The sequence below is a fragment of the Pogoniulus pusillus genome, chromosome Z (genome assembly GCF_015220805.1).
Source record: "Pogoniulus pusillus isolate bPogPus1 chromosome Z, bPogPus1.pri, whole genome shotgun sequence".
Taxonomy (NCBI): domain Eukaryota; kingdom Metazoa; phylum Chordata; class Aves; order Piciformes; family Lybiidae; genus Pogoniulus; species Pogoniulus pusillus.
The window spans coordinates 56,339,602-56,916,317 of NC_087309.1; the positions used below are offsets into that span (position 1 = coordinate 56,339,602).

General features: G+C 41.6%; 2 protein-coding genes across 8 annotated transcripts; one reads left to right on the forward strand and one right to left on the reverse strand.

Annotated features, from left to right (window-relative positions):
• Positions 1-420: 420 nt before the first annotated feature.
• GLDC (glycine decarboxylase) lies at positions 421-49,694 on the reverse strand. Its single transcript, XM_064140462.1, has 25 exons — positions 49,476-49,694; positions 49,285-49,363; positions 38,060-38,195; positions 33,653-33,817; positions 31,943-32,020; positions 31,141-31,288; positions 30,697-30,893; positions 26,490-26,586; positions 25,430-25,535; positions 24,241-24,380; positions 23,300-23,380; positions 22,670-22,767; positions 21,705-21,789; positions 21,579-21,620; positions 18,401-18,543; positions 17,442-17,517; positions 10,199-10,324; positions 9,164-9,313; positions 8,164-8,276; positions 7,445-7,586; positions 5,438-5,549; positions 4,151-4,246; positions 2,859-3,031; positions 1,977-2,057; positions 421-1,071 (listed from the first exon to the last, which is right to left on the reverse strand). Exons 1-25 carry the CDS (start codon positions 49,692-49,694, stop codon positions 928-930), a joined length of 3,027 nt encoding a protein of 1,008 aa, XP_063996532.1. The 3' UTR covers positions 421-927.
• Positions 49,695-85,728: 36,034 nt separating this feature from the next.
• On the forward strand, positions 85,729-416,112 carry KDM4C (lysine demethylase 4C). 7 transcript variants are annotated; one of them, XM_064176762.1, is made up of 22 exons: positions 85,729-86,030; positions 101,010-101,174; positions 105,473-105,648; positions 108,020-108,134; positions 118,009-118,202; positions 125,614-125,663; positions 143,945-144,048; positions 155,785-155,922; positions 246,420-246,613; positions 249,909-250,147; positions 252,734-252,903; positions 254,505-254,616; positions 282,889-283,067; positions 285,989-286,205; positions 287,114-287,190; positions 309,876-309,931; positions 312,807-312,915; positions 376,115-376,300; positions 384,230-384,400; positions 406,553-406,672; positions 410,451-410,543; positions 415,139-416,112. In XM_064176762.1, exons 2-22 carry the CDS (start codon positions 101,031-101,033, stop codon positions 415,310-415,312), a joined length of 3,018 nt encoding a protein of 1,005 aa, XP_064032832.1. In that variant the 5' UTR covers positions 85,729-86,030; positions 101,010-101,030; the 3' UTR covers positions 415,313-416,112. The 7 variants fall into 7 exon arrangements, 6 of the variants coding, with proteins under 6 accessions (XP_064032832.1, XP_064032827.1, XP_064032828.1 ...); XR_010309134.1 differs by lacking the exons at positions 143,945-144,048; positions 155,785-155,922; positions 246,420-246,613; ... (11 more) ...; positions 410,451-410,543; positions 415,139-416,112 and adding exons at positions 125,957-126,137; positions 126,853-127,131 and having other exon boundaries at positions 85,744-86,030; XM_064176757.1 differs by lacking the exons at positions 143,945-144,048; positions 155,785-155,922; positions 246,420-246,613; ... (11 more) ...; positions 410,451-410,543; positions 415,139-416,112 and adding an exon at positions 128,962-129,382 and having other exon boundaries at positions 85,737-86,030.
• The last annotated feature ends 160,604 nt before the right edge of the window (positions 416,113-576,716 follow it).

A 576,716-nucleotide genomic window follows, 5' to 3' on the forward strand; every position in this document is an offset into this window, starting at 1 on the left:
GTTCTTCACAGAAAGAGTGATTGGCATTGGAATGGGCTGCCCAGGGAGGTGGTGGAGGCACTGTCCCTGGAGGTGTTCAAGAAAAGACTGGATGAGGCACTTAGTGCCATGGTCTAGTTGACTGGCTAGGGCTGGGAGATAGGTTGGACTGGATGATCTTGGAGGCCTCTTCCAACCTGGTTTATTCTATTCTATTCTACACAACATCTAACTCATTCTAAGCAGTTCAATCGACTAGAAAAGCTGTTTTCATGCTTTCTTCAGAATGAAAGAAGTAGAGGTTTATTTCAGTATTTTGCTTTATGTAGGAACTGTTACTGCTGTGGCCATTCTGACAAATCAGAACTTAAGCTTCATCATTTCATAAGGCTTTGCTAGAGAAACCCACCAGAAAATTTCAAATACAGAACATAACAAAACTTAGAATTCTGAGTAATTTTATTAAGAGTACTAACATCAATGGGTAAAAAAACAACCGAGTATGAAATACTGACACTAGCAATGCTAGTGGTAAATATGTGAAGTAAATTACACAATCCACTTCATCTTTTTGTTCTTTTTTGTTTGTTGTTTTTTTTTTTTACAAAATATAAACAATCACTCCTGCAGTTAATACTCATTGTTATTGCTTTATGCATCTACATATTACCTACTTTCTTTCAACCATATCTTCCATGCCACTTGGCAAATTGAGTGTTAATTGTTAAAACTTTAGCACAAAACAAAATGCTGGATCAAGGCAACTTCAACGTCAGCTGCTGTGGAACAGCTGCGTTTTGCTTACACCTAACATACTGGTTGTATTTACATTTATCTGAGCAGTGATACAATTAACATGGTGATTATCCAGAATATACACAGTATATAAATCCCCTATCAGGTGTGGAAGGAAAAGGCTATCCCCATGGACTCAGACAGGAAGCACTCTTAGGAAGAGGCTCTCTTCTGTTCAGAAAATGGAGATTCATAGGCTTCCATTGGTGGGCAGGTACAAACCAGATGTTGATCTCCATAGATGTCATCAATACGAGCAATTGTGGGCCAGAACTTGCTTTCAGGCTTCACAAATGGCTAAGTACAGAAGGGAAAAAAAAAAAGCTTTTAATTTTTGTACTGAGCAAATAACATTAGTTTTCAGAATTGAGAGATGCTGAAAAAATTGGTCTTTTTAAAGTGAAGTCACACTTCAAATCTGTTGTGTAATAAAGTTGGCAGTGGAAAGAATATTTCAATCTTTTGAAAGGTTTAACCATGAACTCTTAACAAATGCTTGCACAGAAGCAGCTGTTGTGTGCTAAACATTGATCCTTTCAGTTAATCAGCTTAAAGACAAGAATCAAGGAGAACTGAGGGAGACTACCAAGACCTGTGCTGTTCAGCATATTTAAAGTAACATAAAACAAGGTGGCAAACTCCCTCTTTGAAACAATGGCAGTACAGTTTTAGGTGAGAGCATTTAGTTACACACATATTGAGATGCAAAGATTCTGCACACAGTTTTATGTAGTGCTCTGACGAAGTCTGATGTGTCCAATTCCAGTTTGATCTTTATTTGTAATAAGGTCATTTGTAGTGTGTCTTGTCCTATGCTGACTGTGCATCCTGTCAAATCCTCATCCAAGTTCTTTGGAGCAGACTTTTGAACATCAGGATGGGGTGCCCTGGTGCAGTATGTCAGAACTGAAGGGGCTGTGTGCACTAGTAACATGTATTACTGCAGTGCTGAGATTTAGAAATCCAAGTGAGTACTCATCTTTAGGCACTTCTTTTTTTTTTTAAATCCCTTACTCTGCCTTGAAAAACAAAACTAATGGAAGTGCTGCAGAGCCGAAACAGAAAAGATGAGTAACAGTAAAAATGTCTCAGAAGTTTTAATTCTTACCAGATTACTTCATCTCCAACTGACCAGAAAACCACAGAGAGCAGAAAGTACATGAATATGTTACCAGATCACTAGGATTCCATTACTTACTCACCAGTGGGAATGCTGCCACTTCTCTGGAGTAAGGACGATCCCACTTGGAAGAAGTGACACAGTTCAAAGTATGTGGTGACATCTACAAGCAAAAATACAGGGTTAGGACATTAAGTTGCTGAATGCAGTTGAATGAACTTTCCTTCAAGATCACATGGCAACATGTGGGCAATTACTGACACAGCACTGGCACAGGCTGCCCAGAGAGGTAGTTGAGTCTTTACCTCTGGAGACATTCCAAACCTGTCTGGACATGTTTCTGTGTGACCTACACTAGGTGATCCTGCTCTAGCAGAGGCAGTTGCACTAGGTGATTTTTTTCAGGGGTCTCTTCCAACCCCTCCCATTTTATGATTCTGCGAATCTCTTGAAAATACTGTTTTCTCTGGGGTCAAGAAAACCCAAGATTTAACATGAAACAAACTGAATGTACTTCCAGCTCTTCACTGAATCTCCTTGGTACCCAAGAAGTCAGTACAGCAGCAAAAGAGTTGCATAGAACTTGAGTCTATAGACATTTTTGTGCCACAGTTACTAAAATATTTAATCATTTTACTGTTAGTTTTAAGGTCATTCCGCTTACTTTCTTAGATAAATAATCATCTCTCATTACTGTGAGATGGCCTCAAAAATTACAGATCATGTGCTTCCATAAGACCCTTTCTCTGCTTCATCAGCCAAGGCCAGACTTCAACTTGAAATTTCAGATTTCACATTCTGAAAGAGCTCAAGGATCCTGAAAGAGTCAAATTTCAAGAACTCGATGTGTTCAGTGTTGTGCACAGTTATTTTGGGGAGCACTGCAAGACCAGGAGTCAGGTTGCCGTGGTCTCCGTTAAGTCTCGGGGGTTAAGCTGGTGCCTTGCTGTACACGGCAGCTTACCTTCAGTGGGTTAATCTGGGGGTCCATCCTGCCTTCCTCTATTTCAGCAATCTCATGGCGAATACTGATCATTGCATCACAAAATCTATCCAGTTCTGCCTTGTCTTCAGACTCTGTTGGTTCTATCATAAGAGTGCCTGCCACTGGCCAGGACATGGTCGGAGCATGAAAACCTGATAAATAGGAAGTAAAGTAGAAGAAACCCATCACTGACAATAGGTTACAGGCTAATGTGCATTGGCTAGCAACCGATTCACAAATCCAGCCTTCTGTAATCTTCAGAGGACCAAACTTGTGGACACCGCTAGCACTGTGCTGCAGAGAGGACAGACTTTACAAGTATCTTAGCTTTTAACACTGCAGGGTTATGCCATTGTATTGCTTGCAACAGAATTGCACACCAATTTAATGAAATGCTCTTAAAATCTGCATTTTTTGCTTTGTTACTTTTCAGCCCAAAGTCTATTGCTTATTTCCCAGCTTATTTGTGTTCCCGCCATTCACTTCAGTAGAAGTGTTTTGTCACTTTATCTTCTTAGGCTGAATGACAAAGTAAGAATGGTACAGATTTACGCACTGCTAAGCAAAGTAAAAAGAAAAGGTGATGCCTCATGATTCCTGTCTTGCACTACTGCTTCTTGAGGTACTTCTCTTTCAGCTGCAGAGGATGGGAACTTTGCTAAACTTCATGCAACTCACCTCTGTATGTACTGAAAATAGAATGGTGCATGCTATTTAAGGCCACAGCAGCCAACCTACAAATGGTGGGGGGTATCACTTCTGGGCTTTGGATTATTTCAGTGATGAGATATTACTGGTTAGGACTTTAGCAGCTTTATACATACTAGAAGCAGAACTGCATAGGAGCGAGCAGTTTAATGGGTCAACTTTGCTTGGCAGCACAAGGAGCCATGATCATGTTCATCAGAGCATGTGTACGAAACTACCTAAGCCCTGTCAGGAATGGCATTGGTTAAAACCTGTTACCCTTCAGAAGTGCTTTTTGTTTTGTTCAATTGTTGGTTTTCTTGGTGGTGGTGTTGGAATCCTACTAAGCTCTTGCAATTGCCCATTTGAAGGGGCAGTTTACAAAACTGATGCTCTATGAAAGTAGTTACTACAACTTGACTGATGTGGATCTCTCTCTAAGCCCTTAATGAACATGAAAAGTGTGGAAGAGATCATCATAGATTCACCATCCATAAATGCAGGACTAGAATATTTCTGTCTCCATTTACAAGAGATGTGGGAAGCTCTCACACTGCTCTTTTTAGAAAGGACATTTGACTTACCATAATCCTGAAGTCTTTTAGCAAGATCTACAGCTTCAATATTTGCTGTTTTTTTGAAAGGCCTGGTATCCAAAATGAATTCATGGGCTACATAACCTGTAATGAAAAAGTACACTGCTTACTTAACCTACAAGGTCTCAAGTTGTGCCAGGGTAGGTATAGGCTGGATATTAGGAGGAAGTTCTTCACAGAGAGAGTGATTTCCCATTGGAATGGGCTGCCCAGGGAGGTGGTGGAGGCACCGTCCCTGGAGGTGTTCAAGAAAAGACTGGATGAGGCACTTGGTGCCATGGTCTAGTTGACTGGCTAGGGCTGGGTGCTAGGTTGGACTGGATGATCTTGGAGGTCTCTTCCAACCTGGTTGATTCTATGATTCTAATGCAACTAGCCAAGCTGTCCTGATTTGTTGTGGAAAACATTGCAAAAGGGCAAATTAAAAAAAAACTCCACGTGAACAAAAATTGAAACCTGTGAAATTATCAGGTAAGAGCTACACAACTCCATATTTGAATACTGGACTGGCCCTCTGTGTCCTAGCTCATATTAAGAAGAGGCATCATTTCCAGCATTTCCTTGTTTCCTATTTCTGTAGGAAAAGGTAGTCAGAGTTTAATTTACAGCTACTCTAAAAAATAATTGGATTTGTCAGTGTCCCGTTTGATTCTTAGGTTGTCTTGGAATTAGTCATGTACAAGAGAATGAGTTTCATGTTATGCCAGAGAAAAATCTCAAATCCGAAGTCACAGAGAGACTACAACATATAAGTGCTAAGTGTTTATCTCTGGTCCTGTAGAACATGGTTTCATTTCATTGGCAAATCCTTCAAAATTCACAACTTCCATTCACCTCTGTGAGGAGTAGTATTCCGTTACAGTGCAACCTGCTGGTGTAGCTGAGGCATGCTCTGTTAAATTGAAGACCTGTGTTCTGATGAGCATACATGCTGTACTCGCGTGTTCTTTGGTGCCATTCAGCTTGGACAAACAACATAGCCACTCTAGTACAACAGATAATTCTTCCACCTCTTAGTTGTTCATTTGTGTCTTGCACCAAGACCAGAGAGCTGTCGCAGGGAACTATAACCTAGTTAAAATATTTTCCTTTGCCATAGGGATTCTCCTCCATCTCACAAAGGCAAATAAGGAGTGGAAATGAGAGAAATCTGGGTTGTTTGTTTTGTTGGGGTTTGTTTTTTTTGTTTTCAGAGAACCATCACTGCAAGTAAATTTCTACAATGGGAAAAAATTAGTTTGCTTTGTAAAAGAAAAGAGATTGTCCAATACTTGCCTTTTGCTCCTCTGAAAAGGATTTTGTAGTGCTTCTCTAGCCTCTTTGCCATGTAGTTTGCATTCAGTATAGCAATCTCAGATGCATGTTTGAGACCCTTTGCTCCCATTGTCTGAAAGAGGAATAACATGAAGAAACAGGTCTAAGAACACTCCCAAATAAAGTGTGTTCCCGCACTAGCAGTCATGAAGGACAACAGCACCTTAATGCATCTAACTAGTTTTAAGGCAGTCATGCTGCTGTTACACTTTCCCACTCTAGACTCATATAAAAGCACTCATTATTACTTGGGAGCATCTGTGGGGTACACAGGAGATGAGACTGCTAAGTGTGTAAGAAATTCTGCCTAAAGTTGCCAAGTGATGAGTGCAAACCTTGTCTCAAGCCAGGAAGCTCTGAAGTGCATAGAAAGTCGTGAGCAGAATTCAGGAATGTCACCAGCACGTTTTTAAGAACTGCACACAGTGCCTGCTGCCATCCTTTCCCTGGGGAAAGAGCTGTGAATGCTTTCTGTACAGATTATCCCAGCAACTGAAGCTCTGTTTGCTGGTGTCATGTCACAGACGATACTGTGCATTAACAAAGACAGGCCAAACGAACACAGCTACACTCACATCTCTGATAGCAGTGCAGAAGGACAGTGCTGAAACTGAGCTGTGGTTGAATTTCGTAACACTGCACTTGGGAGCTGGCATAGGAGAAAACCAAACAGCCCTCGATCATAGAATTGCTTCAGTTGGAGGAGACCTTTAAGATCATCAAGTCCAGCCATTATCTAACTCTGCTGTCTGTTACTAAATCATGTCCCTCAGCACCACATCTCTGCATTTATCTTTTAAACACCTCCAGGAATGGGTATTCAACCATCTCCCTGGAGAAACTACTGTACTGCTTGAGAACCCTTTCACTGAAGACGTTTCTTCTAATATCCAACCTAAACCTCTCCATCTGCAGAAACAGGGATGGAGGGGTGGGGACTGGCATGAGTGCTGTCCTCAGGCTAGGGACAGGTTCTGCTACTGTATGTGGTGTCAGGCAGTATAAACACAGACACAATTTGGGATTTGCATCCTTTGCCTGTCAAGGCAGCCTCTTTAGTTGGGAAAGTGTGACAGATGGCAAAGTGGATTGTGAAGAATCAGCTTCCCTTAAAAATTTACTATAGTTTAAAATACGTGCTAATAGGAACCAGCTTGCAGTCAAGAGTGATTTTTACAGCTGAAAAGCCACCACACAAGTTGTACCAGCTCATATTTACTTGTTTGAAATCCCACAAGAGCTGGTTTTCCCAAGAGAGGAAGTTTCCATGGTCAGGATTTCAGATTGGCTACAGGGTACTCTGCTTGTATGTCCACCATCCCAACTCCTTTTCCTACTGAAACCTTCGAATGCTGGTGGGAATTCATGTTCTTAAACAGGCTGAATCTAGGTTCACTTCTGTAGGTTGAATGCTATATACATAATCAGGTATTTACAGGCTTATCCCTAAATTTCAAGGAATTTAAAAGCTCGTGGTCAGGTTCCCACACACTTAAGGCCAAAACTAAGTTCCATTTTTGAAATTCCATAAATTCCCCTGGAACTCAAGTTCTCTTTAGACAGATTTTGGAAAGTTAAATGTTCCAGACAGGTTGAGTATTCTTGGAAGAATACTAATTACCAGGTGGCTTCTAAACATGAAAACTTCAACGGCAGAAACGGTGGAAGGGCAAGCCTGATGGCAGCTTTCTGCCAGGTGTCCATCTGTTTCAAGAGACAGAAAAGTAAAGCTTCACGCAGAATGAACAGGTTCAGCAGGTGTCCTGCTGCTCTTTCATACTGCAATAGATGGCAACAGGCTGTTCCATTGTCCTACTGGGAAACAAGTTCAGAGGATGCAAATACCCTGCGACCAGGCTAAAGCCATAAGCTTTTAAGTCTCTGCAAACAAGACCATTTACTCTTCAACCTGTTCACGTGGTTCCTCACACTTGCCTAAATGGAGAAACTTATTGAAAGTCTACACACCTTGATATAGACCCAGGAAATTGGCAATATAGCACTGGAACCCCAAGGCGCAGCACTGACAGTACCCAAAGGACATGCATCCTTGTCCGGCTGTATTTTGATGACAGGGTGGGTGGGCAAGTAGGGAGCCAAATGTTTCTTCCTAAAACAAAAACATTGATTTTAGAACTTAAATCTCTGTGCCTGTGTTAACATTTTCAGGTAGTTTCAGCAGTAGCTTCTCTTCATCTTTGTCCCAGACACAGTCCTCCAAACAGACTTGTGTCTTCTTGAACAGAAGGTTTATTAATCTAACTGGCCCCAGTGGAGGATGACAAAAATATACTGGTTTATGAAATAGTAAGATTATTTTCTTTTACAGGAATATGAGTGGTCTATAGAATAGATTCTCATTGTTCATGTACCACTTCTGACTTCTTTGCTATGTACAGTATCAGCCCTCAAAGTCCACAGACCATCTCTTCATTTACTCAGAAAAGAGATGTCTGAGCAAGGTCTACCTATGTACTTAAAGGGCCAACGTTAAACTTAGCATTTGTCAATACACAGGAACCTCACTGTTCAAGAGACCTGCACGTGACTATTCTGGTGAAGGACAAAAGGTTACTAACAATAGTACACTTCTCCCAGTTACATCTCTGTACTCATGGGAACCAAAATTCACTGAGGTTTAGGGGTTTTTTTACATTAAAGAAAAGGCCTATTAAAGAGATACCCACACTCCAATTGGTCCCATTCCAGGTCCTCCTCCTCCATGGGGAATGCAAAAGGTTTTGTGAAGGTTTAAGTGGGAGACATCAGAGCCGTAATCCCCAGGACGGCACAGACCCACCTGTGAAGGGAATAATCTCTCTCAAAAAGCGCTTTTCCTGCTGTTCTGATACCTATTCTCCATTCATGAGAAACACGTTGAAAAAGACAACCTGTCCTTCTCTGTTTTAGCTTAACGTGACACATTATAAACGAGAAATGATACAAACAATTTCTTGGTTTAGGAATTCTTACTCATGTGTATAAAGAATCAGGAAATCATAGAATACCAGGGGTTGGAAGGGACCTCCAGACAGAGTCCAACGCCCCTGCACATCAGGACCACTTAGGGCAGGTCACACAGAAACACATCTAAGCAGGTTGTGGGAAAAAAAAAAATCTCTAGATAAGGAGACTCCACAACCTCTCTGGGCAGCCTGTTCCAGTGCTCTGTCAATCTCACAGTAAAGAAGTTTTTTGTCATGTTGTGATGGAATTTCCTGTGACTGAATTTGTGTTCAATGCCCCCCATCTTGTCCCTGGGTATCAATGAGAAGAGACTGGCATCATCCTCCTGATAGCCACCCTTCAGATATTTGTAGACATTGATAAGGGCCCCATGCCACCCTCCTTTTCTCCAGAATAAATAGCCCCAGGTCTCTCAAGTCTTTCTCACGTTAGAGAGATGCTCTAATCCCTTAACCACACTCTTAGCCCTTTGACAAAGATTAGGCAGACTAAGTCCATTTCAGTGAACAACTCCTACATCATACAGCTTGTGTCAGGGCAAAATCAGATAAAAGATAATCATTTTCATCATCTAACTTTTATTACTGTTCTCGAAACCTCACCTCAGTCACCACACAGTGTGCTTTCTGTGTCAATGTCTGAGCTGAGCACTGCCAGACTGTCTATTCCAAGGAAATGTACCTGCCCAGTTGTCACAAATCTGCACAGGAGGCTTTGTACCTGGGCATTCATGTTTGCTCCGTCTAAGTAAACTTGGCCTCCGTGTTTGTGTATCAGGTCACAGACGTCTCCAATCTCTTCTTCGAACACACCATTGGTGGAAGGGTATGTGATCATGATGGCTGCCAAGTTCTCTTTGTGCTTGTCCACCTGGTGGCAGGCGGGGGGGGTGGGGTGGGGGGGGAAGGAAAAAGGCTCATTGAAGCTCATAAAATTTCTTAAGAGAAAAACATGTACAAAAACTTAAAATTGGTCACCAAGTGTTTGACAGCTCTCAAGTATTTGACAGCTCTATCAGCAGGTAGTCTAAGTCATTTACAGCCAGCAAAAGATACTGGGCTGTTTTTCCTTAACAATACCTATGGGAAAAGAATGTTTTCTCAATAAATGAGACCTCTGAATGAAGGAAGGAGGCGTGGTATTAAAAGATGTATGTAGAATGGTCACAGCTAGTACATTAAGACAAGTGGAACATCCGACCTTCAAAGCAAAGTGGAGCGATGGCTGTCCCCCTACTTTCAGCAATACAGTTCTATGGCTGCAACAAAAGCCTCTCAGATATGTATTTTTGGAAATGCAACTCGTTAGTCCTTTGCATTCCCAAGATTCACCTGCAGCCACTCTACTTGAGAACTGAAAAAGTTGCCTAGCAACACTTTCCCCAGCAGAGGTGGACTTGAATTTTGCTGGGCAAAGCCTGAAGAGCAGTTTCAAATGCTCCATGCTCATGAACATGTTTCAGTCATTTCTAATGCCAGACGCAGACCAAAGAGGTCTGTTATAAAAGAGCCTACTGTGTAGAAAGACTCTCTGAGCCACTCCTGCACCAAAGATCCTCAAATAAAGCGAAATATCACATGGCTAATACCTGAGTGAACAACAAAATGAAAGAGTTATTTATGCTTTTCAAACATGTATTCAGTATTATTTCCCTGTTTTCTCTCAAAGAAGAACCTTATTCAGCTGTCAATGCTATTTCTTGTAGAGGAAAAGCAATGTTCCTGCCTTGAAAATTAAAGGTAATTAAATACTCACCATTGCTTTTAAATGGGGGATATCAATACTCCCATTTTTATCCACTTCAATTGGCTGAATCTTCATCCCTGCCATTTGTGCACTTGCTGGATTTGTACCATGAGCAGATTTAGGAATGAGGCAAACCTTAGAAAGGAAAAAGATGCAGGGGTTAAAGTCTAACTAGTTAAAAAATCTTAAAGCATCAACATCTATGCTCAGCTATAACTCATTATCAAAGTTTTCAACAGGGATCCTGAAGGAATATTCACTGGCAAATTGCCACTTGTATAGAAGTATGTAACTAATTTTAATTTGGAACAAAACCCATTCAGTATCAACATGTAAATACTCATTAGGAAAATGCAGTTTCATTTGCTGCAGAAATCATATTTAAGGGTGCAGTTCCAGAATATTATCTTGGATACTCACATTAAAAATTCTTTCCTCTAACCACTGTCATTTTTTCTTAAATACTTTTTCTTTTATTTTTTTCCTTTCATTTTTTCCCAGTAACCAGTCTCCATATGTAACACAGCTTGAAAGGGAAAACTATCGAATTACAACTTTTTACTACACTTCCAGCATTTTCTTCCATGTCCTATTCAAACCAAAGTTTTAGGCTGAAATACTTTAACTATAGCAAAGAAGTTTCAGACAGCTGCTTACATGCTCCAAACACTTAGTTTTAGAAGTATAAAGAGAAGTACTTTAACTTAAATAAATGTAGGTTCTTGCTAGTTAGGGAAACAGAGCTCAGGATATTTCCAAGTATTTGCTGGGAACTCCACCCCTTCCAAAGAAAACAAATATACCTTCCCTAAAAACATCCTTTCCTTCTGTTCCATGAGGATATTGAAACATTTGTATACTATGATTCTCTTGGAAGGATTAACCTAACTATGTTTATTAAGTTACTCACAGTTAGTGGCATTAAATAACTGATAGTAAGGCACTTTGTTTTCAGGAGGAACTGCAAAATGTTCTCTTCTCCAACTCATGTTCCACAGAGGTGCTGAGACAAAAGTTAATTACTTTAAAAGCTATTCAAAGGAACTGACCCATCTGACTCAGCATCTGGCATTTGCTCTTCCTGCAGTGAACTGTAAATGTTTTACAGTAGAGCTGTGCTGGAAGGCATGACAGCCCTATGGAGGAAACGTAAAGTGAGTCCAGATTGCTGCTGTTTTGCCAGTCTGCATCTGCAGCCTCTGGGCACAGAAGTTATTGATCAAGCAACAGTGCAGACACATCTGAGCTGACAGTTAATGTGGATGATTTTTTTTTCAGCAAGAGAGCACAGAATCCAAATTAAGCCAACTACAAGAAGCTAGATCTGCTGATTTACTTACTTTCCCTAGCCCAGAGGAAAGGTCAACATCCGGTGGAATTTATTCTTTTCCCCCAGATTTTTCCCCGCAGGATTATCTTGACTTCAGTGTAACATTTGAAATATGTTAACTGTGAGTAACTGCAAGCACAGCACAGGCTCCTTTTTCTGTGCAATTGACTCCTATGTATTTCTGAGTACAGAAGGTCCTGCTCTGGCAGGACATTTGGACAAGATGATCTTTCAAGGTCTTTTCTAGCTCCCAATATTCTGTGATTCTGTGACCATAGACACCCACAGAAGTCCAAAGACCTTGCACAGAAGAGGAGACACAGCAAAGCATATGTGAATAAACAGAAGATAACTGTCCAAGGAGTAGAATTTAAATCTAATTTCACTGCCTACTGAGTAAAACTACTCATATAGAGATTATAATTCTCAGAAAGTCAGGATAACAATCCCTCCATTCTGAGGAGGTAAATGAGTTTCAAGTGAAAAAACAGGGATATTTTTGCATTAAGGCTTTTTTTCCACCAAATTGAAACCAACTCAGTGTCTGAAAGAAGATCTAACTCACTCACAGGTGTCATCCAAGAAGTTTCTAATGTGGTCCCAAAAGAAGTTCCTAACCTAATTTGCAGTAGAGCAAGTATGAAAATTCTCATAGAGAAATACTGTCTGAAAACACAGGAAAGGAACAAAAAGATATAGAGTCATAGAATCAACCAGGTTGGAAGAGACCTCCAAGATCATACAGTCCAGCACCCAGCCCTGGCCAATCAGCTAGACCATGGCACTAAGTACCTCATCCAGGCTTTTTTGAACATCTCCAGGGACAGTGACTCCACCACCTCCCTGGGCAGCCCATTCCAATGCCAATCACTCTCTCTGGCAAGAACTTCCTCCTAACATCCAGCCTAGACCTCCCTCAGCACAGCTTGAGACTGTGTCCCCTTGTTCTATTGCTGGTTGTCTGGGAGAAGAGACCAACCCCCACCTGGCTACAATGTCCCTTCAGGTAGTTGTAGACAGTAATAAGATCACCCCTGAGCCTCCTCTGCTCCAGGCTAAACAGGCCCAGCTCCCTCAGCCTCTCCTCATAGGATTTGTGTTCCAGGCCCCTCACCAGCTTTGTTGCCCTTCTCTGGACACCTTCCAGCACCTCAACATCTCTCTTGAATTGAGGAGCCCATAACTGGACACAGTACTCAAGGTGTGGCCTGACCAGTGCTGAGTACAGGGGAAGAATAACCTCCCTTGTCCTACTGGCCACACTCTTCCTGATGCAGGCCAGGATGCCATTGGCTCTCTTGGCCACCTGGGCACACTGCTGGCTCATCTTCAGCCTACTATCTATCAGTACCCCCAGGTCCCTTTGTTTCTGGCTGCTCTCCAGCAATTCTATCCCCAGCCTGTAGCACTGCTTGGGATTGTTGTGTCTAAAGTGCAGAACCCTGCACTTGGCCTTGTTAAATCCCATCCCGTTGGCCTCTGCCCACCCATCCAGCCTGTCCAGGTCCCTCTGCAGGGCTCTCCTACCCTCCAACAGATCCAAACCTGCTCCTAGCTTGGTGTCATCTGCAAACTTACTGATGCTGGACTCAATCCTCTCATCCAGATCATCAATAAAGATGTTGAACAGGACTGGGCCCAGCACTGATCCCTGGGGAACACCACTAGTGACTGGCTGCCAGTCACTAGTGATACAGTCAGTTTTCACTATGGAGAGAGTTCATCATAATAGAATAATATAAAGACCTATGCTGGTTCCCTAGCATTTCAACTTTCTTGTAACTGGTTTATAAAGGAGACAAACAGTGAGATGCCAAACATTCTGTTACTACAAAGTAACCCATATCACTAAAAAATCTCCTAATTCAGGAAAGAGCTCTCAGTACTGAGTAGTAACACTCAAAAGAGAGAACACTGGCAGTCAGACAGATCCAAAATACTACACAAGAAAATAAATGTTAACAAAACACAACTACGATCACAGTTTTGAACCTACTACCACTCAAAGGATCACGCAGTGTTTGGGGAGTGGAGGGAGGAAACAACTGTATTAAAAACTAGGAAAGAAATAGAGGCCAAAGGAAAAAGGAACAGAGAAAATCTCTAAGTATGACCATAGTTATGAAATGGGCTTTCTTTTTTTTTTTTTTTGAGGACAGACAATTACCTGAAAACAACTAGGAAGATGGAAATTAAGATGGATGCAGATGGATACGGATATATTAGAAATCTCAGAACTGAGACATTGGGCCAGCCGTGAACAGGGAAGAAATGTTCAACATCCTTCAAGATGAGAAGGTATTGGATGAAATTGTAAGATGCCAAGTTCAAAAGGAGGAAGCATGTCTTATAAAGAAACACAATTACATGACAAGGTACTCTGAATATCAGAACCTTCCTTATAAGGTTGAGTGATCAGATTTAATAGCAGAAAAATGCTAAGCAATACCTTTGGATTCCTTTCTATCAGAAAATTCCTAAACAAGGCATGCAGGGCTGTGTGCTGGCTAAACACCACTGCATACTTTTTTGGCCTTTTAGGAGGAGCCTGTCAATCTGCTACTGACCACAGTGAGATGGGGTGGTGGGACTGACACAGGCTTTCCATTTGGGCTAAACTGGCTGTTCTTATATCACAAACACGCAGCCCTCTCTCCGAAACTAAGCTTGCTACCACAGAGTTTCATGTTTACATATTTCAATCGATTTATAGAATCATAGAATGAATTGGGTTGAAAGGCAACTCTAAAGGCTACCTCGCCCAGCCTCCCGACGGTAAGCAGGGACATACCTAACTAGATCAGGTTGCTCAGAGCTCTGTCAAGCCTGACCTTGAACGTTTCCAAGGGTGGGACCTTCCCTCCACCACATCCCCAGACAACCTGTTCCTGTGTCCCACCACGTTCACAATAAAGAACTTCCTCCTAATGCCAAATCTAAATCTATCCTTCTCTCTGATGCCTCTCCATCAGATCCATGTCCTTCTAGTGGGACCCAGAGCTGCACACAGTACTCCAGGTAAGGCCTCCTCCGAGCACAGTAGTGGCAGAATCCTCTACCTAAGGCTGTGCTTCCTGGTTGCAGTGTAGAGTGCATTTTTCACAACTGGTCCCGTTCAGACAGACCCAAGTGCTACCACACTAACCACCCCTCCTTTGACCTGTGAAAATGCCTGTAGCTGCCCAGGGCCCCACTCAAACTAAGTCTTCTTTACAGTCACTCAAGGGCTCACAAGCTGAAACCTAGCATACAAATGTATTCTGCAATAATCTGCAATGCGTGGTCCTGATTGTGTTCTTTTCTTGTCAGCTGGTGGGGACGTAGTTATTATCACATTGACTGTAGTCCCAGGGAAGTGACAATGTCCATCTTGCTGTATTAGTCCCAAGAACTGGATCTCTTGTGCAGATCCTTTGACCTTGCTTTGGTTTTACTGCTAAACCAGCTTTCTAAATGATCTGGATTAGCCTTTCCCCTCTGTCAATGTACTGCAGGTGTTCAGGGGCCCCACTACTCTGCTGCAGTCTGTATTGGTCAAAGACTGAGAGGTAGGTAGCCAGCCCTGGGGCAGACAGTTCCAGTCGCATTGAGCAGCCTTCCGTATGAAAACTGTGGCCTGCACTTTGGTGTTAAAGGGATACTGAAAAATGTGTTTCGACATTAGCTGTTGCATCACACTGCTTGGCAGCCCTTGAATCCTGCTTGTAGTGAAGTTCTAGCTTGTCTCACTCAATAATGGCATCACCTTCTTTAGGCCACGAGAGTCCACCATTAACCTCCACCTTCTGTCAGACTTTTGCCCAAGCCTTATGGGACTCTTTAAGGGTTGTTAAGTCTTGCTCATCAGTCCTTGGCTCTCTAACAGATCAGTCAGCCAGGAAGTCTCAGTTGGTGCACCACGATGGTAGCAACAAGAATCTGCTGTTTTGATGCAGCAACACTACAATGGAGAGGCCAGACAAGGCAGAGCTGTTCAACCTTATTTCGGTCTGCTACGGGTACACCAAAGGCCCACCAACACCTTGCCGAAGGACTGGACTCCTAAGTCCCCTTCCTCTTCCTTTACTGATTGATGTCCTATTGCCCCTCAATGCCCACACTTCCTTTTTACCACTGAAGCAGTAACCATGGTTAAGGTTTGGGTCTCTGTCTCAACTGCTGTGTCCTTAGAGGGAGAGGCACATGTTCCTCTGCTGCTCTGGTAGTGCTGGACAGAAGCTAGACAGTGCTAGACAGTGCTGTGACAGGCATGGGCTAAGGTCCAAAACCAGGTTCAGCTAGGAGCTTCTAGGTCTCATCTGGGCAAGCAAGGCCACCTTCCATCAAGCAGTGTACCAGTTCAGTGGGATTGTACACCTGTTCTGGTGCAAAATCCCAGGTTACAGGGGGTGATAACAACCCTAGGCACTTGTCTAGACCCTCCTACACACCCTGTAAGACAAGGATCCCAGAATTACAGAACTTCAGAGGTTGGAAGGGACCCCCAGAGATCATCAAGTACAACCCCACTGCCCAGGCAGGATGTCCTAGGGTAGTTTGCACAGGAACACATCCAGGCAGGTTTTGAAAGTCTCCAGAGAAGGAGACTTCACAACCTCTCTGGGCAGCCTGTTTCAGTACTCTTGTCACCCTTACTGTAAAAAAGTTTCTCCTCATGTTGAGGTGAAACCTCTGTGTTCCAGTTTGTAGCAGTTGCTCCTTGTTTTACTGCTGCATGATCACCTGCTTCAGGGCATGTTTCTCTATCAGTTCAACAAGCTGTTTATTCTTAAGCCTGGACGAGGCCAGGTTCCACAAGCCCAAGAAGCCAGCAATATTAGAGAACAGGATCAAGTATCTTAGATAAAAGATGCTCAAAAACCTCAGGGGCCCATGCAACAGAGCTGGGCACATCAACCCCTGAGGTGCAATCCTTTGTTCTCTCTGCAAGGTAGCTCATGCAGCATTGCAGGGCTTTTACCGAAGCATTTCAAAGTGCAGCAAAATACTTTGATAAGCAGCACTCCAAGCTGCAAGAGCTGAGAGCAGCTATTAAAAACCCTAGATCCAACACACAATAAAGCAAACAAACCCTGTGACCCACACAGAAGTTAACAAGTTAACATGCTCAGCTCGGAACTGTCATTGCCTTAAGCCCCATGCTGTATGCTAAAGAGGACTGTGATTGGTTGACTCAGGAAACAGTCAAACACCCACACAGCTGCCCACTCACTACTCACATGGGACATGGAGAAAACAGAAGTAAGGTGAGAATACAGAAAGCTCACACAACAAAAGCTGTGTGAGCAAGCAAACCAAGAAGAGGAATTAATTCATGACTTCCCACAGCCAGGCAGAACTCCAGCCACATCCTGAAATGCAGGTCTTTAGCGAGTGCTGCTTGGGAAGCAAAATGCCATAGCCACTGCCTTCCCTGCTTTGTCTTCCTTTCTCTGAGCTTTTATTGCTGAGCATGCCATCGTTTGTGTCAGTTTGCACCATCTGTCTTGGCTGTTTCTCTGCCAGACTTTCCCCTCTCTTTGAGAGAGAATAGGAGAGTGGGGCAGAGGGGTGAATGAGAAAGAAAATCATGACACTGAGCAAGCAATAGCCAAAATGTCTCTGTTAGTGTCGCTACTTTAGCCACAAATCCAAAGTGCAGCATCATATGGGCTACTATGGGTACAGTTAATTAAACCCATCTCAGCCAGATCCAGTACAATCATCCTTTGAGAGAGTCTCCTTCTCTCATTCCCACTGTCTGTAAAGTACATAAAGACTTTTGAGATGGTACCCACGATCCATAAGAGAAGCAGGGAATACTGAAAGCTTTTCATAGATGACAAACCTAGCTCCTCACTGAGTGAGTCCCAGCTGCTAAATCAACTCTCCTCTCCCCAGTTCGCATCCACAGTAATTCCCCACACAATTGCTGACACTTACAGTTCTCTGACGTTCTCCTTTTGCATTTAAATAAGCTTTGATTGCAGCCAAGCCTGCATACTCTCCTTGGGCTCCACTGCAAGAGGAACACAAATCCTGTTACACAAGTACTCAAACCAGAAAGTGCCAGCCAGCTCTCTACTGAAATATGAAAACTGTCCAGCCCTAATCCTTCTCAGTGGCTTTAGAGAAGTGTCAACAAATTAAAGTAAGCACATGCCATGAATTAAACTATACAAGAAGTAAGTAACAGCTCTTGCCTCTTTCACAAACAGTAGATGAAAAAAGCTATGCCATTTTACTCTATAGTGCTTACACTATGATGTTAAACCCTTCTGCTGAGTTAATGCCTGTTCTGCACCTAGCAGGGGAGTATGTGCTTGACCACGGAGAGGCAAACTGACACTGAAATGCACAGTAAAGTGTATGTGATGAAACATAAAAGCCCCCTCAGCGACAGGCTGCAGCACTACTCACTCAGCTCTGCTCTATTTCAGTGAGCATGCAGATCCTAGGCGTTCTTTATTCAAACTCGGGATTACCTACTGCGTCAAACACCAGTTTCAACAATTGTATAGTTGCCAGCTTACACAGCTTAGTTCTGTGTCAAACTTTTAATTTTAGCTCACAGGAGGGCATCAGCAATATCACTACATAAACCCAACAGTGGTGGAGAGCCAGCCTTCACAGGGAAGGCAATATGGGAAAAAAAGAGTAAATCTAGAGAAAAGACCCACTCATTAAACTCATAGAAGAGACAAGACAAAATAAAGCTCTGCAGTTCCGAAAATAAATAATTAAATTCATAAATCTGATTTTCAGTTACACATCCAAGGCTTCTCTCTGTCAAATTTAATTTTAGGAACTTCTTCCACTTTTGGTGTGCACGGGTTTTTTGGTTTTAGAAGGAAGGCTCTGGAATCACAGTAAGAAGCAAACGCTCCCAAAAAATCTCCTACCTGTTTGGCTGGAAGGAGATTTTGTCATAACCAGTAATCTCGCATAGGTCCCTCTCCAACTCCTTGAAAAGCTGCTGATACCCTTGAGCTTGATCCAGGGGCACAAAAGGATGGATGTTGGCAAATTCTTTCCATGAAATAGGCTGTTAGACAAAGGAAAAAAAGAAGAACATGTGCTGTAGTAAAAAAATCTGCAAACAACTCTGTTTTGTTGTTAAGCTCTATGAGGAAGAGAAGCCACCTTGTGCTCAGATGAAAATCAAACATTTGAGCAGCAAGACAAGTTCTCAACTTCACTGTGGGATGTGGCCTGGCTGAACAGGATGCTTTGGCTACAACTCAGGAAAAAAAATGAGAGTTTATGGACTGTGGAAGAATAGAAAATTCCAGAGGACTGCAAGGGTATTGCAAGGCTATGCACTGGGAAAATTAGAAGGGCCAAAGCCCAATTAGAACTTCATTTGGTTACTGCTATAAAAGGCAACCAAAAAACATTTCTATTAATAGACTAGCAACAAAAGGAGAATCTCCTAATTAGATAGAATCTCCGTCCTTCATTGGAAGCAGAGGGAAATACTATGACTAATGCTGAGGAAATGGCTGATGTACTTAATGCCTTATTTACCTCATTTTTTAATATTAAGGCATATTATTATTAATTTTAATATTAATGTTTTAATATTATTTTCTGAGTACCCAGTCCCCTAAGCTGGAAGACAGGGAGCAGAAAGAAGCCATTATACTCCAAGGATACTCATCTACAAGAAGAGCTGAAGGAAGATCCAGGAAAATATGGGCTTGCCAGTCTGGCCTTGACATCAGGGAATGTTATGGATCATTGAACTTCATCACCTATCATGGACAGGACAACTACGCAATCAGGCTAAGTTAGGATGGGTTAATGAAAGGCAGGTTAAGCTCAACTAATCTGGTCACCTTCTGTGACTTGGTTAGTGAACAAGGGAAAGGCTGAGGACTTTAACAGACTTTAGCAAAGTTTTGACACTACTTCTCGTAGGATTTTCTTGGTAAAACTGTCTGCTCATGCTTTGGATGGTTGCACGCTTCACTGAGTAAAATAACTATATGGATGGCTGGGAGAAAAGAGTGGTAGTGAATGAAATGAAAGTCAGTTGGTGGCTGATCACAACTGGTGTTCTCCAGGGTTCAGTATCTGGGATAGTTCTCTTTAACATCTTCATCAATTATATTGACAAGGGGACTGAGTGCATCCCTAGTAAGTCTGCAGATAATGCCAGGTTTGGTGTAAGTGAGGGTAGGAAGGCTCTACAGAGGGATCTGGAAAGGTCTGACCTATTTGCTGAGGCAAATTGCCAGGTTCTTACCTTGCGTTACAACGATCCCATGCAACGCTAAACGCTTAAACGGAAATGTCTGGAAGGCTGCCTGATCGAAAAGGATCTGGAGGTGCTGATCAATAGCTGGCTGAATATGAGCAAGTGTGGAAGAATTTCTCACCAGTAGAGGACATAAAGTCATAAACATGGGTAACTTGCGCTGAGAACGTCCTTGGTTCCCAGCGAGGCTAGGAAATCGAGATGTAAACAACTGAGCACCCCACACACAGCTGCAGTGGGCAGAGACTAGATAACCAAGGGGCTGGAGTGGGTGGTCTGGGAGGCTGACCCTTAGAATGTTGTGATAAGTTAACCTAAGTGCACATTACATGTAACCTTTCAATTATCACCTGTAACCAATCTTAAGCTGAGCACGCCTCTTGCTAGAACGCATATAAGTCACTGTATTACGGAAATAAAGGGGATTTGACCATCTAACCATATTGGTGAACAAAGAGTCATCTTCCCATAGCGCTCCACCGAACGTGTTCTCCAACAAGCAAGTAGTGTGCTCTAGTGGCCAAGGAAGCCAACTCCATTGTGGCTTGTATGAGAAACAGCATCACCAGCACGACTGGGCAACAAAGCTGGTGAAGGGTCTGGAGAACAAGTCTTACAAGAAGTGGGAGAGGGAAGAGGGGTTGTTTAGCCTGGAGAAAAAGAGGTTGAGGGGAAATCTGATCACTCCCTACAACTACCTGAAAGAAGGTTGTAGTAAGGTGAATGTTCATCTCTTCTCCCAGGTAACAACCAACAAAACAAGACGACGTGGCCTCAAGTTGTTCCAGGGGAAGTTTAGACTGAATATTAGGGAAAATATCATCACTGAAAGGATTTTGAAGCAGTGGGACAGGCTTCTCAGGTAAGTAGCTCAATGATCATCCCCAGAGGTACTTAAAAGATATGTAGATGTGACATTTAGGAACGCGGTTTAGTCATGGACATGGCAGTGTCAGGTTAATGGTTGGATTTGATGTTCTTAAAGATATTTTCCAACCTAAATTATTTTATGGGTTTGAGTGATTTTTTTTTTTTTTATATTCAGAAGATGCTTAAAAATTCATAGTTTCTCCTAGGTCACCTGCACTTAAGCAGAGCTGTGGGATCATGGATAGAGAGGAATCATGTGGAGTAACAATGCTCAGTTTGTTTCACAGTTTTGTTGCTACCCATTTTAATTAAAGACAGAAAACACTGAAAAAAGGCGTAAAAAAGGCAGTGTGGGAAAGGGGACAAAGGAAACCCAATGAAAGATAAAAGCAAGAAGCCAATATGGGGAATAAAGGAAGCTCATTCAGAGTTAAAAAAATATTTGGTGCCCAAACAGCCTGGCTTAGGCTCTGCTTTGTTTCGTACCACCTAGAAAATGAAGATATCCAGGGAGTCCAGCTTCTCACCTGAGGAAAAACTATGCTATTCCAACAAGCAGTACACTGACAAAGAAGTACAAACTGCCACTCCCACCTGACTCTTTCATATTTCTGAGAATTAGAGTGTAAGATTTGTGAAACAGATAGAATTTAGATACTGCAGCACTGCATGAGGGAACAGGACTGTGATACCCAGTTAAAAAATTAGGTTAGTTTCGTTTTTCAGTTAAGGAATCTTCAAAGTCACTTACTCCCTGGCTGTTGATGAACCACTGTGGTTTTCAGAGCCTTCTTCCTAGTGGAAAAAGGAGCTGATGACCTTAGCCGTGTCTGAAATTGCCTCCTCAGCTGGAGTGCTAGACCGAAAGCAATCTTTACTCCTCTACTGTGACACTGGCTAGACAGTTTACTTATGTGGGTCTCAAATAAGTCAGTATTACTGCAACTTACTGTAAGTTCAGCTGAACTATTGAGCTTCATTGTGCAGGACCCCTAAAAAAAGCAAACACATTTGTCAGTATTTATTTATATATATAAATACATATGTAAGTACCTATTTTTTCAGTAAATACCTACCAAAGGAATCATGCTGTGCACAAGGGAAATATCTTTGTTTTCTAATCTTTTCATGTACCGCACGATATTTGTCTCAGAGTGATAGCTGTAGAACACAAAATGTGGTGTTAAGGCAAGCAGATTAGCTATACCAGATCGCAGAATCATAGAACCATAGAATCAACCTGGTTGGAAGAGACATCCGAGATCATCCAGTCTAACCTAGCACCCAGCCCTATCCAATCAACCACACCAAGGCACTAAGTGCCTCATCCAGTCTTTTCTTGAAGACCTCCAGGGATGATGACTCCACCACCTCCCTGGGCAGCCCATTCCAATGGGAAATCACTCTTCTCTGTCAAGAACCTCCTCCTAATATCCAGCCTATATTTTCCCTAGCACAACTTGAGACTGTGTCCCCTTGTTCTATTGCTGGTTGCCTGGGAGAAGAGACCAATCCCAACCTAGCTACAGTCTCCCTTCAGGTACCCCCACCTGGTTACAGCATCCTTTCAGGTAGTTGTAGACATAGATGATTGATCTGTGCTTTAATATAGGAAAAGCCACATAAAAAGGATTAAAGCTGGGTATATTTTTTAACATATACCAGATACTTCTTTCTAAATCAGTACTTCATGCTTGCTAATAGCAATGTGGCTGAAAAATTTACTATTACCATTTGCCTGGAAATGCTACCAGTAAACAGGGGATATAAGGGCTGTAGTAAGTTGCTGATACTACATTCTCAAATAATAGCTTGTGCAGTGTAGCAGGTTAATGGAAGAACACATTTTTCATTTGACCAGTGTTGTTTTGCTTGTTTATTATGTAACAGACATCTAAAAATACTACTAAAGAGACTAATTCACAGTAACAAGTGACTGTGTGACTACACCTACAAAACTGTCCTCAACTCCAGTAGCAGTGTTGAAACGAGATGCATTCAGATACCATCAAAACATTGAATATGCAGCAGTTTCACAAACCTGTTGAAAACTTGATGTGTCAAGAACTTGGAAGTTCTCTTAAATGGGGTGCTAAAGATGCCTTTGGTTTCCTCGCCCATACCCTCAGCAATTAGCTCCTTTGACACAAAGAAATGTGGAGTCAAACACCTTCCCGGTTTCTTTTCCCAATTCCCCTCAGAACTAGCTAGTACCACCATCTTACCTCAAGATTTAATTAGCTCCTCAGGTCAACCCCACCCAACCTTCATTAGCACACATACCTGAATATATCTACAATGACAAAGGCATTATATTGAAACTGGACAGTGGATGTCTCAGTAGTCTTCATCTCTAAAGTATTGCTGCTGATTACTAGTGACGTGCAACAAAAATTGCAATCAGAGTCCATCATGTCCAAACCCTTGCAAAACAACCAACAACCTAAATGCAAGGTACTCAAGCTGACTGAAGGGACTGTGTCACAATCAGTTCTCAGTTACATATTGTTTTCACATACTGCCTCTTTCTTTAAGAGAGGCTCTGAAATTCTCAGTACTTAACAAATGGTCATCCTACAGACACCCACTGTCCCCAAGAGTAGTTTTGCCTTTTCACCAAAATTTCAAAACATTAGGATAATTTAATCTGTATGATTTCTTGTCTACTTACAGCTGAAGACTCACAACCAAAAATCCATAGTATGTCATCTAGGTCTTTCTCATTTACAGTTTCATCAAGTGATACTCCAATCTATGTAAAAAAGCAAAGGTAATTGCTCAAAGCTCTTAACTCAGAAGCACAGTGTATTTGTTCTTGTTGAGAAATAATGTTCCAGAAACATAGGAGGGCAAAAACCAGAAAGAGCCAAATCAACCAAATCAACCTATCAAACATTATGCAAATATCACTTATTTTATATATGTAATAGATACATGGGACTTTCCAATTTTTATCTCTCTTCTGCTAAACTATCCATGCTGGATGGCTCACAAGCTTCAAGACTTCTGATTTCATGTCTAATGTAACTCCGTGCTGGATGGCTCACAAGCTTCAAGACTTCAGATTTCATGTCTAATGTAACTATCCATGCTGGATGGCTCACAAGCTTCAAGACTTCTGATTTCATGTCTAATGTAACTATCCATGCTGGATGGCTCACAAGCTTCAAGACTTCTGATTTCACATCTAATATTTTTAAGTGGTTTCTATTTAATCAGAAAACTGCCTATTCTGCTGTGCCCAGCCCTCTCATTCCATTTTGCAGACCGTATTAGGCTTTGCCAGAAGTTCTTTTTGCCTACCAAAATGTGGTTTAGATTTCAATGTCTTTAAACACTGAAGGTCATCATGCATTTTATCATTGATTGTCTCCACTCTAGCCCTTAGTGGCATATTTAACATTGAACAGGCATAAAATGAAAATACGATGACTATTTCTGGAAGTAAATTGCTTAGCAAGTTAACTCCTCATATTATCTTTATAAGTGACTGATACAGCTGAGAAAACTACAAAAGAAGTCTTAGGTATTTTGTTCTGCTTAGCACACATAATGATTATTGCAGAAAATGTCATGCTGCAGGATTCCCAAGCCCTTTATGCTGTTGCTTACTCGGCCATCACTGTAAATCCGAAAATTTATCTTTCGAAGACCTGCCCTGTCCAAAACCTCTTTGACTGAGCATCCACATGTGATTGTCAGGGTATCAAAGAACAGGTCATGATGTAGTTTATGACCAGCTCGCCTGAGACCTAAAAAAAACAATAAGACAATTCATTCCACTAGCTGTACACTGCACTGCTTGCTTATGCAGTACCTGCAGAACATCATCACTCTCATAAGTAAATTCTTTTCTATAATAAAGCAAACTATTCCTCTTGTGTACAGAGCTGCAAAATCATCAGCTTTTTAGTGAAACATTACTGCTTATGAAATGCATCTAAATCAGATTCACACTTAATTAATAGTGCAGACTGTTAATTAATTAATAATTATCTATTAACATTTATTTATTTATTTTACACTACAGACTGTCAATTAAGGAAGATCCTTCTGATGCATCAAATTGTATTTTACACAGCATCAGAATTAGTACAGGAATGCAAAATGGCCAAAATCACAAGACTAGAAAGAAAAATTGTGTTATAGAAATGGATATTAACTGTCACAGAGCTTGCCGTAATAAAGTTTAGAGAATGAGGTATTTCCACAGCATGAGAAGGTCTTCCAGCTAGACTGGCATATTCAGTTCCCAGCGTCCCAGCTCTGCATAGCTCCTTCTGATAGCAGAGGTAGTCATGCCAGTGGCAAAAAGATACCAAGCCACATAGTTCCCCTTCAACCATTATTTTCTGCTAAAGACTGTGTGCTTTCAGTCAGCTGCCAAGATCTGGGATTTCAATTTTCATCTTCACAGAAATGCTTCCATTTCTTTAAGTTTATTTATTACTTGTTTTTGCTGTGCTATTAATACTCTGTGCAGATTCCCGTGTGCAAATGGGTCCAGTAAGTGAAGTACAGAAGTTGTAGCTAGAAAACAGCACTTTGATGCTATCTAGACATTTGCTGGGTGGACTTCAGTTAGTATGCAAGGAAGCAGAAGTAATGCCTGAAAACTCATATCACGTAAATACCTAATTCTTGGTTGTCATTGTATGAAGCTCATGAAAACACGAGTCATAAATTATGTGTTAAAGTGTTGTCTCTAAAGACACATGAGCTGGGGGAAAAAAAAACCCATAGCTTTATTTAAGAAGGTGTAAGAATTTAAGAATAGCTCCTGCAAACATTAAACACTTGCCTTCAGCCAAGATAAGAGTTGCACTGTGTACCCGTCTTGCAATGTGCTTTAATCCATCAGACCCATGGTATACAGCAAACATGGCTGCCATGTTAGCCAGAAGTGCCTAGGATCCAAATATAGTTTAGGATATTATTACCAGTATAAAAGATTACTTCATGTCAGTTTAGTGGAAAGTTTCTTTAGCACCCAGGGACAACAACTCAGCTGATGTAATACATGATTATTACATGTTGCCTATATAATAAAAAGTAGGAAAAGGAAAATACCTTTATGAAACTGAAGCACTGATTATTAATTCAATGCCCTTTGAAATACAGGACTGTGCCAGCAGTTAATGTGAACTTAAATACAACTACTACAATGAAGACATTTGCAGACTTTCCAGTAAAGCTTGTCTTACAGGAAACTCATGGCTTAGGATTGATACAAAACAGTTATTGAACATATCATGAATACTAAGTAATAAAGCTTGTTTTAATGCTAACAATCCCTCCTACAAATCTGGCACAAGACTGAGAGCATCAGCAAAGCACTGGTAGAAGCAAAGGCATACTGAGGGTAGCTGTTTTGGATAACTACTTATTTTTTTCCTGTAAAGATAGTCCTTTGATGATTTTTGCATCAAATTACACACACAAAAAAACCCTGAGTTGTGACAGTTTGAACAAATAGTTTTAGAATGTAAGGATGGAGTACTTTTTTTTTTTGCCATGATCGGGCAATTTCAGATCATTAGAATTTCCTTCCTTTTTTAAGGAACTGTGTCCTTCATTAAGAACATAGCACTACTCTGTGAGACAGATGGACCAATGACTCCACAAATTCAGGGCTAGGGTCTTTATGAAATAGTTATTAACATCCTCTTTTCAAACAGGGTTCCATTTTTTTCAGAGGATTCAGAAAAAAATGTACAAACACCCAATATTTCAATGTTCCTAATTTTTCCATTTAAAAACTCTCAAAACTAAGATAACTCAAATTACTGTGATGTTAGGACTGTAACCCTATGGTTTAACTTGTTCCTTCATACTGCTGAAAATAAAGCATGACAAGTTACCTGTGCTGTGCAGATGTTGCTGGTAGCTTTATCCCTCCTGATATGCTGCTCTCGTGTTTGCAAAGCAAGTCGGTACACTTCTTTTCCATTTGCATCTCTAAGTCACAAGAAAAATGTTGCTTCTGTTACTTTAAATTTCAGTATTTTAAGGCATTAGGCTCCCTGCATGCTAACCTGAAACTAGTTAACTATCCTCAGGGACAGAAAGATGCTGGACAGAATCAAGTGTGAGTCATGACACCTGTGATATAACAGAGTCACAGAATCTTTGGGGCTGGAAAGGACCTCAAAAGATCATCTAATCCAACCTCCCTGCCAAAGTAGGATCGTCTATACCAGATCACACAGGAATGCATCCCAGCAAGTTTTGACTATCTCTAGAGAGGAAGACTCCACAACCCCCCTGCACTGCCTGTTCAAGTGTTCCAGCACCCTCTCAGTGCAAAAATTGCTTCTCATGTTTCCATGAAACTTCCTATGCCTCATCTTTCACCCACTGCCCCTTGTCCTGTCACTGAGCACCACCAAGAAGAGTCTGACTCCATGCTCTTGGCACTCATCCTCTATATATTTACAAATATTCATGAGGTCACCCCTCAGTCTCCTCTCCTCCAAACTAAAGAGACCCAGATCCCTCAGTCTCTCCTCATAAGGAAGATGTTCCACTCCATCATTTTTGTGGTTCTTCACTGGTCTCTCTCAAGCAGTTCCCTGTCCTTCTTGAACTGAGGGGCTCAGAACTGGACACAATATTCCAAATGCAGCCTCTACAGGGCAGAGTAGAGGGAGAGGAGAACCTCTCTCCAGATACTAACCATAGCCTTTCTAATACACCCCAGAATAGCATTGGCCTTCTTGGCTATAAGAGCACATTGTTGACTCATGGTCAAACTTCCATCCAGCAGCACCCCTAGGTCCTTTTCCCCTTCACTGCTCTCCAACAGGTCAGGCTCCAACCTAAACTGGTCCATGGGGCTGTTCTTTCCCAGGTGCAAGACTCTACACTTGCCCTTGTAGAATTTCATTCAATTTCTTCTCCCTGCCCAACTCTCAGCCTGTCCAAGTCTGGCTGAATGGCAGCAGCCTTCTGGTGTGTCAGCCACTCTATCCAGTTCAGTGTCATCAGCAAACTTGCTGACAGTGCACTCCATGCCCTCATCCAGAGCATTGATGAATATATTGAACATTACTGGTCCCACTGGTCCCAGTACTGATCCCACAGGGACTTCACTAGATTCAAGCCTCCAACTAAACTCAATCCCATTGACCACAACTCTCTGACTTCTTTCCTTCCACCAGTTTACAATTCACCTCACTGCCCAATCATCCAGACCACACTGCCTCTGTTTACCTGCAAGGATGCTGTGGTAGACAGTGACAAATGCTTTACTGAAATCGAGATAAACCACATCCACTGTTCTAAAATCATCTATCCATCTGGTTATGTTTCCTTTGGTAAAACCATCTTGACTGCTCCTGTTGACCCTAATATCAGACAGAGTGAGGCTAAAGTCTATAGATTTCTATTTCCATCATGACTGAAAAATATTTCTAGCCAGATAGCACACTCTGAGTTCTTAAGTGTACCACACCTTGGTATTTGCTTTTAAATGCCTGGATTATTGCAACTGTTTTAGTTAAATAATAATCTAGGATTTTAACACAGTTAGGATTTAAACACAGACTTTAACAGTGAGAAGACAGCATCTTTTCCACTGATCTCAAGTAAAAAGCATATCAAGTATATACAAAATAAACTGTCCAATGAGGCTGTATATGACAAGTGAAAGGACTCAAGCCAATCCAATCTTTAAAAAGTCCTTCTGTAGGGTTCCTAACATTTAAAAACTGGAGAGGTAAAAGCCAACCTAATATCCTTTGAAACCATAAAATCTTTCAGGACAAACACAGAACAAAGAGGACAATCTGTGTACACATACGTATATAAAATATATATATATAAAAGAAGATGTGCATATGAGGGGCTTTGAATAGCTAAACTACCTGCCTCAATTACCTGCACAGCAGTTATATGACATTTAAGTCATTTTTGGGGCTTTTGACTACACAATTTAGTTTATCATCAGTTCACCCAGAGGGACTTTGACAGGCTGGTGAAATTGGCTCACAGTAGCCTTATGAAGCTCAACAAGTAGAAGCACAAAGTTGTGCACCTGGTGAAGAGCCCCATGGACTAGTACATACTGCGGGCAATGCAGCTGCAAAGCAGATTAGCAAAAAGGACACTGGGTTCAACACTGAGTTGAACATTAGCCAACACTTGTGCCCTGTGGTAGAACAAGGGGCAATGGATGTAAACTGCACCACAGGAAGTTCCACCTCAACATGAGGAAGAACCTCTTTACTGTAAGGGTCACAGAGCACTGGAACAGGTTACTCAGAGGAGTGCTGGAGTCTCCTTCTCTGAAGACTTTCAAGACCCATCTGGATTCATTCCTGTGTAAGCTGCACTAGATTATATGGTACTGCTCTGGGAAGGGGTTGGACTTGATGGTCTCTGGAGGTTCCTTTCAACCCCTAATATCCTGTGCTCCTATGATGTTGTGATCCTGCAAATATGCCCATGTAGCAAAGAAGGTTAATGGTGTGCAGGGATAGCTCTAGTATCCTAGCAAAGCTTTGCCAAAAAGGAAGGTGATCCCTACCCTCTTTCTCACCACTGGTGAAGCCACACCTGTAGTGCTATGTCCAGTTCTGTGCTCCTCAGTACAGGACAAATAGGGAGATACTGGAGAGTGTCTGCTTAATGGCTGCAAAGGTCTTGAAGGGACTGTGTCATCTCTCCCTATGAGCAAAGACTGAGACAGCTGGCATGGTTCAGCCTGGAGAACAGCAGTCTCAAGGAGGCCTTCATTAATGTATATAAGTACCCAAATGGAGGATGCAAAGGGGACAGAGCAAGATTTTTATCAGCAGTGCCCTGTGACTGGACCAGAGGCAATGAGCACTAACTGAAACACCTGTGGTTCCTCCTGACCGTTAGGAAACACTTTAACACTGTGATGGTGACTGAGCACTATCACAACTTGCGCAGAGAAACTGTGGAGTCTGCTTCCATGGAGATCACAGAGACTGGATGGAGATTGTCAAGAGACAGTTATGGATACAGGCCTGGGCTACTGGCTCTAACTCACCTTGCTTGAGCAGGGGATTTGGACCAGATGACCTTCAGAGATCCCTGCTAACCTCAATTGACTATTCTGAGATTCTGTGGTAAAAATATTTTAAAATCCACAGCACTGAGAAAGTACTGTAGCTTTTTCCATTTGAACATCTTCTTTCCCAACTTCCTTGAGACACAGGAAGAAGAAAGTAGGTTTAAAGTATTGAACTAGGTGCAGCCACAGATCTTGGCAAGTAGAATTATTGGGGTTTGGTAAACGATTCTACTAGGCTTGCAAACAAAAGCTGGAGATCAGGTTCTGGAGCTATATGTAAAGCCAAAGGATACTATTAGAATAAGTAAGATGATTGAAAATATATTTGAAGCAGTACTACTCTACACATGTAATATTTCTAAACTGTGAATGTGATCAGTTACTTTGGTTACTCAAATACTTCTGAATAGCTCCTGTGCCAAGACATGCAGTCTTTCCAGTGACAATTACTCTTCCTATCCACTATTCCCAGCTAGACATTGTCAACATTTAAAATATGTCACCAATAGTCAGAATTAGAGGTAATTTTTTGCATACTATTTCTCTAATTAGTTATAATTAGAGGCAGATTTTTTTGCGTACTATTTCTCTCCCTTGTTTGAGGTTGACTAAAATTTGAAGTAGATTAAGTTTGTTCTTTATTATTTGGAAGAGTGAGAGAATTTTCTAATTCATTGTGGTTTTCTGATTCTGTTTTTAATGTATGGGTACCAGGTAAAAAGGTGTAATGGCACAAAATGGGCAAAGATTCATGCCATCACAACTAATTCTTTCTACTGTTTTGGTTATCTCTTCATCCCACACCACAGCAAGCACTATAGGCAGCACAGAGTTTCATGTCACAAAAATGCAATTCTTTAAGCTTACCTCCTAACAACTGAAGACATCTTTCATTCTCACAGTTTTCATGAAAAGGGACAGTTGGTACAACCCCATGCAAGCTATTATTCATAAAGGATGCACAAGATGGTCCTAATGTATTTCCTCTCCATTTTCCCTGAAGACACTAACAGCAGACGGAGCCTCACCTCGTAACGCCTACCATTCTGCCCGGCATCATTCTCACTAGGTTCTCCTTGACAGCAAAGAATGCCGCATGGGGTCCCCCGTAGCAGAGTGGTACACCAAACCTCTGAGAGCTACCCAGGACAATATCCACCCCAAACTCTCCAGGGGGCCTCAGAATGCAGAGTGCCAGAAGATCAGTAGCACAGCAGGCGAGAGCCTGAGAACAGAAGCACACAGAGCACTCAGCCACTTTTCTAAGGGAGGGAGCTAAGTTTGAACAACACGTAACTTCAAGCAGTTCCATATCACTTAAACAGAGCCGAGATGCAATGGTTGTGACGGTTGTAATGGTTAGCAATTGCATACAGCTGTATGTAATACTTTAGACAGCAACTCAGCTTCTGTAACTACGGCTATTTGATGCATCAGAATGAAATCTGTGAGACCACTAAGATTTACTTTACCCCATTCTGATGAGCTCTTTCAACAAGTTCAGAGAAGTCTTCCACCTTCCCTTCAGTGTCTGGATACTGAAATAACACTCCACTGACATCCTTTCTGCTGAAATCCATCTCATGGGGTAACTTGAGCTCAGTAATAACACCTGTATAACTGGAAAACAAAAACATGCAGAAGACAACACATATTTTCAGTGACTTTCATATAACTTCTTTAACATACAGAGAGGTGAATGCGGTCTGCAGTGCTAAACACTGAGAAATTTTCATGTCATGGTGTACAGTACTGAAGAATAATTGCACTTGACATTATAGTCGGAAACTGGAGAAAAGCAGAGCAGAGGATGCATTAAGCATGTGATATCAACATTTTGATGCTATAGCATGTTAACTTTGAGAACCAAGTCATATTTTTAGGAGATGGCTACTTTAAACTGTAAACTTACAATGGATTTTGCTTTCACTAAATGAAAAGTTTTGCTATAGAGGGTAATTAATTTCCTAGTTTAAAAAAATGACCATACTGAATTCAATAACCAAATGTATGTAATTGCACCAACAATTACATGTACCAAAAAAGGTGAAAATTAAATATTTTCTAAGTCTCTTTTTAGGCATCTTTAATTGTTCTGAATTTGTATTTGAATTAAAAAGTGGAAGCAACAACAACTGTCAACAGATTTCTGTTTTGTCAAGAAAGCATAATTCTATATTCCAAAAATGCTAGGTATGTAGTGAAGAGGCATGGATAAAAAAATGTTTCATTGTAAGTGAAAGATAAGGTGGAAAGCAGTGAAATAAACATTACTTTGCTCTGGTCTGAACCACTGCTATAGTTTGAGGGTGACATCGGGCATCTACATAGAACTTCCTTCTTTTGTTGTGCCTGTTAAAAGGAAAAGGAAGAGAAGAAGTGTTACATATAAAAAACTATACTGTGTTCCACGGACATAAAATGAATTTGGTTTATAAATGTGAGTTTTCCTAAGTTGAAAGGCAGTTTTAAATTTTGGTCTTCATAAGAAAATGAAGAATAAATTAAATGAAGGTTCTGACCCACTAAAAGCAAGAAAGTTCATTTCAGACACTCAAATGAGTTTCATATGTCACAAAAATTAAAACAGACCATGAAAGAGAACAAGCGGCCAACTTAAGAAGCTGTGGGATGCCTGCACACACACATAGTCTTTTAAAGGAATACAATGGTGGTCTTAAATATAGATTTTCACTTTTGCCCTAGATAACCAAACACGAGCCCATGAAGTAGTAAACAGAGACAAAAACATTTGCCTAGCTCTCTCTGGCAAACATGATTACAAATCAGGCCGATACTTTGACAAACTCAATAGTTACAAACCTAGTCTCTCTTGTCTGATCTCTTTCCTGATATACAGTCCTACAGTGACCTTCAATAATTTCTCACATTTCATAGCTGCTGGTTGATGCACTTGAACCCAACTATTGCTGTCTGTCCTTTTTTCTTGTTAAATTACTTTTAAATGTTGAGAGGATTCTGTGCTCTGGGAGGAAAAGTGTATACGGCTGTTTAAGTGCCAACAACTGGAGTCAGACCACAGAGGAGTCACATGTCTGCGGTATAGCAACTGGAGTGACTGAAGCAGCCCAGAATGCCATTTGCCTTCTTGACCACCAAAGCACATTGCTGGCTGTTGTTCAACTTGGTGTTCCCCAGGACCTACAAAGGCCTTTTCTACAAAGCTGCTTTTGAGCCTTTTAGCTCACCTGTAACTGCACATGCCTGAGGTTGTTACTCTTAAGGTGCAGTACTTTGCACTTCCCCTTGGTGAGCTTCAGGAAGTTCCTGTCCGCCCACTCCTCCTGCTTGTTGAGGTGTCTCATCCAGCAATCCAGCCATTTAGATGTATAGAGTTAGCAGGTTGGTCAAGCATGTCTTCTTGTGTGAATCAATGCTAATAATGCCTGATCACCCTCTTCTCCATCGCACATCTGGAAACGTTTTCTGAGACTATGACTTGTTTCATTATTTTCAATAGATCAACACAAGGCTGGCTGGTTGGCCATTCCCCATACCTTCATTCCTACCCCTCCTGAAGACAGCACTCATGTTTTCTTTCCTCCAGTGCTGAGACACCTCTTCCAGTCACCATGTTTATTTATAGGTAACCAAGAGTAATCTCACAGTGACATCAGGCAGTTCCCTCAGTACACGTGGCTGTATCACATCAGGACCCACACTCTCGTGCATGTTCGGTCCACTTAATTAATCTCTAACCTGATCTTTCTTCACTGAACACAAGTCTTCCTTGCTCTAGATTCCCATAGTCTCTAGGTCTTAAGGTTTCTTAAAGCCTTAGACACATAGGTTAAGCATACACACCAAATGGAAACTTCTCTAGGGATCTAGTAATCTACTGACACTGAAAAGGCCACATTCAATTTCAACCCACTCACCTACCCATGCCTACAAAGGAGAGATGACTTTCAAACTCCAAAATTCCTTCCTGATGTCATCTAAGCAGACATTTAAACATAGTACCTGTGACATAATTGCATGGCTTCTGCAGCAGCTGTCCCCTCATCCAGCAAAGATGCATTAGCCATGTCCATTCCTGTGATATCACACACCATAGTCTGGTAATTCAGCAGGCTCTCCAGCCTGCCCTGGGAAACCTCAGGTTGGTAAGGAGTATACTGGGTGACCCTGTAAGAGAGGAATTCTGAGTCTGGGTCTAGAAGTGCTGTGTAACTGAACTAGGTCATAGGAAAAATAAACTGCAAAGAATAATTAATTAACATGAAAACGCTAGAAAATTCTCATTTTTAGATTACTGTAATTTATTACTGTCCTGGAAGCCTGGAAATGCTTTTTTCCCCTGGTACTGACTTGGCTTTTTATAGGAAAGGAATTGTATTTGTCCATTTTGGGGGAAAAAAAATCCTCTAAAACAGAGGGCTGTTTGCATCTTGGGTTAGGGAAAGGGAAGTAGGAACTCATCGTGGGAGAGGTGAGTCAAGTCACAACATCCAACTGAGAATGCTTTGCTCAATCATATATTTCTAGGCATTGCCATGCTTCCAAAGTAATTTATCTGTCATGACTTCTCCATGGGAGGAAAAGCATTTCACTAGACCAAGCTCAGAAATCCACAACTTCTGAAATTACAGTTTCCACATATGTTAGTGAGAGGACATGTGACTGATCTGAGTTTTACCTGTTGCCATTTGGGGAAAAAAAACCAGTAGAGGCAACATAAGCAATTCCTTAGAAAAGGTAACAATCTAAAATAAGTACTCCACTATAGCAGTCTAGAAAAGCAAAGGAGCATGCATGGGGCCAGGAATGAAAGGGAAGAATAGAGACTCTCACTGCTGAAAATTTGGGTACTGGATTCCACAGTGGTTCAGGACAGACTTTACACCATTTTGAATCAGAGTAGTGGCCAGAAACAAGTGATAAATGGTAGCACTTATGACCTCTGTTTTCTAGCAATGGCACAAAAGAACAATTTGTTTCCTGAAAGCACAGTACTAAGCCCTCCAGTCTTGAAAAATGCTTACATGTAAGGGCAAGACTGAAGTATTTGGAATCTCAAGAAGGTGAGCAACAAAGATTTGTTAAGAACAAGCTGCAGAACCTGTGGTACATAGCAAGATGAGAGAAGCAACAATAGTAATGCATGAAAAAGTACTGAAGAAGAGGCTTGTGCTAGTTTGAAGCAAGCTAGAATGTTTTGGTGAAAAGAACTAGATAATTGGCTATGAAAGGTAAACATGGTTGTGTCTCTTCTCTCACAGTCCCACAGAGTTCTGGGAAGAAGAAGTAAAACATTAGATAACATTCTCCATTTTGTCTCTCACTCTGCCTTTGTCTTCAGACCTAGCCACATCTCCTTAACCTCACTGCCACTAACCTTCCTTCTTAACCTCTTGGCTGCACCTTTATTCCTTTCTCAGGATTTGGGGTAAGGTTGAGAGGGTAGGGGGAGGTGTTGGGGTGGTTTGAGATCCCCTCCTGGGGACTCAGGTTTCTGGGAGGGGAGTTGTGCTTCTGTATTACTTTTCCTTGTATATTTCTGTATATAACTGTATATACTGTAAATAGCTGCTTGTATATTGTGCTACTTGTAATAGCTTCATTTATATTCCTGGAGGCCTTCTGAGTCAGCTGGGGCAATTCCAAAAGTGTGGGAGAGCGGGTAAGAGCCCAAACCATTACAAGGCTGGAAGAGCTGGGAAGAAGGACATACTAAATAAGTGAACTCAAAATGTAATATAGGATGCCAATGGATTTACTGTCTACAAAAATTATATATCTCAAATTTCTTAGATATATTCACATTCAGTACAGCAGCAGAAGCAGTAGCTGTATACTGAATTAGATCAATATTGATGGTTTTCCCAAATATAGAAACTTTTTGCTGCTTCTTAGCAGAGTCTAACACTTGTCAGGACACCTTTGGCTGCATAGTTCACAAGTCAAACTGTGCTCTTGGCTTCATGCAACATTGCTTATTTCAATAGTAGTATATTTTTTCTCCTCTACAACAGCTAAATGGCATTTGCCAGGTAAAATTTCACTCTGGCAGTATAAAGATTTTTTTCCTGAATGGTTCTCCTGCCCACTTATCTCTTACCAATAAAAAGAATTATTCCAAACTCCTTCGCTTTAGCAATGAAGTTTTTTGCTTAACAAAAGAAATCTCTCTGTGCTTGAAGTTAACAATTCTGTGTTGTCATTTTATTTCTGTTAAAGGTCTTTTTTTTTTTTGGGGGGGGGGGAGCTTTTTTTTTTTTGCCTTAAATTTTGTAGAAGTAGACAAGAATTACAAGCACTGAGATGAGCTTAAATGCATCAGAGAAGCATTACTCAGTGCAAGAGAAAGAAATAAAATAAATACATCTTTGGCCACTCATCAAAAGACCTGGTTTATGAAAGAACTGAAACTTTCATATTTGAGAGCTGAATTTGTTCTAAGTTTAGCAACAAAACAGAATTTACATCAACTGCAAGATTAACAATTATGGCTTCTTTGTACTAAAACTGTCTCTTGCTTCCATGCAAACATTCAGAGAACTCCATTATCAAGCAATATTCAATGAACTAGTTCTTGATTAGTACTTGCAGGTGTACAGTCAATAAAATCAAAGACTAAGCATCATTAATTGCTTAATATACCATAGGCTCTAGTGAAACAGTTCACCAGTTTCTATTCTTTGACTGAATCTCTGCAAAGTTAATGTATTAACTTAAACTAAGGACAGACCATTACTAGAATTTTAAACCAGCATACAAGAACCACAGTAAAAAAGATAATACAGCTGACAACACTGGAAAGATGAAAATAAAGTGCAGTCATGGCTACATAAATGGTTTCAATTTTCTGGCTTGTATGGACTAGACAACACTGTTAAAGCCAAAACTCAAGCAAAAGCAACAACAAAACCCACCCGTATTTAATTTAAATATGCATGTACATCAATACTGCAGTGTAGAAAGAGACTAGAATAATGCTGCACAATTAGGAGACATCCAACTGCAAGAAGCTCCATGTAGAATGAAAAATTCTCAAGTGCTATATTGTATATGAAGCTTGAGATGCATCACTTGCCCCTTTTGAAGAGCAGTTACAAGAGTGGTTTTAAACAGTATCTTGCCCATGGCTTGGAGAAAGCCAGATAAGTCTTATGACAGGGCATGGAGATGTGTCAGTTTCCAAGTTCAAAACACAAACCCTAAATTTACTGCCAATTTGGCATGCTTTGCAGTAGTAGCTTGTGCAGCTTTCCACATCTAGTCTGCCAGTAGAAACCAGCTGTATAATGTTCATATCAAGTTTTGTGCTCAGTGTGGAGTAGTTTTCAGAATGCAATGTGTTAAGTGTTGAGTGCCCCTAGCTAATACATTTAATGTTGCACCACCAATGCAAAGATTGCAAGTGTCGTTGGTACAAGTACTTTATTCTTGCATGTTTCATGTCTGGGGGCAAAGGAATCATGTGAACCATTCTTTGGAGATCTTCTCATCAGGTATGTATGGTTTTAGTGTGACTTTAAAGGCATTTTTGTTTTCTAAGGCCTGACAGGTGTTTTATCCATTTAAGCCACCCAAACAAATACTACACTGTTTTGACCTCAATATTAATAAGAAACATACATGTAAGCTTATTTCTGAAACTAAGTATTCTCCACACCTTCATTTACTCATTTATGTTCCTGGTGGGATAGAGAATTAATGTGGTATGCCACTAGGGAAAGAATTCAGCACACTGGATGTGAAAAAGTAGTGAATATGTTAGTGTTGGGTACAGCGGGACAAAGTCTGTAGAGCCATACCAGCAGACAGACTACATGTATGCACACATTTCAGGAAAAGAAAAGGAAGGAAGGAAGGAAGGAAGGAAGGAAGGAAGGAAGGAAGGAAGGAAGGAAGGAAGGAAGGAAGGAAGGAAGGAAGGAAGGGCAAGAGAAAAGCCCTTAATATTGCCAACGCTTCTTACTTCCTCTTAAGAAAGTCAAAGTCAGGTTGTGGCATTGCTTTTAACTATCTCCACCCAAAATTTCATATGCCAGTGGAGAAGGGAGACAGCTCAAATTCAGGCAGAAGTTAGGAAAACTTTATTTTAGGAGTGAAGTCTGTATACTTTTTAAAATAAATATTCATGGTTTAGTTCATCATAAGTAGGAGCTCTAAATAGAAGTCACAAAAATCATGGAATATTTAACAGAAGAAAAATCTTCTAAAGTTGAAAGTGTTCTTTTTCTTCTCAAGCTTTAGCATGACCAACACATTTCCTACACAATAGCCTCCCCATCAGAATCAAATATATGAAAGTCTTAGTCAAAAAAATGGGTTTGAGGTGAATTTGTATATGCTTGCTTTTAAGATTAATTCCAAACATACATGTGTATATGTAAGGACGTAAAAGAATATGTGGTACATTACCATCCTGCATTCTCCAACAAATTCCTTGAAATGGGCTGAGGCACTGAGCAGTTGTAATAACCCATTCCTATATAAGACCTCCATATCTTGTTCTTGTTTGCAATGTTGTATAGAGTTTCAAGGATTTCATTTTCACCTATTTGAAAAGAAATTATGTCAGAGACAGACAGTTGCATATGATGCTAACAGTTGTTAACCAAGATGCCTTGTACCCCTGGGGGGGGGGGGGAAATAAAAAATAAAGGCAAATTTGTGATGCAAGTATAAACAGTAGCAGAATAAAGAGCATACTAAGAATGGCAAAGATAAAATAATAAGCTGTTAAAATACTTGGGGAAAGTTCAAGTTCTGCAAAAATTCTGGAAAAGCAAAAACTGATTAACAGGTTTCAAATAACATGAAAACAGTAGTGAGAGCAAGTTACAGGTAAATGGCCTATGGAGTCCTTTTTATGCCAATTAAATGTACATTCTGGTCTTTTACACATGCACTAAAACACATTTCAGAAAGTACCTTTTATTAGCTAAACTCTCGGAATACGCACTGGATGACGCCACAGCCACAGCTATGATTTAAATGTTTCTAACAGAGTACATTTGCACAAACTGGACTCACAGTTTGGATTAACAGCATTCAGGAGTAATTCCTTAGTATAAAAGAACTTTATTTTCTTGTATTTTCCATATTAAATAGACCATTTTTTTTCAAGCTCAATTTTAGTGTGATTTGCCTGTTTATAACAACAACAACAACAACAACAAATCTTGACTCCAGTATTTCTAGATTAAGGAATTCCATCTAAAATTAACTTTCAAATGAGTCTGATAATCTATTTTGGAAAGATTAAATCAGAATGCTTCTGAAATGTTCATTTCAAAGGCATTCACACTCCCTCTCTCTCTCACAACTATAGTTTAGTCATTGGTCTCACTTCTACATGCTTCTCAGCATCCTGAAGGCTGTGCAAAAATCAAAGTCAACCTGTTCCCAGTACTCAGTGGATGGGTAATGCTACCCAGCATTTGCCAAAATGAATGACCTACAAATATTTTACTTTTCCCCAGATTGTGAGTAGGCTGAGATTACACAGAGACAGGTATGTCCAGCCCAACAGACCTCAGAAGGCATCGGAATAGGCTGCCCTAGGAGTGTTCAAGAAATGTGTGGACATGGCAGTTCAGGACATTGTTTAACGGCCATGGTATTCTTCTGTTGTCAGTTGGACTCAATGATCTCAGAGGTCTTTTCCAAATGAAACAATTCTATGATTCCATGATCTGGGGTGGAGTTGGACACCAACCCTCCTAGGTAAGTGGAGCAGATCTGTTTTCATCCTCAATCAGACCTCAGAAACTACCACTGGAAACTACTACCTTGGAAATTACTTGATGTGCATGTACCAGGTTCTGTTCATTCTGCATCACAACTTGAAAAGTAAACTTTGAAATATGAGGCTACAAATCACTAACACAGGATAGCTTGGGCCTTGGATGTCTCAAAACCTATTTTCTCTCTGTAAGTTACTTCAGAAAGAGAGATCAAGTCAAAACAGTTAATGCACTGGAATCTAGTAGCAAAACATTCTCTAGGTTTCAACTAATGTATTCTGCTGTCATAAATAAGGATATCAAACTTAGGCTCTGATGTCAAAATGCATCTCTCTTGTTCCTTTTACTCAATTTTACTATTGCATTCTGTGTATATTTTTTCCCAAAAATAAATCTTGTTTTCTATTAGTTTCTTCCACAGCCACATCATACTTTATGGAAAACTATTGTTCTACTGATCTTCAGTTCTCACTTCAGAGTTTACTCAGTGTTACTATTAGATCCAAAGCATAAAGATGAATGTATTGTTTTCAGCAAGCTGCAGCTTTTTTTCTGGACACTCAAGAGTTACATGTTTATTGTACTTGAACTCAGCAATGCCCAGGACAAAGTTTCTACTAAAGCACAGTGAGCAGCTCCACGCCCTGATACCCCTGCCACATAGTTCATTCCAGATAGATGCACTTGCTTGTTTATTTTAAGTGAGTGTTTTAACAGTGGTGAGAGCCTTCTCTACCACTTGCAAAATAAAAGTCTGATGAAAGACAGTTTGGATGCAGTTTGATAAGGGGAGTTGTATTCTGCAGAACTCAAACCAGTGATTTTTTGTGAGTGGTAGTGAATTTGCTTGTTTTGCTTCAAGTACAGCTAAAGGTAGAAGTTGTCTATCATCTGACTTGCTCATTAGCTCAATATCAAACACAAAAATGTAAAAATGTGTTAATAGTGTGATTTCTGCAGTATACAAATATCGCAAGCGCTATACTAGGTATCAGATATAATTTTCTTTGACTGAGTGGAGTTTCAAGGGCAACAAAGCTGGTGAGGAGCCTGGAACACAAACCCTATGAGGAGAGGCCGAGGGAGCTGGGGTTGTTTAGCCTGCAGAAGAGGAGGCTCAGGAGTGACCTCATTGCTGTCTACAACTACCTGAAGGAAGCCTGTAGCCAGGTGGGGGTTGGTCTCTTCTCCCAGGCAACCAGCAACAGAACAAGGGGACACAGTCTCAGGTTGTGCCGGGGAAAGTATAGGCTGGATGTTAGGAGGAAGTTCTTGCCAGAGAGAGTGATTGCCATTGGAATGGGCTGCCCAGGGAGGTGGTGGAGTCACCGTCCCTGGAGGTGTTCAAGAAAAGACTGGATGAGGGTTTTAGTGCCATGGTCTAGTTGACTGGCTAGGACTGGGTGCTAGGTTGGACTGGATGATCTCAGAGGTCTGATTCTATGATTCTTCTGGATAGTCACTTCTGAGCAAATACAGCTAAGAACTTGCAGTGGAGCACTTTGAAATAAAGCAGTTTCTCAACAGATTTCAAGACACAAAGCAAAAAAGCCTGCTGAGATTATAAGAAGGTTAAGTAACAACTAAGATTAAGAGCAGACCAACATCAGACCTAGAAAAGATGAAGTGACAGATCCAAACACTGAATGCATTTTTAATTATTACATTTTTTTGTGAGCTACCTATGAAGAGAGTTCACAAGTTTTAATCAGGGTGGTGATACGTTGTAGGGTACAGTGAGCCTCCATCCCTGTTTCACCTCACTGCTCCATTCCTTTGGTCATTAGGAAGGCAACAGCAGCAGTACAGCTCAAATACACATCTCTTGTTTTGGCATGCCTTTTTCAAGAGACTTGGGGACACACACTCCTTCCTCTACCCCTTACACTGCCTTGATGTTCATCACAGCATGTCCTGAGGAAGGCAAGGTATGAGGGAATGCAACCCTGAGTAACAGATACCCCTGATTAATCTGTACACGTTGGCTTAAGTAATTTAATTTTCATTAATTCAGTGTTTGCTTTGCACTAGCATGAGGACAGGCCAGCATTGGAGCTGGTTCTCCACCTTTGTGGGTTCCATGTTCTGTCCGGGTGATGTCCTGAGCACTTTGGTCTGAACCCATAACTGTGCATGGTCTGGGCAGCAGCAGAGATTGGAGCCCTCCAGATTCACATCAGCCTTGACAGGATCCTGCATCTGTCAGCAGAGGTATTTCCCACTTCATCAAGCCTAGCTTTTAACAGGCATACTCCTATAAATTATTTGTGAAAGGGATCTAACCCTATATATTGGTCAGTGTGTAAGTAAGTAGTACTATAATAAAGGCAGAGGATGTTAATCATGAAGTTTTTCTTATGTATGCTTTTTCAATTTCAAAATTGTATTGCTGTATTTACAGTTAGGTCAAAAAAAGTCACCAAATCTACAGAATTACACATTTTTTTCCCCTGATGTATGAACTGTATGCTTTGGAGTATATGTGTGGAAACAGATTGTTCTTGTAAATATTTGTTTATAAAAAATATGAAGACTAGAGTTTAGTGAAATTCAATCCATATGGTTAAACAAAACCACAGCATCAATAAGTTTGCAGATGACACCAAGCTAGGAGCAGGTGTGGGTCTGCTGGAGCATAGGAGAGCCCTGCAGAGACGTTGAGAGGCTGGATGTATGGGCAGAGGCCAATGGGAGGAGATTTAACAAGGCCAAGTGCAGGGTTCTGCACTTTGGCCACAACAACCCCAAGCAGTGCTACAGGATGGAGACAGAGTGGCTGGAGAGCAGCCAGGAAGAAAGGGACCTGGGGGTACTGGTGGATAGTAGGCTGAAGATGAACCAGCAGTGTGCCCAGGTGGCCAAGAGAGCCAATGGCATCCTGGCCTGCATCAGGAACAGTGTGGCCAGTAGGACAAGGGAGGTTATTCTTCCCCTGTACTCAGCACTGGTCAGGCCACACCTTGAGTGTGAGAGAGATGCTGAGATACTGGAAGGTGTCCAGAGAAGGGCAACGAAGCAGGTGAGGGGCCTGGAACACAAACCCTATGAGGAGAGGCTCAGGGAGCTGGGCCTGTTTAGCCTGGAGAAGAGGAGGCTCAGGGGTGACCTCATTGCTCTCTGCAACTACATAAAGGGAGGTTGTAGCCAGGTGGGGGGTGGTCTCTTCTCCCAGACAACCAGCAACAGAACAAGGGGACACAGTCTCAAGTTGTGCCGGAGTAGTATAGTCTGGATGTTAGGAAGAAGTTCTTGCCAGAGAGAGTGATTGCCATTGGAATGGGCTGCCCAGGGAGGTGGTGGAGGCACCGTCCCTGGAGGTGTTCAAGAAAAGACTGGATGAGGCACTTAGTGCCACGGTGTGGATGACTGGCTAGGGCTGGGTGCTAGGTTGGACTGGATGATCTTGGAGGTCTCTTGTGATTCCATGAAAATGGGGAAACACAAGAGGATTTTGAAAAACTGGCTACAGTTAAGAAATGTTTGGAAACTGGCCATCACAGTCAGCTGTTTGTTTCCATTTTTCTAAGAACTGTCCTTATCTTGAATTCACTTTATGGGCTGTACACTATAACTTCCTTAAGAACTTTGTTCAGCAAAAAATAAGATTGTCAGCTAAGTCATTTCAGTTGATCTTTATTTCCCTTATCAATTAATTGGTTATAATGATCAAAACCAGTACCCAGAGTAAAGGTCATTGAACTTGCAGTATTGCTTTCACAGAACTACAGAGAAAATGCTCTGAGGCTTCCAGTAGCAGTTCTGTGAGGTCACATTGAGACTGTTAGTTTCACAGGCAGAAAAGGCAAAATCTATGGCAAAAATTGTAAGAGGGAGTGAATTATCAATTATAACATTATAATATTGCTATTTCTCCTGCTATGTTTGTGGTTAGCACAGTAGCTTTGTTTTGAACTTATGAGATACATATAAAATAACATGGTATCAAAAAAAGAGAGAGAACTCAAGACAGATGGTGCAGTGTGAGTTATACAACTTCAAACTTACACAAAAGGCAGGAGATTATTTGACATAATTTTGTTCATATTATATCAAGCCTGGAAAAAAAGAAATAATATTCTAGTTTGTGGAAGCAAGATCTTCAGAACAGTTGGTGTAAGAATTTAATTCTCTTGCTTCAGCAGCTAATGAAGAAAAATAGTTCCAAAGCACAGTCAGACACATAGTAATGTAGCAGACAGCAGAAGAAAAGCACCTGTTCCAGATGCTGGGTCTGACTAGCACCTTCCCATGAGGCAGCAGCAGGCACTATCTGCTGCTCTGCCTCCCTCAGCTTTCACTGAGGCCACCTGCACTCACCGAGCCTGCCTGGGCATCAGGGGCAACTCGTGAAGCAGAAAGCATACAGCAGCAGAGAGCCAACAACATACCTGCCGTTCTCTGTCCTACCTACAAGGCCTGATGTTCTTGGAAAGGAAAGCAGAGGCCACAAAGTGCTGTGAAGATCAAAGTACCACCAGCAATAACGCAGATGCCTGTATCACTTGTGGCAACACCCTAGTGTAGGCATGCTGTAGGCACGCAGAACATACAGTGTGGATCCCAGCAGCAAGGAATATGAAATTAACAATGCAGCTCTATAATTAGGAGCCAATTATAAACCCATCTAGAATTCACTTTTAAGCAGCACATGAAATACAAATTTGTAGTTAAAAGTAGATTTAACTGCATCAAGAATAGTTAAAGATACAAATAGTCTTTCCTATAATGATGACTCCTGAGCAGTACCACTTTTGAAATGATTAGTATGGAGACTCAACTAGTTTCTTAAACAGATGTTATAAACTGTTGTTTATAAATCATTAAATGTGAGAATGTAACTAGGAATATTTTGGGAAAAAATCATGGCAGTTTGTAGACTGATTTTTAAAATACAAATCTTGAACAAAAATATCAGAATTACATAATATATGTACAAAGCCTACCCATTAAACAAAAGCTGATGTATAACAGCAGCACAGCAGGGGTAACTATGACTAGTACAGAGAGTACATTTGCAGGGATAAAAGAGATATGATTATTCTTATATAAGGTGATCTGTTATTTTGAATGGGTCATTTACTGCATATGTGCTAAAGCACCTTCAATGTGTAAAGAAAAGCTGATTGTTAAGGTTTACTTAGAGAGATTGGGAAAAAAAAGCTCTGTGATGTCAGCTGATTACAGTCCAGTCCTGAAGGTATCTACCCCTGTTACAAATATTGACTGAACAGAAATTACATGCCAAAGCAACACTTTCCCATAACTACACCAGATGAAAAAGCTGACTGCAAGAAAACCTTCCTTTCCAGAATCAGTTGTGGGGCAGAACTCCAACTCACTATATTGGGAAATAAGACATTTTACTGTCTCACCACTACTGGTTTTCACTGGCATGTTCAGGGGGATTTACAACACTTTCAGGGGGTTCACGGCAGCAGGCATTTTTTTAAATGGTAGAATGTTGGTCAGAAAACCTGGATCTGTCATATTACATACCAAAGGAGGCAAGTAATTTCAGAAACCTCTCAGCATAAGCTACATCTCTACTCTTCTCCATGGCTGACCACATCTACCAACACAGGAAAACTAATAAAGACGGCAAAACACTCCTAGCCCAGATGCACTTTCAGCAGCAAAGCTTGTACCAGAATGTTTTCTTCACACATAAACAAAACCAATACCCAGCTAAGCTAGAAGAATTCTCTTCTAGTATATTACATCCTTCAGAGAAGTAATGAAGCATGATTCTTCCACTGAAGATGTGATAAAATGCCTAGGAAAGACAACACATGTACAAAAATATTATGCTTCTACTGTAAACAGAGGTTTTGTTTATGAGCAGTAGAATATGTAACATCATTAAAAATAGCTATTTAAAATAATAGGTATCAATAAAAGGAATAATAATCACAACAACATCACAGAATGTCAGGAGTTGAAAGGGACCTCAAAAGATCACTCAGTCCAACTCTCCTGCCAAAGCTGGATCACCTATACCAGACCACATCAGAATGCATCCAGGCAGGTTTTGAATATCTCTAGAGAGGAAGACTCCACAGTCCACCCTGAGCAGCCTGTTCCAGTGTTCCAGCACCCTCACAGTGAAAATACTTTCCCTCATGTTTCCATGGAACTTCCTATGCCTCAGCTTCCAGCCATTGACCCTTGCCTGTCATCACCAAGAAGAGCTTGGCTCCATTCTCCTGGTACTCACTCTTTATGTATTTATAAACATTCATGAGGTCACCCCTCAGTCTCCTCCAAACTAAAGAGACCCAGATCCCTCAATCTCTCCTCATAAGGAAGATGTTCCACTTCACCATTTTTGTGGCTCTGCGGTGGACTCTCTCAGGCAGTCTTCTGTCCTTAAACTGAGGGGCTCAGAACTGGATACAGTATTCCAGATGCAGCCTCATCGGGACAGAGTAGATGAGGAGGAAAGCCTCTCTCCACCTACTAACCACAGCCTTTCTAATACACCCCAGAATGGCACTGGCCTTCTTGGCCACAAGAGTACATTGCTGGCTCATGGTCAACCTTCCACCCACTAGCACCCCCAGGTGCTTTTCCCCTTCACTGCTCTCCAATGGGGTTTAGGCTCCAACCTAAACTGGTCCATTGGGTTGTGCTTTCCCAGGTGCAAGACTCTACACTTGCCCCTGTTCAATTTCATTCAATTTCTTCTCCCTGCCCAACTCTCAGCCTGTCCAAGTCTGGCTGAATGACAGCACAGCCTTCTGGTGATGCCAAACTCTATTTGGTTTGGCATCATCAGCAAACTTGCTGACAGTGCACTCTGTGCCCTCATCCAGGGCATTGATGAATATAGGGAATTTTCCTGGTACCTGAAAGGCTCCAGTAGATGGAGGCTTCCAGCTAGACGGAGGCCTCCAGCTAGTCTCCATCCTACTGACCACAACTCTTTGACATCTTCCCTTCAACCAGTTCTCAATCCACCTCACTATCAGATCACCCAGACCACACTGCCTCAGTTTAGCTGCAAGGATGCTGTGGGAGACTGTGTTAAATGCTCTACTGAAAGCAAGATAAATCACATCCCCTGCTATACCATCATCTATTCACTTCTTAAAAGGCTATCAGCTTGGTCAACCATGACTTCCCCTCAGTAAATACATGTTGACTGCTCCTAGATCTTATTGCTGTTATTACTATGTATACACACAGCAAACTGATTCCGTCTTTTGCATGATTTGCTACATTACCAAGGGAAGGATCTGTAATGGATAACAATCTCTCCTGTTGACACACCTCATCAAAATTTGAAGACATGCATATATCAAAAGCACACATTTCAGACATTCTACACTACTCATCCAAGACACACTGTTTATGGTTTATGTGCGCATGTATGGTTTTCTTGAGTTCTGTGTCTAACTCTAGCCATAAGCACTGACTTCAGTGAGACTTCAGTGCAAGTTCAGCTGTGTTTCCTGTTACAACTGAGTAGGTTGCATCCAGCCAATTTGTTCAGTTGCACTCCAACTTGTGGATACACTACAACTATGTTTTTAAATTGAAATTACACAGGAAAGTGGAAGTCTATATTTCAGACCACTAGGAATTGTATTAGACAGCTGTTTTCTTTCATTACAAGTTAGCATATTTTTAATTGCCTTGCCCCATTCTCTTCTTGCATGGGATGAGTTTGGGAGATGGTGGGAGCAAAATTGCCTATACACAATTAAAAAGAACATGCTTAAAATATAATAGAGTTCTCATGACACTGTCCCAATTTCGCTGCTTCCCTTTAATACAAGGGACATGATTGAGAAATTACATAGCATACTAGTATAAGAAACCCCACCATTGGAAAGACAGTGTTCTCTTTAACAGTACATTAACAAGGAGGCAAATTTTATTCAGTCTACTGTGTCCTAAGTACAAGATGTTCAATGTAAAGACACACAATTTGAGGCAGAGGCTTTCAGATTTTCTTTCACAAGCTGTGCGGTTTTCTCCTACCAGTGCAGTGGAAAACTAGTGACAAAAATCTACACGTTAAATTACGAGACAGTTAGTTCATTGCACTGACTGCACAAGCAAAAGCAACACTGAACAGGAAAAAAAAAGTTTTCTGCACCTCATACAAGCATCTCTTTTGAAAACTCAGTGTTGCATGCTGTGCAATGTGAGACTGCATCACAGTCACATTCTTTCAAAGTTTACTCTAAGGGAACAAGCACAGCATAGCAAGTGGAGCAAAATGCCTGTGAACTAAATACAGTTAATGAGGTCCTGTTGCACATTGAGAACTCACATCAGCTAATGCACAACAACGTAGGACACATTCAGTTCAAAATTGCTATGCAAATCAGTATGAGAACACATACATTTGCATCCAGATTTTGACACGGGTTGACAACAACGGCTTAGTTTTAGTGTGCAGTTCTTTTAATGACGACCTGTACTGTGACACTTTCATGTGTTTTAGTAATGTAAAACTTTATATAAAAAAATATGAAACACAGGAAAAAAGAAAGGAGGCTTTCAAGAGGTAAATTATTAGCGACAATCTACACTTTAACTTCTCTTGGGAGATCTGAAATGTAATAATTTTAAAACTCCTTTTCTCTGAGGATAAGTGAAAATCCCTCATCAGTCAGGGAGCGGCTTGATTAAAATACATAAATCACAGGAAAACATGCCATGCAATACTTTTAGTAGCTTGTATCCAGAGAAGGTGATGCAATTCCACTTCTCTACTCCCCTCCCTATTTAAGTAGCATGGGATACTAGCTGAAAAACCAAAACACCACTGTACTAATAAAACACTGTAGAAGCAGAAACTTTCAGTCAATACTGCGTCCTTCCCCGCTAGAATTTGTCTTTTCAGGCTCTAGTTTCGCTGGCTGCTCATTGTGGCGCTGCCTCTCACGCGTGATGTCATCTCGGAATAACCAGATTGAACTGGCCGGGAACCTCACCGGGGCTGCAGGCCTGAAGTTTACACTCCAGTTACAGCGCATGGATAAGCAATGGAAATAAAAAAAGGCCGGCAAGAGGGACCACATTTTCTACAAAGCAGGGGAAGGATCTTGCTTGACACAAAGTTGATAGCGATGTGATCGGCCCTCGCTACCCGAACGGCCACCGAGCTTTGTTAGTTGCTGTGGTATTGTGAGGTGTATGTTAAAGTGCGGGGTTTTTTTTGTTTTGTTTCGTTGTGGTTTTGGGTTGTGCTTTTGGTTTTGGGCTTTGGGTTTTGGTCGGCGTCATTTTGCCTGTTGTTTTGGTTTTTGGCGGTGGTGGTTTATGATTCCTTTTTCACTTATGGGACTTTCAGCATGACATTCACAAATACCTAACAAGCTGTGATTCCTAGCTTTTGGAAATGCTAGTATCTAAAAAGCTTACCCAATCAAGAAAAGTTTTCCATAGCAATTATTGTAGTGCCACAACTGTGGCTCAGACGTTCTGTATCGCGGCAGTTTACACGCAGAGATTCAAAATGCTATCCATCAGCCTACTGCCTTTATTATTAGGATACCCAGGTTATAAGTGGGGGAGGGCCAACAAAGAAATTCTTCAGAAACTGAAGAACCAACAAAAGAAAGCAGCCCTTTTCATCCTACAGTCCTCACCAAAGGAATGACTTTTACCTTCTCCTCCGTGTCAGTACTCGGTACCGAGTCCGTCTGAGAAAACTAAGAGTGTCGGAGTTGGTGCAGCTATGCTTATTTAAGTCTTAATCCAGCGGTGAGATCTGTCGCTACACGATCCATTTGGGGCACCCGCGGAAGGGCGGGGGAGGGCAGCACCCCAGTTCTACCCTCCAGACTCCGGCGGCCGGAAGGGCTGACACGGCTGTCCCGGGAGGGAGCTGTCTGGGCTGCCCGGGGAGGGCAGCGGGGGGCCCCGGCGCACGCGGTCACTTACACACGGGATCATCCATCCTCAGGGGCCTCCGCAGACGGATGCTGGCCGGGATGGTTTTATCCATAAGCTCCTCGACGCTCTGCAAAGAGGTGGCCGCACGCCGTCGTTAGCACCATCGGGGCGGCCCAGCCCGCAACGGGAGGGGTCCAGCCGCGCCGCTCAGCCCGGGGTGGCATGGCTCGGTCACCTACCTGTACCCCGACGGCTCGCAGCATCTCCCTCTTTTCCCGCTCCCTCGGCCCGATGTGCCTCTGGGCGAAGTCATCGTGCCGTGGCAAGAGCTGCTCGATGCACCGCGCCGCCTCTCCACCTCCCCAGCGCCGCTGACCTCCCGCCGCCGCCGCCGCCCGCAGGTGCCGCGATGCCCCGCGGGCCGCCAGCCGCCCCCACCACCGCCCGCAGCTCTGCATGGCGCTGCCGACACCAATGCCGCCGCCTGCGCGGCCACACTTTGTGTGCGGGGGGCGGCGCGGCGCGGCCCCCCACCGCCGGCGCCAATGGGGCCCGGGGGCGGTGCCGTGCTCGCCCCGCCTTGCCACCACCTGCCCGCCCGCCACCGCATGCCGCTCCGCTCGGCCCTGACCCCTCAGTGCCCGGCCCGGCCGCCGGGCATCCCCGCGGAGAGGCAGATCCGGCAGGAGCGGCTGTAGTCTGGTGGTGACTTTACTAGCAAAACGGGTTTTCCTCCACCCATTTCTGTGTCTCTGCAACAAAGCGTAGACTTGTTTATAAGTTGCTAGCTTTCGGACCACTAATACGTGCCACCTTCCATGACGGGGGCGGGAGGTGGGTAGCAGAGGGAATAACTGGAACCCACTTTTCCCTCTGTTGCAATAAATCAGTATAATTGCAAACTTGTATCTTCATGTACGCCAACAGAACTAAGCACAGGGACATTGCAGACTCGTATTTGCACCTACGTTTAAGCAGAGTATCAATGAAAGATACAAATACGTTTCCCAGATACACACTGATTTCATTTTAACTGTATCAGATTTACTGCCTGTCTTCCGAATTTACTGAGGTAACTACCCACGACTTCGAAACCTAAAAATAAATTTACTTTGCACTAAAGATCGCTGACTCGTGCAAGCTGTTTCTATATTAAATATGGAATTACAACTTCAATATTATCTGAGTAAACTAAACTACCATGCTATGCTGGAATAGGCTCTCATAGTTTACCTCGATATTCACAGCGATTACTTAAATCTTGGTTTCAGAACGAGAGACCCCAGGTTACACACTAAGCTGAAACATGTTTCAAACAGAAAAGGTGTTTGTTGCAAATATTTGTGACATAAACCCAATACTGATGCTAACAGATTGCTTTTCTCCTCTGTCACTTTCTTCTTTATAAATATGACAGTTGTATGAAGGAAATTAAAGCTTTGCTATGATTTTGAACTTAAGATAATGTAATGAGGGTGAACGGGGGTAATAGAAAAACACATATAAATCATTATAGCAACAACTTAATTCCTGTTAGTACCTAAACCAATATATTTTTAAAGCTCTGCCAAAGCTTTTCAAAACAATTTGTATATTTTATCCAAATGTTCTTGCAAGTTTTGTCCAAATAATTATCATTTCTCTCTGGCAGGCAATATCAATATGTTATTTCACATAAAATATGTCTTTACAATTGTGGTGGGTTAGGAACTTCACTATACACACTATTGAAATTGACCAGACTGGCTCAGACAGTTCGGAAGTAAGCTGAAGCTATATTTACAGCAAAGCAAAATTTACAAGCATGTATATGCAATATATTTACAAATATTTACAACTATTTACAAATTAGAAGTAATACAGAAAGCCAAATTCCCTCATGGGCAAATAAAGCTGCCCAGAAGGGCTGAGAGCTACTCCCCTCCCCCCTCCCCCCTTACTTCCTTCCCAGACAGACAAACAAAACAACCAGCAAAGCTTATGTTGTTTTCTGTTAGCTGAGATTAGTAGATAGAGTGGAGTGAGGAAGAAGAAAATAGATCCATCATCTCAGGCCAGAGTGGGACAAATTGTTTACATTCTGAATTTTCATCCCTTTCAGAAAACCAATGAATGATGTAGACTTCATAATTATTGTCTTATTATAACCAATTACCTAATTTCTCTCATTAAAACATTCCAATTAGCCTCAAAGCAGCACAACAGTCATCATACCTGAAATAGTAACTTCTACAGAATTGTTTCTCCAATACAGGGTCAGAGTTTTATTGCTATCTGTAGTGTTGTAGGAAACAAGGTTTGAAAGAGAGAGCATCCAAAACATCCTAAACTGTTTCTTTTCTGTCACCATTTTTGGCTCTTCGAGAACTCAATTGAGTATTTAAAATGAGCTTGAGAGGAAGAAGACTAGAGACATGTGACAGTGGCCAAGAACTTAAAGACTGGGACAGTCTATAGAACAACAACCTGTTTCTGCCACTGGTCCATTGCAGCTACCTAAGTAGTACAAGATTAGAACCAGAAGACATGCTGATGGCACAGACAGGTAGCACCCTGGGATTTATGCATTTAGGAGTTCACAGTGCTCTTTTCCCAAAACATTTTCATCTGCTAAGTGAACCCATGTGCACTGTTAATGGAAGAAATATAGTCGCTTGCCATTCCTAGTCTTTTATTTATCAATCTGTTTTTCCTTAAAGTCATGGACAGCAGTGTGCCCAGGTGGCCAAGAGAGCCAGTGGCATCCTGGCCTGCATCAGCAATGGTGTGGTCAGCAGGAGCAGGGAGGTCATTCTGCCCCTGTACTCTGCACTGGTTAGACCACACCTTGAGTACTGTGTTCAGTTCTGGGCTCCCCAGTTTAGGAGGGACATTGAGATGCTTGAGCATGTCCAGAGAAGGGCGACGAGGCTGGTGAGAGGCCTTGAGCACAGCCCTACGAGGAGAGGCTGAGGGAGCTGGGATTGTTTAGCCTGGAGAAGAGGAGGCTCAGGGGTGACCTTATTGCTGTCTACAACTACCTGAAGGGTGGTTGTGGCCAGGAGGAGGTTGCTCTCTTCTCTCAGGTGGCCAGTGCCAGAACGAGAGGACACAGCCTCAGGCTGCGCCAGGGGAGATTTAGGCTCGAGGTGAGGAGAAAGTTCTTCACTGAGAGAGTGATTGGACACTGGAATGGGCTGCCCGGGGAGGTGGTGGAGTCACTGTCCCTGGGGCAGTTCAAGGCAAGGTTGGATGTGACACTTGGTGCCATGGTCTAGCTCTGTGGTGAAGGGTTGGACTTGATGATCTGTGAGGTCTCTTCCAACCTTGGTGATACTGTGATACTGTAATGTTGATGACATTGTGATACATAAACCAAACCATTTTAGTATTGGTACAAACTCATTCCAATGTATGCTGACTTCTGTCCTGACACAAGATTTTTCCTGTAGAAAATCCTTAAGAGAAAAAAAAATTAGCAGTTTACCATCTCTGTTTGTAGCCATTATCAGTGTTTTCAAAATTTTCTGGGAGATTGAGTGAGGAAAGCCTACCAAACCATCTCTTAAAGGTCAGGCTTACTTTAAGTCTCAATCCAGGTAGAGGACATTCATTAACACTTCACCTTACTACAAAATTATGTTAAAATGCATCTGTGCAAGAGATGGAGAGTGTCTCTTTCCACTAACCTGCATCAAATTCAATACAGAAGACTACCTGAATTTCTATCAACAATGCTTTGGAGAGTTTTTAAATATATATTTACATGCCCTGTGAGGAGAGGCTGAGGGAGCTGGGGTGGTTTAGCCTGGAGAAGAGAAAGCTCAGGGGTGACCTCATTGCTGTCTACAACTACATGAAGGGAAGCTGTAGCTAGGTGAGGGTCAGTCTCTTCTGCCAGGCAACCAGCAATAGAACAAGGGGACACAGTCTGAAGTTGTGCTGGGGGAAGTATAGGCTGGATGTTAGGAGGAAGTTCTTGACAGAGAGAGTGGTTTGTCGCTGGAATGGGCTGCCCAGGGAGGTGGTGGAGGCACCGTCCCTGGAGGTGTTCAAGAAAAGACTGGATGAGGCACTTAGTGCCATGGTCTGGTTGATTGGATAGGGCTGGGTGCTAGGTTGGACTGGATAATCTTGGAGGTCTCTTCCAACCTGGCTGATTCTATGATTCTATGATATACCCTTACCAATATATTTTCATCAACAATTTCTAAATACAGAAATGAAACTAGATTTAAAACATATTTTTATGCATATTTCATACATGTGCTTGTAATCAAGTGAAATATTTTATTTCTTATAAAATGAAAGTTGAAATACACAGTTATTACTGATTTGGGGTTTTTAATCTAAACATTACTACCTTTTAACCTGAGACATTTTTAAGGTAGGTTTTTTTTCTACTACTGAAACTTTTAATCTATAATATGGTTATTTGCTTAAAATAAGAAATGAAAAGCTGTCATTACATATAAGTAACACAGATGCTTATCTAATACATCAAGATAGGAATTGCTTAATTTTGTTAATAAACTTGCTATTTAAGTAGCAATAAATTATGCTTGTTTCACAGGCAGTTACCAATTATTACTCATGAAGGAGCAAATTACTTCTCAACAGCATCTCTGCACTTGCCAGGATTTCCTGAGGGCTGAATTGCCACCTGTTTGTTTTTTTGATCCCTTTACACCAGTAAAATTCAAGGGCTTTGTGAATTCCATGCAATTTGTACCCAATTTCCTTGTCCTTAAACTTAACAGACTAGTTTCAGGACATGTTATTCCCATTCATGAGCATCAGAATATGGAATAGGATAGACATGTTGAGGGGCAATACACAGTCAATTACATTTCTTTGAACTCATAACAGCCCTCATGAGCTTAATGTAACCACTATCGCCAAAGGGTCAGGAGCCTCTTTTGCACTACTACAAGGAACAATGGGTACAAGCTAGAACTCAGAAGGGTCAGCCTTGTTTATGGTGAGGGTGATGGAGTACTGGAACAGGCTGCCCAGAAAGGTTGTGGAGCTTCCTTGCTGGAGACTTTCAAAACTCACCTGGATATGCTCCCGTGTGGCCTACCCTAGGTGATTCTGCTTTGGCAAAGGATTTAGACTCTAGAGGTCACTTCCAACCCCCAACATTCTGTGATTCTGTGATAACATTTTCGACCTGGAGGACTTCTCATAGATAGTAATGGCTTGAGGATAGGTCTGCCAGCCTCCACAAAAGACCAAGTAACATCACATCAACTAACAGAGTATCACATCCCTTCTTCAGGAGCTATTGTCAAGCTTCCTCAGTGTGATGTATATATTCAAACGTTTAAGCATATGCTCTTCAACTGACAGTCCCTTATTTAACTGACAGTCCCAGAGTGAAACAGCCTTTTTCATTTGTTCTGAATCAAGAATTGTTTGCACCTTTATTAGAGCTGGTGCTTCGTGTATTTTCAAATCTTGCTTGCTTTCAGGTGTTTGATAAACTGGAACCACAGTGAAACTGAACTGTGTCTCTTCACAAGGAAGTGGTTTGCCTCACATACACGTCCATACCTTCAGCATCTTCAGGGCATGATGCAGTTTTCATTTTCATTGCAGTGCTAGAAGTGTGATTCTTCACAAATCTGCTATGTTCCACTCTTGCTAAATCAAAACAGGTTTAGAATATTCTGCCACTCCACATAATAAATCTCAAAGCATAGTTAAAATCTCAAAGTAATAATAACTGGTGCAACAATTTGAATGGAAGCATATGCATTTCTTCCTTTCCAAATGAATGTTGTGAGCAAAACTGTTTAAGTGATATATGCATTTCTTGATATACATACACAGATGGATACATAATCTTCTACTTTTTCCTATTAGGTTTCTTTCTCTTATGAACTAGATCACCAGAAAGATGTTTCTGACAAGGGCGAATGTCACAGAGAGATCTGATAAGGAAGTTCAGGGTTGTGAAGAAAGGAAGGAAAGAATTTAAAAAAATCCCTAAGACTTCAGAAGAAGAAACAAGTGGAGACAGAAGCACCTAAATACCCTTGAATACTAACCTTGGAGCAAAGTCCTTCCAAGTCCATTTCTTGCATGGGAAAGCAGCTGAGGAAGGCAAATGTCTGAAGGTTTTTAAGGTACTAGTCATTCCTGTGATTTCTCTGTTTCCTCTATCAGTGAGCAGCAAAGGCCTGTTCTCTCAGAACAAGTGCACTAGGAGTGAAGGGTAACTCCAGAGAAAACAGGATTGTCTCTGGCAGGACATGATTTCACAGAGTCTGGTCACAGCAGTGTGAATCCTGTTCTGGTAGTGGGATCCACTGACAGTCCTAGGCAAGTGACAAACCGGGTCCATTCTGTGACTCCAGGCAGGAGCAAAAAAAGGAGATGAGACCACATATGGGACTTCAGACAGAATTTTGGTTTGATTCTGAAGTCTTTTCAGCAAACAAGTTTAGAGACCATGGACAATGGGCATCTGAGGTACCCATCTAGGAGGCAGGCTAGCTACTGTGTAGGTTTGCAATCCATCCAGGTAGCAGGAACAGAATAATCTGGAGGCCAGTACCCCAGCTGAGGGCTCGGGCATGAGGTGAAATGGAGACTTGAGGTTCATGGATGGTGTTTGAGGCTGGTATGAATAGGTGCTACCACTTGAGGCCCCAGTTTTCTCCTGTGACAACTGAAATAACCCAGTGGTTACACAGCAACTTTCTGTAGTCTCTAGAACTTGTAGATTGTTTTAAAAACTCCAGAATGATTTCAGTTACCTGGCCAAAATGTCTCTTAACTCTTCAATACAAGTTAAACCTTTCCACTACTTAACCTCCTTTTATGTTTGGGCTTGGAAATATCTGCAGAAGAGATAAACTCCAAACACTGATGGTTTGTTTTCCACTTGACACCTTGCTCTCTAATGCTGCTATTAACTGAGCTGCCAGACATCTCTGTGACACATGGCCAAGCAGGGTAGGTGCTGCCACATCTCCACGGCAAACACCTCACTTACCTAAAAAATGTGGGATTACAATCAAATGTGTGGTGTATTTGTTTGGTTTTGTCCTGTTATCACTGCCACTTCTAACAAATTTACTATCAGTCCTTACGACCTGTTCCGGGTAAATCTTCTCCTTTAGAAGACCAGGAGGATCTACACTGGATTTCTAATAAAGTCAGAATTATTTGTGGCTGAGTGGGTGATTTTCAAATGTTTCTTGCACTTTTAAAACTTGGTTAAAAAGTAAGCTTGATAAACATTTAACGCAAGTCCAGTTACTTAATACTGGATGCATTAAAGCTCTTATCATGTTATTTGTGTGTGCTGGCTTTTAAACAGTGAACACGGCTATACGATTAGAACGTTGCCTATGCAAATACTTTGTATCAGTAGATGTTATCTATTACGAATATCTATGTACTAGATGTTGCACTGCAAGAATTTCTCTTGCTCAATCTAGTTTTATTAGGCAATAAAAAATTCTGTCACTGAAAAAATGCATACTACTGACTCTAACAGGTGTATCATGATGACAAGGTAATGAGGTATTCTTTGGGAAATAAACATCTGTCCTCTCTCACTCTTATCTAGGAGTTAAATGTATTATGCAATAGAGTACTCAGATTTTGAAAAATCAGGATGTCTAAAAGGTTGTTTTTCAGATGCATATACAAGAGGCTTTAGTTCATGATTTTCGCATTAGAAATGAAATACAGCCTTTGAGCTTCAGGTTGCACACCAATAGAAATTGCAGAGATGATGGTTTCAGCAAGAAGTGAAGCCAAAAATATCTCATATCCCAGATGTCTGTCTGAATTTTTAAGTTTAACAGCTGTCAACAAAACCAAACTTTAGCTTGAAAAACATTGAATCCTCCCACTTCTGCAATAGTTGCAGATCCTTCTCTTTCTGTGCTTTTTGGTAATTTCCAGAGTTTGAATAAGATCTCTTAGCAATAGCAATTACAATTACAAAGGAATTTTCTTCTGCTTTTTTTTTTTTTTTTTTTTTTTTTTTTTTGAGTAAAGGTTTGATAATTCCCTTTTATTGATGATCATAGAATCACAGAATTGTTTCAGTAGGGAAAAAAACCTCTAAGATCATGGAGTCCAACCATCAACCTAACATCACCATGGCCATTAAGCTATGTCCCAAAATGCTATGTCAACACATTTTTTTAACACCTTCAGAGATGGTGACTCCACCACCTCTCTGGGCAGTCCATTTCAATGTCTGATCACTCTTTCAGTAAAGAAAATTTTCCTAATATCTAAGTGTAAATCTTCTATGGAACAGTCCTCTCATTCTATCACTTGATGCGAGAGGAAACCAACCTCCTTCTAGGCACTTGTAGAGAGCAGTAAGGTCAACCCCTCAGCCTCCTCTTCTCCATATTAAACACTGCTAGTTCCTTCAGCTACTCCTTTTACGTCTTGCTCTCCAGACACTTCATAAACTTTGTTGCCCTCCTCTGTACATGTTTCAGCACTTTAGCGTTCTTCTTGTAGTAAGTGGCCTAAAACTGAATACAGTATTTGAGATGCAGCCTCACCAATGCAGAGTACAGGGGGCAAATCACTTCGCTACTCCTGCTGGCCACACAATTCCTCATACATACCAGGAGCTGTTGGCCTTTTTGGCCACCTGCACACACTACTGGCTTATGTTCAGCCAGCTGTCAAACAGCTCCCCTAGGTCCACAGAATCTCAATGAAGGCTTACTTATTTCCCTTTTGCAGTTCAAAGTAAAAATGTTTGGAAGAAGAAATTGGACAGTTCTTTACACTACAAAGCTTCTAAGGGAGTTTCTGAGTCCTCACCTACTTGAAGAGGGGTGCTGCTTCCAGAGCTGTAGTGATTTATGATTTCATAAATCTCAATTTATAATGTCAAGAGATTGCTTAAAGCACTTCTGCAAATGGAATAAGTGATCCCATCAAAACATACTTTCTCTTACATTCTGGGCTGCCTGTAATTAATTTTGACATTTTGTTTGGTTGGTTGCATCCACATATACACTCATCTGACCATACAGTTGCAGATGAATTTTAATGTTCTGATTGAATTGATCTAAGATTTCACCGTACCAAAGCCAGAATAAAAATGGGAATGATTTCTTTGATGAGTAATTTTAGCTGGCCTGCTAAAGGAGTGTAGAAGATGAATAGCAGTGTTGGTACAAGGCAGGAAGCAGGACTGCACAACCAGCATAGGGAAGTGAGATAAAACTGGTTCTTCTGGTAAGCAACCCATAGCTGCTGAGGCCAGTTCAGCTATCTTCCTGAAGTATATTCGCAATTGATTAGAGCACTTGATATTTTACAAACTCTTAATGAACACAACTATGAGAGCTCATAAACATAGACCAAGGCTGAATCAGCACTGAGGGATCTGGCTCTGAAGTAAAAACTGAATAAATACTTTAATGTTACATAATATACTAGTTAATATATAATCTAGGAAAAGGTTGAAATGTTGCAATGACTTAGTTCTGGTATTAGATGTAATTTTGCTGCTTCTGTTAAAAAATGGATAGTGAAACTATAATTTTGTGTCTAAAACACAAGCTTTTAGAAGAGTAAGTTCACACACTTACTAGAGGCTACTTAGGACTCAGCCACATCTTCTCTAAACGTTCCAGCTACAGTAAGCATGCTTTACCTTGGGATGTTGAGATCTGACCATGACTCAACATTCACTTATACTTACTGAACCTCTTAGTGATTGCATATGATTTGTAGAGCCATGATTCTGCCACTGCGGCTAAAGAGACATGAGATAATCTTGGTCAGTGCTGCACTGACACACTTAACCTCCTAACAGGACTCTTTAAGAAGATAATGAGACTCAGCTAATTTGGAAATGTATTATTTGCTGCAGTATGATGAAGAAAAATCCTAACTCAGGTGGAGAAGCAACAATCCTCAGACCTCAAGGAGTAACTGGAAATACAGACTGCAGCAAGAAGTTGAAAAATGCAGCTTGGAATATCTACTGTACAGGCCACAGGTGATAGGAAATGCTGGTCACTGTTAGTATTGTGTGGAACAAACAAACAGTGAAAGCAGAGATCTAGAGTGACAAAGAAAGAAGAACTAAGGGGCAGTTAGCAAATAATGTAAGTGTAGCACTAAGAAGAATAGTATAAATGAAATAATAACCTATTTGCTAAGTAAAGTGTGTGTCCTGCGGAGACATCAGTAACTTTAAATAATCTTAAAATAGATTCTAATGCTTATGCCTAGAGACCAGATTAAATCTGTAAAGGAAATCTTAAATCTTCATTTCATGATTTTCAGTGTTTAGTTTGGTTTGGATTAAAAATATACTGGATCAGTCATAATCTATAATTAAAACAGAATGACATCTTAAAGTGATGGGGGAAGCTGAGAAATCTCAGGTGCTACTAACAATCACTTTAATGTATTTTAACACAATGATGACATAGAAAGGATCCATTATCTCATCTAATTTTGTCATAACAGCCATTCTATCAAAGAACAACATGATAACATTTTAACTAATGGATGTACAGAAGCAAGTGGAATTTAGAATCTCCATTGTATTGACATCTGAAAATGATGCAGTTTTATAACACCTGTTCCTATAGAACAATATACCTGCTGCCCACAGACTAACTTGAACTGTATAACTTGATTTTCCAATGGACACTGAGTTAATTAAGAGCAGCATATTAATTTATGAGTGTAATGATGAGAACATAAGAGATCATCATCTTCTAGCCTAAGCACAAATATTTAAAATACATCTTCTCTGTGCTTATGTTTACCAGTTGCAAAATGGCATTATGCAACTCTCTCTTTGGCAACCTTTTAAAAAAGCTGAAATAAATATTAGGATCAACTCACCTTTGCTTTTTACTTGATTAAGGTTAACATAAACCAGAAACAGGACCTCTGAAAATTTTGCACAAGAGCACAATCACATTTCTTCAGCTGGATGACAACTGCATTTTAAAATAGCATGCACACACCAAGGGTAACTTCTTCTATGTGATCATAAGGAGCTTCCAGAAATAAAACCCATGATCTTCCTTAGCGCTTCAGCAGAACTCTTGCTCCCTATCGATCAACATAAATTCCAGGATACAATCAAAAGACAGAAAGATGTTTTCCAAAGAAACACTATAGTCTCATTTGTGGGTAAAATACTGGATAAGGAGCATTTACTAATACAGTCTCTACTTCCTTGCTTTTGAAATTTTTAATCAAAGTAAGCAGCATGCACTGTTAATGGTTCTTAGTACTCAGAAGCTCTTAAAGTAATAAAATGCAATAATGGCAATGAAATACTAAGAATAGATTATTTCTGATTCCTTGGTCATATCTCATTCTAGTAATTAACTTCTTTAGTTATATGAAATAATGAAAGAATTAAACTCTGGTCACTCAATATTAAGAATCAGATAGCTGAAACTCAGAAGTTATTACCTCCCACTTTACATTTCTGACCAGTACCAAGTAATATGTGTCAGATTTCCCTAAAAACATTTGTTTACAAAATAGCCTGAACACTTCAGTAGTTATTGAACAGAAAAGAATAGAAGAAAAATAACATGCACGGTGGAAGAAGAGACCTGAAATAATTTCACAGAGTTAATACACTTAAAGCAGTATTACAAGATGCCAAGAAAGAGTAATTATCGATGAAAACAGGCATGAATTATAGCTATATTAATAATAAAATTTATTAGTACAATTAGATGTTTAACAAAATAGAGGGTTGTCCAGTGAAGAATGTAGAATTTACAACAGTCTAAAATAATTTCACTTGTTTGAGGTTTCAGCCCCTTTAGAAGTCAACACAGATAGAGCATTGGTAAGAACACAAAGTATTTCATGACTTTCCCTGTAGGTGCCTTAAGTAATTTGCATAAAGACATTTGCTGCCCTATAAAACATGAAGTGTTCATTAGGAAATAATGTAAAACTGGTACTTCTTTTTCCAGTTTTCATAAAAGAGATTTTTTGTAAGCCTTTTGCTTAAAATAAGCAAAGAGTGTAACTCAGATGACTGTGCTTGAGAACGTAATAAAACTGCTAGCAAGAAGCAAAAAGTTAATGTAACTAATATCCCTTGTGTCCTCCTATCTCTTTCACCATGTATCTGTGTCCATTCCTCCCCAGCGAGCATCCAATTGTATTTCACTACGTGCTACTTTGCCCTGCAGACCTTGGTAAACTTGATCTCATACCGGATTCAGAAGCAGAACAGTGTCAGGCTGCAAACTGCTTCCCGCATACTTGTTATGGGTTGGGAGAATAAATCTTAAACCTCTTCATGACTCTTGCCTTCTGACAAATCTCAGTGCTCTTCTTTGCCAGTTTTAGAGGGTTTCAGGTTGCTAAAGGGCTGTGGAAAGGCCATCGAGATTGCTTGAGGGAGGGCTTTTAGTGGGAGGGGATGTGTGAACTTCTCTGTTAAGTAAACACCAGCATGTGCTTGGGCTTATGAAAGTACAGAATGTTAAATTCACATGTCACTCTGTATTGATCCAGAGAGATATACAAATAGTTTACAGATCTGTAATAGATACCATGCCAGATTTAAGAACAACGATAAACGGTGAAAGAAACATTCATATCATAGCTGGTTTTAGAAACAGCAACTATGAAAAACACTATTTTAATGTGGACTGTCCTTCACATACGTTCACTTTTGTTCTGACCAGTGTTTTGTGCTTCAGGCCTGGATGAGGACTCTTGACCTCAGTGTTTAGTTAAACAGATACAGAATTGGCATTTAGTAGGGGTTGCAAATATTTCTATTTGTAGCTAAGTGCTTTTCTTTTATTTCTCTACTCCATAAATATCTCTGACAATTAAATCATTACCATCCTATCTTCCATTGCTCAGATAGCTTTTCCAATGACTCATTTAACTTCCTTATTAATTAAAGTACAGTACATGCTACTGTTTCTTATTTCACATGGCATAGAATATTTTCCTTCCTGCAGATAGATACTGACATTTTCCCTCACAAATGAAAAATAAGAAGCTGAGGATCTCCCTTATCATGACGATCTCGTGTGCTAAATACAACTTGGTCCCCATGCTTTTGTACCTTTACATTCCTCAGTAATGGACATGGTTATACGGTTCTTAGCCCTCTAGATCATTTAAGCAGTTCAAAGGTCCGTTGCTGAAGGGGCTGCTGTTGGAGTGTGAGGTTGTCTATGCAAGCTGAAACCTTTTGTATTTTTTCTGAGGGGTAGCATTTTCTTATGCCAGTGATTGTAACTATTGTTAAAACCTGCATCTGTACAACAGGCTTCTTGATACTTGGGAATTTATTGAGGTTCAGATGATAAAACCAAACATCAGAAAAAACATTAAAAATTGCCATAAGTTGCCAACAGATAATGGGAAGAGGTGAAGAAATCAGCTGCACAAGAAAGAGATGTAATGTTTCCACATTTTTACCCACAATTACAAGAGTACAAAATATATAAATAAAGGGAAAATCCTTCTTCCTTCCAACATAAACTCTGTCAAATGAGGGGAATAAAATTCTGAAGAGTCAGTCTAGTTATATTAATCTTTGTCATGTCAAACCGTAAGTTCCTTGCTTAACTTCACTGATTTTTTTTCACATAGAATCACAGAATCAACCAGGTTGGAAGAGACCTCCAAGATCATCCAGTCCAACCTAGCACCCAGCCCTATCCAGTCAACCAGACCATGGCACTAAGTGCCTCATCCAGGCTTTTCTTGAACACCTTCAGGGGTGGTGACTCCACCACCTCCCTGGGCAGCCCATTCCAATGCCAATCACTCTCTCTGGGAAGAACTTCTTCCTAATATCCACCCTATACCTTGAGACTGTGTCCCCTTGTTCTGTTGCTAGTTGTCTGGGAGAAGAGATTGACCCCCACTTGGCTACAGCTTCCCTTCAGGTAGTTCACAGAATCATAGAATCAAACAGGTTGGAAGAAACCTCCAAGATCATCCAGTCGTGAGAGAAGAGACTGACCCCCACCTGGTTACAGCCTCCCTTCAGATAGTTGTAGACAGCATTGAGGTCACCCCTGAGCCTCCTCTGCTCCAGGCTAAACAACCCCAGCTCCCTCAGCCTCTCCTCATAGGGTTTGTGCTCCAGGCCCCTCACCAGCTTTGTTGCCCTTCTCTGGACACGTTCCAGCACCTCAACATCTCTCTTGAATTGTGGGGCCCAGAACTGGACACAGTACTCAGGGTGTGGCCTGACCAGTGCTGAGTACAGGGCAAGAATAACCTCCCTTGTCCTACTGGCCACACTCTTCCTGATGCAGGCCAGGATGCCATTGGCTCTCTTGGCCACCTGGGCACACTGCTGCCTCATCTTCAGCTTACTATCTATCAGTGCCCCCAGGTCCCTTTCTTCCTGGCTGCTCTCCAGCCACTCAGTCCCCAGCCTGTAGCACTGCTCGAGGTTGTTGTGGCCAAAGTGCAGAACCCTGCACTTGGCCTCCTCCCATTGGCTCCTGCCCATCCATCCAGCCTGTCTAGGTCCCTCTGCAGGGCTCTCCTATGCTCCAACAGATCAACACTGGCTCCAAGCTTGGTGTCATCTGCAAATTTATTGATGCTAGACACAATCCCCTGGTCCAGATCATCAATAAAGATATTGAACAGGACTGGGCCTAGTACTGATCCTTGGGGAACACCACTAGTGACAGCTGCCAACTGCATGTGGCACCATTCACCACCACTCTCTGGACCTGGCCTTCCAGCCAGTTCTTGACCCATATCAGAGTGAATCTGTCCAAGCCATGAGCTCCCAGTTTCACCAGGAGCTTGTGGCAGATGGTGTCAAAGGCCTTGCAGAAGTCCAGGTAGACTACATCCACAGTCTTCTCCTTCCCCACATTCACCAGGCAGGTAACCTGATCATAAAAGGAGATCAGGTTGGACAGGCAGGACCTGTCCTTCCTAAACCCATGCTGGATGGGCCTGATCCCTTGGCCATCCTGTAGGTGCTTTGTGATGGCACTCAAGATGACCTGTTCCATCACCTTGTCTGGCACTGAGGTCAGGCTGACAGCTCTGTAGTTTTCTGGCTCCTCCTTTTGGCCCTTCTTGTGGATGGGCATCACATTGGCCAGCTTCCAGTCTCTGGGAACCTCTCCAGTGAGCCAGGACTGTTGATAAATGATGGAGAGTGGCTTGGCCAGCTCAGCTGCCTGCTCTCTTAGCGCCCTAGGATGGATCTCATCCTGTCCCATGGACTTGTGAGGATCCAAGTGACTCAGCAGGCCCCTTTTCTTCCTTGTGGATTACACTGGGACTATACTGATCCCTGACTCCATCTGTCAGCTCAGGAGGTCAGTTATCCTGGAGACAACCTGTCCCTCTATTGAAGATTGAGGCAAAGAAGGTGTTAAGCACCTCTGCCTTTTCCTCATCCTTTGTCACTATGTTCCCTTCTCCATCTAACAAGGACTGGAGGTCCTTATTTTCCTTCACAGCCGTGGCCAGCCTGAGCTCCAAGTGGGCTTTTGCCTCTCATTTTTCGTCTACAAGACCCAGCAACTTCCTTGAACTTCTCCTGGGACACCTCCCCTCTTTTCCAAAGGTGATACACTCTCTTTTTAATCTTTAATTCCTTCAGCAGCTCCCTGCCCATCCAGTCTGGCTGCCTCCCTCGTCGGCTCATCTTCCGGCTCAGTGGTACTGCCTGCTCCTGTGCCTTCAGGAGTTCTTTCTTGAAGTAGGTCCAACCTTCCTGGACCCCTTTGTTTCTAAGGGCTTTTTCCCAAGGAACTTTCTGAATTTGTTCCTTAAATAGGCTGAAGTCTGCCCTTCATGAGTTCAGTGTGGAGGTTCTGTTAATGCCCCTCCTGGTTTCTCCATGTATTGAAAACTCTATAATTTCATGGTCACTGGACCCCAGGCGGCCTCCAACCACCACATCCCCTACCAGCCCCTCTCTATTTGTGAGCAACAGGTCAAGCAGGGCTGCCCCCCTGGTAGGCTCATGTACCAGCTGAGATAAGTTGTCCTCCACACACTCTAGGAACCTTCTAGACTGCCTCTTCTCTGTAGTATTAAAGTCCCAGCAGATGTCTGGTAGGTTAAAGTCACCCACAAGAACAAGGGCAGGTGATCTTGAGGCAGCCTCCAGTTGCTTAAAGAGTAATAAATCAACCTCTTCTTCCTGGTTGGGTGGTCTATAACAGACTCCAACCAGGATGTCAGCCCTTTTGGCCTTCCCCTTAATTCTCATCCATAGGGACTCAAATTGATTATCCTTAATCTCTGCCTCCACAACATCCAGAGCATCTCTAATATACAGAGCCACTTCTCCACCCCTTCTCCCTTGCCTGTCTCTCCTGAAGAGTCTGTAGCCATTGATTACAGCACTCCAGTTGTGTGAGTCATCCCACCACATTTCTGTGATGGCAGCAACATCGTAGTTTTCCTCCTGCACCAAAGCTTCCTCTTGTTTGTTACCCATACTGTGTGCATCAGCATACATACACTTCAGCTGGGCTGCTGCTTTTACCCCTATCTCTGGCCTTCCAACCTCAGCCTCCTTCTACTTATCTCTAGTACTGTCTTGTACTTGATCCCTCCCCCCTTCCAGTCTAGTTTAAAGCCCTCTCAACAAGCCCAGCCAGCTCATGTGCCAGGGTCCTTCTCCCCCTCTGAGTCAGTTGTACTCCATCTGTTGCTTGCAGAACCAGAGCCATATAAAGTTCCCCAAGATCAAAGAATCCCAAATGCTGCTGGTGGCACCAGCCTCTGAGCCACCTGTTAATCAGGTACGATTTCCTATTCCTCTCTGCATTCCAACCTGTGACTAAGGGTATAGATGAAAACACTACCTGTGCCCCTGCTCCCTCAACTGCTTTTCCCAGTGCCTTGAAGTCTCTTTTGATAGCTTTTAGCCCTCTGTTATCAACCTCATCATTCCCTGCCTGTATAACTAACAAGGGACAGTAATCAGAGAGCTGCACTGCTGTAGGCAGCCTTCTGGTAACATCCCTGACCCGGGCCCCAGGGAGGCAGCAGGGAGGGGTCTGGCCGGCATATGGGGCCCTCTGTTCCCTTCAGAAGGGAATCACCAATAACAATTACCCTCCTCTTTTTCTTTTGGGTACTGGCTCTGATGCAAGGGGGAAACTCATTTACTTCAGTCACCTCCCCAGACGGTGATGCTTCTGCCTCCTCCAAAACCACCTCACCCTCAACCTCTAGTGCCCTGCATCTGTTGTGCAAGGGCAACTGAGGAGGTGAAGATGGCTGGAAGGGTTTTCCCCTGTCCCTTCTGGCAGGCACCTGCCACCCTTCTCCCTTGTTTCTTGGTTCATCTCCCTCTGGCAAGGGGGACTGCAGAGCATGGTGCTGTAGGTCCGGCTCTCTTCCACATTCCCTTTCAGCCCTAAGCCTTTCCTCTTTGCTCTTCAGTTCAGCCACTAGGCTAAGCAGATTATTAATCTGCTCGCACCTAATGCAGCCATTGCCTCTGCCACCCTTCATGTCGAGTGCCAGGCTCCAACACTCCTCACAGCCAGCTGCCTGGACACCTGCATACCTATGGGTGGGCTCTGTTTGAGTGCCCTCAGCCTTGGCGCCTAAGGTCAGCACCAAGGATAAGTTGTTCCTTTACCTTTCTGGGAATGGAGGTGAGGCTGACTGATCTGTAGTTACCTGGGCTCTCATTCTTACCCTTCCTGAAGATTGGAGAGATGTTTGCTTCCCTCTAGTCCCCAGGCATCTCTCCTGTCTGCCATGGCTTACCAAAGATGGTGGAAAGTGTTCTGGCAATGACCTCCACAACCTCCCTCATCACCTGTGGGTGCATCCCATCAGGACCTGTGGATTTATGGATATCCAGATTTCTTAACTGCTTCCTAAATAATTTTTCATCAACCAAGGAAAACTCCTTTGTCATGTCGTCCTCTGGGACCTCAGGAGTCTAAGGCTCCTGAGGACAGTCTCCAGCAGTATAGATAGAGACATAAAAGGCATTTGGTAACTGCCTTCTTTGTGTCCTCTGTCACCAAGGCACCAACCCCATTCAGCACTGGGCCTACATTGTCTCCAGCATTAGTTTTCCCTGCAATGTATTTGGAGAAGCCCTTTCTGTTGTCCTAGACCCTCTCTTGCAAGGTTGAATTAGAAGGAGGTCTTAGTCTTCCTAGTGGCCGCCCCACAGCCTCTCTTCTTCCACTTGAGTTTGCTCTGCAGTTCCCTACTTCACCACACAGGTCTCCTGGCTCTCATTTTTCAATTTCCTACTTGTTAGAATGCACTGATCTTGACCCTGGAAGAAGTGGTCCTTGAATACTAACCACCTGTCATGGGCCTCTTTGCTTTCTAATACCCTGTCTCATGAGATTCCCCTAGGGATTGCTTGAAAAGGCCAAAGTTGGCCCTGATGAAGTCCAAGGTTGTGATCCTGCTTGGTATTCTGTCCATACCACACAAGATCCTGAACTCCACCATTTCATTAATACTGCAGCCAAGGCTGCCCTCAACCTTCACCACTTCAGCTGCACTCTCCTTGGTAGTGAGTATCAGGTCCAGCACCGCTCCTCTCCTAGTTGGCTCATCCACCATTTCCATCAAGGAACTACCATCAGTGCACTGCAGGAGCCTCCTGGACTGTGGCTGGCTGAGAAGGCCTTCCAGAAAATATCTGGGTAAAGTCCCTGATGTGTTTTTTTACAGATAACTGACAGAAATTAAATTCTCAAATGAAATTGGAGAAAAAAAAACCAAAACAGAATTATATTTGGAGAGAGATACAGAGATAGACATTATAAAGCAATTACCACATCCCTTTAATTTTCCCCTAACCCAAAAAACCTAAATCTACACTCCCCAGTGCTCCAATCGTGTGTGTCCCCTCAATGCCTCTGCCATACAAGAGACCTAAACAAGCCTCGGGAGGCCCCAAAACAGGCCTACTGCTTACATGTCCTTCCTGATAAAGTGGCTCCTGCCAGACACTGGGCAGGAGGAGGAGGGAAGGAGAACAAGCTGACCTTGTTGTGAGTTTAGAAAGACATAGCAGAATTATGGGGTTGAATAACAATCTTCCAGTCCCTAGAAGGCTTTTTAACCCTGTAATTCTCAACCTGGGACAGTCCCCCATGAGCACCAGAGGCTGTGACTGAGAGGCTGCTGTCAGCTGCCCATAGAAGACCTCATCAACTCCCTCCTCCTGATCAGGTGGCTGGTAGCAAACACCCACAACAGTACCATCCACACTGGCCTCCCTCTCAATCATTTCTCACCCACAAACTCAACTCTCCTCTCATCCACCCCTGGACAGAACTCAGTATGTTCTAGTTGCTCCCTCATACAAAAGTAATTCCACCACTCCACTCTGTTGACCTGTCTTTCCCAAAAAGGACACAGCCATCCATGACCACACTCCAGTCATGTGAGTTGTCCCTCCACATCTCTGGAATTGCCACTGGATCACAACCCCTTGACTGCACATGGATCTCTGACTCCTCCTGCTAAGCTGTGTGCATGGGTGCACAGGCATTGCAGGGACTGAGCTGAGCATGGCAATTCTGCCCTGGTGGCATGGGAGGCCTTCTGGTCTGCAGCACTACTAGACCACTGCCCCACTGGTGTGAAGCCAGCAACAAACCCAACCCTCTTTGATTCTAGCTTAAAGCTCTGTGAATGAGCCCTGCTAGTTCTTGTCCCAGAATCCTTTTCCTCCTGCCTTATAGATAAGCCTTTCCCAAGTACTGCCATCGGCCCTGGTGTCCTGCAAAAGCAGACATTACCACAGAACCCAAAGCCCTGCCTGTAGCACCAGCCTCAGAGCCAGGAATTTATGTACTGGATTCTTCTACTCCCTTCCATATCATGGACAGGTACTGAAGTAGGGAAGAGAAAATAACTTGTACCCCCGACTCTTTCACCAACCACCCCAAGGCCTTTAAATCTCTCTTTGTTCCCCTCAGACTATGGGATGCAGCTTCCTCCCCACCTGTCTGGAAGGTCACTAATAGATAACAGTCTGCTGACTGCACCAATGCTAGGGAATTCTCGAGGATATCCCTGATTCAGGCTTTGGGAAGACTGTAGACTTCTGTATGATGAGGATCAATCTTGGATATTGGACCCTCTGTTCCTGCCAGGAGTAAGTCTCCAACAACCAGGACTGTTCCCTTCTTCCACATGTAAGAGGTTGCTGTATGCACTCCTGCCATGGCTACGAACCTGTCACCACTCATTCTCTTCATTTAAGCTTCAGCCTTCCACCTGACCAGTGTAGGTCCTGACTCTCTACTTCCAGTGCTCCATATCCTCTGTGATCTGTGCTTCCTCTGTGATCTGTGCTAGATTGTGTGATCCTGCTCTGGCAGGGAGGCTGGACTTGATGATCTCCTTGGGTCCCTTCCAACCCCTAATATGCTGCGATCCTGTGAAGTCCTGCAATTAGTAAAACACATATCTTCTATGTAGGGATAACTGGGAAGGTGAGGGAGGCCAGGAAAGGTTTCTCCTGCCTCCTTGAGCAGTGATCTGTATCCATTCCCCTCTTTTTCTTAGGCCACTTAGCTCCTCTTGGTGACATGAGACTTCTCAAAGAGCCTCCACCTGCTGCCTTTGCATGATATGTTTCACTAATCTATTCCATTCTTGCATTCTTTTATCCTTCTCTGCCTTACCACCTTCTCTTTCAGCCCCACCACCTGGTTTAGTAAACCACTGATCTGCTCACACAGCAGACAGGCAGTGTCACTGCCTCCTATCGGAACGAGCACCAGTGGAAGGCGCTCCCTGCAGCTGGACACCTGCACTGCTGCATTTTAGCACAGGAGCTCAGTCTAAGTTGCCACATCGGAACGAGCACCAGTGGAAGGCGCTCCCTGCAGCTGGACACCTGCACTGCTGCATTTTAGCACAGGAGCTCAGTCTAAGTTGCCACATCGGAACGAGCACCAGTGGAAGGCGCTCCCTGCAGCTGGACACCTGCACTGCTGCATTTTAGCGCAGGAGCTCAGTCTAAGTTGCCACATCGGAACGAGCACCAGTGGAAGGCGCTCCCTGCAGCTGGACACCTGCACTGCTGCATTTTAGCGCAGGAGCTCAGTCTAAGTTGCCACATCGGAACGAGCACCAGTGGAAGGCGCTCCCTGCAGCTGGACACCTGCATTTTAGCGCAGGAGCTCAGTCTGAGTTGCCACGTTCCTCCTGGCAGTGGCTTTTGGCCATTTTACAACAATGTCGGGTGCTCTTCTAGAAGTTCTTTCCTCAGGCTTCACTGGTTCCAGCGAACCTACAAGCTGCAGACAGCTGCGGCACCCGCTGGGCACAGGCAAGCCCTGTTTGCTCCCTCTGTGCTCTGCGGCCAGCAACCAGTCACTGTCCTCCCTGAGCCTTCTTACAGCCTAAAGGTGCCATCAACCGTGAGTGGCGCTGGTTCCACCCAAGCTATCTCAGCAGCCCCACCCAAAAGCTGCGAGTCGCCGACCCCGGGATAATGCTTTTCCTGGCTTCCAAAAAGCCCCCCCAAGAGCCTTTCATTGGCTGCTTTTGCTTCAGATCCCTTCCCCACCGCAGCCCTACCTGCGCTGAAGCTGGTCTCCACAGCAACATGCTGTTATGCCCACATTTGCTAGATACTGAAATTGCAGTCTCAATGTCAGGATTTCCTTCGAGTTAAAAATACATACACCTAGAATGCCTAAATGTCTTTCAATAGTTTAAGGTGGAGTGAGGAAAATGGTATTTACTGCATAGTTTTTATTTTGCCAAACTCAGGCCTTCAGACACATGAACTTAAGTCTTTGTAATCTGTGAAATAACCTCAAAAGTCTTACCTATACTAGTAATTAAAGAATATTTTTTGCAGCATTCCTTCAACCCCCAAAAATAGTGAAATAATGAAGACATGTTCACATAAACACACTGGAGTAGACTGCTTCACAGTGTCATAAACTGTAAACCATGTCCTGCCATTTCCTCCTAAACTGCCAGTTAGTGTAGTCTGATGACTCCTATAAACCTGATGAGTGTCCAACAGTGACACTTGTGAGAGCTGGCTGCCTTACCTGTCAGACCTAATCAGCATTTCATTTTGCCTTGGAGCAGGGGAATGTGGTCCTTTTGGGAAATTCTGGGGCAAAGTGCTGGAATAATTTAACTAAGCCTTTGGAGGTCTTACAAAGTATATTCAGTATTACCAGTACCCCAGTGTCCCATCAGTTTGTAAGCTTGTTTCCTGTACAAAGAGTGGAAGAAAGGACAGCTAGAATGGGATACATACAAGGAAGCTATCTGAGCAGCAAGAGACCTGGTTAGAAAAGCTGAATCTTGTTTAGAATTAAATCTAGCCAGGGAGATGAAGTGGAATAGCAAACGTTTCTATAGGTACATTAATGGCAAAAGGAAGACTAAGGAAGACATGAGCTCCCCCAGGAAAGAAAGAGGCAAATTGGTGACAAGTGATATGTAGAAGGCCCAGGTTCTCAGTGACTTCTTTACCTCAGTCTCCACTGCAAGGTCTCCAGACACGGTCCCAGAGTCATAGAAGGTAATGGCAGGGGCTGGAAGAAGGAAATCCCTATTAAGTGAAAATCGAGTCCATGAATGTCTGATGAACCTGAGAGTGTTCAAGTCAATGGGACCCAATGGGATACACCCACAGGTACTGAGGGAGCTGGCAGATGTGGTCACAAAACTGCTCTCTCTTATATTCCAAAAGTGATGGCAGTTTGGTGAAGTCCCCACTGACTAGAAAAGGGGAAGCACAACCCCCACTTTCAAAAAAGGAAAGAAGGGTGGTCCAGGGAGCTATAGGCCAGTCTGTCTCACGTCTGTGCCTGGTAACATCATGGAGCAGATCCTCCTGCAGGCACCGCGGAGGCAGAAGAATAATGAAGAGGTGACTTGGTACAATCAATCTAGCTTCACCAAGGGCAAATCATGCCTGACGAACCTGGTGGCCTTCTGTGACCACTCAGTGGATAAAGAATTGGCTTGACAGCTGCACAAAAAAGGGCTGTCAATGGGTCCACATCCAAATGGAGGCCAGTGACAAATAGAGTCCCTCAAGGACCAGCACTAGGACCAGTCCTTGTTGGCAACATGGGCAGTGGCATTGAGTGCACCCTCAGCAAGTCTGCCAAATACACCAAGCCATGTGATGCGGTGGACATGCTGGAGGGAAGGGATCCATCCAGAGGGACCTAGGAAGGCTGGAGAGGTGGGCCCAAGTCAACATCATAAGGTTCAACAAGACCAAATGCAAGGTCCTCCATCTGGGTCGAGGCAATCCCAAGCACCAATATAGTCTGGGCAGTGACTGGCTTGAGAGCAGACCTGCAGAGAGGAGCTTGGGGTGCCAGTGGACAAGAAGCTCAATATGAGCCACCAGAAAGCTGACTGTATCCTGGCCTGTATCAAGAGAAGCATGGCCAGCAGGTCAAGAGAGGTGATTGTCCCCCTCTACACCACTCTCATGAGACCCCCCGCCTGGAGTACTGTGTCCACTTCTGGAGCTCCTATTACAAGAAAAATCTGCCACTAGAATGACCATGAGGATGATCAGAGCGACAGAGGTCTTCTCCTGTGGGATTGTTCAATTTGGAGAAGAGAAAGCTCCACCAGACCTTATTGTGGCCTTCCAGTATCTGAAGGGGCCTGTAGAAAAGCTCATGAGAGACTTTTTAGGATGTTGGGTAGTGATAACACTAGGGGGAAGGGATCCAAGCTAGAGGAGGGTAGATTCAGATTAGACATTAAGAAGAAGTCTTCCACCATAATGGTGGTGAGACACTGGGATAGGTTGTCCAAAGAAGTGGTGGAAGCCTCATCGATGGAAGTTTTTAAGATCAAGCTGGATGTGGCTTTGGGCAACCTGATCTAGTGGAAAGTGTCCCTGCCCATGGCAGGGGGGTTGGAACTAGATAATCTTTGAGGTCTTCTGCAGCTCTGACAGTTCTGTATTTCCTCTCTCTCTCTCTCTCTCTCTCTCTCTTTTTTTTCCTTTTCTTTTTTTATCAATTAAGTTCTTCCTGTGGATGCAACTGCAAGTAATCAGCAATGTTGCAGGGTACAGTAACTGTATAAATAGATCTATATTCTATATTCCATATACAGTACATATATAATATATTCTTTATACTATATATGGTGTGTATATATATATATATATACATATAAAAATACATATATTTACAGTGATTTGACAGGAAGGCTAAGAATGCTGGGGTGGTAAGATGTTAGGGAAGATGGGAAACTCGCAGCAGCTCACTTGATTTCTGTACGTGTTTCAAGTGTATGCATGTGCCATCCCTCTCAGCAAGAACACTAAAAAAGGAAGAGAAAAAAGTAGTTCCATCTACAGCTGGATATTGTTTAGCAGTACTTTTCCTAAAGAATGCAGGAATTCCCAGGATGCCTTTTAAACTGGAAAGCAGAGAAGCATAACCTACAAGTATGACAGGACTTAGCTGCTTCTTATCCAGTTGTGGTTATATGGTGTGAGACTGTTTCTTTAATCAGGTTTCTTAACAGTGTCTCTCAAGCAGTCCAGGCAATTTAACCCCTTTAAATTAAAAATAAACTATTCACTAGAGTGTTATTTTAAAAAGATATTTTTAAACTTTGCAAAAAGAGTTTAAGAGAGAACCAAAAGAAAAGTTGTACTAAAAAAAACGATGCAGATGAGAACCCATGGACAATGATAGCTATTGAAAAGGAGGGATCTCACATGCTCTTCCATTCACACCAGGTGCCTACTGCTTTTCTGACACCTCTGTGCACTGAAAGACCCCTACTATGCAGTGATTAAGTCCTCTAATTTATCAGAAAATTATACATATACTTTTTTTCCCCCTGTTAATCATTTGATGAAAAAGCTGAGTCTGCTCAGATTAGGGGGGTGGGGCTAGTAAGCTCCAAAGCTGGTAAGTAAGGTAAATAATAGAAGGAAATACATGGAGTCATGTGTGTGCATGGATGCTTAAAAGAAATGCAGGCTCATCTCAGTGGTACTGACCTAGGCTATATTTACAGAAATATCCTGTACTCCATGCGAACAGTGACTACCACCCACCACATTCAGGAGCAGAAAGCAAACGATGACACTGAACACTGTGAAAATACGCAGCTTCTGTTTGGCTATGCCTTTGAAATGCACAGAATGTCACATTTCATTTAACAAGCTACATTTTGGAAAGCACAGTATTAGGGTGCAACCCAATATCAGAACCTAGTATTTGTGAACACTTTATCACTGTGTAAAACGGTGGGCAAGTTTTTTTTTTTTCCCCTATTCTTTTTCAGTGTCAGTGAAGCAAATTAATTGTATGAATGTATGTGAAGGAGAGTCTGGTTCAGTGCCTTTGACTTTTAGCTGTTAAGAGCCAGTCTTTATTTCAAACGTAAAGATTAAACTAAAAGAAAGTGATTGCACAGAACACAACAGAAATTGGACAAAAATGAAAAAAGGGCCGTGTGGGGGTGGGGATTAGCTGGCGCCACAGCTCACAAAAGAATTAACAGACAACAATGCATGACCCAAGGCGTTTCACCATCTCTACTCTGTAACACATGGAAGAGCACATTGAAGTGACAAAATGGTCACAAAGGAAAATGAATAAAAGGCGCGTTAGCTGCGGCTCAGCTGGAAAAGAATGTTGCTTGTAGCAACAGGCACTGAGATAAAATGATAATCTGTGGTTTTGTGGTTTTTTTTTTTTTTTTTTTTTTTTTTTTTTTTTAAAGCCAGATAAAACAGTAACACTAATCCAGCAGTGTGTAGTTTCAAAAACCTTCTTAGCCAGACGGTTTATCTATTTTAACTCAAGTTCTAATTTGAGATTCTAGTCCTATAGTTAATTCTAAGATATCCTAAGATTTTTTATCTGGTTGCAAAATTAGAAGCTATATTAGCTGTGGAAAACCCTAATAAAATGGGTTTGTCCCAAACCTAAAAATATCTGCATTCTTTGTTCTTGTCTGAATATTCATCTCCAACTTGTTATTATCCTGGGATTGTCTTCTGTGCATATAAAACTCTCAAAGCTCAATAATGTCACATGGGTGCTGCAGAAAAAAAAATATGCTTAGAACTTTGTCTTCTCAGAGGCTAACTCCAGAAGTAGTACAAGATTTTGCAGGTTTTTTTATTATATCCACGAGACAAGCAATATCTCTGCTTTGAATACATCTCACAGAGAAGCAAGTAAGAGTTTAGAGGTAAACTGCTTCTCTTGTCACATTTTGCACATCTGGGTGAAAAGTTAGAAATGCAAGAAGAGTAAACTGATGAAAGACCCGCACAGGTCTATAGGGCCTGATGGGCTATACTCAAGGGAGCGGAAGGAGCTGGCAGATGTGCTTGTCAAGCCACCCTCCATTATTTACCTGAAGTCTTGGCTAAGTGGGGAGGTGTTGGGATTACTTCTGTTTAACATCTTCATTGATGACCTTTATGAAGACATAGAGTGTGTCATCAGTAAGTTTGCAGATGACACCAAGTTGGGTGGCAGTGTTGATCTGCAGGAGGGTAGGAAGGCTACACAGAGGGACTCCGATAGATTGAATCAAGGGGTCAGTGTCAGTGGCATGAGCTTCAGTAAGGGCAAATGGCAGGTACTGCACTTGGGCCACAACAATTCCAAGCAGTGCTACAGGCCTGGGGAAGCGTGGCTGGAAAACTGTTTGGCAGAAAGGGACCTTGGGGTTGTGATAGACAAACAATTCAATATGAGCAAGCAGTGTGCCTGGGTGGCAAGGAAAGCCAGTGCATCCTGGCTTGTATTGGAAATGCTGTGTCCAGCAGGAATAGGGAGATGATTGTCCCCTTGTACTCTGCTCTGGTGAGGCCACACCTTGAGTATTGTGTTCAGTTTTGGGCACCTCATTACAAGAAGGATGTGGAGGTGCTGGCACAAGTGCAGAGGAGGGTAACGAAGCTGGTGAAGGGCCTGGAGAATAAGTCTTATGGAGAGTGACTGAAGGAGCTGGGGCTGTTTAGTCTGAAGAAGAGAAGGCTGAGGGAGACCTCGTTGCTGTCTACAACTACTTGAAAGGATGTTGTGGAGAGGGCTCTTCTCACAAGTAGTGACAGAACAAGAGATGTGACTAGGTAGGTTTAGGCTGGACATTACAAAACATTTTTTCACAAAAAGAGTGGTCAGGCATTGGAATGTGCTGCCTAGGGAGGTGGTTCAGTCACCAACCCTTGATGTGTATAAAAGTCGTTTGGATGTGGTGCTTGAGGATATGGTTTAAGGGTGAACTTTATAGAGTAGGGATTAGACTTGATGATCTTCAGGGTCTTTTCCAACCTGAATGTTTCTGTGATTCTGTGGAATTCTGTAAATGCATTTAATTTTTATGAAATTTCTAAGTGCTTCTTATCTTTCCTTGGATGAATCTCTATATTGGAGCAACCACCGATGTCATCCAAGTTAAAAACCTTGGACTAAAATATCATCATTCCACTAAAGAAATGTTTCAAAGCCCATTTTTGTCATAAAAATCAAAAGCTTGCTTTTTGGAATTTTAGTATGTTTATATACGTCATGTCCATATACAGCAGGTAGGTATACCTTGTTCCACCCCTGAGTAGTGGGTGGAACAACAACAATCCCCAAAGCTCTGTCCTCCATCTCAACTTAGTGTTATTACAGAAACCTGTCCTATTGTGGTACTAAATTGGCACATGAGGGTTCATAATCTCGTATCAGAATTTGGAGTTCATATGTGAAAGAAAAGCTCTGAGATTGAAAACAAGATATGAAAAGAATAGACAGAAACAGAATAATAAAAATAAACCAATGTAAGAAACTGATTTTTCAAAATGCTATGAGAAAGACCAGACCAAAACAAAACCCCAAACCCCCAAAACCTGTTCCTACAGGTTTTTAAAAACAGTATTCATAATGTTCCTTCCTACTGGATACTTTTTCTTACAAAATTTCTAAGTCATACATGTGAGCCTGCAACTAGTATTCCACGACTGATGTTTTAGACTTTTCCATTTGACTTTAAGTCACTTTGAGCAATTTTATTGAAGTCAAAATACACCAAGATGGGAAAATCATTCTGCACATGTCATAAAATTTACTGGTTTGATTCCAATACAGTAAATGCAGTTCTTAATTATTTTACAGATGGAAAACACAACATAAAAACAGACAAACACACAAACAAACCCCAAACACAGTTAATTGTCAGGTGACGTCAGTAAGAATATTTTTTTACTTCTTTAGGTATTTTGGTATTGTAGAGTACTATTATTATGGCAATATTAAGGGACAGACAACTGAGTCTAAGCACAACAAACCATGTGAGGCCATAAACTTAACTTCAAGGGTTCTGAATTCATGTTGCTTCTCAATGCTGTGACAGCATCGGTGTGTTGAATTTCTTTGAAACAAATGAAATTAAAAAATCCCTGTTAAAAAAAATGTCATCTTCTAAACAGAAAATGAATCAAACTACAGAGTTTCAAAATCAGGTCAAAAGTTATTTCAATATTTAGTCACATTACAATAACTCTAAAAATGACCAATATTTAAAACTTAAAATCTAAGAGCATTTTTCCATTTAGTGTTTGACTACTTACAAATCATAGTGTATTTACTAAAGGCTTATGCATATGTAAGCAGACGTTAGCTAAAATTTGTGACACTGAATTATTTGATATTTGAAACAATGTCTCAAAGGCAGAAATGAGATCCCCGGTTTTGTATTCCTTTCTTCTATAAATGCTAACTTTCAATGTCTTCCTGCAAGTTTAGAATTTAAGTAAACAATTAGAAGTGTGTCAACTCCTAGTCAATACAAATTATATTTGATGTCCGGTTTCTCAAGAATTTTACACCTAGAGTAAATTCTAGAATATACCATTCTGAGGCAATAGTTTGGGCTGTGTTCACCAAGTGTTGTTTTGTCTTTTTTTTAATACTTGGTCTGTGCAGTGAACTGAAGGTAAAGTTATTTCAGCTATTATTATTATTATTATATCTTGTATTATCAGAAGACAAAATATTCTGGAATAAACAATGCAGGTGATGGGATTAATGTCCTTTTTTTTTTTTAATTTTTTTTTAATAAGGAAGCTTTCTTGACTTCCACATTTGATTACAGGAGCACCAGACTTTTCTTCAGGCTGACTTTTTGTGTTGGTCAACCTGGGGCAGAGTCCAAGTGTATCACAAACCTTCTCAACTTGACAAATCAAAGTTCGGTGACTGTTTTCTGTATCAGGCCAACAGTTGTCCTTTTTTTTTATTAGTGAAAGTTGCCATACTGTTATTTTCTGAACTCTCTTGGAAAAAATACAGTACTTCATCCAAATAAAATTTTCTTCATGGTTTCAAATCACTTACAGCAGTCACACATGCTAAGACAGACCTTTACCTCTTTCATGGCATCCTACAGTCAGTATTTGCCCGGCCACTGTCTAATGCTTCCTTACAGCTCCTCCATTAACTGTCTTTGTCAAAGAAACATTCTTCAAGACAACAATTCACCTGCTCAGTTAAAAAGGAGAGAATGCATTCCTGGGTGAGGGCTTTAAAACGGAACGTAATAAATTTATTTTGGTTTAGTCCCCAAACCAGACAACTACAAAAAAGGATAGTGAAGGTTAAATGCCACATGTTTGTACGTTCATATTTGTCCGAGTCTGGGTAGATCAAGTGGACAGTTTAGAGAGCTTAAAACGACGGTTTAAATGCAAGCAGTTAGATTACTGACCCAGCCAAGCCTTACTGTCTTTCCCTCGTCGCAGGTTAGTTATGCTTTGCGGAAGACTTGTCAAGTGATGACAAAACAGACAGTAAAGACCGCCACCTAGTGCATCCTGAAATAAACCACAGTTTCCTCATACAGCCAAAGAACGTACCGGCAATCCAATGAGGGGACAAAATAAGCAATGCACAGGACAGAACTTTCTCTTCTGCAGGCACTAATGCACTGAAATAGAATTCCTCTCTTCTAGTTGTCTTGAGTTCAGCGCTCCAGGCATCTCTGTCACTTTCCCATTAAAAAGATTTTGGTTCCCCAAACACAGACCTTTTTAACCAAATGACTTATGCCTTGTCTCTACATCTACTTCAAAAATTGAAAACCTTTACTTTCCTATGGTTCAGTGGATATTAGCATCAACAAATCAAATTCACAGCAGTCACAAAAGTGCCTAAGTGAGGTATCTAATTACGAGATATAGTCGCATCTTTTTTAGGGTAAGCTTAAATATATCAATTATTTATTTACAGTAAGGGGAAATAATAATAATAATAATAATTTAAAAAGTCTTCATTATCTGTTCTTGTTTGAATATTCATCCTCACTGACATTATCCTGGGATTGCCTCTCATGCACGTAAAACTCTGAAAGATCAGTGAAGCAGCACAGGTGCTGCAGACAATTTGGGAATTTTTACCTAGAAAACAAGCCAGACAACTTATCATACTGAAGGGAACACAACTTCACTGCCACAGAGAGGATACAGGGTGGCTTCATTATACATTGTTTATTTTTCATCTCTTTCATACTTCAGTACAGACAAGAATCTTGAACATCCCTCCAGTATTAGTGCAAATCAGCATTGCAATTTCTGTAAAGCTGACAGCGAATACACGTACAAAGAAAAATCCAATGTCACCAAATAATGCACAGTTATTTAGCGTTTACTCTTAGGTGCTAATGCACCTTTGACTGCTCTGCAGCTGAACTGCGTGCCCAGAAGTTGAGTCTCTGAGACTCAAGGTTCGCGCTGTAGCGTTCCAGCATTACTGCCTTGGAGAGCCCGTGGACACATTTTAACCAACACGGCTTAGCTTCTCTATTTCATCCTGATAAGTTTTGGAGGGAAAAAGAAGCTACTGGCAGAAAGGAATGCTGTCTGGGTACGTAAGCCTTTAAATGAAAGTGATCAGTATTAAACACAATAAGGCAGGGGTCCTCAAACTACGGCCCGCGGGCCGGGTACGGCCCCCCAGGGCCCTCAATGCGGCCCGCCGGTATTTACAGCCCCCCCCCCCCCCCCCAACTCCGGCAGAGGTTGGGGGGAAAGCAAGCAGCCAATTCCTGACCCTTAAGCCGCGCTGCGGCCTCCGCAGCCCCAAGCAGCCGCCGGGCCTGGGCTGGAACCAGCACCTCGTCCTCGACCTGCGCCCACCACGGGGAGCCTCTCAGCTACAAACCGAGCCGTCGCCGCCCTGTCCTCCTCCTGCTATTTCTCACTGGCACTCGACGAAAGCAATGACGTTCGTGATTCTGCACAACTTCTGGTTTCCATTCGTGGGACAAATGATTCTTTCGAAGTCACAGAGGAGCTTGCTACACCGAAAAACATCAAAGGAACAGCTGCAGGAGAGGATGCCTATGAGAAAAGTTTGCCAAACTATGAATGATTTGGAGCTGGACTGGGGTGAACTATTCAGTGTGACAGCTGATGGTGCTCCTAGCATGGCGGGGTCCACGAAAAGAGTGGTTGCACACATTAACAAAGTGTGATGGTTTGGGGGTTACCCCGCCCCTCCCACACTTTTGAATTTGCCCCAGCTAACTCAGACGGACCCTGGGAATATAGATGAAGCAATTTATTTACAGCTAGCAGAATTTACAAGCAGCTATTTACAATATATACAGTTATATACAAATATATACAGAAATATACAAAAGGATAAACAATACAAAAGCACAACTCCCCTCCCAGAAACCTGAGTCCCCAGGAGGGGCTCTCAAACCACCCCAACACCTCCCCCGGCCCCTCTCAACCTTACCCCAGTTCTCAGGAAGAAGAGAGGTGCAGCCAAGAGGTTAGGGAGCACGGTTAGAAAGCAGTGATGTTAGAAAGATGTGTCTCGGTCTAAGGTAAAAGCAAGAGAGAGAGACAAAATGGAGAAAGTTTACTTCTTCTTTCCAGAGCTCTCAGCGAGACTGTGAGAGAAGTTGACATCAATTGTTTTTCATTTCACTGCCCATTATCTAGTTCTTTTACCAAAACATTCTAGCTTGCTTCAAACTAGCACACAAAGAGATGGACAAACGCAACCATTCACACCCAATAGCCATACACTGCAACATCCACCAACAAGCACTGTGTTGTCAATCACTGCAGCCGGACTCCTTCAAGAAAACTGTGGCTTCTTGTGTTATCTTCATTAGAGCTCATGCACTAAACCACAGACAGTTTCAGGAATTTCTGTCTGAACTAAATGTTGCCTATGAAGATATGCTGCACCACACAGAAGTCCGTTGGCTGAGTTGAGGGAGAGTTCTGAAACGATTTTATGACTTACTTCCACAGGTTTATGATTTTATGCTTTCTAAGAACAAAAAAGTAGCAGAGCTCAAAGATGCAGAATGGAAATGGCACCTTGCGTTTCTGACAGATGTATCAGAGCTACTCAACAATTTCAGTGTCAAATTTCAAGGAAAGGGGAAGCCCATCTGTGATAGGTATTCACACACAAAAGCATTTCAAGTCAAATTAGACCTGTTCATTAATCAAGTAAAGGAGGAAAACTTCTGCCATCTCCCCACAACTCAAAACTTGTCTGCAGAAAAAACAGCAGTTGCATTCCCAAACAAAACACGTATGGATGTACTAAAAATGTTACAAAAGGAGTTTCAAATTAGATTTAAAGAGCTTTGTGTCCATAAGCAGAATATACAGCTTTTCCAGAACCAATTTCCTGTTGACATTGAAACTGTTGATCCGATTTACCAAGGGGAATTGGCTGAATTACCGACTTGTGACTCGCTGAAAGATGCATTCAAATCAAGCAGCCTTACTAAATTCTATGCATCTCTCCCCTGAGAGACATATCATAATCTCAGGAACCATGCACTCAAAATTGCAGCCATGTTTGCCAGCATCTATGTCTGTGAGCAGACTTTTCCTTGAATGAAACATCTGAAATCTCCAATCAGATCCAGATTAACTGATGAACACTTGCATCACTTGCTACGACTAGCAGTGACAAATATGGAACCTAACATTGACCACCTCATTAGCCAAAAGCAGGCCCACAGTTCACACTGAAATATTACTTGGTTTTGTTGATTACAAGTGTTCTTCATTTTAAATATTGCATTATTTTTCCTGCTTTTTTTTGTGCACTGCTACAAATAAAATATGTGCAGTGTGCACAGGAATTCGTTAATTTTTTTTCCAAACTACAGTCCAGCCCCCAACAGTGTCTGAGGGACAGTGAAACAGCCCCTTGTCTAAAAAGTTTGAGGACCCCTGAAATAAGGTCTCCTCCACGTTTAGTACAGTATGTCAAGAAAAAGAAACAACTGAATTCTCAACTCAGAAGTTGTATTTCTGATATTATATAGTCTGGCCTTTGTAACAGGTGCAGGGATATTCTGGGAATTTCGACATTAAGCAAATAATTTCTGAGTCAGAGCACTCAAAATACTTTTTATCTGGGTATAACTACATTAATGGAAGGAGTCTACCTACTCATTATATACCTGGGTAAACTAAATCCCTATTTGTGCCATTACTGCCTTTACTGTATAACCTTCCCAGTTTAAATATGCCTAATTTCATGTCACTGAAGTTCCAAAATTGAATTTTCTGAACACTAAGAGATGTAACTTACATATTGCTATCAAGATTATGAAAATGTGATGACAACAAAGATGCAAAATTGACAAAAGATGCACATATGTATTAAAAAAGTTGTGTTTCCTTTATTGTCTGCAGAGCATATATTATGTGATGTAACACATATTCTGATGTTCATTGCCATCGGATGCATTGTAAGCAGTATTTAAGTGTAATTTTAGAAGATAGCTTTTTCTGCCTCAAATGTGACCTTACTTTAAATAGCTGTTCCACTGTCATGTTAAAAAACCCGTGTTGCTTAAAATTCTGAGAAGATTTCTTAGTATTATTGCTACACAACATGTACGTAACCTGCATTCAAAACAAAACAAAGGAAAAAAAAAAAGAGAAAAAAGAGATAGAGTCTGCACCAATTTGGGTGAAATACCATGCTGTGCAGAGCTCTAGGATTCCCAGTACATAAAAGATATCGACATATTTCTGGTGGAAGCCCATGAGATTGTCAGGGGCTCTAGGATATGACATATGAGGAATGACAGAAGGAGCTGGGCTTGGTCAAACTTAGAAGGACGGGGTTCAGGATGATCCTATTTCAGTTCACAATTACCTAGAGGGAGGATACAGAAAAGATGGAGCTTCCTTAGAATCACACAGCAACAGGACAAGGCAAACATACTGGCAATACATAAAATTCACATTTTAGTAAGTAAAAATAATTTCAGTGTAAGTAGTACAACTCTGAAACAGAGCCTCAGAAGTGTCATGGAAAAGAAAGTTCTAAATTAATTAAACAGGAGTGGCTTCCAACCTCTGCTAAAAGGAATGAAAGAGAGAAGACACACTATCATAATCTACATCAGAAATGCCATTTTTTGGTCAAAAGCTCGTGCTGCCTACATATTGTATAAGCTACTTAAAACCAAGGAAATTTACAGGTTGTAGACTTTTTTTTCTTAGTGGCTGTGGTCACATGCCTTTCTTTAAAAAAAAACCACAACAAACCCAAACACCTAGCCAACAGTAACCTAAAGGCAGAGCCCAAAGCATGAAAGGCAAGGAGAATAGTGCAGAAAAACTTACTTAAACCACAGTAAGAAAAAAAAAAATCTTCATGCCAGCTAGAACATGGGCTGGAAAATCCACGAGGGCTTGGAAATGAATCCACTAAAGTAAAGGTGACCAGATCAGTTTATAAGCACTGTGCCAGATCACGTTAATAAAGCTAAAAATTTGATCTATTGACCCTGCATATCTACATAACTATTCTGAAGAAGGCCAGTATCCCTACTTCCATCTAGCAAAATAGAGGTGCTAAGATACTGGCTTTGAAAAATGGAAAAATGATCATAGAATCACAGAAATGTCTTGGTTGGAGAAGATCATTAAGTCCAACCATCAACCTAACATCACCGTGGCCATTAAACTATGTGCCAAAGTGCCATTGTCAAAACATTAGCGCCTCTGGGGACTCCACCACCCTCCTGGGCAGTCCATTCCAATGTCTCACCACTGTTTTGGTAAAGAATTTTTTCCTAATATCCAACACAAACGTCCTCTGGTGCAACCTGAGGCCATTGCCTCTCATTCTATTACTTGATACTAGGGAAAAGAGACCAACACCAACCTCACTACAACCTCTTTTTAGGTAGTTGTAGAGAGTAATAAGGTCTCCCCTCAGCCTCCTCTTTGCCAGACTAAACAAACCCTAGTTCTCTCAGCCTCTCCTTGTAAGACTTGTTCTCCAGACCCTTCACAACCTTCACTGTCCTTCTCTGTGCATGCTCCAACACCTCACTGTTCTTGTAGTGAGAGGCCCAAAAGTGAACACAGCATTTGAGATGCCACCTCAGCAGTGCCAAGTACATGGGCACTATCACTTTTCGAATCTTGCTGGCAACACAATCCCTGACACATGCCAGGATGCTTGGGCAACTTCCCATGGCCACAGATAATGAGGATCATGTGGCTCAGTCCATCATTTGGGTGCGCAGAGATAGTAGCATTAAGACGGGTATGGTTTGGCAATAGTGTAACATAAGCCAGGTGCTTGGTGACCGCACAGAAGCTTGTAATTTGAAAGCAAAGCTGAGGTGAGACGATGACTCCATATTTTCATGAATCACTGTAGTACTTTCCTTTCAACAAGTACTCCGCACGAATCTTAGTGATCACAGTTAAAACCAATCCCAAAGTCATCTATCTTTTGTGCTCTATAATTGAGTCGACAAGCAGACAAGAATCTGAATGACAGGCTTCATTCGACTGTTTGCCCCGCAGGCACGAAGCAAACATTTTCTTCATTCCCGCGAAGGCTTCAGGAGCAATGCAAAAGACTCCCTTTGTTTTTATTCGTATTCAGTGAAACTAAATTCCTTTCCTTAGGCAGTTGAGGGGGAGCCTCATTAAACATAGTGGTGCTGGGAGCTGGACATAGTGGTTCTAGGGAGAGATATCGAGGATTTTTTTCCCTGAAGATACAGGATACAGATCGCTACTGCCATTTAATGTATAGCTACCGTGCCCACATGGCAACACAGCACAGAAGTTTCTGAGCACGGCAAAGTTACATCCTTGAATGTACTGCTTTTAAAAACCCCGAATCCTTAATTTTCACGTTCCATTAGTATTGAAAAACACTTTATTGTGAGAAACAAGATTTCTTTCACTGTCACATGCATGCTTGCACACTTAAAAACGGCTGGTTCAGTTATCTTTTGGTCATTTGCACTACTTGATGGAACACGAGCAGAGCAGCGGCTGCTGCACAGTTAAAAGCAGCCGCGCACGCCACCAGCCCCCCACCGACTCCGGCTCCGGCTCCGGCTCCGGCTCCGGCCGCGGCCGGCACGCGCGGCCCCAGCCCTGCGTCACCACCCGCTGGCCGGGGCCGGGCGTTCCCGCGTGACCCCGGCGCGAGCCCCCGTCCCTCCCGCGGCCAGCTCACCTCGCAGCGGCGGGAGCGCGCGCTCCGCGGCCGCCTTCCGCCCGGAAGCGCCGGCGCTGCCGCCACGCCTGGCACGTGACGCGGGAGCCTCTGTCACGTGTCCTCCCCCCGGCCGCCGGGGCGGCCGCTTGCGCCCGGGCGTGCGAGGGCTGCGCGCAGGCGCCAGCTGTCATTTGCACCAGGAACGAGACGTCCCGCAGGCGAGGGGAGGAAGAGCCCCGGGGCCACCGGGGAGGTTGAAGCGGAGGAGGGGAGGGGGACAGAGCGGAGCAGGCTAGACTAGACTAGTGCTGCCGCCGCCGTAATCCCTTCTTCTTCGCCTTCATCTGGCAGCGGCTCCTGGACAGGTGCGAGGTGAGCTCCGAGCCGGGCTGGTTGACGGCGGGTTTGCGGAGACGTGTGGGGCGGCCTGCCTGCTGGGAGAGAGGGTGCGAGGTGTGCGTAGGCCACTGGCGACCAAGAGGATAGGGCAGAGACGGTGGGGGTATGAGGTGGTAACGGCGATGAGGCAAGGTATTGCGGGGACGGGCTCAGGGAAACGGGGTCGTGCCGGGTTAGAACGCGGCGCCCTTGCGTGTCCAGTCGGCGAGGCAGTGGCTCGCCGGACTGACTTAGCCCAAGCAGGCCAGAGGGGTCGGATGCGAGGGGCGGAGTGGCCGCCTTGCGCACTCCACTGGGATTCTTGAGCGGTTGAGATCCCACCTCGTCCAGGAGGGAACTGGTCCAGAAGCTCCGTGTTGCGAATAAGTGGATAGCGGCTGAGACTGGGCTGAGGAAAAGATGCCGGCAGGTGTCGGAAAAACAAGTCTCGTGTTCCTACTTGCGGGTGGCGATTGCGGGTCAGAGCAGTGGATGGGAGTTCTCGGAGAGATCAAGCGGTTTTCCCGTGTGTGAAATACAGCCGTACTTCTCAAGCCCTTAACTTGTGGGCTTTGACAGAATTCTATGGACTTAGCAAACAGCCTTGTTTTCTTACTGAGTATAGCTGCGTTGGTGCAGCTCGTTAGTTTCTACTTGTCGTTCAAGCGTTCTGGAAGTTAACAGTTGTGTTCAAGCGATAGAAAAAGACTTTACAGCTCTCTTCTGAGTGAAATACTCATCGAAACTTCAGTTCCACATGTATTTCTGTGCTCCGCGCTTTCAAAGCCATGTTCAGAATCGTGACTTTATGCCATCTTAATAGTATGCTCTCTTCTGTAGTTGTTTTTGACCGGCAAATGAGAAGTGATTTTTTTTTTTTTTTCTGCTAGGTTAACTACGTTAGGAAAAAAACAGTAAGTGCCTGTCTGTTTTTTAAAGGTCTGTACTGGCTTAGAGCATAAACAGCATTTATTTTTTGTATTGTGACTTATTGCCGGGCCAGTAGGTATTTGGCCTATGGTTAATTTAGGGCAAGCTGTAAGAGAAGGGGAATCACATGATGTCTTTGAATTACAGAATCTTTTAAGAGAGGGAAGGTGTTAGACCTTAATCACAGGTGCAGAAACATAGCTTCGGGTGTGTCAAAGGCAGTATTAAAGGGGAAAAGTAAATCTTTCTGTTTCTCAGGTCATAGAAGACTCATTTACAAAGTGTGGTTTTTTTTTTTTTGGTCCTGTCTTTGTTCTGCATCTATTAAAGGACTTACAGTGTGAAAATCCCTTGTGGAAACAGACAAACACCCTTGATCACTGCATTCCATTTCTGGACCTTTACCAGTTCCAGTAAATTATTTCTAGTCGGGAGAAACGGGTACCAAAGCTGTAAACTTTTTTTCCAAATTTAGGTAAAAAAACTCGTGGAAGTCTGAAAGCAGTTTGGCCCAGATCTCAAGTTTTAAAAAGTTAATTTACAAGCACCCGGAAGATCAGGAAAACACCCACTGGCAATGCAGTCTTATAACATTGCTGGAGATAACGTAGCAGGTGGTGGATATGAACTGCCTTCTGATTAAGCAATGTTTAACAGTTATCCCAAGTCTGTAATTTCTGCCAATATGCATTTCTCAAAAAACCTGCCAACTATGTGGCATGTTATTAACTGCACTGACACATCTCTGCTCTAAAGAGACTCCCCTTATATCCTGGATTTCACAACCCCTTAGCATCACTACACACATTCTTCTCAGGGATGTGCTATAGTAACAGTGGCAATATTTTTAATGTTTGCTTTACCAAATTACATAGGGACTTGGATGGTACCTACTTGCAGATTATGCTAAAAACTTTTTTAAAAAGTGATGTAAGAAAATGCAGAAGTGACTCTACCTGTGTCTGTGATAAAAATAAGTTACTGGATGAGCTTACAGAGTTTTTACTTGTGTTATAAATAAAACTACTGTTTACACTGTTGTAGGTTAGTACGTACCTGACTTTCTGCTGCTGGCTTACATTTCAGCTCTAGCAGAGTGGATTTTTACAAACTTTCAACATTTTTTTCTTGCCTCCTCTGCTCCCCCCAAAGCAGACTACAAGTAGAGGATTAGTGGGGAAAAAAAAAATTAGTTTTCCTCCAGTTTTGTGAATAAAGTGGTTCTATTAAATGGTTCAGAAAAAAATGTTGGATAGTACTTTATAATATGAATGGTTTATGTCTGCTTTTCTTTAGACAGGTTTATGTTCTTATTGATAGCTGAAAATTTTCTCGGGATAAATTATTTAATTGTTTGTTCCATTCTTAGTGTAGGTGAGAATATGCAAGAAAATGGAAAAATATGTGCTTTAACTAAGTTATCTGTGAGAAGTGGTGACTTTCAGAGATTTTTTTTTCTATCGTTCTATTTTTCTCATTTTGAGTTTGCAACTTAATGCAATGTAATTTGTTTAATTTTGGTTGTTGAGTAAGTGTTGTATTGATATTTTATATATTGAACACACAGTAATTAATAATGTTCCAGAATATGAATGCACTTTATGTTGCAGGTACAAAAAACATGGCCTATACTTGTTTAGTGCTTTTTCCACATTAGCTAATAATTTTGTTTATAGTGGAACAGATCTACCAGGCTGTGCATTTTGGACCTTGTAGTGACAGCTATGTTGAACAAGAAAGAAGAATATAGTCACTGTTTGGCAGATGAGAGGTGACTTCTATGAAGCATCTTTGGAAGAAGAGTTGGGCCAATTCTTGTGTAGTTCAAGGCCAGAAATTTTGGTTCTCTGTTGGTGAGGGGTGAAACTTAGAAGTACTTGTTAATTTATTTTATATTAGAAGCAAAAAGAGGATAACCTTCAGAGGATACCTGCCAGCTAATCAGCTAATATTAAGGTGGAGAGAGAATACTGTGTTCTGAAAGTTGTTTTCATGTTGTAAAGACTGCAGATCTTGGTGCAAATGCAAATTACTTCACTTTTTTTTTTGTATGTCTCTCTTGGAGGAGGTTCAGGGGTGACCTCATTGCTGTCTACAACTACCTGAAGGGAGGTTGTAGCTAGTTGGGAGTCAGTCTTTTCTCCCAGAAACCAGAAACAGAATGAGGGGACAGAGTCTCAAGTTGTGCCAGGGAAGGTACAGGCAGGATATTAGGAGGAAGTTCTTCACAGAGAGAGTGATTTTTCCATTGGGATGGGCTGCCCAGGGAGGTGGTGGAGTCGCTGTCCCTGGAGGTGTTCAAGAAAAGACTGGATGAGGCCCTTAGTGCCATGGTCTAGTTGACTGGCTAGGGCTGGATGCTAGGCTGGACTGGATGATCTTGGAGGTCTCTTCCAACCTGGTTGATTATATGATTCACTCAGTTTTACTGTTTTCTAGTTATGTGAAACTTGCTTGTACTTTCATTAAATGCAACTGCTGTTTTGGATTTCTTTATTGTCAGTTAAAGTAAACTTGGAAGATGTTTTCCACATTTAGGGGATAATCTGTGTTTATGTGAGGTTGTGGTGGATTCTGTATGGAACAATGAAGTTTAACAGAATTCTTGAACCATTAAATTATGCTTAGTGTCCTGAAGGCTTTAAAAATATGCTAAGGCACTCTTCCTCTCTTCATCCTTCCCCCTATGTTTTTTAAACTTTTGCTTTGGCACCCCTGAGAAGTTGTAGTCTTTCATCACCTTTTTATTCTGGTAGTTAATGTACCTGTCAAAGTATCAAGTTTTTAATCTTTGTACTAGCTATGAAGTGTAAATACTACAGAATTTGTTTGAAAAGCAGTTGTCCTGTTATAACTGGTGAAATGTTTGCATCTTGGATTATGTAAGTAGTAGTAGCATTTATTACATTTCATCTTGCTTTGAGTGTATGAGCTTTTCTAGTGCTGTACTTTGACATCTTGAATTAGGTTCATTAGGTTTCTTGGGCCATATACTGACACAGATGTGAATGATTAAAATTTATTGACCTCACACGCTTCAGTAGTACAAATGTAATATCAATATACTTCTGACTCATGACTTGGTCTTTTGACAAGGCCTGACAAGAGGTCTAAGGTTTTTAGAAGTATGATCAGATTCTTTGTCTTAGCTATTGACTCTTTAGTTGGCAACTTTGGACAAGTTATGTGCTTTAATTTTATCTAAATTTTGTGTGATTTAATCAGATTTATTCCAAGGGTCGCTACTTGTTCACCAAGAAATTCAAGCATTATGGGCAGGCTTTGTATTTTATTAGATCAAGCTTTAGCTTCAGCTTGTTTAAAGGTTTCCTGTGATTGGCTAAAAAATTGTCTTTCAGTGTTAGGCAAAGTATTCATGTGTGCTAATTTGACTGGACCAAGTGTACTCTTGTTGTGACATTACCCTCTGCTTTTCTAGACATTGGCAAACTTGTCAGTGGCTTGAAAGACAGTACTGTCTTTCAAGATGGCCAGAAGATGGCTGATTACTGTCGGTAGTAGGGCTTTAAAAGAACTGTGAAAATATCCTTGTATTATATTACTTACCTTTCTGTTTCACAGTGTACAGTCTACATGGACATACTGCTCTTGTTTCTGTAGTGTTGTATTAACTAATGCCTTGCATGTTTTTGTCATATAGTAGAGAATCAAAACTCTGGGAGTTTTGTTTTTGTACTTACACAGCTCTGGGATATCACAGAAGTACTTCCATAGTAGTGTGATTGCAACATACATTTTACATTAGAATGGCATCTTAGTACTTATGTTCTTGTTGGAAGAGAACTTCCAAAGGCCTATTCACTCTTGTACTGGGCTGTATTTTATGTTTAGTTGTGTTTGTGATTTAGTTGGATATAACTGGCATTTTTTTATGAGAGAGAAAGTGAAAGTAGGAGTTGATAGAAGAAAGTTTGTTGGCCTCTTGAATTCAACAGTCCTTGAGAGAATTACATACTATGTCAGAATTTAATAGAATTGAATCGGAAGGCAAGTTGTATAGCACAGATTTGTTTTTTTTCATGGTAAAGGTAAATTGTGTAAATCAATACTAGTGATTACTGTTTTACATTGTCATTTGTAATGATGTCTGCAATAATAAAATTATTAAAAGAATTTAACAAGTCTCATCTGATCATAATTGTAAAGGTGTTAAATTACTAAAAATTCATAAAACAAATAATGCTATGTAATAAGGAGCATATAGACTTCTGGCATAGCATGTATTACATAGCCTTTATGACCTTTCTGCCGCCTAAACTACAGGCGTAGCAGAACAGTACTCGGGAAGTGTTCTTACAAATGTCATGCTTATCAAAAAGTTGTTTCACCTGGTGGGTTAATGAGATGTCGTCTTTTACTGAGGAAGAGATGTAACACAGGAGCATGGATAAGACTATTTATTTCTACCAAAACTAGGAAAGCTGGTTTATTTGGTCACTGGACAGGGACAAGGTCTGAAAGATTCAAGAAAACGTAATTTGTGAAAGACATAATTTGTATTTTTCATACTCTAACAAAGACAGGTGAAAAGTCTACCTTTCCAGTGCTACACACATTTTCATACTTAGTTTTTAATTCTGCTTATGATGTAGATCCAGTTTCATCACAGTGCATCTCAGTTATATGCCTGAGCCTTGACTTCATTCCAGAGATGTAGACAAAAATAACCTTGTTAGTATCTTTGCCTTGGTATGCTTTGCAAATAGGACTTCATCAGTCTGTCAGCCAGGGAAACATGCTGGCATATGTGTCTGTTGAAGCTAGCATGAGTTAAGAACAATTTGTTGGTTTCATTAACAATCCTTAAATTAGCAGTTTATTTATTTTTATTGTGGCTAAATGCTAGGGTATATGAAGTTTCTTTCATACATTGGTATATTTAAAGCAACTCAGGTGTTTAAACTGGTATGTTTCAGTGAGATGTCTTGCTTGTGAGGATTTTTTATCATTAATGCAGTAGTTTGTTGTGCCTACATTGGCCAAAATCATACTGAAGTTTTTCTTGTAGCTGAATCACTTGGATGTGACATTTTTCTTGTCTCTTGACCATTTTCCATTTAAAAAAAAAACCAGGAATAAGTTATTTTTCAGACTTTGTAAACCTCCACATTAGACAAATTTAATTAAAAAATGTATGGAAGGCAGACCCTGCAGTTAGCAGGAGCACATACAAGCACTGTGCTCGCCTGCTTTGCACACAGTGGCAAACTAGGATAAAATGGTTGATACTAGATTTCCCTTTGAAACTGATTTTGTATATGAATGGCATCATTTAATAGGGTTATGAAGAAACTGATTAAGCTAATTGGTAAATTAATTTATAGGCTTTTGGAAGTGGGCTTCATCTCTGATATAGTAGATACTGATGTGTGCAGTGCCAGACATCACCTACACATGAGTTTTCAGAATTAACATTCATAACAGTAACTTTGGCTTTGTGTGTATGGCTGTGCAGATACAGTGCTTAACTTTACAGCAGTAGGTAGTAGCTTGGAGTCAGAACCATGAAGGTTGGAAGGGATCTCTGAAGATCCAATCTCCCTGCATAAAATAGACTTAACTGCAAAAAATTGCCCAGGCAGGGTTAAACTGTGTTTTAAATATCTCTGGGGATAGATGCTCCGTAACCTCTCAGAGCAATCTGTTCCAATACTCAGTTGCCCTTGTAATAAACCGTTTACTATGTTTAAGCAGAATTTAATGTATTTCTGTGTGTGCCTGTTGGCACTTGTATTGTTTCTGGGCATCACTAGCTCCATCATCTTTATATGCACACAAGGATAAGATCACAGAATCACAGATTTTCTGAAGTTTGAAGTGACCTCTAGAGTACATGTGTCTGTAGTCCACTGGCTAAGGAGTGTCAGCTGGAACAGCATGTCCATCTGGGTTTTATGTTTCTCCAAGGATGGAGACTTTGCAACTTCTCTGAACTACCTCTTCCAGTGTTTGACCACCCTCACAGTAAGAAAGTGTCTCCTGATCTTCAAATAAAGTTTTCTGTGCTCCAGTTTATTCCTGTTGCCATTTGTCTTGCCACTGGGCAAACTGGGGAAAAAAAATCTCTCCTCACTGTATTCTATTAGGTTTTTATAAGCATAGATGGGACCCTTCTGTAGGCTGAACAATCCCATCTCTCTCAGCCTGTCCTCATGAGAGAGATGCTCCAATCCCGTGATCATCTTAGTGATCTTTTGCTGGTGGTTTTTCCAGTAGCTTCACCCCCACCAGGTACCCCATATACCTGAAGTTTTTCTCTGCCAGGTGCCGCACTTGCCCAGTCCTGTTCAATATCTTTATTGATGACCTGGACGAGGGGATTGAGTCCAGCATCAGTAAGTTTGCAGTTGGCACCAAGCTGGGAGCAGGTGTTGATCTGTTGGAAGGTAGGAGAGCCCTGCAGAGGGACCTGGACAGGCTGGATGGGTGGGCAGAGGCCAACGGGATGAGGTTTAAAAAGGCCAAGTGCAGAGTTCTGCACTTTGGCCACAACAACCCCAAGCAGTGCTACTGGCTGGGGACAAGAGTGGCTGGAAAGCAGCCAGGAAGAAAGGGATCTGGGGGTACTGGTAGATAGTAGGCTGAAGATGAGGCAGCAGTGTGCCCAGGTGGCTAAGAGAGCCAATGGCATCCTGGCCTGTATCAGGAACAGTGTGGCCAGTAGGACAAGGGAGGTTATTCTTCCCCTGTACTCAGCACTGGTCAGGCCACACCTTGAGTCCTCTGTCTAGTTCTGGGCCCCTCAATTCAAGAGAGATGTTGAGGTGCTGGAAGGTGTCCAGAGAAGGGCAACGAAGCAGGTGAGAGGCCTGGACCACAAACCCTATGAGGAGAGGCTGAGGGAGCTGAGGTTGTTTAGACTGGAGAAGAGGAGGCTCAGGAGTGATCTTATTATTGTCTACAACTACCTGAAAGGACATTGTAGCCAGGTGGGGGTTGGTCTCTTCTCCCAGGCAACCAGCAATAGAACAAGGGGACATAGTCTCAAGTTGTGCCAGGGTAGGTCTAGGCTGGATGTTAGGAGGAAGTTCTTCACAGAGAGAGTGATCGGCATTGGAATGGGCTGCCCAGGGAGGTGGTGGAGGCACTGTCCCTGGAGGTCTTCAAGAAAAGCCTGGATGAGGCATTTAGTGCCATGGTCTAGTTGACTGGCTAGGGCTGGGTGCTAGGTTGGACTGGATGATCTTGGAGGTCTCTTCCAACCTGGTTGATTCTATGATTCTATTATCACAGAATCACAGAATGTTAAGGGCTGGAAGGGACCTCGAAAGATCATCCAGTCCCACTCCCCTGCCAGAGCAGGATCACCTACGCCAGATCACACAGGAATGCACCCAGGCTGGTTTTGAATATCTCCAGAGAGGGAGACTTCACAGCCTCCCTGGGCAGCCTGTTCAACTGTTTCAGCACCTTCACAGTGCAAAAATTTCCTCTTATGTTTACACATAACTTGTTATGCCTCAACGTCCATCCGTTTGCCCCTTGTCCTGTCACTGGGCTTCACTGAGAAGAGCCTGGCTCCATCATCCTGACACTCATCCTTTACATATTGATAAAGATGAATCAGGTCTTCCCTCATCCTCTCCTCATAAGGAAGATGTTTGTCCTGGGTTAGGGTGTATCCCTCCCCCAGTCGAATAAAATCACTACAACATGGATTTTTGGAAAGTTGGGAAAAACAAAACTGTATTTCTTACAGTTTAAATATAACAGTATAAGAAGAATAAACTTCTACAGAAATATAATAACCTTAAGGATGATGGGGAAGGGGCCATGCAGTGGTGAAGCAGCAGCAGCCAAAACAGTGGCAGGGGAAGATAGCAGTGGCTGCTGCAGAAGCAGCAAGAGGAGGGTACAATCTGTGCTTCCAGGCACAAAGTTCTTGATGCTCCAGTGAAATGATAGTAACTTCCTTTGTTGCCATTATATGGCATATCCCTAGATTGTTCACCTCTCCACTCAGAGCTTACACTTCTAAGTTTCTCTGTTCTGATTTTTTTTTTGAAGTCTGAGCTAGAAATCTTGCTCAAACAGCCACAGTCCAACTCTTTAATATAATTCCCATTGGAGCATTAAGTCACTCCATCTAACAACATCAGTGTCATGGATGCTAGTCATCCAGGCTTCAGGCATTTCTCCAATTCCTGGCCATCCATCTCCTCATTTCCATCTGTCTCAGGTGTTGGCTAGCTCAGAGGTTTTCAAGAGACAGTCAGATGTTTCAGATGTTTTCTTCAGTGAATGGGATAGAGCAGAACTCTTAAGCACTCACAGGGTTCATGCTCACGTACAGGGGGTTCTTCGTGGGTTTTATGGGCACCACAATGACCTGCAATAGAACTCATAACAACTTATATCTACATCATCTGCTAATGTCAAGTTCCTTTGTGTAATTCATTTTATTTCACCATTCGTTTGCACAACCCAGTATGCATAATCTCTGTAAATTAGCTCTCTTATGGCCATCTCTTACAAACAGAGCCCCCTGATCAGCCATATTCCAGCATGAAGGTTTCCAGGGCAAACCATCCCTGTTGCAGTACCGTAGTACCACAGCTGTCAATCTGTGTGACCAAAAGTTTGCCCCTGAGATGTTCTAAGTGCTTATCTATGCCATTATCTCTCAAAAACTCCCAACTGCCTCACTGTCTGAGTGTTTACAGTATCCATACCGCCATCCCAACACCTGTTTAACCATCTCACCAGCAGTTCTCACTCTTTCTAGGTGTAATCTTGCCTAATATGCCTGGTCTTCTTCCTTGGTAGTGGGGCTGTCTCTTCATCACTGTCATCTGTTTCCTGAGTATATTTTCTCTTTCCATTCCTTTTACCCACAGCGGTACTAGCCTTCACACCAGTAGATGTACTCTCTCTTGGATCCTCTTTCTTTTGCTTCATGAGTTGAGCAAACTTCTCAACAGCACCAAAAGGATCCCTGTCAGTTCCCTCCTTGGGATTATCCTGCTGTGGTTTATCCGTATCATCATCTGAGCTATCTCGACTCCCAATACTATCTGCCATTTCGCCCCCCTTGTTTTCATTGGAGCAAGGGAGATCTTGACTCTAACATTCGAATCTTCCTGCTCACTGCCATCTGTCTGGCGCTGTTCCTTACGTGGTGGTGGAATTGGGACTGAGGCAGAGAGAACCTTTCCCGCAGCAGCGGCCGGTTCGGCGGAAACAAGCGGGGCTAAAGCAGGAGCAGCGGAATTAGCAGGCTCGGTGGCATTAGCGAGCCTGCCCTCCGAGGACGTAGTCGCATCCTCCGGTACCGCTTCCGGTCCCCCGGGTACAGGCGGAAGAACCTAGAACCTAAGCCTCCGCTGCCCGTCTAATGGCGGCCGCTCCGGTGTCAGGTACTCTCCTACCGATCAAAACGTTCCAGCGGCATTCTCCGCAAACAGACTCTTGAACTTCATCCAGCCGAGGGACTTTGCCATATCTCACACCGTTTGCAGCCAAATCCGGCGCCGGCGCTGCGGACCTTTGTGACTGCGCCTCCGCAGGGGTTCCACCGCTTCTACCCTTACTTTCTTCCGTTGTGTTTGGCACTAACGGGAACCAGATAGTTTTCTGACTCCACGCTTCAGGATCGTGGGGTACAGGGCATGTCCAACTACTTTTTGAAAGGTTCCGAGGCAAGACATTTGCTGCTCTGCGAGCAGTCTGTCTGCCGGTACCGTGTCCTTCCCTACCCCACCCCCCCGTCGGTTGCAGACTGTGCCTTTAACCCGTTAACTTCCTGCTGCTGCCTCCACACAAGATAAAGACCTCACTCGTAGCTTGTTTATTACTGCATTTCTCTCTTCTCCAAACTGTAGTCAGACCTACAACAGCAGCCAGAAACATCAAATTCGAACGTGTTAGGCAAGCCACTGAATAACTCAGGTCTCCCAAATACCTCTTAATTAGTCTCTGACACAGGCATAGCATACGGCATACCCTTAGCTACATTCCTAAACCTTAATACATCCATAACAAAAATTCCAGCCTTTGTTAACGCACCTTTTACCCAGTTCAAAACCATCTTAGCAGAAAAGGAGCAAACATGATATTGCATTATAATAGTAAAGCAATGCTGAACTGATAAAGATCAAAAATCAAAGCAATAATATGGGCCAGAGTACACCAAACAAATTATTTTTTCCTGGACTTCCTTATCCTGATTATCAATCAAAAAACCAAGCCAAGATCGTGCCTCCATGTTCGGAAAAGCACCAAAATTAATATCCCCCGCTAGAGTCAACTCACTACAACATGGATTTTTGGAAAGTCAGGAAAAATGAAATCGTATTTCTTATAGATTAACATTATAAGGAGAATACTACAGAAGTATAACAACCTTAAGGAAGATGAGGAAGGGGTAAAGAAGTGGTGAAGCAGCAAAAGCAGCAGCAGCAGCCAAAACAGCAGTGGGAGAAAGATAGTGGGTGCAGCAGAAGCAGCAAGGGGTGGGTACAAGCTGTGCTTCCAGACATAAAGTTCCTGATGCTCCGGTGAAATGATAGTAACTTATCCATTGTTGCCATTATATGGCCTATCCCTAGATTGTTCACCTCTCCGCCCAGAGCTTCCACTTCTAAGTTTTCCTGTTCTAATACTTTTTTTTTCAAGTCTGAGCTAGAAATCTCACTCAAACGACCACAATGTTCCACTCCCTTCATCATTTTTGTAGCTCTGTGCTGGTCTCTCTCAAGCAGTTCCCTGTCTTTCTTGAACTGAGAAGCTCAGAAATGGACTCAGTATTCCAAATGAAGCCTCCCCAGGGCAGAGTAGAAGGGGAAGAGAACCTCTCTTCACTTACTAACTGTAACCCTTCTAATCCACCCCTGAATGGCATTGGCCTTCTTGGCCACAAGAGCACTTTGCTGGCTCATGGTCAACCTTCCATCCAATAGCACCCCCAGGTCTTTTTCCCTTTCACTGCTCTTCAATAGGTTGGTGCCCAACCTATCCTGATCCATGGGGTTGTTCTTCCCAGGTGCAAGACTCTCCACTTGCCCCTGTTCAATTTCATTAAATTTCTCCCTGCTAAATCTGGGCATCAGTCTGTTTCTAAAGCCTGTGGTGGTGCCTTCGTGTGTGAGCTTATCCTTCTGGTGTACCAGACAATCATCCCTCTGGTGTATCAGATAGTCCTCCCAGTTTTGTATTGTCTACAAGTATCACATTGAATTAAGCAGAAATAGTTTCTCTGATTTGACAACTATCAGTTGTTGCATTATCTCCTCCTTTCACCTTCCTTAAGGTTTGTGCTTTAGGAATACTTTCGAGAGTGCTCATCTTAATTAGGCAGGTAAGTGGATAGAATAGACTTCTGGAAACTTTCTGTTCACTGAAGGAAAGAATATTAGTGAAGTGAAAAAGAAATTCATAAGTGGGTATTGAAGTAACTTTCTTAACAACCCCTAATTAACTAAGAATGAATTAACTTGTATTCTCTCTGTCCTCCTCTCCTCCTCCGCTGCACAGACAATGCTGGAGAACACTGAGGAGTTTAGGGAAGAGTATTAACCTGTACCCTATGATGAAACAACCACTAGCTGCCAGATATCTTGTATACAGTCAGGGGAATGGATTGGAAGTAGCAAAATAATGAAGTACTATTACATTTTGCTTCTTTCCCCCAGAGAAGAAATAGCAGAGTTTTATCAGATATGAGAGGTGTGTGGTGGTATATGTGTATTTCACTGTTGTGTGTACTTCTTTAATAGATCAGTAAAATCTGATTTTGTACAGAGAAGTCAAATATCCTGTTCAGTTATTTCTGGGGCCACTTTTTACTGTCAGTGAAGCATTATAAATAGTAAACACAAGCTATTGTGCTTCTCAGTGAAGGAAAGTATGGGTTGTTCTTGGGTCATAAATTCGTTTTATTTCCGTAAGACTGGTCATAGTAGGAAGATTATATATGGAACTTTATTGGATAGGAATAAATGAAGAGTGCATTATAGATAACTCAGCTGTTTACTGATGAGGGAAGTTATCTCCACCTGCACATTGAGGTGTATTTGCCTTGTATGGACTTCATAATGTAAATGCAAATATATTTCCAAATTAAATTTGTACTGATTTTCAGAATGGGAGAGTTGCAGAGATGTAGTTAATTACAGTTCAAACAGGGAGTGTGTCCTGGTTTGAGTTAAAACAGAACTAATAGAACACACTGACAGAACACACTATGGGTGTAAGTTGCAGCACAAGAGGTTCCACCTCAACACAAGGGGTAACTTCTTTACTATAAGGGTGACAGAGCACTGGAATAGGCTTCCCAGAGAGGTTGTGAGTTCTCCTTTCCTGGAAATTTTCAAGGCCTGTCTGGATGCTAGATTGTGTGATCCTGCTCTGGCAGGGGGGTTGGACTCGATGATCTCCTTGAGTCCCTTCCAACCCTTAGTACCCTGTGATCCTGTGAACTTTGTTTAGTGATTCTGCTTTTCAGCTCTTCTAAGTAATTTTACTTCCTGAAGCTAACAGCATTATTTTGCAAACAGTGTCTGCTTCCAGAAGTGGTAATGCTTGACAGTTACATTTACTACCAAGGATTGGTATGCAGAAGGGTTCTTGTTTATAATTGTATCTGTGGAGACCCAGGTCACTGCTAAATCTTGTATTTCGCCTTGGGGATGCAGTCAGAGGCCACACCTGCGGAGAGGGGCAGGCAGAACAGGTGTCCTTAAAAGTGACCAACAAGATTGCCATTGGGATTGGGTTAGTTATGAGTTTTATATATATTTGTATATAATTAATTTTATTGTTATTTTCATTAAAGCTGTCTCAGTTTTCTAATCCATAAGTCTCTCTCCTTTATTCCCTTTCTACCCGCTTTGGAAGGGCTTAACAGAGAGCATCTGTCACTCATCTAGTAGTTGACCCAGACCTAACCCTTGACAGATGGAAAGTAGTGTGAGGGGAATAGGGTCTTACTGAAGCTGGAAGTGTGGAAAAAAATCTAGTTATTTGTTAGGAATGGAGAGTGATGTGGTGGGTGAGTTGGGAAGGAAAAATAAGAGGGAAAAATAAGGACACAAAGTAGGCTGAACATTGGAATACCAGCAAGATCCATTTTCCATGTGTGGGAGCCATTTTCCACATACTGCTTTCTTGTGTAGAGATTAATACCAAGCAAGAAGGGTCATGAAACTTAATTAGTGGCTAGTATCTTGACATACAAAAGCAGAATTTATGGTGTGGCAGTATGAAACATGATTGCATGTGTTTTGCAGATTGAGAAAATGAGGAATAAGATAATTTTGCTTTCCTATGCATATAATTTACCAAGAAGCTAGTAATGTTTGAGTTTATCCTGTAATTAACCTTTTTTTTTGGTAGGATGAAGCAAGAATTTTGTGAACACATGATAAATGGTGATGTGTAGTTTGAAATTGCAACATCTCCTGAAGCTAAATATCAGTCAGTTGCATGAGGATCAGCTCTTTCATGAGCACTGAATCTTGGTAGGAAACATAGACGTGACTTTGTTTTTGCCATCCTCGATGTAAAAATGGGAGTAACAAATGCTGATTGTCCTGATGTGCATGACTTGCATCCTTTGTTTCTGTTGAAGAGGTTTCAGAGAATGAGGAGTAATGTAGTCCTGTTGTTAAAACTGCTAACGTGAGAGTTAGGAAAGCCAGGTGCTCTTTTTCTGTAGTGAGAATACTGATAGATTGTACCTCTGTAATGTTAATTCCTAGAAGGAGAAATGCAGAAAGAAGAAGATGCCTCAACATGGGAAGATGGTATTATCGTGTTAAAGGTTAACTTGAGATGATGTTCCATAAAGCCAGAGGGATAGACTGGACTGTATGGATGTTACTCATGGTAGTGTTCATGCTGGGTGAAGGCTGAGTATTCCTAAGGGGGTCAGGAGTAAAAATAAACAATTACTTTTGTCTTTCAGATTAGCAGAAGAATTTTTTTTCCTGTTAGAAATGTGTTGAATCTTAGAATTTGCTTTATAGATCACTCTCTTCTATGTATGTTATTTTTCCTTGATTTTTTTCTTTTTCTTTTTTTAAGCTGGATTGAAATTGAACTACAATGGCTGCTGTCATCTCAGATAGTCCCCCAAACCCAAGCTGCAAAATCATGACTTTTAGGCCTTCGATGGATGAATTCAGGGAGTTCAACAAATACTTAGTCTACATGGAATCACAAGGTGCTCATAGGGCTGGAGTTGCAAAGGTAAACACCTACAACACAGAAGGGCAATTGTTCTTAATGTCTGTTTTCCTAGTATATGTATTATGCCAATTGTAAAATTGTCTTTTTAAGTATTTTGCATTTTTTTTCAAATGATTTTCAATGAAGAGATACATGTTGCTGCTCTAAAGATGAGCTAGTTGGTGTATCTGTTTCATGCAAACTAATGTATACTGTTTTCACTGTTTACAGTAACAAAAAAGGATGTCTTCTTAAGGCAGATTTAAACTAGTTTTGGCAAGTTAGAACCCAGTTTTCTAACTTTCTGGCTAGTATGTATGGAGTTTAGCATTATAACAAGAGTAGTTCACAGAAGGGGTATGTAATCTTCCTCCTCTTGTCAGAGTCCTGACTAAAGTATCTCGGGATGTTCCACAACATATACAAATCCAAGCACTCTTAAATCCAATTAAAAGCTCCTCTTGATATCACTTGGTCTCTTCTTACATTGTTTTGTTCCACTGTGATCGGAACTTCAAGCACGGACTAGGAATGGTCAGTCTCTTGGCCCTTCTTCAGGATACAGTCCCCAACAAGACATGCATTGTTTATAACAAATGGTCAGCTTTACACCACCTCCTTAGAAGACCACTGCAATGTATTCAACTTCAAAATTAAAGGTGTATTCAGACATTTTCACTTGGACAACAAAACTATTAAGTATTTATTTTGTAGTTTCAACTGCACTATTCTTTTTTTTTTTCCAAAGAGGGAATTTGTATTTTATTTTTCACTGTACCAGTCTCTCAGTGAGATTGCTAAATCTCATTCTGAGGTAGGAGGGATAGAATAATTTGGTTATAAATTTCTGGGCTCTCCAGTTGTACACATATGAGCAATGAACCTCAAAATCAGTGGAGTTTTAAATAATTCCAGGATTTGATTTACAGAGTTTGATGCTACTCTTATACCACTCAGAGTTTTGTACTGTTTCTGTCCCTGAAGCTGAGTATTCAGTAAGTCAGGGATTTGTAATATTTAACACTGTATAAATTAGATTGTTTTGAAGTTAATATCCTGGTGTGTCTATGATTGTAAACGTGTGTCTCCATTTTTATTCTGTATGCATGGAATTTAATTCCCCATTCCATCTATCACATTTCAAAACCATTTTGAGTGCGCTTCTCCATGTATGGACTGTTAAAATGTGATAGTCCTGGGAGCACACAAACACACACCCCCCCCTATTTTATACACTTGTGTTTATATTTATTTGGGAGACTTACTGACCTGGGTTTGCAGAACATCTGGAATAATATCTGTGATTCAAGAAAGCATGATAAAACTGTAAAAAAGTGGATTATATTACTCGTGTTTCAGTTGTACTGTGACTTAAGAAGGATGCTTCTCACCATGCCATGTAGATCTACCTTGCCCTTCTGCTTGATACTAGAATAGCAGTTAAAACATCTCTAGATGTTTTCATGGAATCATGGAATGCTAGGGGTTGGAAGAAAGCTTGAAAGATCACTCAGTTGTCTTGAGACTTTTATCTTCTGGTTTTCACTACTTTTTGATATGTTTCAGAAAAGTGTATTTCTGTATCAAATATTAACCAAAATATTTAAGTCAGTAATTTGTTTAAAGGACACTTTCTGAGTTTTGGAAATTTGATTTAAAGTAACAAGAACAAAATATTTTTTTCCTGTTTCAATAGTAATATAAAATTAACTTACAGCGGCCATAATTTGCAGTAAAAGTTTAGGATGTACAAACTCAAGTATGACTGTAAGATAATAAAAGCTACCAGAGGAGAGAGATACATCATCAGAAACAGTAATTTAACCTCTGAACAGGGTTCATAAGCAGAGTAGGCAGATCCAGTAGTTTTATATTAAATGTGAAAGTGTAAGGGAAAAAGATCTCTTACCTAGTTGCATTATTATGTGTATGTAAATGCTATAAGATTGCTGTGCTTACACATATGGGCAGGGAAGGGAGTAAATGACAACAATTAAAAAAAAGCAGAAAAAAGGGAAGTTTCCAATACTGCCTGAAACAAATTGTAAAGGTACTAGACAAACAACATGAAACCATTTCTGAAGTGGGTAAGTATACTGTGGCAAACGGCCTAAAAAATTTCCATTAGGCTTTTGAATGTCTGTACTGAGCTTTAGGTATAGATCGATGTATTTTAGTTTAAATATTACAGAGAACTCTGTGCTTAAAAAAGAATACATGGAACGAGGCAATAAAATAAGTTAAAAACAGAGCACAGTGTTAGATTAGTTGTTCTTAAATGTTTTGGAGACTGCATTTATATAGAGGAAAATACTTAATTTGTAGTTGCATTGGTAAGTAGAAAAGTAATTTTGGATCATGGTGCTGAAAACAGATTTTCGCAAGTACAAGAGGAATAATTTTCAGAAGAGCTGGGGCAGAATTAATTATGTAAAAATTGTGGCCAGTGCCATTCAGAGTGAAATGCAGACTGAGAGATTAGTAGTATATGAAATAAAATGTAGCAAACGTACGTGTTGATAGCACTCTGAAATAACCTCAGTTGTACTAATGTGCAGCCATTATAGATGAATGCTGTTACCAAAACTAAACCTCTATCTAAAACTGAGTATGTATCACACGGGGTAGAGTTAATATGCTTGGCTGCCTCCATGGAACAAACATAGCTTGCCTGACTTTAAAGAGGTTATTTTGACTAAAGGGAATGTGAAGAGGCTTCAGTTGGACAGATCAGTGGTAAAAACTTGTTGACCCTAGTCATTATTTCAATTTCTGATACTGACAGGCTGTGTGTTACTTTGAACATATTTGAACATCTCCAGTCTTGTGCTCTAACTTCAGTTAGAAAATATAAAGTCTTTGGGGCAGTGATTCCATTTTAATTTTCTTTTAAAAATGATGCTTGGTCTATGAGACCCTTGTGGAATTAACTTCTCTAACCAGTACTGTACAACAGTAATAAACATGTTCCGGTTAGCTGGAAGGGATTATTTTGAACCTGCATTCTATTCACAAAAAACTTACTGCTTAAAACATTCCAACCTTGAATAATAAAAACTCTGCTTTTCAGTATTCATATATTTGAGCCAAACCTGCAAGTTCATACTTAATAATCATGAGAATGGAAATCTCTGTGCACATGCCTGATTTCTATGCATATATTCTAAATGCATGACTTCTCTGCTTTGAAACCAAAGTTTTACATTTTTGTTGACGTGCATATAATTAAATTTTTTTGTGAAAGAAATAAGTAGGAATTACAACCCATCGCGAAAACTTCTTAATTGGTCCATGTACAACTGAGTCCCATGAAAACTGAGAAGGAAAAAGTAAAGAGAAAAAGAGTTGCATCTGTGTAAAAACTGAGTAATATTTATGTTAAACCCCAACAAACTATTAGGTGCCTGTGCGAATCCTGTGTTGAAGCTGGCACTAGTATCTACACTGGTGGGAAAAGGTCATGCAGGGCTGCCTCCTGTGGGAGGGCTGCTGTGGCACCACAGGGCAGGACTGAGGAGGAAAATGGAACAGGCAGTTGGAACGTGTAATGGACTGGGACTGACTGCAGTCACCTTGCCCTGCTTCCCTGCATGGCTAGGGTAGGAGGTAGCAGAACCGGTCAGATTCGGTTGATGAGTTGGTGGTGGTTGTGTTTACAATTGATTTTGTTTGCCCAAATTGGGTCTGTCTTTGACCTTAATTGTTGACTCTACTTTTCCTGCTCTTTGTCTCTACCCTTGAGTCTTTTGTTGCGTTTTAATTCCTTCCTATTGCAGCAAGCCAGTAGTAGCATGATGCTTTGTTGCCAGCAGGGTGGCCTCAAATCATAGATATATATGAAATATTTTTTCCATTTTTCAGTAAGAAATAGCATTGTTTTTATACTGTTTACCCCAAATTATGTTTGGACAGTAGACTGTCAGTCTTTTTTGTCTTTTTTCTTTCTTTCTTTTTTTTTTTTTTTTAATTGAGAATAACAGTTTGATGTCATTGAGTACAAAGTGAATTTTAAGGCTTTCTGATTATAAAATGTTTGACTCGTATGTATGTATGTCTGCATGTCATTGAATTGATGTAGATTAGTGAGTTGCTGCTTGTGGTTTGAGGTAATATGCCCATTTTGAATTGGCCTCTATTATTTAGGAGTTCTTAGGTGGTCTGTTTAATGTGAAATAGCTGTTAAGCAAGCTTTCCTTTAATTGTGTGGGCATCTTTGACTGGTTCTTTCAGATTTTTTTTTTTTGGGGGGGGAGTGGGGAAATGCTTTTGAATTGATATTGCAACCGTTGATGTCCTATTTTTAATTTCTGAATTTAAAGGTTATCCCACCGAAGGAGTGGAAGCCAAGAAAACATTATGATGATATTGAAGATTTGGTGATTCCTGCTCCGATACAGCAGATGGTCACTGGCCAGTCAGGGCTCTTCACACAGTACAATATTCAAAAAAAGCCAATGACAGTGAAGGAGTTCAAGCAACTGGCCAACAGTGACAAGTAGGTGTATAGGAGATCTTGCTTAGAAAGACAGATACTTATTTGTTCCCATATTGTGGTTTATTTGAATTGTGCTAGGGAGCTGGTGTTTTTTTTCACTACTCAGTAGAAGTTTTCATTTCTTAAGTTGTGGTAAGGTACCACAATAAGTATATTTTTTTTTTGTTGTTTCTGCTCTTGAAAGCATCTGTTACCAAGGCAGCAAAAAAGGCATCTCAGAACTTGAGACAAGATGCTTTCTGTCCAAAAAGATGGAAGTAGTAGTAGGAATTCTTTCTCAATCCTTTAACCCACAGAAAGAATAAGATATACATCACTAATTTGCTCAAAACTGACTGGTTATGGTTTTTGGGAGGTAAGTCAAAGAATTTTAGAGGAAAAAGATAGCTGAAGGAAGCCTTTTGGTATCTGAAGGGGGCCTACAGGAAGGTGAGGCCCCTTCCAACCCAAACCATTCTGTTTTAAAAGTGACTTAGTTTGAAGGAAAGATTTGTGAGTTAGTTTAAGAAATTTGGAGGTAAGAAGAGAAGTCTGTTGTCATGGTTAGGAAAATGTAAGATGTGAAAGGCTTTTCCAGAGACTTCTTAGCAAATGTTCCATAATATCCATGCCTTTGTGAAAGTGAATTGTTTTTTTTTGCATTTTAAAAAAGGATTGGTTTATTTCTACTTACATATATGACACATGAAAAACTGAGGTTATCACACTTCAAATTTTCTTCATGTATTAAGTGCAAATGAGAATCAAGTATGTAGTTATTACTTGTTTGTTAACTGTTAGAAGGGAGACTATAATAGAAAAGCTGTGTGGTATCTGGTACAATTTTCTGTGGTACTTGTTCATACGTATTTATTAAACCATAATAAGATGAGAAGTGCCAATTTCTTCAAATTATTTGATAATGCAGATATATTGTGAAGGTTTTAATGCATATCATGACATTAACTGAATTTATAATATTCCTTGTCATGGAAAAAATTTCAGAAGTATTTTAGTTTTAATTTTTTTTACTGAAATGAGTTTGCAACTTCATTTCTTAAGTCCTTCCAACTGTTATCTTCACCTATCTGTTACTAGATGTAGGTCTTTCTAAATATTCATCACTTCTGAGAAAATGTCACAACTTCCTGTGACACTCAATGCAGTCTGTATTTCTTAAACAAGTAGCTTAGTGTCCCTATTCTATCACAAAAAATAGTGTAGTCTGTTAAAGACTATTTTCTTGACTATTGTGATGTTATCAGTTTCCTTTTGGAAAGAGAAGGGCTATGAAAGGGCTATGAACAGTTAAATTACAGTTGCCTTTGTGGGTACTTAATCCAATGCCTTGCATCTTCTGTTTGCTTTGGCATTTTCGGTTTTGCCATTGAACTGAAGTGCTTCTTGCCCTTGGCCTCTGGGAAGTATGGGCACACGTGCACAAGCTTCCATCAACACACTCGTGTTAGGGTACCAGTGTTACAGTCTGATATTAGGAGCCCTCTTGTGAGAAATAATTGAAACAGTGCTATTGTTGAGAATGCTTTGTTAAGAAGTGTTTTGTTAACTTGGCTTCTCTCTGTTTCATGCCACTGTAAGAGTGCCTGATACTCCTTAACTCTTGTGTGTTTGGATTTTTCCAGTGTTCAGGTATTGTAAGTTGGCAGTCATAGTATGAAACTTTTACTTCTCAGACTTGCAGTCATGGAAGAGCAGCTTTTGTTTTCTAAGGACCTAAATATGGCAGAACATATGCCTTACGAAAGATCTTAGAGCAAAAGCTGCTAATGGATGTTTTTTATGGTACTGTGCTTGTGTTCCCACAAGATTTTATGCGAGGTTTGAGCTACTTTTCAAAAGCATACATGGAAGCATCTCTGTACATCTAAAAGTGTCGTGCACTACACTTGGGTGGAAGGAAAAAAATCCCTTTTTTTCCCCACACTGTGGTGGAGGTTTTGGTATCAGCAGTTTACAACATGACACTTTTCTCAAAACATTTTTCTGGGGAAGGGGAAAGAGAAGAATATTTTTGCCTGTCAGGGCTGCTATTTGTCAGAATTATAAGTACATGTGGGTTGTTGTGAGACATGCTTGTGCAAGACCTACGTCTATGTCTTTGTAAAAAGGAGAGCCTCAGCCTGAGGACAGTCAGTAGATGTGCTGTTTAGCTGCCATAGACCAAGGCATGCATGGCTTAGTGTGTCTTTCAGGCAGGAGGTTATATGCAATGGTGAATCATGAAACTAAGAACTCAGAACAACTAATCTTCTGTTTCAGTGAACTTGAAATGATCTCTTAGGAATCAGTTTGCAGGATCAGAAGCATAGTCCATTGTGAAGGTGGTTGTTGAAAGACTGTACTGAACCTTGGCCTGTCTCTTCCTCTGCAGATACTGCACACCAAGACATGTAGATTACGAAGATCTGGAGCGTAAATACTGGCGGAATTTGACTTTTGTGGCACCGATTTACGGAGCAGATATCAGTGGGAGCATTTATGATGAAGTATGCATAGTTTTTTATGAGGTTTATCCCTTCCAGCCCTCTCTTAAAGGGAGACATTCTTGCTTTGTGACTGAGAATCTGTCTTTCTTTTGAAATCTTTCTTATTCACTTTAAGGACTCCAAGCAAGGCTGAAATTAACTCTACAACTGCAAAAGTCAAGCAGTGCTGTCCTTAGACTGTAGGATATTGCTGTTCTTCTGTATCATAAGACTCTTTTCTTTATTCAGTTTGAACTTGCCAGAGATTTGAGATGCCTATTTACTTGTTTACTAACATTCCAGTATGTGTATTATCTGTGTACCTCTTTGGAAACTTAGTGGCATTTTAAAAATAGATGACTTCTATTTATTTCTCCTTCACTGAGAAAACTTGGTAGCTTGGAATCCCTGCAGTTTCCTGGAAGTATGCTTACAGTTACTGTGTACCTCTGAATTAAAAGAGACACAATGGAAGCTTCCTAAGGAAGTTAATTTTGCTGGTAAATTGCCAAGATCTCCATGGATAAATAGGGACTGTTAGCACAGATCTCATTATCCGAAGACTTGCTGATTATCCGTTGTTATCAATTAGGCTGTGTAAGTAGCTAGAAGAACTAAATACTGAAAGAACTATGTAAGTAGTGAGAGCAACATAAGAAAGTTCTTAAAACTGGAGGATTTAAAAGAATACTGGTCAAACTTGTATCCAGGAGAATCTCCCATGTGTGGAGTTCATACGTTATTTCATATTCTATGTAACTGCTTTTTGCAGTAGTTTAAAAAAAGACAAATAAATCTCCTTGTGGCATATGGTCTGAGGCTCTGCTAATGGCTTCATATCTCTTCACAGAAAACAAATTGCTTGAAGACTCTCCAAAGATAAATATGATCATAAAAGATAGCTTAAGGCAATTCAATTTTAGGTGATGTGATCTTTGAAAGATAGCTGTAAAAGTCTAGCGGTCTAATGTTCAGACAAAGCACAAAGTAAAAAAATCTGTTGTTTGTCCAAGTAGCTGCATAAAAATGATTTTTTTTTAAAAAATTGAAGGTTCTGATTTGTGGTATTTTGGTGAAATTCTAGACATCCTAGATGTCTGCTACTTCTTTGAGACTAAACAGGTGCACAATAGAGCAGCATTTCTTTCAATAAAAAGAAGCCTCTCATTTTTCTTCCCTGAAACTTTTTTTTTAATGTTGGTAGATAATGCCTTCTGGTGTAGTATTTTACAAATCTACACTTTATTTTGATTGTGGTTACTTTGATCTTCAGTGTCTTACAGTTACTGTTGCTTGAACAGTAAGAAAAGAGGATGCAGTAACACCAGATTTTGAAGTGCTGGACAGCAAAAGGGAAGGTTAGATTTCCTTCTCAGGGAATTGCACTTTGGTTAGATTAGAAGGCTGAGGAAGGAAGGTCAAAAAAGCAAAGGTGAAAGTGAGAAGAGCAGCATTCAGCAATACCAACTCAGATGTTAGGTACACTGAGAGAGGAGACAAAGCACTGAAAGGTGCTGGAAGTGGGGAATAAAGGAATGGGAAAGCACAATAATAGCCATTAACAAGTTCTTGTTGTGCCTATTGTTAAATGGGTATTACTTGAAAATATAACACAGGAAAAATGTTAGTGAAAGGAATAGACACTGAAGAAAGAGTATGTCTGTAGATGTGACAGCTGTGTCATCCAGTGTGTGCAATCCAGTGTGGTTGAGAGGAAAAAGGAGAAATGCTTGATACTAAACTGTTGATGAGAAAATACGACTGCTACTGGTGACTTTCACGGTATTTTGTCTGAATTAGTTTTGGCCAGCAGATGGTGTACTTGCACAAGTAATGTTCTTGATGTTTTACTCTTAGGGACGGTGTTAAGAGGGGATCTTTTAGATTCGGTTTAGAATTAGAGCTAGTTCTTATGTCTTCATGCAGTTTGCTTCAGGATGTAGGAAGAGGAGGTGAATGCTGGTAGCCGACTTTTGGAGCATCACATAGCAGACAGGGCATAGCAGGATAAATGTGTTGTAACAGCCTATTTGTGATAAGCAAGTGCTTGCCTTTTAGAAAATAGATTCCATAAAGAAGTGTTTGAGATCTTGCATTTAATACAGAAAGGTAAATATCTGGCAAAATGCCAGGTAGACTAACACTAGGAGCTTAGTGTTTTATATATGAGTACTTGGGCTAGTCAAAACTAGTGAGAAATGCTGCTGTGCTGCAAGTCCTTATTCTTCAGCTTGAAATGTTAGCAATTACATGTGCTTTTCCATATGGTGGCATTCACTTGAACACTGAGAAATCCATATCTGAAGCATGATGGTTCCTTAATAGTAAAAGTATTACTGCCTAAGAAATAATATTTGCAGAATCCATCACCTTGTAGGCATTGTGATAGAGAGATCATAGCTCTTGTAGTGTTTAATTTTCTTTGAGGTTAACAGATTCTCAGGGGTTTGGAAGATGGGGAAATAATATAAACCCTGTGTTATGTAGAACAGCAAAAGAAAAACAAAAAACAGGAACAAAGCTATAAATGCATGCTCTGAGATTTGGCAACTACCCTCAATGATTCAGATTTTACCTTTATAATATTTGAATTATTCTAGAATCCTTGTTGTGTACTTAGAGTGTATTTACGATTGTTTGACAACTTTGAACATAGATCAAATCACTATGAATAAAGATATAATCTATGAGAATGAATGTTTGTACTTTTATAAAGTTTTATAGAAAACAGTTTTAAGATATTTGAATGCTTGCTTGAAGTGCCATTCTGTGCTATTATGTATTTTAATTGCCGTTACATTTAATTACAGTGCTTTGTAGGAGAATGGCAATGTGACTCAAAAAGCATTTCATTAGGGAGCAAGTTGTAGGGACCATTATTTATGTTAATATTATAAACATCACTGTGTCTGTGTTCAGGGCTTTGTCGTTTTGTTGCGATAAGGTCATCTGGACTTGAGTGGAAATTAATGTTCCTGAAGGAGTTTGTAATTTCAATAATAGAGCACTGATTGCGCTACCAGTCACACTAGTTGCAGCTGTTAAGCTGATTGTTGAATTGATTGTTGTGATCATTTAGGAATTTCAACTGAGAAGGCTTTAAAAAAAAATTATTATAATGTTTGAAGAGAGCTGTTTTCCTTATGAGTTTTGCATAAATGTAATGTCAGTTTGATCTGGCTTGGACTGTGAATCTCTAGCCCATCAAACAGTTGCAAAAAATTACTGTTCCTGTCAGGAAAGGGAAGGAAGAGAATTACTTTGTTTCTGAAGTAATAAGTTTTAAAATGTTATTAACTTTTTATTAACATACTTGGCAGTTACATCCGTAAGTACATTGAGTGTTTCACCTACTTAGTCTGTACAGTCTTTGTTCTGGTGATCTACCCTTAGGCCTTCCACTTTCATGCCACTCCCAATTGTTTTTTAAATCAAGCCAGCAATCATGAAGGCCACAAGTTAAGTTGCACACAACACAAGAAGCTAAATTTAACTGCTTCTGTTTCCTGTGTTTTTCTTTTTTCATAATGACTTAGAAATTTTATTTTTAGGTACAGATGGGGAAGACATATGAACCCCCTAAGTGGAATAATCTGGGAACTAGGGGGAAAAATAATCTACCTGTTTTCAAAAGAAGTTCCAGAGAAAAGTAACAGACTCTTATTTTGTGATCCATTGTAAATATCAACTGATTTGAGCACTGTTAATGGCATCTTTTGTTCAGTAGAGAAAAGTCAAGGTTTCGAAGCACATGTAAATATTTGCTTGCCTTTTTTTCACTACTCTTCTTCAGAGCCCATCTTGAAGATAGTATTTCTCTTTTCTTTCCCTTAGTTTTATTTCTTCTGATAATTCCTAATTTTTCCCACATCTAAGCTGTGGGGAGCATGTTTGATCAGTAGTACAAGAGTGAACGATTCACTGGAGTTTGTAGGCTAACAGTTACTTTTGTTAAATTACATCGTTGATACTAACTTTAGCATCAGATGTACTCAAGTTTGCTGCTTTATTCATTAAAGGGGAACTAACTTTATTTTAGAGCAATACCTCGGCCTTATATGTAAAGTTTGGATTTGACCATGAAATGATTTAAGGATGGCATCTGAGTTGTAGCTTAACCTAAGACTACAGGGGATCAGCAGGTGTAAGTAATCCAAGTGACTCTGGAGAGCAGCAGTGACAACTCTCTCCTAAAGTTGTTTGCTGGACATCGTAATCACAAACAAGAAAGGACTTCTTACGAATGTGGAGATCAAAGGCAGTTTTGGCTGTAGTGACAGTGATATGGTGGGATCCAGGAACTTGAGAGGAGGTGTCAAGGAAGAAAGCAGGACTGTAACCCTGGCTTTCAGGAGAGCAAACCGTGGAGTCTCTAGTGATCTGCTTGGAAGAGTCATGTGAAATAAAGCCCTGGAGGGAGGAACGTCCCAAGAAAGCTGGTTGGTATTCATGTTCTCTTAAGTTCAGGGGTGTTTCATTCTAATCATTAGGAAATACTGGAGATGTTCCTGGGTGATCAAGGAAATGATGATGAAACTCAGGCATAAATAGAATATACACAGGAAGTGGTAGGAGGGGTATGCAACTTGAGAGGAATATAGAGCCATTGTCCAAGTATGCAGAGATTTGTAAGGCCAAGCCTACTTGGAATTGAATTTGAGAGATGTCAAAAGTAACAGAAAGGACATCTGCATTCTGTTTTGGTCCGTTCTGTAGAAAAAACAGTGCAGGTAGGCTGGTGGGTGTCTGGAGAAGGGCCATGAGAATGATCAGAGGTCTGGCAGACTTGTCAAATGAGCAAAGGCTAAGAGAACTGGGTTTGTTCAGCCCTGAGAAGACAAGATTTAAAGGAGACCTTATTACCCTATACTGTTAAATTCAGGGTGGCTGTTAAGAGTCTGGAGACTCCCTTTTTTATGAGGATTTGCGTGGAAAAGTTACTGATTGGACTCCAGGAACATAATTTTTCACTAACATTGGAATCGTCTCCCAAGGGAAGTAGTGGATTCCCTTACATCAGATGGTTTGAGACTTGACAGGCTGCTGGGCCATTTCATATCAGCTGTACTGTTACCTAGGAAGGTTATAGACCAGGTGATCCTTGGAGTCCCTTCCCACGTGGCAGTCTGTGATTGGTTAAGATACTGTGATTGGCTAAGTGTTCTCCAAGGATCAGTGTTGGGCTCATTCGTTCTTAAAATCTTTATTAAGTATTTGGATAATGGGACAGAGTTTACAGATAATACAAAACTAGCAGGATCAACTAATAGGCCAGTGGGTCGTGCTGCCATCCAGAGGCACCATGACAGGCTTGAGAAATAGGCTGATAAGAACTTTGTGAGGCTCAGGAGGAAGTACAAAGTGCTGTACCTGGCAAGGAAAAACTTACATCTAGAGTATCTGCTGGGGGTTGCAGTTGGAAGGCTACTTCCCAGAAAAAGCTTTTGTGAGACCTTGGAGCACACCAAGCTGAATGTGAGTGAGCAACATGTCAGTGCAGCGAAGGTAGCCAACAGTGTTCTGAGCTGTGTTGGGAGGAATACTGCCAACAGGTTGGGGTTGGCAGTATTCATCCCTTTCATTCATCACTGCTGAGGCTGCACATGAAGTAGTGTGCCCAGTTCTGAGATCCCCATCTCTTCCCCAGAGATAAGGAGATGCTGGGGAGAGCCAGAGTTCCCATGTTGAATGGTCTGGAACTTCTGTATGACAGAAGACTGAGAGAACTGGAACAGTTTATCCTAAGGACTAAGAGAAGTCTCAGGGGAACCTTACCAGTGTTTATAAATACCTACAGGGAAAGTGCAAGGAAGATGGAGCCAGGCTTTATTAGCAGTGCCCAGAGACAGGACCAGAGGTACAAAGTGCTGTTTGATCCAGCACTCCACGGTGCTAGAGCCTGTCCAGAGTAGGGAAATGAACTTGGTGAAGGTGCTGGACAGCAAGTGTTAGGAGGAGTGGGAGGGTGAACTGGGGTTGTTTAGCCTGGAGCAGAGGAGGCTGAGGGGAAACATTAATATCTTGTGCAGCTATCTGAAAGGATATTGTAGTGAAATTGGTGTTAGTCTTTGCCCAGTTAACAAGTGGTAGGAAAACAGGAAACAGTCTTAAATTGCTCCAGGGGAAGTTTTGATGGGATATTAGAAAAAAAATTATTCACTGAAAAGGTTGTGAAGCATTGGAGCAAGCTGACCAGGGAAGTGGTTAACCCTCCTTGGTGGTGTTTAAAAGACATACAGATGTGACTGTGAGTAGCATACTGTAATGGTGACTTGTCTGTGTTAAATTAACTGTGTGACTTTATGATTTTAAAGGTCTTTTCTTACCTAAATGACTCTGTGATCTTGTGAGATGTCCTTTCTCTGTGATCTCAGTTGAGATCAGTGCAAACATTCCTTCATTTACATGTTTGACTTTAGTGTGTATTTCCAAAGAGAAGCTACTTGGTTTGTGTTTTTTGCTCTGCCTTTCAAAAAGGTGCTGCAAGGCAGTGATTGTGCCTGAAGAGGTTAAAAGAAAATCATCATATGAGGGAGATTTTGATTATGTCCTAATCTGCATGTTTGTGGTGCAGAGGTTTTGCTTGTAACCTTTTCCTGTCTGCATTTTATGTACTTTGAAGAAGCAAAACTGTCATTTTTTTTTGTTGTGTTTTTTATTGTATTGATTGGTGTGACTGGATTTATGGAGAGAGGCGTAGATAACCAACTACAATTTTTTCCTGTGTTTTTCTCCTACTCCATGTCAGTCTATTTCTTAACTTGGATTTTATTCCTCTTTACTATTTTAGCTGTTGCAGTCAGTCATAGGGGCTTTTAAATACCAGTTGTAGAACAGATGCCCAGTATGCCAGGTTAATATTAACATGAGTCAATCTATGAGATAATCACAGCAAAAACCAAACACTTCAGAAAGATTGTGTATTTTAACTTATACATGCAGAAACCATGCTCATACAAACAGAATACACCACACTGTTGGCTGATTTGAGTAAGTGCAAAGAATACTAATTATTAAAAAAAGGAATAAAAAAGTTTCTCATGGAGTTTCTTCTGTTATCTGCAAAGAAGTCACTGCTTTACAACCTTGAGCTTCTCTTTTAACCAATATATTGAAAGCTACATTCTTCTTTGTGCCTTTGAGAAATGAGCTTCTAAACTGCAGGTGTTCAGATATTTGAAAGCTGCTTGCAAAATGTCCCGTTTTCTCTGCACATCGTTTAAAGCTGGTTCAAAGGCTGCTAAGGGAGTCAGAATAACTCTCAATGGTAATTTACAGTAGGTTTAACTTGCCTATAAAAATAGTCAAGGTTTGAGTAGTGGTCTGTATAAACTATGTACCCTGTAATTTTCCTATATTTCTCTAAAGAAACACAAGGTAAGTCTTAATGTGCATGGTGATGACCGTAGGTGATGTTTCAAACTTGCATTTATTTGTTGTAATAAAGAAAAAAACCCACTCTTTTCCATCTGTTTTCCTGATGTTGGATTGTGTTACAGTTGTCAAAGATGATAAGCATTTTTAAAAATGTTTGCCATAATTTATGTGGGTAAATTAGGAATGCATTCTTTACTGTGATGGTTTGGGTGTTACCTGCCCCTCCCGCCCTTTAGAAATCACCCAGACTAGGCTCAGCTGGCTCTGGAAGTTTGAATTATATTTACAGCTGGCACAATATACAAGCAGCTATTTACAGTATATACAGTTATATGCAGAAATATACAAGGTAAAAGGTAATACAGAAACACAACTCCCCTCCCTGAAACCTGAGTCCCCAGGAGGGGCTCTCAACCACCCCTTCACCTTCCCCCTACCCCTCTCAGACTTACCCCAGTCCAAAGGAAGAATGGAGATTGGGACAGGAGGTTGGGAAGCAAAGTGAATTAATCAGAGATGGCAGAGAGGCTAGAGAGAGAAATGCAGTCCAGAGCTCCCAAGCAGAAGTACCTTATCTATGTTTATACTCTTGTTCTTATACACTTCAGCCAGCCTATGAGTGAAGTAGACATCACCATTGTTTTCTCTTTCACAGCCTGTAATCTAGTCCCTCTCACCAAAACATTCTAGCTAGCTTTAAACTAGCACATTTACATATTCCCTTAAAATTACTGTAATGATCATACATTGTTGTGATATTCTGAGCAGAAAAAGTATTTTGTATTTTCCTGACATCCAGTAGATTACAATATCTAAATGGTGTTTTGTATATGTGTAAGAGACTACTAGCTACATGTCATGGTCAGGTAGTATGTGTTCTGTTAACAGTTGTTAAATATAGCATCACCTGCTAAGATATATTTTGATTTGTTAAAGTGTTGTTATGTATTGACATCTTTTTAGTGTGCATTGCAGTTGTAAAGTTTAAACACAGTTACCTAAGTATTGGAAAAGTTGGAATTGACATTTTACTTTTATTTTGGAATAATAAAAAGTACAGAGAGAATGTTGCAGCTTCAGTAATTTGTAATAATTACTTGTAACGATCAAGACATAAATGTAAAACTGATTTATTTATTATGTTTAAGTTCAAAGATGTAATAAGAGCTAAAAGAATTCTGTGCAATGTAAGCATTTCAGACCATTTCGGTAGTCATTTTCTTTTGAGATGGTTATACTTGCCCAAAATAGGCTTTAGAAAATGGGAATAGCCCATGCATCTTGAGTGTAGAGATTGTGTATCTGGTATGTTTGGTATTTTGAGACAACCTTTTTCTCTTAGGATTCTTCTCTATGGCAGGTTTTTGTTTCGTTTTAAGGATGGAACAGTTCTAGCTGCTGCTTATGTACATGCTTGAAAATAATACCTAAAACCAAAGAAGTGAACAGTGAGAGTATTAAATGTTCATTGCTTCTTGCTTTTAACCTGCATTCTTATTTTGCTTTACCACCTGCCCAACTACTGAATGTCACAGTGTTTCTTGGTTCTAATCAGCTGCATCAGCACTCCAGTCTGCCATCATTTTGTTCCCCACATTTCAGTGAGATATTCATCGTGGTGGGGTAATGGTTAAGGGCATGTTTAGGAGCTCTCTTTAAAAAAAAAGAAACTTGCCTGAATTGAGTTTGTAATGTTTTTATTGTATTGTTTCTCTGACTGCTCATGTGTCAGCTAATGTCTCCCCTGAGGGTTCTAATAATTGCTGTTATGATGAGGTCTAATATCTTTCTTTTCAATTTTGTGGCTTTGATCATGGTTATTCTGACTATTACATGCTGTATTACCTGAAATTAGAATTGCACTTTGTAGAGAATTGTGAAATTCAGCGAAAACTGTGTGGCTTTCTGAAGAGCTTTTAATACACAATTTTTATAGGCAATAGTGTAAGGAAACAGCTGATAGCCAGTGAAATCAATAGGCTCATTTTTCTGGTGTATTTCTTATGCAGTATGTCCTTATGACTAGACATACCTCTGGTGTGATGTAATGGTTTTAGTCTTTATACCTTTAAAATAAATAGTAAATTTACACTTAAATTAAATTTTACAATATTTTTTCATACCATTTAGTATTAGTAACTAGTGAAAAAGTGTAGATGACCCAGTGAAACTTACAGGCATCCAGTTTTCAACTCATCAGTGTTTTGGCTACAGATACTATTTCTATTATGTATGGTATTTCACGCCATGTTAGTTAGACGTATTAAGTGTTAAACAGAGAGAGACTTCCTTGTGTTCTCTGCTTTGAACATCTCAGACGTAGAACCTGCTGTAAATCTTCCTAAGGTTAGAAGAATTTTTCTTTGGATAACTTTAACTGTCTTTTAAAGTGCTTACAATTTTTTAATTAATATCAGTCTTCTAAGGACTATGTCTGATGTTTACCTTTTGGCTGATGCTATTCTATAAAGCTGCATTACTTTATCATATTAATATGTTTATTATGTGTCTTTTTCAGGATGTTGAGGAATGGAATATTGCTCATCTTAATACAATATTGGATGTTGTAGGAGAAGAGTGTGGAATTTCTATTGAGGGTGTAAATACGCCGTATCTGTATTTTGGCATGTGGAAAACAACATTTGCATGGCACACTGAAGACATGGATCTCTACAGTATTAATTATCTCCACTTTGGGGAGCCAAAGTCATGGCAAGTTTAAATTTTTATGAAGACGATTTCATTTTTCTGTTTGTTTCAGATGACTACACTAAATAGATGAGGTACAGTAGCATCGCAGTGAAGCTTTGCTGGGAGGCCGAGATAGTAGCTAGGTTTTGTAAGCCTGAAAATGCCATGAAATATGTGAGATTTATGATAGTAAAGAACATCACAGTAATACATTCTTTCTTTTTAAAGGAAGAGACTGATTAAATAGATAAGACATTTAAGCTCAAGAGAAAGAGGTTGTAATGATTCAATATGAGATGTTTAGTGAGTAGTTGGGAACCCTATTACTATTTTACAAAGGTCTTTGAAATAGGTTCAGTTGTCTTTTGGGACTGCATTATGCATACATTTAGTTGTTGTTATGAGTCAAGATCACATTTCCTACTTCTAACTCAGCAGGCTGAGTAGGATATAAGATTCAGTGCTAAAAGTGCTTTGTAAGTATGAAGTCTCTGCTATCCGTTCTCCATTGAACAGCATTAGTAGGGAAGTAGGTTTAATGCTCCATATGTATCTTGAAGTATCTGGGAAAGTTTTTTTTCCTTTTGACGATAAAATCTATGTTTTGTAAAATAATCTTGTGAAGAGAACATGTAGAACATGTAGATGTAGAAGGTATGTTATGCTTAGTTTGAGTCTGGCAGTTTATAGTCATCCAAACTTAGATGAAAATCTGATTTCTGTAAAATGCTTCTGCTTATTGTTGTGCCCATGTGAAGTACGTGTGCAGTGTCATGTATATAAACTGAGAGGGTGCTGAACTGATTAGCTGCTAGTTCTTCAGTTGTAGTATGTCTGCCTGCCCTTCTTGTGTAGTGAGTCTCTTGCATTTAGACAGAAGGTAAGCACCACCTATTGTAGTAATGCAAGTCTTATGTTTTGAGTTAATTATATATATTCACATATATTTTTGAAATTACTGCTTTGATAGAATTAGACATGCTAAGAAGGACTTTGTGGCCATAAGGTTGAATCTTTGTTAAGAATGAATATAAAAGACAGGTAATTCCAATCTAAGATGATAGGGCCTGTTAAGACTATGTGCATAAAAATTGTTTTGGAGACTTAGAAATTTCAAAAGTGCTATTTAAAGACCTTGTGGTGTATATTCCGAGTAACAGAGACATTTACTTAAATCCTGGAGTCTTTAGAAATGAGCTTTTCTAGATACTTACAGATACTTGGTTAGACTTCTAATGAGCAAAGTAATCCAATGCTGACTTTTTCATTGCTTGAAGAAATAGTGGTTGATAGGATTTAATTTTCTGGACCACATTGGCCTATGTTGTTAAGAAATGCAGCACTGAGGAAGGTGGTGTGGAAGGCTGTTAGTGTGCTTTTACTGGAGAAATGCTGCATGCTATTCCTGTATCAGTAAAATGCATTGTCTGTTAATGTGATATTACTGTTTTCTTCACAGAAAGTGGAGAATACATTGAATCTTAGGATACAGATAGCAAAGATCTTCTCTGCTCTTAGAAAATTTAAGCTGAGTTGACAAATGCTTCCATAATGAAACCAAATAACCTGGCATGTATAGAAGTAATACATATTTTTAAAGTTTACTGGGCATACAATTACATCTTCAAGACAACCACGTTGGTCTTACGGAGAACTGCAAAATACAAAAACATGGTAGGCAGTGTGTTTTCTCTGAGTTGAGACAACAACTCCCACCTGAAAGCAATGATGAGAACTTGTAGGCAGCATCTGGATTTGTCTGCTGTGTCAAATCTTTACAGAATGTGAAGCTTTCTCCAATGTTTAGGCATAGATTAACTTTAATTTCTTCACTTTCAAGAGCTACACAAAGAAGTTTATATGATACATATTGGTTCCTCTATTGATTTCTTCATATGAAACATAAGTGTGGTCATAATTTGTCCAGGTGATGCAGATACTAGCATGAATGAAAGAGTCTTGCTACCTTTGCACAGCGTCTGCACTGACAGAGCTGACACGCTTCCTGGTTATGTTCTATGCCAAGGAAAAATAACAGATACAGAAAATTAGAGTGAGCCCCAAACTTGTGGAATGAAAAATAGAGTACATAATGTGAGGTCAAGAGATATGCTTAAATTAGAAGAGGAGAGGATTAGCTACCTTTCTTGCTGAAGAGTATCAGAAAAGTTAGACAAGAATGTTGGGAGGCACAGAGATTACTATAATTAGAGTAGAGATTCTGATTGTGAAAAGGCGTCTATAATCAAATGATGTAGGGGGTCTGTCAACAGTCTGAAAGGGTTATCGTGCTTGAAACTGAGAAAATAATTTGGTAGTTAGACCTTGAAATTTCCTGTCTTAAAACAGCAAATTAATTAACTTTTAGATTTCAGTTTGTATTTAAGGATTTTATTTATTGTGTTTATATATAATAAGTATTAACCACCTAAATAGGTAGCAGAGCAAATTAGTGTTGTTTGTAGAGAGTGGCATAGGGTTCTGAGCCTAGTGCCTGGAATTAGACACACAGCATTTTCCTAATTTAATATGGAGGTTGCAGATTGCCTGATTCAACTGTGAAACCTGTGAATTAGATTTATTTGTGATGATAATTGCTTTGTAAATTTGGTTGTAACAACTCTTTATGGATTTGAAGCTTTGGAATTTTTTAAAGTACTAGTCAGCAGGAAAAATCACCTTCCCCTGTGAAGATATAATGTGAGCTTCAGAGAAGTAGTTTGGGTAAGTACTTAGCATACTGAATTAGCTTGCAGGCTGATGGTGTTATCGTAGTTGATAGGCCTGTACCTGGCTTAGGAGGAGTGAAACCTGGTGTGATGATTTGGGAGTTACATGCCCCACAACTTATCAAATAACTTCCAGCCAGCTGAGTCTAGTCTGGGTGAATGAATGAAGCTATATTTACAGCTTAGAACAATATGCAAGCATATATATACACACACAATATTTACAGTTATATACAAGTTAAAAGTAATAGAGAAACATATTACCCCTCCCAGAAATCAGTCCTGAGGAGGGCTCCTGACCCAAACCCCCTTCCCACTCCCTCTTCCCTTCAGAAATAGCCAGATCAATCTATGTATATCTCATGTGATAAATCTGGAGAGATCTGAGGTGAGATGTTGAAAAAAAGATGACAAGGAGGTTAGAGGGAAAAAGGTTAGATTGGATTAAAAAGTTAAGGTAGAGGCAACCACGCAGACCTGCCAGAGAGAAGGAAGGAACAAAAACTGAGAGCTGAGAAGTGTCTGAGCAGCGAGTGTCTTATCTATATTTTGACTAGTTGTGTTTCTCAGCAGAAGAATGAGTGATATAGGGTACTGTTTTTTGTTGTTTTAGGTTTTTTTTCCTTCTCACAGCTAAGGATTTAATTTCTCTCAGTAAAATATTCCAATTAGCCTCAAACCAGCACTCTTAGTATTTTATATTCTGTTTCTTACTGCCAAGATAACAACTGAGGCTGCTTCTGTGTGTACTTGCTGCAGAGCAAAGCAGTGATTCTTTGTTTCTGGTGTGTGTTTGTGTGAATACTTTGAATAATACTGTTTTAAAAGTAACCCCATTTGTTTTCCTTCAGTCTCGTGATAGTCCTCATGACACCATACGTAGATAAAAATGAAGTGAATTCACATTTAGTTTCAGATATTTGTGCTTCCTACACTTACCCAATTCTGCTGTACCAAGTAACCACTTAACTCTTTTGCAGAAAAACCAGTACCAGTGACACAAAACCCCAGCCCTTTTTTATTTGTAAGATGTGATTTATAAAATGTAACATTGAAGAGTAGAGGTCTGCAAAGTCACCAGAAAGTCACCAGAAAGGTGACACTGACTACTTTAAAGATGTGCCTTATATTGATTTAATTTTCATTTAATTGATGGTGTTAACTGTCAGTCTGGGTAGACTCCTACAAGATCTTTTGGCTGTGAGATACAGTGAATTTATTTTTTCACGTTCTCCAATGTATGTACAGTGTATGACCATTTATTTTCTAGCTCTTCAGTGTGTAAGTTAGAGAAAGTTAGAAAAAGGAAAGAGCATCTGTGAAAGTTTGGCTTAATGAGCTGCTTTGCCTTATCTGTGTTAGGGACAAATCAAACTGCATTTGTTCCCTTCTGCCTTGTCTCATATCCTGAACATTAGAGGGATGCAAGACAGATCAGCTGTGAAAGTCAGAACATAGATATGACTGATAGTTTGTAGAGCTTTGTGCTGGCCTATATAATTTTGTATGACTCATAGGAAATCTGTTTTAATAGACAGACAGATTTTTTTTTTTTAATGACAAATTCAGGTTTTATTTTTCTGACTTTCTAAACTAGGGTCATCATGTAGTCACCATTCTGAGATGCTATTACAGCCTGCATTTTACATTTTGAGAGTTATGTTATCACGTCCTTGGAAAAATAGAAACAATTCTGAAGTCTTTGTATTCATATAGCTATTGTCATTTAAATCCACTGCTTTTCTTGCTAAAGTAATACTCGCTTTGCCATGCAGGCTAGTGAGATATCCTTGGTTGTTAAACAAAGACAACTACAAAATTCATGACTTTTAGCATTCTTTAAAGACAGGTAGTCCTTTCGTCTCTAGCACAGTTTCTGTGAGTGAGGAGTTAGATTATATTTCTGTCCTTAAACCAGGATTTTTATGTTGATACAAACTTTGTGATAGAGGCATTTTCTAGAGTGGATGCTGGTGATTGAAGAGAAATAAAAACCTGCTTCAGATAAATGATAAATAGAATCACTATATTTACTTTTAACTACAATAGTAGACTACGTAGGATGCTTTAAAAATTACATGTAGTATTTCCAGAAAGCTATATATATATTACTTAATGCTATGCTATGCTTATTTTTTCTAAATAAATATGCTTATAGCTATGTCTTAAAAGAAGTAATTTTTTAAACTGAAGTTGCAAAAAGTTAGAGATGCTTCAATGGTAAATTATTGAAGTGTGAATATCAATGATTTTCAATAGGTTATTGCCATTGAACAGTCATAATAATGTGCAAATGTTTTAACAATGTACATTAGCATTTGTTCAGTTAAAAGGAAACATTTTTATGTGTGTAGTTATGAGTATTTCTCTGTGTTCTTTGTTAACCCAGAAACACTCTCTTTGCATCTTAGTGATTTAGCGTTTAATGTCCATTACATTTTAGGGCTGGACTTTGCCTTGAAGGTAGAGAAATAAAATAAAATTTAGTGACTTTCTGATAGTGCAACTAAAGGGAAGCTGGACACAACATGATGAAAAATATTTTCCAAAGAATTTTTAACACTGCTGAACTTCTCTTAGCAGCTAACTGTTGAGATAAGAGGGTGAATAAATTCTTCCTCTGATGCAGTGATCTGAGTTTGGGACGGTGTTGTGTGTGGGGTTTTTTGTTGTTGTTTGTTTTGTTTAATATACAATAGACAAAGGATCCAGTAAGGCTGGTGTCACTATGATTTGACTAATATGAAAGGCAGGTTGCTCAATTGCTGAAGAGCTCAGTTTGCTAAACATTGGTTTGGGAACCAACCGTGAAAGACTTGGAAAGTAACTTTGGGTCTCCTAATGTCAAATACTACAAAGAGAGTCTTCTCTCCTTGGATCTTTTCTTAGCCATAAGAAAACAAAAGAAAACAAAACAGTAAGCTTGGTGGGAAGAAATAAAAGATTGAGGAGTGCTACTACAGACACTAAAGACAATAATGGAAAGCACCAGCTTCCTTTGAGTGAATTATCTCTTGGGAATTGTAGATCAACTGAATAGCTATAGCTGGGTAAGATGGTGTCCCATCTCATTTTTCTTAGAACTTATTGAGAGTTCACTTGTACAAGTTTGCATTTTTGTAATTTTAAGAAGTGCTTAAATGCTTATGTATGCAAATGGAAGCATACCTCTGTGTAGTATCACAAAAATGTAATTACACACACTTAATGAAAGCCAAACTTTTTAGGAGAAAGATCCAGTCCAGCTAGAGACATAAACACTATCTACTCGTATTTTGCTTTAGGGAGTTATATATAAGGGCAGACCATACAGTATGTAATGCTGTACCTAGCATTTGTCTCCACTTGGAAATGAAAGATGCAGGCATAGTTTAGATCACTATGTCTATGTTGAGGCATGTGTGATACAGAGTGGACAACAGCCACAAATACTTCAAGTACAAGAAAATCAAAATCCATTGCTTTAAGTCAGTGAAATTCTGATTAAAACTGTGGCCAAAGCAAAGATGGAATTATCGTTTTTATTTAGTACCAGTTAGAGTCAGTTGTCAGTAGAGATGGATTTTGTTACAGTTCAGCTTAGAGCACTAACTTCTGTGGTCAAAGAGTCTTTTGTGCAGCAGTGCCAGGTCTAATAGACTAAATTTTTCTGTGTGTGCAAATCAGAGCTTTAGGTAGTGGAACGTTTCTTTTGCAAAATAAGGGGCTTAGTATTCTTCACTTGTGTTTCTAAGTTGTCGGAGGAGATGAATGAGATCTGTGTTCAGTGTAGTAAAAGAGAAAAGCAATACATTTGACTTAGTCCAAATACACATTTTCAAACAGTGTTGTGTATGGCATTTTCCCTTTTTCTAAAACACAATTTTTTATAGGTAAGAATCAACCTACTGAACAAAACGTCTGTTACATCACATATTGAAGCAGTTGAAGTCAATAAGGCCTTATTAATATGTCAAATCTGTCTGTCCAGTCAATATATGAATGAAAGTGTTTAGAAAAGTAGAACAAAATTGCAACTTTTTAATAATCTTCAGTTTTAAAAAACTGAAATAAACATTAAAAATCACATGACTGATTCCAGGTTTTTTGTATTATTGCTGCCATGCTGCAAACAGTTTATGCAATTCCTTAGAAAAGAACTTATTGTAAGAGCAGAGTGATTCTAAGATATGTATAATTATTTTAAACTAAAGGAAGTTCATTTTGAAAGTGATTGTAGAATCATTGCAATTAGAGTTAAAAAAAAGATGAGTAACCCTTTTATTCCACAGCACTGGCTGTAAGGAAAAACGGAGATGTTTAATGCTCGTGTTTCTGTTGAATTCTTGTGTTGTGAAGCAGAATAAAATTAAAGGCAATCCAACCTGTGTAAATAAGATTTGCATGGTTTTGTTTAATTTAGAAAATGAAGGCATATGTCTGTTAACATGAGTAGTGCAATCACATCAAATAGTGCCAGTGTACATTATTTTAAATGGTGAATGGAGCATTCTTGAGCTATGTATTATAATGTTTAAACTAGAAGTGATTTTTTTAAAGTACCTCTTTATTTTTTTAGAGGTTGGTGTGGTTCTGCTGTATAATTTTTCAATCTTTAGTATTTTTGGCTTTTGTATTTTTAGATATTTATCATGTGTGAATCATGGGTTTTGTATTAATTACGTCTTTAAATATTTAATGCTTTTCTTTATGTGAATTTTTAGGTATGCTATTCCTCCAGAGCATGGGAAACGGCTTGAAAGACTAGCTCAAGGTAATGTTTTCAGTATTTTCATACATAGGATGTTTAAAGGACAAACCTTTAGCAAAGTGAAAAACTTGACTCAGCTACTGTGTTTTATTACCTAATAGAGTGTGACTTTTACCTGTCTACAGTATGCTTGTTAACAAGTAGTTCTTGGAATTCTTTAAACAGACTATATTTTGTCTTCGTAGAACTTAATTTTTTACTGGCATTTTTATGTTGGTGATGTTTATGAAAACTAGGCCTAGTATTTTGTTCATTAGATTTTTCTTTGATGTTGTATGTCTCTGTATTGGTTCTAGTTTAAGCTTCCCAGAGCCCAGAAGCCTAGCAGAAGAATATGATAATAGGATGCCTTCCCCTTTCCCTGCCTTTGGAAAGAAAGGAGTTAGATTCAGAGAATGAAAAGGGGTAAAACACCTGAAGAATATCCTTGCTTTGATTTGGAAGTTAAAAGAAAGAACTTTTAACAATAAATAAAAGGTATTTATTGTAAGAGAGGGATACAAAAAGGTATAGGGAAGGGAAACAAGATACAACCAAGTTGATGGCAATGGTTGGAGGTAGATTCAGGAGATGTTTGTCCTACGACATGGCAAAGCAGGAGCGAGGGTGCTGCTGGCAGGCAGGCAGGTCAAAGAAAGAAAGAGAAACAGGAAGTTCCTCTGTTTTTATAGGGGGTCTAGACAGGAAGTGCGCTAACTGTTGCGCCTGGGGTCAGGTACAGGTCACCCCCAGGAGGGGTTAACCTTTACAGTCTCTGCTCTAGATTTTTCTTGTAATAGCTTCTGTTAATCAGTTATACTTGAATCTTAATTTTTTATCTAGATTTGGTACTAAAATAGAAATATTGAAGACATCTGAGTCTGCAGAAGTTGCATGAAAGTTAATGACCTGGTAGAGAATGGAAGCCTTGTTAGTATATTTCAGAAGTGGGGAGGCAGACAAATCAAAGCTAACTCTTCTTTTGCAGCAGCATGCTGTTGGGTGAGCAAGCATATAAACCCAGTTTAGCCAAGTTATGTGTTTGCTTTTTGCCCTCCAAGTGTGTGAAGAATGTGTGTAGTAAAGGAGCAAAGGGTATTGTTTTGAAGTTGAGATCTAAGGGATAAAAATGAGTAGTATATGGCAAAAATTCTCAAACTGTAGTTTATTTTCAATAAAACTACACCTCTCATTTTTTTGGTTTTGTTCCTAGATTGAATGCAATTTATGAACACAGGAAAAATTAAGCATGTCTCTTGGCCTGGCAGCTTATGTTTTATGGCATGCTATTAAACATGTTATTTATGCTATTGAAAGTTGATGATTAGATACTGTGTATCAGGACCAAATCTGAAAAACTCCGTGTTTTCTATCTGTACCCATTGTTTGTGCATATGGGTACATGACTCTTTCTGAGCTATTTGTAGACTATTCTATGATGGCATGTACCACTGAGATGTGGAAATAAAGACTCATGAACTTGCAGTCTTAAAAAAAAATAATTTGGACATAGTTTTCTGTTACAGAAAGTCATCACTTTAAAAATACCCAAAACATTATTTTTCTAACTTGCAAAGTGGGGAATACTTCACGTGCATACCAATACCATGAAGTTTTTAATTTTCAAGGATAAATAAGTTGATAGCTGTTCTAGATTGGGCAAGTGATGTTGACTTATGATAACATCATTTAATAATTATTTTTAACATTTATGGGAAATGATGGAAGGAAAGGAACAAATAAACAAATAGAAAAGGTTCAAAGAGGGACACTGAAAAAATTGCCATTTTGTTAGTTTGTTAGCTCTCACTTGGAGTCTGCAAGTGTCAAATAAAGGGAAGAGGGTACGGTAAAGAGCTGTGATGGCTGAAATAGAAAAGGCAGTTAAAGAGTAACAGCTATGACTCCGAATGAAGAGTTCAATCAAAGTTCGAAACAAATAGAAGGAGGTGATTCCTTTCCTATTATGAACTCCATAGTGTCCATCATGAATTCCGAAATTTTGCATGGATTCAGGTGGAGACTGCACAACAGTGGCAAACAATTCTGTCAGAAGAGTGTAGGAACTGTATCTGGCTTTGGAATTCTTGGAGCAGCAACTTGTTGGTATTTGATTATTTAGAGGACCAAAAATTTCATTCAGAATTAACTGCTTGTCTGTACATCTGCTTTTGATATTTGCTAGTGACAGGACCTGTGGGTAGGTTTATTTGTTATTTGATGTTGTATGGCTGCTTAGGCATTTATTGTAGATGTCATATTGATCAGCTATAGCTGTACAGTGTTTTAAGAATATCCAGGTTTAGATGTTGTGTAATAGCTGTGTACTTTTTTTCTGTGACTCTGGGAAGAGAACGAGTAGTTTCAGCAACACTTGTTCTCTCATTTCTGTCCTGGAAGGACAAGCCCCAGACATGCCCCAAAACAGACAATGGGCTGGGAGGTTCTAAGTCTGGCAAACTGCATATGGTCCAGACTTGCCAGGACATGTCCTGGGTGTAGGAGTATCGAGTGCATGTGTTGCACGTGGTCTGACCTTGTGGCACGCATAGAGACTATCTCTCTCTGTGTTTGGGCAAACTTGATCCCATAGGTGAAAGTACTGCGTTCCTCCCTTTAACTTTTTTTTCTGCTATTGATCATTATTGTCTGAGGAAAGTTATGCTAATACTGTCCAAAAGGGTAAGCCTTGCCTTGTATTGCCTGGAGAACAAGAAGGACCGCTGTTGAGGCTGCAGCTAAAAAAAGCCTCTCATAGCAAGCAACTACAAAGCTGCCATACAAAAGGCTGCAGGGGCAAGAAGTGCTCCAGACCTGTGAGCCTCGCTGTGTGCAGCAGCAGCCATTTACTGAGCGTTAGAGAAAAACGCAAGCTGCAGCCTGCTGGCCACTCGCATCGTCTGCTTGCCTGTATGTGCTAAAGGGACGCCTCCCTTGTAACAGCAGCATAGCCATGAGTAAACCTGGCAAGTCTAACCTTCAAAGTCTCCCATAAAGGTTCTAGGTATCAGCCACCTCGCTTAGCGGCCATGAAATCTCCTAGTAGGCAAGCAACATTACTGCCATAAGTCTTCTTCCAGTTAATGTTTGCATTTCTGTTTTTTCTTAACTTCAGATTGCCTGTTCCCTGTGGAAATAGCCACAGCTGTGCATTTGGACCTCATAAATAAGTTTTCTGTTGAGATTTTATGTTAATAAATTTTCTAGCTTTATTATTTTCACCTGGTTATTAATAAGCATAATTACTGTATTGACATTATGATGCAGCAAGCTGGGCACACAGTTGTGGAAATTTTACAGAAATGGGGTTATGTAATTACAGGCTTAGGCTTAGAATGGGACAAGGACAACTGCAGAAAACCAGAATGCATTATTGAAAAGCTAGCAGTGCATGCCAGTGAGCCCACCAGTGTACATGCTGTGATTATGGAGGCCTATGTTGTACAATTGCTAAAAGAATGGAAAAATTCTGATGAAAAGATTTCTCATCTGGAAAGAGAGTTGGAAAAGTCAGAGACACAGAACTGGAGACTTTATGATTTATTTGCATTGCACATTAAACCCAGTGTCTCCTTAAGAGCGTTCACAGGCTCCAAAAATGATTCTGTTTCTGACCTGAGAAATAGGTTGTAAGCCACATCCACTGACCACTCTAGGCATGGAGCCACCATGCAGCCTGTGAGCACCCACTGCTCGTCCTGACCCAGGAGTTTTCAGCCTAAAAGCAAAAGTGATAGTGAAACTGTGCTGGAGAAAACGTGAAAGCAGCAGCCAAAATACATCTTCTGGGGAATTGCTTCACATCGCTGCCTTGCCGCCTGTTCTGACTGGTGAGCCACGCAGAAAGGACTTTGCAAGGAAAAGTGACTTAAAACCAGCTACACTGGGCACCATGGCTGCGGAGCGGAACACTATGAGCACTATGGCAGGAAAGTTTTCTACAGCCAGCGACGCTCACTAGCACTCTGAAGAAGCCCCAAGCTCCTCTACCCCCTGAATTTCGCTGTGAAAAATGAGTTCAGATTCAGCTTTGCTGAACACGGTGGCAGCTTCAGCAAATCTGCCTGCAGCCCTCTGCAAACTGCATCCAAACTCCAGCTGCAGAGCAATCCAGCCAGCGCAGAGCAGTGCAAGAAATAAATGATGAAAAATAAACTTTACCTTAAAGAATCATTCGCTGCACAATTGAAAGGCACAGTGCACAGGAACTCTGGTTTTGACTCAGGCTGTAAATTGCGTCCACAGCTCATTCACCTGGTATCGTGGAAGAGCCATGGCGTAACTGAAGCCAGCGGAAAGGCTATGCCCTGCTGCAGTGCAGAGGAGCTAGTGAGCCACGCATGCTGCAGCCTGAAAGGGAAGTCCTGGGGAACAGCTGTGAAAGTTACATTTGAAAATGCCACCGAACTGGAGAGCTTCAAAGTGCCAGCCAGGAGGAATGCCATCTCGAGGCATACAGAGGCAGCCAGGTGATAGCACTGCATGGCAAAAGGGCAGTGTGCCATGGAAAAGTGTCCCCAGCTACCTCTGGAGAAGTGGAAATCTGCAAACCCACTCTTCATTAGAAGCTAGTAGGTTATACTGGGGAACAGTGTCATAATTCCCTATGTCAGCATTCTGTGTGTGGCAATGACATATATGGGTGGACTCTCTGCTGAATTAAAAACAGTCTGGATGAAGGGCTCAGAGAGTGTGGTACATGGAGTTAAAACAGAAACAAAAGTTTACAGAGAGAGTGGTGAGGCATTGGAACAGGCTGCCTAGGGAGGTGATGGTGTTGCCATCCCTGGAGGTGTTCAATAAGTGCATAGATGTGATTCTTCAGGATATACTTTAGTGGTCAGGGTAGTTGGATTATAGTTGGACTGACTTGGTCTTAAAGCTCTTTTCCAGCCTTAATGATTCTGTGATTCCAACCAACAGAGAACATTGCAGGAGAAGAATCACAAGGCTCTTACAAATAAGTACATTAAATTAAGGCACATCCAAGACATGCCTGCAGCTCAACAGAACAATTCTCAGACACCATGCTGATGTTAAAATTACGCATTTACAGGATTACCAGTGAAATGCCACATCCAAAAGAAAAAATATAAATTCTAAAATATTACTACCATTCAAGCTGTATGTTCATGCTTTTATGAGACAGATGAAATCTTAATTTACAATTAACTCAATTCTACAAAAGCAGGTATTTTGTGGGAATCTGCATGCAACACTAGTTTCTCCCATGGTGTCTTGAAATGTGGCAGACCTCTTCTAAACCTCTTTTCTGTTACTTATATTTAGCTATAATGTATCCTGTTCCCTTCCTGTAATTTACCATACAGAACACAATTTAACTATTCAAAACAATTAATTTGTAAGAGCCAATAAGCAATAACCAACAATCACAATAAAGCAGAATTTGTTTGCCTATAAATGTATGTCAATGAGGAAAAAAAGATAAGGTTGAAAATTCTCCAAAATACAATTTTCATAAACACTGATGTTCTCAACACCTAGAGCAGAATTAGAACACTCTACAAGTGTATGATTCAGCAGTTGGCATCCAAATGTTTGCATTGGAGCACGTAAACTACAGGTAGAGTACATTTATCCACTGGACAAATGCCTATTCAGGCTGTCATAGGTTAAGCTGAATATTTGTTGCTGTTATTTATACCAAGCTGCTGTCATGCCAGCTTCAAAATGAAAGTACTTGGTGGAGCAAAGCATTATGAGGCTTGAAGTTCTGATTGCAAATTAAGAGGCTTCTTATTCCAGTTGCTGCTTTTGGATTTGGGGTTTGGGGTGTTTGCTCTCTTCCCCTGGCAGTAGAACAGTGAGGAATGGAGGAGAAGCTCTCTGACTTGGGCTTTTAGCACACTCACTTCTGCTTGCTGCTTCTTTCTGTTACACGTTTTTCTGCAAATAGGCTGTGGTAATTGTGTATTATTATTAGCTCAACAATTCAGTAATCTCCAAGTTGAGACAAAGAAAGATAAGAGGGTTTTTTTTTCGTGTGTTTCATTTTGCTCACTTTGGTGTTGGGAAAAACAGACTGGTTAACTTTTTTTATTTGCTTTAACCTGTTCCACAGGCTTTTTAAAAACCTTACCTAGATAACACAAGCAACAGCAAAGAATACATAGGGTTTAGGCTGTTAGCAACAAAGCATTATGGTCCCAGAAGAGACTGCGTTAGTATTCTGACAGATAACCTAGCCTCAAGTGAGACAGCCTTATATTAGGTAACAAGGACTATTTGTGCTACTAACAAAATAAAACTGCTTCTTGAGTTATAGTCTTATTACTGGGCTGTTGAGGACACTCCTTTTGTCAGTGCTATTCTACCTCACTAGACAACAACATTTCCATAGAAATTCTAGTTTTACAATCCTTAATCTAGATATAAGTCAAAGCCTTCTAATTTTTGGGGGATGCTGGGAACACTGGGCACTAAAGCTGCTTCCTAGCTCTGTCTGACACACACAAGGGATTGCTGCACTGAAAGCCTTTAAAGCATACATGAAAGAGACAAACATCTTAAAAACAGTTCAACTGCATAACTTGAGAAATGGTGAGCAATGTTAACTGGAAGGCTCATGTTTTCCTATCAGAGCATCATTCCTATATATGACAACTTGTATCAGATGACCACACTACATCACAACTAGCAGTTGCCACCTGAAGTGGATTTGGCTCCATTGTCAGTCACCATTTTCAAGATAGTGGAAACAATTATCCATGGTACTAATTCTACAGCTTCCCTCCCTCAAAGGGGGCAATTTGCATCTATTATCTTGTGTAATTGCAATTATTTGGCCATTTAAGCAAGCACACATAAAACCATATTCTTAGGAACTTCCAAATAAAATTCTCAGCAGTTAGTGAATGCCTTCCTACCTTTACTTGCACTTCCATACTAAAGTCTTCATGAAGTGTACTGTGTTTCTATTTTATTAATAATAGATGGAAAATACATGTATTAAATACAGATAAAATATATAATTTAAGACCACTTACAACTCTAAAAGTATCTGTGTTGTATTTTAATGTAATTAAAAATAATCCAAGTAACCTGACAAAGAATCAGTGGCAATTTTTACGCTCTACAAAGCAGAGACTACAAATGCCACAATGGCAGCACACATTCTGAAATGTGAGTGTTTTGGCCATCCAAATCTGTCACAGCCCTAAGTTTATTACTTCTTAGATTCGAGTTTCCTAACTACTTATGTAACTATCAATTGTGACAAGCCCAGTTCTTCAGCTGCTTGTTTTCAGATTTGAGACACTCAGAAGTTTGTAAGTGACACAAGTTTTGTTGCAACTATTTGTACTTGTTTTCATTCATAGCACATGACTTCTGCATCAAATTTAATTAATACTATACACCATACAAAGCTTTCATAACACCTCTACATACTTAAATTGTATTCAACTTCAGCTTCTTTAGTGTAACTGAACATCACAGATAATGACATCTCTCTGTAACAGTTCTTGCAATTAAATGATCTATTAAGAGACCTTGACTATCCTTCAAACTGTCATTTTTTTTATTTGTGACAACTTCTTTTCTCTTTACTACCCCATTTGGTGAAATAAAACCTTAGGAGTACTACAGTATTGCAGATTAACATCAAAACAAGTATAAAAATTGCAGTTAAAAGCATGCTTGAGATTTTTATTCCATTTATGTCTACATATAATTGAAAAAACCTACATAAATGAGAAAGCAGCTGAAGGGCAAAATCAAACTGTTGTCTTTATTAGATGAAAGTCTAATGTCTTTCAGATGAAGTATTTGTACGTGCCACAGTCAATCAAGATTTCAATGGAAAGCAAAAATGAAAGCATTCATGCACAAAAAGAATGTGTGGTAATTGTGATGTGCAGGCAAGATAATGGAAAATATTCTAGCCTGGCTTTAATTTTATGTATGAAATACTGCCATGACTTGGAAAATCTGACACATTTAACATATTGGGGGTTTTTGTTATTTACAAGCATTCCATTAGTGCAGCAGGCATTCTGGTCTTCAGAGCAAATGCTCTTGACTGAACTTTTATTTCTTCAGATATAATACTCATCACAAATTGTAATTAAAAATATTTTCAATATACATGTAATTAAGTATGAAGGTCTCATGTATGCTGTTTTATTAATGTGTACTGTCAAGCTGCTTGCAACCATCTATCTTCTATTTTCATCCTTTTTAGATATCATGAAACTCAAGACTGTATTTTAGCAGACAGCAATTGTAAAATAGAAAATCACTGAGGTCTTAACCTCCAGAGCATGGAAGTACTCAGAAATGGTGGTTCCCCACCCAAATACTCAAAAACCACTCAAACCTGAAAACACAGAAACTGCAAGAGGATTACCTATTGATGTACAGAAAGACACCTCTCAACACTTCAGAGTTGTTATAAGGCAACATATATATTATTCAATTCTGAGTGATGGGACAGGATTGCTCCTCAAAAACCCTGCGCACCTACACCTTGCTCAGGTACTTTTGTACTTGTGCTGCAAAATCATGCATATTCAATACATGGGTAGGGTCAGAACACTGAGTTCTGGGAATAGGTGGAATTACTACAGTAATTTACTGGTACTCATTTCCATAACATCCCCCCTCTTAACTGCATGCTCATTGCCACCTGGTTGTCATCTTTTGGGGTCCTTTTGACGAAGGCTCAGCATCTTCCTCACTCCGACTTCTCTACCTTTTGTCCACCTGGCATCACTTGTCAGTCACGTACTTGGCCAAAGTTTCCAACGTTCTCATCTTTAATACAGTATTCTTCTTGCCCATGGAAGTGTTTCTAGACCCTCTTCTGCTAAAACCCCCTTCTTTGTGTTTACCTGATTGATGGTGCCTTAAGAGTCATAGAATCAACCAGGTTGGGAGAGACCTCCAAGATCATCCAGTCCAACCTAGCACCCAGCCCTACCCATTCAACTAGACCATGGCACTAAGTGCCTCATCCAGTCTTTTCTTGAACACCTCCAGGGACGGTGCCTCCACCACCTCCCTGGGCAGCCCATTCCAACGGGAAGTCACTCTCTCTGTGAAGAACTTCTTCCTAACATCCAGCCTATACCTTCCGCGGCACAACTTGAGACTGTGTCCCCTTGTTCTATTGCTGGTTGTCTGGCAGAAGCGATCAACCCCCACCTGGCTACAGCCTCCCTTCAGGTAATTGTAGAGAGCACTGAGGTCACCCCTGAGCCTCCTTTTCTCCAGACTGAACAGCTCCAGCTCCCTCAGCCTCTCCTCATAGGGTTTTGTGTTCAGGCCCCTCACCGGCTTTGTTGCCCTTCTCTGGATGCACTCCAGCATCTCAACATGTCTCTTGAGTTGAGGAGCCCAGAACTGGACACAGTACTCAAGGTGTTGCCTGTCCAGTGCTGAGTACAGGGGAAGAATAACCTCCCTTGTCCTACTGGCCACACTGTTCCTGATACAGGCCAGGATGCCATTGGCTCTCTTGGCCACCTGGGCACACTGCTGCCTCATCTTTTGCCTACTATTTACCAGTACTCCCAGGTCCCTTTCTTCCCGGCTGCTCTCCAGCCACTCTGTCCTCAGCCTGTAGCACTGCTTGGGGTTGTTGAGGATGAAGTGTAGAACTGATTTACCCTGGTTGCTACATTCTATATCTTCTGTTCCTCTTTGCCCATATGACCATGAAACTAGCTCACATCTCCTACATAGCTTTTGCAATAAAAATTTCTGCAGGAGTATGCATATTTTTCTACAGAAATCCAGTTTTATTCATTGCATACGACGGAGCATGCAACTATCCCAAATTCTGTTTTCACTGTTCAGTGTCTGATTAAATGCTTTATTGGCTATTTCCTACTCGACATATGGTTAAAACAAAAATAATTGTTGTCCATATTTGTGATTCCTCAAGAAAGTATTTTTCCATTCAGCACATTGAGTTTTATGATTTGTACTATCATTAATAGCAGTAGTAGACAACTTAATACCATGCAGATGAACACAGACCAAGGCGGGACGACATGTCTGGGCAACTTAAGTTTAGTCATTAGTATGAATCAAGAAACTGGATTTCTTTTTTTCAGCAAAAAGGCATGTACGTGTGTGTTGATGTACCTGAAGGTAGATCCTTTCCTGTCTTACCTTCTTTGAGCACTTCAGGCCGAAGAACTGTTATGTTCAGCAAACTCAAGTTACAAGTCCCATTTAGCCTATTGTCCAATTCTGTCTCTGACATTTGGACATTATAGAATCATTAAGGTTTGAGATCATCAAGTCCAATCGTAACCCAGCTACCATGACTACTAAAGTATATCCTGAAGAATCACATCTACACACTTCTTGAACACCTCCAGGGATGGCAACTCCATCACCTCCCTGGGCAGCTTATTCCAGTGCCCAGGGAATACACCACTCTCTCTGTAAAGAAGACTTTCCTAGTGTGCAATCTAAACCTCCTCTGACACACACCTATTTTCTCTTGTCCTGTTGCTAGTTACCTGGAAGAGGAGACCAACACCAGCCTCACAGGAACCTCCTTTCAGGCAGTTGTAGAGAGCCTTCTCTTCTCCAGAATAAACAACACCAGGGCACTCATCTGCTCCTCATGACGTAGCCTCCAGGCCTCTCAGAAGCCTTGCTGCACTTTGATAGACAACCTCCAGAACCTCAGTGTCCCTCCACTGTATTGCCCAGAACTGAACACAGTACTCAAGCTGTGGCTTTACCCGAGCCAAGTACAGGGGTGTAGGATCACAGGTCATTAGTGTAGAACAATGGTCAATCATGGACCAGTTACAACTTAAGCCTTGGGCACAAACATTGTGCAAGAGAGACGAATGAGAACTTGCAGATTAGAAGAAGCAAGGAAGCAGGACCTTGTTATCTGAGTATGCTGAGACTGTTGCTCTGCGGGAACCAGACGTGGCAGACAGATTATAGATTAGAAGAAAAGATGATTTTTTGCATGATAAAATGACCCATCAATAAGTAAAGCTTTAAGCCAAGATATATATATATATATATATATATATATATCTCCCTGTACATTGCTAAAATAAATTGGAACTTTGCTTGCATCAAGCTGACTTCCCATCCCTCAATCGCAGCACAGGGGCACAATCACTTCGATGCTTCTGCTGGACACATTGTTCCTTGATAGACTAGGAAGCCATTGACACCTGGATACACTGCTGACTCACATTCAGCCAGCTGCCCACCAGCACCCCCAGATCCTTTTCCAGCAGACTGCTTTTCAGTCACTCTTCCCCAAGGCTGTAGCACTGCCTGGGATTGTTTTGACCAAAGTGCAGGACCTGACACTTGGTCTTTTTAAGCTTCAGCCCATTGATTTAACCAGTCCAGATCTCTCTGGGGAGCTTTCCTACTGTTGAGCATATCACCATTCCTGCTCAAGTAATGTTGTTTTCAAACTTGATGGTGCCCTTGATTCCCTCATCCAAATCTCCCTCATCTATCTGTGTTAGACACTATTGTCCTGCTCCAGCAGGGGGATTGGACTTGATGATATCTTTGGGTCCCTTTCAACCCCTCACATCCTATGATCCTATGAAATCATTAATAGAGACATTAAACAGAACAGGTCCCAGTACCAAGCCCAGGTGAACACAGCTTGTGACCAGCCACTGGCTGGTTTTAACTCTGTTTACCACAGCTCTCTGGGCTCTGTCATCAAGACTATTTTTAATCCAGGTTTTAACTGCTAGCCAGTTCTGCCACAGGGATTTTCTTTACAGAAAGAAGGGCTTGTGTGACCTCCCATTTAGCCTGGACAGAACAAAAGAGCTTTTGGTAAAAAATCTTGTAATGAGGGAATAGCTACCTTCTTTTCTTTCTTTTTTCATTGAAGGGTGAAGTTCTTTTGAGGAAATTATGTGAATGAAACTGGAAAATTTGAATGTGTAGACTGTGAGGGAATTGAAAGATAGTTATTTTTCTGGTGTTAGGAAATGTGTAGGCTGCACTTCAGTTTCACTGGAAAAGGACTTTGTAACCACAGCAAGTATTCTTCTGTTAATTTTTCTTAATGGCTTTAATGCAATTTTGTTCTGCTGTTTTGTGTTGTTAATGGCTTACTTAGAATTCAGCATCAAGCTTGTTTTCTGGTTGAAATTGTCACAACTATTTCTGATTTCTTGAAGGTGTAGTGGTGCAACTTGAGTTTTGGATGTATGTGCATTTATTGAGCTAATTAAGCATATTGCAGTAGCAGAATTTGGCACAAAATTTGTTTTCCCAAGGAAGACTACTCAGTCAAACTCTCCCTGCTTTCAGAAATCACGTTTTTTGCTACGTTTTTTACTTCATTCCTCAGCCTGAAGGATCACTTTCAATCACTTTTTTACAGTGTATTCCAGTAGATTTCTATTATAATGCTCCTCAAGACTGACATTTCTTGAAACTCATAAGATGTAGATTCCAAATTATGATTGTTATAATTTACACCTGTATATTTATATATATGATTTACATATAGAATATATTTGTATATACACAATATGTATATATGTATAATAGACATATATATAATTTGTTTATATTTATATTTGTATTTATAATTAACTTACATATGTAATTGTTATACAATATATAAATGATAAAAAATAGGTGTTAATTGTGTCAAAAATAGTAAAAATGTGGGGTTTTTTTAGCTTAGTGCCAAATGAGCATAGTAAAACTGTACCTACCAACTTGTGGATCTTAAACTGTAATATTTGAAATTCTGAAAGAAAAAACTCTGCATGTTGTTGGGAAAAAAAAAAGATACATTTGGTCTCAGATTCTTTGCATAGTTCCTTGTACTTTGGTCGAGATGAGTGTATGTTAAGCCTTTTCTGTGCCACTGAACCTGTATGCCTGGGAAATTAGGAAAAATATCCTTCTTCTCTATAACTCTCTGCAGCCCTAGGAGAATGTACAAGGGATACAGCAATTACAGTGTGATAGAAGTAATCTGGAACTGTAGGGTGATTAAGGGACATAAATGTGAGTTATGAGAGAGAACCTGACATTGCAGAGAATCATAGAGTCATGGAATTGACCAGGTTGGAAGAGACCTCCAAAATCATCCAGTCCAACCTAGCACCCAGCCCTAGCCAGTCAACTAGACCATGGCACTAAGTGCCTCATCCAGTCTTTTCTTGAAGACCTCCAGGGATGGTGCCTCCACCACTTGTGTGGGCAACCCATTCCAATGCCAATCACTCTCTCTGTGAAGAACTTCCTCCTAACATCCAGCCTATACTTTCCCTGGCACAACTTGAGACTGTGTCCCCTTGTTCTATTGCTGGTTACCTGGGAGAAGACACCAACCCCTGCCTGGCTACAACCTCCCTTCAGGTAATTGTAGAGAGCACTGAGGTCACCCCTGAGCCTCCTCCAGGCTGAACAGCCCCAGCTCCCTCAGCCTTTCCTCTTAGGTTTTGTGTTCCAGGCCCTTCACCGGCTTTGTTGCCCTTCTCTAGACACATTCCAGCACCTCAACATCTCTCTTGAATTGAGGGGCCTAGAATTGGGCAGCCAGGCAGAAAGGGACCTGGGGATACTGGTGGATAGGAGGCTGAAGATGCCAACAGTGTGCCCAGGTGGCCAAGAGAGCAAATGGCATCCTGGCCTGTATCAGTGGCCAGCTTGGCTAGGAGCTTGTTGTGGGAGACTGTGTCAAAGGCCTAGCTGAAGTCCAGGTAGACTACATCCACAGCCTTCCTCACGTTCACCAGGCAGGTAACCTGATCATAAAAGGAGATCAGGTTGGTCAGGCAGGACCTGCCCTTCCTAAACCCATGCTGGCTGGGCCTGATCCCTTGGCCATCCTGTAGGTGCTTTGTGATGGCACTCAAGATGACCTGTTCCATGACCTTGCCTGGCACTGAGGTCAGGCTCACAGGTCTGTAGTTTTCTGGCTCCTCCTTTTGATACCATTCTTGTGGATGGGTATCACATTGGTCAGCTTCCAGTCTTCGAGGACCTCTCCAGTGAGCCAGGACTGTTGATAAATGATGGAGAGTGGCTTGGCCAGCTCAGCTGCCAGCTCTCTCAGCACCCTAGGATGGATCCCATCCTGTCCCACGAACTTGTGAGGATCCAAATGTCTCAGCAGATTCCTTACTTCTTCCTCATGGATTACATGGGGGCCATGCTGGTCCCTGACTCCATCTGCCAGTTCAAGAGTCCAATTGTCCTGGAGACAACCTGTCCCTCTATTGAAGATTGAGGCAAAGAAGGTGTTAAGCACCTTTGCCCTTTCCTCATCCTTTGTCACTATGTTCCCTTCACCATCTAATAAGGACTGGAGGTTGTTCTTGGCTCTGCTCTTGCCATTAATGTATTTATAGAAACATTTTTTATTTTCCTTAACAGCCATGGCCAGCCTAAGCTCTAATTGGGCTTTTGCCTCTCTATTTTTTTTTCTACAGGGTATACATATGTTTCTATAAAAGATTTTTCTTTGCATAGTTAATTGATGGAAAGTTTTGAAAAAATAATCACATAATGAACTTACTGTTCCCAAGAATGAACACGCTTTCTGTCAATTACCTAGATTTACTTGAGAGGGGTAGAACAACTTGTCCAAGTACAATGAAAGGCCCTTTTACTGGTGAAATGTACTGTGGTTAATGTTGTGTCCACTAAATAATGTTTTCACATAATTGTCATTTTTGTTACCTTTTTCCTGTGTTTTTCCCAGATGACCTCACCTTACCAGGTGTGCTGGTTTGAGAGTAATTAGAATATTTTAATGAGATAAATTAGATCATTGGCTGTGAAAAGAAAACAGTAGTGATGTCTATATTACCCATTGGATTGCTGAGAGATCTATACACTCGTAACATAAACAAAGCATGTCAATCTGTGCCTGGCTGTGGCTTGCTTTGGTCGCTGCTGGCTACCTTGCCTGAACTTCTCTTCCTAGATCTGTGTAATCCAATCTAATAATTTCCTTCTAACCCCTGGTTGACTCTGGCATCTCACCCTTGCTTCTCTGCAATGAATCATGTGAGCTATATGGAGCTTATGTTGGGGAGTGGAAATAAATTGATGCAAGATGACATTTTTCAAAATTAGTATTGTTTATTAATTTTGCTATTCAGCACTCTTGCCACCCATGACCACTAATTTTAATAATATTTTGTTTGTTATATGGTTATGGAAACATGCTGTGGATAGTATAGGCTACTCCTGTGGTCAAATGCTGATTACCCACTTGATGGGCCCAGGCTCTTTCTGCTCTATGGCAGAAGGCAGTAGAGAATTACAAAGAGGCATTGAGCATTTACTCACATACTATTATTGTTATTACCCACGTTAGGGCTAGCCAGTCCAGACAGTGCCCAGATGCTTTCTTGGGACTCTGTCTTGTTGGACGTAGAGGCTTGAATCTTCCTGGCTTCTGGAGACAGGACGCAATCTCTGACCTTGTTGTCCTGGCTTCCTCTGGATGATCTGTGTATATGTCCAGGGATTCCAGGCAGGACCTTCAGGTGCAGAAGGCAGATGTTGTGCAGTCTCAGCACGATGTCATGCTGGCCACACAGGCTGATCATGTGCAGGCATCCAGGGTCTGCTCCTGGTAACTTGCAGCAGTGGAGTTCACCAGCAAGCAGTAAGGCAGTGTGCAATAGCAGCAGGGCTGGGCACAGCAGAGAGAGCAGGCAAAGAGCAGGGAAGCAAAAGCAGGTTGTTCACCTGTGTATCTACTTTCATCAATGTGGGCCAAGATTAATTGCCCTTTGGACACAGAATAGCCAATCAGGATGGCAGTTAGCCAAACCTTACCATATTAGGCACAGCCACAGGCTCACTTTTCCCTATTTTAGGAAAAGCACAGGCCTTGCACTAGACAGGCACAAGCTAAATGTGTGTACCTCACAGCACAGAACCCTGGGCAGGCCAGACTCAGTGGCTCCAGGTCCTTTTGTGTCTGTTTCCTACGGTTACCTCTCTGGTGGAGCGGGAAAATGTGCCCAGGCAAGGTAGGCCTACCACAAGAGCTTACTTGGTTTATTTTGTTGGAGATAAGGGGGGTGGGAAGAAGGAGGAGTGTTAGTTGGGGACCCTTCCTGGGCAGTTCTTGAAGAGGGACTTTGAATTTCTGTATTACTTCTAACTTGTATGTATTTGTAACTGTCGTGTATATATGCTTGTAAATTTGTGCTGTGCTATAAAATATAGCTTCATCTTACCTCCAGTCATCTGAGCTAGTCTGGTGATTCAAAATATATGTGTGAAAACTCCTTAGACATCACTAAGCTTTTCCAGCAGAACAGTTACAACTAAGTTCAGAGAGCAATTAGTGGTATTCTTGGTTGATATATTGATTGTGGACAAACATTTATACCTTGGATAATCCTAGGTAATCCATCAAACTGGATTTCTTTCAAAGCACTTTTGTATTCAGCAGGCATAAAATACTGTTTCATGCATAAATGAATCAAAAGTATTTTTTTCTGAATCAGTATTAATGCCATTATTAAGAAAAGATTTTTGTCATGAAGAGCTGGCATTGTGTCTTCTCCAGTATCAAGCTGCTGTGCAAGAGAATTCACTTTAATTTCTGTCCATTTTTCTCAAGTCATTCTTCTGTGTAACAGAGTAAGATTGCATGTGTTTTCCTTGCATCCAGAAAAAAATAAATCATTTAAAAATTACTTTATATCTGGATTTTCTTACCATGAATTTTACCTACGTTTATAATAGAAATGAAAATAATTATAGAGAAAAACGTTTAAATCAAACATCATTGTCATAGATTTTTCTTTTTAATAGTGCAGTTGGACTAATTCATTCTGCACTGGTTAAAATACTCAGAATTAGTAAGTTCCTTCTATGTGTTTTAAATAGGAGGTGTGGTGAAACTGTATACACAGCAGTGACAGCTTACTCCTAGAGTCTAAGACAAAGTGCCAGTACTTTCTGTTTCAACTTCTTGTTTGCTCAAGTACTGAACTTGAGAGAGAGGGATTAGAGTTTCAATTATTATGTCCTTGGTATAATAAAATTATGTATTATCCAGGGCTGCTAGGCACAAGGATGTTACTCATAGTCTATCTCATGGAGATTATTGCTAATAGTCTGATAACAAATGCTGAAAAAGACTGTAAATGTAAAAATAATGATTTATAACACATCTGAAAATATTCCTCTTGGCTGCCAAACAAAGATACTTGTTCGCTTCAGAGCAGGCAATACATCTGTATTTAAGTGGAAGATGGATTGAGAGCAAGCATTCAGAGAATGTAGTAGGTGGTAACATGGCTCTCACTGTGTTCCTCCTATTCTTTCTGGTTTTCAGCTCTTTTCAGAAGCTTCTTGCTTTAGTGAACTTCTTTACCTTTCTTTTCTTTATTATTTGTAGAAATTGATTTTGCGTTTTTTGAGAGTGTTACCTTCTTTCTTGAAGGGAGTCTGAAGCAAGGTGAGGAAGGAATAAAATGGCAGTGTCATGGGAAATGTTCCCCTTCTTTCTACTCCTCTCATTTTCCCTGTAACGTAGTGGTTTCTTACCATAATATAATTGAGTTGAAGGGAAAAGAACTTAGTGTTTTCAATTTAGAGATGAAAAGACTGGATAGCGCGTATGAACTGTGGCTAAGGTGCTATTCACTTTCCTAGTTAGAGGGTCAGATACTGGAAGTTAGTAACACTGAAACCTTTGTAGTTTTCCCCATCTCCATGTTCTTGTCAACTGGGTTATGTAATTATTCAGTGAACTGACTGCAGTTTGTGGAGTGGTACATAAACAAAAATGAAAGTTGAAACATGGAAGGTAATTTTATTTGTAGAAATCAAGACAAGATATGAGGTAAAACCCACCTATTTTTTTTTTTTCAGTTGCTCTGGATAGCTCAGTAAAAGTAGCTGTACTCTCTAGCTTTTTCTAGATAGAAAGTTGTCTTTGTTTACTCTATAGATGGTCTAGAAGTGCTTTGTCATCCTGAAAGTGATATACTACAGTTGATTTCACTTTTGCAGAAGGTGCAGAAAGAACATTAATGTAAAAAACCTGACCCTAACTTTGGAATATTTCTGTAAACAATAAGAAAGTACACCTATGTTTGCAGTTCCTAATTAATTTTAAATCTTTAACTTCTTAACTCCCCTCCCCTCCCCCCCCCCCCCGAAATTTAGGAAGTACATTTGATTTTGGTACAGATCTCTCAGAACCTAGCAATAACAGGATAAAAAAAAAATAAAAACAAGTTTAAACAGTATTATGTTTGATAAAATATTACAGAGATTTCCTACATGTTTTGATTAAAAGATACTAAATTCCACTTAACTTGTCTTATTAGGGTTCTTCCCAAGCAGCTCTCAAGGATGTGATGCTTTTCTTCGCCACAAGATGACTCTGATTTCTCCATCAGTATTAAAAAAGTATGGAATTCCTTTTGACAAGGTACGTTGTTTATTCTTATTGTATGCTTTCCTGCATGGAATTAAATGGTGGTTTTATGAGAAGGGTTGTCTGCAGTAAAGGTGAGGCAATGAATACAAATGCTTGTAGTATTAGGAATTTTACAGCTTGGAATTTTCTATCAGAAAACACTTGTAGCCGTCATAATCTTTATCCTAAAAGTGTTTGTGATTTTTAAGACATTGCCCACAGTTTTGGTTTGTGTTTTATTTCCACGCAAGCTCGCATGTGATTTTCTGTTGTATAGTAAATAATTTAAGTAAGTATTTCGTATCCCTGTGTATTTTTTCTGATGCTGTCAAATGTAACTTTATTAGTTACAATCGAAAAAGTGTCAGCAGTAATAAAACCAAAAGAAGTTACTCAATTTAAATTACATTTTAAAAGCTGTAACATACTAGAAAAACAGTGAATGATTATTTTGTGCTGCTAAGTAGTGGCAGAATGGACATTTAGTAAGAACTTTATATAAGTAGAAAGCAGGAAGAATAGCTGCTGCCTTTGTGGATGACTTTAATACATACCTGCTTTCAAAGACATCTTAAGTATTCAGTTACTATGATCCTACAAGGTTTTATAATCCTTACCATTTTCAACTTTGAACTTCCTGTAGGTACTGGTGAGTGTTGCGGAGGGGGTTTCTCTATTCCTCCCTTATTAGGGGGAGGTGAGAAATTAATTTGAGGTGGTATTAATTTTTTATAAAAATTAATTATTAAAATTAATATTTACAAACTCTTGCCACCCCCAACCACTGATTAGTTCTAGTGCAAATTTATGAAAACAATTAGGATATGAGATATACATATATATATATATACAGGGATTTGGTTAATAATTGTTAAATATCAACTATAGACAGAGAGAGATTTCCCTCAGGCTTAATGCTGCTTAACAACTATGCTGTCTGCCCAGCAGGGGCTGAAAATTGTGTCTGCTGTAAGGCAGAGACAACTTATATTAGAGAGGAATCAAAGCTTACTTAGATGTGTTGCCCTTAATTATTAATCACCCTCTCGGGGTTGTATCACAGCCTGTGCCCTGTGTCCAGGTCTCTGTGAGGCTGGAATCTTCCCGGCTTCCAAGGGGGGAAACTAGATGAATCTCCCAGTCTCTGGGGTAAACAGGTTTTCTCTAACCTTTTGTCCTCCTGGTGTGAGGTGGTCTTTGCCTTGATGCTGCTGGTTTTCTGGATGCTGCATGTCCAGGGATGATCAGCTGGCAGGATTCCAGGAACAGAAGAATGTCATCCGTGCAGCTTCTAGCACGGTCTTCTGTACAGCTAGCAGGCTGTGTTTGTGGGTTTGCAGGCAATCTAGAAGGTCTGCCATCCTAGTCCTTCTTACCAGGACGAAGCTAGGAGTCTGAGCTCCATAGATAAATGCTAGATAGCAGGCCTGTATGCACAGCTGGCTTTAGGCTTAGGGGGCTATCGGCTCCCCATATATGTATCAGGTGCTGGCTTGAATGTGCTCTGCTTCTAAAGGTTCACAGACAGGTTAACTGTGCCTTGAGATCAAAGTAAGAGGTCTGAGCCTCACTGAGCATCGGAGCAGTGCTTTGGCTTCCAAGCATGCAGGTGTGAGTGACTGAGTGCTTTGGGTGCAGGTCAGAGCTGCAATGTGGATCAGAGAGCTGAGCTGCGCTGCAGGCAGGGTCAGAGAGCTGAGTCTGAACAGCTAATTCTGAACACTCTGAACACGTGGTGCTCCTTTACACTCCTCTTTACAGACTGTGGGCTGAGATTCGTGGCCCTTTTGGCTATCTAAAGTGACCAATCAGGTTGGCAGTAAGCCAAACCTTACCTTAATGGGCAGGAGCTGTTTGCCTGGACCCTCCCAATAGGGGATCACCTGGGTGGACCCCAGGGATACATGGACTGGGTGTGTGTGTGTTACACAACCTGTTTACTGCCATGGGTCCTGGCAGAAAAGCATGTCCAGTCATGCAGAGGCATAGGGAGGCCTCTGTTTTTGGGCTTCAGCCCCTCCACCACAGTGAGTAAAAAATATTTCTATTGCATTGCTTAAGTAAATTCATTCTATATCCTGAATTCTTTGCAAATTACAAACTCAAGACTTCATAAGTTTGCTCTGAAGACTAGAGATTGGTTTGAAAGTTTCCCTGCCTGAACATCTGCTGATACTATACAGAGTTTTAAAATCATGAAGTTTTTGATCATTAAGGGGATATGATTTTTGCCTACCCACTATGCAGATTGCTTTAAGGTGGTCAGAAGAGTCAGACAATATGTATATTGCTTATATCTGTATTCCCACTGCAATAGTCAGCTGTCCTCATCACACTTCTTTCTTGTTGTGGTTTCTTTTTTAGACGCTGTGCTGGTTGGTTGTTGAGATCATGTAGACCTATGTATACAAACTTAGTTTATCCTGTGCCCTGGCTTGGGATATAGGATAATGCAGTACTTTGTCTCTGTTTTAGGTGATATTTTTATAACAGTGTGAAACGTAACCCAGAGATACAGTTTTTGAGTGAATCTTGTGAGGTAACCTCATTAGGTAGCTAAGCACCACACAGCTGCTAGCTCAGTTGCCCCTTGTGGTATGCAGGAAAGAATTGGAAGGGTAAAAGTGTGAAAACTTGTAGGTCGAGATAGTTTAACTGATGAAGTGAAAGACAGACACGCAAGCAAAGCAAAACGAAGAATTCATTCACTGCTTCCCGTCTTCAGGCAGATGTCCAGCCATTTCCAGGAAACCAGGCCTCCATCATATGTGGTAGTGGCTTTGGAAGACAAACTTTGTTACTTCAGGCGTTCTCTCATCCTTCCCCCAGCTTTTATTAATGAGCAGTGCATCATATGGTCTGAAATCTCCCTTAGGTCAGTTGAGATCAGCTGTCCCACCTGTGCCCTCTCCCAGTTTCTTGTGTACTCCCAGCCTACTTGCTATCGGAGCTATGTGAGGAGCAGAAAGGGTATTGCCCTGCTCACAGTTACAGAAGTACCAACTCTGTTTTGAGCAGAGGTAAAATGAAGCCACTGATTCGTTGTGTGCTGTAGTGGTTTGAGTGTTATACATCCTCCTCCCCCTCCCCATTTTGTAAATCACCCAGACTAGACTCAGGTGGCTCTGGAAATTGAATGAAGCTTATTATTTACAGCTTAGCACAATATACAAGCAGATATTTACAGTATATACAGTTAGATACAGAAATAGACAAGTTAAAAGGTAATAGAGAAACACAACTCCCCTCCCAGAAACCTGAGTCCCCAGGAGGGGCTCCCAACTGCCCTTCTACCTTCTCCCACCCCTCTACCTTACACAAGATGTTGCCTTGTGCCCCAAGGAAGAAGGAAGGGTCTGCCAGGGGAGTTAGGAAGCAAGTGGATTAATCAGAGAGAGTGTAGGTGAGGTTAGAGAGAAATGCAGCTCAAAGCTCAGGCTGTGCCCAAATGCCTTATCTATGTTTATACTCTTGTTCTTATACATCTCAGCAAGCCTATGAGTGAAGTAGACATCACCACTGTATTGCTTTCACAGCCTGTAATCTAGTTCTTCTCATCTAAACATTCTAGCTAGCTTCAAACTAGCACATGTGTCTTTTGGAACATTATTTCACTTTTCATGCTTAAATCAACATATATATATAAAGCTGAAGAAATGTAGGCATTTAGAATGATATTGCCTGCCACAGAAAGCAAACTTCTTTGAATAAATGACTTATCTAAGAAGTAGTTTGTTTTCTGAATGATATATTATCATATGGAAATGTAGTTGCTGAGTTCAGTTTGTGTATTACATAGGTAAATAGTGGTTCCTGTCATAGCCTTGTGCTTTATCATGATGCGTCAGATGAATCCTTCTAGATTGAAAGGTTTTATAACTGGATTTATAGTTTGGAGTTTACAGAACATTACTTTGAACAGTACAGTTTTCAGTGGCTGGTGTTTAAAGTAGTGTATTGCAGAATGCCAGCATATTTGTTACTTATTTTCAGCACTATAGATTTGAGATGGATAAGAGAGTGGATGTTCTTATTTCAAGATCTTGATTTCTGTGTTTTAATGCTGAAAAAAACACCCCCACCCCCACCCCCAAATGTCCTAGAAATAGTTAAATATTTAAGTTCTGTTCTGTCACCTAGTCCTGGGAGGAAGCAGACTGTACCCAAGTGTAATTGTAATTAATGGGATTCAGTGAGAAAGAGAATAGAGAGAACCAGGCTGTGATGTCTCATGGCTCAAAGTGATAGAAGTGGAAATGTGCTGAATGCTGATAAGTCAGCCTACGCCTACCAGGTGGTAGCTGAACTGTGGCTTGTTGTAATAGAACGCCTGCTAAACTGTCAGTATTGGGAGGGTGTATTGAGATAAATTTTGGAATTGTTAGTATTGAGAATAATCTTTCTTAAACATTCGCACAGTGATTGTTGCAGTGCTGTGGTAGCAGTTACAATATATGCACCTCCCTGCATTTGCATGCATACCTTAAATACAAACCCACACAGAATTAACCTTGCGGAGTGCAAATGCAAAATGTAAGATCCAATTTTATTTTTTAGTGGTTTTAGCTTAGTATATTTTTTCTTGCTTTCTTCTCTTCACCCAGAGGGGAGGCAATCAGAAATACACATCATTTGAAGTGTACTTCTTCTTACATTGAGCAAAAAAAAAGCTCACAAAGAATTTGTAAAACTATGTGATGAGGATTTTTAAGAAGGGAGGGATTCTGAAAGCAGAAACTGAATGCCAGCAAAAGTCTAGGATTTAAGACATAACATAATAAGAACCATTTGCAGTTGCAAGTTTTAATTTTGGTGCTTGTTTAACATTTAACTCCCCCTTTTTGCGATTTCAGTCATAAGTGTATTTCCCTAAAGAAAGTCATATTTGCCCTTCCTGTTTTTCTCACTTTGTTACGTATGTAAACCCTTATGACACAATGAAAATAGCCTGTTTAAGAACTCTCCCCATTTTCTTGTGATCAGCAAATGCATCTTGTTGAACAGTCGTCTGTCATTGCTCAGATGATTTGCTTCATTTAAATAGATCTCTTTGTTTTTTAATGGGCCTGCTCTCTGATGTGGATTTCGTATAAAAAAAGACTTAGCAAACAGAATATGGGGAATCTCATATCACTCTTTACTTCTGCATCTTCTAATTTATTGATTAAGGCTTTTTGACACTATTTCCCATAACATCCTCATAGGTGACTTAGTTGGGGCAATTAGCAAGGCAGGAATTATAAAATATGTAGCTAATTTTATTTCCAGAAAGCCCTCCCCCCTCCCCCCCCCCCCCCCCCCCCCCCCATATACTAATGAGTTAATTTTGGTTTCTAATTCAGTCAGGAAAATCTTCACAAGGATGCTTATGGGCAGTTTATTCATTTAGGAGAATCAGAAAACTTTGGAAAAGTTTGGCCACAAAATTACTTTGCCCCACTTAAAAATAAAAGGCAGCCTGGAGCCCTAGGGAAAGTCATTGAAAGGCTTCAAGATCTTCCCAGGGTACTGGGTAAGAGGCAGATGATCTCTGGCCCAATCCTGGTTCCTCTTGGCTCAAAAGTTTTCAGAGGTGCAGGCAGGATCTCTTGAAGATGTGCAGAGAACACAGTGTTGGTACTTCTTGCCACGTTGCAATGAGGCAGAAGCGGCTCCATGAGGCAAAGGCAACGAGGCTGAGGCAGCTCAACTGCTTGCAGCTTAGCTCAGTTTGTATTATTCGCCTGAGTGCAATGGCTCCTTTGGCCACAGAGATTCACCATCAAAATGGCATTTGCAAAACTGACCATATTAGGTGAAAGCAGGGCTTGCTCAGCCTTATTTGGGCAAGACACCAACAAGTACCTAAACACCTGTGGGTATCTGTTTATCACTTTGGGAGGGGACATAATGGCCCAGGCCTTTGTTTTCCTCCTGCCCTTGCTTCCCCCGTCAGCAGAAGTGTGGGCCAAGCCAAGACATCTAATAGACCTATTAGCTTTCCAGGACGATAGGTAATGTTAGGAAGTGTGGGTTAGATGAGCAGAAAGTGAGATGGGTTGAGAACTGTCTGAATGACAGGGCACAGAGGGTTATAGTTGGTGGCATAGAGTCTAATTGGAGACCTATAGCTAGTGCTTTTTCCCAGGGGTTACTGCTGGGTCCAGTCTTGTTCAACATCATCATCAATGACCTAGACAAAGGTACAGAGTATACTTTCAGCAAGTTTGCTGATGATAGAAAACAGTAAGGAATGACTGATGCAGCAGAAGGCTGTATTGGCATTTGGTGAGACGTGGACAGGCTGCAGAGTTGTACCTTGTGAAGTTCAAAAAGGGCAAGCGCTGATCCTGCATCTGGGGACAAAGAACCTCAGGTGTTGGTACAGGATAGGGGGGGAATTTCTGGAAAGCAGCTCTGTGGAGAAGGGAGTACTGGTAGAGAACACTGCCCTCACTGGCAAGAAGGGCAGTGTGAGTCTGGAGTGCATTAAGAAGAGTGTGGCCAGCAGGTCAAGGGAGGTTCTCCTCCTCCTTTTCCTTTCTCTGATGAGGCTGTACCTGTAGTATTGTGTCCAGCTGTAGGGTCTCCAGTTCAAGAGAGACAGGGCTATACAAGAGAAAGTCCAACAAGGGGTCAATGAGGGCACTGGAGCATCTCTTAAGAGGAGAGGCTGATAGACTGGAGCTCCCTAGTCTGGAAAAAAAGAAGACTAAGAGGGAAGGTTATAAATACCTAAAGCATGTAAATCATGAGGGTGAGACTGGGTCTTTTGAGGGGTGTCCAGTGCTAGATCGAGGGGCAGCAGGTACAAACTAGAACATTGGGGTTTTTACTTGAACTTAAAGAGAAACCTCTTCACTGTGAGAGTGGGGCATTGGCAGAGGCAGCCCAGAGAGGTTTTGAAGTCTCATTTTCTGTAGTCTTTCAGATCCTGCCTGGATACATTCTTGTGCAGCCTGCTTTAGGTGCACATGCATTAGAACAGGAGTTGAAGTACATGATCTTCAGTGGTTTCTTCCAACCACAGTATCACAGTATCACCAAGGTTGGAAGAGACCTCACAGATCATCAAGTCCAACCCTTCACCACAGAGCTCAAGGCTAGACCATGGCACCAAGTGCCACATCCAATCTTACCTTGAACAGCCCCAGGGACGGCGACTCCACCACCTCCCCGGGCAGCCCATTCCAGTGTCCAATCACTCTCTCAGTGAAGAACTTTCTCCTCACCTCGAGCCTAAATTTCCCCTGGCACAGCCTGAAGCTGTGTCCTCTTGTTCTGGTGCTGGCCACCTGAGAGAAGAGAGCAACCTCCTCCTGGCCACAACCACCCTTCAGGTAGTTGTAGACAGCAATAAGGTCACCCCTGAGCCTCCTCTTCTCCAGGCTAAGCAATCCCAGCTCCCTCAGCCTCTCCTCATAGGGCTGTGCTCAAGGCCTCTCACCAGCCTCGTCGCCCTTCTCTGGACACGCTCAAGCATCTCAATGTCCCTCCTCAACTGGGGGGCCCAGAACTGAACACAGTACTCAAGGTGTGGTCTAACCAGTGCAGAGTACAGGGGCAGAATGACCTCCCTGCTCCTGCTGACCACACCATTCCTGATGCAGGCCAGGATGCCACTGGCTCTCTTGGCCACCTGGGCACACTGCTGCCTCATCTTCAGCCTACTATCTATCAGTACCCCCAGGTCCCTTTCTTCCTGGCTGCTCTCCAGCCACTCTGACTCCAGCCTGTATCTCTGCATGGGGTTGTTGTGGCCAAAGTGCAGCACCCTGCACTTGGAGCTATTGAATGCCATCCCATTGGCCTCTGCCCATCTGTCCAGGCGGTCAAGGTCCCGCTGCAGAGCCCTTCTGCCCTCCAACCCAGCCACATCTGCCCCCAGCTTGGTGTCATCTGCAAACTTGCTGATGACTGACTCGATGCCCTCATCCAGATCATCTATGAAGATGTTAAAATGGATGGGGCCCAGCACTGATCCCTGAAGGACACCACTAGTGACTGGCTGCCAGCTGGATGTGGCACCATTCTCCAACCCCTAGCATTCTGTGATTGTTACTGGGTAGTTCACAAGACAGTACTCTGTCTAACCTGTGGACAAACTTGACTGCTCTTGGCTTGGAGAAGCACTGGCTGGATGAAAAAGCATTGGCTGGATGAAAGTGCCCAAAGGGTGGTGGTCAGTGGAGTTAAATCCAGCTGGCAATCGGTCATAGCTGGTGTCCCCCAGGGCTCAGTGTTGGGACCACTTCTGTTTAACATCTTTATTGATGGCCTTTATGAAGACATGGAGTGTGTCACCAGTAAGTTTGCAGAAAGGAGCAACGGGTGTAAGTTGCAGCAAAAGGGATTCCACCCCAGTACAGGGGGGATCTTCTGTACTGTAAGGGTCACAGAGCACTGGAACAGGCTCCCCAGGGTAGGTATAGGCTGGATGTTAGGAAGAAGTTTTTCACAGAGAGAGTGATTTCCCATTGGAATGGGCTGCCCAGGGAGGTGGTGGAGGCACCGTCCCTGGGGGTCTTCAAGAAAAGACTGGATGAGGCACTCAGTGACATGGTCTAGTTGACTGGCTAGGGCTGGGTGATAGGTTGGACTCGATGATCTTGGAGGTCTCTTCCAACCTGGTTGATTCTATGATTCTATGATTCTATGGAGTCTCCTTCTCTGGAGACTTTCAAGGGCTGTCTGGATGTGTTCCTCTGTGATCTGTGCTAGATAGTATTGTCCTGCTCTGGCAGGGGGGTTGGACTTGCTGATCTCTTTGGGTCCCTTCCAAGCCCTAGCATCCTATGATCCTGTGACACCAAATTGAGTGGCAGTGTTGATCTGCAGGAGGGTAGGAAGGCTACACAGAGGGACTCCGATAGATTGGGCCAGTGTCAGTGACATGACTTTCAATGAGGTCAAATAGCAGGTGCTGACCTTGGGCCACTACAACCCCAAGCAACACTACAGGCTTGGGGAAGTGTGGCTGGAAATCTGTCTGGCAGAAAGGGACCTTGGGGTTGTGATAGACAAACAACTCAATATGAGCAAGCAGTGTGCCTGGGTGGCAAGGAAAGCCAGTGGCATCCTGGCTTGTATTGGAAATGCTGTGTCCAGCAGGAATAGGGAGGTGATTGTCCCCTTGTACTCTGCTCTGGTGAGGCCACACCTTGAGTACTGTGTTCAGTTTTGGGCACCTCATTACAAGAAGGATGTGGAGGTGCTGGCACAAGTGCAGAGGAGGGTAACGAAGCTGGTGAAGGGCCTGGAGAATAAGTCTTATGGAGAGTGACTGAAGGAGCTGGGGCTGTTTAGTCTGAAGAAAAGGAGGTTGAAGGGAGACCTCATTACTCTCTACAGCTACCTGAAAGGACGTCATGGAGAGGTTGGTGCTGGTCTCTTCTCACAGGTAAACAGGAATAGAACAAGAGAGAATGACTTCAAGCTGCCACTGGGTAGGTTTAGCCTGGATATTAAGAAACATTTTTTCACAGGAAGAGTGGTCAGGCCGTGAAATGGGCTGCCCAGGGATGTCACCAGCCCTGGATGTGTTTAAAAGTTATTTGGATGTGGTGTCGAGGATATGGTTTAAGGGTGAACTTTGTAGAGTAGAGATAAAAGTTGGACTGAGAATCCTGAGGATCTTTCCAACCAGAATATTTCTGTGATTCTGTGGTACTGTCTTTGGAGGTTCAACTTCAAGAAATTAAAATTGTCTGAGTGCAGAGGATAGTACAGAGCGTTAGGGGTTGGGAAGGACCTACAGAGATCATTGAGTCCATCAGTGACTGACAATTAGTACTGTTTCTCCTCTTTGTGTCCAGAGGAGAGCAGTAGTCCATCCAAGTATAGGAAGATGACATTTCCATCTTGAAAAAGACTATCCTGACATTTATTTGTTTACCTCACCCTCTTTGTACTTTACTCAGGAAACCTTTTATATCTGATACCTCATTTTTATGAGTGGTAGGAATTGGCTATGTAAAACACAATTACTAATACAATTACTGTGGCAGTACGTTTTAACTTGATTGCTTTTCACTGCACTAGTAAAGCACAGACCTGTATAACTACTGTCGCTCAATCTCTAAAGTGATGTCAAACTGTGGTCAAGACAATCTCTTTCTAGGCCTCTTCTCCTTTTTTGATTTGTTATCAAGAGTAGTAGAGTTGTGTTCTCTTAAATTGTGCTTAAAGACAAAGGTTAAAATCTGACTAAAATGATGTTTTAATGGCTATATTTTGAGACATCGTGCGTGGCATTTCCAGTGGAAGAATTCCTTTGGTGTTAGTAGGTGTTGTCACAGAAAGAGTAATGCACTTCACTCGTGAGAGAGAAGGAGCAATGTACTTTGTTGATACAAAACAGTGATTTAACAAAGTTCAGTCGTAAAGGCTACAGTGGTTTAACAAGATTCAGTGCCAAGGCACACTTCTTTATTTACTGCAGAGGGAACAGAGTCAGACAAAACTGTCAGGGAGATCCTTGTATTGACTCCTGAGGTTCAGAGAGGACTTCCTTGTGTTGCTAAACTGGTTTTGGAGGGGAATCTGTCTGGCTGGATCTGTGCTTAACCGCAGACCCTGTCAGTGATTTATGTCCAAAGGTTCATCTGTGTGCGATCAGGCTTTTGTATCACTCAATTAGCTAAGATTGCAAACTTTCAGTACACTTACTCTCATTTTGCTTACTGATAATGTGTTGTGACAAGGACTCTCACTCTCAAGGATTAACTCTGGGAGGTGTCCCAGCTGAAGGGGGAAATCTTCACATGCAGCCTTCTGCCACGTAGAATAGCTCCATGGGCCCTGGGCTGTGTACTATTTATGTAGTAAATAGTAGTCATATGGGCACACCAGTCAGTGCGTGTGGCACTATGCAAGACTGCCTTTGGCTCCTGTGTTGCTGTCTTTCTCCTCAGAGTCCTTCCTAAGATGAATGCAGCCGTTATGCCACCACTGGTGGTTATGGCTTAAACAGAGGATGGGTAAGCATAATAACTACAGCTGCAGGGCTGAAGAATTGTTGAAAGTCAATTAACACAACTTATTTTTAACTCCTTTCTTATCCAAAATTATTTAAAGATACTGCCTGAGGGGATCCAGACATATTAATTGTATTCCTTTGGGATAATCAAAATTGTTGAGACTGCTAAGATATTAAGTTGTACCCTACTTCATGCTTGATCATCAGTACTAAGTAACTGAAAAGGAAAATCAGGCTGTCAGTTGCAGGACTTAAAATCATAGTTTAAGTGCGTGAATATGGAAGAGAGAGGTGAGAATTAGGTTGCAGTCCTGTCAAGAAAAGTTCTGGTTCCATTCTAATGAAGTGTCCTCAGGATGATATCTTCAAAAATTAACTTGTACTGTTATCTAGGGGTGATCAGTGTGGGCATTTTGATAGAGCTTATCTCTGCCTTCTCTGGGTCAGGAATATTGATACAGTCTTTGCGTTGTCTTTCCTAATTCCCTGTACTTTAGATTTTACTGCCAGTGAACCTCCACTCCAAGATTACCTTTTTTGAAAGTTACTTTCTGAATTTGTAATGTGCTATGTGTAGTATGTGGATTTCATATTAAACAGTATTGTCTCAAATACACTGTTACTGCTTGCATTAAATTGCAGCTGCGTGCAAGGTGGAAAAAATGATATCTTTCTAGGCAAATACAGTTTTCATTACTCCAGGAGTAGAACTACTTTTGTATTGTGATTTCCCTAGGGGTTTCACATTTTAATCATCATTTTAATATTTTTGTTTCAATTTTGTGCTACAGGTTACACAGGAGGCAGGAGAATTTGTCATCACTTTTCCATATGGGTACCATGCAGGATTTAACCATGGTTTTAACTGTGCAGAGTCAACAAACTTTGCCACCATCCGATGGATTGATTATGGAAAGGCAGCAAAGTTGGTAAGTCATCTTGCAGAAGATTGATGCATAAGGAGATTTTTCTGTGGTTATTTGGTTGTGAGAATCTATAGAAGCTGTTCAGAGAAGGAGAATTGTGTCAGGTGGTACCTTATACTGCCATTAAAATTTTAATTACGGATGTTAGTTTTATATTGGATATTATACTTCCAGCAATGTGTATTGCTCTCAGTAGTGAGTTTTGTTTACAGCCTGATGTATATATTGGTCTTCAAATCTCTTTTATTTACAGTATTTTTAAAGTGAAGCAATGCATACTGAGGTTAGTATATTTTCAGACAACTGACTTCTGCTTTTAAAGCTCCTATAAGCTGTACTGTTTGTGAAAGCACAGAATTAATCTAAGGATTTTGATATCTGGAAAGAAACATGAATAATTAAACTCATTTGGGATTGGAAGACCATCATGAAGAGGTTCTCAGTTAGTGAAAATGTATGATTGTCGACACTGTTGGTGATTTCTGTTAGTAACTTTGGATATGCTGCAAATGGGACATAATTTTTTATCTTTTTTATAAAAAGTTACTGCTCTCTTTCATAAAATGCAGTCAGTAATTACTCATGCATTCTTCAGTGGTAGTTGCTTAGCATTAGTATGCATCTCATGTACAGAATGGCCTTCAACTTTAGTGTAAAAGTTGCATTTTTGTAGCCAACAGTAAGGTCTTGTGATGGTTTGGGTGTTACCAGCCCTCCCACACTTAAGAAAGTCACCCAGACTGGATTCAGCCAAGCTGGAAAATTGAATGAAGCTTTATACTTGCAGCTTAGAGTAATATACAGGCAGATATTTACAGTATATACAGCTGTATACAGAAATATACAAATTAAAAAAAGTAATACAGAAACACAACTCCCTTCCCAGAAACCAGAGTCCCCAGGAGTGGCTCCCAACCACCTTTCCACCTTCCTTCCACCCCTCTACCTTACCCTAGACTTTGCCTTACATTCAAGGTGAGTTTGGAGGGTAAGCTGGGGGAATTAGGAAGCAGAAGGATTAGTCACACAGATGGCAGGTTAGAGAGAAAAATGCAGCCCAAAGCCCAGAGAGGGACACTCTCATCTATGATTATGTTCTTGTTCTTATACATATAAGCAAGCCTGTGAGTGAAATAGACATCAGCATTGTTTCTTTTTCACAGCCTATAATCTAGTTCTTCTCACCAAAATATCCCAGGTAGGCTCAAACTAGCACAGGTCTTGACTGTAATGTTAATTAAAAAAAATCAGTGCATTTGGTAGTTTGACATTTCTGTAGATAGATAAATGAAACAAAGTTGAGGGGTGTTTGGGCATAGAAATATATAAGTTTACAACCAACTTGAATTTTAAAAGGTATAAATGTGCTGCATCTCTAAAATTGATTCTTCTGAACTTCAGGAATGACAAACTTATCTTAGATGTACCAAGGCTGTGTTACTGGCACCTGCAGTGTGATCCCTTTCAGTGTACATGCTTCATATTTCTTACATTTTTAGCAGTAACATTCTACTATTCGGTGTGTAGCTGCATCAATACAAACTTAAATGTTTCTTTGTTTCTATTGTGCATCTCAGTTATTGTGTGCTTAATGTCAGAGTTAAATTCAGCAGAGTTAAAAGATAATTTTTTAAAGCGAATGAAATTTTATTCCCTGACCCCAATCCAAAATGCTTCTGAAATTTAGAATTTTTAGTTAAGAAGCCTTGGCATTATACAGTCCTAAATACAGTTTTATTTAGTCTAGTTTGTGAATACAACATTAATCTGAAAACACTAAATTTTGTGATTTGTGGTTATTGCACTTGGGACCAGTATTATTCATGTGAAGTACAAGAAGGTGAAGTAGTTTAGTAGTGTGTGCAATTAGATTTAAGTGTCTGAAAGTTGCAAGTGGCAGCTGAAGCAATAATGAGTAATCTTCCTCTGCAGAGAAATCTTAGTCAAAGGTGAACTCCAGTTTCTTTGGCAAACTGTCAATGTGCTTAATGTTACCTTCTTTCTTTTTTTACTTACTATCACAAGAATTAGAATTCAGGTTTATTTTTCAAATGAAAAATATGCTAGGAAGTACTAATAGTAGATTTATGAAGATTTTTCCATGGAAATGTTTTAGTGGAATGGTGGTGAAGTAATTCATCCTAACACTTACTTGTTGATTTTTTGCAAATAGGGTAAAGAAGTCAAACACAGAAAGTATTGTAGCTGGTTATCTAAGTTGTAGTTATATAACACTTTAATAACACACACAGGTTACGGAGTTACTGTGAGTTGGGTGATCTGTCTCTTGATTATGCTATTTCCATAGAAAAAACATGAGGATAGCTGTGATGGAAACTTCATTAAATTACTGATTGTAGAGGTCATTCTTTGTCATCCTTCAGAGTACTGATATACTTGACTAATTTTTTTTTCTTTATGTGTTATATACAAGAATTAATTGAAAAGAAAAAATTAGATCCCCTAATTTCTCTGTATTGCACTGCAGAAATTGCCTGCATCAGCAAAATGCAGGTCAGTTTGTTGAGGTGCTTTGTTTAGAGAATATTGCATACTGATGAATGATTATTTGTCTTCCTACAGCAAGACTTTTATTGTTACAGAATAGTTGCTAATTGATGACAGATGAATTTCTCTGTCAGGAAAAGTCCTGAAGTACGGTAGTCATTCTTCCCTAAGTCTGGAGGAGGGGAAAAAAGAATCTGGCATAGATTTCCATTGAAGTCAAAATCAGTTGTTAGGCTGTGTGACAATCTGCTTTACTGCAAGAAAGAATCTGTGTTACAGATTCTGTGGAATTGATTGTAAATGTTAAACGAGAAATGGTTTAGACCCTTGATATTGGAAACTGTTTAAGCAGGGACTGTATATTCAAATTAAAAAAAATATTTTCTGTCTTTAAAAATGCTGAACTTGTGATATTGGTTTCACTGTGTGCACCCTAGTAGAGATCAGGGAGCTACCCTCCAGCTTGTTTCCTAGAGTTTGCATTAAGACCTCCACCCAAGGAGTGACTTGTGAAAAACAGTATGAAGTGACGCCTCTAGTGTGCTGTTTGCCACAATGTGACTGCCACTTTGAGCCGTGTTCTCACTCTAAAACAAAACAGTAGAAGTAGATTAGATTTAAAAACAAAGGGGCACAGAAATGGAGTAATAACAGATATGTTTGAAGTGCCCCTCAGCTCCTGGAAAGAAACAGTAGTTTTTGTTCATGTCTCACTGGAAGAACATGCAAGATACAGGTGAAAGGAACAAACCAGTCATGCTCTTCTGCAGATGCTTGGTGGTAAATGGGTGTGGTGCAGAGGGATGTTGCTGAGGTGCTGATATATGATGATGGTGGGACATAGAAAATCACAGCTAGGTAGTACTCAGCTCTGTTATGTCCTGTGGGGATGAAAGGCACTTTAATCTTTAGATTTTCTTAATCATCATCATCATTCCTTTAACTTTTATTTGTTGAATGCTGTTTATTTCTGAAAAAAAAAAAATGTTAAGAAACAAGGGCAGGTAGGGTATTTGTTTAGGCTCTTGTGAATTTTGTTGTTTTCATAATGGAGCTGCATTCAATTAGGCTGGAAACTGTAGCTTCCTGAAGTGCATTTTGGGTTTTCAAATTCCAATGCATTTTGTTACTGTTAGCAAAGCCGATGAGCCAGTGAGAATTAGCCTGTATGTTTTATGGGTATCTACTTTTGATTTATGCTGAGTTGATTTCAGCTTGAGTGCTGAAAAAGGGCTGAAGTTCAGTTATTAGGATTGGTGAATATAATTGTTTATACAATTCTTCTGTGTCTAATAAAAGAAAACTCCTTCTGAAGCAATAGTATAAAAAGACGCTTCTCTAGCCAGAGGAAAGATCTTATTTTCCTAATGTTTATTACCTGCAGGCTGAGACATCCTCTGCATCTGTTTCAAATCTATGGATTATGTGTGTTTATTAATTCTGTGTTTGTGGTTACTGTAATTGGTATTTGTAATAAATGCTGGCATTACCCTCATATGAGGGATGTGGTATAAGTCTTTGCACTCACAGGTGACAAAACTGGGTTTACCAGTTATGACTTTCACCTGTCCAAATTTTAGCTCTGGTGGATAGGATCAATAAATGTCATGCTGTCTAATTTGATAGTGAGAGCTGGAAAGAGATGGATAGTTTGGGTAAGATGCTGTGCTTTTTTGCACAAGATTTTATTTTTTTCTTATCTTTGCTGCAGTTTTCTAAATGTTTGAAAAAACATTACATGGTCCCACTTAAATCTGACAGGAGAAGGTAGTAGTTCACAGAACAGAGAATTGGGTTAAAATGGAGATCCTGTCTCAGAAAAGTCCAGGAGATTGGTGATGTGAGCAGGTTCGGTCAGGGCTCTCTGATTTTACTCTGTGCAGTAGTGGTTATTTTAATTTATTTTCTTCCATTTTCCTCTTTTGGCTGTTTGAGTCCCCTCATTCCCCTGATCTGGTGCTTTTTTCAATGCTATTGTCAGGGTCTCTCACAATTCTCTGCCACCCCTAGCCCAAATTGGTGCCCATACTTTACATAGCACTTGCGTTACTGAATATTGCTGTCATTGCTCACTGTCTCTATGTTGTGGCACCACTTGGAGACTTTCACTCAGCATGAATGTATGTAAATTTTACTGCCTTCTATCAGAGCTAGAGTCACACTAGATGATTTTACTAGTCATTATAATGATTCTTTTGAATTGCATCTCCTCTTAAGATGCGATTTGTTTTCAGATATTGGTACTGGAAAGCTTGTTATTTAGCTGATCTTTAGAACCTGAGGAGAGAAGTTTACCAACCTTTTCTACTTGAAACTGGGGCTATTTAGGTATTATTGGTCTCTTTCATAAAATTAAGTCTTCATTCATGCATTCTTCAGTGGTAGCTGCTTATCAACCGTGTTTTCTGTGTATGGGTTAGATCAAAGTGCTGGCCTGCAGGTTGTATTTTTCCATTTGGTGGGATGAAATGCAGTTGTTTTGATGTTAGGTTTGATGGATTTGTTTGCCACTGCATTCATTAGCTTCACATCAAAAAACTGACAGGCTGTTAAATGAAACTTTGGCTTAGATTTTCAGCTTGACTGTTTTGAGACCTTTGTGAAGATATTTTGATTTTGTGCTGCAGCAGTCTAAAGCTGTTACAACTGTTTCAAAGGGGAAAAGAATTATTTAGTATCCTGGTTTGTTTGGGTGAAAGAGAGTTATTGTCTTCAGGTTAGCCATGTCCAGCTCATGCTGTCGAAACAATATAGTTACTATGAAGTATATATTGAAAGACAATATGTGTGATGTAATTTTATCAGAGAAAAAATTATACTTACTACACTTTTCCACCTCTCACAATTTATTGAGTTAATTTTTGGGGATATTACATTTAGATTGCTTTTATACAGTAAAACAATATCTCTGTTTAAAACCAAAAGTTCTACTCAGTTGTACCTCTGTGTGTGTGTTTTTTTTTCCTCCAAAATGTAGATGATTTAAAGTTTTAGACTTAATGTATCTTGCTATGCCAACAGATTTTTAATACTGAATGTCAGAAATGATTATGTCCATAAGCTCATGAGATTGATTCTTTTATCACTTTATTTTATTAGTTGAAATTGGGTACTGCTGTCAAGGAAACCGAAACACACCATATGTTGATGCATTTGGTGCCAGTCTGCAATGATATCAGCATCATTCAAGATGCACAAAGTAATGTTTTTGCTTGCTCCAAATGATAATTAAAGACCTTATATCATTGACTTAAAAAAAAATCTACTAATGCTACTAAAATCTTTCAAGAATTCAGGAACTAGACAAGCTTTCCATTTCTGGTCCTAATGATAGTATCCCAGTTCAAAGCAATTCTTGTGCAGTCTGCAGTTTGACGTCTCTTTTCATAATCACAGTGCTGTTATCAGTTGTCCTGGAATGTTTTCTTTGATCTTTCTCTTTATTTCTTTCTTTTATCTTGATCTTTTTATTTTTGCCCATCTTACTGCTGTCATTTACTGTCCCTGTTTGGTTCTTACATCGTGAACTCAAGATTTCCTGAGAATACAAGCTATTAGAATTTACGTCTTGAAAATCTGTTGCTGTAATGGGCAGCTTGTCAGCATTCCAGTGAGCAGAAACTTGCACACTTAGCTTTCCAGTATTGTGACATCTTGAATTTAGAATTGTAATGGTTTTAGGAGCAGAAAGTAATGGTAATCATCGTAGTACTTTTACCTGTGAATGTGAAAGAGATTTATATTGTTTTTTTGTACTTACCCATTTTGTATTTATCCATTTTGGTAGAGCAACTGTCCTGGAAAGCTAATAGGTCTATTAGATGTCCTGTCTTGCCCCACACTTCTGCTGACGGGGGAAGCAAGAGCAGGAGGAAAACAAAGGCCTGGGCCATTATGTCCCCTCCCAAAGTGATAAACAGACACCCACAGGTGTTTAGGTACTTGTTGGTGTCTTGCCCAAATAAGGCTGAGCAAGCCCTGCTTTCACCTAATATGGTCAGTTTTGGAAATGCCATTTTGATGGTGAATCTCTGTGGCCAAAGAAGCCATTGCACTCAGGCAAATAATATAAATGGAGCTAAGTTGCAAGCAGTTCTGCTGCTTCTGCCTTGCTGCCTCTGCCTCGCTACCCTTGGACAACAGTGTTCTGCTCTGCCTCGTGCTTCAAACCAGCTTAGCCCTGATATTTTGGGCTTGAACTACCTGGACATTTAAGGGCCTCAAGTTTCCCAGGAGAAGGCATTTAAGTGCCTCACAACATGGCAAGAAGTACCACTGACATGGTGCCCTCTGCACATCTGCAAGAGATCCTGCCTGCACCTCTGCAAACCTTCGTGCCAAGAGGAACCAGGACTGGGTCAGAGGTCGTCTGCCTCTTACCCAGTACCCTGGGAAGATGTAGAAGCTGTTCAATGACTTTCCCTAGGGCTCCAAGCTGCCTTTTATTTTTAAGTGGGGCAAAGTAATTTTGTGGCCAAACTTTTCCAAAGTTTCCTGATTCTCCTAAAAGAATGAACTGCCCATAGGCATCCTTGTGAAGATTTTCCCGACTGAATTGGGACCCAAAATTAACTCGTTAGTATACAGTTGTGTGTGTGTGGGCTGTCTGGAAATAAAACTAGCTACATACTTTATAATTCCTGCCTTGGTCATTGTCTCAATTAAATCAAACTTGTTGCAAGTCTGTAATCTGAAACCTTGCGTGATTATATTGTTGTGTTTTCACAGTGTGCTATGCTATCTACAAGTACTGCTGTTATTTGTGAGTAGTGTTGTCTCTGGGTTCGAAGATAAGTGTGGATTCTCATGAACCTTTCCCATCCCTCCCTCACTTACCTTTTTTTTTGTGTGGTGCTGTGATAGATGTGTCTGAGGTTACACATGCGTGTTTCTGGCACAGGAGTCTCGTGCAAGGTGCATTGTTGTATTAAATAAAAATCAAATGGCCACTACTAGATTTTTGTTGTCATTGTTAGGTGATTATGTAATTTTGAATTTAAATAAGACTTTAAATGTTGGAGCACGTTCCAGTGACAGGGTGACCAGAAATAATGGAATCCACTTTTCCTTTTGTTTTTGTTTGTAGTTTTTTTTTTTTTTTCCTAAGTGATAGTGGAGAAGTTCCACTCATTAAAGTATTTAATGTACCAAGTTGGCATACTTGGTAGATATTTAGTTGTTCTTATTTTTTAGCACCTTTCATAAAACAATAATCTTGCCTTTTTGGAAAATTTGAGTAAATCTCTCCAGTTTGTCTTTCCTTATTTTTAATTTTCAGAATGCAGATTACAATTAGCCTTGATTCACTGATAAAAAAACTATTGTCACTGGGTACCTTTCTGTCCATATATCAGTGTCACAGCCTGCACAGAGAAATTACTTTCATTCCTGGTTTTTCAGGAAAGAAGAATTTGGACTGGGAAACTGATTTCCTAAGTGTCATGGTCACAACATAGACTCTCTGGGTTTGAATCAGCTTTTGAAGCATAGGTGTCCAACATCATTTAAGATAGCCTAAGATATTTGCCTTACTCTGTCTAGCCAGAGAAGTCCCAGTCTCCATGAACTCAGTGCAATATTTACAGCTCTGGCAATGTTACAGATACCAAGAAACATATCAGGTGTCAGTGCATGCCCAGGCAATTTAAGTGAGCCATCTGTCATTGTATTTTCAGATTTATACCACATGCATAAGTAAAACTTATCCTAAAAACTAACTGCATTCTATTACAGTAAGAAGTCAGTTCTCTAGCCTTGCTAGAATGATTTCATATTTTGATACTGAGAGGTGACCAATCTTGATAAACAAAAAGATGACTTAGAGTTCATTTCTCTTAAAATCACTTCCCATATCTTTCCTCTCATAAACTAAGATCTCCTTCAAAGAAATATGATGATGGTTATTACTGTTTGCAACCATTTTTACTCTGAGTTCGAGCTATCACAGAGTTCCTGTCTTCACAGTTGCAGTAGATAATTCTAGTGCCAGTTATTGCTGATAAGCGATGTGCTGCAGGCAGACCAGTGCAGGAAGAGTGAGATGCTTTCATGGGTTTTCTAGTAAATTGCTGCTGCCAGGAGGAAGTATGTTGTCAGGATACTAGAAAACATTCTGCTGGTGTTCTTCCATGTAATTTCTGCTGGTCTTTGCCACTTTCTGGAACTCAGATGTTTTGGGTTGTGAGGTACTTTTTTATTTTGGTTGTTGTTTTTCTTTTTCGTTTTGTTCCCCCCCCCTTTTTTTTTCCCCCTGCTTGGGTTTGTGTGTGGTGTTGGTTTATTTTTTTGTGTGTGTGTGGTGTGGAGGGTTTTTTTGTTTGTTTGTTTTGGTTTTTTGTTTTTTACTTTCTCCCGTGGTGTGTAGAGATAAAGCTTTGTATAAAGATGCTTTTCACTCATTTAACCTATGTGTCTTCTACTGAGACCTTCTGCAAGATTCATCTCTGGTGGAAGTGAATCACTCCCGTAGTTGGTACTAGACTCAGTAGTTTAGCTCAGAGCAAACATACTGCAAAGATAAACAGCGCAGGACCTGAGTATGGGAAGATGCCTCAGTTGCAAGTTTAGTGTCCCCATTGTGCTTTCTGCTTTAATGAGTAGATAAAATCATCACCCTGAGGTTATGGTCACCTCTTAACTCAGTAACAGTGTAACACCAAAGAAAAAGATGTGTTAATATTTTAGATGAAGTACACCCTGTAGAGGTCATTACAACACCTTGCATACATTCTTAGAGTAAAACAAAATACATCATTATTTTGTAAATTTATAGCCAATATAACCAAATAACCTTAGTTAAGACTCACTATTTGTTCTCCTTATGTAATATGGCCTCCTAGATTCAGAGAAATTACTAACTTCCAAATCTTAAGAACAAAATCACCTGATCTTACCTTTGCTATGTGGCATACCACACACCTGGGATTCTGGGTGAGTTTTTTCTTACCTGACTTTTCTGTTGCATATACATGTCTGCATATATGAAAAGATGGATTGCTCTAGGGAGCTAGAAATGTTTGCTTCAAGGGGGCAGTCTGATTCGAAATACACAGCAAACATCAGAATGAAATATAAAAGCTTTTATCTTGATGTCAGTTGTGCTTAACTCTGGATTTTCCAACCTATTCCAATGAAGTTATTTTAGTTACTACATCTGAGTACTTTAGTACAGGACAGTATGTGCTGTGTTTTTGTGGCATTTTCAAACTATACTGAGAACAATCACAGTATGTTGAAGATGGAGATGTCTTGAGTATTTTGATGCACTGTTATGAGCTCTGCGGGGAGAAGATCTGTTGCTCTAGGGCTCTTCCTCTGTCTCCTTCATATGCTGCTTTTTCAAATTGATGATGCTACTCCTACAGTAATGTCAAGTTTTTTTAATCTGTGGGAGAGTTCCATTACCTGGATAAAGTGTTTCTCACATAGTGCGAGTTGTTCTCTTGTTTGGGGAGAAATAGAGAATGGTGAATTCTGGACAAGCCAGTTAGTATTCCAGCTGAGTTGTATAAAATCCTGTAGGCTTGCTATTTAAAGCTAGGGGTTAGGTACTCTATGCACAGGTATATGCAGAGGGCTTTTCTTCCCGTAATGCTCTTTGCAGTAGTTTAAAAAGTATAGTTGGTTTACTTGTCACTGTTATAATTTTGTAATATCGTTCAAGGAAATGCTAATCAGATTCATTCAAGAGTTTTCAAAGTAGTTGCTTTATTCATAACTTTTATCAAGGAGCTATCTCTCATGTATTCTAAAAAAATAAAGTGCCCTATCTTAGTGTAAAAATATTTAATGTGCGTAGAATCATAGAATCAACCAGGTTGGAAGAGACCTCCAAGATCATCCAGTCCAACCTAGCACCCAGCCCTAGCCAATCAACTAGACCATGGCACTAAGTGCCTCATCCAGTCCTTTCTTGAACACCTCCAGGGACGGTGACTCCACCACCTTCCTGGGCTGCCCATTCCAATGGCAAATCACTCTCTCAATAGTCAGACATCAGCAGCTCCTTGTACGTGACTCTATTTGAGTGGTGATAGTGTTTTTAAAAGAATATAGATCCTTAGGCTTTTTTATGTTTGAGATCTCTAATTCCTGAAAATGTTGTACAAAACAACCAACCAAAAAAACCCTGCAACAAACAACAACCCCAACCCTGCAAACAAGGTAGAGCATCTTGTAAAAGAGAATATAGAACACTACATAGACACTATAGAATGTAGTGTCTTTCCAGGAAATTCCTGCATATTTCTCCCTCTTCTCATTAGATTCCAGTCTTTACTGCTATGCACTGTAGATTTTTGTCTTTTAAAATACAGCATTATAGCCCCCGATGGAGAAGGGAAACAGGTCTGCAGACTTTTAACCAGTTAGCCCCTTGGCTGTGTGCTGCATGGATATTTTGAAATAATGTCAATATTTGTTTCTTAAGCTTAGAAACACATCAGAAACACCCCAGAGCACACATTTCAGATGTTAGCATTTTATTTTTTTTTAAAAATGATTTGTACAGATTAGAACCTGGGGAGCACTTCCTATATATCGCAGTGAAGAATTAAAATGTGTATTATTTTAATCTTTGCTTGCTGTCATAGATTCACATTCTGTGCATGCTTCAGATTGTGTCAGTTTCTTCTTAAATCTTTGATTTTTCTTCCTTACAGGATTATTAGCCTGGAAAAGAGTAAAATCTTGCATGTTCCTCTTGTGGCTGTAGCCAAAGTGTTGACAACTTGCTGGTTTGTTCTTCTAGTAGACCCAGACAGTCAGAGTTGTTACAAGAAGCTGCCCTTAAATGTTACAAGTTGTGGTAGTTACTGAATCTGATGCTTGGAATTATGAGACCTTTGTTTTAATTGGTGTACAGTTAAAATCTATTCAGAGGGTTCTTTTTTCAGATGAGGAAAACTGTAAAAAGAAGTCATACTCCTGAGTTTCATGTCTTTATGGGGGATAGAAAACAGAAATAAATACCATAAAACCTGCTTTTGCCGCATTTTTGACCTGAATAAATTTAAATGCTAACTTTTTAATGCAAGATTATTTCTTTAATTTTAATCGCTAAACCACTTCGGCATAAATTCACTTTGACAAGCGCCCACGGTCATCCAGACATTTTTGTTTCTGACTTTTGGAAGGTGCCGAGCACATTCACGACCTGTTGACATAGCTAGGTCAATTCTTAAACGTTTTTAAAAAGAGAAGCAATTTTGCAATGAATTTCATACAATTTTAGTGTTAATAGTGACTACAAACGGGTCTTCTGCGTCTCCTTGGCTCTGCAGGTTTTGTGAGAATGCTGCGTATATTTTTCTACATATGCTACATACATTTTTTATAGGTAGATTTATGCTTTCTGAGAGACAGCTCTTCTGCCATCTACTCCACACCAAGTGTGCAGAGAGGTGATAACTTAGAGAGAGCCTTTCAGTTGCTTGTTGTGTAACATGGGTTGTCATAATCGAGTGGGCAGTGATAGTGTAGTGCATTTGTAGAGGACCAGTCTGGAGAGTGAAGTCAGTTTTTCTTCCTCTGGCTTTGTTGCTAAGCTCTGACATGTGACAGAAGCAGTGCTTTGTTTTATAGAAATGGTTTCTAGCACATAATGGCTAATTTAGAACAATGTGAAATTTTATTGGCTGCTGTGCTGCTTGTAAAATTCTTACAAAACAGTTTGAAAGGGTAGAGCTTTGAATCCAAAGAAAACAAATTTCATGTGAGTGCCTTTAATTGAATTTTGCTTAATTTAAAAAATATGATTTGTATTGATCACGGTCCTCAAGTTTGTTTAGATTTTTATTTTTAATTAAGATTCACAGTATCACAGTATCACAGTATTATCAGGGTTGGATGAGACCTCATAGATCATCAAGTCCAACCCTTTACCACAGAGCTCAAGGCTAGACCATGGCACCAAGTGCCACGTCCAATCTTGCCTTGAACAGCCCAGGGACGGCGACTCCACCACCTCCCCAGGCAGCCCATTCCAGTGTCCAATGACTCTCTCAGTGAAGAACTTTCTCCTCACCTCCAGCCTAAATTTCCCCTGGCGCAGCCTGAGGCTGTGTCCTCTCGTTCTGGTGCTGGCCACCTGAGAGAAGAGAGCAACCTCCCCCTGGCCACAACCACCCCTCAGGTAGTTGTAGACAGCAATAAGGTCACCCCTGAGCCTCCTCTTCTCCAGGCTAAACAATCCCAGCTCCCTCAGCCTCTCCTCGTAGGGCTGTGCTCAAGGCCTCTCACCAGCCTCGTCGCCCATCTTATTTTACCTTCCAGAGCTATTTATAAAATGACAGTGAAGAAAATTAGTGTTAATTCAATGAACATTTATATACATTTATTAAACCAAAATCAGGCTATAACTTACTAACTTTTTCCTTCCCCCTTTTTTTTCCCCCTCCTTTGTTCAAGTATGTTATAGATGTTAATATTTCATTTGAGGACAATCCAATATTATTTGGATTTTTTTTTCTTATGAACAAATCCATGTTGTAATATTATGTGTGTTTTTTGCTCTGTCTTAGAAGCTACCAGCACTACCTTCAGAAGTTGCTGAGATGATTGCTAAAGTGTTGCATAATCCTCTTAGAGCTTTCTTCATCCTGTGACCTCTGCCTTCTCTGTATTAGCTGTTGTCAGTGCATCGCTTACATACAGTCTCAGACTCACTTCTTACATTCCTAATATGCACAGTGGGGATCTCAGTTGTTAGTGTAAAATAATAATTGTGGTTATTTCTTTCTGTTTGTTTGTTTTGCTTTCTTGAGTGTCCTGTTAACCAAGATAATGAGGCAAGAAATGAAGTACAAGAAGCTGTTTAAGGTGCTATCCAGATGTGCTATTAGTGGTTTCACTTGCCTTGTAAGACAGAAGTGATATGAAACAGTGATTTAACAAAGTTCGATGGTGAAGTTGAAAGTGGCTTAGTGAGATTCAATGGCAAAGTATTCATTGGCAAAGTACAATTGCTTATTTAGTATGTAGAGGACAGGATCAGAGGGAATTGTCAGGGACTTCCCTCCTGTTGAGTTGTGAGGTTCAAAGTGGATTCCTGTGTGCTCTAAACTCCTTCTCAGAGAGGAGTCTAGCTGTGGCTGTTGGAAGAGACCTCTAAAGGTCATCTAGTCCAACTGCTCTCTAGTTAGCAGGAATATCTTTCTAACTAGATCAGGTAGCTCAAAGCCAGGTTCAACCTGACCGTGGATGTTCCTAGGGATGAGGCATCTACCACCTCTTTGGGCAACCTATTCCAGTTTTTCACCACCCTTATTGTAAAAAATGTCTTCCTTACATCTAGTTTGAATCTAACCCTTTTCAGTTTCAAACCATTACTCCTTGTCCTGTCACAACAGACTTTGCTAAAAGGACTGTCCCCATCTAATTTTCATAGGTCCCTTTGTAAGTACTAAAAGGCTGCGATGAGGCTGGCAGCTGAGCCCCTCACACAGCTGCCCCCCTTCCCTAGCAGTGGAATGGGAGGAAAATGGGGAGGAGAAACCCCCAAAGCCCCACGGGATGAGATGAAGACAGTTCAAAGGAACAATACCACAAGACTGTGGGACTCCTCTCACCCTGGTCCCACTGTGAAAGAAGAGAGAGGAATGAAGAAGAAAAAGGAATTGCCACCTGCAGTTACAAGCTCAAAGCTCCCTGCTTTGTCCTGGCCAGCCCTTTCTTTACATGACAGGCTGGTTCAGCTGTCTGTCTTGTCTATGGCCCCTCCCAGCTTCTCATGAACTAAGCTAAAAACCTTGTCGTGTAGCCTGGGAGAACAGATGAGGTCTCACCAGAATGGGGTAGAATGGTAGAGTCATTTCCCTTGACCTGCTGGCCACACTTTTTTTGGTGCAGCCCAGGAGATGCACTCTGGGCTGCAAGTACACATTGTGACCTCATGTCCAGCTTTTCATCCACTCCAAGTCTTTCTCTTCTGGGCTACTCTCAGTGCACTCATTCGAAGCCTGTGCTGATAACTGGGGCTTGCCCTACCCAGGTGCAGGACCTTGAAGTTGGCCTTACTGAGCTCAACTGTGAGTCCCATATGGACCTATTTCCCAGGCTTGTGCAGGTCCATCTGAATGGCATCTCCTGTTTTTGGCATGTCATGAGTGATGACTCAGCTTTGTGTTGTCTGCAAACTTTCTGAGGGTGTGCTCGGATCCTATTGTCTGTGTCATTGATGAAGATGTTAAACAGCACTGGTCCCAGTATGGACTCTGAAGTACAGTCTTTGTTACTTATCTCTATCTGCACACTGAGACACTCTCTGGATGTGATCATCCACCCAACAGTCCACTCACTAAATTCAGTCTCTGTATCTCAAAAAGTTAAGAGGGGACATTGTGTGGAAATGGAGTCAAAGGTCTTACCAAAGCACAGATGGCATCTGTAGTTCTTGAGGACTTCCTTCTTTTTAAAGCTTACAGAATTTAGTGAAATACTATTTACAGTGAAATGAGGAAACTAAACTCTGGGTTTTTGAATGAGACTTTCCCTTATTTTCATTTCCCCCTCTATTTTTTAATTTTATTATTTTAATTTCAAGTGGCTCTTCTCTTTGTTGCAGTACATTTGCTCAGGCTTCAGCTGCTGACACTTAGAAGCTACTGTTGAGTTATGATAGTTTACTGTAAGCAAAAAAATGAATACAAGAAGTTTGCTGGACATCATTTATGGTTATAACAAGTGAGAATGAAGTTGGTTTAATGGTATTCTTGTGTTTACTCTTAGATGGAACGTGCTTTTATAATGTGCAATTTTATGGATAGTTTAGCACTGCAAAACTTCTTGGACCAAGAAACCATTTAAATTCTTGAGAATTGTTATGAACCCCATGTGATTTAGTGAATACCAGAAGAGGGTATTGCAGGAGTGTCAGTATAATGAACAAGCTACAGTGTACTGCAGCTGTCTTGTGCCTTTTGAACTATGTAGATTGACTGTCAAGCGATTCTCTTGCCTCCAAAGAACCATTACTTGAATTAGTAGACGTCTTACCTGAAATGATGTTTTCCTTTCAGTATAAATAATTACTATGTTTTTAAAGGTAATGATCACTTAGTGGTCATTCATGTGATAAAAGCACAGAACCTAACAGTTTTAGCAGTACTTGGCATCCTGGTTTAATTTTAAATTATAGTTACTCTGTCCCTTTGTCACTCTTCTAAATGACTTTTCATTTAGACTGATTTTGGGGTGCAAAGTTTCTCATAATCTGAGTAATTGCTCTATGTCTGGTGGTGAAAAAAGTATTTTTGTTCTGTTTGCTCTTTTCCCCATTTGGTGTCTTTGACTTTTTCTTTTTTTCCTGACAGTCCAGTAGAGAAACTCCTTTATTTTATATATAGAATCATAGAATCAGCCAGGTTGGAAGAGACCTCCAAGATCATCCAGGCCAACCTAGCACCCAGCCCTAGCCAGTCAACTAGACCATGGCACTAAGTGCCTCATCCAGTCTTTGCTTGAACACCTCCAGAGATGGTGACTCCACCACCTCCCTGGGCAGCCCATTCCAATGGCAAATCACTCTTTACTGCAATTGTGAAATTGACTTTGAGTATTTAACACCTGAAATAATCGTTCAACAACACTACAGAAAACATGCACACAGCTTTCTGATGCGTGATAATACTGAACACTCATCAGAAACTCTCTGTAAAGCAAATTCTAAATGTAATCAATATTCTTTTTTCAATTCTGAAAATACATTTTGTCTTCTATGTAGGTGAACCTTGGTAGAATTCCTGCCTTCCATCTTTGAGCTCTTCAGCTTTTCTTAAGAGTTTATTCTCACAACATTCAATCTATTCAAGTATTTTTCTGGCAAGCTTAGATTTTTAGCACTATGAATGGGTCGAGAGAGCAGAAAGATTCATGAATTTCTGTAACTCTCAATTTACTAGAAAAAAAAAAGTACAGAAAATTTCTAGTTCCAAGTTCAGGAAATGTCTCGTTTAAAATTTCATAGTATCATGTATTTCATTAAGGTTAGCATCCAAGAAGAAATTTTCAATGAGTTGTTTGCGATAATGAAGACAAGTGAGATGGTAATTCTGATAAACCATGGGTGAAATTAGAACAACCTGGCCAACAGCCTTAATGCAAATTCAAAGGTGGGAGAAGTTTAGTGAGTAATTGCTTGCTTTGATCTTAGAGGATTATTAGTTTATCGTGCCATGTTTGAGCTTTTTGTGTATTTTCTTGGAATGACTTTTAAAAAAGAAGATTGTTTCTGTTGCTATGGGCAAGGACTTCTTTTGTAGTCATGTCAATTCTCTGATCATCGTTTGAATTTAAGAGAGCAACCTATTTTTAAGGCTTCAGTTTCTAAACCCACCATGATAGAGATGATTTTCTGAAGGCTTGCCCTCTTCAATTTCATGGATTTAGACAATATAAGAATATTGTGCTGATGCTTGATAGGATGTGAGTGTCCTTTCCTGAAAAGCTGTAATGTTATGTACATGAACAGTAACTTGGTGAGGCTTGGTGGCCCCACATACTGAGGAAAATGAAGAATTTCTGTGTTCTATGAAGCTTCATCTTCATGCCCATTTTGAATCCTGAAACTTTATAGAAGATGGTGGCAGCTCATCTATCGTCAGGTGGTCACACAGCCTCGACAGGATCAAATGCTTTTTTCTGGTGAAATGTATCAACGAATATGCCTGCAGTCTTGTTTTTTTGGACCTCAATCTTGCTAGATGTGTGTGGAGAATTTTCCTGGTGCTCCTGTCCTGAGGACGATAATGCCTGTTTTGGAAGTTTTTGGTTTGTCTTGCATCTTGGAACCGTTTACCTTTCCCAAGAGTCAGAGAGTCAGAGAGGCACCGCATAAGCAGTAAAACTATAGATAGCCTGTAACTCCAATGGCAAAGTACATTTTCTGGGGGCTTAAGGCATGTGTTTGTGGACTCAAATGCTTAAATTCTTGAGATAAGGTGAGGAAGACTTTTTTTGATAGATACTTATGAGGTCATAAGCACTTCTATGTGTCTAGAACTTGTCTTTTTCTTATTCTGTTAGTTTGCTGATACCTGCTTTTCTCTTTTGGCCTCATCACTGTGGGTGAATGTCAACATTGATTGCGTGTGTCTGAGAGTGTGGGTGAGCTGGGGATTGCTGCTGCACATATGTATCAGGGTAGCTGCTTATCGGTTTGATGTTTTAAGTACTAAGAACTTCGCTCATGTTCAGGGTCCTCAACAGAAAGTACTTAATTTGCCTCTTTTCTTTGTTTGTTTGGTGTTCAGAAGTATACTAGAAGTCCACTGATACGTATCTAGAAAGATAGAGAATCTAAGCAATGGGTTTGGAAGGTTACAAAAAAAAAAAAGATGGACAAAGAAGAATGTAGAGTATAGGAAACAGTGGCATTAATCTGGTGAGACAAATATGAATCGTTGTGTATCATCCCTGTGTAAGGAAGAAAAAAAATCACAGAAAATCACAGTTTTATCTGTTCTGTTTTCTTAAACTTGTTGAGTCATAGCGAAAGTGGCTTTGAAAACAGAAAGAATGAAGAAAACCTAAGATGAGCAAAGCCCTCTTTTATTTAGAATACTTTGCCATTTCCTTTTATTTGCTGATTTATCTATGCCTGAAATCTTTTGTAGTTTAAAAACGCACAAAAAGGCAATATGGAAACATGCTGTAGAGAATAATGCAAGCTCGTTGTTTATGTGCTGGGGCAACAAACTGCCTTGTTTCCAAGGTGATACTGTTACGCTACACTGTGTGTGCTGCTAATTATATTTTAGAATGAGTAGCAGGAAATCAGGAGGCCTCTGTAGATTAGAGCTTAAATATGTGATGCAAGATGGAATTGCCTAGTGTGATCCAGTTAATACATCATAAAACTGCAGTTAAAGCATTTGTATTTTAGCATGTACAGGACCAAGATGTTAAAGGCTGGAGGGAAATTTAGACTATAACTTGATCTAATCAGGGCTTTCAAAGTTTATTTAACTCCATCTGTACTGGTGCTGTTTATCCAGACTAGTTCAGTCTAGGACTTTATTGGAAGATTCTAGTATAGGCATGAGCAAAGTTAAAATGAGGAAAACTGATTTTTAAAGTTCTTCTGATATGATGCTTACAGTTCTCTCTGGGTTCAGCAGGTGTTAAAGGACATTTTAGCATTATCAGCAGTAAGCTGTAGTGTTTGGAACAAAATTAAAGATAGCAAGAATTTCTTCTAAGTAATGATTAAAATAATAAAATATTTATAAATATAAATCCAGTGTTTAACAACCATGAGATCTGGAGGCTTTGTAAGATGAGTGTATTGTTTGATTTATTGTCTGAGTAAGTATATTTTAATTGTCAAACAGACTGTAGACTGGATATAAGATTCCTTCCTAAACTTTCCTATGCAGTTGTTTTCACAGTTGCCTTTGAATATCGTTGTGGAGTATATCGTTTTGTTCATTCCTAAATAGGATATAATTTCATATTAATTTCAAGCAAAAAAAATTGCATTAATAATATGCAACTTGACTGGAAAGTCAAGTGAGATCATGCCAGCAAGTTTATCTTAAAGTAGGATTAGCCAAGCATTTCCCAACTCTTGGAGCAGACAAAAAACACCTAGAATTGCATGTTTTCTCTTTGGAACGTTTCTTTGTTTCTCTGGCTGCTGACAGTTCTTTGAAAAACAAAAATTACATTTGAAGTCTATTGGGAATTTATCGTGGTAAAACAAATCCTTGTATTTCAGTGACGTGTTATAGTCAGAGTATTTATTGGAGCACGAGCTCTGATTTTTATGTCAAATTTTAACTGTTCATCAGCAGAGGGCAATGTAACTTCATACTTTCCTTTGAAAGGACTTAATTTGTATAGCTTTTTATTTCTAGTTTTGACTAAAGGAGCACCTACTTTTAAATACTGAGAAAATGTATGAACTCGTGATGAAAACACAATGAGCTGTGGTTTTAGTATTCCTTATGCACTTTCAGATGGTTGTATAAACTTTGAGGTAGTTGATTCCTATGGAGGTGTTCTCCAAGTTAATAAGCAAACAGATAATGTCCAGACTTTATGGAGATTGAAAAAGGCACTCTTACATTTTTACTGGACTAATTGCTGCATCTTTAGCAATTTGTTGATGCACTCCTTAAGTGTTTAAAATTTGTTTGTTTGTTTGTTTTGTGTGTTTGGTTCTTTTTTAATTAAAAAAAAAGGGGTCACTGGGACAGACTCGGGTGAAGTTTGGGAGGCTTTCTCCTTTGGTTTTACTGTGGCATTACATTCCTTATTCTGGATATGTAGCAATCTACAGGCAATGAGTATGTGTGCTGTAACATTAAATCTATTGAGAAGCTGTACTGTGATAATTAAGAAAAGGTACATTCAGGTCTCCATTACAACTCATTCTGTGTGTTGTGAGAAGAATCATAGAATCATAAAGTGGTCTGGGTTGTATGGGACCTCTGAAGGTCGTTTAGTCCAACCACCTCTGCAGTCAGCAGGGGCACCCTCAACTCGACCAGGTTGCCTGGAGTGACATAGTGATGCAAAGTCTTTTGTTTATGGCTGGGGTGGTAAAATGAGGATTTACAGTTCTTAGGAAGTGTGTGTACCATAACCTTTTAATGTACATCATGTTAATACTAATCTGGTATGATAATTCTTTGGGGTTTTTTGGCTTTTTTTTTTTCTTTGTTAATATTTCTGTTTAAGTTTTTATTTCATTCATCTTTGAAAGCATCTCAGGAATCAGAAAATGTATTTTCATGTGTGGCAGTTGTGTGATTTTTTTTTTTCTTTGTTAATATGCCTTCTCATTTCTGATGCTCTTGAGGCATATTCAGAAAGACTTCAGACATATGTTTTCTTGTTTTTCATTTTCTCCTTTGGGCATCACACTTTCAAAGAGTCAACTTTCCTGTCAGAGCATAAATACAATTCCTGCTAACAGCCTGGGACAGGCAGCATTTACCAGTGTTAGAACATGAGACGACATTTCCCAGTGTTAAAACGTGAGGCTAGGATTAAAAGATTTGAGTTCCAGCTCCAGCTCTACCCTTAGCTTGCTAAATGACCTCAGGCAATTGCATCCATCTCTTTACTTTCATTTCAAATGCATTGAATGATGCTGGTCTTCCACTATTACTAAAATTGTTTTGAAGATAAATTTACTACTGTTTTCACTGCAGTATTTAAACTGCAGCATTTAAAAATGTAAATTACAACAGAGCACCTTAAAAAACTGCATGTGGATAAAAATGGCAGAAAAATGAAGAAAATATGTATTTGGTGTAGTGTAGCTTTCGTGGGTATTTGTGTTCATTTATAGCGCTCCAGTTCCAGGTCTCACCCAAATGACAGGAATCAATCAATTCGTTCAGTGTATCACACATGCAAAATGGGATTCATCTTCAGCAGGTGTTGAAGTCTTAAAATGGGAGACAGAAATACAAATAATAATGGTTTAAAAATAAAAAAAAAAAGGAGAAATTTCATGTTTAAATACAGTGCTGGTTGTGGTTATCTCAACATGGTTAATTAAATGTCTCATTGTTAGATGGTCAAAATGAACACAGTATGCACATGCAAATGTGACTAGCAAAGTGTACCTTAAGTCAATAAGTTAAAAATCACTTTTCTGGAATTTTAGACTTTTAATTTCCTTTATTGGAAAATCGTTTGTTTTTTTGATAGCCATTAGCTGGAGTGAATACAGTGACAGTCTTACAGATATCTGACTCCAGTTGATTTTGTTGTCCATTACAATGGATTTAAATAAAGAAGAAGCTGCAGAGCTAAACGCTTCTCATTCTCAGTGCTATGTCCAGGCACACAGTGAGGTGGATTGAGAGCAGGCTAAATGACAGAGCACAGAGGGTTGTGGTCAATGATGCAGTATCGAGTTGGAGGCCTATGGCTAGTGGTGCTCCCCATGGACCTTACTCAACATATTCATCAATGCACCAGACTTGATTGTGTTAGATAATGGTTGGCCTTGATGGTATTAAAGGTCTATTACAATCAAAATGATTCAGTGGACAACCTGATTGAAGAGACAGAGTGTACTCTCAGTGTGTTTGCTGATGATCCAATCCTGGAGGAGTGGCTGACACACCAGGAAACTGCTGTCCTTCAGTGAGACTTGGATGGGCTGGAGAGCTAGGCAGATATGGACTTCACAAAGGTGAACAAAGACAAGTGCAGAGTCCTGCACTGGGAGACAAATAATCCTATGTACCGGTACAGATCTTGGGCTGACCTGCTGCAGCTCTGTGGAGAAGGACCTGGGAGTGCTGGTGGACAGCAGGTTCACCATGAGCCAACAATGTGCCTTGCAGGCAAGAAGGCAAATGGTATTTTGGGGTGCATTAAGAAGAATGTGGCTGGCAGGTCAAGGGAGTTTCTGCTCCCCCTCTACTCTGCCTTAATGAGTTTACATCTAGAGTATTGTGTCCAGTTCTGAGCTCCCAGGTTCATGCAGGACAGGGAACTACTGCAGAGAGTCCAATGGAGAGTCATGAAGATGAGTAGGGTACTAGGGCATCTCTCCTGTGATGAGAAGCTGAGAGACCTGGGGTTGCTTAGTCTGGAATAGATAAAATTTAGAGGGGGTCTTACCAAGGGTACATCCAAGTCATGAGAATGGGGCTAAGCTCTTTTCAGTGGCAGGACAAGGGGCTGCAGGTACAAACTGCAGCACAGAAGGTTTCACTTGAACTGAAGGAGAAACTTCTTTACTGTAAGGGTGACAGGGCACTGGCACAGGCTGCCCAGAGGAAATGTGACATCTCCTCTGGTGAGTTTAAAGTCTGCCTGGATGTGTTCTTGTGCAGCCTGCTCTAGGTGTACCTGCAGTAGCAGCAGGTTTGAACTAGATGATCCTCTACAATTCCAGGATTCTTTGTGAACATACATGGTGTCTTAGTAGAGAAATGCCAACTTCTTAAAATGTACTATCTAGATAACTTATTATACTACCATGTCCTTAGACACTTGGCATTGTGTCATATTGTAGGACAAAGGAAGGTTTTTTTTAAATAATTTTGATGTTTAAAACATCCTCAGTATTAAAATGCTCTTAAGTATATTTCACTGCTGTTCAATAATTATTTTATATGTGATATTGAGCAAGTCACAAAAGAGCTTTACTCTGAGGAAGGGAGGACAAGTTGAGACATAACTAATTTTGTTAAGTACACTTCCATTAAAATCTATGATACTCAGAGTGCTTATTTAACATGATCATTAGTGAGTAATGAAATTAGTGAAGGTATCCTTGGATAGTAATGTACTAAGTAAGCTTTTGACAGATGCTGCCTGAGTTCCCTTTCTCTGCAACAGACATTTCAGACTGCTGGAGAATGTGATTCGTGAAGGAACTTTGTGAGCTCGTAATGAATAAATTATGTGGCCTTTTACCCTATCTGTTAGAATCCACTTTTGAACCAAAGTAATGATGTAACAAGCTTGTTGTCAGAAATATGTTTTGAGCTGGTGTTTCCACAATATTTAGTTTAGGTAGTTTTATTTATGAAGAGGTTACTGGTTGGGTTGTTTTTTTTTCGGTAACTTCAGGTGTCTGTTTTGGGTCCAGTGCTGTGTACCATCTTTGTCAGTGATGTGGACAGGGGCATTGAGGGCATCCTCAGCAGGTTTGCTGATGACACCAAGCTGTATGATGTGTTGGACTCACTTGAGGGGAGAGATACCATCCAGGAGTATCTTGATGGGCTTGGGTCAGTGCAAACTGCATGAGGTCCAATAAGGCAAAGTACATCTGAGGTGGGCAAATCCCAGGCACAAGTACAGGCTGGGTGCAGAGTGGGTTGAGAGTAGCCCTGAAGAAAAATACTTGAGGATGTTGAGTGATGAGAAGCTCGACATGAGCCAGCAGTGTAGTCATGCATCCCAGAAGGAGATTTGTTGCCAGCAGGTCTTTGTTCTGCTCTTGTAAGACCCTCACCTTGAATACTGCAATCAATTGTGGTCTCCCTGTCATAAGGAGGACATTGAACTTTTGGGGTGAGTTCAGAGGAGGGGCACAAATATGCAGGAAAACTGGAGAGTGACTCATAAGGGTGTCAAGCAAAATGACAAGGGGGAATGGTTTTAAACTGAGTGAGAGTAGGTTAAGACTGGATCTTGGGAAGAAGTTGTTCAGTACAAGGATGATGAGACTGTAGAATACATTGCCCAGGGAGTTTGTGGATGCCCCTTCCCTGGAGGTGTTCAAGGCCAGGCTGGATGAGGCCTGGAGCAACCAAGTGTAGTTGTGAGGTGTCCCTGCCTATGGCAGGGAGGTTGGAGTAGGTGGTCTCCAAGGTGCCTTCCAACCTAAGCCATTCAATGATTTGTGTTTAAACTTGAGTTTGTGCTGGTTTAGTGCAAGGGAAAGGAAAAGTACAGCTGCAAGTTTGGGGTTTTATGGGGTCATATTACTTTTTTTCCCCCCTGGTATATGCAATTACAAATAAATGTAATGTAGTTTTTTCTTGGACATGAGATAATTCTGCAGGTGTATAGTGGATGTCACTGCTCCTGTGTGATGATGAGAAGACACAGATGAAACCATTCAGTCCCAATATTTGGTGTATTTGTATACAGAACAAACATGTAGTAAAGCAAATGACAGGGATTCTGTTTCTGTGTTGCTGTTTGGTGATGGTGCTGTTGTGTTGTTTTTTTAATATATAATTTCTGAAGTGAGTTGTGAAGGCATTCTAAATTGAGTTGCTCTGTGAAGGAGCACGTTTCCCTACTTAATGCAGAGAGAAGAAAGGTTACTTGGGCCGTGAGTACCTGTTCTTGAGTGTCTTGGTCTTAGGAATCTGTTGCCAAAGGCTCTATTTTTTGTGTGATTTGCTGTTGGAAAAACTACTATATTCTACTATATTCTACTGCTGGTTTCAGGCCTAGTATGTAGATAGTAATTTTGTCTATGGATTTTTGACATGTGCTTGATAAGATTTCACGGATTCTGAGAAAGGAGCATTATGGTGATCCATATGAAGAATACAGCAGTCCATTACTAGTTCCACTTCAGTCTGCAGTACGGAGGTGCTGTGATATGAATAAGGACATATAATCCAGATACCAACCCCCACCTGGCTACAACCTTCTCTCAAGTAGTTGTAGACAGCAATGAGGTCCCCCCGAGCCTCCTCTTCTCCAGGCTAAACAACCCCAGCTCCCTCAGCCTCTCCTCATAGGGTTTGTGTTCCAGGCCCCTCACCAGCTTTGTCTCCCTTCTCTGGACACCTTCCAGCACCTCAGCATCTCTCTTGAATTGAGTGACTCAGAGCTGGCTTTTGCTGCACATGAGGACAAGGGTGAAGTATTTTGCACAGTTAGTTTAAGATGATTATTCCAAAAGCAAAGAACAGGCAGTACTAATTATTTTTTTCCTTTAGTAAGAGTTCATATTTGTGTTTCTACCAGGTTTGCTGACTGTTACATTGGCCTGCCAGCTTTCAGAGTTGTAATTATTTTGGATTTTTGTTTTAATGGATTTTGTCATGGAATAAAGCTGAATATGTGCTTACATTTTTTTAGATGTTTTTAGTCATAGGATGCTTTAGAATGTTTTGTTTGAATTTTTATCATGGCATAGTAGAAGTGTTAATTTACTATTAATTGGGTATTATTTCAGACGTGTCTTAAAAAGGATTAGGTTGTATCATGTTTGTCATATTTTCTCATTTTCATAACGTCCAAGTTTTGTGACAGCTGATAATTAATTTCAAAATAAATTTCTCTTCTCTGACTGAATCTATTAGAGCATGTGAAGGAAATGCTACTTGGTGCATATTCTCTGCGGCTATAGTCAGATGTCTTTTCTGGTTTTGTTCCTTCGGTTTTGCTGTTTTAATGGAAGTTATCTCAGCACTGCTGGGTTGTTTGGCATTTTTGATTCAAATCATTGCTTCTACAGAGCAAGCAGGTACTTGGCAGAAAATGGACAGTCTTTTATTTCATTGTTATAATACTCAGGAGAGGCTTAATAGTGAATTTGTTAGAAGCAGGCAAAAGAAAGTTCTAGAAGGAAACATGAATGAAGTTTTATGTTCCTTGAAACCAGACTACTTTAAGTCTTCATTACTTATTCAGTGGTATTGTAAGACACTACTCTTTCTGCAAGTGAGTACAAACATTGCAGTTTAAAAAAAGTCACTGCAGTGACCTTTTAACCTTCTGCTGTGTCTTGAGATCAGTCAGAAGGAGATATCCCAGTATCTCTGTTTCCTTTTTAATTAGAATCCTTACTGGTTTTCAGTTAAGATTAGTTTCACATTCTATTACATACCTTTTGATTGTTTCCTTAATTCAAATTAAAGTAGTGAACAATGATTGAAATAGTTCAGTGGGTGGAAACTATGTTTTTCAGGCTTGCTGAAGGCAAGCTATTTTAAAAATAAATTGAGATACTAATGAGAATGTTGTGCTAACAAGAGTAGCATTAGGAGTCTGCAGTAAAAATATAATAATTCTAGGCATAAAATACACTGAAGTTTGCAAGATTGTGACTTGAAATGGAACTCAAAGAGGAACATTTCTGAAATACCGATGGTGTAAGAATGAAAATCAGTTTGAAGTTTGCAGAGTAGTTTTAATGAAAACTAAAAGTAATAAAAATATTTGAGACCTTTAACACTTTCATGCTTGTAAAATGTGTCCCATGTTTTCTAAAAAACAATAATAAAATAATTTCAAAACTATTATGAAACCAAGTAATAATTGACCGTTAATTTTACTTTTATAATTGTAATTAGCGTAATAAAACTCTAAATGGGAATAAGTTTGGAAATTGGTATTCTAGTCACCTCATTTAATTGATTTGGAAGTTGTTACCTGCTGAGCTATGCCAACTGGCTGATGGAGGAGAATCACAGAACCATTTTGGTTGGAAAAGACCTCTAAGATAATTGTTTCCAACTGTCAGTGTAACTCCACCATGGCCATTAAACGATGTCCCAAACATTAACAATTGTGGAAAAATCTCTGAATTCTGAATAGTTAATGAGTAAATGCTCATTTACTCATTAACCCAATTTAAAAATAAAAACTAGCCGACATAGTCAGATGAAAATTAGATCTTATAAGCATGATTTTAAAAATGTATTTAATATTTTGAAACAAAGTCTTGTTCAAACTGCTGTGAAATGGAGTTGCCTAGTAGTGGAGGTGTGTGATAATTCTGGCAATGGAAACATCCCGATGTTTTAGACACATAGTTCATGAGCTTTAGTACAAAGCAATGTATGCTTTGTTTGCAAAGTTGGTATCTTTGGCTTGGTGCTGTGTGGCAATTTGCTGGTTTTAATTCTTAGAGTTTGGGCAGAGTTTGTGAGAAGTCCTTACACTATAGATAAATCATTGCTAGAATTCAATCAGGTTTGTATGATTTGTGTCTTGAGCTATTATGTATTTTATTTTACAATTCCTCAGAAATAGACTTACCAAATGTTAGATACTCTACATAGGAAGGATTTTGAGGCAGAGTACATATTTTTGTAATTTTATGTCACCACTTAAATTTGCTAGTGAATCTTGCCCATGTCCCAGAGAAATGCAGGTTAGAATTAGTTTGTATACTTGTCATTTTTAGCCTTTGCATGTTACAGATGAAGGAAATGTCAGATTTTTTCTTATTCTTTCATTATGAAAACAATACTGTTCCAGTTGAAAAAATAATCTCTGAACATGTCAAATGCATTTTTTTTTTGTTACACGATTTCAAAGAGGGAATAAAAAAGGGTAGATGGTTCAAGCTGCTCTGCTGCTGAACCAGCTGACTGCTCTTTCTTTTCTGAATAAGGCAAATGGTGGGCATAGCATGCCAAGTGTATTCATAAAATTCTGACACCTGTATTAGAAAAGCAGAAATATTGAATGAAAGCAATGGTGTGTATTTCTTTAGCATCACCATTTAATTAATTGATGATTGCTTCTCTTATTTATGTGCTTTGTGCAGCTCTGCCAGCCATTATTGACACTGACAGCTTAGTTTACGTGGCCTGTTTTACCACACATTTTCATCATCTTTGCTTTAAGGTCTGATAGGTCTTACACTGGTGGTCTGTTGTTGGAAATACATCTTATTCCATTATCTTCCTATGGAAATGTAAGCCTATGCAGCTTCATTGTGGGTTTTGCTAGGGATGTGTAAGCCCAGAATTATGAGCTGCTGTGATTTTAACGACATGTCCTTGTCTGTAGTCTGATGATGATCATCATGGGGAAGGGAGCTGATTGTATAGTAGTGGTGACACATAGCAATAGGTGATAGACAGTCAGTACAGAATTTTTGTGTATGTCTCTATGGCTTTAGGATATGTTGTTTTATGCCAGGCTGAGAGGTGAGTACATAATTTGTCTCTTGAAGTGCCCACTCATTTGGAGAGCCTGTGTGTAGGCTTGTTTGGTGGTGAGAAGGGTACACACTGTGGAAAAATGATATCCGAATTGGTGTATGCTGCTGTATCTAGAGCCCTGTTTCCTACGTGAAGTCGTTGGGGTGTTACATGCATTCTCTTTCATTCAACATAAGTTCAAAAAGCAGTAGTAGGTAAAAGAGCAATAACAAAAAAATTAGAAGCCCTTAGAAAGAAAAGGTAGAGGAAAAGTCATACTGAAGAAAATACAGTAAATTGGAGAGAAAGTTATCTAGGAAGAGTCCATTTTTTACAGTCATACTTGTGTTAGAAGAAATTGGGATTTTTTTTTTACATGAATGTTTATATATGCAGGGATAACTTCAGTTTTAATAAGTGCTTAGTAAAATTTGTGTGGTCTGTCTTAAAAGCAGCAGTAATACTGGAATTCGGCATACTTTCACTGTCCATTTTGCTCTTTGCACTGCATATACCATGAGCTTGTTGAACTCCATTGCGTTGACACTCCTGGTCTTTTAGTTTCTTCATGACTGCTCTTTGATTGTAAGGAAACACATTATGTTAGTGAATATTAGAAAGAATTGTTGTTTTACTTTGGCCCTGGCACTGTTCTTTATGTGCTCTGCTCATTCCTATTTTAGTTTGTCAGTAAAGAGTTTGCTCTGAGCCTGTGACCGAGACCCTCTCAAAAGTCATTACTTGTGACCAGGCAGTAGATACAGATTCTACATGGGATTTGCTGAATTGGGTATTGTCATAGCTACGAAAGCTTAATATAGATTTTTAGATACAAATAATTATTTGGACCAATTTATTTGTACATGTTAAAGAGAAAAAACAGTTTCTTAAACTTAGATAAGCATCCAGTGAAGACTGCAAATATTTAAACTGACTTTTAACTAGTGAGAAAATACTGCCTGTTACTGACATTTATTGAGTAAGGAACTTTATATCATATATCTTAAGTAAGAAACTACATATGATAGTGAAAACGACTAAACGAACCTTACTTAGTTTTTGAGGACTCAGTGTTTTCAATCCTTAGTAATACAAGTGTAGTGAGAATATATGTTGGCTTTGTTTAGTGCAGGCTTATTGGTATAAATTTTTTTCATGGGAAACAGTCTTCACTGAATTATGAAACTAGTAAAACATAGAGCCTGCATGTTCACATTATTGTCCGAATTTCCACACAGCAATTTTGAGAGCTGTCATTTCCACGTAGAGAACTATATGCTGCTATAAAAAGGGGACATGTTTGTTGTTTTGTTGATAGAAATGAGGCTGTTGACAAAGTCGCAGAGATCAGGAAAGGAGAAGAGTACTAGAAAGCAAGCAAAATGAAAAGTGATGCTGAGTAGACAAGTGAAGTGCAGTGTAAATACTTTTTTGCTATATTGCATTTCTTTGCCATCACTGAAATGCAGTGTGTCTGTATTTTACATTTAACAGGACTTTAGTGTTAATAGAATGTCTGGTGTGGCTTTATGCCTATTACATTTTCAAAATATTTAAAGCAGCAGACTAGTTCTGGTAGATAGTACTTCTGGACTAAAACTTTAATATCCTTTCTTTTCTTAAAGTGTCAAAATTGATTATCTGTTTGAGTGGAGGTTATTCTTCCCCTGTACTCAGCACTGGACAGGCCACACCTTGAGTGCTGTGTCCAGGTCTGGGCCCCTCAATTCAAAAGAGATGTTGAGGTGCTGGAACATGTCCGCAGAAGGGTGACAAAGCTGGTGAGAGGCCTAGAGCACAAAATCCTGTGAGGAGAGGCTGAGGGAGCTGGGGTTGTTTAGCCTGGAGAAGAGGAGGCTCAGGGGGGACCTCATTGCTGTCTACAACTACCTGAGCAGAGGCTGTAGCCAGGTGGGGGTTGGTCTTTTCTCCCAGGCAACCAGCAACAGAACAAGGGGACACAGTCTCAAGTTGTGCCAGGGGAAGTATAGGCTGGATGTTAGGAGGAAGTTTTTACCAGAGAGAGTGATTGGCATTGGAATGAGCTGCCCAGGGAGGTGGTGGAGTCATAATCCCTGGAGGTGTTCAAGAGAAGACTGGATGAGGCACTTAGTGCCATGGTCTGGATGACTGGCTAGGGCTGGGTGCTAGGTTGGAGTGGATGATCTTGGAGGTCTCTTCCAACTTGGTTGATTCTATGATTCTAGTGAGTGTGTTTTTTTCCTTCTTTTTTTTTTTTTTTTTTTTTTTTTTTTTTTTTAAGGGAACACATTAACTTTCTCTTGGACCAGAGTCATGTTTTCTAAATGTGTAAGGAAATTAAAGTTTCAACCATATTTGACCAAAAAGATTTGATGGAGTGCTTCATATGGTGTAGTAGATTTCTTGGATTAAATTCTCTTTTATTTAATCGCTATTATAATGATGAAAAATGTGAAGTGGTTCACTAATACTTCAGAAGACATTCAGCATCAAAACCATTTTGTACTTAATTTTTAACACTGTTACACTGAAATCCATGCCCACCATTTGGCTTTCCAGATTCTGGGAACATATGGGCAATTCTGTTTACTTCTATTCTTAAGCAAAATTATTGTGAATCTCTCAGATATACATGTGACAACTTCCAGGTATGAAAAAGTATCTGATTATGAATTCAGCCTTTTTTTATTTTCTGGTCCATTTGTTTTAGAGATTTGCAATGTGAGGAAAAAGCAGTCTGCTAGGGAGAATATGTTCTCTTTAACAGTGTTAAAGATACTACATTGCATAAAGGAAGAAGAAAGAGGTCTTTTGATGTTTATAATTGTGTACAGTATTTTGCTTTCTGTTGCAGTAACTTGCTAATGGTATTGAACAGAAGAGTTAAATTAATTTTTGTGGAAATAATTAGTGTAAAAGTGTAACAGGAGTAAATTCACTATGCATTTTTGGAGGAGTTTTATTGTTATCATTGGAGCTTGAAGAAGAAGCTGCTTGAGGGCATGTAGGATTGGAAAAAATCAGCCTGCTTGTGATTGTTAGAAATTTCTTGGTGGTATTTTAACACTATCAGTCTGTCTTTCTTAGGTGCCTTAGGGAAGCCTGTGTTTACTTCTTACAAAGATGTGATATGGTAATCCACAATCATCTTTCAAGTAGTTACTGGCTTTGCAGTGCAAAGAAAATGCCATCTCTTGTATTATGGGAAAGGTTCTTTGTTGATGGGGAGGTGAGGCCTTCTTCTGGCCAATGGTAGTAGAGAGCTTCTATGAATTAGTCTCCTGTATACTTCTAGAAACTCCAATATATATTTGCCTTCATATTTAGGTGTAGAAGGACTTTAAAAAATCAGTCTTTGGAAAAATGTATGCATCAGATTTTGCATTCAAATTTAATTTGCTGTGTTCCTGTTTTAAGGCATGTTCCAGTTGTGAAAAGTACTTAAGCCTGAAAAAAAAACTATTTGGAAACAAAGATATTGGATCTATCATTTAAAGATAAATCAAGCCTCAAAATGCATTAGTTAGTTAAGCTTTCCTACTGCCATACCTGTAGTGGAAGTGTTCAAATTAATACACTGAATTCTCTACAGAGACAGTAGAATATCCAAGGGGATTCTTGAACTGTTTAGATATGAAAAGTTTCAGTTTAGTCAGATGGGAAATCTAAAACCTGTGATATTAGCACATAAGGTTGTATAGTAGGCAGTAGGCATGGGGGAAGACTCTTTTTGGTGTCTGGACTACAAAGTTGACAGAATTTTTAACTGTTTCTGTAGAGTAAAATTTCTAACAATAGTTCTGGGTGATCTTCACTGAAAGGAAGGCTTGGTACATCTTTTTTTCCTCACTGTTTGAATTATTAGCTACATTGATAGTCCTACAATTAAAAACTGAATAAAAATAGAGGATTGCAGTTGAAGCAAACAGGGCTCATATGTGCCCAGGTGGTGCTGCAGCTGTCTGCAGCTTGTAGGTTCCCTTGAACCAGTGAAGCCTAAGGAGGGAACTCTGAGGAGAGGACCCAACATGGTTATGACACAGCCTAAAGCCACTGCTGGGAGGAATGTGGCAACTCAAACTGAGCTCCCATGATAAAATGCAGCAGTGCAGGTGGCCAGCTGCAAGGAGTGCCTTATCCTGGGGCTTGTTCTGATGGGAGGCAGTGACAATCAGAGATTGAGTCCAACTTCCCTGCCAGAGCAGGACCATGTAATTTAGTGCAGGTTAAACAGGAACGTGTCCAAACAGGTCTCACAATTGGAGGGCATTCAGCAACCTCTTTCACAACCAGAAGAGTTCTGGTTGTTGGAGACTGGCTCCTGGTAGAAGCAGAGGTCCTAATATACAGGATTGACCCTCATCGTAGGGAAGTCTGCAGTCTTCCTTGAACCTGAATCAGGGATATCCCTCGAGTGCTCCCCAGTATGGTGCAGTCACCAGGCTATTATCCATTAGTGGTCTTCTAGAAGGTGGGGACGGAGCTGCATCATGTAGTTGGAGGTGAATGAAGAGAGGTGTAGTTCTTTGTTTAAGAGCATGACAGACCTACGTTATTCTACTTCACTCTTTAGAGAGAAAGGGCAGTAAAATAGTGACACTCTTGCTGAATTGGAAAAGAAAATACAGAGAGGTTGTATTTAAAAATGTGCAGGAAAAGATATAGCATGTGTGAATCCTTCACACCTAATACCCATACAGGATACATAAGAATTCCCTGAAACCTTCCCTCCAAGAAAACTAAATCCACCAAAACCCCAGTGCTTAATTTCTCCCATCCCCATTGTCTCCTAACTAGGCCCCAGGTGGGCTGAAATTCACTGTGCCAGTGGCCTTGAAGGCTGCAGCCCACAGAGTACTCCTACATAGTCACCTAGATAAGAATCCCTCTGGACAGCTGGAAAGGGAGGGAGAAAAGAGAGCGAATGGACCTCGCTGTTTGCTTTTAAAGTATTTGCAGGGTTATGGATTGGAATAACAAAATTGTGATCTCTAGGGGCGACTGGTTCATCCCTGGGATGGGTCTTGGTCGCTGTAGTTTCTTAGGGAACCTGGAAAAACTTGGAACCCCTCGAACCAACAGGAGAGGTTTCAAGGCTGTGGGATGGTTGGTGAAAGAGTTGGGGGTACAAGTTATTTTCTCGTCCTTGCTTCCAGTACTTGTCCATGATATGGAAGGGAGTACATAAATTCCTGGCTCTGAGGCTGGTGCTACAGGCAGGGCTTTGGGTTCTGTGGTAATGTCTGCTTTTGCAGGACACCAGGGCCGATGGCAGTACTTGGGAAAGGCTTATCTATAAGGCAGGAGGAAAAGGATTCTGGGACAAGAACTAGCAGGGCTCATTCACAAAGCTTTAAACTAGAATCAAAGAGGGTTGGGTTTGTTGCTGGCTTCACACCAGTGGGGCAGTGGTCTAGTAGTGCTGCAGACCAGAAGGCCTCCCATGCCACCAGGGCAGAATTGCCATGCTCAGCTCAGTCCCTGCAATGCCTGTGCACCCATGCACACAGCTTAGCAGGAGGAGTCAGAGATCCATGTGCAGTCAAGGAGTTGTGATCCAGTGGCAATTCCAGAGATGTGGAGGGACAGTTCACATGACTGGAGTGTGGTCATGGATGGCTGTGTCCTTTTTGGGAAAGACAGGTCAACAGAGTGGAGTGGTGGAATTACTTTTGTGTGAGGGAGCAACTAGAACATACTGAGTTCTGTCCAGGGGTGGATGAGAGGAGAGTTGAGTTTGTGGGTGAGAATTGATTGAGAGGGAGGCCAGCGTGGATGGTACTGTTGTGGGTGTTTGCTACCAGCCACCTGATCAGGAGGAGGGAGTTGATGAGGTCTTCTATGGGCAGCTGACAGCTGCCTCTCAGTCACCGCCTCTGGTGCTCCAGATATTTGCTGGAAGGCCTCCACAGCAGCCACAGTCCAGGAGGCTCCTCCAGTGCACTGATGGTAATTCTTTGATGTAAATGGTGGATGAGCCAACTAGGAGAGGAGCGGTGCTGGACCTGATACTCACTAACAAGGAGAGTGCAGCTGAAGCAGTGAAGGTTGAAGGCAGCCTTCGATGCAGTGACAATGAGATGGTGGAGTTCAGGATCTTGTGTGGTACGGACAGAATACCAAGCAGGATCACAACCTTGGACTTCAGCAGGGCAAACTTTGGCCTTGTTAAGCAATCTCTAGGGGAAATCTCATGGGATGGGGTACTAGAGGGCAAAGGAGACCATGATGAGTGGTTAATATTCAAGGACCACTTCTTCCAAGGTCAAGATCAGTGCATTCTAACAAGTTGGAAATCGAGAAAGGGAGCCAGGAGACCTGTGTGGTGAAGTAAGGAACTGCTGAGCAAACTCAAGTGGAAGAAGAGAGTCTACAGATCATGGAAGGAAGGACTGGCCACTTGGGGGCAGTTACTAAATGCCAGTGTTCCACTACCCTCATGGTAAAGAACCTGTTCCTTACATTCCATCTAAATCTGCTCTTCTCTAGTTTGAAGCCATTGCCTCTTGCCCTACCACCACAAGCTTTTGTAAAAAGCCTCTCTCCATCCTTTGTGTAAGCCCCCTTCAGGTACTGGAAGACCGATATTAGGTCTCCCCATAGCCTCCTCTTCTCCAGGCTGAACAACCCCGACTCCCTCAGCCTGTCTTTGTAGCAGAGGTCCTCCAACCCCCTGATCATTTTCACAGCCCTCCTCTGGACCTGCTCCATCAGGTCCATGTCCTTCTTATATTGAGAGCTCCAGACCTGGATGGATTTCTCCATGTGAGGTCTATCCAGAGCAGAATAAAGTGACAGAATCACCTCTCTGGGTCTTCTGGCAATGCATGTTTTGATGGTGGAATGTGATTTGCACTCTGGGCTGCAAGCTCAAACTGTCTGTTCATGTCTGGCTTCTTGTCCATCAGCACCCCCAAGCCCCTTTCCACAGGGCTCTTTCTATCACCTCATTCCCCAGTCTGTATTGATAGTGAGGATTGTTCTGGCCCAGGTGCAGAACCCTGCAGTTGCTCTTGTTGAACCTCCTGGGGTTCACCTGGGCCCACCTCTCCGGCTTGTCCAGGTCCCTCTGGATGACATCCTGCCCTTCTGGTGTACTGACAGCACCACTCAGCTTGGTATCATCTGCACATTTGCTGCTGGTGCACTCAATCCCACTGTCTGTATCACTGATAAAAATATTAAACAGCACAGGCCCCAATACAGACCCCTGAGGGACACCACTTGTCACTGCTCTCCATCTGGACTTCAAGCCATTGAGGATTTGGCCCTAGTAAAGCCATGCTGGCTGTCTTGAATCACCTCCCTGTCCTTCATGTGCCTTAGCATGGCATCTAGGAGGATCTGTTCCATGACCCTCCCAGGCATGGAGGTGAGGCTGGCAGGTCTGTAGTTCCCAGAGTACTCATTTCTACTCTTTTAAAAAATGGGACTAATGTCTCCTTTTATCCAGTCCCCAGGGACTGCACCTGACTACCAGGACTGTTCAAATACGGCGAGTGTCTTGGTGCCTACATCGGCTTTCCCTCAGGACTCTGGGATGCATTTCATCAGGTCCCATGGACTTGTATATCTTCAGATTCCTCAGATGGTCACACACCTTGTCTTCATTTATGTACCTTTAGAAGCCTTCCCGTTTTTATTTTACATCCCTTGCCTTTGTCTACATCTCTACTGCTGGAAACTGTCCTCGGGAGCCCCAGACTCCTTAGGCCCCAGAGGAAGACATGATAAAGGAGGAGTTTTCCTTGGTTGATGAAGACTGGGTTAGGGAACAGTTAGTAGTCTGGACATCCCTAAATCCATGTGTCCTGATGGCATGCATCTATGGGTGCTGAGAGAGCTGGCAGATGTCAGTCCTAGACCAGGCTCCATCATCTTTGATAAGTCATGGCAGACAGGAGAGGTGCCTGGGGATTGGTGGAAAACAAACATCACTCCAGTCTTCAAAATGGGTAAGAAGGAGGACCCAGGTAACTATAGACCAGTCAGCCTCACCTCCATCCCTGGAAAGGTAATGAAGCAACTTAACCTTGGTGCTGTCCTTAGGCGTGTCAAGGACAAGAGGGTCATTAGGAGCAGTCAACATGGTTTTATTGAGGGGAGGTCTAGTTGAAGGCCTATATGTAGTGGAGTACTGGGAACAGTACTGTTCAATATATTTCTCAAGGACCTGGGTGAGGGCACAGAGTGCACTCTAAGTAAGTTTGCTGAAGACACAAAGCTGGGTGGAGTGACTGACATACTGGAGGGTTGTGCTGCCATCTGGTAAGACTTAGGCTGGAGAGTTGGTCAGGGAGAAATGAAATGAAATTCAACAAGAGGAAGTGTAGAGTCTTGCACCTGGGAAAGAACAACCCCATGGATCAGTATAGGTTGGGGACTGACCTTTGGAGAGCAGTGAAGGGGAGAAGGACCTGAGAATCCCAGTGAATGGAAGGTTGACCATGAGCCAACAATGTGCTGTTGTGACCAAGAAGGCCAATGCCATTCTGGGGCTTATTAGAATTGGTGTGGTTAGTAGGTGGAGAGAGGTTCTCCTCCCCCTGTACTCTGCCTTGGTGATCTGGTGTAGGTGATTCTGCTCTGACAGGCAGGTTTGACCAGATGATCTTTCAATGTCCCTTCAAACACCTAACATTTTGTGGTTCTGTGGTTCCCAGGTTGCCTGAGTGTGAATGGCTTCCTGGTGCCTAAACTGTCCTCAATTCTAGTTTGTGTTTTTTTTTTTTTTTTTTTTTTTTTTTAAAGAATTAAGTTGTCTGTCATAACTTACTCAAGCATAGAGCACTATTTACCTTGCTTCTCTAGCTGATGATCCAGGAGCCAGAGACAGATCAGAGACAGACGTAGCATGTCATATGCATTCTACCATGCTAGAGAAAGTGTAGCACGATGAAAATATAGTTAAGTGAAATTTATTGGTCGTGTTTGGTGTTGTGGTGTATGTGTGGGTTTTTAATATATTTTTTAAATTAAAAAAAAAAAAAACATATATTTTTCAGTTATGTTTCCCTGTTTTCTTTTGTGTATTGCTTGTGAGCATAAACTTTTCTTGTATACAACTGAGCTGCTTCTGTTCTGCAAGTTAGCTTTGGAGATATTTCCAGAGGTAGATCTGTCCTCTTTGGTGTAATACCTTGTAAGTCTTGGTTTTCCATTCAAATGCTTTATCAGGTAAACTTAGAAGGCTCCAGCATGTGTCAATATTCATCTACAATAATTGCATATACTACATGTACATACATTATTGTTTGAGAATTGTAAAACTCACTTGTTTTTTACAACACACTAAAATGACTGTGTCACTTCAGTAGGTATTTTTCACTCAGTTGTAACTACGTCTGTAACCAGCTGGCAATTACAGATGCTTCTAAAAGGAAGTTCCTAACAGGAATGGTTACATTTCTTCAAAATCACTGCTAACATACTTACTGAAAAGTGTTGGAGATACTTCAAAATGCTTCCTTTGACTAATCTAGCCCAATTTATCAATTGTAAGATTAAATCTTACTTTTTTATTGAGGTTCTACACTGTGAACGTGCATTCTTATCCCAGTTATTTCTGTAAGTAGTTCTTTTTATGAAGAACCTGTTGTACTGGTAAAGAAAATCAAAGGTACCTTTACTCAGTGTTTCACAGAAAGGTGCTTGTTAAGTATCAGCCAAAAGTAGTTTGACTTGCCTGCATAGCAGCAAGATGTTCTGTACTTTTTGTTGACAAGAGAAGACTAAAATTGAATGGCTGATGTCTTTGTAGTCATTATGTCATTCTTGAACTAATCGACGAGCTGTGTGTAAAAGAATAGTAATGTTTAAAAAAAATCAAGTGTTGAAAAATTAGTGGGTCAGAACGAGGGGGATAGTTCAACTTTAATTCACCCCTGTTATGTTAATATGTGATCTTGAATTGTGTGAACAGAGCAGCATTTGCACAGTCATACTGCTCATTATTCAAACCAGCCACAACAAATGAGGAAAATTCCTTCTAGATGTTTTTGTAATTCTTTCATCCTCAACATGGTGAGAAACTTCTTCACAGTGAGGGTGACAGAGCACTGCAACAGGCAGCCCAGAGAGCTTGTGGAGTCTCCTTCTCTGAAGACTTTCAAAACCTGCCTGCATCGTTCCTGTGCGAACTACCCTAGGGGATCCTGCTTTGGCAGAGAGGTTGAACTTAATGATCTCTGAAGGTCCCTTCCAATCTCTAATGTTCTGTGATTCTGTGTTTCTATGATTCTGTTGCATTTTGCCCAACTTTCAGAAGGTAGAAGGAGGAACTGGGAAAGTGGAAAATGGCACACTGTAAGTGAAGGTCAGGTTTGATCCCTCCTAAAGAATCTGAAGGTGCAGAAGTCAATGGGACCTGATAAGATCCACCTGCAGGTGCAGGCCCTGCGGGAACTGGCAGATAAAGTTACTAAACTGTTTTCTGTCATACTTGAAAAGTTAGGGGATGCCATGAAATTCCCATTGACTGCAAAAGGGAAATATAGCCCCCATTCTCAAAAACAGGGGGAAAAAAAGGAAGATGTGGGAACTGGAGATCTATTATCACTACCTCTGTGCCTGGCAAGGTCATGGAACAAATCTGCCAGGAAACTGCACTGGCATATGAAAAATAAGGAGGTAATTGATAGCAGCCGTCATGACTTTGCTGAAGGCAAGTTGTGCCTGAAAATTTGGTGGCTTTGTATAATGCCTGGCTGAGAAAGATCTGAGGGTGTCGATCGACAGTTGACTGAAGATGAGACAGCAGTGTGCCCAGATGGCCTAGAAGACCAACAGAATCCTGGCCTGTGCCATAAATACTATGCCAAGCAGGAGCAGGGAAGTGATTGTCCTACTGTACTCAGCAGTGATGAGCCATACTTCGAGTACTGTGGTGGCACAGTTGCTACAAGAATAACATTGAATGTGTTGGAGTGGGTCCAAAGGAGAGCAACAGAACTGGTGAAGTGTCTGGAGAACAGTCTTATGAGAAGCATCCGAGGGAACTGGTAGTGCTTAGTCTGAAGAAGAGGATGCTCAGAGGAGACCTTCTTATTCTCTACAACTCGGAGGTTGTAATGAAATGGGGATGAGCCTGCAGTGTGTGCTTGCAGCACAGAAAGCAGAAGCCTTACATATTCTGCACTTTGGCCACAACAACCCCAAGCAACACTACAGGCTGGGGACAGAGTGGCTGGAGAGCAGCCAGGAAGAAAGGGACCTGGGGGTACTGGTAGATAGTAGGCTAAAATGAGCCAGCAGTGTGCCCAGGTGGCCAAGAGAGCCAATGGCATCCTGGCCTGTATCAGGAACAGTGTGGCCAGTAGGACAAGGGGGATTATTCTGCCTCTGTACTCAACACTGGTCAGGCCACACCTTGAGTACTGTGTCCAGTTCTGGGCCTCTCAATTCAAGAGAGATGTTGAGGTGCTGGAAGGTGTCCAGAGAAGGTCGACAAAGCTGGTGAGGGGCCTGGAACACAAACTGTGTGAGGAGAGGCTGAGGGAGCTGAGGTTGTTTAGCCTGGAGAAGAGGAGGCTCAGGGATGACCTCATTGCTGTCTACAACTACCTGAAGGGAGGCTGTAGACAGGTGGGGGTTGGTCTCTTCTCCCAGACAACCAGCAACAGAACAAGAGGACAAGTCTCAAATTGTGCCAGGGGAAGTATAGGCTGGATGTTAGGAGGAAGTTCTTCACAGAGAGAGTGATTTGCCATTGGAATGGGCTGCCCAGGGAGGTGGTGGAGTCACCATTCCTGGAGGTGTTCAAGAAAAGCCTGGACAAGGCACTTAGTGCCATGGTCTAGTTGACTGGCTAGGGCTGGGTGCTAGGTTGTTCTGGATGAGGTCTCTTCCAACCTGATTGATTCTATGATTCTCTTCTATGGTTCTTACTTTCTTTGCCAAGTTTTATTTGAAGAGAGCTTTGTCCTCCCTTGTTCTACTCCTACACACCTCAGTGTTCCTATAATTGTCCCAAGGGACCAGTCTCTTTTTCCACGTACAGTGAACATCTTTCTCCCACATAATTTCTTTACAGCATCTCCTTGCTCACCCTGCTTGCTCTACTCGATTTTTTTTTTTTTCACTCATAGGAATGCACCTATCTTGAGCTTGGAGTAGGTGGTGTTTGAATATTAACCAACTCTCCTGGACCCCTCTACTGTCCAGAGTTTTGGCCCTTGGTATTCCTCTAGTTAGGTCCTCAAAGAGGACCCAGAGCAGCAATCCTAATTATATTGCCCTGCATCTTGCTGGTACAATACTAAACTCTACCATGCTATGATCACTGCTGCCAAAGCTGACCCCAGACTTCACCTCCCTGACCAGACCTTCTTTGCTCATTAACACAAGGACCAGCAGCACACCTCTCCTTGTTGACTAATACACCACCTGTCTCAGGAAGGTACACTGCAAGTGCCTTCTGGACTGATATCAGGGTAATTGAAGTCACCTGTGAGCACTAGGGCGTGTGATCTTCAGGCTACACACAGCTGTCTCTAGCAGGCCTCATTGACATCATCTTTCTGGTTTGGTGGTCTGTGGCAGACACCCACTCACTACAATTTCGACCATACTTGTGTGCCCCTTAATTCTTGTCCATAAGCTTTCAACATGTGTTTCCTCCTCACCCTTGGGTAGAGGTCAGTGTGTTCCAGTTGCTCTTGCACATGAAGAGCGTTCCCACCGCCTGACCTTCCTGATCTATCTTTCCCAACCAGTACATAGCCATCCATGACAACATTCCAGTTGTGCAAGCTGTCCCACCATGTCTCAGTAATTAGAATATGATCATGGTCTTGTGAGCAGGTGATGGGCACTCAGGCTCTCAAAAATGCTGGCATGCTGCTCACAAGTGCTGCTGCACCCAGGGGCCTCACTAGCAAGCCTAGTGACATCTTCCTCTTCAGATCTAGTTTAAAGCTCTGTTAGTCAGCTTCACAGTCTCCTGTGCAAAGATTCTCTTGCCCTTTAGAGAAAGGTGTCTCCTGTGAGATAGTAGCCAGTCTGGTGCTGTGTAGGCCATGCTGTTGTCAAAAAAGCCAAAACAGCTGGGTTTTGACACCAGTTGCTGAGCCATGTATCAACAGGCTGTGTTCTTCTATTCATCCCAGTGTCACTGTGATTTGAAGTAGAGAAGAAAAGATAACCTCTGCCTCACATCACAGGGCCCCAAATTCTCTTTGGAAAGTTCTTAGTCTACCAGTCTCAGCTTGCTCTCTGGCTGCGTGGGAGATCGGTAACAGGTAATAGTCCATGTACCATACCAAACTGGGAGGTTTTCTAGTGGTGTCATTAGCTTGAACTCAGGGGGAATAATGTGTTTCAATGTGTTTCCCTGAAGAGGGTTTACCCGGCATTGTTGGACCCTCTCTTCTCCTGAAGAGGCAGTCAACTATGACTGACCCTTCTTTTCTTCCTTGTGGATGTTGTGGTCTGTGTGGTAGACCTTTCTGACTGTGGATGTACATCTGGTGTAGGTTGCCCATTGTCCATATCTTCATTTGACTGACCTCTTACCTGTTCTTCAGTGGCACCTGGGAAGGTGGAGTGAGTGAGGAAGGATTGTGTCTGCTGCTTTGACCACGAAGCTGACTCTCTTCGCTCCCCTTGTCCAGGCTACTGCCTTTGATCTGGGAGGGACAGGATACAGGGGCCCTCTGTTCAGCTTCCCTGATGCTCCTCAACCTTTCAACTTTGTCTTGCAACTCTGCCATTCAGCAGAGGAGATCATCCACCTGCTTGCAGTGCACACTGGAGTTGTCATAACTGACATTTGTTGACAGTGAAAGTCTCTAACACTCCCTGCAGCCTGTTTGTTGCCTCAACAGCTGCATGTTTCCCATGTCCACCCTAGCAAGTGTTAAGCACATGACATTCTGCCTGTTGGAGACTCTGGTTGATCTCTTTCCAAGAGGGTAACAATCACCAATGGGGATCTCCTGTCGAGGTGGTAGAGCTGCTGTTCCTCCATGCATTGCCTGCTTGCTGCACTCCTGAGCAATCTCTGCATGCGCTTCTCCGAGCTGGCCTCACACACAAGGGCTACAGGTTCTTGTCACATCTCTCTGCTGTCCTTCAGGCTTCTCTGGCTCTGGGAACCCCCTGTCCACCTCAGTTTAGGCACAGATCTTCATTGCTGCTGTGTTGCTCCTCATGATTTGAGAGAACTGTGGAAAATGCAAAATATAAGAAGGTCACCGTGTTGTGAGCAGGAATCAAAATGTCAAAATCATGGAGCCATAATTCAAATAGATTTTATTAAAGAATCCAGAGTGTCTCAAGTGGTGTTTAAAAAGTAAATAAAAAGTTCTGTAAGTTTGTTCTTAGCTGTAGGAAATGTATTTGTAAGTGTTAAGAAATTCACTATTTAGAAACAGATATTTAAAGGCTGCCTCAACTAAGCATCTGACCTAGAAATGATTTTCAGAAGTAAACCCCAGCTGAGTTACTGTGTTTACAGTCATGATTATACTTGTCTCATATTCTGAAAGCAAACAGAGCCATAGAGTATAAACTTGTCTCCAGTGGGTATAAATCCCAACACAGACCGAAGAAATCCTCTCTTATCCAGCCAGTTCTCATATCTTATAATGAGCTCTATTACACAGCAGAGTAATTAAGAGTGGATTTTATATAGGAGGACAGTCCTGTGTTTACTCATGGCACAGGTATAAGGCTTCCGCAGTGAAGCGCTTCACGAAAAAAGCTACGGGGGGGACAGGAGGGGGGTGGTGGTGTGAAAGAAAGAATACTTACAGTGTTTATCTCAAGACTACAGCAGGCTTTGTTTGCTAATACCATTAACTTACTGGATCAGTTTTAAATGTTGGAATCTATTTGCCCTTCTCTACATACACAGAAATGGTGTTTACTGTGAATGCGATACACTGTGTTATTAACTATATTCTTGTTATGCTATGAATCTTTTTATTCAAGAGGTGTAGGTGAATACTTATAAAACTAGTGATGAAACACAAGGCAGAAATAAATGCAAGGAAATATAAGAATTTTTATAGCATACCACCAAAATCACCCAGTGTCTATAATTGTTAAAGAATCAGAAAAATCATTTTTGTATACTGTTGATTCCTAGAAGAGAAACATCACTAATACAATAGTATCAAGCAGTACAGTGTCCATAAGGATGCAAAAGGATGCAGTTTATTCATAAACAGAAAACTAGTACAATTGGAGCATTTAAAATGTTCTAGTGAAAAGATGATGCCAGTTTGTCAACATCAGTATGCAAGTCATACCATATTTCCTTGAATCCTACTACTGAAAAACATTGCAACTCTTTAATTTCACACAGCCTATCCACTGTTATTTCTGTATACTTCAAAATCTGTTTTGTTGAATGGCCAAAAAGCACCCCCTCCCCATCTGCTCAAAAAAAGGTTCCAGCTTTTGTTTTAATTAGTTTTCTTTTTTAAAATGTTACAGAAGACTTAAGAATTGTCATTATCACTTACATAAAGTACGTGATTTACTAACCAAGATGCTGCGAGAAGAGTTTTCTATTTATCTGTGTTGTGATTCTTGAAGTCAGATCTGGCACGTTACTGATACCATGAACAGCCTGATCTAGTTGAGAATGCACCTGCCTACTGGAGAGGGGGTTGGACCAGGTGACCTTCAGAGGTCCCTGCTGACCCAGACCATTCTATGATTGTATCATTCTATCCTTGTAACCATTTGAAGCAACGGGCAAACAATGCTAAGGAATCATAACTTTTTACCATGTATGCTCATGGTTTACCATTTCACTACAGAAGGTGATAAATGCACTTTTAAAGTACAGAAACTTTACCGTACCATGCAGCTTGTACAGGGAAGGTTTTATGACATTAGGAACTTCTTACTACACCGTCTTGAAGAACTAATTCCATCCTACATTTCTATGTACTCTTTTGTGCTTTGGTCTAAAATTCCCACAAGATCCTGAAATTAAAATACTAAACTGGTCATTTGCTACTTGTTTACCTATCTGGATAACTCATACAGACATATATGTGTTTGATACTTTATCACCAGAAAAGGACTTAAAAAGTATGTAGTTTAAAATACAAGTACATAATTGATGAGTTCTTGGCTAGCTAATCACCTTTTTCTCATTCTCAGTCACAGTGCTATCTGTGTTGAATAAATTTGTGTGGTAACTGCTACCGAAAATACCAGGTAAATTTGCAAGATTTTTGATGAAGAAGTTGGTAACTTAACAAAAGCTGTTAGTGTACTTTTGCAAATATGTGATATATGCATCTTAATTACAAAAGTGGTTAACTCACATGCTTTTTTTGACTTTTTTTTTAAATTATTTTAAACCTTTATTTTTTACTGGGCTACTGAAGTTACAAGGTGTTTCCGTCAGTGTCATTTTAAATTGCTCTCTGGAGCTGCTGAGAGAAAAAGGGACTTGCTTTTTAATAGCTATTGCTATTATCTAAATACATGATTGTAAAATGTAATTTTTAACTTGTGTAAAATCCTATGTTTTTCTATTGCCTCCAAAATTTGGAGGTGTTTTACAGGAAAAATATGGTAGCCACAATTCAATATTAAACTCTGTCTCTGATGTTTTCTTAAAGATATACTGTAATAAAGATATTCTAACACCTTCCAATATTTTCAGTGAATAGCAAATGTCAGCATATGGATACCATATGGACACCCTCTACTCTGCCCTGGTGAGACCTCATCTTGGATACTGTGCTCAGTTTTGGGCTCCCCAGTTCAACAGGGACAGGGATCTACTGGAGAGGGTCCAGCGGAGGGCTACGAGGATGATTAGGGAACTAGAGAGCATGCCTTATGAGGAGTGGCTGAGGGACCTGGGGGCTTTTTAGTCTGGAGAAGAGAATACTTAGAGGGGATTTGATAAATGCTTGTGAGTATCTGAAGGCCGGCCAGGAGTGGTGGGGACAGGCTCTTTTCACTTGCTCCCTGTGACAGGACAAGGAGCAATGGGTGTAAGTTGCAGCAAAAAAGGTTCCACCTCAACGCAAGGGGGAACTTCTTTACTGTGAGGGTCACAGAGCACTGGAACAGGCTTCCCAGGGAGGCTGTGGAGTCTCCTTCTCTGGAGACTTTCAAGACCTGTCTGGATGTGTTCCTCTGTGATCTGTGTTAGATAGTATTGTCCTGCTCTGGCAGGGGGGTTGGACTCAGTGATCTCTTTGGGTCCCTTCCAACCCCTAACATCCTGTGATGCTATGACCATAAGCATGGCTTGAACTTTTAATACAATTCAGATGGAAACTTACTAGAGGCAAAGACAGTGAAACAGCTAAAATTTCATTGAGTTATTGCTGTTCGCAGAGTTGTGTAGTGAGAGAAAGCAATAAGTAAGCAAATACATCAGAGAAACAAAATGCAGGTATAAATGTATGCAACCGAAGTCTTTCCTCTCTCAGTACTATGGTAAATTCTTAATAAGAGTGATGTCTATTATTAATAACTTGGCAGGCAAAAGGAAATCACTCACTCATATTTTTAAGTACATTCATAGGATGACTTTGTTGAAAGATCTTTGCTAAAAAAGAAAATGAAAAACTTGGAAGTTTTCTGAACTTGTGTTTTAGAATATATACTTGCTTTATAAGGTATATATATGTCTCACTTCCTAAATCTTGATACATATTTATGTAATTTTTCACTTTTTTGTTTAACATTCAGTCTATTATTCTGGACACAGTGTTGAGCAAAGTAGAGGGAATACTACACTGTTACGCATGCAGTGCACCTGACAGCATGAGCACATAAAGGCACCAGACAAAATGGCTTGTGAGGCTTTAAAAGAAGAGTGGATGTGGAGCACATCGTAATAAATGGAGCAGCTGTAAATCCAAGAAAGGACTCAGGTGAAGGAAGAAGTAGGAGGTTGTTAGGTGGAGTGCTTATTGCATGCAGATGACACTATAGCTAAGGCAACAGCACTGAAGTGGAATTTCCTCCGTAGAACTTAACCTTGGTCTGAGCACAGACTCTGGATAAATCACAGAGAATTACAGAATCATAGAATTGTTTGGATTGGAAGGGACCTCCAAAGTTCATCTAGTCCAACTACTCTCCTGTGTGCAGGGACATACTCCATTAGATCAGACTGCTCAGAGCCTTGTTGAGCCTGACCTTGAGTATCTCTGGGGTCAGTGCCTCAATTACCTCTCTGGACAACCTGCTCCAGTATTCCACCGCTCCCAATGACAAAGAACCTGTTCCCAACATCCACTCTAAGTCTACTCTTCTGTAATTTAAAACCTGCTTTGTTGGTGAAAGAAACCTTGAAGTATGTTAGGAACAAGTTTTATAGCGTGAGGCTAGTGGAACACTGGAATGGGTTGTCCCAGGGGCATGGTATTCAGTACACTCATCCCAGAGTCCTGAATGAACTGGTGGATGTCGTTGCCAAGCCACTCACCATCTCTGTGTGTGGGAAGAACAGATTCTTCTAGAAGAAGGGAATATTGGTTTTGTGTATATTTGCACATATTTCTTTTTGTTGTTACGAATTTGTTAAAGTGGTTTTAGTTTTCTTTTCCAATCCATAGAACTCCCTCCCTTATTCCCTTTCTCTTCCCATTTGTGAAGGGAGAGGGGTTAATAGGGAATGTAATTCGTCGAAAGGTCAGCCCCGCCAATAACCCTTGATGGTATGTATTTGTTTACAAGTCTCCAGGTACTATTCTCTTTCCTGTTTAGGATTTAGGCTGTCTAGAGATTGTTTCAAAATAGGACAGGCATGGAAAGAAAAGGTTTGAGATTTCAGAAAGGTTACTCCTTGTTTATTGAGGCATCAGCTGCCCTGTTTTATTGAGACATGACTGCAATTTATGCCTGACAGTGTTATCCATCTGCCAAGGGCAAGAGTCTTCGAGGCTTTGCTTGTGTTCTCCTTTTTGCTATTAGAAAAGGTTAGTTTTTACACAGCATGTGAAAAGCACCTTCAGAAGCATGCATCACGTCCAGAGGAGAATGGTGCATGTTTCATGATTCTAAGCTGTTAGAAATATGTAAGAGAGCAATGATTATATTGCAGAGAAATGTGCTTGGAAGAAAATCCCCTCTTGTGGCCATGAGAAAGATAATGAATAACCATGGATCACGAGTACTTTCAATCATTTCATGTAACTTCAGTTTGTTTCCTAGACATCACAGCTGCACGGAGAATTCTCGGTTCTGGAATTCATACTTTATTTCATCTCCTAAAAAGAGGAGGAGTGCCTCACAGCACAGAACACATACTGTGGTAAAACTTGTGAAAACCGTTTTTGGTGGCAGTTTCTTTACAGTAAACATGAGTAGATTTTTTTCATTCAAGATATTGGCATATGTATGGGGAGAAATATTTTCTTTTTCTCTGATTTTTTTTTATTCAGAGCATGTGATTTTGAAGTTTTTCATTAACTGCAAATGTGTGTCTTTTATTTATAGATTTTAGTTACCACATTAACTTGAGATTATAAATAGAGCATTTTTATTGTGTAAGAATTAGACTCATATATGCACATAATTACTAAAGATTTGTTGAAGAAAAGGAGTAAAGCAAATTTTGTGTTTATTATCTAGAGAGAAATTCAGTGCTACATGGCTGTGATGGTTTGGGAGTTATCTGACACCCCCACCCCCACCCCCCCCTTAAGAAAATCACCCAGACTAGGCTCAAACAGCTGGAATTAAAGAATGAAGCTATATTTACAGCTTAGCACAATATACAAGCAGATATACACAAATACAGAGAGTTATATACAAATAAAAAATAACACAGAAACACAATATCCCTCCCAGAAACAATCAAAGTCCCCAGGAGGGCTCCTGACCCAACCCCCATTCCCCCTCTCTCTTTCCCTCTCTTCAGAAATAACCAGATCAACCCACATATATCTCATGAGATAAATCTGGAGATCTGAGGTGAGATGTCAAAAAAAGATGGCAAGAGGAGAAAGGAGTTAGGTGGATTAGAGAGTTAAAGGCAGAGTCAGCCATAGGGACCAGACCACCAGAAAGAAGGCACAGCCCAAAGTGAGAGCTGAGCAGTGTGTGTGTGTGTGTGAAGTGCCTGTCTTACCTGTATTTTGACTCGTTGCATTTCTTCACAGAAGAATGGTGATATAGAATCATAGAATCAATCAGGTTGGAAGAGACTTCCAAGAGCATCCAGTCCAACCTAGCACCCAGCCCTATTCAGTCATCTAGACCATGGCACTAAGTGCCTCATCCAGGCTTTTCTTGAACACCTCCAGGGATGGTGACTCCACCACTTCCCTGGGCAGCCCATTCCAATGCCAATCACTCTCTCTGTGAAGAACTTCCTCCTAACATCCAGCCTATACCTCCCCTGCACAACTTGAGACTGTAGGTTACTGGTTCTTTTTATTCTTTCTTCTCACAGCTAAGGATTTAATTTCTCTCAGTAAAATATTTCAGTTAGTCTCAAACCAGCACAATGGCAATAATTACTGAGAGAAATTTTGCTATTCACACGCAGTGCATGAAGTGGGGACTTTTTTTGTTTGTTACTCTTTTCTGTAAATGGAAATACACGGTTGCTTCTTTCCTACTTTGTTTATTTATGTAGCATTTATTTTATCTTATTTGGTAAGAGATGCGTTTAAATATTTGAAAGAAGACAAACAATCAAGATCTTTAAATTTGGAACTTGCAGTGTTTGTGTGTCAATTTTTATGGCACTGTCATTTCTAAAGACAGGCTTATTTCAGGGAATGTGAGCAACATCCTACCCCCTGCCCACCCTAAAATAAAACTAATAACCAGGTGTATTTCTGTTCATCAGCAAATCTCATGAAGTTCTAAGACTTTGCTGTCTTTATGTCATCCTTTCAAAATGTGCTTTTATCAAGGTTTGTGTGGAACTTGTCAAAATGCATGGGTCTTAGGGAAGTGGTCCTTGGGACTTTATGTGTCTGTATGAACATAGTCTGAGCTCAGACATGGTGGTGCACAAAGAAACTGAAAAGGAGCATGAAGGCATTCAGCACCTTCTGGAGTTGCTGAGAATTTAGCAGGATCAAACTCTAATTGCATTTTAATGTTCTTTCTCTAACAGTCTTATAGATCACTCTTGGATGGTTCTAGCATGTGATGTGAAAATCAAATGGTTGTATTTAAGCTCACACAATCTGCTTTACAAGCTAATAAAACCAAACTGCTTTAAAAGTAATTTTAACTAGTTATTGAAGCCGAACTCTGTCTTGGAAAGATTTTTTGATAGTATCTTGTTCACAGACTTGAAAACAGTGGTTTAAATGGTTTTTAAAAAAGTAAATTATTAAATGTGAGTTAGTTTAGTGTTATGATTCATATCTGGAAGTTTTGATTCATACTCCTCCTACCTTATTCAATGAAATGTAATGTTCAGTGAGTGAACATTGTAGCACCTAAGCTTCTGACATATCCCATATGCTTGAGTGCTACCAGGAGTAGCAGATATTTCAGTGTTAGTGGTATCCTTAAGCTGTTAACTGCTGGAGTTAATCCTGAAGAATGGTTTAGCTTTGAAGGATAAGATATATGTTGGTGGCAGACGTTGGAGCTTTTCAAAGACTTTGGAATGATGAAACAAGGAAAGCTAAAGAAAACATACATTCTAAAATTCTGTATAATCAGTTTTGAATTTCCTTTATTTGAGTGTTTTGGTAGATAAGCTATAGTACCATAGTAACTGTTCCCAAGCTTTCTTTGTTTCAATTAGTTTTGAAAATTAATTTCAAAATCTTATTTCCTCTCCCCTGGTATCTCAGTTTTTAGGTGGAAAAGTTGATAAAATCTGAGGATGTCATATTATTAAAAAAAGGATGTAATTAATTATATTCTGAAAATCCTGTGTTTCATCCCACTTTTCCACATTAAAAGGAAGAGTGGGAGACGTCAGCAGTTGAAGATTTTTTTTTTAATTATAGAATCCTTGGATGCTGTGGACCCATTGCAGCAGACTGGTGATCTGATATTTCACCCTCGGTTAGATGGGTATGGCAAGGAATCAGAGATTCTCCATTTTGGATGTTCCTACTGCTGAACATCTCTCCAGAAACATCTTGTAATAAAAACAAAACCAGCACAAAGAATACAGTACTTTCTGTTATTCTGCACCTGCTCTCGATGTAGGTACAGAGGAAAGGGAAATGCGCAGGAAACAATTATAATTGAAAGCCACTTAATGTTCTGATTTTCTCTGAATCTTGTGAGCACAGAGTAGAATCTGGGCCAGTGCATTAGCATTTGTTTCTGTTTACTTGCATAATTCTTTGATTATTTTTTTTTTCAAATGCAACTGGTATTATAGTATTCAAAGAATATACCTTCTAATTCTTGCTGGACAGAATGCCAAAGGATCATGTATCAGCTTTATTCTAAGAACACAAGAATTTATAGGAGTTGTAAGCAAATTACAACAGACACCAGTTGCTGTGGCTAGAAGATAAAGTAAGCTTCATCATAAGCAAATTATGCTTAAATATACATTTACAGAAAGTAACTCTGCTAGACAGATTTTCTTTTCTTTGCAAAGGAAAAAAAAAAAATATATATACCAGCTAACCCTTTATATTTGTTAGTAGTGTGGCTCCTTGTCTTCTTCTGTTATAGGTGAAATGGAGTATGGTGCTATTATGTGGTATCTGAAGGCACTGTGTTTTTTTGTAGCAGTAACTGGACCTCTGTTGTCCAAAGTAACAGTTTGATCAGCTTTTCCGCTTTGGAATTAGGGGATCTCCTTCACACAGCAGAGATTTAAGGGAAGAGAAGGGGTTTAAGGTGTTACATTTAAGGACTAATGTGTCTCTTTTCTGACAGCACAGGATCCCAGGATATTAGGGTTTGGAAGGGACATCTCTAGATCTTCAATTCCAACCCCGCTGTCAGAGCAGTACCACAACCTCCCTGGGCAATCTGTGCCAGTGTTTCACTACCTTCACTGTAATAGAACCCTTTCCTAACATTTAGTTTGAATCTCCCCTCTGTGAGTTTAAACCCATTACTCCTCGTCATGCCATTACAAGACCTTGTAAATGGAATAGAATAGAACAGAATAGAATAGAATCAACCAGGTTGGAAGAGAACTCCCAAGATCATCCAGTCCAACCTAGCACCCAGCCCTAGCCAGTCAACTAGACCATGGCACTAAGTGCCTCATCCAGGCTTAGGGAGCTGGGGTTGTTTAGCCTGGAGAAGAGGAGGCTCAGGGGTGACCTTATTGCTGTCTACAACTACCTGAAGGGTGGTTGTGGCCAGGAGGAGGTTGCTCTCTTCTCTCAGGTGGCCAGCTCCAGAACAAGAGGACACAGCCTTAGGCTGCGCCAGGGGAAATTTCGGCTCGAGGTGAGGAGAAAGTTCTTCACTGAGAGAGTCATTGGACACTGGAATGGGCTGCCCGGGGAGGTGGTGGAGTCGTCGTCCCTGGGGCAGTTCAAGGCAAGGTTGGATGTGGCACTTGGTGCCATGGTCTAGCCTTGGGCACTGTGGTAAAGGGTTGGACTTGATGATCTGTGAGGTCTCTTCCAACCTTGGTGATACTGTGATACTGTGATACTGTGTGTGATACCTCCAGGGATGGTGACTCCACCACCTCCCTGGGCAGCCCATTCCAATGGGAAATCACTCTCTCTGAGAAGAACTTCCTCCTAACATCCAACCTATACTTCCCCTGGTACAACTTGAGACTTGTCCTCTTGTTCTATTGCTGGTTGTCTGGGAGAAGAGACCAACCCCCACCTGGCTAGAACCTCCCTTCAGGTAGTTGTAGACAGCAATGAAGTCACCCCTCAGCCTCCTCTTCTCCAGGCTAAACAACCCCAGCTCCCTCTCCTCATAGGGTTTGTGTTCCCTCTCCAGTTCTCCTGTAGGTCCCCTTAAGGTACTGGAAGGCCACTATAAGGCCTCCTTGAAGCTTTCCCTTCTCCAGGCTGAATAGCCCCAACTCTTGTAGTCTGTCCTCATAGCAGAGGTACTGTAGCCCTCTGATCATCTTCGTGGTCCTCCTCTGGACTCGATCTAACAGTTCCATCTCCTTCTTGTCTTGGGGGCTCCAGAACTGTACAGAGGACTCCAGGTGAGGTCTGACGAGAGCAGAGTAAAAAAGGAGAATTGCCTCTCTTGCCCTGCTGGTCACACTTCTCTTGGTGCAGCCCAGCACACAGTTGCTGTCTGGACTGCATGTGCACATTTGTCGCAGAGGGGTATTCTGCCGCCTATGCCAGTTGTGGCAGAGGGGAGAAATTAATTGGTGCAAGATAATATTCTATAAAAAAATATATTTATTAACTTCATTATTCTGAACTCTCACCACCCCCAACCACTGTATTTTAATATTAATATGGATGTACACAGTTATGAAAGACATTATAGAAATATATCAAACATTGACTATTATAATAACTAGCATACACTCAAACTATAAACAGAGAAAGGAGTTTCCCCATGGCTTAATGCCACTTGGGGTCAATATGCTGCTTGCTCAGTAAGGTGGGCTGAAGCTCTTTCTGCAATAGCAGGAGGCAATGGAAATTATAGAAGCATTAAAGCATTTACTTACAAATTCTTATTAATTATCAGTCACCCTCCAGGGCTACGTCACAGCCTATACTAGTGTCCAAACTTCAGGGGACTCTTTGCCTGTGGACTTTGAGGCTGGAATCCTCCCGACTTCTGAGGAAAGGAGAATCTTCCTGGCTTCTGGGGAAAGGAGAATCTTCCTGGCTTCTGGGGAAAGGACAGTCTCTGACCTTGTTCTCCTGGCGAAGGATGCAGGCTCTGCCCTTGTCTCCTGGCTTCTTATGGGTGCTCTGTCCAGGGACTCTTAGGCAGGAGCAGGTTATCTTGGGGGTGATAAGAGCGCACCTAAGGGATGGCAAAGGGCTCAGGTCCAGTCAGCATGGGTTTAGGAAGGGCAGATCCTGCCTTTCTAACCTGATCTCCTTCTATGATCAGGTGACCCGCTTGGTGGATGTGGGGAGGCCTGTGGATGTGGTCTATCTGGACTTCAGCAAGGCCTTTGACACTGTCCCCCACAGCAAACTGCTGGCTAAGCTATCAGCCCATGGCTTGGATGGCAACACTTTGTGCTGGATTAGGAACTGGCTGGAGGGCTGGACCCAGAGAGTGGTGGTGAATGGTGCCACATCCAGCTGGTGGCCAGTCACTAGTGATGTCCCTCAGGGATCTGTTCTGGGCCCCATCCTCTTTAACATCTTCATAGATGATCTGGATGAGGGCATGGAGTCAGTCATCAGCAAGTTTGCAGATGACACTAACCTGGGGGCAGATGTGACTGAGTTAGAAGGCAGAAGGGCTCTGCAGCGGGACCTTGACCGCCTGTGCAGATGGGCAGAGTCCAATGGGATGGGATTCAATAGCTCCAAGTGCAGGGTGCTGCACTTTGGCTACAACAACCTCATGCAGAGATACAGGCTAGGGTCGGAGTGGCTGGAGAGCAGCCAGACAGAGAGGGATCTGGGGGTACTGATTGATACCCGCCTGAACATGAGCCAGCAGTGTGCCCAGGTGGCCAAGAGAGCCAGTGGCATCCTGGCCTGCATCAGGAATGGTGTGGTCAGCAGGAGCAGGGAGGTCATTCTGCCCCTGTACTCTGCACTGGTTAGACCACACCTTGAGTATTGTGTTCAGTTCTGGGCCCCTCAGTTTAAAAGGGACGTTGAGATGCTTGAGCGTGTCCAGAGAAGGGTGACGAGGCTGGTGAGAGGCCTTGAGCACAAGCCCTATGAGGAGAGGCTGAGGGAGCTGGGATTGTTTAGCCTGGAGAAGAGGAGGCTCAGGGGTGACCTTATTGTTGTCTACCACTACCTGAAGGGTGGTTGTGGCCAGGAGGAGGTTGCTCTCTTCTCTCAGGTGGCCAGCGCCAGAACAAGAGGACACAGCCTTAGGCTGCGCCAGGGGAGGTTTAGGCTCGAGGTGAGGAGAAAGTTCTTCACTGAGAGAGTCATTGGACACTGGAATGGGCTGCCTGGGGAGGTGGTGGAGTCGCCGTCCCTGGGGCACTTTAAGGCAAGGTTGGACGTGGCACTTGGTGCCATGGTCTAGCCTTGGGCTCTGTGGTAAAGGGTTGGACTTGATGATCTGTGAGGTCTCTTCCAACCCTGATGATACTATGATACTACTATGATACTATGATACTATTATATGTGAGCCGAGACTAATGGGCATCCCACTGGCCACCAAAATGACCAATCAGGTTGGCAGTTAGCCAGCCTTACCATAATAGGCAAAATCCACAAGCCTGGACCTCCCAAATATGGGGATAGCATGGGCCTAGCACCTGGTAAACACGAGCTGGGCATGTGGGGGCTTACACAACCACATTATACAATCAGGGGGTCCTGGGCAGGCCAGACTTTATGGCACCAGATCTATTGTGCCCCTTTGTGCTTGTAATGTGTTTACCTCTGGTTATGGGCAGAAAAACATGTCCAGGTGGGGCAAGGCATGAATAAGCCTATTTTCGGGCTTGTAGGCCCTATATGACAACACTGCCAGCTTGTGTTGAGCTTTTCATCAACCCAGACCCCCAGGTCCTTTTCCTCAGTGCTGCTCTCCACCCATTTGCCACCCAGCCTGGATTTGTGCTTGGGAACGTGCTGATTCAGGACCTTACACTTGGCCTTGTTGAATTTCATGAGTTTGGTGTGGGCCCAACTCTCCATCCTGTCCAGGTCCCTCTGGATGGCATCTCTTCCCTCTAGCAAGTCGGCTGTGCCACACAGCTTGATGTCATCTGCAAACTTGCTGAGGGTGCACTTGATTCCTCTGTCCATATCACTGACAAAGATATTAAACAGCACTGGTGGTCCACCCATGTTTTTTCCAGTTTCGTGATCAGGATGTCTTGTGAGACAGAGTCAAATGTGTTACTCAGGTCCAGGTAGATGATGTCATTTGCCCTTCTCTTGTCCACTGTTGCTATAACTTCATCATAAAAAGCCACCAAATTTGGCATGATTTGCCCTTGGTGAAGCCATGCTGCTTATCACCAATCACCTCTGCTTTGTTTTCCATTTCCCTTAGCAGAGCCTTCAGTAGGATCTGCTCCATGATCTTGAGCATGCTTTTTCTAATTGAAGAAAATATTCTAAACTGGGTGACGCTACTTACACAGTTGATCTAGTAAGAAAATTAGAAAAAAAAATAGGGGAACATTTTTATGAATAAAGAAAAATCTCTCTGCTGTTGCGAGTTTTGGCTCAAAATGTTTCTTTATAATGACAACACATAATTGATAGTTTGACATTTTCTGACATTTTCTAAAACACAGCAATTTGTATGTGCTTACTATACACAGCTGGTACTACACATACTGCATTTGTTAAAGAGAATTGCTGGCATTGAGTAAAGAAAATTTCTATGCAATTGCTAATGTCTTGCGTTAAAACCAATGCTCTTATGGAAAACAAGGAGCCTGGCTGAGGGTGATGAAGCCTCACTCTACAGAAATAGTTCTAGTTTGGCTAGAACACATCAGTAAGTACTACTACGAAAAACAGAGCATGGTAGAAGACAGGAGTAGACTGTAAGAATTACATGACTAAATAGTTTGATTAGTCTGGAAAAGAGAAGACTGGGACATATCACAAGCTTTTCAAGAGATTCTTTTGAGGAAGAAGTTGTTCCTTTGTTCTCTGTGTCCAGGCAAGATGACACAAGAGGAGGTGTACTTTAGTTGCATCAAGGAGGATTTGTATGAAGTTTTAGAAAAAAAATTAATACTGGAAGGCTATCTGATGGCGAGACCTTGAGTAGAACAGCGTTGACAAATACTCATCAATGCAGAATAAATAGAATCCCATGTTCCCCAACTTCTTTATTTACTTCTCCTGTGCGTAAGCCGCCTCTGTGTGGCACCTTTACTGAGGCAGATTCAAGTAACAACCAAACACATTCTGTCATTCTATCTGTGTCCTGGAGTCCTGTACCCCTAAATTCCTCTCCTGCCCAGCCTCCGTGGGGAAAGGGGAAAAGCCGCCTGGTTTCCCCCCCCCTCGCCTGCCCTGCAGCCGTGAAGGGGGGGGAGGACTGCCCCGTGAAGGGGGGGAGGACTGCCCCGTGAGTTCCCGCGCTGGAGCCAGGCTGGGATTGGCCGTGCGCTTTCACGCCTAAGGTGTGGTAACTCTGCCCTTTGTCTAGCGAAGGTTATAACTATTGGGGGTCTTCCCACCTTTGGGGTTCCCGCTTTGGAGTTTGCCCGTGCCTGGATGTATGTGTCTGCCTGAGCTCACACACTCCCCTGTGCCTGGACTGCAGAGAGACCAAGGATTCGCCTTCCTGTTAGGCACACCTTTGTGTGCCTAACGACCCTTAACGACCCTTAACGACTCCTGCAGCCGCTGGAAAGGAAGAGGAAGACAGACCGCACGAGCCAGCCTGAGTGAGTTATTTGGCTTAGCTTAATTTAGTAAGAAACCGCTATTAATTAATAGCTGAGTCCTTTTCCAAATTCTGACTTCCAAAAATAGTCAGATTATTGATGGTATCCTTGTAGATTAATTCTCATGTAACTGAACCTGTTTATTAAACTAAATTAATCTTTGTATATATAGTTGTGGGGGCGGGTTTTTGGGAAAATAAAAAATATCTATTTTTGATAAATTCTCGACTCGGCCACGTATCAATTCTGCCCTCCACAACAATCTGTGATCTGATAGACAGTAAATAGTGCTGGACTTAATTTGTCCTTCAAAAACTTCCTTCACAGAGATTAAGACTGATGGAACAATAAGACCTGCAGTGAGAGAACAAGAAGCAGTAGTTTGAAATTAGAGAAGAGTAGATTTAAAATGCATGTTAGGAAAATGTTCTTTACCAAGACAGTGATTGAGCACGGGAACAGGTTGCCTTGTCCAGAGAGGTGGTTGAGGCCCATCCCTGGCAGTACTCAAGGTGAGGCTCAACAGGGCTCTGGCCAGCCTGATCTAATTGAGGATGTCCCTGCTCACTGCAGGGGATTGGACTAGATGACCTTTAGAGATCCCTTCCAAACAAGGTGAGTCTATGATTGTATAAGAAAAGTATGTGGAAATTGGAAAATCTGTGCATTTATATAAGCACACCCCTTGAGCTGGAAGATAGGGATGGGGAGCAGAATGAAGCCCCCATAATCCAAGAGAATATGATTAATGAGTTGCTGTACCACTTAGATATACATAAGTCTATGGGGCCAGATGTAATACACCTGGGGGTACTGAGGAAGCTGGTGGAAGTGGTCATCAGGCCACTTTCCATCATTTACTATGAGTCCTGGCTAAGTGAGGGGGTCCCAGCTGACTGGAGGTGGGCAACTATGATATCCATCTACAAGAAGGGTCAAAAGAAGACCTAAGGAACTACAGACCTGTCAGTTAGACCTCAGTGCCAGAGAGGGTCATGGAGCAGGTCTGCTTGAGTGCTGCTGTGCATTAGGCATGAGCAGTGGATAAGAAAAAGCCTGTGGATGTTGTTTCTCTGGACTTTTGTGAAGCCTTTGACACTGTCTCCCACAGCATCCTGCTGGAAAAACTGGCTGCTCATGGCACGGATGAGTGGACACTTTGCTGGGTTACAAACTGGCTGTCTGGGCCCAAAGAGTGGTGATGAGTGGAGTTAAATGTAATTGGTGTATAGTCACTAGTGGTGTTCTTCAGGCCCCAATTTTGAGCCCAGTTCTCTTTACTATCTTTATCAATAATCTGCACAGGAGAATTGAGTGCACCCTCAGTAAGTCTGTAGGTGACTGAATTAGGTGGGAGTGTTGATCTCCTTGAGAGTAGGAAGGCTCTGTGGAGGGATCTGTACAGGCTGTATCAGTGAACCACATTCAGGTGTATAAGGTTTAACAAGTGCTGGGTGCTGCACTTAATTCACAACAGCCCCATCCTATGCTACAGGCTTGTGAAAGAGTGACTGGAAAACTGCCCAGCAGAAAAGGACCTGTGGGTGCTGGTTGATATAACTGTCTGAATGTGAGCCAGCAGCGTGCTCAGGTGGCAAAGAAGGCAAACAGCGTCTTGGTGTGCATCAGGAACAGTGTGTCCATCAGGAGTACGGAAGTGATTGTGCCCCTGTACATGGCTAGGTGTGTCTGCGTCTTGAACATTGTGTTCAGTTTTGGGCCTCTGCTTTCAAGAAGGACATTAGGTTGCTGAAATGTGCCCAGAGAAGGGCAGCAAGGCTTGTGAAGGGCCTGAAGAGTAAGTCTTATGAGGACTGTCTGAGGGAACTGGGATTGTTTAATCTGGCTGAGTCTGAGGGGACGCCTCATGGCTCTCTACAACTACTTGAAAGGAATTTGTAGTGAGGTGGGGGTATTTCTCTTCTCCCTGGTACCAGGTGATGTGAGAGGAAGTAGCCTGAAACTGTTCCAGGGAAGGTTTAGATTGGTTATTATGAAAAAAATTCTCTACTGAAAGAGTGGTCAGACATTGGAATAGCATTGGAAATGTTTTAAAAATGTGTGGCCATGGTGTTGTTAGGTTGGTAGTTTGGTTTGATGATCTGAAAATTGTTTTCCAACCTGAACAATTCTACAAGTCTGTGCTATATGGATGCACTCTCACTGAGAGTTCTACTGGAGAAACTTTTGATGTTGCTGGAAAATGAAGTAGTATGTTCAGCAAAGGATTGCTGTCGTAGTTTAGGTGTTCTCTGTGAATGTCTTTAAAATCTTGCATTATCTTTAGTGTCTTGGACTACCACTCAACTTTCCTCTCACTTCTTCACTCTAGCAAGACTATAGTCTTGCTGCAGTTCTTAAAGATTTGTTTACATCATGAAATTTCTCTGTAGTGCTTTTGGAAAGTTGCAGTTTTGGCAAATTATAATGCAGACTAAGTTGGTCACAAAGCCTGTGAAACTTTTCAGTTTTATATGTAATGTCTCTAAGACAGTTGGGATCTTCTTAATTCACAGGACATAGATCAGATTGGTTTTTCTACTTTTCCAAACTTTATTTTTCTTGAATTTACCTCATGCAATCTTTTAGATACTGAAACTCAACAAGATCTGGTGATTGCATATCAAGGTTCTCCTTCTTGGTAAATAAAATCACAAGTTGTGATTAATATTCTTCTGATTGCTTCGTCTTAAATAGCTTGGGTAAATTAGTTCAGATGTGATATAACAAAACATTTCCAACTAACCCTTTGTTGTGGAGGGTCCATAGGCCCAAAGTAGGCTTGTACATGCCTTGTCTTGCCTGGACGTGTTTTTCTGCCCACACCAGAGGGAAACACAATAGACCTGGTGCCATAAAGTCTGGCCTATCCAGGGCCCCTGGTTGTGTAACGTGGTTGTATAAGCCCATATGCCTAGCTTATGGCTCACCGGGTGCAAGGCAAATGCTATCCCCATATTTGGGAGGTCCAAGCCTGTGGCTTTTGCCTGTTATGGTAAGGTTTGGCTAATTGCCATCCTGATTGGTCATTTTGGTGGCCAAGGGGCCATTAATCTTGGCACACATTTGATAAATAGAGGTACACAGGTAAGCAATGTGCTTTTGCTTCTGCTTTTGTTTATGCCTGCCTGCCTGCATGCTCTCCCACAGCCAGTTCACCCGCAGTGCTCACTCTAATGCCTGCTTGCTTTGCTGTGCTATCTACTTTTCTCTACAGAGACAGAGTCTCCCATGGGCTCCCAGCCAGCCATGCACACTTGCATGCCACTGCGCTGAGTTACCAGGACTAGATCCTGTATTGCCTGTTATTCTCTACGGAGCCCAGTCTCCCGTGCAGCCATGCACCCTATTGCATGCCTGCTGCCTTATCACTGCCTGGTATACTCCACTGCCGTGAGTTACCAGGACTAGACCCTGGATTGTCTGCATGCGATCGGCCTGTGTGGCCAGCATGACACCGTGCTGGGATCATACAGCATCCTACCTCTGCACCTGAAGGTCCTGCCTAAGAATTACTGGACATACACACAGAGCATCCAGAAGAACAAGTTCAGAGGCTGTCCTTTTCCCTGAAGCTGGGAGGATTCCAGCCCCAATGTCCACAAGCAGAGTTCCCTGAAGATTGGACATTTATATAGGCTGTGACGAAGCCCTGCAGGGTGATTGATAATTAATAAGAATTTGTGAGTAAATGCTTTAATGCTTCTGTAATTCTTTATTCCCTTCTGCTATAGAGCAGAAAGAGCTTGAGCCCATCTACTGGGCAAATGCAGTATTGACCCCAGGCGGCATTTGACCGTGGGGAAATTCCTCTCTCTGTTTATTGTTTGAATGCTTGCTAGTTATTACTGTTTGATATTATTCCTAGAATGTCTTCCATAACCATGTAAGAACAAATACTAAAATTCAGTGATTGGAGGCGGCGAGAGTTCTGAATGTTGAAGTTAATAAATGATATATTTTTATAGAATATCATCTCACACCAATTAATTTCTCCCCTCCACCACAATTGGCGTAAGCGGCAGAATCCCCTCCGCGACACCCTTATGTGTTAGTTACAAAGATGGAAAAATTCATTGTAGAGTACAAGAAATAAGCTATAACCCTGAGTTAAGAACAGAAAGTAAATCTCAACTCTAACTGTATCTGTTCCCATGTTAATGAAGACAAGTTGCAGCAGACAGACTTTCATGAATGAGTGAAGGGGAAACAGATAGCTGAGCTCATATTAAACTGGAGAACCAGGGAAGTCAAGGAATACACTTGTGGAAAGGTAGAGTATGCCTCATTTTTTGTAGTGCCAGAGAACAGCCTTCTGTTCTTTCTGTATGTAGGATTCATCGACATCTCTTAAGTTCTGTGTAATTTTAAGAAGTCTGTTGTAAATGGGACTAGTTGAAATCTGAGTTTGGGGTAGAATGCAATGAGGCAGATTTAAAAGTAATGAAATATTTATTAATATTCAAATAATTCCCCAAAACTTATTTACAACTCTCCACACAAGTTTTTGGATGCAGTTAGCAGAATTATTTCACAGCATGTCTCTGCACAATGGAATTTTGAAAGGTTTCAGAAAATGTCTTTGCTAGAGAGTCCGGCAGCTTAATTCGCCGCTTGTGAGGTTGATTAAAATCCTTTAGCAACTTGAACAAAGAATGGAGAATGCTCACTAGTCCTAATGTCCGTGGCCCAAAAACATAGGCAGGAAAATATTCAACAGAAGTCCTGTGGCAAATTCCACGTGGGCTGCTGGCTGAGGCGGCTGCTGAGGTGGCTGCTGAGGCAGCTGCTGAGGCAGCTGCTGCTGAGGCGGCTGCTGAGGCGGCTGCTGCTGAGGCGGCTGCTGCTGAGGCGGCTGCTGCTGAGGCGGCTGCTGAGATGGCTGCTGCTGAGGCGACTGCTGGCTGAGGCGGCTGCTGAGGTGGCTGCTGAGGCGGCTGCTGAGGCGGCTGCTGAGGCGAGCGAGTGGCAGATCAGCGAGGAATGAACTAGCACGCCAGCACCTTTTCCCCTGTTCACCCCCATTTATAGGGTAATGGCCGAGGCTGATGGTCTCATTGACCACACAGTCACCCAATCACCTCTGGCAATCACCCAAGTAGACACAGAAATGGAGGAACCCACAGGCTGTTGTCCTCCATAGAATGGAGGCGCGTACTCCTGCCGAGGGACTGGGGCGCGGTCCCCATGAAACCCCTCTCAGGCAAAGAAACTAAGTTGCCTGGGTTTCTTTTGTCCTGTTTTCCCGCCTCTGGCTGCAATGCAGACAGGCAGGTAAATAAGACAGGACATGCTTAAGCCCATTTTATGCCCTTTAGGACTATTCACCACAAAGTCTTAACAACATTTCTCTGTTAAGTAGTTCAAGCTGTGATTTAAATCCTTTCTCTTTGACTCAGTAATTTTTGAGTAGAGAATGCATATCTGTTGTGAAGTATACTTAAAATACCTTTTTCACTGAAAGAAGAAAATTTGAGTTTGCCATCTTAATTTGTAATTTGTTGACCTTCTCTCTCTTTTTGTTGTCGTTGTTGTTACTGCTTACTAATACTGAATATGTGCAATATAAATGATTTACTTACTGATAGTGGAGATGTTGTAATTAAAACATTGCAGAATGGATTAGTCTCTGCCACTACCTTTTCAATGGGTTAATGCAGTGATTTCCTTTCAGTACCAAGAGACATATTTGCGGTACTTATTCAGTCCATTTATTGTTCTAAAATTTTAACATCATCCTTTGGCTGTAAATAGATTTGTATATTTATTAAATCATTAAAAAAATAGGCTGTGGTAGCTGATTTGTTTAAAAAGCCTGCATGGAGTCGAAAAAGTAATTGAGAACTGGATTTTAACAGAAATATCTATCACTGCAAATTCTTGCTTCCACCCTCAATTTGGCAGTGGAAACCTATTTTGAGTTTACAGTGTTGATCTGCACTTTACTTTTCTGGTTTTATTCATTTTCTGCCCTTGTATGACAAAAACGTAGCTAAAATTCTGCTTGTGAGAAATCATCAGATTTCTCATTCTTTTATTCCCCCCCTAACCCTATTCCAAGTTAGTTTTCCGATTAAAATGTCATGTTATGTCATCCTCACTCTGGGGTTTTTTGTTTGCTCAGAACTTAATGTTTGAACTGGCCAATGTTGTAATGTAACTGGAATGACTGAGGCTGTACTTGCTGTGCATAGCTGAGCTAGCCGATGCATCTTTGTGTAGCATCAGCAGAGAAGGAGGCATTTGCACACTGCAGTTTTGTAGGAAGAGTCTATAGGTGTGAGTTTAAGTAAAATGTGAATTGTATGCTGAACTCCATTGACTAAATGGACAACTTTGCCTCTGCTGCAAGCATAGTTCAGGGCAGCTATACTCAACATGGGGTCCAAAGATTGTGCTCCATGACATTTATGATTCTTCTCTGAATGCCACGGAGTACATACACCTCAAACTGATTTGTTTTGGTATCATGAAAGATTGAAGAAACATGAACTTGTTTATCATCAACAAACATTTTTGGCAAGATTATCACTGATACCTGAGTGTTCTGATCTTTTAGGACACTTTACAGAAACACACATTTTAATCTGGTGCTTAAACATTGAGGCTTTTTGTCACATCTCATATGCAAATACAAACAGGAAGCTTTTCTCTACTGTGTGTCTTACTTCTGATAGACTTGTTAAAGCCTTTTTTTCATGTGCTGCATAGTGTTATGTTCTACTTTCTAACGGTACTCCTGTGTGTGCTTTAGAAAATGTGGTTGGCTGTGAGTTCAGATTCTTTCTTCCATGCTCAGATTTTTATGGTTTTTAAGACTGTGGAACACTTGCTGAGAATACAACTTGGCTTCATTGTTGTAGCAAATCCAAACAAATTGGTCTGTGAAAATAATATGTTATAGCACATTTTCTAACCCTGGATCTTGAAAGAGAGACTGGTGCACAGCACTGTCAGCGTTGATTAAGAACTCTCTTTACTGTGTTTTAAGAAGTGTACATATGCTCTTTTATTTACATAGCAGATAGAAAGCAATGCCCATCTGTTTCTGTTTGTCATGGCCAAATGTACAGAAATCTGTTTGGACTGATGGTACCTGCTCATCCAGACTCAAATGAGTAAAATGTTTGTTTTCTGAATTACGAGGTATAAAGTGATACCATTTTGCGATACTGCAGAGGCTTATTGCAAGGTATGGTTGGTAAGTGCTAAAGGGCTACTTGTTGCATGTATTTTATTAAGCAAGTTATTGTTAAGTAAAAATTGCTAGTTGAATTATTTTTCTCAGTACCAAGTAGATGTATTTCTTTGCTGTTCTGTTTTACAGTAATGGTGTTTAGCATGACCAGTAACTGCATATGCCTGATATTCTCCAGCTCAGGCTTTTTAGGGGAGGGAGGATAATGACTTCGACACGTAATCTATTTTTGATGCTTTTAAAATGTGTTACAGTTAAGGTTCATAAGGATGAGAGCCAATGGAAAAATATATACACATATATATTGAAAGCATTTTATTAACTATAATAGCAAAAGCATAATACTTACATATGTGTCACCAACCCCAATAGATATGGTAGTACGCAGTGGAGGATGATCCAGACTCTGAGATGGCAAGGCACCAACTCTTAGTGGGTGTGGTGGTTTGGCTTCTATCCGCCCCCCCCCCCCCCCCCACTTTAGGAAATGCCCCAGCTAACTCAGACGGGCTCTGGGAATATAAATGAAGCTATTTATTTACAGCTAGCACAATATACAAGCAGCTATTTACAATATATACAGTTATAGACAGAAATATACAAGAAAAAAAGTAATACAGAAAACAGCTCCCCTCCCAGAAACCTGAGTCCCCAGGAGGGGCTCTCAACCACCCCTGCACCTCCCCCTGCCCCTCTCAACCTTACCCCAATCCTGAGAAAGAATAGAGATGCAGCCAAGAGGTTAAGGAGCAAGGTTAGTGGCAGTGAGGTTAAGGAGATGTAGCTTTGTCTAAAGCCAAATGCAGAGTGAAAACAAAATGGAGAATGTTATCTAATGTTTACCCTTCTTGTTCCCATAATTCTCAGCGAGACTGTGAGAGAAGTTGACATCACAATTGTTTTCCTTTTCACAGCTAAATTATCTACTTTCTCTCACCAAAACATTCTAGCCTGCTTCAAACTAGCACAGTGGGCAGTGTCCCCGCAGTGACAACAGTGGTCAAATGGCTGCCACACTGCACCGCAGCTCTGGATCCCTGATGTACTTATAAGCATCCTGCTACGTAGGGCCAGGAGGTGCCAGGAGGCAGGCAAAATATACCTATTGACTAAAAGCACCACTGCACTTGTGCTATGATGTAAGGGTGGTCCTCTTGTACCCTTGAGAGTTGTTACTTCATCCTCTCTCCTCTTCATCACTTTACACAGTGACCTCTCCCCTGCTCTCCAAGGTTCTAATGGTACACAGCCAAGTTTCACAACATGGGTGGAGAAACATTTTTCTCCTTTCTTCCTCTAATTTCCTCCTTTTAACCTTCACTTATTACATTGCATATAATCACAAGACAATTGAACTGACAGTTACAGTTGATGGATCAAACATAGTTTTCCCATCACTAACACGGTGTGTAAGCTGCCTGGCACATTCTTACTTAGCAATATGGTTCTCTACCTGATGCATTCCAGAGTTTTCTCATAGATATGACTACAAAACGGTGAATGCTCTTTATGGTACATCCAGCCTACTAGATTAATTTATCCATTTATTTATTTATTTATTTATTTATTTATATTATTTGCCAAAGGCTCATTTCATGTTTTCCCTTTTGAATCTTGTCTGTGTTAGTATGTTTTCTCTAAAATTTCCAGCCTCCGTTACCGTGGTTCAGCGATACAGCTGGTAGGAGCAGTGAAAGCTGCAGCGTACACAAAATGCTGAAGGCTCTTGGCAGCTTTGCCCTTTTTGCTTTCTTAATCTGCTGTGAGAGAGGTTTGTACAATGGAAATTTGCCTTTGTCATTACTTAAATCACTGCCATCTCCTCCTTCTTGTGATCTTTTTGCCCTTTCTTAAGCATGTTTTAGCAGAGCCTGCTGGGCCCTTCTGTGGGTCCACTGGAACTGGTGGAATGGGTTGCATCCAGCATGGGGCATCCTCTGGTCTCTGCCTGTAAAGGCCAGCCTGCAGCTGCCGCTTACCTTGCCGTGGGCAACTAGCACAGAAATGTATACTATTTAAACAGTGCTCAGCTTCTGCTTTTATTCTACTTTTAATCTTAAAGCAAGGGCTCATCATCTAGGAATTGTTAAGATTTACATTTTCATCATGACGATTTATTTTGTGGTATATATATCTAGTTGCTGTAGTGCTTAAAAATTCCTGGTTCTGTGATTTTGGCTTTTGCTGTATTATGCTGCTGCTGCGACTCAGATAAGCTTGAACCCTTGGAGAATTCACTGTTATTTGAATCATAGTGCTTTGTTAATCGCTCTGCTATATCTCATCTGTGAATCTGTCTTTTCTCAAATGCTTCAGTCACATTTACATTGAAAAATGTTATGTTACAGCTGTGCTGTGTTTGGCTTTGGGTTTTACTATGCTGGGGATTCAAGATATTACTTTCTGTCCATGAGGAGTAATGCAGTATAACAGCAATTCTCTGGAAACTATAGCTAATTATTAAGGTACAGCATATTCTGTGGGAGAAACGATGTCACTTTCTGAATTGACTTGTTCTGTAGCCAAGTTTAAGGTGTGGAGGGCACTAAATTTTAGCAACATAGCCTTGTAGCATGTCAAACTGCAAAATGAAAGTTAATCTTAGACTGTGCTACCACGTGTGTACTTACTCAAGTCCTATTGTGTTTCTGTAGTATTACTACATCTGAGAAATGAGAGTACTTATTTTCTAGTTTCAAAGTAGAGATTTATTTTTCCCTGATCTCCTTTTTTGTTTTAACCTGTGCTTGTGCATAAAGATTAGTACAGATGTGTGAACATAAGCTGCCATTGTGCTTTCCTCTTCCTACATAATCTCACAAAAGTTTCTAGTTTATCTTTTAAAAATGAAAATAGCAAGTATTTTGGTATTAATTGCAGTCTTAGACAACACCTCTTACAAATTATGATCAGGTGAACTGTCTTCAGGTTCATTAGTGAGGGAAGGAATGGTTATATATGTGTGTGTGTGTGTGTGTGTATAAGCATATGGTATATGCATATCACAGTATGACAGTATCACACAGTATCATCAGGGTTGGAAGAGACCTCACAGATCATCAAGTCCAACCCTTTACCACAGAGCTCAAGGCTAGACCATGGCACCAAGTGCCACGTCCAATCTTGCCTTGAACAGCCCCAGGGACGGCGACTCCACCACCTCCAAGGGCAGCCCATTCCAGTGTCCAATGACTCTCTCAGTGAAGAACTTTCTCCTCACCTCAAGCCTAAATTTCCCCTGGCGCAGCCTGAGGCTGTGTCCTCTTGTTCTGGTGCTGGCCACCTGAGAGAAGAGAGCAACCTCTTCCTGGCCACAACCACCCTTCATGTAGTTGTAGACAGCAATAAGGTCACCCCTGAGCCTCCTCTTCTCCAGGCTAAGCAATCCCAGCTCCCTCAGCCTCTCCTCGTAGGGCTGTGCTCAAGGCCTCTCACCAGCCTCATTGCCCTTCTCTGGACACGCTCAAGCATCTCAATGTCCCTCCTAAACTGGGGGGCCCAGAACTGACCACAGTACTCAAGGTGTGGTCTAACCAGTGCAGAGTACAGGGGCAGAATGACCTCCCTGCTCCTGCTGACCACACCATTCCTGATGCAATGTATTTAGATATATATGTATATAGGTATTTATTTTTCCCCTGATTCCTTTTCTTTAGATGCTTTCTCCAAGTCTGCTTGATTTGGCTTTCAAAATGACATTGTACAGAAAAATACTCATGAGTGCTGTGCATAAAATTGCTGTTGATGAGGTCACTGTGCCACAGGAAAAGTGTAATTCTTTAAGTGTATTTTGCTAGTAAACATTGTTTAAGGGAGTTTAAGATTTCCATGTAAAACTGATTGTCCTATAGAAGGACCCAGATTGAGACATTGTGCTTTTTAGAAAGATGCAGTAAATCATTAGATATGAGAAGTCTGGTTTATGACAGTTGTTTATTCTCCAGAAACCCATTCAAAATGAGTGCTATATATGGAGGTGAGAGATGGAGAAAAGGTCTGCTTTGTTTACTCTTTGGGTCAAATCATTTTTGCAGGATTACAAAGTACATTAAAAAACATCCTCGTTGTTCTTATTATGCATCTGCAGCTCTGGTTGAAATCCTACTGCATCAGGTCAGTTGTGCTGATAGAATGCTATGCATGAATGAAGGGTGGACCACTTGCTGGGTGAGGAATCGGCTGGATGGTCACAGGGAGTTGTGGTCACTGGCTCAATGTCCAAGTGGAGGCCAGTGATAAGTGGCAGCCCTCAGGGGTTGGTACTGGGACTTGTGCTCTTTGTCACTGGTATGGAAAGTGGAATTGAGTGCTCTCTCAGCAGATTTGCTCAGACACCAAGCTGTGCAGTCTGGTTGACACACTGGAGGGAAGGGTTGCCATCCAGAGGGACTTGGACAGGGTTGAGAAGTGGGCTCAAGCCAACCACATGAAGGTTAACAGGGCCAAGTGCAAGGTCCTACACCTGGGGTCAGATCCATCCCAAGCACAAATATAGGCTGGGAGAGGTGCGGCTTGAGATCAGTCTTAAGAAGAAGGACTTGGGGGTGCCAGTTGATGAAAAACACAACGTGAACTGGCATATATGCACTTGCAGCCCAGAAAACCAATCATATCTTGGGCTGCAGCAAAATGAGCAAGGTGATTCTCCCTCTCCATTCTGCTCTCATGATACCCCATCTGTAGTACTGTGTCCAGTTCTGATGCCCCCAGCATAAGAATGACATTGAACTCCTGGATCAGATCCAGAGTAAGGCCGTTGAGGTGATCACAGGGCCGGAATACCTCCCCTATAGAGACAGGCTGCATGAATTCAGTCTGGTCAGCCTGGAGAAGAGAAGGCTGTGGAGAGACCTTAGTGTGGCCTTCCAGTACCTGAAAGTGGCCTGCTAAGAAAGCCAGGAAGGGCCTTTTTACAAGGGCTTGTAGTGCTAGGATGAGAGGGAATGACTTTAAGCTTGAGGAGGGTAGGTTTATAGTGGATATTAGAAAGAAATTCCTTAACATAAGGATGGTGAGATGCTGAAACAGATTGCCCAGGGAGTTCATGGATGGCCCCTCCCTGGAGTTGTTCAAGGCCAAGTAGGATGAGGCTTTGAGCAACCTGGATTAATTGAAGGTGTCTGCACCCATACTGAGCAGAAGGGAAATTAGAACTAGGTAATCTTTAAGGTTGCTTCCAATCCAAACCATTCTCTGAATAGATTAATTTGTACTGTGTCTTTTTACGAAATTCTGTTATTATTGTTGTCTTTCAGCTGTGCTGGCATTGTTCTACTGTAAACTGTTTTTTCACATTTACAGACTAGTGTATTTGTGCAGCTTCTGTCTGAATAGTGAGAGCTAAAAGGGCATCTGCAATACCATTTCTACTACCTCATTGCTGAGGCCTCTCGGTGGGTCAGAAGTTCATCATGCCATGCAGCTAGTCACCAGCTACCATGATTTATTCAGATGTCTGTGAGAGCAGGGATATAACTTTATCAGAATTTGTACGTAATGTATCATTGAATTATTCACACCTTCATGGAATTTTATATCTGAATATGGCTGCTACTATTGGTAGGTCTTTATTTCAGACAGTATGTTTTTTCTTTAAAAAACACATTATTTTAAATTACTTCAAAAATACATTACATTACTGCTGCTCTAAGTGGTCCTGAAGTCTAATGAGGAATAAGAAAGCTTAAAAATTAAATCAGGAAAAACTACTTTATCAAAAGGCAGTCTGCTTGTAGCGTATGGCTAAAGATTTGATTTGAATACAGAGTAGCACACTAAGTCATTAAAGATACGAGCTGTGATGGTTTGGGAATTACTTGCCCCCCCCATCCCCCAAATTCACCATACTAGACTCAGTTGGCTGGAAGATAAGAAAGCTATATTTACAGCTTAGCACAATTTTCAAGCATATATATATATATATATATATATATATATATATATATGTATGTATATATGTAATAGACACAAATATTTACGATTATGGACAAGTTAAAAGTAATACAGAAACACAAAATCCTTCCTGAAACAGACTGCCAGGAGGCTTCCAACCCAAACCTCCTCCCCCCTTCTCCCTCTTTCCTTCCCCTTAGAAATAACCATATCAATCCCCATATATCTCACGTGATAAATCTGGAGAGATCTGAGATGAGATGTCAAAAAGACAACAAGGACATTAGAGGAAAAAAAAGGTTAGATTGTGTTAAAGAATTAAGGCAGATGCAACTGCACAGATCACAGAAAGATATCAGAAAGAGGGAGAAAAAGTGATGACAGAGAAGTGTGTGAGAAGTGTCGTGTCTATATTTGACTACTTGTGTTTCTCAGCAGAAGAATGAGTGATAAGGTCCCTGTTTTTTTTTTTTTCTTTCTTCTCACAGCTAAAGATTAAGTTTCTCTCAGTAAAATATTCCAGTTAGCCTCAAACCAGCACAGTGTGAATTATGATTTTATATATTTGAATGGTAATAAGGCCTTGGATTTCTGTACTCTAAGTGTTATTTGTGTTGATTCTATGATTCTAAGACTGAGAGGGGATTTTGTCAATGCTTATAGGTGTCTGGAAGGTGGATGTCAGGAGGATGAGGAGGCCAGACTCTTTTTAAGTGGTACCCAGCAACTGGATAGGGGTAACAGGCACAAATTGGAACACGGGAAGTTCCATCTGAATATAAGGAAAAACTTCTTCATTATGAGAGTGACAGATCACTGAAACAGTGTGGACATAGAGGCTGTGGAGCCTCCTTCTCTGGAGACATTCAAAGCCTGCAGATCCTGTGCAACATGCTTTTGGTGAACTTGCTTTAGTAGGGAGGTTGGATTAGAAGATCTCCAGAGGTCCCTTCCAATCCCTACCATTCTGTGATTCTGTAAAGGTTCTGTCTTCCAAACTGAAGTGAATGGTGCTGGTTTTTTCCTTTTTCTTTCTTTTTATTTTATTTTTTAAAATCTTGTTTTCATTTTCCTTATTTCCTTTTTTTTTTTTTTCTTCTTAGTTTCTTTTGGCATGAAGCTGACGTTAGAGGAAGGTACATGTCATGTACCATGTTGCATTTTCCCAATCCGTCTGTTAGCTGTCAAACTATATTGCTGTTGCCATGCAGATGAGTGTAATATAATGTTTGTACTATATATTAGATTAGACAAATACTCTAAGTTATAACCCTGCCTTTATTTATTGCTAGTATTTCCTAGTGTTTGTACAAGCTATGTTGTTGTAGCATGATATTAGGAAAAATTGGATTCTTTCATGTTGGAGTAGGTGATGAGCTTTTTTTTGTACAATCAAAAGTACCAAATCAAAAGTACCAGTTTATATTACTGTGATGGTTTGGGTGTTCCCTGCCCCCCCCCCCCCCCACTTTGGAAATCACCCAGACTAGACTCAGGTGGCTCTGGAAATTGAATGAAGCTTATTATTTACAGCTTAGCACAATATACAAGCAGATATTTACAGTATGTACAGCTATATACAGAAATGTACAAGGTAAAAGGTAATACAGAAACACAACAGCCCTCCCAGAAACCTGAGTCCCCAGGAGGGGCTCCCAACCATCCCTTCACCTTCCCCCTACTCCTCTCAACCTTACCCCAGTCCCAAGGAAGAATGGAGGTTCGGCCAGGGGGTTAGGAAGCAAAGTGGATTAAAGAAATGGCAGAGAGGGTAGAGAGAAATGCAGCTCAGCCAGTTCCCCAGCAGAAGTGCCTTATCCATGTTTTGATTCTTACTTTTATACATCTCAGCAAGCCTATGAGTGAAGTAGACATCATTCTGTTTTCCTTTCACAGCCCGTAATCTAGTTCTTCTCACCAAAACATTCTAGCTAGCTTCAAACTAGCACAATTACTGTCTTACAGATGACAGATTTACGAATACCATTAGGAGTGGTTAAGGTAAATACTATATTCTCTGAATAGCACCATCCACTTTCACTGTGTAAGATGAAGTGGTCCTCAGCCAAACTGAAAAGCAACCCAGCGTGTTGCCTTTGTGTTCCTTTGGGTGATGGCCTGATAAGTGCTGATGATTTTCTGAAAACAAGGCAAATGAGAAAAGCCTATCTGAAAATTTCTAAGTGACTTTATGTGAGCATTCAGTGGTGGAAGAAAGTGTAAATACCTTTGGTCTGTAATTTGTAATGTCTTCCATGTATCTGTCTTCTCTTTTCTAAGAACATTTTAGTAGTTGGAGTTTAAACCAGTTTCTAGCAATACTGAGTCAAGCTGACTACCTTTGGAGATAGCAGTGAGTAACAAAATATCCTGTTACCAGTTATGACCAACTGGCAGTTATAATTAAGTATTTTCTGGATCTTTTAATAGTTGCAAAACTGGAGCATGAAAACCAAAGAAAAGAAGTCTGCAATGATAATTTGGCTGAGAGATAGTAGCGTTTTCTTTTGCACTCCTTTCTGATTTACTGTAGAAAAAATGAATATGACTTTTAAAAATACTGAATTGCAATTTCATTTATATTTTATGTTCTGTTTCAGTGTGATTTATATTGTGTCACTTTTTTTTTGTCACCATTGTTACTTCTCCAATCTGTGGTGATTCTCAGTAAAACTACATCTTGGTGAAAGTTTACTCCAGTTCTATCATTTTGGTCTATAAACAAGATCCTGGATTAAAGTAATGTGATATTATATCTGATTTTAAAAGAAAGTGTATTTGCTTTAGTATATTAAAAATGCATTGCTATCTTTTTAATCAATTGACAATTAATTGCTACGGACAAGATAGTTCTTGACAGATAAAAAGTATTCTTGAGAGTATAATGTGTTTAAATGCACATTTGCTTTACTCCCACCCCTTTTTTAAAACCTTGATTTTATTTAAAAACTGTTGTCAGAATTCTCTGCAGACAGTTGATCTGTGGAGGATTTGCTGTTTTATTATAAAATTACAGAAACCAGGTAGTATTATTGAAGAGCATATTGTAAAAAATATGAATATGAAAATTCAGACCTGGAAACAAGGACATTTGTTCCTACCACCTGTGACTGGTGATTTTCATAATGTATGTGTTATGCCCCAGCGCCTCATTGTTCTTTGTACATGAGGAGGAAGAAGTTTTGAATACACCAGATGACTTGGAAGCAGGAGTGGCTTTAGTTTGTATTTGAACTGAGGCTTGTAAAACATGATGAGCAGCTTGGTGCCCATGTATGAGACTTGCAGCAAGGAAAAAGCCTCTTTTGATGTGTTGGCCACACTTTTGATGCAGATCAGGATGCAGCTGGCCTTCTAGTCTGCAAGTCCACATTGTTGGCCAACAGTACCCCCAAGTCAGCTTGAGTTGATAATGAGGATTGTCCTGACCCAGGTGCAGCAGTTTGCACTTCGCCCCATTGAAAATTATGAGGTTCATCTGGGCCCACCTCTCTAGCTTGTCCAGGTCCCTTTGGATGACCTCCTGTCTCTCTGGCATATTCACCACACCACTCACCTTAGTGGTAGCTATAGACTTCTGGAGGGAGCACTCAATCCTGCTATCTGTATAATTGATGAAGATATTAAGCAGCACTCGGCCCATACCGAGAACCCCTGAGGGGCACCACTTGTCTCTGTCTGGATTTCGAGCCACTGACCACTGCCCTCTGCATGCGACTATCCAGCCAATTCCTTATCCCCTGAACAATCTGATCATCAAATCCACGTCTTTTCCTACTTAGAGATAAGGATGTTGGGGGGGGAATGTGTCAAAGGCCTTGCAGAAGGCCTGATAGATGACAACCATTGCCCTTACCTTATCCACTGATGTAGTCACTCCATTATAGAAAACCACTGGGTTTGTCAGTTGTGGTGGGTTGGGAACATTCCCCACCCCCAGTTGAAATTTACCAGACTGGCTCAGATGGATTTGAAGTAAGATAAAGCTATACTTACAGCAAAGCCAAATTTACAAGCATCCATACAAAAATATATTTACATATATTTACAATTCTATACAATTTAGAAATACTACAGAAATAAAATCTTCCCCCCAGACAAATAGAAAGCTCAGAAAGAGCCAATGCCACCTTCTCTCTCTCCCCACACAGAAAACAACCAGCAAGGCTGTTATCTAGTCAACCAAAGTTAGTGGATGAGACTAGTGAGAGAAGTGAAGAGAGCCAGTGCCCAAAAGCCAAGACTTTGACTTTTTTATACCTCTTAGCAAACAAATGAATGATATAGACTTTATCATTGTAATTCTTTCACAACCAAGGATTTAATTTAGTTAGATTCTCCACTGAATTTTCAGGAAAGTACCAACTTCTCATGTTAGGATATTCCATTTTAAAAAGTGGATGTAGTGTTACCCTTCTTCCAGTCACCAGAGACTTCACATTTCAAATATCATGGAGAGTGACTTGACAAATACCTCAGCCAGTTCACCCAGGGATCTGGGATGCATCTTATCAGGTCTCATAGATCTGTGCATGTTCAGGTTCCTCAGGTGGTCGTGAACCTTGTCTTCACTAACTGTTAACACTATCTGTTACTGAAAAAAAGAAATGCAATAGTAGATATGGAAGTTTCACTGCAGTTGCAAGATACTATAGTAAAACTCTTTTTGATAAAAAGAGTTCAAAGTAAACAGTGAGACATAGCTGGAATACTATGCAATTCTGATCACTTATGTTCAGTAAAATAAATTAATACAATTTTTCAGAAGGGAGAATTCTCATTTGAAAGCAATTTTTTTACAAATTGGTTTATTGACTGAAGCAGAGGTCAGGTCAAGTCTCACCTTAATGCCTAGAAGTAATGGAGCAATTTATCCTTGGTGCTGTCCTTAGGCATATCAAGACAAGAGGGTCATTAGGAGGAGTCAACATGATTTTACCAAGAGGAAGTTGTGTTTGACCAAGCTGATAGCCTTTTATCAGGACATAACCAGGTGGATAGATGACTATAGAGCAGTGGATGTTGTTTATCCTGATTTCAACAAAGCATTTGGCACATCTTCCAGAGCATCCTTGCAGCTAAACTGAGGCAGATGATTGGATAGTGAGGTGGACTGGAAACTGGTTGAAGGGAAGAAGTCAGAGAGTTGTGGTCAATGGGATGGAGTCTAGTTGGAGGCCTGTATCTAGTGGAGTCTCTGAAGGGTCAGTACTGGGACCAGTACTATTCAATGTATTCATCAAGGACCTGACTGAGGGCACAGAGTGCACTGTCAGCAAGTTTGCTGATGACACAAAGCTGGGTAGAGTGTCTGACACACCAGAGGGTTGTGCTGCACAGACTTAGGCTGGAGAATTGAGCAGAGAGAAACTGAATGAAATTCAGCAGGGGGAAATGTAGAGTCTGGCACCTGGGAAAGATCAACCCCATGGATCAGTATAGGTTGGGGACTAACCTGTTGGAAAGCAGTGAAGGGGAAAAGGACCTGAGGGTCCTAGTGGATGGAAGGTAGTGGATGGAAGCAGTGTGACCAAGAAGGCAGATGCCATTCTGGGGGTGTATAAGAAGGCTGATGGTTAGTAGGTGGAGAAAGGTTCTCCTGCCCTTTTGCTCTGCGCTGGTGAGGCTTCATCAGGAATATTGTGTCCAGTTCTGAGCGCTCAGTTCAAGGATAGTGAAGTGCTTGAGAAAGTCCAATGCAGAGCCCCAAAAAAGGAGTGGAACATCTTCCTTTTGAGGAGAGACTGAGGGAGCTGGGGCTCTTTAGTTTGGAGAAGAGGAGCCTGAGGTGTGACTTTATCAGTGTTTATAAATATGTAAAGGGTGAGTGCCAAGAGGATGGAGCCAGGCTCTTCTTGGTGATGCCCAGTGACAGGACAAGGGACAGTGAGTGGAATCTGAGGCATAGGAAGTTCCATGTAAACTTGAGAAAATTTTTTTTTCACTTTGAGGGTGATAGAAGACTGAAACAGGCTGCCATGGGGGTTTTTGTGGAGTCTCCTTGACAACAGATATTCAAATTCAGTGCATTCCTGTGTGCTTCTACTCTAGGTGATCTTGCTCTGGCAGGGCAGCTGCACCAGATGATCTTTTGATGTCCTTTCTGGCCTCTAATGTTCTGTGATTCTGTGAATAGGCATAGAAACGGGTTCAAGACGCAAGCTACAATATTATGTATAATTGCACTTTAACTTTTCTTCCTATAGGCATATTTTTTATGTCTGTTGGATGAATCCAGGGCATGAAACTATATTTCACTTGTGGGTGACCAAATTCTCTGTTTCTGTTGCAGATCTGGTGGATTTAGAAATATTATCCTTGCAAATATGTAAGTGTTTCTGATAGAGCTCTTTATCCATTTGATTATGGCAATTGACCTCTTCCTTAAGAATATTACTCTTGAAAAAGAAGACCTATTGCACAATAAATCCCGTGCTGTTGTTCCTGTGTTTGTGTGCGATATAGTGAAGAAATGTCAAGTGCTCAGTTTTCCTTTTTAGAGTATACAGGGTAGAAGGTGTGGTATTTCATGAGTCAAATGTTCTCAGAGAAAATATTTTAAGATGGTGTGTATCTCATTTTAGGAAGGTCATCTTGCTACTATGTTTTCCTATATCACAAACATTTCATGTACACTTGAGGTGAATTTGGATGAATCTCTAGTGTGGCAGCCCAGGCTGCAATCTTCATTTATAGCTTCTTTTAATACAAATTTTCTTCTGTTTGTTTTTATCTTGAACCCAGTTTTATTTTTCTGTTAAGCTTACCTGTATTCACCAATCTGATCTGGCATGGTGCATCTTCAGCTTCTGATCAAGTCAACAGAAGCTGAGTAAACTTTGCATTTTCTTGAAGAAGCAAATTTGCCTCTTGAAGAGGCAAATTATCAAAGATACTAATTCACAGTTCTTCTGCCTTCACTCTTGTGATTTTGTGGTTGTAGAAATCTTGAGTTAAAATTACAAGTTCTTTCCCAGTAGAGTTGCTAACTGCTGAGAAGCGCATCAAGTAGTGTTCTTTTTGTGTCTTGTTTAGTGTTCACTGTATATGTCTATTAAGCATTAATTCTCTAACTTTGTTTTAGTAAGAGGAGGTAGAGCAATGTGGTATGTTCCAGTGCAAGAATCTTAATTCCTACACAAACATATGGCATAGAATTATCTACTTGAAGATGGAACAATCTGATAATAATTTGCTAGAGTGACATCTGCACAATAAAATAAGATGCTGATCGTGCTGGAAAAGTAAATGTGGAAGTTTTATACTAACTATTCTGACATCATCAGAAAGCCATTATCATTCCTCCATGGAATGTTAAAATTTAATGATCTAATTTGGTCTTATCACATGCAATATAAATAAAAAATAACCCTATTAAGTATTCAGAGACCCATGCTGAACACAAACTTCTAAGTGCTATTTTCTGGAGCTTAGACTTCTACCACTAACATATGTTTTGCAAGAAATAAGAAAAGAATGTTAGGCAAAAAAATTCTCTGGTCATTTCCATCCTTTACTAGAAGGTGTTTGCCTGTTCTTTTATCTCATAGTTCAAGTTACCCTCTTATTCCCTCAATCAAGGCATGTAATATAACACCAGTCTTTGCTTTTGGGAAAAAATGTGTTAAACATAAGGACATAACTACAGCTTTTACCTGAATCAAAGGAAAGTGATGATTCTTGGAGGGCAATATGAAGTATATTCATGTTAGAATTCCAGACCTGATCTGAGAGAGAAAGTTCCTGCAAATCAGAATTCAGGATTGTATTGCTTAAGTTTGTGAATGTGTGCAGGGAAAGATCACTTTGTTTTTGAGTGCACGTGACTGAATGTCGAGGTGGTAAGTCTTCTATTTTAGGCTTTGCAGCTGAGGATTTCAGCTCCATTGTCAGTTGAGTGCTGCATTGAAATTGAACTAAATTCTGTTTGTAGAGTTGGATTCCTGAATTAAAACTATGATAGAACATAAGATATAATTTTCTTCAGTTGAAATACTGGTAGACATTTAAATATGTAGCAATCAAGGAACAGATCTAATGAAAGGAGAGAAATGAGAAACAAACTCTGATTTGTCATCTTTAAGTTGGTTACTACATTAAGGTATCTCTGATAGAAATGGTTTAACTGGATACACAGAGAGGTAATACGGAGTTGATACATAAATCGATTTCGCTCTTTGAGCGTGTTCCATCTGATTAACAGACTTTTCACAGGACAAAAAGCAGCGAGATGACATACAGGACCATTTGTTCAGCCTTACCAACTCTCTGTCTGCCAAACACAAACCTCCTGTAAAGGCCTGTCAGAGAGAAAGACATGTAGCAGAATATTCTTTTGCATGAAATGCAGGCAAGAGGTTTTTGTGAAGTTACAGCTATACATTTCCATAGCAATTTTGTTTACTTCAGGTAAAAGAAGTGTGTTTTGAAAAATGGACTAAAAACCAATAAAAGAAGGCATTTCATGGATATGATGGCACTTGAAATGTAGTATTTAGCTTTTTTATGCTCACCAAAAATCCTTAGAGAAAAATATTCATACTGTATATCCTATATAAGTGGATTTTGAAGACACAAATCTGAGTAGTTAATGTTTGTGAATGCATGAAGCAGCTACTCTTAATGAACTATTTATCTTGAATTTTGAGCCCAATCTGCAGGAAACTAGCCATATTTTTGGTTTGTGTATAGAAGCTTCATTAGTTTTATTAGACTTTGTGACTACAGAAATTATCCCCTGGCAGACTTGTGGTAGAATGGAGGGGTGAACAGAATGAAGTTTGGCTGGTGCCCAGTCACAAGTGGTGTCCTCTGTGGTTCAATACCAGGGCCTGACCTCTTTAATATTTTTTTTTGAGTGGACTCTCAGTAATTTTGCAGGTGACATCAATCTGGGTGACTTGTGTCAATTTGCTAGATAGTAGGGAGGCTTTGCAGCGGGAGTTGGGTGGGTCACACCAATGGACCTAGGCTAATTATATGAAATTCAGCAAGACCAAGTGCCAGGTCCTTTACTTGGGTCACAACAGCCTCGTAGTATGCCACAGACTTGGGGATGTGTAGTTGGAAAACTGCAACTCAGAGTTTACCAGATAGGAGTTGGTAGTGTGCCCATGTGGCCAAGAAAGCCAGTGGCATTCTGTCTTATACTGGAAACACAGTGGCCAGCAGGAACCAGTTGATCATCCACTTGTACTCAGAGCTGTTGAGGCCACACCTTGAGTACTGTGTTCAGTTCTGGGCCCCTCAGTATAGGAAGGCTACTGAGGTGCTGGAGCATATCCAGAGAAGAGCAGTGAGACTCATGAAGGACCTGGAACAGATGACCTATAAGGAGCATGTGACTGAGCTGGGATTGTTCAGTCTGGAGAAGAGGAGGCTGAGGAGAGACCTCATCGCTGCCTCTACAATTGCCTGAAATGAAGCTGGAGTTGGGAGGGGAAGGCTCTTCTCCTTGATGGCAATTGAGAGGACTAGAGGAAATGGTTACAAAGAGAATTTTATTGTCTTGTTTTGAAACAGCTTGGTTTGAAACTGTGTCTTGAGAACAGCTCTGGACAGAAGGAATTTACCCCAAAGGAGTAAATACTTGCACAAAATCAGAGGTTAAATGGAGATACTGTTTACAAAAGTAAACAAAATACAACAATACAGAAGGTACCAAAGCATATATACACATTCAGACTCAATCCTGGCCTAGCCCCGTCTCAGGCTTAAGTCTTGAGATGGGCCTGGGTCAGTCAGACCTCTTCCCCTGCCACACGCAGCCTCAACAGGCCCCGAGCAGGCCAAATTGCCCACTCAGTAGGTTCAGCCTACCAGGCCTCTATGTCCTGTGACTTGGCCCAGTGATGTAGCATGAAATTAGCTTGCCAGCCAAGGCAAGCTGCAAACTCCCCCACAAACCAAGAGATAATCACTGCTGCACACGCTTGGAGAAGAGAGGAGGAAGAAAGGAGGCAGCTTCATCTTGTATGTGGGGAGATACAGGAATAGAGACTAGAACAACAGATTACAACATACTGTACCTCCCCCTAAAAACTTTCTTATCTCTGGAGGATTTGTGTTTCTGTGCTAGGACAATTAGTCCTAAACCAAATGTTTAGGCTGGATAATTAGTAAGTATTTATTTAGTGAAAGCCTCATTAAATGTTGGAATGATTTGCCCAGAGCAGTGGTGGAGTCACCATGTTCAAGTGGCATGTGGGATGTGATTTGGTTCAGCCAGATAGTAGGCTGAACTTGAGCCAGCAGTGTGCCCAGGTGGCCAGGAGAGCCAATGGCATCCTGGCCTGCATCAGGAACAGTGTGGCCAGTAGGACAAGGGAGGTTATTCTTCCCCTGTACTCAACACTGGTCAGGCCACACCTTGAGTACTGTGTCCAGTTCTGGGCTCCTCAGTTCAAGAGAGATGTGGAGATACTGGAAGGTGTCCAGAGAAGGGCAACAAAGCTGGTGAGGTGCCTGGAACACAAACCTTATGATGAGAGGCTGAGGGAGCTGGGGTTGTTTAGCCTGGAGAAGAGGAGGCTCAGGGGTGACCTCATTGCTGTCTACAACTACCTGAAAGGACATTGTATCCAGGTGGGGATTGGCCTCTTCTGCCAGGCAACCAGCAACAGAACAAGGGGACACAGTCTCAAGTTGTGCCGGGGGAAGTATAGGCTGGATGTTAGGAGGAAGTTCTTGCCAGAGAGAGTGATTGGCATTGGAATGGGCTGCCCAGGGAGGTGGTGGAGTTGCTGTCTCTGGAAGTGTTCAAGCAAAGCCTGGATGAGGCACTTGGTGCCATGGTCTAGTTGACTGGCTAGGGCTGGGTGCTAGGTTGGAGTGGATGATCTTGGAGGTCTCTTCCAACCTGGTTGATTCTATGATTTGGCTTGGATGATCTTGGAGGTCTCTTCCAACTTGATACATTCTGTGATTCTGTGAAATATCTCCCATTGATATGGCGGAAAAAAATCAATAAGCAGCACGTTATGTTGTCACTCTCACAAGCAGAATCCTGATCTTTTGTCAAAATATAAGAAACAATTGGCTGAGAGCAATTTCTTAATTGCTTTAGTATGTAATTAATCCAAGAAGGCATATAAGATCTTAAATGATCATTTTGTTTTCTGTAGCAGCTCAGAGTGAATAATGATAATAAGGCACATATTCTTCACTGCATTTTGTTTAGTTGGGGCAAAAAAGGAAAAGAACCCTAAACTAAGCATACTGCTTAATAGGAGCAGGCATCATAACAGTGTGATGTTGAATCTGCTTGTACAGATCAGCATTTGGTGATGTTTTTGTCAGGTTCCTTTTAATGATCTTTACCCTTGCTTGAGAAGTTTGGAGGACACCTTTCTTACACAACCTTTTGCCCTACCAATGTTACAAAAGAATTCTGAGTAGTTTTCCACTTAGCACACATGTCTAAATGTATGCAGTTTCAAAAATGCTAAAGCATAGTAAAAATAATTTGCTTTAAGCACACTTGTCATCTTAAAATTCATGCATTAGTGGTGAAGAAAAATGTTTGGAACAGGCTTCTGCACAACCTCATGCCAAGGAGTTGATGTTACGTGGTATAAATGGACATAAATAGGTTAACAGTGCAGTCACATAACCAAGAGAGTAATGATGTCCTACCTCCATCAGGTGGAAGACAGAAACTTAGATGAAGAGGATGAGTGGTGGTGGGTTCATGGCTGTGGCAGGGGTAAAGTGCATATAGCAACTTCTTCCACAAGGAAGACAAGAATTCTGGTTGTTGGAGACTGGCAGGATTAACCCATCTTCCCAGTTGTCCATACACAATTGATATAGACCTGTAGAAGCAGAGGGCTGGACAAATGAGGATCCACACAGTTGCCCAGAGCACGTCAGCTGGTCCCACAACTTATAACTAGAGCTTGCATGAAATAAGGGTAATAGTAGAGGATTCCCTTCTCAAGGGAACTGAGTGCCCTATGTGCAAGCCTTATCCATCTCACAAGGAGGTCTGCTGCTTACCTGTGCATGGGTTAGAGACATTTCTAAGAAACTCCCCAGTCTGCTTCAGCTACTGGATTACTACCTGCTGCTGGTTATGCAGCATGGGAGTGATGAGGTTATGGACAGAAGTACAAAGGCATTTAAAGAAGACGTCAGGGCTTTGGGATGATTGCTTGAGGGCTTGGGAACATGAGAGGTGTTTTCCATCCCACTGGCAGGGACCAAATTACATGACACCAGGCCTGCTGGCAGCAGACAGGGTAAACCTCCCTCAGAAGGGTAGAAGTTTCATCATGGGAGTTGGCTGGCCTCATTGACAGTGCTTTAAACTAGAATGGAAAGGAGAATGGGGGAGGACCCAGCTTGCTGCAGGAGCACGTGAGAGAGCTGGAATTGTTTAGTCTGAAGAAGAGAAGGCTGAAGGAAGATCTCATCACTCTCAACACCTACCTGAAAGGAGGTTGGAACAAGAAGAGGGCCAGCCTCTTCTGCATGTCAAGCAACAGGTCTGGAAGAAATGGTTTCAGGTTGTGCCAGGGGAGGTTCAGTCTGGATGCTAGGAAATCTTTCTTTACAGAGGGTATGGTCTGCCCAGGGCAGTGATGAAGTCACCATTCTTGGAAGTGCTTAAGATATATGCGACTTGGCAGTTAGGGACATGGTTTAGGATTGATGTCAAACTGGGTCAAAGGTTGAACTGGATGATCTTTGAGGTCTCTTCCAACCACATGTTTTCTGTGATTCTGTGATATTTTTATGCTTTGCAATCATACAGCTCTCTGGTTGTACAATGTCCCTAACTTCAGAGTATGACTAGAGGATCTTGTGTCGATGTCTGAGTGGGAGAAAGGCTATGGATGTATGCAACTGTTATTTTACATGGCTCTACAGTTTTGGTTCTGAAAATATTTTAGTGTCCAGCAGTATATGATGATAGTACTCTGCAATACTGAGCTTCGTTCTCAGAATAAAATTGACCATCTAGCCTACTTCTGAAGTAACTGACAGGAAGTCAATATTCTTACTCCAGGTAGTACTGATATCTGGAGATTCAGGTACACTAGGCTTTTGTAAGACAAAGATCTAATGGATCTATAGCAGTCCTGATATAGACTGGTTTAATAGAATGTGATGGACCAAGATGTGGCAAGTAATTCTGGTACCTTAGGAAACGGTTTTCAGTTTATTATCTACTAATGAGACTGCAAGCTCCTTACTGAGTTCTCTGTACTGGTTTTGTATTCATTCTTGCTTGTTTTAACACCTGGTGATACTTACTTTAACTTTTCTTTTTTGTTGTCTGATGAACATACAAATGAAATAGATGTATCTGTTAGAAAGGCAGTTAGTGAGTTTTGGTTCTCTGAAAAGCTTAAACAGCACAAGAATGGAATTGTTAGATGTTTTTAAGGAAAATTCCTGCTTTATATCCATAGTGGACAAAACAGTAACTGTGATCACTGCAGCATTATAGCTACACCAGTGAATAATGAAGCAATGTTTGTTTTCTTAACTCTATGGCTTGGTAAATTATCTGAGTTAAGAGGAATGTTGATCATCACCTTCTATCAAGTCCTTCGTTTGACTATCACTCCTTCAGAAACAGTAAGTCAGAAAGGCCTGTGTTGTCAATGTCATCGTTTCTTCATTTATTTCTTCACTTGAGTGGGAGAAAATTCTGTTTCTTTGATTTTTTTTTCCTTCTTCCCCAACACACCCCCCCACACCCCCCCCCCCCCCAGTGTATTTAAATTGAATGCAATCTCTGTTTACACAGTGCCTTTCCTGTTGTCTATCAGATTTGTTAGCTGGAAACTCCTATTTTCTAGGAGTGGATTCAATTTTCCATAACTGTTGGCAGATGTTTCTCTAGGATCTTCAGTGACAATGATGTATTTATTGATAAACCAGTGCTTGCTAGAAGGGACTTCACATCAGTGAGTCTGGGTTTCTTTTTTTTTTTTTTTTTTTGTATGAGAGCTTTAGTCAACAGAAACATATTCCATTTCTTCCAAAAATATTTAAGGGTAGTTTCAGCCTGGTTTGGAAGCATACTTCATGCAATGAATTTTGCTTTGGTTCAGCTACTCTTTCCTCTTTGTGACAGGTAAAATACAAAGTGCTCTGGTTCAACTCTTGATTCATATTTTTGCAAGTTATGTGTTTGAGTAATTTTATTAGTTGAGCCCAGTGTTCCAGAATACTAACTACAAGAGCTGGGATGTGAAGAGTTTCCATTCTTCCTTTTGAAGTTTGATTTAATTGAGTGCTTTTTCTTTGCATTGTTTCTGACAGGATAGCTGCTTTTTTTTTTTGCCCCCTCCCCCCTTTTTTTTCTCCCTCTATTAAAATAAAACAATACTCCGTTGCTGACTTAGTTTGATTTTAAACAGTAGTAGAATATTATATAGCAAGTTTCTTTTCTTTCCATGTTCTGTTAAAGAGTAAGCAACATAAACAGATAGCTGTGGATTGTTGGGAATTTCTAGGGATTTCTAAGAATTTCTAGCTTCTAAAATACATGGTAGGACCATAATAATTTTTACTATCATTTTTTCTACCATCTTTTTATTGATTCTCTTTGTAATAGAATCAGAAGAATAGAAGAACCTTGGGGAAAAAAGTTGAGATCTGGAAAAATAATTCTTTTTTTGTCTGCTCAGTTAATAAGGCCTAACATATGGAGCAAAAAAAAAGAAAATCAGATATATTCTATTCTCAGTTATGATCATGGCTTGCCTTGTGACCTTGACAAGCAAGCATTTTTATGGTCTGATTTCTTCTCCTCTGTTATCAGGATAAAATATAAATGTTTGCAAAGCATTCTTAAATTCCTGGAATGAAGGTGTGTGCAGCTATAGTTTTTCTAAATACTGTTCTGTTTTGCTGAGCAGGAATATAAATGAAGTAAGAATGAAGTGAGACAGAAACTTGCTTTAAGAGTTATATTGTCAAAAAATGATTCAGTAGATTGTCAATCTTTAATAAATGTGTTAATTTTTGCAGTTCTTATTCTCTGAATTTCTAGCTAAGAATAATATTTAATAATTGGATCACTGAAGTTATTGATACATAAATGAAACAACACTTGATTCATCCTGCTGTATGACTTAGCATTTGCAGAAGCTGCAAGGTGTACACAAGTAATGAATTTTAGGCATCTAAGTCATAAAACAGTGAGCGAGGCTTTTACAATAATTTACCGTACGCCTAGGGGAGCTTAATGAATGTGATGGTGCTTTACATACTTCACATGACACTTGGCCACAGCTTTTCCCTCTCCTTGGAATTTCATTGCTTCTTTCTCCTTCCCCCAGGCAGAAGTCATTATGTACTATGATTTACCATGGATAACATTAATTTGATGGTTTTAACATCCTTTGATACAGTGTTCTAGATACTAAAAGGTGAAACCTGACCAAAGTAAAATGTGTCATGACATTTCAGAGTATCCTCAAAACGTTTAGAAAAAAAAACAATTTTCTGAACTTTAAAAGGTAATTTATCATTGTATTAATGTTAAGGCAGGCTGTATATATATATATATATATATATACATATATATATATATACACATATATATACATATATGTATATATATATAAACTCCATTTATGTATAAATGGCTCCATTTGCTGTACTTCGCTTCAGAAGCAACAATGAGGAATGCACGTTTCTAATTGTTAGATGATTCTTCATAGTACTTATTTTCAACATGATCTGTCTGTGGGCATCACCATGTGGAAGTGCAGTCATAACTTTTTATAATGGCAGCCAGGCTTGGAGCTCTGTTTTATTTGAATTGTGGATAACAATGTCTCTCTACTCATCTGCTTATATTCCATCAATCTCCAATTATTCTTAAACCTAAATCTGAATTTAAAAAAAGACTTCTGGAAGTTGTGAAAATAATTTGACTTGCTGGAACAACTAGCATCATTAGTGATGTTGCATAGATGTATTATTAATTGTGCCAGAAAAGTACTTTAAATAATGAACTATGTGTGACAGTTTATTTTATCCAATAAACAATGCTTCAAAAGAACAGAACAAGTCCTTATTCCCCAGCTTGTCTTCTCATGCCACATGTGAATCTGTGCCTGCCTTTTCAGAGCTTTCATTAATCTGCAGTATGTGGATTTCTAATGTGAGCTTTTTCCTGGCTGGTGTGTAGAAAAGGATTTTTTTAGGTTGATATCCTGATCATTTTCTTTGGATTTTCTTTGGTTTGCTGTTACAGTCTTTCTTACATCTTTCCTGGATGTCTTTCTTACAATGCATTGCAACTATCCCTTTAGAGTGATTAGTGATCTTAGGATGTATGTAATTGTTTGGAATTACTGTACTGGAGCTGTTTGTGAATTCCTTTTTCATGCTTGATAGTAGTGAATTTTCTGTAAGTAAATCTGATAATGACTGGAATTTCTGCAATCAAGATGAGAAATGACATGGTAATTGGTCTGCATTAGGTATTGCACAGCTACCAGATATTGTTTATAAAAATAAACAAACAAACAAATACTATTGCACAGAGTGTTTGTTTTCTTGCTTCAAAAGATACTCAGGACTGCTGCAGATGTAGATTAATTTCTTTATAAGAAATTATGACTTCACGGGATCAGCATCCTTCCAGTTTAAAATACAGGAATTACAAGATAGTTTCAGTTAAGGACAGAATTATTCATATTCTAGAATTGAGGAAATGCAATCCAGAGGTACTAAAGAGGCAATGCAGATCTAAGAGAAGGGTGGAACAAGGGCAGCTGTTGGAGAACAGAAAAGACTCAAGACAACGATTTTCTGTGTACAGGCATCAGGTATGCACAGAGAAGTGAATGAGAGTTAAAAAGGAGAAGAATTTGGGATGAAAATGTAGAATAAAATCAGAGTTCAACAAAATCTGTGGAATTAACCAAATGTGTGTAAATCCCTTTTTCTCCTCTTGCATAGGAATTTCTGTTCTCATATTTTTCTGTCTCCAGAAGGCTCATGGATCATAGGCTGATGCCTAGCCTCCTTTTTGATTTTCATCAATTTTCTCATCTGCATGCCTAAGCCATATTTCATTCAGTGATTTCTAAATCACATGAAGGAAAAAAATATTATAATCAAGAAGGTGTAACAGGCAGAAAAGATAAAGAGAGAGGTGCAATAGTTGAAAAAAGATAGGGTTCTTTCAGCTGTGACCTGTCACATTTTCTGTTGCTCAGGTTTCAAAGGAATTGGAGGAAAATAGACACATTTTTGCACTGGCATCTGATGCTGATGTAAATGGAATTTTTTTTTTTTTTTTTATGTAGGTGGTCTTATGTGTAATTGTAAAATAAATTGGACGCTGGAATCAAGAGAAACAGACACTTTATGACACACTGTAAATATTGAACTATTTTATAAATATTTGAGACTATTTGCTTATGCATATATGAATACAAATGAGATTTCTTTCTAGAAATATTTTTTCTGTTGTTTACCCAGAACATCACAGACTGCTTGTAAAAAGGACTTTTAAAAAGTGGTGTTTTGAATTTGTCTCTTTGTTATTTGGACTGGATGTGTAAGGGAAAAATCAGTGTACTTACTGCCTATGGCTTAGCAGAGGAAGAATTGCCTTATTGAAGCCTGCACAGATGGCTAACCGATATCCAAGGTTTCTGCAACACTGCCTACAAGTTGCCAGAAGGTCAGGGTGAAAATATATAACTGCTTGATTCCATAGCAAGGAACAGTTATTGTTACTAGGATTTATTAAATCCTGTTCTCGTAACAAACAGTACCTATCACACATTTCTTTTACAGATAATCTACAGGAAGCAGTTCCAGTTGCAGCACCTTAAAAATGTTGTTTATCAAAGCATACTTTCAACATTGTTTGAACATGGTTGTTTTAAAATACTGCAAGATATAGTGGGTGAAATAGTGAGTTGAACTTAAGCTGGTAAGAAGAATCTGAATAATTTAAAATGTCTCTCTCCAATACATACATCATTGCTGCTGTACCATGAAGAAATCTTTAATCATTATAAATAGTTAGGAAGGTGTATCAGTGAAAAATAGCTTGATTAAATATTTTTTTAGGGTATGCTCTGTGAATTTGGACCTACATGGCGTATAAAGAAGGTTAGCAGCCTAATACTTGCCTCTTTCTGTAAATCAGTTGGTTAGTTCTGTGTTTTGTAAAAAACGTTTTTTCTTAATTGTTATTCTCATGTACATTCTGCAGTGTTTAACTATGCTATGCAGATGCAACATGAAGTAAGGGAGGTTTAGATTGGATATGAAGGAAGAAAATCTTTACTGAAAGCATGGTCAGGCATTGGAACAGGCTGCTCAGGGAGTTGGTGGTCATCATCCCTGAAGGTGTTCAAAAGGTGTCTAGACATGGCACTTCAGGACATGGCTTAGCAGCCAGGGTAGTGTTGGACTCAATGATCTTAGAGGTCTTTTCCAACGTTAATGATTCTGTGATTTTATAAGTGCCTGGGTTGGTGTTTTTTTTCTTTTTTTTTTTTTTTTCTGGAATGGTTATGGAAAGAAAGGACAGAAACTTAGCTTGCAGAGTACTACAGAGTACTACTGTTCTTCATCAGATTAACATTTTGGAAGAATTCTAACTAAAGTAGATTTCAGATATAGTAAAGAACGATTCTTTAATTACAACATGCAACAGTGGGTGCAAAATGTCCAAAACACTCTGGATATGTTAAGTTTATATGTTATATAAACTTTATATATACAGTAAAACTATAGTATCACACCTGATGTTTAGGTTGAGAAGATAATTTTGTGGATAATGACATAATTTCACATCTTAGAAGGTAGATCATTGGGTATACTTTGAACTGCAAGAGAAGAAAGCAGATCTCAAAGTATTGGCTCTGGATATACATTTCCATGCTTGGAATGTTGAAACTGAGAAATGCTTCTCCGCTTCTGATAGTCAAATAATAAAGAAACTATTTTCTTACTGTTGCAGCAAAATAGTTTATTTGCCACAGAGTGAATTATTTAATGTTAATTTAAAAAAAAAATAGTGATTCTATTTGAAAGAGTTTAGTATTAACAATGGAGTACTAGAAAGACCCTTAAGACATGAACTTAATGATAGAAAGTGTTTTTCAAGAACTGTTCTTAGATACTAATGTAGATGTTAGTGGGTCAATATGGTGATTATCAAAACATAAATTCTATAATTACCTCAGTGAGAGCAGTGAGGATAAAAATACTCCTGTTTTAAAATGTGTCTAAGTCTAGATCCTTGTATTTCTTTTAATTTGGCTGAATCAGCCTCCAAAATGGGAATAATTAAACTTTTTTAGTACATAGTGAGTACACAGTAATATCAAATGCATAATAATGTCATGTATTTGAAGTAAATCCTTTTGGCCGAGCGTGTCTTTCTAGGTAATTTTCTCGTATTATAACTATAGCTCACAATTAGTTGTACTAATTAGTTAAAGCTGCTGAAACGTTTTTCTTCCAATTCACTGTGATAAAGATTTGCAGCTATGAAAAACTTGTTTGGAATGCTTACCTCCAAGCTGTATCTTTATGATAGGATTAATAGTAGTAATACTGGTGACACTGATGATGTTAATTGAAATGCCAAAGAACTGTGAAAGAGTTCCCTTAAGTATTACAATTGTCATACTAATCTTTGATTGCAGAGTATGTGTCAGAATAATCCTACTACATATAGGAAATTATTCTTTCCAGTGCATAGGTTGATGTGTTTATCTATGGCAACACGAGCTGTATTTTACTTAGTGAACCAACAGCTTTGAATTCTGCATTTACTTTAATAATATACTAATACGTGCTTCCAAAATTACTATGATCCATGGAAATATCACTGTGAGTATTGCAGTAGACAGTGGCATGTCCATTTTGTTTTTTTCCCTAGAGGCTTCTTCAAAAGAATGACATTGAATTGTACTTTAGAGAGAATGTTTCAGTAACATTTTTGTCATGGGAGCAGGAAGTCATATAACTGTCAGCCACAAGTCAGTCAAATGAGAAACGAGGGGAAAACATTAAAACCTGTCACTGCCATCACAAAGAACAGATTATTTATCAAAGCAACAGATTTTTTTTTTTTTTTTTTTTTTTTTGCTGGCTTATTGTAGGGACTGTGAGTACAGATTGTTTCCAGAGCATACCTGCTGTTGTTGTCTGGTCAAATATTTCTACCCTTTAGTTCTGAGAATCATGACTTCTGTAATTTCAGGCAAGTGGTAATGTTGTTGACTGCAGTGTTTCCTCATTGCATCTGACTCAGAAGTGCTTGTTTTCAAAAGTTTACATCTTCTAAAAAAATTCTGTGGTATTTTTAATACCTGCTTTTAAAAAAAAAAAAAATTGCAGTAGTTCTATTAAAATGTAGTGGATACTGATCAAAGATTACTGAGAGACAGAAATTTTGTGCCTCACTTAGATATAATTTAAGTCTTCTCATATACCATTATAATTCCATAAAGAATACATTTTAATGATTGATTTATTTTCTTCTTAGATACTTGAATGCTGACAAATAATTATTTTCTTCCAAACCACTGTGAGTCTTGGCACCTAAGAGTGAAAACAGTAATACTCTAAATTCTAACCTTGACAATAATTTGTAATTGTAATTTGTAGGAAAAAAATCTTCAGGGGAGTAAAATCAGGGTCTGGAGCAGAGTTGATAAGGAAAGTGTTGCATGTGATTTTAGCATCTGCCTTGCATGGGAGGTCAGGCTGCATCTTTATAACATGCTCTTCTAGACCTGAAACATAATACGATTTTCTCTTGCTCGTTTCTTCCTTTTAATAGAGAAACCTGGCCAAAAAATGTAGCTTGGTATGGTACTTGTATGCATTTTGTTCTGAAGCTTTAAAAAGCTATGACTGTATATAGCTGTGAAGTTCTTCAAGTTATTTTTAGAAAGAAAATAGTAATACCGCTGCAGATCTGTGCAGTCTTTGATTCAGCACGGTGTTATGCTCAAAACTGTCAAGAAGAACTACAAAAGCAGAAGGAAGCATTCTACTTTGTTTTTTGGTCTTGACTTTTAGGACTTGGTCGAACAGTGGAGTGTCTTGAACTATCTGTACTCCCTGGAGAAGCAGGGAGGGGAGGGATAAATGAAAATGTTGATTAACGTAGAGTTGCTTTACAAATGTGATATTTTTATTTTGGATTTTCTTTACTGCAAATTGTGGTATATTCCATTACTTATCACTTATAAATTCCTTACTTCTCTTGTAGTGCACTTGTAGGAACGACATGGTGACAATATCCATGGACATCTTTGTGAAGAAGTTTCAACCAGATAGATACCAGCTATGGAAACAAGGCAAGGATTTATACACTGTTGATCATACAAAGCCAACTCCTGCATCAACACCTGAAGTAAAGATGTGGCTACAGAAAAGAAAGAAAATCAAGAATGTTCTGAAATGGTAATTACCTTTCTTTTCCCCCTGTTTAATAGTCTTCAGTATGACATTTCCTTTCTGCTTCTTTTTTTGCCACTTCCTCATATATTTTTTTTGAGTTCACTTACTTTGTAGAAAGTTTGTCTGTTTTCTGTATTAAGATGAACTTGGAGATAAGCAAGTCTTTTTTGCAAAGTGACTGTGAAAAATAAATTCCACATAGAAGTTATGTGAATACATGAAGTTAACGGATGTGGAGAGCATCAAAATGCATTCCAGAGTAGGATTTAGAATCTTCCTTTAAAATTTTCAAGATGTGGATGGTTGCCATTGTTTCTAGTGACATCTGCAGCCCAAAGACAAGGTCTTCTAAGAGTTGAGGTGAAGGTTAAATTGGACAAACTTTTATGAAGATGTCAGAATCCCAACAGCTCTGTGAAGCCGCTAGCTGTAGTCTTAGCCCTCACTACCATGTGACTCCAAGGACTTAGCACTCCCTATTTGCAGCACTCTCACACTCCTACAGCTGAAGCCTCTCTGTGGCTACCGCAGGTCAATTACAGATTATAATTTGGCAGAAGAAAGGCCTCAGTCTCAGTTGCTGATGCTGACAACACTAAGAAAATTGAGAGAAGAAAGTTTCTTAGCTTGTCACTGAAGCTGTCAAAGCTTTGATCTCTTAAAGTAGTTTCATAGCTGTATCTATTTTCATGGTGCACATTGTGTTTTTTGTTTTGCTTTGCACAAACATTGTACACTAATGATTTTTCATCTTATTTAACAGAATTTTGATGGATTTTCTTCTTCATTATTTAATAAAAATCTACCTGATTTCTAGCCTGGAGTAGGCAGGTTTGTTGTCATCTACTCTCTGCAGAGTGCAGTTTGTTGGGATAAAGATACATTGATTTTGTTTTTTCTTCAGACTTTTTTTTATCCTTCAAATAATTTTACAATATAGTTACTTATAAAACTTGCTCTTAAATTGGAGTTCCTAATTTTCTTTGTGATTTTTTTTTTGTTTGTTTATTTGGTATTTTTTTAATATGATGAGAAAATGAACTTGTATAGAAAAGGACCACAACATTATAGTTGAGAAGTGTAACATTTGGTTTGTCTAAGCAAGAATAGTTTGTGAGGTGGAATCAGCTCTTGAAGTGGTGAAGTAGCTACATGGCCAGTTTGTTAGTGTATATATGTCTTAACTTGGACACACAAAGAGAGTAATTCTGTTTTTTAGCTACTGAAATGCCATTTTGCATCCTACTTAAAGTTTCACTGTATGTATTGTGGAGTGTAACTGCAAGTGCACACTTGGACCAGAAGTGAATCATTTGGTAGTACCCTTCCAGCTAGCCAGTTTTAGGTAAATGGAAAGACTTTTTAATGTTTGTGTTTTATCATAAAACACGCGAGCTAATTTCATATATCTAGCTAACTTAAGGAAAACTATTCAAATGCTGTTTAGTTCTTGAGTTGGCTTTTGATCAGGCATGGTACTGATGCACTTTACAAAGGGAGAATAAAATACCTAACATTTCTAGTGTAACTCGTTGATTGAAATTATCATCAATTTGATTATAGAAATAACACAAATTTTGATAGAGCAAAATCAGAAATACCACATATGGAAATCTTCAGGAGTGCATTCCTGCATCAGGAATGGTGTGGTCAGCAGGAGCAGGGAGGCCATTCTGCCCCTGTACTCTGCACTGGTTAGACCACACCTTGAGTACTGTGTTCAGTTCTGGGCCCCCCAGTTGAGGAGGGACATTGAGATGCTTGAGCGTGTCCAGAGAAGGGCGACGAGGCTGGTGAGAGGCCTTGAGCATAGCCCTACGAGGAGAGGCTGAGGGAGCTGGGATTGTTTAGCCTGGAGAAGAGGAGGCTCAGGGGTGACCTTATTGCTGTCTACAACTACCTGAGGGGAGGTTGTAGCCAGGAGGAGGTTGCTCTCTTCTCGCAGGTGGCCAGCACCAGAACGAGAGGACACAGCCTCAGGCTGTGCCAGGGGAAATTTAGGCTGGAGGTGAGGAGAAAGTTCTTCACTGAGAGAGTCATTGGACACTGGAATGGGCTGCCCGGGGAGGTGGTGGAGTCGCCGTCCCTGGAGCTGTTCAAGGCAGGATTGGACGTGGCACTTGGTGCCATGGTCTGGCCTTGAGCTCTGTGGTAAAGGGTTGGACTTGATGATCTGTGAGGTCTCTTCCAACCCTGATGATACTGTGATACTGTGAAAGGGAAAGCTTAATTCTGACCTCTGTGGCAGAAATTGTTTGCATATGTAAATGTACATGTAAATGTCGTGGCTGCATGCTAATGCTGATAAGGCAGTGCTTACTAATGGGCATCTCATACTTTGGCAGATTTTCTGGAAATGACTGTTTCAAAGAGAGGATGTTGAAAGGTATACAGTGGTGGACACAGAATAAAACATAAAGGGTAGCAAAGTGTTTCTCTTTAGATGTCTATAGCTGAAGATGCAAGACCTTTGTAAAACTCTTTATTTACCAGGAGTTTGGCTGTTGTCACCAGTGTGTTATGAGTTCTGAAACCTGATGTGTAGTGAGGGACATAAAAATTTCCCCTTATGTCACATAGTTGAATTTCAAATCTTCAGTTACTTTTAGCCCGAGCAGTAAATTACAAATGAGTTTCTGACAGATTGCTGTTTCTCATGCTTTAACCTTTCCCTTCCACTTCTGAGAATGCAAAAACTTAAGCCAAAGCTTTGATTTCTTACTTTGTATTTTTACAGAGCATTGTGAAATGCTGCATATTGTTTGATACTGTAGCTGTTCAAAATACTGGTGATCAAAATTCTTTCATCTTTCAGATGTTTGTTGTTCAGATTTAAAATGCATATAATTACACCTAACATATCTAACAAGATCAGATCTTAGAGTAGTGTCCAGGCTGGTGTGTTATTAGCATTGCTGTTTGGAAATACTACCTGATTTTAGTACTGATGAAGTTTTGTCTTTGCTACTTTTGTAAGGGTTATTCTCTTGCAGATTCCAAAGAATGATTAATTAAAAAGCTAGTTTGGATACTGGTTAAATAATAGTTACTTAAGGTTATTTTACTTATGCAATGTAATAATTTTGTCTGGGAAGGTGATAAAAGATTAGAAGGTTAAATCCAATCAATCGGTAATCTATCACTTAAGAAATTGTAAACACTTTGTCAACACAAAAAAGATGAAAAACTGTCAGCTTTTTTCACACTTTAAGCAGGTGAAAGGGACATATATATTGGTAGATGTTTTATCTTATCCAAGACAGACTTTTTACTCTGACAGCAATTTCTCTTGTAACAGCTTCTACAATACCAGATCTCAATCTAAGAAGTTTCAAACTCCAGAGGTCATAAGAGTATCTGCTATGGTAGCTGGTGCAGAAATCACAGCGACTGAAACAGCTACCGATGACTTCAAGGTCAGTGAAGAAACTGGAAAAAAAATGATACTGGTAAACACAGGAGTGCCTTCTGGGGAAGATGAAAACAGTAGCACAATGCAGCTGGATCAACATTTATTGGATAATGTCAAGGTTGCAGGTGAGATAAAGACTGATCATGCTTCACATGCAAGTTGTAGGCTGTTGATACTCTAAATGCCACAAATCGGTGGATATTAAAGCATAGCATGATCCTAAGTAGCATACTAGATATAAAGTTATGCAGAGAACATGGATATTTGGTAAGGATGAGAAAATGCCAAAACTAATGTCCTCATCTGAGAGTAGTTGTCACCTAAACTGTTTTAGTTAAGAGCTTGTTAAAGGGTCAAAAAGGATGAAGTTTTGTAAATTACATTTTTTCAATAGACTAATGCATTTGGAAGCAGTTTTTTTATACATAGAAATGATACAAAATGTCTCAGGCAAACAGTACGGATCATATATGCTTGTGTGCTACATGTGTTACATGAGGAATGCTGCATGCTAGAAGTTATCTATACTTGTGCACAAAAATGATTCATTTTGAGACTGAAGATTTCTTGTCGCTTTGTGCTGTCTGACAGTGCAAATTACAAAGGCCTTATCAAGCCAGAGTTCATAGAATCATATCATAGAATCAACCAGGTTGGAAGAGATCTCCAAGATCATCCAGTCCAACCTATCCCACAGCCCTAACCAGTCAACTAGACCATGGCACTCAATGCCTCATCCAGTCTTTTCCTGAAGACCTCCAGGGACGGTGACTCCACCACCTCCCTGGGCAGCCCATTCCAATGCCAATCACTCTCTCTGGGAAGAACTTCCTCCTAACATCCAGCCTAGACTTCCCCCGGCACAACTTAAGACTGTGCCCCCTTGTTCTATTGCTGGTTGCCTGAGAGAAGAGGCCACCCCCACCTGGCTACAATGTCCTTCAGGTAGTTGTAGACAGTAATAAGATCACCCCTGAGCCTCCTCTTCTCCAGGCTAAACAACCCCAGCTCCCTCAGCCTCTCCTCATAGGTTTTGTGTTCCAGGCCCCTCACCAGCTTTCTCACCCTTCTCTGGACACGTTCCAGCACCTCAACATGTCTCTTGAATTGAGGAGCCCAGAACTGGACACAGCAAACCATTTTATACTAATGTACTTGTTTTATTCTGGGCTTTGTTTCTTCTGTTTCATTGTTCACTGTAGTTTAAGTATAGCTTCACATATCTATTCAGAAGAGAAAACTGCAATTTTGACATACAAATTTGTGAGCCGTGATGTTTGGTTTTATATTTATTGTGAAATTGTACTTGCAAATTGTGTAGAGTTTTTCCATCATTGTGAATACTGATGGTTTTGTTAATGGCTATTTTGAAATGGTGAACACCAAAACTGATCTCTGTAAAGATAACAAAGTGAGTATTGCAGTTTGGAGCCTTAGAATATCCTGCCAACAAATTAAAAGGTACTATACCAAAGCATTTCCATGTATGTCCTAAAAATATTTTTTTAAAAGAAAAAAAAGCTCTTAGTTTCCTGAGCTTTTAGTAGAGGTTTGGGAATGTCCGTGACCACTTAGAAACTAGTACTTAGCAGCCATTCTGTGTTCTTTGACAAGGAAAGAGAAAGCACAAAAAAGTAGGATGATACTCTCTTTCCTTTGTGCTCTTAAAGGGTGGTGCTTGGTCCTTTGTAGGGAAAAAGATGTTATTTTCAATATGGTGGTGGAAGCTTTAGTATTCACTTTGGAGATGGTCAGTTGATCTGCATTTACCTCTGTCTGGTATGTCCATTATACTCAGCTGAGACAGTGTTCTCTGTACCCCGAGATTACATTTTGGTATTGGATGGGCTTTGTATTAATTTAATGTTATATTAATCTGACCTGAAAAGGGATTTTTTTTTCAAAAAGCATGTTCAAATAACCATTGTAAAGAAGGAATAGGAAAGGACTTTACTGAGACTGTTTTCTTTAATTCCTTGGATGTATTGCTGATTCAAAATCTACTGTGTGTCTGCTGTAGAGTTCTTCAGGAACATGGTTTTTGTGTCACCTTTTTAACCCATTGTTCTGGCTTTTCCATACAAACATCAACAGAAAAAGAATTTCAGTGAAGTAAAATCCGCACAATTTCACCCTTCAGCATTACTGAAATATACAATTATGCTAATTGGTGAAATGCAGAATTATGCTAATTGATTGTCATTTTTTGACACAAGCTGTTGTTTTTTAAATATTCTTGGTATCCATTTGAAATATAAATTCCTAATTATAAGCCATTATTCTTTGTTTATTTTCATTTTGAAAACAGGCATATTAGGTGTAAATGTAGGGCATAAAGTTCAATATATGAACATTTTGTATCTTTTATTCAAATATTCAAAGTGATTGTGGGCTGTCAGGGTAATGAACTTCCATGCTATGTGAATGCTCATTATTCTGAATGATGGAGATCTGCTGTGATTCAAATACAACCCCCCTATTAAATTATGACAACTGCATTTCACTCTCCAAACTCAAAACATTTACATACAAATTATGCTTTGTTCAAAACATTAATACACATATGTGTATATCATTCTACCATGTGCTTTTCTGTATGATTTCTAAATGAGGAACCATGTTCTGAATTTAAATAACTAATTTTGTTTTACAATGAAATGACAGTAATATAAAGTGAGATTTATATAACAAATCATATTCTTGATCCATAGGAAGCATTCGTTCTGAAGGACAAGCTTCTGAAACGGAAAACACAGATAAAGAGGAAAATGTCTCAACGGAGGGTGATGTCAGTGACCTAGAAAGCTGTGAAAGTAGCTTGGAGCATGGAGCAGTGCCCTTTGTAAAAAAGGATGAAGAAGTTGGCATGGAAACATCCAGTGTACGTGAAGCAAATTACATCAAATACTTTCCTGATTTAGTGAAATGTGAATGAACGTGTTTTTGATGAGACCTAATACCTTTATTAAAGCACTTCAGAATATGTGTGGTTTTAATCAGGTGCTAATTAGAACATGTTTTGAAATGTTCAGGGAAGAGTGGGAATTTGGGTCCAAAACCAGAATGTTTTGGGAGCTTGCTTGTTAACATATTTTCCCTCTGATTTTAGGTATCTAGTAATTTTGCTATATGTCTGTGAATCCAAATTGTCAACAATGAATCTCAAGCTATTTGCGTGTTTGCTGCCTGACAGTATGAGCAAGGCTGTCAGCTTTAATTATTGCTATTGAGATGAAACTGCTGTATTTGGTATCATATATTTGTGTTTATAAAAAATGGATGTTTTAACTGAGACTTAAGGAACTTTGGTAGTTCGATGGTAGAATGTCAGTAGACTGTGTTAATTCTAAGAGACTTTAGACTCATGCCCTTCTCAAATGAAGAACTGAATGCAGCAAAGCTGAGGACATCAAATTAGGTGGAAAGAAATTTTGCTTTCATTCTATTGTATTACGTCACACAGTTTATGAACTGTTACAGGCTTTTTTGCTTTGGCTGAAACTGCATCCGTAGTATTGAAGATGGAGAAAGTGAACCTTCAAGACATGACTACAGCAGGATAGTACAGACAATATGGTTTCAAGGTCTCACACTTGCTGTCCTTGGATTTTGAAAATAGAGTAAGATACGTAGAGGAAAGACTTGAGGGGAAAGATCCAGCCAATAAATAGACTGTATTTTAATTTTTTTTAATAGTGGGTTTCATCATGTTTTTTCACTGGGACACCTACAAACTTGCAGTCCTTTTCTACTATTTCTTTTTCTCTGCTATGAAGTATAGGCAGTGTTGACTTTAGGGAACATAATGAAAAATTAACCAGCGTTGGTAGTCACAGTAACTCTCTGAGTTGTGAGTTCAGTCCCAGCTGGCAGAGGGAGAACAGAATATCCACTAAGCAGTTGCTAGACTTAGTGGGAAATACATTTTTGAGTCCAAAATAAAATAGCGGTGACCTTTTCACATACATAAACTGCACATGAAACAATTTTTTCCCACAATGTTGTGAGGTTTATTTATCTTGACGTCAGCCCTTTCATTGTTATAGCAAGGAGTACTGTAAACATCTCAGTGTTTTAATCATCATCTGTTCAAGATCTTTATTTGTCCCCTTCTGTTCCTTTCAGAGGTTTATATGTGAGGTATCAGATACTCTGCAGTGTAATCGTATATTCTTTCTGTTAAGTGACAAAGCGTATTGTACAGATACAGTTCAAAAGTCTGATTTATGTCCTGTAATTTGGGAGGGGCTGCAGTAATTTATACCTCAGACCATTTCTGTTTGGCAAAGATTACTCTTTTAAAATCAACGTAAGTATTCTGAATTAGAGACAAGTGTTTCATTGGTATACTATGGGTACTTTATGTACCCTGATAGCATGACAGAACTGACATCTGTGCTCATGTTGAGATCAGTGCTTTTGTTCATCAAAATTATATTTGCAGAATTACATACTAAAGTAGTTGTGTTTTTTCCTTTTCAGTCAGCAGAAGATGAAAGAATGACAATATCTAAAAGTTGGCGTCATCCACTAAGTAAACCCCCAGCCAGATCGCCGATGATTTTGGTTAAACAGCAAGCAACAGGTGATGAAGGTGAGTTTCCTGTGTTTGTGAGGTATAGGCATTTGTGAAAACAACCAGGATGAAATTGTTTCTTTGTAAACAGTGAGGCCTTTGAATCTGTAGACAGGCCATGTACTTTTTGCCTGTTTTCACTCAAATTCTTCGAAAAACCTTGGACTATCTTTACAAAAAAGTCTCTAAACAATGATGTGATTTAAAGCAAGTATATTCATGTATCAATATTCCTTACTAGAACTCACAGCAGTTGTGTTTAAGAACAAATGTTTAGATGTGTAAAAATAGATAGCAGTGACGTAAGAATTGCTTGAATACAAGTCTTACCTATAAACCATGGTTGCCTGCAGTGGTTTAAAACTACTTTTTTTTTTTTTTCCTTGCTGTCTGTGTGTTTTAGCAATGTTGGACATTTGGAATCAGTGTCTTAAGATGGTGTATTTCTCATTCAAGAAAAAAGGCTACAGAATCTTGGGTATCAACAAAAGCTCATCAGGAGTCTTTACAGGCATTGTGATTTCCAGCCTTTACTTAATTTCATATGGAAAGAATAAGCGTCTCTCTTCATCTAGTTTTGCTTAATCAGTTTTGCTCTATTGGTTTAAAAGTAGTAACTTAAAAGGTGATTTGGATGCATATGTCGTCTGCTTGTCTCGGTTCTCTATGTGTAATCTTAACTAAGTTGTGTGTGGGTTTGCATATCATGAATAGCACGCAAGACATTACGTACATATGTCCACTTACAAAAAGAAGTGGAAAAACATATGGATTTTGTCCCTGCTGACTGCAGAGGGGTGGTAGTAGGTGATCTTTAGAGATCCCTTCTAACTCCAAATGTGATGTGATTTTATGAGAAGACCTCTGTTTTGCCAGCTGCACAATTCTTGAGGAATTTTCTTTGGCTAGATTTCAGCTTACTTTTCAGCAGTGCAGAGCCACTGGAAGAAGCATAATTAGCTTGCTTTGGAGTACATAAGATTGAGTTTTTGACTTGGCGTTTAGGTACTTTAGGTGATTTGAAATGCTTTATTCTGGTACTGAGTAGTGACTACTGTAGAGGTTTAGGTGTTACCCATCCCTTCCCCCGCCAAGGATTTACTGAGACTGAACTCAGATGAGTGGAAGCTAAGGAATGTAACATTTTATATTTACAACTTAGCACAATTTACAAACCTATATATACAATAATATTGCAAGTATTTATAACTATATACACTTATATACAAATTAAAAGTAATACAGAAATACAAGACCCCTCCCAACAGTCAGAGTGTCCAGGAGTGGCTCCCGACCACCCTTACACCTTCTTTCCACCCCGTTTCTTATCTCAGAATCTTGCTTATGTGCAAAGTGATCTGGAAAGGTAAGCAAGAGGTGTTAGAAGCATAATGATTAGCTGGGAAATGTGCAGGGTCAGGCATAAGAGTTTATATGGCAAAAGCCACGCAGAGACTGTGTTCATGTCCTTGCTTTTATATGTCTCAGCACAACGAATGGGTAATTTAGACATCACTATATTTTCTTTTCACAGCGAATAATCTAATTTCTCTCATTAAAATATTCCGATTAGCCTCGAACCAGCACAGCCACCAAGTTAATTACAGAAATAAGAAGTACAATCACAGTATCACAGTATCATCAGGGTTGGAAGAGACCTCACAGATCATCAAGTCCAACCCTTTACCACAGAGCTCAAGGCCAGACCATGGCACCAAGTGCCACGTCCAATCCTGCCTTGAACAGCTCCAGGGACGGCGACTCCACCACCTCCCCGGGCAGCCCATTCCAGTGTCCAATGACTCTCTCAGTGAAGAACTTTCTCCTCACCTCCAGCCTAAATTTCCCCTGGCGCAGCCTGAGGCTGTGTCCTCTTGTTCTGGTGCTGGCCACCTGAGAGAAGAGAGCAACCTCCTCCTGGCCACAACCACCCCTCAGGATTGTTGTAGACAGCAATAAGGTCACCCCTGAGCCTCCTCTTCTCCAGGCTAAACAATCCCAGCTCCCTCAGCCTCTCCTCGTAGGGCCTGTGCTCAAGGCCTCTCACCAGCCTCATTGCCCTTCTCTGGACACGCTCAAGCATCTCAATGTCCCTCCTCAACTGGGGAACTGAACACAGTACTCAAGGTGTGGTCTAACCAGTGCAGAGTACAGGGGCAGAATGACCTCCCTGCTCCTGCTGACCACACCATTCCTGATGCAGGCCAGGATGCCACTGGCTCTCTTGGCCACCTGGGCACACTGCTGGCTCATGTTCAGGTGGGTATCAATCAGTACCCCCAGATCCCTCTCTGTCTGGCTGCTCTCCAGCCACTCCGACCCCAGCCTGTATCTCTGCATGGGATTGTTGTGGCCAAAGTGCAGCACCCTGCACTTGGAGCTATTGAACCCCATCCCATTGGCCTCTGCCCATCTGTGCAGGCGGTCAAGGTCCCGCTGCAGAGCCCTTCTGCCCTCCAACCCAGCCACATCTGCCCCCAGCTTAGTGTCATCTGCAAACTTGCTGATGACTGACTCCATGCCCTCATCCAGATCATCTATGAAGATGTTAAAGAGGATGGGGCCCAGCACTGATCCCTGAGGGACACCACTAGTGACTGGCCGCCAGCTGGATGTGGCACCATTCACCACCACTCTCTGGGTCCGGCCCTCCAGCCAGTTCCTAACCCAGCACAGAGTGTTGCCATCCAAGCCATGGGCTGACAGCTTAGCCAGCAGTTTGCTGTGGGGGACAGTGTCAAAGGCCTTGCTGAAGTCCAGATAGACCACATCCACAGGCCTCCCCACATCCACCAAGTGGGTCACCTGATCATAGAAGGAGATCAGTTTGGAGAGGCAGGATCTGCCCTTCCTAAACCCATGCTGGCTGGACCTGAGCCCTTTGCCATCCCTCAGGTGCGCTCTTAGCACCCCCAAGATAACCTGCTCCATCAGTTTCCCTGGCACTGAGGTCAGGCTGACAGGTCTGTAGTTCCCAGGTTCCTCCATCCGACCCTTCTTGTGGATGGGGACCACATTGGCCATTTTCCAGTCTCCTGGGACCTCTCCAGTGAGCCAGGACTGCTGGAAAATGATGGAGAGCAGCTTGGCCAGCTCAGCTGCCAGCTCTCTCAGCACCCTGGGATGGATCCCATCTGGTCCCATGGACTTGTGGGTGTCCAGGTGGCTCAGCAGGTCCTGAACTAATTCCTCGTGAATTTCCAGGGGAACACACCGCTCCCCGACCCCATCCCCCAGTTCAAGAGGCAACTTGCCCTGAATTCCTCCCTCCTTACTGTTAAAAACTGAGGCAAAGAAGGCATTCAGGACCTCAGCCTTTTCTTCATCATCAGTTATAATGTTCCCCTCCTGGTCCAGTAAGGAGTGGAGGCTCTTCTTGCCCTTCCTTTTAGCATTGATAAATTTATAAAAGTGCTTTTTGTTATCCTTCACAGAAGTGGCAGCCTAAGTTCTAGCTGGGCCTTAGCCTCTCTAATTTTTCTCCTGCATAGTCTGGCTACCTCCTTAAACACGTCAGGAGAAGCCTTCCCCTCCCTCCAGAGGTGATACACCCTCTTTTTTCCCCCCAATTCCTTCAGGAGCTGTTTGCTCATCCAGGCTGGTCGCCTTCCCCGCCGGCTCATCTTTCGGCATATGGGAACTGCCAGCTCCTGTGCCTTCGAGAGCTCCTGTTTAAAGTAGGTCCAACCATCCCGGACCCCTTTGTTCTCAAGGACTGCTGCCCAGGGGACTTTGGAAATAAGTTTCTTAAGCAAAAAGCAAACTGAAATTTGCCCTCCGAAAGTCCAAGGTGTAGGTTTTGTTGTAGTGCCTCCCTACCTCCCTGCATATTGAAAACTCCACTAACTCGTGATCACTACACCCCAGGCAGCCTCCCACTGTCACATCTCCTACCAGCCCTTCTGTGTTGGAGAGCAGCAGGTCAAGCTGAGCTTGACCCCTAGTAGGCTCACTTAGCAGCTGGGACATGAAGCTGTCCTCCCTGCACTCTAGAAATCTCCTGGACTGCCTCCTCTCTGCTGAATTAAGTTCCCAGCAGATATCTGGCAGGTTAAAGTCACCCACAAGGACAAGATCTGAAGATCTTGAGACAGCCTCCAACTGTTTGTAAAATGTCTGATCTGTTTCCTCATCCTGGTTGGGTGGTCTGTAACAGACTCCAACCAGGAGGTCAGATTTGTTAGTCCTCCCTCTGATTTTAACCCACAAGCTCTCAACCCCTTCGTCCCTCACCTCAAGCTCTGTGGCAAGGAGTGACTCCCTAATACACAGGGCCACCCCTCCTCCTCTTCTCCCTTGCCTATCTCTCCTGAAGAGGTTATATCCCCCCAGTATAGCACTCCAGTCGTGCCTGTCATCCCACCAAGTTTCTGAAATGGCAACTATATCATAGTCACCCTGGTGGACCAAGACTTCCAATTCCTCCTGCTTGTTACCCAAGCTGCGTGCATTGGTGTAGATGCACTTCAGCTGAGCTCTCGATTCCCCAATTGTCCCTAGTTTCCTTCCCACTCTCTCCTTCTGAGAGAGAGTAATTGCCTCACCCACCCCCTTCAGATCTAGTTTAAAGCCCGCCTAATGAGCCCTGCCAACTCTAGTGCCAGGACTCTCCTGCCCCTCCTAGACAATTGCACCCCATCAGGATCAAGCAGGTCCGGCACAGTAAAAGTTCCCCCGTGGTCAAAGAACCCAAAGTGCTGCCGCTCGCACCATCCCTTGAGCCATTTGTTTATATCATAGGTTCTGCTGTTCCTCTCTGTGAACTCCCTTGCCACAGAGGGAACTGAGCAGAACACCACCTGTGCTCCCGCCCCATCTATCAATTTCCCCAGGGCCTTAAATTCCTTTTAATGTTAGGCAGTTGTTTTGAATACACTTGTCTGGGTCTTCATTGTAGATTGCAAGTATGCATGTTATTGTGTATCATATGGTACCTTCAGGAGGAGTGTGTCCATAAATAATAATGCTAAATGATACAGAGAACAGAATTCTGTACGAAGTAAGTAAGTAAATAATTCTACTGCCATGAAAATTAGTGCTTGGTAGGTAGAGACCACAGTGATCAAAACATTAAAACAATATTCAGAACTCCTCAGATGCTATTTTTGGGAGCTTACTTGAATGCATCAGCTTTAGAGAGTCACCATCTTGTGCAGACAGGCTACAAAAGCTAAGAAATTTACCCAAGATAGGTATTTGCTTCTCTGAAATAAGTAGAAAAGTAAATCCGTACTCAGCAATCACATACACACAGTGAGCCAAAGTTGACAAGTAAAGCTACTTTATTCTATCAAATGTGGCTTGTGAAGCTTGTTGAACTGTACATCAAAGCTATCCATCAAAATGGAAAACATATACCTTCCTTTTTCCTGTTGTCTTAACATTTTAGCTCAGATGTAGTAAAGGTTTTTTTTCAGGTTCCATTCTCCAAAATGGTTTCAGTTAGCAGAGCTGGAGATTGCTCCTTAGATTCTCTTAGGCATTCTGGTGCTATATGGTTTCCAGTGAAGCCAATGCTATGTTTTTGGCTGAAGGTCTGATTCCAGCACTATTGTGTGCTTCAGTGTTTACTTCACTTTGCACTTGAACTTTACTTGGAGCTCTTATTTTATACTTTAAATGGGTTTCTTATCTTTTCCTTTTTTTTTTTCCCCTCTTTCACTCTCCTCCCTTCTCTCCCTCCCCCCCCCCCCCCCATTATTACCTCTAATCAGCAGTGGCTGCTTCTTACAGCTACAGATAAACTTTCTTGACTTCAGAGAGAGACAGCATATCTGTTAATTGATTTTTCTTCATGTAGCTAAGGAATATTATGCTTTCAGTTAGCACCAGTTTAGGCATCACTGAGCTGGGTGCTGTGATTTTAACTGGTCTCTTCTTGTTCCAAGCCTGAATTCATTGATTTGTGTCTTCCATCTCACAGTTTTCGAGAAGGCCATATTCCCTTGCTCATTTTCACCTGAGCTGTAGTTTTGCCAAGCTTGGTGCTTTAATTAGCTGCTAAGCATCTTTCTGAAAATTAGAATCCATGATCTGTATCATACATGGGTATGCTTGGATACCTTGAGGGCTAGATGGAGCATATTTCAGAAAATGTTACAGTAGTACACACAAAAAAGTAGTATTAATATTAGGATTAATCTCTATAGTAGTTGAAGATTTAAATATATGGTAGGTTGTGGTGAAATAACACTTTTTTTAAGTCAGTGGTTATATTCCTTTTGCCTATAGATGGTTTTCAATGTTATGGTTAAAATATAGTGTAAAATTCGTATTTAAGCATGGATTCTGTATAATACCTTTAAGCACGGAGTCTGTATATTACAGATGCTGATGTGACGTCACAGGTTTGTCAGTTTCAAGGAGTCTGCTCTTTGTTATCTCATAGCTTGTCAGCTTTCTGGTGTCTTAATTATATGTATGTGTATATATATATATGTGTGTGTATATATTTATGTGCCAGCATCCAACAAGAAGTCATGTACCTTCATTACATGATAGTTGCCCTTCTGGTGAATAAGGATATATTTTTGTTAGGGAAAAAATGTTGTCTTAGAATCATTTCAAGTAGCTATTAAGTACTTGTCTGCTTGTTAATTGAAGGAAATAATTAAGAGGCTTATTGGACATGGCAGCTATTGGTATTTCTTAGCTGGATCTGCAATTTGATATTTCTTTCCTGTGTCTGTTCCTCACTGTGATCTAATTTATCAGCATGCTTCTATGAGAACACCAGAAGAGGAGCAATAGATTTTGGGTTAGCAGGATGTTTACAACCAAGACAGAGATTGAAGAACTGCTGAGGAAGACTGGCAAACTGAAGCCTCAGTATCTTTCTTGGCACATAGTGTCATGTGAGTTAAGTATCTGTGGCTAGATAAGTGCCAGTCAGAGATTTTTCTCATTGTTTTCAAGAATGTTTGTTGTCAAGGGAGTAATCAGTATCGATGTACTAATGGCTGTGTTCCTCTTTATGAAGATGCTTCAGCCATATCCTGGAGTTACCAGAAATGTAATTCATCATGTATGTTCTTTATGTTTTTTGATCAAGGGTGATGCTGGTAATGACTATGAAACTATAGTCTCTTGGTACCACATTGTTTCAGTTCAACTGCTCCTTTACAAGAAATATTTGTGTATTGACACATTAGTTTATATTTTACTTTATCTGGGTCTGGTAAAATCATAAATGTAAACAAAATGGAGGAAGAGAAAGATATGATCTAAGAGGGCTTTCATGAAAACTTAAAAAATCGGGGCTTTGTAGTTAATCTGCAAATTACATCACTTTTAACAAGTTAGGTACTGTCTGTAGCCATTTCAAATACCGATTATTTATCTTCAAATGAATGAATTTTAAGTTGTTTGGGTAGTGGGATTCTATTAGGAAGTTTCTGTGAATGAAGGATCACAATAATATGAAGCCAGCATCCTGTGACACTGTTGGCCATTTCAGACTCATAGTTTTGGAAATTGAATACTATCATATTCAACAGCATGCTCAAAACTTAGCAGAGAGTTTTGCTATACCTAGAGTAATTTGGTGCAAATTGACTTTTTTTAAAACTTTTTTTTTTTTTTTTATGTATGCACAGGGTCTCTTGGACGTTGAGTTTTGTATTTTTATCACTGCATGATGATTCTTTGTATATGTATTTCATTGTGATCTGAATGTGTCTGCTACAGAAAAAGGATTGAGCTACTGGTTTCTTTGAGGTCTGCTGGTGTTCATTTTTTTTCTTTCACTCTCTCTGAAGCCTTTCCCTATGTATGTCTCGCTTCCTAGGCTCCCTTATTATAATTGTTTTTGTGAAATTAATGCCTAAAGGACTGAGATGAGAAATACTGGAGACTGAGAAATCAATCCCAGAAGTTATAAATCAGGCTCCTAATGCAGAAACATACTGCAGCAGTACAGCATGAGCTGTAGGTCACACTCAAAATGCTTCTAATGTTTACCTAACGAAGCTTGGTCTTAGTTTAGAGTTATATATTAGCTCGTGGTATGATTATTCTTTTTTTTTTCTAATTTAATGCAGTTATGTTTATGCTTACTTAAGCAATAAACCCCTATATTTAGCAGAAGGATCAAGCATACTGACTTCAGATGCGCATTGATTGGTCCCATAGATTTCTTTCCGGTAATATTTAGCCATGCAACATTAGAAACGGGTTTTAGATTGAAGTTTACTAAAATTTGCCATTGCCGTAAAGTATGTAACCATAATGTATAGATTAAATTCAGTTTGGATTTCTTTGTGTACAGTTTTTAGTGTTTAGAATAATTTCGCTTTCATTATTATCTAAGATAAGGAAGCAGAGAGAAAACTGTTGTGAAAGGAAAGGGTAGCTTGAACAAGAGTTGATGAATGAAAATTGCTAGTTTTACAGCTGCAGTCTTCCTTCTGCTATGATGTAAAATAAAGCTTCTTCTGTTTTTACATTCACCCTCACATCCTGTAAAATATGCTTCCTCTGATACTAATGGTCAAGCCATATAAGGCATGTCCAGTAATGTCGTGAATAGCTGAAGTATTCTGAAATGAGGGAAAACTACAATTGTAGATGAAGTTGTTCTTTTGCTTCAGAGCTTAAAATGCTAGATTGTGCTTGTAGATTGATACTTATTTCAGAGAGAAATGCTAGTTTTATTTTTCTGATGTAACTTGGAAGGTAGAGAAAAATTTGTTAACCAATTGTAGAGTCATGTTTAATTTTGTCACATTAGTATTATGATTACTGTGGTGTACTGGCTTTTAAGTGGAGTTTCACTTCTTTAAAAATGCTTTCTTGTGAGCATGAGCTAATCAAGTGCAGAAGTTGTATTTTTCATACTGTCATAGAAAAGTCATTGCTCAGAATTTCAGAAGAGCAAACCTCTTCGGGGACCTCTTTGGCAGGAGTCTGCCTGGACCAGAGTAAGGCATTTTATTACTGTGTTCCACATGACATCCTGGTCAACGAAACTGGAAAAAACACAGACTTGATGGGTGGATCACTCACTGGATAAGGGATTGGGAGACCAGTGACAAGTGGCATCCCTCAGGGGTCAGTGCAGGTACCAGTGCTGTTTAACATCTTTGTCAGTGATATGGACAGAGGAATTGAGTGCACCCTCAGCAAGTTTGCAGATGACATCAAGCTGTGTGGCACAGTCAACTTGCTAGAGGGAAGAGATGCCATCCAGAGAGACCTGGACAGGATGGAGAGGTGGGCTGAGGCCAACCTCATGAAATTCAATAAGGCCAATTGTAAGGTACTGCATCAGTGCAATCCCAAGCACAAATCCAGGCTGGGTGGCGAATGGCTGGAGAGCAGCCCTGAGGAAAAGGACCTGGGGGTCTGGGTTGATGAAAAGAACAACATGAACTGTCAGTGTGCATGTGCAGCCCAGACAACAACCGTGTCCTGGGCTGCATCAAGACAAGTGTGGCCAGCAGGGCAACGGAGGTGATTGTCCTCCTTTACTCTACTCTTGTCAGACCTGAACTGGAGTACTGTGTGCAGTTCTGGAACCTCCAACACAAGAAGGACATGGAACTGTTAGAGTGAATCCAAAAGAGGACCATGAAGATGATCAGAGGGCTGGAGCACCTCTGCTATGAAGACAGGCTACAAGAGTTGGGGCTCTTCAGCCTGGAGATGCGAAGGCTTCAAGGAGACCTTATAGTGGCTTTCCAGAATCTGAAGGGGGCCTACAGGAGGGCTGGGGAGGGACTATTTACAAGGTCTTTTAATGACAGGCATGCCCCATTACAATGGGTTAGGGGCTTAAACTAGCAGAGGAGGGATTAAAACTAGGAAGAAGTTCTTTACAGTGAGGGTAGTGAGACACTAGAACAGGTTGCCCAGGGAGGTTGTGGCTGCTCCCTCCATGAAGGTATTCAAGATTAGGTTGGAGGAGGCCTTGTATGACCTGTTCTAGTGGGAGGTGTCCCCTGCCTATTCTGAGGTCCGGAACTAGATGATCTTTGAGGTCCCTTCCAACCTAAACCATTCTATGATTCTACTTAATGTTCTAGCATTGTAAGAGACCAGTGCTATCTGCCACTTGGAATGGTATTTACTATGCTTGGAAAATATTTGCTCTCCTTTCCTCTGGTTTAAATGAAAGTTTAAAGATTTGATTGCCATCTAAAACTTCTAGCACTCGTGCAGTGTGTGGTATCCCAAAGACTCAAAAAACCTGTACAAAATTGTGGCAGAATCTTTAGCAGGTATTTAGGAAAGAGAGGTGTTGAAAATGAAAGTTTTTTTGTGAATGTCCAGTGGTATATCGCCTGATCTCCAGAAAGGGGAAGAACTGAGAGCTGTGATTATTGCCTGTAATGGCTCCCATCCACTGACTTCTTTCACAAATTGTGCTTACCTACCTTTGAGTGAACTCCTACAAATTGCAGGATCTAAGAGTAGCCTTTACTTTCATAGAATCATATTGAATTTTGATTCAAGGGGAGACTGCAAACCAATTCCTCTAACATTTATGCCTCATTTGCTGGACAGTGGTATATGTAATGATCATTAAGAGTCATTGTCCTCTACGTGAACCTTACAACTCTTAATTGTGCAACTTTCTTAGATTTAAAATGTAATATTTTAGCTGTTGAAGGAGTGGATAGAACTGCAGTCTTAGATACAGAGGTATGTATAATTCCTCATTATCAATTGTGCCAAAATGAAAATGGCTTTCTTGCTGCATTAGTGGAGCCTCTCAATTACCTTCTCAAGGGTAGCTGTGGAGTTGGTAGGCAAGCTAGATACGACTTTTGCCAAGGAGGCAGATGTCCCTTCTGTAAGGTTATCTTCTGAAGTTGAGGTTCTGTGTCTATAACTATGGTCCAAAGAGAAACACAAAAAAGTATGATTTGCCTGTAACAAAGATTAGTTCCCTGATACAAAAAATTACCTGATTATCCTGGTTCCATGATGATTGTAGTAGTAACTTAATTCTTTTATCAAATTAAAAAATAAATCTGGCCCATAGAGTTATCATTGTTTCTGTCAAAATCTGAAGCTGCTTTGCAAACCATCAGTATTACAGAGTCATAAGGTTGGGAAGAGATCTCTGGAGATCATCTAGCCCAGCCTCACCACCAGAGCAGGTTCACCTAGAGCAGATTGCACAAGACAGTGTCCAGATGGGTTTTGAATGACACTAGAGAATTTTCAGTATTGGAAGTGTCTTCATTTTAATGCCAATGGAGTTTTAAACTTGACTGTGTAATATTTATTTTTTCAAATGTACAAAATAACTACTCTTAAGAAATTGATCCTCGGGGAAGTTTGAATGCAATTGTTCTATAGGATGTGGACTGTTTGTGGTTTATTTGGTCAAGTAATCTCTGCAAGAACTGTAGCCTGAAGCTATTAGTTTCTAATTCCAATTCAGACATTGGTTTGTCACATGAAGTTGGGCCTGTGATCATTTCTTTCTGGTTTTGCAACCTCCATACTTAATTTATGAAGGCAAGTAACTACTCAAGGCCTTAGTTCAGTGGAGGACTTCAGCACAGTCTTAACTATAAGCATTGAAGTAACCTGCTTCCTGAAAATGTCACTTGTATTCTGCGCAGAAGCACTTATACTGGAGTGGTATATTGACAGAAGTTAGATTTGTGCTGCCTGAGACATATAAAATAAGCATAAAATATGTTTTTCCTACTTGGTACTATTTTTTTTTTGTCTCCAAGAGCAGCATAAAATGAGAGTGCGTTCTTAAATATGCTCTGCAATAGTTCTCAAACACACTAACAGCATTTATTTGGCTGTATAGTACTCAGCAATATGGTCAAGGAAGATGTGTTTTTATTTATAGAATAAGTAAAAAGTATCAAATAATTCTGTTATATTTCAGTGACCTGTTTTATCAATAAGCAAGAGGTGCCTGAGGATTGGGAGAAAGTTTTTCCACTTCTGTGCAGATGCACATGCTGACAAGTAGTTGGAAAAGTTTTGTGGTGTTTTATGGAAGAGTAAAAAAGATTGTGTGATGATGTGGAAAATTGTTAGAAGGCAGGAAGAAAATTGAGGGGAAAAGGCCTACTATGCTGATACTACTACTGCTGATAAGCAAAGATGTTATTCTCTACTTCTCATCAGCAGACAATATTTTGGTCACTCCTGGAAAGCAGGACTCTAATATGTGTAATGGTTGCTCTGGAGGACAGATGCCATCAAAGAATGTTCCCACAATTCCTTCTTTCACTTTGCTTATAAATCTGAGCCAACATCGTACGGCATGGAATACTCCTCGGTCAGTTGGAGTCAACTGATCTGGCTCTGCCCTCTCCCAAGTTTGTTTTTGCCCACCCTCTGGGTACATGTGGGGTGGGGAAATGTTGGAAAAGCACAGCCTTAGTGCTCTGTTCAACAGTAGCCAACACACCCAGCTATAGCACTGCAAAACACAGCACTAGAATGATACTCTGTGAAGAACTAATTTCAGCTGAGCCAGACCAAATACAGTCATCCCTTAAGTTTCCAGAGGTTCATGAGACAATAATTTTAAATAGAGAGGAAGAATGAAATAATATTTTTGTCTGTTATGTAGAGAATCATGTCTTTCATGGAATCTTTTATGATACACTAATTTTACATTGTTGACATATGTTCCAAATACTGGGCTACAGCTATGCATTATGAGTACTTCCTTAATTATGTGAAATACATGTAAATATACCACATTTGGAGTCGGTTAGCTTAAATGAAGTAGTAAGCATGTGTATGGGAGGTAATAGTACTTCCTAAAAGCTTCAGTTTAGTTTTAGCCGTTGACTAGGTCTTCTAGCTGGTGAGTGTAGTGACTCCAAACAATTTCAGTTGGAAAACAGAGTAAAAACTTCTTTCAGTAAAAATGGAAAACATTGCATAGGAAAATGAATTGGAGAAAGTAGCTGGTAATAAATGTTTTACAGTGCTGTGAATGAAAGCTTTCAAGAGAGGAGTTATCTGCTAGTCTTTAGTTTGCAGTTGTTTTTTTAAACAGTTTTGCACTGGCAGCTAATTTTTTTTCCCAATAGGTGTTAAGTTCAACAGTTTTTCTTTTGTTTCTGATTGAATTTTGTAAATACAGAAGCTAGTCCTTAAACTTACACAATGTAAAGACAGCTGAAATTAACTGGAATTGCTGTAATATGCATACATATTAGAATCACAGAATCATAGAATCAACCAGGTTGGAAGAGACCTCCAAGATCATCCAGTCCAACTTAGCACCCAGCCCTATCCAGTCAACTAGACCATGGCACCAAGTGCTTTGCTTGAACACCTCCAGGGACGGTGACTCCACCACCAACCTGGGCAGCCCATTCCAATGGGAAATCACTCTGTCAAGAACTTCCTAAAATTCAGCCTATGTCTTCCCTGGCACAACTTAAGACTGTGTCCCCTTGTTCCGCTGCTGGTTGCCTGGGAGAAGAGACCAACCCCCACCTGGCCACAACCTCCCCTTAGGTAGTTGTAGACAGCAGTGAGGTCACCCCTGAGCCTCCTCTTCTCTAGGCTAAACAACCCCAGCTCCCTCAGCCTCTCCTCATAACTATGTTCTGCATGTTTCATATTGGAAGTTCTTTCATATATAAGAATATGTCCCCTTCTAGTGGTATCATGTCCACATTTTAAATACAATTACTTGGCAAGTGGGTCACCTTTAAGCTTGCATTGGGGACATGATGAGTATCTGTAATTCTGGAGTCAGTAGGTAGTTCATGTTTTTTAACATCAGTAAGAATTTGGTTTTTTGTGCTTTGGCTTAGGCAGCAAGAATAACTGTTAGGGCTCAAATTTTCTTTCTATCACACAAAAAAATGTGTAGCTACTTAGAGAGTCGAATGGATCAAAGATTACTTTTAACCTCTTGCATTTATTGGGTGCTTTTACAGTCCACTGTTTGGAGCAGAGAATGATTTTGTTGCAAGAATTAGGAAGCAAACAAAAACGGTAATTAAAAGAATTGTCAGTGCCACATAAAACTGTTTTTAAAGGGTGTGTATGCATAAAGGGATTATCTACACCATGAGACCTGAGCTGTTTCAAAGTTAATCATCAGTATAACAGTGTAAATCAAGTGTTTTTGTGTTACTTTGCCATGTGTTACAGGAAAAATCTGTGTTCCGCTATAGTCTGACAGGGTTCTTTTAGATATTTTGCCTATGGGAAAATTCAGTGCATAATAGATAATTTACTTATTTGAACTCAGTACAAGTTACATAGGATTTTGATGTGTACACTCAAATCACAAACCATGTTTAGGAGAGTGTACTAATTGCAACATATAATACAGTCATAACATAAATGTGAATTTCTTTACTGGTGTCTAACAACATGCTCACTGTCACAGTGCTGGATGTCTCTAGTCTCCAAGAAGGACTATGGTGGCTGCAAATGTTTAAGGCCCATTGCTTGCTTTTTTTCCCCCTGTTCGTTTGGGTTTTGTCATGGGAGCAACCACCTTTGTAATACATTTTTCTCAACTCACTTCAATCAGAGATCAATGCAAAACCAGATCTCTTGATCATTACTGTCCTTGGCATATGTGGTGATCATCACTTGAATGAGGTCTATTTCCATAGTCCATAATAAATGATCTATATGTGAATGGGTATCACATAGGATTTGAGACTGCGAGTTTGAGTTGAGGAACGTTTTTTTATTCTCTACATACATTGCTTATGCATTATATTACCTATGTGTTTATTTCTCCTCTTGTAATTTCTGCACTACTAATCACAAATAACCTTTGAAGCCCTTCTCTTCTTACTTTCCTTAAACTTGTTAGAACCTTTCAAAATTTCAAATTCATCCTAAAAACAGTGGGTTCAGTGTTTTGTTCTGCTGTGCATTAAAAATCCTGGTTATTTTTTTCCCTTCTGTGCCCTCTTTTAAAGGATAGGGCTCCTATCTGCAGCCTGTTCTTAATCACAGTGTAGGTTTTCTCTGCTCACTTCTTATTTGTGCCTGACACCAAATCAGAAAGCAGTTTTTTGCCAAACTGATCATTACTCAGGAGCATCCTGCCACCTATTCTAGTTAAAACACACTGACCAGGTTCCTTTTAGCTATTCCACATCTAGAGGGCTTAATAAATTGTTGTGGAGGCAGGAAATTAATGTGGCTGAGTCAGGAACTGTAAAAATAGAATTATCTTATTTTCCTGAAAACTCTGCCCCCAAACTATGTATGAAATGAGTTTAGGTTTATTTACAGATTCTAATTAAACTGGGAATTCTCCAAAGTATGTTATGGACAAATTTAGAGATGTAGGAAGTCAGGAAATGGAAAAGGCTAAGCTATAAACACAGCTTTACCCCACTATCAATCAGGCTGAGAAGAGAATTAAGGGAACAGCAGGTTTTACTCATGAAAGTGAAATAGGTATTGGCAGTGATCCCTTGCTAGATTTCTCTGCAGCTTGAGTGCCTTCGGACACTGTAAGCAATATCCAATAGTCTGGATCCACACAGCAGAAGCCCAAGGTGAGTGGAAAAGCTGCCAAAGTCAGAAATGTCTCAAGACATGGCTTCCACGAGACTGGGACTTGTAGAAGCGGCGCTGCCTCAGCAGTGGCAGAGAAGAGCCAAATTTCTAGGGTCTCCCCAGTTTGGAATAACAGCCAGAAAGTTTTCTGCTGTGTGATCTGAGAGTAGCAGGGTCTGGGTGCCACTGGAAGCTCTCTCAAGTGGACCCTAAGACTTGCCAAGCTTGCAAATTTGCACAGAATTGTGCAGAAGTGGAGAGAACCATCCAAAGGCAGGGATAGTGTAAAACAGATCTGTGTAAAAAGTTAGGAGCCATCCAAAAGTGGGGACGGTCCAGAATGGGAATTCTGTCACAGCAGCAACCTGTCCTGTCGGGAGCTCTGTCAAGGCGGAAACTCTTTCAGGCAGGAACTCGTTCAAGGTGGGAACCACCTCACACTTTCTCCCTTTCTCTAAGCTTTTCTAGACAAAGTGTCCATTTGCCATTTTATACTGGGCACGAAAACTCAGCCAGCCACCAGCCTGATTGCCAGTGTGGGCATCCACACGTGTCAGTATACGTGTGGAAAGGTGCCTTTTGCTATTCAAGCCTACAGGGCAGGGAGGAGGAAAACAATTTTTTGCGCCTTCTTCTCCTCCCCGTTCAAACTTGTGGGGGTGAGGGAGAAGAAAAGAATTTGGAGTGCTCCGGAACAAAATTTTCATACTTTGAGTTGCTTGAGATTACACAGAATTTTGATTCAGCAGAGTGATACAGTAATAGACTTGAATCACAGTGAAAGTGCAAGTTACACTTCGCATAGTAGCGGTTTTCTATCACAGTTCTCTCCCCATACAGGTACTCATTACAGTGGACAATTGCAACATGCAGTTAACTCACAAAACAAATGTGAATTTCATTATGGGACTCTAATGATGTGATCAAGAAATAATCTGTGCATCCCAGCACCTGAATGCATTTTATTTCTGTCAAATTTTCTTTAAAAATATTTTTCAAACTTTGAATTTTTCTGACTTTAATAGAGCACCCCACTAGTTTCTTTTGTGAGCTAAAGAATTTAATCAAGGAGCTCTTTTTGGGCTTAGCCTTTAGAGCTTTGATTCAGGGTAGCCATTGTTATGTTTTTTTTTTGTTGTTGTTGTTTTTTGAGAACTGAAATGTTAAGTGTTATGTATGGTACCACAGAAGAAATAAAATAGCTTGTACAGTACAAGAAATAATAAAAATTACATATGCATATTTTTTTCATTAAAATATGGCTTTCCTTACTGGAAAAGGATGGTTTCTGAAACTGAGTTTGCTGCTATACTGCAGGAAGAGTAATATTTTGAAATTTTTTATCCCCTGAGTTAATAATAACATTATTATTATTATTATTATTATTATTATTATTATTATTATTATTATTATTATTATTATTATTATTGTTATTTCTTCCTTTGTTATTATTTCCTCTAGGACATTAGTATCTATAGATAATGCCTCCCAGGGCTGAGATTGTGCTCAACTACCTGAAAAATAACAGATGCTGCTATGCTCTTCATAGCAGAGAATGCTGCTGTTCGAAGCCAGGAAACATCAGTGGAACATAACCCCAAGCAGCAAAATCATTGTTGAGATTGGCAAAAGCAAATTGTACTGTATTAGCATCTATGGCTTTTCCCATCTGCTGGGTTAAATCAGCAAACACTGGCAACAGCCCATTCTGCAAATGGCCCAAATGTTTTCTGCCTGAGTATCTGAGTATAACTTAGTAAGCAAAACCCATTCAAAGCAATAGTGTTGATTGTTGGAGCAAGTTTGCCAGAAACTGTTAAACTAATGATGTTTGTGAAAACATTTATTTTATTTACTTACCCACTTGGAAAGCAGCACAATAACTGTTAATAAATACTTCGTAATAGAAATTTCCTTTGTATCAAAAGTGACTGTGGCCTGTTACTTCCTTTTTGTTAACACAGTTTGTTTTAATGAATTGTTTCATTTTGCTCAACTATGTAAAGAGATAGAAATGTATATAAATAATTGCATTAGTGAGAACCAGGGTATGCAAAATTACAATACAGAGATTAATTCTATATAAATACTCTTTTCAGGAACAAATACGATACCGGGAATCAGTAGGTGGTTTGGTATTGTAAATCACCTTTTAATATCATTACCACTATGGCTGAATTATTGTATTTTACAGTAAGGCTTATGACAACCATTTTGCATTTATTTAAAGTAATTAATTGGCTGACCAGGTGTTTGTGAAGAGCACTTGCCCCATATCCTTAGGAAACAAAGTATTTAGCATCATTATGAATTATAAGTCACACCCATTTGCACCCTGCAGTTAGCTGCTTCGCTGGGACCTGCCTATTATTTGGGTTTTGCTCCCCAGGCTTCAGACAGAGCTGGTTGCTTGCTGAGCCGCTTGGTGCAGCCAAGGTGCCAAGGTTAGCTGCACCTGTTTGTGCCTTGCTACTAGCTGCTGCCCTGTGACAGGACCAGTCGTGCAGAGAGACACAGGACCATCATAGGAGTAGACAATGGATGATGTCTTCTCTTCAGAGACCCAGTGCTGATGGACAGCCAAGATGATGACTGCCTTCAGAGACTTAGCAGCGTGGGACAAAACTGGACTCAGGGCAGCATTGCCTTATAAGATTCTGCTATACATTATATAGAACTCAGAGCAACACTGCTCTATAGGACCCTGTTATAGTTATATGGTTCTGTAACAATGTTAATGTAATGGTTGTGTGGCCTGTGTTAGCTACCATGTACTACAGGGAAGTGAGAGCTTGCACTGAGCAGATTAGGGTACAAGTCATCCCCAGTTTTGATGCGTAAAACTGCTCAACAGGCCAGGTGTGGCATGTGGTGGAAGGGCACAAACTCAGCTAAAACAGTTTGGCCACTAGCCACAGCTGCTCCTCCTCCCTTGCAGAGTCAAGGAGTGAGTTGGGGGAGCAAACAAAACAATGGGGTTGGCTCCAGTAAGCCTTCCCTGAAAGGGAAGCAGCACAACAGTCTTAGGTGTCCTGTGCAACCCAAAAAAGAAAGTGCCTTACTGCCTTTTTGGGAATATATGTGTGACTTACATGAAGCACAACACTTGAAATTGATTAGCCAAATTCTTGATGCTAAGTGCCTATTTGACAGGTTTGATTCTCAAAAAGTAGTTAATAGGGGAGTGATTTGAAAAAGTGCACAATTATTCCTTTGGTGACTCTTCAAGGGCAATTTCCCTCAGAGGGATTTGTTATTGGCTTCCCCCCATTAGCGGCCCAAGAATTGAGTTCCCGACCGCAGCACAACACAGTGTGGTGGCCACATGTCTGCGGTGGTGTAGCTACAGAGCCAATTTTCCTCTGCTTTCCTCCACCTTTGGAATTATATTGTATTTTTACTCTCAGGATTACAATCATGTTTTTTGCAAGTGTCTTTGTACAGGAAAAATTCCCTCAGGATATCTGTGAGTCTCTTGTGAATGACTTTGGGCTAATTTGTATAAGTCTTGGCTAGTTTGGACTTACTCAGCAAGTGCATTTGGTCCATCTTGTGACCAAAGCCAGTACTGCCTGTTGCACATACTTAGTATTTTCCTCTTTTGGCTTTCATATTTTCCAAGTTCTGACTGCCTTAGACTGTTTAATTCTGTGTTACCCTTTGTGTAAATACTTGCCATCGACCGAGAATCCAAATGAAATTAACACGACACGGTGAAAGTTTTGTATTAATAAATAATGTTTAATATTCATAGTGGAAAAATTAATACACATGTTTTCATATTTGGGTATAAAATGATTAAAAGTAAAAATGCCCTGGTGGTCCAAGGAGAATTGAGATTTGTGGCTACCATCAGGGGTGGAAGTAAGGAAGTATTTTTAAATGCAAAGCAATAACCTGCATTACATCATCCTGTGAATACCTTTTTTTTTTCTCCTAGCATTGATGCATTTTAAACTGGTACAGTTGCAGCCAGAAACGTGGCAGACATTAAATTTGTTATGCAACAGGCTTCATTCATATAAGACTATTAGAAGAAATGCATACCAACAGGCTGGTATGGTAAGCTCTCCTTGGGAGACTGTAAAAGGCAGAAATGACACTGTCATTGTGTAAAGGCCACCTGCATAGTTATTTTCAAAGCACACCAAAATCAGTGATGTGTTTAAATGTTGTATTCATAAGATATTTGAATCCAAGTAGGGTATGTTGTCAAAATCTATACAGTAGAGGGTCTTGAAATTTCATTTAAATATACAAGCAGCAACTTTGACGGTTTGTATCTTACTGTCTGCTTTAAATTCTGATGTCTAATGCCAAAGCTGAACTCAAGTCAGTCTTTTTACTTGTAAATGCAATGTAAGTACCAGTAAGTACCAAGAAGGGCCGTGAGGAGGAGACAGAAAACTGCAGACCTGTCAGCCTGACCTCAGTGCCAGGCAAGGTCATGGAACAGGTAATCTTGAGTGCCATCACAAAGCACCTACAGGATGGCCAAGGGATCAGGCCCAGCCAGCATGGGTTTAGGAAGGGCAGGTCCTGCCTGACCAACCTGATCTCCTTTTGTGATCAGGTTACCTGCCTGGTAAATGTGGGGAAGGCTGTGGATGTAGTCTACCTGGACTTCAGCAAAGCCTTTGACACTGTCTGCCACAAGAAGCTCCTAGCCAAGCTGGCAGCTCATGGTTTGGACAGATTCACTCTGTGCTGGGTCAAGAACTGTCTGGATGGCAGAGCCCAGAGAGTGGTGGTGAATGGTGCCACATCCAGTTGGCAGCTGTCACTAGTGGTGTTCCCCAAGGATCAGTGCTGGGCCCAGTCCTGTTCAATATCTTTATTGATGATCTGGATGAGGGGATTGAGTCCAGCATCAGTAAGTTTGCAGATGACACCAAGCTAGGAGCAGGTGTTGATCTGTTGAAAGGTAGGAGAGTCCTGCAGAGGGACCTGGACAATCTGCATAGGTGGGAGGAGGCCAGTGGGATGAGATTTAACAAGGCCAAGTGCAGGGTTCTGCACTTTGGCCACAACAACCCCAAGCAGCACTATAGGCTGGGGACAGAGTGGCTGGAAAGCAGCAGGGAAGAAAGGGACCTGGGGGTACTGGTGGATAGTAGGCTGAAGATGAGGCAGCAGTGTGCCCAGGTGGCCAAGAGAGCCAATGGCATCCTGGCCTGCATCAGGAACAGTGTGGCCAGTAGGACAAGGGAGGTTATTCTTTCCCTATACTCAGCACTGGTCAGGCCACACCTTGAGTGCTGTGTCCAGTTCTGGGCCCCTCAATTCAAGAGAGATGTTGAGGTGCTGGAACATGTCCAGAGAAGGGCAACAAAGCTGGTGAAGGGCCTGGAACACAAACCCTATGAGGAGAGGCTGAGGGAGCTGGGGTTGTTTAGCCGGGAGAAGGGGAGGCTCAGGGGTGACCTCATTGCTGTCTACAACTCCCTGAAGGGAGGTTGTAGCCAGGTAGGGGTTGGTCTCTTCTGCCAGACAACCAGCAATAGAAGAAGGGGACACAGTCTCAAGTTGTGCTGGGGGAAGTATAGCCTGGATGTTAGGAGGAAGCTCTTGCCAGAGAGAGTGATTGGCATTGGAATGGGCTGCCCAGGGAGGTGGTGGAGGCACTGTCCCTGGAGGTGTTCAGGAAAAGCCTGGCTGAGGCACTTGGTGCCATGGTCTAGTTGACTGGTTAGGGCTGGGTGCTAGGTTGGACTGGATGATCTTGGGGGTCTCTTCCAACCTGGTTGATTCTATGATTCTGTGATTCTATTAAATAACTGAATTCTGTGTTCCTTGTCCTGGAGTCCAGTACTCTCTGGCTGGATTCTTTAGATATCCAACATGAGAAGTATTTATTATCAGATTTACTGGAAGATATTTGATGTTACCTAAGATTTTTTATTAACGGAGCGATACAGCAATGTACTGAAAGCACAATACAAGCATGAGGTAGCAGTTGCAGTATATAGTTGGATCACAGTGTGTCAGTAATTCACATTACTGGTTTATATATGCGTACAATCATAATGCTGGGTGTCACCATTTGCCGAGAAGGAGTACACACTCAGATTTGTTGCTCTCTTTAAGGTTAATTTTGTTAGTTTGTATAGCCTTGTGTTGGACTGAGCCTTATACAAAGTTCCCATACTCTAATCTGACTGGCTCAGGAAGATACTTGCAATCTTCTGATTGAGCCAAGGAGAAGCATTTATACAACCAGCTGATCCACCCAGCTGATACAGACACTCTCTGTTCCCCTTTGTGCTGGGATAAATTTAGCTTTTTTTGCAACAGCTGTGGGCAGTAACTCCCTCAGTTCTTCCCTGAGATTCAAAAGTACAGACCACTTGCATCTGTCCTCTGTGTGTTTTTCAGATTTAGGTGTTTGCTAATCGGACGATACATGGAGCACTGAATTGTAGATTAGAAGAACTGTGCCCTGATTTACATACAAAATATAGCTCCATCATCGGGAAGATTTTCAGAGGATGGTCATTGTTAGGTGAAATTGAAAGAGCTCTGCTTTACAACAGGCCTTTCTTCACAAATAGAATGTCCAAGTTTTGATCTGTCCTAGACAACATTAATTGATCATGAAGCTCCTTTTATGTTGTTTAAAGGTAAGGTCATCTTGGTTATTTTTAACTCTTTTTCTGTCATAAGGGGACACTTGAAACTTTGAACCATAATTCCACATTTGTTTCCTTTGAGTAGTGCCTCCTTGTTAGTAAAACAAGTCTTAGAAGGCCTATATGACTCTTACTGAGTACACAAAGGTGATGTGAAGCTTGCCATGCAGTTGCGAAAGTAGGGTCAGATTTGAAACTGAAGTTTGTTGTGGAGGGCTCATAGGCCCAAATAGGCTTATTCCTGCCTTGCCTTGCCTGGACATGTTTTTTTGCCCAAACGGGAGGTAAACACATTAAAACAGACAAAAGGAGCACAATAGGCCTGGTGCCGCAAAGTCTGGCCTGCCCAGGGTCCGAGTAACATGTAATGTGTAACACGTTGTGTGAGTGGTTGTGTAAGCCCGCGTGCTTAGCTTATGACCCACCGGGTGTAAGGCCCGTGCTCTCCCTGTATTTAGGGGAAATAGACCTGTGGACCCTTCCTCATTTGGTGTGTTTTGGCCAACTGCCAGAAGCCTGTTGAGTGGTATTGTGGGCAAAGGACCATTAATCTCGGCCCACATCCGATAAATAGGGCAATCCAGGTAAACAAGATGCTCTTGCCACTCTCTCCGCTCACCTCTCCCCGCCTGCCTGCTGCCTGGGGCTGCTACCTTTGTTGGCTTTACGTGCTTCTTCCTTCCATGACACCTCGCATCGATCCAGTGGAAGGTCGAACAACGTGTTCCTGGCCAGCTGCCGCTCCAGCCCACTGTACCAGCCCGGTCATGCCCGTAGAACCTTCTCAGACAGCATGCCCCAATTTGTATTGAGCTATCAGCCCCACGTGAAATCAATCACGTGGATCTCACTATATATTTTGGCAACACGGATATTGAGACTCCCAACTAGTGAGTGTTCAAACTGTCCTGATTCAGGTTGCTAAGGAATTTCATTAACTTTAGCAGCGGCAGTTTATGTTGGGAGGCTCTCTGATCAGAACATTTCTAAAGCCTCTACCAAGTTGCTTAATTTGGCTGCATGTAGACATTCTGTAAAATAGTTTTACCAACTGTATCAAAGAATTTTGTGTGGGTTAGTTGTATATAAGTTTGGGGGGAAATTCTCGTTGTATATATTAATAAATTATTCAATAACCTTTAAATCAGCCTCATACCTCAGCCCAAACTTAGACTCAAACCCCTTTATAACAGAGTTATCTGTAAGTTATTGGGGTTGCATCTGCATAGATGATTCCACTGGTCCAAGTACAAGTCTTTTTCTTGCATGGTGTCCTGGTTTTTATTTTTTTCAATTGAGTTTAATTGAATTTTTACACAGTGCAAGGTATTGCATAGCCAGTCTTTTAAAATATAAAACTGATTTATTTCAGTGTAGGTTATTTTGATTTTTATTTAATGTCAGACTTGTCACATTCAACATAGTAGAGGCTTCATGTGGTCATTTTTTTTGCAGTTGAACCCTCTGCTGCATTTTTATAGTTACAGAATTTTATTATATCCTGAAAAGGTGTGCTGGATGATTCTTCTCCTAGCTTCACTTTGTAAGTAGGACACGAGCACATACCTCTTAGTTTAATTTTCCTCTGAGCTTTGTGTTTGATCTACTGAAGTTCTCCAGAGATTAGTAGGCTCAGGAAAAGGGTGAACTTGACTCTAAGATATGGATGATTTAAGTTACAAACAGGTAATTGCTATTCTGTTTCATAAGGCAACTTCGAATTCCTCTAAGTAGTTTGGGCATTTCAGATTAAGCCTAACATTTACACTTCAACTTGTGCTTTTTGAGAAGGGGTTCTGCTAAAGACAAGTCTAATTTTGTAGCTGGAGTGATGGCCTCAATTTTTGATATGGTTAGTTGTTGTGAGAATAATTACTATATCTAACTTAGAGTGCCATGATTGGGATAGAGATTAAACAACAAAACCAGATAAACCGGAGACTTTAAACATGGTTCTTGGAGTATTTGTCAGTGTGCCTATGTGTTGTACATGAGAATTTGCAGTCAAGCAGCGCTCTCAGTTGAGCTGCAAATGTATTTCCCTATCATGGCTAGTGTGTTCAACTCCTTTATTTTCTTTTATTCTTTTTGACAGCAAGATATATCCTGTTCTTTAGTTAAGCTGATTTGATATTTCTTTACCAAAGCATATCTGAAATATATTATTCACTTTTGTATTGATTAATTCTTAATTTGGAATGTCAGTTCCATGCTGACAAGCTGAAAAAAAGCAAATGGTGTGTCAGAGTTCTCACCAGGGAGTTCTGCTACACACCTACGCAGAATCCTGTTCATGCACTTACTGGCAATGAACTGTGAGAAAGTGTGAGTGATTTGATCCAGGTTACAGCAGACAAAGACATTCAAGATATATTGCCTAGATCCATTTCATGTGTTCCACAAAAAAAAAAGAGGCAAGCTCTCCACATTGTGTTTCATATTGCTGCATTGGCTGACCTGGGTCTTTCAGATTGTCTGTCTTGGGCCATTGACAGCTCCTTTTAGTGTGAGGCCAATTTATGTCAAAACAGGTTTGACTGAATAATGGTATGTACCATGGGGTGTTGTGGGTTCATAGTGTTGCGTTAAGTGGCTGTTCATCAAAACTGACCTGGAAATTCTTCCTTGGAGTGGCATTGGTGTATCTTGGAAAAAAGCACACAAAACGAGACTGGTTTACTATATTCTACTGCTATAGAATATTTACTCTGAAGATGGCATGTTCCAAATTGTGAGGAAGTTGGTGGAGGCAACGTTATTATGTTCTGTAATGAGAGTCATGTACTTTGTATAATTGTATTTTAATATCACTTTTTTCTTTTTTTCTTAATGGTTTTGGTGCATGGTTAGGTGAATGTTGATACTGAGGCCCTCAACAGGTGATAAATTAAGCTTGAAGTTCCCTAGGAAATTCTTGAAGATTACTGAAATTCACAAGCCATTCAGAGGATCAGACAAATATTGCATACCTTAAGAGCATCCATCCTCTTTATTCTTAGTTTTGTATACTGTAGTTTAACATTGCTCTAAGACGTACTGGATTAGATACTCTCTGAAAGGAAGATGGGTATTTTGAATTTCCTGGCTGTACTTCTGATCTTTTTATGGTGGAGAAGAAAGAGAAGTGGCAGGGTGTAATTTGCAGGAGCATTGAGAAGTCCGTTATACCTCAAAGGAGTCAGAATGCATCTTTAGATGTGTTACAGATCAGACTCAAATGAGGGTTTGCACCTAGTCGAATTAGTAGCTCTAAACATAACATAAAATGAAAATAAAGTTATTAAAATAATAGTGTTAATTTTTTTGAAGGTTGTGGAAGATGCAGTCTGGCACATCTGCATATGAAGCCTCGACCCTGGCTTCATTTGGATTGCGATTTAAAAATAAATACAAAGCTCTTGAAAGTAACAAAACATAAGAGTCCTGCCAGCTTTATTCCTGGCACCTGCATTCTTTTCACTCCCTTGGTCTGGAAAGCATTTGTAAAGATCACACAAAAGGGAATTGAATTTTTGGACTTTATATGTAATTAAGATATAAATATTGATCTCATCAAGAGCAGAACCAATATGTACTGGACCACTGCATGAGAGAAGTAGAGCTGTTGTCCTAGAATTGACTCTGGAACTAGATTTTTGATTGAGGAGGAGCATAATAGACTGGGTTTTGGAGTGAATACTTCAACCTTCTTGGAAGAATTAGGAGTGCTCTGCCATGCTCTGACATTGCATTTGTGCCTGCTGTTGCCTGCTGCCATTGCTTACTGCCTTATTGTTTGCCTGGAAACTCCACTGTTGCGAGTTTACCAGCAACAGGCTCTAAATGCTTCCACATGACATTGTTCTGAGACTGCACATCGCAAAACATCCTGCCTACATCTGACAGTCTCCTGCCAAGACAGGAAGTCCTGGAGATACACAGATCATCCAGAGGAGTCAGGAGACAAGGGCAGAGATAGTCTGCCTCCTTTCCTCAGAAGCCTGGGAAGAATCAGAAGTCTCATCGGCCAACAAGACGGAATTCTCTGAAAGCTTTTGGGTTTTGTCTGAAGCTGTAGCTAGCCCTGAGAGTCGGGAGATAATATTTTTTGAGTACATGCTTAAAAGCCTCTTTCTAATTCACCATTGCCTTCTGCCATAAGCAGAAAAGAGTGCTCCTTGAGTCCATGTAGTAGGCAAGTGGTATATTGATCGTAAGTGGTGTTTGGCTGCAAGTACATTCTCATCCAGTTCAGTTATTGTTTATTGGTTATTACTAGATCTAGTTATTATCTGTAAAATGTTTCCATGACTGTGTGAAGAACCAATTGTTATTAAAATTAGTGGTCAGGGGTGGTGAGAGTTCTGAATATCACAATAAAAAAACAATATTAATTTTGGAAAGAAATACCATCTTGCATTAATTAATTTCCCCTTCATAACAAAGGGAATAAATAATATATTTGAAAGGAACTAGAGGTATAGACTTGAGAAGAATTTATTGTATAGCTCTGGAAATTTGCAACCTATATAAAAAGTATGATTGGACAGAGTAATTTTAACTAAAAGCTTAGTTAAGCTACTAACTTTAAAACCAAATAACTCAAAAAGCTATAAATGTGATGTTGACATTTTATATTTTTGTCTCTTCCTTGTGTTGAGCTATTTCTTTACTTCTATTCTTCTGCATCTTATTTGCCCTAAAGCACTTCTGCACAACATTGAATTGGTGACAGGCTCTTTTGTAGATGTTTTACATTTGTCCTACCTGGATTATTGGCATATGCTTATTGAATTGATGTGTTTTCTTGAGAAAATATAGAAAATGGAATAAAATTCACGTACAGGATATATTAATTTATTTTTGCTGCATTTGGCTTGCTTGTAGGAAAAAGTTTATATTTTGTTTAATGTTGATAAAAATGCTGTCAGTTCTATAGTGAGTTTGTAGCAATGCATGACAATTTATCACAGGAGGGCACCCATAAAGCCTCTGCTCTTTTTGTAAAGTGGATGAATTCAGTCATGAGCTGAATGAATGTGATGAATCAGCCTAATGTACTTCATTAGATGCTTTTCTGTTGGTGGAATCTTCTTCTGAAAGAAACAATTTTTCTGAAGTACACCATTAGAAAAGAACTGTATGCTGGAGACCTTTTTTGTTATCTGAGAGATCTATCCAACAACTTCCCACATTTTTCTTCCCACTCTATTTTAATTATTCTAATTGACACCTACATGCCTTCTCATTGTTCACTTGAATGAAAAGAATCACAGACCTCATCATTAATCAGAGCAGTGTGTAAGAACACAATTCTGAAAAAGACACTTAACATCTCCTGTCAGCAATGCTTTCCTTTCTACCATGAAGTGACATTTCCCTTCACATAATCCATGTGTTTTGTCGATGGCAGTCACAAGGTTCCTTGTGAAGATACCTGGAGATTTCCAACAGCTTCAACACATGACTAGGTTAAAATTGTGTAGTTAACAACTGGATTGTTACTAATTATGCCACTGATTTCACTGGTGCAGGTTTTTTACACCCAGTCTTCTATTCACAGCTTTCCCTTTTCCGTATCTTTCTAAATTTCTCCTGTTGAGTACTCTATTTCTCTCCGAGTTACAGTCTGATTTTATTTCCTAGCCTCTCTGGAATCTTCTAATTACAGATCTTTGATACTACTAAATACTTTTTCTCATAGAGGGATCCAGTATGCCTGTTCAGCTAACACTGTGGATCTCATTGTTCCCCTTTACTCCCTGGCTGTAACGCTTGTCTCTTTTCTTCCTTCAGAAAAGGAATTTCAGATTGCAATTGAGAGGTGTCATTCTAAGTGATTTGTCTGGCACTACTTGGCTACATGTTGCATCCTTAAGGAATTCAGGGCAGAGTGCAAGGAGGGATAGAGGGTAGAGGTTAAAGGAAATGTGGAGTGGGAAAGTAAGGTGCTATGTTGTGGGTATGAATATAAATTCTAAAGAGTAGAGCTAATGGCATAACTGGTAGCAGTGGAACAGTCAGCTAATAACACAGGTGTTAAAACACCTTTTTTAAAGCTTGTCACAATGCATAACTCTTTTAGAAATTATATTCACGTGCAGACATCTAATAGCATTGTTGTATTTTCACTTTTAACAGACATGATAAAGTCATTGCTGTCTTCATACCAGGACTACAATGTAACTAATTGCTTGTTTTCTTTAAGAATTGGCTGAGATTACCTTAATTGAAGAGAAGATTGAAGAGACAGAGTCATGGGCCAGGCCTCTGGTCTACCTTTGGCAGACAAAAGTACCCAGTTTCAATGCTGAGAAGGAATACAACGCAGCTTGTGCAAAAAAGGAACCACACTGTGCCATTTGCACACTCTTCATGCCATATGAGGTAATCAAGATCCTAACAGTTCCATCTCCAGGTGGGGTAACGGGTATTTTGAGTAAGTTGGAATTAAGTTAATCTTATGCATTTGATTTGGATGAGAAATAAATAAACTCACTATTGTTAAGATTAGAACCAATACTCTGGTTCATATGTGTTTACCCTTGGTAGCCCTCACTGGGGTTTATTTAGGGTTGGTGTTAATGTATGTGTGCTTCACAATTTTTGAGGTGGCAAATCCACACAGGTTTGTTTCTTTTATCTATTTCCTTATGTGCATCTTCAAATGCATTTCATCAGAGTTTCTTCTATCATAGAATCATGGCTCATCGAGTCCAACCATTATGTAACTCTGACAAGCCTGGCACTATACCTTATCTCTTAGCACCACATTTGTGTGCCTTTTAAACACCTCCAGGGATGATGATTTACCTCCCTCCCTAGGGAGCCTATTCCAGTGTTTGAGAACAGTTTCAGAGAAGAAGGTTATTCTAATACCCAACTGAAACTTCTGATGTAACTGGAGACCATTTCCTCTTGTTCTGTCCCTTGTTACTAGAGAGGAGAGACCAATATCCACCTTGCTACAACCTCTTTTCAGTTGTAGAAGACAGGTCTCCCCTCAGCCTCCTTTTCTCCAGACTAAACAATCCCAGTTCCATCAACTCCTTTGCCCTTCTCTGGACCTGTTCCAGCAACTCACTGTCTTCCTTGATGTGAGAACAGTATTCAAAGTGTGACCTTAGTGGTGCTGAGTACAGGATGGCAGTCACTTCACTGTGCCTGCCTGTTGTAGTATTCCTGATACAGGCCGGGATGTGTTTGGCATTCTAGGCCACCTGAGCACACTGAGCACACTCTTATTCATCTGTCTGTCCATCAGCACCCATTCAGGTCTTTCTCTTCTGGGCAGCTTTCCAGCCACACAGCCCCAAGCCTGTAGCATTGCATGTGCTTGTTATGACTGAAGTACAGTACCCAGCACTTGGCCTTGTCAAACCTCTTACAATTGTCCATGGCCTACCAATGCAGCCTGTCCAGGTCCCTCTGTAAAGCCTTTGTGCACTGAAGGAGATCAGCACTCCCTCCTAGCTTAACATCATCTGTAAACTTAAAGAAGTTGGACTCAATCCCCTATCCAGATAACTGATGAAAACATTAGAGAGAACTAGCCACAGTACTAGGCCTTGTGGAACACCACTAGTGACTGGCTGCCAACTGGATTTAAATTCTTTCACTACAACACTTTGGATCCAGCCACGCAGCCAGCTTTTCACTCAGTGGAGTGTCCAGTCATCCCAGCCATGAGCAACCAGGAGGATGCTGTGGAAGACAACGTCAAAGGGTTTACTAAAGTCCAAATAAACAATGTCCGTGGCCCTTTCCTTATCCACTAAGCGGGTCACATAGTTGTGCTAAAACATGCAGAGTGATTTTGTCATAGAAGTAGATCAGGTCATGATCTCCTTGTCATGATCAGGAGAGCAAGACCTGCCCTTCATGAACACATGCTGACTGGGCTTGACTATTTGGTCACTCTGCAAATACTGCATAAAAGCCCACAAGATGACCCGCTCTGTGACCTTTGCTGACACCGAGGTCTGTTGCTCCCCAGGTCCTTCTTCTGGCCCTCCTTTTAGATGGGTGTCCTGTTTGCCAATCTCTAATCAGCTGAGACCTCCCCACTTCATCAAAACTGCTGATAAATGATGGAAAGGATGGTGAACACTTCTGCCAGCTTCCCCTCATTACTCTTAGGTGTATGCCATCTGTCCACATAGACCTCTGTATAAGTGATACAGCAGGTCAGTAACCATCTTCTCTTGTATTATGGGGGATGTGTTCTGCTCCCCATCCATGTCTCCCAGCTCAGGGGACTGGCTATCCAGTGAACAACTGGTCCTACTACTAGGAGCTGAGGCAAAGAAGGTATTGATTACTTCATATTTCAACTCATCCTTGACTACTAAAAGAATTGGATGCACTGAAAGTGCATAAAAAAACTGATTAAGATTCTACCTAGTCCTTGTTTTGTTTCTAATGTATTTATAGAAACACTTCTTGTTCACTTTAACAGCTGAAGCCAAATTGGTTTTCAATTGGACGTTAAACCTCATAGTTTTTTTCTTTCATGCTCTTGTGACAATCATGTAGTCCTCCCAGGTGTACTGTCCCTTTTTCCAACGATCACATACTCTCTTCTTTTTGCCCTGAGTTGCAACCAAACCTCTCTTTTCAGCCAGGTGGGCTTTGTTCCCTACTGACTTATCTTCCAGCACATGGGGATAGCCTGTTCTTATGCCCTTAAGACTTCCCTTTTGAGCAATGTCTGGCCTTCATGGACTCCTGGGCCCTTCAAGACTGCCTCCCAATGGATCCTGTCAACTAGTCTTGTAAATAGGCTAAATTCTGCCTTCTGAAGTCCAAGGTGACAGTTCTGATGACCCCTCTCTGTACTTCTCCAGCAGCTGAGAACTCCATCGTCATGGTCGCTATGCCCAAGGTGGCCCCCACACATCCATTCTAGTATCTGTTTTAACACTGCCTTGTGGAACTCCTATGTAAGATGTCAGCTAGAAATGCTATCTGGAATCCCCTCAGCCTGGAAACTAGGAAGAAAATGTCTCTTGCACTGGACCCAGTTAAAGGGCTCAAGGGACGCAGAGGTGCAGTATCACTGAACACTGCTGAAATAACACTAGTCTGCAACCTGAGTGCTATTCTAGTTTCTGCAGTTATTTGAGCAATCAAGGAACTACAGAATGACTGTGATAAATAACTTGAAGTAGTTAATTTTCTCATAAAACTGTTACACTCTTAGTGCAAGAGCTGGAAGGAGAGAAACCATTTCATCATTGTCAGAAGGGAAGAGTAAGTAACATTCTCCTTTTTGTTTTTCTGAAACATAAACTTTGTTCATTTTCCAGACAGACAGACATGATGAAGAAAGTCCTGTTTTCAGGGAAACAAACTCAGCAGAAACATTGGTGGCTGAAAATGAAAAGACTAAACCTCTTATTCCTGAGATGTGTTTTATTTATAGTGAAGAAAACACTGAAAACTATCCATCAAATGCCTTTATTGAAGAAGATGGAACAAGTCTTCTTATTTCCTGTGCGAAGTGTTGTGTACGAGTTCATGCAAGTAAATAATCTAATTGTTCAGTTACTTCAAATACTTCTTGATTGATAAATGGTGTTTAACTGGGCTTCTGGTTTATCTTTTAAAATATTTGAAGACTGTTTCTGTGTGTAATGCTTCACTCACTGGCTAATTTTTTTAGAATATGTTAAACTTTGTATACAACTATTTTGAAAACAGTGAAGAATTAACTTTTCCTCAGACTTGTAGTAACTGCACACTTCTGATTCTTCCTTTGATTCTGAGCTATTAAATTCCTCTTTTTACCTCTCATACTTTATGTTACTGTGTGATGTTAGTACATCCTTATTAGCTAGTCAGAGTGAAATCCTGCTGGATATGGGAACTTGTGAATGTTGCTATAGAGTTTAGGTGTCCTTCATTTTGCATTCTTTTTTTTTTTTTTAAAATTTTAAGAGTGACTGACGAATGCATACATTTTCTCCAGTATCTTCTGCAAGCAGTAGTACCTGAGTAGCTAACTCTGTAAAAAACTCCGTGTGGAATTCTTATATGGAAGTGTGATATAATTGCATGGAATAAATTTCATTAGTTCAAATTGTACATTTCTACTGCAGGGAGAATTTTGTAATTTGGTATTGAACTAACAGAAGATAAAAAAATTCCTTCACTTTTTTTTTTAATGGGTTTTGTTTGTTTTAATTTGGTGGGGGTTTTTTGTTAGTTTATTTGAATTTTAGGGTTTTTTTTTTTAGTTTTGGGAAGTGTCTGTGCATCTAATTTATATATTTAATAGACTAAGAAATTAGCAGTAAACCTAAGTTGAAAAAGTCTCCTGGTCACAGGAGATCTGTTTTACTAGTATTCATATATCTATATATGAATTGAATTGTATAACATCACAAATAGAGAGGTCAAATATAATAATCAGTCCAACTCTCTTGCTCTAGGTTGCTATGGTGTTCCTTCTCATGAAATCCATGACGGGTGGTTGTGTTCTCGATGCAGAGAAGAAGCCTGGACAGCTGTAAGTTTCACGCAACACTTAGATGAAAGGGAAAAACAAACAACATATATCTGCACATGGAGTGTGTGTGTGTGTGTGTGTGTTTCCTACACACACACACGTGCACACTTGTTGGGGAATGATTAGGTTTCAGTGTAAAATACAGCATTTTGACAGACAAACATGGATTAGTTTTATAAACTCACAAAAAAAGAATGGCTAATGCAGTATAATGGTGTGCAAAACATTGCTCAAGGGAACAAAGTGCCTAAGATAGGGAAAAAAAAAGAGATTTTCTGTAGATATTTTTGATATTTGGTATGCATACGTCAGCAGGTAGTGAATAGAGACAAGGAAAGAGAATAACAAATTACAGTCAAGAATGAGGTTGTTCTTTTACAGCATTTAAGGTTTACTGTGCTGTTTAAGGAGTGCTGTTTAGGAGCTTCACTTGTGAAGCTCCTAAATGCCTGTTATTTTATTTTAATGAAAAGAAAAAATAATTTTATACAGCAAGGAACAAAAGGAATAAACTGACAACTGATTGGTAGTTCGCAGAATACCTGAACATATACTAATTAAAACAAAACAGTTAAAAATGTTACATTTCACCAACCTGTCAGTTGTCCTGCTAAATTACCTAGTATTTGTTTTCCTTAAAACAGCTTGAGGAAATGTGATAATCAGTTTTGGTGGCAATATAGATTTCCTCCATTCAGTTGTTGAATTAAGGCAAGATATCTTAAGAATGAAAATCCTTAAATGATGCCATAAAAATTCTAGCAATATTGAAATAGAAATGAGAATTCAGTCTTTTGGAAAATACAGTATCCTCTCTTGAGGAGTCATTTCTTGCACTTATGAAAGTCGCCTACATGAAAGTTAGAATTAGAGCTTTATCAGACTGAAAGCAACAGTAAACACATTGAGTTTTATTTTGTACACTGCCAACATTTTAAGATTACTTAATTGAGTACTGAGAGTTAAGGAAACAAAACAGGAGTTTGTATTTTTAATCTACCTATTAACTAAGCTGGGGAAAACAAAAGAAATAGTGTGACTCAGAAATGGTCATTACAAAAGTGTGGTTCATATATATCATTTAGGTTTTTGTTCTCTCAGCAAGTTGCTGTTGAAATACTTACTTGAACAATTTCTAACTCTGCAGAGGATTCACGTTTTAGGAGGAAAGATGAACTTACTAGGAAAATCCAATTTTCATCTTTCACTGATAAACAGAAAGCCTTGTTACAGCTTCCTTATCAGACAATTATGAGTTTTAGGATCTCCTGAACTATCTATGTCTGTGTGACTACTATTCTGGAGTGAGGGGAATGTCAAGGGGAAAATGCTAAACCTTTTCTAGCAAGTGACAGGCTGCCATTAACTCAGAATCTAATTTACTGTTAAACAAACTGGGTTAGAAAGCCCCTGTACTCTATCAGAAAGTTTCCTTAATTGCTTTTCAGAGGAGATACATGTGCAAGTATGGGTATTCTTACCTGTGAAATACCATGTATGACAGCAGTAGGATCAAATCAGATGTTTTTGTTGTAAGCACTGGAAAAAAAATAGCACTTTGGCTTAGAATCTGGTGTGGACTGCAGTATAGCAGTAACGTGCCTGAGCAGAAATTTGGAGAAAGGCTTTGTCTTTTGACTGTCATGCATTTTTAAAAACCCAAAGTCACTGCAAACCAGCAAAAGTCAGGGTTCTTTTTATGCTTTGCTAATGCTGTGTTTAGAAAGGATTCTGATATTTTCAGGAGCTTTAAGTTATTTTATTAATGTTCTTGAAGTGCAGAGGACACACAGATAACACAGTGGTAGGTAAAAATTAAGTACAAAAGTATTGAGACAACTCGTTTACAGGATTACAGGATCACAGGATATTAGGGGTTGGAAGGGACCCATTTGTGCAGCATTGCATCTCCTGCGATGTGGCACCTGGAGCCATTTGGATCAGTGTCATACTCACACGTGGGCAGAGGAGAGAGCTGAGGTAATCACAGGATATCAGGGGTTGTAAGGCATCCAAGGAAATCATCAAGTCTAACACCCCTTCCAGAGAAGGACCATACAAACTAGCACAGATCACAGAGGAACACATCCAGACAGGCCTTGAAAGTCTCCAGAGAAGGAAACTCCACATCCTCTCTGGGGACCCTGTTCCAGTGTTCTGTGACCGCTACAGTGAAGAAGTTCCCTCTTGTGAGAACCTCTTGTGCTGCAGCTTACGCCCATTGCTCCTTGTCCTATCACAGCAAGCAAGTGAGCAGAGCCTGTCCCCACCATCCTGACCAGTCCTCAGATGTTTATAAATATTTATTAAATCCCCTCTCAGTCTTCTCTTCTCCAGACTAAAAAACCCCCAGGTCCCTCAGCCTCTCCTCATAAGCCATACCCTGCAGTCCCCTAATCATCCTCATAGCCCTCTGCTGGACCTTCTCCAGCAGATCCCTGACCCTCTTAAACTGGGGAACCCAAAACTGAACACAGTACTCAAGATAAGGTTTCACCAGGCAGAGTAGACGGGGAGGAGAACCTCCCTTGATCTGCTGGATACACTCTTCTTAATACACAGGATCCCATTGGCCTTCTTGGCCACAAGAGCACATTGCTGTCCCATGGATAGTTTGTTATCCACTTGGACTTCCACAGGGCTGCTCTCCAGCAGATCTCCTCCCAGCCTGTTCTGATACAGTTTTTTATTCCTCCCCAGATGCAGGACTCTGCACTTATCCTTGTTGAACCTCATTTGGTTCCTCTGTGCCTAGCTCTCCAATCTGTCCAAGTCTCACTGGATGGCTGCCCAGCCTTCAGCTGTATCAGCCAAGCCTCCTAGTTTGGTGTCATCAGCAAAATGACACCTCGTCAGTGTCATTGATCCCTAAGCCAGTCTGCACTGACCAGTGGGGAGCATTCCCTCCTCCAGGCTTCCCCTCCTTCATCCAGGGTCTAGAGTGAACAGGAGAGTTCAGCCTTAGGTGTAAAGACTGAAGCAAAGAAGACGTTCAGCAAATCTGCCTTCTCTGCATCCTCAGCTCCTCTTTCACTATGGGTCAACAAAAGGAGAATTGAGTATTATAGAAAGAGGAAAATGTTGGGGGGATTAAAGCTTGACTTGACTGTGATTTTTCTTTGACAAACTTTTAAAGAAAAGAACCACACACAGAAAGACAGTGTTAATTTAAGGAGAATTATGGATTTTACTAAATGAATTGAGTTTTATTCTGTTATGATGCATTTAAGTTTCTGAAAGCAAGGAAGATTGGAATTTAAGTGAAAGTACTTTTTGGCCAAATTATGTGAGAAGATGAGGTGAAGCAGTGGAAGAGATATCAAAACCATACAGAAAATAGCTGAATGGAAATTTTACTTGGAGAAGTTTTTCTGGACTTTTGCAGAAACATACACTGCAGGAACTGCAGAGATTTCTAGAATTCTATGTGTTATGTAACAAGAAGGTGATAGGAGTTAAGTAGAGTGCCAATTTTACCGTGTAGAAGAGTAGTCCACTTGGACAATTTAATCTAAGTTTTAGCTATTACATCATTAACTGAATTTCTCTGATTTTCAATGTGTATTGATTACTGTGCAGCTAAATCGTTAGTGCTCACAGCTTCGTCTTTCTAGAACTCTGATATGGTGATCTAAGTGAAATGAGCTTTTGCCCCAAGAGAGTTCTGTGTTCGGATAAGTTTGTGAAAGAAAATTCACGTTCTTATTGTCATTAGTTGTCCTTCAGTTGGGGAGTTTTACTGAAATTTTGAAGATCGACTAGACCTCCTTAGTATTAAATGTACTTAAACCCATGCTGTGTTAGCTTGTGTTTGTTATTGCGTGCTGTTCACATGTCATTGCGAACTGTTCATTGTCAGATGAAAGATGTAGGAGTGATAGATCGTAGGCACCTGCTACCCAAGTTAAATAGCAAAAATCCAACAATTTCAAGGATGTGAACTATTTGAGTCACTTTTTTAATAGTAGGGTCTCTGAAAACTCTTGAGATGCTGGAGTAATCTCCAAACTGTTGGGAATGACTGTAGTGATTAGAATACTGATCTCTGGGAGTTAGCCAAGTTTAGGTGAGGTGCTAGCAGACTAAAGTTTAATGTTGCTTTTTAAAAAGGCAGGAGGAAATGGATGACCCAAGGGGTTATGTGGCAGTCAACCTATCCTGGATTCCAAGAGGCTTACGCTTTACAAACAAATGAATAATGTTCATTTCTAAACAATACAGCAATTAAATAAGTACATATTGAAGAGTAAGGAAACCTTCCTTCCTTCCTTCCTTCCTTCCTTCCTTCCTTCCTTCCTTCCTTCCTTCCTTCCTTCCTTCCTTCCTTCCTTCCTTCCTTCCTTCCTTCCTTCCTTCCTTCCTTCCTTCCTTCCTTCCTTCCTTCCTTCCTTCCTTCCTTCCTTCCTTCCTTTCCTTTTTTTTTTTTTATGTGATACCTCATAAGAATAAGAAATAATCAAAAGACTTCATGCATCCTGACTTGCAGACGCTACTGATAGTGTTTTAAATTCTGATATTTAAGGGACAGGAGAGATATCATCTAAACCAGTAGTTGCCGGACATGTAGGAATATGGATTTGTTTTCAACCTCCAGTATCCAGTATTATGAGGAGAGGCTGAGGGAGCTGGGGTTGTTTAGCCTGGAGAAGAGGAGACTCAGGGGGGACCTCATTGCTGTCTACAACTACCTGAAGGGAGGTTGTGGCCAGGTGGGGGGTGGCCTCTTCTCCCAGGCAACCACCAATAGAAGAAGGGGACACAGTCTCAAGTTGTGCCGGGGGAAGTATAGACTGGATGTTAGGAGGAAGTTCTTCCCAGAGAGAGTGATTGGCATTGGAATGGGCTGCCCAGGGAGGTGGTGGAGTCACCATCCCTGGAGGTGTTCAGTAAAAGACTGGATGAGACACTTAGTGCCATGGTCTAGTTGACTGGCTAGGGCTGGGTGCTAGGTTGGACTGGATGATCTTGGAAGTCTCTTCCGACCTGGTTGACTCTATGATTTTGTGATTCTATCTGAAACTACCTGCCATCACTCTCATCAGGCTCATAAAATCAGTAAGAGAGGATAAAATTCTGTGCATCATCTGCAGGTTGCTTTTTTGTCCTTATGGAATGTATGTAGAAACCTGGACTGGTCTACTCTATGTCATTTAAGATGACTGCACAGAAGATGGAGGAGTATACTCTCCATGGAGCTACTAATATGTTAAACATAAGGAATATATCAAAGTCTCTTTCACAACTGTCAGGTGACTTTCAGGTAGTATTCAAGATACTATTATCCTCAGTTATTTTAATAATTTATTGAACCAAAAGGATTACAAAACATTCCTGATTGATTTCCTGCATTTTCAGCCCAAGCGCTAAGGACTTTGTGCATTTTCTAGGCTGATGTATGCTAATTCGGGTTAGGATTACTAAGTGGGTTTGGATCCAATTACTATTCTGGATTGGATCCTAGTATTTTTTAGGATGGTAGTAATGTTACTGTTTTGAAGAAAGGATTTAAAATAAATCATATTAAATTCAAGAGAGGCAGTTACAACACTGAAAAGTGGGGCTACCATCATGTAAGATAGCTATTGTTACCTAAGCAGCAGATGCTGCTACCAACTACACTCTAGTCTCCAAACAAAGTCATAAGTCATAAATTCTGTGGAACCTGAAACAGGATGTTTAAGCCTTGTACTGGAAGTAATGTGTGAAAAACACCTGGATCTTACATTTTAAGAGCCTACCTGAAGAACTGTGTTTTAACAATGAAGTGGTTCAAAAGAACACGAGCCTGAACGAGATGGAAGAGAACAAATTGGAAAAGAAACCAAGCAAAACCAACCAACAGACCAAGCTAAATTCTTTTAGCTGTTCTTGATATATCTCGATCATTCTATAAGAGAGGATTGAAAAGAACTAACTTTACTTGAGTCAGAGACAGGCAGAAAGGAAATAAGTAGCCCTCATAAGAGGAACGCAATCAAATCCCATTCTCTTACCTGGGGGACAGGATAACCTGTAGCAATGTTACACTGCATTAGCAGAAGTTTGTTAGTACCATGAAATTTTGCAGATTTTTGCTTCTGAAAACAGTGAACTACTGAGATAGATCTGTAGAGTTTGTAAAATGTATTCCATCGTAGTTAAAAAAAAAAAAGTTAGACAAAGATTTCACAGTATCACAGTATCACAGTATCACCAAGGTTGGAAGAGACCTCACAGATCATCAAGTCCAAGATTGAGTTGTTCCTTGAGACACAAAGATAATATAGGCACTGAGGTTTCTTTCATTTATGTTTCAGCTTTGCCTGTTTGAATGGGAGTATTCCTTGCAAAGCAATTTGACTGTAGTTCTCTGGAGAAAAAAAAAATAGTTTGACATGCAGCTTAAAAGTATTGATGTATTTTTGCTTGTATAGAACTTCATTGCTGACATCAGCATGATTGAGAATTGCAGATTTGGGTGCTATTCATCATCTTAAGATCATGTTTCTGTCACTTCTGAGACAATAACCTTAGAGTACCCAACCCGCTTTCACTTCAAAATAGTACAATACTTTTACCTAATCATAGCATTATACTTAAGAGTAGTAGAACTTTTTAAAGCAATCTGTACATCTACCAAAAAAGGATAACTTAATTGAAGTCTGTTTTTTTTCAGCTGTGCCAACCTGCAAATGAAAGTTTTATGCTTTGAATTATATATATATATTTCTTTTATGAATGAATCTGTTTGGAAATGTGTGCAAATTTTTCTATTTATGTTGTTATACGTGTGATATTTTAATTATATTTTAAATTGCTGTGTAGTACCATATGTCTGTCTGGAAATGGAGATGCAATTAAAGGAAATTACTTGCACTACTGTTTTTCTCTGTAGAGAATGTACAGTGAATGTATTTTACATTTTACATTTTGCTGGAGGAAAACTATGATATTGTTGCCATCACTGAAATGTGGTGGGATGGCTCACATGATTGGTGTGCTGTAATCAGTGGCTACAGACTCTTCAGGAGAGACAGACAAGGGAGAAAAGGTGGGGGAGTGGCTCTGTATATTAGGGATGCTCTGGATGTCATGGAGGTAGAAATCAAAGATGATCAAGTTGAGTCTTTATGGGTGAGACTTAAGGTGAAGACCAACAAGACTGATATCGTGGTTGGAGTCTGTTACAGACCACCCAACCAGGAAGAAGAGGTTGATTTATTACTCTTTAAGCAACTGGAGGCTGCCTCAAGATCACCTGCCCTTGTTCTGGTGGGCGACTTTAACCTGCCAGACATCTGCTGGGACTTAAACACTCCAGAGAAGAGGCACTCTAGAAGGTTTCTGCAGTGTGTGGAAGACAACTTCTTATCCCAGCTGTTACGTGAGCCTACCAGGGGGGCAGCCCTGCTTGACCTGCTGCTCACAAATAGAGAGGGGCTGGTTGGGGATGTGGTGGTTGGAGGCTGCCTGGGGTCCAGTGACCATGAAATTATAGAGTTTTCAATACATGGAGAAACCAGGAGGGGCATCAACAGAACCTCCACACTGGACTTCCAAAGGGCAGACTTCAGCCTATTTAAGGAACTAATTCAGAAAGTTCCTTGGGAAAAAGCCCTTGGAAACAAAGGGGTCCAGGAAGGTTGGACCTACTTCAAGAAAGAACTCCTGAAGGCACAGGAGCAGCTGTGCCATTGAGCCGGAAGACGACCCAACGAGGGAGGCAGCCAGGCTGGATGGGCAGGGAGCTGCTGAAGGAATTAAAGATTAAAAAGAGAGTGTATCACCTTTGGAAAAGAGGGGAGGTGTCCCAGGAAAAGTTCAAGGAAGTTGCTAGGTCTTGTAGACAAAAAATCAGAGAAGCAAAAGCCCATTTGGAGCTCAGGCTGGCCACGGCTGTGAAGGAAAATAAAAAGTGTTTCTTTAAATATATGAATGGCAAGAGAAGGGCCAAGGACAACCTCCAGTCCTTATTAGATAGAGAGGGGAACATAGTGACAAAGGATGAGGAAAAGGCAGAGGTGCTTAACACCTTCTTTGCCTCAATCTTCACTAGTGGGACAGGTTGTCTCCAGGACAGCTGGACTCCTGAAGCGGTGGATGGAGTCAGGGACCAGTATAGTCCCCCTCTAATCCATGAGGAAGCAGTAAGGGACCTGCTGCGTCATTTGGATCCTCACAAGTCCATGGGACCGGATGGGATCCACCCTAGGGTGCTGAGAGAGCTGGCAGCTGAGCTGGCCAAGCCACTCTCCATCATTTATCAACAGTCCTGGCTCACTGGAGAGGTCCCCGAAGACTGGCAGCTGGCCAATGTGGTACCCATACACAAGAAGGGCCATAAGGAGGAGCCAGAAAACTACAGAGCTGTCAGCCTGACCTCAGTGCCAGGCAAGGTCATGGAACAGGTCATCTTGAGTGCCATCACAAAGCACCTCCAGGATGGCCAAGGGATCAGGCCCAGCCAGCATGGGTTTAGGAAGGGCAGGTCCTGCCTGACCAACCTGATCTCCTTTTATGATCAGGTTACCTGCCTGGTGAATGTGGGGCAGGCTGTGGATGTAGTCTACCTGGACTTCAGCAAAGCCTTTGACACTGTCTGCCACAAGAAGCTCCTAGCCAAGCTGGCAGCTCATGGTTTGGACAGATTCACTCTGTGCTGAATCAAGAACTGGCTGGATGGCAGAGCCCAGAGAGTGGTGGTGAATGGTGCCACATCCAATTGGCAGCCAGTCACTAGTGGTGTTCCCCAAGGATCAGTGCTGGGCCCAGTCCTGTTCAATATCTTTATTGATGACCTGGATGAGGGGATTGAGTCCAGCATCAGTAAGTTTGCAGATGACACCAAGCTGGGAGCAGGTGTTGATCTGTTGGAAGGTAGGAGAGCCCTGCAGAGGGACCTGGCCAGGCTGGATGGGTGGGAGGAAGCCAATGGGAAGAGATTTAACAAGGCCAAGTGCAGGGTTCTGCACTTCAGCCACAACAACCCCAAGCAGCGCTATAGGCTGGGGACTGAGTGGCTGGAGAGCAGCAGGGAAGAAAGGGACCTGGGGGTACTGGTGGATAGTAGGCTGAAGATGAGGCAGCAGTGTGCCCAGGTGGCTAAGAGAGCCAATGGCAACCTGGCCTGTATCAGGAACAGTGTGGCCAGTAGGACAAGGGAGGTTATTCTTCCCCTGTACTCAGCACTTGTCAGGCCACACCTTGAGTACTTTGTCCAGTTCTGGGCCCCTCAATTCAAGAAAGATGTTAAGGTGCTGGAACATGTCCAGAGAAGGGCAACAAAGCTGATGAAGGGCTGCCCAGGGAGGTGGTGGAGGCACCGTCCCTGGAGGTGTTCAAGCAAAGCCTGGAAGAGACACTTGGTGCCATGGTCTAGTTGATTGGTTAGGGCTGGGTGCTAGGTTGGACTGGGTGATCTTGGAGGTCTTTTCCAACCTGGTTGATTCTAGCTAACATGGTTCATACTTCAAGTTTCTATATAAAAGAAATGAAAAAAATCATGTTAATCTCAATTCTTCTTCACAATAAGCATTCTAAAATCTGCAGCTATTGCAGAAATCTGGGACTTGACTCACTGTGGGAATTATATATCCTCTTGCCTTCAGAAAAGTGCACAAAATTAGGAGATTCAATGACAAGAAAATAATTCTTCCCTGAAACTCCGCTTTCATGAATGACTGCAGTTGTTTTAATTCCTATTTACAATGGTTGCTAGAAGGTATTTAGCTGTGAGAGATCTGTCTGAAAAACTCTCTTCTGAACAAGGCTTCAAATCCTGAGTGGAAGGTTGGTGGTAAACAAGGAGAAAGACATGTTTTGTGCATAAAATGGATGTTATGAGACATTGGCACAAACCATGGTTCAAAGTTCAGAATTAATTTCTTAGGCAGGAAAGTTACTTCTCATTTATCTGCTTAATTAAGTGACATTTTATTTTAATTTTTTCCCCCTAAAATGTTACCTTCTGTAACTCCTGGTATCTATGTCAACTGTATAGAAAATATGGTCTCAACTACGTGTTTGTATCTCATCATGATTTTGCAAAGCTCTGAGGCACAAGAACTGTATTTGTAGCTAATGAAATTACATGAATCCAAACAATGAACATAGAAAAATGCTTATGTGAACTTGGATTTACAGAGCCAGGCATTTCTTTGATGGCGATTCAGTTTGATATTATCAGAGGAAACTGCCTTTGAAACTTACTGTTTTCTTGCAGTTTCAGTGTCTCTTAAGTAGCTAAAGTAGTATGTTTTGCAATATTTTATGTCAAATTGTCACCTACATGTCATGGAGGGGATTTCTCTATTCCTCCCCTGTTAGGGGGAGGTGAGAAATTAATTTGAGGCGGTTTTGACTTTTTATAAAATTATTTATTAAAATTAATATTTACAAATTTACACCACCCCCAACCACTATGAAATCAGATTCGTTTGCAAGTTTATGAAAATAGCTGTGGGATATATTTACAGGGATTGATTATTAAGTGGAAATATCAAATTATTAACAATTATTGACAGAGAGAAATATTTTCTTAGGCTTAATGCCTCTTAACAATTCTAGTGTTAGCCCAGCAAGGGCTGAAACTGTGTGTACTCTTTAGATAGAGATGACTTATATTACAAAGGAGTGGAAGCTTACTTATGTGTGCTGTTCTTAAGTATTAATGATTAATCACCCTCCCGGGATTCTATCTCAGCGTGTGCCCAGTATTGGGGACTTGGTGAATGGGAGTCTGTCCCGGCTTGCAAGGGATGATAAAGTTTCCAAGTCTCTGGGGTAACAGTATTTCTCTAACCTTCTCTCCTGGGATGATCTCTGCCTCAGTGCTGTGGCTTCTGGATGCTGTGCGTGTCCAGGGATGATCAGCTGGCAGGAATTTCCCAATGCAGGAGAAGGATTTGTCCGTGCAGCTTCTGACACGGTCTGGCAGCTAGCAGGCTGCATTTGCAGGTTTGCAGACCATCTGGAAAGGGATCTGCTGGCTCTGGATCTTTCCAGAGTTACAGGATAACTGGCAAGCAATATCTATGCCGGGCAAGCAGGGTCTATGCCGTGCTGCAAGGAGACGAGCTCTGTAGATAAATCAAGATAGCTCTAGGCTTAGGCAGGGGGTTCGTGGCTCCCCATATATGTATGGTGCAGGCATGAATGTGCTCTGCTTCTCAAAGGATTCGCAGGTAGCTTGACTGCGCCCTGAGATCAGTGCATGAGGTCTGAGCCTCTGTAATGCTTGCAAGTGAGTAAGGCCTGATCCTTTGTCTAGGCCATGCAAGCAGGTCAGTGCAGCAGGGTGCTGCTGTAGATCAGAGCTGAGTCTAAATGCTCTAAGCTTCTGAACGGTTTGAACCTCTGGACCGTCTGACCACGTGGTGCTGCTGTGCACCCCTCTTTATATGCTCTGGGGCCGAGATTCGTGGCTCATTGCACATCTAACATGACCAATCAGGCTGGCCGTAAGCCAAACCTTGCCCCAGTAGGCAGTAGAGACATGCCTGGACCTCCCAATAGGAGATTACCTGGGCAGACCCCGGGGTACATGGTCTGGGCGTGTGTGTGATACATGATTTGTTTGCTGCCTCGTGGGTCCTGGCAGAAAAACATGTCCGGGCATGTAGAGGCATGGAAAAGCCTCAGTTTTGGGGCTGCTGCCCCTCCACCACACTACAAGCATGCACTTGGATCCATGATAAAGCACCTTTGTATTTTACTAAACAATAGATTCTGCTTGATGCCCATTATTGGCAAAAGAGAAGAGCATTGCCAAATTTATGCTAGTGGACAAAAATTAGCCATAAATCAATCTCTCAAAACAATTAAAAAAAGAATAATACTAAATAAGTCATCTGCATGGCTCCTGAACCTGTGACTGTATTCATACAAACTGCCTCGATTGAGAACAAATGCCTCATTAATCTTAAATGCTTCTGCTAAAGAAAGCTAGTGGAGTCAGGAAGAATAATGACTGGCATTACAGAGAATGTAGCATTCTACACAGTGTGCAAGGATGTGGTCACCTAGCAGCTGTAGTACCTAAATCTAAGTATCTTTATTATTTAGAGGACAAAAGTATTTGGAACAGGAGAGAATTACAAAGAATAAGGAGAAAAGAAATAGGTAAATGTGCTTGAGTGTTTTACTTTGTGTTAAGCTAGTTGTTCATAAGGCTACTGAGGAAGCTGCATGGCTTTGTACACATTAGTTTAATCCTTCATAGTATTACAGAAAAAAATAGCACTTAATTTGGTCAGTTGGCACTGATTTTGAGAACAGCCTCTATGCTGAATGGCAAGTGTTAAATGGATTAACAAATTTTCTTTACTGTAGATGAGCATTTTCATGCTGTATATTCTACTATTGATACACAGCCTTCTGGTTTGTTTGTGTTTTTGTGGTTAGAATAGCCTAGTATATCAATTAAAGGCATTGTTTTTGTCTTTATTCCCCAACGCATCAGAAAAGTGGGATATAAGAGCTGTTTACATCCCAGTTCAGAAACTGCCCATTTGGACCACACTGAAAATAATGATTTTGAACAATCTTTTTATAGTGGTACCCTTGTCACGGATTCGGTGTCAGCATTTCCACTATAAGCTCCTTGTTTCAGAGCCTTCTAACCACTAAAATTACTATATGCATGCTGGCTTACATTATCTTAATTTTCAGACTGACTTTACTACTAAGCTTTAAAAGCATTTGGATGTTGTTAATGAAAAGGAATGATTTGCATTGCAGGAAAAGTTAAACCCATAAGTTTTGTGTGTTTCTTTTTCTGTTTTCCTTTAGCAAAATAAGTCTAGTCTGAGTATTTATTCGTTTAAAAAACAGATACATTCATTCTGTTGCTGGTTGCCTGGGAGAAGAGACCAACCCCCACTTGGCTACAATGTCCCTTCAGGTAGTTACAGACAGCAATGAGGTCACCCCTGAGCCTCCTCTTCTCCAGGCTAAACAACCCCAGCTCCCTCAGCCTCTCCTCCTAGGGTTTGTGTTCCAGGCCCCTCACCAGCTTTGTTGCCCTTCTCTGGACACGCTCCAGCACCTCAACATCTCTCTTGACTTGAGGAGCCCAGAACTGGACACAGGACTCAAGGTGTGGCCTGACCAGTGCTGAGTACAGGGGAAGAATAACCTCCCTTGTCCTACTGGCCACACTGTTCCTGATGCAGGCCAGGATGCCATTGGCTCTCTTGGCCACCTGGGCACACTGCTGCCTCATCTTCAGCCTACTATCTACCAGTACCCCCAGGTCCCTTTCTTCCCGGCTGCTCTCCAGCCACTCTGTCCCCAGCCTGTAGCACTGCTTGGGGTTGTTGTGGCCAAAGTGTGTGTTTGCCAAGTGTTGAGCCTTAGTGTTATCATCTGACAGCAGTTTTCTCAGTCTCACTATATTTTGCAGGAATAATTGTAATTTTTTTATTTTGTGACTAACTTCAATGTGACTTCCCTTCAAAGGGGAAGCTGACTGTAATCTTGCTAGTTTGAATGCTTGGGAACTGTCTGTCTCTGCTGTAAACACTTTGTAAAACTGACTCACCAAGAATCACTCTTGCAGAAAGTATTTAATATTCAGTCATGTATCATTTTTTTGGTTCAGATAGGCACATTGCAACTTGAAAGAACACATAACCCCCACCCCCCATTAAACATGGGAGTTCATTTTACTCAGGTTACCTGTAATCAATATTTTGATTCTGATTTCAGTCTCAGCCCCTGCAGTTTCAGTTCCTTCTCTGGCTGAAGAATGCTCTCCCTACTCCCATTTCCCAAAGCACTTCTCTTCCCTGTACTTTTTCAAGTCTTCTTATCCCAGCCAACTCTCTCCTACTTTTTGCATTCTTACAGATCAGACTTCTCAATAATGCTGTGTCATCGACAGCACAGCAAAGGACTACTTTGTATAGTGTTGCCTCAGCCTGACATGACCTGAGAGCTGCAATTGCAAGGAAATTTTTGGCCATCTCTGAATCAAGAACAGGATAGTCTGATTGTCTGTGCAATTAGGCTAATAAAATATGGAAATTAAGTAGCTGATAATTTGCACACTTGAAATTCCCAGATGTCTTGAATGGATTGGAATGTGAAAATAAAATGTTTATGCATAGCACAAATGTGGCCACCTTCAATCTTCAAGAACCTGCTTAAAACTTGCAGCCACCTACTACGTATTAAATAAATGCTAACCTGTGGTAGCTTTCTTCATGGAATTATTCAATCAGTGTGAATTTTAAGCATCTACAAAATGCTTAAATCACTGGTAACACTTTATTCTTTTGAACAGAGTAGTGTTTGTCTGTAACAATTTCTTTAAAAAGCACCCCAAATCTAGAGTGCTCAATAAAACTGTAATATTGTTGAGGCAGATGATAGTGGAAGTTTGACAGTATTTATATACAAATGAGCATTGTGAGTTATAAGATTAGTATCCAGCAAAGTGAATCCTTGTACTGGACAACTCTCAGTTTGGAATTAAATTACCTCAGAAGTATTTTCTAAGTATAAATTATCCTCTTGGTGTGGAAAGATTAAAATCTTTGTTACTGGACCAATGCTGAAAAAAATTACATTCTCAAATATGTTAAGAGAAACACTGATACTTTTCAGTTTACATAAATATAGGCATAAATAATCTGGAAAGTGACAGCAGTGCATTATCCAAATGCACATCTGTGTTAGTACTAGTAGAAAATGTGACCTTGGGCATTACAAAGTCATTGAGAGAGAAGATGGAAGGCTAAGGATATTTATTTTTCAGTTCAAAGGTTTCTCTCTAAAAATCCCACCAGGGTGGCTTGAAGAAAACTAGAGATGTTTATCAGTCTTTGCTGTACAATTTATATCTGTTTGACTTGGCTGTGGCAGAGTTTAAGATTAGATGTCTATTTTAATTAGCTACTTTTAAATGAGGCTAGTAAACCAGTATTCTTGTGACACAACTTTGTAGCAGTTGACTTTTAAAATGAAAAGCTGTTGTAGCCTCTTATTAGAAATACTAAGGGAAAAAACTCTAACCTAGCCACTTTTCATAGATTTTTAAGTACTTTTAAACACCAGGCAAAGTCAGTAGACAGGGGGAAAATGGAGGCTGAAGCAAGAAAGTGTGTGTGTGTGATGGATGAACGAATATATTGTTAACTGGATGTCAACACTTGCAGTGCTTCAAACCACTATTCAAGATGTTTACTTGAAACGATTGAGTCATAGAATCATAGAATCAAGCATGTTGGAAGAGACCTCCAAGATCATCCAGTCCAACCTAGCACCCAGCCCTATCCAGTCAACTAGACCATAGCACTAAGTGCCTCATCCAGGCTTTTCTTGAACATCTCCAGGGATGGTGCCTCCACCACCTCTCTGGGCAGCCCATTCCAATGGCAAATCACTCTCTATGGTATCACTGCTAAGTAAAGCTGTGATAATAAGGTTATCACAATAATTTAATAATATTATATGATTTTGAAGTTGGGCAAATGCATTCTGTTTGTTTTTCAAAATCACAAACCTTGTAAGCACATGAATATTAAACATGTATATTGCATTGTGTAGATAGCATTTGCAAGCAACAGGGTTGTCTTAATGTTTAGGTATCTTTTCTTTCAAGATTTTAAAATATTTTCTCAAGCATTTTAATGTGTTTTGTAAAACTTTGAAATGACAGATAACCCACAGCAGGTTACACAGAATATTAAGACCAACTGCCATGGTCTAACCTTGAGCTCTGTGGTAAAGGGTTGGACTTGATGATCTGTGAGGTCTCTTCCAACCCTGATGATACTGTGATACTGTGATACTGTGAATTGAACCAAAGCCCATTGTAGTCTGTTACACTGTCTCTAGCAGAACCAGAAACAAGTACTTGGGGAAGAATATAAGTCTTGAGCAAGCTGTCCTTAATGCTTTCTCAGTCTCCTAAAATATGAAAATGAGAAGCTGGCAGTATCTTTCTACTTACTAAGTAAAAGCTAACCTTCATTGAATCTTTCTTTCCTGAACTTAGGCAGCTTCTTTTTCAGCCAGAGTAACTGGCAAACAGCACATCCTCTGTGAAGAATGTTTTCCTTTGTTCTGAATCTTCTGCTGTTTTCTGTTGATAGCAACAACTTAGTTACTGTATTGGAGTACTTAGTCAAGCCCTTTCCAAATCCCTCATGATTTTACTAGAATCTTTCAAACACCATACTGTTTTCTCTTTTGTGGCCTGACTAGTCATAGGTTGCTTTGTTATTCCCTTGTGCAGGAGCTGTTGCAGATGATTTTAGCTGAATACAAGCTTTTCTCTCTCTCTCTTTCTTTCTTTCTTTCTTTCTTTCTTTCTTTCTTTCTTTCTTTCTTTCTTTCTTTCTTTCTTTCTTTCTTTCTTTCTTTCTTTCTTTCTTTCTTTCTTTCTTTCTTTCTTTCTTTCTTTCTTTCTTTCTTTCTTTCTCTCTTTCTCTCTTTCTTTCTCTCTCTCTTTCTCTCTCTCTTTCTTTCTCTCTTTCTCTCTTTCTCTCATTCTTTCTTTCTCTCTTTCTCTCTTTCTTTCTTTCTTTCTTTCTTTCTTTCTTTCTTTCTTTCTTTCTTTCTTTCTTTCTTTCTAAACAAAACCAAGAGGCCTGTGAAGTAAAGTTAATCACAGATGAATGAGATCTTGGTAAACTATTGAGATATTCTGGAATACAGAATATAATTAAATAAAGAAACATCCAAGATACTGAAGCTAGAATACAGACCAAGGAATAGGGAGCAATTATTCAAGCTACTGCCATAGAATTCCTGAAGGATACAGTGTATGATACTAGCAACACTTCACTGCAGTCCAGAGGTAAACATTGTATGAATACATCTCTCTAGATGTGAGTTGAACGATCTATCAACTAAACATGCTTTGCCTGACATCACTGAGAATTTGCTCTCATTGCATTTCAGGGGAGAATACATTACCACAGACAAAAACAGTAGGTGAAAAAGGGATGATTGTTTAACTGACTGTAGATGGAAAATTGCAAAAAAGAAAGAAACAATCTAGTTTTCATGTTCATGTTGCATGAAGTAAAACCAAAAAGGCTTAAGCTACATCAGGGAATGTTCTGGTTAGCTATTATAAATAACTTCATAATGGCAGAGATTTCAAGAAGCTGGAAGAGATTGTTAGGTTGATCATGGAGACTACGTTTTATGAGGAAGTTGTTGAAATTGTGTCAAAGTTAATTGATAGTGACATGTATTTTATTTTATCTTGTCTTCTTCCACTGATAAAAGATATATATTTCATTTAACTGGATAAATGCAGTTCATTGGAGATGCCATTGTAATTTAGAGGGTCTTTGAGGGAAGGTCAAACAGCACCTTCACAAGAAAGCAGACCATGTGGAGCATATTCATAGTTATCTGTAAGAATAACCATTGTATAACTTGCTACGTAGCCCTTTGCTGTGGCTTGTGTGAACTCTGCTACACCTTGCTATGTCAGGCAGCTTCCTGTCTGATATAGAATGCTGTTTCTGATGAAAAAGTATGCAAACCAGATGCGTGAAAACTGCTTTTTGTAAGCATTGCAGTCAATATGACTCAATTTTGGCAGAGTGTAAAAAATACTCAAAGGCCACCAAATGCATTAATGTTAAAATATTTATGCATGTGAATAGGCTTCTTTTTTGTGTGGTACTTATCCATGCAACAATAATTAATATGCAGCTATACTTGAGTAGTAGCATATCATTTAAAAAATTGTGATCCATCTTTTGGATGTATGTATCAAAGGAAAAAAAGGTTAATTCACATTAATTAACTTCCAGCATTAGGTGGATATTCTAGCAGTGAGAGAGACAGAGAAATGAAAATAAACCAGATCAGGAATGCTGGATACAAAATTTGCTTTCATTCTATGCAGAGTTTGGGTTTTAGTCCCAAAACTATAGCTATGGTCTGTATTGTTATTAAAAAAATGCATCATCTCCACTAAAAAGGTAAATGATGAAGAGAACATTCGCATGCTGAAGCTTGTGAGTTTTATAGAGACATCTTACTTTATACAGATACTAGAAGAGAGACTTTTATTTTGGAGTTCTAGAATGTTATGGAGATTTTTTTTTTTTTAAGCAGATGAGCAATTTTAAATGGTGTAAGATTTAATTTAGATAAGTGTAAAATAATATGCTTAGGAAATGGTTATTTAATGCAAATACAAATGACAAAATTACTTGTTTAAAGGATTTGCAAAGTAATTGTGAATCAGATTGGGTATGTTCTAAGGTGATGCTCTATAATGAAGTCTGTTCTTACCCTTATTTTTGCACACAGCCTGAGAGCAGGCACATACAGATGCACAAACTCTCTCTTTTGCAGTATGAATGTGGGTAATAGTTGCTAACGTACATGTGATTTCACTGCCATTCGTGGCAGATATCACATATTAGGAATATTAGCATTTCTAAATATCAGGCCCACCGTGTTTTCATTGCTTGCAGAATGTTGAAATTGAGCACGAATTAAAATCCAAGTGACACGGATATAGGACAACGTATTGCAGTGCAGGCATGACTTACAAAAGGTGTTCAATGAGCTTTAAGCCTCTGGTCCTTTCTACCCAAGTTTGCTATGAACACTGGTGAAATTTTCTAGTTTTTATGGGCCTGGGTTGTTACAGAGTGTACTCAGTAGACAGTGAACAACTGTTATTCACTGTGAATGTCTGCTTATTTAAGATTTTTATAGGTATTTTTGCAGAAGGGATTGAATTCAGATTCCTGTAGGCCCTACAGAGGGGAACCTTTTCTAGCTGGATATGTGCAGCCACTTTCTTTTCTTTGGGCTGCCTTTCCCTCCCCGCCCACTTTTTTTTCCACTTTAAAAAATACAATTTAGTATTATTATTTTTTAACCTAGAGTGAAAGCTCTGCAGTTAGTAGGTAGGGATTATGACTTTTGTCTCCTGCAGTGTCTAATTTTCAATTCTTTATTTTTACAATTCTCAAGAGACAGTAAATGTTCAAAAGAAATTTGTTAGCAGCATCTTATGTAAAGTTTCTTCTTAGGCTACTTTAACTTAATTTATTTGTGGAACTTCTTTAAGGCCTGTAGTTGCATTAAAGTTACACAGCTCATGATCAAAGTTCTCTTTAAAAGTGAGAAATACTTATTAGAATCAGGAAAAGGTCATCATTATTTGAGTAATGAATTGCAAAGTAAGATGGCTTAAGAACATCAAAGCTTGTAAAGCAGGAGCAAAACTCTGTTTATTTTGCAAAACAGAGCAGCAGTCAGTTAAAGAATTTTAATAGCAAACATGGAAAAAAGCTTCCCTTAAAAAGAAAAAAGGCAAGGGATACACAGATGGGTGATTCATCAGACTTTTACTTTTGAAAGTGAGAGAGTGAAGCATTTCCATTGCAAAGATTTCCACTGAATCAGATTCGTGCTCTCTTTCCCTCTCTGTGCAAGTTATTCTGTCTCTGCATTGTAAACTTCATCCTCCTTGCAGAACTGCAAATGAGTAGGGGATCAGACCATCAAGAGGTCCTGCATAAGTTCTTTTTTAGGAGTTTGTAGTATTTGGTCTTTCTGAATGTCTGTTCCATTTAAAATGTTCTTTTTAGTGCTACTTGACTTATTCCCAGGTGGTCATGGAAATGTGTGCCTATCTAAAATTATTTGGAAGAGAATGACATGTAGGGAGGAAAGGGATGATTATGTACAATGGTTGAAAAACATAGAATCATAGAATATCAGGGGCTGGAAGTGACCTTGAAAGATCATCTGGTCCAGACCCCTGACAGAGCAGAATCACACAGAGCAGATCACACTGGAATGCAGCCAGATGGTTCTTGAATATCTCCAGAGAGAGAGACTCCACAACCTCCCTGGGCAGCTGCTTCCAGTGCTCTGTCACCCTCACAGTGAAAAAATTCTTCCTCAGGTTCACATGGAACCTCTTATGCCTCAGCTTCCACCCATTGCCCCTTGTCCTGTCACTGGGCATCACCGAGAAGAGGCTGGCTCCATCCTCCTGCACTCACCCCTTACATACTTATAAATATGAATGAGGTCACTCCTTAGTCGTCTCCTCTCCAAGCTAAAAAGCCCCAGCTCCCTCAGTCTCTCCTCATAAGGAAGAGGTTCAACTTCCTTAATCATTTTTGTGGCTCTGCACTGGACTCTCTCAAGCAGTTCCCTGTCCTTCTTGAGCTGGGGGCCCCAGAACTGGACACAGTACTCCAGATGAGGCCTCACCAGGGCAGAGTAGAAGGGAAGGAGAACCTCCCTTGGCCTACTAACCATATCCCTTCTAATCCACCCCAGAATGGCACTGGCCTTCCCTGCCACAAGAGCACACTGCTGGCTTACAACCATCCTTCCATTCAGCAAGACTCCCAAGTCCTTCTCCCTTCACTGCTCTTCAGCCGGTCAGTCCCCAGCCTACACTGATACGTGGGATTGTTCTTTCCCAGGTGCATGGGAAAGAACAGTCACTGTCCCTGGAGGTCTTCAAGAAAAGGCTGGATGAGGCACTTAGTGCCATGGTCTAGTTGACTGGCTAGGGCTGGGGGATAGGTTGGACTGGATGATCTTGGAGGTCTCTTCCAACCTGGTTGATTCTATGATTCTATGATTCTATTCTATGGCTCCACATTTGTCCCTGTTGAACTTCATTAAATTTCTCCCTGCCCAGCAATCCAGCCTGTCTAAGTCTCTCTGAAGGAGTAATGATTTGAAGTTAAAATAGAGGTGGTATGTGAGACTGAATTTGGCATGTGAATCTAGAATGGCATGAGGTTTGTTGGCCTGTTTTCTCTTTGACAGAGAAGTGGAAGAATAAACTGTATTGCAGGTTTCTGGCATTTCACTTTACCTTCACAAGTGGAGAGAAAAGGGGAAAATAACCTTCCCTGCCTTTCCCTCACTCTCACCATCATCTTCCCTGCCTCTCTGCCTTCTTTCCCCCTTTACTGCCTGTCCTGCTCCATCTCTTCCTCTTTCTTCAGTTCTCCCTTCCGCTAGCTCTAGCTACAGCCAGTCCACCCCCCAGTAAGATTCTGGCTTGTGCTGCACTTGACAGACGAGCATGTTTCCTAAAATGCTACAAGAGAACCTCATAAAGGTGCAGCTAATTGAATAGAAATATTGATTCTAGAAGGAGCAGTTTTATTTACTCTCCAACAGCCACATGGAGAAATCCTACACAATTTTGCCTTTCACTATTTGAGCTGTTCCCTCCACTGAAGAGGCTACCAAAATTTACAAACATTGTAAGTGGAAGCTCTCAGTGATGCAACAGCAGTCTCCTTGTGTTCCTTTTTTCTTTCTTACATGCTGAAGCTACTTGTTCCTGCTCTTTCCCCTTTCAGTACCTTAAGCCTTAGGATTTCCTGATTTTAGTAACCAGTGTTTACTATTATGAGAGGAACTGTGGTCTGGAATGTGTTAGCTTCCATCCAAAGGCTCTTGTGGGTAAAGGAGTGGACCTCACTTTTCTTCTTCACAACTCTGCAGTTACACTGAATAGTTAAAAGTGTTCTCTGTAAGATAAGGGGTTAATTGTTCTTCATGGGTTTGGTAGTTAAGGCTTAAAGTTATGTGCTTAAATTGCAAAGATTCCATTGTTAGAAGGAAGTATTTTTTAGGTAGGAAAGGCCTTTCTCACAGGAAATGTAATGAAGACATAATATGATGAAATAGTTAGGGTTTTGGCAGACAGTCCTTTATTATTGGAGGGGTTTAGATGCGATCAGGCTTGAGTATTACATTACAATTCTTTGAGGCTTGCTTTTGGCTTTTGTCTGTTATTTCCCCTGCAAGGGCTACTTAAATATAGAGGTCTGGGGAGGCAGGCTTTCAGATCTGAGTATAGATATACAGGCACAGAATCTATTAATTTAATTTTGTGCATTTGCTTCTTTGTGGAGACCTGAAAAATGGAGACAGGGAGGAAAATTACTATGGAAACACTTTCTCACCTGTTCCTGTGAAGGAACAAGGGAGAAAAAGGGAAAGAATACATTCAGGAAAGGAGGAGGCTGAAAGGAAAGAGAGAGAGAATCAGAGAGGAGGACTGGAAAGTAGGAACGCATGTGTATCTGTTCAAAGGCACAGCTTCAAATAGAGGTAGGAAAAACTCTGGCATATTATTTGGAAACATCTGAAACAGACTATGCTGAGGGCCCACGGAGCAGATGGCTTTGTACTGAAGATCAAGGTAGTGAAGCTGTGCGGCATCAGAGGAAACATTCTTTTTGTTTTGAGAGGGCCCAAAACAGGTAACTTGACCCATATTATGTAGGTATATAAATGTGAGAACTGTTGGGAACAAGCAGGGTTTCATACTTGACTTGGGTCAATGGCTTGTGAATCAGTTTCTTGGTTACTTCTATTCAACTAATTTTGTATCATTTTACTTTGTTTTACTTCAGTAATCTCTGGCAATGTCAGCCTTTCTGTGGCAGTCTTGACTAAATGCCTTTTGATTTAATATTGCATTCAAAGTTGTTCTGTCACTTTTCTTATGAGTAATACTTAAAAATTATTTTTCTTCAGCTCATTTGAGTCTCTCTTTTTGTTACTGTATTCTTGAACTTTCCCTGTAAGGAATGTGATGCTTGTAAGTGGCAGTTTGTAGTACAGTAACTAATTATGTTAGCAATTTGCATATCCTTAAGATCAACTGAATAGAACCGATTTGTAACCAGTCAATTAAGCTTATTTCTTTTCTACACCAATTTTGTTTTTAGGACTGTTGTCTCTGCAATTTGAGAGGTGGTGCATTAAAGCAAACTGCTGACAAGAGGTAAGTGCTTTGCACTTGTGTGTGCTTCTTTCAAGCTTTATTCACAATCCATTCACATCCACAAAGCATTCGTAAAACGAATCACTTGACGGTATCCCTTTAAGCTGAATTGTTGCCTAATTAAAATTGCCTCTGTTGAAATGTGCTACTGGCATTTTGTAAAATAGTTGTATGTAAAATGTAAACTGTAGAATGTGCATTCATTTTAGTATTTGCACACACTTACACGGTCGAAATTTTATTTATTCTGCTGGCTTTTGTGTAAAGAAAGTAAATGAGAGCTCATTTGTCATTGTTTGCATGGGCAAGTCATATCAAACAGCAAAGTGTAATTTCTGCTTTGGTCCTGGAAATTTGTGAAGGAAGGATTTAATGCAGTATCTTTGAACTTCTAGAAATGGTATTTTTAATATATTAATTTGGGTAATGTGTAAGTAAATTTAGATTTTTAAATGACTTTTCAAAATACACTTTTCTTCTGCACTGTCAAGGGTGGTGTTGTTGCTGACATCATGTAATTAACAGCATTGATATTTATCTCTGTATTTGGGTGGCAGAATGCTACACCAAGTAAGCTTAGTAGAAAAATGGCAAGCGTTGCAGCTTGCTGTGTTTTTCAAACCAAATAGTGAAACAGTCTTTATGTATTATGAGTCCTGTCAGCAATATCATGTAGATCTCATTATTTAACCTCTTAAAATGAAGTGGTAAGATGTGATCTATCTGCAGCATTCTTTTCCGCTTAACGTGCAAGAATGCTTTGGTTAGATCAGTGATTTGCATTGAGTTGCATGACCCTTGTAAAATTGTCTGGCTAGGATAAGTTTTTACGTGAAACTCGGGGCAGATCTTACCTTCAGGTAGCATTAATATTTTAGCCATTTCAGTGGACATTTTGATGAACATAGGAAAATTGTCAGCTGCTTTTTGCAATTTGCTACTTACTCTTCTCATTGGCAAAATGTAATTATCACATCATTTTGGTATTTACTGCTGATACATTGCTTGTTGCATCTTTAAAAAGATGTTGTCTTTATTGTAGATCAATTAAGTTGTTCTAGAAATGTTTATTGATCTTCATAGAAAAAAAAATCAGAGAGGTTTACAGAAAGTGACTTTCTCTGCATAACTATACCTATTTTTTTTGGCTTCACATTATGTCTCTCTGTGGGTTACTGTTACAGATTTATGCAATGAGAATTCTGTAAAAGTAGTTCAGCTTGCGTTGAGCTATTTCTTTAACTCCTTGCAGTGGCTACAAAATGTTGAGTCTTTGATCTGTCGGTGTTACCTGCCATTCCAATCTTTTGAGAGTTTTCAGAAGAATACGTCCCAATTACGTCTTTTTCCTCCAGAAAGTGTAAAATCAAAACTGTGCATTCTTTTCCATTCTTCTTTCCCTCTCACATACTGATTACATGTGTAATGGCTCAACCATGGAGTGGGGAGGGGAGTGGATAACAATTTACCACATAGGAGAACTGGGATTCCTTGCTTTCAATAGAACAAAGCAATTGTTTTAAATTCTGTTAAGACTTTCAACAGATGTCAGAGTGGAGAGGTTTGCTTGAAGATGTATTGAAGAGGCATTTTATTTATGGTGGTTCTGTCTCATAAAGCTTAGATGATAAGACAGTGTAGTTTTGCAGGAGATCAGGCAGCAATGGAAAGGAAAAGGATATTATTTAAAGTTAAAAAAGCAACAATCTAAAAGCAAGACTTCTTTTCTTTTAATCAGAACATAAGCAAAACTTTCCTTATAATAAAATAGCGGATCTATAAACTTTATCTGCTTTTATTTGGACTGAACTTTATAACTTTCCAATTGATTTGTCTTCTTTACATACAGCTCTTATTTCACTTTGGCCAATACAACTTTAATGTCATGTGACAGCAGTTTGTCCTTATGTGTTATATTGTACCTTTCTAGATATTCTTGTCAAAGATGAGTTATTGAAATAGCACCACTGTAGTGAAGGAGAGGTAAATTCTGTTCTGTTGCATCAAGCTCTAGCTCTTTTAGCTCTGCCCTGCATTTGCATTGATCTGTTAAGGTCTCATGTAATGCGTGTCTGTGAAGATCTACAGAAAGTGAAGTGAAGCAAGCATTCAGGGCTTACAAAAAAGAAAAAAAGAACAGATGGGATGATGAGATAAAATGTACAGTCAATGACAGATACTAAGACAAATATGAATCAAAGAATGAAACTTGTGATCTGCCCTAATAAAGATTTTTGAAGTAGTCTCAGAAGGCTACTCTTGGTTAATAAAAATGTCTTTAGCTCCTCTTTTACTTTGTATAAAATGCACTTTCAGTATATTAACTTTTTTTTTGTGATTTCATTTCTTATTTTTATATTTATGGATTGAACTAACATTTGAAGGATATACCAGTGCTTGCTGATTAATATAGAAGGCATATAGTCTTTGTGTCTGTGAACTGGTCTTGATAGAATACTTTGTTTTCTGTGTCAGTAGATGTGAGCAATCATGATCGTGTGTGTTGCCTAAAAATAGCTACTCATGTCTGAGTAATGTTAGTCCAGAATACTCTATGTGATAAATTGCACACAGACTAAGTAACATGATCTTTACACATCCACTTGTGTAGCACAACTACAAACCCCTTGCACTTAATAAATGGAATGCTAAATATGCTTAATGAAATTGCAGTAAAATCCAAGTCTGAAATTACATGTGGAAGTGTTCTAAGGTTTGTTAAATACATATCAAATAAGCTTAGGAAATCCTAATAAGGAAGTATCTAGAGATGGTTGTCTTCTGAGAGAACTCAACAGCAAGTAACAAAGCATCTTCAATGCTTGTATTTCTATGGGTTGTTTTGGTAGTGTTCTTGACTTGCCACTTTTCACAGGTGGGCACATGTAATATGTGCAATTGCCATCCCAGAAGTCAGATTTGGTAATGTCACAGAGCGTACACCGATAGACACTAGCAAAATACCTTTGCAAAGATTAACATTGGTGAGTAGTACATTCCTATATGCTTCATATATATTGCTACATAAGGTGTTCCAGTATTTGAAATGTATTAGAAGTCTGGATTTTGATGATTGTTGTCAAGTAGAGGGAAGTAAAATATGTTTAAGGTAATGAAAAACAAACAAGGTTTATCAGGGTTTTATTCTTTGACTTATAATGGAAACTTATTAACACTGCTAAAAGCTTTAATGAAAAGAAGCTTATTTTATTAAAAGAAGTTTGAATTGGGCCTCACTCAGAAGAAAAAATAACAGACTTGACCCATGTCAACTGTGGAATGTTTCCATTTTGAAACTGCATTGATGATGAAAGTGTTGAAACCCAAACTAACTGGGAGTATCACACAGTACTTGTTTGCAAAGTCTTCTTATTGTGTACTTTTGCTTTGAGGAACTAATGAAGGTAAAAGGATGGATGATCTGTTTGTTGCATGATATCTCTACCATCTTGGCATTGAAAAATGTGCACAAAATGAATCACAGATTGTATTGGATGAAAAAAACCCTGAGGGATTCTGAGGAATTTCCAAAGCTTGTGGAAAACATGAATAAAAGTGCATCAGCTATTAGGAGCTTCATCCAGTGTTACATCCAGAATAATAGCGTTATTCAAGAAGGTTGCTGTACCCATGCTGAAGATGTGCAGAAGTGCAATATAAGAACGTTTTCCTTTCCATATTATTCAAGAATTGTTTAATTTGTCACAGTGCACATCACTGTGATGTCATCTGACAGAAAGTAGCAGGACATTAAAAATCTTGGGGAAATGTTATCTTCAGTTTTCTGTGTCTGCCCTGCAATATTTCCAACATGGATCTTAGACTGCCAGGCCTTGTACTTGCTCATTTTGAACTATTGCTCTTTTAATTACATTTTAATTTAATTGATTTTTTTTGTGTGTGTGATTTATAGCTCTGTTTCTAAATGTAGAATGCAAATTTTAATGGCTTAAATTGATAGTTTTCTTCAATTTACTTCAATCCATTCAAAAAAATGTTTTTTCAAGATCTTAAACTTTTGGTCTCCATGTGTTCTTTAAAAATAGCATAAAACACATTTCTAAAGAGTGTATGAGACTTGCTTGAAAAATGTTCTTCATAATCTGAAAATAAAGCAAATAGAAACACCGAGAATTGCTTTATTACGTTAACTCATATGTCTGCTTTTCTTTTCTTTTTTTTAAACCTTAAACAGTTCACAAGTATGTATCTGATTGAAATTTGTTAATTTAGGGCCTGAAAACACAGAAGTGCTTAACTTGCCAGATGCTGAAATTATTTTTTTGGGCTGTGCATGACTTCAACTGTATAAAAGTAATAGGAGTATAGGAGTCTTTTGAAGAAGGTTTGAATTTAAAATTATTTATTATCAAAGTAGGAAGCCAAAATTTTTGAGGTTACATGATTTACAGTTCCTAGGTAATTTTTTTCCTTCAGTTCATAGAAGATTGCTTTTAGTCCTTAGTGCTTCTTTCAGTTCTTGAAGCCTCCTTCAGTATAAAATGACATTGAAGCACTACAGATCATATTAAACTGCATGTACCCTTTTGTCTCCTGTGAGTCCCTGAACATTTAGTAATACAGTACTTGCTTTCCTTAAAGCTGTTTTTGAAAGTAGAAGAGTGTGTATATTTGAGTGGAATGAATGTTGTGCTGAAGGAACTCAGCTGAATACAATAAAAACGAGAGGCAGGGTAATTTATAACAGCTGTAAATGTACTATCGCTGCAAGTAGTGAACCAGCCTTACTGTGAGGAAAGGAAGCACTATAATCTTGATTTGGCTCATTAAACCTTACTTTTCCAAGTCTTCGTTTCTGACATTGAATTTATAATGAAATAGCTAGGCTTGTATTAATTTAAGGGAAGTAGGCAGTTTGACCGTTACTGAGACTCTGTAATGATTTAATGTCAATAGACCAATAAAATGCTGCACTTTGGGTAAAAGAGCAGAGAAAAATCTGTTCTAAACCCACTGGTACTCCAGTACTCTATATGGCTTTTGGTGGCAATTAAGTTACTGTTATCTGTTGTTTTCACTCTGCTCCATTTGGTGTTGAATACCCTAGATAAACTAAGTCTCCTGAATAACGTTGTAGTGTTGTGTACTCTACAGAAGTAGATACTAGGCAAAATCAAACAGATAATTTATATTTTGTATAAAGCCCTGTATGTCAGAAACTTGCCATAAATTGTTTCTTGTTTCCTGTAACAAGAAGTTCCTACTCCTTTAAAGAGGTTACTCAAAACCCCCATGTTTATTTATGTCACATCATTCTCAAATGACATATGCTTCTTGTGTTAGTCTTCACTTCCTGACAACTGATGCTACAGAATAATAGTTGTGCTGTCATACCCACTGATCCCCTGCATTCTTTGCACCAGGAGAAACCCTGGGAATTATATTCAAAATAATTTTTTTTTCTTTAGAAATTCTTGTCCTTTCTTCTCTCCACTTGACCCCACTTCCATTCTTATCTTTCATTGTATTCCATTGTCAAATTTGGAGTAGACAGCTGATACCATCTGTCTTACTGTTAATTTTTGTAAAAGTGTTCAGACTTTGACGTTGGCTCTGGAATCTGTGAGCAACTAATTCAGGCCACTTTTCTCCTTTGCAGTGGTAGGGATTACCAGTATTGCTCCTCAGCAGCCAGTTCCAGCAACACAGCTATCCTTTTTGTTAGGTTAAGCATTTCTTTGTTCGTTATCTGCATCATTCAAAGTCAGGGAGTGTTCCTTGTATAAGGAAAGGTAAGTTTTGTAGATTTTTTTGTTGATATTGAGCCTTCATAAACAGTATTTTTTAAAAAGCTTTGGGTTTTGGCTTATCTTTATCTTAATCTTTATAATATTCTTTATGTTAAAGCATGGAATAGCTCACAAATGTGAGCTGTCTTTCTATATCATGTCTCCAGTATAAAATTTGGAATGTGTTTTGTTGATCTATTTTCTTTTTAAAATGAGTAGAAAACAATTGAAATAAATATGAAAGTATAGATTACATTCTAGGATGCTTCAATACCAGGACTAGATTTTGCAATGTAAGGAACAAATAGTTTTAGTTCTTTTAAACATTGCTTCTTCTGCCCCCAAAGTCCCCCTTCTTCCCTCCCCTCCTTTCCTGCTTCCCACCATTCATGTCTCTCTCCCTGACAGACTAAGAAACTCAAATAAGCAGAACATATACTGTTTCCAGAGATCTGTAGAAGCTGAGCTGACACTGCCCTTAATGTAGCATCTACTGAAGAGTGTCAAAGGAAAAAAAGTGTATTTTATTTGTGACAAATTAATGCCTGTGCAATCATGAATATATTGTAGGCTCTTTTTTATTGCTTAGGTAGTACATGTGCTAATTGCTGTTAAATTGTCTTAATTCATGAGAGATTTAGGGTTGCAGTCAGTGTTTTTCCTGTCAATCTTTCCATTATCAAATATTCACTATACAGAGTAAAAATCAATGTTTGAGGTATGCTTAAAGTAGAACATTTTATGCAGTTGTTTCATGTTTGCAAGCCAGTGGGTTTTTATAGAATACTATGTACACTCATGTCATTGATGGAGTCTAACTGACTTTTCATGTGAAGCAAAAGGCCTTTCAGGCAAACTCAGTGTAGAGGGTAATCCACAAAGATGCTAACCTGTAGTTTCTCCTCTTTATGTCTCTTGACTATGTTTTTTCTGAAACATGTGAATGGTAAAATGAGATTGTCCTGTTCTCTTTCATCAGAGAGTTGGGCTCGCTCTTTCTTTCTTTTCTTTCTTTCTTTTCTTTCTTTCTTTCTTTCTTTCTTTCTTTCTTTCTTTCTTTCTTTCTTTCTTTCTTTCTTTCTTTCTTTCTTTCTTTCTTTCTTTCTTTCTTTCTTTCTTTCTTTCTTTCTCTCTCTTTCTCTCTCTCTCTCTTTCTCTCTTTCTCTCTCTCTCTCTCTCTCTCTCTTTCTTTCTCTCTTTCCTTCTCTCTTTCTTTCCTTCTTTCTTTCCTTCTTTCTTTCCTTCTTTTTTCCTTCTTTCTTTCCTTCTTTCTTTCCTTCTTTCTTTCCTTCTTTTTTTCCTTCTTTCTTTCCTTCTTTCCTTCTTTCCTTCTTTCTTTCCTTCTTTCTTTCCTTCTTTTTTTCTTCTTTCTTTCCTTCTTTCTTTCCTTCTTTTTTCCTTCTTTCTTTCCTTCTTTCTTTCCTTCTTTCCTTCTTTCCTTCTCTCTCTCTCTCTTTCTCTCTCTCTTCCTCTCTTCCTCTCTTCCTCTCTTCCTCTCTTTCTCTCTCTCTTTCTTTCTTCTAATTTTTTTTTCTTTTTTATTTGAGCCAGGTCAGTGACATCCATCAGACCCTGTGAATTCCAGTAGCCATGCAAAGTAACAATTTGTGATTACCAAGCTGGAAAGCAAATATGTTGCACACAGGGTCTAAAATGAAATAGTTGGGGGCATATACTTTACCATATCACACATTTGGAAACAATATTTTACGTAAACTACAATTTGCTAGCTGCTTTGCAAACACTTATTCCAAGTGGTCTCTGTTGTAGTGGTCTCCAAATTAAGTAAACGTGACACTCATCTACCAGAAATGTCAGAAGGACCTGGGGAATTGCAGGCCAATCAATTCCCCAGCTCAGCGCTGGGGAAGGTTATGGAACAGATTACCTTGGATGTGATAACATGACACCTGGAGGACCGCCAGTGGATCAGGGCCAGTCAGCATAGGCTGAGGAAAGGCAAGTTCTGCTTGGCTAACCAGATCTTATTCTGTGACAAGGTGACTTGCCTAGTGAATGAGGGAATGGTTTTACATGTTGTCCACCTGGACTTCAGTAAAACATTTTACACTGTCTCTGACAGCACTATTCTGAGGACACTGACTGTTCATGGCTTGTATAAACGTTGATGTGTAAAAAGCTGGCTGGATGACAAAGTCCAGGGAGTGGTGGTGAATGAAGTTAAATCCAGTTGTTGACCAGTCATAAGTGGCATTCTTAATCTTTATCAGTAAGATGGATGTGAGATTGAGTGAATTCCCAGTAAGTCTGCAGATGACATCAAGTTGGTTGAAAGTGTTGAACTGCTCAAAAGTAGTAAGGCTGTACACAGGGTCCAGGCTGGATCGATGAGCTGAGGACAGCTGTATGAGATTCGACAAGGCCAAGTTCCAGGTTCTGCACTTTTTCACTATAACTGCATACAATTCTGCAGGCTTGGAGGAGTGGCTGGAAAGCTGCCTGCTGGAAAGGGACCTTTAGGGCACTGACTGACAGCTGTCTGACCCTGAGGCAGCAGTATGCCCAAGTGGCTGAGAATGCCTATAACAGAAATAGTATGACTAGCACGACTAAGAAAATGAATGTTCCTCTGTACTTGACACTGTGGATCCCTCACTACAAGAAAGATGTAGGGTTGCTGGAGTGCATCCAAAGAAAGGCAACAAAACTAGTGAAGGGTCTGGACCACAAGTCATATGAGGATTGAGAGAGGGAAGTGGAGTTGTTTATTTTAGAGAAAATGAGATTGAGAGGAAATCTTGTCATTCTGTACAACAATCTGAAAGGAGTTTGTAGTGAGGTGGAGATCAGTCTCTTGTCCCAGGTAACAAGCAACAGCATGAAAGGAAACAGCCTTATGTTGCACTATGGGAGTTTGGATTGGGTACTGGGAAAACTTTCTTCATTGAAAGAGTGGGTGTGCTTTGGAGCAGTGGGAGTTCCTCCAGTATTCAGAAACCATGTAGATGTGTTCCACAGGGACAATTTCAGTTTAACAGTTAGAGCAGATGATTGTGAAGGTCTTTTCTAAACTTAATGATTCTATATTTGTAAGTTTACCAGCAGACATATGAGAAATGTGAAAAGATACAAGTGTTGATTTAAATACTGTGTAATCACAGTGGAAATGTTAGGAGTAGATAGAGGGGAGGCAAAGTTGGTGAGAAGTGATGGTATGAAGGGGGACCATGTGAAATTTGTCTAAATCTGTAGAGCTTCAGCTGATGAGAATTTGTAACAAGTGTGTGATTTGGAGGAGAGTTTATGCCGTGAATGAACATGGTGTCAACTTTTGTGCCAACACAGTTCAACGGCATCTAACAGTTTACACAAAGCACATAAAGCTTAGATTTCTAGCTGAGTTTAGCTTTATTTTAATTTATTTTTGCCTTGTTTAGTTTGTCCTTAAGTCTCCAAGAGAAAAGCTTGGGTTAAACTCCCACTATTGAAAACCTGTTTTCCTTGGCTGTTTATATATATGAGGCTTTGGATCATAGAAAACAGATTGTGGTTTCTTGCATGTGTCAAAGTCAGCAATAAAACTTGATTTTGCTTTGTAATGGGAAAAGCTTTTCCCCAAGTACCTAAATAGAATCTGATTTCAAAAGAGTGTTAATTACTCAGCTATTACTCAGCTATAATTATAAATATGAACTATAACTGCATGAAAATTATTTGGACATGAAAAAATCGGACTGACCCCTCAAACAATCTCAGCCTTTAAAGGAAAGAATAAATACTCCCTCGTCTGTCATTCTGTATTAATAAAACATAGAACACAAAAATAGACTTAAATAAAAATACTGTCATATGACAAAGGAAACCAAATGTCCTGGGGTACTACAAATTCCTTTCTTCTCTCTCCACTCCGTGGATTTGAATGGGAAAAGAAGGTGCTTCCCGCTACTCCTCCCTGCCCTGCGGGCTTGAAGGGGGGCAGCAAAAGGTGCCTTTCTGCAAGTGGGGTGACCCATGTAGCAGCCTGCACTGGAATCGGGCTGCCAACCCAGCCAATGCTGAGTTTTCACGCCCGCTATAAATGGCAAATGGACACTTCGTCTAGAAAAAGGGTAAATAGTGCAAGGGTTCCCAGCTTGAGGGTTCCTGCCTTGAGACTTCCCATCTCAAGAGTCTGCTGCCTCTGCGAAGGACAGGTTCCTGCCGTGACTGGATGATCCCTGCTTTTGGACAGCTCCTACCTTTGGTATGGCTCTCGGTTTTATCCCGTCTCTGCTTTTGGACCGTTCTCCCCACTTTTGCACCCTTTTGCGAAAACCAGCAGGCTTGGCAAGCCTGGGATCCTTTGAGAGTGAGCCAGCAGCATCTGGACTGCCCCCTCTCAGACCTTATCAGTAGCCAACTTCCTGGATGCCTCCCAGACTGAGGGACCCTAGCAGTTTTGGCTCTCCCCTGCCGCTCTGCAGGCAGCATTGTTCCGTGACCATTCCACTTGGGAAGAGGTGCTCAAGACATTTTCGAGTTTGACTGCTCTGTGACTTGCCTTGGGGTTCTACATTGTGGATCTCTGTTATTGGGTATTGCCTGCAATGTCAGAATGCTGCCCCTGGTGAGAAATCCAGCAAAGGATCATTGCCTAATGCCTATCTCACCTCTGTGAGTAATACACGCTATTCCCTTAATCTTCTGCTCAGCCTGATTGATAGTGGGGTAAAGCTGTGTTTATAGCTTAGCCTTTTCCATTTCCTGACTTCCTAAATATCTATATTTATCTGTAATTAGCCTTTTGGAAGAAACTCTCAATGAAACTGAATCTGTTAATAAACCAAACTAATTTTGTATATAGTTTGGGGGTGGAGTTCCAGGAAAAATAAAATAATTATATTTCATGTAATTCCTGACTTGGCCACATTAATCCCCTGCCTCCATGACACCAAAATAACTGGAATACCAACCCCTAGTGTCATTTGCTCTTGTTAGGCATGTGACATAGTGGTAAATAAGAGAATGCTTAAATGTTTCATCTCTTACAAAACAAACATTTAAATAGGATCATTTGCATCTGTTCCTAAATGTATGTATTGAAAATGCCAACTCTAAAATACTATTTTTAATAGAATATGTATCATATATATATATATATCAAAATACATTATCTGCTTTTGATATTTTCAGTGTTTTTAAATGCAAGGGTATTTGATTGACTTTGTCCTTGTAGGCAGTCACTGTGATGATGTATTGAAATGTGCACATAAGATGCCTTTGTTTCTTTATCTTTAGAGTTTCCTATTATTTTTATATTTGAAATCCTATTTCTTCAACAAAATAGAGGTAGAAAATGAGTTTTGGAATAGCTGAAGTTGCCCTGAAGGTTTTGATGACCTCAAATTTGTATTTGACAAGTGAACTGAGTATAAGCACAAGTGTACTCTGAGTGAGGAACATTATTTTGAAAAGAAATTTACACTGTGATGATGACTGATCTACAAGGCTTTCAGTATCCGGCTGAAGACATAAAGTTCTTTTTAGAAGCCTATACACTTTTAAATTTGCACCTGAAGGCAAGTAATAGTGAGCTTGAAAGCCAAAGATTATAGTTTTGAAAGGTACATCAATTCTGAAAATACAGAGGTTTCTGTGGTATGCCACTGAAGAATGGAATCAAAGCAAAAAAATGTTTATGAGCTTTTAAAAGAATGAGAAAATATTGTCCTGCCTGTCATTTTATTTTAATGATGTATGAAACCTGAAAAAGGACCAAAACATTTGAGGACACTGCTTATCTTCTGTGTACTAATTTGTAGAGAAAATCATTCAATCAACTAGTAGAATAGCAGTAGAACTATTTCACTTGTCCTTGTGAAAGAGTAAGTGAACACTTGCAGTGATGCACATTGGCGTTGCTGTCACATCTGGTAATACAAAGAGGCGCCGATCACTTTCCCATCATTTCAAAACATATAGCTGCAAAAGTAACTGAGGAGAATCCTGGGTGGGATCTACCCAAGGGGTACTTAAGGAGCCAACAGAAGTGATCACCGAGCCACTCACCATTGTTTGTCAACAGTCCTGACTAATGTTGGAGTGTCCCATTTGGCTGAAGGCTAGCAAATGTGATGCCCACTACAAAAAGGGAGGTTGGAATGAGGAGGTTGCCAGTCTCTTCTTATTGTCAAGCAACAGGACTAGCTAAAATGGTTTCAAGCTGCTCCAAGGGAGGTTCAGGATGGGTATTAGGAAATACTTCTTCACTGAAAGGGTTATCAAATACTGGAATGGTCTGTCCAGGGCAGTGATGGTGTCACTATCCCTGAGGGCAGTGTGTGGACCTGGCATTTAGGGGCATGATTTGGTGTTGATCCTTCAGTGCTTGGTTGAGGGTTGGATTGGATGATCTTCAAGGTGTCTTCCAACCAGACACATTTTGTGATTCTGTGATTATACCATACATAAATTCATGCATTAACTAACACTTTGCACACATTAGCAGGCAAAGGGAGCACAATAGACATTTTAAAAAACATTTCCAAATTGTTTAAAAGCTGCTAATAAATTAGCTTTAAATAGTGCACTTTTTGATTTAAAAAAAAAAATCAAATTAATTCAAATTTTATTTGTTGGGCACTGAGAAGAGAAAGTTTGGCAGAGACCTTAATACAAATACCAGTACATAAAGGGTGGCTACCAGGGGGATAGAGACTCCATTTTTACAAGGAATCACATGGAAAAGACAAGGAGCAGTGGACAAAAGTTACTCCTGGGGAGATTACAGCTGGAACCCAGATGAAAATTTTTGCACCATGAGAACAGTTAGGCATTGGCATAACCTCCCAGAGGAAGTAGTGGACTCCTGAACATTGGTCAGTTTCAAGGCTCAGCTTGACAGAGTTCTCAGTTAAACTACATTATCACCTAGGAATGTTGCACCAGATGATCCTGAGGATTGCTTCCAACCTGGCATTCTGTGATTCAGTGATCACCACAGATTATAATGTCTTTAAAATGCAATGACTCATTGCAGTCATACAGAATACAATGTAGTGTACATGCTTCAGTGGCAGCATTCGTAAGATTTTTAATAAGTATGTAAGAAGAACATACACTGTTGACTGTACTGTACTTACTGTCAGAGTAATACGCTGCAAGGAGCAGATCCTATTGCAGACTGTCAGATTTGTGTCTTGAAGCTGTACCATACTATCAAGTCTTATGAAAAAAATGGAAAATGTTAGATATATATGACTATAAATAATGTCTGAAGATATGGACATGTCTGCAAGAAGGAAAGCAGAGTGATTAAAGTGTTCACTAGTCTTTTAATTTTTTTTACTTGAAAAGAGGACTTTATGTGCAAGAAAATGGATTTTTACTCTAAAAATCTTTTGGTGGTTGTAAAGGTCTGCATGATTAATAGTCCATAGTAAGATATGCATGGCTGAGAGAGTCCTGTCTAAGTTCGTCTCTGTCTGCAAAATATGTGTGTGTATAGGTGAGGTCATGTATGTAGCATTGCTTTTTCGTATTACAGAATCACAGAATTAACCAGGTTGGAACTGCAAGATCATCAAATCCAACCTATTACCCAGCACCATCTAATTAACTAAATCATGGCACTAAGCACTACATGCAGCCTTTTTTAAAAACATTTCTGGCCCCCGACACTACTGGGCTGGAACCAAACTATAGTCCAGCCCCCGACAAACTATTGTCTGGCCCCTCACAGTGTCTGAGGGACAGTGAACTGGCCCCCTGTTTAAAAAGTTTGAGGACCCCTGGTCTAAATAGTCAGCACTTGGAAAAGAGGACTATGGAGACAGGAAAATTCTGACTACATGTTGTGGAGGGGATTCTCTTATTTCTCCTCTGTTAGGGGGAGGTGAGATATTAATTTGAGGCGGTGTTAATTTTTTATAAAATTATTTATTAAAATTAATATATACAAATTTGTACCACCTCCAACCACTATGTAATTAAGTTCTTTATGTGCAAGGTTATGAAAACAGCTGGGATATATTTACAGGGATTGGATTATTAAATGGAAATATCAAATTATCAACAACTATAGACAGAGAGAAAGATTCCCTTAGGCTTAATGCCTCTTAACAACTATACTGTCTGCCCAGCAAGGGCTGAAACTGTGTCTGCTCTTAAGACAAAGGTAACATATTACAAAGGAATTGAAGCTTGCTTAAATGTGTTGCTCTTAAGTATTAATCATTAATCACCCTCCTGGGATTGTGTCACAGCGTGTGCCCAGTATTCGGGTCTTGGTGAAGCTGGAATCTGTCCTGGCTTGCAGGAGAATGATGAGTGTTCCCAGTCTCTGGGGTAAACATGATTTCTCTGACCTTCTCTCCTGGTGAAGTGGTCTCTGTCTTGGTGCTGCTGCTTCTGGATGCCGTATGTCCAGGGATGATCAGCTGGCAGGGTTTCCAGGTGCAGGAGAAGGATTTGTCCATGTAGCTTCTGACACGGTCGTCTGTACAGCTAGCAAGCTGTGTTTGTAGGTTAGCACACAGTCTGGAAGGGTCTGCTCAGTCTGGATCTTTCCAGGCTTACAGGACAGCTGGCAAGCAGGGTCTGCCGGGCTACAGGGAGAGTTGAGCTCCATAGATAAATGCAGGATAGCAAGCCAGTATGTACGGCTGCTCTAGGCTCAGGCAGGGGGCTCTCGGCTCCCCATATATGTATGGTGTGCAGGTGTGCATGCGCTCTGCTTCTCAAAGGGTTCACAGACAGCTTAACTGCGCCTTGAGATCGATTCAAGAGGGCTGAGCCTCAGTAATGTTTGCAAGAGAGTAAGGGCCTGACTCTGTGTCTAGGCCATGCAAGCAGGTCAGGGCAACAAGGTGCTGCTATATGCATCAGAGAGCTAAGTCTGAACCTCTGAACGCTCTGAACACTCTGAACACGTGGTGCTCCTTTGCACCTCTCTTTATAGACTCTGAGCCTAGATTCGTGGCTCATTTGGCCATCTAAAGTGACCAATCAGGCTGGCAGTAAGCCAAACTTTACCTTAATAGGCAGTAGCTGTTTGCCTGGACCCTCCCAATAGGGGATTACCTGGGCAGACCCAGGGGTACACGGACTGGGTGTGTGTGTGTGTGTGTGTGTTACACAACCTGTTTACTGCCATGAGTCCTGCCAAAAGAACATGTCCAGGCATGTAGAGGCATAGAGAAGCCTCAGTTTTGGGGCTGCTGCCCCTCCACCACACTACACAACAGGCACTACCAGCTATGGTCACGAGGTGGACCAAACACACTTGCTCAGTGAGTCTAAAACTAGTCTAATCTCAATTTATGAATAAGATCTACCCTGAATATTACTCACAAGATGCACTGATTTCCCAGGGAAGTTTTCCTGTATAAGGACACTTACAAAAAACATGATTATGATCCTAAAGGAACAATACAAAATATTCCAAGACAGAGGGAAGGAGAGGAAACTGAGTTGCTGTGAGATGCTGCTGGTGCAGGCACCTGTGTCTGATATCAACAAAAGCTTTCTCTGCAGGCAGGAACCCAGCTAATGAGCTGCTAATGGGGGAAGCTGCTGGGGATTCACTGAGGGAATCACCCTAACATTCCAGTCAAGGAAGACTGGAGAAAGGCTTGGAGAAAGATGGGCTTTTCAAATCATTCCCCTATTAAATAATTTTTTTTGAAAATCAAACTGGCCAATAGGCACAAGCATGAGAACTCTTGGCAGATGAATTAAAAGTGTCATGCCTCATGTGGCTACACATATATTCCCAAAGTGGAAGTAAGACGCATGCGTGGCTGCACAACACACCTGATACGGTGGTGCTGGGCTCCCATCCCTTAGGGCAGCCCTACTGGAGCCAAACCCCCATCGTTTGTTTTGTCTGCTCCTCAACTCAACTCCTGGACCCTACAACGGGAGGAAGAGAGTCAGTGGTCAAATTAGTCTAGCACGATTCATGCCCTGCCAGGACAAGGGGACAAGAGCAAATGGCCTAGAATTACAGTATCACAGTATTACAGTATCACCAAGGTTGGAAGAGACCTCACAGATCATCAAGTCCAACCCTTTACCACAGTGCCCAAGGCTAGACCATGGCACCAAGTGCCACATCCAACCTTGCCTTGAACTGCCCCAGGGACGACGACTCCACCACCTCCCCAGGCAGCCCATTCCAGTGCCCAATGACTCTCTCAGTGAAGAACTTTCTCCTCACCTCGAGCCGAAATTTCCCCTGGCGCAGCCTGAGGCTGTGTCCTCTTGTTCTGGAGCTGGCCACCTGAGAGAAGAGAGCAACCTCCTCCTGGCCACAACCACCCTTCAGGTAGTTGTAGACAGCAATAAGATCACCCCTGAGCCTCCTCTTCTCCAGGCTAAACAATCCCAGCTCCCTCAGCCTCTCCTCGTAGGGCTGTGCTCAAGGCCTCTCACCAGCCTCGTCGCCCTTCTCTGGACATGCTCAAGCATCTCAATGTCCTTCCTAAACTGGGGGGCCCAGAACTGAATGCAGTACTCGAGGTGTGGTCTGACCAGTGCAGAGTCCAGGGGCAGAATGACCTCCCTGCTCCTGCTGACCACACCATTCCTGATGCAGGTCAGGATGCCACTGGCTCTCTTGGCCACCTGGGCACACTGCTGGCTCATGTTCAGGCGGGTATCAATCAGTACCCCCAGATCCCTCTCTGTCTGGCTGCTCTCCAGCCACTCCGACCCCAGCCTGTATCTCTGCATGGGGTTGTTGTGGCCAAAGTGCAGCACCCTGCACTTGGAGCTATTGAACCCCATCCCATTGGACTCTGCCCATCTGTCCAGGCGGTCAAGGTCCCGCTGCAGAGCCCTTCTGCCCTCCATCTCAGTCACATCTGCCCCCAGCTTAGTGTCATCTGCAAACTTGCTGATGACTGACTCGATGCCCTCATCCAGATCATCTATGAAGATGTTAAAGAGGATGGGGCCCAGCACAGATCCCTGAGGGACACCACTAGTGACTGGCCGCCAGCTGGATGTGGCACCATTCACCACCACTCTCTGGGTCCGGCCCTCCAGCCAGTTCCTAACCCAGCACAGAGTGTTACCATCCAAGCCATGGGCTGACAGCTTAGCCAGCAGTTTGCTGTGGGGGACAGTGTCAAAGGCCTTGCTGAAGTCCAGATAGACCACATCCACAGGCCTCCCCACATCCACCAAGCGGGTCACCTGATCATAGAAGGAGATCAGGTTAGAAAGGCAGGATCTGCCCTTCCTAAACCCATGCTGGCTGGACCTGAGATCTCTGCCATCCCTCAGGTGCGCAGTTATTGGCCCCAAGAGAATTGCAATGGGGGATGTTCATGTTGAGTATTGGAATAAGCGTCCTTGCTGAAAGGGTTCTCAAACAGTTCAGCAGGCTCTCCGGGGAGGTGGTTGAATCCCCATCCTTGGAGGGGTTTAAAAAACACTTAGATGTGGTGCTGAAAGACTTGGTTGTGACACCAGGCTTCGTAGGTTTAAATAACACTTGAATTTGATAATCTTAAAGGTCTTTTCCAACTGAGATGGTTCTATGATTCTGATGTCAAATTGTACTGTTTCCAGTGCAGATTCTTCAGAGACATTACTCATTACTGGTTTTGACTTGGACATTGAGACATTGGCTACAAGTCATTCGACATGGCATCCATTCAATCCTTTATCTGTCTAATAGCCCATCTATCACACACATATCTCTGCAGTTTATCAGCAAGATGGGCGTGGGGAGCTGTGGCAGAGGCCTTAGGGAAGTTCAGGAGCCAGCCTCTTTTTTGGTGTCCTGTGATAAGACAAGGGGAAACAAACTAGACTGCAGGAAGTTCTACTTCAACATGAGGAAAGATTTATGTCATTACTCTGAGAGTGGCAGAGAACTGGAATGGGCTGCCCAGAGAGGTTGTGGAATCTCCTTTTGTAGAGGATTTTAAGAACTGTATGAATGCATTCTTGTGTGACCTGCCCTAGGTGATCCTGCTTTGGCAGGGGGATAGAACTCAATTTCTGGAGGTCCCTCCTAGCTCCTAATGTTCTATGACTTAGGGGATCTGAGCCAAAAAATACTGAGTACCTCAGCCATCTCCATGTTGGTTATCACTGGGGTTATCACTGGTTTTGCCTCATTTATGAGGAGGCAGGTACCTTTTCTTTACTTAACCCTTTTCTCACCAAAATACCTGTATAAGATGTTGTTACTATTTTTTGCATCCCTTGCTAAATTCAGTTCCATCTGTGCCTTAGCTTTTCCGATCCTATTCCTGTGCATCTGGGCATCCGTATATTCTTCCCAGAATACATATCCCTGGTTCCAATGCCTGTGCATTTCCTTGTTATGCTTCAGGTAGATGAGGACCAGAACCTCCTTACTCAGTAGTGCTGGTCTTACACACTTTTTGCCTGATTGCTCACACATCGGAATTGAAAGCTCTTGTCCTGTAAGGAAAAATATCCTTAAAAGTCTGCCAGTTCTGTTCTGCTCCTGAGAGCAGTTTCCCAGGGGGTCCATCCTGCAATAAAGAACTGTAAGTTTACCCTCTAAAATTTAGAGTCTTGACTTGCTCTTCATCTGGCCCTTATCCCTCAATATTATGAGTACTACTAGGGCATGATCACTTCAGCTGAGGTTATCTTGACTTCTTCGGTGAGTTAATCTATGTTGGTAAGCAAGAGGCCCAGTGGTGCTCTTCCACCAGTTGGGCAGTCTATCACCTGGATTAAGAAGTTATCCTAGATTCTTTCCAACTGTCCTGGACCTCTTAGTGCTGTACCAGTGTATGTTAGCATGACTGAAGTCCTGTAGCTGGATAAGAGCATGTGAGCATGTTGCTTCCTGTAGTTGAATTAAGAAGGCTTCTTCAGCAGGGTTCTCTTGATTGGGTGATGGATACTTAGCTTTCCTTTGTTGACCTGTCCCCTGATTTTTACCCATAAAATCTCTATCTGTTCATTGCTGTTTCTCTAAGACAGCTCTGTGCAGTCAATCCTATTTTTTTTACATAAAGGATAACTCCTCCACCACACCTTTCCTTGTCTGTCCCTCCTTAACAGTTTGTAGCCATCAGTTGCAGTGTCCAGGTCTTGCAATTTGGCCTGCCCAATTTCAATTACAGTGACTGGCTCATAGCTTTCAAGCTGTGCAGCTGCTACCAGCTCCTCCTTCTTGTTTGTGCTGTATGCTGTTTTAAGGATTTGGTGTTTCATAAGGATGGAATGATGAGTAATTGCTAAATGAATTACTTGGACATAATTGGAAATAGTTGGAAACTCAGTTCAGTGAGAATGCTTAGCTTTCAGAGGGTAGATTTTGATTTTTAGTAGTAAAGTACTAAAACCCACATTTTTTTGGTTGATTTTTTTTATTGTTGGTTGGGTTGGTTTTTTTTTGTTTTGTTTTGTTTTGTTTTGTTTCCTCCTGTTGTTTTCTTGTTTAAAGTTCTATGCCACAAGGCATTGCTGTGGTGATTCTTGGAGCTTTATTGTCAGAGCTGTTCTATGAAGTGGAAAAGGTCCATTTCAAGTTACAAGATTGTGAACATGTCTATACGAACAGGTATTAGTTTTTCTTTAGGAGGCCGACTGCTGTTTGAACTAATATTTGTAAGGAGCTGTTAAAGGAAGTATTGAGTTGAGCAGCAAATTCTTGGGATTTGAAGTAACTCAAGTTAATATTCTCTTTAAAAAACAAAGAATGATTACTGAACCACTGCCAGGAATTACCTTTCCCTTGAGTTGAAGTAGCTCTCATGAGCTTTCTGTATGTACAGTTTCTAAGAAAATTTATGAGGCTTATGTTTTAGAATAGATTTTATTATCTGAAAAATGGCACATCCTTTTAGAGACCACTGATTTGTCCTCCCTTTGTTTACAGCTCTTGTAACGGTCATTTGTTTAATTTTACTGTTTTGCATCCCACTGTTACTGTTAGCCACAGTTTGAACTATAAATGAGTGTCTTAAATTACATTTTGTCTCTGGAGGCGTGGCATAGTTTCTGCTACATATGCAGTGTTGTGAGATCATTTGATAGGCACATCCAGTATGTTTGATTGTGGTGGTCTTCAGGAATGGCTGTATGCTGTTTTCATTACCAGCAATTGTTACATCTATCTTGTCAGCTTTGGATGTAAGCAGCTTACACCTTATCACAGCAGGGCACTTGGCAAGCAGGGAAACTGCTCTGTCTAGGTCTGACAAATATAAAGCAATGTCGACATCTTTGTGATGGTACTGCAGTCTACATCATCTTCTGATTTCTTCAGTAGCCTTTATGTTGCATAGTGACCCTATATGACCGCCTGTCTCTTGTGGGACAGTCAGTGACTGTGTATTTCTATAGCAGAGAAAGTGGTGTGTCCAAACATGCCATAATGCAGAAACTGGTGCAAAGTTCATAAAGTTAGCAATGGATCTGTTAACTTTATATTCCATGAAATTTAGCCTTGTGAAACCAGGCAACGGGTGTGGAAAATATCCTAAACTGGATTTGTAAAAAATGCATGTTCTTCCAGTTTTTAGACATGGAGTAGTAGCAGGAAATGGGTTCTTGTACAAATGTATCTTAACAGGGCTGTAGATAATGAAGGCATTGCAAATAGAAGCTTTGCTTTAAAGATCTTCTTATTCTGGGAAGGATTTACAATACAAGGACTTTTAGTCTTTTGCATAATGTCTCCTGTGTGTCATCCCTTTAATAGAATTGTAGTGGCCTACGTGATCTCTAAATGTTGAGGCAACATGTTAGCCATAGAACTGATGGCTGGAGGAAGTGGAAGTAGAAGAAATACACATATTTCCTGATTTTCTGTGTTACTTTGCCAGCCATCTGGTCTATGGCTTTTAGGGTTCCTTCTGCAATATTGAATATCGGTTTCTTAGTGAGAGAGGAACATGTCTTTTATCATGGACAGGATTTTGGAGAACTTCCAGATCTCTTTTGAGCAATAGAGCTTGACTTGTACTGCAGATGTCTTTAGTTGGACACTTGTGCTTTTAGACCATAATGGAAGAAGCATTTCTATCTTGTGAGGTATTTTAATTTTATAACTGAAACCAGTTTGCTGGCTGATTGCTTTTGCTGCTATGACAAAACTTGCAGTTCTATCCTAGTCAGTTCAACACCATAGTTTTTAAGACCCCACTTATATGAAAAGTACTGTGATTTCCATGCAAGTTGCAGGCCTGTTTTACCACTAGGTGTTTTCTATTTGCAGTGATCCCATCTACTTCTTTAACACCTCTTATCACAGTAGAAATTATATCACCAGAGCAAGTAGAATTCAGATGACTTTTAAATATAAATTGAAAATTTGCAGCTCTGCTGGATGTGCCTTGTTAAGTTAATGGGAAACTTACGCATGTAGGAGCTAAGAGTTTACTGAATGTGTCACAGAAAATATCTCCTATCCCTTAGTTTTAATATGAATGTTCATTTTCCCACATGTAAGCTCACATATACTTAGTTGAATTTCTTTTGTGTGCATGTACCTGTACGTGCACACACATTTGTGTATATATGCAGGTAGTTCTGGCCTTTAGAATAAGAGAAGCTTAAGAAAACAACATTCCTTTGATACAGGTATTTGTCCAACTAATAGAGAGGTGGAAATTACTGGTTTTACTGATGCAAATGTATTTACATTGGTTTTGCAATTTCTCTTGGAGATTTAGCAGAAGGATGCTGAAGGAGCTGGCAGATGTGCTCAGCAAGCTGCTCTCCATGATTTACCTGAAGTCTTGGCTAACTGAGCAGGTGCCAATGGACTGGAGGGTAGCAAATGTGACACTTGTCTACAAGAAAGGAAGAAAGGAGGATATGGGAAACTATATAGCTGTCAATCTGACCTTGGTACCAGAGAACGTCATGGAGCAGGTTGTCTTGAGGGCTATTACACACCATATAGAAAACAACCAGGGGATCAGGGCCAGTCAGCATGGGCTTCTCAAAGGCTGGTCCTGCCCGACGAACCTGATCTCCTTCTAGGACAAGATGACCCAGCTACTGGATGAAGGAAAGGCTGTGGATATTGTCTACTTAGACTTCCAAAAAAGCCTTTGTCACTGTTCCCCAGAGAATTCTTGTGGACAAACTGGCTGCTCATGGCTTGGACAAGCACAGCTCTGCTGAGTAAAGCACTGTCTGGGCAAATTGGCCCTAAGAGTGGTGGTCAATAGAGTTAAATCCAGCTGGTGGCTGGTTGCAAGTCCTGTTCCCCAGAGCTCATTGTTAGGACCACTTTTGTTTGAAGTCTTTATTGACAACCTTGATGAAGATATAGAGCGTGCCATCAGTAAGTTCACAGATGACAGTGGTGGCAGTGTTGATCTGCAGAAGGGTAGACAAGCCTACAGAGGGACTTGGATAAATTAGATCAACAGGCCAGTGTCAATGGCATGAGCTTCAACAAGGCCAAATGCCAGGTGCTGCACCTAGGCCACAAAAACCCCAAGCAATGCTACAGGCTTGGGCAAATGTGGCTGGAGAGCTGCCTGGCAGAAAAGGATCTGGGTATTGTAATTGACAAGCAACTGACTAGGGGCAAGCAGTGTGCCCAGGTGGCCAAGAGGGACAATGGCATCCTGGCTTGTATTACAAATGCTGTGTCCAGCAGGAGCAGGGAGGTGATTTGTCCCCTTGTAGTCAGTGTTGTTGGGGCCAGACCTTAAGCGTTGTGTTCAGTTTTGGGCACCTCACTACAAGAGGGATGTGGAGGTGCTGGAGCAAGTGCAGAGAGGGGCAACAAAACTGGTGAAGGGCCTGGAGAATAAATCTTACGAGGAGCAATTGAGGGAGCTGGGGCTGTTTAGTTTGAAAAAGAGGAGGCAAAGGGAAGACCTCATCCCTCTCTACAGCTACCTGAAAGGACATGGTGAAGAGGCTGGTGCTGTTCTCTTCTCATAGGTAAATAATGATAGAACAAAGAGGAATGGCCTCAAGCTGCAACTGGGTAGGTTTAGACTAGATATTACGAAAAAAAGAAATCACAGAAAGAGTGGTCAGGCATTGGAATAATGAGCTGCCCAGGGAGGTAGTTGAGTCACCCACTCTGGATGCATTTAAAAGTCATTTGGATGTAGTGCTTGGGGCTATGATTTAAAGTGCAACTTGTAGAGCAGGGGTATTGTTTGGACTTGGTGATCCTGAGGGTCTTTCCCAACCGGAATGTTTCTGTGATTTGGTGATATTCAAAGCTATAAAGATTTGACTAATCTGTTTTGCACAGAGACTGCATGTCTAAGTGATCCAGTGTAATTTTTTTTCCCCAGTAACTTCTTGTTTTCTGCAGTGAAAACCTACAATTTTTTGCTTCAGAGACTTTATCTAACTACTGTCTAATTTCCGTTCTTCTGACATTTAATTTCAAGGTTAAATACATGTATTTTTTTCCTTACTGATAAGTTTGGTGATCTGATGTGTTCTAACCTTACATTCTGTTTTATTCTCTTTCATTATGACACAACCTATTACTGTAACTTCATTTATATAAATGCATTTTTAACTTCTGACTTCAGGATTCATAGCTGGTTTTCTTCATCTCAGAGAAATTAGGATCTCCATTTATAAAAGGCAGGAAGACTTTGGTCACTTACTGTCACTTTTACAGAGAAAAATGCACAAAAAGCTATTTAAGACATCAGTTGTTTTTATAACTTTCTACATAAATATGTATCTAATGTAAATATGCACCATAGAATTTATTCAATATATGTAATATTTGGCTTTTGTATTCTTGTAAATTTTATTAAAACTTGCATGATGTCATTAATATATAGGTGCAAATTGTTTTTACTGGTGTGAATACTGATTACTATTTATGAATGGGTGCTTGTTTTACTTAAATGTTTCAAAAAAATGCCAGCAGAACAGCTAAGACAGGTAGCAGTTGCTTTGCTACTGCTTTATTTTTTATTGTAACTGAATGACACAACCTTTCCATGTTTTTTAAAAATGTTTTTGTGGTTTATAGAGACATAGAATGGTCTGGGTTGGAAGGGACCTCCAAAAGGGATCAGGCCCAGCCAGCACAGGTTTAGGAAGGGCAGGTCCTGCCTGACCAACTTGATCACATAGTCTCCCTGGACTTCAGCTAAGCCTTTGACACTGTCTGTCACAACCAGCTCCTGGCAAAGCTGGCAGCTCATGGCTTGGACAGACTCAGGGGTGACCTCATTGCTGTCTACAGCCACCTGAAGGGACATTGTAGCCAGGTGGGGGGTGGCCTCTTCTGCCAGGCAACCAGCAACAGAACATGGGGACACAGTCTCAAGTTGTGCCGGGGAAGACATAGGCTGAATTTCAGGAAGTTCTTCCCAGAGAGAGTGACTGGCATTGGAATGGGCTGCCCAGGGAGTTGGTGGAGTTGCCATCCCTGAAAGTGTTCAAGAAAAGACTGGATGAGGCACTTAGTGCCATGGTCTGGTTGATTGGCTAGGGCTGGGTGCTAGGTTGGGCTGGATGATCTTGGAGGTCTTTTCCAACCTGTTTGATTCTGTGATTCTATGAAAATCATCTAGTCGGCTAGATCAGGTTGTCCAGAGCCCTTACAAGCCTCACCTTTAATATCTCCAGAGATGGGGCATCAACTACCTCCCTGGGCAATCTGTTTAGTTTTGGGTTTGGTTTTTTTTTGAGGTTATCTTTCAGCCAGTTTGGCTGGCAATGCTAAAGGATATAGGAAGTTTGGAAGAATCCCTGATGTGTTGCTTTAAACCCATGAATTATTATTCACTGGGTGATATTTGCAGCTTTTACTTTCAACTTGGTCATACAGTTGAGGAGTTGTGACCAGCATGCAATTAGGTGTCTGAGTAGTACTTGCTGACCAAACATTGGTATAATTCATAGCTTTATGTTGTCTTAGACAGCTCTAAGTACATGACAAACATTTGCTCAAGTATTGCAAAATTCATGTGACTCAGCCCTGTTTCATAATGATTCAAAAAACAAGTAGAATGAAATGAAAACATAAAAATAATGAGAGCAGGTAAGCAATGTAGAAACAAGGGAGATATGTATACACACACACACACACACACACACACACACACACACACACACATATATATAAAGTTACTTTAAATCAGGAATATTAAGATCAAGTTTCTTGTTAAATTGAGCATGATGAAATAGCTAGTGACAAGTCAATGGGATTATAGATGAGGCTTGGTAAACTTCCAATATATATAATCTGTTTGAAAGGAAGGTTGATATAGCAAACTGATTTACTGCCTTTTTTAAAAGAAGGTGAAGATCAGAAGACAATACAGACTCTTGGACTGTAGAGCACTTTGTAAGCACAGCAGCTACCACTTAAGTATTTTGACCTTAGTCATTATTGCTTATAATGCAAGTGGACATCATATCCAAGCAAAAGAAAAAAGGTCCATAACCTAAAGTTACTGAGAGGAATGATTAGTGCCCATGTAGTTCGTTGAGGTGGACAGTCACAGTCAATGATTTATTTTCTATATTTTTTTCTACAGTGGAGCAAAATCTGAGCATCAAATGGCTGTGCCAAAGATGTATGAATTCTTAGGTCAGCATCACAGCATTTTAAAGCTTTAAACAGTACTGGTCAGACCACACCTTGAGTACTGTGTCCAGTTCTGGGCCCCTCAATTCAAGAAAGATGTTGAGGTGCTGGAACGTGTCCAGAGAAGGGCGAGAAAGCTGGTGAGGGGCCTGGAGCACAAATTCTATGAGGAGAGGTTGAGGGAGCTGGGCCTGTTTAGCCTGGAGCAGAGGAGGCTCAGGGGTGATCTTATTACTGTCTACAACTACCTGAAGGGGCATTGTAGCCAGGTGGGGGGTGGCCTCTTCTCCCAGGCAACCAGCAATAGAACAAGGGGACACAGTCTCAAGTTGTGCCAGGGTGGGTATAGGCTGGATATTAGGAAGAAGTTCTTCACAGAGAGAATGATTTCCCATTGGAATGGGCTGCCCAGGGAGGTGGTGGAGGCACCGTCCCTGGGGGTCTTCAAGAAAAGCCTGGATGAGGCACTTAGTGCCATGATCTAGTTGATTGGTTAGGGCTGGGTGCTAGGTTGGACTGGATGATCTTGGAGGTCTCTTCCAACCTGGTTGATTCTATGATTCTATGATTCTACTTGGTTTTGATAATGAAACTGTATGTACTTGCATGTTCATAGATAGTGTGAATGGAGGCAAGTGGCCTTCTGTGATGGTGTGATTACATCAGTGGACAAAGGAAGAGCTACTGATGTCATCTGTCTGGACTTCTGTTAGGCTTTTGACATAATACCCCACAATATCCTGCTCTCTAAGTTAGAAAGGTGTGGATTTGATTGATAGACTATGTGATGGAGAAGACATTGGTTGGATGATTGCATGCAGAGAATAGTGACCAGTGGCTCAGTGTCTAAATGGAGGTCATTGATGAGTGGTCTGTTTGAGACGTTCAGACTGGGACTATAGAATCATAGAATCATAGAATCAATCAGGTTGGAAGAGACCTCCAAGATCATCCAGTCCAATGCAGCACCCAACCCTATCCAGTCAACTAGACCATGGCACCAAGTGCCTCATCCAGTCTTTTCTTGAAGACCTCCAGAGATGGCAACTCCACCACCTCCCTGGGCAGCCCATTCCAATGCCAATCACTCTGTCTGGGAAGAACTTCCTCGTAACATCCAGCCTATACTTTTCCCAGCACAACTTGAGACTGTGTCCCCTTGTTCTGTTGCTGGTTGCCTGGCAGAAGAGGCCACCCCCCACCTGGCTACAATGTCCCTTCAGGTAGTTGTAGACAGCAGTGAGGTCACCCTTGAGCCTCCTCCTCTCCAGGCTAAACAACCCCAGCTCCCTCAGCCTCTCCTCATAGGGTTTGTGTTCCAGGCCCCTCACCAGCTTTGTTGCCCTTCTCTGGACACTTTCCAGCACCTCAACATCTCTCTGGAATTGAAGGGCCCAGAACTGGACACAGGACTCAAGGTGTGGCCTGACCAGTGCTGAGTACAGGGGAAGAATAACCTCCCTTGTCCTACTGGCCACACTGTTCCTGATGCAGGCCAGGATGCCATTGGCTGTCTTGGCCACCTGGGCACACTGCTGGCTCATCTTCAGCCTACTATCTACCAGTACCCTCAGGTCCCTTTCCTTCTGGCTGCTCTCCAGCCACTGGGTCCCCAGCCTGTAGCACTGCTTGGGGTTGTTGTGGCCAAAGTGCAGAACCCTGCACTTGGCCTTGTTAAATCTCATCCCATTGGCCTCTGCCCACCCATCCAGCCTGTCCAGGTCCCTCTGCAGGGCTCTCCTACCTTCCAACAGATCAACACCTGCTCCCAGCTTGGTGTCATCTGCAAACTTACTGATGCTGGACTCAATGCCCTCGTCCAGATCATCAATAAAGATATTGAACAGGACTGGGCCCAGCACTGATCCCTGGGGAACACCACTAGTGACAGCTGCCAACTGGATGTGGCACCATTCACCACCACTCTCTGGGCCTGGCCTTCCAGCCAGTTCTTGATCCAGCACAGAGTGAATCTGTCCAAGCCACGAGCTGCCAGCTTGGCCAGGAGGAAACTTTGCCAGGAGCAACTTTGAAAATGCCAACACTAGTCCTGTTTAATATCTTCAACATAGTGGTTTCAGGTATACCCTTAGCAAGTTTGCAGATAATGCCAAGCTGAGTCTTATGGTTCGTACACCTAAGGGACAGAGCACCATTCAGAAGGAGCTGGATAGGTTTGACAAGTAGGCATATATGAACTAAATGAAATTTATATGGGCTGGTGTAATCCCTAGTATGAATTCAGGTTCAGAGCTTTAGGCTTAGATGAAGCAAAATTACCTTGTACAATAGTCCTTTGTGACCAATTTCTAACAGCATAAATTCTCTGAGCCTTTTGCTGGTTCTCATGAGTGTTACTTTCACAGACCATTCAGTGTCTCTGTGCCATTTGATTTGATCTCTGTAGAAGCTTTCAGTAAGGCAAGGGAGAACCTGAGATTCAGATCTGTGGTGGAATGCCAATTGGATTCAATACACAACACACTATCCAGACCAGGAGAAGTAAACAACTTTCCATGCTTCCATTGCCCACCCCCCCCATGCTTCTGTTTTTATTTTAGTTGAATTCGATGTAGTATTTCAAGCATTAGTTGCCACTAAAGGAGTGTAGAGAGCAAGTTTTTGTACTCTAAATATGGTCAAGATTTCAGAAACCTTGTTGTCTGAAATTGACACTCTTGAAGAGTAAACTGATAATTTAAACTATTTTATGATGGCTAAATCAAAATCTGTGTTGAAGTAATCTGGAATTTATTTATTTAAATTTTGTGCATTTTTTAGCTTTTAAAATACGAGGTAATGTTTGAATGAATAGTGTAACTTTCCAGTTGTTAGTTCTAAAGGGCAATGATGCTGTAAAACTATGGCAGTAAACGCAGACTTTAAGGAAAATGATGTTTTAAGGGACAAAGAGATTTCCACCTGTCTTATTTAATAAAATTCTTGAACAGCCTCCCAGTGGGAAAAAAAAGTGTGCTGACAGGCCTGGTGGTTTACACTTAGAGCTCATGGAGTTCGTGAAAGTGATCTTATGAAGATTGCTTTTCAGAATGAAGGACTGGGCTCAAAAACCTGAGAAGTTTCTTTCCATCAGTATTTTAATACAGAGCATTACTTAAAACTGACCCTTTCTGTGATTATAGTTTTGATTGTAGAGAACTCTGTCAGCTTTTCTGATGAAAATTTTGTAGAGCATTTGTACTGCTCAGAATTACTGAAAAAAATTGTAAACTACTCCTCAAGTCTATCCATCTGCAGTTTTATTGACAGTGACTACTTTTCCTTTTCAGACTTCTTTTAAATAGAAGACCAGATTGTAGTGTAGGAGGCTGACAATTGCTTTTCAACTTCTTGGTGATTATTTTTAATAAAAGGAATATTGGAGTCCGAGATAGAGTGCAACTGTAATGAAATAATGAGCTTCCCGACTACAGCAGACAGAGCTTTGTCTGATTTCTGCAGTGATGCATTGCCTGTGTCAAACTTTGCAATCTAACCTAGTGAACTATTTTATGATGAAAGTTTAATTTTTGTTCTTTATGAAAGCAGTAGTACTGTCATGATGTGTTATCATACAAGTGCCATTCTGTGTGATTTATTTTAATGAGTGTCACTTGTTGACATGTTTAGTGATTTTTGACCCATATTTAATGCCAAAACCTCTTAAGTGTTCTGAAATATAATGAGCCTTCCATTACTATTTTTTCTAAGGAAACACATAACATATTTGCAGTAGTATCTCATCTCAAAAGCTGCAGTGGTAGTCTGTTAGATATAGAGAGACAAAAGAGTTTTACCCTGTTTTTTGTGAAATCTTTTATGGAGAGACCTCATCCTCAGGAAAATCAATTATAATTAAAAAAAGACCCAAACCTGTTTATGTAGGTTTTCTGAAGAATCTATGAACATTTTTGTCCTGTAAGAAACTGTATTAATTCATGCTTGTTTGGGACTGAGGAATGTAACAGCATATTATTTTTTCACAGGAGTAGTCATTTCAGATGTATCTGCAGTCCAGCAAATTAAAGGTGTCATGTATATCACAGAGTCTTAGAGGTTGGAAGGCACCTCCAGGGATCATTGAGTCCAACCTCCACTGACCAAAACTATGCAGAGAGAAAATTAGGAGAGTCAAAGCACAGCTGGAGCTTAACCTAGCTACAGCTGTTAAAGATAATAATAAAAAAAAATGTTTCTATAAATTCACCAATAGCTGTCATGGAGGAGTTTCTCTTATTTCTCCTCTGTTAGGGGGAGGTGAGAAATTAATTTGAGGTGGTGTTAATTTTTTATAAAATTATTTATTAAAATTAATATTTACAAATGTGTACCACCCCCAACCACTATGAAATCAGGTTTGTATGTGCAAGTTATGAAAACAGCTTGGGATATATTTACAGGGATTGATTATTAAATGGAAATATCAAATTATCAACAACTATAGACAGAGAGAAAGATTCCCTTAGGCTTAATGCCTCTTAACAGCTATACTGTCTGCCCAGTAGGGGCTGAAACTGTGTGTGCTGTTAAGACAGAGGTAACTTATATTACAAAGGAATTAAAGCTTGCTTAGATGTGTTGCTCTTAAGTATTAATCATTAATCACCCTCCTGGGATTGTGTCACAGTGTGTGCCCAGTATTCGGGACTTGGTGAAGCTGGAATCTATCCCCGGCTTGCAGGAGAATGATGTGTTCCCAGTCTCTGGGGTAAACAGGATTTCTCTGGCCTTCTCTCCTGGTGAAGTGGTCTCTGTCTTGGTGCTGCTGCTTCTGGTTGCCGTATGTCCAGGGATGATCAGCTGGCAGGATTTCCAGGTGCAGGAGGAGGATTTGTCTGTGTAGCTTCTGACACAGCTGTACAGCTAGCAAGCTGTGTTTGTAGGTTAGCACACAGTCTGGAAGGGTCTGCTCAGTCTGGATCTTTCCAGGCTTACAGGGCAGCTGGCAAGCAGGGTCTATGCCGAGCTGCAGGGAGAGTTGAGCTCCATAGATAAATGCAGGATACAAGCCAGTATGTACAGCTGCTCTAGGCTTAGGCAGGGGGCTCTCGGCTCCCCATATATGTATGGTGTGCAGGCGTGCATGTGCTCTGCTTCTCAAAGGGTTCACAGACAGCTTAACTGCGCCTTGAGATCAATGCAAGAGGTCTGAGCCTCAGTAATGTTTGCAAGAGAGGCCTGACTCTGTGTCTAGGCCATGCAAGCAGGTCAGGGCAGCAGGGTGCTGCTATGTGGATCAGAGCTGAGCTTGGTCCTCTGAGTCTGGACGCTCTGAATGCTCTGAACTTCTGAACACTCTGAACAGTCTGAACACGTGGTGCTCCTTTGCACCCCTCTTTATAGACTCTGAGCCGAGATTCGTGGCTCATTTGGCCATCTAAAGTGACCAGTCAGGCTGGCAGTAAGCCAAACCTTACCTTAATAGGCAGTAGCTGTTTGCCTGGACCCTCCCAATAGGGGATTACTTGGGTGGACCCCAGGGGTACAGGGACTGGGCATGTGTGTGTTACACAACCTGTTTACTGCCATAGGTCCCTGGCAGAAAAACATGTCCAGGCATGTAGAGGCATAGAGAAGCCTCAGTTTTGGGGCTGCTGCCCCTCCACCACAATAGCAAAAGGAGGGCTAGAAAAAATCTCCATCCCCTATTGAGTGCAGAGGGAAACCCGGGGACTAAGGACGAGGAGAAGGCTGAGGTGCTCAATGCGTGCTTTGCCTTGGCCTTTAGCACTGGATCCAACAGTGCCCTGGGCACCCACCCTTGTGAAGTGGGAGTCAGGGCAGGGAATCGCAACAAGGAAATCACAGTAGATGAGGAAGTGGTCACTGACCTGCTGCTCCACTTAGACATACCCAAGTGTGTGGGGCTGGATGAGCTGCACTCTGGGGTGCTGAGGGAGTTGGCAGATGTGCTCACTAGGCTGCTCTCCATGATTTACTCTAAGTCCTGGCTAACTAGGGAGGTACAAATGGACTGGAGGGTAGCAAATAGAACATAGAATCATAGAATCAACCAGGTTGGAAGAGACCTCCAAGATCATCCAGTCCAACCTAGCACCCAGCCTTATCCAGTCAACTAGACCATGGCACTAAGTGCCTCATCCAGTCTTTTCTTGAAGACCTCCAGGGATGGTGCCTCCACCACCTCCCTCCCATGTAACACCTGTCTACAAGAAGGGCAGAAAGAAACATCCAGGAAACTATAGACCTGTCAATCTGACCTCAGTACCAGGGAAGGTCATGGAGCAGGTCACCTCATGGAGCAGGTCACCTCAAATGCCATCTCGTATGTCCTGTAGACAGCAACCAGGGGATTAGGCCCAGTCAGCACGGATTTGTGAGGGGCAGGTCCTGCCTGAAAATACTGATCTCCTTCTATGACCAGATCACCTGGCTACTGGATGAGAGAAAGGCTGTTGATGTTGTATTCCTAGACTTTGGAAAAGCCTTTGTTACTGTTCCCCACAAAATTCTTGTAGATAAATTGGCTACTGATGATTTGGATGAGCCCTCTCTCTCCTGGATAAAGCACTACCTGGGCAGGAGCGCCCAGAGAGTGGTAGTAGGTGGAGATAAATCCAGCTGGCAGCCGGTCACTAGTGATGTTCCTCAGGGATCTGTGTTGGGACCCCTTCTATTTAACATCTTCATTGATGATGACACCAAATTAGGAAGCAGTGTTCATTTGAATAAAGGTAGAGAGGCTTTTCAGAGGGACTTGGATAGGCTGGATCATCTGGCCAACATTAATGGGATGAGTTTCAACAAGGCCAAATGCCAGGTCCTGCACTTGGGTCACAACAACCCCAAGCAATGCTACAAGCTTGGGCAAATGTGGCTGGAGAGCTGCCTGACAGAAAGGGATATGGGGGTTGTAATAGGCAAATGAATGTGAGCCAGTGGTGTATTCTGGTGGCCAAGAAGCACAATGGCATCCTGGCTTGTATTACAAATGCTATGTCCAGCAGGAGCAGAGAGGTGATTGTCCCTTTATATTTGACTTTGTTGAGGCCACACCTTAAGCGTTGTGTTCAGTTTTGGGCACCTCACTACAAGAGGGATGTGGAGGTGCTGGAACAGGTCCAGAGCAGGGCAATGAAGCTGGTGAAAGGCCTGGAGAATAAATCTTCTGAGGAGAGACTGAGGGAGATGGGGCTGTTGAGTTTGAGGAAGAGGAGGCTGAGGGGAGATCTCATTGCTGTCTACAACTACCTGAAGGACATAGTGAAGAGGCTAGTGCTGGTCTCTTCTCACAGGTAATTAGAGCAGAACAAAGGGGAATGGCCTCAAGCTGCAACTGGGTAGGTTTAGACTGGACATTAGGAAAAAAAAATTTCACAGGGAGAGTGGTCAGGCACTGGAATTTGCTGCTCAGGGAGGTAATTGAGTCACCCACCCTGGATGTGTGTAAGGGTCGTTTGGATGTGATGCTTAGGGACGTGGTTTAAGGCGAAGCTTGTAAAGTATGGTTATAGATTGGACTTGGTGATCCTGAAGGTATTTTTGAACCTGGATCCCCTAGGGTAGTTTGCTGAGGAATGCATCCAAGTGGATTTTGAAAGTCTCCGGAGAAGGAGACTCCCTGACATCTCTGGGCAGCCTGTTCCAGTGCTCTACCACCCTCACTCTAAAGAAGTTTCTCCTCATGTTGAGGTGAAACCTTCTATGTTTCACTTTGTACCTGTTGCTCCTTGTACAGACCACCAAAAAGAGATTGGCCCCATCCACTTGACACCTACCCCTCAGGTATTTGTACATTGATAAAATCTTCTCTCAGTCTTCTCCAGACTAAACAGCTCCAGGTTTCTCAGTCTCTCTCCGCTGAGGAGATGCTCAAGTCCCCCAGTCATCCTTGTGGCTCTCCACTGGACTCTCTCCAGCAGGTCTGTGTCTCTCCTGAACTGAGCAGCCCAAAATTTGACACAGTATTCCTGGGCAGAGCACAGGGGGAGAGGAGCTTCCCTCGACCTGCTGGACACACTTTTTGTGATGGAACCCGGGATGGTATTGGCTCTCTTTGGTTACAAGGGCATATTGCTGGCCCATGCAGAACTTGCTGTCCACCAGGACTCCAAGATCTTTCTCCATGGAGCTGCTTTCCAGCAGGGCCAGCCTCAACCTGTACTGGTGCCTGTTGTTATTCCTTCCCAGATGAAGAACCGTGCTCTTGTCCATATTGAATTTAATGTGGTTAGCTTTCATCCAGCACTCCAGCCTTCTCGTTGGATGGCAGCACAGCATAGTGAGAGCAAAATATCTCAAGCCAATGATTAAAAAAAAAAGGCCTGAAAGTTGTACCACAAGTGATACATATGCTCTACATTTTGCTTATTTCGATGTAATTTGCTTGGTTTAGCAATGGTAACAAAGTGACTAAAAATTATCAGTAAGAAGCATGAAAGGCTATAATTAATTTTATTAGTTTAAAAGTCTGTAGTATTAATACAATGTTACGTTTAATGTATACTATATATTTTGATGGAAGTGGAACTGCAGGGAAACTCAGAACAATTAAGGGGCTGCCCTGTGTGCTTGACACAGCTGGGTCTAACCAGCTCCGTAGGATACACCGCAGGACACGGCTGTGCCTGCCAACCAGGCTGCTGGTGCCTCTGGATTTGGGAAATGGTTAAAAACAATGCACAGCAACTGTCTGAGTGTCCCGGGTTAGGGTGGATCCCTCCCCCGGTAGAATAAACCCACCACAACACAGATTTTTTTGGCAAGTCAGGGAAAGATGAAATTGTATTTCGTATAGTTTAAGTATAATGGTATAAAGAGAAATAAACTACTAGAGAAAAAACATAATAACCTTAAGGACGATGGGGGAAGGGGTCAAGCAGTGGCGAAGCAGCAAAAGCAGCAGCCAAAACAGCAGCAGGGGGAAATAGAAGCAGGCACAGCTGAAGCAGCAGAAGCCAGCAAGGGGGAAGGAACAAGCTGTGCTTCTAGACATCAAGCTCTTGATGCTCCAGTGAAAATATATTAACTTATCTATTGTTGCCATTATATGGCCTATCCCTGGAATGTTCACCTCTCTCCTATGTCTGAGCTAGAAAATCAGCTCAAACAGCCACACTGAGAGAGAACAAAAATTTAACAACAACCAACCAATCAAAAAGTATGAGAACAGGAAGGAGGAGATGCCCCAGGCACCAAACCAGAAATTTCCCTGCAGCCTATGAAGAAGATGCAGATTGTCCCCATGCAGTCAGTGGGGACTACCAGAGCAGGTAGCCATGCCGAAGCCTGTCGAGGACCTCATTGTGAAAGGGGCTCCTAAGATCTCTTAAAGACATGCCAGAGAGATATTCCCTAAGGAATCTGCAGCTCATGGACAGCCCATGCAGGTGCAGGCTACTGCAGGCTGCCTGTGGAGAGGAGCCCATAGTGAAGCAGGTATTCTGGCAGGAACTTCTGCCTGGTGGAGACCCATGCTGAGGAAGGAAAGGAAAGGAGAGGAGAGGAGAGGAGAGGAGAGGAGAGGAGAGGAGAGGAGAGGAGAGGAGAGGAGAGGAGAGGAGAGGAGAGGAGAGGAGAGGAGAGGAGAGGAGAGGAGAGGAGAGGAGAGGAGAGGAGAGGAGAGGAGAGGAGAGGAGAGGAGAGGAGAGGAGAGGAGAGGAGAGGAGAGGAGAGGAGAGGAGAGGAGAGGAGAGGAGAGGAGAGGAGAGGAGAGGAGAGGAGAGGAGAGGAGAGGAGAGGAGAGGAGAGGAGAGGAGAGGAGAGGAGAGGAGAGGAGAGGAGAGGAGAGGAGAGGAGAGGAGAGGAGAGGAGAGGAGAGGAAAGGGCTTCTCCTGAAGCCCATGGAGAGGACAGCCATCAAAAGATCAGTCCATGTGTGAGACTGCCATGCTGGAGCAAAGAAAAAATGTGAGGAGGAAGGAGAGGCAGAGAGGAGTTCTTACAAATTGACCTCAACACCCAAATTCTCCAACCACCTGCACAGCTTGGTAAGACGGAGAGGTGACGGAGGCAGGCATGAAGGAATGAAGTCAATTAATGAAATTAATGAAGAAGAGGCACTTAAGCCAGAGATGCTTTATTTTAATCTTTATTTCTCACCATCCTACTCTATTTTTAACTGGCAACAAATGAAAAAAAAAAAAAAAAAGGACAATCTCTGTGTAACAATAAGAGTATGCAGTGAGAAAATTAGAAGGTCCAGCATCCAGTTGGAAGTTAATTTGGCTTTACCTGTTAAAGAGATCAGGAAATCCTTCTACAAACATATTATCAAAAAAAAAAAGAGAACTAAGGAGAATCTCTGTCCTTTGTTGGATTCAGGGGTGAATATTGTGGTCAAGGATGAGGAAAAAGATGAGGTAATCAGTACCTTCTTTGCCTCAGTTTTTAGTAGTACAAACAGTAGTTTGTTGGGTACCCAGCCCCCTGAGCTGGAAGATAGGGATGGGGAGCAAAATGACCTCATAGTCCAACATGAGATGATTTGTGACCTACTGCACCACTTAGTGCACTTAGACATACAGAAGTCTATGGAGACAGATGGCATACACCCGAGAGTACTGAGGGAGTGTAGTGGAGGGCCCATAGGCCCAAAAATAGGCTTATTTATGCCTATTTCTGCCTGGACATGTTTTTCTGCCCACACCAGGAGTAAACACATTAGGTAAACACAAAGGGGCACAATAGGCCTGGTGCCATAAAGTCTGGCCTACCCAGGCTTTAGGTTGTGTAAGCCCCCACATGACCAGCTCGTGTTTACCAGGTGCAAGGCCCATGCTATCCCCTTATTTGGGAGGTCCAGGCTTGTGGCTTTTGCCTAATATGGTATTGTTTGGCTGACTGCCAAAATCTGATTGGTCATTCTAGTGTCCAAAGGGCCATTAATCTCAGCCCACATTTGATAAATAGAGATACACAGGTAAACAGCTTGCTCGCTTAGACTCACCCACGCTGCTTTTTGTTTATGCCTGGCTGCCTGTGTGCCCACCCGCAGTGCATCTGCTTCACAGAGGCAGAATCTCCCATGGGCTCCCAGCCAGCTGTGCACACTTGCACGCCACTGTGGTGAGTTACCAGGACTAGCTCCTGTGTTGCCTGCCTGTATCTACGGAGCTCAGTCTCCCATGCAGCCGTGTACCCTATTGCATGCCCACTGCCATATCATTGCCTGGTAAGCTCTACTGCTGCCGAGTTACCAGGAAGCAGACCCAGGACTGTCTGCACACAATCGGCCTGCAGGGCCAGCATTACATCGTACTCCTTCTGCACCTGAGGTCCTGCCAAAGAACCTCTGGACAGCATCCAGAAGAAGCCAGGAGACAAGGGCAGAGATTGCATCCTTCGCCAGGAGAACAAGGTCAGCAACTGTCCTTTCCCCAGAAGCCAGGAAGATTCTCCTTTCCCTGAAGCCGGGAGGATTCCAGCCAGTGCCCACGGGCAGAGTCCCCTGAAGATTGGACACTTGTAATAGGCTGTGACATAGCTCCAGAGGGTGATTGATAATTAATAAGAATTTGTGAGCAAATGCTTTAATGCCTCTGTAATTCTCTATAGCCTTCTGCCATAGAGCAGAAAGAGCTTGGGACCATCTACTGGGCAAAAAGCATATTGACCCCAAGTGGTATTTGCCATGGGGAAATTCCTCTCTCTGTTTATAGTTTGAATGTCTGCTAGTTATTAATAAGTTATTTGATATTATTCTTAGAATGTCTTTCATAACCATGTAGAACATATTAATATTAAAATTCAGTGGTTGGGGGTGGTGAGAGTTCAGAACATTGAAGTTAATAAATTACATATTTTTATAGAATATCATCTTGCACCAATTAATTTCTCCACTCTGCCACAATTGGCGTGGGTGGCAGAATACCCCCTCCATGACAGAGAGCTGGCAGAAGTACTCACTATCCTTTCCACTATTTATCAGCAGTCTTGATTAAGTGGGGAGGTCTCAGCTGACTGGAGATTAGCAAATGTGATGTCCATCTACAAGGAGGGCCAGAAGAAGGACCTGGGGAACTACAGACCTGTCAGTCTAAAGTTGGTGTCAGTGAGGGTCACAGAGTAGGTCATGTTTGGGCCATTGTGCAGTGTTTGCAGAGCAACCAGATGATCAGGCCCAGTCAGCATGGGTTCACGAAGGGCAGGTCTTGCTTGAATGAACCTGATTTTCTTCTACAGCAAAATGACCCTCTTAGTGGATGAGAGAAAGGTTGTGAATGCTCTTTATCTGGATTTTAGCAAAGCCTTTGACACAGTTTTCCACAGCATTCTTCTGGAGAAACTGGCTGCTTGTGGCTTGGATGAGTGGCCACTTTGCTAACTTAACAACTGGCTGAGTAGCTGGGCCCAAAGAGTGATGGTGAATGGAGTTAAATCCAGATGGCAGCCAGTTGCTAGTTGTGGGAATGCAAAGCAAAGAAAGATAACAACAAGTGGATGCTGACCTTGGTTCCCACCAGCTGCTGGCTAACTTATCTCAGAAGGGATAGATAAGGGACACCTCTTTAATGAGGAAAACAAGGCATGGTTTATGCTGATGGAGTGGGTTGTCCTTAACTAATTATGCTAATGTGTAGGCATGTGCCTTGCAGCCCTGAGGGTATTTACTGAGAGCCAAATGATCAATAAACATCGCTGGCATTATTCACAGTGAATCGTCTGGAGTCTATGTGGTATTGTCTTTGATCACACTGATCTGTGAGGGCCTTGACCACATTTCCTGTGGCAAGCTAATCCAGGGTGTTGCAACACCTGAGCTAAAACAGATGTTTTGCCACAGCTAGTGATGTTCCTGAGAGCTCCATACTGGCAGCAGTTCTCTTTAGTGTCTTTATGAATGGTCTGGGTGAGGGAAATGAGTGCACCCTCAGTAAATCTGCAGGTGACACATGGGTGGGAGTGTTGATCTGCTTGAGGCTAGGAAGGCTCTACAAAGTAACATCTGGATAGGCTGGTTTGATGGGCTGAGGTCAGTTGTATGAGGTTTAACAAAGCCAAATGCCAGGTCCTGCACCTCAGTCACAACAAACACATGCAGAGTTACAGGCTTGGGGGGGATTCACTGGAGAGCTGCCTGGCGGAAAAGTATCTGGGGACATTGGTTGACAGACGTCTGAACATGAGCCACTAGCATGTAGTGTATGTGGCACTGATGAGGCTGCACCTCAAATACTGAGTTCAGTTTTAGGACTCACACTACAAGAAGAACATTGAGATACTGGAGTGTGTCCACAGAATGGCAGCAATGCTGGTGAAGGGTCTCAAGAGCAAGTTTTATGAGGAGAAGCAGAGGGAACTGATATTGTTTAGTCTTGGGAAAAGGAGGCTGAGGGGAGGCCTCATTGCTCCCTACAGCTACCTGGAAGGAAGTTCTGGTGAAGTAGGGGTCAGTCCATTCTCCCTACTTTCAGGTGATGGGACAAGAGGAAATACCCTGAAACTGTTGCAAGGGAGGTCTAAATTGCATATTGAGAAGTTTTGTTGTTTTTTGCCAAAAGAGTGGTCAGGCATTGAAATAGGTTGCCCAGGAAGGTGATGGAGTCACTGTCACTGAAGATGCTTGAGAATTGCATGAACTTCGGAACATGGTCTAATGGCTATGGTGGTGTTAGGTTGACTGTTGGACTGACTTAATGATCTTGAAGGTCATTTCCAACTGAAAAAAATTCTATGGTTCTATGTAAAGGACAACAGTCTGTACAATACGGAACAGACTGCTATTATCAGTCTCTCACGAGGCTGGTGAGAGACCTCGAGCACAGCCCTACGAGGAGAGGCTGAGGGAGCTGGGATTGTTTAGCCTGGAGAAGAAGAGGCTCAGGGGTGACCTTATTGTTGTCTACAACTACCTGAGGGGTGGTTGTGGCCAGGGGCAGGTTGCTCCCTTCTCTCAGGTGGCCAGCACCAGAACGAGAGGACACAGCCTCAGGCTGCGCCAGGGGAGATTTAGGCTCGAGGTGAGGAGAAAGTTCTTCCCTGAGAGAGTCATTGGGCACTGGAATGGGCTGCCCGGGGAGGTGGTGGAGTCACCGTCCCTGGGGCTGTTCAAGGCAAGGTTGGACGTGGCACTTGGTGCCATGGTCTAGCCTTGAGCTCTGTGGTAAAGGGTTGGACTTGATGATCTGTGAGGTCTCTTCTAACCTTGGTGATACTGTGATACTGTCATACTGTGTGATACTGTGATCAGTGGAGCAGTATGCAGTTCTTTGTGTTTGAGGTGTCTGTGCAACTGACAGAAATCTTCAAGAGCTTGATACCATGTAATAAATATAACTTTGGTAGAATAATAGCTCTGTTGCCTTTCTTGGGAATTAAGACCATGATTCCTAGGAATTGCATTTCTTTTGTCTAGAAAATTAAACTGTCCTTAGTAGTACAAATCAGTACTGGATACAGCTGGAATTTTCACAAATGCATACCTGGCAGTACCCCACAGCCAACCAGGAAATAGAATGTGATGTGTAGTATAGTTGCCTTGGGTTTAAATAAATTGGTGCAGAATGATTCTTAAACATTTATCTATTTTGTGATCATCTGCATAATAATGCTAATTTTTTAAATAATCTTGCCATGTTTGGGCTGCTTCCTTCTGTTGCATGAAATCCTGAACCAGATAATCTCTCAGCTTTCTTGGTTTTTCTGTGGAATGGAATATGCAGTCTGCAGAGATAATGCAGAAGAATTTTGCAGCTTCAACAATCTGAATTACAAGGAAAAAAATATTATCACTCTAATTTTTATACTTTGGAATTCATAATCCTCTGAGAGAATGATGAAGTCATGTAGCTTCAATTAGCAGATGAGGACAAAATGCTTAATTGGCTTCTGTACAGCTGGGGCTGCTGACCTGTGGCTTTCCTGAAGCTCAGGTGATAGGTTTGCACACTGATTTTTATTCCATTTTCTAAAATACATTTTTGTCCTACTGAGAGAAGTAGGACTACTTTGCCTTCCCTACCCCCCACCCCAATAAAACATTCAGTTTGATTGGACTTTATTTCCCGTAATGCACCAGCATTGTAATACTGGTCTCAGAACTGTATTTCACATTCACTACTACATTGCAGTCCATGGAATTCCATTATTTCCACATTGCTATAATTTTTACACAGTTGTTAATTGTTTGTAAAGTAAACCAACAAAACAGGAGGAAAAGCATTGAAAGACCATCAGCAACTCAGAAAGAAAGGACATAGCACGAGTAAAACACAGAACAGATTGTGAAATTGGTGTTACTACAAATGCTAACACTACTGACAGCATTCATCTGCAGAAAGCTACCAATATATATCTTGTAACACTCCACCCTGTAAGAATTACTGAAATTATTCTGCAAAAGTTGCTTTTAAGGTGCATCTTTTTCTAACAAATTTGTCATGCTACAATTTGGTCTTGCTTCAGCTAGGGATAACCTTTTAAAGTTTTAGCTTCAGGAGTGATCAGATTCTTGTTTTGCAGACATCTCCCTGATGAGCATGTCATACATGCACACCCTGAAAGCTGATAACACCAAAATACTAGGTGGATGTGAAATAAGCACACTACTAACAGACATTTGTCAAAACCAGGCTTTAAAAACCTGGATAACTCACTACCATTAACTCATCATTAGAATTCCAGATACTGAAGAATAGATTCTAGATGTTCTCTATGAAAGGCTTAACTGCCATGTCTGGGGAGAGGGTGAGAGAAGGCTAAAGGTCAGTTACTCAAACTTCTGTGAATTACTTACACTTTTAGTATTGCAGCACAAATAAGGGGTCCTGCCAAAATGCACAGGGAGAGCAGAAAACTTGGTGCTATAGAGGCAGAAAAGTCTTGCAGAACCCAGTTACAATGTCACAGTGCACTTACAGCTGAATCGTGAAATGTGTGAGTTGCTAGTCAGTTCCTGCATATATAGCATTCTTGTGCTTTAAGAGCACCCAGCTGGCAACCAAGGACAGGAGAGGCACAGTCATTGGTTATGCAGGCAGGAGGAAGATAAGCTTGATTTGGGGAAACACAATCAATTTAATTTAAACAAAACCTCTACTAGTTCACCAAATGAATCACAGTAAGGATAAACACAACTCTTCCTGTACTCCTCTCTTCTTCCCAGGCCCAGCTTTGCTACCTCCTCTGCAGCAGTGGGGTAGGGGACAGAGGTTATGGTCAGTCCCAGTCTGTTATGTGTTGCTCCTGCCCCTCCCTCCTCCTCAGGGCAAAGTCTTCCACTCTAGTAGCTTGGTGTGCATCCCACAAACTTCTTCCACTATCATTAATCTGACAGCTCTAATCCTGAACTCAAAGCTGAAGTGACAGTGTCTCAAATAGAAGAATGCATCCTAAATTTGTTTGGTTTCAAGCCAATAACCCAACCAAAACAGTCTATAAATTAGGTAGCAAACCTGAGGTGTTAACATAAATTGTTCTGCTGTGTGCCTACTTGCTCATATGCTTACCAGTTAGAGGAAATTCTCTAACTTTAGAAGAGCTGATGAATATACAACCCTCAAATGCAACTTAGAAACTCTGAAGATGGGCTGAGACAGTTATTCCCTACCTAAGGCAGAGCACCTTGATTCTTTTTGCCTGGCCAAGCAGATAAAAGTAATTAAATATTTTCCCCTTATTTATACTCTCATCTGAGCAATCCTGAGATGGAGAAAGCCTCACTTTTCCGAGTGCTGACCTTTTATATGACACATCTCATTGTTTGTACCTGTTTGAATATATAGCTATTGATGTCTGTGGGTGAACTTCTTGGTTGCCACTGAACATTAAGGTAACTATCTTTGTGAAGCACAACTTGAAGGTTTTCTAGATTACTGCTCATAATTCCTTTAACTGGAGTTGCTTTCACAAATAAATGATGTGTTCTTTCATTGTGTATCCTCATAAGAGGCATATAGAAGGATTACCAGAATTTTTGGGCTGAGGAATAGTACAAATTTGTATTCCATAACTGTCTTGATGCACCCCTAGACACACTACAGAGACAGCAATTCTTCCAGAACAAAAGTAGAAACGTGTGAAATGTCCCCATTAAATATGAATCATAGAATCATAGAATCAACCAGGTTGGAAGACACCTCCAAAATAATCCAGTCCAATCCTAGCACCCAGCCCTAGCCAGTCAACTAGACCATGGCACTAAGTGCCTCATCCAGGCTTTTCTTGAACACCTCCAGAGATGGCAACTCCACCACCTCCCTGGGCAGCCCATTCCAATGGCAAATCACTCTCCCTGTCAAGAGCTTCCTCCTAACACCCAGCCTATACTTTTCCCAGCACAACTTGAGACTGTGTCCCCTTGTTCTGTTGCTGGTTGCCTGGGAGAAGAGACCAACCCCCACCTGGCTACAGCCTCCTATGTCGCAGATGGCTACAGCCCAGATAATAGTAACAGCACTTAGCACATTATTCCAAACGCTGTGTCCAAGTATGCTCTGCAGCTCCTTGTCTGGAACAAAATTGGATATGCACTGCCTCACTCCCTCCTTTGTTTTGGATGGATTTGCTTGAACATAGGCTATAAGAAAACTTGTAACCTCTTCTACCCAGGCCCATGTACTAAGTCAATGTGAAAACAGGGTCAGAGTGAATTGTCATATGCTTTTATTTCCCCAGAAATAGCTATATCATGCTTTTAAAATGCAGTTATGTTAACTCATTTCTGTGATACTGCGTTCTGTTTTAATAAGCTACATCTGTCAGTCAGTGGAATCAGTCAGTTCCTCTCTGTGGAACAAAACTGACAGAATTAATATCTAGTAAGACTGATTGATTCACTAATTGTAGGAACTTTTTTTTTTTTTTTAATTTCAGTGGAAATTTACAGAGACATTTCATTAGTGAAAATATGAAAATGTTTTTCTGATATGGAAAAAAATACAGGAAATTTGAAAATGAAGACAACAAATCAAGAGAGACATAGGAAAAGACATAATAGTTACTTAAAATATACTCAATCTTGGTAAAGCAAAGCAGCATGTTCATTGCAGTTCAATATTCTGTTCAAAGTATTCTCTCAGAAAGTTGTTTTGCTAGAAGTTCACTGTGGCAGAAAACAGCATTATGCATTTGACCAGATGCACTGGCTCACTGCATTAAAGATGGACACCTGGGGTCCTGCATTAGACTTGGAGAGAATACAGAAAACAGATAGGTAGAAAGATGAGTGTGCATTTTCAGATTTTGCAATTAACAGACTTTTGGTGATATGAGTAGGTTGCTCTTTACATTCTTGACTTACCAGTTAAAATTCAGAGCGTGAATTCTTTTTATTTCAACGCACAGCTCTTTAGGAACTGAAAAACTGAACTTTTACCTTAGAGGTCTTCTTGAAGACCTCTGGGATCTGTGCTGCTTATAGCAAGTATCTGTAAGGAATGTGATGTAGTTCTCCATTACTGTCTTTCAATGGCATTCACTTAGTCCCAGCTTAAAGCACAGATGAGGTTATTCTTCACTGTACTCTTTGTCAAAGTAACTATGAGTTATCATACTGTTGTTTCTGTGTATTGACAAACACTTGAAAGTAATAATTACATCTTCTCTGGTATGAAGCTCCACACTTAAAGGAAACTTGTAGTGGTGTTCAATATGTATTTTAAATTATTTTTCTAGTCTTTCATTCTGATGTGTGATTTAAAGCAAACAATGGCAAAAACAAGTGCTTCAGGTAGTACATGCTCCAGACATGATGGTCTGAATAATTTATCTTACAAACTAATATTAAGTTACTAGTGCCAAGCCAGTGTCAAGATGAGAAGAAGAAAATTCATGAGATTTGAGCAGTGAAAGAATGTATCAATAATATATATTGGAGTTGACACTCTACCCTGATAAAGACTTCAACTGTCTTGGGTCAAAAATCAGAGGTAGAGGGTTAATTCCTTTAAAATCTCATGCTGGAAAAGTCATGAGGCATTTCAAATGTATGAAGTCATGTTTCAAGTTCACATCCCTGCTACAACGCTTTGCAGGTGCTGCTTTGTTGCTTAACACCCAATCAGGATACCTGTGCTGTGTACTTTGCCTGCAATGGAACCAGTAAGCAAACAAGAATTATTGAAGTTGCATTTGGGGACTTCTCTTTCTGTCTACTGTATCTTCCAAAAACAGTTGGTTAAGCAACCATCTTTTCTTGGACAAGTCCTTTTTTTCCTACCAAGTGGCCACTACAATGCCACTGCAGTAAATATGTGTGAGTGCTAAACTGTAAAAAGTAGAAACTTGTGTGTAATTCAGTGAGCTTTCCTGCTCCTGCAGCTTTTAGAAATATGAGAGTGAGCACCTCTAAATGTAATTGAAATCAATAATGTTGACGACGTCTGGATTTTGCAGTGAGAAAGCCTTTTGTCTTAATTTCAGCTATAAAAATGATACATAGTTGTACTGGATGTGTTTGCTACATGTTAGTTTTCCCTCATTTGCTGAATTGAAAAATCAGTGAAAATTGATGTGGAGAAGTTATAACTAATCATAGAAAAGCCAGTATCATTCGTCTCCAGCATACAAAAAGGAGCAGAAATTATGCGCAGTCAGTGAATGATAAGTCATATTTATTCTAAACCTGACATTTCTATAGTATTTAGATTTGAATTGCTTTAGTGAGAGCACTGAAACAAATACCATCTTCTTTTTGCTGATAGGAACCACAACACTATCTGTATTGCACCTTTTGAGTCTCTCTTCTAGGTCTGCAGGTAGGAAGACCACAGCATAGGAAGACTATTAGACTTACAAACTAACTTGACCATGCATAGAAACTACTTCAACACTGAGAACAGACTTTATTGAATTATACTGACCTTTGTATAAACAAACACAGAGCATACTTAGCCCCCATCTGGTATTCTTAGCTACTGACTGTTTCTTGTACTGAGCAGGCTTTTATTCTTGCTTTTCATTACCATCTAGTATACAAGTTTAAATGAAAATACTTGATTGGACGTTTACAACTGCTTTAGCAATCTTGATGGCAGTCATTGAGTATACAGCTTAAATGAACTATACTTTTATGCATTCTGTTTCTAACATCTTTGGGGAGGGGGGGTAGGGTGTATGTTTGAAGGAAAGAACAGAAAGTCAGCTATGAAAAATGCAACTAATGACAAAAAGTTGCTGAAACTGTTGACTTTTCTGTAAAGGATTTGTAAAGATTATTGCACATAGGAAATAATATTTGTAATGCTTTGTACTGACAAAGGAGAGGAGCATGTTGCTTATATAAAAATATGATCATATAACATATAAAATATCACATATTCTTAATTAAAGAGTTCCTACTTCATTTCCTTAGGTCTTTACTATTTCTGGTCTAACCTTGAGCTCTGTGGTAAAGGGTTGGACTTGACGATCTGTGAGGTCTCTTCCAACCTTGGTGATACTGTGATACTGTGACAACCCATACTTGGGAGGTTTTTGTGTCTTTGACAGGTTACAGACCATTACTAGTTTCCTACATTTTGTTATTCATACTTGATACGAAAGTAATAGTAAAGAGAGGAATCTTCAGTGAATGCAAAGAGCCTCTCAAGGTTATGAACGTTAGTCTTGTACTCATCAATAGTGTGCAACAGATTCAGGCTGACATGAACTCAGATAGTGAAAACAGAAGACTACAATAAAAAAATAGACAAGGAACATCTCTGGAAATGATCACAGTGAGTATCATGACTAAATTTGTTAATCAGCAATGTATTTAACAAGATGAAAGAATCTAATGAGTCTGGAATTCATTTGCAAGCCACTTTGCAAACTCCATCAGTTCACTGTGCACAGATGCTTCTGATGCTTGTGAGAGAGCACCTATTTCTTTTGTGTATTTTCAGTGAAATAAAAACAAAGGTCACCAAGCTGATACACACCAGTCTTATAAAATCTCCTTGGAGTGGTTTATGGTGGTTCATGCAGAGTCAAGATCTTTGGCAGTGGAAATGTGGTTGTAGCTACAATAGTAGGGTTTTTTCAAGAAGTCTCCACTGGTTTTGTGCAGCACAGTACCATGATACCAGAGGACTCCTGAAACATTTTCAGTGATTTTGTTTAAACCAGATGTTTGCCTGATTGATGGTAGCTAAACTCATCACCACTTGTCATTCATTTTCAGCTCTAGATCACACAGTGCTTTATATCCAGTATCTCCAGGGCAAAGGGATGTAGAATTTCCATGCTTGACAGAAGTTTTCAGTTTTGCTGAGCATCTGCATCAAAGAACACAAGATTACTGCTTTAAAGAACAAATGAAGATGAATAGAATAAAATTAGTAACATTTCACTTTAGCATAAAATAGCTTTCTCATTCCCTTTTAGATGTTTTTGTTCTTAGCCTTTTTCTGACTCACTGACAGATATCTCTGGTAACTCAGAGGGGTCTTCCACTATTTTTCCTCTGGACAGAGGGGCAGAGGACTAAGTAACAAAAGACGAGACCTCTGTCTCTTTTCCTCAAAGCTTAAAAGCGGGTTGTTAGCCATAAGCAAAAAATTAGTAAGGTAACAAAGTCGAATGAGTGAAGTAAAAAGAAGAGTATTTCTGAGTGAAGCAGTGAAAGCAGTAAAACATACACTCTGAATTCTGAATATTATAGATTCTTTGTCCTTTTCCTTTTTTCCAGCTTCTTTCCTTTGTTCTGCTAGAAAAAGCTTGGTAAAAAAGCTGAAGCTTTTAAAGTGTCATTAACTTGAGTGGCTTTCTCACCTTTGAAACTGCTATTTGAAATGAGATTATAAAGGAAAGCTGAACCATCCTTATGGAGATATATGTACCTGATCAGTGTGGTGTGAGGAAGTAGAAGGAATCAGAAAAGCTCTCTTCACTTTTTCTTTGAGAGGTTTGGGGTTTTTTTTGTTTGTTTGTTTGTTTGATTTTTGTTGTTGTTGGTTTGTTTTGTTTTTTTTTTGGTGGGCAGTTTCTGTGTGATCTCAAACAACAGCAAACTCTCTCAGAAAGGGACAGGATGCTGTCTGAAAGGTGCTGAGCTAAGTACATAGGAGGATGTACCATGTGTGCTCCTACCAGAGGGAAATCACAGGAATTGATAGTCTTAATGTGGCAAAGATCTGTGCAAATAAGTATGTTAATGGTTCTCAGAAAGCTTAGATATCATGAGTGCCTCTATATCACTCTAGTAGCTGTCCTGTAGTGTGAGACTTCAGAGATCCAAATACCCATGACATTCTTTTCTCTGATGCTGAGACATGAAGTTGTATGGGATGGGGATTTTTTTTGTATGCTATCTCAGTTCTTGCATAAGCATTTAGAAAATTTTTAACATCACACATAGATCTAATTATTAAAAGGTTATTTAGGAACGAAAACAAGTAAATTCTGTTTCATAGTATTATACTTGTCTGCTCCAGTCGCCTACCAAGATGCTTAAACATAGGAAATGCAAGTTCAAGTAAGTGTCAGAAGCTCAAGTCAGATTATAGTTTAATAAATGGTTTATTTCAATTCTGGACAAGTTTTGAAAAGCCTTTTCTATGGTAGACAAGTTTTCAAAAATTCACCCATTACTTGGCAGTACTATATTAGCAAATTGTTGTTATATTTCTTTCTGGAAATATCAGCTATGGCCTTTTATATGACATGTCTTTAGATTGAGAGGTGTAATTCCTTCCTTCACCTGACTTTTATAATATATTATGCCATTAAGACACAATGAAGCATCTTTTAATGGTTCATTAACACAGAGTTGGATGCACTGTGTAGGGAGAAAGAACATTTTCTAGAAGTCTAACTAATCAAAAAGAAGCTTTGAAAGTTGGTATCAAAAGTCAGTCTTTATGCTATGTGTTCTCCCTGTTCTGGGCTTTGGTACATTTCTAGATATTGTTGCTGATACAATGTTTTGTAGGGAAATCTAAAATAATTGCATTTTATCTGTAGTTAGTATTTTATTTCCCTGTGAGTGAATCTTCTGATAAGGAAAAGGTTTGTGATACAAAAATGAAGGAAAAGCAGCTCTCAAAATTATACCACGGACAACTGGAAACATAGGTCCACAGACCAAGGCTTCATAATTTAATGGAGTTCTGATTACATGAAAGATTATGCTTTTTGTTTTTATTTGGGGGGGGGGGGGAAGAAAAGTATACAGCCAGATGGCAGAGATGGAGAAACTGGTATTTTTAACTTGAACAAAGTAATTTTCAGGCTAAATACCTCCACTTAGACCTGATAGAAGGGTCAGTCTACACACTGGAGGGGTGGATCAGACTTTAATAATTTTTCTTTCTGTAATGTTTTTACTGGACTGGGCATCACAGTGGCAGAGAGTACAGCTTGCCCTTCAATAGCAGTCCTTGCTAAATACTAGCACCAAACAAATCAATTACATGTCCATCAAGGATGTGAAGCATTTCCTGGAGCAGGAAATTAGAAAATAAAAAATGTCAAAGATAAAGATGTGAGGAAAAGTCTAACCTCCTTCACGCCTCCTCTGCCTGAAAAGCTGGCTTAAAGACATTGTCCATTCAGCCATCTCCCTTGCTGTGTCTTGGACTCATAGCAATAAGATACTCTGAATTAACACTTAATCTGTTGTATCTTGGATGTGTATGGCATAATTGCTGAGGTATGTGAGGGGAATTATGCCTTATGTTTGAAAAATGCCTATAATCTGAGTCTTCAGGACAAAACAATTTTAATCTGTGTGTGTTCAGTGCAATAATAAAAGCCAATGTTTGTTTTCAATGTTTGTGAAAATAAACCATCTGCTGGCTTATCTAATGTCGAGGTCCATTTTCTAACGATAGAAGTGCATTGTGTGAAATTTGGTAATAATTTTTATAAAAAGGTGCTGTTTTTCACTTGCCTAAACTTGCCTCCCCTTTCCCTCCCTCCCTTCTTCTCTTCCTCCTTACTGCTTTTTTCTACTTTAAGTCCCTTTCTTTTACACACCTTTATCTTTGCTTTTTCTTCCCTCTCCACTTCCCTCCCCCCTTCTCTCCCTCTGCTGGTTTCTGTAAGCATTAAAAATCCTCAGTCTCTTCCCATGCCTGAGCAAGATAAATGAACTAATTTAAAATATTTTCCATGCCTCATCTGTCCACTCCACAAGCTGTCAATGAGCTTGGATTGGAAGCTTTCATGCCAATAGTCCATGGTGAACAGTTGTATTATTTTGAAATAAGAATGTTGTTTCCATGGCAAACTTGGAACACTTTGCAACTTGCTGACATCCATATACTTTGGGGTTTATGCAAGAAAGATGATACTTTATGAGTTTTTTTTTAAAGCAAAAGGTCATTTGCCAACCTGCCCAAGATAAAGCTGTCATACTGTTCTTGTATTTATTTTATCTTCTGAGGGAAAGCAACAAGAGAAAATAAAAGATGGGAGAGAGAACCAACTAATTTTAAACATTATGACTTAAAATTTTGCTTCTCCATTTTGCTGACAATCATTTTTACCAGCAAGTATATTAATAGGTAATATGTTTCAACTTAGATGAAGTAATGACTTTGCAAATGTTTGTGGTGGCTAACTACACTAAGACACTGCTTACCCTCTACTGCAGTGTGATCAGTATATTCTCAGTATTTACTTAGTGAAGTTGGTACAGGACTTAGAAATGAGGGAAGCATTTAGAAATAACTTACTTTTACTGACATACTGCAAGCTGATTCATTTTAGATTGTGGAATTTTGAAAACATCTTAATACATTTGATTTTGTGCTTCCTTATCACGTTTGCCTGTTCAAATGACAGTATTTTGTGGGAAGGTATAATGTTAACATCACCTCTACCGAAAATTAGATTTTGGCTTTTGACTGAAAGCTTCAGCAATAATCTGTTCTTCAGAAACTATGCAGTCCCACAGAATTTTCAGAATGGAAAAAAATCCTCTGTCTATATGATGCACAACATGTTCGAGTTCCATGTGCCTTGACCCATTCCTAAAACAACTAACCAAATAAATAGAAACTGACCAAAAAACATTCCAAAACCAGCCAAAAACCCACTACATTCCCCTCCACCCTGTATTTTCATTTTTCATTTGCTCAGTTGACTTTGTGCTATTATTAGCACTTGGTAATAGCATGACTCAGCATTTGTCCCATTTACTGTAGGGCTACCAGACAGTTCCTGGCCAGTGACATAACTACGCTAAATGGTTTTGCTTACCCTTCTTTTCTAGTAGTATATTCTGTCCACAGTAGCTTCCCTTCAACAGAGACCAAGTTGACAAGCAGCTGTGTCCTCATTCAGTGTACTTCACAAGCAGAATATTTTCCTTTCCAGAGGCAAAGTGTGTTCACCTACATTAATTGGCCATGATCCTTTCTTGACCAGAGGACATATACTGACGTCCAGTCCCATTTTCTAATCTTTTAAGACACAAAGCAGCATAATACTGTCATGGTAGTACACAGCTGAAATTTTGATACATGTGCTTGTATTGTCAGAGGTTTCTGCTTGAGCTTGGCAAGATTCTTGTTTCTAAACATTTGAACATTCATGTTTTAAGTGCTATCTGTTTGTATCAATTTTGGGTTTTTTATGAATGTGTGGGGAAATACATTTTTTAGTTTATTGGTATCACCTTAGTGACTATCCATTCTCAAAAGGATAGAGAGTTTATTGGATAGGAGATGGTGGTACCTTAATTTTGATAAAGAATGACTATTTTTTTTTTCATTTCAGTAAATCACTTGCAGGGTATTGCTAAGAGTATAATACTTTCAATGCTCCATCTCAACCCATCTAATTTTAATTGCTCTCTTATTAAAATGTTAAAGTCTCTCTGTGTATTTATATGTCTTCATATGAAGTGTTATAAAGCAGTTATTCTAAAACTATACAGAAACTGTACTTTTCTGTACTAAGTTTAAATTATGATACTACTTTGCAAAGCAGTACTTTGCATTAAATGGAAATGCGTGAAGTAATAGACCCTGAAATGGCTATACAGTCTCTTAAAGTTTTCCATTGTCTGTCAAGGAGTTTTCTGAGTTAGCAGTTCTAGATGTTTTCTCTAACTACTTTGTGTAATCATGCTCTGTTTTAATTGAGAACCTGCCTCTTTCAAAAACTGAGTATGTACAAAGTCTGCTACTAGAATTTATTTTGATGGGCTTTGCAGAACAGGGCTTGAGGATCATAGTGGATTTGAAACATCAGCATACCCTTGCAGCAATAAAGGGCAACTGTATCCTGGACTTGATTTGTAAGATTGCAGTTGGCAGGCCTGGGGAATGAATCCATTGTTCCCTTTTATTTGGCATTTGTAAGATTGTTGTCATACAAGAGCAAGTCTATTGAAGGGCCTCTGAATAGTCACAGGATATAGGCAGAGACACTGAAGAAATTGGGTCTGTTCAGCTTGAAAAAGCAACAAGTTTTCACAGAGATCTTACTGCTATTTACAACTAAATAGAAAATAAAGAGAAGATGGGCATGGATGCTTTCTGGAGGTGCACAGTGATAGCTTGAGAGGCAAAGAACACAAAGCAGAGCATGGCAAATTCTAGTGTTCTGTAAAGAAAGAGTTTTCTGAGTATGAAGTCAGTGGCCAAATACTTGAACAGGTGCCTAACAAAGCTGGGGGATCTTTGTCCTTGGACGTGCTCAAAACTTATCTGGGCAGGCCTTGTGTAACCTGATTTACATCTGCTTTGGCAAGATGTTGGATGACATGACCCATGGAGCTCCCCTCCAACCTTTGTTATTCTTTGACTCTCTGGAAGTAGTTCAGCTTCCATTTTGCACAGTGTTGCCTCTGCCCTATGTACTTGGCTTAAAAAATATATTGTTGTGACTGGATGAGTGGAGTGCAGAAAAGAATCTGAAGACGACCATTGCCTTGAAGTTCTAATAGTGCCTATGGGAGTTGGCTGGAAAGAAGGCAGTTGCAGTATAAGACTGGTTCCTTAATCAGCATATCTGGTGGAGACTGCAGCAATGAGGAAGTGAATTGAGGCCTCACCACCTTTTCAGCCTAAATGGCCTTTCACAGCTTGCCAGTTGTTTTAGGTCTTGTGTAAATGGTGTTATCTGTGCAAATCCAAAGGACAGTTGTAATAAAGAAGTCGGTCTTCCTGAGAACAAAGAAAAGAAGATTCTTTCCAATCTCCCATATCTATCTGAAATTTTACCTTTTCAATACCAGTATCAACCTTTTCTTCTTGTTCATTTCAGGGTGCCTGAAAGGTGCACTGAATACAGATATGATGCTTCTAGAAAATTACACTTGGTATGTTTAAATATTTCTATGATGCAGTGTAGAACTTAAAGGTGAAAATTACTGGGGTAAAAAAAAAAAGCACAACCAAAACCAGCAAAAGAAGACATGCAACATTTTAGAGCTATAGAGGAAGAAGAGTTGTCTGGCAAAAAGATTTGTTGTGTCCTGTAATAAAAACATATTTGAAAAAAAGTATTTATGAACAAGTGAAAACTTGAGCTAAGTTAAAATAATTAAAATCTCCTTATAAAATGAAGGCTCAGTGGGGGTTGGTCTCTTCTCCCAGATAATCAGCAATAGAACAAGAGGACACATTCTCAAGTTGTGCCGGGGGAGGTATAGGCTGGAAGTTATGAGGAAGTTGTTGACAGAGAGAGTGGTTGGCATTGGAATGGGCTGCCCAGGGAGGTGGTGGAGTCATTATCTCTGGAGATGTTCAAGTAAAGACTGAATGAGGCACTTAGTGCCATGGTCTAGTTGATTGCAGGTCTGGATGCTAGGTTAGACTGAATGATCTTGGAGGTGTCTACCAACCTGGTTAATTCTATGATTCTGTGGTTCTGTGTATTGATAATAAGATTTTTGGGAGAAGATGCAGGTATGTATGTATTTTAATCAGTAAATTTCCAGAGTAGGATAACAAACCTCTCAATAGTTTTCTGGATGTCTCCAACAAAGCAGAACAATAATGCAGCTTCTCAAAGTAGGGACTTAACTGCAGCAAACGTAACTGTTGATATCCAGTTATGAGTATTGAATACTTAAATACACAACGGTTTACTTCCCTAGGTACAGCATAGTCGTAGGTGTTGTGGCACCACTGTACAGGCAACAGTTTGAGCACATACAAGGTCTTTTATTTCTTTAGTTCTGCCTCATAACACTCACCTTTTTTTACCAGTTAAGAAGATTACATAGTGTGTCATAGGAACAAAAATGTTTTCAGGCACTTTCTAAAATAGGACTTTTTTCACCCAGTGTTTTGTTTTCTTTGACTGTTTTTCTTTTTCTTTTAGCCTACAGTGTAAGGATTTTTTTCATTGTAATCATGCAATCTGTGCTTCAGAAGTGCTAAGGTTTTTCTTTAACTCTGCTCTGTTATCTTTATCTTTCCTATAAATTACAAAGCTCTTGGAACCTTAGCAATTCTACTGACGTAGTAGGTGTATACTGTGTTAATGCATAATTTTAACAAGTCGTGATGAAATTTCATTATATTTTATTTTTTTATATTAAACTGGTATGCAAATGAGGTGCAATTTCAAAATTAAACATGACTTCAGTTCAGTCATTGGAAGTAGACCCAAAGCTACATTATTTCACAGTTATTAGAAAGTAAGATTACTGTTTCTAATAGCTACTGATGCATGGATCTTGTATTTATTTCTCTGCTGGAATATATGCTTTACAGAATTTCATCTATACCTAGATAAGCCATGTGATCTTTAATTTACAGTAGCCCCATGCTATAAGCATGCTTATTGAGTAGCAGTAAATACAAATAATTTTCTACAAGCATTCTCATGTTTTTTTTTCACCCCCTGGGGGTACTTGTTGATTTGTTTGAAGTACCAGAGGGATGCAAAATAGTCTCTTGATACTTTATCTAACAACATTCCTAGTTAATTTTATATAGTTGTCTGAACATGATGAACAATAAAGTGGAATAGATGATCTAAGAAACATTTTTCTTTGTGTCTTCTGCTTTTAAGTTTTTTTCATTTTCATAGCTGAAATATTCAGCTTGGTTTAGATTAATCAGGAGCAAAAGGAGACTGCTGGCATTGCACCCCAGAGTAACAATTTGAGCACCACTTATGGTTATATCCTTGTTCTCCAATAATCACGTTTATTGCAGTGATACAGCAACTTATATGATGCCAACTTGGAAGAGGTGTGCATAGCTAGCTTAGTTAAGATTGGTACACGTGGAAGGCACAGATAGGCTTAAGGTTCTGTGTGAGGTATAGATTAAACTTATATAAACAACTTGTAGGGTCAACCTCCTGCAGCCAGCAGACCCTGCCTCCTGCAGCTGCACGTGGGGGGGTTTGCTTCACCGTCTTAGTTCCTGCCTCTGGGATGGACTCAAGGACACTCTGCAGCACGGGTTGCTCATGTTTGTCAATTCATGTCCTCTGTTAGCAAGAAATCCACCCACAGGAAACATAAAATTAAAAAAAGTGATGAGCTTGTTTCGTAGAAGCCTGTGTTAGGTGTGAGCAGATCAGAGATCTGACGAACTAAAAAAAGAGGTAGAAAGACTAAGAACTATAAGAGACTGTGAAAGGGAAATTGACTATTTCCATAATCTAATCTCTATGAAACCTGAACTAATATTAACTCTTAGTGGAGCAGGGGGTCCGATATCCTCCCTTCAGCAACTGGGAGCAAATAGAGCAGGTGTGCTACTTTAAGGAGCACACTGCCTGTAGTGCACTTGCAGAATAGGTATGAGGCTCTGCAGGAGGAACAGGTCATCAGCAAGGATAATGAGGACTCAAAAAGCCCAGAAACTGCACCAAAGACAGGTTGCCTCAGGCCAGCCACTAAACACAATCTTGAAAAGAAACCTCAAAAGGTCATTGTTATAGGACATTCCCTACTGAAGGGAGCAGAGGGTGCAACGGTTCTGCACGTTCCAGCACCTCAGCATCTCTCTTGAACTGAGGGGCCCAGAACTGGACATTTAACAAGGCCAAGTGCAGGGTTCTGCGCTTTGGCCACAGCAACCCCAAGCAGTGCTACAGGCTGGAGACTGAGTGGCTGGAAAGCAGCCACGAGGAGAGGGACCTGGGAGTACTGATAGATAGTAGGCTGAAGATGAGCCAGCAGTGTGCCCAGGTGGCCAAGAGAGCCAATGGCATCCTCGCCTGCATCAGAAACAGTGTGGCCAGTAGGACAAGGGAGGTTATTCTTCCCCTGTACTCAGTGCTGGTCAGGCCAATGAAGCAATTGAATTTAAGATCCTCAGGGCAACCAGAAGGATGTATTCTAAGCTTATGACTCTAGACCTTAGGTGTGCAGACTTGGATTGTTTCATGGATCTGCTGGCCAAAGTATCATGGGACGAAGCCCTAGAGGGAAGAGGGGCTCAGGGCAGCTGGTCAGTATTCCAGGATCACCTCCTCTGTGTCCAGGAGCAATGCATACCAACAAAAAAGAAAGCAGAGAAGAATGCTAGGAGGCCTGGCTGGCTAAGCAAGATGTTCCTGAACATGCTGTCACACAAAAAGAAACTCTACAAGGAGTGGAAGAAAGGACAGCTGGAATGGGGGGGCTATAAGGAAGCTGCCCAAGCAGCTAGAGATCTGGTTAGGAAAGTTTGAATTGAATCTAGCCAGGGAGGTCAAAGGGGACACCAAGAATTTCTACAGGTGTATTAATGGTGAAAAGAAGCCTAGGGAAGGTGTGGGCCCCCTCAGCAAGGAAACAGGTGAAATGGTCACAAGTGACATGGAAAAGGCTGAGGTTCTCAACTACTCCTTTACCTCAATCTTTGCTGCAAAGGCCTCCAGCCACACTCCTGGAGTCATGGAAGATAATGGCAGGGGCTGGAAGGAAGAGCTGCCCATCATACGTGAAGATCAGGTTTGTAAGAACCTGAAAGTGCTCAAGTCTATGGGACCCAATCAGATACACCCATGGGTGCTGAGGGAACTGGCAGATGAGGTTGCTAAACCCCTCTCTATTCTATTTCAAAAGTCATGGCAGTCTGCTGCAGTCCCCACTGACTGGAAAAGGGGAAACATAACTCCCATTTTCAAAAATGGTTGGAAGGAGGAGCCAGGGAATTTCAGGCCAGTCATCTGTGTCCAGTAAGATCATGGAGCAGATTCTCCTGGAGGCACTACTGATGACAGGAGAATAGTGAAGAGGTGATTAGCTACAATCAGTATGGCTTCACCAAGGGCAAATCCTGCCTGACAAACCTGGTGGCCTTCTATGAACAGGTGGTTCTGGCGGACGAGAAGCTCAACATGCGCCAGCAGTGTGCACTTGCAGCCTGGAGGGCCAGCCAGATCCTGGGCTGCATCAGGAGAAGTGTGGCCAGCAGGTTGAGGGAGGTGATTCTCCCCTTGTACTTCACTCTGGTGAGACCGCACCTGAAGTACTGTATTCAGTTCTGGAGCCCCCATTACAAGAGGGATGTAGACATACTGGAGTGTGTCCAGAGAAGGGCCACGAGGATGATCAGAGGGCTGGAGTACCTCTCCTATGAGGACAGACTGAAAGAGTTTGGGCTGTTCAGTCTGGAGAAGAGGAGGCTGTGAGGTGGCCTTATTGTGGCCTTCCAGTATCTGAAGGGGGCCTACAAAAAAGCTGGAGAGAGACTTTTCAGGTAGTGACAGGACTAGGAGAAATGGAACAAAGATGGAGGTGGGGAGATTGAGGAGGAAGTTGTTCAGCATGAGAGTGGTGAGAATCTGGAATGGGTTGCCCACAGAGGTGGTTGAGGCCTCATCCCTGGAGGTGTTTATGTCAGGCTGGATGAGGCTCTGTCCAGCCTGATCTAGGGTAGAGTGTCCCTGCCCATGGCAGGGGGATCAGAACTAGATGATTCCTGTGGTCATTTCCAAGACTGACTGATTCTCTGGTTCTATGATTTTATGATTCTGTGATTCTAAGCCCACTATGCTCTGCCAAAATTAAGTGCTTGCGATGGATTATGCAAAATTATTAATACGTATTAATTTTGATATCCAGGTGAAGATTGTTAATAACTAGGAAAACTGGTTACTAACATTAAATCTCACCAAAAAACTTATTCACAAGGCTCAAAATGAACAGTTTGGAAATTTATACATGCAGGGAACAGGCAAAACTGGATCACTTATTTCTTAAAGTGTCAAACACAAACATTATAGTGGAAGAGAAGATTCCTGCAGTTGATTGTACTGTGTGCAGTTAATTATATCACTTATCCACAAGAGGACACAGGAAGCACCTTTCTGCTTATGGCAGAAGACAATGAATTAAAAGAGGCTTTGAAGTATTCACTCACAAAATATTATCAGACAGTACCTGAAGCACATGGAGGGGTTGCTCTCAGTTGTCTCAAAGCTATTAGAGGCTTTGGAGTTTCCCAGGCTCTTTTCTCAGAAGCTGGGAGTCTATACCGTAGTCTCTGACCTGGTTCCTCTTGATTCCCAATTCAGCAGAAGCCTTGCAGAGGGGGTAGGCAGAATGCAATGTGCAGTCTTGGCACACTGTCATGCTGGCTATGCAGGCCAATCGTGTTCCTGGTGTGGAGTGTCCTGGCAAATTCAGGAAGCAATGAGGCAGCAGCAGCACACACAGCAGGAACAAACAGAATGGCAGAGCACGGCAGAGCACACTGCGTTTACCTGCGTATTTCTTTTATCAGTGTGGGCCGAGACTCATGGGGCTTTGGACTTAGATTAGCCATTCAGAATGGCACTTTGCCAAGATTGACCACTTTAGGTGAAGCCAGGGTTTTCATTTTCCTTTCCTGTGATTGCTTCTCTCCAGCACAGAAGGAGGGGAAGCAGGGAAACATGCCTGGGCAAGCCAGGGCGTGGGTAAGCCCATTTTTGGCCTATCAGACCTGCCACAACAGTGCTGACTTTGTATTCTGAAAGATGGTTGTGCAGACAGCAAGCAATCTCTGATCTGCAGATAATGTGTCAAATGTCTTAGTTGTCTGTGTCCTCTGGCTGCATTGTGTGTCGTTAAAAAATCCATGTGCCAGTACCTTGCTGCCAACTCTTGCAGTACAACTAGATCATAATCTTTTCTCACTTATAATCCGTGTTACAGCTTTGGACTGGAGAGAGAAAAGATTAGTTTCACTGCATTTTTTTCTGTATGTCCCGAGTTATAACAGCTGATAAGCTACTGAAGCTCCTTCTGTCAATATTCTGTTAAACTCTGTGGATATTTTATTTCTGATTGCACTAGGACCAGCATTTCATATCTAGGGTGCAATCATATACAACAGCAGTAGTGGTTGCCTGGTAATACAAATTCTGAAGCAAATGCAGGGGCACTAAAGAAAATGCTACAGATAAAAAACCCATAACAACCAATGACTTTCTTTAATTTCCTAAACCATACAATGGTCATAGATTTTGTTTCCAGTGATACATAGAGGCCAAAAATGCCTAAGAATATATATAAAAAAGGATGACAACTTATAATCCACTTGCTGACTAGTGGTTAATAACTATCTGCAGGATCAGAAGAACATTTATGGGTTGATTTTTAGTAATATTTGGAAATTAATATTTTTTAGAGGCTGTCTTGAAATAGCTTCTTTTTGTAGAATTTAACGTGGTACTGTAGTGAGCTTCTTCACGTAAGTCACTATTTTTGCCAAGACACAGAAATACTTTTGAGAGAAATAGTACTCCAAATTGTTACTAAAATCCAGCTGTAGTGAACTCAGCTTGTGCTTATTTTCAGAAATCTCTACATCAGAAAGCAGTGTTGCTGTGTTTAGTTCATGATCGTGTTAGGGACTGGAGTTTTGTTTTGTAAATATTACTCTTTTTGAGGGAAACAATATCAAAGTCTTTATATAAGGATGCATAAAAATTACTACGAAAGCTATCAATGAGCTTTTAAAATGCTGTCATCCAGTTCCCTCAGACTTAGCTTTTAAAATCTGTTCTGTTTATGTATTTGCAGCCCACTAATACTGAAGAGCTATTCTGCGATTGTGAAATTAATTTCCAGCAGAATGTTTTTCATTTAGGAGGGAAAAAAAGATCATTTCACCATCTAGAAAATTACAGTATATTGTTCTGTCCTATATTCTTAATCTTCAGTTGTATAAACAGTTTGAGTTATCCTGCACTTCATTTTGCATCTGAATCTCTGGTTAAGATTGATCTTCAGCTTCTCCTGTTGTCTCTTGTTTGCAGTAATATCTAGCAAACATTTAGTCTAAATGGTGTTCTTCTTAGCTACCTAGAGTGTTGAATTTGCTTTAGATGGTGGGAACAGCTGTAGTCCCAGGCTTCTGAAAAGTTGTCAGCTGGGCACTGGATTAGCATGACTGTATTTTAGTAAGTGTGTTCAAGGTATCTCAGGCTTGTTAATTTCACAAGTAGGAAGCTTACATACCTATGCAAAACAGGTTTGCCTATAGATGCTTAGGTTCTATCCATGGCTCAAGATCGGTTCCGTTCTATACAATTCCTTCATTTTAACAAAATGATAAAAGTGACACTTCAGGCAAAGGTGAGTAAAGAAGAAAACCTCAGTCTTTAGTGTTTCTCATAATTCTCCTTTGGTCACACCTTCAGTGTCTTGTTTTGGTTGGTAGTTTTTTGGGTTGGTTTTGTTGGTTTTGGTTGGGTTTGGTTGGGGATTCTTGCTTTGTTTTTGTTTTATTTTTTCACATCTATATTGTCCTTTCTCAAAATATGTCACCATACGATAAAAATTAATATTAACATGGGGGGGAAAAAGGTGAAAATTTGAATTTAAATTCATATGATCTAAAGAACTAAGTGAGAGGCTGAGAACAGGAAGGACTTTTAAAGGAGTTATTGGTGACTGGATGTTTTTGCTGTCTACAACTACCTGGAAGGAGGCTGTAGCCAGGTGGGGGTTGGTCTCTTCTGCCAGGCAACCAGCAACAGAACAAGGGGACACAGTCTCAAGTTGTGCTGGGGGAGGTATAGGCTGGATGTTAGGAGGAAGTTCTTCCCAGAGACAGTGATTGGCATTGGAATGAGCTGCCCAGGGAGGTGGTGGAGTCACCATCCCTGGAGGTGTTCAAGAAAAGACTGGATGAGGCACTTAGTGCCATGGTCTAGTTGATTGGGCAGGGCTGGGTGCTAGGTTGGGCTGGATGATCTTGGAGGTCTCTTCCAACCTAGCTGATTCTATGATTATTAGTTAGAAGCTAAGGAGAGAAAGAATTCCCAGTATGGATCAGACAGCAGACAGAGTTCAGTTAATTACTTATGGCTAATATGTATCTTGCTATCTAGCCCATCTGATGTTCCAAAACTCTGTGCAAAGACATTTTTATCATTTGCTGTGCTTTTGTTCTGTGTATTCTGGCCTTTAAAATAAAATCTGGTGGATTAACTATTTTACTTACAGGTTTTCTCATTTCTGAATCAGGCCATGGTGCCTGATACAGTTCTGCAAACTGAATTTACCAGTACATCTGGCTTTATTTGTGTGTATGTGTACTTTCCATAATTCATGCCGAAGTTTGAAATTTGTTGTAAAGCTGAGGTAAAACTGCATCATTCGTTTCAGTGTTGGGTTTTTTTTTTTACAAAGGACACAGCATCTTAAAGTAATAGGAAATGTATTATTTATCAGTCTTGCTTCTTTTCATGCTCTCTGAAAGAAGACTGATTTGCAGAATTTTTCTGGTATTCTGTAGTCTTAGATTTTTTTATCCCTGCATATGCAGTAATTTTGTTTTTCTCAGTTCATATCCATGATCTTGATATTTTTGATTCCTCAAGAGTGCAGCACAAAAGACTAAAGTGTGTTTTGAGTTAACTGATCTAACAGCCACCTTCCTTGTGTTTGGCAGAGGTGGGTTCATCCCATGGTTAGAACATGAGAAGTTATTTTACTTTCTTCATATGACTTGAAGTCTGGGTTCACACAATTACATATGACCAAACAGCATTCCATTTAAATATGAGTAAATCTCAAGTTATTCTACTTTTCATAAGTATTACAGTGATTGTGCACCACCAATGAGAAAATAAGTATACAGTTAAAAGTGATTTGACAGATTATTCAGTTGTTTTTTTCCTAGTACTTTAAAATTACTGGAAAGTACTATGAGAAATAACTTTTCTTGTAATATGTCAGCTTGTATAATATGATCTTGTTAAGATGTGCTGGAAAAGAACAGAGAGGACAATCTCTTTTACAGGGAGGGATGAAGATTTGGTTTAATTCCTCTATGTTTGGACATTCCATTTAATATGTTACATTCACCAGGGCAATTAAAAAGGAATTTAAGGCCCTGGGGAGATTGATAGATGGGGCGGGAGCACAGGTGATGTTCTGCTCAGTTCCCTCTGTGGCAAGGGAGTTCACGGAGAGGAACAGCAGAACCTACAATATCAACAGCTGGCTCAAGGAATGGTGTGAGCGGTGACACTTTGGGTTCTTTGACCGCGGGGGAACTTTACTGTGCCGGACCTGCTTGATCCTGATGGGGTGCAGTTGTCTAGGAGGGGCAGGAGAGTCCTGGCACTGGAGTTGGCAGGGCTCATTAGGAGGGCTTTAAACTAGATCTGAAGGGGGTGGGTGAGGCAATTACTCTCTCTCAGAAGGAGAGAGTGGGAAGGAAACTAGGGACAATTGGGGAATCGAGAGCCCAGCTGAAGTGCATCTACACCAATGCACGCAGCTTGGGTAACAAGCAGGAGGAACTGGAAGTCCTGGTCCACCAGGGTGACTATGATATAGTTGCCATTTCAGAAACTTGGTGGGATGACAGGCATGACTAGGCTGCTATACTGGGGGTATATAACCTCTTCAGGAGAGACAGGCAAGGGAGAGGAGGAGGAGGGGTAGCCCTGTATATTAGGGAGTCACTCCATGCCACTGAGCTTGAGGTGAGGGACGAAGGGGTTGAGAGCTTGTGGGTTGAAATCAGAGGGAGGACTAACAAATCTGACATCCTGGTTGCAGTCTGTTATAGACCATCCAACCAGGATGAAGAAACAGATGAGATATTTTACAAACAGCTGGAGGCTGTCTCAAGATCAGATCTTGTCCTTGTGGGCGACTTTAACCTGCCAGATATCTGCTGGGAACTTAATTCAGCAGAGAGGAGGCAGTCCAGGAGATTTCTAGAGTGCATGGAGGACAGCTTCATGTCCCAGCTGCTAAGTGAGCCTACTAGGGGTCAAGCTCAGCTTGACCTGCTGCTGTCCAACAGAGAAGGGCTGGTAGGAGATGTGACAGTGGGAGGCTGCCTGGGGTGTAATGATCATAAGATAGTGGAGTTTTCAATATGCAGGGAGGTAGGGAGGCACTCCAACAAAACCTACACCTTGGACTTTTGGAGGGCAAACTTCAGTTTGCTCAAGAAACTTATTTCCAAAGTCCCCTGGGCAGCAGCCCTTGAGAACAAAGGGGTCCAGGATGGTTGGACCTACTTTAAACAGAAGCTCTTGAAGGCACAGGAGCTGGCAGTTCCCATGTGCCGAAAGATGAGCCGGCGGGGAAGGCAACCAGCCTGGATGAGCAAACAGCTCCTGAAGGAATTGGGGGGAAAAAAGAGGGTGTATCGCCTCTGGAAGGAGGGGAAGGCTTCTCCTGACGTGTTTAAGGAGGTAGCCAGATTATGCAGGAGAAAAATTAGAGAGGCTAAGGCTCAGCTAGAACTTAGGCTGCCACTTCTGTGACAGTTAACAAAAAGCACTTTTATAAATTTATCAGTGCTAAAAAGAAGGGCAAGAAGAGCCTCCACTGCTTACTGGACCAGGAGGGGAACACTATAACTGATGATGAAGAAAAGGCTGAGGTCCTGAATGCCTTCTTTGCCTCAGTTTTCAACAGTAAGGAGGGAGGAGTTCAGGGCAAGTGGCCTCTTGAACTGGGGGATGGGGTCGGGGAGCAGTGTGTTGCCCTGGAAATTCATGAAGAATTAGTTCAGGACCTGCTGAGCCACCTGGACACCCACAAGTCCATGGGACCAGAGGGGATCCATCCCAGGGTGCTGAGAGAGCTGGCAGCTGAGCTGGCCAAGCTGCTCTCCATCATTTTCCAGCAGTCCTGGCTCACTGGAGAGGTCCCAGGAGACTGGAAAATGGCCAACGTGGTCCCCATCCACAAGAAGGGTGGGATGGAGGAACCTGGGAACTACAGACCTGTCAGCCTGACCTCAGTGCCAGGGAAACTGATGGAGCAGGTTATCTTGGGGGTGCTAAGAGTGCACCTGAGGGATGGCAAAGGGCTCAGGTCCAGCCAGCATGGGTTTAGGAAGGGCAGATCCTGCCTCTCCAACCTGATCTCCTCCTATGATCAGGTGACCCACTTGGTGGATGTGGAGAGGCCTGTGGATGTGGTCTATCTGGACTTCAGCAAGGCCTTTGACACTGTCCCCCACAGCAAACTGCTGGCTAAGCTGTCAGCCCATGGCTTGGATGGCAACACTCTGTGCTGGGTTAGGAACTGGCTGGAGGGCTGGACCCAGAGAGTGGTGGTGAATGGTGCCACACCCAGCTGGCAGCCAGTCACTAGTGGTGTCCCTCAGGGATCAGTGCTGGGCCCCATCCTCTTTAACATCTTCATAGATGATCTGGATGAGGGCATGGAGTCAGTCATCAGCAAGTTTGCAGATGACACTAAGCTGGGGGCAGATGTGGCTGGGTTGGAGGGCAGAAGGGCTCTGCAGTAGGACCTTGACCGCCTGGACAGATGGGCAGAGTCCAATGGGATGGGATTCAATAGCTCCAAGTGCAGGGTGCTGCACTTTGGCCACAACAACCCCATGCAGAGATACAGGCTGGGATCAGAGTGGCTGGAGAGCAGCCAAACAGAGAGGGATCTGGGGGTGCTGATTGATACCCGCCTGAACATGAGCCAGCAGTGTGCCCAGGTGGCCAAGAGAGCCAGTGGCATCCTGGCCTGCATCAGGAATGGTGTGGTCAGCAGGAGCAGGGAGATCATTCTGCCCCTGGACTCTGCACTGGTCAGACCACACCTTGAGTACTGTGTTCAGTTCTGGGCCCCCCAGTTGAGGAGGGACATTGAGATGCTTGAGCGTGTCCAGAGAAGGGCGACGAGGCTGGTGAGAGGCCTTGAGCACAGCCCTACGAGGAGAGGCTGAGGGAGCTGGGATTGTTTAGCCTGGAGAAGAGGAGGCTCAGGGGTGACCTTATTGCTGTCTACAACTACCTGAAGGGTGGTTGTGGCCAGGAGGAGGTTGCTCTCTTCTCTCAGGTGGCCAGCACCAGAACGAGAGGACACAGCCTCAGGCTGTGCCAGGGGAAATTTAGGCTTGAGGTGAGGAGAAAGTTCTTCACTGAGAGAGTCATTGGACACTGGAATGGGCTGCCCGGGGAGGTGGTGGAGTCGCCGTCCCTGGGGCTGTTCAAGGCAAGATTGGACGTGGCACTTGGTGCCATGGTCTAGCCTTGGGCACTGTGGTAAAGGGTTGGACTTGATGGTCTGTGAGGTCTCTTCCAACCCTGATGATACTGTGATACTGTTTGATTTCCTGTATTCATGACTGCTTTTTTTTTTTTTTTTTTTTTGTACTCATAGGCACAGAATTACATTTCATACTTTTTCTTCTTACTTTATGCTGACTGGTGTATTTCTGTGTACATATTTGTGAAAAGTCATTCAAGAAGAGCTGTCTATTGCTGTGTAGGTGCTTTAATTCAGTGTCTAGACATTGCATGTGATAGATTTCAATTATTTCAGGAATTCTCATTTTACTTGATTCCAACTGTGTATTGTCTGTATCTATCTATCTATCTATCTATCTATCTATCTATCTATCTATCTATCTATAGAATCATAGAATCAACCAGGTTGGAAGAGACCTCCCAAGATCATCCAGTCTAACCTATCCCCCCACCCTATCCAGTCAACTAGACCATATATACACATATATACACATACATACAGTGGACCAAAAGGTTAACTTGCCTGTTGCCCCCAACACAGATGGGAGGAAAAAAACCCCAACCCTCTGGTTTGAGATAAAGAGAGTTGAGCAAAAGAGATAATACTAATAACAAAATGCACAGTCACCTTAGCTAATAATACAATGCACATTTAGCTTAGCCTATTCACAGAAAGAGGAATGCAGTGTAAAGCAGGAAAGCAGTATCATAATGCAGAAAACTAGGGAACTAGCTAATTCCTGCCTGTCTTGCTGCCATTCCCAGAGGAAAGAGGGAACTTCCAAAACCCAGAACCCAAAAGCAGCGATTGAACAGGGAAGCCTCTCTGCTACAGTCTGAACCTCAAGCTCCATCCAGCACTTTCATGTTGAAGCCGGCTATGAGGCAGGATGGTTTTAAATAGCAGCAGCAAATACTCAACCCATGACAGTTAGTTGGATTAAAAGAAAATAGCTTCATGCACTGAATAGGACTACACAATGAGATATCAGTGAAGTCTCTGAAACATTTCTTTTGTCAGCAAAGTAATGTCACCTCTTACTAGCCTAGTCAGAATGAGTTGAGTTCTGTTCCTTCTAGCTAATAAGACAAGGAGCAACGGCTACAAACTGGTACATAGAAGGTTTCACCTCAGCATGAGGAGAAACTCCTTTACATTGAGAGTGGCAGAGTACTGGATCAGGCTGCCCAGAGAGATTGTGGAGTATCCTCTTTTGGAGACTTTCAAAACACACCTGGATGCATTCCTGTGCGAACTACCCTAGGGGATCCTGCCTAGGCAGGGAGGTTGGACTTCATGATCTCTGGAGGTCCGTTTCAACATTTAAAGTTCTGTGATTTTATGATTCTGTGAGTCTTGCAGTTAAGTTTTGCAGAAGGTTGTGTGGGTTCTTCGATGTATCCGTCTTAAAAGAAGCAGGTTAATTTTTAAAGTTCATGGAATTTTAAACTTTTCATAGCTACCTTCATACATATTCTTACTATAACAGTAGATCATGCTCACATTATTGCAAAATAAGTAAAAAGACTGTCTATTAATTAGAGTGTTACTGAGTTACCTCATAATTCATAAATGCTCATATTTCACCATGCATATTGCAAATTATGAAATGTAATCAGTGAAGCACAACTGATTTTTTAGCCCTTGAGATAGTGGAGATAACTCAGTGGAGTTAGGGTAAAGCAGTAAGTACTCTGTTTCTTTTGCTTCTACAGAAATGTATCTTCTGCAGACAGAGAATTAAGAGGATTTCTGGTGCCTGCATACAGTGTTCATATGGACGCTGCCCAGCCTCTTTTCATGTCACCTGTGCCCATGCTGCAGGAGTGCTGATGGAACCTCATGACTGGCCGTATGTTGTCTACATCACATGTTTCAGGCACAGGTTCAACCAAAATGTGGTAAGGAATTTGTTTCCTTATTTGTTAAAAAATCAAAATGCAGAATTAAAGTACATTTCTAGAGAAAAAGAAGAAAGGATTCGCGCGGCCGCGGGAAGCCAGCGGAGGCGGGAGGGTCGGGGTACTGACGAGTTGACTCAGTATCAGCTTGCTGCATGTAGTACAGTATGCTTTATTGAGGCAGTACAGAGGCTTATATGCTACTTGGAAGAGGTGTGCACAACTAACTTAGTTTGAGATTGGTACAAGTGGAAAGTACAGATTGGCAGCATTATGTTAACAGCCTGCAGAATCAACCTCCTGGGTTGGCTTACCTGGCCCCTTGCTTCTGGCACTCCACCTCCTGCAGCTGTGTGCAGGGGGTGCCACCCACTGTCTGGCGTCTTGCCTTGAGATGGACTCAAGGACGCTTCCCAGCCCATGTTTATCAGCTCATGTCCTGTTAGCAAGAAAATGCTCCCCCACACACTATGTGTTACAATAGCTCCACCTTCGTATTTCCTTACACAGCAAGCTGTTAGATCTTCAAGTTTTTTCCTTGTGCTGTAACCTGGGAGAAATGGTACTTTACATGCCTAACACATTAGAGTCATCAATGAATGCTTTGTTTTGACAGCCAGAACATATCTTTGAACTCTCTGTTTTGTTAACCTGGAGTGTATGACAGACACCCAGATCACAGTGTCTTGCAAATACTCACAGATAGTGTGAGGTAAAGGATATGGTATATGTTAAGTTCTGTTTTCTGCAGCCAAGTAGTGTCTTGCAAATATCCAATTACCATTATTTTGTCATCTGGCAAAGTAACACTGGTGTCTCATGAAAATTTGTGTTACTAATGTGCTTTTTTTATTTCTTGACGGTGCTGAGGAGGACCCTTTGATTTTAGATGATACACATGAAGAATTAATGTAATGCCTTTTGTTTGAATGAATTTGTATTATTTAAGAAAGAATTCTTGCCATTTATCTGGGTCTTTTAGAAAACTGAATTTTGTTTCCTATACAACTAGCAGGACTTAGTGTAGTCTTGTTAGGGAAATAGCTTCATAAATTAGTCAGAAATTTGCAAGTTGTGAGCTTTTCATCTTCTTTATACATTTGAAGTGCAAAAAATTAACCAGGTAATGTCTGTATAATCAATGTCTTTCTCTCAAGAGATTATCAGTGGATGCCAGGTATTAATGATGACAAGACTAGTGAAGAGCAACATTTTCTTCTGCAAGTAGCAAATTGTAATGCTTCCCAACTTCCCAATCAACCCTGAGTGTTCAGTCCACTGGTGATTCTTACAGAGGGGAACCAATTGTGAGTCACTGTTAAAAAGCTCTGCAGAAGCGTTAAGCTTTTAAAGGATTTTTATCTTACAAAATAAATTAATGAGTGAAACCAGGTTTCATTTCCTTCAAATATTTTTGAAGAAAATAAGCTTGGTTTGAAAAACAAACCAACCTCCATCTGTACAGGCAACTTATGAGACTTTCTTGGCTTCCTTGGAAGGCAGCATCACTAGTTACTGAGTTAAAGTCATGGCTAGTAAAAATGGCTGTTCTTCCCAAGTATTTTATGGTGTTTTGGGACAAGTCTTTAGGTAGTGAGATTTGTATTAGCATCTGGAAAGTCATTCCCTGCTCAAGTAGGACTTCCTGCATTAACACTATATTCTATTACCACTTCATGTGTATATTGCAGACACTTCCTCATCTCCTTAATTTTTCCACCTCTTTGTAATAGATTTGTTTCTGATGCTGGAACCCCCTAATGATGTTAAACAATGCATGTGATTTTCTTAACTTGTTCTCTTTTATAATAGATCCTATGTAGTAAATGTGCTAGACTGTTTCTTCTATGTTTATACAGCAGATATATCTGTCCTAAACAGACTTCTTTTGCAATTTCTGTGTTTCTGATAGTTATTAACAGAAATACTTAAAAAATTGCTCCCAGTTCTGGGCTCCCCAGTTCAGGAGGGACAGTGACCTACTTGAGAGATTCCAGTGGAGGGCTACAAGAATGATTAAGGAACTGGAGCACTGCCTCATGAGGAAAGGCTGAGAGACCTGGACCTCTTTAATTTGGAGAGGAGAAGGCTGAAAGGGGACATAACAAATTAATTGCCTCCATTCCAATTTAAATTCCCAGAGACTGAAATATATTTGATGGAACCAAATAACAATTTATAGAGTACCCTTCACTCTTCCCCTTTCTTTCCCAAAGGAAAGAGAGGAAAGGTAAGCACACCCAAATAAATAATCTCACTCCAATTTGGAAGTTAAAAAGAATAAAAGTTTAACAATAAATTTAAAAGGTGTCTGAGGTAGGGAAGTTACAAAGGTATAGGGAAGGGGAAATAAGATACAAATTGTGTAAACGCAACCAGATTTTTGATGGCAGTGGTTTGTCCACCTCGTGGGTGATGGCCACGTGTTAAAACAAAGAGAACCAGGATCAGGACGGTGATGCTGGTAAGCAGGGAGGCAGGCAGCACAGAGAGAGAACAGGAAGTCCCCCTGCTTTTATGGATCTCTAGACAGGAAGGGGGAGCGGGCTAACCATCACCTGGTGGTGTTCAGGCCCACCCATGGGGAGGGGTCAAAACCACCTAGGGTCAGGTTCAAGGTCACTCCCCCTGGAGGGTTAACCCCGTACATGTATCTAAGTATATGGGGGCTGGGCATCAAGAAGTAAGGCACAGCCTCTTCTCTGCTGTGTGATATGGCAAGGGGCGATGGAAGTTCTACCTCAACATGAGGAAAAACTTTACTGTAAGATTCACAGAGCACCAGAACAGGCTCTTTGGAGAGGCTGTAGATTCTCCTTCTCTAAAAACTTTCAAGACCTGTCTAGATGCATTCCTGTGTGATCTGTACTAGGTTGTGGTCCTGCTCTGGCAGGGGGGTTGGACTCGAAGATCTCCAGAGGTCCCTTCCAACCCCTAATATCCTGTGATTCTATACAATACTACTGAAAAACCACATAGATTGTGTAAGCAGAATTTATACTTTCAATCAAATGTAAATCAGTGGTAGACTTTAGCACTTAACTTTCTTAGTGTGCACTCTCTCTGGAACAAAAAGTTACTAAATAGCTATTATTTTGAATGGGAAGAAACAAAATACGTGCTTATTTGAAAAATCCTAAAGCCAAACCACAATAGTGATAGAACGACATAGAATCCCGTAACATTTGCTTTTAATTTGTGATTTTCTTGACCTGTGTTACGTAGTGTCAAATTAAGAAAACTGCTAATGACCGTGGAGAAACAGGATTTTGTGTGGCTACTATGTCAGGGATTGTGTGAAGGATGTTCCAAGCAGCTTGAAATGAGAATTTGAAAAAAAAATGATGTGTTATTACCTTATTTACTGTGACTCAAATCAAATATTTGCAGAAGAGGGAAAAAAAAACCCAACAACACAAACCAACAAACAAACAAAAAAGAAAGGAAGCTTTTGAGTTTTTCCTTAGCCCAAAACTTGGCAAAAGAAGATACTTTGTTCAAGACTTTTTTTTCTGTAAAATAAATTTCTCAGCAGAGAGATTGCCATATGTTTTATATATGCATGGCTTTATGTGCTATCTTTTAGATAATTAATCTAATCACACCTTTAAGCCTTTGGAAATTTCTTCACCACTGGTTTTCTTGTTACGCTTTTCTTAGCTATTAGCTATTCTTTCATGCAGAGACTATATTGCTCTTCACCATTAGGCATAACAATGTATCTTACTTCTGACTTACTTGTAATGAACTTTTTTTTTTGTCTGTTGTTTAAACCTCCTTGTTCAAAAGCAGAGCAGGAGAATTATGCAGACTGAAATATTGTGTTGTATTGTGGGTGCAGGCTGGAGCACTCATCATAATCAAAAGGGAAAGCATAATCCTTGCACCCATGTAGTGCTTGCTGCAAACTGGAGCGAGTATACAAATACTAACAACTGGAGTTCTTTAATACTGATGAGGACTTTCAGAAATATGTTCTTTGGAGGTCTACAAGCTCAAAACCAAGCATGCTTCTTGTGTTTGTTGAAGGCACAGCTTTAGAAATACTAATAAAAATTACTGAGAGAAAACATGTTTTATAAGGAATGTTTTTTATTATTCCTGTCACATCCCACATTATTTTATTATGTAAAGAGGAATGTTGATATACAGGGAGGGTGCTGTGATTTACTACTTACAGATCATAGGTCATATTTTTAACTTTTCCTTTTTTGACTATGGTCATGCAATATATCCCTCACACCTTTTTGTCATCAAACTGCAAGAATCCTTGGAAGTACAGTAGATAATAGCTGCTGCAGATGGATTTGTTATGATGAAAAAACTCTTTCATACACAAGAAAGTGAGAAAAAAAATTATATGCACCTATATGAACAGGGCAAAAAAAGCAGTCAAAAAGATCTGCACAAGATTAGGAAAGCTGGAAGTGAGAGTCAGAGGAGGCCAGCTGGAGGCAAATGTATGGTCATGAGGTACTTTATAAATTAAGTATAATCAGAAGAGGCCATCTAGACAGCTCTGTTTACTTGCATTTTAAAAACTGTCTTTATAAAGGATAGATATAGAGTTGCAAAAACTCCACTGAGTAGGAGTTGCAAAAACCTACTGTTGATGCTTTTTGAGCATTTTCAAATTATCTTCTGTTGTTACTGACCAGTTCCTACCTCTAGCACACAGCAAATGAAGAGATAATGTCAAATAGAAGCTCTAGATCCTTTTTATGTTGAATACCTGAGTAATGCAATGCCATTGCTTGCCACTGTCTGTTTTCTACTGCTAGACACTCAATATTTCAGAAAGACTTAGACATGCCTTTAGAAGGATATTTTTTTCCAAAATCATGAGCTGTCATCATGGTTTCTCTACCTAATTTGGAGTTCGATAGAGTATGCTTAAAATAATGAAATGGGAGTTATGTTTCTGCATCAAATAAGTCTTACAATTCTGAGGGTCCCCCTTCAAAAATCATAGTCAGAGAAGGTTTGTAGATATTTAGATATACATCAGTTTATACTGCTGTGTATATATATATATATATATAATATATAGAATGTAACAGGTTTTTTGTGTCCTGCTGTACAGAAAATGGAGAGAGCAATTTTCTCTCTTTTTGAAGTTGGCACATGGAAGGGGAGGTTCATTTTTTTTCCTTTGTATCTGTCTTTTTTCTGTATTTCTGCCACTATCCTAGTTCACCCTTGGCTTAGGTACTGTTAAAGAAAATCATGCTTTTTAAACCACAGCTTTCTCAATAATCTAGTAATTACCACGGCTGTTTCTTTAATCTGATAGACACCCGTATATAACAGCTGTCCTTTCTGATTGAAAATGACATTTTAACATCAATAAATTCTTACAGTTTTCTGACAGGAAATGTTTTCTGGGACATGCAATCAATTACAGAGTGTGCTTGTCAATATCTTTTTTCTGAGATATGAATAAGGAATCCCGCCAAGGCAACATACTAAAAAATAACCTTCTCCTTGAGCTGGGCTGCATTTCTATTTGTTCTAATGGCATTTTTTTTTCTCTGAAAATGGTATCATCAAATGATCCTGTATTGCTTCTTAAACTATTATATTTTTTTCTTCTGTATTAAGGCTGAAAAAATGTAAAGCTTTTAACAGAAGTATTTTTTCTTGATTTTATGTAATATCAACCTTCTGCTACTATCTCATATAAGTCAATCAATTAATACTCTCCATCTTTCTTCTTGCCTCTCTGTAAGTGAATAGATGGAAGTCTAATGTTCATCAGTAAATTAATGTCTATGTTTACATGTGTTTCAAGATTGGATAAGAAGTGCTAACCGATATGCTATCACTGCTGTGATAGTACTGGCAAATTGTAACTTATGTAGTTAATTCTGCTACTTAGCCTAGCCACAGACAGGTAAAATGAGGAAGAAACAACATTGTTACATAGGCTAATGGCTAATATGCTCAGGATATTATTTCTAAGAAAGTATGAAAATGTTGTAGAAACGTCATTGGGATTTGCTATCTGAGGTGATCTCAATCCTCTAAATTCATATGTCAGGTAGAGCTCTGACACACACAGATTTAGCACACTGTCTCCAGGAATGGTACAGAATATTTGTACTTGGTTTGCTCTTAGTTTGCAGGAGCAAAGAGGTTTAAAAATTCTAAATCCCAGAAATCAGTCCAGGAAAGAGACGAGATGGTAACTGCAGCCTCTACAAACTCAAAGGTGTTAAAGTTTAAAGTGTTTTTGTTTTTGTTTTGTTTTGCCCAAAAGCACTGACATTATTATTAATGTGTGGAATGTAACAAGAATTGATGCTATCCTTATTTTTCTTTGCTGTTAGTGATAAAAATTCTACAGATGTAGCATTTTTTCAGATTTTCAGACACTTTGAAAGGTTGTAACATTGATTGAAGAATTCACTGCCTTCTAAGATTTTAGAAGCAATGCTGGGAAACTGAGAAATTAGCCTATGTAGTAGAATCATAGAATCATAGGATCAACCAGGTTGGAAGAGACCTCCAAGATCATCCAGTCCAACCTAGCACCCAGCCCTATCCAGCCAACTAGACCATGGCACTAAGTGCCTCATCCAGGCTTTTCTTGAACGTCTCCAGGGATGGTGACTCCACCACCTCCCTGGGCAGCCCATTCCAATGCCAATCACTCTCTCTGGCAAGAACTTCCTCCTGACATCCAGCCTGTACCTCCCTCGGCACAACTTGAGACTGTGTCCCCTTGTTCTATTGCTGGTTACCTGGCAGAAGAGACCAACCCCCACCTGGCTAAGGCCTCCTTTCAGGTAATTGTAGACAGCAATGAGGGTCCCCCCTGAGCCTCCTCTTCTCCAGGCTAAACAATCCCAGCTCCCTCAGCCTCTCCTCATACGGTTTGTGTTCCAGGCCTCTCACCAGCTTATGCCTGGTATATACCAGTGTAATTGCCCCTTGTAGTAGCATCTTCCATGATAAAGAGTTAATCTGTTCATCTATAGCCCAAGTCATAATAAATTATTTTTGCATAAACAAATGAACTTGTGTGAGGTAATGAATGGAGAGTACCATGATAAATAAGTGTTTTCCTTGTTTATTAGGATGAGAAACTTGTTTTTATTTTTCCTGGTGAAGAGGGTTGCTTTTTAAATGGAAGGTTCATGATGATACATTAGTTGGGAGCTGAGATGTAACAGCTGTTAGCATAATTTGAGCTTTCCAGATTATTTTTTTTTAATTTATAGAGTCCATCAAACAGTTATTATGTAGAATTTTTGCATAGTTTAATAACCCTGCTGCTCTTCTGATGGATGTAACTAGCTCTGGAGAATAAAAAGTGAGAAATGGTAAAAAAACAAGCAACTGATTTACTACATAAATAATTGTTGAAGAGCAGTCATTGTTGTCTGAAGTTTTAAAACAAAAGCTCTGCACAGCATTACTCAGATACAGTGCTGTAGACACTCCGATAGGAAATGAGTATGCATTTAGTTACAGCATCCCATTCAGAAACATGTTAAGCAAATATGTAGTCATATAAAAAACATAATTCAAAACAATGCAAGACTGTAGTCTGGGTTTGTCACACCTTACACATTACATCAAGAAATTCTACAAGTTACTCTACAAATAAATTCAATAATACACAATTCAATTGTGTATTAGTAATCTGATGCAGATCACTAGAAAGCATCAGTAGCAAAAGTATTTCTGGGTGCTTTGAATTGTTCTTCCAATGCTATATTTTTTTTCCCACAAAAAAAAAAAAACCAGAAGCTTTGCATGGAAAACAAATGTGTAACTGTGACTGGAAGGAATGATTTTGCATTTCAAGTCTTTTATATTGAGTGGTGAGCTGTTTTGACACTGATAAATTTCTGATGAGTAAGCTAGTATTTTAAAATTACTTCTTTAAATTCTTCTTTTTTTTTTTTTTTTTTTTCCCCCAAGAGAGCTAAAGCATGTGAGAGGGCCATTACAGTTGGGCAGACTGTCATCACAAAACATAGGAATACACGATACTACAGCTGCAGAGTCATAGAAGTCACATCTCAACTTTTCTATGAAGTCATGTTTGATGATGGATCTTTCAGTCTGGATACTTTTCCTGAAGACATTGTAGTAAGTATTTTCTCAAATACGTGTTCTTTATGCTTTGGATTCTTTTGGGGTTTTGTTTGTTTGTTTGTTGATCTAGTTGGTTGGGTTTGGATGTTTGAGTTGTGGGGTTTTTTTTTGTTTGATTGTTTTTTTGGTGTTTTTTGGGTTTTGGGGTTTTTTTTGTAAATTAGAGAGTTGGTACCTCTTGAATGACTTCTTTTGACCTTGGTGAGATAATATCTTAATATTCATTTCATGTTTGCTACTTCTGCTGCTGATAATGATTATTTTCTAATAGGCTTCCAAACCTTGGTTGTTCTAATTAGTCTTTGCCATTGGATGAAATGAATTAAAAGTAATCTTAGAATATCTTTTAATTAAATAAGAAATACGTATTTAATAAAGGATATGAGAGAGGGAATTCCATGTATCCTTCTCTGCCTCTCAGAGATAACTCACAAAAATTCCTTGCAGAATAGAAAAATCCTGCTGTGATGGGAAGAATAGCTCTCAAGAATCTGTTCTAACAACTTGTTTACACCTTCTGATATTTAGTTTGTGCGATTACATTATTAATGATAAAAATCATCTGGGAGAAGAACGTGTAGTTTATTGCATTTCCAAAAAGAAATTGAGGTTTTGATTTCCCTAATGTACTTGTATAAACTAACAGAGCTGTTAAAGATCACATTGTGCACTTAGCACATATGAACAAAATTTGCAAGCAATTGGGGAAAGATTCTGTTTCTTTCCAGATTTGCAGTGAGTATGTTGGATGTTAACCTTCATTGTGCTGCTTTATGTCTATCTCATTATATGACTGTAATCTTTGTTTTCTTTCATCCTCCTCTGAGTTTTTTTTGTGTTGATCTGATATTTTAGGTGTATCTTCTGCTAATAATCTAAAAGCTAGAGCCTTCAATGAGCACTGGTATGCAAAAGTGCTGTTTCTTGCAAGGCTACTTTTTTCTTAGCCCTGTGCCTTGTTCTTTATGTGGAGGGGGGGGGAAGTCTGGCATGCTCAGTAGTGCAAAAGAAGGCACACTTTGCAGCTCAAAGGGCACAACCCTTAGGAGTACTCCATAATCTTCTCCTGTCAAAGTGCTTGAGTTGCTCTGTTTTCTGCAGGCCAGAAGCTGCAGTAAACTGTTGAGGCATCTGGAGAACAGGTTTCATAAGTAGCTGAGAGAAGTGGGGTTGTTTAATCTGAAGAAAAGGAGGGTGAGGGGAGACCTAATTCCTTTCTAGATCAGAAAGGAGGTTGTAGCAAGGTGGATGTTGGTCTTCTCTCCCTAGTAAAAAGTTATAGGGTAAGAGGAAATGGCCTGGAATTGCACCAGGGCATGTTAGATGAAACTCTTTCACTGAAATGGTTATCAAACAGTTGAATAGGCTCCCGAAAAGTGGCTGAATCATCATCTCTGAAAGTTTTTAAAAGACCCCACTCAGTAGAGCTAGACAGTGGCTGGACTTGATGATCTTAAATGTCTTTTGTGACCAAAATGATTCTGTGATTTTTCCTAGAAGTAACATTGCTGACATATGTAAGTGGAAATGATACTGTTGTTCTTAGAAGCTTCTGAGTTATTGAAAACTCTGATGCCTTTTGAAAATTCAGAGCAGTGTATGAGGATTGAGCTGTTTGCCTCCCACTGATCTCAACAGAAGACAGCCAGAAAATCCCTCTTACATGTCTTTGAAAACTTACAATTTAATTCAGAACATTCTGAAAGGGTGTGGTGGTTTAGATGTTACCCGCCTCCCACCCCCACTTTGGAAATCACCCAGACTAGACTTAGCTGGCTCTGGAAATTTGAATGAAGCTTATTATTTACAGCTTAGCACAATATACAAGGAGATATTTATAGTATATATACATTTATATACAGAAATATACAAGGTAAAAGCTAACACAGAAACACAACTCCCCTTCCAGAAACCTGAATCCCCAGGAGGGGCTCCCAACCACCCTTCCACCTTCTCCAACCCCTCAACCTTACCCCAGACATTGCCTTGTGCCCTAAGGAAGAATGGAGGGTCGACCAAGAGGGTTAATCAGAGAGACGGAGGGTGAGGTTAGAGATGCAGCTCAGAGCTCTGGCGAAGAGCGACCCCCCTTATTTATGTTTGGATTCTTGCTCTTATACCTCTCAGCAAGTCTATGGGTGAAGTAGACATCACCACTGTTTCTCTTTCACAGCCTGTGATCTAATCCTTCTCACCAAAACATTCTAGCTAGCTTCAAACTAGCACAAAGGGTCCATTAACGATCAAAGACGTTCTAATTTAGGATTATCAAGATATTAGGCAAATGTGCTTGTATCATTACTGGAAACCCCTCTTTATTGTATGCCTGCATCAAGGATCTGGTAAGGCAGAGATGAAAAACTGCTTTCTGCCCTACTTGGGTAGTCTGATATGAAGCAAGGAATAAATGTAACCAGGTCTGGATATGCTTTCATGCTTCTCAGATAGTGGATGAACAAAATAAAATTGTTTGATGGAAACACCAAGTAATTCCACATTCCTTAGAGAAATCTTCTTGTGTTTTCATTAGATAATATACTTGAAGCAGTTACTGGAAAGAGAAGAGAAAAATAATGTTTTTTCTTCTGCCTGGACTAAACCTTGCTAATCCATGCAATGTGTGTATCAGGTGTTAGTGCTGCTGGGAGGTCTTATTCATCAAATCTGGTGTGAAAGCAATATTTCTGCCTGTTGAAGAACTTATTTTTCTAATCTGTTTCCACTTTTCAGCTAGCTTACAAAGATAGCAGGAGCTTTCTGCTTTTCTAGTATGTGCTGAATCCACTACGTAGTTTCAGCTCAGATCACAATAGACCACACTTCCAATATTCAGGCACAGAGATTTATTTTTAAGGAGGAAAATAAGCAGCAGGGACATTTCAGTCCCAAAGCTTTTTGAAACTCTGTTTCTGTGTAAGCATTCAATAGCTATCAAAGTGGGTTATGTGTTGTTCTCATATGTATTCTTCTTGGCTTCTCAACATTTGCTAAATATATCAGAGTGGGATTTAAGTGTTGGCAGTAGACATAGGCATAGCTATATATAGATTAAAAAAATAATTATTTCAAGCTATTCCTTGGTTATGATACCTGATTTATGCCTTACCAGAATTTCTTAGAATAATCACTCCTCAAACAATATTTAAACTGAGCAAACCCTCAACCAGCAGATATAAGAGGATGCAAAGTACGTAAGTACAGCTTTTTGCTGGAATAAACAGCAGGACAGTTTCCTCTGTCAACTCATGGAAGAACTGCAGTGAGAGGCATAGTGTCATAAAGGAGGTGAGCTAACAGCAGCTTTAGCAGTTAATGTAACAATGCATGCACACAAGTGAGGAGTACATATGCTGCAGTCCTGAGTAACTGCTACCAACAGACAGCAGGTCTGTGTTCCATATGCTGCTTCTCTGTAGCTTATTCATCAGGAAATGTCTCACTTCTCTGGCCTGTTCATTGAGGGAAGGTATCCCCCATTTCCTGTTTATTTGTTTGTTTGATGTTAGTACTTTATGGACATATCTTGATGGTTTGCTACAAATGAATATTCCTGGTATTTACCTAGGTTTTTATTTGTTTCTCTTTGTATTATGGCTGTTAATAATGCCTTGACAGCAAGTATAATTCATATATATATATATATATAACCTGAAATTATTACTAAGCATAAAGCTGTTTCCACCTTATTAAAATCCCAGCTAAACACGGAGGACTTGAAGTCAGTATACTTGTCTGGAGGCAGAAAGACCCCACTAAATTATAATGAGAGGAGAGGAGAGGAGAGGAGAGGAGAGGAGAGGAGAGGAGAGGAGAGGAGAGGAGAGGAGAGGAGAGGAGAGGAGAGGAGAGGAGAGGAGAGGAGAGGAGAGGAGAGGAGAGGAGAGGAGAGGAGAGGAGAGGAGAGGAGAGGAGAGGAGAGGAGAGGAGAGGAGAGGAGAGGAGAGGAGAGGAGAGGAGAGGAGAGGAGAGGAGAGGAGAGGAGAGGAGAGGAGAGGAGAGGAGAGGAGAGGAGAGGAGAGGAGAGGAGAGGAGAGGAGAGGAGAGGAGAGGAGAGGAGAGGAGAGGAGAGGAGAGGAGAGGAGAGGAGAGGAGAGGAGAGGAGAGGAGAGGAGAGGAGAGGAGAGGAGAGGAGAGGAGAGGAGAGGAGAGGAGAGGAGAGGAGAGGAGAGGAGAGGAGAGGAGAGGAGAGGAGAGGAGAGGAGAGGAGAGGAGAGGAGAGGAGAGGAGAGGAGAGGAGAGGAGAGGAGAGGAGAGGAGAGGAGAGGAGAGGAGAGGAGAGGAGAGGAGAGGAGAGGAGAGGAGAGGAGAGGAGAGGAGAGGAGAGGAGAGGAGAGGAGAGGAGAGGAGAGGAGAGGAGAGGAGAGGAGAGGAGAGGAGAGGAGAGGAGAGGAGAGGAGAGGAGAGGAGAGGAGAGGAGAGGAGAGGAGAGGAGAGGAGAGGAGAGGAGAGGAGAGGAGAGGAGAGGAGAGGAGAGGAGAGGAGAGGAGAGGAGAGGAGAGGAGAGGAGAGGAGAGGAGAGGAGAGGAGAGGAGAGGAGAGGAGAGGAGAGGAGAGGAGAGGAGAGGAGAGGAGAGGAGAGGAGAGAGAGGAGAGAAGAGAGAGAAGAGAAGAGAAGAGAAGAGAAGAGAAGAGAAGAGAAGAGAAGAGAAGAGAAGAGAAGAGAAGAGAAGAGAAGAGAAGAGAAGAGAAGAGAAGAGAAGAGAAGAGAAGAGAAGAGAAGAGAAGAGAAGAGAAGAGAAGAGAAGAGAAGAGAAGAGAAGAGAAGAGAAGAGAAGAGAAGGAAAAAAAACCAACAACAAGCAAACCAAGATTCAATCATATTACAAGTCTGTGGGCAGGCCTAATTGCAGGATAGCTCAGCATAGCTCTCCTGAAATTGTAGACATCTTTCCAGGACACTTGCCCCAGTAAGTGCCTTGGTCTTTCAGTGACCATTTTACACAGAATTCTTTCTGTCATGGTTTCACTTTGTGGTCATTAAGCAAACTGGGTGAACAAAAGTGAAAGTGCTTACTCTCTGCCATGACACACCTGCACTGCTCTTTAGTTTACTCTTACATGTATACATTAGTCATTCTCCATTAAGAAGCTGATCTGTAGATTGTTGTGCCCACAACCAAAAATGGACTTATGAAATCTGTACATTGAATACCATCTTAGTGGTAGCTTATGCAATGTTTCTGTAAATATTCTTTACAAGCAAAAAACACCTTGAGAGTTGAGGAAGTGCGATGTGTTTGGAAAGATAACTGAGTGCTGGTTTTGTGAGTTTGTGAGTTTGTTTTAGCAGAACCACATAATGGTAATTTTCTGAGGTCATGATAAAACCAAAAAGCATAGTCTTGAGCATTAATTCAGGTTAAGACATTCAAACTGCAGCTATCAAGAGCAGGAACAATAAATTATTTGCATGTGTCTCTCCAACATCTTGCTTGAATTTTTTCAACTATCTACCACTGGTTTTTTTTTGAAGCAGATGCCACCCTATGTGAATAAAGTTAAAGTATGTAAAATCTCCACCAAAGTGGATTTTTTTTAACATACTAACAGTGATACTTGGAATTCTTAACAAAATTATGCTGACACTTATGCACACACCTTTCGGTAGCAAAGTTCATAGACCCTTCAGTGTCTAAAGAAAATGGAGAAGATTAAACTCTATATTTCTGAGTCTGTTTCATCACTGGGAAGGGAGAGAGGAACAGGGCTATGGAGAGCTCTGACAGCCAAAGTACTTCACTGAAAATCACTAGTCCCAGTCACTAGTGGTGTCCCTCAGGGATCTGTGCTGGGCCCCATCCTCTTTAACATCTTCATAGATGATCTGGATGAGGGCATGGAGTCAGTCATCAGCAAGTTTGCAGATGACACTAAGCTGGGGGCAGATGTGACTGAGTTAGAAGGCAGAAGGGCTCTGCAGTGGGACCTTGACCGCCTGGACAGATGGGCAGAGTTCAATGGGATGGCGTTCAATAGCTCCAAGTGCAGGGTGCTGCACTTTGGCCACAACAACCCCATGCAGAGATACAGGCTGGGGTCGGAGTGGCTGGAGAGCAGCCAGACAGAGAGGGATCTGGGGGTGCTGATTGATACCCGCCTGAACATGAGCCAGCAGTGTGCCCAGGTGGCCAAGAGAGCCAGTGGCATCCTGGCCTGCATCAGGAATGGTGTGGTCAGCAGGAGCAGGGAGGTCATTCTGCCCCTGAACTCTGCACTGGTTAGACCACACCTTGAGTCCTGTGTTCAGTTCTGGGCCCCCCAGTTGAGGAGGGACATTGAGATGCTTGAGCGTGTCCAGAGAAGGGCGACGAGGCTGGAGAGAGGCCTTGAGCACAGCCCTACGAGGAGAGGCTGAGGGAGCTGGGATTGCTTAGCCTTGAGAAGAGGAGGCTCAGGGGAGACCTTATTGCTGTCTACAACTACCTGAGGGGTGGTTGTGGCCAGGAGGAGGTTGCTCTCTTCTCTCAGGTGGCCAGCACCAGAACAAGAGGACACAGCCTCAGGCTGCACCAGGGGAGATTTAGGCTGGAGGTGAGGAGAAAGTTCTTCACTGAGAGAGTCATTGGACACTGGAATGGGCTGCCCGGGGAGGTGGTGGAGTCGCCGTCCCTGGAGCTGTTCAAGGCAGGATTGGACGTGGCACTTGGTGCCATGGTCTAGCCTTGAGCTCTGTGGTAAAGGGTTGGACTTGATGATCTGTGAGGTCTCTTCCAACCCTGATGATACTGTGATACTGTGAAATTGTCAAGGAGGCTACAGATTCTTACAATGTGCACCTAAATTTCACAAAGTCTAAAATTATTATCCTGAGCTTTCTTTGTAATAAAATGAACCACATTTTTGTTGCTAATATTTGAAGAAGAATCTGCCAGTATGATAGCAATATAATTTGAGAAGGTACTGAAAGGAAAACCAAGAATATTCTCAGCTGGAGACCACATTTGCAATGCTCTACCTCTGAGCCAACCCATAAATGCTTGCCTGACATCCCTAAAAAATTACAAAATGAAAACTGAAACATCTCATGACTCATGCTCTCATGTATACACATACTGTGTGTGTAGCCTTGCCAGCTATGCTCTTTCTTGAGTGTTGTGGTCTTGCTGAGATTCTGAATGATCCTTCCTCACCTCAATATCTGACAAGGGTTTGAAGCTGTGGAGATACTTATAATCTTAGAAATTGCTGAAGATGAGATGAACTAATTGGGGTGAAGCACAGGCAAAGGGGTTAGGCTGAATACATAAAGTAGCTAAATTGTTGGGGGCCATGTCAGTGTTCAGAATGTAACTTCAAAACAAAGTCTTACTTGTTTACCCATGACTACTGACTTTGGCTGGTGCAATAAATGTCTGGAGATGTCACATGGACACCTAATCAATGTCTCACTTTCTATATATCTTACTATTTTGCTACTGCTTTTGAAGAGACATGCTGCTTGAACAGTGGACGTTTGGAAATACTGGGCTAGCACATAAGTCTTGACAGTCCATTAATGTCCACCTGGATATAAAAAATAGAACATTTGATTCTAGCCCTAGTGTCATGAAGGCAGGAAATTAATGTGGCCAAGTCAGGAATTATGAAAAATAGAATGATTTTATCTTTCTGAAACCTTGCTCCCAAACTATATAGAAAACTAGTTTAGGTTTATATACAGACTCTAGTTTGATTGGGAATTCTTCAAAAGGACGTTATGGACAAATTTAGAGATTTAGGAAGTCAGGAAATGGAAAAGGCTAAGCTATAAACACAGCTTGAGCCCACTATCAATCAGGCTGAGCAGAGAACTTAGGGAACAGCAGGCTTTACTCATGGAGGTGAGACAGATATTCAGCAGTGATCCCTTGCTGGATTTCTTTGCTCTAAGCTGCCTCCTGACGCTGCAGCCAATATCCAGTAGAAGCCCAAGGTGAGTGGCAAAGCTGCCAAACTCAGAAATGTCTTGAGACATAGCTGTCACAAGACTGGGATTCATGGAAGTGATGCTGTCTCAGCAGCAGCAGGGGAGAGCCAAACTGGGTCCAAGAGTACCTAGATCGAGGTGCCGCCAGCAGCTCTCAAAAGGACCCTAGGACTTGCCAAGCTTGCAAGTTTGCGCAGAATGGTGCAAAAGTGGGCAGAACCATCCAAAAGTAGGGACAGTGTAAAACCAAGAGCTGTGTGGAAAGGTAGGAGCCATCCAAAAGGAAGGATGGTCTGAAACAGGAATTCTGTCACAGCAGGAACCTGTCCTGTCAGGAACTCTGTCCAGCTGGTAACTCCTTCAACGTGGGAATCTCTTTGCATTCTCCCTTGCTCTATCTATGCTTTGCTAGTCAAAGTGTCCATTTGCCATTTTATACTGCGTGTGAAAACCCAGTCAGCCACCAGCCAGATTACAGTGCAGGCTTCCACATGGGTCAGCACATGCGTGGAAAGATCCCTCCTGTGGTCCCCTCGTGAAGCCTGCAGGGCAGTGGGGGTGGAAAGTAGTTTTTGCGCCTTCTTCTCCACATTCAAACCCACGGGGTGGAGGGGAGGAGAAAAGAATTCGGAGTACTCCGGAACACCTAGTAAATTCTGAATGGTGCTTTGTGGTTTTTGGTGGGTTTTAGTGGTTTTTTTGTTTGTTTGGTTGTTGGTTGTTTTTTTGGTTGTTTTGGGGTTTTTTTTTCATAACCTTTCCTACAAACCAGACATATGTAACTTTCCCTACACTAGCCTTGTCTAGCATAACAAATGAACAAACTCCTGACTAGTTTCCAGATTTTTTTTCCAGTGGTTTCTCTTCTGTGAACCTTTCTGTCTTTATCTCTTTTGACAACTGTTTTCTGCTTGTCTACCTGTTCAAATCAAAACTTGAAATAGCAGTGCTTACCTGCCTCCTTGTATCTGTGAAAGAGCCATTAGACTTCTGACAGACAGTAATAGCTTATTGTTCAGTTTTATTTTACTGGCATGTAAATCTGTGACAAATGTCTGAGGAAGGTTGAACTGTTGAATTTGCACCCTTTCTGAGCAATCTATAGCTACTTCAATATCACCACCACCGGTGATCTCTGAGAATGTGAAATGAAAAAGCAAGGAATATGTTTCTGATGGTAACACAATGATATATCGTATTTGATGCAGGTTTAGTAAAAAGGTCTTTGGAACCAGTTGTGTGATAGAGGAAAAGAGACCTAATGAATTACAGGTTAGGCAACCTTTTTGGGTTTTGATTTCTTAACCAAGGCAATATTGAGTCTCTAGGTGAACAATGTGCTTCTCATGTTGGGCTGGCATAATTCCACCCACCCCCCCCCCCGCCCCAGTGTTATAAAATTAACTAGTCTGTAGTTGAACTTATTACTCAGCAGTGTGTATGGTATGATCACTGACTGACAATTCTGAAAAGTCCAGGAGAGCAAGTCTGAGAGACGTGTGATAACTTGTCTGAGGAGAAAAATTGAGTTTCTTTTCCTGGTTAGATAGGCATGTAAAAACTTTGTCAAATTTTGCATTCCTGTTATGTGAAGTACTCCAAGAACTTAAATATGTGTATGTTTTTGAAGAATTAGCTGAGAGCATGATTTTAACAGACTTTTGTAACTTTGAACTTTTGCACTGGGTTTGCAGGCACTGAAACATGGAACACTACGCTTTGCATGTGCCAATCGTTGTTTGCATCTTCTGAATACTCACACAAAAGAACTAATTTCCCTGTGGCTTTAAACAAATTATTTGATTAAAAATTGGATTAAAATCAAACTTTTTCAAAATCAAAGGCTAAAAAAAGTTCTAAAAAAGTTCTAAAGCTTCCAACTGGAGCATTTTATTCCATTAGAGAAGCTGCAAAGCATCAAAAGATTCAGTAGTCTGATTTTAATCTGAAACTTGTTATACAGTACTATAACTGTATTGATTTGAGTAACTTTCACTTCATTGTGGAGAAGAGAAGTGATTTTTCTGTGGCTCTTGCTTTTTAGTTTGCTTCTTGTCACAGTAGAAAGACAGGCAACGCATTACTAAGCATAAAAAAATAGGATAGCTTACAGACAAAATAAAGCTTCACATATAAGTATTTCCTGTGTATGATGTCATTCCCAGTTTATAATAGAATGCTTTATGGATCTTCATCAATATGATTTTAGATGAATTGAAAGTAATATCGCCAAAGCTCATCAAGAAAAACAAAATGGAAGATAATCTATGACTTTGCATTTTATAAGAAGATGGCTGGCTTTGTCATGAAGTAGGTGAAAGAAATACATTCTTGAGTCTACAAATCAGTGTGCATCCATGTCATGTCAAGGATCGCAATGAGAACAGCTGCAATGAGCATGCACATTGAAATTCCTGCAATAACAGTAGAGTCTCTGAGGCAGGGTGAGACTGCTAGGAATGGAGGAGAAGCATTATTTGCCTTCCCTTATTTTTTATGAGGTAAGCCAAATGTAGTAATTTCACCCTGATTGTTGTGTATTTTAGAGGTAGATTATTTCTAGATTTGCTGTGGGGGAATAAATAGCAGGAGCATTTTTCTTATGTGTGTTATGTCCTCAGGCAGGGATGGGAGCAGAATGTGAACTGCTCTTTGTACTCTTCTGACTGCAATTGATTTACTGGGAACTTTAAGCCTTTAGGCCTTCACCAATATATAGGTGAGCACGATACAAGATAGTACCGCAGGATTCAGCCTCATCTAAATTCTAATGTAAGCAAAGGTTCTGTGCTGCATTAAAGGAGCCTTGTACTTCAGTTAAGCACAGCAAATCAGACATCTTTGTGTCCCTGATGCCTTCATCTCTCTCCTTGTGACACTGACTTTTGTCTCAGACTGTACTCCAAATTAAACCTTCCTATGTCTCCGCTGTGCTGCACCTTATTTTGATGCCCAGTGCCACCCTGGACATCCTAAACCACATTCTGCAGAGTGGATTTGAATTATGGCCTTCTGTGCTACATTCTGCATATGTGAGTTAGCATAATGCTTATATTTATGTTATTAGTACTTTCTTGAAAGACAGTGTAATGGTTGAAATAGTAACATTCTAAACTGAATAGAAATTAAGAAATAGATATAGATGTATTCATGAGTAAATGATCCATTTTCCCGCTGGTGAAAGCATATATTCACTTTGTAAGAGAAGATTTATTAACATTTTGAGGACAACATATTATTCATAAATTCAAAGTATTTTTAAACTAAGCATTCTATGATCCAAGGCTAAATTTGTCAAATTACAGTAACTATTCTGTTAATCTCATGATTTTACTGAATTTATACCAATTCAAGACCAGAATTGCACTCCTGGGAATCAGGCCTGCTCTTTCAAATGCTAATGCACTGTGTAAATTGCTGTTCCTGTTTAGATAAAATTCTGACTGTGGCAAATTAGCTACCACTTTCCTTTTCATTCAAGTTGTCTTGGAACATATGAAACCTAATTTTGCCTTTCTAAAAATTTGCATTAACTACCGTATATTATGAGCTCCCAAAAGAAAAACACTTTGACAGTCTGTTGAGATCAGCAGTTGTTTCAGAGAGTTTCCACAATTTGTTTCTCCATTTCCACCTTAATGGTGTTGGTAGGTTTGCAGCTGTGGTATGTTATTTGTCAGTATGACAAGCTTCCCTAAATCGGAAGTGTTAGTTACAATCACTTTAGCAGTGCTGCTTATGAAACAACTGCTGGTGAGCACCACTGTGCAAGTTTAATCATGAGCACTCACACTGGAAGTTAATGCTAGATGAAGTAATGTAGGCAGAGGAGACAACTTGCAGTAAGTGCCTTTGCAGAATGGTCTTGGGGGTATTGAAGCTCCAGCCTCACGACTGTTGAGAGATACTTTTCTTGCTGTGCCACAGGAACCCTTTTCTCTCCCAGTTCTGTATAACAAAAGCTAACTTTCTGGCAGCATGGGCACCCTGTGTTTAGCTCTGCAGTCCTTCGCTTTCAAGCCATCTTCATCTGGTTTCTGTCAGTGCAGAGAGCATTATCTCTTGGTAGGTCACCTAGTGGCAATGAAGTATGGCATTAAATTTAGCTCATGTCCTCATTTAAGGGGAGCATTTAGAAACATCTGCTGCAATTCAGCTAGTGGCAGCAAGAGGACCATTTCTGTGCAAATGCCCAATAATTGGGCCTGGATTTTTCCTGCTTTTTCATGTTGTGAATGTGGGAACTAGAAATCCACTTGAAGTCTCATCAGTTAAAACCAGATATATATGGTGTATGTTGTCTATATTGTGAGAAGTAACCGTCAACTTTTGACTAATATGTGCTTGCTATAAATTGAAATAGAATTTTATGTGAATTTCAGTTTCTCCAAAATAACAGGATAGAAACGTTACTTACTTAGTTTTGAAGGTGGTGCACAAGTTGTGAGTTGTTTTTCAGAAGCCACTGAATTTCTGGGATAAAAGCCCAAAAGAGTCAATATGGCTTGTTCAGTGCAAATCGTGATTAGACAAATGCTGAAGTGTGAGATGTTCTTCTGAATTTAAGCAATGTGAGGGATGACAGAAAATGGACAGCTTCTACTTCATAGTTTGATTTTTAACAATATGTTTGAATTTACAAACAGAAAAAGGACGAGTGATAATGAAAAAATACGTAGATTTGCTGTAGTTCATCTTTTGGTTATCTTTTGACCTTTGAAACCTCAGGGCTGGGTTATGAATTTTAGGTCCACCAGGAGGAAGATTACAATATTGTGCCATGGATCCTGTGTGTGAAGGACAGAACAATACAGAAAAGATCTGCACTACCAGGCACATTTTAGGGCTGAAACTAGGCTGCTGCTAACCCCTGTCTTTTGACATTCTTTCTTGACAAGTTGCATTACAGCAGTTTACTGGGATTCACAAGAAGTCTCCCAACACACAAAGCCATGGATACAATACACAATGAAATGGGTTCTTACACAGTCTTCCTGCAAGACTGATGCTGGTTGATTGAAATACATCTTCCTAGACAGCTATGATGTTGTAGTTGTATAGTACAGAAATAATGAGTACCTTCAAAGAATGAAAAATACATTCAGCTAAACTACTGGTTGCAAATACTAGTTTTGGGCTTGCATTTTTATTGTCCTTAAGTTTGTAGCATCCCAGGAAGAAAAACACCAGTCAGATTCTGTGTATATTTGTATCATTCCATTACTATTAAGTAAAATAATTTATACAGTTGCTGTGTATTTCATCCTGATGCTGCAGTGCAGAGCTGTACAGCCAAAACAGAAGCATGTGCTAACTCACAAACCCACACTCAGCCACTTCAGCCCTCTATTGTTTATGTCAATTATGCCAGTAATGGTGTTTGACAGAAATTTGAATAAACAAGAGGTCATTTTGTGCTTCGTTTTGGCAAAGAAACAAACCAGCAAGTACAATCCAGGAGTGTCAAGGAGATGCAGAATTTTTTGCTTAGTGGCACTGAGAAAAATGCTACAATATGAAAGCAGTTTAAACAATAAACGTGTTCTATTTTGCATACCAGCTAAACCAAGTAATAGACATCAGCACTGTGTCTTCCAGTTAAACAAAAGAAAATTGTTTATGGGGTAGGGGCAGCTCCATTAGAACTGATACTTTCCTCAAGAAAGAGGAACTAGCCTAATTATGCTTTCTGTCTTCGTTAATGCTTGATGACAGTTTGATGATCAATCTTGTGAATTTTGTGGACACCTTCCTGGGAAATGGGTAGAAGAATGTTAGGAGTGAGCTATGTTTCAAAATTATTTAACAATTTTTAGAAGAATGGAATGATTCAGAAAAACAAGAGGTTACTTTGCATGTCTAGTAAATTACTTTTATTTGTGCCAGCTTATGAATGTGAATATCAGGTTTGCAAAACACTATGGCTACAAGGGAAAAAATTACACACATTCAGATGAGCAAAAAGTGAATACAAGTAAATTTGAGGGGTGAACCACTGGCAGACAATATTCCCACTGTATACCATTGATTTTTTTTTTCTTCATTATCTTCCCAAGTTCTTAGTCTTTTTCTATATACATGGAAAAAGGAAATTTCAATCTTCTTTGTATTGTATTCATACATACCTCCTAGAATCATAGAATCATAGAATCATCCAGGTTGGAAGAGACCTCCAAGATCAGCCAGTCCAACCTAGCACCCAGCCCTGTCCAATCAACTAGACCGTGGCACTGAGTGCCTCATCCAGCCTTTTCTTGAACACCTCTGTACTCAGGTAAAACTAGTCTCCAGTAATATTCATCATCTTTGAGGAGGGTCTTCAGGCAGTTACTTGTGGATTGCAAATGTCCTTTTCCTTGCAATGTTTCATGTTGTTTTTCCCTGTTAAGCCCACTGTAGGAGCACAGATGTAAGGACTGCATTTAGTGGTCTCTCACAGACAATACTCTTTGGCCTAACAAAAATTCTACAGAATATGCATGCAAAAGTATGAGTGGGAGGCAAAAGCATCTTTTAATATGACAATCTGGTTAAGGTTATTGACTGCAGGATTGAGTCAGGGACCTTCATCATCACAAGTCTTTTCTTCTCTTGAATTGGGGTAGGATCACATCATCAAAACAATTAACAGGAGCTGTGACGAAGTTACTCTCTGATTTATATAGACAAATAATGTCATTTTTCTACTTAGATATAATTGTTTTCTACCAACAGTTTTAAGTATGTGACTACTGTTGGGTTTGTACCTCCTCCAAAAGGTGTGGGCCTCATTTTCTCTTTTTTCAAACAATTTATTGAGATTCTTGAATGAGCAATGTTACTGCTATATTAAATACAATATTAGCATGTGGGGCCATTACTTAAAGGAGTTAATTAATCTTCTCTTCACTAATCCTGTTCCACATTCGGCAAAGACTGAATCAGATTTGTAAGGATATGATTCCATTTAAGGTTCCAAAAGATCAACCACTGAGCTATAAGATGCCTGTTGAGAGCAAAAACATTGTACAAGTGAATTAAAAACTTCTGCTGCTGCTGAATTCAGGAGTAACGAAGTGGTAGGGATTTTATGTGCTCAGGATATCAGAGATGTTTGTGATAGCTTTTTTTGTGTATTGAACCCCATTTTTTTAAAGCATTGTTAAATAAAATATGGCAATCTCTAGGTCTTCTTCAGCTGCTGCCTTCCTCATCTGGGAAAAATCCATCACGCTGTAAAATTTGGTTTTAAGTACTTACAAATTCTACTTTGGCCATGCCAATATTTTCCTTTCTAAATTTATCTACTTATCTATCTATCTGACTATATGTCTGTCTTTCTGTTTACTTTTCTGTCAGAGCAGAGACTCTGTAAATTAAGATCAGCTGATATTTGTAGTTGCAGAATAATTTCAGCCTTTTCTACTTCAATCTTGACATGAAAGATTATAGTATCCTTTCTACTATCAGTTTAACTTACAGGCTTCTTTAAGACTGTGCCTGAATATATGAGCTCTGCTGACTTCAAGGACTGTACCAGAAAGGTTTCTGTTTCCTCTGAATTCACTAAAGATGTTTTTGTTGTCAGTGTGGCTCCTTTGGACTCTAAAGGAAGCCAAAGGATCTTAAATTGCTGTTGCTGAGAAAATAATTCTTGAATTTGAAATAGCCAAATTCATAACATAATTACAAGATGAAACATGCTCAAAATAAAACTGTAAGTTTAATAGTTCATTAGTTGGACTTAGACTAGAGTATCTGTATTTTTTTAGCCTTGATTTACAAAAGCATTTGAACATATTTTTAAAGCATTTAAAAATAAAAAAATAAGATATTTTCATCAAATAGCAGTGGCTGTGTTAAATTTATGAGAATCTTGCAATATTTCACAGCTCTTGTATTCAAGTGCATGTTTCAGATTTGGACTTTTTAATTTCTTAGTGTTGCTTCACATCAGTTCCCAGTCTAATCATCACCACCCTACCACTCCAGCTGGACTTGCTGTTTGCAAATGCTCTGTCCAGTCTTAATGATACAAAGTTGCTTACTCTCAGAAGAGAAGAATATCAAAAATATCTATGTTGTATGAAGTGCAAGAATTCCTAGTGATAGCATAGCAGAAAAACTAAGTATAGCAACATATTTTTCCAGCATCTATTGCAAATAGGTAACTTACCATTTTAGTTCAATGCATGTAGTGAACCCCAAAATGAATGTTTCTAAATCCAGAAAATGCCACCTGTAATAAATAAGAGGATTTTTTAAAGATTATTGTTATTTACATGCTTCTCATAGAATCATAGGATCAACCAGGTTGGAAGAGACCTCCAAGATCATCCAGTCCAACCTAGCACCCAGCCCTAGCCAGTCAACTAGACCATGGCACTAAGTGCCTCATCCAGGCTTTTCTTGAACACCTCCAGGGACAGTGACTCCACCACCTCCCTGGGCAGCCCATTCCAATGGCAAATCACTCTCCCTGGCAAGAACTTCCTCCTAACACCCAGCCTACACCTACCCCAGCACAACTTAGAATCATAAGAGAGACTGTGTCCCCTTGTTCTATTGCTGGTTACCTGGGAGAAGAGGCCAACCCCCACCTGGCTACAATGCCCCTTCAGGTAGTTGTAGAGAGCAATGAGGTCACCCCTGAGCCTCCCCTTCTCCAGGCTAAACAACCCCAGCTCCCTCAGCCTCTCCTCATAGGGTTTGTGTTCCAGGCCCCTCACCAGCTTCACTGCCCTTCTCTGGACACCTTCCAGCACCTCAACATCTCTCTTGAATTGAGGGGCCCAGAACTAGACAGAGGCCTGACCAGTGCTGAGTACAGGGGAAGAATAACCTCCCTTGTCCTACTGGCCACACTGTTCCTGGTGCAGGCCAGGATGCCATTGGCTCTCTTAGCCACCTGGGCACACTGCTGGCTCATCTTCAGCCTACTCTCTACCAGTACCCCCAGGTCCCTTTCCTCCTGGCTGCTCTCCAGCCACTCTTGTCCCCAGCCTATAGCACTGCTTGGGGTTGTTGTGGCCAAAGTGCAGAACCCTGCACTTGGCCTTGTTAAATCTCTTCCCATTGGCCTCTGCCCACCCATCCAGCCTGGCCAGGTCCCTCTGCAGGGCTCTCCTACCTTCCAACAGATCAACACCTGCTCCTAGCTTGGTGTCATCTGCAAACTTACTGATGCTGGACTCAATCCCCTCGTCCAGATCATCAATAAAGATATTGAACAGGACTGGGCCCAGCACTGATCCCTGGGGAACACCACTAGTGACTGGCTGCCAACTGGATGTGGCACCATTCACCACCACTCTCTGAGCTCTGCCATCCAGCCAGTTCTTGATCCAGCACAGAGTGAATCTGTCCAAACCATGAGCTGCCAGCTTGGCTAGGAGCTTCTTGTGGCAGACAGTGTCAAAGGCTATGCTGAAGTCCAAGTAGACTACATCCACAGCCTTCTCCACATTCACCAGACAGGTAACCTGATCATAAAAGGAGATCAGGTTGGTCAGGCAGGACCTGCCCTTCCTAAACCCATGCTGGCTGGGCCTGATCCCTTGGCCATCCTGTAGGTGCTTTGTGATGGCACTCAAGATGACCTGTTCCATGCCCTTGCCTGGCACTGAGGTCAGGCTGACAGGTCTGTAGTTTTCTGGCTCCTCCTTACGACCCTTCTAGTGAATGGGTATCACATTGGCCTGCTTCCAGTCTTCAGGGACCTCTCCAGTGAGCCAGGACTGCTGATAAATGATGGAGAGTGGCTTGGCCAGCTCAGCTGCCAGCTCTCTCAGCACCCTAGGGTGGATCCCATCCGGTCCCATGGACTTGTGAGGATCCAAGTGACTCAGCAGGTCCCTTCTTCCTCCTCGATTACAGGGGGACTATACTGGGCCCTGACTCCATCTGCCAGTTCAAGATGCCAGCTGTCCTGGAGACAACCTGTCCCACTATTGAAGATTGAGGCAAAGAACGTGTTAAGCACCTCTGCCTTTTCCTCATCCTGGAAGAGGCCAGCCTAAGTTCCAAATGGGTTTTTGCCTTTCTAATTTTTTTCTACAAGAGTTTTTTCTACAAGACTTAGCAACATCCTTGAACTCTTCCTGGGATACTTCCCCTTTTTTCCAAAGGCAATATACTCTCTTTTTAATCTTTAATTCCTTCAGCAGCTCCCTGCCCATCCAGTCTGGCTGCCTCCCTCATTGGGTCATCTTCCGGTGCAATGGCACAGCTGCTCCTGTGCCTTCAGGAGTTCTTTCTTGAAGTAATTCCAACCTTTGTTTCTAAGTAGGACCCCTTTGTTTCTAAGGGCTGTTTCCCAAGGAACTTTCTGAGTTCCTCAAATAAGCCAAAGTCTGCCCTTTCAAAGTCCAGTGTGGAGGTTCTGTTGATGCCCCTCCTGGTTTCTCCATGTATTGAAAACTCTATAATTTCATGGTCACTGGACCCCAGGCAGCCTCCAACCACCACATCCCCTACCAGCCCCTCTCTATTTGTGAGCAACAGGTCAATCAGGGCTGCCCCCCTGGTAGGCTCACGTAACAGCTGGGATAGGAAGTTGTCCTCCCTACCTCTAGAAACCTTCTAGACTGCCTCTTCTCTGTAGTATTAAAGTCCCAGCAGATATCTGGCAGGTTAAAGTCGCCCACAAGAACAAGGTGCAGGTGATCTTGAGGCAGTCTCCAGCTGCTTAAAGACTAATAAATCAACCATTTCTCCCTGGTTGGGTGGTCTATAACAGACCCCAATCAGGACATCAGCCTTGCTGTCCTTTCCCTTAATTCTCAACCATAGGGACTCAACCTGATCATCCTTAATCTCTACCTCCATGACATCCAGAGCATCCCTAATATACAGAGCCACTCCTCCACCCCTTCTCCCTTGCCTGTCTCTCCTGAAGAGTCTGTAGCCATTGATTACAGCACTCCAGTTGTGTGAGTCATCTCACCACGTTTCTGTGATGGCAGCAACATCATACTCTTCTTCTTGTACCAAGCCTTCCAGCTCCTCTTGTTTATTACCCATACTGTGTGCATTAGTGTACCTACACTTCAGCTGGGCTGCTGCTTTTACCTCTAGCTCTGGCTTAACCACCCTCAGCCTCCTTCGGTTTGTCTCTGGTTTATCTCCTTTTGTTTGTACTGTTGTGTTTAACCCCCTCCCCCCTTCCAGTCTAGTTTAAAGCCCTTTCAACAAGCCCTGGCAGTTCATATGCCATTCTGCTCATAAAAATGTTTTGGAATGTCTGTAAATCTAGTACTGGTGAGAACATATCTGGAATGTGGTGTCTAGTTCAGGGCTTACAAGAAGGTCATGGGCATAGAGGACCAAACACAGTGAAAGGTGCCAAAGAACCTCCACACTGGGCTTCGAAAGGGCAGACTTTGGCTTATTTGAGGAACTCAGAAAGTTCCTTGGGAAACAGCCCTTAGAAGCGAAGGGGTCCTACTTAGAAACAAAGGTTGGACCTACTTCAAGTGGAGCATCTGGCATATGAGGGGAGGCTGACAGAGCTGGGATTGTTCAGCGCAGAGAATAGTAGACTTGGGAATCTTACACAAGTGTGTAAAGACCTCATGGGGAAAGCAAAGAAGGTGAAGTCACACACTTCTCAGTGGTGCAGTCTTGAGTACCAACTGAAATACAGGAAACTTGGATTTTTATTTCATTTAAGAGTTTTTCACTGGGAGAGTTGTCAAATGCTGGACTAGTTGCTTACAAAGTGTTGAAGTATCCATCTTCTGAGATACTCACATGCAACTGAACATGTCATTGAGCAACCTTCTGTATCTGACCATGCTCAGAGCTGGGGCTTTATCTGGAATGTGAAACTGGACACTTAAGTGAACAGTACTGCTGCTACTGCTGGTCCAATTTTGCCCATTTGATTGAAGAAGAAAATATACTATGTAAAGTATATATATGTGATCTGAAAGTGGCCTGAGCCCACACTACGTGTTACTTACAGCTAGTGTATGGGAGTGTTGAAGGATTGCCATATGTTGATGTCTGACTTTTAATTATAAGACTGAGAAAAGTGAAGTTGTGTTTTTGCAACTTTGTCAACCTAAGAAATGGGGTCTAATGGACCCATTAATGACTTTTTGCAGTAAAAAGACAATCTCCAAAATGGCTATGTAATATGAAAATAGAAGGCAGGAAACTCTTTTCAAAATCAGCAAAAACTGTTTAGTACAAGTTTCCCACACATTATCCCACAGACTAAGACGTTGTGGTGATACATGAAGAATGGGGCTGTTATTTGTCTAGTTATTTCCATGAGAACTCTAATTTTCCATATGAGCAATTCCATTAGCTATCCTAGAGAAGCTATGTGATTTTTTTCTTGTGCAAGGTGCAAAGAGAGCAATTCATGCTGGGCTTTTGTTCTTGGAAAATTAATGTTTGGCTTGACGTTGTTGATAGATTGTTTGTTTTCAGGAAATTTGCTATCTTCCATGATGAATTTTAAAAGTTTGGTTCAAGACTCTTAGCCAAGACTCATTTTTGCTCTTAGTAATAAATAAATATAGGAAGAAGTGTGATGATGATGATAACTGTCTTGATAGTCATCATTGAGGAGAAAATTAAAAATACGGTCTCATTTAATTTACAGTTACATCTAAGACAGTATTTAGCAATCTCTGTCCCTTGAGAAGTTAGTTATTTAAAAGCAGGCAGTATCCAGCCTTTTCCCTTTCACCCTGCCTCTCCTGTAAGTACATGGAAGGAAAATACAGTAATACCACCTACAACCCCAAATCTGTGGTGAAATTGAAAGGACGTATTTTTCTGTCTTTCACAGCAACCCTTGCCAGGCAAAGACACAGAGCCTATTTCAGGTTTCTCTGTTGGCACAGCACCTGAGAGACAGTATTGTCATGCAGGAAAGTGTGTTTCAGTGGAAACATCGCTTTTCACTTCTTTTGTCATGTGTTGAACAAATGAGTGGATTAAGATAGATGCTGTTAAAACCAGTTTCTACAGTTTGGATTTGGTTAGATTAATATCGTAGCACAGTAAAGGTTTCAGTAAATGTCACTATGGTGCATTTTTGCTTCTGCATTTTGCGTTCTTTGGCACAATGATCATTGGCCTCTGTTGGAAGTGAACTATTGAACTCAAAATTACAATATTTTAATAAATTATTCTATGTAAATCTGAGACTTTTATTGCATTAACCTGAGATAATACCAGGACCTGCAAGACCTTGTACCTGAGTCCTTGGCTTTATCTTTTATCTTTCCAGTCAAGACCTCATAGTGATGAGCTCAGGTAACAGAGTTCCTGAGTAGGTTTTCTAAAACCTAGGACACTACCACTAAATTAGTGCAAATTTACATGACAGATCTTGTAATGTAGTTAGTACAAAGTGTAGATGCCTTTAGTGAGGTAGGTATTTGCAGGGATGGCTTCCAAAGAATTGATGAGCACAGAGCTGACAGCATCATTTTCTAGCCCTTTGTCTATTTTCCCACATGGATAGCTGTTGTTATGGGTTTGTGGTTGGTGTGCTTTGGAAATAAGTAGTTAAGGTCATACTGAGCTGTATGGGCCAAAAGAAGTCACAAAAAGGATATGTTACAACTAAAGTAAAAAGTGCTGCTCTAAGATGCTCCACAAATTGGGCACAAAATTTGGCCAAGACACAGGGGAAAAAAATGCTTTCTACCTGCTGAAAAACAATCAGTTAAAAAAAAAAACCCACCTAATTCTTCCTTGTAAGTATCTGGATTCTTTCAGTGTCTCTCCACCAGCGAAGCAGGGAACTCATTGGCATTCTCACTATTCATAGTTTGATCCACCAGAGAATGTTTCAGTCAGCAAAGTTAGCATCTAGCAAAAATGTGCTGTGGTTAACAAAACATGAGTTTCTTGAGTATGTAAAAGAGAAAGTCTTGCACATACACAATTGCACTTTAGCAATCTTTGGTTTTGGTGTGTGACAGAAATTAATTTAGGGGGAAATGTGTCACAGTTGCTGATAGCTATCTGGTATGCAAGCTATCTGTAGCTGATAGCTAGCTATGCGCATATGTTGCCTTGCCAGTGCAGCAACAATTGTAAAGAGTGTGTTTCTTTGTTTAGGATTTAATTTTCATAAAGGCTAACAATATCTTCTGTTAGCCCGTTAGCAGGATTATAAAACTTGAAGCACGCTGGTAATAAATCTCCTCCAATTACCAAGTTGTAAAAAGCAGCTTCTTGGTAGTTTTAGTGTAGTGTCTCACTCACTGATTTGAGAATCCATCCTTTGTAAATAGAGCAGAGATTGCCTACGGCTGGGTCCACCTGCAGAGGGAGAAGTTGTCCAAGTGAAATGGCCTGATGGAAAGCTGTATGGTGCAAAGTATCTGGGAACAAATACAATCAACATGTATCAGGTGAGTGTCTGTATTTATTACCACGTGCTTGTTGTTTCAGGTGTCTTTATTGCAGATGGCTTATTCGTTGCTAGTATCTGAGTGGCCAGCTGCACCTTCAAAACTGCAGAAGGCTGAAGTGTGGACTCTAACTGCTAATAAATAAACAACCTTCTTACTTTATAAGAACTCAGGTGAACAGACAGAACATTAAGATTGAAAGATAACATCTGTTATTTTCCCCAGGTTTTTTACTTTTATTTGATGTTGGGCAATTATACAGCTAATAATACAAAATTAAGTATTGGTGTGTGACTACAATGAATCTTAGGCATTTCACATAAGGATGGAAGGGAGGATGGTGAAAAGAAGAGCATAAATAGTCCCATTTTAATTTTTGAAGGTACTTCAGAATTAATTGGTGCAGGATCTAAGGAACATTTTATTCTCAGCAAAGGGAACTGAACATCGAAGGCAAGGATAAAAAGCTGACTTCTGATTTCAGAAGCACAATAATTGTTTTTTTTTATGTGCTTGCCTTTGAGAAAAATCAGTCAGCAGCTTTGAATACCCAAGTGAACAGTGGAATCTGCAATAAAACAATCACAATAATAATAACACTTCTGAAAGAATGAGAATCTAGGTACATTTCATTATATATATGTGTGTGTAAATAAAAATAATTTTCACTTATGTAACTCTTTTCATCTGAAGACCTCACATTACTCTACAAAAATGACAAATTTACCGTTATATCTGTAGACAAATTAAGGCACAGGGAGGCTAAATGACTTGCTTCATTGACCTTTTCACTTTGCCAATGACTTGGAATTGAGCTCAAGACATCAAATGCCTGATCCCTTGAGCTAGTCTCTATATGTTACCTCTTCTCTTATATTAAACAGCTGTATTATGTTATGGAGGTTAGAAGCTCTTTATGAAATATAAACATTATTGTTCTATAGTAACATTAATCTTCAGAATCTTCAAATCATTTAATCTTCCAAACAGCTGGTTTTCTGAGGAATATTGTGAGATGGACTATATGAATGTTGTTATCTTTCATATTTGAAGGTACCTGACACAGTCAAAACAAAATTCTTTGTTTTATTTTGTACCTCTTGGACATGATGAAACCAGTTTATTTTAGGGAAAATGGGTTAGCATGTGGAGGTTCAGTAAGGTGTGGAGTTCCTCAGAATAATAATGATGGGAAATCACTGCAATTGCCTTGTAACAAGCCCTATACAGGGAAACAGCAGAAACTGAAAATTAGAGGGAGTCTAGTGGGCACTACACAGGACTCTGGGGGCAAACAAGTATTGCAGCCTGTAGGATGGAAGAGGAGGCAGCCACAACGTGGGCACCACAGGTTACAGAAAGTGTATGACATGTAGGGTGCAAAGCTAACTTCAAGACACAGGAGCAGTTCTTTCTGTGGTCCCTCCATAGCCTGTCTGAAAGCTCTGAGGACCCACATATACACACACTGTGTTCTTATGGGTTGTGCATTACAGCTTTGAGATTCTCTTACCTTGTCTTTTGTGTGATCTCTTGGATGATGTGACAAATGTAGAGACTGAAAAGGACTCTGAAGTGGGTGTTATGATCTAATAAGGCACATCTTTTCTACTTGGATAGAACTATGAATTTTCTTCATGTTCCTGTGACATTTGTTCAGAATGTGACAGTACATGTGCATGCAGGAGTTGTGACTCAGTGCACTAGGATTTATGTCGTCTGGTTTGACGTTTGGCATTCAGTATCCTACAAAAACCCTAGGAAGTATTGGCCAAATGCCAAATGAATTGGGTGTTTAAGTGTAAATGTGATCTATATTTGAATTCTCGATAATTTTTGATACATTCACAGTTTATTTTTGTATTTCATTTGAGATTATTAAATTATCCATTCACTCTTAACTGCATTCTAACAATTTCAGCTGATCCTTTAATTTATGATGTCCTGATAAAAGAAAAATCTCATGGAGAGAATAACATATTACAGAGACACAGTACAGCATCAGAAGTCTGAATAAAATAACTTGCTGGATAAAAATTGTGATTTGACATGTAGTATCTGCAGCCTGATTTAAATTGGAGCTATTAGAGGCGGTGGATTTATATTTTCCATGAGTCATGATACTGTTGAAAGGGGAGCTTTTGTATTTGCCTTTAACAGCAAGCAAATTTATTTCCAGTGTGGTATGCTGAATTATAGCTGAGGAACCTACAGTTACTCTTTATTGTAGATATCCAATATATTTCACACTGCAAGCTTGACACATTCTGTAGTATGATGCAGTTGCCTCCTGCTGCACACTATCAGTAAAACCAAAAACATTGCTCTTTCAGGAGGTGATTTTCTGGTCACATGTTGCCAGTGGAATTAGTTTTCTGTCCAATTCTTACACCAGTGATGCAAAAACCATTACTACTAACTGTACTATGCAAAAACATATTACCAAATTAATTGTGCAAGAGTAGCAGAAAGGCTGCTCCTGCATCCTGGGGAAAGACAGGATGAGTTGCCATCATTTTATTAAAAAAGCCAAACTGACCTCCAAGTTCCTCTAACATACTGTGAGCAGACTATGGCTTATGGGGTGAGTAACAGGAACAGAGAGGAGCCAAGCATGACTTCTGTGACTTTGTTACCCATCTGTGCTCTGTGGATTTTAAATGCACTCCAGATTGGTGCATCTTTTTTAGTTGATTTTTTAAAAAATTGCATTTAAAGAGAAGGTAACAGTTCGCAGATCTGTGCCCTGGCTTTTGTGAATGGTGCAGCGTATCAGATTTTTTAGCCGCCGACAGTTACCCTGATGTGCTCAATCATGGCAGAGTTTTAATTTGAACCTGCAAAACCCCATCTATTTACAAGCTCAAATACATGACAATTCAGTTTTATCTATAATAATACTTTTGATAAGTTAATATTTTCCTCTGTTTGTATTCCAGGTAATTTTTTTCAGCCCATGTCTGTTATTGTCACTCATATGATCCCGTTAATTCAGATAATGATGTGGGATAGGACTCCTTTTAATTGTGTGCCAAAATTTATAAAACAGTTTTTATAAAATTGAAACTCAAGTCAGAGATCATGACAGAAAAATCACACTTATTAGATAAAGTTTAAAAAAAACCAAAAAAAACCACCCCACTGCAGTTCCTGAAAAACTTAAATGCTCCAAAGCCTCAGCACTTTAACATTCCCCACACCTAGTTGCATTTCCTTTCTCATTTTCTGCTAACAGGGCTCATGTTGGATTAAATCTAAACCTAAGCATGATAAAGCTTTTCATCTTCTGAACAGAGCATTTTAAAGCAATTCCATCAGATTCAATAAAATCCGGTATTTCCTTAGTTGTCACTTTCTTTTGACTTTCTCAACCTTGATTCACAGGATGTTAAAGTTAATTTTTTTTTTATTAGAAGTAAGCAGAAAAATTACAGGCAAATACAAATGACACAAAGGCAATTTATTATGTCACTGTACAAAGTAATGCCTATATTGTTACTACTTGCCATTCCTAATCTAACAGATTTTACTGTATATGTGTCAATGTTGATTTTTAAGTCTCTGTGCTTCGATGCTTTTTTCAGTTTATGAATATGTTGCATTTCCTAAGAAACAACATCTTTAATGTTTTATCCTAATTTTGCCATCCTAGAATAGCAAAGCAGTTGTATATAAATCTTTCATGTTTGCACATATATTTTTCTCTGGAGACATTCCCAGAAACTTCTGCAAGTGTTAAGTTACTGTTCTATTGTTAAATACCCATTTTTTCAATTAGGTTGAGTTTGAAGATGGTTCTCAAATAGTAATGAAGAGAGAAGAGATCTATACTCTAGATGAAGAGCTTCCTAAGAGAGTAAAAGCACGTTTTGTGAGTATTCACTGATGGTGATTTTGTGGAATATATATGCTCAAAATGTCATTGACACTATCCTTGGATTTATTCTGAATTTTCAGTTTAACTTCAGTTTTGTGAACCCTGTACTAATGTGACTAGCCAAATTAACACAGCAATTGTCACAAGTGTCCATTTGCTAGTGAGAATGATTAGTTCTTCAAGTGCAGGCAAATGTTGTTGTCAAACGTTGTTCTTTTCTCCTAAAAGTAGTATCTTGAGTGAATCATCTGTCAAATCATGAATTATCAAGTTAGCAAATATTCAGATTGACAGACATTCTGTTTTTCCAGCAGGCCTATAACCAGTATGCTTAAAAAAAACCAAAATTTCCAAGTTCTAATAGGTTTGTTATTTTAAAAGCATTTAAATTTAATAAAAATGCAGTTACCTTGTTATAAGAAACAAAGTGCCTGACCAGAACTTGTTAATGTCACCAGGAGGTGACATTAGCATTTCACTACTATTTGGTTTAAAATCATTATCTCTGCTGTGTTTTTGTAAGTACAGCACAGTTTCAAACAGCATCCCCCAGCTAGGCATTTATATGTATGCCATGTGGGAAAGTGTGGAGATTCATAAAGAACACGACACTTAAAGGTTGAAAAGGGAAAGTTCTGCCATACTGGAGGAGGAGGAGAAGACTGCTGTAACCTTTGTCATTAATGTTGTGCAATGCACTCTGTTACCACGTCTACTCAAGAGGAGCACCGTGTTCTTCTCATGTTCATGTTCTACAACAAAGATGTTCAAAACTGCATTGCAAATTAAACATTAGTTTTCTTGACATGTAAAACCAAAGTATAAGGATGTAAACACCTCATCATAATTGAGAACAAGCAATAATTCACTATTGTGAATAAAAATAATCTGTTACTTAAAAAGTGCTTTCAATGAAATGTTGAAAGGTAGAGGAGTGTACAATGTATTTTTCGTTGCTGCAGGGAGATGGGCTTATATACAACACCTGTTCACACATCTATTATGTGACCTTAACTGATTTTTGAAGGCTGAGTGCAAGGAGTTGTAGGAAAATGATGTGCAGAGTTGATTCTTCAGGCATATATCAGCCTATATGACTTTGGTCAACTAACACAGCGTTACATGGCGAGGTATCTTAAAAAGGTTTCAGTCTAACTTGCCTTTTCTGTTCTTCTTGCCACATGCAGATGCCATCATTGCTGTTGTCATCACTGACATTTATTCAGTTCTCAGCAGCCAACCCAAACACAGATGCCATGTATTTCAGAAGCTAGGGTATCAATGTAAAGAATTGGCATCTTGTATGGAAGAGATGATAATGCTGAGAAAGGAAGAGAGACAGAAAAATGTAATGCTGTCAGCCTGGTGGGGTGTTCAATGGCAGGATGCCTTGTTCTACTGAAGAAACAGGTTAAGATTAGGGCAGCTCTTTCTAATGGGAGGTACAGTGATGAAATATTTTTTGCTAAGACACCTTTTTCCAAATATACTTGGGATAAGTGCACAACCTTTCAGTGTCCTAACTGTCAAGGGTAAAGATAGATGTCTTGAAAATTATTCAGAGTCACAGAATGTCAGGAGTTGGAAGAGACTTTGAAAGATCATCTAGTCCAATCCCTCTTCCAGAGCAGGAGCATCTATGCCAGATCACACAGGAATGTATCCAAGTGTGTTTTGGATATCTCCAGAGTGGGAGACTCCACAACTCCCCTGGGCAGCCTGTTCCAGTGTTCTGTCACCCTCACAGTGAAAACATTTTTCCTCTGGTTTCAATGGAACTTCCTATGCCTCAACTTCCAGCCTTTGCCCCTTGTCCTGTCATTGGACATCACCAAGAAGAGCCTGGCTCCATCCTCCTGGCATTCACCTTTTACCTATTTATGAACATTACTGAGGTCAGCTCTCAGTCTCCTCCAAACTAAAATGCCCCAGATCCCTCAGTCTCTTCTCATAAGGAAGGTGTTCCACTCCCTTCATCATTTTTGTGGCTCTGCACTGGACTGTCTCAAGCAGTTCCCTGTCCTTCTTGAACTGAGGAGCCCAGAACTGGACACAATATTCCAGATGCGGCCTCACCAGGGCAGAGTAGAGGGTGAGGAGAACCTCTCTTTACATACTAAACACAGCCTTCTAATCCACCCCAGAATGGCATTGGCCTTCTTGGCCACAAGAGCACATTGCTGGTTCATGGTCAACCTTCTATCCACTACCACCCTTAAGTCCTTTTCCCATTCACTGCCTTACAACAGGTCAGTCCCCAGCCTATGCTGATACTTGGGGTTTTTCGTTCCCAGGTGCCAGACTCTACACTTGCCCTTGTTAAATTTAATTCAGTTTTTTCCTGCCCAACTCTCAGCCTGTCCAAGTCTGGCTGAATGGCAGCACAACCCTCTGGTGTGTCAGCCACTCCATCCAGTTTGGTGTCATAGTAAACTTGCTGACAGTGCACTCTGTGCCCTCATCCAGGGCATTGATGAATTTATGGAATAGTACTGATCCCAGTACTGACCCCTCAGGGACTCCACAAGATGCAGGCCTCCAACTAGACTCCATCCCATTGACCACAACTCTGACTTCTTTCCCTCAATGACTTAGTTCACCTCACTACTTGATCCTCCAGACTACACTGCCTCAGTTTAGTTACAAGGATGCTCTGGGAGACAGTGTCAAATGCTTTGCTGAAATAAAAATAAACCACATCTACTGCTCTACCATCATCAATCCACCTGGTTATGCCTTTATAAAAGGCCATCAAGTTGGTCAAACATGACTTCCTCTTGGTAAAACCACGTTGACTGCTCCTAATGACCCTTTTGAGACTACTACCCACTGCTGGTCTTTCAAGTGGGTAGTGACAATGCAACAATGAGAAGCTCACACTCAATTAAAAGAGACTTCAGGACCTTAGGGCAGCTGCTAAAGGGATCAGGAACTTAAGTTGTGTTCTCCTCTATCCCTCTAATGTCAGTGATGGATGAGGGGACATTTAGGAAGACCCAACAGTTCAATTCATGGCTCCGGGGATGGTGTCATCAACAGGGGTTTGGATTCTACAATCATGGCTTGGTTTGCAATGTACCAGAGCTTGCAAAAACTAATGGGATGTACTTGTCCTGGAGGGGTAAAAGGATCCTGGGGCAGGAATTGGCAGGCCTCATTGATAGGGCTTTAAACCAGATTTGAAGGGAGAAGGGGTTAATAGTCTCCTGCTGGCTGGTGACAAACAGTGGGGCAGAGGCAGAGGGATGGAGAGCCAATGAGGGCCCTCAACTTGCTGCCCTGAGGCAAGCCAGGGATGGTGCACCAGGACAATCTGAGGAAATCGAGGGGAATTGGCACAGGAGGAGGACAGGGACAGCCCAGCTGAAGTGCCTCTAGGCAAATGCATGGAACTTGGGCAACAAACAGGATGAATTAAGGGCCACTGTGCTGCTGCAATGCCATGACACAGTGGCTATTGCTGAAACTTGGTGGGATGATTCCCATGACTGGAATGTAGGGATAGATGACTACAAGCTCTTTAGGAAGGATAGGCAAGCAAGGAGAGGAGGAGGCATTGCTCTATCAGTGACCAGCTGGAATCAGTGCAGCTCCACCTGGGGAAAGATGCTGAGCTGGTTGAGAGTGTATGGGTTAAAATTAAAGGGAAGACAGGGGAGGGTTACTGTAGGGAACTGCTACAGGCCACTTGACCAGCAGAACCAAGCAGATGAGGCCCTTCATAGGCACACAGAAGCAGCTTCCAGGTCACAAGCCCTGGTCCTGATGGGGGATTTCAACCACCGTGACATCTGCTGGAGGAACAACATAGCAAAGCATCAGCAATCCAGGATGTTCCTGGATTGCACAGATGGCAACTTCCTCCTCCAAATGGTAGAGGAACCAACAAGAAAAGGTGCTATGCTGGGCCTCGTTCTCACCAACAGAGAACATCTCCTGCTAAAATTGGTACAGAACGAAGACAGCTGAATTAATGACACAGATTCCTTCTGAATGATGCTTTTGCTAATCCCAGGAATTTTACAATGATTCCAGTAGCGAAACCATTGGCAAATGGCTTGCCGTTTGCTGTCTCACTGCTTTCAGCTGATTCTTACCTAGTTTAAGTTTGCTGTCAAATGACTGATCTAGTGAATCTTGTGATTCTTTTCAGGTTAGGCAGTGTGCCAAGTTTGTCTTGAGAGCTCCATGCCATAGTACCTTTCATTTAAAACTTTTCTGAGTAATACGAAGTGGTGGGTGATGCTTGGTACTGCTAGGATCTGATCTGCCCAGCCACTGCAGCACTTGGGTGTTGCAGTTTCTCACCTTGAATTAGAGCAATTGTGTGAATTTCAGATAAAACAAAAATGAACAACTGGTGTTAGTCACATGCTGCAGACCTAGAGAATTAAGTGTACATGCAAAATACAGTAAAGTATGTATTTAGTATTAATGCATTTTCCAGAACAGATGTGTAACTCCAAGCCAGTAATACAGCTATCTTCACATGATCATACAAAATGTATGTTTTAATGTCATTTGTCTAAAATATGTCAGGATATGATGGCCTGTGTGAAGCTGCATATCTAACTCATGTCTGTTTCTAGTCTACAGCCTCTGACATGAGATTCGAAGATACATTTTGTGGAGCAGATACAATCTTGGGAGAGAAGAGGCAGAGAGTATTGAGTTCGCGCTTTAGGAATGAGTATGTGGATGATCCAGGATACCGTGCCTTCTTAAAGAGCTCCTTCCAGAGGAAATGCCAGAAAGAACTATGAAGCAAGCAAGAGAGCGAGAGAGAGAGAGAGAGAAGGATATCTATTAAAAAGCATGCAGCATCATTTGCAATTCGTTTCGGGGTTATTGAACATTGGATTTTACAATGAACTAATCCATATGTCAGCCTCATAAGCTGATGTACTTGAGTTCTAGTTTCTTCAGTTAAAGACTTTGCAATGTTTTGTATTATGAAACTAAGGGGGAAGATGAGTGAGAGTAAGGGGTAATATGCAGTGATACGCTGAAGAAAACCTTCAGTCCTGCTCACAGTGAAGTAAATGGTAAAATTCCCTTTGAACTGTGAGAGGACATTCACACTCATAGGAGACATTTTTGTAAACAGATCGTTTCTGTGGCTCTTTTTTTTTCTCTCTGTAGACAGGAAAAGATGATAAGTTCAATAGGAACAGGTTTTATAAATATTTTTTAAAAACAGATATGTACAGTGTAAGGAAACAAAAGCTGTACTTGCTTTCTGCAGTACTTACAAATTTTTATGTCACTGCTGCTTTCAGAAGGGTTTGATGTGGATCCAACCATCAACTTAGATATTTTTGGCTTAAGGAATTATACCTTCAGCACAAGGAGGGTGTTTTGTATATTTAAAGAGGCAGATTTTGGCAGTTATTTTTGAATGTGTTTTTCGTAAACTCTATGAATAATACCTATTTGTAAAATAAAAAATTCTTTTGTTATGTGTATCAAAAATTAGAGTTTAAATATATGTTTAATGACCTAGTTTTGAATGAATATATTATGGTCTCCCTTTTTGATTATATTCTATTAATGTAATACTATTTCAGAGGAAACAAATAAATACTGTACTTGCAGCATTTTTTCCGTTGATGTGGTTTTCAATGCTGTTATTTTACACCTATGGGATCTGAGAAACTCACTATTTGCACTATGAATGCAATTTCCTGAACACAACAGAATAAACACACAGATGGCGTGATACTAAAATGGGGATTTGATAAAAACTGTACTTGTGTTTCTTGTCTTTCTATTTAACTTCAGTCTTTGGGATCTTGACCTCCTTGGACGTTTCACAGAAAACAGTCTGAATTGGTCTAACCACTGGAGTATTTGGAACTACAAGAGAGCTTTATCAAAATGACATCATCTGTTTCTTGTAAATTGGCCCATCAGAATGATTTCTGAATGAGACAGAAAAAAAGAGCCCTCTCGAGATCCAATTTAAATGTAAGCAATGCAGTTTCTAGAGTTCTGCTTCCAGAAAAACTTGAATATGTGGACCCAAAGAATTTTTCATGACAAATCTTAGAATCATAGAATCAACCAGGTTGGAAGAGACCTCAAAGATCATCCAGTCCAACCTATCACCCAGCCCTAACCAGTCAACAAGACCATGGCACTAAGTGCCTCATCCAGTCTTTTCTTGAAGACCTCCAGGGACGGTGACTCCACCACCTCCCTGGACAGCCCATTCCAATGGGAAATCACTCTCTCCGTGAAGAACTTCCTCCTAACACCCAGCCTAGACCTCCCCCAGCACAACTTGAGACTGTGTCCCCTTGTTCTATTTATTGGTGGTTGTCTGGGAAAAGAGGTCAACCCCCACCTGGCTACAACCTCCCTTCAGGTAGTTGTAGACAGCAGTGAGGTCACCCCTGAGCCTCCTCTGCTCCAGGCTAAACAACCCCAGCTCCCTCAGCCTCTCCTCATAGGGTTTGTGTTCCAGGCCCCTCACCAGCTTCACTGCCCTTCTCTGGACACCTTCCAGCACCTCAACATCTCTCTTGAATTGAGGGGCCCAGAACTGGACACAGCACTCAAGGTGTGGCCTGACCAGTGCTGAGTACAGGGGAAGAATAACCTCCCTTGTCCTACTGGCCACACTCTTCCTTATGCAGGCCATTGGCTCTCTTGGCCACCTGGGCACACTGCTGCCTCATCTTCAGCTTATTATCTATCAGTAGCCCCAGGTCCCTTTCCTCTTGGCTGCTCTCCAGCCACTCTGTCCCCAGCCTGTTGTGTTGCCTGGAGTTGTTGTGGCCAAAGTGCAGAACCCTGCACTTGGCCTTGTTAAATCTCCTCCCATTGGCCTCTGCCCACCCATCCTGCCTGTCTAGGTCCCTCTGCAGGGCTCTCCTAACTTCCAACAGGTCAACACCTGCTCCTAGCTTGGTGTCATCTGCAAACTTACTGATGCTGGACTCAGTCCCCTCGTCAAGATCATCAATAATGATATTGAACAGGACTGGGCCCAGCACTGATCCTTGGGGAACACCACTAGTGACAGCTGCCAATTGGATGTGACACCATTCACCACCACTCTCTGGGCTCTGCCATCTCCAGCCAGTTCTTGACTCATATCAGAGTGAATCTGTCCCAGCCATAAGCTGCCAGCTTGGCTAGGAGCTTGTTGTGGCAGACAGTGTCAAAGGCCTTGTTGAAGTCCAGGTAGACTACATCCACAGCCTCCTCCACATTCACCAGGCGGTGGGGTTGTTTAGCCTAGAGGAGGCTCAGGGGTGACCTTATTGCTGTCTATAACTACCTGAAGGAAGCTTGTAGCCAGGTGGGGGTTGGCCTCTTTTCCCAGACAACCAGCAATAGAACAAGGGGACACAGTCTCAAGTTGTGCTGGGGGAAGTATAGGCTGGATGTTAGGAAGAAGTTCTTCCCAGAGAGAGTGATTGGCATTGGAATGGGCTGCCTGGTGAGGTAGTGGGGTTGCCATCCCTGGAAGTGTTCAGAAAATGACTGGATGAGGCACTTAGTGCCATGGTCTGGTTGACTGGCTAGGGCTGGGTGTTAGGTTGTACTGGATGATCTTGGAGGTCTCTTCCAACCTGGTTGATTCTATGATTCTATGATATTTTAATTTACTATATGCCACCTCAGCTGGCAGTTTTCCTTTGTTACATGATCTAGCTTTTCTTGTGTTGTGATATCACTCTGAAGCCCTTTAAGAAGTTTTCTAGCTGTGATAACTGCAATGTGTTTCCTACTGACAACAATTTCCCTAAAGGCAGTGGGTTGTGGTGTGTACTGCCTGGCATGTTTTAGAATATTAGAGCTCTTTCTAGTATTGTAAAGGAAAATTGAAAACTGATGATACATTTGTAAAATGCAAGATTGTTCTTGCCTTCTAGAGCTAAATGCTGATGATGGCCTACTCATGGGTTCAGCTCTCCTACACCTAAAGTGAAAAAGACATGGCCCTGTTGGAGCAAGTCCAGAGGAGGGCCTTGAAGATGATCAGACAGCTTTAGCACCTCTCCTGTGAAGACAAGCTGAAGGAGTTGGAGTTGTTCATCCTGGAGACCTTATCTCAGCCTACAAGAAAGCTGGAGAGGGTCATGTAGTGATAGCACAGGAGGTAACAGTTTTAACTGAAGGAGGGCAGATTTAGATTAGATGAAAGGAAGAAATTCTTCACTGTGAAGGTGAAGCTGTTACCAGGAAAGACATACCTGGCCCTAACTTCAGGACAAAAATAACATGAGAACATCTTTCTGGAGCTGCCTGTTGGAGGTTCTAACTACCCTGCCATGGACAGAGACACCTCCTACTAGACCAGGTTGCTCAAGGTCCAACCAACTTAGTCTTTGCACATTTCCAGTCTTGCAATGTCCACAACTTCTCTGGGCAACCTGTTTTCAGTGTCTCATCACCCTCATGATAAGTGGTGAAATCTAGCCTCTACCAGTTTGAAACCGTTACCCCTCATCATATTGCTACAAGCTTTTGTACAACATCCACCTCTAGCTGTCCTGCAGGCCCCCTTTGAACAGTGGAAGGCTGCTATGGCATTTCTTTGGAGCCTTCTCTGTGCTGAACAACTAATCTCTCAGTCTGTCTTCACAGTGGAGGTGCTCCAGCCCTCTGATCATCTTTGTGACCCTCCTCTGGACTAGCTCAAACAATTTTGTGTACTTCTTAGGTTGGGTACTCCAAAGCTGCATGCAGTACTCCAGATGTGATCTCACAAAAGTGGAATAGAAGGGGAGAATCACTTCCCTGTATCAGGTGGCCACACTTCTTTTGTTGTAGCCCTGGATACAGCTGGCTTTCTGGACTGCAAGTTGTTGTGGAGGGCCTGTAGGCCCAAAATAGGCTTATTTATGCGTTGCCCTGCCTGGACATGTTTTTCTGCCTGCACCAGAGGTAAACACATAAGCACAAAGGGGCACAACAGACCTGGTGCCATAAAGTCTGGCCTGCCCAGGACCCCTGATTGTATAAGGTGGTTGTGTAAGCTCCCACATGCCCAGCTCATGCCTGCCTAGTGTAAGGCCTGTGATTCCCATATTTGGAAGGTCCAGGCCTGTGGCTTTTGCCTATTATGGTAAGGTTTGGCTGACTGCCAACTTGATTGGTCATTCTAGTGGCCAATGGGCCATTAATCTCGGCCCACATTAGATAGTGGTACACAGGTAAACAAAGTGTTCAGGCTCCCCCCCGCATCGCTCGCTCACTCGCTTGCTCTCAGTATTATGCTGTTGTGGAGAAGGATTTCTATTCCTTCCTTATTAGGGGCAGGTGAGAAATTAATTTGAGGCAGTATTAATTTTTTATAAAATTGTTTATTAAAATTAATATTTACAAATTTGTACCACCTCCAACCACTGTGTAATCAAGTTCTATTGCACGGTTATGAAAACAGTTGGGATATATTTACAGGGATTGGATTATTAATTATCAAATTAACAATAACTATAGACAGAAAGATTCCCTTAGGCTTAATGCCTCTTAACAACTATACTGTTTGCCCAGCAGGGGCTGAAACTGAGTGTACTCTGAAACAGAAGTAACTTATATTACAAAGGAATTAAAGCTTACCTAGATGTGTTGCTCTTGAGTATTAATTATTAATCACCCTCCTGGGATTGTGTCACAGTGTGTGCCCAGTGTTCGGGTCTTGGTGAAGCTGGAATCTGTCTCGGCCTGCAGGGGAATGATGAGTGTTCCCAGTCTCTGGGGTAAACAGGATTTCTCTGACCTTCTCTCCTGGTATGAAGTGGTCTCTGCCTCTATGCTGCTGGTCTTCTGGATGCTGTGTGTCCAGGGATGATCAGCTGGCAGGATTTCCAGGTGCAGGAGGAGGATTTGTCTGTGCAGCTTCTGGCACAGTCTTCTCACAGCTAGCAGGCTGTGTTCGTGGGTTAGCAGACAGTCTGGAAGGTCTGCTGATCTAATTCTCCAAGCTAAATCAGTGGGCATGCAATGTGTGCCAGACTGCTGGGAGATTGATCTCCGTGGACAATTCAAGATAGCTCTAGGCTTAGGCAGGGGGCTGTCGGCTCCCCATATATGTGTCAAGTGCAGGCGTGCATGTGCCCTGCTTCTCAAAGGGTACACAGACAGCTTAACTGCGCCTTGAGATCAATTCAAGAGGGCTGAGCCTCAGTGAGTATGTAAGTGAGGGGCTGACTCTGTGTCTAGGCCTTGCAAGCAGGTCAGAGCTGCTATGTGGATCAGAGAGCTGAGCTTGAACAGCTAAGTCTGAACCTCTGAATATGTGGTGCTCCTTTGCGCCCCTCTTTATAGACTCTGAGTCGAGATTCGTGGATCATTTGGCCATCTAAAGTGACCAATCAGGTTGGCAGTAAGCCAGACCTTACCTTAATAGGCAGAAGCTGTTTGCCTGGACCTTCCCAAATAGGGGATCACCTGGGTGGACCCCAGGGGTACATGGACTGGGCATGTGTGTGTTACACAACCTGTTTACTGCCATGGGTCCTGGCAGAAAAACATGTCCAGGCATGTGGAGGCATAGGGAGGGCTCAGTTTTGGGGCTTCAGCCCCTCCACCACATATGCTTAAGCCTGCCTTTACCTACGGAGCTCAGTCTCCCATGCAGCTGTGTACTCCACTGCACACCCGCTGTGTTATCATTGGCTGGTAAGCATCACTGCTGCCGAGTTAACCAGGAGCAGACTCCACTTGTCTGCACGTGATCGGCCTATGTAGCCAGCATGAGACTGTGCTGACACTGCACAGCATTATACTCCTTCTGCACCTGAGATCCTGCCTAAGACTCCCTGGACAGAGTGTCCAGGAGAATCCAGGAGACGAGGGCAGAGACTGCATTCATCGCTAGGAGAACAAGGTCAGAGACCATCATTTTCCCTGAAGCCAGGAAGATTCTCCCTTCCCCTGAAGCCAGGAGGATTCCAGCCTCAAAGTCCATAGGCAAATACTCCCCTGAAGTTTGGACATAGCCCTGGAGGGTGACTGATAATTAATCAGAATTTGTAAGTGAATGCTTTAATGCCTCTGTAATTTCCATTGCCTCCTGCCATAGAGCAGAAAGAGCTTTCAGCCCACCCTGCTTGGCAAGCAGCATATTGACCCCAAGCGGTATTTGCCCTGGGGAATAATCCTCTCTCTGTTTATAGTTTGAACTGTTTGCTAGTTATTAATAAGTTATGGTTTGGCATTAATCCTAGAATGTTTTCATGACCGTGTAGATCCTTTTAGTATTAAAATACAGTGGTTGGGGGTGGTGAGAGTTCAGAATATTGACATTAATAAATTACATATTTTTATAGAATATTATCTTGCACCAATCTATTTCTCCCCTCCACCACAATCGGCATAGGTGGCAGAACACCACTCTGTGACACAAGTATGCATTAGAATCATAGAATCATAGAATCAACCAGGTTGGAAGAGACCTCAAAGATCATCCAGTCCAACCTAGCACCCAGCCTTATCCAGTCAACTAGACCATGGCACTAAGTGCCTCATCCAGTCGTTTCTTGAACACCTTCAGGGACAGTGCCTCCACCACCTCCCTGGGCAGCCCATTCCAATGGGAAATCACTCTCTCTGTGAAGAACTTCCTCCTCATGCTGAGCTTCTCATCAACCATCATTCCCAAGTCCTTCTCCTCAGGACAGTTCTCTATCCATTCTCTGTTTAGCCCATATTTGTGCTTACGGTTGCCCCAACCCAGGTGTAGGACCTTGCATTTGTCTTTGTTGAACTTCTTGAGGCTGGGATTGACCCCCCACCCAAGCCTGTCAGGATCCCTCAGGGATTGTGTCCCTTCCTTCTAGTATGTCAACCACACCACATAGCTTGGTGTTATCAGCAGTCTTGCTGAGGGTGCACTTAATTCCACTGTCCATGTCACTGACAAAGATGTTAAACAGCACCAGTCCCAGTAGCAATCCCTGAGGAACACCGCTCATCACCTGTCTCCAATTAGACATCGAGCCATTGAGCATCATGGAGTATGATCATCAAGTTAATTCCTTACCCACTGAGTGGTCCACCCATCAAATTTACATCTTTCTGATTCAAACATCAGGATGTCATGGAGAACAGTGTCAAAACACTTTGCTCAAATCCAGGTAGATGACTTCAGTGGTTCTTCCTTTGTCCAGCAGTGCTGTTACCCCGTCATAGAACACTGCAGTCTTTGCCAGGCACAGTTCGCCCTTGGTCAAGGCATGGACTGGTTCCCACAAGTTGCATCCTTGTTTTTCATCTGCCTTAGCAGAGTTTTCAGAAGGATGTTCTCTGTAATCTTGCTCTGTACAGAGGTGAGACTGGCTGGCCTGTAGTTCCACAAGTTTTCCTTTTTCCCTTTTTGAAAATGAGGATTTTGTTTCCCTTTTCCAGTCACTGGGGACTTAGTCAGATTGCTGTTAAGTTTTAAAATATGATGAAAAGCAGCTTCTCAACTTCATCTGCCAGTTCACTCATGACTTGCTGTGGTGGTTTGTCCCTGGCTGGGGAACAGTGACAGGGACAGTGTGCTCTACTGTGCTGTCTGTCCAATGTATATTGTGGTGGTCAAAGTCCCCCATGAGGACCTGGGCATGTGAACATGAGGCTGCTCTTATTTGTCTGTAGAAAGGCTCATCCTCATTCTCTTCCTAGGCAGGTGGCCTGTAGCAGGCTTCGACTGTAATATCACCTGTTCCTGCTCTGCCTTTATTTCTGAGCCACAAGCCCTCAGTCATCTTCTCATCTACCCCCTGGTAGAGCTCTGTGAACTGGGGCTGGTCACTGATGTAAAATAAAGTGGCATTCTTTCTTTATCTCCCCTACTTGTCCACCCTAATGAGCTTGTAACCCTCTATCCCACCTCCCTAGTCATAGAAGCCATCCCACCATGCCTCAGTGATGCCAATAAAAACATAGCCTTGCATGCATGAACATCTCTAACTCTTCTTGTTCGTTCCCCATGCTAGATACATTGGGATACATAGAGGAATACTGTTGTGTCCCTGTGTTGTGGAGGGCCTGTAGGCCCGAACCGAAGCTTGTTTATGCCCCTATATGCCTGGACATGTTTTCTGCCAGGACCCCTGGTAGTAAACAAGTTGTGTAACACACAGCCTAACTCGTGTCCCCCTGGGGCTAACCCATGTGATCTCCATATTTGGGAGAGTCCAGGCATGAGCCTCCTGTCAATTATCGTAAGGTTTGGCTTACTGCCAACCTGATTGGTCACTCTGGTGGCCAAAGGGCACATTAATCTCGGCCCACAGTCCATAAAGAGGGATGCACAGGTGAACCGCGTGTTCAGTTCTGCTCAGTTCAGACTCAGCTCAGCTCAGCTCTCTGACCCACCTGCAAGGATCAGCTATAGCTCTGACCTTCACCTGAAGCACTCAGCTGCTCATACCCACACGCTCGGATGCCACTGCATCGCTCCGATGCTCTCTGAGGCACAGACCTCATGCTTTGATTCAATTCGCAGCTAACCTGACTGTATACTTAAGATGCAGAGCTCATGCAAGCCTGCACACATACATAAGCAGCCGATAGCTTCCTAAACTCAGCTGTGCATATCTGCAAGCTCATCTTGCTTTATCTACGGAGCTGAGACTCCCAGCTTACTGCCTGGCAAGGGAACCAGGAAGCAGACTTCTGGATTGTCTGCACACATACACACGGCCTGCTACCCATGTGAAGGAATCATGCCAGAGACTGCACAGACATTCTTCTCCTGTTCCTGAAATCCTGCCAGCTGATAATCCCTGGACACGGCATCCAGACAAACACAGCAGCATCGAGACAGAGATCATCCCACACCAGGAGAAAGGTTAGAAAGCCTGAGACCCCAGAGACTGGGAAGATTTATCATTTCCCCTCAAGCTGGGAAGATTCCAGCATCCAAGGGTCCATGGGCAAAGATCCCCTGAAATCTGGACCTTGGGCACAGGCTGTGACACAGCCCTGGGAGAGTGATCAATAATTAATGGCAACACTTATAAATAAAGTTTTAATACCTCTCTAATATAAGTTGTCTCTGCCATAGAGCAGAAAGAGTTTCAGCCCCTCTGCTGGGCAAATAGTGTAAGTTCCCAAGTGGCACTAAGCCAAAGGGGAAATTCCTCTTTCTGTTTATAGTTCAAATGTTTTGCTAGTTATTAACCAGACCCCTGTATATATTCTGTCCTAAATTGTTTTCATAACTTTGCACAAGAACTAAGTTTTAATACACAGTGGTTGGGGGTGGCAAGAGTTCATAAATATTAATTTTAATAAATTATATTTTTATATAAAATTTATATCGCCTCAAATTAATTTCTCACCTCCATCAAATAGGCGTAGGTATAGAAATTCCCCTCTACAACACCCTGCTGAAACTGTCTTGCTTGTTGGAATTCCTTTGTGCTGAATTTCAGGCGTTGTGCTGGCCTGATATTCTTCTCCAGGCTCTAGGCATCTATTACTGGCACTAGTGTCAAAGTGGTAGTGGTGGGAATGACTGAGGATTCCCTCTCCTGGCTGTTTTGGGGCACTCTAAATTCCTTCTGACCCTGCCCTCCTCCCCCCCTCCATCTCTGGAGGTTTGAATGGGGGAATAAGAAGGCACAAAAAGCTGCTTTCCTCCCCAAGGGCTTGAACGGGGAACAGCAAAAGACACCTTTTCCATATGTGTACTGACTTGTGGGAAAGCCTGCACCGGAATTGGCTGGTGGTTGGCTGGTGTACTAGTTTGAAGCTAGCTAGAATGTTTTGTTGATAAGAATTACAGGCTGTGGAAGGAAAACAATGGTGATGTCTACTTCCCTCATAGGCTTGCTGAGATGTATAAGAAATAAAACCATAGATAACCACTCTCACTTCTGCTGCTGGTGAGCTCCAAGCTGCACCTCTTTCTCCTAACCGCACCCTCCATTTTTCTTTCCTAATCCACTTTGCTTCCTAGCGCCCTGGCCAAACCTCCATTCTTCCTTGGGACTGAGGTAAGGTGGAGAGGAGTAGGGGGAAGGTGAAGGGGTAGTTGAGAGCCCTTCCTGGGCACTCAGGTTTCTGGGAGGGGAATTGTGCTTCTGTATTACCTTTTACCTTGTATATTTCTGTATGTAACTGTATATACTGTAAATACCTGCTTGTATATTGTGCTAAGCTGTAAATAAAAAGCTTCATTCAATTTCCAGAGCCACCTGAGTCTAGACTGGGTGATTTCCAAAAGTGTGATGTGGCAAGTAATGCCCAAACCATCACAGCTGGATTCTTTCCACACAGTATATATAGCAAATGGACACACTGTTAAGGAAAATCACAAACAGAGCGAGGGAAAAAGCATGGAGTTTCCACCTTTATGGAGTACCTGCCATTACAGAGATCCCACTTTGCAGTGTTCCTCTTTTGGACTGTTGTCACTTTTGGACGGCTCCCACTTTTGCATGGCTCCTGTTTTTGCACCATCCCCGCTTTCGGACAGTCCCTGACTTCTGCGCCATTCTGTGGAAGTCTGCAAACTCAGCAAGTAGAGTCCATTTGAGAGAGCTGCTGGAGGCACCCGGGCCTGGCTTCTCTTGGATCACACTGCAGCCTGACTTCCTGCTCGCTACACCAAGCTGGGGAAGATTCTAGCAGTTTGGCTCTCCCCTGTGCTGCTGAGGCAGTACTGCTTCCACGATCATCCTACTCGCAGAAGCTGTGTCTGAGACACTTTTGACTTAGGTGAGGCTTTCCACTCACCTTGGACTTTTGCTCTGTGGATCTGCATCAGGGATATAGCTTGCAGTTTCAGAGGCTGCTTGACAGAGAAATTCAGCAAGGGATCATCACCAATTTCCTACTTCACCTCCATGAATAAAGTCTGCTGTTTCCTTAAATTCTCTGCTCAGCCTAGTTTGTCAGGGGGATAAAGCTGTGTTGTAACTTAGCTTTTTCCATTTTCTGACTTTCCTAAATCACTAAACTTGCCCATAAGCATCCTTCAAAGATTTCCGACCTGAAATGGAGCCTGTAAATAAACCTTAACTAGTTCTGTATACAGATTGGGGGTGGGTTTTGCAGGAAAATAATTCTACTTTGGTAATTCCTGCCTTGGCCAATTAATTCCCAACCAAATTGCAGACAACTTTAGTTCAAAGTATTCTTCACTAATTTGGCAAGCCTTCAGCCAGAGATGCTCTTTTCTTCTCTGAAAGTTGGACCCCATCGGCCCTCAAGAGACCAGTACTCTTAAAGTGGTTTCTATGGTCCAAGTAGCCAAAGCCCTGGCTGTGGCACTACTCTCATAACTGTTTGTTGATTTGCCCAGGTTGAATGACCCACTCAGTCCTTTGCCCTTTGCCTGGGAGGACTGATGAAAAGACTACCTGTGCTCCAGTGTCCCTCACTGCTGTTCTCAGAGCTGTGCAGTCCTTATTTATGGTCCTTTGTTCTTGTCTCTGTCACTGGTGCCCGTGTGAAACAGCAGTAGTGGATAATTGTCAGTGGGATATGCAAGGTTTGGTGACCTTTGGGTGACATTCCTGATGCAAGCTCCCCATAAAAAGCAAACCTCTCTAGAGAATGGATAGGTCAAAAAAATGTGTGTCTCTACACCTCTCAGAAGATTTGCCTGCTACGACCACCCATCACTGTTTCGTAATTGCTGTGCAGAGGAGCAGATCAGGCTGCCTCTGTTCTAGTGTCTCAGCTGATTCAGCACATTTTGCCTCTTCAGTTTGCAGCGAAGTGAAGCAGCTCTGCAAGGACACCCCAGGCTTTGAGGGAAGTCTTCATGCTGGTCCTTGCAGTTGCAGCTTCCACTCCTCTGCATTCCTGGCCGAGGAGTGTGTACTTGTGGAGGAGTATTTGTGAGGCTGTAGTCTTTGGTCTCTCTGCAGACTGCTCTTGGATCAATCACTCTAATGGTCTTCTACCTCCCTCATGCTATGCAGCCTTCTCATTATCTCCTGCAGCTCAGCCACCTGCTGCAGGGGGTCCTCCACATGGGCACACCGTTTGCAGGAAGGTTTGCAGCCTACGATTGCCACAGGAGAAAGGCCTAAGCACATCACACAATCTGAGGTCTGCAGGACATCTTCCTTCAGCTGCATTTGTGTGGATGCACTGACCACCCCCTGGGGTTGAGGGTGCAGACCCCTTGGCTAAAGTTGGAGCCTTTGCTCCCTGGTGCGTGCTCACTATTCTACGGTCAGGCCTGAGTGTTGCTGGTCAGGCTGCTTCTGAAGCAGCTGTTAGTCTGACTCGTTGGTTGAGCTGGTGATCTTTGGTGCCTTCACTGACCATCCTAATGTGCTATGTCAGTTTTGCCCAAATGGTCGCTGGGCTGCCTTAGAGCTTCTTTGAAAGGTGTGGGTGTGGTCACAAATACCCTGACAATGCCCACACTCATCTGCCTGTCCCATGAGAGCTGCTGGCTTCTGAAGGGTTTCTCTACTCCCCATGTATTTCCCTGCAAAGGAAAAACCTCAGGAACCCCCTGTTCCTCAGGGATCTGTCTCTCTGCTCAGAGATCCCTGAGGGAACCTCAAGGATCTGCTGCTGACCAGGCTGGTTATAAAGGAGCCACTCTTGGCATGTCACCAAACTACACACTTTCTCTTAATCTTACATATACAAGATCCTGTATATTCACAACTCCTGAAGGCTATGGGTGTGCTTATAAGCACATGCAAAGTAGTGGTATGACCAGGATACATAATTTTTTTTTCCAGGATATCCATACTTATCTTTAAAATATCAAGAAATGGTCCCAGGTACTTGAGCGTATTCTGGCTTGTGATGTAGAATGCTTTAGCAGTATGATTTCCACAGCTATAGCTGAAGTCTGATAAAATCAAATTAATAGAATCCCATACAAATTGTTTTTTTTTTTTCTCTTTAATCCTGTTTGCTCTTCTATTACTGCAGCAAAGCAATTGTGTCAGTGCTTACTAGGAACTCTATGATATGCCGTGTTCTGCTACAGTGGTTACAAACTATCTTTAAAAAAGAGTAATAGATAAGTTCCTGCAAAATACTTTTTTTTATATACTTTGCACCAGTGATGTAAGTGAACAGCAATATTTTGTAAGAGAAGTTAATGTGATATCCTGAAACCTCTGAACAAAATACAGCATGATAAAAGCTGCCTTTATTTATACACTTCCACCTTTTCTGATGTAGTGAGATACTTTCTAATGTAGAGGACATAACAGGAAAAAAATACTGGTAAGTTAAATGCTGCTTGGATGATCATCTGGCAAAATAACAAATAGTTGTATTTGCTATCTTTCCTCTTGATTTAGTCATCTCTAGTGGCACAGTCACAACTCTGGACTCTCGTAACAGATGAAGGCAGAATGATAGTTTCATTGCTGTTATGAAATGCTGCTTTTTCTTCAGTCTTTAAATTTTGTAGTGGTATTTCTGTTTATTATTAGCCAACCAAAGTATTTCATGCCAGTGTCCAATAGCATAGCCGTAGGAGAGAAACCTTATGTATGGTGCACAAGAGGAATTTTTCCTTCACATATGCACCAAAGGCGTATCAGTCTTCTTTAAAAACTGCAGAGCTGTCTGATAAATTTATCATACACCTTCAAACTTCAGAAGCTATCTCTGAAGCCTCTAGTCTTGAATGCTTTAGATAGCATTTTTCTCTGATGCACCTAGCAAAAAGAAAGTGAGTGATGATATGGTAGAGCATAAAGCTTTTAGTGGAGTTCACCTGAGATGCTGGATATTTTGTCTACTTGGTTATGGCTTAACTTTACTATCAGACTGAATTGTCCTGTAGCTGTGCTGCTGAAATTCTACTCTCAATACTTTAATGTATTACTCCATAGATAGATTTGCAGACAGAGGTGGTAGCTGCCAAAACTTCTTTCTCTAAGAGCCTGTTTTGAGTTACTAAATTCTTGTGTAATTTTTATTGATCAGTTCATGCCTGAAAAAACAGCCAGGGAACACTTACTTGAGCAGTTTGGAAGGATTTGAAAGAGGAGGATTATGAGAAGAAAATCCAAACCAAAACCCACTTCATTCTTTCTCTCCTAAGTTTCCCAGGCATTTATTTGAGAATCTCTGTGGTTCCTTTATACAATGGAAAAGTGATTTGCTGTCTATGAGGGAAAGGGCAATCCTCATTAAGTATTAGAAACAGGTTTGTCAGTGTTTCTGTAGATGTGCTGTCATTTGACTGACCTATTGTATGCCGATCCTTCCATGAAGGGGGCTCTGAGATGAGGTCTTGAAAGAATCTGTACCATTTACAGTGCTTGTCCCACCCCAGTGCCCTTCTGTGGTGATGGAGGGGACTGTGCATGTACTGCTACCACAGTCAGCTCAGCACTGAGCTTGCCAGGTCTGCAGATTGAGAGGGTCTTTTCTGGTTCACTCTAGTGACTTAAATGCAGGACAGACACAGGGTCTCCTTTGTCCTCTTTGTGTCCTGATAATGTTGCTAAAGCAGCGTAGAGAATCTGACTTCGGTGCAAAGATGTGAAGAGTCGAAAAAGAGAATTCCTGGAGCTGGAAGACGAAGAAATCGGGGGACCACATTCTGAAAAAGAGATTTGTTCACAGTCATCTGCAGAACCAAGATGCCTGAGGCTCAAATTCCTTCTGCTAAAAGCAAATGGCTGTGAAATGTACCAGCAAATTACTAGCTGTTGCCTTTAGGAGCAACTATTCCTGATGCCAATTACTGTGTGAACTCAAAGGAGTCGTCATTGTTCTCCCAAGGATCTGGTCCCGCTACACAGGCTAAAAGTCAGTAGAGAGGGTTTTTTTGGGTTTTGTTTGCAGTTTGGTTTTTGGTTGGTTGGTTCTGTTTGTTTGGGTGGTTTGGGGTTTTCTTTGGGTTTTTGCATTTTTGTTTGGTTTAAGTTTTTTTTGGTCAAATTAGTCACTAGGAAAAAAGAAAAAGTTTGTGTGCACTTAAATTATTATGCTAAAGGTTGCAAAATGAAGCCTATAACCAATGCCAGAAATTTCCCAGAAGATACGTAATGCTTGGAGCTTTCTTGTATGTTCCTTACAGATCTAGTTACTAGAGGAAATGTGGGAAAGAATCCCCATATTTCCTTTCTGGGATGCATAGGAATTACAGCAAAACAAAAAGAGATGAGGCACTTCATTCCCAAAATGCACTGATTGACACAGTGCTAATAACAATCAATGGCAATTCCATGCTGTGTTGTTAGGGAGAAAAGACTTAAGGAAGAATGAAACAGAATAAAATTATCTTTGAAAAATTACCATGTCTAAAAGTAGTCCACTGCAACCCACATCTCTCCCTTTCTCATAAGCATGCATGGTGGACATGAATAATCAATAAAACTGTTACCTCAATCCAGTCCCGATGTGGCAACCAAGAGCGACTTGCATGACTGTTGATATTCTTAGATTGATATTAGGTGAGAGAAAGCAAGATCAGGAGAATCTGTTGTGTATTTTTTTTTCCCTAGCTGGAAAGAAGGAGCAAAAAACAAGGTATTACTTTTCCTTCTCCTGTTAACCTACTGAAATAGTAATAAGATATATTTCTGTGCTGAATACCTCTTGTTTTTTGGTCATTTCAGGTATTGAGTTCTCTCAAAGGAAGAGCTGGGGCCATTCTGTTCTCTGCCTATGCACTTTCATAGTTTCCACTTCAAAGTCCCCTATCAAAAGGCAATGAACTATTGGACTAATTTTTTTCCAGCTCCCAGCATGCAAACACAAAAAACCAGAGAACTTCTTGTCTTGATTTGACAGTCATGTGGAACTAAGTTGCAAAGGTCTTCCTGGTGAGGGTGTCTGGTTCTGTATATGACTTTGGAATACGCAAAAGGCCTTCCCTAACTAGTGTGAGTTTAGTGTGTAAGACAGTATCTTGCTCAGCAGCTTGGTCAAGTAGCTATTTATTCACATGCCCAAGATGTGAAGATCTGTGCTTGAAAGCACTCTTAATGACTGCAACATCCTTGTCAATAACAACTGAAGCCAATGATAAGTTCCCCCTTGATCATGGGTGTTGGATCTTTGATCTTAATTTAAAGGCAATATTAGCAACTGCAAATACTAGAATACTGTTATATTTTACTTTTAATGAAACAATATATTCCTGAATAGAGAACAGTATTGGCATGCATTAGATTGTAACATTATTGACTTCACTGATCTGTTGAAATGAGAAGAAATAGTGTTGTAGGTTTCTCCCTTTATGAAGAAATGAATTAAGCATTTTGGAGATATCATTTATGCATAACATGTCTTTGATTCAATAAAGAGAAGACCAGAAAGGCTAACTCGGGAATAGCAATAAGTAAATAAGAAATATTAGATTTTCATGAGAATTATTATGGTGATACAAGCCTTGCACAAAGTTCTAGCAATAGTATGGGATGCACAGGTTTATTTTCACAGCACAGGCATGCCAAACTCTGCAAACAAAGAACCACTGTTCCACATCCTATGGGAATGCATTATTTCCCTTCTTTTCTTCCTGCCCTATCTGTCTTGTACCCAAAGAAAAATAATGACTCTGCTACAGTTCATCTAGTGTTTAGAAGCATTTAGTAAGTTTTTTTTGTAACAGAGAAAACACACATAAAGAGAAGAGCATTTGATTTGTGAAAAACAGTGAGATACCTGATATAAAACATGAAATAAATATAAATAAATGTTTGCATGAGGCTGGGCAGGACCTCCCACAAATTGGATGTGAACTAGGGATCTAAACAATGAGTACAAGGCTTCATAAGCCAAGTTCCTAGGGAAATAGTTTTGCTTTTCCCCAGAGATGGCTTAAGACAAGCTGAGCATGTTCTCCACTTGATCATGTGCGATGCCTGTATGATCTGCAGATGGGGAGCAGTGCTATCATGGCTACTGAATGGAAGTTGGCTATACTGCATATATGGAAAGTACTGAAAAAAGACAATCGTGAGTACTGCCATAAACTGAAAAATAAAAATAAAAATAAAAATAAAAATAAAAAACTGAGTTTTCAATAGTCTTGCCTTGAAGCTTGGCTGAAACACAACATGCCACAGTATATTGTGGCAAGAGTTTGCAATGTTGACACCACTTTTCTGTGTGATTTGGGACATGCCTCCAGACACCCTGTCGAAGGCAGGAGGTTGGTGAGAGGCGAGACCGGGGTACTGATGAGTCGACTCAGCGGCTAGCAATGCAGTACAACTTTATTAGGGCAGTGCAGCTATATAGTACTCAGAAAAAGGTGTGCACAATCAGTTCAGGGCTGGCACAAGTGGACAGTACAGATTGGCTCAGAGTTATTTCATAGAATCACCCAGGTTGGAAGAGACCTCCAAGATCATCCAGTCCAACCTAGCACCCAGCCCTATCCAATCAATTAGACCATGGCACTAAGTGCCTCATCCAGTCTTTTCTTTAAGACCTCCAGGGACGGTGCCTCCACCACCTCCCTGGGCAGCCCATTCCAATGGGAAATCACTCTCTCTGTGAAGAACTTCTTCCTAATATCCAGCCTACGTGTAAGGTGCAGATAGGTTGCCCTGTATCAAAACAACCTGCGGTGTCTACCCCAGGGGGCTGGCAGGCTCAGGCCCCTGCAGGGGTGTGTGGGTTGCTCACTGTTTACAGTTTAGCTTCCTGAGCTAACAATGGCTTAAGGACACTTCCCAGAAGGAGTTCTCATGTTTACCTGCTCAGGTCCTGCTGTGGGAGAATTCTCCCACAATACGCCTTTTCCTTTTTTTTTTTTTTTTTTTCCCTTGGAGAAGTTACTGAATGTGGCACCATGTCAGATGGTTTAGTAGGTATATTTTTAAATAAAAGGAAGTTCTTATAGATGGCATTTTGTCACATATCACAAAGAGCTATGTGAACAAAATTCTTCAGTAGCTCTTTTCTGCCAAGAGAAACTCAAGCAGAGGCTACAGGAGAGAGTTGCTCTAACTGGAAGAGAGAACTTTGAGTACCACTCAGACAGTAGTAAACATATCACCATGTGCTTAGAGAACAAGTAGGGCAAAGACATGACTGTGGGTGCAAAAGTTCTTTCCCAGCCTTTTGAAATACAAGGTATTAAGGGTGGTTTAAAGCAGCTGTTGAACTTTCCAAGGTCTCTGGAGCCCAAAAGAAAGTGGATGCTTGAGATACAGCAAAGTGTGCTACCACACCTAAGATTTTTGGAATAAACAAATAATAGCCACTTGTCACTTGTGTGACTGGGTTTCTGCAGCTGGAATGCTGACAGGTGCTGTAGGGGCATGCATAGAATACAACCCACACTTGCAAACATGATCAGTGCACATCACTCTCAAGTTTCAGCATTTTTCTCCTCCTCCTCAAAGCTGTGTAACAATAGGTGCTTTATGCAAAGCAAACACGAAATGCTACTATAGACACTGTAGTTGTGGAGCATCCATCAAATTAAGCACTGGGATAGTACTGACAAAAATGTCAATTAGCAAAGTTTTAAAAAAATCACAGGAAACCAACTGGGAAACCCCAGGATGGTAATTGCTTGCAATCAGAATTATTCATTCAACGACATGTTCTCAAAGAAAGGACACAGTAGCCACTGAGAGAGGCTCTGAAGGAAAACAATAGTGGTAACTTAGCACAGCTGAATTATCTGTGATTAAAAGCAACTGATCTTAGTTTAAAAAGTTAAAAGATGTTGCCTCTCAACCTACAAGATTAGGCTGTCCTACAAACAGTCCTACATGGCTAGCATTACTGGGGAAGGAGTGACAAAAAGGCTTGGTACTCCTTACCACACAGGGTATTAATCAGTTTCACAACTCCTTTTCCTTGCCTAAGGCACTTTTTTTATCTTAGCAGTCACGGATTTAATAACAGTTCAGGTCTAAGTCACACACATCTCTGCTCCTCTTGTGGTGATGTAGGGAAAGAGCAGGTCATGACTCTAGCAGAAGTTTGCTTGATGTGTCTATGTTTAACTTGCATCTGAGGCTATGCTATATAAATTGCTCTATCACCCAGTGACCCCTTCCCATCAGAAAAGGAGGATTTGGACTCACAAACTGAAATGAAAATAGATTTAATGGAACAGCATAATCTAATACTAATGCCTACTAACTTCTGCTAAAGGTAGAAGTTACACTTAGCCCAGCAAAGGTACTGTGGGGCTATTAAAAAGAGCTCCTCAGGAGCAGGAAGAGGAGCCCAGACGAGAGAAGGAGACTAAGCATGAGGCCCCATATGCTGAGCAACCTTTGTCCTTTATACTGCACATGACGCTTATGGTCTGGAGTATACCTGTGGGCCATCTCAAGTCAGCTGGCCTGTTTGACTCAAAACTTCTGAATGCCTGCAATCCATGGCAGGCCTATGATTCTGTCCAAGTGGAACAAAGGCAACTGTCTAATGGTACTTTAAATGAGGAAGTACAAGTATTCCCTTTTGTCCATATAGTGCAACACCAGATTTTTCAAATCCAGGATGAGGGTAAAAATCTATCGCTTAACACTGCATCGTACTGAGAGTTGGTCAAGTGAAAGCTGAAAGTTTTGGCCCGATGGAAAGTATAACAATACAGCAATTATAGCTTAGTTATGCTATGAGAACAGTCTCTGGCATCTCCTTACTGTTGTCTGGCCATGTAATCCATTTTCTATAGTGAATTATGTGGTATTCCCTATGGCAGAAATTCTACTTTGCATTTTGCTACATTTCTTTTTATCTGGATTTTGTGTTCTATACTTTGCATATAGCCTTTAGCCAATATAATTTCCTTGCTGGGATCACTCTCCCTCTGTCTGGTGCTTCCTTCTCCAGCAGATTTTAACATGTGAAGTGCCAGGTAGAATGGATGACTGAAAATATTCTTGTCTCCTCTAAGTTTCTGTATATATTACTGTAGCATCAGTGACAGATTAATTCCTAGTTTGCATTGTGAGACTGATTTGTTTCTGTGTTGTTACAGAGGACATTTTAAAAAGCTGTTTCATGCTATATTCTTTGCTAGGAATGTTTTAGAATTTGTTAGGGTGCAGTTCTAGGGTTAAAGTTCAGGACAAAGTGGATATGTCTCAGGAATCCTCACAGAATCAGCAGACTATGTGAATATCCTTCTGTTTTTTAGCTTTTGTGTGGTATTATATCACAAAAATGCTAAGCCACGACTGCATTAAAACTAACTGCTTAGTGACTTTTGTGTAAATAAAATTTTTTTGAAAGATTTTGTAAACAACATATATACTTAAAATGTAATTTCTAAGCATGGGTTTTTATAACTTGACATGAAAATACATCAAAAAAAAGCAAGCATTTTCCTGTCACTCTCTATCACCACATCCTACAAACTGAACCTTACCAAATCTATCCCCTCATTCTACAACACAATTTTGGTAAGGAAAGACTGACAGGTGGAAGTCCAAATTCTAAAGCTGGACATTTGGAGTAATATCTTTGGAATGTAAAATACACTTCTTAGTGTGTATTTTCATATCAACCTTAGACTTCAATAACTCATCAGCAGTGCAATCCTTTGAACTGCAAGTCTTCTAGCAGCTTCCCCAGAGAGCTAATAAAAACCTGTGAAGGTGATATTACTTGATAGTGATTATGTCATTAGGAGTACTTAAAAATGAGAAATTATGCTTAGCAACAACTGGTCACTTTTGCAGTAATATCACAGTATTATTAAAAACAATGTCTATTTTTTGCTTTGTCCTTGCATCTGAAATGCAGTAAACTATTTTAAGATATTTGATCTGTGACTCAGCATCTGATGTATTTGAATTTTTAACCTGATTCATTCTGTAATGTAATACATCTTTCAACAAGAACCTGCACACTTTTTTGTCCACTATGAAGAGGTAAAGCAACTATGTGAGTACTGATTTTTGGGTGGTTGGTTGTGTTTGAGTTTTTTTATACTTTGTTGCTTTGTTTGTTTGCTTTGATTTTTGGTTTGTTCACACCCATACACACACTTCCCCCCATTTCGTATTGTTTCATTTTGATTTTTCCAATGGAGAATACAGGGAGCAGATTGAGGAGTGAGTGGGATGACCATGGAAGTGTTTAAATTAAAAGGGAAATTAGAAAAACTATTTTGAAATAAAATATGATATATTCCTTCAAAACAGGATACTTCCTTTTGTTCTCAAGCTCTAAAAGGAGTTGAAATCAGTACAGCCCAGGCTGTACTGAAATGTGCATTTCTAAAGAAGTCAAATAATGCATAGATTAGAGAAAGGAACCAAAGTATTCAGGCTGAATGTTTGCTGGATTTTACTTAGAATTCATGGACTCATAAAAAGAGAATACATATACTTCTTAGGCCTATCTATTCTAATCATGTTTTTATGAGGTAGAATGGAGCACTGCAAATGCATAAATGCAAAGTGTTGGGTTTTTTTAAGTGACTGAAAATGCACACTCTAGAAAAGAAAGGAGATGATGAAGTAATTCTCAGTTGTTCTCTCCTTTTAGATTAGCTGACAGATGCAACCATCACTTTTATAGTCACATAAATTTAGTTTGAAAATTCTATAAACTGAAAACCGACACCAATCTCAATTACGCCCTACGGAATGTATTTAAACTCTTAGCAACAGCAGTAACAAAAGTTATTTTTACCACAGATAGATCAACATAGATATATATTCATAATTTTGAATGAAGGTCCATTTCTATTTCTTGTTTTATATTTTTTTTTTCATTGTTCAGAGCCTCAGAGATTCAGACCCACTAGAAGGAATATCTACAGCCTTTCTTGCTCTGGCAAAGCACAAAGCAAAACCAAACATTTGACAAAGAGCAATTCAAGAGAGGATTTAGGGGAAGTGAACTCTGGTATACGACAGGAAGAAGAGGCGAAGTACAGTTTAAAAGGTTTAACCAATATACTCAGGTTTCAATATGGCAACAAAACAAGCTATGTGAGATTGGCTGCCAAGACAGAGGATGGCTGTGAAGCGTTTAAGAGTGATCTTAGAAAGTTCTGCTTTTAGGCCAAGGGCAAACCATCAAAGGAGAAGGATGATACCCAGGATTTGAATGACAAAGATGGTGAGAGGCCTGGAACACAAGCCCTGTGAGGAGAGGCTGAGGGCGTTGGGGTTGTTTAGCCTGGAGAAGAGGAAGCTCAGTCATGATCTCATTGCTGTCTACAACTACCTGAAGGAAGTTTGTAGCCAGGTGAAGGTCAGTTTCTTCTCTCAGGCAACCAGCAACAGAACAAGGGAACACAGTCTCAAGTTGTGGTGGGAAGTATAGGCTGGATGTTAGGAGGAAGTTCTTCCTAGAGAGAGTGATTTGCCACTGGAATAGGCTGCCCATGGAGGTGATGGAGTCACCATCCCTGGAGGTGTTAAAGAAAAGACTGGATAGGGCACTTAGTGCCATGGTCTGGTTGACTGGATAGGGCTGGGTACTAGGTTGGCCTGGATGATCTTGGAGGTCTCTTCCAACCTGGTTGATTCTATGATTCATCTTGTGATGTGATGGTTCTGGGAGTTACCTGCTCCACCACACAATGAATTCACACAAACTAGACTCAGACGGCTGCGAAGTTAAGGAATGAATCTTTATATTCACATCTGAGCACAATATACAAGCAGATACTCACAATATATTACAAATATTTACAGCTGTATACAGAAATATACAAGTCAAAGGTAATACAGAAACACAATACCTCTCCCAGAAATCAGAGTGCTCAGAAGGGGCTCCCAATCACCCTTCCGCCTTCTCTCCACCCCCCACTCTCACCTCAGAATCTGCCTTATGTGCAAAGTGAGTTGGAAGATTTGGCAAGGAGGGTTAGAAGCAGAATGATTAGTTGGGTTACACAGATCCAAGCAGAACGGCAGAGGCCCAGGAAGAAAACACAGACATTGACAGACAGACTCTTATCTATGTTTGTGTTCTTCTTTTATACATCTCATGATGTATAAAAGTAGACATCACCACTGTTTTCTTTTCACAGTCTATAATCTATTTTTTCTAATTAAAATATTCCAATTAGCTTCAAAGCAGCACAATCCACCACTGTCTATTTCAATAGTTTTGCTGAGAACTATCTGTCTAATCTAAACCAATATCTACAATAATGAATACTACAAGTTCAGTTCATGCTTTTTTCTGGCTATCTCGGATGCAGGTGATTCAAAAGCTCCGAAAACGGGAAACAGTTTGTCTCTTCACACATGAGACAAGAACTGGGACTCCCAGGTGATGTTGTGTTCGTGCTCACATACTAGTTGGATGCCACATAGTACCTAGAATAGAATATTCCTAACAGCTTGTATTATTATACACTCTGAATTTAGACTCTCTCAGCTAAGGTTAGATTTCTCTGTGGAATACACTGGATTTCACCATGCTCCTGCATTACCCAGTAGGTGTGACCAGGACCTTCAGCAGACACCACCCCTCGGACAGTTTCCCTTTGTCCGAAGGAGAAAATATCCAAACACTTTTCCCTAACAGATTATTTTAATGACAACAGGAACTTTATCACCATCCACCGATCACCATCCAGAAATCTCATTGTGCAATACTCACTGGATGTTTGGAGACATCCCCTCTACACATCATGCAACCAGTGCTACATGGAATAAATGGGTAGTGCTGATTACTCAGTGAGCTTAACTGGGGAAACACAAACACCCAGGGATCCTAGAAGAGATTATGAACTGGCCAGAAGGCAGAGATTTTGGAGCATCATCTGAGGAAGTGGTTCATGTGCAGAAGGCACCACCATACAATGACTTAGCTGAAGATGAAAGGCGTTCAGCTTTGTCTACTGATGGGTCCTGTCATGTGGTAGGAAATCATCCAAAGTTGAAAGCTGCTATATGGAGTCCTACACAAGAAGTTGCTGAGGCTGCTGAATGAGAAGGTGAATCAAGTCAACACACAGAAGCAAAAGCCTTCCAGCTGACTTTGAAGACTGATGAGAGAAAAGTGGCCAATACTCTATGCAGATTCCTGGGTGCTGGCTAATGTTCTATGGAGGTGGTTTCACCAATGGAAGAGTATCAATTGACAATGCAGGAAAAAGCTCATTTGGGCTGCTTCATTGTGGCAGGACATTGCTGCTCAGGTAGAAAACATGACTCTAAAAGTACATCATGTTGATGCTCATGTACCTAAGAGCCATGCTAATGAAGAACATCAAAACAATGAGCAGGTAGACAAGGCTACCAGAACTGATGTAGCTGAGGTGGATCTGGACTGGGAGAGTAAAGGTGAAATGTTTGTAGCTTGGTGGGCCCATGAAACACCAGGGCATGTAGGGAGATATGGTACATACAGATGGGCTCGTGATCAAGGGGTGGACCTGACCATGGAAACCATCACACAGGCCACACATGATTGTGAAATATGTGCTGCAATCAAGTGAGCTACCAGAGCAAAGTCTCCATGGAACAAAGGGTGGTAGCTGGGCTTTCACTATGATGAGGCCTGGCAGATTGATGGTATTGAACCACTGCCACAGTCCTAACCATGGTAGAGGTAACTACAAGTTGGTTGGAAACTTACCTTGTAAACCACGCCACTGCACGGAACACCATCTTAGGCCTTGAAAGACAAATCTTGTGGCAACATGGCACTCCTGAGCAAACTAAATCTGATAATGGGACTCATTTCATCAACAATACCATCAGTTCCCAAGCCAAGAAACGTGGCATTGAGTGTGTGTATCACATTCCCTATCGCCCACAAGCCTCTGGAAAGATCGAAAGGTATAATGGACTGTTAAAAGACCATGTTGAGAGCATTTGGTAATGCAAATTTAGCAGAAGCCACTTGGCTAGTTAATTCCAGAGGATCTACTAACCATCCTGGTTCAGCCCAAACAGAACCCTTACACACACTGTGGGAGGAGAAAAGGTCCCTGTAGTGCACATGGGAAAGTGGCTAGGAAAAACAGTGTGGATTGCTTCTCCCATGGGGAAAGACAAACACATTTCACAGTATCACAGTATCAACAAGGTTGGAAGAGACCTCACAGATCATCAAGTCCAACCCTTCACCACAGAGCTCAAGGCTAGACCATGGCACCAAGTGACACATCCAATCCTGCCTTGAACAGCCCCAGAGACGGTGACTCCACCACCTCCCCGGGCAGCCCATTCCAGTGCCCAATGACTCTCTCAGTGAAGAACTTTCTCCTCACCTCCAGCCTAAATCTCCCCTGGCGCAGCCTGAGGCTGTGTCCTCTTGTTCTGGTGCTGGCCACCTGAGAGAAGAGAGCAACCTCCCCCTGGCCACAACCACCCCTCAGGTAGTTGTAGACAGCAATAAGGTCACCCCTGAGCTTCCTCTTCTCCAGGCTAAACAATCCCAGCTCCCTCAGCCTCTCCTCGTAGGGCTGTGCTCAAGGCCTCTCACCAGCCTCATCGCCCTTCTCTGTACACGCTCAAGCATCTCAATGTCCTTGCTAAACTGGGGGGCTCAGAACTGAACACAGTACTCAAGGTGTGGTCTAACCAGTGCTGAGTACAGGGGCAGAATCACCTCCCTGCTCCTGCTGACCACACCGTTCCTGATGCAGGCCAGGATGCCACTGGCTCTTTGGCCACCTGGGCACACTGCTGGCTCATATGCAGGTAGGTATCAATCAGCACCCCCAGATCCCTTTCTGTTTGACTGCTCTCCAGCCACTCCGACCCCAGCATGGGGTTGTTGTGGCCAAAGTGCAGCACCCTGCACTTGGAGCTATTGAATCCCATCCCATTGGACTCTGCCCATCAGTCCAGGCGGTCAAGGTCCCGCTGCAGAGCCCTTCTGCCCTCCAACCCAGCCACATCTGCCCCCAGCTTAGTGTCATCTGCAAACTTGCTGATGACTGACTCCATGCCCTCATCCAGATCATCTATGAAGATGTTAAAGAGGATGGGGCCCAGCACAGATCCCTGAGGGACACCACTAGTGACTGGCTGCCAGCTGGATGTGGCACCATTCACCACCACTCTCTGGGTCCGGCCCTCCAGCCAGTTCCTAACCCAGCACAGAGTGTTGCCATCCAAGCCACGGGCTGACAGCTTAGCCAGCAGTTTGCTGTGGGGGACAGTGTCAAAGGCCTTGCTGAAGTCCAGATAGACCACATCCACAGGCCTCCCCACATCCACCAAGTGGGTCACCTGATCATAGAAGGAGATCAGGTTGGAGAGGCAGGATCTGCCCTTCCTAAACCCATGCTGGCTGGACCTGAGCCCTTTGCCATCCCTCAGGTGCGCTCTTATCACCCCCAAGATAACCTGTTCCATCAGTTTCCCTGGCACTGAGGTCAGGCTGACAGGTCTGTAGTTCCCAGATTCCTCCATCCGACCCTTCTTGTGGATGGGGACCACGTTGGCCATTTTCCAGTCTCCTGGGACCTCTCCAGTGAGCCAGGACTGCTGGAAAATGATGGAGAGCGGCTTGGCCAGCTCAGCTGCCAGCTCTCTCAGCACCCTGGGATGGATCCCATCTGGTCCCATGGACCTGTGGGTGTCCAGATGGCTCAGCAGGTCCTGAACTAATTCTTCGTGAATTTCCAGGCCAACACACCGCTCCCTGACCCCATCCCCCAGTTCAAGAGGCCACTTGCCCTGAACTCCTCCCTCCTTACTGTTGAAAACTGAGGCAAAGAAGGCATTCAGAACCTCAGCCTTTTCTTCATCATCAGTTATAATGTTCCCCTCCTGGTCCAGTAAGCAGTGGAGGCTCTTCTTGCCCTTCTTTTTAGCATTGATAAATTTATAAAAAGTGCTTTTTGTTATCTTTCACGGAAGTGGCCAGCCTAAGTTCTAGCTGGGCCTTAGCCTCTCTAATTTTTCTCCTGCATAATCTGGCTACATCCTGAAACACGTCAGGAGAAGCCTTCCCCTCCTTCCAAAGGTGATACACCCTCTTTTTTTCCCCCAATTCTTTCAGGAGCTGTTTACTCATCCAGGATGGTTGCCTTCCCCGCCGGCTCATCTTTCGGCACATGGGAACTGCCAGCTCCTGTGCCTTCAAGAGCTCCTGTTTAAAGTAGGTCCAACCATCCTGGACCCCTTTGTTCTCAAGGACTGCTGCCCAGGGGACTTTGGAAATAAGTTTCTTGAGCAAACTGAAGTTTGCCCTCCAAAAGTCCAAGGTGTAGGTTCTGTTATAGTTCCTCCCTATCTCCCTGCATATTGAAAACTCCACTATCTCATGATCATTACACCCCAGGCAGCCTCCAACTGTCATATCTCCTACCAGCCCTTCTCTGTTGGACAGCAGCAGGTCAAGCTGAGCTTGACCCCTAGTGGGCTCACTTAGCAGCTGGGTCATGAAGCTGTCCTCCATGCACTCTAGAAATCTCCTGGACTGCCTCCTCTCTGCTGAATTGAGTTCCCAGCAGATATCTGGCAGGTTAAAGTCACCCATAAGGACAAGATTTGATGATCTTGAGACAGCCTCCAGCTGTTTGTAAAATATCTCATCTGTTTCTTCATCCTGGTTGGGTGGTCTATAACAGACTCCAACCAGGAGGTCAGATTTGTTAGTCCTCCCTCTGATTTTAACCCACAAGCTCTCAATCCCTTTGTCCCCCACCTCAAGCTCTGTGGCAAGGAGTGACTCCCTAATACACAGGGCCACCCCTCCTCCTCCTCTCCCTTGCCTATCTCTCCTGAAGAGGCTGTATCCCCCAGTATAGCACTCCAGTCGTGCCTGTCATCCCACCAAGTTTCTGAAATGGCAACTACATCATAGTCACCCTGGTGGACCAGGACTTCCAGTTCCTCCTGCTTGTTACCCAAGCTGCGTGCATTGGTGTAGATGCACTTCAGCTGGGCTCTCGATTCCCCAATTGTCCCTAGTTTCCTTCCCACTCTCTCCTTCTGAGAGAGAGTAATTGCCTCACCCACCCCCTTCAGATCTAGTTTAAAGCCCACCTAATGAGCCCTGCCAACTCTAGTGCCAGGACTCTCCTGCCCCTCCTAGACAATTGCACCCCATCAGGATCAAGCAGGCCCGGCGCAGTAAAAGTTCCCCCGTGGTCAAAGAACCCAAAGTGCTGCCGCTCGCACCATCCCTTGAGCCATTTGTTGATATCATAGGTTCTGCTGTTCCTCTCCATGAACTCCCTTGCCACAGAGGGAACTGAGCAGAACACCACCTGTGCTCCCGCCCCATCTATCAATTTCCCCAGGGCCTTAAATTCTTTTTTAATTGCCCTGGTGCCCTTCTTCTCAATCTCATCCCTGCCAGCCTGTATTACCAGCAAAAGGTAATAATCAGAGGGCCGGATTAGGTCAGGGAGTCTCCTGGCGATGTCCCTAACCTGGGCACCAGGAAGGGAGCAGAACTCCCTGTGAGACGGGTTGGGGTGACAAATGGGTCCCTCTGTCCCCCTCAAGACTGAGTCCCCAACAACTATGACCCTTCTGTTTTTTGTGGAGCTAGTCACCACAGTTGGTGGGGACTGCTCCACACTAGGCATCGTCACAGTTGGATGCTCCTCAGTGCTCTCATCCTCTGTACCCTCTGCATGCAGGGCCTCATACTTGTTGTGCAACAGCAGAGAAAGAGGAGGAGAGGGCCGGGGTGGATTTCCCTTACTGCCCCTGACAGGTATCTGTACCCATCCCTCACTGTTTCCAGGGATTGTAGGATTGTCTTTCCTCAAGGGCCTGGATATACTTGGTAAGTAATGAGAAAGGGTGGGGAAACTTGGTGCGTGCCTCAAGGAGATTTAACATGGGGGGAGAAATAACCTGGAGTGTGAATTGTGTGTTGCAGAAAATGATGCGGTAAGAGGGGTCCAGGCTGATGGAGTTTCATAGAAAACAACAGAAACACAGTGGCTGAAACCAAGCTGGCGTTGGTACCCAACAGCAGAATATACTGCTGATCCTGTCCTGAACAGTCCCAAGGAACATCTGAAGGAACAGAACATCTTTCTGTGAAGAGACTGTGATACTTATATAAATTGTGTGGGTTGGGTATTGAAGTGATTTAATATGTAGGCTAAGTTGTAAGTGAAAGCAAGCGGGGCTCAAGTATTAAACAAATGAGATGGTAGAATGTATGTGGAAGTGTGGATGAACATGAATATATATGAAGTGTGTGGAACTTGAGCATGACACAAACAGTACAGAATAAGGGCTGGGGATTTTAGTAGGTTTGGACTGGGCTGAGCTGGGGTTAATTCTCCTCAAAACATCTTTCTAATGCTGTGTTTTGCAGTGCTGTAGCTGAGCGTTGATAATGAACCAGTGTTGAGGCCACTGCTAAGATGAGCACCCAGGCTGTTTTTTTCTCAACATCTCTACACCCCAAGATTCTGAGAGGACACGGCCAAACCAGCTGATCCAGACTAGCCAAAGTGATATTCCACGCCATATAACATCAGCTTTTGTCCATGGCATCTGTTCTCCAAAAGTAATCACCAAGCATAAAGCCCTGCTTCCTGAGACCAAACATTGGCTGATGGGAAGTAGAGATTAACATCTTTCTCTCTGCTTTTGCTTCCAGGTGGTCTATTGTTTTGCTTGTCATCATTATTAAATTGCTTCTGTATTACAGCTGACTTTTGTTATATTTCCCCCTCTCCCCTGTCTATTTAAGAAACAAAATGATAGAGCAACTTTGGTGGGCATTTGGACCCTGCCAGGGCAGAACCACCACATCAATGTCGAATAGCTTTTCACACAATAACCAATTTGTAAGTTACCTTGAGAAGTAAACCTTCCCAACATGAGTTATTAAATCAGTGTATGGATCCCACAGAGCAGTCTTGGTCATCTTTGTGGAGAGCATCATTATGATCTAGTTTTCACATAAGCAGGGACTCTTCCACTAAATCAGGTTGCTCAGATCCCATCCAACCTGATCCTGAATATTTATTTCCCATGACAGTGCATCTACAACCCCTCTGGGCAACCTGTTTCAGTGTTTCAACACCTTAATTGTAACATGGTTTATATTTTCCATCCTAATTTTAGCAATTGAAAGATCTCTGCCTTCTCTATTTATAAGGTCAGCTTCATTTAATGAAGATAAATGTTTGAAACGTGAATATATACTTTATGCCATATGATCTCCTAAGTTTTCAGATGCTACTTTCTCAAAGTACAACCAACTTAGGAACAGCCTTCCCCTGCCACCCCTGTGGCCTGCAAATTTAAGAAATACATGGGAGAGTTATCTAGAGGAAAACATAAAGGGAAAGAGACTTTTGAACTCTGCTGTAAATTTTCTGTTCTTTCACTCTACTTCTATTTTAGCATATCACACACTTTATCTTTTCCTACGTTTATTGGATCTTCTTCTAACTGGGCTCCAACAAAAGCAGAACTATACAGCTGTGTCCTGCCTCAGACTGATCTGATCTTTGATTTGTCAGCAACCAGAGAGCTTTGCTCTATTCTTGCACACACAGTGAGAGCACTTCATTAACCCTCCTTACTGATTCACAGGAGGGATGCACTAGACCTGGGGCTGTATATTAGCAGGTAGAAAGTTTTCCAGTTTAAATCCTGAAGAAGTCAGATATCTGAAAGCTGAATATATCAAGCAGTGGAAAGACCCAACAGAGAATTCCTAAACATACAGTGCCTGCCAGAATAGAATAAGGAGAATGAAGTAACGCCCTTTATTTTGTTCTGTGTATAATACTGATGAACAGGCTTGTGAGAAGTAATACTTTATTAAGTTTTGCACTTAAATAATGTCTGTGTCTTCTCTCCACATGTGAAAGACAAGCCATTAACTTGAAAGTTTTTTGCCTTTTGCAGCTGAATTTCCTGGTGTACATGTAACATCAAGTTGTGCTGACTTGTTTTAGACAGAAGTAGCTAAGTCTTCTCACAATGATGCAACTTGCTAGTTATGGGGAGCACAACAGTGTTGAGAAGCCTTACCCTCATTGCTATTTCACTTTATTGTTGATTCAGCCACTGTGTTCTCCTTATAAAATACATTTAATTTTACTGAACAGCATCTGACTGCTCTTTGTGTGTGGAATAACACAGCAAAATGGTGCATCATCTCCATCCCCCCACAACAGGATTTTACAGAAGGTTGGAAGCTATGCTTTAAGTAAACACAGGTAAGCCAACATGTTTCATGTATTGTTGGCCTTGTTTTCCACTTATTGCTGTAGGCCTATGTTTAAAATCTCAAAAGACACATACTCTGTAGATTATCTGAATTCAACCTCATTAGATTTACATATCAGTATGGCAGAGAAACAAGAAAACATTAAAATTCTTCATTTCCTCTTTGCAATTCGTTAACAGTATGAAAAAAAAAATATGACTACCCTCTGTTTTCCATGCCCATTCCTAACACAGTCCAAATGGAGGATTGCCATGTCTTCAGGCAAGGAAGCAACTCACTTCTTTCCTGCTAATCCATACATGAAATGGGAACTGGAAGAGTGAAACAGATCAGTTGGGATTCTTAAACCTATCTGGATAGAAATGTAAAAATAGGGAACACATACTGCCTTGTCCTGTGCTGCTGCTCTCTGACATGATGGCCCATGAAGACCAGTGTCTGTAGGACAACCAGCTAATACAACAGGAGCCATCAAATCTAAGCAAATACAGCCAAAGGGAGGAAAAACTCCCATCTTGGCTATTCAGAGGTGCCGCACAGAAACAAAGGGCCTAGCATAAATGGAATATAAAGCAGAATACCCATATACAAAGGAAATAAAACTTACAGAAATTAATAAAAAGACTGGTTTGTTTGTTGTTGTTGTTGTTTTTCATTTCCGAGCATTTGTTCAATGGAATAGATACATGCAAATGAAAAGAAATATTATAGACTCAAATTCCTCTTAGGCAGATGTTTCCTGTAGGGACAAAAACTGAGGTTAAGGCTTATGTTGGAAAAAGTTTACCTGTTTTTTGGAGTTGATAAAGAACTTGTAGTGTCCTGACACCTAGATTTCTCTCCTCTCTCTGTCATCCATACTCAGTCTTCAGGGAAATTACTAAGTATTTCCAGGGAGAAAATGCTGTATTCTGGCTATAGATCTTCTAATTTCTGTCATCAAGGTTGATTTATTTCTAGAAGGCTTTGCTCTGTGATGCAAATGAACAGAAAGTGAGACATGAAAATAGAAGGGGCTTTATACTTGGGTTCTACCATGGCTGACAGGGTAAACTACTATTTCATTCAGCACCCAGAAAGTAAGCCCTGAAGCCCTTAGTAAATAATAGCTGCTTGCCACTATCTAAATTGCAAAGTGTCTTTAAACACAGAAGATTTTAGCTAAGCTCCTCACAAAGGGCTGACGTGACTTCATCTGAGCTATCAGTCTGGCATCCAGTATGGCTTTTAAGGAAGAAACATATTCTTCTTACCAATGGATTCTGGTAGTGGGAAAGCAGTGTTACTTACAAGGACTGCCAAGATAATTAATCCTTCCTTGCAACAACACTGAGAAGATTTTTTCTTTTTTTTCGTGCATTGTGAATGGGACACTCTGTAATAATCCAAGCCACAAATGGGAGTTTTTATTTATCTTTTTGGTAAAATTGCAATGCTTTTGCTCTGCAAGTTCAATAAATCCTCTGAAGCAGTGTGTATTGAATTACTGTGATACAGTGGTTCACAAAGCAATTCTATTTATGAGTTTGATCAAAAGTATATTTAAGTAGTTCCATTGATTTTCATGGGCTCTGTGTCTTTCCCATTACAATTAAACACAAGTACAAAACATAGTTTGTTCTGGAATTAAACAGGATTTTTTTTTTCCCCTGGTACAAATTAATTGTGTCTTCTTGTTTAGAGAAATAGCCTACATGCTACAGTATCTGTGGCAAATAAAATTCCTGTTCGGAAGATTTAACTCTACCATTTAGCAATACATCTCTGAGTTAGTTAACCTAGGCACCTCTGCCTGCCACTCATGCCAGGAAAAAGATTCACTGGTTTGCAGAAGAGGATCTGTTATAAAGGAGGTATCATTAAAGCCAAAGTATTTATTTTCATTATGCTGGCAACTTGCCAGCACAGCCAAGGGAAATAAAGGTCTGCTGTTATCTTTTTGGTGCACAGTGTGATGGAAGGTCCAAATGATACCTAGAATACATATCCATGACATACACTAAACACTTGCCTCAACACCCACCTTAACCCCCTCCTCCCTCCTTCCCGGGTGGAAGAAGCTGGAAAAGCAGACAAAAGCATTGACTCCTCAGTCTATCACAGACACCATATTTGGCCTTGTTTTGCAGCCTGCTTTGTCTTTGGTAAACACAGGTCAGGGATGCTAGGAACGTGCATCTTCCTTTTTTGGCGAAGTAACTTCGATAAATACACCCCTCCTGCTGCTATTGGTCAAAGACACTCATCAAAATGCTTAAAACGTGTTTTGTTTTCTGCTTCTGCCTTTGTTTTTGTTCACTACCCGTATGCCTTGCATGCCTTTGTGTTCCACGACACTTTGCACCACATGTAGCTGGGGACTTCCGTCCCCAGCAAACGGCAGCCCTGACCCTGGCTGTCTTCTGCATTGAGCCGAGGGACAGAAACGGCTTGCCCCAGGCTGGGATACAGCTGCCTGAGCTCAGCCGAGATGAGTCTGACTCTGGCCCCGTCTAGGCAATGACCTAACAATGAGCTGCCACACCGGGACTTGCTGGCCCGCCGCTCCAGCCCGAGGGCCGATTCCTTGCTATACGCAGCACTCGAACGGAATGCTCTGGCCCGCAAACCTGGATCCTGCTTTGCCCAGGTGGCTGGCCACTCCGGTGACCTCCTGAGAACCACGGAGTACTTGCCTCGTGTCCGTGGATGTCCTCTGACAACGTGCTCAATCTGAGCGAAGCAAGCAGCAGAACCCCGCCGCGCCATCACCACGTGGAAAGCCACCACGTGGCTGGGAATATATTTGTCCTCGTTTATGCTTTTGAATTGCAACATATACTGTGGGATTACAAATACCGAGATTCAAACCAGTGAGTAACTCTCTATTCTGAAGTTTGTTAAAGTTGATGCTTAATCTTTAAGCAGCAGTTTGTGCTGCGAGACTCTCTAGTTACAAACATTTTATAAACCCCTTTTCTAAGTAATTTAATCTGACTGTAATTTAATCTGACTGTATACTTGCATTCTGAAAAATGTAGTTTTAACAACCGCATAACGGAATTTCTGTGTGTTGACTGTAAATAAGTTTGGGGAAAATTTCGTTATATATTTATTATTTTTTATATCATCCTCATGACAAGTAATTTCTAACCCAGATTCAGAACCCTCCTTAACACACAGACATGCAGTTAGGAGATACTTGTCACGGATGGGGTTTCTCAGTGCCTATGCCGATTTGGCAGAGGGGAGAGGTTAATTAATGCGGGAGGATATTTATAAAATAATATATACTTATTAACTTCCAATATTTCAACTCTTGCCACCCCCAACCACTGAACTTTAATATTACAGGGTTCTTTACACCATTATGAAGACATTCTAGGAGATATATATATATATCTACAGAACTTATTAATAACTAGCAAACATTCAAGCATTAACAGAGAGTTTCCCCACAGCTCAATGCCGCCTGAGGTCTTGTACTGTTTGCCCAGCAAAGCTGATCTGAAAACTGCTCTCTGCTTTGTGGCAGAGGTAATAGAAATTACAGAGGCATCTACTCACAATTCTTATCAATTATTAATTACCCTCCGGGGCTATGTCAGCCAATTGCAAGCGTCCAATTCTTCAGGGTCTCTGCCTGTGGAATCCTCTGGCGTCAGGGGAAATGGCAGGCTCTGCTTCTTACTGCTGCTGGATCCTGCTGGCTGCTCTCTCCAGGGGTAGGCAGGCAGGATCTCCGGGTGCACAGACAGGATTCCGTGCAGTCTGAGCACGGGTCCAACGCCTGCTCCTCAGGCCGATCGAATGCAGACAAGTGGGGCTTCTCCTGGCAACCCACGGCAATGGTGCACAGCAGGCAGTCATACAAAGGCAGGCATAAAGCTGCAGGGAAGTACGCTCATGGGCAGGCAAGCAAGCATGTGGCAGAGCTGCAAGTAATGTGGAAAAAAGGCCTTGCACGTGAGCCTGTGCACCCCTATTTATCAAATGTGGGCTGAGAGTCGATGGTCTCATTGGCCACTCGAATGAACCAATCAGGTTGGCAGTCAGCCGAACCCTACCGCACTAGGTAAAACTCACAGGCCTGGACACCAGGTATGGGAATCACGTGGGCCTAGCACCAGGCAGGCCCAAGCTGGGTGTGTGGGGACTTGCACAATCAGGTGTCCCTTTGTTCTCGTTTACCCCTGGTGCAGGCAGAGACATGTCCAGGCAGAGCAGGCATAAATACGCCTGCTTTCGGGCCTACAGGCCCTCCACAGCAATACTCCAAAAAGTCTTAATGCTGAATGCTTTGTTGCTTTGATAATCAGATCATTAAAGTTCATGTCGTGTCACATTCAGTTCAATGTAATGGGAAGGAGTATATGAGTCTGTGTTTAATGAGTTAGGCAGGTTAAATTCTCTAAGAAGGGAACTGCAGGATCCCATAGCTTATTTAAAGAAAGTCTGGCTTATCCACCTTATGTCACAGGAAATCTATGAATAGTATGTCAGTTCTTTAAAGAAGCCACCTAGGAATACTGAAGGGTAGCATGCTGAGCAAATCGTTCAGTTTAGTCATTGTAATTGTGCTGGCCTTTTCAAGTAATGAATGAGGGAAAAAAGTTTAAGTTTCATCTTTCTATGTCAGACTGAGTTTGACTGACAAAGCTACCTGAATTGTTGGAAATTAATTGTATTTACAAGGTATTTTACCCTTTTCTATGCACTCAAAAACACTGTATTGCTTGTACTACTATGACAACACATTTAATTTCTACCAGTCTGTTAGAAAGGGTCTTCTCCCTTTTGTAAGCCAAGTGTCATGAAACTGTCTGTAACTGCTGCATTATAACATGACCTGTGATTAATTTAAGGAGTCAGTTTTGCTTTTACTTTTGAGCTTTATCTGTGAGTCTGAACAGGAACTCTACAAGTAGTTGGTGGAAATACGGAAAGAGAAATCAACCTCATGTTTGCATGTTGCCCATATTGTTTTTATACTTTCTAGTCATGGTAGTCAATGAAAAATAAGTTAAGTGAAAAGAACATCTCAATTAGAGGAATCAGTCATCAGACCCTATTCAAAATTCACAGGAAACATATTGCAAAATGCTATCTCTACAACTCACAAACTCTTCCAAGATGCTGGCTTCAGTTATTGGGAAAATCTGGAAGTTATTGTATCTAGATTTATGAAAAATCTTATTGGACAGGAAATAATATATTATGGCACTTGACTTAAAGGCTTAGATCTCCATGTTGACACTGGGCATACTGCTGGCACTACGATGTCCTGTTCTCTTTGTCAGACTCTTTGTGGCTCATCCTCTTTTGAGGGATGATCTTTGTACTCTTGTTATCATACACCATTGCATTTGTATTTTCAACATTTCATAGTATTAGAAAAAATTATGATTTAAAAAAAATACTATTTAATTTTCTAATCTTTTTTCTTTTTTTTTTTCATTTTGAGCAGTTACCGTACAAAGATTTGTATATATTTGTTTCATAATGGTTTTTATATGTATGCCCACAATATTGTTTACTGTGGGAAAATGCTATGTGCATGGAATAGGGCAAGATTATTCCTTTTGGATGTTGCAATTAACTCTGCAAAATATTAGATGCTTTCTGCTGTATACATCAAGCTGTAGTCACTGCATAAGACAAAGGTTCTTAAATCCTTGGCCTAGAACATTGGATTTCATTGCGTTACGTAACTCTGCCTCCAAACAAAACCAACAGACAACCACTGATTTATTTCTCCTACAATATTTTGACCCTACGACTGCAGATATGGGGAAGTAAATAAATACAAATCACTAAACAAAACTGTTCCCAAAACTGCTGTAATGCTAAAAAAAATTCTGCCGAGGATGCTAGCGAACAAATAACAGAACATTTCAAATGGAGTTATTCTTTCAGAGTAACAGAAATGTCCCTGAAACCTTGGACAAACAAAGTGAATTAAATTACTGACTATTTTTTATGAGAGTTCTCAAGCAATCTTAAATTGTTTAAGAATATTTTATCAGGGAGGATATAAAATATCCTTAAATTAGATTAAAAAAAAAAATCTGACAGTAAAAATCAAAAACAAAACATGTTTTAAAAAAGAATGGAGACAGAAAAAGACATAAAGTGGTTAAATGGCTCTTGGGTTTCTGAGATAGCTAATTTCCAAAATAGTGGTTTTTTTTTCTTTAAGTACTCTTGTAGAGCACTCTAAATTCCTTCCTTCTCCCCCTACCCTGCCACTCCATCTTATGGGGTGGGGGGGAGGGGGGGGGGGGGAGTGGGGAGTGGGGGAGGAGTTCAGTGGGGAGGAGAAGGCATGAGAAACTGCTTTCCTCTCCCCGCCCTGCAGACTTGAAGGCGAAATAGCAAGGAAAGGCACCTTTCTCCACACGTGTACTGACCCATGTGAAATCTTGTGCTGGGAATTGGGCTGGTGGTTGGCTACATTCTTCGTGCCCAGTATAAGATGGCAAATGGACACTTTATATAGAAAAGCATAAATAGAGCAAGGGAAAAAGGCATGATGTTCCTGCCTTGAAAGAGCTCCCACCTTGACAGAGCTCCTGACAGGACAGGTTGCTGCCTTGAAAGAGTTCCTGCCATGACAGAGTTCTCATTTTGGACTGTTCCTGCTTTTGTATGGCTCCTACATTTTTACACGGCTCTCAGTTTTTGCACCATCCCTGCTTTTGGATGATATCCCCACTTTTGCACCATTCTGTGTGAATTCGCAAGCTTGGCAAGTCCTGGGGTCCATTTGAGTGAGTTGCTGGTGGCACCGGGACCCAGCTACTCTTGGACCATACCACAGGCTAGATTTCCTGGCTGCTGTTCCAAACAGGGGAGACCCTGGCAGTTTGGGTCTCCCCTGCCACTGCTGAGGCAGCATCTCTTCCATGAATCTCTGTTTTGTAGAAGTCATGTCTTGAGACGTTTCTGACTTTGGTAGTTTTTCCACCCGCCCTGGACTTCTGCCGCATGGATCCAGACTATTGAATATTGCTCGCAGTGTCAGAAGGCAGCCAAGCTGCAGAGAGATCTGGCAAGGGATCATCGCCGAATAGCTGTCTCACCTCCATGAGTAAAACCTGTGGTCCCCTTAAATCTTTGCTCATCCTGATTGTAGTGAGGTAAAAGCTGTGTTTGTAGCTTAACCTTTTCCATTTTCTGACTTCTGCATCTCTAAATTTGCCCACAACATCCTTTGAAGAATTCCAAATCAAATTGAGCCTGCAAATAAATCTGAACTAATTCTGTATATAGTTTGGAGGCAGGGTTTTCAGGAAAATAAAATAATTCTATTTTTATAATTCCTGACTCAGCCACTTTAATTTCTTGCCTCCAAGACAAGTATTGATTGCAGTTTATTTTCTGAGTTTGTTGGGGGGGGTTTGTGGTTTTTGTTTGTTTCTTTGTTTGTTTTTTTATACTAACTCAAAAGTGCAAGCCTCACATAGTCCCGTAAGTACTCCAAAATAAAAAATTAGTGTCTCAAAGATTTGAAACTTTTTTTTTTTTAATTGAAAAGGATTTCTTGGAGTCTTTAAATCATGGGCATTTCTTTTTGGAAAAAAAATAGAATTTCAGCGTTAATGGAATTATTTTTACTGGGCATTGCTAAGGTTTATATCTATCTATTTATCTATAGATAGACAGATAGATATGTTTTTTAAGTGAACTAGTATTGTATCCTTAAGGACATTTGTATACTGAGGAAAAAGAATAATAAAGGAACAGAGCAGCTGTAAGGTAGAGGGGTAGAAAGGAGGTGGAAGGGTGTCTGGGAGTACCTCCTGGGGACTCTGGTTTCTGGGAGGGGTATTATGTTTCTGTATTACTTTTAAACTTGGATATTTCTGTATACAGCTGTATATATTGTAAATATCTGCTTGTATATTGTGCTAAGCTGTAAAAATAGCTTAATTTCTAAATTTCCAGCTCAGATGAGTCTAGTCTGAGAGATTTCAGAAAAGTGTGTGTATGGGGGGGGCAGGTAACACTCAAACCTTCTCATCAGGTGTGATGGATTATGCAAAATTAGTATTCTGATAATTTTAATATCCAGATGAAGATTGTTAATAACTATGAAAACTGTTTATTAAAACTTGCCAGAAAACTTATTCACAAGGTTCAAAATGTGCAATTTGGAAATTTATACATGCAGGGAACAGGCAAAACTAGATCACTTCTAAAGTGGCAAACACAAAGATTATACTGGAAGAGAAGATTCCTGTGGCTGATTATATTGTGTGCAGTTAATTATACCGCTTATCCACCAGAGGACACAGGAAGATATTTTCTGCTTATGGCAGAAGGCAATCAATGAATTAGAAGAGGCTGTATTTACTCACAAAATATTATCAGAAAGTACTCAAAGCACATGGAGGAATTGCTGTCAGAGTTCTCAGGCTCTTTTCTCAGGAAGCTGGGAGTCTACAGCACAGTCTCTGACCTGGTTCCTCTTCATTGGTGATTCAGCAGACATCTTGCAGAGGAGCAAGAAGGATTCAATGTGATGTGCAGTCTTGGCACACTGTCATGCTGGCTGTGCAGGCCAATCATATGCAAACATTTAGAGCCTGTTTCTGGTAAGCTCTCTAGGGCATGGAGTTTCCAGGAAAATTCAGGATGCAATAAGGCAGCAGCAGCAGCACACTGTGCTACCTGCTCATCCATTTTATCAATATCCACCTGAGACTAATGGACCTTTGGACATATGTTGTGGAGGCAGGAATTAATGTGTGGCCGAGTTGGGAATTTTTATACAAAAATAGTTTTTATTTTCCCAAAAACCTGCTCCCAAAACTATATATACAAAGATTAATTTAGTTTAATTAGCAGATTCAGTTGCTTGAGAATTATCTACAGGGATACCATCAATAATCTGACTATTTTGGAAGTCAGAAGTTGGGAAAGGTTTTAGCTATTAATTAACAGCATTTTTCTTACTAATAAAGTTGAGCCAAAATAACTCACGATCAGGCTGACTTCCTAGTGAGGTCTGCCCCTTTGTTCCTTTTCAGCAGTTGCAGGTGGATTGTTAAGGGTCGTTAGGCTTACAAAGGGTGTCAATAAGTGAAGCAGTCTTTGAAGATCTCTCTGTATCCAGCTTAGGCACGCGAGGCTAGAGAGGTGGGGGAGCACGAAGGTTCAGGCAGTAACCAACTCCAAGCAGGGACGAATTCCAAGGCGGGAACGAACTCCAAGGTGGGAACCCCAAAAGGTGGGAAGACCCCAACATTTATACCCTCTCTAGACAAAGGGCAGAATTACTACACCTTAGGCGCGAAAGCGCACAGCCAATCCGAGCCCGATTCCAGCGCAGGCACTGCATGGGGCACTCCTCGTGTGGGCAGGACCCCTTTGCTCACCCCCCTTCACGCCTGCAGGGCAGGCGAGATGGGGGAGAACCAGGCGGCTTTCCCTCTCCCCCGAAGTCACAGCAGGAGAGGAATTTAGGGGTATACAGGACTCCAGGACAACATAGATTAACCAATCAGAATGGCACTTTTCCAAGATTGACCATATTAGGTGAAGCCAAGGCTTTTGTTTTCCTTTCCTGTGGTTGCTTCCCCCAGCACAGAAGGAGGGGGAGCAGGGGAACATGTATGGACAAGCCAGTGTCCTCACAATCAATGGCTCCAGGTTCTTGTGTACCTTTTTCCATGGCTGCTTCTCCCCAGCATAGAAGAAGGGAGAGCATGGAAACATGCCTGGGCAAGCCAGGGCATGGATAAGGCCATTTTTTGGCCTATCAGGCCTACCACTACATGAGGCAGTATGTTCTAATTTTACTACACAAAATACTTCTACAATTCCTTTAAAACCATGCTGTTGTTAGAGCTTGAGGTTTTGGGCATTACCTGCCCCCCCCCCCCCATTTTGGAAATCATCCAGACTAAACTCAGTCGTCTCTGTAAATTCAATGAAACTTATTATTTACAGCTTAGCAGAATATACAAGCAGATATTTACAGTATATACAGTTATATACAGAAATATATAAGGTAAAAGGTAATACAGAAACACACCAGCTCTACCAGAAACCTGAGTCCCCAGGAGGGGCTGCAAGCCACCCCTTCACTTTCCCCCTACCCCTCTCAACCTTTTTTATTTTCCCAAAAACCCGCCCCCAAAACTATATATACAAAGATTGATTTAGTTTAATTAACAGATTCAGTTGCTTGAGAATTATCTACAGGGATACCATCGATAATCTGACTATTTTGGAAGTCAGAAGTTGGAAAAGGCTTTAGCTATTAAATTATAGCCGTTTTCTTACTACTAAAGCAGAGCTGAGCCAAAATAACTCACGATCAAGCTGACTTCGTCGAGGCCTGTCCCTCTCGTTCTCCTTCAGAAGCTGCCGAAGAGTCGTTAAGAGGTATTCAGCTCTTACAAAAGGTGTCAATGGGTGAAGCAATCCTTTTGGAGCAGAGCACCAGGCGAGGGTGGGGGGAGAAGTCTCAGGCAGGCATGAACGTCCAGGCAGGGACGAACTCTAAGGCGGGAACCCCCAAAGGCCCCAATATTTATACCCTCACTAGACAAAGGGCAGAGTTACCACTTCCTTAGGCGCGAAAGCGCACAGCCAATCCCAGCCCGATTGCAGCGCGGGCACTGCACGGGGCACTCCTCGTGTGGGCAGGACCCCTTTGCTCACCCCCCTTCATGCCTGCAGGGCTGGTGAGGCGGGGGGGGGGGGGGGGGGGGGGGGGGGGCGGGGAACCAGGCGGCTTTCCCTCTCCCCCAAAGTCACAGCAGGAGAGGAATTTAGGGGTATACAGGACTCCAGGACAGGAGCTTGTGATTCTTTTGATTTCTCCTGCATATAAACCTCACAGTTTTGGTAGCTGAATCACAGCAACATGATATTGTCATGGGAACTGAATTAGTTCTCTACTTGCTTTTATGTACTGGCTTACAAAGAGTTTTCAGAACTGGAGGATACATATTTAAATGTTGACTTTGCAGTAAGAGTTAATAATTGGAAATGCGTGGCCAGTCTTCATATTAATGTGGCCTTATCTGAAGGAGGTAGTCAGTTACATATGTTAAACCAAAAGACAGTTCGTGCTTGTTTCCACAGAGATAGTTTTTGCCACATACTAAATGGCTGCTTTTTATCTGTGAAGTAGAGACCAAAATTCAGTGTTGTGTAACAGCAGATCACTTTTTCCAGTAAAGAATCTAACTCCTGGGAATGCGAACATAAAACTGAAGGCACATTTTTATATCCCACGTGCACATGGGAAGCTGAGGGAAGACCTTCTCGCTCCCTACAACTACCTGAAGGAAGGTTGGATCAAGGAGGGGCCAAAACGAGAGGAACTGGTTACAAGCTGCACCAGGGGAGGTTTAGGCTGGATAGTAGGAAATACTTCTTTCCTGAAAGAGTTCTCAAGCAGTGCAATGATCTGTCCTGGGTGGTGGTGGAGTTGCTGCCCCTCGTGGTGTTCAAGCAGTGTGTGGATCAGGCACTTAGGGACATGGTTTAGTGTTGATCCTTCAGTGCTGGATCAGGATTGGACTTGATCTTTGAGGTCTCTTCCAACCAGATATATCAGTACACTTGGGTGTATTGATTGATGGGAGGCTCAACATGAGTTGGCAGTGAACTCATGCAGCCCAGAAGGCTAACTGTATCCTAGGCTACATCAAGAAGAGTGTGGCCAGCAGGTCAGGAGAGGTGATTCTTCCCTTTTACTCTGCTCTTCTGAGACCCCTCCTTGAATACTGCATTAAGTTCTAGTGTCCCCATCATAAGAAGGACACAGAGCTCCTGGAGTGAGTCCAGAGGAGAGCCACAAAGATGATCCAAGGACTGGAACACGTCTGCTATGAGGATAGGTTGGACACCTGTAATAGTTCAACCTAGTGAAGAGAAGATGCTGGAGGACCCTTCCTGCTGCTTTCCAGTCCCTGAAAAGATCCTACAGGAAGGCTGGAAAAGAAGTTTTCACAAGCGTTTCTAGCTGTATGACAAGAGGGAATGATTTTAAGGTGAGGGAGAGTAGGTTTAGACTGGGTCATAGGAAGAAGGTCTTCAGTATGAGGGTGGTGGGACTGTAGAGTAGGCTGCCCAGGGAGGCTGTGGATGTCTCCTTCCTGGGACTGTTCAAAGTCATATTGGATGAGACCTTGAGTGGCTGATTCTAGTTGTGAGGAGTCCTTGTCCATGGCAAGGACATTGAGTAGATTATCTCTGAGGTCCCTTCCAACCTAAGCCTTTCTGTGATTCATATTACATGCTTTTCAAATGGCAAGGTCATTGCCATGCCACAAATAGCTACTGAGAAATGCTTGATACAGACACAGACAGTAGAAAGTGAGAAATTCAGTTTGTATCCCATTATAAGGAATATAGTTCTAGCTGACTTCTGCAGGTTTGCTGGTAAAATTTTGCTTGATTGAAAAGATAATTTTACCTATTTAATACCCAGTTGTTGTTATACCTATTTTATCTACCTGTTGGTTCTAAAGTTACCAAATCACAGAGTAATCACTGTACAATCACTGAAACAAATGACCAAAACCCAAATTCTAGTAATATTCCATATGGAAACTACTGTAAGGATGGTAGTTTGTTTTAAAAAAATGTCATTATTTGCCTTTTGCCACATCCAAGATTTAATTTGAGCTGTCCTGTCCTAAACACTCTTTTTACCAAACCACAGAAACTATCTGTACCTGTTGGCAAAAGCTTAGCTTGACTTTCCTGGTTGCTAGTACCAATGTTTGTTCATCTTTCAAATCCAGCGGTTTTTGTCATCTGTGTTGGAAACCTGCTTATTGATACTAAGGAGGCAGAAAACTACCTTCAACTAGAGGAGCTGAAGTAGAAGCTTCACTTCTATTGTTCATTACCAGTTGGTACATTAACCCTGTGAGTATTCAGTCCTTTGTGATTGAAGGATTTAAATGTCTTGATCAAAAGAAATGTATGATTTTTTCCTGCCATCTCAGTGGTATTAATGTGCTGATGGATTGCCTGAGCAGTTTTTAATCTCTAATTTACCTATTTACTCAGAAAACCTATGTAGGAAGCTTTTTTTGTGTTGTGTAGATCATGAAACAGAAAAACTGAGAGACTAAAGGCCAGAAAGAGCATACAGGGCTTAAGCAGCTACCTCCATCTTTAGTCAGCTAAATCCAGAAGTGCAAATTGTAGCTGCTGTGTATCCCTAGAGTTTTTAAAATATGCGGTAGGTAATTTTTGAATTGCCAGGAAAGTTCTTGTGGGAGTTAGTGAGAGACATTTGCATATATAAACATCCACATCAGTACATAGCAATGACTCTACGTTATTTTGTGTGTTGCTGAATTTTCCTGAGAAGAAAAAGAAGGGTATAGAAATACTCACTCCTGGGATCCACTGGTTGAATTAACAGTGAAGACTAGGTTGGATACCCACATGTACAACAAATCATGAATATTCTCCATCTTCTCTATCTTAAAAGAGTGCAGGACTCTTATTACTTACTGCGCAAAGCTCAGATTGTTCAGATTTGGCAATGGAGAGAGTACCTGCAGAGTGCCTTCTTTTGGAGGATTTGCAATAGCACATGACAGCAGTGTGGCCATTCATCTTAATATATGGAGTTAAATGGAGTCATAAACAGGTTATGGGACACAGACTAACCACCTTGGTGTCATTACATGCTTGACCTATATCCCACATTTTTATTGATATCACTCAGAGTTTATTAATTTGATTGGCATGCTTTGCTTCAAACGTCTTTGGTAACACTGTATTACTTCCCTGCTAAAACAGTTTTAACCTATGACCAACGAAAAAAATATTGGACCATCTGCTATGCCATTTTTGCTTCTATGATGGTTTGGGTGTTATCTGCCCCCTGCTCCCCGCCCCCCCCCCTCCCCCTCCCCACTTAAGAAAATCACCCAGACTAGACTCAGACAAGCTGGAAATTGAATTAAGCTTTATATTTACAGCTTAGCACAATATACAAGCAGGTATTTACAACATATACATCTATATACAGAAATATACAAGTTAGTAATACAGAAACACAGCAGCCCTCCCAGAAACCAGAGTCCCCAGGAGGGGCTCCCAAGCACCCTTCTACCTCCTTTCCACTCCTTTACCTTATCCCAGACTTTGCCTTATGTGCAAGGTGAGTTTGGAGAACCGGCCAGGGGGGTTAGGAAGCAGACGGATAGTTACACAGACAGTAAGTTAGAGAGAGAAGGGAGGCAGCTGGAGCCAGAGAGCAACTGTGTGATCTGTGGTTTTGTCTTTATACATCTCAGCAAGCCTCTGAGTGAAGTACACATCACCACTGTTTCCTTTTCACAGCTGATAATCTAATTCCTCTCACTAAAATTTCCCAGCTAGGCTCAAACTGGCACAGCTTCTTATTACATACTTAAAAAAGGAAAGACAGAGGTAGAATTGGGTGAAAACCCATTAAGGCAACAGCATTTCCGTGATTTCATCATGGAACCATCATCATGATTTTCTTTCATGTGAGAGACCGCTTAGTTTTCTCCACAAGAGCAGAGACTTCAGCAAGAGGAAATAAAATAATGCAAGAAAGAAGTTAGATATTGACCGGAAAAATGAAGGAAGTCAGTACAGGTAAGTGTCAGAACATAGTGCATGTAGTCACAGCTACAGGAGCAGCAGCAATCTCTTTTTCTTTCATACAGAGATGTATTTCTATAGGAAGACATGGGGGTCCTGCTATGTCCACTTTAAAAACAAAAACCAAACCAAAACAATCTAAAAAGTAAACACCTCTGTGCAGTTTGCGTATTTCTAAACGCTGTTGAGCAAAAATGATGCACCATCTATTCCGATTCATCTAATGTTCCTGCTAAATTTGAGCTCTCTGGGGCAAGGAATGAATGACAGAACACCAGAATTTTGGCCTCTGAAATTACTTATTAGAATAAGACTGAGAAAATGTGGGTGGGTATTTTGAGTTGGCTAAAATCACAGAATCACAAAACGTCAGGAGTTGGAAGGGATCTTGAAAGATCATCTAGTCCTACCCCTTCTCAGAGCAGGATCACCTATACCCGATCACACAGCAACATGTTCAGGTGGGTTTTGAATATTCCCAGAGAGAGAGACTCCACAACCTCCCTGGGCAGCCTGTTCAAGTGTTTCGTCACCCTCATAGTGAAGAAATTCCTCCTCATGTTTCCATGAAATTTGCTAGGCCTCAGCTTCCACCCATTTCCCCTTGTCCTGTCACTGGATGCCACTGAGAAGGGCCTGGCTCCATCCTCTTGGCACTCACTCTTTACATATTTATAAACATTAATGAGGTCTCCCCTCAGTCTTCTCCAACCTAAAGACCCCCAGCTCCCTCAGTTTCATCTGGTGGAAGGTCCAAATTGTATTTAAAATACATATCCAAGACATGTCTCTGCATGTCCTAAACACCTTGACCCCACCTCTGTCTCCTTCCCGAGTGTAAGAAGCAGGAGAGCAGACAAAATCCTTGGTCTGCCACAGCGACACCGCATTTCGTGTGGTTTTGCACCCGGCTTTGTTTCTGGTAAACACAGCTCGTGGATGCTAGACATGTGCATCTCCCTTTCTTTGTGAAATAACCTAAGATTGGTTATAAGGGCGTTTTTACTATTGCTTTTGGTCAAAAACATTCACCAAAATGCTTAAAGTCTGGCCAATTTGTTTGCTTGCTGCTGCTGCTGCTGCTGCTGCTGCTTTTGTTTTGCTCGCTACCTGTTTGCCTTTGCGTGCCTTTGCACTGCGCGTAGCTGCGACTTGCCTCTCCCATGAGTGGAAGACGCTGGCTCTGCCCCGCCTTTCTTCCAAACCGAGCCAGGGGTCTGAAGCTGCTTGCCCCGCTCTGGGAGCAGATACCCGCCTGAACTCAGCCGAGCCAGAGTCCATTTGACTCTAGCTAAGTAACGACCTAGCAGTGGCCTAGTACCGAGTTGTGACATCGGGGACCTGCTCCTGACCAATCTCGAGCAGGGCCAGCCCCGTGCCCCGCACCCGCTCTGACTGCTCCAGCCTCTGAGTCTGGATCCTGCTTCACCCAGGTGTCTGGCCGCTCCAGTGACTTCCAGAGAGTCACGGAGGATTTTCCTCGTGTCCGTGCTGTTTGAGCTATGCAAGCAGCAAAAAAACTACCCTCCTCCCCCCATCATCACCACGTGGAAAGGCTGACACAGGGCGGATTATATATTTTTATTTTTCTTCTCATTTATGCTTCTGCACATACTTTTGGATTATCAATATTGAGACTCTGGACAGTGAGTAAATCAGCTCTCTAAAAGTTCGTGAAAGTTTATGTTTAACCCTTTAAGCGGCAGTGTGTGCAGCAAGACTTACTCCCGTTGTTTACATGTTCTAGAACCTTTCCTAAAATCATTTAAAAATCAATCCGGTTGTATATATACATTCTGCAAAAGTGGTTTTACCAACCACATAACAGAATCTCTGTGTGTTAATTGTAAATAACTCTGGGGACGTTTTCTTTATGTATTTTATAAACTATTTAATAATTTTTGTGTCGGCCTGATTACAATTCATTTCTAACCCACATTCAAACCCCTCCTTAACACCTTGTAAGAGAGATGTTCCCATTCACTTAATCATCTTATTTTAGGTAATGTTTAGGATGGTGCCTGTAACTGTTACATGTTTTCACTGGGTAATATGGGTGCACTGTTTACATGTTATTTTGTGTGAACTGAAGAAACTAACTCTTGGTATGCTTTGAAAGAATATGTTCTGTTTGTGCTGTTTGTGTATGGAAAGGAACTCAGGTTTTTAAATGAGTTGTAAAATTTTCTGCATTGACTAAATACACAATGAGTTTGAAATCTGTAATTATTTTAATGCCTAAATACTTTCAGTAACAGATCAAGCTTATTTTTTTGCACACTCGTCTGAATCTTAGCACAAGAGCGGATTTTCACAATAACTGTTGTGATAGAAATGTGGTGTCATTTCACAAAAGTGGGCAGAGATGTATTAGCTGAAAATATCCACCTAACTTAAAATGAAAATATGGACCTGGGTTTTGTTGTGCGTTTTGGCTTGTTGAGCCTTAAAGCAGTCTTCAACCTTGCATGTCATACTTGGTTATGCCCAAGTACTGTTAATTGTATTACTTTGCATACAAGCACAAAGAACTGAATCTAGGGAAACAAATGTGGCAATGGTCATGACAGTGTCTGCCATTTGTGAAAAAAAAAAGCAATAGCCAAACACATTTTTACAGATTTACAATGTGATTTAATTTCAGTCTCCTCTTTTTGTTACGATTTGGAGAACTATAACTACGAAAGTTAACTGCTATGGTAAGAAAAAATGCTACAATGTTGTCTGAAAAATAATACCTAAACCAAACCTTCTCCAGCCAAATTGGAAAATACAGGTGATATATTTATGTTCCAGCATTTATTTTCAAATGGCCTGTTTGACAAATAACAATATGCGGCTTGATCTGAGAATTGGAAAAGCTGCAGACAAGAACATGAAAATAAAATTATTTTTTCAAAGAGATGTATGTGGACGCACACAGAAAAGTAAAGCGCATGAAATGCTATCACATACAGTACGGGGATGTTATGACTGTTTCCACCCTGCACCCCACACAGAAAAATGTCTGGGGTTTGTATTTATTTATTTCTTTAGAAAGAAGCTCTGCAGCTCTGAGTCTATTACCAAAATGAATGGATTCAATATCTGCTCAATGATGTGTTAAAAATGAAAGCGACATCATTAAGTGTCAAAGATGTTATCACCACATTTCAATTCTTGCCAGAACAAAACAGGCATTACCTCATCAGGTGCTTGCAGGACTTGCTTGCTATTCCCTGTCTTTAGATGATGTTGACTGTGCCCAGAAAGCAGCTGGTAACACTTGTAATGTGCACGGCAGTGAAGACCCTGATGAGGACCGCACATTGCTGCTGCTGCAAACCTAGGATAGCTGTTGTTAATATTAGGATCCTGCTGGCTGGTTATTTAAACCTGTATTCTGTACTGCTTCTGCTGCTGTAGGCCATTAGTTTCCAGAGATTTTCCTTCTATTTCCCCCACTCTCCCCCATGGTTTAATAGGGGAGTGAATGTGAGAGCCTGTTACCAGATTAAGCGTGCTGACTTGTAACCCCGTAACCATATTTAACAAGGCAATGTTCTAACCTTCATCTCCTGGAAGTCTGCCTATCTGTTATGTGCCTGGAGCTGTTGCTCACTAAAGGACTTCACATTTTTGAATACTTAAACTGAAAGAATCAGATATGGGAGAAACTACATAAATCCATTATTGCAACAGGAGTATCTTTCTGCTTCAGGCAGAGAAGATAAATTGCCACCAAAGTGATACAAAGTTGGTTTGATTATTTCATTGGATCAAATATATCATGCTGTCTTGAAATCTCTATGCTTTCAAGTCAAAATTGAAGAATTTTACCATAACCATATTAGACATTATAATTTGCATATTTTTCATCTCAAAAGAGACTTTTGAAGTTATGTAATGCTTAAGTATTTAATTGTTTTTCACATCATTGTAATATCAAATTATATCCAGAAACAGAGAGGATTCTTTTGCTAGATAGCAATGACTGACTCTATCTGACAAGAACAGAATTCTTATGTCAGGGAAAGAAACAGCATTAAGAGAGTAACTCAAAGAGCACCAGCTCTTATTTTGTTCAACACTGGGATTTGGGTACTTTTTTCTATTTGAAACTAAGTATGCCAATATTTCACACTTTACCAAAAAACCTGAAACAAAACATAGCAAAACCAAACTAAGCCCAACCCCATTCAGCTAATAAAAATTTAATGTAAGGTCACAACGATGCTGCACTTGTTCAAAAACGGCAAAGGCCTGTGCCTGTATGGATTTCTTTTGCAAAGAGCTTATCAGTGATCATTTTTATTTAATTGCAAATGCAGATGAGGTAACTGGCAACCTTTCACAGCCTGGGGCTGTGGGGATAGTGTGGAACATTTGTAAATTAAATTATTTCTACTAAAATTTGCCAAGTACAGTTTTGAGTTGGTTTTAACCATGGAGGATATTAAAAACAAACCAACAAAAATCTCACAAAAAAAAATGACACATGCCCCAGCCCCCCCACCCCCAAACAAAACACAAATTAAACAGCTACAAAAAAAAAAAAAAAAGGGAAAGCTTCTGAAATACTTACTGATTTCAAGATTTATTCCCCCCCCCCCCCCCCCCCCCCGCTTAGTTTCTCTCATCTGCCCTCATTTTTATGCAGACCTGTAGCTGTTTCATTTGCAGTTAATTCAGCTCTTTCTAATAATTTTGGCAGTGATGTTACAGGTAAGATCTTACACTGTAGTGCACGAGCTATGTGAGGTGCAGGCACCAAGAAGATGTTTTCTGATGCCAGGGTGTTGGGAAGAGTTAAATCTTTCTGACAATTCAATGGTTCCCTTTGGGTTTGCACAAATGGCACCTGTTGTTGAAGTCAATAGAGCTTACAATTTAATTTCATCTGCCTGCAAACAATCTCTCTCATTAGGGGGTGAAATGATGATAGAATTCACTGAGGCATGCAGTTTCACTTTCTACAGGGCAATACGTAAGTACAGTCATCATTTTCAGTGAAGGGAGGCACAATTATCTTGGAAACTGATTGTAAAGAAAGGAAAAAAAATCTGGGAAAAGCATCATAAAAAGTCAGTCCTCTACTTTTTTCTGCTGATGCCAATTTGCAATCTAATTATTATGTTTAACACAATTTGAAAATGTTCTAGTAGGATAAAAAGAGATTGGTAATACACTTTTCCATCCATTTCAAAATGAGCTCATCAGTTTTGGACAACAGGTACATGTAAATAAATACCTCAATGGGGATCAAGGGTTAATTCACACCAAACTTAATTTATTTTTGTTGAAAGTACTTGTTTCTACTTGCTGCAGCTTTTTAGGTGAATTAACTGGCCAAATAATGTGTTTCCTATATTTTAGTGCAAAGGGTGTGAACTTAACAGCATATTAAGTTAATGGAGCTTAACATTCCCTTGGACACATCTCTACCTCACATTAAATTGATGAAATTCCAATTGGTATCCCACAGTGCTTTGCATCCTGCTAGGACTAACTGATCCATTTGTCAAAGTGCTTCAACTGTTTTTGTGTCAGGATGCTGTTTTGACATGCATCTCCTTGATCTAATGTTTGACTGTAGCAAAACTTGAGTTATCCTCTTGGAGACAGAATCATCACGTTCTAGTATAGCACATGTCTACTCATGTCCACTTTACATGCACCTTTCTGGAGCAGTTCTGACATCCTTTGCAAAGGTAGTGCTCTTAAGGATATATCAGAAAGTGAATAGCTACAAAACTATCCGTAAGAAACTGGGGGAGAGGTTCAAATCCCAGCTGCAACTCAAAAACAAGAAGCTGGAATCAGCTCAGGAGTAACTAAGAAGAGTTATGGCTTCTATGGCAGTGCTTATGTCACCTACCTTCCTTTCAGCAGCTGGGCAAAATTTTGTTCTGGGATGCCATTCTCCAGCTGCCATGGATAAAATGTAGTATGATTCTGATAAGGCAGAGCTCTTGTTTCAGAGGCTGCTTCAAACTGTACTTCACAACACAGAAATCTTGCTTGGACTGCAGAAACCCTGGTGGAAGGTGGTGGATCACTTATTCTAAGCAAAAAACATGAAGTGGTAAAACTTCATGTTTTGTGTGTTCTCTTAACATGCATTTGGCTACGATGTACACAGTCCACCTAAGAGTTTTTCCATGTGGTTCTCTTTCCTCAGCCTATTTTCTGGATACTCTGTGATTGTATGCCTGCCGTAAATCTCCATCTCTCTTTTGTTTCCCTCTTTCCATCATCTTTCTTTTTCTTTCTTTTTTTTTTTTTTTTTTTTTTTTGGTAGACTCTTATTGATCTGCCTCTGCTCTCCTACGTGTTCCAGATGGCAAACCTGTGTTTTTCTTCCCAGCTTCTTATTTCAACAATAACAGACATTGCAGTGTGCATAGGCTCGTGATATACTGTGAAGCCTAGCCACTACAACAACCAGTTGCTGTTTCAGTGCTCTAAGGCCTGCTTGGGTTACAGCTGTTGTATCATTGTATTTACCATCCATAGATTCATAACAACTTGGCTTTCTGGAATGTAACACAAAAACAGAACCATATCTAAATCATCTTGAAGTGTGCTTTATTGACTTCTTTGCATGTATATTAATCTTGACCAAGAATGTTAAAGTTCTGACTATTTGTGTAAAATAATTTCTTCATACTTGTTGTCACATGTATCTAAGTCATGGGGAGAGGCTGAGGGAGCTGGGGTTGTTTAGCCTGGAGAAGAGGAGGCTCGGGGGTGACCTCATTGCTCTCTACAACTACCTGAAGGGAGGTTGTAGCCAGGTGGAGGTTGGTCTCTTCTCTCAGACAACCAGCAATAGAACAAGAGGACACAGTCTCAAGTTGTGCCTGGGAGAGTATAGGCTGGATGTTAGGAGGAAGTTCTTCCCAAAAAGAGTGATTGGAATTGGAATGGGCTGCCCAGGGAGGTGGTGGAATCACTATCCCTGGAGGTGTTCAAGATAAAACTGGATGAGCATTTAGTGCCATGGTCTAAATGACTGGCTAGGGCTGGGTGCTAGGTTGGACTGGATGATCATGGAGGTCTCTTCCTACCTGGTTGATTCCATAATTCTATGATTCTATGGTTAGTGGAGATGACTTCCACAGTTTTTAACATCAGGATGGATTATAAGGCCAAATCATACAAAAATAATTAGGACTTCAGCAAAGCCTTTGACACTGTCTGCCGCAAGAAGCTCCTAGCCAAGCTGGCAGCTTATGGTGAGACAGATTCACTCTGATATGGGTCAAGAACTGGCTGGATGGCAGAGCCCAGAGAGTGGTGGTGAATGGTGCCACATCCAGTTGGCAGCCAGTCACTAGTGGTGTTCCCCAAGGATCAGTGCTGGGCCTAGTCCTGTTCAATATCTTTATTGATGATCTGGACGAGGGGATTGAGTCCAGCATCAGTAAGTTTGCAGATGACACCGCACTAGGAGCAGGTGTGGATCTGTTGGAAGGTAGGAGAGCCCTGCAGAGGGACCTAGACAGGCTGGATGGGTGGGCAGAGGCCAACGGGATGAGATTTAACAACAACCCCAAGCAGTGCTACAGGCTGGGGAAAAGAGTGACTGGAGAGCAGCCAGGAGGAAAGGGACCTGGGGGTACTGGTAGAGAGTAGTCTGAAGATGAGCCAGCAGTGTGCCCAGGTGGCTAAGAGAGCCAATGGCATCCTGGCCTGCATCAGGAACAGTGTGGCCAGTAGGACAAGGGTGGTTATTCTTGCCCTGTACTCAGCACTGGTCAGGCCACACCTTGAGTGCTGTGTCCAGTTCTGGGCCCCTCAATTCAAGAAAGATGTTGAGGTGCTGGAACATGTCCAGAGAAGGGCGACAAAGCTGGTGAGAGGCCTGGAACACAAACCCTATGAGGAGAGGCTGAGGGAGCTGGGGTTGTTTAGCCTGGAGAAGGGGAGGCTCAGGGGTGACCTCATTGCTGTCTACAACTACCTGAAGGGAGGCTGTAGCCAGGTGGGGGTTGGCCTCTTCTCCCAGGCAACCAGCAATAAATAGAACAAGGGGACACAGTCTCAAGTTGTGCCGGGGAAAGTATAGGCTGTATGTTAGGAGGAAGTTCTTGCCAGAGAGAGTGATTGGCATTGGAATGGGCTGCCCAGGGAGGTGATGGAGGCACCGTCCCTGGAGGTATTCAAGAGAAGACTTGATTAGGCACTTAGTGCTGTGGTCTGGTTAACTGGATAGGGCTGGGTGCTAGGTTGGACTGGATGCTCTTGGAGGTCTCTTCCAACCTGGTTGATTCTATGATTCTATGTCTTGTCTTACGTGCTATGCTTTCACAAGTGGATAGATAGCTGAGGTCTTCTGGTATGTTTGGAAGAAAAAAATGTGGAGAATAGAAGCCTGGGGAAGACTGCAGTGTGGAAATAAGTCAGTATGGTCTGTCTAGTGAAATTATATTCTTTGCAGAAGAAGAATTTAAAGGTGGGAGAGAGAAGCTATGAAGTCCTTAGGTGAGGACATGGCCAGGCTACCTGATCCAAAGTGACAAAATGGATGCTCCAACCTATGTAATACAGAGAGGAGGTTTTTCTGGGAAGGTAGGCATTGTCAGAGGCTGGCTGCTCATTGTCCTCCTTTGTGGAAGATGGTGAATGGTTACTTTGCATTGCTTGTCTGTATTTTTTATTTCTTGTTTCCTTCTCTTATTATACCATTTTAAACTCAACCCATGCATTTCCTGTTTGTTTTTTTTCCTCCTCCTAGTCTCTCTCCTGTCTCACTGGAGGTGAAAGAGGAGTGAGTGCCCGTTTAATGCTTGTCTGCTGGCCAGAGTAACTCCCCTACCCAGTGGGTCTGCATGCCTTGCTCTTTCCTATATTTGTAGTATTACCAGTTTTCCATGTCACAGGTCTCCCTAAAGCTCTGCTGTCCTGCAGCGCTACAACATGTGGTGTGGTAGCCCTGGCCAAATGCCTGCCCAGCTGCTGAAAAATCTCCTGCCTTCACAGGACAAAGGGAAAGACAGGATGAAAAATCTCATGGGTTGATACAGAGACAGGGAAATAATTTACCAGTCACTTTGACTGGCAAAACAGGCTTGACTTGGAGAAGATGAATTTAATTTATTACCAGAAAATGTAGATTTGGATAGTGAGAAGCAAACTCCTCTACTGCCAATACTGAACGGCATGTGTTTGGGAAATGAGGGATTATGTTTCATTTGTAACACCTCCTGTCTGCTGCTCCTTCCTCCTCACACTTTTCCCTTGCTCCAGCATGGGCTCTCCACTCACACTGAAGCATTTTAAGACAAATTAAGTCTAGTGTGGGCTGTCGTGGGCTTTACCATGTAGAACCTCCTCTCACTTGCTCTACACTTAGTGTTTCCTCTTCCCTCTGCTGTTTCTTTTTTTTTTTTTTTTTTTTCCTTTTCTTCCGTGTCCCCCTCCTCTCCACCCTCCTTTGTTCCCTTGTCTGACTGGCATTTTCCCCTTCGTAGGATGCTTTCCTAGAGGGCTCGCCATGTTGGTTGAGGGGCTCAGCTGTGTCCTGCAGTGGACCTATTAAAGCTGAGTAGAATGGGCAGTGTTCAGCATCTGTGCCACGATTTAACCCCAGACTGTTCTCACAGAAGTTCTCAAACTATAGCCTCTGCTGCCAGCCCTTCCTTAGTTATCTGCACCCTGCATGGGCATGATGGAGCCACATCTCACAAGACAACTGACAAATGTAATCTTGGCCGTGTCCCATTACATGAAGTCTCCTTTTATCTCCCTTGTGCTCTTAACGTACTTGAAAGGGATCTTCGAATGTGTTACTGCATTGTGCTTTCCCACAACAAACAGATATTTCTAGTATTTTAACAGTTTTCCTTAAGATAAAACTTCAGAAAACAAAATGAAATAGCTTCTGTAATTTAAAGTTTCAGAACTGCCCTGTTTTAACATACTAGTCATGCAAGAAGCAGCCTTTATCTATTTTGAAATTTACCATTTTATCATTTAAGGGAATAACTACTAAGCAAATGTAATTAACTATTAAGAGAGCTTGCTAATAGTGGTACTGCATTTCCTAACTGGTGATTTTTTTCGTCAGAATTGGTTGTGATTGTAGCAGACACATTACAGCTCATACAGTAGTTATTTGCCCTGTGTTATAATAAAGTGGCACACTGTTCCCTTTCGACCATATTCTGTGAAACCACATGAGAATCTTAGTGGAACCTGTGACTGAACATACAGTTTATGTTTTGCATCATGAAAGAAGATTGCAAGAGAGCTGTGTTGTTGTGATACTGTGGGTGGTTTGGCTGGCTGGTAGGAAGCATGAATACCTCAGTGCCCTTCCTGGCTTGGCCTCTTGAATGGAGAAAATAGTGTTGGGTGACGAAGAAGGGCCTGATGCGTTGTGGAATTCTTAGTTTGATTTTTTTACTTCAACATAGAACTTTAGACAACAGTGATTTAAAAACAATCACAAATAACCTTCTGGGCAATTTTTCTCTTTGAAAAAATGTAATCTGCCCTAAAACATATGCAAGTCTCTCTGGAGATGGAAAACAATGGGTTGAAGCTAAGGCTTCAGGTCATAAAACGGAAGGACGGCACATAAAACTTGAAAAATTTTGCTGTTAGACTCATTTTCTCTGAATCTTTCTATCCCTTGCCTTAGAAAAGAGAAAAAAAAATATGCAATGAAAGCTCTGAATGGATCTAGGCTTATTGTGTTGTCTTTGGAAACCTGACTAGTCTTAACTCCACCTTTTCCCTGACATCTTTGCAATCTAAAGAGATGGGTAGATTCTTCTGGGCTGGGATCATGACAAAGCAAGTCAAGATGAAGTAGCTTGCCTGAAGTATAATGGCAGAGCCTGTAAATGGAGCAAGATTGGAATTAAGCCTCTAGATGGTCAGGGCATGGGCAAATCCCTAGAAATGTTCAAGCTAGCATGCTTTACTGAATTACCACTCATTAATGAGCTACAGTATTTCTGTGTTACATACTTCTCTCATTGTATGTGATATGTGATGCAAAATGATTTGCTTATTGTGTTCTTATATTAATATAAACCGATTAGATGTTTAAGACTTTTTAGAACAGGTGAGATCCATCACTAAAAATCATTCATTTTAGTAAAATTTTTGTTTCTCCCCCCCCTCCCCTTCTTGTTTTAAGAGTACTGACATTTGTGCGTATCATGTACTGGAAGCAGCAGGGATCTGCATTGCAGATAGGCACTCCTGCAGTGCTAATCTGGGAGCAAGTTTTCCTCCAATGTCATTACCAACCATCCACACATTAGTAAGAAAGTAGAAGAATAGCATGAGGTGAGAGACGCTCGATTTTGCTACTGAGCTTAAGGAATATTTTGAAATAAAGAACACTGAGGGAATCTTCTCTAGAGGATCATATTTACTAATTCTTTCTAACCATCATTAAACTTGATGGTTTATAAACTCTGCATTTATTGTACTTAATGACTAGAAATGAGTAGTGTACACACAGTCTAACTTTAATATTTATGTTCGTCTCTGATCCTTTTTTACTCCAGCTGAAACATAGTATTTGTGCACCACCTATCCTCTGAGAGCTTTGTTAGCTATGAAATTAGTACAGACAGCAGGCAGTCTAAAGAAATTGCAAAACAACAGCTGATCTGAGTCAAAGCAGACTGTGGATCCCCACAATGGAACAGGAGATACAGGCTTTATTATACTGTCTGCTCAGTCAGGAGCCTCCTCCATCAGTGTTCCCATCCACTTCTCAATAGCAGGAGGCTGTTCAGATCTAACTCAGCAGTACTGAGATTACTTTTTAAAATTCTTCTCTGTGTTCTTTGCTTAAAGAGTGCAGAGTTTTGAGGACCGGGTTCATAGGTCATGTGATTCACACCTTGGTACCAGTGTTCATGAGCTTTTTTGCCCCAAAGACAGGTTTTTCAGGACTGTTTTCAGAGAAGGTGTCAGAGTTCTGCACCCACTCGAAAGCCTGAGTGAAAACCACTGAAATGAAATAGCAGAAAAAGCTTGACCTAGGGAACATGCTTATTAGTGCTGTTTCTCAGAGAAGTACATATTTTGTGAAAGGCTCATGTGGCTGGAGTTGGTGACTTGTTTCATCATCTTTAAAGCAGCCTCAGGAAAATGGCAATGATCCTGAGGAAATTATACTCAGTTTTGCCAGAAGCTGAGATTAACTTGAGATCTAGGGAGATGCAGCAGAACATAGGTCATTTTTAAGGAATAGCATTAAGAAGCAAAATCTGGATATGGTTTGGGGAGAGCTGGGCCTTGGAAGAGGTGAAAGGAACTTTAGATTTGAATTTTGTTTTGAAAAACACAGTCTGCAAAAGTGCGTATTTCCCTGGCCAGTGAGCACAAATTTGCTACTCTGCACTTACACAATGAAACCCAGGCATCCTCATATTGCATGCAAAATCTGTATTACCTGATACTTCAGCCCCGGTTTGCCAATCTGTATATATTTTGCCTGTGGCCCTGTGATGAAAAGTTGAGAGTGTTTGAATGGAAGTGGGTGCAACTAGCCAGGCTCATCTGGGAATTAAGCAAAACCTTGTTTCTGGGTATGTTTGCAGAACAAGAACATAGCAGCTGAAGGTGTATCTTACCTAGTACACCTAATAAGGCTGCCTGGTGATAGCAAAGATGACAGGCTGGTTTGCAAAACCCATCCTACAACCTTTCATGGTTGCCATGTCTGCTGTTGATCTGGAAACTTGTTCAAGTGTATTTGGACATGTGGCAGCTGTATTTCTCAAAGTACTGTCTATACACTGACATCTCAAGCTTCTTAGTTCAGTTCTGTATTCATCCAAAAACATAACTGCAAAATCCTTTATTCTGGTGCAACTGCAAGTTGCTTGTAGTACAAGTGCAACTACGTGTTACTTGTAGTTAGGAATAATGTTTACTGGGTTGTCTGGTTATTTGGCTTTAGGTACTAGTAATGTAACATCTTCAAATGCAAAGTGCTGTGATTTTGGTATGCCATCAACTCACAGCTTTGTTATTCTATTTCAGCGTCCTGGGTTAGGGTGGTTCCCCTGGTAAAGTAAACTCACTACAACACAGAATTTTTTTAGAAAGTCAGGAAAAATGAAGTTGTATTTCTTATAGTTTAAACTAAATGTAACAGTACAAGAAGAATAAACTACTACAGAAATACAGTAACATTAAGATAGATGGGGAAGGGGTCAAGCAGCATGCAAAGCAGCAAAAGCAGCAGCAACCAAAACAGCGGCAGGGGTGAGATAGCAGCAGGTGCAAGCAGAAGCAGCAAAGGAGCAGGTTCCAGACATAAAGCTCTTGGTGCTCCAGTGTAATTACATTAACTAATCCATTTTTTTCATTATATGGCCTATCTCTAGAATGTTCACCTCTCCACTCAGAGCTTCCACTTCCAAGTTTCTCTGTTCTGATTTTTTTTTTTTAATGTCTGAGCTAGAAATCTCGCTCAAACAGCTGCAATCCACCCCTTAAATTCCCATTGGAGCATCAAGTCATTCCATCTAATTAGGGACAACATCAGTGTCATGGATGCTAGTCATCCAGGCTTCAGGCATTTTCTCCAATTCCCAGTCATCCATGTCCTCATTTCCATCTGTCTCAAGTGTTGGCTAGCTCAGAGGTTTCTGGAGAGAGTCAGATTTTTTTTTTTTTCAGTATATGGGATGGAGCAGGACTCTTAGACTCACAGGGTTCATGTTCATGTATGGTGGGTTCTTTATGGGTGTTTTGGGCACCACAGTTATCTGCAAAAGAATTCATAACAACTTACATCTACATTCTCTCTGCTAATGTCAAGTTCCTTTGTGGAACACATTGTATTTCATCATTTTTTTGCATAACCCAGTATGTATGACCAGGTCCTTGGCAGAAACCACTCCTTGGACATGCATAACCTCCCCTGAAGGGGAGAATACCCAAACAGACTTCCCCAACAAATTATTTTCACAAATGACGGGAACCCTATCATCTTATACCTTTTGTAACACATCTGAATGAGTTGGACCTGCTCAGTTGGCAGAACCTCTGCTGTTCACTACTCGAGTAGCTTGGGCTGGATGTTTCTCCCAATTCTTTAAGGTTCTTGCCCCCCCTTGCTTTTAAAGTTGTTTTCAGCAAACCATTGTAACATTCAGTTTTGCCTGAGGCAGGTGCATAACAGGGGATGTGGTATATTCACTCAATGCTATGTTCTTTGGCCCAAGTTTTTATGCGGTTGTTCTTAAAATGAATGCCATTGTCTGATTCAGTTAGGTCTGAAGTGCCATGCTGTCACATGATTTGTCTTTCCAAGCCAAGAATGGTGTTATGTGCTGTAGCTTGGGAAACTGGATAGGTATCCAGACATCCGGCACTTGCTTCTACCATGGTCAGCACATACTGCTTTCCAGTTTGAGAATAAGGTAGAGTGATGAAGGCTCGATTCACCTTCTCCAGCTTTTGCTTCAGCCACTGCTTGCACAGGGCTCCAAACTGCAGCTCTCCATTTTCATTTGTTTCCAATGAAGCGACAGGAACTATCTGCAAATAGAGCATAGTTCCTTTCTTTTTTAGACAAGTTAGTGTAAGGATGAGCTTCCTCAGCCCAATTTATTCGCTCCTCTGGAGGATTTATACAGTTTGTGCCTTTCGGCCACTTGGTAATCATCTCCACTATGCCAGGTCATTCAAAACTCCCCATACATGCTCACTGTGTTATGAGAGCCATCCACTTAGACCAAGTAACATTGTTTGTGTGATGTGGTGATGACCCTTCCCTTTAAACATCCAGTTCAAAACTGGTAACCTGAGAGCCAAAAGAGTCTGTTCCTATTACTTCAGAAGCAGATTTTACTCCTTCATAAGTAGCAAGGATCTCTTTCTCTGTTGGCATATAGTTTGCTTCTGACCCTCTACTTCCTCTACTTCAGAAACCAAATGGTTGGCTTCATGTTTCTCCTGGAATTCTTTGGCATAGGCATCAAGTTGAACCATTATCACTTGCAGACGTATACAGAATGTTCTTAATGTCTGGACCAGTTCGAACAGGTCCCATACCCATTGCATGAACTACTTCCTGCTTTATCTGGTCAAAGGCTGCTTGCTGTTCAGGTCCCTGCCTAAAGTTCCTTTTTTGAGTCACCTCATACAAAGGTTTTACAATTTGACTGTATCCAGGAATGCACAGCCTCCAAAATCCAACTGTTCCTAAGAAAGATAATGTATCATTCTTATTCCTATGAAACTTTATCACATCTATCGGAATGTGGCAGTGACTATCTTGACAAAGAATTCCCAGAAATTGAATCTCTCTAGCAGGTAATTTCATCTTGTCTCACTTTATAGCAATATTTGCCTTCAGCAGAATGTCAATTATTTTGTTGCCTTTCTCAAAAACTTCTTGTTCTGTGTTCCCCCAAATAATGATGTCATCAATGAACTGCAGATGCTCTGGAGCACCACCTTTCTCCAGCACATCATGGATCACTGCATGACAGATCATTGAGCTGTGCTTCCACCCCTGGGGCAAACGGTTAAATGTATACTGAATCCTCCTCCAAGTGAAAGCAAACGGAGGCTTGCATTCATCTGCTGTTGGAACAAAGAAGAAAGCATTAGCAATATCTGTGATTGCATACCATTTGGCATCCTTGGATTCCAGCTCATACTGGAGTTCTAACATGTCTGGCACAGCAGAACTCATGGGTGGAGTTACTTCATTTAGGCCGTGGAAGTCAACTGTCAGTTGCCATTTTCCATTTGCCTTTTGTACAGGCCATATTAGACTGTTGAAAGGTGATTTTTTTTTTTTTAATGACATCTTGGCACTTGAGACAATGAATCAGATCATGTGTGGGGACCAAAGAGCCACAGTTTGTTTTATATTGCCAATGATGTACAGTTTGAGTGGCAGTTGGAAACTTCACATCCTCTATATTATGCTGTCCAACAACTGCAGACTTAACTGAGAGCTCAGGCCTAATGGACAACTTCAGTCTGTCTCCAACAGCTTCTACAGTTGCTATTCCAAAGGTCCATTTATAACCCTTGGGATCTTTGAAGCACCCTTCTCTCAGAAAGTCAGTTCCCAAAATGTGAGGTGCATTTTGACCTGTTACAGTGGCATGCCTTTGCCAATTACTCCCAGTCAAACTTATTTCTCCCTCCAACCTTGCCAATTCTTGAGACCCTCCTGTAATTCCAGAAATGGTTTCATTCCTTTATTATTTGAAGGCATCAACATACATTGAGCGCCTGTGTCCACTAGAGCCCTATATCTCTGAACTGTCAAGGTACCAGGCCATCTAATATATACATTCCAGTATGTCCTATTATCTTCCTGGTCCCTGGACTCTGCCTGGTAAGAGGCAGGCCCCCCCTAATGTTGACCATTTCAAGTACAATTGGCAGTGTTTAATGATATTAGCGGAATCATTGCCATAACTATTTGAGTCATTTGTGGAAACTGAAGCAACTACTCTTTTAGTCTTATCATTTTGCAACTCTCTGCAAAGAATGAACCCTTATAGGGGTGTGATCTTGTCCCTGACCCCAGGTCCTCCTGACTCCTCCCCAGGAATGGGTCTGAACCTTACTCCCAAGTATAGTAGTTAGGCCACTCCCACTTTCTGTCTAGCCTCCTATAGAAACAGAGGATCATCGTGTTTCTTGCTCTTTTGTCCTGCCTCCCTGTCTGCCAACAGCACCATTTTGTTCCTGCTGCTCTTGTTTTACCATATGTCCATCCTTCCAAATCAAAGTAAGACTTTATTCAGGTGTGGTTTACCTTTTCCTCTCTACAATTAATTCAGGTTTGTGGTTTGTTTTTTTCCTCCCCCCCAAAAAAACAGGGGGAGAGGGGAAGGCATCCTGTAATTGTTTTCGGTCTGTTAGATGTGTTGTGAGTCTCTGGGAGATTTAAACTAGAACCAAGACTCTCTCTCTTTTCAGGAGAAGTGAGGTGTATTTCCCATCCCACTTATCCATATTTTCACCAAACTGGTCACATAAGATTATCCAGAGAGACCCACATTACTATGTTGTTGTCTATTTTTAAGTGAGTTAGTTTGAAATGGTCTTCTGGGAGGTGTTCAGGAAAAGACTGGATGAGGCACTTATTGCCATGGTCTAGTTGACTGGATAGGGCTGGGTGCTAGGTTGGACTGGATGATCTTGTAGGTCTCTTCCAACCTGGTTGATTCTATGACATCTATCTCTGATGTCCGAGACATGTACCCACTGTCAAGGTCCGGAGGAGCAGAGATGAACAGTATCTCTGTCCAGAGGAGCTAGACCAGTTCTTATGGATTCCGTGTTGTGAAATTAAGGTGCAAACAAGACCATATATCACCATGAAACTGTTTATTAAAGGATAAGGTTGGGCAAAACAGAGGGAGAGAGGGGAGAAGGGGGAGAGAGAAAGATCAGAACAGAGGGAGGGAGGGGAGAAGGGGGAGAGAGAAAGATAAAGAGATTGATGGAGAAGAAAAGAAGGAGCAGGGAAGGGGAAAAGGCTGTGATCATATTACCCTCAGCGGCAGATGAAGGGGAGAGAGAGAAACGGGTGCATGGCCCAGGGATGATCTTCTGTGGAGTTTGTCAGAGGTTCTTCAGGTGGTGTGCAGTTCTGGTGGTCTGGTGATGGTCTGCCCTCGGTGGTCTGGTGGAGATTTCACTGGTGGTCCGATGGAGGTGCCACACTTTGTCTGGTGGGGATGCCACACTTTGGCAGGCATTTCTCCTGCCTTTTTATACAGTTTTCTGCTCAGTGTCCAGCTGCAGCCCCCCCAGGGCATCTTCCTGTGCATTCTCACACATTCGGAGGGGTCCGGCGTCACCGGGGGGAGGGCCTCCGCCCTCTCTCGGCTACACCTGTCCACACCCTGCATACACAGCCCTTGGGGGCAGCTGAGATAAGATGGAGGCTTCCTGGGCAGTCCAGCCAGGGTGAGGTCTAGGAGTTTCAAAGGTATTGTCTGTTGATTTGCATCTCTGAGGTTTTGGGCCAAACACCGAGTCTGAGTCCCAAAAGTAACAAGACTAAGGAGAGATGATGCAATCTTTGTTGATTAAGGAGGGACGATGCAATCTTTATCTTTGTTGATTAACAAGAGAGAGGATCAGACTCTCACACCCACTCAGAAGGCAAAGAGGAAAAGGCATTGTCTTTCACCAACTGGGATATGGAGGTTTTAAATTCCTCCTTGAGTTGTTTCATGCCATCTTTTATCTCTTCAGCCATAGTATTTATAGCTGACACCATGGCATTAAACATAAGTCTGCCTCATCTGATCAGCAGACTCACCAACAATCAGAGTTGTTTCATTGTCCTTTCCCACCATTTTGCTTGCCAATGTATGGGCATAATTAAAGGGAACAAGCTGAATAAGTTTCTTTAGGAGAGCACGGCTCACAGGTACCTCACCAGGGTCCTCTGTTGCATAATCTCCATAGATTAGCTCTCTTATGGTCATCTCTGGCAAGCACTGAACCCCCTGTTCAACTGTGAAGGTCTTCAGGGTAAGTCATCCCTGTTGGAGAACTGTGGTACCACAGCTGTCAATACGTGTGATCAGAGGTTAGAATTGCCCTTGAGATATCCTAAGTGCTTATCTATGCCATTATCTCTTGAAAAAACTACCAGCTGCTTCACTGCCTGTGGGTTTATTTCTGCAGTATCCATACCTCCATCCCAACATCTGTTTATCCAACTCATCAAGAGTTCTTGCTCTTTCCAGGCATAATCTTGCCTAATATGCTTCACCTCCTTCCTTGGTAATGGGGCTTTTTCTTCATCATCACTGTCATCCATTTCCTGAGTATATCTTCCCTTAGCAATAGCTTTTCCATTCCTTTTACCCACGGGGGTACTAGCCTTCACACCAGCAGATGTACCCTCTCCTGGATCATCTTCCCTTTGCTTCATGAGTTGAGCAAAAACCTGAAACTCCTCAACAGCAGGAAAAGAATCTCTCACAGTTCCCTCCTTGGGATTACCCTGCTCTGGTTTATCTCCATCATCATCTGAGCTATTTTGACCACCAATACTAGCTGCCATTTTTTCCCTTGTTTTAATTGGAGCAAGGGAGATCTTCTCTTGCTCTTCCATTTGAATCTTTCTGCTCACTGCCATCTGTCTGGCTCTGTTCCTTACTTGGTTGTGGAATTGGCACTGAGGCGCAGGGGCCCTTTTCCCCCAGCAGCAGCAGCCGCCAGTTTGGCAGAAACAAGCAGGGCTAAAGCAGGAGCAGTGGAATTAGCAGGCTTGATGGCATTAGTGAGCTTGTCCCCTGAGGACTCTGCTGCATCCTCTGGTATCACTTCTGGTCCCCTGGTTGCAGGCAGAGGAACCTTAGCCTCAGCAGCCCCTCCAATGGTGGACGCTCCGGTGTCAGGTACTCTTCTACTGATCAAAATGTTCGAGACACATTTTCCGCAAACAAGCTCCTCAGCTTTATCCATCTGAGGGACTTTGCCATATCCCACACTGTTTGCAGCCAAATCCAGCACTGCTACTGCAGCCCTTTGTGACTGCACCCCGCAGGGATTCCACCGCTTCTACCCTTACTTTCTTCTGTTCTATTAGGTACTAGTGGGAACCAAATAGTTTCCTGAGTCCATGCTTCAGGGTGAGTGGGGTATGGGGCATGTCCAACTACTTTTTCCTCTTTAAAAGGTTCCAAGGCAGGATGTTTTGCTTCTCTGCAAGCAGTCCATCTGTGCAGTGCTGTGGCCTTCCCTCCTGCACTTCATTTGGAGACTGTGTCTTTAACCCATATCTCCCTGCTACTGGCTCCAGAGAAGGTAAAGAACTCTATGGTAAAGACCTTTATTGTAGCCTGTTTATTACTGCATTTCTCTCTTCTCCAAACTACATACAGTCATACCTACAATAGCAGCCAGAAACATCAAATTCAGACATATTAGGCAAGCCACTGGATAACTCAGGTCTCCCAAATAACTCTTAGTCTTTGACACAGGAATTATAAGAGGCGTACCTTTAGCTACATTCCTAAACCCTAAAACATCCATAACAAAATTTCCAATCTTTATTAACACACCTTTTACCTGGTTCCAAACCATCTTAGCCAAAAAGGAGCACACATGATATTACACCATGGTAGTAAAGCACTGCTGAACCAATAAGGTCAAAATTGAAGCAATAATGGGCCAGAATATACCAAACAAATTAATTTTTCCTTGACTTCCTTATCCTGTTTGTCAATCAAAAAAAGAAACCAAGATTGTGCCCCATGTTTGGAAAAGTGCCAAAATTAATGTCCTGTGTTAGGGTGGATCCCTCCCCCAGTAAAGGCAAGTCACTACAACACGGATTATTTTTGGAAAGTCAGGAAAAATAAAATTGCATTTCTTATAGTTTAAATATAACAGTAGAAGAAGAATAAACTACTACAGAAATATAATAACATTAAGGAAGATGGGGAAGGGGTCAAGAATTGGCAAAGCTGCAAAAGCAGCAGCAGCCAAAAGGGTGGTGGGGGAAGGTAGCAGTGGGCATAACAGAAGCAGCAAAGGGTCAGGTACAAGCTGTGCTTCCAGACATTAAGCTCTTGATGCTCCAATGAAATGACACTGACTTATCTATTGTTGCCATTATATGGCCCATCTCTGGAATATTTACCTCTCCACTGAAAGCTTCCACTTCTAAGTTTCTCTGTTCCATTTTTTTTTTTTAGTGTCTGAGCTAGAAATCTAGCTCAGATGGCCCCACTCAGATATGTTTGGTCTCCTTGCATCAAAATTTCAACAAATCCAGATATCATAAATTAGCAAACTGTCCACCGTAAGTGTACAGATAGTAAAGCAATAGCAACAAATGTGCAGCAAGCATTGTAAGGGTAAGTTAGCAGTTTTAATAGTCCTGTAGGCTCTTGAAAACATCTTAAAATTTGTTATTCAGTAAGGAAGTCAATAACTGTCACATTTCTTGAAAAGCAAGCTACTTGAATATTCCACATTACTTTTCCCCAGTCATTCATATTATTTTAATCAAAATGTATTATAATATTTTGTTACATTGAAATATTATTTTTCAAGACAGCAGAAAATATTCCAAATCACTTAGTTTATGTTTTATCTCTGTTAAGTAAGGTGGAATGTGGAAGAGAGTGTTTATGTGCACTGCAGAAGTTGACCAGAAACTGACACACAGAGTGCTGCTAGCAGGCAGTGTATTGTGGAGGAGTGTATTGCACTCAGTGTAATATTTTCTCAAGTGGACTTCTGGAAGGGAAGGATTGCATGCCTCTGTTTAGGTCCTCTTTTAATGACACTTTTCTTCCTTAGGATTTAGGTTAAAGCCTATGTGACTTCATGTGATCATTGCTTGAGTATCGGTGCTTACCTAACTGTGATGAATTAAGTAATCTTTAGTCACACAAGTAGCACTGATGGTGCTGTCCTGTCCCACTCAATGAGCTAGGTGGAGGTGATATTTTAGGTAGCCTGTCACAGCACACAGGAGACATGACACTAAAATCCCCTGGGGCAGGAATCTTCATAGTGACTCCCAAATAGTTGCTAATTCCCCCTCCTGCCCCCACCAGTGTTTGGCAAACACAAGCATGGTTAATTCTGGTGTAGCAGTGTGGTGGAGGGTCACATACAGGCCCCAAATGGCCGTGTCTACAAATCTATTCATGCCCGGATATGTTGTCCCCCCGAAAGGTGTTGCCCTGCCTAAACTTGGGGAAAACAAATTAAGGGGGACAAAGGAGCACGATAACACTGGTGTCTTTGAGTCTGGCCTGCCTGTTTACAAGGTTGAAGTAAACACATTGTGTAAGCTCACACACCCAGGGTGGGGATCCACCAGACCCCTATCCATATTTGGGGGTACCGGACGTGTGGACTTCACTTTATTTGGTATGTTTTTGCCTGCTGCCAGACCCTTATTGGACAGAATTGTGGCCAAGGACCGTCAATCTCGGAGTCAAACCTCATAAAAGGGACAATTTAGTGTTCCTGCCACTTCTTCTCTCCTCCACCCACCGCTCCTAGCCGCTTTGCCGCTTTTGGGACCACAGCCGCTGCATGATTCTGACCCACAGCACTTCGCATCAGCACAGGGAAGATTCGACTAAGGCGCTCCTGGCCAGCTGCTGCCCCAGCCTGTCATTCCCAGCCTGACCATGCCCGTGGAGCCTTCAGACAGTGCATCCCAATAATCTCTGAGCTGAACTATTTAAACCCATGAGGGTTAACAGCGTGGCTATGCCGCACATATTTGGGATCACCGAAACTGACTCCAGCCAGTGAGTAACTGAGCAACCTCGATTCGAGCAGCATTAGACTCTCTATCCAAACCTCTCCATAACCTCTGCTAAATTCCTGAGTTTTTGCTGTATGGAGACATTCTGTAATATAATTTCACAACCGCATACAAAGAACTTGTGTGGGGTAACTGTAGATAAGTTTGGGAAAAGGGGGGGAATTCCTTGTGTATATAATATTAAATTATTTAAACTCTTTTAAATTCGGCCTCATATTTCTTCCCCCCAAAACCCAGACAAACCCCCTTCACAACAAGCAGATATTCTGAATAAAAAGCATAGCATCTAGCAACAACAAAGAAAGAAAAATGAGTGAAAGAGGGAAGGTAAGTATCACCACCCTTGGATCCAGGAAAGTGTTTTTATAGAAGTTGTCTTGATTTCTCTGGCTGTGGGTGCACACCCTGGAGCTGCTCTTGAGCTCTTTTATAACCATGTCCTCCATGAATGCACTGTAGGGTTTTTTTTTGAAAGTTCCTGTGGAAGGAGAGGGTGCCCATCTGCTTAACAATATGTCTGAGAATGACCCATGTGGCTTATTTACATGCATAGAAAATGTATTAGAAATAGTTCACTATCTCACCTCTGCAGAACATGTCCTTTTTTTAGGTGCTGCTTGGTGAAGGTGGTCAAAAGATTTATTTGTCTCCCGCAGGAGCCCAGATTCTCAAAGGTATCTAGTTGCTTCACTTCTAAAAGAATGGGGCAAACAGGACATCAGACAGAACCTGTCTGTTGGGGTAGGCGGTTGTTAAGGTTTAACTCACCCTTGGGAGTGGTCTGAACCTGACCCCAGGTCCTCCTGACTCCTCCCTTGGGGTAGTCTGAACCTGACCTCAGGTGCAGTGGTTAGTCCTTTCCCATTTCTTGTCTGGACCCCTTATAAAAGCAGAGGAACTTCCTGTTTATGTGTGTGCTCTGCCTTGCCTGACAGCAGCACCCTGTTCCTGCTTTGCATCATGGCCAGCCAACCACCTGGTGGACCAACCACCTCCTCAACCAACCACCTGCTGAATCTACCTTCATCCATTTAATAGAATCATAGAATGTCAGGGGCTGGAAGGGACCTTGAAAGATGATCTGGCCCAGCCTGCTCCCACTGGAGCAGGCTCACCTAGAGCAGCTCACACTGGAGCATATCCAGATGCTTCTTGAATATCTCCAGAGAGGGAGACTCCACAACCTCCCTGGGCAGCTAGTTCCAGTGCTCTGTCACCCTCATAGTGAAAAAATTATTCTCACGTTTGTATGGAACCTCCTATGCCTCAACTCCCACCCATTGTCCCTTGTCCTGTCACTGGACATCACCAAGAAGAGGCTGGCTCCATCCTCCTGGCACTCACCCCTTACATATTTATAAACTTTAATGAGGTCACTCCTTAGTCTTCTCTCCAAGATAAAAATCCTCAGTTCCCTCAGTCTCTCCTCATAAGGAAGATGTCCAGCTTCATCAGACCAGTGGCTTTGCAGTGGTCTCTCTCAAGCAACTCCTGCCCTTCTTGAGCTGGGGGGCCCAGAACTGGACATGATTATTTCAGATGAGGCCTCACCAGGGCAGAATAGGAGGGAAGGAGAGCCTCCCTTGATCTACTAACCACACCCCTTCTAATATGCCCCAGAATGGCGTTGGCTGTCCTTGCCACAAGAACACACTGCTGTCTCATGACCATCTTTCCACCCAGCAAGATTCCCAAGTCCTTCTCCCCTTCACTGCTCTCTAGCAGGTCAGTCCCCAACCTGTACTGATTCATGGGGTTGTTCTTTCCCAGGTGCAAGACTTTACACTTGCTTCTGTTGAACTTAATTAAAGTTCTCCCTGCCCAACTCTCCAAACTGTCTAAGTCTTACGGAACGGCAGCACAACTCTCCAGTGCATCAGCCACTCCACCCATCCTGGTGTTGTCAGCAAACTTGCAAACAGTGCACTCCATGCCCTCATCCAGGTCTATAATGAATACATTGAATAATACCGGTCCCATTTGTCGTGGAGGCAGGGAATTAATATGGCCAAGTCAAGAACTGTAGAAATAGAATGATTTTATTTTCCTGAAAACTCTGTCCCCAAACTATATACAAAAGTAGTTTAGGTTTATTTACAGATTCTAATTTGATCAGGAATTCTTCAAAGGATGTTATGGACAAATTTAGAGATTGAGGAAGTCAAGAAACGGAAAAGGCTAAGCTATAAACACAGCTTTCCCCCGCTATCAATCAGGCTGAGCAGAGAATTAAGGGAACAGCAGGCTTTACTCACAGAGGTGAGATAGGTATTCAACGATGATGCCTTGCTGGATTTCTCAGTAGCTTGGCTGATTCTGATGCTGCAAGCAATGTCCAATAGTCTGAATCCATGCAACAAAAGCCTGAGGCAAGTGGCAAAACTGCCAAACTTAGAAATGTCTTGAGACATGGCTTCCACAAGACAGGGATCCGTGGAAGAGACACTGCCTCAGCAGTGTCAGGGGAGGGCCAAAACTGCTCGCATCCCCCAGTCCAGAATGCAGCCAAGAGGTTGGCTGCTGATATAGTCCGAGAGTAGCAGGGTCTGTGTGCCGCTGGCAGCTCTCTCAAATGGACCCCAGCACTTGTCAAGATTACAACTTTGCACAGAATGGTGCAAAAGTGGGGAGAACTGCCCAAAGGCAGAGATGATGTGAAACTGAGAGCTGTGTAAAAAGGTACGAGCCATCCAAAAGCAGCAATGGTCCAAAATTGGAATTCTGTCACATCAGGAACCTGTCCTGTTGGGCACTCTGTCAAGGTGAGAACTCCTTCAAGGTGGGAACCCTTGCTCTATTTATCAATTTCTTGACAAAATGTCCATTTGCCATTTTATACTGAACACAAAAACCCAGCCCACCACCAGCCCAACTCCAGTATGGGCTCCCACACAGGTCAGCACATGTGCAGAAAGGTGTCTCTTGCTGTTCCCCCTTCAAGCCTGCCTGGCAGGGGCTGGAAAAGCTGTTTTCACCCTGCCTTCTCCTCCCCATTCAAACCTGGGGTGGGGGGAGGGGAGGAGAAGAAAGGAATTTGGAGTACTCCAGAACACCAGTACTGACCCCTGAGGAACTCCACTAGTAACAGGCCTCCAGCTAGACTCTGTCTCATTAATCAAAACTCTTTAACTTCTTTCCTTTAACCAGTTTCCAACCCACCTCACCATCACCCAGACCACACCTCCTCAGTTTAACTTTGAGGATGCTGTGAGAGATGGTCTCAGATGCTTTACTGAAATCAAGGTAAAGCACATCCACTGATACCATTATCAATCCATCTGATTACATCCTCATAGAAGGTTATCAGGTTGATAAAACATGACTTCCCTTTTGTAAAACCATGCTCTCAGTGACCTTCTTGTCCTTGATATGGTGTCATGGAGGGCCTGTAGGCCCAAAAAGAGGCCTGCTTATGCCTTGCCTGGACATGTTTTTGTGCCAGGACCCCTGGTTGTAAACAGGTTGTGTAAGCCACACACACCCAGCTCATGTCTCCCTGGGATAAACCCATGTGATCCCCATATCTGGGGAAAGTCCAGGCAAAAGCCTTCTGCCTATTATGATAAGGTTTGGCTTACTGACAGCCTGACTGGTCATTCTAGTACCCAAAGGGACCATTAATCTCAGCCTACATTCGATAAATAGGGGTGCACAGGTAAACAACATGCTCAGACTCACCTGCGTGGCACAGACCCTACTTGCAGCTCAGCTCTGACTCACCTGCACGGCTCAGACATGTGCTCTGACCCTCACTTGCAGCTCTTAGCCGCTCAGACCCCCACACTCGGACGCCATTGCTTAGCTCTGATGCTCAGAGGCTCAGACCCTCATGCTCTGATCCTCATTTGCAGCTCACCTGCCTGCGTACCTTTCTTGCAGAGCTCATTTAAGCTTGCCTATAATATATATATATATAAGGAGCCTATAGTCTCCAGGCAGCTGTGCACATCTGCACGCTATTGCTATCAGGACCGGATCCTGCATTGCATTTACCTACAGAGCTCAGACTCCCAGCAGCCGCACACACTTTGCATGCCCACTGCCTATTATTGCCTGGTAAAAGCCACTGCTGCTGAAAGAATCTGGAAGCAGACTCTGGATTGTCTGCACACACGGCCTGAATCCACGAACAACCGTGCCAGAGACAGCACGATGTTCTTCTCCTGCTCTTCAAATTCTGCCAGCTGAGAATTCCTGGACACAGCATTCAGAAGAAGCCAGCAGCACCAAAGGCAGAGATCACCTCTTCGCCAGGAGAACAAAGGTTAGAGAAAACACCATTTCCCCAGAAGCTGGGAAGATTTATCCTTTCCCTTCAAGCTGGGAAGATTCCAGCCTCAGAGTCCGTTTGTAGAGATCCCCTGAAGTCTGGACATTAGACACAGGCTGTGACGTGGCCCCAGAGGGTGATTAGTAATTAATAAGAATTGTGAGTAAAAGCTTTAATACCTCTGTAATATAAGTTGCCTCTGCCATAGAGCATAAAGAGTTTCAGCCCGCTCTGCTGGGCAAATAGCATAAGATCCCAAACGGCATTAAGCCACAGGGAAAACTTCTCTCTCTGTTTATAGTTCGAATGTTTGCTAGTTAAATAACAAATTCCCTGTACATATTTTATCCTAAATTGTTTTCATAACCGTCTACCGAACTGAATATTAATATACAATGGTTGGTGGTGGCGAGAGTTCAGAATATTGAATTTAATAAATCTATATTTTTATATAAAATTATATCGCCCCAATTAATTTCTCCCCTCCGCCAAATAGGCGTAGGTAGCAGAATCCCCCTCAGAAACCTATGATGAAGCACAGCACTGAGGATAAGCCACTCCATTATCTTTCCAGGGGCGGAGGTGAAGCTTACCAGTCTATAGTTATCTGGGTCCTCCTTCTTACAGTGTTTGAAGATTGCAGTGATGTTTGACCTCCTCCAATCCTGAGGTACTAATCCCATCCACCATGACTTGCCAAAGATGATGGAGAGTGGTCTGGCAGTGACCTCTGCCAGCTCCTTCATCACTCATAGGTGCATGCCATCAGGACCCATGGAATTGTGGATGTTCAGTTTACTTAACTGTTCACTAACTCAGTGCTCACTAACCCAGTCCCCATTAACCAAGGAAGCCTCCTCCTTAACCTTGTCTTCCTGCATGCCCTGAGGGGTGTGGGGCTCCTGAGTATAGACAGACACATGGCATTCAGCAGCTCTACCCTACCTGTATTCTCCATTACCAAGGCACCCATCCCATTTAGCAGTGGGCCTATATTGCCTCTAGTGTTCATAGAATCATAGAATCAACCAGGTTGGAAGAGACCTCCAAGGTCATCCAGTCCAACCTATCCCCCAGCCCTCTCCAGTCAACTAGACCATGGCACTAACTGCCTCATCCAGTCTTGAACACCTCCAGAGATGTTGACTCCACCACCTCCCTGGGCAGCCCATTCTAAAGGCAAATCAATGTATTTGAAGAAGCCCTTTTGGTTGTTTTTGGCCTGCCTTGCAAGACTGCATTCCAAGGAGGCCTTAGCCTTCCTTTGGGTTTTGTATATATTGTATTTTGTTTCCCTTCCCTTCCCTATACCCTTTTTGTAACTCACTTACTTTTATTGTTAAACTTTTCTTTTTAACTTCCAAATTGGAGCAAGACTGTTCTTTGAATGTTTTACCCCTTTTCACTCTCTATACCTATTTTTTTTTCCCCAAAATAGGGAGAGATGGGGAGGCATCCTATATATGTTATTGTTCTGTTAGGTTTTGGGTCTCTGGGAAGCTTAGGTCAGCACAGGTCTGTATCTTGCTCGTACGTGCACAGCCCAAGGACGTGATTTAGGTCTTTCTATCAAAATGGTGGGCACTCACCTTAGGGCTAAGTCCAATGTTCCTACTGCAGATGCCTCTGAGAATTCTGATATATCCATTCAGATGGACTTGGACAGGAAGGATTCTTCAGTACACATGGTAGGTTGCAGGGAGTTCCTAGACTCTTATTCTCATTTAAAATGACTCTCTGCAAAAGATGTGGACAGGTTGATGATCTGTTACGCCAACTTTCTGAGTTGCAGGAAACAGTCACAGGGTTGGCAGCATTAGAGAAGCTGGGAACTCCAGAAAAGGTGTGGTGTGTAGACACACTCATGCCTAAGAGCAGAGCTACAGAGGAGCACCAACACAACCAGCAGGAAGATCAAGCTGCTAAAATTTCTCAACTTGATACAAACTCTGATCTTGACCTTAATTGGAAATACTAAGGTGACCTGTTCTTAGCTTGGTGGGCCCATGATTGGTCCAGACATCAAGGCAGAGATGCAACATACTGATGGGCACGCTATAGGTCAATTGACTTATCCATGAATGCTATCACCCAGTCATACGACTGTGACATTTGTGCTGCTATTAAGCAGGCTAAGCGAATCAAGCCCTTATGGTATGGTGAGAGGTGGTCCAAGTACAAGTATGGTGAAGCCTGGCAGATTGACTACATCACTTTACCTTGATCTCGTTCTGGCAAGCAGTGTATTCCACAGAGAAATTTAACTTTAGCTGAGTGAATTTAAAGTCAGAGTGTATAAAGAAGCTGTTAGGAGTCTTCTGTTCTAGGTACTGTCGGCATCCAATAAGACACAATCTATGAGAGAATCTACACTACATGACCATGAAACCAATGTCACTTGGAAGTCCTTGTTCTCATCTCATCTGTGAGCAGACAAACTGTTTGCTGTTTTCTGAGCTTTGGAATCACCTACATATGAGCCAGAATGAAGTGTGAACTGACTTTGTTTTATTTGTTATTGTAAATGTTATTTGAGATTAGACAGAGAGTTCTCAGCAGAACACTGAGTGATATAGAGGGGTGAATTGGTTTGAGGCTAATTTTTACTGAGAGAAATTAAATCCTTAGCTGTGAGAAGGAAGAAGAAAACCCAACAGTTACCTATATCACCATTCTTCAGTTACCTGTATCACCATTCTTATCATATAGATAAGATGGGCACTTCACACACACACACTGCTCAGCTCTCACTTCAGGCTGTGCCGTCTTTCTGGTGATCTGGTCTCGGACTGATTCTGCCTTTAACTCTCTAATTCACCTAACCCCTTTCTCCTCCAACCTCCTTGTTGTCTCTTTTTGACATCTCACCTCAGATCCCCAGTTTTATCATGTGAGATATATGTGGGTTGATCTGGTTATTTCTGAAGGAAGGAAAAGAGGGAGGGGTAAGGGAGTTTGGGTCGGGAGCCCTTCTGGGGACTCTGCTTGTTCTGGGAGGGATATTGTGTTTCTGTGCTACTTTTGATTTGTATATAACTGTATATATTTGTATATATCTGCTTGTATTATATTGTGCTAAACTGTAAATACAGCTTCATTCCTTAATTTCCATCTGAGTCTAGTCTGGGTGATTCTGTTAAGTGTGGAGGATGGGTAACTCCCAAACCATCACATGACTATATTAGGTTACTCAGAACCCTGTCAAGTTTGATCTTGAATTTCTCCAGGGATGGGACCTCCACCACATCTCTGGGCAACCTGGTGACCCAAAAAATCAAGTCTGTTTTCATCCTCCTTCTAACATCAGCACCTAAAAAAATTTTGATATTGTGAAAAAGTAAAAACATGATCATAACAGGTGACAGTTGATTGAATATTATCCAGCAGTGAGCTCAGATGGCTTAGAAGGCCACCAGTGTCCTGCCTTGTATCAGGAATAGTGTGGCAGGAGCAAGGAAGTGATTGTGCCCCTGTACTTGGCACTAGTGAGGCCACACCTTGAATACTGTGTTCAGTTTTAGGCCACTCACTACAAGAAACACATTGAGTTGCTGAAACATGTCCAGAGAAGGGCAGTGGGGCAAAGGACTACTGGAGAAAGTCCAATAGAAGGCCACAAAGGTGATTAGGGGACTGGAGCATCTCTCTTACAAGAGCTGTTTATCTCTCACATGGGGCTGGTTAGCCTAGAAAAGAGAAGACTGAAAGGGTGGAGGTCAAGAGGATGGAGATGGGCTCTTCTCGGTGGTGGCCTGTGATAGGGCAAGGGGCAATGGGTACAAACTAGAAAGGTTTCACTTAAACATTTAAAGGAAAAAAACCTTCTTTACTTTGAGGATGATGGAGCACAGACACAGGAGGCACAGAGAATGTGTGGAGTCTTTTTCTCTGGAGACTTTCAAAATGTGCCTGGAAGTATTCCTGTGCAACCTGAACAAGGCAAGCCTGCTTTAGCAAGTGGAATGGACTAGAGTATCTCTGAGGGTTCCTTCCAAGGACTACCATTCTGTGATTACATACCTGCATTTTCTCAATGATCATAGCCACCTAATATGAGGTTGATGGTGATGTTACTGAATGTCAGGACCTACTCTGCAGCATTAAGTAAATAATCTCTACTTGTAATGAACTTCACCTAGACTTTGAAAAGTCAATGTCTCATCAGATTCTGATTTCTTTACTTCAAGCCAAGCTGAAGAAAGCCTATTTAACAATATCTTGTATAAAGTTCAAAAAGAATTGTCCTTTTCAGTCACCTAAGATTGTGTGTAACTCCTTGTTCTTTATCTTGCTGTAATCTATTGGCTTATATCTCAAGTATTCTTCATCACCTTAATGTTACAGTTTCTCTGTGTTTCAAAATCATATTGCAAATTAATTAGATTTTCCCCTTCTCAGTGTACCAATTGTGGCCCTGAGTATTTCCTAGGTTTGCTAGAAAGGACATTCATATTTTAATACTTGAGAGATAGCTTCTGCAAAGTTTCCTGGGAAACCTGAGGCAGAAATACCTTCGTTTACAACATATTAACAAACTTTGTAGGCCCAGCTATAGGAGCTGCAGCAGGCCAGATGGATGAAACAGCTGTGTGCCAGGAATAAAGAACAGGTTTCTAGTCAAAGTTACCAGATGTCTAGCAAAACTACTTTTTAGTAAGTTATTGAAAGAAGATTTTTATAATCTATTAACAATGCATATTGTTTGCAGACTTTGAATGACATGTGGTTATATTGGGTTGTTCTGCTGCTGCTTACGAAGACTCTGTTTCAGTCAAGGCCTTGGAGGGTGAATTTCCTCAAAGGGGAAAAAAAATGTTGCCATTAATTCTGCCAATTAGGGAACTGTAGTGCCTTCCCTTTGAGTGCTGGATAATTGGGTAGGTGAAAACAGTATGGTGCCATCAAATGAAGGTGCATCTGGGTTGTCCTGAGTCTTTGTTCACTAGCTCACATGGGATCATATCACAATGCAATTGCCTTAAAGATTGACTCGTTTTTCAGTAATCCTGTGTTTGTTTAGAGGTAGGAAGAATTTGTGGCAGAAAATCCTGTATCTAACAGGTACCAGACTGAGGTAAAGAAGATAAAATAGAACTTGCTATTTTTTAGGTAGCTGAATGAGATTGCATGTTTCCTATGGACAAAGGTTATGTACCCTGTCTTCAGTCATAGGTGGTAGTTTCTTGTTCTCTTTTATCTCAGTTCCTGAAAGTTAAGATAGCTGACAAATAACTGTAAAAGCAGTTTTCTGTCTTTCCTTTTTTAAAACTTTTTAAAAAAAATTTAACATACAAGTAGGTTTGCAGATTTCTAATACTTTCTCTAATTTTATGCCTCTTGTTCAGCAGCAGTGTGTTTATGGCTGTGTACACACATATGGGAGTTTACACAGGTTTGTGTCTTTCAAGGTGTTACAAGCATGTATAACGTGCAGTGATGGGTAGACTTCACTTTCTAGTTCAAATCTGGGGAATTTGGATATGTTACATTAGTGCATTGCATTATCTCATGTGTTTCTAGAGCAGTGATCTATTCAGTGGATCTCTACAAAATTTCAATGTCAAGACAAACTACTTACCAAATTCAAGGTCAGCATGTTGAATATTCTTATCAATAGTCAACTCAGAACCATCATTTCCTTTATAGTTTTCCTTATGGCTGTAAAAATCTTATTAGCTTTCCTATTAGTTCATTTGTGTTCTTTCACAAACCTGAGACTACAACCAGACCTCCACCTTAAATGTGAAAAATACTTACTGAAAATAGCATGTGTATGTAATAAAACACTAAAAGGAAATACAAAACAAAGCTATCCTCAGTCAAGATATCTTCCTTTGAAATGCAATTATGCAAAATTCTCCTATTTATGTGTGCAGTTCTCCTAGTTTTTATCAGGGAAGGCTTAATTCTGAATACTCTGAAGGCATACCAGAGTACAAAAACATGCTTCAGTGTTCAAATTTATAACTTTTCAGGACACTTTTCACTTTGTCAAGCCTAAGGTTGTCCATCACTAGATTGTTCCAGGTCTTGTTTGCCTCAGCCTGGGTACTTTGTGACTTCTGTGTATTTGGATGAATATTCTGACAATGTGATGGACAGACATTCTTCAGCTTTTCTTTTGCAGATCCCTCTGTTTCTTTTATACTCAAATTCCATAGAAATAAGCCTGTAGCTCACCCATGCTTCAGGATGGTCAAAAAAAAAGGTCTTAAATGGCAAAAAGGAAAAAAAATTACATCTTTTATACTTTCTATCTGTTGAATACTTCTTATTTAATGAATAGATAACAATGGCATCTTAAAAGTAAATTACATTTTCTGTTTCTTCCTTTGGATAAATAGTGCACCGAATACTATTTTTTACCTATTTCTTGCAAATATCTTTGGAGAACTGAGTGTTACAGAGGGGGTTTCTCTATTCCTCCCTTATTAGGGGGAGGTGAGAAATTAATTTGAGGCGGTATTAATTTTTTATAAAAATTATTTATTAAAATTAATATTTACAAACTCTTACCACCCCCAACCACTGTGTAATACGTTCTAGTGCAAGGTTATGAAAACAATTAGGATATGATATATATATGTACAGGGATTTGGTTAATAATTGTTAAATATCAACTATAGACAGAGAGAGATTTCCCTCAGGCTTAATGCCTGTTTAAAGACTGTGCTGTCTGCCCAACAGGGGCTGAAAGCTGTCTGCTCTAAGGCCGAGGTAACTTATATTACAAAGGAATCAAAGCTTATTTAGAAGTCTTGCTCTTATTATTAATCACCCTCCCGGGGTTGTATCACAGCCTGTGCCCATTGTCCAGACCTCTGTAGGGCTGGAATCTTCCTGGCTTGCGAGGGAATGATAAATGTTCCCAGTCTCTGGGGTAAACAGGTTTTCTCTAACCTTTTGTTCTCCTGGTGTGAGGTGGTCTTTGCCTTGATGCTGCTGGTTTTCTGGATGCTGCATGTCCAGGGATGATCAGCTGGCAGGATTCCAGGAACAGAAGAATGTCATCCGTGCAGCTTCTAGCACGGTCTTCTGTACAGCTAGCAGGCTGTGTTTGTGGGTTTGCAGGCAATCTAGAAGGTCTGCCATCCTAGTCCTTCTTACCAGGACGAAGCTAGGAGTCTGAGCTCCATAGATAAATGCTAGATAGCAGGCCTGTATGCACAGCTGGCTTTAGGCTTAGGAGGCTATCGGCTCCCCATATATGTATCAGGTGCAAGCTTGAATGTGCTCTGCTTCTAAAGGTTCACAGACAGGTTAACTGTGCCTTGAGATCAAAGTAAGAGGCCTAAGCCTCACTGAGCATCGGAGCAGTGCTTTGGCTTCCGAGCATGTGGGTGTGAGTGACTGAGTGCTTTGGGTGCAGGTCAGAGCTGCAATGTGGATCAGAGAGCTGAGCTGCGCTGCAGGCAGGGTCAGAGAGCTGAGTCTGAACAGCTAATTCTGAACACTCTGAACACGTGGTGCTCCTTTGCACCCCTCTTTACAGACTGTGGGCTGAGATTCGTGGCCCTTTTGGCCATCCAAAGTGACCAATCAGATTGGCAGTAAGCCAAACTTTACCTTAATAGGTAGGAGCTGTTTGCCTGGACCGTTCCAATAGGGGATCACCTGGGTGGACCCCAGGGATACACGGACTGGGGGTGTGTGTGTTACACAATCTGTTTACTACCATGGATCCTGTCAGAAAAACATGTCCAGGCATGTAGAGGCATAGGGAGGCCTCTGTTTTCAGGTTGTGGCCCCTCCACCACGCTGAGACAACTGCTTTCTCAGTCTTTTAAGACAGAGCTAAATGCTTCTAGAATTTTTGTTAAATACTTGAGTCATGTTAACAAATGCAATTGAGGAGATAGTCTGGTTATGAGCTGCTGCTTCTCTCTGTGTGTAGTACTCATTGTGGCATTTTAAATAAAAATTGCAGATGCAGTTTATGTGAATGTGATCAGCGGTTACTGAAAGAATGCAGCACTTAATATTGATACTATGATTTCTCCTGGTAAACAGCCCTCCTTACTAGTACAGTTAAATTATATGACCTTGTAAATCATTAGGTCTTTTGACCAAAGGCTGAATGATAATATTTGTAAACCTGGCTATAGGCTTTGGCAAAATAACAGTGGTAGATATGGTAGAAAAAATATTTTAAGGTGCATGACTAACCTGTGGAAACCATCTCAAGATACAGATGCTAAAGTATAATACAAAGCCAAGCAATAATATTTGTATGCATTAGCTTGGCAAATGGTTCTCTACATCAGTCATCTGAGGAAAAATATATGAGAGCTATTCACAGCTGCTAATTGTAGAAGAGGGAATGTTAGAGGAATAGAGCCTACTGTCATAACTAAATGCAGAGCAGTACTCTGTATATGCATATATGCATCTGTTTGCTGAAATAAATTATTTTGGTTTTGTTTCTTTTTCCTAAGCAGCTTGAATCATATTAATAGTGCCATGTTAAGTTATTTTGGGTAAGTGAAGCTTCTTCTCCAGCAGCTTCATGAATGTTATGCCAATGAAGCCATAAGCTGCCCTGCTGTTGTGATGAGAAACACTGTTGACATTCTACCAACAGACTTACAGAAAAGGAACATTACTGGACCTTTATTTTTTTATTTTTTCTAAACCTCTTAGACTATAAAAGATATGATGCTTAACAAATACACAATCAAATGAATATTCTTCAAGGGTCTGAAGAGACATTCACTTGTTTAGACTGGGAATCCTCCAGTAATTAAATATAATAAAAATTTAATTTGGATTCAACTTTCTTCATTTATAATTATCCTCTTGAAGTCCCTTTGCATTTTTTAATGAACATTTGCATTAGCACATTCAATCTGAATTGTTTAATTAGATGATAGTTTATCCAAATTACAGATGCTTAAGTTTTCTGTGTAACAGTGAAGAAAATGGAGAGCTTTTTAGCTTATTAAGAAATCTCTCAAAAGCTTAGCTTTTTTGAGCTAAGAAGGGGAAAAATTGTACTGTTGTTAGCTGCTAATTAAAATTTACTTTTTTAAAAGTCTCTATTTACACTATGCAAACACAAATCCTGTGCTATTATTCAGATGACTCCATGGTACAGTGGAAATTGTTCTTTAAAACACATGGCTATGAAGCTGTGCACAATTCATACTCTTTAGGTCAGGGTGATTGCACTGGGAAAGATTAGTGTAACATAAAGACATAATGTATGCATGTCTACATAAAAGAAAAATATCTCTCACACCCCTCTCTCATAGTATCAGAGTCTTCAGGGTGATCTCAAACTATCTCACAGCTATGAAGTTAACTTCATCAACCAACACTTTCTTTTGATGATTGGTGACTTATTATTCATGACAGCCAGTCAAATTCTCATCCTGAGATAGGCCTAATATTGAGGCTGGACTTGGTCAATATCCTGCCAGTTTTCTAAAAGGAAGTACAGGGAATTTGAATTCAAAGAATAAAGGTAAGAAGCTTCTGTTTTTCACAAGTAAACCACTAACTTTAACGTTACTGTTTGAGAGTTATCTAGTGTAGAGTGCTAAACTCATGTGTCTACACTGAAAACTGCTGAGTAATACTAGCAGTAAAGTAAGCAATACTTCCTTTCTATTGATTGGCATATCAGAATTCTGGCAACTATGCTTATAAGACGTATGTCAGAAACAAAGGAAATATCATGAAAAGCTGTTTGAAAAAAGTTAACATGTTCATAGAATCACAGTGTCAGGGGCTGCAAGGGACCTCGAAAGATCATCTGGTCCAACTCCTCTGCCAGAGCAGGATCACCTAGACCAGATCACACAGGAATATATCTTGGTGGGTTTTTAATATCCCCAGACAAGGAGATTCCACAACCTCCCTGAGCAGCTCATTCTAGTGTTCTGTCACCCTCCAGTGCATAAATTTTTCCACGTTTCCATGGAACTTCCTATGCCTCAGTCTTCAGCCATTGCCCCTTGTCATTAGGCATCACCATGAAGAGCTTGGCTCCATCCTCTTGGCACTCATCCTTCACATATTTATTTCTGAGATCTCCCCTCAGTTTCCTCCAAGCTAAAGAGCCCCAGCTCCTTCAGTCTCTCCTCCTAAGGAAGATGTTCCATTTCCTTAATCATCTTTGTGGCTCTGTGCTGGACTTCTTCAAGCAATTCCCTGTCATTGAACTGGAGGGCCCAGAACCGGACACAATATTCCAGATGCGGCCTCACCAGGGCAGAGTAGAGGGTGAGGAGAACTTCTCTGTACTGATTAGCCACGTCCCTTTTAATACACCCCAGAATGGCATTGGCCTTCTTGGCCACAGGAGCACACTGCTGGCTCGTAGTCTACCTTCCATCTTCTAGGATTCCCAGGTCCTTTTCGCCTTCAGTGACTTCCAACAGGTCAGTCCCCAACCTGTGCTGATACCGGGTGTTATTGCTGTGAAACACTGTGGCTCTCACTTGCAAAACACATGTAAGGCACATTTACAGCTGTCTGGAAGCTCATGCAGTGTGTAAACCCTGTCCAACCTCTTGCTTACTCCCTTCATCATGATGGTGTAGAGGGGAGCACAGAAAGTGTAAAGATGAGACTTAATTTAAAAGAAAGTCAGTTTAGTCAGTGAAGCAAAGCTGAGTATACCAGCAAAGAAGAATAAGAATTTTTTCTTCCCATTGCAAGGCAAATGTTTAGCCTCTTTCTGGAAGGCAAAGCCTCAGCAGCTCCTTCTTTTCCTCTGTGTGCTTATAGATAACCTGCAGAATGAGTGGTTTCATCACCTTTCCAGGAATGGAGGTGAGGCTGACTGGCCTGCAGTTTCCTGGGTCCTCCCTCTTGCCCTTTTTGAACATTGGAGTGATATTGGCTTTACTCTAGTCCTCAGACACCTCTTGTAGATTAAGATATTAAAGAGTATATATAAAAAGAATACCTAATTAATAAAGAGCTGTGGGGAACACCACTTGTGACTGGCTGCCAGCTGGATTTGATTCCATTCACTACCATTCTTTGGGCCTGGCCATTTAGACAGTTTTTTACCTAGCAGGTAGTTTTGTGGGAATACAAAATGGAGAAAGGCAAGAAAGAAAAATAATGAGCTGTGTAGAGCTGTGAATGGCCTTGGTTCCCAGGAGTTATAGAGGTCTCTCTGTGGGAGAGAAGAGAAGGATAAGATAACGGGCCAGCTAAGATAATGAGACAAGTGACCCCAGGGGAAAAAAACAAGAAAAGAAAGGAAAAGTCTGATAGAAAAACAAGGTTGATTCTCATATTTATTATGTTAATACTCTGTCTGTGTTACAGTATAAAAAAGTAGCTCTGTCTGTAATAAAATGAGATTCTGCACTGCCCCAATGGAGTCTAGCTGCATCTTTCTATAAATGGTGACCAAATGCGGGAATTAAAGAGTTAATCTCTGAGGCAGAGATGTCCCACACCAAGCTGAATGGGGGTTTGAAGCAAAAAAGAACCCAATGACACGTCCATCCTTCTATGCTGCTACAGACTAGGACTGCAGCCAATGTAGGACTATGGGGCACAAAAACACTAAGTGTTTACAAGAGCTGCACCATGCTGTGCTTATGTGCATTAAAAAAGAAAAAGGGTATCACATTAACCCTTTAAAAAGGTGATTATTTTATTGCTTTGGATTGGAGGAATTTGTCCCTGGTATACTGAAACAGGTTCTTATGAGCTAAAAGATGGGAGAAGAATGGGGAAAGATCTGCATAAGTCTCAAAGTGACCATGACAATATTTTGCTGGAGCATACTGTGACTGGGGCTTGCCTCTGGTCTCTAAACCTTACTATCATTTTGGCCTGGGCTGAACTGATTCTGAAAAAGAGCCAGCTCATTACCTCTTCCCCCTTACACCTCCAAGGCTGACAGCAACGACAGTGCTTAGTGCTCAAGAGGTTTTTATTGCATCTCAAGACACCTGAAAAATGAGGAAATCAGCCACTACCTACTACAACAACTAGGGTGCAGATTTCCCTTCATGATGTTATTGTTGATTGAAATGAGACTATTTTATTGAACTCAGTAATTTCCCAAGTCTTAAAAACATTGTTACAAGTTTCTTTAATTTTCAGACTCCTTTTTTATCTCGCTTTGTGGTGAAACAAGCAGAGCTCAGGCTTGTGTTTTTCTAGCTTACATGACAACTAATTTACAGCTCTGCAAGTGATGGATTTGGCAGTGGCTGCAAAAGATCTCTTGTTCCCCCCTTCTGCCCAGCCCCCTCAACCCAGAGCAGCATTCACTGTCAAAGACTCAGAATAAAAGCTTTTAAAAGAAGCTTTAATGCACACCTGTATTGGAAATTAATAACAATAATTAAATATTAATATCAAGTTATTTACAATTTTTTTTTTATTATTAATATTCAAAAGTTGAGAAAATTCCCTGAGATTCTTTGGATTTTCTGTTGACAGGAAGTAATAGCACAGAATTAAACAGTTTAAACAATCAGAACTTGGAAAATAGTAATGTGAAAACAGGAAAAATTCTAACTCTGCTGGAGTCTTGGCATTCACTCCAGCATATGTACTCGCAACACTTTTGGTCCCTGAGTTAAGTCTCCTATATCAAAGACACTTTCAAACTTGTGATAATGATCCTGGGGTAAAATACAAAATATTCCAGACAGAGTTGTCACAGAGGGGATTCTGCCGCCTATGCCAATTGTCGCAGAGGGGAGAAATTAATTGGTGCAAGATGATATTCTATAAAAATATATATATTTTGTTAATTTTAATATTCTGAACTCTCATCACTCCCAACCACTGAATTTTAATATTTGTTCTTACATGGTTATGGAAGACATTCTAGGAATAATACCAAACAGAACTTGTTAACAACTAGCAAACATTCAAACTATAAACAGAGAGAGGAATTTCCCCACAGTCAGTATGCTGCCTGGGGATCAATATGCTGCTTGCCCAGTAGATGGGCCCAAGCTCTTTCTGCTCTATGTCAGAAGGCCATAGAAACTACAGAGGCATTAAAACATTTACTCACAAATTCTTATTAATTATCAATCACCCTCCGGAGCCATGTCAGGGCCTATACAAGTGTCCAATCTTCAGGAACTTTGCCTGTGGACATTGGGGCTGGAATACTCCCAGCTTCAGGGAAAGGACAGTCTCTGACCTGTTCTCCTGGCTTCTTCTGGATGATCTGTCCAGGGATTCTTAGGCAGGACCTTCGGGTGCAGAGGCAGGATGTCATGCAGTCTCAGCATGGTGTCATGCTGGCCACACAGTCCGATTATGTGCAGACAATCCAGAGTCTAGTCCTGGTAACTCAGGGCAGTGGAGTTTACCAGGCAGTGATAAGGCAGCAGGTGTGCAATAGGGTGCACGACTGCACGGGAGACTGAGCTTCGTAACGGCAGACAATACAGGATCTAGTCCTGGTAACTCACTGCAGTAGTGTGCAGATGTGCACAGATGGCTTGGAGCCCATAGGAGACTCTGTCTCTGTAGATAAAGGCAGGCATTAGGGTGAGCACTGTAGGTGAGCAGGCCGGCAGGCAAGCAGGCAGGCAGGCATGTAGGCAGAAGCAGAAGCAGGCATCAGCAAAAGCAAGTTGTTTACCTGTGTACCCCTACTTATCAAATGTGGGCTGAGATTAATGGTGCTTTGGCCACCAGAATGACCAATCAGGTTCGCAGTTAGACAAACTTTGTCATAATAGACAAAAGCCACAGGCCTGGACCTTCCAAATATGGGGATAGCATTTGCCTTGCACCCAGTGCATAAGCTAGGTGCATGGGCTTATGAAACCACTTACACAACCAGGGGCCCTGGGCAGGCCAGACTTTATGGCACCAGGCCTATTGTGTCCCTTTAATGTGTTTGCCCCTAGTGTGGGCAGAAAAACATGTCCAGGCAAGACAAGGCATGTATAAGCCTATTTTTGGGCCTATGGGCCCTCCACAACAAGAGGGGAAGAGAGCTGAGTTGCTGCTAAGATGGTGGGTTTGAGCTGCATACACATGGCCACCTTGATTCCTGGTTAACAAGCCGCGAGTGGCAGATAGGCATAGAGGCTCAATGCAGAATGGCAGGATACAGAAAAGCATGGTTTCTAAGTCACCTCTCTTTAAATGCTTCAGTTTGAAAATCAAACTGGCCATTGGACACTAGCACCGTTGTTCTGACCAATGAATTCAAAGATTTGTGCCTGCTTTGACCACGCAGGCACATTGAGGGCATCACAAGACACCCAACATGCAGTGCTGAGTCCCTAGCCCTCAAGGCTTTGCTCATCTGACTCAAGTCCCAGGGATTCTCCATAACAGAAGGAGGAGAGCAAGGGCTGAACCAGCCTGGCAGGATTTATGCCCTACCAGGGCAATACCACATTGAGGAAATTTTGAAAACAGTGTAGCTGTAGCCATGTGCATTTTTGCTTCTGTTCAGTTTCTGAAGAAACTGCTTTTTTATTCAGTTTCTCTGCAGTTTTTCTTTTTCCTTTGGCTTCTGAGTTCTTCCAGTACCCCACTCCTCCCTCTTGCCTCTCGTTCAGTTTTTCACTTTCTTTCACCTTCTCCAGAACTTGCTCTGAGATTTAAAGCGACACTGTTCAATTTCTTTTCTACTTATAGGATATATTCTAGCAAAAATTAATTTTGTGGGTGCAACCCTGAGTATGGTTAATGTCTTCTGAGTTAGTTTTTGATTGTAATAAATCTTAAAGACTTGCTTTTTCAATGCTTGTAATAATTGCTGTACAGTTTGTGAAGTGCTGTTAATGGGAATGTCTTCTTGGGGAATAACAAACAGCCCTAGTCAGTGATTTTTAGAAAAAGTTATTCCTAGAAATGCACTGGTGCAAAACAATGCTTTGCTGCAAAGAATGGTATTGGAAATTTTAGAAATACTAGAAAGAAAAATATAGAAGCTAAGAAAAAACTGTATTTTTTTATAGATAATGCTATTGGATGTTTTTGGAGGAATGCTAAACAGATGAAAAAGTTAATGGCTAAGAGTGTTTTGATATGAATAATATAATCCAGTGTTAAATTGTGGTGGATAAGGTTTGCAATGGAAATTAAGTGATATGCAAGAGAAAAAACATAGTACTACTGCTACAACTAATAATAATTTTGGTAGGAATGTATATATGAATAGTAAGAATAATAAATAGTAAACAATTATTAATTAAATACTGAAGTAATTATAGTGAAACATTACAAGTAGTTATTACTTATAATGAAATAAGTAATACATATTTGTAATATTATATTATGCAATGACAGTAATTATAGGTAATAATTATAAAATATTATAATTAATGAATAATTATAACATAAGAAATTAATTATAGTAATATATTGTAAGTAATAGACTATAACAAGCAGTCAGTAATTCTAGTAGAATTACAATCAAATATAAATAATCAGTCATGGAATGGTATAGGATGGAGTGGAATTAACACAGGATAAGCTGTTTTAAATAATAAGAATGGGTAATAGCAATAGTAGTAGGAGTGATATTGACACCAGTAAGATGATAGTAACTGATAATAGTAAAAGAATAGTACTGATAGTTATAAATAAAAGTTCTGTGATTGGATATTATAATTGGAGTACATTTGGGGTAATATTGCATAGAGTAAGTGGTTTGTAAGTTCATAGGTTAATAATTCTCTTTTATGTTGACTGATTTTTTTTTCCTGTGTGCCAACATTTCAAAGAACTCTATGCAGTATGAAATCTTTGTGTTTCTTTTTATTGCCCAGAAATCAATTCAGTGGCTTAATTTGTACAGTTTTTTAGTTTCCCATGGTTTTCTAGTCTTAGCATAGATAAGATCAAGAGTTTAGAATAGAGGTATTACATAATGTTTATAGTGTTTTCTTTATATTAATTAGAGTACTTTAAGATAAGGATCATGTCAAGATTTAGAAGAATAGAAAAGTTGTTATTATGACACAGTGGTGAAGTTAAAATGGCAAAAGTTACTGGATTCAAGTTTCACACATGCTTATGCTAACCCAACACCTCTGCCTTTTCAAAACAAAGAAGGGGGAATTCTACATCACAGCATTACAGCCTAGAAAGGGCCAACAGATTTGTTAGTATAGGGAAAGGATGTGCTTGTGTTTTGTCACCTGCAGGTCCTCAGTGGATACCAGCAAGGAAAAGTCCAGCCATATCATGACCTGAGGAGACCAGTTCCTCACCCTGGTACCTGAAGCATCTCATCACACGGTGTGGAAACAGATATATAGGGGAAACATATATATAGGTGAAACATCTCTAGGAGCTCCACAGCCACCAGCATCTTCAAAACATTGCTGTATCTTGTTGTGGTTATCATGCTCACACAGATCTTGAGTCATAGAATCATAGAATCAATCAGGTTGGAAGAGACCTCCAAGATCATCCAGCCTAACCTAGCACCCAGCCTTATTCAGTCAACTAGACCATGGCACTAAGTGCCTCATCCAGTCTCCTCTTGAACACCTCCCAGGGATGGTGACTCCACCACCTCCCTGGGCAGCCCATTCCAATGACAAATCACTTTCTCTGTGAACTTCCTCCTAACACCCAGCCTATACCTCCCTCAGCACAACTTGAGACTGTGTCCCTTGTTCTATTGCTGATTGCCTGGGAGGAGAGGCCAACTCCCACCTATCTACAACCTCCCTTTGGGTAGCTGTAGACAGCAGTGAGGTCACCCCTGAGCCACTTCTTCTCCAGGCTAAACAACTTCAGCTCCCTCACCCTCCCCTCATAGGGTTTGTGTTCCAGGCCTTTCTCCAGCTTTGCCACCCTTCTCTGGACACGTTCCAATATCTCAACATCTCTCTTGAATTGAGGGGCCCAGAAATGGACACAGCACTCAAGGTGTGGCCTGACCAGTGCTGAGAACAGGGGAAGAATAACCTCCCTTGTCCTACTGGCCACACTGTTCCTGATGCAGGCCAGGATGCCATTGGCTCTCTTGGCCACCTGGGCACACTGCTGCCTCATCTTCAGCCTAATATCTACCAGTACCCCCAGGTCCCTTTCTTCCTGGCTGCTCTCCAGTCACTCTGTCCCCAGCCTGTAGTGTTGCCTGGAGTTGTTGTGGCCAAAGTGCAGAACCCTGCACTTGGCCTTGTTAAATCTCATCCCATTGGCCTCTGCCCACCCATCCAGCCTGTCTAGGTCCCTCTGCAGGGCTCTCCTACCCTCCAACAGATCCACACCTGCTCCTAGCTTGGTGTCATCTGCAAACTTATTGAGGCTGGACTCAATGCCCTCGTCCAGATCATCAATAAAGATATTGACCAGGGCTGGGCCCAGCACTGATCCTTGGGGAACACCACTAGTGACTGGCTGCCAACTGGATGTGGCACCATTCACCACCACTCTCTGGGCTCGGCCTTCTAGCCAGTTCTTGACCTCTATCAGAGTGAATATGTCCAGGCCACAACCTGCCAGCTTTGCCAGGAGCTTGTTGTGGCAGACAGTGTCAAAGGCCTTGCTGAAGTCCAGGTAGACTACATCTGTGTGAGAATTCTACCGCTAGCAGGACATGAGCTGGTAAACATGAGAGCTCATGCTGGGAAGTGTCCTTGAGCCCACTTCTGGCTCAGGAAGCCAAGCTGTAAATAATGAGCATCCCACACACAGCTGCAGGGGGATGAGCCTGCCAGCCCCCTGGGGTGGACACTGCTGGTTGTCTTGACACAGGGCAACCTATCTGCACCTTACACATGACTCTGAGCCAATCTGTACTGTCCACTTGTGCCAGCCCCAAACTGATCATGCACGCCTTTTTCTGAGTACTATATAACCATTGCACTGCCCTAATAAAGTGTACTGTGTTGATAGCTGCTGAGACAACTCGTCAGTACCCCGATCTCACCTCTCACCAGCCTCCTGCAGACCACATACATCCACAGCCTTCCCCACATTCACCAGGCAGGTAACCTGATCATAAAAGGAGATCAGGTTGGTGAGGCAGGACCTGCCCTTCCTAAACCCATGCTGGCTGGGCCTGATCCCTTGGCCATCCTGTAGGTGCTTTGTGATGGCACTCAAGATGACCTGTTCCATCACCTTGCCTGGCACTGAGGTCAGGCTGACAGGTCTGTAGTTTTCTGGCTCCTCCTTATCTCCCTTCTTGTGGATGGGCATCACATTTGCCAGCTTCCAGTGTTTGGGGATCTCTCCAGTGAGCCAGGACTGCTGATAAATGATGGAGAGTGGCTTGGCCAGCTCATCTGCCAGCTCTCTCAGCACCCTAGGGTGGATCCCATCCAGTCCCATGGACTTGTGAGGATCTGCCTCTGCCTTGTTCCAGTAGCTATTTATCACCAGATCAGGCAGATGAGGCTTTTCATGGACAATCAGGTGAAAGGACTGAGGCTGAGTACTTCCTACCAATGGTCAAGGGCAAGACTGGATTGGGCTCTTTGTTTGCCAACAAGAAGATCCTCTAGCTCCGCTGTTGGCTGCAACACAACAGGCGTTGAGTGGTGCAGACACATGTCATACCAGACCTTGACACAAGAGATGGATTTCTCTGTTACGAAGAGAGACATCCAGGAGGGGAGAGCAGGCCAAGCAGTCTGTGATTGGCAAACTCCCATGCACCTGAAGTCCCTGCCTTTGATGATGACAGCCAAATGAAGGCTAACTGCAGTGATAGCCATGCCCACGAACCTGAGTCAACTGCCTAAGACTGATCATGTGCTATGATTAATTTGAGACTGATTGAGTGTACATTAATCCAAAAGACATCTGAATTGGACTGAGTACCATGGTTGTTGAGGGCTCAAAAATATAAAACAAAAAGGGGAAGTAAGTTGGAACTTGGAGATTAGCTAAATGGGTTATATTGTATGATTGATGTTGAGATTAGATTGGTAAGAAAAAGAACAAAAAATTTTGGGATGGATATTATTTGCTATAATTTCAGCTGTAATTATATTAGCTACTGCATCTGTAGCTCTTACTGCTGTGTAAGCGAGGCCTTAACAAATGTTACCAAAGAATTGAATACTCAGGAATCAATCACAACGTAAATGGGACATGATAAAAATGAATTTACAAGGAGCTTTTGGCTCAACATTAAAAAGTAGATATCTACTTTAAAACAAGAACTTCAAAGCCAGCTACAGTGGCTGCAGCAACTGCAACCCAAATCTCTGTTTCAAACTTTTGAGGGTGATTTGTCTTGGTTGGATCCAAGGAACTGGTTTACTGATCTGAATCTTAGAACACGGGTTTTTTATTGGGCTTGCTTTTGTTATGCTAATCATCTGCATTGTAGCTTTTAGTATAGGATTTTACTTTGTAAGATCAGTTAGAGTCATAAACAAAGCATGTTGTCTTTGATTGTTAAAACAGAAAAAGGAGAATTTTGTGAATACAAAAAGGAGAAATGCAAGAAAGAAAAATAATGATCTGTGTAGAGCTGTGAACAGCCTTGGTTCCCAGGAGTTACAGAGGCCTCTCTGTGGGACAGAAGAGAAGGCTAAGATAATGGGCCAGTTCAGATAAGGAGCCAGGTGGCCTCAGGGGAAAAAAAAATCCAAGAAATGAAAGGAGGAGTCTGTTAGAAAAACAAGGTTGATCATCATATGTATTATGTTAATGCTCTGCCAGTGTTACAGTACAAAAAAGTAGCTTTGTCTGTAATAAAATGAGATTCTGCACTGCCCTGGTGGAGTCTGGCTGTATCTCTCTATACAGTTTCACGGGGAGGACGCTGCGGGAAACATTGTCAATTGCTTTACAAAAGCCCAGGTAAACCACGTCTGCAGCACTTCCTTTCTCCTTTAAGTGAGTCACCATGCTGTTGAAGAAGATCACGTTTGTCAAGCAGGTCCTGCTCTTCATGAACCCATGCTGACTGGGCCTGATCATCTGGTTGTCCTGCACATGCTATTGTGATGGCACTCAAGATGATCTGCTCCTGGCCCCAAGGCCAGGCTGACAACCTGGCTGCTTTGCCAGAATTGCTAGTAAATGATGAGCAGTGGCTGGGTAAGCACTTCCACTAGCTGCCTCAGTACCCTCCAGTGCATGCCGTCTGTCCTCACGTCTAAGTGGTGCACTATCTATCTCTTATGAATGCTTCACTCTGCTCCCCATCCCTACATTTCAACTCAGAGGGATGGGTATTCTACTGCCAAAGACTGAGGCAAAGAAGGTATCGAGTACTTCAGCCTTATCCTCATTCTTGACCACTATATTCTCTTCAGCATCCAGTAAAGGACAGATTCTCCTTGGTTTTCTTTTTGTTGATAATATAGTTGCAGAAACATTTCTTTAACAGCTGAAGACAGATTAACTTCTAGCTGGGCTTTGACCTTTCTAATTTTCTTCCTGCATAACTGTCCTGGTACACATAAATCCTGCCAGGCAGGTTTAACCCTGGCTCTCCTTCTCCTGTCGTGCTGGGATCCAGGAGCCAGTAGATGTGCAAAGCCTTGAGGGCTAGGGAGCTTAGCACCACGTGTCAGGTGTCTTGTGCTTCCCTCACCGTGCCTGCGTGGCCGAGGGAGGCACCAAGATCTGAATTCGTTGCCAGAGCAATGGTGCTAGTGCCTATTGACCAGTTTGATTTCAGAATAGGGTGTATAAAGGGGGATGATGTAGAAACTGCGCCTCTCTGTATTTAGCCTTCTGCCTTGCCTTTCTGCACCTGCCTTTCTGTGTTTAGCCGTTTGTCCTGGAGTCCTGTACCCCTAAATTCCTCTCCTGCCCGGACTTCGGGGAGAAAGGGGAAAAGCTGCCTGGTTTCTCCCCCCCCCCCCCCCCCCCCCCCCCCCCGCCTGCCCTGCAGCTGTGAAGGGGGGGAGGACTGCCCCGTGAAGGGGGCAACTGCCCCGTGAGTTCCTGCGCTGGAGCCAGGCTGGGATTGGCTGTGCACTTTTGAGCCTAAGGTGTGGTAACTCTGCCCTTTTTCTAGCGAAGGTTATAAATATTGGGGGTCTTCCCGCCTTTGGGGTTCCCGCTTTGGGTTTTGCCTGTGCCTGGACGTATGTCTCTGCCTGAGCTCACACACTCCCCTCGCCTGGACTGCAGAGACCTTCAGGAATTCGCTTTCCTACTGACACCTTTGTGTGCCTAACGACCCTTAACGACCCTTAACGATTCACCTGCAGCTGCTGGAGGAGGAAGACAGACCGCACGAGCCAGCCTGAGTGAGTTATTTGGCTTAGCTTAATTTAGTAAGAAACCGCTATTAATTAATAGCTGAGTCCTTTTCCAACTTCTGACTTCCAATATAGTCAGATTATTGATGGTATCCTTGTAGATTAATTCTCATGCAACCGAATCTGCTTATCAAACTAAATTAATCTTTGTATATATAGTTGTGGGGGCGGGTTTTTGGGAAAATAAAAAATAACTATTTTTGATAAATTCCCGACTCAGCCACGAATTAATTCCTGCCCTCCGCAACACCGTTCTGCATTAGCCTTTCTACATGAGCCTTTGTCTGCACGGAGCCATCCTATCTCTCTTCATTTGCGGCTCGTTAAAGGCAGCCACGTGTATGCAGCTAACACTAATGGCTTAGCAGCATCTCCTTCCTCCTCCGCCTGGAATATTTGTATTTTACCCAGGGATCATCACAAGTTTGAATATATCTTTTATACAGGAGACTTACTGAGGGACCAAAGAGTCATGAGTACCTCTGCTGGAGTGAATGCCAAGACTCTGTAGGCATTAGTTAGAATTTCTCTTGTTCTTGCGTTATTGTTTCCCAAGTTCTGATTGTTTTAACTGTTTAGTTCTGTACAATTACTCCCTGTCAACCAAAAATCCAAAGAGCCTCAGGGAGTTTTCCCAATTTTTTTAATATTAATAGTCATAATTCATAAAGATTATTAATTTCTGTTACAATAACCTTACCAGAACTTTGTAGTCCTCCTTAGTGCTCCTGCACATCACTAAGTGAGTGTTTCTCAAGGGACTCTGTCAGCAGGCCAAAGTGTGCCCACTGTCAGTGCAAGGTGTCAGTTTGGCTGGCACTATCCTTTACTTTTTAAAAAAATCAAGAGCTCTGTCATTTCATAATCACTGTGCTCAAGACAGCCTCCTACTGTTACGTCACCCAGAAGTTCCTCTTTGTTCGCAAACAGAAGTATTATCAGGGAGCCTCATTGGAACTGAAGCTGGCAATGGAAATAAAACAGAACAAGAAGGACTTCTTCAAATACATCAGTAGAAAAAGGAAGAACAGGGAAGGTGTGGGGGCAATGCTGAATGAGGAGGCAGCCCTGATAACTGAGGATGCAAGAAGGCAGAGCTGCTGAATGCCTTCTTTGCTTCAGTCTTTACACCTAAGGTAGAACTCCCTTAGGTACTCCAGACCCTGGATGAAGGAGAGAAAGCCTGGAGGAGGGAATGCTCCCCACTGGTCAGTGCAGACTGGGTTAGGGATCAGTTACACAAATTGAACATTCACAAGTACATGGGCCCTGATGAGATGCACCCAAGGGTGCTGAGAGAACTCAGCTCTGCCACTCTCCATCATCTTTGCCAAATGGTGGCAGACAGGAGAAATGCCTGAGAACTGGAGGAGAGCCAGTGTCACTCCAGTCTTCAGAAAGGGCAAGAAAGAGGTTCCAGGAAACTATCAACCAGTCAGCCTCACCTCCATCCCTGGAAAAATGATGGAGTGGCTTCTACTGGAGGGCATCTCAAGGCACTTGGAAAAGAAGAAGGTTCTTGGGAGTACTCAGCATGCATTTACCAAGGGGAAGTCATGCTTGACTTACCTGACAGCATTTTGTGATGCCATAACTGAATAGGTAGAATCAGGGAAAACAGTGGCTGTAGTCTACCTTGACCTTAGCAAGGAAGCCTTTGACACCATCTCCTATGACATTTTAGTAAGCAAGCTGAGGAAGTGTGGGATGGAAGAGCAGACAGTGAGGTGGGTTAGGAACTGGTTGCAAGATAGAGTTCAGAGGGTGGTGATCAATGGTTCTAGGTCCAGCTGGAGAGCTGTGACTAGTGGTATCCCCCAGGGATCAGTTCTGGGGCCAGTCCTGTTCAACATCTTCATCAATGACATTGCTGAGGGCACAGAGTGTCTGCTCAGCAAGTTTGCTGATGACACTAAGCTGGGAGGCTTGGCTGATACAGCTGAAGACTGTGCAGCCATCCAGAGAGACCTGGACAGACTGGAGAGCTGGGCACAGAGGAACCAGATGAAGTTCAACAAGGACAAGTGCAGAGTCCTGCATCTGGGGAGGAATAATAAATTCCACCAGTACAGGCTGGGAGGTGATGTGCTGGAAAACAGTCCTATGTGCCCTTGTGGCCAAGAAGTCCAATGGGATCCTGGGGTGTATTAGGAAGAGTGTGTCCAGCAGATCAAGGGAGGTTCTCCTTCCCCTCTACCCTGGTGAGACCTCATCTTGAGTACTGTGTTCAGTTTTGGGCTCTCCGGTTTAAGAGGGACAGGGATCTGCTGAAGAAAGCCCAGCGGAGGGCCAAGAGGATGATTAGGGGACTGGAGGGCATGGCTTATGAGGAGGGGCTGAGGGACCTGGGGCTTTTTAGCCTGGAGAAGAGAAGACTTAGAGGGGATTTGATAAATGTTTGTGAGTATCTGAGGGCTGAACAGGAGAGGGGTGACAGTCTCTGCTCACTTGCTCCCTGTGATAGGACAAGGAGCAATGGGTGTAAGTTGCAGCAAAAGATGTTCTGCCTCAACACAAGGGGGAACTTCTTTACTCTAAGGGTCACAGCACTGGAAGAGGTTCACCAGAGAGGTTGTGGAGTCTCCTTCTCTGGACACTTTCAAGGCCTGTCTGGATGTGTTCCTCTGTGATTTGCGTTATATAGTATTGTCCTGCTGTGGCAGGGGGGTTGGACTCAATGATCTCTTTGGGTCCCTTCCAACCCTTAATAATCCTGTGATCCTGTGAGCCTTGCCTAGCTGGCTCACTTACCAGCTGGTCCAACAAGTTATCCACCCACTCTAGGAACATCTGTAACTGCTGCCTCTCTGCTTGAGTAACTATTGTGAGACTTTTCCCAGATGCCTCATCATCCTGGTTGGGTGGTCTGTAACAGACTCCCACCACAACATGATTCTTACTCATAAACACCAATGTTAACTTCAATACAGTCAAAACATTGTCACACAAGGCCACTCTGCTACAAACTGCAGCATTCCAGTGGTGTGAGATATTTTCCCACACTTCTGTGATGGCTACTCTATGACATTTTTTTGACAGAAATTGGCTTCCAGCTCCTCTTGTTTGTTACCCATGCTGTGTGTATTAGTGCAGATGCACTTCAGTTGGTCTAAAGTTCTTGCCGTCTTCTTTTATGGAGAAGTCTCAGTTTCTGTCTAGCTGTTCTCCGGTGGTCTGTGGCTGCTAACCCACAAATAACTTTTGTGTCTTTGCTGCTGGATGGGTCTCTGTTTCCTAACTCCACAGATATTGCATACTGTCAGACCTTACTAATACAGCATCCTTCAAATATTGGTGTGCTGCCCTCAAGCTTATTTCTAGAAAGCCTGGCTTCGTGCCCTTCTCCCTTCAAATGTAGTTTAAAGCTCTTTTGATGAGCCCTGCTCTCTCCTGGGCTAGGATACTTTTTCTTCTTTGTGACAGGTGTATCCTGTCTGTGAGCACCAGACCTGGTGTTCTAAAAATCAACCATTGATTGAAGAATCCAAAGTCCTACTGGAGACACCTGGCTCAGATCCAGGAATTGATCTGCTGGCTTTTCCTGTTTATTCCCTCATCACACCCTGCAGCTGTAGAGGTAGAGGAGAAAATGACTTGTGCTCTTCACCCCTTAACCAGTCACCTCAAATCCCTGAAGTTTCTCTTCACTGCTGTGACAGTTTGGGTGTTCCCTGCCCCCCCACACTTTAGAAATACCCAACTAGTCTCAGCCAGCTCTGGAAATATGAATGAAGCTTATTATATACAGCTGGCACAATATACAAGCAGATATTTACAGTATATACAGCTACATACAGAAATGTACAAGGTAAAAGGTAATACAGAAACACAACTCCTCTCCCAGAAACCTGAGTCCCCAGGAGGGGCTCTCAACCACCCCTGCACCTTCCCCCTGCCCCTCTCAACCTTACCCCAGTCCCAACGAAGAATTGAGGTTCAGCCAAGAGATTAAGAGGTTAAGAAGCAAAGTGGGTTAGTCCAAATGGAGGGTGTGTTAGAGAGATGCAGCTCAGCCAGCAGCCCAAGCAAGAGTGAGAGAAAAATGGTGAGAGTGTTATCTAATGTTTTCATTTCTTGTTCCCATACTCCTCAGCAAGACTCTGAGGGAAGCAGACATCACCACTGTTTTCCTTTCCACAGCCTGTAATCTAGCTCTTCTCACCAAAACATTCTACCCTGCTTCGAACTAGCACAATTGCCTTTGGACTTCTTGTTATTATGTCATTGCAGCCTACCTGAAAGAACCACAGTGAATAATAACATGAGGTGGGCCCCAAGAAGGCAACAGAGTTCCTTAAGAAATGGTTCTGGTCTGTATATTATACCTTTTGCTGCATGCAGAAGTGAATCGCTTATGACAGTGGCTCGCCTTTTATTCTTTATTGAAGAAATTTTTATGTGTGTAGCCTCATTAAACTTCAGCAGCACCTCTAGGCTGAGCGAACCATCATCCTTGTAATTGTCCACTCTTCCTTGTGGAATACTGTCTGATTTGCAAGAGCACCTGGCAAGGTGGAGTAGGTGCTGAGGAGTCTCATCTGCAGTGCCTTTGGCACTGTCTAGAATCTTGCTGCCTTTAAGTCACCACATTCACATAGAGGGAGGACAGGTAGTTCTCTGTATCACAAGATCTATTTTCCTGTTGGGTCTGTTTCAGGGAGGCCAGGGTGTTACTCCAAGAGTCTGTCTCTCTCTCACATTTCCTGATGGTCTTCAACATACCTACCTCCTCCTAGAGCTCCATCACTAAGAAGAGGAGCTCCTCTTGCCTGGGCACATCTGCCACAGGCATGCTTGTTTCTTCCATCTGTCAGTGGTTCTAGAGTGGGGCACATCCTGCAGCTCAGCACTTGGATAGCAGCATGTTCCCACTGGAGCTTAATTTATGAAGCAGCATCAGACCTGGTGAGTGCAGGTCTCACAAATGCCATGGAGTTCTAACAGGTGGATATCATCATCCCCTGGTTAAGCTGGCCGAGCTTCAGTGGCTTCCTTGTATGCAGTTCTGTGTGAACTGCTGTGCCACACCCTGCCATGCCTTGCCTGATATCTTATGCCTTGCTTGCCCACACAGTGGCTGTGCTCCATGAGAGCTTCTTTTAAAGGTGTAGGTGTGGTCACCACTGCCCTGGCTGTGCCCCCACCTCATCATCCTGTCCTGTGAGAGCTGTCAGCTTTTGGAGGATCTCTCCATTCCCCTGTGTGATGGTTTGGGTCTCACCTGCCCCTCCACACTTTGGAAATCACCCAGACTAGACTCAGCTGGCTGTGGAAATTGAGTGAAGCTTATTATTTACAGTTTAGCAGAATATACAAGCAGATATTTACAGTATATACAGTTACATACAGAAATATACAAGGTAAAAGGTAATACCGAAACACAACTCCCCTCCCAGAAACCTGAGTCCCCAGGAGAGGCTCCCAACCACCTTTTCACCTTCCCCATACCCCTCAACCTTAGCTCTGTCCCAAGGAAGAATGGAGGTTTGGCCAGGGGGTTAGGAAGCAAAGTGGATTAATCAGAGAGACGGCACAGAGGCTACAGAGAAAAAGCAGCTCAGGCAATGCCCCAAGAAGAAGTCTGTTATCTATGTTTGGATTCTTGTTCTTGCATCTCTCAGCAAGCCTATGAATGAGGTAGACAGCATTCTGTTTTCCTTTCACAGCCTGTAATCTAGTTCTTCTCACCAAAACATTCTAGCTAGCTTCAAACTAACACACCCTCGTGTTTCTCTTCTGGGAAAAATGCCCTGCAACCCAAAGTCTGTCTCTCTGCTGCTGACAGGCCAGTTTTGAAGTAGCTGATTTTGATGATTAGATGATTTTAAAAAAAATTAAATGTTTGAGTTTCCTACATGATGTCACTTACAAGAAGTTGTAGCTGCCCACCAACATTCAAATGGGGCAACGACTTGGAAGTTTGGAAGACACATAAAAAAATACAAGTGCAAACTGTTACTTACTGGGATAGTAACAAGATAACTTCCAGAAGGCTAGTTACAACGGTGTCCACATGAGTCTTAAAATGAACCACATCATTGCAATAGAGATTCGGTTTAGGTCTACGGAAAAAGTGCCTTCTGTGACAATAAGGTGCCAGTGGAGCACCTGGGTAAAATGGCTCTTGGTTCACCAGTATGGTTAGATGGTCATTCTCCACTTTATTTCCGTGTTGCAGTGAGTTATATGCTTTCTTGCAAGAGGTGTGCACAACTAACTTAGTTTAGGGTTGGCACATATGAATAGCTCTGGTTGGTCCAGGGTTACAAGCATGGCATGGGTAGGGTGATATACAATAACATTCTGGGGAGTCAGCCCCTAGGCTGGCTAACCCAGCCCCCTTGGGCTGGCTAACTCTGCCTACATGCAGCTGGCACTCCACCCCCTGCGGCTGCATGTGGGAGGTGCTACCCACCACCTGGTATCTTAAGTCCCAAGATGGACTCAAGGACACTTCCCAGCATGGGTTGCTGTCCCGGGTTGGGGGAGATTCCCCCCAGGGAGAAGTGGACTCAGCACAACACAGAACCTTTGTTTTGAAAGTCAGGGAAAGATGAAATTCTATTTTCTTATAGTATAAGTATAACGATGTAAAGAGAGATAATAACTAGAGAAGGAAAGAAGGAAAAAAAGGAAAAAAAAAAAAAACCCTTAAGGGAGATGGGGGAGGGATCAAGTGACGGCGAAGCCACAAAGCAGCAGTAGCCAAAACAGCAGCCGGGGGACGACAGGCGAAGCTGCAGCAGCAGAAGCTAGCGGGAGAAAAAGGGCAGAACAAGCTGTGCTTCTAAACATTAAGTTCTTGATGCTTCAATGAAATTTTATTAATTTATCTATTGTTGCCATTTATGTGACCTATCCCTGGAATGTTCATCTCTCCCCTATGTCTGAGCTAGAGGATCAGCTCAAACGGCCACAGTTGCTCATGTTTATCATTTCATGTCCCTTTAGTAAAAATCTCTCCACAACAAGGAAAAATGCTTCTTACTAAAATAGTATCAGTTGTTGTTTATTACCATATTATTGCTGGATGAAAATAAGATTAAGATTGAAATCCTCAGGTCAACGCCTAGAGAGGGAGCTGCTCAGATATCCCAGGAAAAGTTCTTATAGGGGTAAAAAAGACTGATGAAGACACAGAATCAAAGTACAGCTTCTTAGAGGCAAACGGACCACAATGACCTAAAGACACTGCAGAACAGGATTAGAACATCTGTGATCTGCTATCAGAGACTACGAAGTCCAGTTTCTCCAACTCTGCTGCACAATTGCCATTGTTGATCAGCACGTGATGCTTTTAGGTATATGAAATTCTTCATAGTCCACTGTCTTCTTATTTGCTGTCTATCACGAACAGAGGGGTTTTTGTTGCATGTGTACTCAGGTTTTACCTGATAATGTGGTCTGACTGAGTAGTGTGCTCTCCAAGGCAGAGACAGTGTACATAAAAACATCATTACTCTGTCTACAGAGTAGACAGATCTTTTCAGAATTTTCACCAATTTGGAGAGTTTTAATCTTTCTAACAGGCAGAAGAAACTTAAACCCACAATTTTTTCACATATGAGACCTAATTTTCCTAGGGTACAAAACCAGAAGCAGATGCTCTCCATCTGACAAAAGTGGTGTTGATATTAACTAAATGTTGCACAGCACAGTAAGCATGGAAGTGTTTGCATGATATCGGTTAACCTGTATTCATTCCTTACTAAATTTTTCAGTAACAGGTAACGAAAGAAATCAAAAGTCAGGCTAAAGTAAGTAATCTGCAAAAAACCTCAATGTTTTTAAAATATGCATTTGATATTAAACATTTTTTCCTGTCTACATTCTTCAAGGTAAATGCTAAAAAAAACCCCTATGTATACAAATTACAGAGAATTATTATTCTGTTCAGATATGAAATAAGTTAAATATGTATTGCAGTAATATATGCAACCTACTCTGATGTGAGAAGATTTCCATACTATTTTTATAGAAGCTTTATGCACAGTTCATTCTTAACTGTAGGGAATCCCTCTCAGAACCATTAAATAAGCAGCTCAGGAATTAAATTAGCCTCCAGATATCGTAAGCAAATAACCTACATGGGAAATTGTGTTATCTAACTGGCCAGTTGATGCTTTGATTTTTCCAGCTTTAAGAAAGAAATTAAATGGTGTAGCAGTGTATTACTCTCATTTCCAACCCTCTGGAGCAGATAAACATTATCATGAAACTGGCCAGGGATGAAATTTAAATAAGTAGTGATTGCAGAGGATGACGGGAAGACTTTCCAACTTACAAAACCTGAAAAATTAGTTTAATTAACTGCAAAATTTGGAGTACAAAGATATTGGGGAATTATTTATTTTGATGTGTAATACATACTCCATATTTCTGTAAACAGATTAGGGCATAGAACTCTGGCCACACAGTTACTCAAGGAAGATGTAGAAAAAAAAAATTATGGAGCCATCTACATATTTTCCTTCTTTTGATTCCCTGTCATTTGCAGTTTCAATGTGTACTACAGATTCATTCCATTTCATGTTGAGTTCTCAAAAAACACGAAATTGCTTCTCCAGTGCACCTTTAGACAGCCGCACAGCATTGTCGCGATGGTTATTTAGACACCGCAGACATTCATCATGCGTATGAGATTATGAATCTTATAACACAATCACATTTTTAGAGCATTAATTTCCTTCTAAAATGCCTGGATTGTAGAAAGCATAATCTGCTCTGTAAATATGGTAGTGAGAAAATAACACAGACTGCATGTAGCAGAACAAAATGGAAGCTGTATCCACTTTCATAGTTGGCTGGGTTGTAAATGTTTTGGTCTGAGATTCTTTTACTCCTCTATGATGGCAAAAGAAGCTACTGAGACAAGTGGGTATAGTAAAGAATGCATCTGAATCGCTAAGTTGACAGACTCTTTAATGTTTTACATTGATGATGTTCTTCTTTCTATGACAATGTTACAGAATTTAAGAGGTAAAAGTGACAGCAGGAGTAGTAATAAAGCACAGGATTCAACAAGTTTCCAAACAGAATCCCAAAATGTTTGTTTTTCTGCTACTGGAAAATCAATTTGCAGTTAAGAGTATGTCACTTTCTGCATTTGTGTAGCATAAATGCCTCACATGCACAGCCCAGTACCAGATAATTGCTGTCTGTTCACTCTCTTTTTTTCACAGCGAGGTTCTTAATTGAACTTTGGTCTCTAGTTTCAGTACCTTTTTTATCTTTAGAACTAATTTTCTGTTAGCTAGACTTAGGCTTGACAAGTGCAAAGAGAAAACTGAATTTTTGGACTGTGGCATAGTACACTGGGTAAGATTGATCTTAGTACATGTGCTGTTGGTGCATATGATATTGGAGACTGATGCTGTAGACTGGAAGAAAATATTTTTTACCTTCAGGGTACTACTGTCTGTGTTTAGAGCAAACTCTTTTAATGGAGAGTATAGTTTTTAATTATGATGTTCTTTTTTGAAAATGGAAAAGTTTAAGTCTGACTTGGGAAATGGCAACATCATTAATAGCATAGCTCCATGGTCACAACGATGGGATTAAAATATAAAATGTGGAATAATAAAAAAAAGACAATGTAAAATTAAAATGAAAATGTAAAATGTGCTTAAAATGTGTGCACTGAGAGTTTTAACCAGGACAACACAGGGAAGTAACTACGTTTGTTTCACAGAATTACAGAATGTTAAAGGTTGGAAGGGACCTCCAGGGATCAAGTCCAACCCCCCTGCCAAAGCAGGATCACCTAGGGTAGGCCACACAGGAACACATTCAAGTGCATTTTGGAAGTTTCAAGAGGAGGAGACTCCAGAACCTTTCTGGGCAGCCTGTTCCAGTGCTCCATCACCCTCTCTTTAAAGAAGTGTCTCCTTGTGTTGAGATGGAACTTGCTGTGTTCTAGATTGCATGGGTTGTTCCTTGTCCTGTCACTGGGCATCGGTGAAAAGAGACTTTCACCATCACCTTGACACCCACCGCTCAGGTATTTATAGATGTTGATAAGAGCCCCTCTAAGCCTTCTCTTCTGAAGACTAAACAGCCCCAGTTCTCTACACCTTTCTTCATAGGAGAGGAGTTCAAGTCCCACAATCATTCTCTTAGCTCTTTATTGGACTCTCAGCAGCAGATCCCTGTCTCTGTGCCTTGTAGTCCTGCAGCTCATGAATTCTACCTTTTGTACTTACACAATGATTTTAAAGTTGAACACTCATTCTCTTTTCAAAACTCAGCTTAAAATTCAGGTTTTCACATTTCTGAGTGCTTTTATTTTTTCAGTTGGTTGATTTTTTTTTTTTTTTTTAATCAGATGCTAAAAGATTTTGGACAAATTTACACTGAGGTGCTAAAGCAGAAGCCACCTGAAGAAAGGTCCCAGATGTTTGTTCTTGCCTGAGCCAGCTTCTGGTCTCGGTTTTAACCTGTCTATCTGGTTAGCTTTGCTGAAGAAGGTGAGAATATGTGTACAGCAGAGGTAGTACTGGCTGAAGTGGCTTAATGGCTTTAGAAAGATACTTCTTCAGGATAAAAGGCTACCTGTGTGGCATATAAATGTTTTGTAGTTGTCTTCTATTAGTCAGACGCCTAGTGTATGAAAGTAAATAATAGCTAATTGATTTTGAAGTGTAGGAATCTGAATCTGAAGCATGCTGTGACCACTGCAGCAAAGGCAAGGCCTTACAGAGCTGGTAAAAGGAGACAAAAAGATAGGTCCCATGAAATGCCTTGGGTGAACAGTGAGGTGCCCCTCTAAGGTGACATGGCTGGCAGTGCAGCTGAAGTGCCTCTACACCATTGCATACAGCATGGGCAACAAACAGGTGGAGCTGGAAGCTATCCTGCTACAGAAAAGCTATAACATGGTGGTGATTATGGAAACTTGGAGAGATGAATCTTATGATTGGAGTGTGGCTATCGATGGCTACAAGGTGTTCAGAAGGTACAGGAGAAGAAGAATTGGAGGTGTTGCCCTCTATGTAAAGGAGTGAATAGAGTGCAAAGAATTGTCACTAAAGAACAGCCATGAGCACGTTGAAAGCCTGTGGATAGGTATAAGGGATCAGGACAACACAGGAAGCCTTGTGGTAGGAGTCTACTACAGGCCACCCAACCAAGCAGAGCCTATTGAAGCCTTCTGACTTCAGCTCAAGGAGACATCACAATCGCAGTCTCTTATTCTTCTAGTTTTAACCACTCTGACATCTGTTGGAAGAGTAGCATGGCTAGCTGTGAGCAATCCAGGAGGCTCCTAGAATGCCTAGGTGGTAGCTTTTTAAGATAAAATTAACAGCCCTACATGAAGCAATGCTCTATTGGACCTGCTGGTCACAAATGTAAATGAAGTCATCAGGGATGTTGAAGTTGAAGGCAGCCTGGGCTGCAGTAATCATGCATTACTGCAGTTCACTGTCCTGAGGAGCATGAAGCTCATAAGAAGCATAGGACTCCAAATTTTAGGAAAGCAAAATTCCAGCTCTTTGAGGAATTAGTAAATAGGACTCCATGGGAAATGGTCCTCAGGGACAAGGGAGCAGAATGGAGCTTGCAGGTCTTTAAGGATGCTTTCTAGACAGCACAAGAGATCTCAATCCCCATGTGTAAGAAATTGGCCAAGGAAAGCAAAAGACCACCACGGCTGAGTCATGACCTGCTGGTCACACTGAAAAACAAGCTGAGACTACACAGGAAATGGAAGAAGGGACAGGCATCCTGTGAAGAGTATAGGGACATTGCTCAGTTGTGTAGGGATGAGGTCAGGAAGGCCAAGGCACAGCTGGAACTGAACTTAGAACTGAACTTGGCAGAGGATGTAAGGAAAAGCAAGAAAGTCTTCTACAGGTACATAACCCAGAAAAGGAAGCTTAAAGAATGTAAACCCTCTGATAAGCAACAGTGGGGAACTTGTATCAGTGGATGAGCAGAAGGCTGATATTCTCAGCAACCTTTTTGCCTCAGTTTTTACTGGAAAACCCTCTCCTCATGACTCTCATGTTCATGGCCCACAAGACAGAGACTAAGGAGAAAAAGTCCCTCCCACTGTAAGTGGAGACAAGGCGCATGGCAATCTGAGGAACCTGAAGATATACAAGTCCATGGGACCTGACAAAATGCATCCCAGACTCCTGAGGGAGTTAACTGATGTAGTCACCAAGACACTTTCCATGATATTTGAACAGTCCTAGCAGTCAGGTGCAGTCCCTGGGGACTGAAAGAAAGGAAACATTACCTCAATTTTAAAAAAAGTTAGAAAAGAGAACCCTGGGAACTACAGACCTGTCAGCCTCACTTCTGTTCCTGGAAAAGTCATGGAACAGATCCTCCTAGATGCCATACCAGGGCACATGGAGGACAGGGAGGTGATTCAAAACAAGCCAGCATGGCCTCAGTAGGGGCAAATCCTGCCTGAGGATGTAGGAAGGACATGGACCTGATGGAGCAGGTCCAGATCAGTGCCACAAAAAAGATCAAGGGGTTGGAGCACCTCTGCTACAAAGACAGGCTGAGGTAGCTGGGATTGTTCAGCCTGGAGAAGAGGATGCTCTGGGGACACCTTATAGCAGCCTTCCAGTACCTGAAAGAGGTCTACAAGAAGGCTGAGGAGAGATTGTTTACTAAGGCCTGTGGTGATAGGACAAGGGGCAATGGCTTCAAACTAGAGAAGAGCAGATTTAGATTTGATGTTAAGAACAAGTTCTTTACCATGAGGGTGGTGGAGCACTGGAACAGACTGCTCAGGGAGGTGGTTGGGGCCCCATCCCTGGAAATATTCAAAGTGAGGCTGGACAGGGCTCTGAGCAGCCTGATCTAGTTGAGGATGTCCCTGCTAACTGCGGAGGGGTTTGGACTAGATGGCCTTCGGAGGTCATTTCCAATCCAGACCATTCTATGATTCTATGCCTAGCTGCCTTTCTGTCTTTGAATTCAGCCAGATTCAAAGCTGGTCAGACAGGATTATTGTTGGATCTCAGATGAGTCAAAGGGTTACACTGGAGACTCTTTTCCCGTGAGCAGCAGCTGCATAACATATACTTTAGTTCTGTACCAGTGAGGGAGTGATGAGCCCTGGCATCCATGTTGCAGTGCTGCTCAGCAGTTCGGTGCAGGGAGCTTGACAAGTTGAGCTAGCTAAATGAAGAGAAAGTGTAGGCTGAGAAAAAGAAATCTTGCCACACTGGAGTATGAGTTCAGGTTAACACTGAATGTTGCCTATTGTATTGCTTCTCTGTTTCTTCCCATGATTACATGTTCTCAGAGAGGACTGAAAAAAAGAGTGGCTCACAGGTCTGCCATTATCTGTCTTCTCAGTGAATGCTGCTCATAGATAACTGTTTGCTAGTTCATGGAAGCATAACTATCTCAAGTTGGAAGGGAACCATATGGATCATTGCATTCAACTTCCTGGTTGTTGTAGGATTTCTTAAAACTATGCTTGGTGCTGAGACCACTTTCCTGGGAAACCTGTTGCAGTAACTGATCACTCTCTCAGTGAAGGAATTTAACAATGTGCTTGTTCTCTGTTTTTAAGAAAACAGGCTGCTGATATCTAGCACTAGAGGTGAATATTTTCGTTCATATGTAGTGGACTCAGAAAAAAAACCAAAACCCTTAATTGTTGCCACAGATTTTTTTTTTCTTGTTGTTGTTTTGAAGACTCCTGGTGCACTTAGTGTTATAGGTTAACCTAATAGGCAGCTGAGCACTGCAGAGGCACTTTCTCACTCCCCCCCATCCCTCTCCCTGCAGTAGGTTGGTGGGAAAATGAATGGAAGAGTAAAAGCAAGAAAACTCATGAGTTGAGACAAAAAATAAGCTAACAAGATGTGGAAGAAGGGAGAAAGAAACCAAACCAAAACAAATGATAGAAAAGCAATCATTCACCAGCTCCCATGTGTAGCTTGAGGCCCAGCCAGATACCAACTCAGCAACTCTGAGCTGTTGCTCAAAAGCAGTATACAAAACATGGAAAATGGGTTAAGTCAAACAAAGAAAAGTAAAATATTGCTGGAGACTTTTGAGTATAAAAACATGAAAATCTTTTACTTTTTAGTACTATCAATATGTTCTTATCAAAGATATAAAACCAGAAAGCGCAGGATTCAACAATTACTTTTAAAAAATGAAAGAAAAGGGAAAAAGTTTAGGTCTCCTTTGAAAAGTAGCAGTAACATTAGATAAGTGCATGTTATAAAACTTATTTTGGAATGGCCTTCTCATACATACCAAGATTTACAGTAAGTTATTTTATTTGGCTTACCAAGGGTGAATGTACTGTCAGCTAGGGTGAAATTCCAAACTTCTGACATATTCATGTCATCAGTAAAATTTGTTTATAATGCATACTGAGTCTTGTAGTGGAGGATGCAGTAGATTTGTTCAAAACAGACATCATCTGGGATCTCTATTTACAAGTTTTAAATTATTAGTACTCTACGTACTTGGAGAGGTCACAAGACACTCAGCAAATTCAGCCTCCACTCAGCAAATCCAGCCTTTTCTGTTTATTCCTGAGATTGGGATATTTTTCACCTTCACAGAGCTATGTTTGAGCCACAAGTAAGAACACTAAGCTCGAGGTTGCTCTTTAGTCCTCTATACTGAATGCTTCAAGTGCTCTTGCTAATGTGCATTCTTAGCTCTGAGAGAGTAAAGAGGGATGTAGCTGAAGCAAACCATGGACATTCTTGAAAAGATATTGACAGCTTTAAGATAGTGAAGTGCTCAGCTATTCCCTCTCCTCTTCAAGCTGGCAGCTGCACAGCAACATTTTCCTTATTGAAACATCAATTCCTATTAATTAATTCCTTCCTACCTGGTGCTTATAATCTATTCCTGTGCACTTGAGCTGTTTTCACTTTAAATACTTCCTGACAACCAGAAGTCCAGGATGCAGAAATCTAGCTTAGTCTAAGAGTCATGTGTTTGGTCAGTTTATGGCCTAATTTTGTTTTGCCAAAATGGGACTTGTAAAGCATTTTGAAAATTCACTGTGAGAAGAATACGTAGTGTGTGCATACCCTGCACGTTGTAGACCACTAGGTGATGTGCTGTTTATTCTTCCAGAACATAAAATCATGTCATGAGAATAGTAGTATCTATCTGAATATCTGGACAAAAAAAAAAGACAAGAACAAAACAACAAGCAATTGAACTCAATATTAAAACTATCAAATCTGCTGATATACTCTGTGCATCTATCATTCACTTTGTGTATATTTAAGATTTTATGAGAAGAAAACCCTTGTGTGTTAGTTTGAAGCATATGTGATGGTTTGGATGTACACCACCCCCCCACACTTTAGAAGGTACCCAGACTAGTCACAGCCGGCTCTGGGAATATAAATGAAGCTATTTATTTACAGCTGGCACAATAGACAAGCAGATATTTACAGTACATACAGTTATATACAGAAATATACAAGGTAAAAGTAATACAGAAACACAACTCCCCTCCCAGAAACCTGAGTCCCCAGGAGGGGCTCTCAACCACCCCTGCACCTTCTCCTTGCCCCTCTCAACCTTACCCCAGTCCTAAAGAAGAATAGAGGTTCAGCCAAGAGGTTAAGAAGCAAAGGTGAGTGGCAGGTGAGGTTAGGGAGATGCAGCTTAGTCCAAGCCCAGCCCGAGAGTACAGTTAAAATGGCGAGAGTGTTATCTAATGTTTTGCTCTCTTCTTCAGCGAGACTCTGAGGGAAGCAGACATCACCATTGTTTTCCTTTCACAGCCTATGATCTAGTTTTTCTCACCAAAACGTTCTAGCCTGCTTCAAACTAGCACACCTTGTTTTAAATACCAAAGATCCTTGGTGTGATTTGACTGTAGCTCAAAAAAAAGGGTTTTTTTTTTGGTGTAAGTTTCAATACCATCCACAGACAAAAGTATTCTCAAACAAATATCAGTAAGAAGGGTCACTTAACCCTTGCAGACCCCTTGCAGAGTCCTTGCCGTCCTAAGGCATGTTTTGTTTACTCATGTTTGTGTGAAAGAAATATGGGTGGAACAAGTAAATGAAGGCCTCACAATTTTTAAAAGCTGGTCTTAGAAGGATATTCATAGGACATTGAATAGTAAATATTTTAAACTCCATAAGTAACACAAGAAATACTATGACCTAAACTGAGCTATATGCTCAGGGAGAATGAAATAGGTTTATCATTAGAATAATTTTTGTTTCACTTCCAATTCATAGTTTACTTTCTGTGGAGTGATATGAAACCATGGAATAAACCTGCAGTCTGCTTGACTGATGTTGTAAGTTCCAGTTTATGTCAGGTTTGATGGGTGCACTTAAAACATGTTGATAATGTGACATTCCCCTATGTCCAAATACAGCTGAAGCAGAGTGCCCCAGCTGTTGCTTTGACTAGCGATCAAGAGTATTCCAGATAAAGACAATCTCATGTAAATCTGCCATGAAAATGAAAAATCCTCTCATGTGAAGCTGTATTTTTCCAATTACACTGCAAAATAGAGGAAAGTTTAAAAAAATCAAACCTGAAAATACATATGATAAGAAATAACTTTCTAAGTTGAAGAAAACACCAACTTTTTTTTTAGTATTATTAATATTTTTTAATTAGGATGTGGTTTTATCCTTCTGTTTTAACTATTTGACAACAAAATCACCAAGAATTCTAAGAACTGACTTTTGAAAGCTTAGTGTATTTGTAGAAAGTCTTCTGATATGTGAAGGAAAATTATTTTCCTCACCTTCCCACAAACTGCTATTCCTTCCCTTGACTCCTTGGCTGCATAATGTTTATGTGGGCAGATGTTCCCAAAATTCCCTTCTCTGCATGGGACTTCTTTACAACCTCAGCAGGCAACCAGATTTTGCAGTGCAACCCAAACATCAAGACTTAAACTGCAAGCAATCTGTTACACTCTAGCTAAGGAAATAAAAGTTCTGCACCTGTCAAGGAGAGATGTATTAGTTTGGTGATGCCTAAAATGCTTTGGGAGGTTTTCTGAAAATAAACATGCCAATATCACTCTGAGACCTGTTGTATGGGAGATTTAAAAATGTATGGATTTTGTTTCCAAAAGCAATGTAGCCAACAGGTAGAATCCATTAAAAAAGACTTCTGTATTTTTCCTAAGTGGCGAGGGAGTTCATTAGAAATAATTGCAAATATACTCTGTTGGAGCTAACAAAGGCTCAGCAAGCTATTATAGAGTGTAACAGCAGCCTATAGTAATTTAGGGGTAATGAACAACCCTAAGATTAACCACATTCATTCTAAAATTTAGAAATATCTCTCTCCTTTTTTCCCCCCCTCCCCTCCCTAGCTATTACTGGATAAATTGCCTTTTAGAGGAAACTCTTTCTATCTGCATACATTTTTTGTATGGTTAGATGACATGAAACAGGACAGCAATTTGAACCAGTCTCTTTGTCCCTTCCTTCTGAGCAATTATATAGCTAATTATTTTCTGTTAAATGCATAAAATTTACATTTTAGACTTGAAATCAACCTTATCATCACTAAGATGGATGGGAACATGTTAGAACATTGTTCTGATCTCAATCTTATCTTGGTTCTGTACTCTTAACCAAATGTCACTGTGTCTAAGGATCATAACTAAGGATCATTTGGGACAATGCAAGAAAGATTAAGTCAGTAAAGTAAGGTCTCATCAACACAGGCTGGATATCAATTGTTTCTGTATCTGGAAAATAGGAAAAGGTTGTGCTCCTTTCCCTCCTTTCTGGTTGTCTCAATGCCTGATAGATGTCCTTTGCCAACTGGTGCACAAACAATAAATACACTGATTGAAGGCTTCAGGCAATCTCAGCCACTGGAAGATATTGTAATATAGAATTCCTATTCCTCGGGCATGATAGAAATATTCTATATTAGTAAACTTACTCCCTCTGATTCTCCTAGTATACTCCTGCTCCCCCACAGCAGGCTTTTAATTTATAGAAATGTGAAATTTAATGTCTCTGGGTAAATCCTCTATGCAGAATTACACATTTCACCACAATGAAATGTGCTGGGTTCATGCCCTTTATTTTAGCCTTCCCTTTCACTTCCCCCTTCTACACTGGTTATTCAAATACTGGGAGGTTCTTTTTGCGTGTTTCTGGGCAGTTTTTTCCCCTTTTCCTCCTCCCCCCATTTTCTTCAGCCTCAGTTACCAGATTCTCATTGATTTTCTTTACAAAAAAAAAAAAAAAAAAAAAAAAAAAAAAAAAAAGAGAAAGAAAATAACTCATAGAAATGTTCTCTGCTCATCTTTTATATGCTTAACATCTGCTTGCTTTCAATGATTTGTGACTTTATAAGAGCTTGTATTTAAGAGTATTCTTTTTTTGGAAAAGACAATAATACCAGAAATAGTACAGTGAAATGACATCACAGGTTCTTTTCCACTAACAAGTTACCTTCCTAGTCTGCAGAAAAACCTTTTCTCTGAAAAGAAAGAGTTTCTTTGCTCTGGAAACCACTATGTTAGGCCTCTTTTTAGTGCAAGGAAAGGACAAAATCTTTCCAGGAATGCATTATCTCAGACAATCTAAATTGTTTAAAAAAAAAAAAAAAAAAAAAAAAAGGGAAAAAAAAAGCTTATCTGCTTTTTAAAAAATGCCTTAGGTTTTCTTCAGGTTTTTATTTTCTCTCACTCATGTCTTTCAGAGATATTTTCATTTCTTTCAGACAGGTAAGACTTTGCCTTAAAGATTTATGGCTGATGTTTGAAACAGCAGGACAATTCCTAACACCTTTCCTATGATTCCCACTCTCACAAAAGGAGAATTAGAATCATCATGTTTCTTCACCTAGGACTTTGTTTCTATAGAAAGCAATCTTCTCCCCTGTCTTTTTAATTAATATATTTTTTAAATTGATTTTATCATTAGAGTCATATAAAAACCAGGTATTTTCTAGAATGCACTCCTATTCTAAAGATACACCTATGTTTCTCAAAATTAATTCACTGTTTTCAACACCATTGAAATTCCCTTGGACATCTATGATCTATGTGTCCTATTGAACTAATTTCTTTATAGAATCATAGAATCAACCAGGTTGGAAGAGACCTCCAAGATCATCCAGTCCAACCTAGCACCCAGCCCTATCCAGTCAACCAGACCATAGCACTAAGTGCCTCATCCAGTCTTCTCTTGAAGACCTCCAGGGACGGTGCCTCCACCACCTCCCTGGGCAGCCCATTCCAATGCCAATCACTCTCTCTGGGAAGAACTTCCTCCTAACATCCAGCCTATACTTCCCCCGGCACAACTTGAGACTGTGTCCCCTTATTCTGTTGTTGGTTGTCTGGGAGAAGAGACCAACCCTCACCTGGCTACAGCCTCCCTTCAGGTAGTTGTAGACAGCAATGAGGTCACCCCTGAGCCTCCTCTTCTCCAGGCTAAACAACCCCAGCTCCCTCAGCCTCACTCTCTCTTGCAGTTTTTGTCTTGAAAAATGAATCAGTGTCTTCTGTGATGACCCTTTACATACTGTGAGGCTTTCACTGTGAGGACGTTCCTATTTTCTAGATAAAGCCTGAGAAGAACTCTGGTTTCCCTTTCCCATGAGAACTGGCAGTTCCATGTAACAGATGCAACAGAAAATTAACATTTAAAAAATATATTGAAGAACAGACAATATGCATCACATCTGAGTTTGCTTTCATTTGTACAAATATACAGTAATGTTCTACTGGGAGATACAGGTTTGTGTGGTGGTTTATCACATCAGGATTGTGGTGTTTCATGAGTTTGTGTCAGCATGTAATTGGCGGTTGCCAACAGCACTTAGGAGTTACTTGACCCAGACAGAGCTTCAAATCACAGCTTGTAATCTGACACATCTCACAGGACTTTCTAAGTGTTCGCTTGAAGATAGCTGGCTAGGTTAGCTTGACCCACTGAACTTCTTTATCTCTAAAAGATGCTGTAGGATTAGCAGCAACTGTAGCCTAGTATTATCCTTTAGACATCATAGGACACAGGTGTCTCAGTATGTAGCTTTGAATGTGTCTGCCCCAAGTACTCTGTCAGGTAGTAGGAGTTTTGAGCTATCAGCTATCTGAAACACTCAATGAAAAAGTTTTCTGTGTACCTTCAATATCATGTTGCTTATCTCCTTCTCTAATACAGCCTTTTAAAAAACACTCCAGTTTTCTAATAGTGCCCAGCACATCAAGAACCTTATTCATGTCTAGACATAATTAGATGTCTATTTGTGTTAGGTGAAATGACAGGTTTGCTTCCAATTCAGAAGTGATAGATGGAAATATTGTGTTATCAGCCACTACTGATAGAAAGATTACTTCAGCAAGCAGTTTCTCATGGATAGCTGTAAAAAGGCAGGGCAATTTAGTTCTCTTTAAGAGTGCTGTGCTACTTACAGATGTGTCGTCTTGTCACTTTACATGGCAGCCTTTCCATGTTTCTAGTTGCTGACAATTAAGTGTGCTAAAATTTTGCCAGGTGTTCCAAGCTTGCTTTTTCTGCTTCCTATGCAAAGAGCTTTGCTCTTAGTTTGCTTTAAACCCACCATAAAAAACAATGCCAACCAAACCCCATAAATCAACAGTTAGCTAGGAAACAAAATCTAGTGTTAAGTCTATATAACCTTAACACCTGTTGCAGGCCACCGCCATAGGACCAATAATATGCAATTGAATTAGACCCTGTGATGTCAGAAGTAAACACTGATGCATTCACTGATGCATTTGCTTTTGTTACAGATTTGTTTTAAACTGCTTCATACATCAGTCATTAGCTAGCACAGAATTATGCGTCAGCAAAGCTAGCACTTCGCTTATGAAATGTTTCTTTTATGGAATTGTCGCACACTTCAGCACAACTCACAACAAAGATAAGAATGAATTATTTTCAAAACTTAAGAGGTAGAAAGGAAATGTGATTTATTTAATTATGTTTGCATAGAGAGCTATACAACAGAAGATGGAGGAGATAGCAATCCAGAGTGAGAAAACGAGCAGTAAGCATAAACAACCAGAGAAACTGCACATGGTATTACAGCAAAGGAAATGCTCTATGTGCTGTATAATAGCTGGCATGATGTTTGAAGTGTCACCTCCAATTCCTTGGCTCCTTCTGTGTTTAGGGAAATAGGATGTTGTGTTCTTTGCAGGTAACTGATTATTCTTCAGGGACAAGATGCATTCATCATTTTCACTTTTCAACCTACTCCTGGAATCCCCCTCTGTGTAGGTCAGAATCAAATACCTCAGACTGGAGTCTTGCTGGATTGAGCACTGTGCACAAGCAAGAAAGACAGACTTTCCTGTTAATGAGATCTCACAGGCTAGGAAAGTGTTTTGCCAGTGTCACGCACAATGTTGTCATACAACAGTAGAATCCATGCAGTTATGTGCTGTGCAGAAATAATTTATTTTCACTTTGTCCACCTGGTTGTAGTTTTTTTCCCAACTTACCTGCTACACAGAAGACTTTTATTTTAGTAATTTATATTGCTCAGCAAATGTAAAAAGTATTACAGGTAGTTTATTATCTTTTTTCATTGTCTTTTTCACTGCTACTAGTTCCAAACAATTCAACAGAAGACATGCTTGGGAATAATCTATAACTTATTGCAGGTATTTTGCAGTGTGATGGGATACCTGTTTGGGAGGAAAAATGTCAAGATGAAGAATTCTTCGAGAGACTATCTCAAGCTTCAGAAGTTCTGAGGGCACAGAGACTGTTGTGTATGTTTACCCAGTTGTGTTTTTAACAGGAGAGAGTCTATACACTAAAGGAGAAAGAATGGTGACTGTTCAGTTTGCCAATGTATCCTAAAGTACGTGTGCTTATTTGATACTTAAGTGGAGTATCCAGGACACCACAGATCTGAGAGATGCCAAGAAAGCAAGTTTTCTTCTTACATTTTGTTTATTTTTTTCCCTGACACCATTTGGAAACTGCCCATGGAGGGTTATGGAAGCAGAAACAAAGGTATAAGGAAAATGAAGTGCCTCACATACTTTAGAGGTCGAAGAAAGTCTTGCTTCACTCTCTGAGTAACGTGCTTTGGCATGATTCTTGTTTCATTCAAATTATAGCATGGCTTCCACTGCAGGTGTTACTGGAATGACTTCTGAGTTTAATGTATTTTAATTTTCTCTCTTCCTCTGAAGCATGTGTAGTTGTATAAATATTTACTTTTATTCTCCATGAAAATGTGGCATTTTGTCCAACTTCTATTAGTATGGGGATAACATTTCTTATCTGATATCATGCTTTGAATCACCACATATATTTTTCATTGATGGACCACTAATAAACTCAGAAAAAAAAAAATCTGTATGAGAGCTGGACAATCCAGGATCATTAATTTAAGTGTGGATTTGTTAGTGTTTTACTGCCTAACCCTACTATTAACTTGTCACAGCTGGATTGCTTTTATATTTTCACACACTCTGTGATGGATTAAACTAGTTAGCTGGCTAGATAGATTATATGCATTAACACTTAACAGCTCTGTGCAAGCACTGGGCAAAGCACAAGGCTTGCCTTATATAAAGCTTTAACAGATCTGATTTAAAGTATCTGATTTGCCATGTTTTATTCTGTGTTGATTCTTTTATCCAGTCATGGGTAAATAATGGGAAAAAATGGCATTTTTGAACTGGAACATCTGATTGTATTTCTTGGGAGGTTTTTTGTGAAGCTTAATGGACAGTGTCACTGAGATTCCGCTCAGTTCCACTAGCGACATTCTTATTTATAACAAAACTGCTTGACAAATCTTGAAGCAGTCTAATTTGATTTGGGGTTGCTTTTCACTTTCTTCAGCAAGTTGACAGTCTTTTCACTCTTCAGGTAATTCATTATTCTACTTTGCTGTACTGTTTAATTGATCATAGTCCAAAAGATTTGCCAGTAGAAAAGCTTGTTGGATGAAATCATGAATGTCTAAAATTTGTGACCCTAGGACCTTTACAAACCACAGCCATGGAAGACGACATCCAGTAACCAGTGACAGGGTGTCATGGGTAAGTCTGCTACTGATATTCATACCACAATGCTGTCCTGGCAGATTCGAAATGAAAGTGCTGGCTGGAGCAAAATGTTGTGGGGCTTGCAGTTCGGAACATGAAGGGCTTCTGATTGCAGCTTTTTGGTTCCGGGGTTTTGGGTATCAGCACTCCTCTCGTGGGCTGGCAGCTGGACAGGGAGGGATAGAGCAGCAGCTTCTTGGCTTGGGTGTTTATCTCACTGGCTTTCTGCTTGCTGCTGCTTTCTGCTGTGCTTTTCTTTGCAAATAGGATAAGGCATTGTTTTAGTTAAATGTTCTTATGGATGCAACACAATGGCTAATATTACACTATTATAATTTTTAAAAGCATTTTTATTACCTATCACAGCAAAAGCATGATTATGCTTCTGGAATATGCTTATACATATGCTGGCAATCCTAACAGATATGATAGTACACAGTGGAGAATCCGTGATAGCAAGGTGCCAACTCCTATTAGGAGTCCTCACAGTGACAGCAGTGGTCAAATTGTTGCTGCACTGTATTGTAGCTCTGGATCTCTTATATACTAGTATGCATCCTGTCACGTAGGGCCAGTAGGTGCCAGGAGGCAGGCAAAACACACCTCTTGATTGTGTAATGTAAAAACACTACTATGCCTGTGCTAAGATATAAGGGTGGGTGTGGTGGTTTAGGTGTTACCCGCCCCCCCCCACTTTAGAAGGTACCCCAGCTAACTCAGTCGGACTCTGGGAATATAAATGAAGCTATTTATTTACAGCTGGCACAATATACAAGCAGATATTTACAGTATATACAGCTACATACAGAAATATACCAGTTAATAGTAATACAGAAACACAACTCCCCTCCCAGAAACCTGAGTCCCCAGGAGGGGCTCTCAGCCACCCCTGCACCTTCCCCCTGCCCCTCTCAACCTTACCCCAGTCCTAGGAAGAAAAAAGAGGTTCAGCCAAGAGGTTAAGAAGCAAGGTTAGTAGCAGTGAGGTTAGGGAGATGCAGCTCAGTCCGAAGCCAGAAGCAGAGTGAGTAAAAAAATGGTGAAAGTGTTATCTAATGTTTACTTTCTTGTTCCCATACCTCTCAGCGAGACTGTGAGGGAAGGAGACATAACCATTGTTTTCCTTTCACAGCCAATTATCTACTTTTTCTCACCAAAACATTCTACCCTGCTTCAGAATAGCACAATGGGCCTCTGATATTGTTGAGGGTCACGACTTCATCCTCCTTCCTTTTCATCACCTACCCAGTAACCCCCACTTTTCAAGGTCCTTTGTGGTTTCAGTGGCACGCAGTCCAATTTCACAAGATGGATGGAGGTCCATTTTGCTGCTTGCTTCCTGTAATCTCTTGCCTCTAACCTTCAGTTATTACACCACATACAGTAATAACACAATAGAGTCTTGTCCAGAGGTCATGTCTACAGATTGCACAAAACAATAGGGCCTTGTCCAGTGGTCACATCCATGGATCAAATATAGTTTTCCCATCACTAACACAGGCGATTCTGCATTTTGTTATGTCATTCATATTAAACCTTGTCTTATCTCAACTCTTGAAATCAACTGTGCAAGTTTGAGGCTAATTGGTATATTTTAATGAAACTAGATCATTGCCTGTGAAAATAAAGTAGTAGTGAAGTCTATACCATTCGTTAGTTTGCTGAGAGAGATAATAAGCCAAAACGTAAATAATCTTGGGCACTTGGGTTTGTGTCGCTGGATCTATTTGCTTCTTCCTAACTCTGCTCTAATATCTTCCCACTAATCTTGGCTAACAGAAAGCAACATAAGCTTTGCTGGTTGTTTTGTTTGTCTCTCTGGGAAAGTAGAGAGAGAAAGAGAGTGGTAGCTCTGAGCCCTTCTGGGCAGTTTCTTTATCTGGGAGGGAGTTAGGATTTCTCTATTATTTCTAATTTGTATATAGTTGTAAATACTTGTAAATGTATTGTACATATACACTTGTAAATTTTGCTTCACTGTAAATATAATTTCATCTTACTTCCAAGCTGTCTGAGCTAGTCTGGTAAATTCCAAGGGTGTGAGGAGAGAAAGTTCTTAAACCACCACACTCAACCCAGAGATTTTTTGGTGCGTTACTTTCTCTCACTATGTTAAACTAGCACACATAGGCATATCAACCTTATTCTACCTCAGCTAGATCAATTTTGATTTTAATGTTTGCTTTGATGTTTGTCTACTAGTGCTTTCTCTTCTTGGTGCTACTTCCTGCACATTGATTTGTCTTCAGCATCCTTTACCTGGTTTCAAGCCCGACATCCAAGTGACTTAGATGAGATGCCTTCTGAGAGCTGCCTTCACAGTCCCCATCTTTCTCAGGAGTGGTGGGATATTAGATGATTTAACACCAGACCTCATGGTGACTAGTAAGAAAACTGTAAGCATCCCCCAGACCACAATGACTATGTACACAAACTAAGTGGCATTGGTTGTGAATGCTGGTGATACCAGATGTTTGCAATGTTATATATACAGTACTTCTGGAAATACAGCGCTTCCTTTAGATCAGATGACATGATGGAGGCACCCTGTGCTATTTAACAGCTAATCAAAAAGGATAGGTAGCCACGCCTGTTAAAAAATTGATATAATCAGTAACATATTATACCAAATATTAAAATATAATTTCACCTGAACAATAAAAAGACAATAATTGCAGAAATGGACATGTAGTAGAGGTTTGAAGGGTGATTGTGTATTTATTTCTGAGGGGTAGCATCAGTACCACTGCTTTTTGTAATCCATGCACAGCTCCATCTGCGTGTTGTGGAGGCAGGGAATTAATGTGGCCAAGTCAAAAAATATAAAAATATAATTACTTTATTTTCCTGGAATCCTGCTCCCAAACTATATGCAAAACTACTTAGGGTTTATTTATAGATTTAGTTCAATCAAGAATTTCTTCAAAAAGGATAGTATAGATTGTGCTAGAGATTTAGGAAGTCAGGAAATGGAAAAGGCTAAGCTATAAACACAACTTTACCCCATTATCAATCAGTCTGAAGCAGAGAAGAGGACAGCAGATCTTACGGAGGTGAGATAGGTGTTCAACAGTGATCCCTTGCTGGATTCCTCTGCAGGAGCAGCCTTCTGATGCTGCAGGCAATATCCAATAGTATATATCCATGCAGCAGAATCCCAAGGTGAGTAGCAGAGCCGCCAAACTCAGAAATGTCTTGAACACTTCTTTCATGAGTGGGATGGTTGTGGAATGATGCTGCCTCAACAGTGGCAGGGGAGAGCCAAAACTGCTAGGGTCTCCCCAGTCCAAAAGGCATCCAGGAAGTTGGCTGCTGATATGGTCCAAGAAGGTCCAGTCTGGATGCTGCCAGTGGCTCTCTCAAAGGATGCCAGGGCTTGCCAAGCCTGCAAGTTTGCACAGAAGGGTACAAAAGTGGGGAGAACCATCCAAAGGCAGGGATGGTGCAAAACTGAGAGCCATGCAAAAAGGTAGGAGCCGTCCAAAAGTGGGGATGGTCCAGTCACAGCAGGAACCTGTCCTGTTGGGCACTCTGTCAGGAGCTCTTTCAAGGTGGGGACCTTTCAAGATGGGGACCTTTCAAGATGGGAACTCTCAAGACGAGAACTTTTTCACCTTCTCCCTTGCTCTGTTAATCCTTTTCTAGACAAGGTGTCCATTTACCATTTTATACTGAGCAAAAATACAGCCTGACTCCATCGCGGGCTTCGGCATGGATCATCCCACATGCAGAAAGGTGCCTTTTGCTCTTCCTTCTTCAAGCCCACAGGATGGAGGAAAAGTAGTTTTCATGCCTTCTTCCATTCAAAGCTGTGGGGAAGGGGGAGTGGGCAAGGGAAAAGAAAGGAATTTGGGGTACCCTGGGACACTGTGCTGTTGTTTATATACAATTTCATTAGACTGTTACACAGCTCTATAAAAGCAACTAGATACTTGTGTGACTGGCCCTGGACCTCCCAGTATTACCATGTTCCTGAGCTTTCCAGACCAACATCAGCCTTTCAAGACCTTCTGTGTCTCTAACATCACAGTATCACAGTATCACCAAGGTTGGAAGAGACCTCACAGATCATCAAGTCCAACCCTTTACCACAGAGCTCAAGGCTAGACCATGGCACCAAGAGCCACGTCCAACCTTGCCTCGAACAGCCCCAGGGACGGAGACTCCACCACCTCCCCAGGCAGCCCATTCCAGTGTCCAGTGACTCTCTCAGTGAAGAACTTTCTCCTCACCTCCAGCCTAAATTTCCCCTGGCGCAGCCTGAGGCTGTGTCCTCTCGTTCTGGTGCTGGCCACCTGAGAGAAGAGAGCAACCTCCTCCTGGCCACAACCACCCTTCAGGTAGTTGTAGACAGCAATAAGGTCACCCCTGAGCCTCCTCTTCTCCAGGCTAAACAATCCCAGCTCCCTCAGCCTCTCCTCGTAGGGCTTGTGCTCAAGGCCTCTCACCAACCTCGTCACCCTTCTCTGGACATGCTCAAGCATCTCAGTGTCCTTCCTAAACTGGGGGGCCCAGAACTGAACACAGTACTCAAGGTGTGGTCTAACCAGTGCAGAGTACAGGGGCAGAATGACCTCCCTGCTTCTGCTGACCACACCATTCCTGATGCAGGTCAAGATGCCACTGGCTCTCTTGGCCACCTGGGCACACTGCTGGCTCATGTTCAGGCGGGTATCAATCAGTACCCCCAGATCCCTCTCTGTCTGGCTGCTCTCCAGCCACTCCGACCCCAGCCTGTATCTCTGCATGGGGTTGTTGTGGCCAAAGTGCAGCACCCTGCACTTGGAGCTATTGAATGCCATCCCATTGGACTCTGCCCATCTGTCCAGGTGGTCAAGGTCCCACTGCAGAGCCCTTCTGCCCTCCAACCCAGCCACATCTGCCCCCAGCTTAGTGTCATCTGCAAACTTGCTGATGCCCTCATCCAGATCATCTATGAAGATGTTAAAGAGGATGGGGCCCAGCACAGATCCCTGAGGGACACCACTAGTGACAGCCGCCAGCTGGATGTGGCACCATTCACCACCACTCTCTGGGTCCGGCCCTCCAGCCAGTTCCTAACCCAGCACAGAGTGTTGCCATCCAAGCCATGGGCTGATAGCTTAGCCAGCAGTTTGCTGTGGGGGACAGTGTCAAAGGCCTTGCTGAAGTCCAGATAGACCACATCCACAGGGCTCCCCACATCCACCAAGTGGGTCACCTGATCATAGAAGGAGATCAGGTTGGAGAGGCAGGATCTGCCCTTCCTAAACCCATGCTGGCTGGACCTGAGCTCTTTGCCATCCCTCAGGTGCACTCTTATCATCCCCCAAGATAACCTGCTCCATCAGTTTCCCTGGCACTGAGGTCAGGCTGACAGGTCTGTAGTTCCCAGGTTCCTCCATCCGACCCTTCTTGTGGATGGGGACCACGTTGGCCATTTTCCAGTCTCCTGGGACCTCTCCAGTGAGCCAGGACTGCTGGAAAATGATGGAGAGCAGCTTGGCCAGCTCAGCTGCCAGCTCTCTCAGCACCCTGGGATGGATCCCATCTGGTCCCATGGACTTGTGGGTGTCCAGATGGCTCAGCAGGTCCTGAACTAATTCTTCATGAATTTCCAGGGGAACACACCGCTCCCTGACCCCATCCCCCAGTTCAAGAGTCCACTTGCCCTGAACTCCTCCCTCCTTGCTGTTGAAAACTGAGGTGAAGAAGGCATTCAGGACCTCAGCCTTTTCTTCATCATCAGTTACAGTGTTCCCCTCCTGGTCCAGTAAGGAGTGGAGGCTCTTCTTGCCCTTGTCATTGTTGTAGACTGTCTTAGTTTTAGGTTACTGGGACTTCACACAATTATTCTTCAAAATATCTGTTATTATTATTTATACAGGCACATGTAATATTTTTTAAATTCTCAGTGATAAAAACATCTATTCAGAGTTCTGTTCTTGGAATGGGCTACAGCTCCATTCTCTCCATGTTATAACAACTCTGCAGTTTCTGAACTGTATTTATAGTTGCACTCCAGGACAAGTAGGTGAAGTACTCTTAGAAGAACTATATAACAAGTTCTTAGTACAAATTGTAGGTTGAACAGCACTTATTTAATAATTGTGATCAAAGAGAGTGACAAAGGTCTCCTGGACAGATGGAAATACTTGAAGCACATATATGAAGAGAAGATTGTTCCTCGGGTAGGGTGAATTATGCTAGTTGGGTGAAATAGAATCATAGAATCATAAAATTATTTGGGTTGGAAAGGACCTTAAAGATCATTTAGTTCCAAGACCACTGCCATGGGAAGGGACATCTTTCACTAGTCCAGGTTGCTCAAGGTCCTCTCCAGCTTAGCTTTGAATGCTTCCGGGGAGGGGCATTCACAACTTCCTGTGACAACAGTGTCTCACAACTCTCATTGTAGAGTGTCTTCCTAATATCTTGTCTAAATCTACCAGTTTAAAGCCATTCTCCCTCATCTATCACTACAAGAACTTATAAAAAGTCCTTTCCCAGCTTTCTTGCAGGTCCCCTTCAGGTACTGGAAGACAACCATAAAGTCTTCCCAGAGTCTTCTCTGCTCCAGGCTGGGTAGCCCTGACTCTCATAGCCTGCCCCCACAGGAAAGATGCTTCAGCCCCTGATCATCTTTGTGTCCCTCCTCTGAACTTACTCGAACAGTTTGATGTCATTCTTGTGTTGGGGGCCCTAGAACTGGAGGCAGTACTCCAGGTTAGGGTCTCATGAGAGACAGCAATGAAACACATATGGAGAGAGAAATAAGCACCTGTAAAAGCAAGCCCCTATTAAATTGCAGTTGGAGAGATTATGAGCATCGTGAGGGTGGTCGGTTTTAAAAGTGGACAGATACAGAAATGTTTTGTGTGCTGGAAGAGCAAACATGGGAAGGAGGTAGTGGAAAATCTGACAGCTGGTCAGAGGGATGGCAGTGTCAGATTAGGCATTAGAGCTGACAGTTTAACCATGTGTCTTTTGAAGCTGGTAGGGTGAGCATAGTTCATGGTATTTATGAAAAGGGGGGAAGAAGAAAGGATGATAGTGGGCAAGAGCAAAGTTACAGTTGCACCAGTTGCACATAAAGAAAGGACATGTTTAACTTTCTGTGAGACTGACAACACAGCATTTTAAAACATGATTCACAAAATCCAACATTTAAAAATGGAGATCTAGCTTTAATGGGGCAGACAGGAAAAAATAATGTCTTGAATGTTCTGTGTCATAAAGCTTGGCACAGTGCAACACAGATGTGAAGGCCTGGAAGAAAAGCCAGATCCAAAGTGATGCACAAATTGCAGGATGAATGATGTGATAATGAGTTTGTCCTATTGATCTTGATGTATATGCATTCACAAAATTGCTATCTCATTAACTAAACCATCATAGAACCATCATAGAAACCATCATAGAATCAACCAGGTTGGAAAAGACCTCTAAGATCATCAAGTCCAACCTAACACCCAGCCTTATCCAATCAACTAGACTATGGCACTAAGTACCTTCCCTGGCACAACTTAAGACTGTGTCCCCTTGTTCTGTTGCTGGTTGCCTCGGAGAAGAGACCAACCCCACCTGGCTACAGCCTCCCTTCAGGTAGTTGTAGACAGCAAGAAAGAGACCTATGGGATCGTCCAGTCCAACCTATCACCTAACCCTTCTAATTAACTAAACCGTAGTGCTAAGAACCTCAACCATTCTCCTTTCAAACACCTCCAGGGATAGTGACTCCACCACCTCCCCTGGCAGCCCATTCCAATGCCAATCACTCTTTCTGTGAAGACCTTCTTCCTAACATCCACTCTAAACATGCCCTGGCACAGCTTGAGGCTGTGTCCACTGTTCTGTCCCTGGTTGCCTGGCAGAAGAGCCCAACCCCACCTGGCTACAGCCTCCCTTCAGGTAGTTGTAGACAGCAATGAGCTCTGCCCTGAGCCTCCTCTTCTGCAGGCTGCACACCCCCAGCTCCCTCAGCCTCTTCTCACAGGGCTGTGCTCCAGCCCCCTCCCCAGCTTCATTGCCCTTCTCTGGTCACATTCAGCACCTCATTTCCTATGAGCATTGCACTGGCATCAAATGATTTTAAACCCATTGTTTATTTTATAGTTCATATGGTGTTTTGGTAGATACTACTGAGGGTCATGCCAGTTGGAATGATGTTGTAGCATGATAAAGAAATACAAGAATGTCTGCCATAGCAAAGTCCTGGCAAAGCTTGCAGCCTGTGGCTTGGACAGGAGCACTCTGTGCTGGGTTAAGAACTGGCTCGATAGCCAGGCCCAGAGAGTGGTGGTGAAAGGTGCCATATCCATTTGGTGTCCAGTTGCTGGTAGTGTGTCCCAGGTATCAGTGCTGAGCCCAGTCCTCTTCAGTATCTTCACTGGTGATCTGAATGAGGGGATTGAGTCCACCATTAGGATGTTTGCAGATGAGACCAAGTTGAGAGCATGTGTTGATCTGTTAGGGTAGGAGGGCTCTGTGGAGGGACCTGGGCAGGCTGGATAGATGGACCAATGCCATGAGTTCTAACAACTCCAAGTGCAAGGTACTGCACTTTGGCCACAACAACTCAATGCAGTGCTACAGGCTGGGAACAAAGTGGTTGAAGAACAGCCTGGCAGAGTGGGACCTGGGGGTACTGGTTGACAGACAACTGAATGTGAGCAAGCAGTGTGCCCAGGTGGCCAAGAAGGCCAATGGCATCTTGGCCTGTATCAGTAGTAGTGTGGCCAGCAGGACCAGGGAAGTCATTCTGCCCCCATACTCAGCACTGGTTAGGCCACACCTTAAGTACTGTGTCCAGTCCTGGGCCCTTCAATTTAAGAAAGATGTTGAGGTGCTTGAACATGTCCTTAGAAGGTCACTAAGGCTGGTGAGGGGGCTGGAGCACAAGCCCTGTGAGGAGAGGCTGAGGAAGCTGGGGTTGTTTAGCCTGGAGAAGAGGAGGCTCAGGGGGGACCTTATTGCCAAAAGGAGGCTGTAGCCAGGTGAGGTTTAGTCTCTTCTCCCAGGCAACCAGTGACTTAACAAGAGGACACAGTCTCCAACTGTGCCAGGAGAGGTTTAGGCTGGATGTTAGGAAGACATTCTTTGCAGAAAGAGTGTTTGGCTATTGGGAGGGGCTCCCTGTGGAGGTGGTGTCATCCCTGGAGATGTTTAGAAAGAGACTGGGTGAGGCACTTAGTGCCATGGTTTAGTTAATTAGAAGGTGTTAGGTGATAGGTTGGACTCAATGATCTTGATGCTCTTTTCCAACTTGGTTAATTCTGTGATTCTGTAATTTGATGAAAAATTCTGGGTTTTGTTCCCTAAACTTATAGAAGTGTTGAATATAGTTTTAAATATGCAAAATGGATGTTTATTGCTCAGGGAATCAGAATCATAGAATGGTTTAGGTTGGAGGGGACCTCAAAGATCATCTAGTTCCAACCCCCTGCCATAGGCAGACACATCTCCCACTGGAGCAGGTTGCTCAAGGCCTCTTACAACTTGGCCATGAACACCTCCAGGGTGGGAGCATCCACAGCCTCCCTGGGCGACATGTTCCAGTGTTTCACCCACTGTAAAGAACTTCTTCTTAATATCTAGTTGTGAAAGTCTAAATCCTCTCTCTTGTTCATCAACAAAGATAAAGATTGCCTTTGTTAACTTCCGAGACTCAGACTAGGTGCTTGGCTGAAAGCTCAGGGATGCAAATCAATGGACAATGCCTTGGAAATTCCTGGACCTCAGCCTGGCTGGAATGCCCAGAATGCATACATTTTACCTCAGCTACCCCAAAGAGAAAAGGCTTATGTGTTGTGATGGTTTGGGTGTTACCCACCTTCCCTCTCCCCCCTCCACTTTCGGAAATCACCCAAACTAGACTCAGCTGACTCTGGAAATTGAATGAAGCTTATTATTTACAGTTTAGCAGAATATACAAGCAGATATTTACAGTATATACAGTTATATACAGAAATATACAAGGTAAAAGGTAATACAGAAACACAACTCCCCTCCCAGAAACCTGAGTCCCCAGGAGGGGCTCTCTACCGCCCCTTCACCTTCCCCCTACCCCTCTCAACCTTTCCCCAGTCCAAAGGAAGAATGGAGGTTTGGCCAGGGGGTTAGGAAGCAAAGTGGATTAGTCAGAGAAATGGAGGATGAGGTTAGAGAGATGCAGCTCGGAGGTCCTCAGCAGGAGTAGTTGTGCTTTATCTATGTTTGGATTCTTTTTTTTATACATCTCAGCAAGCCTGTGAGGGAAGTAGACATCAACATTTTTTTCCTTCCAAAGCCTATAATCTAGCTCCTCTCACCAAAACATTCTATCTAGCTTCAAACTAGCACATGTGTATTTGGGGTATGGACAGCACAGGAAGGGGACAGAGGCCCTCCCCTGGCACTGTGCCGGACCCCTGCGAATGCACAAGAACACACAGGAAGATTTCCTGGGGAGCTGCACCTGGACACTGAGCTAAAAGACTGTATAATAGGCAGGAGGAATGCCTGCCAAACTGTGCACTTCTACCAGACTACCAAGAGTGGACCTCCACCAGATCACCAAGTGGACCTACACCAGACTACCAGAGCTGCACCACCACCAAGAAAACCCCTGATGAACTCCACAGAAGATCAGCCCCGGGCCACGCACCCATCTCTCTCCCCCCCACCATAGCAAGTGACGGTAATGTGATCCCAGCTCTTTTCCTTCCCTGTTTTTTCTCTTCTTCTCTGTCATTCTCTTTATCCCTCTCCCCACCTTCTCTCTCTCTCTCTCTCTCTCTCTGTTTTGTCCAACCTTATCCTTTAATAAATAGTTTTGTAGTATCTATGATATCATTTGCACCTTAATTTCACAACACAGACATCCGTAAGAACAGATCTTCCTCCTCTGAACAGAGATACTGTTAATCTCTGTTCTCTGGACCTTGACACTAGTTTAAATCTTTCCTCTCCCAATTTAAACTCATTACTTCTCATCTTGTCATTGCAAGACTTTGTAAAATAGTCCTCCCTAGCCTTCCTGTAGCCTAGTTCAGATACTGGAAGGCCACTATAAGGTCTCCTTGAAGCCTTATCTTCTCCAGGCTGAAGAGCCCCAACTCTTGTAACCTGTCCTCACAGGAGAGGTGCTGCAGCTCTCTGATCATCTTCGTGACCCTCTGGACTCACCCCAGCAGTTCAATGTCCTTCTTTTATTGGGGTCTCCAGGACTGCACACAGTACTCCAAGTGAGGTTTCATGAGAGCAAAGGGAGATAATCATCTCCCTTGCCCTGCTGGCCACAGTTCTCTTGGTGCAGCTTAGGTCATGGTTCGCTGCCTGGGCTGCACGCACACACTGCCGGCTCATGTTGAGCTTTTCAACAATCAAGACCCCAGGTCCTTTTCCTCAGGGCTGCTCTCCAGCCATTTGTCACCCAGCCTGGATTTGTGCTTGGGATTGTGCCGACCCAGGTGCAGGACTTTACACTTAGCCTTGTTGAATTTTATGACATTGGCCTGGGCCCACATCTCCAGCCTGTCCAGGTCCTTCTGGATGGGATCCCTTATGTACTGGTTTGAACCTAATTGGAATATTTTATTGAGAAAAATCAGATTATAGGCTATGAAAAGGAAACAATGATGATGTCTACTTCACTCATAGGTTTGCCGAGATGTATAAAGACAAGGACACAAGCATAGATAAGGTAGTGTCTGTGTCTCTCTTCCCTGGCTTTTGCTGTATTAACTGCTTCTTGCGTAACCCAGCTGATCATTCTGCATGGTACTGCTGCTGCTGTCTCACTGCATCCTGAAATTGTCTGGAAACCACTGCCCTGCAGACTCTAGATGCCTGCACATGATTAGCCTGCATAGCCAGCCTGACACAGTGTCAAGACTGCACATCACATTGCTTCCTGTCTGCCCCTCTGCAAGGCTTCTGCTGAGTTGGAAATCAAGAGGAACCAGGTCAGAGACTATACTATAGACTCCCAGCTTCTTAGAAAAGAACCTGGGAAACTCCAAAGCCTCTAACAGCTTTGAGACCTCTGTCAGCAACCCCTCCACATGCTTTGTGTACTATGTAATACTATTTTGTGAGTAAATACTTAAAACCTCTTCAAATTCATTAACTGCCTTCTGCCACAAGCAGAAAGGAGCTCCCTGTGTCCTCTAGTGGGTAAGTGGTATAATTAATCACACATGGTATAATCATCCTCAAGAACCTTCTCTTTTAGTATAACCTGCATTTGCCACTTTAAGAAATAAGTGATCTAGTTTTGCCTGTTCCCTGTGTGTATAGATTTCCAAACCATTGTGCTTTTGAACATTGTGAATAAGTTTTCTGGTGAGTTTCAATGTTAATAAACATTTTTCATAGTTATTAACAATCTTTGCCTGGATATAAAAATTAATACGGATTATGAATTTTGCGTAATCCATCACAGTATCTTCCAAACTGTCACACCTTCTCTCTAGCAAGTGGACTGTGCCACACAGCTTGGTGTCATCTGCAAACCTGCTGAGGTTGCACTCAATTCCTCTGTCCATATCACCAGCAAAGATGTTAAAAAGCACTGGTCCCAGCACTCACCCCTGATGGACGCCACTTGTCACTGGTCTCCAGGCGGACATTGTGCTGTTGATCACAACTCTCTGCTTGTGACCATCCAGCCAATTCCTTATCCAGTGAGTGGTCCATCCATCAAGTCCATGTTTTTCCAGTTTGGTGACCAGGATGTCATGTGGGACAGAGTCAAATGCCTTACTCGGGTCCAGGTATATGATGTTAGTTGCCCTTCTCTTGTCCGCTGTTGCTGTGACTTCACAGTATCACAGTATCACAGTATCATCAGGGTTGGAAGAGACCTCACAGATCATCAAGTCCAACCCTTTACCACAGAGCTCGAGGCCAGACCATGGCACCAAGTGTCACGTCCAACCTTGCTTTGAAGTGCCCCAGGGATGGAGACTCCACCACCTCCCCGGGCAGCCCATTCCAGTGTCCAGTGACTCTCTCAGTGAAGAACTTTCTCCTCACCTCAAGCCTAAATCTCCCCTGGTGCAGCCTGAGGCTGTGTCCTCTTGTTCTGGTGCTGGCCACCTGAGAAAAGAGAGCAACCTCCTCCTGGCCACAACCACCCCTCAGGTAGTTGTAGACAGCAATAAGGTCACCCCTGAGCTTCCCTTCATAATAAGTAGCCATCAGATTTGCCAGGCATGATTTGCCCTTGGTGAAGCCATGCTGGTTACCACCAACCACCTCTCTTTGTTTTCCATTTGCCTTATCAGAACCTTCAGGAGGATCTGCGCCATGATCTCTCTAGGCACAGAGGTGAAACTGACTGGCCTGTAGTTCCTGAGGTCATCCTTTTTTCCCTTATTGATGGGTGTTATGTTTTCCCTTTTCCAGTCAGCAGGAACTTCACCAGTCTGCCATGACCTTTCAAATATGAGAGTTTAACAACTTCCTCTGCCAGTTCCCTCAGGACCTATGGGTGGGTCTCATCAGGCCCCATGGACTTGTGCACGTTCAAATTCTTTAGGTGCTTGTGAACATGATCTTCAATTATAGTGGGCAGATACTCCTTCTCTGAGTATTCACTTTTGCCCTCTGGGACTTGGACGTTGTGATTGGAAACCCTGCTGTTGAAGTGTGAGGCAAAGAAGTCATTAAGCACTTCAGCCTTGTCCATACCCTTTACCACCAGCTCTCCATTTCCCTTCTGGAAGGGTCCCACATTCTCCCAAGTCCTCCTTTTCTCACTAATGTACCTAAAGGAGTTCTTCTTGTTCCCTTTAATGTCCTTAGCCAGATTTAATTCTAGCTGTGCTTAGCTTTCCTAACCTGAGCTCTGGTGGCACAGACAATTTCTTTGTATTTATCCCAGGTTACCTGTCCTTGTTTCCACTCTCTGTAGGCTTTATCTTTGCATCTAAGTGTGTCCAGGAGCAATTTATTCATCCATGTGGGACTCCTGGAGTTCTTACTTACTTTCCTCTTTTTTAGGATGTGTTGTTCCTGGGCCTGGAGAAGGTGATCCATGAACATTGACCAGCTTTCTTAGGCCCCACTTCCTTCCAGGGTTCTATGAAATACTACTGTTCCTTTTAAAAGTAACTGTAGCTAAGCATACACATTCTTCTGGTTGAATGCCCTTCTAAATCCAAATTTGTAGCACAATAACAGGCAGTAAAGTAGTAAAGGAATATAATTCTAATTAGAAGTCTGATTATATAGTATTAATTTCTGTTTCAAGGATTTTCTACATTATTACTGAGAGATAGAAGTAATTTGGTTTTAGGAATGAAATTGCTGAGTAGTAATTCATAAATCACAGAATCACAGAAAACATCTTGTTGAAGACACCTCAAAGATTATGCAGTCTAACCCTAGACCCAGCACAGAAGGGCCAGCACTAAACCATGTCCCTAAGCACCAGGTCTGCACATTGCTTAAACACCTCCAGGGACAGTGACTGCATCACTGCCCTGGGCAGACCATTCCATTGCTAGATAACTCTCTCTGTGAAGAAATATTTACTAATGTCTATTCTGAGCCTCACATGGTGCAGTTTGAAACTATTTCCTCTAATCCCATCTCTTGATACCAAGGAGAAGAGGTTGGCCACCTCCTTGGTCCAACCTCCCTTCATGTAGTTGTAGAGAGCAATGAGGTTTCCCCTCACCGTCTTCTTCTCTAGACTGAACAGCCTCAGCTGCCTCAGACATTCCTCATAGGCCATATGCTCCAGGCCCTTCACCAGCCTCATTGCCTTTCTCTGGGCATGTTCCAGCACCTCAGTATCCCTCTTGTAGAGAGAGCCCCAAAACTGAGCACAGTACTCAAGATGTGGCTTCACCAGTGCTGAGCACAGGGAAATGATCACCTCTCTGTTCCTGCTCCACACAGTGTTTCTAATACAAGCCAGGGTGTTACTGGCTTGGCCACCTGGGCACACTGATGACTTGTGTTCAATCTGCTATTAACCAATACGCCCAGGTTCTTCTCCAAGTCACAGCTTTCCAACCACACATCCCCAAGTCTGTAGCTTATTGTGGGGCTGTTGTGACCCAGGTGAAGAACCTGGCACTTAGCTTTGTTGAACTTCATATAATTACCCTTGGCCAATTGATCTTCCCTGTCCAGATCCCATTTTAAAGCTTCCCTACCCTCTAGCAGGTCAACACAGACACACAGTTTGGTGTCATCTGCAAATATACTGAGGGTGCACTCAGTCCCCTGTTCAGATCATTGATAACGATACTAAAGAGGACAGGCCTCAGCACTGAACCCTTGGGGACACAATTAGTGACTAGGCACCAGCCAGATTTAGTTCCATTCACTACCACTCACTTGTTGGACCTAGCCATACAGCCATTTTTTCGGTCCAGTGCAGGGTACACTTATCCAAGCCTTCTGCCAGGAGTTTCTGAAGGACATTGTAGATAATGTCCATGGCACATCCACTGGGCAGGTCGTCATGTTGGAGAAGGAGATCAGATTACTCAGACAGGACCTGCCTTTCACAAATCGATGCTGACTGGATCTGATCACCTGGTTGTCTGGTATGTGCCATCTGATGGCACTCAGGATGACCTGCTCCATAACCCTTCCTGGCACCAAAGTCAGACTGACAGGCCTGTAGTTTCCTTCTGGCCCTTCTTGTAGATGGGCATCACATTTGCCAGCCTCTGGTCAGCAGAGGTCTCCCCAGTTAGTTAGAACTGCTGACAAATAAAAGTGAGTGGCTTGGTGAGCACATTTGCTAGCTCTTTAAGTACCCTTGGGTGTACCCCATCTGGTCCCATGGACTTTTACACATCTAAGTGCCACAATAGGTCTTTGATCATTTCCTCTTGGATTGTAGGGGGTACTTTCTGCTCTCCATCCCTGTTTTCCAGTTCCAGGATCTGAATCCTCATGGACCAACTGATGTCACTGACAAATACTGAAGGAAAGTAGTCATTCAGCAGCTCAGCTTTTTCCATGGTTTTGGTCACTAGGTTCCCTCCTTCATCCAGCAGTGGGTAGAGATTCTTCTTAGCTCTTCTTTTGCTGTTAATATACTTAGGAAGGCTCTTTGTTGTCTTTAATGACACTGGACAGGTTGAGTTATAGCCAAACTTTGGCCTTTCTAATTCTCCTTACACAACCCTGTGAGAGTCTGATACTCTTCCTCAGGCTTTTCTTTTATTCCTGAGTTCTAGGCAGATCTCTCTACTTAGCCAGATTGGTCCTCTGCCCTGCTGGCTTATCTTCCAATGTACAGGGATAGTTTGTTCCTGTGACTTGAAGATTTCCCTCTTGAGGAATGTCCAGCTTTCCTGGATTCCTCCAGCCTCCAGGACTACCTCCCAGGGGATGCCATCAACCAGTCTCCTAAACAAGTCAGTCTGCCCTTTGAAAGTCCAAAGATGTAGTTCTATCATCTCCTTTCCTAACTTCACTGTGAATGGTAAACTCCACCATCCCATGGTCACTTTGTTGAAGAGGGCCACCAGCCTTTACATCTCCTAATAGTTCTTCTCTGTTTACAAACAGCAGATCTAGTAGTGAGCCATGCCTTGTTGGCTATATGTGTTAAGTTATTTTCCATGCACTCCAAGAACCTCCAGAACTGCTTCTTGTCTGCTGTGTTGTATTTCCAGCAGGTATCTGGTAAGTTTAAGTCCCCAACAGAAACAAGAGCTGGCAATTCCAAGATCTTATGAAGACACCTACAAATTGCTTCATCAGCCTCTTCATCCTGGCTGGGTGGTCCATAACAGACCCCTATCATTACATCTGCCTTGTTGGCCTTTCCCCTGATTCTTACCCACAAACATTCAACTTTATCATCACTGTCATTGTCATGCTTGAGACAGTCAAGACCCTCTCTGACATACTGGGCCACTCCACCACTTTTCCTTCTGGGACAATCCCTTCTGAACAGTCTATAGCCATGCAACACAACACTCCAGCTGTGGGGTTCATCCCACCATGTTTCTGTCAGTCTTCCTGCTGGACCACAATTTTGATCTCTTCTTGCTTGTTCCCCAGGCTCCATTCATTGGCACAGATACACTTTTTTTGAGGTGTCTTTTTGTGGGGTAGGGGTCTGCTCCCTGCTTTGTTGCTCCCAGATGTCAGTGGGAGCGTGTCCGGGGTAATGACGGACACCAGTATGGTTAGTTCATTCTTGCCTTATTGCCCTAATACATCTCCTTTTATGCTAAACTTAGAAGAGATGTATTCAGCTAGCTTACTTAAGATTGGTTAACATAGTATATGTGGAAGGCATGGATAGGCTACAGCTAGGACATAAACAACCGTGGCACCACCCTCTTGTGATCAGCAGATCCTGTCCTTGCACCTGGGAAGCAGGGGCCTCTTTGGCTGCATCATCATCTTAGTTCCTGCCTTTGAGGTGGGCTCAAGGACTCTCTTGACAGCACATGTTGATCATGTTTATCAAATCATGTCCCTTATCAGCAAGAAATGCATCCACACCCAGGCACTTACATGAATCCTAATTTCTCAGTGGTCCTTGTATTAGCTCATAGCCAATTATCGCCTACCTCCTCTGAGACAGCAGTGGAGACATTACACCACCCCACAGGTGCAGTTCTTACAAGTCCCAGTTTTATCTCCAGCAAGCTTGGTCCCTCCCCTTTCCCAGTCCAATGTAGTTTAAAGTACTGTCGATGAGGCCAGACAAATCCCATGATAAAATCCTCCTACCCTTCCGGGTGAGGTGTACTCCATCTGCTGCCACCAAATTTGGTGTCATGTGAATACACTCATGTAAATCCACCCATGATCAAATACTCCATTCTGCTGGTGACACCAAGTTCAAAGCCAAGAATGTCCTGGTTCTTCCTCAGTCTATTTTAATCGATCCCCACTTCTGGTGGTCTGGAAAACACCACCTGTGCTTCTGAGCCCTCAAATAATCATCCCAAAGCCCTGAATTCTTCTTGAATTGCTTGTGTACTTTTGTCCATAACCTCATCACTCCCAATCTGCATAATCAGTATCAGGAAATATCTGATAGCTGTACCATACTGGGGAGTTTTTTAGAAATGTCCCTTATGTGTGTCCTATGTAGGCAGCAGACATTCCTATGGGATGGATCTGCTCTGTATCACAGTATCACAGTATCACAGTATCACCAAGGTTGGAAGAGACCTCACAGATCATCAAGTCCAACCCTTTACCACAGTGCCCAAGGCTAGACCATGGCACCAAGTGCCACATCCAACCTTGCCTTGAACTGCCCTGCATACGGGGTCTTTGGTTCCCCTGAGTAGGGAATGCCCTACTACTATCACCTTTCTTTCTTTCTTGACAGCACTAGTCCTAAATCATGGGACTGGTTGACATGCCCTGTGCAACTGTGTGGATGGACTTTTATCACCATCCTTGTTTGCCCAGCCCTGTTTCTAGAGCCCCATAACATAACTGGGAAGGTGGGGGAAACTGGGAGTGGCCTATCTCCAGGGAGGTACCTGCTGTGGCAGTATGGGTGGGATTTATTCCAAAATTAATATAATTTATTAATTTTTATATTCAGGAATCTCACCACAGACCATATTTTTTAAAGAATGGGTTCTTTGCATGTTCATGAAACATATTACACAGAGGGGAAATGGGGAATCTGGAACACTTAAGAAATAACTAGCAATTATATAATCTTAATTCAACTTTATTAGAAATTGGAAAGAAAATCTTGTGGTTGATATACCACTTGTCCACTGAAGAGACTTAAGAAACTCCTTTCTGCTTAAGGCAGAAGGCACTTGGGTTTAGTTACAGAGAGGCTTTTGAATATTTACTCACAAAATATATTTCCAGACTCCCAGGGCTGAGTTATAGTTCCCGGACAATACCCAAACACTTGCAGGGAGCTCTGTCAGTGTCTTAATAGCCATCTTCTCAGGCTCTAACAGGGTGTTGGGAAAGAGGCAGATGATGTCTGACCTGATCCTGGTTCTTCGTGGACTCCAAACTTGGCGCAGAGGTTTGCAGAGGTGCAGGCAGGATGCCTTGTGGATGTGAGGAGAGCACAATGTTGGTGGTGTTTCTCACCACATTGTGAGACAGTTAGTGCCTTCTCCTGGTAAACTTGAGGCATGGCAATTTTCCAGGTAGTTCAAGCCTAAAACATATATCAGGCAGAGCACATTATTAAAGCAGATCACATTGTCACAGCAGAGTACGCTGCTTGCAACTTAGCTCCATTTATGTTATTTACTCAAATGTAATGTCTCCTTTGGCCACAGAGATTCACCAATCACAATGGCATTTTGCCAAACTGACCATATTAAGTGGAACCAGGTCTTGCTGACCCTTATTTGGGCAAGACACTAACAAATGCATAAACACTCAGGTGTGCCCATATATCATTTTGAGAGTAGACATAGTGGCACCAAGCCTGTTTTCCTCCCACCCTTGCTTCCCCTGGCGGGGCAAGCCAGGACATGTTTTAGGTCTATTGGTCTCCCACAACACCTGTTTCCATTCCCTACCATCTATTAGGTCTCATTTTTTTTCCAGGGGGCAAGAGGATATGGGATTTCCTATTTCCTGAGCAGCCCACACCTGCTTCCCTTTCCTCAGAGATGGCACAACCTGGCTCTATGAATCTTTTCCCTTTTACATTTCCTTATAATCCTTACTCTTGTGAATTCTTCCTTCAGCTCAGCCATCATGCTGTTTCACAACACCCTCAGGACTCACTAGTCTCAAATTATCTTGTGAAGAGCATATAATTACGAGTTGCATGATGGTTTTGTGATATGGATTAATGTCCAGTAAAGGCCAGGATAAGATCATTGAACCTTTGTTCACTTGTTTCCTAACCCAAAAAATCTAACCCACTCTGTCTGAATTGAAAAGCTTGGGTCACTTAATGTTTTAACCCCAATGTGTTAGCAGTATCCCAGATATTACTGCTTTCTCCTTAAGTCTGTAATACTGTCATGGTGGCTGCCACCTCCTTATGAGTGTAGGGACAATGAAAGCACAAAAGTAGCAAAGCATTAGCATACTGTTTCTGAGAGCACCAGCTTCAAAAAGTGCTAAAATTTCATTGAATATTTTTTCAGGCAGCATAAAGAGAACATGGCATACTTCCTCCTACATGAATGGCCTAGCTCCTGGTATTTTTTTCACTGACTTCTGTGATTTTTAGGTGGGCTAATGTGCAAATATTCTTTACTGAGAGTTATATGACTGGGTCTATTCCTCTAACTTATTACTCAGTACCTCTTACTATTCCTCCACGAAGACAGTAATTTTCACCCTAGAAAATAACAAGCAGAGTGGCACATCCAGTTATGTTACATTGACAGGATGTCAAGAAAATGAAAACAAATGGTTTGAGTAGTCCTTCAGGGGATAAAGAGTTCAGTTACTAAGCTATCCACCAGAAACTGTGATTTAGTCATCTGGGATGATTTTATTTCTATTTCTTCTGTAGGTTTAGCTATATGAATCTCTGTTTTATTGCTAGAGACAGATATCAGAGAAATTTTGGACTGCTTTTGGTATGGCCAGAGTTTGTGTACTGTTGGGCTAGCAAGTTCTTGGGTAAAGGCAGAAGTTATAACATTAGCTGTGTCCTTATTTGCTCAGGTTTGTGAGCATGTGTATATTTTTAGATTGCCATGCAAAAAGGTGGATGACCTAATTGGTGGTATTCATGAATGTACTGTTTCAAATACAGCATGCCTCTTGCATTTTCTTTCCCTCTCCGAATTTGTTTCCAGATCCTTTATTTCAGGGTTCAGGTCACTTAAACATTAATTAAAATAGACCTGATGGGTTAGAAATGAAGAGAAGTGAAAATCCAGATGGTTTTACCCTGCAGAATTCTGCTAGCACAAATATGGACTGTTGGGACTTGTGCCTGTCTTCTCTTAAAAATCCTCAGTGAATCAGCTTCACTTTACCGCATGAAATGTATTAAAATACGTTGATATTCCATCACCCACATTTGTGGAGTGCTGTTTAGGGTGCATTGAGGCCTGTTGGTGTCTGACTGGGAAATGTAGGCCAAAGTGCTTGTGTATCTATTTAAATCCCTTTACGAAACACTATGTAAAGTAAATTGTGAAACACAGGTATTTATAGCATGACATCTACTCACAGGCAGATCTCTATTGTACACTCATAGTTTGTACAAACCACTTTTCAAAGTGGATCTGAAAAGCAACTTTGTGACTGCATGATCCAGGCTCTTGCATGTTAAACTCCCAGGCTCTCAGATTAAAATTACTATTAGCAGTAATGGGTGTATAGAGCTTCAGCAGTGTAAGGGTGATGCTTTCCGTCTTACAGCACTAACCTGCACCTTGCACAGGCAGTTTGGTGTGTAACCCTGAAGTAACATACATAAACCCACTAGATCTAGCCCTTGAATGCTGAATGGAAGTTGCACATATTTTTATTCCTTGCAAGTGCTGCCATGTGCTGTGGTAGGTTGGCCTTGTCTGGATGCTAGGTCCCCACCAAGCTGTTCATAATTCTTCCTCTACAGCTATACAGAGGGATTTAGATTTCTGTGGAATCATTACACTTAAGCCAGATATGGAAAGTTTTCCTCACTTTGTTACTGTGGAAGGCACTCCAAACTATCCTCCCCACCCTCTGTCTCTGGAGGTTTGAATGGGGGAAGAAGCAGGAGAGAAGCTGCTTCTCCCAACCCTGTGGGCTTGAATGGGGAAGAGCAAATCACACTCAGCATATATATATGGCAACTGAACACTCTGGCTAGGTGGATCTTGAAGAAAGGTGAACAGAAAGCTCCCAGTTTCCACTTTTGGACCACTGCATCGTAAATTCCTGCTGGAAGGACCTGCCTCTGCTGTAAACCACCACCATTCACAGGAACAGTCTGAGCAGTTGGCTTTTCCCTGTGCTGCTAATGCAGTGCCACTTCACAAGATTTGCCTCATGGAAGCATTGTCTGAGGCACTATGACATTGGTGAGTTTTTATTCACATTGGACTTTGCTGCGTGAATCCATAACTGGATTATAAATTGCAGTTCTAGACACTGCTGCAATGGACCCAAAGACTATCTTTAAATTCCCACTTCACCGCCTTGGGTAGATAAGACTTTCCCCAGGCTTCTGGGATGCTTCTTATTTATAAGTGGGGTAAGGCTATTTTGTGGCTTAGCCTTTTCCATTTTTCTGGTTTTCCTAAATTACTAAAATTGCCCATAAGCATCCTTACGAAGATTTCCCAACCAAATTAGAACCCATAAATAAAATTTTAATAGTTTGTATTTAGTTTGGAGACAGGGCTTTTCATAAAATAAAAAACAACTGTATTTTTATAATTCCTGCCTCATCAACTCCTCCAACTACTTCAGTTACAAAAACTTTACTTACAGTCACAGTTTGCAAGCAGTTTGTGGAAAACCCAAGAAACACAGGAAATACAATTTTTTTTTTTCAGGTTTTGAAAGAGAAAATTCTTTCTTGTCTGTGGGTGAAAGGCAGCGGGCCAGAGTAATGATGCCACACCAATGTGATTAAAATCATCCTCCTTTTACTGCAGTGATACAGCGTCTTTTATGCCAAACTTAGAAGAGGAGTATTCAGCTAGCTTAATTAAGATTGGTACATGTGGAAGGCACAGATAGTTTTAAAGCTATGCATGAGACGGAGATAGGTTAAGGCTTAAACAAACATTTATGAGGTCAGCCTCCTGTGCTCAGCAGATTCTGCCCCCTTGCAGCTGGATGTGGGGACTGTTTCATCACCTTAGTTCCTGCCTCCGAGATGAGCTCCAAGGACACTCTTTGCAGCACAGGTTGCTTGTGTTTATCAAGTCATGTCCTCTGTCAGCAAGAAATCCATCCACACTTGTCTCTTTGGAAAGGACATTCTATGAGACTGTGGTTTATAAGTAGACGGAAGAAAGCAGATATTATTTCTACACGTTACTAGTAGGTAGGAGTGGAAATGGAAATGGAAATGGAAAGTGTCTTGGGACAGCAATGTGTCCTTGTGGCAAAGAAGGCCAATTGGATCCTGGGGTGCATTAAGAGGAGTGTGTCCAACAGATTGAGGGAGGTTCTCCTCCCCCTTTGCTCTGCACTGGTGAAACCTCACCTGGAATATTGTATGCAATTTTGGGCTCCCCAGTTCAGGAGGGACAGCGATCTACTTGAAAAAGCCTATTGAAGGGCTACAAAGATGATTAACAGGTTGGAGCATCTGCCCTCTGGGGAGAGACTGAGGGACCAGGGGCTTTTTGGTCTGGTGAAGAGAAGATTTAGAGATCTAATAAATGTATATAAACATCTGAAGGCTGGGTGTCAAGAGGGAGGGGTCAGGCTCTTCTCAGTTGCACCCTGTGATAGGACAAGGAGTAATGGGTGTAAAATACAGCACAGGAAATTCCACTTCACAGAGCACTGGAACAGGGTCCCCAGAGAGGTTGTGGAGTCTCCTCTGAGACCTTCAAGACCTGTCTGGATGAGTTTCTGTGTGACCTACACTAGGTTATATGGTCCTGCTCTGGCAGTGAGGTTGGACTTGATGATCTCTGAAGGTCCCTTCCAATCCCTAACAACCTGTGTTCCTGTGACTGGTTGTAACTTTGGCACTCGATGTTAAATACATTGTGTTGTCTTCTGCTAGGTGTTAGTTGGGAGGATAGCTGAGATTTAAAAAATATTATGAATGCTATGCTGGAAGGACTTTCTTTTTTTGGAAAAAAAAAAAGATTTAACAATTCAAGATACAGAATAAGACCAAGAAGTTTAAGTTACTGCCAACTGTGGGGAACTCTCTATTGTGTTTGTTCTGTGAAGAGGCAGAGTTTTAAAACACCATGATTAGGAAAGCTAGACCTTCCTGGTCAAAATAGACTTTGCATGTTTGATATCAGAGGATTTTCTACACAGAGAAAGAAAAGAATGGATGCCACTGTACTGGGAAGGCTCTCCTTTCTGACTGTGGTGAAATGTACTTCTTGAGTCATGGAAATTTTATTTTGACTCATCTGCAGCCAGTATTGAGTATTCACTGATTATTAAGTTCTCATTAAGTCCTGGGGCTGTTAGAGATAGATTTATATCTCAGACAGAAAAAAATTGGAACAGAGAAACTTAGAAGTGGAGAAGTATTGGAGTCTCTGAGTAGAGAAGCAAACACTCCAGGGATAGGAATGGCAACAATGGATAATTTAATATAATTTCATTGGAGCATCAAAACCTTATGTCTGGAAGCACAACTTGCATCTGTCCCTTGCTGCTTCTGCTGTGCCTGCTGCTATCTTCCCCCACCGCTGTTTTGGCTTGCTGCTTTGCCACTGCTTGACCTAATCCCCATCTCCATCTTCTTTAAAATTATTATATTCTGTAGTAATTTATTCTCCTTGTACTGCTATAAAAAAGACAATTTCACTTTATTTTTTGATTTTCCAAAACTCTGAGTTGTAGTGAATTTACTCTATTGGGGAGGGATCCACTCTAACCCACCACAAGTCCCTATTACCTAGCATACTGGTGTTGCCTAAGAGATCGCTAAATCAGGATGACTTTATAAAGCAAATGTTGTAACTAAAGCAGAGACTGATGGATAATATTTATGATTTCTAACATGCAGGAGGTCAGTGTGCTGGTTAGAAGCTTTTTGGAATATTTTAGTGAGAAAAATTAGATTACAGGCTATGAAAAGAAAACAATGGTGATGTCTACTTCACTCATAGGTTTGTTGAGATGTATAAAAACAAGGACAGAAACACAGATAATGTAGTCCGTGTTTCTCCTTGGCTTCTGCCGTATTAACTGTTTCTAGCTGGATCTGTGTAACCCAACTGATCATTCTGCTTCTAACACGCCTTGCTGATCTTTCCAGCTCACCTTGCATGTAAGGTAGATTCTGGGATAAGGGAGGGGGGTGGAAAGAAGATGTAAGGGTGATTTGGAGTCCCTCCTGGGGACTGTGATTTCTTGGAGGGGCATTGTGTTTCTGTATTACTTCTAACTTGTATATTTCTGTATGTAGCTGTAAATATCTGTAATATATTGTAAATATCTGCTTTTATGTTGTGCTAAGCTGTGAATATAAATCTTCATTTCTTAACTTCCAGCTGGCTGAGTCTAGTCTGGGTGAATTCATTGTGTGCATGTGTGTGTGTGTAACTCCCAGAACCACTGCAGTCAGATATTTATAAATCTTTGAAGTCTGAGTTTCTTCTGTCTTAGGGGACAGATTACTCCCCAGCACACGATTAAAGGCTATATTGTAATATTATTCAGCCTTTTCACTTGATATGCTTATATGTATAATTGCTATAAGATTAGTTTCTTTGCCACAGTATGTAGAGATGTGTTTTCATGTGTGTACAGTCTTTTCCCAGAGGAAAAAAAAAATATCTAAAGGGAAACAGAATGGCTGATCAAACTCCTTCAGGGCTTTCACTGCAAAAGAAGTTTTTTTTGTTTTGTCCTCTGTCCCCACCAGAAAGCACTTGTGCATTCTCTCACTTTGCCCCACAGTGTCCTCGTGTTAAAACGCATTGTATTAGTGAAATGCAAGACAAGTTTAATAAAATGCAGTGGCAACTCAAACCCTCTACACATGGAAACCTAGGCTCTGAACTTCTTGATCCCTGAACCCATCTTCTATGTTGTCATCTTAAATAGCTCATTAATGGCACCCAAAAACTAAATCTCAACTCCCCAGTGCTCCAATCCTCCCCCCAACCAATGCTTCTGCCATCCAAGAGGCCTAAACACAAGCTTCTGGAGGCCCCAAAACAGGGCTACTGCTTACATATTACTCCTGATAAAGTGGCTCCCATCAGACACAGAGCAGGAGGAGGAGGAAAGGAGAACGAACTGCCCTCTCTGTAAGTTTATAAAGAGATAGCAGAATTATGGGATTGAATAACAATCTTCTAGTCCTCAGAGGATTTTTTAACCCTATAGTTTTCAACCTGGGACAGAGAGGGACTGTCTCCATGTCCCTCATGTGGTGCAGTGGAAGCTGGGACTGGTGCTGCTGAGCAGACTGTGAAAGGCAGACTGTTAATGAGTTATTAAATACCATGCTAATGTCATGTTTATAGTAAAATAACAGGGTTGTCTGGGGTTGAAAGGGATCTATGTGACCTGAAGTTCATCCTACATAGCTTGTAAAGTTTCCTGTTCTGGGTTTCTGTCATTTTTAAACCTGCTTCTGGGCTAGGGTTAGATGCTTGCTCAACAACAGAGCTCAGAGAGTTGTGACTTCTGGTTCAGAGTTCATTTGGAAGCCTGTGTCTAGTAGTGTTCCCCAGGGATCCAGTTTTGCTCAATATCTTCATTAATAATTTCGATGAGGAGACTAAGTGTACATTCAGTGAGCTTGCTGATGATATGAAATGAGGGGATGGGTGGGGAGGAGTGGATAACATACTGGAAGGCTGTGCTGCCATGCAATGAGATTTGGACAGTCTGGAGAGCTGGGAGAAGGTGAACTTCATGAAGTTCAGTAAGGACAGCATAGAGTCCTGCATCTGTGTGCTAGTTTGAAGCAAGCTAGAATGTTTTGATGAAAAAAACTAGACCATAGGCTGTGAAAAAAGGAAAACAGCAATGATGTCTCCTTCCCTCAGAGTCTCGCTGAAGAAGAATGTAAACATTAGATAACACTCTCGCCATTTTGCTGCACTTTCTGGCTGGGCTTGGACTGAGCTGCATCTCCCTAACCTCACCTGCCACTAACCCTGCTCCTTAACCTCTTGGCTGAACCTCTATTCTTCTTTAGGACTGGGGTAAGGTTGAGAGGGGCAGGGGGAAGGTACAGGGGTGATTGAGAGCCCCTCCTGGGGACTCAGGTTTCTGGGAGGGGAGTTCTGTTTCTGTATTACTTTTACCTTGTATATTTCTGTATATAACTGTATATACTATAAATAACTGCTTGTATATTGTGCCAGCTGTAAATAAATAGCTTCATTTATATTCCCAGAGCTGGCTGAGACTAGTCTGGGTACCTTTTAAAGTGTGGGGGGGCGGGGTACATCCAAACCACCACAATCTGGGAAGGAATAATGCCAGGCACCAGTACAGACAGGGGAGGTCATTTTGCTGGAAAGCAGCTCCATGGAGGAAAAGACCTGTCCTAGTAGACAGCAAGATATCGATTGGACAGTAATGTGTCATTGTGGCCAAGGTAATCATGGGATGCATCAAGAAGTGTGTGTCCAGCAGGTCTAGGGAGGTTCTTCTCCTCCTCCTACTATGCCCCGGAGAGACCATACCTGGAGTACTGTGTCCATTTTTGGGCTCCCCAGTTAAAGTGAGACAGGAATCTACCAGAGAGAGTCCAATGGAAAGCTAAGAGGATGATTGTGGGACTCGAATATCTCTCCTATGATAAAAAATTGAGCCCTAGCAAGGTCTCCCTGTTCAGTTAAGCTGGTTGTCTTCCCTGACTTTTATGACACAAGGGGACAGCCTGCTCCACAGGCTGTAAGACTTCCTTCATGACTAATGTCCATCCTTTTTTGGATTCCTTTGCCCTTCAGGACTGAGTCCCAAAAGGCGTTCTAAACCAGTGTGCTGAAGAATCTTAAGTCTGCCATCTGGAAGTATATGGTAGCAGGTTTACTAACCTCCCTGCTTAATTCACTGAGAATCAAGAATTCTACCATTTCATGATCATTAAGCCCCAGACAGCCTCCAGCCACCATATCACCCATCAGTCCTTCCTGGACTGGTCTGGGAAGGCATCTCCTCTGCTAGGCTCCTTTACCAGCTATGTCAGGAAGTTTCTTTCTCACACACTCCAAGAACTTCTTGGATTGCTTCTTCTTTGCTGTATTTCCAGCAGATGCCTGCTAACTTAAAGTCCTCCATAAGAAAAAGGCCTGGCAACTAAGAAACTTTTGATGACCATCCGTAGGATGTGTCATTGGCCTCCTCATTCTGTTTGGGTGGTCTGTAACAGACTCCCAACAGGATATCTGCCTTCTTGGCCTTTCCCCTAATCCTTACCATCACAGTTCACAGAATCACACAAAATTGCAGAATCGATCACGTTGGAAAATACTTTCAAGATATCAAATCCAACATCGTCTAATTAACTAAACCATGTCACTAAGCACCACATCTAACCTTGTTTTAAACACTTATATGCACGTCAACTCCACCTCTGAGGGCACTCCATTCCAAAGGCTAATCACTCTTTCTGCAAAGAACTTTTTCCTGACATTGTCCTGGAGTCCTGTACCCCTAAATTCCTCTCCTGCCCGGACTTCGGGGGGAAAGGGGAAAAGCCGCCTGGTTTCCCCCCCCCCCTCGCCTGCCCTGCAGCCGTGAAGGGGGCGGGGACTGCCCCGTGAAAGTGGGCGACTGCCCCGTGAGTTCCCGCGCTGGAGCCAGGCTGGGATTGGCCGTGCGCTTTCGCGCCTAAGGTGTGGTAACTCTGCCCTTTGTCTAGCCGAGGTTATAAATATTGGGGGTCTTCCCGCCTTTGGGGTTCCCGCTTTGGAGTTTGCCCGTGCCTGGACGTATGTCTCTGCCTGAGTTCGCTCACTCTCCTGTGCCTGGACTGCAGAGAGATAAAGGATTCGCTTTCCTGTTAGGCACACCTTTGTGTGCCTAACGACCCTTAACGACCCTTAACGACTCCTGCAGCCGCTGGAGGAGGAAGACAGACCGCACGAGCCAGCCTGAGTGAGTTATTTGGCTTAGCTTAATTTAGTAAGAAACCGCTATTAATTAATAGCTGAGTCCTTTTCCAAAATCTGACTTCAAAAATATAGTCAGATTATTAATGGTATCCTCGTAGATTAATTCTCATGTAACTGAACCTGTTTATCAAACGAAATTAATCTTTGTATATATAGTTGTGGGGGCGGGTTTTGGAAAAAATAAAAAATATCTATTTTTGATAAATTCTCGACTCGGCCATGAATTAATCCTGCTCTCTGCAACAGACATCCAGCCTAAACCTCCTCTGGCACAGTTTGAGACTGTGTCCTCTTGTTCTGCCACTGGTTGCCTGGGAGAAGAGACCAAATGCCACCTTGTCACAACCTCCTTTCAGGTAGTTGTAGACAGTGATAAGGTCCCCCCTGAGCCTCCTTTTCTCCAGACTAAACAACCCCAGCTTCCTCAGCCTTTCCTCATAGGTCTTGTGCTCCAGCCCCCTCACCAACCTTGTTGCACTCCTCTGGACATGTTCAAGCACCTTGATATCTTTCTTAAATGGAGGGGCCCAGAACTGGACACAGTACTCAAGGTGTGGCCTAACCAGTGCTGAGTATGGGGGCATAATGACTTCCCTGGTCCTGCTGGCCACACTATTCCTGATACAGGCCAGGATGCCATTGGCTTTCCTGGCCACCTGGGTACACTGCTTGCTCATGTTCAGTTGGCTGTCAACCAGTACTCCCAGGTCCCTCTCTGCCAGGCTGCTCTCCAGCCACTGGGTCCCCAGCCTGTAGTGATGCATTGGATTGTTGTGGCCAAAATACAGAACCTTATTAAATTTCATGCCATCATAACGTGTCCATCTATCCAGCCTGTCAAGGACCCTTTGCAGAGCCCTCCTACCCTCAAACAGATTCACACTTGCTCTCAACTTGGTGTCATCTGCAAACATCCTAATGGTGGACTCAATCCCCTCATCAATGAAGATATTAGACAGGACTGGGCCTAGCACTGATTCCTGGAGGACACACTAGTGACTGACTGCCAAAAAAATGTGACTCCATTCCCCACTACTCTCTGGGCCTGGCCATCAAGCTAGTTCTTATCTCAGTCCAGAGCACCCCTGTTCAAGCCACAGGCTGCCAGTTTTGCCAGGGGTTTGCTAATGCAGACAGTGTAAAAAGTTACATCCACAGCCTTCCTTACATCCACCAGGCAGGTCACCTCATCATAAAAAGACATCAGGTTGGCCAAGCAGGACCTGCCCCTCCTAAATCCATGCTGGCTGTGTCTGATCCCTTAGCCATCCCGTAGGTGCCCTATCATTCCACTCAGGATGATCTGTTCTATAATCTTGCATGGCACCGAGGTCAGGGTTAGAGGTCTGGAATTTCCCAGGTCCTTCTTCTGACACTTCTTGTAGGTGGGCACCTGCTGGAGTTGAGCAGGGCTAACTGAACAGACTTAGGTCATTCTAACAAGGAGGCACAGTTGCAGAAAAGTGGCCTTGGGAGGCCAGCAGGGAAGCTGCTATCCGTAAGCTGAGCTGTGTGAGGAGGGCAGGCTGGTCAGCCCTGGGAATGAGAAAATGTTGTGGCTGGCTGCGCAGAGGGGGATTAAGTTGGTCGGGTCTGCCTCTATGCTCATGCTCTGCTATGTAAGCCTATCAGAAGTACACAGCCCTGTACCGAACTCCACGATACAAGCATCATGGTTAGCTTCAATAAACGGATTGACCAGCTATGTACCATACTGGTGTGAGTCTGTGTCTTTCCCGCTCCCATGTGGCCTAAATGGGTTCAACTCAGCAGGCACCACATTGGCCAGCTTCCAGTCTTCAGGGACCTCTCCAGTGAGACATGACTGTCAATAAATGGTGAAGAACAGCTTGGCAAGCTCATCTGCCAGCTCTCTCATCAGCCTAGGATAGACCCCATCTGTTCCCATAGACTTGTGAGGATCCATATGGCTCAGTAGGTCTCTAACTGCTTCCTCCTGGATTACAGGAGGGCTGTGGTGCTCCCTGACCCCACCTAGCAGCTCAGGAGGCCAGCTGTCCTGACGACAACCTGTCTTACTGTTGAAAATTGAGGCAAAGAAGGTACTGAGTACCTCTGTCTTTCCCCCATTTTTAGTTACTCTGTTCCACTCATGTCCAACAAAGAGTGGAGGTTATCCTTGCCCTTCTTTTTGCCATTAATATATTTATAAAATATTTTTATTATTCTTCACAGAACTGGCCAGTTTAAGTTCTAAATGGGCTTTTGCCTCTGTAATTTTCTTCCTACGTGACCCAGGAACACCCTTAACACATTTCATGAGTTGTCTCCTGCTCTTTCCAAAAATGATACACTCTGTTTTTTCCCCCTTAATTCCTTCAGAAGTCCCTTGCCCACCCAGACCAGCCATCTTCCCTGTCAGCTCATCTTTTGGCACATTGGGACAGCCTGTTCCTTTGCCTTCAAGATTTCTTTCTTGAATTAAGTCAAACCTGTCTGGACTCCTTTGTTTTTAAGGGCTGTTTCTGAAAGTACTCTCCAAGGTAGTACTTTAATAAGCCAAGGTCTGCTGTCTGGAAGTCCAGTGTGCAAGTTTTGTTGATGCTCCTCCTAGTTTCACAGTTAAAAACTCTGTTAAGTTCTACACAACCAAAACACTTTCTAGCATACAGTTCCACTCCACCACCTCTCCTTCTCTTGGTACAGATATACCTGAGTTGGGCTGTTGATTTCCCCCCTGACATGGGCATACTACCCCTAGACTCACCTCTAGTGAACTTGGTTTTATCTCCTTCACATTTGAACCTAGTCCTGACAACTCACATGAGAGAATCCTTCTCCCCTTTTGAGACAGCTGAACTCTCTGTCCCCACCATGCCCAGTGACCGTTCTTAGGATTATTCTTATGATCAGAGAAACCAAAATTCTGCCTGTGGCACCACCCCCTGAGCCACATGGTAATTACCTGTGTTTCCCTATTTCTTTTAGTATTCAGTGCAGTCTTCACTGGCACTGAAGGTATTGAAGAAACCAAACCTATGCTCCTGATCCTTCAATCAATAGTCCTAGTGCCCTGAAGTAATTTATAATTGCTTTTGCACTTCTATACTCAACCTCATTGCTTCCAAGCTGTATGATCAGAAATGGATAATGATCAGAGGACTGTACCAGCTTGGGAGTTTCCTAGTAACATCTCTGACCTGAGGCCCTATGGTATGGATCTGGTCAGCAGGTGGGTTCCTCTTTTCACATCTGTAACTGTTTAAAGCAAAACCAGTGGATTAACCTGTCTGCCTCCTACAACACAGAAGTGAGGGGGGGAAAAATATCACATGAAGAAACCTCCATGTTGAGATAAAGAATTGAGATAAGAGTTGTGCTAGTTTGAAGCAATTTATTTACAGCTAGCAGAATTTACAAGCAGCTATTTACAATATATACAGTTATATACAATTATATACAGAAATATACAAAGGATAAACAATACAAAAGCACAACTCCCCTCCCAGAAACCTGAGTCCCCAGGAGGGGCTCTCAAACCACCCCAACACCTCCCCCCGGCCCCTCTCAACCTTACCCCAGTTCTCAGGAAGAAGAGAGGTGCAGCCAAGAGGTTAGGGAGCAAGGTTAGTAGGAGCAGGGTTAATGAGATGTGACCAGGTCTAAGGCAAAAGCAAGAGTGAGAGACAAAATGGAGAAAGAGTCTTTCTTCTTCCCAGAGTTCTCAGCGTGACTGTGAGAGAAGTAGACACAATTGTTTTCATTTCACTGCCTGTTATCTAGTTCTGTTACCAAAACATTCCAGCTTGCTTCAAACTAGCACAAGAGTTTACTGAATAAATAGGAATAGATTAGCACAATTACTTCAGCCTATTTGAAGAAAAATCAAGCAGAAAGCAACAGCAAGCAGAAGCAAGTAAGCTAAAATCCCAAGCCAGGGAGCTAATTCCTTCCCTGTCCCTGTGCCATCTCCAGAGAAAAGAGCCAACATCCCCCCAAAATACCCCGAAACCCTGGAACCCAAAAGCAGCAACAGGAACAGTGAACATATCATGTTGCAATCTGAACTTCAAGACCCATAATCCTTTGCTCCAGTCACCACTTTTGTTTTGCAGCTTTCATGAAGCAGAATGGTACAAATAGCAGAAGAATAAAGCTCAACTTATGACAGCATGAGAAGGGAATCTCCTACAACAAGTATTGTCCTTTTTTTCTTAACAGAAGTAGTTCTAATGTGTAGGACTGACTGGGTCACTCCAGACAACTCCCTGGACGGATCTTCATCTACTTCCTCTGTAGCCTGGCTTCCTATTCCAGAAACCCATACCTGTTGGGTAAGGTCAGCTGGGAACACAAGGGAGTCTGAGAGGGCATTTGCCTGCTTCCCCAGCAGGGATCTTGTGCTAGTTTGAAGCAAGCTGGAATGTTTTGGTAAAAGAACTAGATAACAGGCAGTGAAATGAAAAACAATTGTGTCTACTTCTCTCACAGTCTCGCTGAGAACTCTGGGAAGAAGAAAGACTTTTTCTCCATTTTGTTTCTCACTCTTGCTTTTGCCTTAGACCTGGTCACATCTCATTAACCCTGCTCCTACTAACCTTGCTCCCTAACCTCTTGGCTGCACCTCTTTTCTTCCTGAGAACTGGGGTAAGGTTGAGAGGGCCGGGGGGAGGTGTTGGGGTGGTTTGAGAGCCCCTCCTGGGGACTCAGGTTTCTGGGAGGGGAGTTGTGCTTTTGTATTGTTTATCCTTTGTATATTTCTGTATATAATTGTATATAAGTGTATATATTGTAAATAGCTGCTTGTAAATTCTGCTAGCTGTAAATAAATTGCTTCATCTATATTCCCAGAGGCCGTCTGAGTTAGCTGGGGCAAATTCAAAAGTGTGGGAGGGGCGGGGTAACCCCCAAACCATCACATTTTAAATTGGCGCCCAACGTGGGGCTAGATATTTCAGTGAGTGGAAATTAGCTCTGGGAATTAAGATGAAGCTAATCAAGCAGCTATTGTATTTGGTTGGTGCATTGCTCTGGTCTGGTTTTGTTTTCTTGACATTTAATTGGATAAAAGGTCAAATTGTTGCTTATTTCATTGATCTGGCTTATAATAAGGCTAAAGCTAAGGTTTCAGATATGTTCTGGAGCTGGGGTGATTTTATTCTTGGTTATGCTGGTTTTAATATCTCTGAGAATATTACCAAGGACATTACAGGAGCTCTGGTCAATAATGTGACAATCAATGGAAATTCTGCTTTAAATATGGCTCTAATGAGAGTTATTCAGCCTAAGACAGGAATTCCAACTGTTTGTCTAGGTACATGCTCTTGTAAGACTGTTTTTCTTCTCACAGTTTTTAATATTTGCCTCATGATTTTAATATTCATATTAATTTTGGCATTATTGGTGAAAAATTCAAAATCAGCTTCTGTAAGAGCTAGGAAAAATTCTGTGTCTCAGAAGCAGTCTCTTTCACAGCAAAACAAGGGAACACAGTCATCGGCTTCCCCCTTGCCAGCCTCTCCACCCTCCTCTATAGGTTCTGGGAACACAGCCAGTGTTCCCACCACTAACATAAACACTGATAACAAAAACAACAACAATCCACAGAGTTCGGTAGGAGCCTCAGGAGCACAGGCAGGTACCCAAAATCAGAATGTTCCTAGCAACAATCAAAACACCTCAGGGTTGGCAGGCATCCCAGGAGGACAGGCAAACAATCCCACTAATAATAATACTACTAGTGCTAGTAATGCTAGCCCAGTCAGTCCAAATCCTAATAACACCAGCTCAGCCAATTCAAACCCCAAGCCAGCAGACCAGAACCAAAATCCTCCTGTTAAAAGCAAGGCAGATTTGAACTCACAAGCTCCAGTTCAGACCCCTAAGGATACAAATGCTCCAAGTCAGACCTCCAATAATTCAAATGCTCCAGGTCAGACCCCTAAGGATTCAAACCCTCCAAGTCAGACTCCTAAAGATTCAAATCCTCCAGCAGACACATCCAAGTCTGTTGCTGCTCAGGCCCTTCTGGCACCTGCTAAGGCAAAAGCTAAGACAAAGAGTGGTTCGCAGGAGGATGTAAGAGATGGGACCTCTGGTGATCAGCAGCAAGGAGAGGAGGAGGAGGCAGTTAGTCTGCGAGACCTTGTAGATGTGCTGAGACAACAATACTCAAGTGAGAGGAGTGCTGTGAGGTTAGCTGCCAGGAGAGAGGATGGTTCCAATGAGTTTAGGAATGCTATGAGGAAGATTGTGTTAGGCCAGGCACCACCAGATCAACAGGAAGAGGAGGAGGAAGATGACATCCAAGGCTCCAAGGATCCACTCAGAGAGGTCAGGGAAGTTAGGAAGGAATACACAAGGGAATCAGGTGAGCCAATCCTAAGCTGGCTAGTGAGATGCCGTGGCATTGGTGCTAATGCTCTGCAGGTAGGAGACAAGTCTGCCAAGCAGCTGGGACCACTCACTAAGGAGAGTGGAGTGGACAAACACCTAGCAAGTCCTCTTGGTAGGGTTAGCTTGTGGACACGCCTTCTGTTGGCTGTGGCTATGAGATATCCTTCCCGAGATGATTTGCCATGGGCTGCCAAGAAGTGGAACACCATTGAGCAGGGAATTAAGCTTCTGAAGGAGTTTGCTGTAAAGGAAGTGCTTTATGGAGATCATGGCACTCATGAGCCTGATGATATTCCTTTGGGAACAGGTCTCATGAAGAAGCTGATTAAGCTTGCTCCTTCTTCCTATGCTAACATCTTGGCCAGTAAGTTTCTAGCAAGGAGTGATAATGGAAGATCTTTCACTGTTGGTGAATTCACTGACCAGCTCAGGCAGATAGAGGACAGTTTGTCACATTCTGGTTTAGTCTCTGCCATAAAAACTCTAGGTACAGAGATAAGGGATGGCATCAAAGAGAGCATGAAAGAACTGAAGGAGGATCTTAAAAACATTACCAATTTGGTAAGGGATACCGTTCCTGCATCATCTGAATGGGTGCATGTTTCTGCAGTCAGGAACAGACGCCCACCTCCTGCAAGGCAATTCCAGCCTAGGAGGAGACAAATTCCACCCAGACATCAGCAATCACGTGCGTCACTGTGGATACTTCTGCGTGACACATACGGTGAGAACATGAACAAATGGGATGGTAAACCTACTTCAGCTCTTTCAAAGAGGGTCAGGGATCTGCAGAGTGGCAGAAACAGAGGCAGCAATGCCAGGAAAGTAGCTGTCACTTCTTCAGCTCCCGAGAGCAACTGCAATTGTTCCAACAGTTGCAGTTCCTCTCGCAACAACACCAATCACTGTGTACACCCTACATGCCATGTTCAGCATTAGGGGTGCCCTGCCTCCAGCCAGGAGGAGGAAAGGGATAGTGGAGAGGACCGAATCTATTGGAATGTATTCATTAGGTGGCCTGGCAGTTCAAGAGTTCGGAAATACAGGGCTTTAGTTGACACAGGTGCTCAGTGTACTTTATTGCCATCTAATTGTAAAGGGACAGAGTCCATATCTATCTTTGGAATCACTGGTGGATCTCAAGAGTTAACTAAGGTACAGGCTGAGATCAGTTTAACTGGTAAAGAGTGGAAGACACATACTATTGTAACTGGTCCTGATGCGCCTTGCATTTTGGGAATTGACTTTTTGAGACAAGGTTGTTTCAAAGATCCTAAGGGTCACAAATGGGCTTTTGGAATAGCATCTGTAGAGATTGAGGATGATAAATTGAAATTGTCTGTTAGACCTGAACTTTCTGATGAATCTGCAGTTGTGGGACATCATGACATAGAGGACCTGGAAGTGCCAATTGCAACTCAAACTGTTCATCATAGGCAGTACAGAACTAACCGTGACTCTTTGTTGCCCATTCATCAGCTGATTCGTCAACTGGAGAGTCAGGCTGTCATCGAGAAAGCTCATTCACCTTTCAACAGTCCCATCTGGCCTGTGCGCAAACCTACGGGCGACTGGAGACTGACAGTTGACTTTCGTGCCCTCAACGAGGTGACGCCACCCATGAGTGCAGCTGTGCCGGACATGCTGGAACTCCAGTACGAGCTGGAATCGAAGGAGGCTAAATGGTATGCAACCATAGACATTGCTAATGCTTTCTTCTCTATTCCCATAGCAAAGGAGTGCAGGCCTCAGTTTGCATTCACCTGGAGAGGAATCCAGTACCAGTTCAACCGTTTGCCTCAGGGGTGGAAACACAGCTCAACCATCTGTCACTCAGTCATCCACAATGCACTGGAGAAAGGTAAAGCTCCAGAGCACATCCAGTACATCGACGACATCATTGTGTGGGGCCAAACTGCTGAGGAAGTCTTCGAGAAAGGTAACAAAATCATTGACATTCTGTTGCAAGCAGGTTTTGCCATTAAGAGAGACAAGGTCAAAGGACCTGCCAGAGAAATTCAGTGTCTGGGAGTGCGGTGGCAGGATGGTCGCCGTTACATTCCTCAGGATGTGATTAACAAAGTCTCTACCATGGCAGTTCCCACCAGTAAGAAGGACACACTTTCTTTTCTTGGTGTGGTGGGATTTTGGAGACTACACATTCCTGGTTTCAGTCAGATTGTCAAACCTCTGCATGATGTGACTCGTAAGAGAAACAATTTCGAGTGGGGACCTGAACAACAAGCAGCCTTTGATCAGATCAAGCGAGAAGTAGTCCATGCAGTGGGCTTAGGACCTGTGAGATCTGGTCCGGACATTAAGAACATTCTGTACACGGCTGCCAGTGACAATGGTCCAACTTGGAGTCTTTGGCAGAGAGCTCCAAATGAGACACGTGGTCGTCCACTTGGTTTCTGGGGACGTTGTTACAGAGGTTCAGAGGCAAATTACACTGCAACTGAGAAAGAGATTCTAGCAGCCTATGAGGGAGTGAAAGCAGCTTCTGAAGTGATTGGAACTGAGTCACAATTACTTTTAGCTCCTAGACTGCCAGTTCTTAACTGGATGTTCAAGGGCAAAGGTTCATCACCACATCATGCCACAGATGCAACCTGGTCTAAATGGATGGCTTTGATAACCCAACGAGCACGAATGGGTAATCTTGACCGACCTGGTCTGGTGGAGGTGATCATCAACTGGCCGGAAGGCACAGACTGTTCCAAACCTCCAGAGGAGAAAATAACTCGTGCTGAGGAAGCTCCTCCCTATGGTGATCTCTCTGATCAGGAAAAGAACTATGCTTTGTTCACAGATGGTTCCTGTCGTCTTGTTGGGAACAAGCGAATATGGAAGTCAGCGGTTTGGAGTCCAACCAGGAGAGTTACCGAAACGAAAGATGGAGAAGGAGAATCCAGTCAGTTCGCTGAGGTAAAAGCTGTTCAACTTGCTCTTGATGTGGCTGAACGTGAAAACTGGCCTATCCTTTACCTCTACACCGACTCGTGGATGGTAGCCAATGCTCTATGGGGTTGGCTAAAGGACTGGAAGAAGCATGGTTGGCAGAGGAAAGGAAAGCCTATTTGGTGTGCTGATCTATGGCAGGACATTGATGCACGGCTGGAGAAAATTCCAGTGAAGGTGCGGCACGTAGACGCACACATGCCTAAGAGCAGAGCCACTGAGGAACATCAACACAACCAGAAGGCAGACCAAGCTGCTAAGATTGCTCAAGTTGATACCAACTCTGATCTTGACATTGACCTTGATTGGAAACACCGAGGTGAACTATTCTTAGCTCGGTGGGCCCATGACTCATCTGGACATCAAGGCAGAGATGGAACATACCGATGGGCTCGCGATAGGTCAATTGACTTATCCATGGACGCTATCACCCAAGTCATCTATGACTGTGACATTTGTGCTGCTATTAAGCAGGCTAAGCGAATCAAGCCCTTATGGTATGGTGAGAGATGGTCAAAGTACAAGTATGGTGAAGCCTGGCAGATTGACTACATCACTTTACCTCGATCACGTTCTGGCAAGCAGTATGTGCTAACGATGGTAGAAGCCAGCACTGGATGGTTGGAAACCTATCCAGTTCCACATGCTACTGCACGTAACACCATTGTTGGTTTGGAGAGACAGATCTTGTGGAGACATGGAACTCCAGAAAGAATTGAGTCAGACAATGGTACTCATTTCAAGAACAATCTTGTGAAAAACTGGGCCAAAGAGCATGGTATTGAATGGATCTACCACATACCCTACTATGCACCAGCTTCAGGGAAGATTGAACGCTACAACGGTTTGCTGAAAACCACCCTAAAAGCCATGGGGGGTGGAACTCTGAAAAACTGGGACAAACATTTAGCAGAAGCTACCTGGTTGGTAAATAGTAGAGGCTCAGTAAACAGAGCAGGACCTGCACAATCAGATTTGGTCCAAACAGTAGACGGTGATAAAGTTCCTGTTGTACGTGAAAAGAATCTGTTAGGGAAAACTGTTTGGGTATTTTCTCCTTCGGGCGAAGGGAAACCTGTCCGAGGGGTGGTTTCTGCTGAAGGTCCTGGTCATACATACTGGGTAATGCAGGAGAATGGTGAAATCCAGTGTATTCCACAGAGAAATTTAACCTTAGCTGAGAGAGTTTAAATTCAAGTTGTTAGGAGTTTTCTGTTCTAGGTAACATCGGCGCCCAACACTGAGAGAATCTACAATAGAATCTACAGTACGTGAGCACGAACCCAACATCACCTGGGAGTCCCTGTTCTGAGCTTTTGAATCACCTACATCTGATTGAAGTGTGAACTGAACTTGTATATATAGTTTTGGTGTAAATATTGGTTTAGATTAGATTGGATAATTCTCAGCGATACTCTGAGCGAAGTAGACAAGGGGTGGATTGTGCTAGTTTGAAGCAAGCTGGAATGTTTTGGTAAAAGAACTAGATAACAGGCAGTGAAATGAAAAACAATTGTGTCTACTTCTCTCACAGTCTCGCTGAGAACTCTGGGAAGAAGAAAGACTTTTTCTCCATTTTGTTTCTCACTCTTGCTTTTGCCTTAGACCTGGTCACATCTCATTAACCCTGCTCCTACTAACCTTGCTCCCTAACCTCTTGGCTGCACCTCTTTTCTTCCTGAGAACTGGGGTAAGGTTGAGAGGGCCGGGGGGAGGTGTTGGGGTGGTTTGAGAGCCCCTCCTGGGGACTCAGGTTTCTGGGAGGGGAGTTGTGCTTTTGTATTGTTTATCCTTTGTATATTTCTGTATATAATTGTATATAAGTGTATATATTGTAAATAGCTGCTTGTAAATTCTGCTAGCTGTAAATAAATTGCTTCATCTATATTCCCAGAGGCCGTCTGAGTTAGCTGGGGCAAATTCAAAAGTGTGGGAGGGGCGGGGTAACCCCCAAACCATCACAGATCTGTTTCCACTTCTCCCCTGTCTTTTAGTTCTCCTCCTATTACATGGTAGCAGGAGGGGAGAGAATCTTCTGCTTCTTGACTTCCTGTCTGCTGCCTTTGTCTCAGAGTGTGGCTCCACCAGACTATTTTGCGCTAAGTCTTTGTGCTAGTTTGAGGCTATGTGAAATATTTTAATGAGAGAAATTATATCATAGGTTGTGAAAAGAAAACAATGGTGGTGCCTATATCATTAATTGGTTTGATAAGAGAGATAAAAAGTCAAAACGTATACAGTGTTCTCTCACTGTGTCCTGGTACATTGCTCTGTTAATTTCTCTTTCTGGTCTATGAGTTAGAGCTAATTACTTCCTATTAACCCTGATCTGCTGTGATATCTCACCTCTAATCTCAGCAAATAACATGTAAACTTTGCTTTGTTTGTTTGTCCATCTGAGATAGAAGGGGGGAGGGTAACAGAGAGGGGGATAACTCTGAGCCCTTTTGGGCCATTTTCTTTGTCCAGGAGGGAATTTGGATTTCTGTGTTATTTCTAACTTGTACATAACTGTAAATACTTTTAAATACTTGTATATATTGTGTATATATGCTTGTATATTTTACTATGCTGTAAATGTAGCTTCATCTTCCAAACCATGTGAGTTAATCTGGGAAATTTCAAATAGTGTGGAGAGCCAGCTCCTAATCCACCACAGTCTTCTGGGAAGGGACAAGTTACAATCAACTGAGCTCACCTCTTTGCTCCCTGAGGCTTCTTACCAGGTGTGGTCGCTAACAACTCATTTAGATGTGCTGTTAGGGGTGCTGGCTCTACCCACTCCTACCTGAGCAGCCCACCCACATGTTTCTAGCCCTCAGCACAAGTGTGCTGCTTTCCCAGCATTAAAAAGCTCCCCAAAGTGTTCATTTTTGGCCTTTTCCTCCATGATTCCCTCTCCCTGTGTGGACTTACTTGACAATGGATCTGGTCTCCTCCCAGACTGCAGTCTCACTATGAGCCTTCTCTACCAAGTGACTCAGAAGAAGAATGATATTCAATGGCGTCCTGAGCAGTGACAGCCTTTTGAACAAATCTATCAGAAGATTGTGCATGTAGTAGCCCAGACAGGACAAGATGTTCTCTACCCTGCAGCCAGGAAGAATGGTCCTACATGGAGCCTTTGAGAGAAAACATCTGGGGAAATGCCAGGCTGACTTACAGAATTCTGGAGTCAAAGCCACAAAGCAGCTGAGACCAACTATATTCTGATTGCAAGAGATATTAGCAGTGTATGAAGAAATTCAAGCTGCCTTGGAGATGATCAGTACTGAAACACAGCTCTTTCTAGGACCCTGACTGCCAGTTCTGGGCTAGATGTTTAGAGGAAAGGCTTCCTCTAGTCATCATGCACCTGATGTCATGTGGAGTTAAGTGGATTGCACTTAAAATTCAGTGGGCTTGAACAGGGAGCCCTAACCACTTGGGGAACTTAGATGTCATCACAAATTCTCCAAAAGGCAGAGGTTTTGGGATGTCACCAGAGGAAGTAGAGATAACAATCCTGGTTCCCTACCATACAAGAAATTGCCAGATAATGAAAAGCAATGGGTCCTGTTACATTGTGGGAAAGCACTGAAGGTGGAAAACCTCTGTGTGGAGTCCTGTGTGATGGGTTGCAGAAGATGCTGAGGAAGAAGGTGAATTGAGTCAGTTCACAAAGGTGAAAGTCATCTGATCATCTTTAGATACAACTGAGTGAGAAAGGTGGTCATCACTCTGCTTCTATACAGACACTTCTCATGGGTGGTGACAAATGCTTTTTGGGGGTGGCGACAGCAATGTAAGAAAAACAACTGGCAGTGCAGAAGTAAACCCGTCTGGGCTGCTGAATTGTGGCAAGATATTGATGCCCATGTAGAAAAGTTGGTTGTTAAAGTATGTCATGTGGACACGAATGTACCCAAGAACTGAGCCACTGGAGAGCATCAGAACAGCCAGTAGGTAGATTGAAATGCTAAAACTGAGATGGATCTGGACTGGCAACATAAGGGTGAATTATTTCTTGCTTGGTGGGCCCACGGTACCTTAGGCCATCAAAGAAGGGGTGCAACATACAGATAAGCTCAAGATTGAGGGGTGTTCTTAATGATGGACACTATTGCACAGATTATCCATGAATGTGAAGCATGTGCTGCAGTGAAACAGGCCAAGTGGGTAAAGCCTCTGTGGTATGGAAGATGATGTCTGAAATATAAATAAGGGGAAACATGGCAGACTGATTACATCACTCTGACACAAACTAGCCAAGGGAAGTGCTATGTGCTGACAGTGATGGAAACAACCACTGTGTGGCTGGAAACATGCCCCATGCCACTGCTCAGAACACCTTCCTGGGCACTGGAAAACAAGTACTATGGCAACACGGCACTCCAGAAAGAACTGAATCAGATAATGAGACTAATTTTTTAAATAGCCTGGGCCAAGGAGTATGGCATTGAGTGTGTGTATCATAACCCTATGTCATGGACTATCTCCTGAGAAAACTGAATGTTACAAGGGCCTGCTAAAAACCATCCTGAGAACAATGGGAGAAGAGACCTTTAAACACTTGTATGCACATCTAGCACAAGCCACTTGGCTGGACAATTCTGGGGAAGGGAACCCTCCCGAATCTGGCAGAGGGGGACACTGACGCTGTTGATTCAGAGGACCCTGTTGTGCCTGTCCCTGCAATGTGAAAAGCTACAAAATCACACAGAAACTCCAGGTCCAAACCAGAGAGGGACTCCCATGTTCTGAGTGGGGGGGAGAGTTCCAGTGAATAGGACATTATGGAACAAAAAAGCATGCTGCCGGTGACTAAACCCCAAATTTTGGACACCAAGGGTGGCAAATGTGGTGCTGTCACCACTATTATTAAGCATTACAAATTCACTCAGATGAGTGACTTGAAAATTAAATATGTGAGGAAGCCAGGTGACCCAGTCACAGAATATGTTTGTAGAGTCTCCCAGGCTGATGGAGATAAAGTAGTGTTAGACTTCGAAGAAGCAGATGGGGTCTGGGAGGACGACATGGTCCTGACTCATGAACCTGAGGGCTCACGCAGCCTGACCATGTGGATAGCTTACTAGGGGAGCAGCTTCCATCCAGCTTACAGAGGGGAGCCAACAGAGTTAGAAGTCACCAGCTCCTCTGAACTGGTGACTACAGCACTCTGTAGACTTGATAGTGTGCAAGCAATATATGATAAGGGAAAATATGACTGTCCTTTAAGTGCCCCAGTTGATCTAGAGAGGTATTTTCCCCTCATGAGGGGGCTGCCAGCAAGTTCACAGGCCTGAGCATTGGCAAACATAGAGATAATTGAAAAAATGATTGCAAAAAAATGCAGATCTAAAAATGCACAGGAGCACATCATGACATGGGATGAACTCTTAATGGACGTAAATGTTCACAGGCATCAGTTTGGGTTTAGCCCCCATGGAGGCAAGCATTCTGGTGGGAGGCATCCTAGCAGCTCCCAAAGAGACAAACCTGCATCACTGTGCAAGAATGTCCGTCTTGTAACAGATTCCTGTAATGGCACAGGCTCATCTAAGTCCCCCACCCCGGAAGACATAGTGGGAACGACCAAAACAAGCAAGATGACTAGACACGTAAATCCAGACAGTCACAGTCCCTGAGAGGTGGATGCTACAGGCAACCCTATCTCTAGGAACATCCAAACCCACCTGGAAGCAGCTGGCAAATTGTCAGCTAAAAGACTTCATACTGTGTATTCAAAACCACAGTAGATTCTGCCACTTTTCCAAAAAGGAGAATTAACTTTTTCCTATTCCTAATGGATAGGAGGCAAGACACTAAGTGTGACAGCAGTCGCTCAGGCAGCTTTTAATGGTGTGATGGTTTGGGAGTTACCTGCCTGCCCATGCAATGAATTCACTCAGACTAGACTCAGCCAGCTGGAAGGTAAGAAATGAAACTTTATATTCACAGCTTAGCACAATACACGTGCAGGTACTTACAATATATTAGAAATATTTACAGCTATATACAAGTTGAAAGCAATACAGAAATACAGCACCCCTCCCAGAAATCAGAGTCCCCAGGAGGGGCTCCCAACCAGCCTTCCACCTTCTTTCCACCCCACTCTCTTATCCCAGAATCTGCCTTACATGCAAGGCAAGCTGGAAGGATCAGCAAGGGGGGCTGGTTTAGAAGCAGAATGATCAGTTGGGTTACACAAATCCAAACAGATCCAGGGAGAAAACACAGACACCAACAGACTCCGACAGACAGACTGTCTTATCTGTGTTTGTGTCCTTGTTTTTATACATCTCAGGAAACCTATGAGTAGACATCACCATTGTTTCCTTTTCACAACCTATAATCTATTTTTTCTTATTAAAATATTCCAATTAGCCTCAAACCAGCACAAACAGTCAGCAATCATTGCGAGCGTTACAGAAGCCCCAAAATTAAGACCTGCTGCCTAGTTGAGCCAGCAGTGGTCCCTGACTACATGCCAGAAGGGACCGTTGTCCTTAATACAAGCAAGCCAAACCAGGCTGGTTAAATTACCCCCTGCATGGGGTTTTGTCCATGCTACTTGGCTAAACCCAGAAGCTTATATGCCTGGGGAGCGTGAATGCCAATGGGAAGACCCACTGCATTAGTGCACAGTTGACTATTTTTCATTTTTTTTCACTCACTCTCGATCATGAGAGACTTGTTTAGAGTACACTGTATTAAACCAGCAGAGTGTCTTATCTTTAAATTTTAGACATCTGTTAAGTATGTATGAGAAGTGGAATCTTAAATAATGATACTAATTCTGATTAGACATGGATTCACCCATTTTTTCCCACTGATAGCTGTATCTGTCAGCATATACCTTTGTACCATGTTACAAAAACATGACCTTGTTTGCTAGAGCTGTGGCTGATACTGCAAATCACATTGTGTGTATTATATGCTTAGTATCTTTGTGCCTGTAACTATGTTTTAGTGTTCCTAAGACCTTTTCTGCACAGATTTTAAATGCAATTTCA

What these genes read in the sequence shown, in the direction of transcription:
- GLDC (XM_064140462.1), bottom strand. Translation starts at nt 49,694, where the DNA reads ATGCAGAGCTGCGGGCGGTGGTGGGGGCGGCTGGCGGCCCGCGGGGCA. An exon ending in TGCGAGCCGTCGGGGTACAG is followed by an intron (nt 49,364 to 49,475) that starts GTAGGTGACCGA and finishes ACCTCTTTGCAG; the next exon opens with AGCGTCGAGGAGCTTATGGA. An exon ending in AAGTGGCAGCATTCCCACTG is followed by an intron (nt 1,072 to 1,976) that starts GTGAGTAAGTAA and finishes TTCTGTACTTAG; the next exon opens with CCATTTGTGAAGCCTGAAAG.
- KDM4C (XM_064176762.1), top strand. Translation starts at nt 101,031, where the DNA reads ATGGCTGCTGTCATCTCAGATAGTCCCCCAAACCCAAGCTGCAAAATC. An exon ending in ATGGAAAGGCAGCAAAGTTG is followed by an intron (nt 155,923 to 246,419) that starts GTAAGTCATCTT and finishes CTTCTCTTGTAG; the next exon opens with TGCACTTGTAGGAACGACAT. An exon ending in GAGAAGAAGCCTGGACAGCT is followed by an intron (nt 287,191 to 309,875) that starts GTAAGTTTCACG and finishes TTTTGTTTTTAG; the next exon opens with GACTGTTGTCTCTGCAATTT.